Source organism: Pezoporus wallicus, unplaced genomic scaffold (genome assembly GCF_028554395.1).
Source record: "Pezoporus wallicus isolate ANWC-B61680 ecotype Strahan unplaced genomic scaffold, APGP_CSIRO_Pwel_v1 contig_3817, whole genome shotgun sequence".
In the NCBI taxonomy this organism is placed as follows: Eukaryota; Metazoa; Chordata; class Aves; order Psittaciformes; family Psittacidae; genus Pezoporus; species Pezoporus wallicus.
In genome coordinates this window covers 3,217,285-3,691,744 of record NW_026635157.1, presented here as the reverse complement: position 1 = coordinate 3,691,744, position 474,460 = coordinate 3,217,285, and the positions used below count along the sequence as shown (strand labels likewise).

General features: G+C 40.5%; 1 protein-coding gene and 4 long non-coding RNA genes across 15 annotated transcripts; 2 read left to right on the top strand and 3 right to left on the bottom strand.

Annotated features, from left to right (window-relative positions):
- Positions 1-50,896: 50,896 nt before the first annotated feature.
- Positions 50,897-53,532, bottom strand: LOC130597757 (uncharacterized). The gene is made up of 2 exons (XR_008971857.1): positions 53,313-53,532; positions 50,897-51,076 (listed from the first exon to the last, which is right to left on the bottom strand). It is a non-coding gene; the product is annotated as an uncharacterized LOC130597757 (long non-coding RNA).
- An 8,582-nt stretch (positions 53,533-62,114) lies between these two features.
- On the top strand, positions 62,115-64,560 carry LOC130597701 (uncharacterized). The gene is made up of 2 exons (XR_008971849.1): positions 62,115-62,201; positions 64,373-64,560. It is a non-coding gene; the product is annotated as an uncharacterized LOC130597701 (long non-coding RNA).
- Positions 63,630-393,317, bottom strand: ARID1B (AT-rich interaction domain 1B). 10 transcript variants are annotated; one of them, XM_057406383.1, is made up of 21 exons: positions 391,537-393,317; positions 360,216-360,410; positions 311,707-311,853; positions 291,786-291,896; positions 209,222-209,263; positions 163,744-163,987; positions 146,517-146,615; positions 130,075-130,254; positions 123,580-123,907; positions 106,051-106,202; positions 98,473-98,582; positions 97,570-97,728; positions 91,445-91,654; positions 87,875-88,079; positions 79,307-79,445; positions 78,103-78,275; positions 76,307-76,457; positions 73,590-73,686; positions 69,649-70,438; positions 68,691-68,821; positions 63,630-66,701 (listed from the first exon to the last, which is right to left on the bottom strand). In XM_057406383.1, exons 1-21 carry the CDS (start codon positions 393,289-393,291, stop codon positions 64,989-64,991), a joined length of 7,131 nt encoding a protein of 2,376 aa, XP_057262366.1. In that variant the 5' UTR covers positions 393,292-393,317; the 3' UTR covers positions 63,630-64,988. The 10 variants fall into 10 exon arrangements, with proteins under 10 accessions (XP_057262366.1, XP_057262371.1, XP_057262380.1 ...); XM_057406388.1 differs by having other exon boundaries at positions 106,057-106,202; XM_057406397.1 differs by having other exon boundaries at positions 146,526-146,615.
- Positions 393,318-393,415: 98 nt separating this feature from the next.
- On the top strand, positions 393,416-396,465 carry LOC130597705 (uncharacterized). The gene is made up of 2 exons (XR_008971851.1): positions 393,416-393,568; positions 395,304-396,465. It is a non-coding gene; the product is annotated as an uncharacterized LOC130597705 (long non-coding RNA).
- Positions 396,466-417,631: 21,166 nt separating this feature from the next.
- On the bottom strand, positions 417,632-439,134 carry LOC130597645 (uncharacterized). 2 transcript variants are annotated; one of them, XR_008971834.1, is made up of 4 exons: positions 438,923-439,134; positions 431,432-431,639; positions 428,951-429,075; positions 417,632-417,983 (listed from the first exon to the last, which is right to left on the bottom strand). It is a non-coding gene; the product is annotated as an uncharacterized LOC130597645 (long non-coding RNA). The 2 variants fall into 2 exon arrangements; XR_008971833.1 differs by lacking the exons at positions 417,632-417,983; positions 428,951-429,075 and adding an exon at positions 429,168-430,628.
- Positions 439,135-474,460: the final 35,326 nt, after the last annotated feature.

Below are 474,460 nucleotides of genomic sequence, written 5' to 3'. Positions count from 1 at the left end.
TTTTTTTTTATATTGCACACTGCCCAATTAGTCAATTGTCAGATTCAATGAAGTCCTCTTAAAGCCTGTCTTTTATGATAAAGTCTTTATATTCCTAGGAAAAAAAAAACGTAAAAAAAAAAGCTTTAAATATTAGATGACTAATAGAGAGGTATGGTTTTCCTATGAAACATGACACTAAACTAGTATCTTTAAAGCAACTGAAGGGTAATAGTTGATATTTTTTCCATAGCTTGATGCTTGTAATACAATATTAAATAATTCTTGGTGAATACTGCCATCATATGCACATGAAAAATGGTACTATTATTTTCATATTTCTGTTAAGTTTGTGTGCATGGTGATACCATATTGATTACACTTATGCTGAGTTACCAAGTTTAACAAGTAGCCATGTCATTAAAACTGGTCAGTTGCTGAACTGAACTAAATAGATGCAAATCACATGATGTCCATAAGGTTGCTTACCTTTAGTTTCTAGGGTGGGGTTCAGGTCATCTGTCTTTATCTGGATTAAATAACTCACCTAAGTGAGCCATCCAAAGTTTCCTGCAGAGTCAGTGGAGAAAGACAGGACTGGCAGAAGGGTTACCTGCACTGTACTGAAATGAATGGCTGTTTCTGGAACTGTACAAAGCATCTGACCTGACCTACCTGCTGGCTGCCTTTGAAAAGAGTTGCTCTACCGTTGCTTACCTCCCATTAGCACAGTAACTGCATGAGAACACAATTGAGGATAGGAATGAATCATTTTTGAGTGCTTTAGAGCTTTGAGGGTTAGAACAGTGCTAGTCCTGGCACAAGAAAGCTGTCCCTTCTGGTAATGGTTAGCCATGGGATCAGTGTAACTGTATTATTATTAAAAAAAAAATCCCTTACGACAGATAGGATGAATTGAATCTGGAGGTGCCCAGTTATATGGACATACCAGATTCAAAAAATCCTAACATAGTGAAATATAAAGACACTATATAAAGACAGAAATCTTTAAAATAGAACCACCCAGGGCAAGTACAGAATGCTCAAGTAAATCAATGCTGAACATAAAACATAAAAAGGCAGAACATAAAACATCTTTCAAGGAGAGAGGAATTCATAGATCATCTTTTTCCAAGCTTTATTCTGTGCTTTTGGCTGGAAATGGGTTTTCTTTAGATAAAGGTTTCCGTAGAAGAGTGCAGGCGTAATGTGAAAGTAAACAAGTCTCAATCCACATGAAAAACATGGGAGATCTTGGATTTTCTTTATTGCACTGTGCAGCTCTTTTCACTTGGTGAACATTCTGCTGTTTTTGTGATGGTTCATTTTTTCCTCTTTATGAAAATATTTGGCAAAGAGTTACTGGAAACCACAACAAAACCCTGAACAAATACAGAGGAAAAGTACCTAGTACACCAATAGCAGCTAGGTACCATAGTATACTCAGTTACTGAAACTGAGCAAATAAAATTAGGCAAAAAAAAACAAATCAGAAAATACAGATTAAAAAGAAAAAGTCAAATTTCAAGACTTAGATACTAGAAGTAGACAGAGGCACTAAAAAAGTTGGCAAGTCCAGTGCCTCCCCTATTGCTTTCTCTTTTGTTTAAAAAATTGCTTACTCTCTTTCTGCATCAAGGGAGTGTAAGAATAAAACATGGAAGAAGTGTATTTTCCTTATCAACTTTTCCTGTACAAAAAGTTACACTAAAACAACGGGATGATTGCAACACTGCCATCCAAAGTGGGGGAATGTAGTGTAGTCACAGTGCGGTTTCAAGTTGTTTCAAGTCACTTTTCAGCTGACCTTTGTGTTACATTTATGCTGATTTCTCTAACTTTTTGGTCACATTTAGTTATGGGAATAATGGAGGCAAAGTGTGTTCCTGAAAATTAGCCTGCAAGCTAATACTTAATAATACATGAGCTCCCTCCATACTACTTTGTTGCTTAGAAGCAAGAAGTGAAACAGGAAAGCAGTGATGAAAAGAGATCAGTATGGCAAACGGTTGTGTAAGAAACATTGATAGTCAGGCTACTCCACCATTCACATGCTTACAAAGGGAGTCTCCACAGCACCAGTCAGCAACAGTGTCTTCGCTGTAGGAGGTGGCAAATGAAAACAAACTCGAGATGTTTGTTTAATTTGGTCCGCTGCTCTCTGGCAAAAATGCCTCAGGAGCTTTTGCTGTGATTTTTGACACCTACAGCATCTGCTGACTTAAACTAGGCTTCTAAGAGCTCATAGTTTTAGAAAATTCAGGTCACCTAACAAACAAGAGCAGAATAGGCTTCAATATTTAGGCTGTCATTCAAAAATCTCCAGAGAGTTACATGCCTGAAACTCAATTAAGGATGAAGAGCTGAATCAACACTGCGAGAGTCTGGGCTGGTGGTTGCTGAATTTCTAGTCGTTTTGAACCTGATAGGCCAGAAAACAATCCCATCTGGGCAAATGGTCCATTTTAGCAATCAGGATTAAGCTGACAGAAGTTTTGTGTAATTTGTCTCTTTCTTTAATAGCAGGGACATATTGTTAAATTAGTTAATGGGAAGAAAAAATGTTTAACAGTTAATGTGATCCTTTATGTGGCACCATCTGCATATTGTGTGCTGAATGTCTCTGAATGTGGAAAAGAGGAAATCATACAGAATTCCAGCCTTTTCTTTACTGTCATTATCTTGGGCAAGTATGATAAATAATCATATTTATCTTCTGGAGCATATACAGTTTTAATCAACCTATTAACCAGGAAGACATTTTTCACAGACTTTGGAAGGCACAAAAAAGACATTATCTCCCCATAAGCAATCCATTTCATGGGTGTTGAGCACTAGAAACTTAGAATGGATTGTACAAGACAAGTTATTTTCCTTTCACATCTAAAAAAATTTGCAGAAACCTCACACAAGTATATTTGGGACTAATCCTGAGATTCTGGAAGGGAACAAATCAGCTTTTGCAGACTGTTATGCAGAAAGTGTAAAATAAATTTTTAATTCTGAACATTTGTTTCTATGAAAGAGATTTTGCTGTTAATTGGACTGGTTTGAGAAAACCAATTGAGTTATTCATCAGCCCAACAACTGGGAAACCTGCTCTCCTTCCTGCTTGATGTGTTATTCTCATCAGCAGCAGAGCAGGGGGGAGATATTTAACAATTAACAGTTTGGGTATGGGCACAATTCTTCCCTTGTGACTCCTTGTCCTCAGTCTAGCTAGCCTCACCTGCTGGCATAAGGCCTTCCTCTCCCAGGGGAGGAGGTGCACCAGTGGCTGTCACTCCAGAGTTAAAGCACTTGGTGCCATCAGCTCTGCAGCGCAACCTGATGCTGGCAGGACCCACTCTATGAAGCTGAACAAATTGTTTGTCGAAAGCAGAGCCAGTACCTAAATAACTCTGTGTTTGTGTGTGTACATACACACTCATGCATGTGGATGCATATATACAGAAAGAGAAGTCTGTACAGCCATTTGGCAAAACACAGTATGTTTTCTTCTCTTTAACTTAATTAACAACGGCTAAGATACGAAACTGCGGTGACAGTTTTAAAAGCCATGTGACCTGACAGGCAGTAAGAATTTGTAAACCAGTCTTCTCAACCACAGGGAAGTTCCCCAACCCAAAACTCTTACACAGTGTATGGCTGAGGAACACGCAGCAACACCACCTGTCTCATTAGCTCCTGCTGAAGCTGTTTCATTGAATGTAAATAATGCAACGGTTATTATGCCAGCAAGAAAGAAAAAAAAACAAGAGGCTGATATGACAATTTTATGGTCAAGCTATTCGCTTGGGATAGGAAAGGGTAAAGTTCAAGGGCAATTAACATAAAGGAAGACAGCACTGACAGTGGAGTGGGATGAGATACATGAGCATAAGGCAACACCCTAGGCCATCCTCTTGGGACACAAAGACCTATTTCAAATGTTACGCTTTCTGCTTTGCTCTTCATATATATTTTTTCCTTACAAAAAAATAGACTAAATAGCTCAGAATGGGAACATGTACTTTCATGGTTGGCTGGATTCTTCCAATACAAAAACATTTCCTGTATTCTCTGCAAAAAGAAACATTTTCACCTCAAAACTGAACTTACTTTTATCCTGCGCCACTGGACTTAATTTGCATTCATCTCTTCTGTAAGGCCTCTGGAGTTCTTGCAAGCAATAGCAACTGATTAAACTCAATTCCCAATTCCTATCCTTCCCCTTGGCTGTTGGACTATGACTTTATATTGATAAAACATAGTAGACAGGTTATTGTTCTCTACTGTGCGCAGCTACACAGCTTATTTATTATTTGGTATGACTCATCTCAAGAAGAGCGTATAGATGATATTGCAGGAAGTCTGGGATTCACTCATGTATCTGTGCCTGGCTCACTGCTCTCATGCTTCATTGTTTACAGAGACACATGTAGATCCATACCAGTTCTTTATTACTTCTCCTTCCCCTTTCGTTTAGATCCCTCTTTTCTTTAAAAAGAATAAAATTAAAAAAAAAACAAAACCAAAACCAAATGGTTCTAGATGTGTGGGTTTTGGATGCTTGCAGTGAGAGCTTTGCTGATGATGAACAGACAGAAAATACTGACAAACACTTTTCAGCAGGCCTTTAAAGGAGAATGGTTTTCAGATTGGGCATACAGGGTCAACTGGCTATGTTTTTTTAATTTTATTTACTAGTAAGTTCTCTGTGACCATAGTGTGGCTGTAATATAGAAAGCTATTTTTATGCTTCACAGGTTTATTTTGATGTCATTTATGAAAGCAGACTATGAAGCAAAGAAAATTTCCTGTTGAAAAAGAAAAACTCACATGTCAGGGATGACTTACTTGATACTAAACACTAATCTGGTATTAAAGTACAATGCAGTTAAATATTAAATATTACCTGGGTGAGGCCAGCGCTTTTCAGTGACTGTACTGGATTTCTAGTCCCAATTCCTATAGGCATCTGCAGAAACATACATTGAAATTCTCAACATTGAAACCTTTAAGGGAATAATAAAGTGCACCTTAAAAATATACCACCGTGTAATAAATTAATTTGGGGGTTCAGGCCAATTGTTATTGTATACTCACAAATGATAACAATTTTGCAATCAGGCTGACAAGTCACAACAGAAACACATTTTGAGTTAAGCTCTATTTCCCTCTTTGTTGTTAGGTTGCATTCTTCCTTTCCAAAACTTACTGCTGTGGGGCCTCACTGTCTTTAAGAAAGACCAAAAATTTTCCCTTGTGCCAGCTTTTGCTGGCAGATAGAAGAAGGCTGGAAAAGAGCATCTGAGTCTATGTCAGAATCCTGTGGCCCTTGACTGGCCTGACCTCAAACCAGCTGTAACATGGTGGGTTTTACTAGGGTTTTCGTTTGGGTTTTGAGTTTCTTTAGAGCTGAAACTTTGAAGCTCAAAATCCTCAGAAGGAACAGAAAGAGAAACCTCATGCAAACAAATACCACTGATCTTTACACAGCTTTGATCTCTTACATATCTATAGTTCCTTTCATCATGAAGAAGTGCAACAAGATTTATAAACTGCCTTCAAAGGGAAATATCCTCTATACCACAATGTGCACACCACCAAAAACCAGTCTTCTGACTCGATGATGACCTATAGCATGGTTTATATTAACAGACATTAAGGCAATAATTAGAAAACACAGAAGAACACATTATTTGGCAGGATCTGTAATAGGAGAGAAAATAGTAAAGAACTCAGTTTTTAATGGCATGTCTATCTAAATTGGAATGAGAGGCATCTGTAAGGGACTCATGGAACTACAAGGGCATCCTATGGGCAGGTTACCTCAGTCCTGATCGCTACGTCAGTCTCGATTAACAACTACACGTGGTCAGTTCAAGCCTGCATCCCTGGGAGCTGTTGCCCTTTAAAGGATTTCAAGAGGAAAACGCAGAGGATGGTGGCAGTGTCTGCATACGTGAGCATGCATGCACACATGCAATGTGACAACTGAATCCTCAGCTCACACAGATGTAGGTGGGAGAGGACTGACTGGGCAGGCTGCTCCAGCCCTGTGCCTGTCTCAGACATTGGGTCTCCCAGCTTTCCATGTAGCAAACACCCCAAAGCACCTCTACCACTCAAGACCCTGCAAGTACATTTCAAGACAAATATGGTGGCAAGCAGAGGAAAGAATCTAATCACAGGGCAGAATAGGCTGGTGTGCACCATTCCTCACTCCTGGGTGCAACGACCTCTAGTCCTGGGGTTCACTCAGCAGGTGTTTTGTGCTCTCAGTTACACCAACCTGTCTTCAGGATAGTGGTTTCTGTATCTCTTCTCAACATGTGCTGGTACCCCACAAGACTTCTGCACAGAAAATTTTATACGCATGTTTCTGTTGCCTCTCCAGATCTCTCTTGAAAGTACTGGCCCTAGGGAGCCCAGCTGAAATAGCTCTTCTCCCTCTTTTCCATTAGCCAGAATCTTTGATTAACAATTGCAGGCACCCTTGAAGGCTTTCAGGTAATTGCAGTCTCTGCTGCATTTCAAAGCTAAGGCTTAGGTTACTAAGCCATCTCCGTAATGTCTGATCAATGAAGTGATCAATTAGGAATGGAAAAATGAGCTACGGTACAGCAAGTGGAATGGCTAATGACCTAACATGGAGAAGTCTTTTAATCTCTGGCTCCCATGACTGCATGCTGATGCACTCCCCCACAAAGCTAGCAGGGTCCTGGAAAGTTGAAAATTACCATAAAAAAGAGAACAAATGGATATTAGATAAAAATCAGTTAAAATTAGAGGCATTGTGCAAGGACCTAGAGAGGGCTCAGGAAAAATTCCAAGTGTTTGTTTAACAGATATGTGAGATTGTTTGCCCTAGTAACTGTGTCTCTTTGATATGTATGAGGCTTTGAATATTTTATAACAGTGATGGCTGTGTTCACTTAAAGGCAGCTGCTTTAAAAAAAATTAAAATTCCAGAAAACACTTTGTCTTTCAACTCAGCATTATGTAATGTTTCAGGCTTGATACCCAGTTTCTTTGAAGGCTTTTCCTACTGATAACATCAGAAGTGCCACCCAGGAAAGATGTTTTATCTAAAAAAAAAGTGGTGTTGGGCTTTTTGGTTTTGTTTTCTTTTCTTTTTTTTTATTCCACTGACAGATAATGAGTGTTAATGCTTCATCTGAAACAAAAAATGATAGCTGATGCTAGAGAGGAGGGCACTGGGGAACACATTTGTGAGCCATCACACAAATTCTCAGAGAAGCCCAGGCAGAAATTCAGAACATCACATCTTAACAGAACATAATGTACTCCAGAAAGAGGAGAGATAATGTATCCTAATGTATTCAATATTTGCCTTTGATGTAAGCTTAAGTATTATTCCATATGTTTTTCTCCATCACTAAATTAATTTTGGTTGGAAAGCATCACACATTAATTATCAAATATGACTAAGCTCCAGCTCAGTTGTTTTCCTAGGTTATTTGATGTCTGCTGTGAGACAGTAACATTGCAGAATTCTGTTTATAATAGCTGTGGCTAACATGTTAACAGTGACTCTTTGCCAGATTTCCTAGCTATCAGGCACAAATACAGCTCAGCTGTCCAGGGAGGAGACTGTATAGGGGAAGGGAAAGACCTAAGCCTCGTCAGACACTTTACACATGGTCATCTTTAAAACAAAAGAGAATAAATAATAATCTATTTTTACAAGGAAAGAATCAACCCATTTGGACCAAACATTTTACATACTGCATGGCGATTACTGCAAGCAAGCACTTGTTTGAGTAAAGAAGGCAGAAATATGTTAAATAAAAAATATTCCCAGTATTACACACCACTTCCTGACCTAATGCTTTACTTTGTTTTGAACAGCTTTTATGTGAATTTTCAAGAACATTTTAAATAATAGATGTGCCATAATTATAGCCTGTGTTTCTTATGAGAGAGGGTTTTACTATTCAGATCTTGTCATTTTAAGATCAAAAGATTTCTATTTCAGATCTATCTTCCTTGCTGAGTTCTAGACAGACAGAATACTTCGTTAGTTGCCAGATTTTTAGCTGTTGTAAGCTCTTATTACCATTATACTAAAGACATGCTCCTGAAAAATCCTTTATTACACAAGCAACTTATCACAGTATTGCCCACGCATTTTTAATAGAAAAGCCCATATTCACTCTGAAAAAAATCTAGGGACTGTCTTGTGTGAGTGAAACCAGCATGTTTTTCATCTAAAGCCAACTATAAAAAAATTTGTACTAACAGTGGAATTTCAGTTTTTATCTATTTGCATACTTAATTGTGGATATATGCAGGTTTTCTTGCAATGTTTCTTCATGTTCCATTGATCACTGGAGATCCATGAATTACATGGTAAGAATATGTCTTTATAGTTAAAGAAAGTAAGGGAAAAAAGATATGCTTCAGATTTTCTAAATGCATTCTTTGTTAATTCATAAAGTAATGGCTCTACCAAAAGTAAAGGTTCAGACCCTGTTATATGAAAACCAACTCATCCAGTCTGCCTCATTTGTCAGATGTGGAGAACTTGCCGTTACTTACAGGTCAGGGAAGCAGTGCTCACGTAGCGAGGAGGTAGTATTCACAGCTAGTATTTGGCTGTTCAAATTCAAGGTGAAGTGATAAAAGCAGTCTGCATGAAATCTCACTGAAAGACAGACGAGGCTTGATTTGGTGAAATGTAAAGCTTTAGAAGATGGGTGAATGACAAGGAAGGGGGAGAGACATGACAATGGTGGAGGTACAGTAATTAATTTTTAGAAAATCTTGAAAAATGAAATTGCCCAAAACAGAATGCAATGAACACCAGAATCTCATCTTTTAAGGCAATGCTTAGAATTAACTTTTACTTTTTTCTTTTTTAATTGTCCTGCTGGCCATCTGTTAGCATTATTCCACTTTCCATTTAAAAAGCCTTCTCGTTCGTAGCAGATGTTCAGGTTTCTACATGTATGTTTTGTAATCTTTCTCAACTCAACTAATATACTTTATACTCTTAGAACAATAAGTTTTCTTATATTGCCTCCAGAGTGTCTGTAACAGCTTTGTAAAACCTGAACAGAAAGCTTCCATTGACAGCTCCCTACTTTGAGGAAACAGTATTCAAAAATCCTCACAAAATAGCCTTTGCAGTTATCCCATTGTCAGTGCCTGTAATCTCTGGAGTCCCTATTCATTCTGAAATACAAAATTGAAAGCCTTAATTAGAAATGCAACGAGAAAAGCCAAGGCTCATTTAGAATTGTATCTGGCTAAGGATGTCAAGGACAAGAAGGGCTTCTTCAAATTCAGTATAAAAGGAAAACTAGGGAAAATATGGGCCCGCTACTGAATGGAGCAAGGACCCTGGTGACAGAGGATTCAGAGAAGGCAGAGATACTGAATGCCTTCATTGCTTCAGTCTTCAGTGCCAAGGTTGGCCCTCAGGAATCCCTGACCCAGGAGACCAGGGGAAAGGTCTGTAGAAAGGAAGTTTTTTCCCTTGGTTGAGGAGGATTGGGTTAGAGATCATTTAGACAAACTTGACATCCACAGATCCATAGCCTCTTATGGGATGCACCCACAAGTGCTGAGGGAGCAGGTGGGCACTATTTCTTGGCTTATCTTGATCATCTTGGAAAGGTCATGACAATCAGGATAGGTGCTTGAGGACTGGAAGAAAGGAATTGTCACCCCAATCTTCAAAAAGGGCAAGAAGGGAGACCCTGCAAACTACAGGCCAGTCAGCTTCACCCCCTTTTCTGGAAATGTGGAGGAACAGCTCATCCTGGAGGCCATCTCCAAGCACATAGAAGACAATAAGGTGATTATGAATAGTCAGCATGGATTCACCAAAGGGAAAGCATGCTTAAGCAACTTGAAAACAAGTAAGGGAAGTATCACACAATGCCATTTTGCGTTCTACCAGCCAAATGAACATAATATATGCCTGCCTCCCATGTGGTAGGTAGAAGAAAGGTTAAGCATTTGTATGGCATGTATCACAGTGCAACAGCTTCCTAAAATTCATAAATTATAAGTTCTGTAAAATAAGCATGCACCCATTTCCTTTAATGTACCTGTTAGCATTTTCTCTTCCCTACTTCTAAATTCCCTCCTATTATATAAAATAATTATACAGTTAGGCTTTGTACCCATGGATGGTAGAAGAAATAGGGGTAGAAACAGCAGAGGAAATAGATGTTTGAAATGGGTGAAGAACATGATTAAATAATGACCTAAGTAAGAGGAAAATCTTCAGAAAGGCAGCAGCTAAAATGTGAGAGATTATGAGACTAAGGGACACTGTTTCTTTCTGAAGATCCACCAGCATACTAAATGGGAAAATGCCCAGAGGTCGCCGTTTCACACAACACGGCCTGGTGAGAGACATCACTGTGATTGTTAGTACAGCTACATGAGTGGGAGGCAGGCAGTTATTAGGTGGCACTGCAGGTTTCTGAAAAATACTGCCTCCTAGGAAGAAATATTGCAGAGTATAAACATGAACCCATTGCATTCTTCCATCGTTGCTGTCTAACAATTAAGGTTTCTTCAAAACAAGTTGTTCCCAGCCATCTGCACCTCTTAGCTTATCTTTGCAGCTTTGTCTTTCTGCTTTCTTAAATAGACTTTGTTTTGATTTTCTCAATAGCTAAACTAGCACAGCCTAAAACATGGTTGGCATGATACAAGCTCCCTCAGTCCCCCTACTTACGGGAGGGTTACAGCCTTCCCACTTATTTCTGGATCTGTTTTTATCCCCACTGTCACTCCCAGCAGGGGCTTGAGGGAGGTGTGCAACCTGTGCAGAGCTTGGCTGAACACTCTAAGAGAAGTGATGAGGAGAGCAATTTTAGCCATGAATATCCTAATGAAGCTCCCATGCTGACCTTACACACTTCTGATTAAGCAAATATGCAAATGCAAAGCAGTTCAGAGCTGGATTAGCATTCAAAGATTTTAAAAAAGCTACTACGGCTACATGCAGTGTGACCTTTAGGCCTGCTCAAATCTGCTAGAATGCAGATGGGGAAAAAGAAAGACATTATAAAGACAGATTTCATCTTTTTTATATCTTGCAGCCACCATAAAATGGGCCACAGGAGGAAATGAATATCCAATCAAGGTTTTACAGCTGATCTGGTTATGGGGCAAGAAATTATTCTGCATCATGGGATGTCTCTTCCAGTACCTTCCAAAACGAAAGTTAGCTCAGCAGTTGGTTTGATCCTGCAAGTTTTGTACTTGAAAAGATGAAAAAGGAAAGGTGGTAGGCAAGGATCCAAGTCTGGGTCCCAAATATGCTACCAGGGGGCACAGGAAATCCAGGGGAAGTAGGAGATGTATCTCAGGGTCAAAGGAGGGCCATTCTAGGCAGCTCTCAGAAATCTGCTCTTTCCACCACTTGGTGTTTAGAAAGTGTTAGGAGCAAAACTTACAGTTCCCTTGAATTAGAGAAAACTTCTGTAATGAGGAGCACCTTCATTAGCACTGTAAGATGCTACGATGTATACATCACAATTCAGTGGTCCGAGCTGTGCTTTTAAGACTGGGTATCAAGATCCACAGACACCTGAAGGTTATTCTAATCTTGTCCTATGAAGAGGGGGGTATTGGTATAGAAAACCACAGGAAGGAAGATGTTAAGAAATACTGTGACAGGATTGAATGGTAGAAGCAGCTTTCTCTCAGCAAGTTTTCATGGCCATTTACAGTCAACTGCTCCCACTACAAATACACACTTTATTTCTAGGAACACATCAGTGGAAGAGACCTCCTAGGTTCTCAAGACTCTGACTGCAAGCACCACGTTATATTCTGCACGTGTTAAACTGAGGATTTAGTTGCTGCTATTCTCACTATACCCACTATACCCATATGACTGGGAACTATCTTCTGATTTTTCAGGCTAAATGTTTTCATAGCTACCATTCATCCATTTATTCTGAAACCTGACTTTAATTACTTCCTAAGGCCTCTTCTGTATGAGCAGCCATTTTCTTTCACTAAAAACACTGCTTGGAAAGATATTTTAAAAATAAAAAAAAAAAAGCAGAAGGACACTGTAAATCAGATGAGATTACTGGTATAAACTTGTCTGACTGTAATGCTAATGTGTGCTGCCTAGGAATTTAATGTTAGACATGAAAACATGTCAATTGCTGAGGTGGGCAGCTCGAGAGAGGACGCCTTCAACCCCGGAGCAGGGGGAACCTCAGCGTCCAGGAGCCTCAACTTAGAGCGGCGACAGCCCCCGAGGAAGCCTCAGTCCTCGACAGGACCTGCCCAGGAGCCGGCAGCTCAGCTGACGCGAGCGAGCAGCTGACTCACACGGGGCGGAGCCAGGAGGGGCGGCGGCAGCCCTGACTGGGTAAAAACCTGCCCAGTGAGCGCGACCGGCCAGGGCGTGGCCCGACAGTTCGCGCGGGTAGAGCCAGCAGGCAGGTGAGCACTCGTCGTATGATCAGGGCCCGGTCAGGGAGCTCTGCTCTGGCTGCCCCGGCGGTGGCAGCGTAGGCACCCAGACAGAGCCGATGAGAGGGGAGGCTGCAGTGCAGAGCTCGGGGTGTGGAGAGGAGAGTGCCTGCACTGGTCTGGTGAGGGGAGGGTGCACAATGGGCAGGGCTGCACTCGGTGCTCCCTGGTGGAGGTCCTCCTGCAGCAGGGGCTGAGCTGCGGGATGCTGTTAATAGACTGAGAGATGTCAGGGAAGCTGAGAGGAAGCAGGGCTGCAGGGCTGCTTGCTCCAGTCCCAAACTGTGCAGGGGCCTCAAGCGTCCCTGGTAGCTCATGGAGGAAAGAAGGAAGCCACTAACCCAGGAAGCTAGGAAACAGCAACAATAACAAAAAAATAAAACAACAACAAAAAAAAGGAGGAAGAGGACAATTAAAAGCAATGGGCTTCCTCCTAAATCTGATGTCCCTACACAACCTCTTCACAGTTCTGCAGGGGGCTAACGGGGAAACACACACCTCAGTGAATGAACAACCAGCTGATGCACTGGTAAAGAGGATCACTACTGATGCCAGCAGGAAAAAGCAGCCTGACCCAGTCTCAAGTGAGGTGTGTTGCCTACCAGGGGCACAGATAGGGATGTTGCAGGGAGGCTGCCTGCTCTGGTAAGTCCCACCGTTACCCCCTTCTAGTTGTCCATGTGGGTGATACAGACAGCAGTAGCCTAGAGAACATAAAGAAGGACTACAGAGCCCTGGGAAAGGTGGTTAGGGGCTCTGGAGCTCAGGTGGTCTTTTCATCAATTCTCCAGGATAAAGGGGAGGACCTGAAAAAGGCCAGGTGAATTGGCCAGGTTAATAAATGGTTAGAACAGTGGTGACACAGTCAGGGGTTTGGGTATCTAGAACACAGGACTCAATTTAGCAGGCCAGGTCTAGTGGGTGCTGGTGGAGCTGGAGAGGGGTTTTGGTAGGAGCCTTGCCAGACTGGTCAAGGAGGCTTTAAACTAGATGTGTTGGGGGAGGGGAGCATCATTCCATCCCAACACACCCAGTCAGTTGCCAGAACCTATAAGAAATGCTTGGAGCAATGCAGAGATACTCCAGCTGCTCCACCCAGTGAGCTGGCTACATTTAGAGCTCGGCTCAGATACCTCTATACAAATGCCCGTAGCATGGGGAACAAACAAGAGGAATTAGAGATGTGTGCACATCTATGGGGGTATGATATAATAGGCATCGCAGAAACATGGTGGGGTGGCTCCTATGACTGGAGTGTTGGAATGGAAGGTTACAGGCTTTTTAGAAAAGACAGGCCTGGCAGGCAGGGAGGGGGAGTTACCCTTTATGTTAGGGATAGGCTGGAGAGTATGGAACTCTGGGAACAGGTGATCAATTAACGGAGTTTGTGGGTCAGGATTAAAGGGAGAACAGCAATGGGAGACATTACTGTGGGAATCTGTTACAGACCACCTGATCAAGAGGACTCCGTAGAGGAAGCACTCTATAGACAGATAGGAAAAGCCTCACGCTCACAGGCCCTTGTTGTCATGGGGGACTTCAACCACCCTGATATCTGTTGGAGGGACGGTATGGCCCAGCACAAGCAATCCAGGAGGTTTCTCGACTGTATGGAAGACAACTTCCTTCTGCAAGTAATAGAGGAGCAAACAAGGAGAAGTGCCACGCTTGACCAAGCTCCCACCAGCAAGGAGGGGCTGGTTGGAAATGTGATGCTCCAGGGCAGCCTTGGTTATAGCGATCACGAGATGGTCGAATTTGAGACCCTTAGGACAGTGAGAAGAGCGTGCAGCAAGCTCACTGCCCTGGACTTCAAAAGAGCAGACTTTGGCCTCTTCAGGAACCTGCTTAGTAAGGTTCCATGGGATATAGCCCTAGAGGGCAGGGGTGCCCCGAGACTTGGTTGATATTCAAGGATGACCTGTACAAGCTCAGGAATGTTGTGTCCCAACCAGAAGGAAGCACAGCAGGAGGGCCAGGAGACCTCCAAGAATGGATAAGGAGCTCCTGACAGGAAGCCTGGGAGAAGTACAGGGATGTTGTCCGGGAAGCTAGGGACCAGGTTAGGAAAGCTAAGGCCCAGTTAGAATTAAACTTGGGTAGGGATGTGAAAGATAACAGAAAGGGACTCTATAGGTACATTGCAAATAAAAGACAGACTAGGGACAATGTGGGCTCTCTCCAGGATCTATCAGGAGAGCTGCCTACCCTGGATTTGGAGAAGGCTGAGGTTCTGAATGACTTTGTTTCCTCAGTCTTCCCTGACAAAGGCTCTGACCACACCATCCAAGTCTTGGAAGGCAGACACAGGGACTGTGAGAATGAAGACCTTGGGCCCACTGTAGGAGAGGATCTGGTTAGAGACCATCTTAAAAATCTGAACATGCACAGGTCCATGGGTCCTGATGAAATCCATCCGCAGGTCCTGAAGGAGCTGGTGAATGGAGTTGCTAAGCCACTGGCCATCATATTTGAGAAATCATGGCAGTCAGGTGAAGTTTCTGATGACTGGAAAAAGGGAAATATAACCCCCATTTTCAAGAAGGGGAAAATGGATGACCCGGGGAATTACAGACCAGTCAGTCTCGCCTCTGTGCCTGCCAAAGTCTTGGAGCAGATTCTCCTGGAAGGCAAGCTAAGGCACATGAAAATCAACAAGGTGATTGGTGACAGCCAGTATGGCTTCACTAGGGAGAGAGAAATCCTGCCTGATCAATTTGGTGGCCTTCTATGATGGGGCTACGGAACTGATGGACAGGGGTAGAGCAGTTGATGTCATCTACCTGGACTTGTGCAAAGCATTTAACACTGTCCCACATGACATCCTTGTCTCTAAATTGGAGAGACATCAATTTGATGGATGGACCACTCGGTGGATAACTGGCAGGATGGCTCAGTGTCAGGTTGGAGATCAGTAATGAGTGGTGTCCCTCAGGGATTGGTGTTAGGACCAGCCTTGTTCAACATCTTCGTCGCTGACATGGACAGTGGGATTGAGTGCACCCTCAGCAAGTTTGCTGATGACACCAAGCTGTGTGGTTCGGTTGATACGCTGGAGGGAAGGAATGCCATCCAGAGGGACCTTGACACACTTGTGAGGTGGGCTGATGCCAACCTCATGAAGTTTAACCATGACAAGTGCAAGGTCCTACACCTGGGTCGGAGCAATCCCAGGCACAGCTACAAGTTGGGCAAAGAGATTCAGAGCAGCCCTGCAGAGAAGGACTTGAAGGTTTTGGTCAATGAGAAAATGAACGTGAGCCGGCTGCAGTGTGCGCTTGCAGCACAGAAAGCCAACCGTATCCTGGCTGCATCAAAAGGAGCGACCAATGGGTCGAGGTGATCCAGCCCCTCTACTCTGCTCTCATGAGATCTCACTTGGAGTGTTGTGTGCAGTTCTGGTGTCCTCAACACAAGAAGGACATGGAACTGTTGGAACAAGTCCAGAGGAGGGCCACAAGGATGATTAGATGTCTGGAGCACCTTCCGTATGAAGATAGGCTGAGGAAGTTGGGGCTGTTCAGCCTGGGGAAGGCTGCGTGGAGACCTCGTAGCAGCCTTCCAGTATCTGAAGGGGGCCTATAGGGATGCTGGGGAGGGACTCTTCATCAGGGACTGTAGTGATAGGACAAGGGGTAATGGGTTGAAACTTAAAGAGGGGAAGTTTAGATTGGATATAAGGAGGAAGTTCTTTACTGTGAAGGTGGTGAGGCACTGGAATGGGTTGCCCAGGGAAGTTGTGAATTCTTCATCCCTGGCAGTGTTGAAGGCTGGGCTGGACAGAGCCTTGGGTGGCATGGTTTAGTGTGAGGTGTCCCTGTCCATAGGAGGGGGGTTGGAACTAGATGATCTTAAGGTCCTCCCTAACTATTCTATGATTCTATTCTGTGATTCTAAAACAAATATCTGTGCTAAAAGGCTATAAATACATCCATAGAAAACACACATGGAGCTACATTCTCAGGTAGCATTTCTGCCATTTTTTCCCAGCATGAGAAAAAGAGAAAGAGTTAACATACACACAAAGAAAGTTTTCCTATTAGATTTCCTGCAATATTTTGTTAGAAACACTCCTTCACTCTTGATCATGTCAGATCCCTCTGTCTTAATGTAGCATGTCTATTACTGTTTATTTTTTCCATCATCAGCTCTATGTGTGTAAATTTTGAAGGTGTTGAGGAATATATTTGCTTACCCAATGCATGGTTGAGGTTTATGGAGATGGCAACAAAGCATTATAATGCACTGTTTTATTTTCTTGCTTTGGAGATAAACAATAAAGATCAAAACTTGCTGCAGCTCAAAATACAATAAAATGTTGACAGTAATTTGTTCAAGTTACAGCTCTAAGGGCTAAAAAATATCTTCTGTATCTTAGAAAAAAATTACTCAAAGCCTTTGAATCTACTGATTATTTGCATGTGCTAGTCATTTTGGAAAGGTTCAACTACTTGTTTTCCAAGTTTTATAAATTTAAGGAAAACAAATATTTGGACAAAGGTAACAAGATCATTCAAAACAAATAACATAAAACTATAAGGGAAAATAGAAATAGTTCTATTTCTAATGATGATAGAGCACATTTTTCCTATGGATTAAGCCCCACCAAGTTTTATGTAAAACTCAAATAGTATCCCTGCCCGTATTTTATGCCTTTTTAAAATGACAGGCTTCATATGGGCTCTGAAGCAAACTCTAAAATTGCACAGGCTGATGCAAAATCGGACCCGAGTCCTGCAAGAAAGCTGGCTGCTCTATGCTTATCTCAAAACGTTAAACTGAATTTTGTACCTTTACATGTAGTAAGTCTTCATGCAGTAAATACCCTGCTTTATTTCTGCCCACTATGAAGAATATATATTGCAGCAGTGGGATTAATATAGCTGATTATGATATAAGCCCTTCTGCTTATGAAGTCTGCAAACCAGAATCAAATATTGCTTTATGAAAACAGTGCACACTTTAAGAAAGAAGAAAAAAATCAACAGAGCTTTATGAAACATAATTGGGATCCACAGAAATTACTGTAATTCTGAGATATGTTCTATGGGTTTTTAAACCATCCTTTAGTATTCTGTACTAAAGACATAATTATACATTAAATTATAGCAGATGGCACCAGAAACCTTTAGAAGTATCATTTGTTAATATATTCTGCTGGGCTTACCCATCAAGGTAGTGAAAATTGGCATAAATTACACTTTCTTTTGGTTATTTGGTATGTTGATTGCATTGTGTTACATTCTCTCAGGGTCTATTCTTCCCTCCAAACTATGACTAAAAAGTCATCTTGCTTTAACTTAAGGCAGGGACAGTAAAAACTTTGAATGCCAGAACTAGAAATCCCGGTGGCTGGTACTAATCTTATACAGAAAACCACTCATACAAAAGCTGATTTTCATCCTGAATTAAATAGTCACCCTGAAAAGGGTAGATTGCCAAGAAGACAGACTGGGGATAGACTTAAGGGAAAGAATGAAAACTAGAAGTGGAATTAGATCCAAGCAAGTTCTTTCCATGCAAGTAAAGACAGATGCAGGAAAGTCAACATTTAGATCAGCTGCTGATGGTGCAGGGCTGAGATGAAGGTAAGGAAGTCCATGTGCAGTGTTACTACTATGTAGTGGTTCTCACAGGCACATGGTAGCCGCCTTTGTCAGGACAAAATTCAGGCAGCCATGTTATCCAGTTACAGAATCAAATTTAATCTGAGGTTTTGAAAACAGTCTGGTACGCTTTATTCATCCAACAGCTATATGCCAATAGCCTTCTGTGTTTGCAGACAAGTAACTTAACTTCCCATTACAAAGCAGAAGAGAAGAGCAATGCACTTAACTGCAGAAACCTGCATGAGAGAGAAACCGTGTCTTGCTTTGGTCTTAAGAGCCTTGCAAAGTCAGAGATACCTCTCAGATGTCACTTCTCCAAGGGTAGGGCTGCCAGGGAAACACTGTGGCTGGTATTCAGAGGAAGCAAAACTGTGAATCAGGACAGTAAATCCATACCATTGTTACCTCCAGTTAGGCTGGGAAAAGGTACTCGGAGGGAGTAATCTCAAGATAATTAAGCTGTAATGTAACAATTGTCCAGCAGAGGGTAGTATTCGTATATGGAAAAATGATTGCGCCTCTGCCGAGTGCTTTCTGCTGCATCTTTTACAAACCCCAGAATCTCAGCCTTTTCCCTTCTTATTAGCTCATAGGTAAACGAACTAATCATCCGATCCTGAGAACGTAATAAAATATGGAAAAGCATTATATTAAAAACATTAAGTCAAGATTTAAGATTACATATTTAAATGAAAATTATCAGCAAGGAAATAATTGAGATTCCAGAAGCAAAGTTGACTCAAACTCTCTCCATATTTTGCATTCTGCATATTTTACAACACAGACACTATTATAACATTGATTACTATGATTAAATATAGACAGTTTAGGAATCACTAAATCAATCAATCCCAATCAGGGAGGGGGACCTCAATTCAGAAAGTGTTGAACACATGTATGTGTATCTGTGTGTGTATAAAATCAATGAGATGAGCATTCCAGCAGACACACACACCAGAGCAGCTTTATTAAGCAGTTCTAGGCCCTTGGCTTTTAAGAAGCGGTGTGGGTAAACAATCTATCAATGCAACAGCAGCTAAATTATTATGATTCTTTAAGACTTTCTTTTTTTTTTATCTTTGCAGTTTCATTCTTTTACTAATCTGGCTGCATTAATATTGAGGTGGAGAGGCTGAGCCACACTGGAGTGACTCTGCTTATCTGTGGTATTCCTTCCTTCTAACTTCTAGCTGTCCTCTTGAATTTACATCTTTACAACATGATACTGCTTAACTTTATAGTGAATGGCACCACCCTGTTTTAAAGATGCTGTAAGGCAGGCAAGTGGTTTGCATGTTCCACTGACAATACTAACATAATTAATCTATGAGGTTTCTACCCTCTCCAAGAAGATGACAACTGTGACTAGGAGATCAAGAAAGAGTTTGGGAAGGGATGCTTTGTAAACAAAAGTTAAAGGGACTGCTGGAAGCAACAGCCATGTTTTAAGATGCTGAATTAACCTCTGGTTTTTCAAAGTGAACCCGTAAGTGTGCAAGACACACCTGCTTTTCATAGATGTAGTTCATGGTGATGGGTTAGAAGCAGACTGAGCAGAGAACAAGCTTGTGAATTTTATGTATGGTTTTGTGACACCGACTATCAGATTTACTGATTTTGTGGCTTTTGCCATACTGGAAAATCGTGATAAAACATGCCATCTATGGAAATGAGAATACAGCATGAAACATATTTCTGCTCTGTTTCTGACATGAAAACCCCTCAAAAATTCAATTACCTGTGTAGGCAACCCTTCAGGTGTTCAGAAAAATAAAGGTCTACACACTTCTAGATAATGTGCAAATCTTTCCCTGAGAAAAAATAACACAAAAGCAGTTCTGTTAATTCTGTTGAAAAACTAGGGTTTAATAGTGAGTCAGTAATGTTTTGTTCCTAATCCTGCAACGCTAGCTGTATTCATGTGACAAAAATACTGTTGATTTCAACATGAACCATCTTGTACTGCCTACTTGCTTTTTTCATACTCCAGTGCTTCCTTGTTTTCCTTCTTACTTTTCCTTGCACAAGAACACATGAAAAAAAAACCCACCACCAAGAAAAAAAACCCAAACAAAAATCCCCCAAACCTCCCTCCCTAAAAACCTGACATGCTTAAATGTCAGCTTTTTCAAACCTGCAAGTGCACCTTCACCTTCAAATGCTCATCTGAGTTCATCTGATAAAAATAAGTGGAATCTTGCCATGCCTACACCAAAATACACATGTGATCCTATGTGACCTTCCTTCTTCCTCTTGCTGCAATTCAAAATTTCTTATACTTTCCCCAGACCTTCCAGCTGTCCTAATGACTCCATCTCACACTGACACCTGGCTTCCCTCAAACCCACTTTTAGCCTGTTCTTTATCTTTTACTCACTCTGGGGCTCCCCATCCTAGAGACCTATCAATTACATTCCAATCTTCAGGGTAGAAATGCCCTCTTTTGCCCTGTCTTTCTCATCCCAAACCACTTCACCTATTCTGTCACGTCCTTTGTCTTGTCACACTTGGCATATAAGCTCTCAAGAGGCTTAGTGTGTTTTCTTCCTTACTAACCTGTACTGCATTCAGTGACATGGTATCTGCATCCTTGGTTAAGATTGTATTATGATAGTCCAAATTGGAAAAATGTAGAAAGTTCTTTGAGAGTCTACCTTTAGCTAAGGATTAATATGTTCACCCTTATAAGTTACATGTTTATTCAGATCAGTACTGGAGTCATATAAATTATGTTAATTCAGTAAAGTGATACTTCAGTATCTGTAGGAGGGTAGCTACACTTCCAGTAAGACCTCTACCTTCAACAGTTATCACAAACACCTCTATGTTGCTGTAGGGGAAAACATAAGTTAAAATACAATCTGTTCTAGAGAATAGAGATGAGGATGCTTCCAGTCCCTAATTCTGAGGAATCCAATGAAAAAAACATCTGAAAGAAAAATACTCAGTTAAGACCCCACCCCTGCAAAGGAGTACAAAGCTCAAGAATCCAAACAATTCAAAGGTAAAAACAGTGTTGGAATTGGTATTCTGGGTGAGAATGGCTACACATCCCAACTGCAGAAAACTCCACACTTTTGCTAAGCTTGCCACATAGAAGGCTTATCCAAATTTCTGCTAGGTAGAGGGTGATATAAGCCTTGAAGCACAAGCCCTTTTCAAAGGCAAAAATAATGAAGTGAAAAACAAAATTAAGAACATCCAGTATACATCAGGAAAATCTATTCCAGCAGAAGAGGAGAGAAAAAGAAATGAACTCATTTAATAAACTTGTCATTCTTTGCGGACTACTTTGCTGTCCACAGAGGCTCTATACCCAGTGAAGGACATGGCTTTATTGATAACTTGTTTTTACTTTCACCTCAGTAATGGCAGAGATTGTATCAGAAAGTTTTAAAAGCAAAATAGAGGTTAGATCCATTTTCGATACTCTAAATTAAAAGAATAAATGAATCACCCAACTGTAGTTAATGGGCAATTAACATAATTCTGGTCCAGTGTAGCTGAAAGATAATGAAAAAGCTGATTGCAAATGAACCAGCAGTAATGTGGGAGGTCATAATAGTCCCATAACTCTGAATGAGAAACCAATTTCTCCTTTAACACTAGATGCTTTGATTGGTGAAGAGTTTTATCATGCTCTGAAATTTGCCCGTGATAGTATGAGACATAAAAAAAAAGAAAGCTTCTGCTGTGTAAAGGGTGGATGGCTTACAGAACAGGTACCCTGAGCAACTGCATGTTCCTTACCAGCTATCATAAACTAGAGGGTAATTAGAAGTGCAGTGGTGAATAGAGAGGAGAGGAGCATATATCTGAGTAATGAGTTCACAACTGTACTACAGCAGGGCAACAACCCACAAGGGGAAATGTAGCAGGGTGTCAGACTCTGTTCCAGCTTGGAGACAGACTGTGCTAATGCCCTCTAACTTGGCCTACCTCCTGGAGAAGGTGTAATCTCGTCTTTGTGCTCAATTTGTTCTTAGTTAAGAAAGGGGTAATGGGGTGGGATGAATTCCACCCACAATGCTTTTCTCTTCTCTCCACTTACCATCTATGTCCTGATCCTATTAAAACTTAAGATCTGGTTCAGCAAACTGTCATCAGATAAAGTAAATTACATTTAATGCTAGTGGTAATGCTCTCAAAATCAAGGGAACAATTGTGTCTAGGACAAGGACCGCCTCTTTCCCTAGAATTTTAAGTAAATCTATATTTAGCACCTATGTGACTTTTGAGGGGAAAAAAAGATAATCATGTTAGAACTCTGTAGTGGTAAATGAATCTATGTCTTATCAGCAGATGGCACATTAATAGGGTGCAGGTACACATAAAAAAGAACTAACTCTGCAAACTGTATTTTTTTCCCCTGGTATTTTTCATCACTGTTCCTATGTCTTTTATACCAGGCTGAATAAAATGACAGTAGGTTTAACAGAGGGGACTTATCCTAGTGCTAAACTTCTATCATGATAAATCAACAGGTTATTACTGTACTATGCAAAATGGAAAAAGTAAATAAATAAAGTGACAGTGCTTAATACTCAGAAATATTTAGCATAACACTTGGGGTGCATGGATTACAAATTACCTTTTCAGACAGATTTTTACATCACCTTTTGTACCATACCCTGTTGTTAAACTGAGTGGTAACGAAAGTCACTAAGTCATTTGAGAGGACTTAATCTTCTTGGTGCATGCAACTTTCACATGGGATCACCAATGCACATGCCACAAGCAATGAGTGTTATAGTAGATACCTATAGTTTCTTCACCCTGACTAGAATATCCATCCTTGTAGTGTCTGTAAGATAGTGGAGTACTGGGTCAAAATAGAAAAAGCATATATACCAAGTAATGTATTACTAGCCCTCCTGCCTAACCATCGAAATAAACACCTCAGATAAACTTTAAAGGAATACTTCTGGGAACCACTCTAAATACATCATATTTTTCTGCTTATAGTAATAGTCTAAGAAAAAGCAGGTAAAAACTTTAACCCACGTGGGAGTCAAAATGGTTTTTATAATGGAGAGCCTTGTCTTCCAAATTTACTAGACTTCTCTAAAGAGATCAACATGTATATGGGTAGTATTAATTCAGTTGACGTAATCTACCTGGACTTCCAAAGGTCTTCTAAACATCCTTCCCAACAGATTTTTAAGCAAGCTGAGCAGCGATGGGATAACGGGAAAGAGCCCTGAGTGGATAGGTACCTGGTTAAGGACAGGACACAGAGAGAAAAAGCGAATGGATAGTTTCTGCAACAGTGTTCATTCCACCCTTGGAATTCCAGTAGGGTCTGAGGTGGCACCTGGTATAGTTAATGTATTCATAAATGATTTGGGAAAGTGGGTGAGTAGGGAGTTTTGGAAGCTTGATTACAATATAGAGTTATTCAAGGTAGCAAGGGCAAGCAGTGACCAAAAAAACCTGCAGAGGAACATGATGAGCCTGAGTGGCTGGGTAATTAAATGACAAATTAAATTCACTGCAAATAAATGGAAAATAATGCACATGGGACAAACACGTCTAACTCCACACATTGATGATTGTTGACCATTACTGATCATTACTACTTAGATGATAGATCTGGGGTTATGATAGATAGTCCTACCCAAATGTCAACCTGGTGCTTAATAGTAGCCAAGAAGGCAAGTCAAATGTTAGAAAATATTAGGAAGTAAGTGAAGAAAACAACAGAGAACATCAGTGTGCTGCTACAGAATGCCATCGCTCAACCCCGTATTGAATACTGTGTGTCAAATACTGCCTGGTACCCTTCTTTCAAAAAGGATACAGGTAAACCAGAAAGTTTTTGTGGAAAGCAACACAGATCATCAAAGCTGCAGATTAAAAAAGCAACTACAACAGGAGATGCTAGTACTCTTTATCCTGAAAAAAAAAGGTGACCTGTAAGAATATGACAGAAATATGAGAAATCATGAATGCAATGAAGAGGATGGATCTTGACCCTTCCTATATGAGAACTAGGGAGCATCAAATGAAGATAATAAAAATCACATTCAAAACAAACACAAGTGCTTCTTTGTACAATAGATTGTAGACATGAAAATCATTGCCTGATGATGCTGTAGATGCATAGACTGAAAAGGAAACTAGACAAGTAGATCAATCATCCTCTGAGAATTACCAAAGGTACAGAGACTACATTTATTCAGAATGAACATAGCTGGAGTCTGAGAGAACAGCAAGAGCAAGTATCAGGCAGATACAAATGCTGAGTTACATGGGCCTTTGGTGTTACTAGTAATGGCTTTTACATTCTTCTAACAGATTGCTGCATCTGAGATATTCAAAATGTGGTTTACTAAGATGAGGGAGGAAAAATGAGGGAATGAATAACATGTGTTGTACAATTCAGGCAAAACAGTAGTTTTGACAAACTTTATGTCAATACAGATTAAGGATAACTAGCAGCTGCAGAAGGCAATGCACGCTTTGTAGGAGTAGGCCCTTTAAGAAAACTGTATAGCTTCACATACTTCTTCTTAACCCACATGTATCAAACTGTTTTCTTTGATTACTATAAGAGGACATTTCTTATACCAGAGAGACATTTTTCCTTCTTCTACTCTCAAATGATTTATGGCAGAGATCACCTTATCTAGTGATCTAGGACAATTTGCCAGGCTCTCCCATAATCTTCCAGTGTAGCTGGTACCTTGAAGAAATTTGTTCACTATAATGAAATCTGAATGATTTCAGATAATGAAGAAGAAAAGGATCTAAAACTGAAAGAAGTCTGGGGAAGGGTGGGGGGGATCTATATAAAAGAGACTTAAATACATAGTTATAAGGATGGCATCACCAGATGGAGCTGTTACTTACACTCTTCTAAATTGTCCTTCTTTGCATGCAAGGACCCTCTGTTTTAAGACTTTATGTACTGCATAATTTTGTGAAATAATTTTTGTGCTCTGGATGCTATGGCAGGCAGCAGGGGAGTTTGCTTTCTGCCCAAACATCGCTATCAGAGCTGTTACTCTGGGAATTATTTTGTGCTTTCTTGAGGTTTCTGAATAAAGGCATTGCCTGAACCCATACTACTCTTTACTCAAGGAGACAGCTATATGTAAACTGGAAAAAAAGTATCCTACACAAGGACTACACCCAGGGTCTGCCACATTGATTTCACCATGCAATCGTAAGCTCACCTGCAAGGCTCTAACATCAAATTTTGCTTTGGCAGCAAGACAAGCAGTTACAGCTGATCCACACATAACCTTATTGATTCTATCCCTCCACTCAGTTTTCCCAGAATGGTGCTTGAGATGGGAGCCTCTCTCCCATTTTTCTTGCTATAGATCTGCTTATTCTTTCTGTTATCAGTGCTCCCAATATGCATTATCTCTGTGCATTATCAGTTACAACAAAGCAAAAAAAAAAAAATAAAGGCTTTCCCTGTAAAATATTAAACTTAAAACCCCAGTTATCTGATCAAAAGCTTTGGCTCTTTTTCAGAGAAGAGAGCAGCCTTCAGCTTATTGCCTATTCTTATTAATCAAGGCACCTCAGCATGTTATTCAACAAACAGCAATACTTGGTGAAACTGGCCTGGTTGCTGCCTCTATGGATCCATGCTTGCAAGCGTGTGTTTAGAGTCGGTACCCTGGCAAAAACTGCCTCCTCTCTGTTAAATTCTTGTCTGTACCAGACGCTATCACAAGGCTTTAAATTCCACTTTCAAATTCAATTTTTAGTGCTCAAGTGGGATTTATCTAGTGCTCTGACCTGACACAAGCTTTCCACACAAGGCTGAATTTAACCTTGTATGCACTCCCTGCTGCAACTGCTGACTACAATAAACTGAGGAGGGCTTGTTCTACATATGTCTAATAGGCTACTATGTTATTTAAATGCAGGACTTCTGTGATGGCTAAAATTTCACTACATGCTCACAGCACAATGAAAATGACAAATTATAAGTTCATCTTTCCTTGTCAGCAGCATCTATGCTTCTTTAGTGATTGGTATAGAAAAATACCAGAATTCTGTTTTAAGAATAAATTAAATAAGATTCCCAGATTATTTACAAGTAAGAAAAATGTTCCCTTTTCAGCCTGGTATATGATCATGCTGCCTTCAGCCCCGGCTCCCTTCACTTCCATAAATTTTGAGCTGTTGGCCAACTTAAACAAATAGAATGGCACAGGGGAAGACATCTCATGGATATTAAGCTGCTTTGAGGTTCATTAGGTAGGGGAGAGAGTACGAACATCCTGCCAATATCCCACTGACAGAAATATGCTTAACCTGTATTAGCTTTAAGAGGAGGCAAACAGGAGCATATGAAGACTTAAACATCATAGAAAATTAGATTCTGTTGATGTTTTTTCTTGTGGATAACATGTTAATGTGTGGGAATAGATACATAGGAAATCAAGACCTATGTGCTCACAATGTTACTAGTTTTGCACACTTTGTTAGTTTTGTGGTTCCAGCTGCAGGTGCATACTGGGCAGCCATAAATGAAGCCCCTTAATATAAAAATAGAAATTAAAGAATCAGTCCTGATTGTGTTGCCCAAGTTTAACCAACAACAGGAACAATTACGTACATTGCTTCAAACTGTCTGGTCTAGATAAATTACTGTTCAGAGCCTGAGCTGGGTAATGAAAAATATTCCCAAGATGGTCTCAATTTCATAACTACATGTTAGATATAAGCAAAAAAACCCAAAAACCCCAAAACACAAAATGAAGCCAAACAACTCACAGTAGTAGAATAAAGCAAGGAAGAATGACAAAACCAATGAAGAAATCCACAATGTGTTCGCCTGTGCCTCACAGTAATTAATGCTTTTTGAGATATTAGATAAACTTCTCTTTGTTGTAATAGAAACAGATTTCCCAGATCTCCTATTTCAGCTCTCAAGCTCCACCTTTTCTCAGCTTTGTCTGAAATTAGCCACATTTTCTACCACTTTAATAAACGTGGAATACAATTTGGAAATTATCTGTTTGCATCAGCACTGGCAATGAACAATAGCTCAAATTTTGAGAGTCAAGGCTTCAATAATAAGGCCTGATTTTCTTAGCAATCAGATGCATACACATGCATACACACACGCACGCACACCACATGTCTTTGTGAATAGGGCCCAAAACAGCTGCAACCTTCCAGAAATTAATTGGATTCTGGGTCATTTGCATTTTTATATAGTTTACCAACAAAAGATGAAGATAGCAAGTTTATTAATGTGAAAAAAGGAGAGAGAGAAAGGAAAGAGAGAGAGTGAGGGAAAGTGAATGTTTTGGTTGAGCCACTAATCCAAATTTTAATACAGACAGTGCCTATTCACCTTACAACACTGCAGCAGATCCTCCAAGGTGGAAATTGATATGCAGGTCTAAACTGCAGGCAGCTGTTAAGGACTCCTACTGATGCCTAGGGCCTTCACAGTTCCTCATCCGGGTAGGCATTATGATTTGATAATGGCCATTTTCAGACAACACCCAAGGCAATTCTAGGATTTGCTGTCGCAATAGACACACTGAAAATAAAGTCAGTGTAAATAGATTAAGAAATTGACAGAATAACAAGGCAGAAAGAATTAGAATGAATACACAAATGGCAGATGACAACCCAATGCATTGTGCTGCAAAGGTGGGATAAGGAAAGTAGAGCTGGAGGATTTATTTACTGCCTGTATGGATGCCTATTTCACTGGGAAGTGAAATCTTTATTAGAAAATTTTTTTCTCTCTCTTGCTGCCCATTGAAAAATTTCCTTTCTGCTCAATTGAAAGCTCCTGATCTGTAGATGTCCAAGACAGCTACGGTTTTCCCAGATAGTCAAGTAGTGAGCCATGGGTAAAACTGACACCCCCATTTCACTTGGGAATAGGAAGACAATAATGACTTCATATTCAGAGGACAGAATGAACCTCAACTCCTACGGGTGTTGATGTGAACAGAGGGTGACCTGGTGGTAACCAGTATCTTGTATCAGGCAATTAATTTCCAAATTTCTTAGTAATGCTTGTACTGATGTCTTTGTGAGGTTTACTGCGTGAACAGTCCTGTGGAATCCCTTACTTGATGTCTTTTCTTCAAAGCTGTATTTAGATGGAATTTCATTTATTCATTTTGACTGCGATTTATAGCTTCCAGCTATGCTCAACCCAGAGTGAAAAACCAAAACATACCTGAGCAAGCTAGGTACCAGACTAATTCCTGAAATGCTGGATATGACTTCATGTACAGAATAACTGCAGATAGCAAACAGTTTATTGGTTGGTCTTTGTATGATAGACCCAGAACACATGCAGAGATGGAATACTGGGTGACATTCTTGGTAGGTTACTGGGTAAAGAAGGAACTAGAGCTGTTATAAGGACAAAACCAAAACTCAGTGCTGTGTGGATAAGGATACAGTGAACTTTAATATCATGTCAGCACAGTAAGTGCTCTGTGGAACTGTCACACCTCATGTACAGCTCTTCTGTTGGCTCATGGAACAAAAGCTGGATGGACACACACAGGAAACCAAGGCACTAGCACTGCATAGGGCTGGTCTACAGCAGCAGATGGGTGGGGACACCACATAGCAAGAAAATGTCATCGACTTCAACTATGTCAGAGCTTTGGATAGTAAGACTGGTGATCAAGCAGACACTGAAATAAAATGTGCTGCTGGGAGGAAGAAGGAATAACTTCACCCGCCCTGGGGCTACATGAGCAGCAAATTGTACCCTTAACTATCCAGGCCAGCTCTACCTTTCCCTTCAACCCCTTTCCCATCTACTTATTTTACTAAAATCACTGAGGAGCCTTGAGATGGCTCTTTTGTTTGAATAAGGCAAATTCTGAGCCCTCAGTGCAGAGTATTCACCCAACACATCCTAAGTAATCTGGGGGGAACTGGGCTCATTTTGAGTAAAATACTTAGTTTTGCTTGACTTTATGGGAATTAAGCCAGTGCTTGAGTGCTATGTTGAATCAGGGACAAAATTATGTGTGGTTTGCATAAATAGTAAATCTTTTATGGTTTTATACATACCTATTATCTTGTATGGATCTTGTGTATGTAAAATTGCCATCAAAATCTGAAACACAATGCAATGAGGCAACTTCCAACTTCTATTTCCTTACCTCTTTCTTTCCTCATGCCCCATTTCTCTTCCCCAGTAAGGGGGCTTTATGATTTTCCTAAGCTTTCTGGGGTTTGTTTTCCTTCTGCATAAAGCTTGACCATTTCTATATAAATGTTGATCATAGCCCCCATTTTTATCACTTCTCCTTCCTTTTTTTTTGCTTGTTTGTTTATTTTCCTCTTTGCTTCCTTCCTTTAGGTGTTTTTCTTATTCCTTTTTCTTTGGGTCTTCTTAACCACTTTAGTTTGATGCTCTCTTGTTCTCCTCTTGCTTTGATTAATTTACAACCACCCTTTTTCTATTTTTCTACTGAGCATCTGTCATCTCTATTCTTCCTCCTAAATCTGTCCTTCAAGGTTAGAGAGATAAAATGATAGTCGCTATGGCCAGCAAAAGGAGAAATCAGGCATCAAGAATGAAGAAAACAAAAGGCTGAATGTCAACAGAGCCTTCAACCATGAGGAACAACAAGGTAGAGTAAAAACTATGTAGAGGAAGGAAAGGAAGATTTCTATAAAGAACACAGAAAAAGGATGGAAAATAAGAGTACTGGGGGAAAAAAATACAGTGCTACTACTTTTATTCCTAAATTCAACATTCCCTCAGTTTTGAAGGACCTGAAGCTGCAAGGAGTAGAGACTTCCATTTGAACTTAAAATCAGTCCTCTTAAAAAGAAATACCTTGATTACAATTAACTTTCCAGCATCTAGAAATGAGACAGGAACATGCCAACATTATTCTGGCTAAATACAGATATAGTGAAAAAACATGAAAAGATAAAGTATCTGAGCTCACCAAGCTCTTATTTATCTAAGTTTTCTTAACCTTAGCAGAAAGCCTGCCAAGGTATTCTGGTATTACTGAAAAGCCAAGCAAGTAACAGTCCTATAATCAGGCAACATTTTGCATGGCACAAATCACTGTATTTGTACTGCCTAGTGTCTTCATAGTTTCCTGCTTTTGAGACAGTCAAGAGATGTGAGGAGTGTAAGCCTGAAATCCTGTCCTCACTGAAGTCAAAGGCACTATATCCATTTAGCTTCTCTGGGGCTAAGTGCAGCTGGTTTTCAATTAAAAGGGAACTGACTGAATGCTGTCTGTGTGAATGTATCTAATTTAGATGGCTTAAAAAAACCCACCAGAGCAGAAAATGCAGAAAACTGATGGATACTGCAGGCCTTGGAACAGGCTGCCCAAGGAAGTTGTGAATGCTCCATCCCTGCCAGTGTTCAAGGCCAGGTCGGACAGGGCCCTGGTCAAGTGGGAGGTGTCCCTGCTCATTGCCAGGGGATTGGAGCTAGATGATCTTAAGGTCCTTTCTAACCCTAACCGTTCTATTAGGCCAGGAGAGATACAGTAACTACAGGTAGAGCAAAATCATGAAAGGATGAGGACAGAAAGAGTGGAGGGGAAAGTGTATCCAATGGGACTGCAAAAAGTAACAGATGAGAATCAAAATTGTCAAGGACAGCATATGGGTTCAAAAGGAGGATACAGGTAATGAGAACTCAGAGTCATTGTAGGCAAAGCAAAGGTTACTGCTTCCAAGTCAGCTGAACTTAGGACCACAGTAGGGAAGAGTGAGGCTCAGAATGTGTCTTTGGAAAGAAAGAGGTATGCTGTGTTTGTGCTTGGGAACTTGGCACAATATTGTTATGGGTTTTCATCTGTTCACTTTGTAACTAGGAAACATATTTTGTTTTCAAGAAGTATGAAACATACGTACTCCTTAAATATTCAGCATTTATAGCACTCATCTTCTGTATTTCAAAGGTGCCACACCTGAAGTCTGTCTGGAGACTGCCTTCTCCAGGATGAGAAGGAAACACCAGGAGCAGCTATTCTCATGTGAAAAGCTGTATTTCACCTGTTAAAAATCTTGCAGTGCTTCTTCAAGCAGAAATACAAATATTAGACTGCTGGTTCACTAGGCAATAGAAATTTATAATTTTATTCTCTGTAGTGAGAAAGCACTAATAAAGCACTAATTTCATTCCCTGAGAGGCAGCAAGAGGGAAAAGCTGTTACATCACCAAAACCAAATCCTGGTAGCCGAGAACACTATTTGATATTAATTTTCTATTGCCTTGTTAAAATTCGTTTATATTCCCAGTGGGTAGGTCTTCTGCTACTCCTTCTGGGAGCATACTCCATTACTCCTAATGTCTTTGTCCTGATTTTGTCTTTGCTTTACAATAAGGTAATTTTTCTCTCTCCTTAGCATTTACATCCTATAAACATTTACAACTTGTTACATTTCATCTCAATTACTCTTTCATTAAGTTGCCTATACTTGACTGTTACTTTTTCTGTGCTAGTTCATCATCTTGTTCTCCTCCTCTGGATTTGCTTTAGTTTATCAGCTGCAGTCCAGCAACATGCTAAATCAAATGCATACCTAGTATTCAAGCCAGGCTACAAAAGAACTACACACAAAGGGCTATTAAAACAGGGCTCAGTGATGCACAGCTTTTGCACATGAAGCCTGAAATTTTGCTATGCTTCATTGAAGCTGTGTTATGTTACATATGCATGCTTAATTTTCTGCTCACTATTACCCTTTAACAATATGGAAGACACTGCTATCAGGCTATTCAGCTGCTTACACTCTTTCTGAGCACTGCTTGAATGCTAGTAATGATGTCGTTAAAAAAAAATCTGAAATCTGAATTGGGTGACTGTGGACTTTAGTAAGAAATTACAATTTATTTTTAAGCTGTTGTATTATGAGAGGTCTGAATTTTAGCAAAATATTTACCTTTTTCAGCTAACAGTTTTACATAATGAAAACAGATTTTTGCTTTGCATAGTTTGAAGAATGCCTACTCAGATCTTAAGCTACCCTAACAAAAGAAACAGTTTTGCTAATTAGAAAACAATTCTAATGCTCCAATGGACATGGCCAATTCAAAAAGGACTTGAAGTTAAAGATTAAAATCAAATTGTTTATAGGCCTGATAAAGAGTTCATACAAGCACTCTCCTGGGACATCAGCAGCAGTACATTATTACTTGTAGAAGTTAAAGTTCTGGCACTAAGTACATACATAAGATCTTCAGAAATGCAACTTACCAGGAGAAAATACTTCAGAAATAAATATGTCTAAATGACTTCAGATAGAGCAGCGCTCTCCCTTTAGATACACAAGGTAGGATCTGCCTGGAACAATCTGCAGATGAGAAATATCCACTATAGTGTAATGTTAGTATTTCATAAGTATTTGTAAATCATTCCAGGGTAAAAAATGAGAAGGAATATTTTTTCCTTTGCTACCTTTGTGCTGTTCCTCTGCAAAAGAGGGAATGCTTTAGCACCACGGATGATTGCCTTGAGAAGATGTGACAGCAGCAAGTGTAAATGTGCCTTTACTGCTCCTAAATTAGTTTTCTCAACAGCATGAAGAGCAACATAAACTACTCACATCTGCTTGGGACCCGTGGTATATAGTCAGATGGCTAGTTTACATGGAAGTTTAATTCACATTACGCTGCATTTCACCACTGCAATTAAAGTTACTGTTGCTCAGGAAGCAATTAGTTGCAATACAGACACTGCAAATACCCAGAAAGCAAAACACAGTCCTTGATCAGTCAGCCCTTCCCTGATCCTTGGCACATCTCCTATACCGACTTCCTACCCTAAACACTAACAGTTGCAGACCAGGAGCAATACCTTCCAGCTGTGTATTCTCCTCCTTTCAGATAAAAAGAAAATAAGATCAGCTTGAGACACTGCAGATGAGAAACTTACAGTGTGAAGTCAGCTAATTCCATAGTGTTTATAAATCATTTTCAGATAATGGCTGCTATGGAATTCAGATTATTATTGGCTATTTTATCTGATTTGAATTTGATAAAGCTAACAGTTTCACAAGCCAAGCCATCTTCTCCATACATTTAGAAACTAGGCTTGTGCATAAACTAGGCTTAAAGCAAGTTTGACCCTATTAATACTGGCAGCCCAACCTGCATTTAAATCAAAACTGCATGGAGTAGTAAGTTTTAATGCCAAAGTAATAAATACTGTAATGAGACACACACACACACACTTCTCTATCACAACATACACACACTGTGTCCTAGGCATACTTTTACGCTATGTCTAACTTCTTTGGTAGTGACAAAGCACCTTTCAGTCATTACTAGAACCATTAATTTAAGTATCGGTATTGTCTGGATGTACTGTTCTCCTACAGTGCCTAGGATGTCCATGCAGCCATTGATTTAAGAGACAATATCACTTGCTTCCAAGTTTATGAGGCAATAAACAGCTCCGGCATATTGATGAATGTGGAGGTGTTTGCTCAGCACATTTGCAAAGGATGTTTATTACCCAAGTGCTGTGCTTTAAAAGCAAATGAAATTGCAACTATTCTCACTTTCTTCTGTTTGGGGGAAGGGAGAAAAATACTGTTGTTTTTAATTTGCTCTTCCACTTTCCCTCCTCCTGTGAGCTCATTAAAATGACTGACACTACCATGGATGTTTTCCTCATCTGTGCAGTTGATGACTACAGGTAATTTTTCTTTGGTTGGTTTACATGAAACTACTTTATAACAGGGTGCAATTGTCAGAATACCACAGAGACATGACTAACATTAGTCCTTTGTGTATTATTACCCTATTATCCCCTTCCAAAGGATTGAGCTAGCTCATCAGCATAGCCACTTAGAGTTACTAACCCTACAATAATATTCATTGCTTTGTCCACGCAACAAAAGAATTAAATACCTTTTCATCTGTAGAATTGGGATCATGTGAATGTCAGGGATTAAAAGATGAGTCTTTGGATTGTACACCTGGCAAAACACTTCTTGGAATCTGAACTCCTTTTAAGTATATGATACTGGGAAGGAAGAGAGGGCAGAGGAAAAATACAAGATTGACTGCAAAGTCACATGCCAAATGAGTTGTTATAAGGGTGCCAAACAGAGAGAGCAACCAGGGAAAAATGTATTAAATTACCAAAACCACAAAACTGATTTATAGCTGTTGTAATTTCTCCTTTGCTTTTTGTTCTCATAAGGAGGATATCAGGGACAACATTTTCTTACAAGAAAAAAAATGCTTCTAGCTGTTATTAAAGCATACATAAGTATTTTAATTATTTTATTTAACTAGGTTGGGAATTAAAACAGAAAGACAACTGAATGAAAAGTTGGCATATAAAAATCTAAGAAGCAAACAAATATTTTCCAAAATCCTCAAGATGAATTGATCATTGAATCTTCTGGCTTGTATGAAAAGTCTTTAATCTAAGCAGCAGCCTATCTTTTATTTTAAAAGGATGTTTGAAATTCCTAGCAGAGTAGATGATTCCTTTCTTAGCCTTATAATATGAGATTAGGGAAAAAATATTAAAGTACTTTATAATGCTCATTAAATTGCTTCATTGTTTGTCTCATTATGTTCTTTTCAAATTTAAGACTCAGATATGCAAACCTGCATTCACTTATATAAATCTTTTCATCTGAGTAGTGCCATTAAAATCAAGGGGACACATTCTTAGGACAAGCCGGCATTGGCAATGTTATGCCAGTAGGCTGTAAAAGGTCATTCTTTTCCTTCATGTTTGAAAAATGCCTTCAATCCAGTTGGAGATGTAAAGCGTATAATATTAAGAACTAATTCTTATATTTAAAAATAGAAAAACTTTAATTGATTGTACTTAACTAGGTCTTATTACTTTACACTTTCTACCACTCTACACTTTCTACCACACCTCTTTTAATCCATATACTTGGTCTTTCTTTCTAACATTTTCCCCTCCTTTCACTTGTCCTGACTTTTCATTTTGCATTGATTTTTGTCCTTCATTCTCATCTTATGGAGTGAATTTGTTAGGGAGGAGTGAAGGGAGCTTATGGGGATAACAGGTTATGCTGACACCTGTTCAGTCTTTGTGGCCTGTGCTGAGGATGATTCATTGCAAACAGGCAGACTGCAAAGAGAGACATTGCTCTTACTGTCCTCTGCCTTCCTATTGTCCCTGTAAGTGAGATGGAGAATAGTAGCATCTGTTTCATTTACAACTCAGTTGGCAAGATTTAGTTTACATCATTAGCTTGGTAATGTTAGGTTATCGTAGATTATGAATTATGGAAATTAGAAGGAACAAGTCTTCTAACAGGTTTTGACAACCTCACTGACTGCCATTTGGGGAGTTTATTAGGGAAGGATATGGATGGCCATGTGAAGCCACATGTTTAGATTCTGCTGCAACATAGCCCAGCTGGCCACAAAAATATATTCCAGAAAGTCAAGAAACTGAAATCAAATGTTTTTCCACGTTTATAATTTTAAATAATGGATGTGTGGAATTCTGAAATCAGTATTACCTAAAAGAAAGGGAAAAAAAAAACCAGAAAAGTCCTGGTGATAATAGATGGAGCCTGTCCTTCAGCCTGAGAACTGAAGTGAAAATAAGTGCCATCATAAAATGGTTTACATTAGGTCTGGTTACCTCAAGTGTGAAAAAAAAAAAAAAAAAATGTTTACCATGCAGGGATTTTTACATATCCTGTTCTATAAAAATTGGACTACTTTTGAGAATAAATATAGAAAACAGGTTTAGTTGCTTAGTAAACTTTACTACATAATTTGCTCTACTGTTACTAATTTTATCTGAATCCCTCTGCAGAAACTCATAGTAGCTTTGACTAAGGTCCACACATGACATATTCTTTGCAGGTTTGGTTATGACAGCAATCTGCTAAAAAAGGAAGTAGAAAAAAAATGGTGGCTTAAATGAAAATGATTATTACATTAATTTAATGTACCTAGGGAAGAAAAGTAAATTGCAATATCTAATGGCAGAGGGCTACACTGTTTAATATAGAACTTTCAAACTCAAAATATAAAACAATTCACAATCAATGCAGAAAGAATCAAGCCTCATAGCACATACTGCTAATAAAGTATAATGTATATCAAAGACATAGGATTAAATCAGACTGTAATTTTATGTTGTTTTTTTTTTTTTTTAAGAGTTGTGTCTTTTATTCCTTGTTTAGGTTGTCATTGTGGAAGAAAACAGAGTGTAATTTTGGTGTCCTAGCTTTACGCTTTCATCTTTGTAAGTTTTTCTATGCAGAAAAGCTCAAAAGCTTTCTTGCCAAAAGATGTTTCCAAGATGACTACTGCCTCCTATTTTTCCTTCTGGGCACCCTATTTGATTTTTTTTTTTTTCCCCACCCTCAAACAATGGCAACAAAGTAAAGTTGCTTCCGGGAAGGGTAACAGTGGCTTTTGCCACCATGTGCTGGAGAGAATCATCAACAAGGAGCAAATGGGGACAGTGACTAGTCTGTGTTAGGAAGAACTGTTCTCCACATCCCATGGAGAAAAAAGGGTGATGACGATAATTTTGGAAAAAAATCATTCTAAGTGTTTAGGCAGGTGTGAAGAAAAAACAAACAAACAAACAAACTAACAAACAAAAACCACCAAAAAAATCCCCAAACCCAGGAGATAGCAATGATTTGGAAGAGGGTTCATATTTTTTATGGATCTGATGTGCCAACCTCTTCAGGAGGAAATTTCTGGATCATATACCAACAAATAAGACACTTTTCCTTCCATATTTTCTCTGCCAAAGGTTTCAGATACAAACAGTGCATTGTACTCAGTAACCTTTAATTGTAGGGAAAATGTGGAAAGCCTATAATACTCTGTGTGAAGATTATTAGGGGCTCCCCAAAAATCTCATGTTGAGTGACTAATTGCTAGCAGCAGACACATTTCTAATTAATTTTAACACAAATTATTCAGATACACGCTTTCATTGCCTGAAAATGTGTAAGTAAGCTCTGCCATTTGCATATGCTGCTTGGTGCAAGGGACATGTTAGTGCTGGCAGTGAAAGGAAGCCAAGAAACACTTTTGTTAAAACGAGAAAGGAGTGATGCAATTGGGTCTGTTCCCTGATGCAGTTTTACTCTTTTATTGAAAACGCATTCAACCCTGTATCTCTAAACATAGAGTAAAGATAGGCAACATTCACACTCACAATTGTCAAGTTCGTCTTTCCAGTCTGTTCTGTGCCCCAGAAAGTCCTCTCCATTCTTCTGTTCCCCATTAAAGCCAAACAAGCACCCTGTATCTCTGCCTGTAGTTGGAGAACTCATGGTGCACAGCCTAAATGTGAATCAGGCCCCAACATGAAGCTTTTTGCTACTGAAGGGGACTGCTACTTTTTCTAGCTAGGTCATTTGTATAAAGGAGCTTAACCAAGCCTTCCCTTTACCCAGAACTGAGGGTGTTTAACACGTATTTAGGTAGAGCTGCCATGGCCTAGAGATCACAGGCTTACTTGCCAGCAGCCACTGACACTTTCCAGCACAGCAATATTGTATTCAGCTATGATACCATATATGATTTCCTTTCAAAGCCCTTTTGTTCCTGCAGGGGTCCCATCAAGAAATGCATACACCAAAAACTTAAATTCATAGAAAACACTGGCTTCCTACGTGGATAAAAGATATGTATTAAAGGGGAAAAATAAAAAGGAATTATATCAGGTCTGCTGCTTACATGTGATTTTCATATTTATTAGCATAACCAGATTTATCATTATTCTTATGTATCGCTTGAGAAGCATAGCTGATAATTATTTAATTTTTTAGTAGTAAAGAAAAGCACATCTCTAAGCACTAGGTGACAAGGGCAAGAGCCTAGCTTTGATATAGTACTTTAAAACCATACGTGCTGTGCAAGGACACTCTGGATAAGCTGGTGTGCATGAAAAGTATGTTATACACTGGAGTATATTGGAGGCCCTGGATGCTGGATTTATTCACTCCCTTCTCCACAGAAAGACTACCACCAAACACCTCATGAAAACAGCTGCACTTTTGATGTGTTCTTAATACCATTTATTATTTCCTGGGCAAACCTGAACTGTGGCTCACCTTCCAGAAAAAGCAAACATAGACCTATAAAAACTATCTTGCTATAAAGGACTCTATAAAACAGTATGTTTTAATTGCTTCCTGGTTTCATCAAACTGTTTAATACTCAAAGTTAATAACATTAGGTTGATACTTAACTTCTTTGGGCTTTTTATTATTTTAAAACAGAAATTATCAGAAGCTATTTACTTTAGCATTTGCTTTCATGAATGGAAGTAGCATTTGTGACTGACTAAACCTTTAAAAAAGCAGTTCAACCCACCCCAGTTTTTAATTAGTTGCACAAATTATCACCAAGCACTGTAAACTTAATGTAATCTCTTTTACAATAACAAAGTAAATATTGAGCAGGCAATAACACATTTCTATGGATCGACTGAGTATCCTGTGGGTAGGTTACCATTATGCTTATTTGGGATACAGGAAGATGGGAATGAAGGAATTGCCCACCAGGATGCACTCAGCTGATCGCCTGGGTTCTGAAACAGGGAGGCTGACAATTCAGGACATGAGGATGTTTGGCTTTGTGCAGAGATAACCAGTGCTTCCCCCACCCCCTGTAGAATAGTTTAGGAAGCAGAAATACCATCAGCTGAGCAATGACAGCCTTTCTCGGGAAAAAAAGGCATGAAAGGGTCTCCATTGCATCATACATGTCTAACAATGTTTTGGTGCTCAGCCAGATAAGCGAGATAATAACCTGTCATCTTCTTACAGATACTGATCTGTAATATGGCTACTAATAAGTATTTAAAAGGTTTGTTAACTTCGAGACTCTTCCGAAATCTGTGTCACAAAAAATTGGTGTCATTCTGGAAAGATACACAGTCACTTCTGTGGTGAAGCTCTGGCACTGTTTATCTCTCAAATAAAATATCAATTCATGACGTTAAAAATCAACCAAGTGAATTTTTACATTATAGATTCCTACAAGAATCAGATGAAAACTGATGATGTGCAAGAGAAATGAAGGCACACATGCTGCTTACAGTACAATCTACAGACATTAATAGCCTGCTCCCAGATAGCACGTGGTAAAAAACCCTGTGGCTGGTCTGTAAGCAAAAGATGGTCAGTGAGTAATTTAAATACACCTAGATTTTTGAAAAAGCTAGTCTACATTCTTCCCTGTGAAAGATGGTAACATACAAAGAAAAGCAGCATGCTACTTAAAGGTTAAGTCAGCATCCAATGGAAAACAAATATGAGTCTCTAAAATCTGAAGATTTTAGCCCTTTACCTGGAGCAGTCAGAACTTTCTAAGCCACAGCAGAGGCAACACTGAATTTCTGCATCAGTAATGATCTTTTCCTATAACAAGCACTGTTCCAAGGTCATGCATTCTAAGGAAGCTCACAGATGAAGTCTGATAGATCTAGCCATGGCAATTCAGGATGTTATTTCCAGTGTTTGTTTGGATTCACCTCTTTGTTAGGGGCTATTGCAGAATGCATGGCGTGCTTGTGCTTCAGCCCATCTCAGCATTGTTACTGGAAGTTTGTGCTACAGTGGCAAGCTGCGAATTGAGCTGGCTGAGATGCAGGCACACATGCTATTCTGCTGCCCCTGCGATAGTCGCTACAGCCTCTGGCACTGGAGTAGGCCAGTTATACTCTCCTTGGCTAGATCTGCCTGAACTTGCCTGTTGAATTCACTAGGGCGCACTACAATTCAAATGCTTAGCTGCAACCCCTACAGATAAGAGCTTTCGGCTGCCAAGTATTATGCAGGATCCCTGATGGGCTCGGCAGCCTCTGTCAAACCCTGCGAGGTTGTAGTTACCATCACGCTGCAATCTTGTATCTGAACTGCAGGCTACAATTGCACCTCAAGAGGAGCAGCACTGAGAGAACGTAACAGAAATCTGTCTAGCATGCAATGCTCTTAACAGCAGATGCCTAGAGCACAGTATGAGAACACAGATGCTTTTAAAGCCAGAGGTAGCATCACAAACTCCTCTTGAAAGAATCTAGCTAATTGCTTTTGGAACTCATCTAAACTTCTGACTTCTATATGAGGAATAGATCCAAATGAAAACTTTTTTTAAAAAAAAGTATCTCTTCTTGTTACTTTCAACCACCAATTTGCTAGTTCCAGTAGCAACATTTCTTGGATTTGGAAAAAGCAACAGTTCCTTGTCTGCTTCCCTGTGTCCCTCAAGTTTGCAGATTTGGATTGTCACCATCTTCATTGCTTCCCAGACAGAACCATCCCAGTGCACCTATTTCACACCTGGAAGTCATTCCCTAACTTTGCTCACTCTTGCCATTTTCCTCCATATTTCCTACACTGCTACTCAGGTAAGGGTAGCAAGCTGACACCTTTGTATCTCAGGAATCAGTGGCCCATGACATTGGCACATAGACATGAGGAATAGCCTAAATCATGGTTAACTGCCCAGCACTGGGGATGACCACCAGCCTAGCAGCTCCATAGGAAAATGTGCACATCCATCTGTGATGTGCACCTCCACACTCCCCACTCACTTGCAATCATATATCCAAAAACGTGGGCTTGGGAATGATTTTCTGCTCCACCTCTTGGGCCTCTTAGCTTTTGTAAAGGGATAGAGGATCCTTGCAGAGATGGAGACTCTCAGTAACACTGCTTGAGTTAAAGTAAGAATTTGTGCTGATATCAGATTCATTTATATTTAGGAAAACTCTTAAGATACAAATACAAGTACTTACTCTGCTCTCCCACTGCTTGACGCATTCAGCTAAATTCACTAAATTAATAAGATTATTTCTACCCAACTGAACTATCAAACAGCAATGAAAACAAAAGCAAATCAAATAGCATACAAAGGAAAAAAAAAAAAGATTCAGAGGCATTAAGCTGGGTTCCAAGGAACTACGAGACTGCATTACAGATTATTAGGGTAAAGAAATAGTAACAATTTGGCATAAGTCTTTTAGTGAAGTAGGGATTCTGTTTTCACATTCTTTCAACAACTGCAAGACAAAAAAGTTGACTTTTTAAAAGAAAGCTGCCTACCTGGTGTCACAAGATATAGCTTGGGGGAAAAAAGTTATTGTAAAACCACCATGATTCCATCCAAGGTCCAAGTCATGCAGGATTTTATTTGACTTGGCACTTCCAGTTTGTGCACTGAATACTTTAAGATTCAGCTGTTTACAGTAAATTACAGTTGTTGAGTGTCATATATTAGTTCAGGTAACAGGCAGTCTGCATTTTATATTCATGTTCCATATATTTAATATTTCTTCTTTTTTATCTCCCTTTCCAAACAAGGAGAAAAGACTTTCTGAGACTGGCAACACATATTCTGGGAATGACCTTCACGTTCGCAGCCTCAAGAGGCAAACTGTAACTGTGGGGAATTTGTATCTAGTGAATCTCTTTTCAGAAAAAGAAAGGGGAATCTGTGCAAACTGTGAGTGGATTGCTGGCAAAAAAAATGCAGAAAATCCCAAACAACCTCATTACTAAGCATAAAAATGAACAACCAACCATCACAAAGGAAAGACACTTTAAGGAAATTTTAGCCCTCAAAGAAGTTTAGCCAGCTGCAATTACAGTTAATACAGTCAAGCCAAACATTTCTACAAAGTATTATTTTAACAGTGTCCATAGTAATTCTTGATCATAAATTAGCCATGTCTTATTACTAATCTAGTGAGGATTACTTAGCCATCACAGGTCGAATCAAGCCCTCACCACTTTTGTACAATTACTAAATTAATAAAGATGCAGAAACTAGAAGGCAGGGCATGGTTGGTCATGAATATTCAAAATGAGCCACATCTTTTCTGTATTAGACAGAGTGTATTTGCTTTGAAATAAGAACTCATCATTACCCACAAATCTGTATAGGTCTCTCCCCCATTGTGTCAGAAACTGGAAAAATCAGTGAATCTGCACTCTGTATAATTTATGTATGGAAAAGAAATCAGGTTTCCTTAATTTTCCCCCTTCCACTGCCCTAATGCTGTGGAGAAATATGAAGTAGGCAGTATTGACCTTCAGCTTTCTACAAACTTCCTCGAACACACAAAAATGATTCTTACAAATTTATCTAATGATACAATAGATGATATTAACCATGTTACGAGATTGCATTAGTGTTTTTAAATATATTTTTTATTCATGTCCCCAGAAAACATATTTTTTAATTGGAATTGAGGGCAAACACCTAATGTATAAAATATTTCAGAGTTTGTTAATTACAAAAGGAGAAAGGTAATTAATAAGTCTTGGGATCAGTTTATAGTCAGTCTTTCTCAATTAAACTTGTAAGCTGTAGTGCTACCGAAGGAGATACTGAAATGTCTCAGATCTCAGCAGACTGAATTCTTTATGTAAAAAAGCTCCATAAAATGATTCCACAGAGCAAAGCATGGGCTCTGTTTAATCTGGAAAATAGCGATGCTCAGATTTTGCAGTCTGAAGTAGAATAACCTTCTTGCAGACTACATACATAGGGCAGCCCTGTTTCCTACTGCAGCTTCTGCTAGTGGTGAACTAGACTTGGGGTGGGAGAGCAAAGGGAATGTATTTTGACCTGTGTCCATCTTTACCTCTTGATCTCCATGCTAGCAGGCACTTGCCTCTACATGTAGTTAGCTTCTTGGGCTGCTGACAGCCTGTTCTGGAAGAATTCACTATTTAAATATTGCCATCAGGTCTAAGAGTAAGAACACCTTTTTATTGCAGGAAAAGCAACTCTATACTGAATGAAAGCATAAAGTAACGCATGATAGACTATGGGCCATGCTATTTTAAGTAGGCACAGTTAAACCCTTTACACCTTTGGTAAATATGGAGGAGGTGTCTCATTCTCTCTCACCTGTGAGGTTTGTCCACCTAGGAGAATCACAGCTACACTCAGGAACATTTTCTAGAAATCCTATTTACCCAGAACCACATCTAATTATTTTGCTCATGGACGGAACTGCTTTTCAATGCCTTACAGATTAAGCTACATTTGTGTTACTCCTGTTAGATCAGCATCCTAAAGCACTAACTTGTTGTCTTCCTGCTCCACAGGTGTCACACTGTCCCTCAGACTACATAGGATATATTTAATAATGTGTAGTTATTCAAATATACATACTTGAATGTACAGTATGATCAAAGGCAACTATAGATGGAGTCTGAGTTGGGGTACTATGCTATACACCATTTTGATGTAAATATGTTTTGATTTGCTTTCAGAAAGTTTTACAGTAACTTCTTTTTGGATACGACTGCATCACCATTAGGCCAAACTCCAACTGAGTGTTCAAAGCACACAACCAAAATAAATTCTGTTGGCAGAAAACTCTTGTACTTATGAGATGCAGATAGAAGGAGAACCTATAGCAAGAAAAAGCATGGAAATATCTATATGGAAATTAGCTATTATGCTGTCACACTTATAGCTCCCAGGTTATCTGTAAAATCCCTAAACCCTGGTTGGTATCTGTGTAGGTAATATGTCTGTGTGTAAGCAGTACAATGGGAAGTTTATCCCAGAGTGTTTTTTTAACAGTGTCTTCATTGTCAATCCCCCCATAACCTCTTCCTCCTTAGCAACAGTTCTATGCTTTTGCCTCTGCTTTTGGGCATCTTACCTGGAAGTTCAGATTATCCAAGAATATGGACTACTTGAAGGTAGTTTTTTTCAAGGAACAGATTTTTTAAAATGCCACTCATCAGAAACACAGTATGTGGAAGAAAATACGGATAATTCACTCAATCCCTGCAGCAGTATGCTTTAAGGAATCCACTATTCCGCTGTCTTGGCCAGGTTGTCATTTCAGATACTGCTGGGCAGCTATCTGAATCTCTCTGCATGTTTACGTGGCCTATCCCCACATCCTGACAGGTTCACACCTGTAAATCTGATTAGAAGACAATGTTTGACTTGATTAGTCAAGCGCAAAGCTTAGTGCAGTCAGATACTTTAAATTCAAGATTTCCTGGAGCTCTGTTAATAGATTTGAGACCTGAGGAGTGTGCAAATGAAGCATTAGGAGCCACGCATTCTTACAGACGGTATTTCATTTCTTCATGCTCAGGTGGTACTGAATCAGGAACTGTTGCTAAATGACTTAGGACAGATGGGGGTTATCATCAGAGCTTTTTCTGGAGCTCCATCAAATGAAAAATAGCAAGTTTGTGTCATACTAACCAGCAAATTCCAGTTTCCTATTGACTACTGTCTGTGCATTTGTGATCTCTAAATGTCTAAAGGCTGTTTTCAGATTATTCCTTCAAATTAGAAAGGACTATATCCTCCTCTCAGCCTTTCATAAGGCTGATCTATTTGCAGCCTCTAAGATCATCCTCTGGTTTTCTTACTGCTCTTCCATTCCTGTGACTCCTATTTCTCCTCAAATTAATGCCAATGAAAAATATTCTTTCTTTTCTGTCTCAGCAGACCATTTGTGATACCACACTTTACAAATGCCCTGTGAAATCAGTTTGGGAGTAATGATACACTGCGTATGCTTAGAAATGCACTTATGTTTCCAAATGTCTCCTTGAGTATTATGAAGGTTAGTGAACCAAAATTATGAGTAGTTCCATCACCATACAGAGACCAAAAAAGACACACTTGCCTATAGATGCAGACCAATCCTAGTTAGTGCGGGAAAAAGGCAGGGAAGGGCTGTCGTCTATTATTTACACCTAATGGATGTGAGCATGTTATTTTACTATCCAGTAACAAGACAGGGGTCCTTGCCTCTTGATCCTGTAGGATGTGGAATATGAGAGAAATTCACGCTGCAGTGAAGTAATTGCAGTACTGCAAACCCTTAATACTGACACAGTTTGCAAAAAACAAAGCAAGATTTATTTTCATGCAGTGCACCCTAACACATTGCAATAAGTACTCTCGAGTAAGTTCTGCTCTCTGGTACCACACCTGAACATCTGTATTGAGACTCAGACTACTGTCCTAAATTAGGTCAAAACACAGTACAAGAATAACGGAACATTATGACAGGGAAAAGTAACAGTGGAACCAAAAAAAAAACAACAAACCCACACAAAAGCCAATAAATACAAAGAAAGGCTGAAAATAGCTCTGAGGTGAGGAGAGTTATTCCCACAGAAAGACTATTTGCATTGATTCAATTTTTGACATGCTTTGTTTTCAAGACTTGTAATGAACTGTACTATTACTGTTTGTTCTGAAGCACTGTCAGAAGGCCTGAGCAAAGTCATGAATAAGCAAGAAAGGGAAAGACAAAATTTACTGTCTCCATGCTATCAGTGAAGGGCAAGAATCACCTACAGGCATTAAAACATGAGCCGGATAAACAGCGTAGACAGGAAGCCAGAGCAGAAGTTCAGAGAGCAGAAACTGAGGTGAGAAGGGGAGACTTAGCAGGACAATCACAGATTCAGTTTTTTAAAAATCATTGACCTTGCACTAAACAGCATAGGAAAAAGCCAGCACTCCACGTGAAAGAAAACAGTGTTACTTCCGCATATTGGGGATCGGGCTTTGCAATATTGGTGCTGGGTCTAAGACACTAAGGGAACAAAACAAAGGGTTTGAAATACCATGAATTAGACACACTGTGGTTAAAAAGAATGCTATCTTTGGACAACCTATGAAACTAAGTTGGTGCAAACTGGTTCTGTAGTTAAACAGTAAGTTGGGGTACCACATGTATGCCAGAGAGTTATGAAATCAAACCATAAAAGGAGAGAAATAAATCTGAGGAAGGGGCATACAAAATAGAGTAAGGGGAGATATAAACAGAGGCAGAATAGTTAGCATGTAGATTATATGAATTGGATAGGTTGTAAACCTTGGAGTACCCAACCAATGGGGAAACAAGGGAGGGAATTTGTGTGTGGGATAGGAAATACAAATCAAAATTCTGCTTTTGCTGTGTGTGCCTACTTGCTAGGACACCCAGTTTTTGCAAAAATGTTAATAAATAGCTGCTTCACTGTTGTGTCTACTCTGAGCTTCTACAAGAAAAGCTTTCATCTAGAGACAATTTCTTACACTCCAGAGATGGCAATACCAACAGGACCAATATTAATCAGATTTCTTTCTCATGCACACATTTTTCTGCCTATTTCTCCCCAGCCATAATAGCTGTGTCCCTTCCCCAGTATCTTATGACTACTCTCCCCTTCCCCGAAGACTCCTCTCTCTCTCTTGCACCACTGACCCCGAATCTCAGAGGCCTCTTTGAAATCTGTACTTATATCCAAACCAACGTTTTCTTCAATACAAAAACCACTTACTAATGAAAACCAATAATTTTTGATAAGATTAAAAAAAAAAAAAAAGAAAAGAAAAGAAACCTTAAAATTACAACACTGTATTTAAACTTCTGGCTTTCATTTGGTGCTTATGTGAATGCACAAACCAATATCAAAAGATTTTTCCCTGCACCATTAGCTTTGTCACAAAGCAGCCACTGGGAAACTTAGCAAACACTTCAGTGAATTTGCATTAAGACCAATGTTAGTTACACTATCATTCTGTGTAGCACAAACCTATTTCAGAGTTTGCTTATTGTCAGAGCAAAGAACTCCCTTCAAAATGAAGCCCGTATTTTTACAAAAAGGGAGTCTCAGGGACTGACCTCCTTCTGTCACTCACTTCCACGTGTTCTGCCTCCTTTTTCACACCTTTCAAGACACGTGCGAAGGCACTGTGGTGTGTAAGGGTGATACATTGGTGTCCAGTCACAAGACCAGGAAGGGAAGAGGTGTACGGCTGCTGGAGAGCACAAGCTCACATACTACCAGAATCTCTCTTTTGTTACCTCCTGTGCTGGGTAAGCCTGCTTGGTGATCAAAGGACTGATATTCAGAGAAAGTGTGAGCAGTGTACAGTGTTCCATAAATGCATGTGATGTGATGGTGTACTGAAGATGTTCGAAGTCCGAAAACACACACCTGCTCTTCTCAGATCAGAATACTAGTAACACTCACTGCTGCTTACACTTCCCACTTCAGGTCACTCAGTGCCCCTTTCATGATTCATCTTTGTCCTCCCACAGGTGATGGGGAAACTTCTCTCACCAAGGCCTCCTTCATCTCCAAGTTACCTGGACACCTGTGTCTCCTTCAGAAAAATCCTGCCTACCCTTCTGATGAAATATGGCTGGAGGTTATGCAGTATATGAACACACAGTCTGTGGGAAGGCATGATGTAACCTAATGTTACACTGCACTCTCAGGAGGTGTAACTTTGTAGAATCATAGAACAGTTAGGGTTGGAAAGGACCTTAAGATCATCAAGTTCCAACCCCCTGCCATGGGCAGAGACACCTCACCCTAAACCATATCACCCACGGCCTCATCCAACCTGGTCTTGAACACTGCCAGGGATGGAGCATTCACAACCTCCCTGGGCAACCCATTCCAGTTCCTCAGCACCCTAACAGGAAAGAATTTCCTCCTTATATCCAATCTAAACTTCCCTGGTTTAAGTATTAACCCATTACCCCTTGTCCTTTCACTACAGTCTCTAACTAAGAGTTCCTCCCCAGCAGCCCTATAGGCCCCCTTCAGATACTGCAAGGCTGCTATGAGGTCTCCACTCAGCCTTCTCTTCTCCAGGCTGAACAGCCCCAACTTCCTCAGCCTGTCTTCATACAGGAGGTGCTCCAGGCCCTGATCATCCTCATGGCCTTCTCTGGACTTGTTCCAACAGTTCCAGGTCCTTTTTATGTTGAGGACACCAGAACTGCACACAATGCTCTTGTGAGACCTCACCTGGAGTAGAGTAAAGGGGCAGGATCACCTCCTTCTACCTGCTGGTCATGTTCCTTTTGATGCAGTCCAGGATACGGTTGGCTTTCTGGACTGCAAGCGCACACTGCCCGCTCATATTCATTTTCTCATCAACCAGCACCCCCAAGTCCTTCTCTGCAGGGCTGCTCTGAATCTCTTCTCTGCCCAACCTGTAGCTGTGCCTGGGATTGCTCCAACCCAGGTGTAGGACCTTGCACTTGTCATGGTTAAACTTCATGAGGTTGGCATCAGCCCACCTCACAAGTGTGTTAAGGTCCCTCTGGATGGCATTCCTTCCCTCCAGGGTATCAACTGAACCATACAGCTTGCTGAGGGCGCACTCAATCCCACTGTCCATGTCAGCGACGAAGATGTTGAACAAGACCGGTCCCAACACCGATCCCTGAGGGACACCACACGTTACTGGTCTCCAGCTGGACACTGAGCCATTGACCACAACTCTCTGTGTGCAGCCATCCATCCAGTTCTTTATCCACTGAGTGGTCCATCCATCAAATTGATGTTGCTCCAATTTAGAGTCAAGGATGTTGTGTGGGACAGTGTCGAAGGCTTTACACAAGTCCAGGTAGATGACATCAACTGCTCTACCCCTGTCCATCAGTTCTGTAGCCCCATCATAGAAGGCCACCAAATTGGTCAGGCAGGATTTCCCCTTAGTGAAGCCATACTGGCTGTCACCAAGCACCTTGTTGTTTTTCATGTGCCTTAGCTTGCCTTCCAGGAGAAACTCCTCCAGGATTTTGCCAGGCACAGAGGTGAGACTGCCTGGTCTGTAATTCCCCAGGTCATCCATTTTCCCCTTCTTGAAAGTGGGAGTTATATTTCCCTTTTTCCAGCTGTCAGGAACTTCACCTGACTGCCCTGATTTCTCAAATATGATGGCCAGTGGCTTAGCAACTTCATTCACCAGCTCCTTCAGGACCTGTGGATGGATCTCATCAGGACCCATGGACTTGTGCATGTTCAGATTTTTAAGATGGTCTCAAATCAGATCCTCTCCTACAGTGGGCCCAAGGTCTTCATTCTCACAGTCCCTGTGTCTGCCTTCCAAGACTTGGATGGTGTGGTCAGAGCCTTTGGCAGGGAAGACTGAGGAAACAAAGTCATTCAGAACTTCAGCCTTCTCCAAATCCAGGGTAGGCAGCTCTCCTGATAGATCCTGGAGAGAGCCCACATTGTCCGTAGTCTGTCTTTTATTTGCAATGTACCTATAGAGTCCCTTTCTGTTATCTTTCACATCCCTACCCAAGTTTAATTCTAACTGGGCCTTAGCTTTCCTAACCTGGTTCCTAGCTTCCCTGACAACATCCTTGTACTCTTCCCAGGCCACCTGTCCTTGCTTCCACATTTTATAAACCTCTTGTTTCATTTGAATTTTCCTCAGGAGCTCCTTATCCATCCAAGCAGGTCTCCTGGCCCTCCTGCTGCACTTCCTTCTGGTTGGGATGCAACCCTCCTGAGCTTGTAGCAGGTGATCCTTGAATATCAACCAAGAGTCTTGGGCCCCCCTGCCCTCTAGGGCTATATCCCATGGAACCTTCCTAAGCAGGTTCCTGAAGAGGCCAAAGTCTGCTCTTTTGAAGTCCAGGGCAGTGAGCTTGCTGCATGCTCTTCTCACTGTCCTGAGGATCTCAAATTCGAGCATCTCGTGATCGCTATAACCAAGGCTGCCCTGGAGCACCACATTCCCAACAAGCCCTTCCTTGTTGGTGAGCACGAGGTCAAGCATGGCACCTCTCCTTGTCAGCTCCTCTATTACTTGCAGAAGGAAGTTGTCTTCCACACAATCGAGGAACCTCCTGGATTGCTTGTGCCGGGCTATACCGTCCTTCCAACAGATGTCAGGGTGGTTGAAGTCACCCATGAGAACAAGGGCCTGTGAGCATGAGGCTCTTCCTATCACTCTATGGAGTGCTTCATCCGCAGGTTCTCCTTGATCAGGCGGTCTGTAACAGATCCCCACAGTAATGTCTCCCATAGCTATATTCCCTTTAACCCTGACCCACAAACTCTCTGTGGACTGCTCACCTGTCCCCAGACACAGTTCCATACTCTCCAGCCTATCCCTAACAGAAAGGGTAACTCCCCCTCCCTGCCTGCCAGGCCTGTCTTTTCTAAAGAGCCTGTAACCTTCCATTCCAACACTCCAGTCATAGAAGCCATCCCACCATGTTTCTGCGATGCCTATTATATCATACCCCCATAGATGTGCACACATCTCTAATTCCTCTTGTTTGTTCCCCATGCTATGGGCATTTGTATAGAGGCATCTGAGCCGAGCTCCAAATGAAGCTGGCTCATTGGCTGGAGCGGCTGGGATATGTCTATATTGCTCCCAGCATTTCTTATGGGTTCTGGCAACTGACTGGTTGTGTTCGGATGGAATGATACCCCTCTCCCCCAACACATCTAGTTTAAAGCCTCCTTGACCAGTCAGCCTACCAAAACCAGCACCCAGTAGACCTGGCCTACTAACTTGGGTCCCGTGCTCAAGACACCCAAACCCCTGACTATGACACCACCATCTTAACCATTTATTAACCTGGCTAATCCTCCTAGCTTTTTCTAGGTCCTCCTCTGTATCCTGGAGAATTGATGAAAAGACTATCTGAGCTAACTTTGGCAACCACTAGTAAATGCTTAAAAGAATCATTAGGACAGTATTTAACAGTGTCACCTTCACAATGAGTACATTCACTGGAAATAAAGAGGAGTGGGCAAAACCATTACTGCTTTGCAAAAGGAGTACACAGCCTCCAGTTCTGAGGACTTCTATCTCAGGAAAGCAGGAAGTGTGAATGGTATTTAAATGTTAGCAGGGAAGGGAGGAGAAGGTTAGAACAAATAGGTGGGAGTGAATTTCTGTCTCATGATGCACCACAATCCTTAGGGCTAGCAATATATGTCAACTGCCTCATCTGGAAGGACCACTGACATTCTTCTGCTCCTGCAGCAGTTTGTATGACAGCTTGATTCAGACAGAATCAGCCAAGCTAGTGTAACCCACTGAAACATGCAGCATGAGTTTTCCGGGCTCATTTTATTGTGCAAGGCAGAGCTCACACAAACAGCTCCCCAGCAGAGCCATAGGAAACGGGCAGCAACTGGCAATTTCTGTGTAGTGATGGCTTAAATCAGAGCTGTATGCAACATTGGTCAGTACAGTCAGTGTTTGTCAAGGTGGTAAATGAGGTCATTTGTCAAAGCAAAACTCTGCTGAGTTCCCAGATGCCTTGCTCTTTCGTGTGAGCTTCCCTAACCTAAGTGTGGGAATAAAAATAATGTTCTTGCCATTACAAGAATAAATTCATTAAAGGTTAGAGCAAAATCCAAAACGATTACAAGGAAGCATTTACCTCACTGCAGACAGCATCCCTCTGTTATTTTTGCCAGCAATTTAGAAAACTAATTAAAATAATGGATTATTGTATTCAATGTTTTAAACTAATCAGTAACGCTAACATGCTATGCATTTGTGCTTTCCTATAAACACTATCTTTAAAAGCCTTCCTAAATTGACACTTTTAAGCAAACAAAAAAATCTTGTTCTTTTTATTATTTATTGGATTAGAAATAATTAAAGCTCAGCTTGCTGGTATTTGCATGAGTGCCAGAAAGCACAGGTCATTGGGACTGGGTAGATAAGGTTTAATAGCCCAGAGTATCTTTTTCCACTAGTTTGATCATGTTAGGCTTAGAAAGCAGTGACTAGAAAGCATTAGCATTACAGAGCAACTCAGTTATTTTCTCCAGGAGAAATTTCAGGCTTTGATCCTGTGATACTGATGTATGAAGGCAGGTTCATTGACCAGTAAAGAATCCCATTAATGTAAATGGGGTTCTGTGCAGGCATCTGCCCTACTCCCAAGAATCAAGAACTTTATGATTGGAACCTAGTTCCTGAACAACAGGAGCTTGCATCTCATAACCTCCCTCCTCCTCCATGCCCCAGTCCCATTTTCTCAAGATGCCAATAGTTTCAGAAAACTTAGGAAAAAATAAAGACACATGAATTCACTTTTAACCCACAGACTGACTCTTCACTATTGTGACCAAAGTATGCTTATTGGTAAACATTCAAGACCTGGTTCAAGACCAGGTTTGACGAGGCCTTGGGTGATATGGTTTAGTGTGAGGTGTCCCTGCCCATGGCAGGGGGGCTGGAACTAGATGATCTTAAGGTCCTTCCCAACCCTAACTATTCTATGAAACACAGAAACTTTTATGATGAGACCCTGCTCTGTGGATAAATATATCCCCAAGAAGTCAGGATTTTCATAAAGCTTTCTAGACACATAATGTTTTAAAGTGGCTGGCCTTCCAAATGTGTCAAGTACCTTTCAGACGTCTCCAGGTGAGCTTTGCAGAGCAGAAGCCCACTAACATAACAGTCAGGCCTGAATACCTTGCCTCAGCATGTTTTTCACAAACAATATTTACATGTACACTATGCTCATAACATCTGCCTTTTCCACTTGCCTGAGAACTAAAACGCAAATAAGGGAAAGAGATCCTCAGTTGAGCTATAAATTATGAACAGTTCTTCAGTGAACTGAACTTTGAAGCTTAAGTAACAGAGCAGTGAAAGTCCTGGAAATTGAAAGATGTACAGTTTTAACTTAATGCTACCCCAAAAACTCAGTTAAAATATTTGAACATCTTTCTTTAACTAGAATCTTCAATGGAACAAAAGGTACCTCTGGGGACCCAGCAAAGCATTCTGCAAGATCTGAAGAAGATTGAGGGGAGGAGGCCATGAGAGGGAGCTATCCACACTTCAAAGGCTTTCCTTCAATATCACTATTTCACGTGAAGATTTACAAAATGTTTATTATTTATACATTTAGTTATTTAAACAAATGTAATGCATTACTCAGATGAGAACAAAAAAGACTTTGAAAACTTAATTTTTATGCTGTTGAAAAAATATAAAGCCTGCTGGACTGAAATGTTTTCCTTTGAAATTCCCTTCTCTTTTTAAAGAGATTTTTTTTTCTTTTTAAACCAAAGACAAAAATAATGTCAAGATCTTACCTCTCTGCTGTGGTTCAAAGGATTTTCCCTCTCTCATTTTAGTATTATTTTGTATGGTAAGTATCTTATCAAATGAAGGCTGTGTTTGTTTGAATTTCAATGAAAAATAAGAAGAAACTAGAAGCATACAATCTACACTGAGAGTGCTACTTTCTACACTTTTAACATAGGTACTCTAAAAAGTCTGCAAAAGTCCTAGAAAGATTGAAAAAAAAAAACCACCATAAAAAAACCCCTTACCAACATAACTTGCTGTTTCATTATGTCGCATCATTTGAAACTGTGTTCAGCAAATACCTTCGAAAGCCAGTGTCTCCTGGCCATAGACGTTACCTGTAGGCAGAAGGATGGTATAAAAATGCTATGAATTTTTTTTCTGCTTAAGTTTCCATGTAATACAAATACTCAGGAAGTCTTTTAAATTTCATCATATGCTTAAAGATATGCTTGAATTCTACTTACAGTTATATGACTTCATTATATGCTTCATGCTGTCCTCAGGTGCCTTTTAAGTCTGCAACAACCTATCACAATATTACTTTGTTCTTCACCATTTACCAGGCCCCATTCTGTACCTCCAAATCATTTGTTTCTTTAGCAGCACAAACTGACTATGAGAGAAATTTCATTCAAATTAAACAGACTAACCTTTCAAAAAACCTGCAACAAATTTAAAGGAAAAAAAAAAAAAGCCCTCTCTTTTCATCCTCTACAGCTTTGTAGGACAGGTCCTTTCAGAAGCAGTGCAGGAAAAGCTTGTATATATTTCCTCTCAGTCCACTAGTTTTCCACAATCTCCTGTGCAGCCAGAGATTCTACCCAGGAGCTGCAAGTCCTCTGGGATAATTTCTTTCTGTTAATGGAACAGCTGATGCTGATTGAGACTGTGCTGGTTCACTACAATGTGATTCACCTGCTGCAGGTGCCTAGGCTCTGGAGAGCAGCCAGGCATCTTTCCCATATGTTACAGCCTCAGAGCAAAACAGTAGGTAGCTGCCTTGCAGGAGCTTCCAGGCCAGTGTAGGAAATGGATGTACGCAAGTTTCTATGCAACCTTTGCCTGTGAAGGTGAGTTTCTGCAGCCTAACTAAAAGGCAGTGGCAGATCAGAAGCTTTGCAATAGCATGTTGTATGTTTTAGCACAACTTTAGTAGAATCAGAGGCTATTGACTGATTTTATGGCAATCTGAATGTTGTCAGTTAGACTAAAATATGTGGCAGGCCAAAGCTGAGTTAATGTGCCAATAAGACAAAGAGCCTTTGCCAGCAAGGAACTGTAAAGCTCTGAATTCTCTAAGGCTGTAAGCAGGTGAAGCAAAGGTATGGCTGGTTACCTGCTGCTATGCTAACATGACTTATACAATTCATACAGCTGACGAGAAACCTGTAGAAAAACGAAGATGCCTTGGCAATAACGTGCTTAGTTCTATTGAGAGCACTATAATGTTAACTTGCCTTTTCTTTGCTTGAAGTAACATTTATCACTGTTTAGGGAGCACCAATAGCAGGGTTTTTGGTAAGCTTCTCCAGCATGCTGTCCTTTATTTCTTTCTTTTATTCCTATCCCTGCTGAGAGCTAGCCAACACACTTTTTTTTCTGGACGAAAATGTGTGTTTTTTCAGTTGGGGACTGAACTTTCACTGCACTTAAGTTTTGCAAAAAATTACTGCTTTCAAATATTTTTTTTTATTAGGGAAAACATTCTGAACAAACTAGCTGAATTTCTTGTTTTGGCCATGTTTAATACCTTTGAAATCTTTAGTTTTGACAAAATGATGTAAACTATTATTCTGATTAATTTTATATCTGCTTTATATTAAATATCAGTTAGCATTGTTATAAAGAAGTTACTTATTATTATTCAGCACTGAAACATTGTACTCTTATTTATCAGTGTTTCAAAATTACAAATGCCCTTGTCATCTGTCTTAACAAAACGACTTCCTACCTTTATACAAGGCTTGCTTCAAAAATTGAAAATACTCTCTGAAATATGGGAAATACGGGAAACTTAGAATCATAGAACTCCCACTTCAAATTATAATACTCTCAGTTATTGAAAATTCTGTACTGAGAACTCAATGTACTTATTTTTGCTTACTGTTGCTCTGCGTAAGTTTGATTCAGCCTTCTTTTACTTCATGATGAATTGATGAAATAAGGAAGTTCTCTTAATGTGAAGGATGTGTTACCCAATTCAAAGTCCAAAGAACCCACAGCTTCAGTGGCGATGCCACCTGCAAGGATGGTTTAAATTAACACATTTAACAACGCAGGTAGTGTTGTAAGAGTTACTGGTAGCTGCCAAGCCAAAGACCAGCATTTAGTCTTTTAAATTCTTGCCAACTCTTCAGGTTAGAGAAAAGAAGAGTTAGGGAAAGGCTCAGAGTGCTCCAAACCTTTTAATGCCTGGCAAAGAGCATTATGACGCAGGCCAGTCACTACAAAGCCTTGTGGCTGGAATGGAACATCTAAGCAGAACTTTAGTGTGAGGTGTGAAGACAGAGCCATGACAGTTTGTGATCTCTCAAATTAAGCTGTTGAAGATGAAGTTCACATAGAAGTCAGCCAGTCTGCTTTTTTCATCTAGTCATATCAAAAAACACTGCAACAACTTGTTACTATGAAGGTAAAGGCGCAGTGGGTCTAATTGCAACTGAAAGTGCAAAAAAAGATCGTTCAAAAACTGTAAAGACACAGTACTATATAATGGATTTTTAAATTTGACTTCTCTACAGTGGATAATGTTGATACTAACACTAGTAAACACCACTGCCTGCAAACTAATGAGAAAATGAAAATGTACACTCAAGGTGATTGCTCTGCTTCCATTCTTCATAATTCACTATGGCAAAATTATTGTTTGATCTTGAGTGTCATATAATAAATGTTATCAGTTACTTTATCAGGCAAAGATTTTTGGAGCAGGAGATACTTTTCTCAGCTTCCTATTCCATTAACATGAAGGAGTGTATCTGTAACATATCATCACACCACTGAAGGGTCTTAAAAATTACGTATTACCAGATACTTACAAACATGAGGTGAAGATTGCCATTTTTAATAGTTTAAGGATGATGAAGTGATTCTTTTAGTGAATGACTACTACTCGTATTTCTTTCAATATGACCTAATTTTTTTTTTTCAATTAAGACAGCTGATCTTGTACATGCATAAATTCGATATAGTATATTAATTGCTGGGTTACCAAAGACTGATAGCAACAGCTTTGGCCATAAATAGAGCACTCACATAAACACATGCTAGTGAAAGAGAAACATTTATTCAAATATATACATAGGCTTTTAAACCCACCTCCCCGTTTTGATTGCACAAAACATTGTCACCTTAACTTCATTCTGTTTTCAGTAGGGGGAAAGATAAAAGTAAGACTGACCTTTCAGGAAATCACCAACGGTATTCGACTTTTGGCATCTGATTAAAAAGGCAGATAAAGGTCGCATGGTACTGCGGATTAGGAAGTTCGGTGGTGCACCCATGGGAGCTCCTCAGCAGCATGTTGCCCACCTCAGGATAGCTGCCCCTGGTTCACCTGCAGCAGCACACCCACTGCTTTCCCTATGTAAATAGGCTTCGGCAGATTGCAGAATCCTGCTTAATATTGATTCTGATAAGGCTTTGGATTAAAGTTAATTTAAATAGCACGTGTAAAGAGTTTTATGAGTTGATTTAAAATGACAAGCACTGAAAAAGCATTAAAGCTAAGTACCAGTTCAAACAATAAATTTGGGCTTGTGGTAATTGATATGTTTGCAGCTGAAAGGCTAGGCTGGGGGGAACTGGGGCTCCCTAAAAGGCGTCCTTAGTAAAGCACTGCCATGCGTGCGGAGTGGGGCGCTTCGTGTGGGACTGCGGCTCGGCCCCTCCGGGTTCCACCACAGTGACCTGCCGAGGGGCGAGAACGTTCTGGAAGGCGGGGGGCTCCAACGGCCGCGGCACGAGGGCGGTCGCGGGGCGGGGCTGATCGGGGCTGGGGTGGCTCAGTCAGAGCAGGGGGGCTGGGAGAGGCTTCTTGCCGGACAGGGTGAGTGTGGAGGAGGTGGAAGCTGGCGGGATGTGGAGAGGCAGGCATGGTGCAGGAGGAGGGGCTGGAGCGGGGCCTAAAGGAGCGTTTGGGACACACCCGTAGAGAATGAGGTCGTCCTGTCCAACCAGGAGTACCTGTGGGGGCTTCTTTCCATGTATTCTTATCACTCCTCACTGACTGCTAAATAATTAAAAATTTAAAACTGGGGCAACCCCTCTTCAAGCCTTTTCACTTCACCACTTTCAGTGCCAAAGCAAAAAAGTGCTGCTGATGGAGAGGAAATGTCAAATTCACACACATTATAAGATTATCGGTTTACTTTGGAGCCTACTTAGTGATGGCACTGCTGCCCAAAGCTACACACATGGCTTTCAGGTGCTGGGGTACATTTGTGAAGGATCAGTCAGTTGCTGCTCAAGACACAGTGGTAATGAGAAGCCTGTCTTCAGCTCTTGTAGTAGAATGCGTAACTTTGCGAACAGCAGATCCAGACATTTAAACCTAAGCAAACAGAGTACAGATCAGACTGGCTTTTAGAGGAATTTAATAGCAGTTGTCCAATCTCCTTGCTGATTTATAAGGATATTTTGTGGTGCCTTTTCAGCCTGTGTTTATTGTTCCAGTACCACATCTGCCAGTACCTGGGGCAAGATTCTGTGCTGCGCTTTGTGCAGTCAGGCTGGATTCCTTGTCCATGTCAGTGCTCTCTTAAACTGCATTTTGGGATGCTCCGAGAGGTAAATCAGCTGGCTCCTGGAGAGTTGGCAGCCAAATAAATTGTTGTTTGTAGTGTAATGGGTGAATAACTGTGAGTGTATGGTCACAGCAGCTGCCAAACTCTTCTGGCTGGAAAATGAAGCAAACTGAACACCTGAGTGCATCAGGTGCTTAACCTGCTTTGCCTGGACTTGATGAGAAACAGTACCACTACCAGCAGTGCTGCTGTGTTTGCAGGGATGTGGTAACTTCTAGGAGGCACAGGCCAGCAATGGTGACCTCTTCAGGTAAGGTCACAGCTGCAGCTGAAGATAAAATAAACTAATGATATTAACTTAAAAGTGTCCTGTTTAAAAGAAAGTGTTTAATGGATACAATCTGTACTTACACATTATAGATTGGTATATTTTCTTCCTTATGGCATACATAAGCAACAAACTATATCTCATCTGATTGTCCAGTAGTCAGTGTTTTGGTTCTTTGAGTTGCCTTTCCTAGATCAGATATGCATGTTGTGGAAGGTTGGCATATGCTAATGCTAGGCTGATAAGTATGCTGAGGAGCCTGGGATAGAGTGAGTTGTGGCAGAGCTGACATTATGGAGGTCATAATGCTATTTTCACAGGGTACAGTGGTCATTCATCTAAGTGCTTTCAAACAAGCAGTTTTTTGCTATTTAAAGAAAACTTCCTTTACCCAAAAGACCCTTCATAATAGAAAAGCTGAGGAAGTTGTAGTTGCTGACTGGAAAGCTTGGTTGTTTATGCTTACCGTAAGTAAAATACCCGTCTTTTGAAGAGGTGTAGAAATGTCAAATGTGTAACTCAAAGTCTTTTTCTTTTCTTTACCTCTGCTTGACACATCTCAGCCACCTCCACTGTTAAGACTGGGAGTCCGTTGTAGGAACTTTTCCCTGCGGGGTAAGAATGTTCAGGAGATGCTGCTGTCTCAAGAACTGGTGATACTATTCAGCACAGTGGAGAAATCCCCTTTAGATACTAAAGGTGTCAATAATAGACAAAACCCAGGCTATTCAATTATTCAGAAAAACAGGACTCTCTATTTGGTACTAATGCTTAGGGGAAAGGAAGGAAGCAACATGAGAGGCTTAGAGAGTAAATACTGGGAGAGAAAAAAATAGAACAAATGAAAAGAACAACTTCTCCTACACTACCCTTTAATGACCCATGGCAGGGAAAAGATTCATGACTATTTAAAATGGAAATATAGGGAAATACATGTTTTAGGTGGGTACAGGATATTGGTAACATGTAACTTAAGTCTGTCTTCCCTAACTGCATATAAAATGTATAGAGCTAGTACCGCTGATGAGGTCTTGTGCTTAAACATCAGTATCTCTCAGTTGCTGTGATTCATTCTGTATGGAGCTTCATCCTTCATATATCTATAATATATAAAAATCTTCTAAAAGGAGTCCATTGTAAGCTTCAGTGGTGGCAGTGCAACCAGCGGCGCATTGTTTCTTTTCAAACTCTCTTAGAGGAAAAGAGGTTTAATAGTTGATTTTGCAATTGTGTTATAATTTGACAGTAAAACATGTACTAGAGATTTTTTTTCGTTCCTCTCAGCTGCATATGTATACATATACACTCTGAGCATGTGTTTCAACAGTTTTTCATGTTCAATAATACTCTTCCCCCCCCCCCCCTCCCGTATGATAATATATAGAGTTGCCATTTTAAAACAGTCCATAGAGGAGGAAAATACAGAATGTTTGTCCTTCAGGAGTCTCTTTGCTGACCTGAATAAACATTGCAGAGATACCTGAGTCATTAGGGATTTACTCTGCTAGGCAATTTCACCCCATCACCCTTTCAATGTAAATAACTATCCTTAATTAATGGAAATGCAATATATACTAAGTAATGACAGACCAAGTAAATTAACAAATGCAGGATAAGATGATATAGCTCTGTTGAAGGTGTTGGATAAGGATCTTGCTCTTCCATCTCACTAGTTCAGGCCAGTTAAAACAAATGTGAAGTGTAAACCTATGGTTTTTTACACTGTACAAGAGCATTGAAATGAAATTGTTAGAATAAGTAATTGGAAGCACAAATGAAGTCATTTAGGCATGAATAGCTGGATTTGGTATGCAGCCCAGAACAGCTGTCTCCTGTACCCACAACTACTGACAAACACAGAAAGGAAGGCCAGACTTCCACAGTCCATTTCTGACAGTGCACAAATGAACAACTGTGGTGAATTTAACAGTAAAGACAATATTAATCCTTCCCTATTCCTGCCATCTTGGGGATTTGAAAGGTAAATGAAATTAACTGAAAATTGCATTTACCAGTCTGCATGTTTAGGCTCATCTTTGCCTTCCCTTCCCTTACTCCTCCTGCCTCTTAAAATCTTTTTACTTCCTTTTTCTTTATACCAACCACCAATGACATGCCAAATTCCCCTGCTTGGTTTAATTATTAATTTCTCTGTAACAGCCCAAATGTAAAAATAGAGCAATGCAGCAGGGACATAGGATGTTTTTCTTTCAGCTCTGTTTTCACGTTCTGCCTCTCTCCAGCTGGCCATGTCTTTTCTCCCTTTCCTCCCTCAGTACTCTGCTCTCTCCTTTCAGACTCTGTAATCCTTAACAAAAAAAAAAAAAAAATCTTTGTGAGTGATGGAAGGAAATGAATTGGGCATGGGAAGTGTAAAATTTCGTAATGAGAAAACAGAAGGGGGGAGCCCCAGAAATTTCACAAATTATCCTGAGGAAAATGAAATTTGCAGGGGGTGTGGGGCCATGGCCTAAGTCTTTGTAATTCTACTCTTCTGCAAGAGTGGTACCTGCTTTTTCAGTTTACTTTTGCTTTTGTTTCTATTTTCTCCTGTCTATCTCCACCTGCAGTTACATCTTCATGACTTGGAAAGGAAGCTTTTTGCAGCAGAGACTGCTTTGTGGTTTGTGTGCCAGTGTGGTTTCCATATATTTGATGTTACCAGGTCAATGAAGATAAAACTAGTAGTTGTCATCCCTCTCTGAACAACTCATCTCAAAATTCAACACAGAAGGGATGGACCTCTGTGACAGTGTTGTTACAGTGTTTGGGCAATACATATGTATTATTTTTTAGATGCGCCAGTCCTACTATTTGCAGAGTAAGGAACCTACACACAGCTTCTTGAGAGGGTGAACTGGCTATGTGCCACCTCAGCTCAGTTCTCATATTCCAGTTCAGTTTCAAGTTAGGTTGGGCATCTGCACCTATGGTTGCTTACAATTCTTCCTCTTGTACAGGGGATAACTGAGGAGATGATAGTGATTTATTTTTTTTTTCTTTGCTACTAAGTAATATTGAACAGAAGCTTCAGCAGGAGAGTGAAGCACAACAACATGGGTTAAAACACTTGCTGAAATAAACCTACCCCCTGCAATGGCTGGATCTTTTTGGATGGAACTGTTTCTGTCATAAATGACAGCTACACTCGATTCTTTATTACTGAGAGGTGTTTTCACATTTTTTGTAAAATAAGGAGTATAATCTTCATTGTACTGTGAAAGTGCTGTATAGGAATCATTAATATGGAACACAAGCATATGCTTTTGCAACAATATTCCTCTAAATACATTTTTATTCTGGCTGTATCCAGGCCCCAAAAGGTAACAGTTTCACAGTAGTGATGTAGGGCACAGAGTTCACTGATCGTGGTGTAAAACAGTAAAGGATGATGAAACTGCAGAAGCCTTTAAGCATGTGCATATATTTTTCTTCTGCATCCTTCCTTTTGGGTGAAAATGTGCCTGCTGTGTTGTTTGGTTGGGTTTTTTTTTTGAAGGGATAGTGTAAGAAATTATGTTAACAAGAAAAAAAAATCACTTTTTTTTCTGCCAGAGGGGATAGGCATCTTTTAATTCCTGTAGTAATTCTAAAAGTCAGTAAGATTCAGGGATTCTGTGTAGCTCATTGCTGCTCTTTCAGTCTATAAGCAATTAGTTGCTTGGGCCTGCCAGACAAACAGCAGGTTATTGATATATACGTATATTAGTCAAATATTTGTGTTTGATTATTGTCTGAAGTATACACTGGCTGCTTTCCCCTAAATAACTCATTGCAGTTTTAGAGTTTCAAACATTGCACCTTTCTGTTGGTATTAGCTTGAGCTTCAGTACAGAGTATCTTGTGATCACATCAGCAACAAAATGTAAATTTTTTGTTTTACATTTGAAAACCAAAATACTTCTTGTAGGAACAATGCCAACAGCAGCTCAAGCTCGTTCAGGATTCAGTCAGAACATGTCAAGTTCACAAACCTCACAAGCAGATCTTCTCCAAAGGTTTAAGAGAATATTGTGGGAGAAGTGAAATCATACATAGACAACAGAGGGAACTGGTGTTCTTATGCTTCACCTTTCTTCTGATAAATGTGCTGCAATATCATCCAGCGATTTAGATCATTTACCCCTACTGTAACAGCATAAAATCACGCTCAGGCAGATTCTGTATTATTAACCTTTCCCTTCTACTCCTCCAGTTCCCCAGCTAGTTCTTGGTCCAGCTGGAAAAGTGGCAGCAATGGTACACACATATGGACATGATGTGGCTGGCTGGCTAGTGGGGTGGGTTTTTTCCCTTCACCATGTTGTTTGACCAGGCTCAGAGCAGTCCTGAATAACATTAAAGCGTTGCCTCTGACAGCTCAGAGTGCTTTGTCACCGGTGTAGTTTCCCCAGAGGACTCTGGGTCTGAATGCTGAGAAGAGAATAGACGTCCTTTTCTGTCCTTGACAAGAAAAGGGCATCGCTCAGCAGAGGGTTTATTTAACAGCTTGATTGTATACATGCATAATATCAAGCAGTAAAATGTTAGTAAGAAATAAGTTTAGCAGGGGATGCTACTTCCACACTGCCCAGTATTAAGCTGTCAAAATCATCCCCGAAATATGTCTCCTTCTGTGATGAGAAGTTACAAGTGGGTTATAATTCACCATGTGTTTCTGAACGCAGCGATATGCCAGAGAAAGACAGCCCGCTGCAGCAGGTGATGTGGGAGTGGAGAAACTACCGAATAAGGAAAGCTAAAAGGAGAAATTACTTTTCATGGCACTAGGGAGTCACGTTTCAAACTTGGCTTATAATTGTATGTGCTCTACCTGTCTCTGAAATCCTCTTACATATATTAATGTTACAGCAATCTATATGAACAAAATGGGCAGTATGCCAAAGGGGGTTGTAATTTTCAAGTACCTCTGTATTGTTACTGGAGAGGGGAGGAGGATATCCACTAACAGTGTAATTATGTGGCAATTCCAAGAAAATTGATTATTATTAGCTTTTTATGATCACACTAACAAAGTCAATGATCCAAGATGAAATAGAAAAAATTAGTGCTTGAACAATATTCAGCAACAAGATATCACCAGGTGAGAGTGGCTGTATTTGAAACCAGATAATTCCTAAAACTGAAATGGCCATCTCCCACCAATTACAACGATGGATGTGCTCTATTAAAGCCTGATCCACTTTAATGGGGGACTCTGAGGATGAGAGGCCATGTAAGTATGCAATGACACATACAGTATCGAGAAGTGGGTGGGTGTTTATTCTAAATACCCACATCACTGGGGTATTTGCACCTTTAACCAACAGAGAGAATTACAGGTAGTGAATACAGATCAATTTCTTCAAGTTGGTTATTGCTTTAACAAAATCTTTTGTCACTTTTTCTAACATCCATCTTCAGTCCCCCAAACACAGCATGGAGACTTGATACCTGCATAGTCAGAGCTATCATTTCCCAGCCATGTCTTCCCCTTTGAGGCTCCGTGGTTTTATAAATAAGAATTAAAAACACTTCTCTGTGCTGTGAGAAGGCTTTTCTAAAAGGAGAGCAAGTTGCTGCAATACAATAGCGTAATATTTTTTTAAGGTTATAATAATAAAGTAGGGGAAAGAGAATAATCATTATTGCTCTTTCTTGTAATTAGTTTGCTTTCCGATATCCCACACTGCAACTAGAACATTATTCAAGAACACCCATCACAGTGCTTAACAAGATTTAATGTACATTTATTCTTAACATGTGGAACATATAAAGATTTTATACTGAATAAATGAAATTCATTAAGCCAGAGGAAAAGGAGGAATTTACATCAAGTTTTTTCTTTTTTAACTACATTATCTTGAAATACAAATGCAGATTCTTGTCACTGAAAAATCTTTGAAGTTGTGTTTCTTCTTTTTTTTTCCTGTATATATTTTTTTTTGTCTGTAGACTGGTAACCATTTTCTTAAATCAATCCATACGTAACCATTTCCACACCTTGATTTATAAAGCAAATTGTGATCGGCTGCTCTCCCGAAATAGAGCATGACTTTATACATACAGAAACTTGTACATTACCCTCAGTTGTTGGTTTTCTGTGTTGGGTTTTTTTCTTTTTTCTTTTTTTTTTTCAATTATTTTTTGGAGATATGGCCCAAATGAAAGAAAAAGTAATTCTACTATCACTTTGTAGATACCACATCATGAAAAAGAAACTAAAAACTTTGTACTAAAAAAAAAAAAATGAGGGTATGTTTAATGTACAACTTCTATATACATCACGGCCCTTAGGCAATAAAAAAATATTTTAAAAAATGATTAAAGGAATTGTGAAGAACTGTCATTGTGGAAGGTCAAAAAAACAGATGTAGACAAGACAGTTCTGGTGAGGAAGCAATTGATGTTTATCATCAGGTTTTGCTGAAAAATCTTTTAACTTGACTTTCTTGTTTTGTTTTGCTCCTAGCCTAATGTAACCATTTCTCCTGAGGAGAAACCAGTATTGTTTTGTATTCTGACTACTGACTGACACCCTCCTTGATCCCCTACACCTACATCACTAGAATCTTCTATTGCACAGAGCTTTGGGTGATGGTATACAAGTTTTTTTTTATTTTTTCCTTATTTGAAAAAATAAAACACACAGGAACTTGGTATGTTGGTTATTTTTCACCTTTTTGTTTCAAAGTGGTGAGATTTTTTTTCCATCATACAATGGTTTGCCATAACATTTTTTTTAAAAAGTCACTAGTTCGCTTCCCAAAAAATATGCAATACAAACATGGAAAAGAACATTGAAAAGGATAATCTATGGAAAAAAAAGTGTGACCTTTGAATGTACTAGACAGCAACTTTGGTTAAAAAAAATAAAAAGATGTACTTATACACATAGACAGCAAATATTAATTTCATAACTGTTCAAATTAATAATTTCTTTAATTCCCAATTGGTAAATAGTGAATGGGGCAGAGGAGCAAAGATTTTTTTTTTTCCTTCCTACGTTGGATAAACAAGAACAGAAAACAGCCAGTTATATGTGACCCTCTAATCTCCACTCACACATGCTTGGCTTCTCACTTATGTCATAACTGCCCAATCTGAAAAAGTACATCACAGATGACAGATGCAACCAGAGAGTTCAGGACAGCAGATATTGAGATATCCAGCAAACGACCCTCGTGCAAAAGGAACTCTGAGCGGTTCTCGTCCACTCTAGCCATAGCCAGCAAAGCCTTGGCTGCCCTGCACATCATGTCTACGCTAGGTGGCTCCAGAGGTGGAGGCTGCATGTGCATGAGGTTATGCTGGCTCTGCTGGTACTGGGCCATAGTGACCCCATCCTCCAGGAAGCTTATCAAGTTTCCGATGCTTCCCTTCTGCACAGCTATTGCCCTTGCTGCTAATGTGTCCCCCTGGGCAAGGTTCGATAAGAGCGCCATGGACATTTCTCGGCAGACCGGGTTTTTGCGGTCCCCAACGTACCTAACTAAAGTAGCGTAGAGTTTCTCCTGACGACTGAATGGGGGGGTGGCCAAGATAAGGTCCACATTATTGTCCTGGATACTGAGCTTACACAGGGTCTCCAGCACAAGTCTCTGAGGCGAAAGAACTGAGTTGGGCCCCACAGTTGGAAAAGGATCCTGTGCCTCTGCAGACGGGCACACCATCCAGTGCAGCAAGCCATCCAAAATTGGCAAACAGATGCTTTCTGTGTAAGCAGACAAGTCTAGCTGCCCAGAAATGTTGGCTAATGTGACCAATGTATTATCCCTCAAGACCTCGAGGCAGTCCCACCACCACTCATCCTTGCTGCAGGCCACCCCTTTGTCCTCCTCTTCCTCTTTCTCATAAGTCTGCGGCGCTCGCTTTCTTTCTGGATGCTCATGGTGAAGAAGGATCAGCTTTCCCAGGATCAGCACCAAGCCTGGATGTTTGGACATTTCAGTGTCATTGCCAGGCACAAAAGACAAGCTACGGACGATATTTGACACACAGATGCAGCGTTTGGCCAAGGAGTCTTGCCAGTGAGTTATGGTGCATAGAGGAGTCTCATCCCGGCTCCTTGGCTCATCCTCTAGCAGTTTAATATTCCGGTGGCTTTTGGCTTGATGGATCCCAAAAGGAAATTTACTGCTTTCTGTTTGGGAACCAGAGTTTGAGTCTTCAGGCAATGCTCCTGGCCGAGCTGAGAGGACGTCATCAATGGTTGCTGTTATACTTTTTTCTTGTTGTTCTTCAGATTCACCTTTCCCCTCTAGGTCCTTCTTTTTGCTTGGAGAGTTCAAGGGAGGAGGGGCTTTCCTGCGTGGAGGAATCTCCATCTTGCTTTCAAAGTGAGTCTGGATATGCTCAGTTGTGTCCCCACCACCAAGCTGCCAGTGGAGAAGTCCACTATCAAATTCCTGAACACGTCCAAGTTTGTCAGATCGGTCAACAACAAATAGATTATTTTTCTTTACAATCTTTATTGGCAGCTTGTCAAATTTACTGGCTTGTTTTGGCCTCTCACTTGGATCAGCAATGGCACCAGGAGTGGAAAAAACAATGCTCTTTTCTTCCCCTTCTACCTTTTCATCCTCCCCTTCCTCCTCATCTTCATCAAAATAGTCAATACATTCATCGTTCTCCTCTTTCCCAGTATCCTCTGCCAAGGACTGGCTATCATCCTTCTTGGCTGCTTTGTGATCAAGTGCTTTGTGTCCCGGATCTCCCACTTCATATTCCATAAGGATTCCAAAAATGTCAATCAGGCATTTTCTAAAATATTCTACTAAAAGCTCAAGAAATCCAGACAACTGAGGGGAGAAGAAAGAACATAAAAATCAGATAAAAGAAATGTTATTAGGAACATTGATGCATACACCTGTGAATGTTTCCAGACTCCTAGTGCTGTGGACTTGTGACTAGGTCCTGCATGGCAGAAGTTAATCAAAGGAAAAATTCTTCTAGCATCTGTGCAAACAGTATGTAGTGTCTAACTATCATAGCTCCATTTGCTTGAACTGTTACAGGTATGAGAAGTGCAGAATTTTATTCATATGTCTCCTTTAAGCTACAGTAGGCATCTATCGTAGCTGTTCTGTCCTCTTGGAAGTGGCTGCCATCCTTCATGTTCTGCACAGAGTACTTTCTAACTCACATAGTTTTTCTGACTTGTACTTTTATTAGATGCCTGAAGTTTACAATTCTTCCTCTCCTCCTTTGTGTCTCAGTCTCCAAAACCAACTGTCGTGTAGGAATCTGCAGTTCAGGGTCTAGGTACCAACATCCTAGATTAATACCCTATCTCTATTGGAACAGTTCCATTTTTGCCTGGCAATACTTAAAAATTGTTACTGGAGCCTGGTGCTTTAAGTCACCCTTCAGAAACAGTCTTCATTTAGGTTCAATCCTTTTAATTAATTTGTAATCACTTTCTTACGGAAAGCCAGCAACTGGACTTGGTATTAATTTACCCTCAGTGGCTTTATTATTAAAAGTTCTTTGCTGTTCTGATGTATTCAGCCTGATGTCTGGCTTTTATTGTGGTGGTGGTGTTTAAAATTGTGGGCTAATAGGTTTTCAGCAAAATGCATCCTTTTTTCTGTCCTGTATTCTCTTATGACTGCCAAACCCTCGAAGAATTAAGAACAAACTGATGCCTATGAACTGCAGAAATTATCAGTCATCATCCCGAGTCCTGACTGCCACTGGAAACAGACCCCAAGGTAAAAGTAACAAAAACCCTGTATTTAAAATATGCCTGGTATTCTGTGCAACTTGCACAGGGTGCATTAATGCAGTTTCTAACAGGTTTCAGAGGAGGTTCACCTCACTTCACTTCAAACACCTCCAACAGTTAGACACCTAACCTAATTGTCTAGATTCCCTTTATAATCAATGGTCTTTTACAGGCCATTTCTAGGGTATGATTCATCTGACCTATTTTAGATCTCTACTTCAGGGTGAGATGAATCATGCTATAGATATCCCTAGTTCTAAAGTTAGGCGGGATGAAATGTACCATTTGTGTCTGTATTTAAAAAAGGTCATTATATTTAAAAAAAGATGAGTTACACTATTAGTAACCAAGGAATGAATGGAGCAGAGAAACTGAATATTTAATTTGTACAAATTTTAGATGATGTGCACTATCTGCATGCCATCTATTACTACCACCTAACAGGCCAATGATTAAAGCAGGGCTGAAAAATGCTGGGAGGTAGTGAGGCAAAGCACACATTGTTAAATCCTGTGTTACTTGCATCCTGTGGACGGACAATGGATTTTAGCCTTTATATTGCCCATCTGATATTTCTGGGCAAAATTAATTTACTGGAAGAAGAAACCAAACAGAAAATAAGCAATTCAAAAAATCCCACAGCCTAGTATGGAACTTCTGAATAAGACAAGCAGTCACCAAAAGACAACTACAAATCCATTTTAAACAGTTTTGCAAAGATTATTATGGAAACACAAGATTACTAACATACTACTGTTTTCTAGGACTGTCTTTGTACTATCATGAGAGTGAATTTAGTCTTATGTCAGTGCCAAAATTCCTACATTCTTACATGTTCCTTTCTACAAGAGATACCCTTCTTTCAGGCTCATTATTTCCCCTATTTGACCTAAAGCTATCTCTTGTTGCTCACTGTTGCTCACCAATCATAAAAGAGAAGTTTCAAAATACTCAATTTCATGTTAATTATAATAAATTTTAAAGGACTTCTGCATTTTTGTAGGTATCTTATTTCAGTTTTCCTTCCTTGGAAAGTTGTGAAGCAAACTGCTTTGCCACCTACCTGAGAGAGGTTGAAAGTAGCAACAGTACTGTCATCATACAGAAGAATATTAATAGTGTCTAGCGCCCAGGTACTTTCAGCCAAAAGACCAGATTTAAGAGACATCATCACTCTCCAGGCCTCAGGAGTTACTGGAGGGAAAAAAGGAGAAGTAAAACAGTGCATCCCTGGAGACATTAATGAGTTCTGAAAGATTAAAATGTGACATTCTGAGAATGCAGAATTTAAATGAAATAGTTAGTAAAACACTGGGTAAGACCTGCTTTCACCACTTAGTCCTGTTCAGCTTTTCTGAAACTGCTGCTCAGCCTTCATACTGCAGCATGACAGGCTGTTCTTCCTGACTTTGCTGAAGCCAAAATAATCATGCAAGCTTAGAGAAACTGACTAAACCAAATAACTGGTACATAAAGGCCAGATACTCTATTAGGAGTGTGGGAATTTGAAGTATGAGAACTTGAATGTATGAAATGTAACAGGAACTCAGGAACATACTTGGGAAAGAATGGGGAGAAACAAACATAACAAATAATTTGGATTGAATAACTGAGCCCCTCAAGGGAGGCATAGACTATAACTACATAGCAGAACAGCATGAGCTTCCATGGAACACAAACACAGAAAGCTTTGCTCAGCTAAATTTTGTACTGGTGATTTAACAGACATTTTTAAGGACATTTCAACACATATAATTTGGAAATCTGAGGCAAGCTTCATTTTTCATGCATTTCTGGAGACCTCAGGTTTCTATTTAAAATACTGCTTTCATTTCGTGTCAGATTGTCTGGGATGAGTTTTACCTATCATCCTCCCCAGTGCATACGTTATTACATTTCTATTGAAGACAATCACATTATAGTTACTAAAATTAACTATTTGTCAAAAGAAAATGTAAAATCAAAATCGAAGTCCTTTCTCCCAACTTGTTTTAGCATTTGGCTTTTATTTTGATTCTTACCAATATCTTTTGAGGTAATCTTTCGTCTTGGTTTTAAGACTGGTTGGGATGCTTCTACAGAGCCTGGAGGGAAGGTAATTTCTCGCCTAATTGGTGGTGGCTGGGGTGGAGGTCCTGTGACCTGTGACACTGGAACTGTGGGTATAACCTTTTGCATCTTCATGGAGGGTAGAAAAGGAGACTTGCTTGGAGACATACGGTTTTCTAAAGAGCGCTGGAAGGATGCTGGACTTGGAGCTCTAGAGATGTGGTTTGGCATAGAGGGTGGCGTCTGGTAGGATGACTGAGGAGGTCTAGTGATAGTCTGCATGGAGGCTGAGGATGACATATAAGAAGGCTGACGTTGGTTGACATGAGAAGGCCACTGACTCTCATGGTTTATCCTCTGGTCAGGTACCATCATATCATCAGTGCGATTCATCCCTGGATACGGTGGGGCCTGTGCAGGGCCTCCTGGACCTTGCCTATTCTGGTAAGGGTAAGGCATATCATTTCGTGTTGGCCACATGTTCTGCTGAGGACCTTCGCTGGAGGATGATGACTGCATGGGGCCACCAATCATCTGGGGAGGTATTCCATGCTGCTGCATTTGTCCTGGGCCCTGCATCCTCTCCCTGTTATATGGATATGGATACTGTCCCTGCATGGGCCTCCTGTCAGGTCCCGTGTAAGCGTTGCTGTACTGGTTATACATTTCCTGTTGCTGGTTGCCATACTGCATGTTATACATATCCCCTTCGTGGCGTTTGGCTGGAGGCCCATACATGCCATCCATGTGTCGCTTGTAGTTCTGGAAAAAAAAAAAATGTGGAGAGAAGATGTGTCGCTTTTATTCCATTCTCAATACAGATATATTGGCTGAAAGCTCACTTAAAAAGTTGAAGGCGCTTAGTCTGTGCTAGGGGTTCATGCTGATTTCAGAGCCAGGCACACAGTGCTACAGTTAGGTTTGATCCAGTGGTTTCTTTTTAAGTCTCTGTTTAGCTGTGCTTATAACTTAATACTAAAAAGAAATTTATCTTTGGGCTAAATTTTCTTATGCTTGCTCTCATTTCCTCCCTTTTCCTTCCGTTTCCTTTCCTTTCTGACAGGTTAAATTCCACTGCTCATTTCAGACATGTATGAAAAGGCAATGGTCCTCATCAACTAAAATATTTTCACTTCTTTTTTATGCTTGGTCTACTAAGAAAAAATTAAAAAAATTCAAAACCACTCAGTGAATCTTTTCAAGAGACAAGCACTTAATACACTCTTAAAATAGTAAGATATGCTGCAGGCATGCATGTCTGGAATGCTGCATCTTAGAACAGGGCATAGGCAACACACAGTAAATTTATTAGTAGGAGAAAACATTCTGTTGCATTTGCTACTCTGTGTAATTCCCAGGAACACAGTCCTGTTTGGGCAACCATCCCTCTTCCCAAATCATCCTAATCACATTTAATTTACTGTGTGATTATTACAGCAAATGGTCACATCCAAATGTCCTGCTCCAGTTTATGCAGGTTCTTACCCTGCTGATCAGTAATGAATTAAGCAATGTAACTAACAGCCGCCACCTATGGTCTATTCCCTCTTTGTTTCTCACCCTCTCAAGTGGGGAATGTTGTGTGAAGTGAGCTGTTTTTAAATCATACAAGCTGTATGTATTTAAGATGGCAGAACTAAAAAAGATGTTGCAGTTTGAGGAGAAGGTGGTAAGGTTTGCAGTGGTCCTTCGCTCCTGTGGGAGTTTGTTCCACAGTTCAAATCACACTGAGTGCTCTGAAGCAAAATATGTGAATTAAATGGGTGATTCTTGAATATATGAGCTATGGCAAATTCAGAGTTACAGCTCCCCTGGAAACTGTAGCTCAGTCACACTGCACAATGTATAGTAATGTGCTGGAGTTAAGATCAGATAAAATTCTGTATGTATTCAATATGGGTCAGTTAAAACAGCTCTGGGATTCATAAACTCATCTTCCAACTTTGGTGCACATAAAACCACAACTACTGTATTGCATGAAAGTATTTTTTTCTTTAAACTAACTTGCTATAGAGCTATCTGGCTATCTGAGAAATAACTATTTTCAGCCTTACATAAACTACTTGCTGTAGTAAATTCCACCCTTGGGGCCAATTTATACATTAAAAACTGACTTGGCAGTTGCCACACCTAAAAAGATGGTGTTTGTTTTGCCACAGTGACTCAGTGCTTAAAGTAGACTGGGAATGAAGCATGTGCCTTTTTAAAAGCAGTTCAGTGCTTTTAATAGTACCCAAGGCTGAGGACAGCGATGCACCTGAACTCCCCCTTCTGTGTAAAGGTTTGGCAAGAGGCTTGGGCTGCACAATGTGTCTTTCCACTGGGGATGTAGAATTCTGAGACCTCACAGAAGACAGAAAGACACCAACACTGGAAACCTGCTGCCTAATGGCACTCAAGGTATGAGTATGTGGTACAGGAATTGAAAAACCTGTCTCAAAGTGCTTCATTAGCTGCAGGAGTACTCCAAGCACCTTCATACCAGATCATGCCCTAGCCTTCCGGTTGTAGATGAAGATTCGAAAGGGCCTTTTTTTCACATTCTTCCTGTACTACTATAAATTGAGATTTAGGAAATTGAAAATAACCTAGTGGCAACCTAACCTCTAGTTGCATGAAGAAGTGGAGTCCTCTGGGAATGGAAGGGAGAGGCTGAGGCCAGCCAGGATCTTTGCCCTTAATTCTTCACTGCTTTTTTTGCATTAATGCATTTTGCATTCCAGAGTCATTGTACAAGGCATATAAACAGCATTAAGGACAGGGCCAAATATATTTTTACAAATTCTAGCTGTCTCCTTGCTTAAATGAACATGTAGTTAATATATTCCCTGCATACGTTAGCATGGAATATCACAAACTGCTCTGTTACAGATCTTTGCAATTCCCCCATTAAATCACCTAGACTGCTAGCATATGACCATCATAAAAAACAACAAAATAGTTTTTTGATTATGCTATTTTAGAGATGTTATGAACCAAAGACGTAAGCAAGAAATTCTGAAATTGGAATGTATATACATTTCCAGTGCAGTGCAAACTAAGATCTCCTCTTTTAGTGGTGTCCCTTCCCCTACCCCCTAAATTTCCTAGTAAAACTCTACCCAAACTGACTATCTGAAATTGGTTGAAACCTTGCTTACATTTAAATTTTTATATTGTAAGGAAATGCTTTCTATTTTGGAAGCTAACTTCAATTCTAGTTATTGTAGTTTTGCTATTGACTGCTAAGATGGGGTTTTGTCTGCAGGGTAGTAATGTTACACCTCAAAAAAACCCCTATTAATAATTTTTCTATTTTCAAAGTTATTACATGGTTAGGGTGACTGGAATGCACAAATAGTTAAACTATTTTTAACATTAATAATGTTCTCTTTCATGTGTTTGTACCGTATTATTACTAGAGACGTGGGGAAATGTGCCATCTGATCTGTATTAAAGATAGGTGTTATCACCTACCACAGCACTGTAAATAATTGAGAGTAGTGCACATTTTAACTTGTTCCAGTTTTCTGCTGGGTTCACTTGGCTGCATGATAATCAGGTTAAGACCCTTCAACCTGCCAGCCAAGCAGCTCTCCTGTTTGTTTCTGGAATTGAGGCAGCATCACTTTACTATCCTATGAATTAGACTTTCCCAGTCTGCTGGTTATTAACCTGGGACAGTCACTTGATACACATCCAAAGCCACAGAACATCTGTTAAAATTTACACTCTTCAGGTGTAATGAACGTATTTTTCTATAGTTGTACATACACTGCTTGTCTATATGGGGTGTGATTTGGACCAGAGCTACAGTGCTCCTCTGTGTTAAAAGACATGTATTGTACAAGGCAAATATGTGAATGTATGCAGAATTTTGGGGTGACATTTATTAAATAAATGATACAAATATAGCTGTTTTCCCCTCTCCTACCTGCTGCTGTGGATACATTCCAGGTTGATGTCCTCCATATGGTGGCTGTCCTGAGGGAGGTCCTTGTCCTGGATACTGCTGCCCATATGGTTCATGCCTAAAATGAAGCATTCAAATCAACACTTAGAGCTGCTGGAATTTCCAAGACACCAGGAAAAGCAAAGTGCTTTGATGATCTTGCACCTTGATGGTATTTGCCATTTGGAACCAAGGTGAAGGTACGGTGAGGTATGGTACTGAGCCTGATGCAATAAACTCTGCTGGAGCTGTTTGTGGAAGAGAGGAGATAAAGCAGATAGATAGAAGAAAGGAGGAGCAGGGAAGATGCAAGAGAGATTTAGAGGTAGCAGTCATGAATGGGAACAGGGTATGGTCAGCAAAGAGGTAAGACAGGCTGCTGCAGCACTGGTGGAAAAATATCTTATGTGCAGCTCAAAGATTGCAAGTCAAAATTCTTAACAAGAATTACCAAGCAAGTCACCAACCAAGCTACTTTCTGGATTATTTAAGAGTATAATCAATAGTTAACTGTTGACTTGAAGTGAAATTGTAATTTTAGTCTGATGCTGGTGACAGGAAGCGAGTACAAATTTAATTACAATATGTAACATTTAAATACATCATTATGGAGTAACACCAGTACTTTTAATTTTGCTGATGTTCATGTTATTTTTAATTAAAGCTACATAATGAAGCATACACATAAAAGGTAGAGCTGCGTTGCACTTGGAAACTTACCTGTGGCATGTAAGACCTCCAAGGAGCACTACAGTGCAACTGCAATATTTTTAGCACATCTGAATGAAATTTAGGTTTCTGAAATGAAGTACTTGGAAAGTACTAAGACTGATAAATACCAGTTGTACTGCACACCACAACATCAGTAATTCCTCTCTGTACCAGTGAGAACACATCTATAATTTGAGTATAATTATGGAAGCAATATATCACAGAGTGTCACAGAAACAGAGGACTGGAGAAGCTGACGTGTTAAAAGAATTAATGGGACCTAATTTTTCCAAAAGCATAGACAACTCACATTTTTTGGGAGCTGACCAGAATGAAAGCAATAGCTGTTCAGTATCTCTGAAATTATGATGAGGATGGAGAGAAATTACCTAATGCCAGTTAAAAACCCAATACAACTGATGGGATTGTCTACAGTTGTCCAAGATGGTACATGCAATAATATAAAACTAAGAAAGGTACATGTATGTCATACATAAGGGAACGCTTCCTAAATGTTCAATTTGTTAGCCACAGAATAACCACAAGGCAGGTAAAGTTGTGGAAACTTCGGAACTGGTGTCATTTAATGATACTCTGGAGAACTTGGGCCTGTAAAATATATTCTAGTTCAGTGTTGGCAGGGAGATACACAACTAACTCCTTATCTAATCTCTGATTCTACGGCTACAGAAAGTCAACAGATTCATCCATGTCTCTGCCACTCCAAAAAACTGCACCAGTGGTATAACCCTAAATAAGAACAGGCAAAACACACCAAGAGGCCACATACTCTGTCTATGTGCTCTCACAGACACTGGTAACACTGGTTGGCTCGTTATTGTAGATACTACAGAGAAATCAGTGTTCACCTTTGCTGGCCAGGGTACCAATTAGGAGAGTACATGTTTGGGTCACTGTTTGAAGGCACAACGTTGGTGGACCACCAGGTGGTCCCATAATGCCTTCAGGACCCAGTCCATGATCCAACCTAAAAAATGACAAAGGAAACCTCATTCTGTAAAAAGCACTTACTCTCCAAAACTACCAACAAAGTAAGACATGCCCCTTAAAGAAAGCATTCTCTTACCACCTTCCACTGGAACCCTTACTCTCACTGACTCCCCAGCAACGTGACCTGTTGAACAATGTGATTATACTTGTGTTACCCTACACATCTACTGACGTACTGACTGAAAACTACTCCACTGTTAGACTTAAAAGACACACACTGCATCACTTCGGCTACCTTCAGGAAACAAGAAGTGAAGCTAAAGTACACAGTCTAATGAAAGTAAAAGTAGGAACACAGCCAGAGCTGCAAAACCTACTGGAATACTTCATGTCATCCAAACACTGCCAAACCATTCTGCTTGCTGTATCAGTGCTTAGACAGCGGTGATTTTACCTTTTTACCCTTTTTTTTTTTTTTTTTTTTTTACCCCAAAGACTTTCCTGGGATAAACAAAAGAGGGACACATTTATTTTGTGTACTTCACTGAAAGACAAACCTATGAGGGTCCTGACAAGACACACTGTAAGACTGGTGTCCTTACAGCTCAGACAACAGACTTCAGACTCTCCAAAGGGAATTCAGTAAGAGATCACAAACCAGACCTTTAGGCTGTGCATTTTGGTTTTCATAAAATGCTCACCAACAGCTGGTTAGGTGAAAACATGGCCAGAAGACTAACTCAAGTGCTAATTTATGCCATCACACCCCAGCCCAGCCACCAGCTCAAGGTGGCTGTCAAACACCCACATGCTGATCTGCTGCAGCTTGAGTGACTTCTAAGGTGTGACGATTCTTCCTTATTACTTCCTGTGAACACCCAGACTCGGTCATTACCAGTGGTTTGATTCCCAGTGATTTAGTAAGATGCTGCAGGAAATGTAAGCTGCTATGTTCTCTGCAAGGTGTAATGGGAAAATAAGGAGAGAGAGGATAATTTTTGCTAATGGGCTTTGCTTTTTCCTGTAGATTGACTCACCTCCTGTCATAGCCACTTCCATAAGAGAACTGCTGTCTCTGGCTCATGCTCATGTTGGACATTGCTCCAGATGGACTCTGGTTATACATATCTTGTATTCCACTGTTAGGCATTTGTCCAGGGGTCATGAAAGGCTCATTGCTTCCAGGCACTGCAACAGTAGGGGAAATTAAATATATTATTCTGGGTGCTTGAAGATATCTTTCTATTAAATGATGTATTTTAAAATAATGTTCAGATCCTTAACACTGCCAAGGATAATTAGTTGGTATCTGACAAGCTTTTCACGGTCTGATGAAAACACATGAAGCAGCACCACTACCAACATGATGGTTATAATAGTAAGGAGCTGCAAGTGAGGAAAGTAAGCTTATCCTATGGAACTGAGCTCATCAGGCACCAGGCAGTTTCTTCCCTGTGGTCTTCACAGCTGAAGATCAACTTGCTCTTGTTCTTTTCACCCCAAACAATGCTAAATATGAATGAAAACACAGACCTTACAAAACAGACTAAAGCAAACCTCCTAGTCTGGATTACAAAGCTGTCAAAATCAGGCTCTTTTTTTTTTCCCATAAAGCCTGCACACACACATGTATACCATAATTTAATCATGGAAAACATACTGTATCCTGGTGTAGCTTATTGAACAGGGTGAGCATATTCTATGGGTCTAAGAAAAGGCACATTGACAACTATTATCAGATATAAATCCCCAAGAAAATACAGGAAGAGACTCTAGTCCCTCATAGTAGATACGGAACACAGACATTTCTATTTCGATAGGATAAATGTATACCAAAGTGCAATAAACCCACTTAATCTTACACGGATATAAAACCTGAAGTGAATCGAAGGCAGAGAGGTTTTTCTCTTCCTCCAACTGTGTTATGCTAGTATCCACAGTCCAGGTGAAAGAATTTAAAGGGAAGGTTTAAAAAAAATCATGTCAGGTTAACTATCTCTTTTAAAACATCTCTCTGCTTCATCACATATATTTCTTCCCCTGATTTCTGGACCTCCTCTTCCCATTCCTCCCTTTTGCTCCCTTTCAGTTTCCACTTTCTTAATTTCATCTCCTCCATCTGCTCTTCTCTTTGCAGCATTGTGAACCCTGCTTGTGTTCTCTCCACCCACTTTCCTATATAAGAAGCATGCAAGATTGATTCATTTTAAGCACGTTTTACAATATCTATCTGTAGGTTAAGTGGCCAAAAGGACAAGAGTCAGGTCTGACAATCATTTTAATTTTTGCTTTCTAAAAATAAACAAATGAGTGTGTTCATTACCTTTTGTCAGGGCCTGTTCAAGTGAGAAAAAAATTAGCTTTCTTATTCTGAAAATATGTAAACTGAGACAGAGAGCTTTAGGAGACTGGCTCAGTTCCACACAGTGAATTCCAAGTTCAGCCCTACTACAACCAGGCATGTTCCTTGACCATATTCTAACACTGAAGTCCAGCGTCGGATTTGCAGGGTGGCTAACCACCTTCAAGAAACCTATGGTGTTGCACAAAATCTAACCTTATGAATTTATGTCATTTCCTGAAATGTATTCCTACAAGCATTTTTAGGATTCTGTTAAGTCTAAAATAAACAGTGTGACTCTGAGAGGGAAAAATATGACCAGACCAGAATGAAACACAATTGCTACACTTCTCTTTTTGCTACACCTCTCTTTTTGCTACAAGGATGCCATTTTACCAATGGCAAAATCAGTAAAGAGCTCATTTTGACAACTAGAACATCTTGATTACATAGGAGTAGGGAAGAATACTTAACCTCCCACAAAGAAAATACCTTTTCTCATTCCACCGAAAGGATCTTTATTCGGCTCATATGGCATCCTTCCCATCATATCTGGCATATTTATTCCCTGCTGGTATGGTGCATTTGGTGTCATGGAGTTTCGCTTTGGGAATGCTGAATCACTTACATCAGAAAAGGGATCATGCACACTAACTGCGCTGTTTCTAGCAGATGAAAAAAAGAAGACATTAACATCATCATCTATTCGTAACAATTGTGAAAAGAGACTGGACTATTACACACCTAGCCCATGATGCTGTGGCAGTCATCAGTGCAGGATACATCTAAGGAACATGCAAAATACTTTCACACTAGACAATCATTAAAAAAATCTACCCATTTTTTCCCCAGGCTTATCTGGCTACTTACTTCAAAGAACCCCTAAAGGGTTTTAATCTAATTCAGCTGTGTGTGTTCCTGTTACTCATAGAAAAGTCTAAATATTTCTGAAATTTCACTAAGTTGTTTTGCTGGTTTTTAAATAGTGAAAGGAAACTCAATCTGAATTAAAGATTACTAAAAAAGGTTCTTGTTATCCTTCCTGGAGTATCACAGATGGAGAAAAAAAAGAACCTAAGTATGTTTGGAGTGACTGTACATAGTTCACAGCTTGGCTACATTCCTGCTGAAGTCAACAAGAACTTTTTCTGTTGGACTTCAGTGGGATACGGATCCTTAATGAACAGTGGGAAGGCTTCAATTCAGATTAAGTCTGTCTCTGTGATTTACAGGACACAGAACAGAAAGTGATCTCTTAGTCCATCCAGCTGAATCCTCTGCTATCTCAACAACTGTTATTATATATGATTTTCATAATCTGAATTTAAGTAACACCTTAAAACCACACATTAGTCGTTCCTGAGCATGAATGTCTGGACCTGTATACCAGAGGAGTACAGGGTAAACAAGGAAAGGAAGGCTGTGATTCTACGCTGGTGCTGTTGGGCTCCACCTTCCTCTGCACTCTTCACATATTCACATGCACCCCTTTGCACTGGTGCTTGTCTGATCCACCTCTAGTATTCAGAAAGCTAATGCAGCTCCTAATCCTTCCTCCCCTTCCCCCTCTCCCTGCCACTTTTAAGACTCTGACTAGATCTCCACAGCATCAGATGAGTGCCCTAACAGTTGGGAAAGACTGGAACTGTTGTAGAACTGCAGCCCAACTGAAAATGAAACAAAGCTCTTTTCATACCTGCCACCCTGCATAGGTGTCATCTGTCCATGAGGTGTTGATGCTGGTGTTGGGGGCTTCAAATCGCCTGGCACTTCTGTCATGGAATTACTACCAGTAGACTGTGGAGTCTGTGGGCCTTGCAAGGAACCGGAATTTGCTGGAAAATTAAAGAAACAGGAAATATTAAAAGGTAGCAGCCAAATTCCTGTGGAAATAATAATCATAAAGTAGAGAAACTGGTTCTTTCACCCATAAGTATGCTTATAACATGCATCTCAGCACTTTAGAACTTCCCCAAAATCCTCTGATACCAGAATATGCTGTGCAGTAATAGTCATCATCTTTCCTGGAACCGTGAATTTAATCTGCTGCCTGAAGCAACAGGAACAGAAATCACCTAGATAAAAGATTATTTAAATCAGAGGTCACAGATACAAAGTTAACCGTCTATAGTTTATAACAGAGTAAATGAAGGCTGTTCTTTGGCACAGCTTCTTCTTATAATCACTACCACAACACATACATTTATAGGGCAAATTTCATCCAGAAGCTTTTCCTCACAAATTTAAACTGCTATAATAATATAAATTCATCATTTACCACTAAAGGCAGACATCGCCATGGTGAAACATGGCAAATGATAAGTGGCACACTGCAACCCTATGCCATCTTTGAGACAGCATGGCAAAAGATTGTATTTAAGAAAAAGCAAAAGGCAATCTGGGATAAGAAGAAAGTGATCACTGAAAGTAGAATTTGAGCAGGAGGCTACAGCTAACACTCCTAATAAGACTGTAAAAATAGCAACGGACATCTGTAGTTAAGGTCATTGTAGAGCGTATGTCACAGGACCAGGTCAATTCTGCAAAGCATCTATTTCATCTTCAAAAACTTCTATGTTGAGATCTCAGAGTAACTGCACTATTGCCCTCCTTCACCATGGTAAATAGCTCTATTCTTGATATGACAAGCATAGAAAAGCTTGTACTGCTTTATTCCAATGAGACTTAGCGGTAATAAGGGCACTAGATGATACATCATATAAACTAATGATAGAATAAATCCAGACCAGTCTTTTAAAGTAGACACCGAAGTTATTATTTTCATGTAACTACTGAGGAGAAATGCTCCCAGCCCCGAAGACCTGATGTAGCGGTTTTCTTATTTAGAAGGTGGTTAAGTGGGAATTAGTAACAATTTTTAAACATTGGATCTGACTCCCCTTGTCGCAGAAATTCTACCTAGGGAGAACTTGTAAGCTTCAAATCTTCAGATGCAACTGGGGAAAAAAAAAATTACCAACAGAAAAAAGCCACACATCTAATAGGCTTAGAAAGACGTGTCTTTGGTGTGAGAGGTCCTTCTTTTTTATGAACTATCATGAGGGATTTTATAGTGCCTGATTATCTACATTCAAGAACCAATTAACAAAACTTTATAAATTACTGTTAGAGGGAAAATTGGAACAAGCAGTATGGTCTTTTCTTCTGTATGTGAAAGAGAGAGTAGTTTATAATTGACTCAGAATCCTAGAACACTCATCATCTTGACAGGCAGAGCTTGTTTTTAACTGAAGAACACCTTTTTTATATGTGTTTCATTTATATCTGTAACACATGTTCCACTATCTGGAAATCAGTCTCAGTAGCAAGTAATATGTAAAATCCACATTGTGCAGACCACATTGTTCTTGTCCTCAGCTCTCCCAGGCATTTCTGGAATACGCTTGCATAGTAATGAGGTTCAAAAAAAGTTTAAAAGCTCTCTGATTGCATTAATAAAGTAACAACGATTGCAACAACTAGTGCTACAGTGACTGAAGGCTTTAGTGATATAATAAAACAAATCCATGTAAAAGTAAAATCATGTTCACATAAAGTGAGCCCTTTGTATATATGACGCCTGCATGAGCCAGGATCATTCTCCTGCCTTTGAGCTTTAAACATGATTCTAGATTACTTCTAAAAAGCTTGAGAGCATTTCTGAGTTAAGCCACACGTTGTCACATCTTGTTAGATTAGAACCATGTAAGTAAACACCTCAGTGTACCCCTATACTTAATGTAAAATACGATACGGCCTAACCCTGTGTATTTCTCTTATGGTGGGCTATTAACCAGCAATTAACATCTTCTCTATCCTACCTGTGCTGGGTGGTGGTTGTAGGTTATGGTGGTTATGGCTATTTTTCCCCTGCCTCTTTCTAAATGACTAAGCCAGATGTAAAAATGGAAGGCAAATGCTATCATGAGAAGTGCCATTTCTGGTACTGCTACGATTGAGTCAGGGAGACTTATACAGGATAGGGACTGCAAGTGTGTCAACCTCTGGACTGGGTCATCAGCTACTGAGAAGGGCCCGAACGTGAATATGCCCTACAAGAAACTGCCATAGGCTCAACAGGCCACTGAATAGTTCACCTTTATTTCAGAAATAACATAAATGTAGACAGCACATTCCTTCAGAAAGAATAAGTGCGTACTCTTAATGGTTACTGTTAGCAAAGCAGATACAATCTTTAAACCAACTTAACTTTCTCTTCTGGGATGTGATTTTCAGTACCTTTGCCAAGCTTCAGTCAATTCCCCTCAAGCTAATTTTATTTTCACAATTTTCAGCTGTAACTGGCCATTTTTTTCTAAAAATATGTCTTTGAAAATATATAGTCCTCTTCTGTTGTCCCCAGAAGAGAAATAGTTTTCTGTGAGTCTTCCAAGCCAAATATGTATTTGGTCAACTTTTTCATACACAGCACCAGTGGTCCCTTCATTATTTGAAGAAGAGACTTGGTGGTAAATGCTGTAAATGTGCCTGTGACAGGGAAAGTACTGTTGCTGTTCCAGTGATCTGGTTAAATAAATGTGAAAAAATACCTGTTTCTATGTGGAGATTATTAACTTGTTATAAGTTTACTGCTTGGTTCTCTGAAGATCCTGTTTCTACTTATTTCAAGCTGTGGGTGCACGGACTCCCACTGTAATTCGTCTCCTGGGTTGATCTGGGCAGTCTTCAATGTGGAGCTGAGTATGAGAACCTATAGCCAGGAAGCTACCCTGCACAAGCGCTCACAGTTAAACTGGAGAGAGGTTGGTAAGCAAAGACAGGGTAATAGGGTTTGTTATGTTGTGAATTTTTTGGAAGCCCAGTTCCTCTTCTGTAGAATGGGAATCATACTACTTTCCCTCTCAAGAGGAGTATTGCAAAGGCTGATTAATGCTTGTTAAAGGTCTCAAATACATTTGTAGCAAAGACAAGAAAAACTAAGGAGTAAACCCAAATCTCTGAGTCCGGTTGAAAACAGTGGCACAAGTGAGGATAACACAGAATACTGAATAGTCCCTCATTCACTGAGCACTGTTTACTCCATGCACTGAATGACACAAACATTTCATGGAAAAATTTTCAATGTGGCTGTGTAATTAAGAGTGTATTGAACTGTATATGCACAAGAAACATAATTAAGGTTGCAAAGACTGTATCTCACTTTTGGCATTTCCTATCTTCTCAGCGCTTGACTTTGTATCAAAGCAATACACTTCAAACAGTTTTTGGATAAGAGCATGTGCACACAGGTTACCTGCATGCACACACATTAAATGCAAACTAGCTATGTTTTCTCACATATATATTTTACACACATAGCCATTAGCAATGCTTTCTAGTTAAAGAATATGAAAACAACCCTATTCTCTGCAGAAAGTACCATATGCCTTTTTCATATTTTACCTTAATTTTTACATTTGCTAAGCTGCTCACTGAAATTTCTACACCTATCCTTGCAGGGTTTTTATGATGGTACATGTTTAATTTTGATTGTGGACATTCTGAAATAGAAACTGTAGCTTTAGAAGTGCTTCATAAGTTTCAGTATTAAAGAACTAAGAAGGAAGACAAACAACAGTGTTCTTTCAGAACAGGTAATCTCTGCTTACATGATTATGCAGCTGATTTGGGAATGCCCAGGGAAAAAAACTGTGTATACATAGCTATTGAATTCTTCATCCCACACCCACATCTAAGGAATACCCACTTTTCAAGTGTCATAACAGATTTGTAAGAATATGTTTTAACAACAGAAAATCCACCCAAAATGAAATAAGATGAACATCTTTGTCAGTGAGAAGGTGGGGTCCTACAAACCCTTCCACGGCTCACTCAATGGCACATATTATTCTTCCTTGCACAGCCTTATTCTTCCTTGCACAGCCTGCACGCAAAGCCTACTCTTCCTGAAAGTACTGCTTTCGGGAAAGACACTTTATTTACCAGAACAGAATATGCAGTTTAAAAAAAAAAAAGTCTTTCTCTTGCCAGCACTTTTTTCCCTTCAGGAAAAAAAAAAAAAAAAGAAAGAAGAATGCAGCCTCTTAAAACTCCATTAATATGAGGCCTGATGTGCTCTCTAGGATATCCCTACCTTTTGCCAGAAGCTACAAATGTATACTCTGAAGTAAACAATGGAAAGGTTACTGAAGGTTAAGTACATTCACATACTTCAGAGTGAACAGCCAGCCACCACGCTGGGAAGATAATTTACACAGCATGAGCCCAGTGCCCCAGTTAGGCTGGGCTGGGGGCTGCTTGCTGCAGCAGGGCCCCCCTGGGTGGGCACGGATGCAGGGAAAGGGGGCACCGCTCTCTGTCCCCCCTTCCACCCTTCCCAACCCCTTGCCCATCCATCTTCCATGGGGATTCCCTGGCTGGCCTCATGACACGCTCCATGACATCACCTGCCTGCTAATAATAGCACTTCAGTCAGCCACCCGCCGGCAGAGACGATGGGTTTGGTTACAGATGCATTCACTGAATGACTGTGTCGTGTGGTGCTGTGTCGTGTCCCCCCCCCCCATTCCCCTCCCCAAGTGTTGTTTCTGTGCTGCCAAGGAAACGCAGGGCACACACGCTCTTGGCGTGCTCTCACTCCCTCTTCCAAACACAGGCACACAATTTTCCAGGTTTGCTGTAATGAAAATCTCTGCTGACATCAGGGCCAGCTGCTGAGTGTTACTCAGGAGCATCCTTAGCTGTACCACTGTGGCCATTCTGTCCATTCAGTACAGGATAAACACTCAGCCTGTCATTTTTAGAGTCATGCATACATTACCACATACTGCAGCTGAGAATCTACAGTGCCATAGCACAGCAACGGAATAGAACTCCTTCGTGCTGATGCTCTTCTGAAATTTCTCTGGCACCCATTAGTGCTTAGTGTAATGCCCCCAGAATTCCTTTCAGTTTAGAACTTGCCACATAATTTGTGCGTATTTCAGTCAGAACTATCAAACACGCATGACAGAGCATTTTGCCTTTGCACCCACTTCTGGAAAGCACAGAGGTCCTAGAAAGATCTTATGAAGATCTACAACGCCCCTCTCTCTTTAAGGGGTTGTCTATGCTTCAAAAGAGCAGTCAACAGTTGACACGGACCTTACCGTGGACCCAATAATCAGGACATAAGGCCAACAGACATCCTCTAATAGCTAGCCTGTCACCAAGTATCTGCTGCTGGCTGCTGACCCAGACAGGTTAAGCTATAATACAAAGGCCTCAGCCTACCACAACACATCTCCAACTTGCACAGCCTCGGAGCAGTGCAAACCACCCTAAAACACATCCAGGCCCTCACCTCACCCTGGCAGCTCTACAAAGGAACACACCACTGCCTTGCCATCCCATACATTTGACTTACACATCGCATCCTTTCCCTGACTGGGTTCTTCTACAGCAGTCTCCCTGATACAGTTGTTGAGCTGCACTTCCTAGTACTGCTACGACTACATTCTAAAGGTCTTCTGTAAGACAGTCATAACACAACCACCCCTTGGATGTGAAACATCTGGAAGAACTGTGCTTCTAAGCTGTCTAAACTGTTCTTCAGCCTGCTTCCACCTTGAATAACATCTACCTGGGAACTACATCTACATAGCAACTGCATTCTTCTCTGTACTAAGGCAGCAATGTGTTCTTATAAGCAATTGAAATATTTTGTTTTAAAAGTCTTATGAATATCAGGTGATTTTTAAACTCTCAAGATTTTAAATTCATAGCACCAGCTGGTTAGAACCGGAAAAAATACAACACCCTCCCCTCTGAGGCAAGTCCCCCTGCTTTTTTATCAGAATTAACTTAAGCCCTAATACTGTAACTAGTTCCCCGTGAATGGATTTGGCTTCAAAGTGACTCTGCCTCCATTGAGCTAACTGCACAACAGAGGCTAATGGTTAAAGCAAGGACCTTTGGAGGCTACTGTTTCTTGTTGTATTGGGCTCCTGCTCCCTCTGAATGCCAGAGTAACAGATTAACTAAAGTACGTCTACAACTCTACTTCTTTTGTGCAGTTAAAATGTTAATGTTGGTATATACTAAAGGAAAAGGAGCAAGAAAAAAAGCTGACTATTAAAGAGAACAGGCTTGTACTCTCTGCAGCATCTATACCTCAGCGGGATTTCATGTACTAAAGCTGATACACACTGGGAAAGCCTTTCTCCGTACAGAAGTGCAGTCCCATTCAGTGACACGAGCTCTTTTCTTGCCAACAAAACAAACCTTGAGATCTTTGCTTGCTTCCCCCTCTTTCAGTCTCTATGTCCTGCTGTGTTTTTATTTTAGAAAAATAGTTTCAGTTCTCCTCGTAGACAGCTTGCTTGAATGTTACGATAAATTTAAACTCGGACTTTGCCATTTTCATCTGTAGCGTCATAATGCAAAAGAACCCTGTAGAAGTGGTATGTCTGACAATTTTATTCCTTTGTTTCAGGTTTATATATTTAAATAATGATTCTTCAGCTCAAAATTCAGCTAATTTATGGTGATCATCCCTAAAGCAACTACTGAGCGCAGTGTTGGATGCAAAGGGGCAAGGCAGGAGAGAGTAAAGCAACATACTCTTTCAGTTTTAGTACTGCAGTTTAATTTTAGGAACAGCTGAATTTCCTCTTCAACCTCCTTAACAAGTCTAACAGCGTCAGCTCCCCTTACCAGTCTTCTCAGGAAGTGACAGGCATGTCCAACATCTTTTATTTTTTGCAGTAGTGCACATTCAGGACACTTATGCTCATTTCAGACAGATAAATATTCGGACTATAGGCTTCACTTCCAGTACCAAGTGTTCTTCTGCATCTTTAAACTTGCATTGCAAAGTAACCTCGTTATCTTCTCTATTAAATAATTGGTGCTAGGGTGCCTGATAACCCTTGGTGTTAACAAGGCAGGGGAAATACTTAAAGTTATTAAACAGCCGCACCTAGGCAGATTTTAACTAAACACCTCCCTGAATCTTTACACTGAATACATCAGGCTGAAAAAGACTTCAACCTTATCGCTGTTATTGTTTTCTGCACTGACAAAGCACTATCATAAGAAATGATCTTGTAAAGCCTAGAACTGTATTATGTGATTATAAAGGTCTCTGCAATTTTCTAGTATCCACAATAGGATACTGAAGCCAGACAGCCTGCAAACTGCCTGCAGAGCTTGCTGGTCCCTGACTTGCCACTTCCCAATTTCAGCCAGTGAACTGCACTAACAGAAATTAAGTTATTTAATACTTTCCTAAAACTCCCTTCTAAAACTTACTGCAGGGAACTGCTGTAAACATTTCAGGAATTATATTCTCTTCACAGTAATAGAAGGTGGTCTGTGTAACAGTAATTGCGAAGGTAGTTCACAAATTTTGTCAAATTATTTTGTTGGTCAGAAAAAACCTAATAAACATCAAAACAAAGCAATTTTTTTCCTCTTCCATGGGTAGTCCAGAAGGCAACATCATAAACTAGTACTATGCTTGTCTTGCCTTAAGTATCAATCATGACTATCAAATCTTTAGAGACCTAAGTTAAATTTAGAAAGAAAACAGGGTGGTTTCAAACATCGCACCATACATGCATAAAGAACAGCCAAAATAAAGCGATTTCAATTTAGATTTTTCAGATGAGAAGATAAAGACAGTGATGCTAATGACTCATCTGACATACAGGATTAGCAACAAAAGAGCAGAGAGCGTGCCTCCAACTATGAGGTCTGGCACTGGGGATACACCACACTACTCTCCACCTGCCACACATCCAACATGAGCTATATCAGAGCAACCATATGAGACCCACTCATCATCAGTCCATCATCTGTCATTCTGACTCTAACTGAAGCTTTACTGACCAACAGTTGTGTTGAATATGCAGTTTCTGTCATAGCAAAGGAAGTGCAAGTACCTAAACCTGATCTTTATAAGCAAATGGATGATCCATTTAGTACCAACTACCTCCCGTCTTACAGCACAGGCCCATGCAGAATCCTATTCCTTCTACTGTGCCAGTGTAACTGAATATTAAGGGTATGTTGGCGCACACGTCTTTATATGTTAGAGTGAGCAATGACAAACCAGACACACGACTGCAGACGGCCCTTCAGAGTTAAGTCTGACTTGACTCAAGAGCTAGCTCTAAGTTTGAAAACAACACGCCAACAACATACTTATCCTTGTCGTTTGTCCAGCATTAGCAAGACATGCTTCTAAATATGTAAACTGCAACCTAGTACCTTCTGCATTCAAAAACCGGTGGTGCAAGAGGCTGCAGTTTTCTTGACTTACCAGGAGATGGCGGCTGAATCTTAGGTTGTTTTTTAGTATCTCCAGTGCTGAAGACTTCGGGAGGGGGCTCCTCCCCTCGCTCAATCTTGCACTCGAAGGCAAACAGGTACTGAATGTATTGTTTTTTCAGGGAGCTGGCTGCGCTGCTCGAAGTGCCGACGTTCAAGGTGGTTGCCAGCTCACGCCACTTCTTGTTTTTATTAACCTAGCGAAATAAATGGCAGGATCGGTGGTTTGCAGCAATGTGGTTTATTTAAGTCAGGAGACAAAAAAGGGGGGGGGGGGGAAGAGGGGGAAAAAAAGGCACTTTATGTCTTGGTTTGTAATTTTTTTGTTTTCCTCTTTTAACTAATGCTCATTACTCCCACACGAAGTAATGCACAGACAGCATTTACAGTTATAAAACCATTAAGGAACCTGCTGATAGCAACGTAAAATGCTTTGCTTGTGGAGAGTCTTATGCATGGTGCATCTTTTAAATGCCTTGCACTCTTCTAGGGCCTATGCTTTTCAGTTAGCAATCCATCTCCAAGCAAATTCATGCTTGTTCTCCCTGTCTCTGACACCCACCCACACCCACCATATTCCAATTAAAAAGCAGCTTCTAAAAACTAATTTAGAAAGCAGTAAGAGCATTATTTTGCAATTTAAGTGCTTGAGCACTAATATGAAAAATAAATTTTTCTCCAAGATAGCCACCAGCTGTCAAACAGTTCAGCCTGCAATTCCTGGTTCAGGTCCTTTCTCTTTAGGGCTTCTTGCAGGGACAGATCAATGATCCTCTGGCTAGATGAGAGGCAGAGTGAAGCGAGGCCCTTAATTAATTATGGCAGACTTCACACAGGGATAGTCCAGCAATACTCTGTATTACAATGCTGACTGCACAACTCCACTGCGACTCTTGTTTGCAGTGTAGGGCTGAGAATATTGAGAGACTCTGCTCAAGAGTTCCTCAAACACAGGTGATCTGTAGTAACAGTGAAGTTCATCTGTCATCCTGGATGATGCCTCTGGCTCACTCAGAGGTACTGCTCAAGCAGCCAGTATTTTTGCTGTAATACCTGATGTCCCAGAGTTTATTCAACCAGTTGCGCAATTGCTAAGTGTCACCCAAGGAGGGGAGCAGCTCTGAAATAAATGGGCTTTAAAGGTCTACGTATCTCAGCTTTTACTGGGGATGAATTCTGATCCCATGACTGCTACTTGCCCTGAGGCCTCAGATTTTAATGACTCCAACTTAACTTGTATAGCTACATAGGTTATCATTAGCCATACTGTTCCTAAGCCTGCATGCCAGCAAAGGAAACATTTTTGACATTTCTTTCAATGTTTAATAACATCGTAACTGCTGCCACTCAGAGAAGATCTTTAGAGGATAGCATTGATAGCAAGCAGGTTTTTATTTCCCTGGTACATCCTGCAAGAATCCAGGAGTTAAAGGAGACGAGATTTTCATAAACTGCCCTTGTTGAGGCTTGAAATGCAGTTACACAGCCCTTTGTGCCTACTGGCTTACAGCTAAGTGGTGCGTAATGAACACATTGCATAATGCAAACAGAAACATTCATGCCTAAATGCCCAGTATATTGGCATTTAAAAGAAGACTGCCAACAGCTGGTCTGTTCATGTTAGGACCACATCAATTGCAACTGTTCAGAGAATATGCACCGCTGCTGCACAGCTCCGCTCCCTGCCTCTTCCCAGACAGAATTATGAGATGTGAAGTGCAGCAGTTGGAGCCACAGCTTTTTAGGAGAGTAGGACACAGGTGCATTTCAATAAACCTCAGCAAAGAAAGCTCTGTGCCTCTCACTAGTAGTAATTATCATTCATGTGGGCACACCAGCAAAACCAGGAGACTTTAAGTGTCAATTTTTACCAGTACCGAAGAACATACATTTGTAACTCAAGCTCTTTCAAAAATCAGTCCGAATGAACAGCATCTATTCTTTGGCAAAGCATAATGTCTGTCACTGCAAATCAACACCAAGTGTCCCAAAATAATAAGCAAACACGAATGACTCTCTAGAATATCTCATCTGCCCCCCATCTTGCCTAATTTTTGATGCTAAGAGTCATACTATGGGCACAATCATGCTGTATGAGGCAGAGCAGCTGCATGATAAAATTTACCTGTAATAAAGTTTCTGAGCTAAAAGTAATCAAATCTTTATGATGCTGGGGGGCATAAGCTGATCACTAAAAATGTCAGGATAACACCTCTTACCCATATACAGCATTTAGCAGCTGGCAAGGTGAACTATGTTACGTTTCTCTGCCTACCTTTAATGAATAGTTGAAATCTCTGCACTTGAAGGGCCAATGATCTAATTCAGTAGTCAAATCTTACGTACTGTGTACAATTAAAAAAAGCATAGAGAATGATACTAACTGATGTTGGACATTTCCTTCTTGAATTAACCATACAGGTTATTAAAATGTGTTCTCTTTCTGAGGATCTAATTTTTAAGTTCTAATTTTGTAATTAGTGTAAAATCATATCTATTTGAATATTAAATATTACCGATTTTATATTGAATATTGCATATGCGTATTTATCTATACAGCTATGCTTAGGACCTCATCCTGCAAAGCACTGATCATCTACAAATCTTGAATCCACAGAAATTATGGGTCTCAACACTTCACAGTACCTTCTAGCACCTAGCCAGAGTGAGCCCCTAATGCCAGGGATGCTTTGTAAGAACATTAGGCAAGGACAGATGACTTTGAATACTAAATCTAAGGCTGCAAATACTGACTGTTTTCTCCTGCTTTCCCTTCTGATGGTGCAAGACAATGAAACGTTTTGCTCTGTGGTGATCAGTCTTACAGAACTCACAATTAATTTCCAAACATCCCTTTGTAAAACTTCCAGTTAACTGCTGAGAACACAAACCAAAGCTTCTCTCTCCCATTTTTTATTCTCAGGTCTTCTTGCTTTCATTTTTCATCTTGGTTAAGTAATTCACCTTTTCCTTGTAATCATTATGTTTGTAAGGCAACCCAAAATGTCCTGTAAGCATTTTCCAAACACAGTGAAAGCACAGTCCATGTCTTAGAAACAAATGTACCATACAGAGACACTCAGACATGAAAGGTTTGGGATGAAGGACTATGTTTCAAGAACGTTTCTGACACCTCTTTTGAGAGATGAATTATTTGTCCTAGAGGCAGTATCCCTATCTGGGAAGGATGGATTTAAAAATATCCTTTTCCTTTCAGCTCTATCATCTGTTACTTACTTGTAACTTTGATCCAATGGCCTTTTCCTCTTTTTTTTTCTTTTAGTGGAGTTACTGGATTTCCCCGAACAGTTAAAAATTTCATCTGTCTACAGCAATGGCCAATTTTGATTGAAACGCCAGAGTTTTAGGGCAATTACACAGCCAAGATGAACTCCAAATATTAAAGCACAAATATTAAAGACAAATATTAAAGCACAAAACTATTTTCTTCAACAATGTTGTCAAGGCTGAAAATGTAATGGTGTAACCAGCAGGAAATACTCTAGAAAATAGAGTGCGCATCAAGTTTTCAAGAGGTTCACTTTCTAGCACCGCTTCTCACCTGTGCTAAACCTCCAATCTCTTTGACGCAGACATAGAGCCTGAACAGGTCCAGGGGCTTCTTGCCCACAGCTGGCAGGCTGGCCACAGGCGTGCCTCTCTCCTCCATGAAGGTGAGGTACCGATCAACCCACATCTTGCGCTCTGGCTCATTTCCCAGCTCATAGACTTTAGTGATCTTCTCTCCAGTTGTGGTAGAGGAACTTGATTTCTAAACCGCAAGAAGAAAGAAAAGAGTTGGGGGAAGGGTGGGAGGGGGAGGGAAAAGAAAGTAAGAAACTCACAACACTGAAAAAGAGAAGATGTCAAACAAACTAAAGCTATCACACAACAGTCAGGAATGAAGGCTACTAGTTCAGGCACAAACAGTACATTCTGTCCATATACGGAAAATTCAGCTTCTAAAACAAAGGGCCCAAACTCCCCATTTTCGTATTTCTTTCACTGATTGGAACTTTGAATCCCAGAAGGCAAGTTTCTGATGCTGCCTCACGTAATTTTAAGAGGTGGTAGCTCTCATACAGTGATTCTCACCCACTTGTTTCAAAGTGCTTTGCAAGCAATAATTTGAGTAAAATTAAGAATAAGCTTGTCCCACACAAGTTCACATAATCCTAAAACCAAATCAAATCAATCATTTACTCTTTGGCCCCCAAAAGGGGCTAGAAAGCATGAAAGTGCTCCTCCAGAACAGGCATTGCAGAAAAGTAGCCTAAAGTGTGATTCACGGCAGTACACTAAGGAGTAATACTCTCAGAGTCGCAAATGGTTATGCTTTACTACCTTGTCACACCACTGTTGGCCAAAAAAGCCAGATGAGCAAATGCCTACAACACAAGGAGACTGGGGGCAATGCTGCATGTGAACTGCCAATTAGCTTCCCGAGCCAAAAATGCTCCGGTAGGTGCTACTCTCCTCCCTTGAAAACAGACATAAGATACCAATCTCACATGTCCCACCTTGCAAAGAGAGTGTGTATTAAGACCTGCTGAAAATGAGGGATGCACAGCAATCAGAGCTGAACCACCACTAGGAAAAGTGAAAGAGGTGGAAGAGAAGAATTCTGTCTCATGAGGCAGAAATGCAGAAGCAAACCCCTTTTCCTGCTGCTATTTGGACTTCACAGCTGATGAAAACTCTTGATACCCTTTCCTTCTCTATGTGGATATGGCAGAAAGCACTGAGGCTGCTACACAAGCTGTAACTTCTCACCATATCTTCTCTGTGCAGTATAACCCTGTGAGCTGGGCTCTGTGCCATGTGTGGATGGGCTACACACTATCTGAGCTGCCTGTTGTCTAACAGCAGAGAGGGGCTGCTGCTACTGCAGGAAGACCCCCCTGCTTGCAGAAGGTGAAGTGGTTTGATCAGCAGTGGGGGATAGGAGTGGTTCAGAATTAAACACTAGAGAAAAAGACTGATATAAAGCTTTGGGAAAGGAGCCAGATTTATGAAGGGAAGCGCATCTGTATAGTGAAATTCTAAACTTTGTTTTTGATTGCAGTAGACACTTTAAACTCATGTAGTCAATCACTCTCTCTTTTCATTATTTGAGCAGGAGACAGCACTATTCTGATGAAAACAGGAACTTACTTCTAGTTGAACATCCTTGAAGAAGACCCTAGCTGTACCTCACAGATGCTACAGAACCACCCACTTGGTCCATGTCCCCGCATAGTGCTGGTGAGGACTGGCACTCAACACTACGAAAGATGCAGCGGGGTAGTATCCGTCTGCCAATGATTTTAAAAGCATTGCCAATTGCCACCATTCATCTTGCATGTTAGCCTGGAAAATATGACAGGCTCTGTACCTCCCTCCAGCCATTAGCTGAAACTTGGCAATGCTGGAGGAGAGCCAGGAGAAAAGAGACATGAAGCCAAGGGGGGTGACCCAGCAGTTCCATGAGCCATTGCTGTTCTTTCCAGTGAATGGACATTCATTTTAATTAAATAAACAGCCTCCTGTAAAGTTTTCTGCCTTGCTTTCTGATACTGTAACTCCCCTACAGTAGTCCTTCCTGCAAACAGACATTATTACCTTTCTTACTTACAGATGAGATGCACTCCTGAATTTACTTAAGCCAGACTCAGTTGTGTTACAACACCTACTGGAGTCAGAGTCAGGACTGAATTTGCTTTACTAAGTGGCTGGCAGGAAAGTACTCTGACATGAGTCTTGCAGATTATGCAATGAAACTACAAACTGATTCTGTAATGGCAACCAGTTTACTCAAAGCATCACTCCCAATGTATCCGGGTGCTACAGAAAAGCAATTTAACTCTTTTCAGCAAATATACTTTGCCAAAGATTTTTCTGGGGGGGTGAGTGGAAAGAGGGAAGTAGGCAAGTCATGTTGCTACTAATTTGATTTTGTAGTGAGAACAGATATATGAGCACACAAGCTTGAAGAGCTGAATAAAATGGAGATACTCCACTACCAACTGCACTAAGAAAAATCTGCTGCTGATTAGCATTAATTTTAATCTGCCACTTATGATGCCACAGAACTAATAAAAATGAAGGTGGGAAATTTCAGCTTTTACCCATCAATTTTTGTATGTGCTTATATTCTAACATAGGAAGCAACAAAACAGTTCCTGTTTCACTTTTATGGTAGTTTCTGATTAAGAACATTCAGATTTACCAGTTTTACATCTTCATTTTTATATGGTAAGATTCTCTTTTTCAAATCAGATTCAGGGCAGAACGGAAACAGTTAAGAATTTCTCATTCTGGGGTTTTCTGCTATACAGCTCAACTGATGCTACTTTTCAGCAGTGTGGCAGCAGGCTTTAAAATGACAGTATAATCTGAAAACTTTTCACAGCTTACAGAAGGTAAGAAGTGTTCCTTACTGTGTGAGCTTTCAGGTTGTCATGCTTTGTAAAATGGGTGCAATTTTCTTCTAAAATGAAATGTTAACTTTAGAAGAACGCACTGGAGGGGAGAATGCTGCTCCTCAAGAGTGATGATCTTTTTCCCTTCTCTGTTTTTATAAATGTAAACATACAAAAATGACAGATGTATGCAAGCTAGTATACACACAAATGAACTTCAGTTCCACATGGGAAGGTTCAGCTGGAAGCCTAAATTTGCCTATAGGTACATGTTAACCCTCAGAAAATAAGGGTTTATTACAAAATGATCCCATGAAGAGACTGTTAACTAAACTGGCAATGCTGGAAGAATACAGACCATGAGCTCTTCTGTAAAGTTTGCTGATAATTTTGGTGATAAATGAATGCTAGTGCAAGCCTGTGGCACACACCTTTACCAATTTACTTCTGTCCTACTCTGCCCTTGATCCTGAGCACTCTTCTAACACGGTATAACTGGCCATGTTTAAATGGGTGACCTAAAAAACCTTGCCAAAGTATGTGGATACTAAAGCCAATTCCTATATTAAATCTGTCTAACGCCATACTTTGTTTTTAATACCCCTACCACCTATTAAAACTGTTTTATATACACACCCTTGTATGGTGAGTCTGCAGAATCCTTCGGAGCAAACACAAGTTTCTGCAGGAGCTCTTTTCACATCAAGGCAGTGGGTAGTTGTTTCTGTATGTATCTTTAAGCCTCTATATTTATAGAACTATCTACTGTTCACTTCCCCCACTTCAACAAAGAATTTGCCAATATTACATTTATTACATAGACCTATTTTACTACAGAACAGAGTGTGCACACACAGGCAGCAAAACCTGCCTATAGTCAAACCTCTGGCAGATGCTTTTGCAGGACATGATCCTTTGTCAAGTTTTCCTCCTGAAGGACTCTGCAGACCCCTCACAGCTAGCACCATGGAGATATGGTTCTATTCAGGTGTATTCACTGTCATGTTCATGTGTACTTACAGACAGTGAGTAGCATTTTATGGGTTTTTCATAACCTACTGTTTTATTCATGTTGCAGTGACCCTGCATAGCTCACACACACACTTGAAATTTCTCTTCTGAAGAATTTTAAAGCCACCTTGCCACTGTCAGAAATTCACATTATGTGCAAAACTAGCAGAGCAGAAGTGTCCTTTTACCGATGTACCTGAAGAGCCCTCAAAACATAATGCTCAACAATTCCTTCTCCACATTTTCTCATACCTCACTTCCATATAAAACCAGTGAAAGAGAGGATCCACTTAGTAGGATCACAGGGATACTGTGAAGTGAATTACAGACCATTCATTCTTGCTTTTATCCTCTGCTGTAATGGAAAAGTTGTAGCACATGAAGCAGCTTTGGGATTTAATGAACAAATTCAGGCTGTTTTCAAGTGTAACGAAACGCTTGGAATCAATCATTCCAGTCTATGTCAGGGTGCTGCTGAAGTCAATGCAGTTATCCAATACACTGGCCTTCATAGGTAAAAAGGGATCAACTAACTTATAGGACTTACTTTTCTATCATTCCAAAGTACTGCCTTTATCCATATCTGTGTACCAAGAAGCTAACTGAAGCTAAAGATGGAGCAGCATTTGGACAGAAGGGCATTCAGAAGAAACTGAAAACATAAACTTCCCTCATTTATTTTTTCTAATGCTGTACTTTGACATATTTACATGGAAAAAACTCCATGTTCGTGATGACTCTAGGGTTTGTTATTCAGTTTATGCAATGAGCTCAGGAATGCATTATCATTTGGTATCATTTGATAGCCTTGTAGAGGAAGAACGTGATGTGTTGCCACAGCCTGTGCAGTAACTCCTTGCTTTCCTCCAGAAAACTGCCTAAACAAACAATACCCAAAACACTACTACAAAGAAAACTAACTATCAGAGTTTTTGGTACCACACTTTCAGAAATGCTGTTAAGAAAAAGATGAGACTTTGTGGGAACAAGTAATACCAGCTGCCTTCTGAGACTCAAAGTCGCTGCCAATAAATATCAAAACATTAAGGTGGTGCATTTCATGCCATGCTGCCCCTTTGCTCGGGGGTTTCACGAGATGTCTGGTTTTTGGATGGGTAGACCTTTTTCCTTCCAATTGGCCTTCCTCTGTTTGCCCTGAGAGACAGTCTTCAACGTACCACTTTGTGAAAACTAAGTTGTTGTCAAAGAATTGTTGCTAATTTAAGCGCACATTAACATTGTGAAAAACCCTTAATATTCCTCACCAGATTATATTTCAGTATTTTTCTATAGAAACATTGTGATCATTATTACTTTTGGAAAAAAGAAAAAAAGAACAATATATATTTTTCTAATTCAAAAAACAACAAAGCAAAAATGACCAAGTGGACATTTGCTCCCCATAGGCCGTATCAGCTTAAGCCTGCATTCTTTTGTCTATATATGTATATGCATTTTCTATTTCTGTACATATAGATATATATAATGATGAAATTCATTTTTAGCTCCACACATCTCTCTCAGGTTCTTCTTTACAACCTGCATGAGAACGACTAAACAATATTCATCTAAAAATAGCTTTTTAAAAACATACACACATCAGGTTTTCCTACCCACAATCTGGGTTATTTCGAAGTAACTGAATGAAGCAAATCAGAAATGATTTCGTTTCAAGACTTTTTACTCTATTTTCAAATACACACTTAAAAATGTTTTAAAAATAGACCTGGCAGTGTTTTTGTGGTGCCAAGTCTACAATTCAAACTTTGATGGATATTCGTGGAGATTTCTCACTTTGTTTTGTTTTTGTTTTTTTTTTCTTAAATAATCCTAGCAAAGACATGCAGCAACCAGAGTGAAGTCAGTTGTGTGAAGGAGTTTGGGCCCAGGAACAGAAATGGAGTTGTCTTTAACAACACATTCGGCATGCTTGAAAGCTGATGCATTACAGGAAGGATGTTGTCTTCACAACAACTGCTGCATTACCACACAGCACACTTGCATGATGCACACAATTTTTCTTATTTCAAAGTACTCTTGGGACAAATTTTGCCCTGGGATAAGCATGCTCAGGCCCCACTGAAGCCAGACAGTGGAACTTACAGTCATGTGTCCGAGAGCAGAATTTGTACCCAGTGTTATAAAGAAAGAAAACTCTTTAGTGGATAAATAATGAATAAAAGGAATTTACAAAACAAACAAGCAAGCATTAAAGTATATTTAATTACAAAAAAAAAAAATTAACAAAAACCAAAAAAAAAACAGAGCCACTTACAGGGCTTGATGGAGTCTTTGGCCAGCCTGGGCTGCTAATGCTATCACTTTCATCTCCATGAAATGAGGAGATGCTAGCAGAGCTTGGGGACATTGGGGAAGGGACTGGCAGGTTGCCTGGGGTTGGGGGCTGAGAAATACCCTGAGAGCTGTAGCTATCCTGTGGTAGAGGAATAAAAAAAAAAAAAGTATGACAAAGGCAGGGCAAACTTTATTAAAAACAAAAAAATACATCCAGTTTAACAGACTGACCAGTTGTTATATATAAAATATATATAAACAGAGAGACACATACAGAAAACACACACATATATAAATATATTTATATATATATAAAAGATATAAGAACAACATTGTTAATTAGTATAATTTGGAAAGTTTGCTGGATGCTTGGCTAAAGTCACTAAGCCACCATGCTTATTTCAAGCTCACATGGAATGCTAAGCATGGGTTTCCCCTTATGAAAGAAAGAAAAAAAAACAAGCCGTTCACCTTATTTTAACAAATAAGGTAGGAAAGCAAAATATTAAAAGTATGTTGCTGCTGCTGAGGTGGCCAAAACAGGAAGCTATAACTGAAGGCAGAGAAAAATGGCTGCAAGTATTGAAACCAGGCAAGACCCTTCTTTCCCACCCACCTGGCACAGCTGAATCCCCACGCAACTTTTGGCTTGGGTCGCTTTGCCCCCGCAAGTTAAAATGCCGTGAGAACTAGTAACTTTCAGATCCACACAGTGAAGGAAAATTGAAAAAAATATAAGAAAAGAAACAAACAAAGAGATTGCACGTGAATGGAAAGGCATGCAGGAAAGAACAGAGGTGGGTAGGCCAAAACCAGAAGATGAGAGACAACACAGCAGACTTTTGCGGGCTGAACCAACACCACGTGCGGAGATTGTAAATACCTTTGACTTGCTCTCGGGTTGGGGGGGTCCTTCTTCTTTGCCATCTGCTTTGAGAGGAAGGGGTAGTTTGGACTCACCAGGTGTCATCATATCTGCAAGACCCATAGGTGCTAATCGAAAACAGGAGAAACAGTTAAGCATGACTATGCTTGGTTTTGTAGGAAAAAACATGCTTCCTACTGAAGACTGTGGCGCCACATGAAGCAAAGGTTATCCCACCTCCGTCCTGTTATCCTAGCATCCGGAAACCTGGAAACCTCTTCTGCTGAAGTGAGGAAATAGAGGAGACAGAAGGAGGGGAGAATACAAAAGCCATGCAACAACAAACACTTTACAGAGTAAAATTCATTCTTCACGCTGCTGGTAGTCTTCAGCTGTCTCCACATTTGACCACTACGTGTTAACAGAACAGCCTATTTTAATAACTACTGCAGCCCTAAAGGGTTGCTAAAGCAACAGAAACATGTAAATAAAAAAGATGTGCATTTTGCTTGCCGTGTTGAATCTGAGAAAAAGGCTGACTTTCCCGATTACATTTGTATGAAAGTTGGCGGCCAGCAGATAATTCCTGCCCCTACTGACTTCAGTATGAATGGCTCAGCCACTGTGATTCTTAACTACAGAACTGTAAGCTGTAAACTGTGCTCTGCTGGAGAACCGGCACTCAACTTATTCCCTTCCTGCCAAAATGAGGTGGGACTATAATGAACACACAAATGTCTTTCTTTGATAACCACATGCAGTTGCTTCCCAGAAGTGTGGGGAGCTAAAGGGGGTTTTATTTGAAGATGCTAGTGCTATGTATAGTATTATTGCTGCAGAGCTGCTGGGTTCCTGGATTTCTAGAAAGATGCAAGAAACACTCAGACAAATAGGCACAAAATACTGCACAGACCAGATGCTAGGAGGTGCCATGACACTGAATCAATGCAAATAACCAGAGAACAACAGCAAGACATGAGGCGATTCTTTCCCTGCAGAAAACCATGTGCACAGCATTTGCGAAAGACTGGATTATGCTTCCTTTCTCTCTCTTTTTTCTCCCCCTCATGCCCTTCTTTCGAAGAAGGACCTGAGGTAAGAAAAACATAGAACAGAATAACCTACAAGGCAATAAAAAGAAAAAAAACCCCAACATTCCAAACTTACAAATTTTAAGAATCAGCAAAGCATCACTGTGGAAGCAAATAAATAAATCTGATCATTACCAGACTTGTGTGCCCCTCTGCAAAATGACAATGCTGGCTTGCACTAGGCAGCAGGCACACTGCACAGCAAGCCAAAGATAGGAGGGGATAAAGAAGCTTTAAAAATACTTCACAGATTGCCCACTACAAAATGATTACTGCACATATTCATGTATTACTATGTTTTAGAAAATAATTAGTTTTAATTACAGCAGTGAGAGCATGAGCAGGACTCTGGCGAATACACTGGCAAGCTCTGCAGTGCTAATTTGCTAATATCTTTAGCATCACTGCAGGTTGAGACTACGGGTCTGCCAAAAAAACCTACCCAACCATGTGCCATGTGAGTTTACAACTGTATGCTCAATATTCAGCTTTGAACTGCCCGTGTTTTTCATGGGCACATCTTGTTTTTTTCAAAGCACATTTGTAGCCCAATCAAGCCCTTAAAGTCATCACAACACATAAATCATAATTAAGATTAAAGAAAAAACCAACCCAACAAACTTGCAATACTTAAGATTCAAGAATTGGAACAAAAAGCCTTTTTGAAGTGATGCAGCTGCAGAGAAAAATCTATTGGGATCAGCTAAAAATGCTGTTATTTTTATGTATGTGTGTGAAACCTCAACAAAACAGACAAGTAATCTGACACTGGGAAGCCAGCATTTGATTTGTATGCATTTTGCCCTTATACTCTGTTTAGGAGTTGGGGCAGCTTGTGACCATTATGAAGTGAAGGAAAGCAGCCTAACACATTTTAGATATGAATTCCACTGTTAAAAACCCCACCAAGTTATTTTTCTTTTTGAGTTTTTTTCTAAAATATATGTGCCAAATGGTCCAATGCATACCACAGTCTGGTTTCAAACTGGGATGCAGAACTGTTATACAAAATCCATTTTAACAGTTAACACATTTTGTGCTGTGAAAGCGCTAAAAAAAGTCTGAGTTTTAGTTTCAAAGCAACCAAAGATGACCCTTCCCCTCTAAAGCAATTTTAGAGAGGTCAAATGAAGCAAAGTTAACAATCACGCTTCTTCACCAGAATTCTGCATGGCGAACTCCTTTGCTATCTCACTGTTATCTAGGTTGGCACACGGCCTTTCTATTACAAAGAATACAGTAATTGTGCCCACTCCTGGCAGTCCCGTTTCTATCAGAATGCCTTTATAAAAGCTCCTTTTCAGAGAGGTTTAAGTTAGCACTTCATATAAAGGGCAAGTAACTCTAGCCTGAAAATCACCACATATATTCTGACTGTATTAATCATGTTTAGAAATTTAAAAATACCAATTCATTTTGGCTTTTGACTATTTCTTGTTGGCACATGCAAGAGTACAATTGGAGACAATTATGAAAAAAATAATAAAGCGTCCCAAAATCCATTTCACTTTTTTGCTCTAAAACGTTTACTTCATCTACATCCTTTCTGCCTACCTAAAAGAGAAGTGCAAGGATTTTACTAGCAAATTGCAAGGTTGTCTACTTTCCATACAGCTTCCCTAGGATGTTTCTACACCTACTGTCGAAATGCTGTTTCATAACTTATTGCAAACACACTCTCCAGCAGTCTGCAAACAGACATTCCTTCACTTCTTTTAGCAAAGCAGTACAGCAAGAACATTGTTTTGACCCTTTTTGAGCAGTGAAATACTGTTATTGTCATGAAACTGCTAAAATAAGACAGTCTCCTTCTACACAGCTACTAGTAATTCTCTGTGTGAAGTGCAAACCAAAGGATAAAACATTTTAGAGAGGAGGATGACAGGGAAATCTTGACTCAAAAGGTGTTGTAGCGTACCGTGAACAGGATTCAAGTAGTAGCCTCTGGCTTATTGTAAGAATTTAAGAGCTAGAATGATTTCAAAAAGCAAGTATGGGTCAAGGTCCTGAATTCACTATTCCACACTGATTTTAATGTACTAAAAAGCAGATATTGACATGAGTAAAACTGCAGCAAAGTATTCTTTCTTGCTAAAGGCTGCTCTATCAGTCCCAGAAGAGGGTGAAATACTGTAGGAGCAGCAATACACGAACACTGTTTTTCTCTTTATTGCTAGTGCAGTAACAAATCACACTCGGCAAAACACAGTATTACATCCTTTGTAAGATATTCCTTCCTCTGCTCCAGGAAGAGAGAAGGAAAAGAAAAAGCAGCAAGCTTTTGGGTCATGTGGAGTTGGAAAGAGGATCCCTACTATTTTGATGACTACAGGAAAAATGGAAGAGTGACAACAGCATTGCTTCATGTCCTGCCATGAATGACTGTCCACCTCTGGGGAAAAGCACGGGCCAGGGTGCTCGGGCAATTTCTCTGGAAGGGATGAGTGGGCCACCAGGGACCTCGGCACTGCACCTTCTTTCTGCCTACTAAGGCTCGTTTGAGGGATGACAAGTGCACGTGGTTTGGGATGAGGGCATCTATGCCAGGAGCTGGCTTGATTTGTAATCACACAATGACCACTGGATCATAGTCATCACTTGCTTGGAGTATAGGTGATGGGGTACCTCAACTGCTACCAGCTGCTGGCATCCTCCAGAAAGTTTATTTAAATATGCAGGATATAACAGCTCATAAGTGTTGGAGCCAGAAAACATTAAAAAATAATGCTTTCATTTTTCAGAAAAATGTAGCCAAGCAGAGAAAACCAATTAAAATTTCTAAAAAAAAAAAAAAAAAATACTTCACATTCATAAATGATTGCTTTTCTATCAGAGATTCACCCAAATAAACACAAAGTCAAATATATATGTGAAAAAGTGTTGCGTCTGTTTTTAATGTTGTTTTAAAAGCATCCTTTTAACTTCTTTAGTTCAAATAACTTTCCCTAGAACTTCATGTTTTATGTAAAGTACTCTGATGTTAAAAATTTGTTGGGAATACTACCACCCAGAAAATGGAAGGTTTCAGTAGAACAGATATTACAGTGAAATTAGGACAGGATCCTTGTGGAGTAAGGAGATTAATGCCTTTTTATTGTTTTGTTCACCTTCAGAGGTAGCAGAGATCATGAGTGCCAGTGTCTGTGTAAGCACAATAGGGAAATCTGAGAGATCCAAACTCCTTATTACTTCTTTTTAAAGATGATTTTCACTAGAGCTAATAAGGCCTACAGCATGAAAGAGAGATTTTGTTTTTGTAAGTTTTGTAAGCTTCCTTTCATTCTATGTATTTTTAAAGCCTGAATTTTAAAAATAGGAGGAAAAATATAAAATACACATGGGAAATGTGAACTTACATAACAAAAGGGCAGTACATAAAATTTTTCTGAATGGCAGTTTGTTCCATAATTGTGAAGGAATCCTGACACTTTTTCTTGAAGCTTTTGTTATTGTTATGGATGGGATACTCTATCAGAAGGATCTGTCTTCTTTGATCTTATAATTTCTGTGTTCCTAAACTGCTCTACGTCAGCAGAAGCTGGTGATGTGTTATTTGATCCACAGTCACTTTTGAAGTGGTTCCAGGATGCACAACTGCAACATGATTTTCCTTTCAATTGTGACATTAATTAAAAAAAAAAGTAATAACCAACTGGTAACAAGGAGATATAAATACTACTAAAATGTGTGGCAAAACCAGTGTTAGCTGTACTGAAGCTCCAATGAAAACAGTCCCATCAGCATCAGAAATCCTCCTCTATTTTAGAGTAAAACCCGAAAGTGCATTTGATTAAAATGAATATAACCAAAACCTACCTTCCTCCCTCAAAGTGGGCAACACAACTGCACCCTCCAAAACCCAGACAATCAAGAAACCAACTTCTACCGATTGCTTACCTTAGCTTTTATTGGCCTCTAACTGAAATCATAGTTGCTCATGTTCACTGTATGAAAGCAAGTTAACTAATGACCACGCTTCACTCTACCAGCAGCCACTCAGTTGCATTTTGTTTTGGCCCTAAACATTGACTGAACCCTGGTTTATTGGTGACTTTACACTGAGTGTGTGGGAAGGATCAAGAGCCAGATAGCAGAACTGGTCTTTGTGTCACAGAAAATGCTGTTACACAAAGCCCATAAGTAAGTATCACCCGCAAGTTCTCCACCTCATCAAATGCATCTTATCAAATGCAGGGCTGGAGCTGATCCTGAAGCGCTTCCCCAGCTCAAGGCACCACCATACGGAAGTACTGTATTTACACTTGCCTTAAGCTCAGCCTTTCATTTCTTTTACCTAAGCAGAAGGATGAGTCAGGATAGGGGGAAGTAACAGCAATCCCACTGCATGTGCCCCCGGCAGTATACTCACACCTAATTTTCTCTTTTGCCCTGCTGTCCCATGTGCGTGCTCTTGGATGCTGGCTGCATAAAGCAATCTAGATGCATGTCTGCTCACATACAGATGAAAAGAGGTGCACCGAACTCCTCCAGTTCATCTCATACGTACTTTCCATTGGGTAATCTTTGAATTAATAAAACTGGAACAAAAGAAAACCTCACAAATGCACTGGCAGAAAAAAACCCCTGATAAATGTTTAAATTATTAAAAATCCAATATTTCAGAATGCATAACACAATAAAAAGAGTATGACTATCCCATACAAAAGACTGCTAGGATAAATGGCCTTGCATTGAACAGATTTCCACTGTATGAAATAACAAATGGCTGAATTATCTGAACAAAAAACCTCTGTGAATCTTCCTTTAAACTGGTTATTCCTTAGGAATACATAAATCTTCTTAGGCAGGGCACTCTGCCATCTGCTTGCTGTTGGTTATTTTTGCAGCTCTGGGGGCCAAAGAAAAAGAGGGAAAAATTACTTCTGCTAATAGCAAAACAGAATTTATAGCACAGTTTCAATGCTCAGAAGTAATTTTATTTCAGCAAGCCAGACAAAACATGTAAGTACACAAACAAAACATAATATTACCTGGGACAGCTCTAGTGGGGGAAAAGCAAGCTATTATCTAATGGTCTTTCGAATAGTTTTTCCCTCTTCATCCAGACGGTGAAGTGAGCTGTCTGGATTAACCAATGGCTTCCAAGACAGCTCTGGAAAAAGCCCCCTTTTTTTTTGTTGTTTTGATTTTCTTTATTTTTTTTTTAATCTTACTGATTAACAGCTTCCTTTCGGTTTCCTCTGCTTACCAAAACCATAACACAATACTACTGAAAACTATGACACTGCTAGGTGGCTCACGAACTCCTGTATAGAGGAAAGAAAACTTCTAGCCATACTACACACTAGATTCTCACAGTGGCCGATTTCTGTGCAGAAAGCAGTGACGTGTAAAACTGACAGGGAGGAAAGTCAGGTAAGGAGGCAAGAGATGAAGGCATGAAATGGGCTACGCAGGGCAGAGAGGATGATACCGAAAACAGGCTCTTGTCAAGATCCAATTTAAACAGTAACGTATCTCTACAGAAATAAACAAAAGTAGAAATGAAACCAACTAAGGAACAATGTCAAATCATCCTGGCACATGAGCTTTCAGAAAAACTTCAAAACCTCCAACATTTCAAAAAGGTCTAATGTAATCAGTAAAGCATGCACAGAAACTCCATGACTAGAATAAGTATTTGAAAGGATCCACTTCAAGGTCATTAAAACTCCATCCAAACCCACCCCAATCGAAGAATTGACCTTTACTGAAGTATTATCTTGATGGAGGATAACTGTTAGGAGTTCAAGCTGAAAATGGACTACGTAGCATATTTGCACAGAATGCATTCACCTGTCTTCACAGTCACACACAAAGCTGCAAACAATGCTAAATTCACGATTCATGACATAAATAATAAATTCAGCACCTACACTGAATATTTTGTGGTTTGTGTTTTGTTTTTTTTTTCCCAAAAGGCAGCTATAATTAAATTTCATATACTGATATTTAAATAAGTAAATGAAGAAACCCTATATATGGTTATATGAATTTTAGAAACAGTAAATATGGCCTATGTTTTCAGAACAGAGTAATTATTTTAAGTGTTCAGCTTAGAGCATCTTCAAGTCAGAGCAGGTGCACATCTCTTTTTTTAAACCAGTACCACATTAAATATCTGAAATTGCAATCTTGGCAAGTAAGACACTGAAAAGCTACAGCAGCCTCTTAAAAGATGGGGTTTTTTACCCTTCCCTCTCTTGCAGACACATACACACAAATATACATATACTTGCTAGTCAACAACTACGTCAAACTGGGTCCGAGTGTTGCTGGAACTGTTCAAAACACTGTACTCATCTACATGCTGCACAAAAGGACTTAATGAAAAATGTATGAGTTACTGTACAAAAAAATGTGAATACTTTAGCCCAGTTTCAAACCACTCCACACTATCCAGCTGGGGTGAACCGAATGAAGAAAGGCCATCCCTCTGACACCAGCCCAGGGCTGATACTGGTAAGCAGATTTGTGGAGGAAAGACTGCTGAAAGGTTACCCACCATTACCTGTTGAACTGTTCACCATGTTAGGTGCCATGCTGTAGGGTGGCGCTTGCGGGTTCATCAAGCCAGAGCTGTTGTTCATCGGCTGAGTGTAGGGGGAGCTGGATCCCATAATACCGGTCTGATTCATGGCAGGAAAATTGCCTTGCCTGCAAGAAGAAAGAGCACACAGACCATCTCTCATTAAGTACCTCATTGCTAAAGATGCTGTGGTTTGTCACAGAGTACATCTCCTATTGTTTGCCAATAGCTAAGAACAAGGCACACAATTAGTTCATTTTATCAACATGGGGAGCTCTGAATTAGTCTTGAATTAGTTACTGTGTATCTGAGACAGAATTTGACCGAACACAAATTTCAAGAGATGTCTACAGTGTCTTTTTATGTCACAACCAATCAGCAGAAAAATACAATTCATATTATTTATCCTATGAGTAAACAGCAATGTGATCAGGAGTCAAAATCAGAACCTAGCATTGGCATATTCCAGTGAATTGCCATTTTGACTATGTGATAGAAATCCCTACCTGCCACAGCTTAAGAAACAGCGAAATGACCAGAAGAATAATGGGTACCACAGACTGTTTCAGATTTCTCTATCTGACGTTACTGCATTGAATACAATGCTCATCTTTTGTACATGACATCTATGTCTGATCTTACAAAAACCCACGCACATACTACACTCTGTTGCAACAGGAAATCTTAGCACAGCTGAACTACTTTGGTTTTGAAAACTGTACAATGCTTTCATGACTGAGACTTAAGTTTGTCTGAAAAACTGCCCTAAATGAAGCCCTTACCTAATTCTCCACATCTTCTAGACACGAAGATCTTCAGACCAAATATTTTCGAAGGCTAAACCTTACCTACTCTCAAGTTGTAAAAAGTATCTAAGTATGCTTTGTACTTGGTTTATCAAATTCTATAGATAAACTGACGCACAAGGAAGAAAATAATCCAAGTAAGCAGAATAACCTGATGTAATGCATGATCCAACTTCAAAAATAACCTTTTATTCTTTTAATCCATAATACAGATTTATATATACCTTATACACATATACCTTTTCTTGGTCTAGCTGAAGACTGCACATATTATGGTATGTCTGTATGGATATACAAATAAAATCATACAAAACCACAGGCAAAAATATACTTACCTGTATATGAAAACACAAAACTAAGACCTGTTTCTTCAATGTACCCCTTGTAAATTTATGCTGGTTTTCCAAATAAGGGAGACAAGAAAGAAGCAACCACCCCTTTGCATAGTTTTAGTACCTGTCAGCTTTTTTCTCCTCACAAAAACCAAAGCATTTAGTTTTATCCTACAGGTAGGGAAAGCAGCAAGATGGAGTTTTGGTATCAATTCTGCTTTTCACTATTATACAGTATTCAAACAAAGCAAACAACCCCCAAACCAACAACCATGAACAACTTCAGTGGCTTCTTGTCTTCTCCAAATTCATGACAGATTCTTAACGCAATGGTAGAAATAGATTTCTTTTTTAGGAGGTACAGGAGGAAGACCATTAAAGCACTACTTGGCCTAATTTTTCTTGGCTCACTGTGAATTTCTTCAAAGGAAAAGAGAACGCGTTATCTAAATAAAGCATCTTTTTCCAAGTCAGTTTTGTCCTTTGCTCTCTGAAGACAAACTTTTCTTCATTCTTGCAAAGAGGCAAAGCCTTTCTTTTGATATGAAGGAGACAACTGCCATACAATGTCATTTCCTCAATGAAGCTTGTGATGAGTAGTGGAGGGAAAAGATTTAAAATGCACAGTGGATCAATGCTCCAAGGGAAAATTACAAAGGGAAACAAAAGCAGCAGGAACATTTTGCAACAACTTTAAAAGATTTCAGTCACACAATCTAGCTTTTCTTATGTAAATACTGTATCTTAAACATCCCCACCCACCTCTTTTTAGCTGAAAATGGCTATATTTCAACAAATGCAGCTAAATGAAAACTTCTTTCTATGCTGGAAAAGCAAGATTCTTTCTGTTACTGGGTAAAGTTACTAGTGAAGATGAAGAGAACACACTAGTGCATTTCTACACTTTAAAAGAGAAGTAATGGACTTTGAGAGGTTCCTTAATGGAGTAAGGCTGAAATTCTGGAAAAGGCAGAAGTCTCTACATGTATCTAACTCTCCAATGTCCTTCTTTTGCTTTAAAAATACACAAGAGATATGCAACTTGCAGTAAGTTGAAATTGGTCCTTACCTACTAATATTTCAATACTATTACTTCCTATAGCATATATATCTTCTAAACTGTGGGGCTGTTCATTGTCTCAAATTGAGGTACAACCTATTTCATGTTACCCACCATGGACATCAATCTCAATTGTAGATCATGAAAGCATACTGCTGTACAACAGCTTTAAATCAAAAAGTAGGAAACTACTTCCAGTTTAGATGGAGAGTAGAAATTAAATAAAAGAAATATACTAGCTTTGGTCAGGACAGCAAGAAAACAACTGAAGTCTAAAAAAGATTGCTTCGGTACTCAGAAAGACCTGAATGGCAGAGCCTAATTCCAAAATTTCATCTGGCAAGTCAGTATCTTTCCCTTTCATCCACTCATGTAATGCTGCACTTGGAATGGACACAGCTCTGCATCTCTGGAAAGGGCCCAGCAAGTGAAAAGACTCAGCACCATCCCTGGCAGAACTCTGTCCTTTCCTGATCCCCTGTCAAAGCACTGACCTCAGCACACGTGAGCTAAAGCACTAATACTGAAAGGCCATATCCCATAAGAGTGAACATTTTATCCTGAGAGTGGGTGCAGTGCACAGTACAGAGCTCCTCCATATATTATTCTGCTCTATGATGGCTTGGAATGGAAAGTTTCTTTAGGGAGAAATAATCAGGTATTACTTCAGTCCTTAATTCTCACTCCACAGTGGGCCTCCTTTGAGTAAAGACTGCTGACTGTGACAAATTGTGCTGCATCAGTGCTATAATATGAAGTGGAGTCCATTAAGAACTGAGCTGAGATCACCAAACTCATTTTGATTAACCTCCAGGTCACTAAACACATATAAATATGTTACACAGCAGCTGCTAAACATATTTATATATGCTTAAGGTCACAGCATCATCTGTTGGCTGTTGGAATTAAGTAAAAAATCTTATGTTTCCTTCTGTGCTGCTTTTAGTAAAGGCGTATCCAACATACTATTTAAGAAGCAGTTACCTCAAAGCATACTACCAGACTCCTACATCTCCCAGTTCCCTCCTCCTTTTTTTCTGGGAGGAATAAATAAAACCCAAGTCTTTTAAAGTCTGCTGTACACGTAGTGGTATCTAATGGCAAATATTCAACTGACCACTATGAATTCTATAGGAGAACAAACCCAGTTAAGCATTCAGTTTTACAGTATTTACCACATAAACACCAATGGCTGGGATGACACAAGCAATAATTAGGAATAATAGGAAGAAATTAAGAAAAGAAACACTTGTGTTGAATATAAGGAAAAAATGTCTTTGAGATGAGATGCAGTTACCCTCCGAGGCAATGAAGAAAAACCCAGTACCTGACACTTTGCACACAGACAACACAGAAAATGTACTGGTTGGAGAAACCCTGCATTACATATGAACTAGATAACCTGTCAGGTATTTTCCAGCTCTAACTCCTCTAATACTGTGATCCCAGATCACATATTTTTCCCCATTTAGAAGAAAAATCAGCTGTGCCAGTACAAATTTAGGATTATGCTATCAATTTAAACACTGTACTTAAGCCTACACATTATTTTTTTCTGCTCTACTGCTACAAGTAGATGTCCAAGTATACACCAAATGGAAGAGATTAAAAATGGCAAGGGGAGGGGGAATCTGCTTGCTTTCTGTGGTTTATTTACCCTGCTGACATTTTAGTAACTCACAGCACTTGCATAATGCCAGAGCCAGTTGTTATGCTCGAGGAAAGGGCTGCCACCCAGCAGAACCTAGACAGGCTGGAGGAATGAGCTGACAGGAACCTTATGAAAGTCAACAGGGACAAGTGCAAGGTCCTGCACCTGGGAAGGACAAGCCTGCTGCAGCAGTGCCAACATGGTCCTGACTAGGGAAACAGCTTTACTGAAAAGCCCCTGGGCATCTTGGCAGACAGGGAGCCAGCAGAGTGCCCTGGCAGCAAAGAGGGCCAACAACATCCTGGGCTGTGCGAACAGGAGCAGAGGCAGGAGACAGAGGGAACTGATCATCTCCTCCTTACTCTGCACCCATTAGACTCCATCTAGAGTATCATGTCTACTTTGGATCCCCCAGGGATCTGTAAAGGAAAGATGATGACAACATATTGGAGTGAGCTTAGTAGAGGACCCCTTAGACGGTCGGGGTTTGAGCACTCACCCTGGAGGGGCTGAAGAACAAGGGGCTAGTTCAGCCTGGGGCAGAGACGGCTTTCAGGAGGAACCTGACAGCAGTTCTCAGCACCAACAAGAAGGTCAGCAAGAGGATGAAACTAGGGTCTTCACAGTGGGGCCTGGTGGGAGGATGAGACACAGTGGGCAAGAGTTAAAACCTGACCAGTTCAGACTGATGTAAGGAAGCCCTTTTCCCAGTGAAAACAGTCAGGCACCAGAGGAGTTGTGCAATCTATGTCCTTGCAGGTTTTCAAGACCCAACTGGATAAAGACCTAAGCTCTCAGCTGAGCTTGTTGAGAAGGAGGTTGGACCAGAGACCCTTTGAGGTTTCTTCTATCCTGAATGACTCTATGATCCTAAACAGTCACCTTCATTGTGCTGTTGATAGTCTGGTGTACTACTGGATCCAAAATACAACTGGACAAATTCAAAGCATTCCCTTTAAGAAGGTCCTGTTCTGCTCTTTTGTTTTCCTTCATTTGCAATCTACCCAAAGCTTAATCTGCACTTAATCTCTTTTCTCTGCAAAACAAGCAGCATCATATCTAATTGTGTCTTCTGAGCTAATGCAGAAGTCCATGTATTTAAAGAGAGGAGATGACATGTGAGATCTGGTCATTGTTAAAAAGCAGAACAAAGAAATTGTAAGAAAGAAGATAGGCAATACGGCTGATCTCAGCTGCAAAGCAGCATCTCTTACACTGAGATGTTTCCCTTTAGCTGGACCTGAAATGACCAGCAGGTTAGTGTGTTGTCTCCAACTGCTACACTCTGCAGCCCTTGTATTTAACGCTTGCTGTTATGTGATTTAGTACCTCGTCAGCATTGCCATCTGATGAAGGTTTTTACTGTAATTTTCCTCAGATTTGAACAAATCTGAGCTAACTACAAAATTAAATTCAGATGTAGGTGTGTTTTTTAGCTATGGACAATGATAAAAGTGGACTACTCAGCAGGACAAGGAATGAAAACACAACTTTTCCTATGGAAACATGTCAAAGTTCAGGTTTCTACTGCATGCAGAGTGATCACAGTCTATAACTTTCTGTGGATTTTGTGGTATGCATCTGACACTCTGCTCACCTTTTGATCTAAATCTGTAACACTGGAGCAAAGCCATTCATATAGTCACAAAAAATGATCCGGCTTCTGCTTGTGGCAACCTGAGCACAGAGGCAAGTTGAGCATGGAAAAACATAGGGAATAGAAGGGTTCAGAAGTGGAGAGTCTAGAAAGGCTGGAGGTGAGGACAGTTTGGGGCAGAAAAGATGGAAACAGAGGAGAGAGTAGATGGAAATGAAGAATGAACAAGTGCTGGAAGCATTCTCACAAAATGCCAAAGGTGTTTAGGTGCAGGAGGAGCAGGGAGGAACATAAAGAGAGATGCTACCTTCAGGGTGAACACATGGAAGGTCCTTCCAGTGGGAACATAGAGCTTTTCAGCCAGGTCTGCTGAAGGAAGGGAGAGGATCACAGGGAAGCCTCAAAAGCAGGGTGCTGTGAGGCAGCAACAGGCTCCAAGGAGGCCACCCTGGCCAGGAGCTGGGTGAGCCCCAGTCCAGCAGCATGGCACAGCAGGGTGATGCTGAAAGAGCAGTGCTGCAGTGATGGGAGCCAGGATGGGTCATTCAGCCCAGGGAGACAAGAGCTGCCACCAAGTCACACCTCACTCATCTTGGTGACCGCAAGCTTGCATCAATTATTATTTAGGCACATCTGCATTATGCTTCCTGACACTTGCCACAGCACTCATGTAATGCAGGGATTTCTCCCAGTTACCCTTGGCACTGGAGCTGAAGAACTATCCTGTTACTGTGGCCTGGCCACCTGAGCAATTGGCTGGAGAAGAAAAGCCATGAGCTTCCAAGCTCATGGAAGTTTGCCATTTCTGCTCCAGATCTTTAACCTACATCAGTTTTGCAGCGAGTGCACTGCAGCACCTCAGGGGAGTAATTTGTGTAAACATTTTAAAAGGAACATTTTTTTTTTTTAATGCTGACACACTGCTAAGGTGGCTACTTGATTACAAACTGTGAAAATGACTGCGTTAGGCTGCACTCACAAATCACAGTGTACTGACCAAATTGCCCTGTGCTTATCTGTGCCAGGTCTGCAGCATGACAATATTTCCTCTCTCTTTTAAATGTCAAAGTATGATTTGGGGGGTTGTTATTTAAACACACTGACCTGCACAATAACCAGAAGTACTTTATTTAAATCTGTCTTGAGCTGGGACTAGCCTTAAGCGCTTATAATCTGTCATACTTTGACACCAAATGGGTTATTATAATGAGAGTAATTCAGGAGTGAGACCCATGAATGCTTTCTCCCTGGAGAATTTACACATAAACATGTGCAGGCAGATACATGTGCTCTTTTGTTACAGATTTTTCTTCTCACTACATTATGGGCTTCCTTGGAGAAGTGGAACCGTTTCTGTTGTCAGGGGATATGGGAGAACTGGAGGAGGGAGAAGGGAGAAAGGGAAAATAAACCCCAACATTGCTTACTTTGCTCTAACTGGAAGTTCACTGGTATGTCAGTGCTGTTAGCTGGTAGCAATGGCCAAGACACATGAAATCTGAATATTGGCTTGAGCAGATATAAAATGGCATTAAAGGCAGTTCCCATGTAAATAAAACAAGTTTAACATCACTATATCTGAAAGAAAAGCATCCCCCTCTTGTCACCTGCTACTATAAGTGTACTAGCCTGGATTTACATTTCCTCTGTTCAGTGGGGAAGCTCGCCACTCATGATAACAGTTTTAAAAAGCAAGCACAAAAGCTGGTGGTGTGACAGGTGCCAGGTCTGCCATGAGAGTTTTTCCATTTTTTAGCCTAGAAGGAAAAATAAAATGTTTTACTTGTGTGTGTGTGCATGAAAAGGGGAGGTCAAACCTCTGAAATGCACCGACACTGACAAAACACTAGGAAGCATAAATGAAAAAGCATCCAGACTTGTACTGGGGTGCGTGTTCGTGTCTGCTCACATCAGGCACACAGACGCAACACCGAACTGCTCTTCCCAATGTTCAGGCCTAAATGGCAATGCTAAAAATGGGGAGTAACTTCCTAGCATCACAATTATGTGACAGTGCACATCACCCTGTAATCCACTGCAATCAGACCGATCACACTGCCTGCTTTTTTTGTTTGGCTGATCTAAAAATTTCTGTGCAAGACACTTTTTGGAAGAATAACAGAAATAGCCTTTCTAAATATTTTATTTTTCTTCTGATTATGCAAATACTTGCGCCTTTAGCATCATCACCATTACTCAGATTTCACTAATAAACAACCAAGGAGGGAAAAGAAACTTAAAAATTAGTTGTTCCCATCAGGCTGATTCAATGCTTAGCCCCTCAGAAAAGCAGCCACAAAAACTTACTGTTTACATGCTGTTGTCAACCACACTACTTCCAGTGAAAACATCTCCCTGGTGGGCTACCTACTTGGTTGTCATTTAAAGCCCAATAAAATGCAGGAGCATCACACTACATCACACACTGGAAGAGCAACATAAGAGGCACATGAGTATTCATGAGTATTGATGCTAATAACAAAACAACTACACAGCATTTTGTACTGTGGAATGCATGCTGAGATCAGAATAAATCCCCCTATCCCATTTTACAGGTAACAAAAACTGAGGAAGAGATCCAAGAATAATAATGAAGAATTCAACAAAGTAGTTGAATACAGTGAACACTGCACAAGCCTGCAGAAAAATAAATCCTTAACTTCATTTGATCCTAATGATACAAGGGTGTGTGACCGAAAAACAAGAAGGATATTTAGTGAAATACCATAGGTTGGTTGGTTGTTTTTTTAGGTTGCAGTGATTTTATTTTGTTTTTATAAAGCTCCTACTGTGTTAATGGAAGGTTTTTTTTTGTCTGAATTTCATGGTGACCACAGCATTTTGTCACCAGTCTTCAAACCCACAAGGATTCCATGAAACGCCTTTATTGCACAGCATTTCTACAAGTGCAACCAGACCTCTGTACCTGAATTTATTTGTGTAAGAACTAAGCCCTTTGTACTCAGTGCAACCTCTACTGGATAAATACAAAATAATGTCGTGTGATAGAAAACACTAGACTACTGAAAAGTAGGCCAAGTCAAATGGCTTGTAATACCATCGAAGCTCTACTCTTAGTGACCCCTGCTTAGCTTCCTGACAATGTGGATTTAAACAGCAGCTCTAACAGCAGCTGCTTGCACACTGTCCCTATCAGACAATATCTGAGCACTGAGGAGTTACATTTCTTAGCCGAAATGGAGTGCGTGATGGGTGAAAGAGTGCTGCAGTAATCTGGCTGGCAAGCAGGAGAATGCATGAACTGGATTTGTAGCGAAAAAAGAAATTTGCCCTGTATGGCATGATGCTGTCAATCTGAACTGGAATGCCAAGAAGGGTGATTTTAGCCTGGTGTGACTTGATATCAAAATGGGAATGACTCATATGACTCGCTCACTATGCACCTTCTATTTTTGTGCATGTTTATAAATAGCTGTATTAAAAAGTCAGAAGGCCCTATGAACTCTCTCCCAGAATGATCACTTGTAAGTGGGTAAGAGTCTGTTCCCACATATGAACAGCTGGGAGGTCACCAAAGCGTGGTGCTAAAAAGCTACAGGAAGCTAAGGACACACTGCGTGTTTCACTGATGCAATGTCCTAAGGTAGGGCACTGCCTTGGAAGAGGCTCAACCCCTAAGCTCTGTCCTCTTCCACCTGCGGATGTGGATCTCCTGCTGCCTTTCACCAAGGTCTTACCATGTTCAGTCATGTCCCCACACCATTTCTGAGCACCGCTGCAGTTCCATGGAGCTCACTGTGCTGGCAACCAACTGAAAATCTAACAAAATCCAGTTTGTTTCATGCCAGCTCTTCAGTGTATCTTTTCATAGTAAAATGTCATCAGGCTGACAGCACAATGAATGCAACTGTGCCTGTGCAGCAGCACGGCCAGGAAGTTCTCCAGAGGGATTTCCCAACAGATACATTTTCTCTTACCTATCTTTGCCCAACAGCCCGAAGCTGTTAATATGTTTATCAATATTATTACTACCATTATTACCATCAGCCTTGGCACTTTGGCACTCCAGACAGTTTCATAAGAGCAATGCAGTGCATAGGTCAGCATGGTTTCAGCTGGCTCTTTTCTTCATCTTTGGCTCAGAGGATGCCTGAAACCTACTGTGACAACTGCAACAGGTATACAATGTGTTAGTGGGACTGCAGGCCACCGCTGAAAAAATCATATTGCTGTTATGTTACTATTCAATATGATTCTTGTGAGGTTACTTATATGTCTAGTAAAAATCAGAATTTTAAACCCAAGTGTCAAGATCAAAAGGGCCAGACTGGAAAATACTGTGTAGAAATTGACAGGCTCTAGGATGTAAAACACCTAAAAGAGTTCTGGGTTTTATTTATTTATTATTCCTTTTAAAAAAATGTATTTCCCATTTCTGCCTTGTTCTTCTTCCTTTTGAGATTTTAATCACATAGAGCAGTCATGGAATTAGCTTTCTTCATGAGTCCCATTAAAGAGATGGCTATTTTCCTGGGGTTTGGGATTGTTTTGCTACTCTTTTTGTGGTGGTGTTTTTTTTTTTTTTCCTTTTTTGTGACTAGTGCTGTGATTTAAACTAGTAGATCTTCCAGCTAATAGGCAAAAAGACAGGCAGTGTGAAAATCCATTTTCTTGCCACCCAAGAAAGAATACTCAATCTAAAGTCCTCCCTTTTTCTTTAGTATTATATAGTAACAATTAATGAAGTACTGCATTCTTAATGCCCTAAAGATCAGCTTTTGAGGTACAAAATTCTACATAACATCTGACTCTGAGGAAGAATGTTAATACACTACACAGTCCTACACTGCAGTTTGGCATCAAAATCATGAGCACTTCTGTAGAGGGCAACAGCTCTCCTAAATAACCAAATCAAGCCAAAAATAATCCTGACACAATAATAATTGAATTAGAAGTGTCTCTAAGATGAACGAAAATTCTCATTCATGACTCTGAAAATCACCCTTCCTTCCCAACATGCTCCTGCTTTCACAACTTAAGAATGGTTAGTCTCTGAAGAAGGAAAGGAGTAGGACTCTTGAGGTCTGTGGTGAATCTCTAAAAGCATGAACAACATACAGCAGTCGACTTGATTGATGAGCAACAAAGAAAGAAAAAAATGCCTCCCCAAATCGCTGGTTGCCTGCACGAGCTCTGCAGCATGGTGACATCCAGGGCTCCAGAATGATGGATTTACCTTTTAGTAAAACAAAATTCCAGATAAAAATATATTTTTCTTAGCCTCCTACAAGAAATGGCTTCAGTTAGCTCAGCATGTAAACTTTCTTCCAATCCTTACATGATTTTATCAGCAATTTTGAGCTGATCTACAAAACGCATCCCCATTGAAAAAAAAAAAAATCACAAAGTGTGACTGCCAGCTCTCCCTTTACTATAATAAATACATATAATCTAAGTTGTACTTCACCCTTCCTAATACACTGTAGAAAAGCCATATATGGTTCTCCTTTAAAAAGCAAAACATAAGGAAAAGGAAGTGCCATTTCAAAAAAGAACAAAAAAAAAAACCAGTTTGACATAACTATTTCTCATGAAGCAGGAAGAAGCATGGGTCCTTCTGAAGAAAAGAATGTCAGTAGTGGTTAATAGCTCCCTTAGAAATTACAGTTACAGAAAGCATTAATACTTGGAATTTTAACCCCTCGAATCACAGAGAAACTTGGCTCAGAGAGAAAATATTCCACCTGTTACTGAAATGCTGCCAGCCTCAGGTGGAGCAAGCACAGCAGCTATTCAGAGTTCACAGAAACACTGTACAGCCATTTAGGCCAAGAAGCAATACCACTTGCTCCAGCTGAAACCATACATGCCTTTTTTTCTGTATTTCGGAAGCCAAAAGTAGTTCCATGAACTAAATGTACTGCCTGGATATTCAAACAGTGCAAACAGAAAGCAAAGCAGGGTGATCTCTCAGGATTCCTAAAGGAAATCCAAAGTCTGGGCATGTTGGGAGGAACAGGGTGGAGATGAAATGATGAGACACCTTGAGACTGAAGAATTGTAAAAGGCCTGAATTCAAACAGGAGTAACTCCTTCCCTGTGACTGAATATTGAATAAAAGACCCGTCAAGAACAGCAGTTCTGCTAGGAGCCTATTTCAAAGGCAACAGATAACGTACCCCTGCACTGGCTCCAATTATGGCTACCAGCCCTATCTTAGCCTAGTTTACGTCGGGGATTTCACAGCTGGCAGCCTTTCATCTGGAAGCAGCCTGGTTTGAATAAGCAAAGAAACTTGAATGAGTACTTAACCTTCCTGCACTCCACTGCACTTCCCAGCAGAGAACACCTCCACGCTTAAGGGGAAAAGGAAAAACAATGGAAAATACATACTCTCTCCAGGGATTAAAGACTGTAGTTTTACTGTAGCACTTCAAGTCTTCTGCTACATAACCACAGCTTTTAAAATCACAATTAGAATTTTAAACCAAAGTTTCAAGATCACAAGGGCCAGACTAGAAAATATTGCATAGAAATTGACAGGCTCTAGGATGTAAAACACCTAAAAGAGTTCTGGGTTTTATTTATACTATTATTCTTTTTAAAAAATTTATTCCCCATTTCCGCCTTGCTCTTTTTCCTTTTGACATTTTAATGCACCATGTCCATTACTATATTTCCTCACCAGTACCTTCTAGTCCATCAGCAGTGCTACATTACCCTGCTGTTGGAGAAAATAATACAGAAAAAGTGCTTTGCTGGCACCAGCAACATGGAGTATGAATTATACATACCTAGCAAGGGAGAAATGCTGATGGAAGGTTCATCGGCCTGTATGTGCAGAAGTGTGCATGTGCATGTATACACACAGACTAAAAAGAACATACCTAGAATGCACATTTAAAACGTATTTACACAAATTGTAACTGGTTTTCTGTACAACAGAAATTCTCTTATATCAGTCAGCTTGTAGAGATCAGTTTTAGGGCCGAATGAAAACCTACCTGAATTCTTCTGACCTCACCACAATGAAGCTCTGGCATCTAACCAGCCTCTAAGCAGTTCAGAACCAGAACCACATTCTAGAGTATGCCTAGAAGTATGTCAAAGCAATGCAACACCCACATTACTATAGCAATTGAACACCAGTTCCCAGGTGGCATGGGGATCAGTGGACAATAATGTAAATATCCACTTCAATTTAGAAACCCAATGACCAGGATTTAAAATGGCCAGAGGCTGCAAATAGCTAAGCTGGATCCCAATTCCTCAGTTTAATAAACTACTATGTCTAAATTGCCTACTCTAAAATCAATGACACTGAATTCTAAATTCATTCAATCTATTAAAAAAAATTGCTTTAATTTACAAAACTGCAACATGCAATTCTGAGAATCATATTAAGTTACAGTACACTGAGGTCAAAGATGCTGCCTTCAAAGCTAGGACTGCTCCTCATGTGTAGGCACACTGAAAGTCATTTTACAGTAATTAGTTCAGGTATCGATAACTGTAGTAACACCAGCAAGAGGCTCATTTTAGCATCCAGCTGGATGTGTACTTTACAGCCACATAGTACTAAACTACATCTTCCCAAGGCCACGCTGCTAACAGTACATAAGCCAGCTATTTCACAACTATGTTTTTACCTTTCCATATACTACAGTCATCACCGTCAACTGCTAAGATAACACGCTCAGAATGACACTCACTGTGAGCACAGCAGATGCTGAAAACGATGATGATGAGCATCTAGCTCTAAAAACATCTGCTGACTTCAGGTGTCAACCTAATAATCAATTTTTAAAAGTGTATACTGGACACTTCCTGTAGGAAACAAAAGCTCACAGACAGTGAAACACAGTCCTGAAAAATTTCAAGTTATCACTTGTATTGTAAGAACTACAGTGTGGCAAAAGACATGTTCTTTTTTGGAGCCACCTGGTTCTCAGAGGCCTCCACTGGGTTCTAACCTTCGGGAGCAGAACCTAGCAGTGGCTATCTTAGGTCTTCAACATATAGTCCTTATCAGTCAATGGGTGTGCTGAGACCAAGACAGATATAAAAAGGAAAACACAGTTTTGCAGTTCCTTCACACTGCCTTCCTGAAAATAAGCAGAATTACTATACAAGGTATTAGAGTTATTTAGCATTGCCTGATGTAAACTGTTACCCAGAACCTGCTTAAGCATCTTGGGTAGCCTGAAACCACAGATAGTGCCGGTTTAATGAAGAGGTCTTAAAAACACCTTTCTTTTCTTTAGCATGACATGCTACATATCATCTGGGAAACACTGGCCTCTGTGCAAAAGGGAGACTAGAACATCTTAAGATTTTATGTTACAGTGAAGATATGTAGCTGTAGAATCTAAGCTTAACATAGAGCAGGCCTCAAGGTGAGCTCAAAGGCTAATTCTAATGGTGTAAACCTAGTATCTTCCACAGCCACACTTTTATTTATATGATTTTATCTTCTCTAATTAAAAGGATGGTGGTCTGCACTGATGATGATACCTAGGTATAACTGGCTGACACTCAGATCCTCATCATCCAGCTCTGGTTAACGAACATTGATCTTCCACCCCAGTGGAAGTGATTTTATTCTAATGTATGCTATTTAAATTCATTTTACACAGCTGCTTAGTGTGGCTTTGCAAGGCAGAGGCAAACCAGCTTTCAGTGTCTAAATGAGACTCCAGAGCTGGTAAAGGATAGATCCTGTGGATTAACAGCTGAAGATAAATTTCTGTCCCTTATTGACACTTGGTTACTGATTCAACAAATTGACTTTGAAGGGGATCACAACCAACTTGTACAGTAATACTGCTGGGTAATCATGACTCTGACACAACCATTTCATTTTCTTTCTAGGTCTTCAGAGAAGTGTGTTTTATAGTAATAAATATCCAACAGATTTTGAATCCCACAGCAGAATCTTAGAAACTCAAGACATTCAAGGAAGAAGGCTCGACAACATTCATGCAATTTGGCATTGAAAGAGTGGATGTCTTTCCAGTCAGATGAAATAGTATGGTGCAAGTGTTCTCCCATTTCAATAATTTCTGCTCTTTTGAACAGGACAACCAATAGACTTGCATTCTATTTTTTTTTGTTTGTACTTTTCATATGCACATATATAAATGATAAAGAAAAAATCCAAACAAAAGCACCTAGAGAAAACTGGTAATTAAAACTAGTTAATACGCATGAAGGTAGCAGTAATTTGGGTATTATAGTTTTCCTATGCAGGTAACAACTGAAATAACATGACGGCTGGGAAATCCATGAAACCTGAATCTCAGGTGAAGCTGGACTTGGTTGTCACGGAGAAACAGGCTGGGAGCCACTCCCAGTGTTTTATGATACAGTTACAGAAATCACAGTGTGAAGGAGTGGTGAGAAAAGAGTAGCTGCATTTCAGCTGAATGTTTTGCACTGGATACTTGGTGCTCCTAAAAATTATACTAACAACTAACTGAAATTTTTCAAACACGTACATGCTCAACTACAGTGTAACAGAACTTTCATGAAGATGCCATCAAGGAACCCTGCCATCATTCCTGCAGTACACCACCTCTCAGAATGGGAGCATATTTCGGGGATTGCAGCTCACTGCCCAGGCAGCAACGACAACACCAGCACCAGGTCAGACAATGGGGTTGTACAGCACCACTGTGAGACAAGAACACCAACAATGAGGGGAGAAAGACAATTCCTGTAAAAGAGGGAGGAGGGATGATTCCTTCTCAGTGACAAATTTCTTCATTTCCCACTCAGGCAGGAAATGGAGCCAATCCAAAAGCCATGCAGGTATGACAGTGTGACGTGCAGATTTTCATCCTATTGTAACAGTGGCGTTAGTAAAAAGGAAACAAGAACTTTCAATCTCCTCTACGATGAAAGTACTTGTGCATATTTCACATGATTTTTATATTCCTTCAGCAGCCAGATGGCATGTTCATTAACAAAAAAATCCCAACAAGGTCTAGTTTACATTGCTACCTACCCATACTGGTCAGGCTGGTGCATCAAGGGAGCCTGAGTGCTGCCATAGCTGGGGTGCTGTGAAGAAAACACGGGGCATCTGCCAGCCCCAGACTGTCTGGGATAAGCAGGCACCTAATGTATGGTGGCCTAAAGCAGAACAAAAGAGCAGCCTCTTTGGATTTGCTCTGTATCACAAATACGAATCACTGTCAAGTACATTCCTTCACTATTCAGGTATGGAGGATTTGCAGGAATAGGCAAAAGCCATTATGCTTTCACCCCTACAGTTGACTTGAGATCAAAGAGGAAAACAGTGTGCTTGCAGCCCCCTGGCATCAGAGGGGTGTGACAGGTTTCTCTCAATTTGCAGTTTATAAATATCCCTTTTGCCAGTATTTGCAATAGAGATTTGATGACTGCTCAGCCGTTCCGCAGGTGCTGGGGCACTGGAATGGACAGTATGTGATGGAAAGGCTCTGTAATGCTGCAGTTTTGCCTAGGCAAAGCTAGAAACCAAAAGCATTGTTACAAAACTGACTTGGGAGGAGGGTGTGAGATGGAAGTGGTAATCATCTAACCTAGTTTTTGATCAAATGCCACACACTATGTCCAAGGTGTAAGCTGAATCAAAACTACATACATTCCACTTAACACAAAGTCTTTTCTTGCTGTCAAGACCAACAAACATAAGCTTTTCCTTTTATTATGAATATAAAGAAAGTATTCTTGCAGCTGCAGTGATGGCCCATTGATTCCTTTGTGCCTGTCCCATCAGTTAATAGCCTAAACCAGACAGACAGTAGCAGACTTCTGTAAATCCTACTAGACAGGTCTGTTTGAACAACCAACACAAGCAAGAGAATGCTGGTTCACAAGTATCATGGTTCTATTTTACTGAACAAGAACACGCAGTACACTAGATTTACTGTTACTGTTTTAGAAGTTTGCTACTGCTTATCACGAGAAGCCACCTGCCTTCCAACCTCACAGAACAAAAAAGCAACAGGGACACATTACCTTCCTATTTCTAGTTTTACATTGTATCTTGGAATTAGAGCAACTCTAGCGTCTGCAAACACTGGTCTTGAATGATAAATACCTGTGTGCATACATGTGCATCTGTGTATGCATATGCATCAATAAATGCAAGATGCTTAATATATACACACAGACATGCTCATCAGAACAGTGCAAGCAGCTTCGTGTAATTTTCAAATGTAATGGAACTTCTTGTAACAGATAAAGATAATAAAACACATCAGGAGTTATTTAAGTCCAGAGAAATGTGGAAATTACTTCATCTGAAAAAATTCCCAGAAAATATGATTTCATCACAAGTATTCAGGCATCTTAAGAGTAATCATGGACAGAAAAGAGTCTTTGCCAAAACCCCATACACAAATGGCAACATGCGGTTATGGTGCCCAAAGGGGAGACAAGATGATGGTTCCAAGCTCTACAATCCTGTGTATAAGTTCTCTCGTATGGATGCATAAGTGGCAGTTATCAACTCCAGGTTAACTAGAGATTGCTTTTAGGCCTCCTTCTTCCTTCCCCCTCCAGCTGCTCCTCTCAGCCTGCCCTCCCCTTCCCCTCTGCATGCCATCCCATAGAAGAGAACTGCCATTAGCACTGCTGCTCACAACATGAGCAGTAAATGCAAGATCTGATGGGCAGCTTCATCAGCTTCCCTACTCTCTGTCAAGCACTTGGCAAGTAGCCAAGGATACGTTTGCCCTCTCCCTACTGGAGACAAAAAATACATATCCAGCTAATCAATTTTAAGTTGCAGACGGGTTGTTTTCAATTCCTAATTCACTGCAAATCTGTGCCTTTTCCTAAAGCCTACAATGCCAAGAACCAAACTGGAAGTGGTTACCATCTCCACTGTCACAGCTGCTTTTTGAAAGGATAATTCAAACACGATAGCACGTTTTCCCCTTACACTGAAGGAAAAAGTATTCTTCCCCCACCTTATCTCCTCCCAGAGATAAGGACACTGATACAACATGTATAAATGCATATGCTGACACCTCTATAGTGTCGTTACTTCAGAAACGTCAAGAAAAAACATTCCTACTCATTTAAACTCCTTTCACCTGGACGCATACCTGCTCTGAGCGGAGTTTGCAGCAGCCTGCATCACTGCAGCAGCCGCCTCCTGTGCCTTACGGTTCACAGTTGGCATGGGTGGGCCCATCCCCGGGCCCCCCTGCTGAGACATGCCAGGAGAATTGGGGGTCATACTGCTCATGTTTCCAGGAAATGGTCTGCTTTGCATCCCAGCTGATGGCATCCGTCCCAGAGGCATGGTACCACAAGGCTGGCTTGGCCCCTGTCCATGCATCTGACTGTTGGCATTTATACCCATGCCAGGTCCTGGGCCACTGTAACTTGTGTTGGGCACGCCGCTGTACGTTGGTGGTCTGGAGTAGTTTCCTGAACAAAATGATAAAAAACACAGAGAAAAACATCATACTTCTGAGCAAATGTATCTATTGAGGAAGCAAGCAGCTGCAGAACTTACACATGTGAACTAAAGTGAACCCCACTGTCCTCAAATGTCAGAACAACTTTTTCACCATGAGGACAGACAGTGGAACAAGCTGCCCAAAGAGCTTGTGCAGATTCCCTCCTTAGAGATTTTCGAGACCCAGCTGGATAATGCCATGAGTATCCTGCTCTGATCTTCTATCTGACCCTGATTTGAATACAAGGTCAGCGAAGAACAATTCCTGAGCACGCAGACAACCTGAATGACCCTATGAACCTGATTTTCATGTACTCTTAAACATTTTCTGCCTGTTATGTATGATGGGATGAGAGGAAAGACAGAAAAGCACAGCCTCCAGAGGGTTAACAACATAGCGCAGAGTACAAAACCGCCTTATGCAGTAAAGAGATACATGGCATGTAAGAAACCCATTACATATAAGCTCAAGGGAGCATCTTTTTGTAATTTCATGTTCTCATTCTTCATCTTCCTGCAATTTCAGCAACAGGCTATTCTCACTGGCTTCTTGCTCCTAACTGCTCTGTCCATTTGTGTCAGAGGCGCTTTGGCATGGAACAGTGAGGATGGGTGCCAGGCCCCAAGAAACATCTCTACTCCTTCCTGTCCTACCCTACCTTCCTGGTAAATTCCAGGTTTGACTATGCCAGCAGAAGGGGTGGTAGCTTACAGCACACCTCCTCTGGGAAAACTAGTATTCCCAGAGTAATCAGCAATATTACAAAGATGCTAATATGAACAGCTGCCTTATGAGGGATGGCATGAAAATGCAGCTGACCCCAATCTACGTTGTCACTGGAGCAAACTGCTCCACTTGCAGCAGCTTAACTCATGAGTGCCTATTTCCCTATCACGTTGAAAGGTCAAGAAGTGAGTGTACACTATTCAGTGATAGAAACAAACCCAAGCAGCATGAGAAAGAGGAAGGAAAAAAACCCAGTAAAGATATGATAGAAAGTATTTTAGGAAATGGATCACATTATACTACTTCAGTCATCAGTTTTGACTTGTCTTTATTTCCATCTCATGCAGATTAGTGGAAACACAACCCGTTCCCTCCCTGTGGGATGCCACAGAGCAGAGTTTCCTGACTACTCTCAGATATTCCCACGGTTGTTCAAAGGCAGCAGCCCTTGGACTCTTTCTCTGAACATGGAGATCAGCCACATCTCTCCTCAGCCCTCAGCTACTAGGCAGTGGAGCTGGTGGCATGCAACTCTTGTTTGTATTTAGAATAAATATATTCATCCACCATTTGAATGCACATATAATTAATTCATACCGTCCTGCCGCTGTGCTTTGGCTAACTCTCCTCCCTACACAGTAACCAACTCACTCTGCTGCAAGTTCTCCTCAGCAAGAACACGTAAGACCTATGTTTTGCAAGGAAATGAAGCAACAATTCTATTCTGTGTCAGAAACCAAGAGCCTGCCTGAGGACCTCCACAGAAATATCCCCAATATGTGGTTCAACAGAGATGAAAGGCTCCAGATTCAGCTTTATGCTGACTCTAGACTGCCCTGTCACTTCTCCTCTAGGCTTGGCCTCTGGCAGCTGACTATTTTCCGTTCAGTGAGCCATCGCCCCTAGCCAGAGTTTTGGTTGCTGAGACAACACTTCTGATTCAGCGTATGTGACCACAAACTGAAGTGTTGACTAGTTTCATACTGCTCTGCTTAGTGTTAAAGGTGTAACACACAACTCGGATGTTCCTCTAGTTTTCCAGTTGCTTTGTGCAAGAAAAATGCGCAAGATAGTGTATATGTGCACTCAAAGATTACACACAGACAGTTAATGCATTTTATGTACATGCTATTAGCAATACTGATTCCCAAAGAAGTAAATTCCTTCCCTAGACTAGGAGACTTGATATCCATAACCACTGGGAGCTACTGTCAGTCCGATTTACATAAAGCCTATTTGTTTTGTCATTTAGGGTCTATAAAGTACGATTCAGCAGCATGCTTGGAGGAGCAAACACCAATGCTAAATACTATTGCTGTTTTGATGCTACTCTGAATTGGGACAAAGAATCTCTTCTTTCACGCTTTGGGTTTTCCAGTGTCAGCACAACACTGAAAAAACAGTGGAACCTTCTCCATAAAAATATGTGGCTCAGTTAAAATAGCTCCTCATCGTTCATCTCCAGGGATACATATCCAAGAGCACAGGGAAGTGGTATCTTTTCAGTAAGGAAAACAAGTTTCAATTTTTTTTCCATGTTTCTTTTTTCCCTAAGCATTTCCTCAATACTTCAAGTACTAGCTATTCTTCTACCTTTCCCAGACCACAAAAAAAAAAAAAAAGAAAAAAGAAAAAGGGCAAAATAAAAGCCAAGCAAAATACAAGAGGAATTGCCAGGAATAAGGAGTGCAATCTTATTTCCATGTTTCTCTAATAGATTAGTAATTTGTTGGCAGTGGCTTTGACAGAAAGCAGATGGATGCAGCATTAAACACAATGAATGCAGCAGATGCTAGGCCAGCCCACATCAGCTGGACGTGTCAGGCAGCCAAGTCCAAAAGCCCACACTTTTCAAGTGGGTACAAGCCTGGCAACAGCGGCTGTACAATATCACTGAACAACTCCTCCCCTCCATATCCGAGGGATTTTTGATTCCAACTCCCCCTTGGCAGAGCAGAACTGTACCCAGAGAGATGACATCTCAAATGCACGAGAAAAAAACAAAGCAGTAACTGGAACTGTGAAGAAAGAAAAAAAAAGGGGTAATTGAAGATAAAACATAAAAAAGCCTAATAACAACCTGCCAAAGACAGATGTTCATACTTCCTGGTGAAACTCCGGCCCACTTTGTCCAGGTCTGCTGAACAAAGTGCTCTGATATCTTGCCATTTCTAGGCAAGCTGAAAAGAGGGAAATTTGAGAACTACCTGTTAATTTTGCTCTCTACAGGAATGGGTCAAATTCACAGTATTAAAAATAGCATCTTAAAGTCATTTTAGAATTTTTTACACGTGCAGTTAACCATCAAGTTTTTCTCATACAGAACATTTAAATGCATTGTTCTGAATTCCACCAAAACTATTTTACCTAGGAGACTTTGGCAGATACAGCTGGTAGTTAAGTCTTAACTCCACAAGCTGTTGTATTTGTGGGCTGAGATATTTACGGCATCTCATCCTTAAGATGCTACCACTTAGATTAAAATCAGTGGGACCTAAGTAGCAAAGTGCTTTTGTGAAATGAGTCCAGCACTGAAAGTTACAAAGCACAAACCACATTACCTCACCACAAACAAACGGTGGGTTAACTCACTGTGAAATTCCGATCTTGTGGTTTCTCTGTTTATACCCAAACAGAGCAGTTTTTCTGCTGAATCAAGCAGGAAAACTTAGGGAGATGGGATGCATGTTTTACTGATCCACAGGAAGTTTTTCTCTTCCCTAGTCTTAAAAGACCAAACTGACTATAGCATCTGACTGCTCTCCAGAGTGCATTTAAAGGACATTTTGCTGTGGCAGCAGTTTGATGCCCGGGTCACAGACCAGAGCTTCATCAGCCCCCAAGCTAGGTGCTGTCCAAATACAAACCAAAGAGACTATTTCTTTCAGTAACAACTTCCATTCTTTCTTCTTTTTTCTTTTTTTATCTGGGTGCAGGCAAATACCGGGATTTAATACAAAATTAAAACTAATGTTCTGTAACTGCATGCTGTATCACAGACACCGAAGTGTGGAGCCAAAGCCATTTTTTATTTTTGTAGGGAATGGTTTCAAAGGATCGGACTAGGTCCCCAGTACATAACTGCTTCCTGGGAAAATATATTCTACTCTTATTATAGATCTAAGTGTCATGTAAACACATGAAAACCAAATAAATCAATCATATGCATGAAATGGATCATTCTGCTCTCGTGAACTGGAGGCTAATTCCTCCAAACCAAACTTACTGGTGTAGTCTTTATTACGGTGTGCAATTCCACTGCAGAGAAAGGACACTAGCCTTGAGAAACAGTTTTCACGACAGCACATAGTGAAATCTAGCATTCAAACTCAAAGCTCAGTGTCACAGAATACTCTAACACGTACATAAAAGTGACATGCAGTCCTGTCAAACTCAGCCTGTGCTTAACAATATTCTGGAGGAAGGCCCATGTGAACAGAACATGGAAAGCAAATAAAATCCTTGACAATTATTTAATTTAATATTTTAATAACTTGGTTGCAACCCAGGTAATTTTCAAAATATTTGTTATTCTGGTAATAAAAGGTAAATAGTGTAACATTATTATATTCCAGGTAAATACATGACTTCAAAATATCACCATCTTCATCCCCAGATTAATGGTCACATTAGCCGGTTGAAAATGTAGTATCCTTCTGCTCTAATTGCTACCTGTAGAGCTGAAAGTCTGCAAGGCCCTAATTTTATGATGACCAGTGCACAGGAACACCAGTATTCTCCAAGAGCTGGCAGAAGAACACGCTTTTCATCCATCACACTATTCACCAGACCCTTCTGAAACGGCCTGTTAATGACAATGATGCTCATTTTCTTCCTGCCCCTCAAGTTCACTTTTTAATAGATGTTTCTTCCTGACCGTGACCCATAAAATCATTACATAGGCACTTTCATCTACAGAGGGAGGAAAAGAACTGCTGAACTCAAGCAAAAACGAAAGTAGTATTCAGCGTGTTACTTAAATGCATTGATTTAGTACAAAACCCTTTCCATTCAATCAGTGTGGATGGCTAATGTTTTACTACACTTGACACCCACTATTCCCATGGTTCAGAATCTCAGCAGCAGTAGTACAGCTGTAAGTCAGGATAGCACGCCATAAATTCACTGGATTTTCACCAGTTAAGCTAGCTGCTCGCTGTGCAGATAAAAATAAGCACTTGGACAGCATTTTATGGCCACAAAATGCCTTCCAAATAAAAGGAAAGCACCAGTCAACTAGAGTTAGGCAATTAATCTTCACACATGGCTATAAGGCATTACTAGCCCCATTTTACAGTCAAGGAAGGCGAAGCAGAGAAATGAATCTACTTGCCTATGTTGAAAGATGATGTAAAAGGCAGAGCCAAAATTAGAAACTGGGAAATCTTGGCTTGTAGCCCTGCGCTCAGAACACTACAACAAACGCTATCCAGAGATGAAACAGAAAGGAACATCGTGCAGGGCAGTAAAGGTCCCTGCAAACAAACATCAGAACTAGTTCTCAGAAACTCTGGAGACTAAAGTCACCATCCTTACTAGCATAGGCAAGCCATAAAGCTCTTACAGAATCTCCAGCTTCTGGCTCCAGTCCTTTTTGAGAATTTTAAGTAAGAAAGCAACAGTAGTTAGCACTTAACTACTATTTTTTTTGCTGGCAAAGAAAAGCTTACTCATGTACCTCTACCGTCCCTTATATATTCTATGGCTTGACTCCAACTTCATTAAGCCCCTAAACAGATGCATATTTGATAATGGTCATTCATTGAAGGCAAAACAGCAGACAAGTTTAGGGCTGTCCAGGGGAAGAAACAGTGTATTCTATTTTCAGCTTAATCCTCCAACAATTCCAACAAGCAAAATAAAAGGAACTCTCTCTCTCAGTCTGTAGGGTTAGTTAAGGTTCACAAACTGTATGCATTAGAGCCCAATATTATATTTCCACAGTAGCCGCTGTACTATTATACTTGTTAGAAGACTTCAACCCTCACAGTCACCACATAATTTCATATTGGCCTTCACTGGATTTCATTTAAGAAAAAAAGTCCTATTTTGGGATCGGTGGTGTGACCCTTATTCCATGCTTGGTCAAATGTGGCTTCATTGCAGAGATGACATGCTCGGTCTCTTAAACAAATGGCCTTTGCAATGCAACAGGTTCATCATTTCCTTGCCCAGTTTAAAGTCACTATTTTTATACAGAGAAAGAGGCTAATAACAGAAGCAGCTTCTTCCACAAGGGGCAGCTCCACCTCTGGATGACAGTTTTGTTTGAGGGAGAGTGTTGTGTTTGCTTATTTTCTTATTTTGTTTTTAAGAAATCACATACCTACCTACAAATACGATACATATATATACTTTTATATATATGTACATATAAACTACCATGTGTATTACCAGCAAGCCTTTTACCTTGTGGTCCATACTGGCTCATCTGAGGCCCATAAGTACCACTTGAATTACTCTGCTGAAAGCTACCGATTCCAGGATGCACTTGGCCTCCAGGTGATGGGTGTGGTGACATGGAAGGTCCAGTCTGCTGAGCTCCATACTGTGACATCTGGGGGTTCCTCTGAATGCCTGCCATAAAACCTGAAGGGAAAAAAGTGCCAAAGCAAAAATTAATATTCAGGGAACTGTTCTTTATTTAAACAATCTTTGACATTAAAAAATCCCAACACTCTTCAGGTATTTTCAGACTAGAAATGTCCAGAAAACTGCTATTGTTCATATGAACAGAAATAAATGCACCTCCAAGTCAGCAAAGATGTCTCAACAACCCAACCTGTATAGAAGGTTCAGAAACTTTTACTTGTAACTTTTGCTTAGTTACAAATTGCTGCTAGTTTTAAAATGAAACACATCTTTAGGAAAAAACAAAACAAAACAAAAAAACAACCCAATGATTTACATTACCTAGTAAGTAGTACAGAATTTGCCTGATGACTTATGGTGGGAGTATCCTGCCTTCCAAAATTATATGTTGCTAACCAAATGCATTAACTCCAGCGTGTAGAAATCCACTGTAAATACTCCTATTGCTTACAAACTCTTCAGAGCTAAAATTTCCCTTTATGTGAAGACTAGTTGCACCAGCCAGAAAAAAAAATAGTAGTTTTGGTATGTAGCTGTGCTCTAGGTCCTTCTTCTGGTCTGTCGCCAGCACACCTGTATTGCAGTCTCTCTTTTTCTCCTTTTGTAAATATATTGATGAATCCCAATTTAATTTAAGGTTCAAAACCTGCAGCAAAAGACCTAGTGAGATGATATACAATCTAGAAGCTTCATAGAAAGGAAGAGTACTAAGCCTATTAAATGAGAGGTGCATTTTGTGGCAGGGTTTTATAAGTTTTCACGAACTGGGAAAAATCCTTCAATGCTGCCCATGAAATTAATGTCTATGCAGGGACGCTGGTTTTGTCACGTTTTACCTTGAAAGATTTTAGTGCTGCTTTCAGGGTTGAAGAGGATGTGTTGAGGGGACAGCAAGGATTTTTATTTTTCCTTGTTTCTGGAGGAAACAAGCTTTCTCTTCTGTTCTGCTTGCACGTTAGATTTCATCTTCACATTTCTGTGAGGCCAAACGTGAGCGTGCTGAAGGCCAGTGTTCGCTGCGCTGCCAGCGGCTGACCCCTGCCTGATTGAGGCAGGAGACACGTTGTGCTGGTGCCAAGGGGTGAACATGCATAAGCAAGTCTGCACTTTGGCCCATCCTGCAACTAGATCAGGCACCTGTGCTTGGAGGCTGCAGAGAGCTGAAGCATTATTTATGAAAAGTGCCGGTTTCCACTCCCTTACATTAATTTTAGTGGTGTGCGTGTGGGAAGGTGTGAAGTTGAAAGGCAAAAGACACCTGGCCTGGCAGCCTTAGTTACACCTTTTTTACATGAGGGAGGGAACAGAGGAAAGGTAAGAGCAAACCCCCCTGACAGTGAGCTGAGAACTGGAAGCTTCTGAAGGGAAGAAAGCAAGCAAAAAGGGGAGAGAGAGGCAAAGACAAGTTGTGATGACAGACACAAACGGGTGACAGGAGGAGGAGATGTGGCTAAAGAATGACTCTCCCAAAAGGCCAGGTTGTCCTCCTATAGGTCAGCATTACACATCACACAGATCTGGTTAATGGAGAGTGGTAATTTTTTCTCAGCCACACAAAGATACATGATCAAATTCACAACTGAAAACACTGAGGTGCTAGAGCTCCCACAACCAGGCAGCTGCCTTCAGGGGTCTCTCTGTGGGAACCACAGCCCCAGCCAGCATGCCCTGAACTCAAAACAGTAAGTTTCTCATCCTAGCGCTGCTGTCAATGACACAGTAGGTGACACTGGGTGAACGACCTCCCAGCCTTTCTGTGGGTCAGCCTCCCTGTTTTTTTCACTGGTGACAAACAGGTTCTGTGATGTAGAAATGAAAGGTGGTGTGTATTTTACCAGAGATAAGGCTTTAAGTCCAAGCACCTGTAAGCAGTTTTTGAGCCCTCCACAAACCCTTCCTCTTTAGCATACTTACCCATCCACTAATCCCCTGTCAGAGAGACAACAAGCTCAATGCTGCAGGTTGTAAGGAGAAAAAACAGGAGCCGAGATGATCTTGCACCCCCTTGTGCCCAGTTCTTTTGTGCTATGATCAGCTCAACCATAGCATGCTAGAACTACCAACTGCAATGTTTGACAGAGTATGTACAGAGTTCTCCTGGTCTTTCTGCAAGCCCCAAGACAAGCAGATTTGATCACACCTGAAGTGCAAAGTCAGAGCCTAGCACTGGCTCTGGAGGAAGCCGGGAAACACACGCTGGCATGCAGCATGGCAAAGAGCCCAGGGTGAAATGGTGGCTTGGAAACTGGCCTGTCCTGATTGGAAAACTCCACACTTGTGCAAAGGAAGCTTGTATGACTTTCTCTGCTTAGCTTTATTTTGAAACAGACCCCTTGATTTCTAAAATGGTTCCACTATGCACACAAACCTCATTGCAAAGCTGGTGTCTTTTGCCGATAGTGCTGTAACTAATTTAGGAACCTAATACAATTGTGCATCTGTATGAAATAAATGTCTGCATCCCCGACACACGTACATCATATGTGTCACACTCATGGGATCTATTTAAATGAAAAATTCTGTACTGGTCACACCAAGTTTTTTATTATAAAGACAGTATCTAGTACAGAAGTGAGGGTTTTCTGTTCACCGTGGGCCTTATAACCTATGCAAAAAAAACTTTCCAAACATTGTGTTAGTGGCTAAAGTTTTTTCAGCTCAGTTATTATCACAGGCAGTACTTTTCTTAACACCACAAGGATGGACGACACATTGAAAAGTTATCGTTTGTACAGGTTGTAGTGATTTCTAGCAGTGATGAAAAGAGACTGCTGGTTGTTGAATGTAATGGAGAACATGGACTAATGTCTAATGAAGAACAAGGAGAACACCAGTTCTAGCCAGCTCAGCTGCTGTCAGAAGGGCTCCTGAAAGGACTAGAGTAAGAGGTGAAATAAATGTTTCCACTCAAATGACCTCTTCTTCAGGAAACTTCTAATCCTTTCTAATGCTGTGGAATGGACTGTGTGGCTATGTGCACAGTCATAAATAAAACATGCCAGGACCATTCCTGGGCTTGGAGAGCCAGGTAGCACATTCATGTCCATCTAGCTAGACCTTCCCACTCAATCCTGATAGTCCTATCTGTATGACTTCTGCGCACAGCCCCTTGTGATGCCTTATCCATGTGAGCTATGGCTCAGGGAGTGCTCAAAGGCATCAGCCAAACCTATGTTGTGGGGACACCAGTAATTCATCAGCAGAGGTAACTTGTGATACTACTCAAACTCACACTCTGGCCTTAGTCTGGGGAGATGTTGATTAACACAGCAAGAATGAACAGATTCCTTAACAGCTTTTGACTTGAGGCATAAGTTTCATCATCCCAGAAGGTGTCAGACAGCTCTCAGAGAGGAGTCATTTCAGCTACAGATGCTATGTGGAGGAGAAGGTAAGATCAGGACCCTACTGTGATCTTGATTCTGTTATAACAGAGGAGTCTATCCTCCTCCTAGCTCTGAGAGAGCCCAGCGCATGTTCAGAGATCAGTGCATGAGTTTGAAGTGTTTTGAATATTTGCAAAACACTCAGATGTCTTAGAAAAAGGGTTCCTGGTCAAGACGTTAACATTCTTGCATCATAAAGAGAAAACAGCATCAATTCTAGAAATCATATTAGAAATGAAAGAGAGCAGCTGGCATACATTCATTTTTCCTTATTTACAGATATTTTGCCTAGCGTTCAACTTCATTTATAACTGATACAAAAAGAAATAAATTTTCTTTCCAGAAAATTAGATCTAAGATAAAGTTTGCCTTTGTAAAGAAGGGAAGTAGGATTACATTAGGGCTGCCCTGGAGTAAAGGCAGTGGAGTGATTCAACAGAGTACATCTGACACGTCAACCTCTGCGACAACAAGGTGGTTCTTTTAAATAAACTGCTAAGAGCAAGCTGTGAGTTAAGACATTAAAAATTGCAATCACAACATGCTCATCAGTGAACAAATCTACTCCTTTCCTTTAGCATTAGTGATAAAAGAGGTACAGATGATGCTTTACTTTCCATCGCAACAAGGGATTACTTACTGAAAAAACACTTGAGTGGATTTTGGCAAACTAAGCTATTTCAGGAGCAGTTGAATAAAGTGAGTCTGCCAGAAATACCATCTTCCTTTTTAGTTACTTTTTATGCTACATTTATGTTCCTAAAGAATGGTTGTTTTTATTACAACCCAATTTAACCTTGTAGCACCATCTTTGAATTTTTTTTAGTTCTAAATGAAACAGTAGCATATTATTAACAATTCGCACATTGTAACTAAAATAAAAATCCATACAAGGTTTAAAACTGGTCAGGCAGCAGCGTATTTTTCTTCTTCCTTTTCAGCAAAATATAGAGAAAAAATATAAAATGGGTAATGCTTACGATAGAAGTTTCTGCTCCTTTGATAAAGAGAAGACAAACAAGAAGCTTCTGTTGTCCTGCACAGTACTAACATAGAATCACAGAATCATAGAATAGTTAGGGTTGGAAAGGACCTTAAGACCATCTAGTTCCAACCCCCCTGCCATGGGCAGGGACACCTCACACTAAACCATATCACCCAAGGCTTCGTCCAACCTGGCCTTGAACACCGCCAGGGATGGAGCATTCACAACCTCCCTGGGCAACCCATTCCAGTGCCTCACCACCCTAACAGGAAGGAACTTCTTCCTTATATCCAATCTAAACTTCCCCTGTTTAAGTTTTAACCCATTACCCCTTGTGCTATCACTACAGTCCCTAATGAAGAGTCCCTCCCCAGCATCCCTATAGGCCCCCTTCAGATACTGCAAGGCTGCTATGAGGTCTCCACGCAGCCTTCTCTTCTCCAGGCTGAACAGCCCCAACTTCTCAGCCTGTCTTCATACGGGAGGTGCTCCAGTCCCCTGATCATCCTCGTGGCCCTTCTCTGGACTTGTTCCAACAGTTCCATGTCCTTTTTATGTTGAGGACACCAGAACTGCACACAATACTCTGGTAATGTACATCATATAGGTAATACCATTTATGATGCCTTTGTTAAAACATTTAAAATCATTTTTTTTCCCTTATGCATATATGCATATGCACACACACCAGACCAACAACAGTAAATTACTAAAGCTTCATGAAATTATGCACTAAGGTTGTCTTAATTACATTTGCACACTGCCCAATATAAAATCAACTGTTTCTTGAATGCTGTTATCTCCTTAGCACTAACCATGAAAGACACCCACTGAATGTGCTGGGTGTTGCTGCAAAACCTCAGATGGATTATTTTGCTATTTTAAAGTCTTAGCTTGAATGTGAAAAAAAAAAACCAAAACCCTTTCAGGAAAGCAAGAACTCAAACACAAAGGAAATGACTGCAAAGTAACAAGTTATTGCATATCAGCTGACGGACAGCAACTGCCTACTGGCACACACTTAACCCATGGTCAATGAGAGGTCTTTTGATTTAGCCAGGAGTACTGCATTGATTTTCATGAATGAATTAAACCTGAAAACACATGGAACACATACTCATTTTAAGCTCAGGAAAACTTTGGAGCTTACAGTGATAGGAGGTCACTATTAAATTACACATTTGATAAACAAAAAATGAGGAATGATAGAACTTGCAATGGTACTTTGTAAAAAAGAACTTACGTAAGATAAAAATACATCAGGCTATCGCTCCTTCTAGAGAGGCATACTTACTGACAGAGCATGGGACCAAAACAACTGAGGAACTCTTCTGAGTATATTCTGAATATATTCTGAAGTTCTCCTTGCTCAAGAGCAGAGGCTAAAGAAGGGGCTATATTGGCTTATTACTCTGAAAATCATGGAATAAGAAGAGCAGAAAAAGACTGGATGCATTCACTAATCATCAAATAATTAGAGAAAAAGAATGTAAAATTCTCTACTTACAATTCAGTTTATAAGATAAATATTTGAGAAGAGGTATTTTCCACTACCTACAGAGAAAAACGTGTATGTGGAGAATCACACAAATTTCCACTGCTTGGTACGTTAGCAAGGCACTGGGTCAGTACCCTTGGGAAAAAAGAGCAAATGTTTGCACACCCATGACAAATTTTGGCAGACTTTCCTTCTGCAGACAGCCATTTGGGTTGTATTCACTATCTCAGGATTTTCACCAGAGAATACAACAGAACTGAGATGGATCTAAAGTGGTGACTTCACGGAGCTCATCCATGGGTAAACAACACTGAGACAAGAAGTGACAGGGTAAAGCTAAACAAACAAAACCACTATCCTGTGCAGTGAGTATAATAAAATTTGGCAACCTGTTAGCATGGCAGGATGCTCAGGAAGATCACAGTTAGACTGAAATTCTCACTATCCCACCCATCTCAAATGGCAAGGACAGCTCAGGAAGTGTTTGGACTGGTGAACTATGCGTGGGGTTTTGCCCAGCTGAACATGTCCACAGTCAGCACCTCAGAGCAGTGCAAAGAAACATCCAACAGAATAACATTCACACATTAATGAAGTGTTCTAGTCATCAAAATAGTTGGTTACTCTTGCATAAGCCTGAGACACCAGGACCCCAAATATGCAACCAGGTTGTCTGCAGAGACTGCTGATAGTACTAGAACAAACGTCTTCAAATGGTGTCATCAGACCTGGGAATGAGTAGCTTATGGACTGTAGGAGCTAAGAAAATACTGTTGTGCCATTACTTTGAGAGGCCAGCATTATGTGGCCATAAGCTACTTAGAGTCACTGGCAGAGAATGGCATGGTATTCCTGTAAGGTACTATTAAAAATCTACATTAAGAAGGACACAGTGAGAGATTTAGATAATGGAAAAAATATAAGCAGACAAAAGTCTAAACAAGTAACATCAGTGAAGAAACTGGGAAAGGTTTGACTGAAGTACCAGAATACAACCCAAGTGAAACCATGTGGGTGGTATATGAAAACTGGCCTCTAGAGCAAGCAGGCACAAGATTTCTTTATGTTCAAGATACCTCAGCTCCTACTCTCACTTTCCAGAAGACAGCTTTACTAAAAACATGCCCATCTGGACTAGTGACAGCACATATGAAACTACGTTTGTCATACATGTAACATTCAACTTGGTAATATACTCTGCAAGACTGGTGAGCATGCGTAGATCAGCTTGCAGTGTCAACCTCATTTAGATGATACAAATACCAATTCTCAACATTCCTGTGCAATTAATAGGCAGGTAAAAGAAATAATAAATAAAACACCTTTATAAACAGATGGCAAACAAGATCTGATCCATATTTAGCACGGCTAAGCTACAGCACTGCACCGATACAGCATCTTCGGATGGCTTTGGTATGAACCTGCTAGATGACAAGAGCAGTACTTCGGTATCGAAAACATGAGGATATTACTAATATCCCTGGCACCAGGTGAACACTTCTGCTGACAAGCAACTTGGACAACTGAAGGACAAGAGCATAAAAAAATGTAGTAAGACCACTGACACAGGAAAAATTAAGAGGCTTATTCTCTTGCCTCTAACAGAAGGGATAATAACCTTGATAATGCTTTTTATTTTTATAAAACCTAACAGAAAAATTTTTAAATCCTCATTTATTTCTCCAACCACAACCTCTTTAATTTAAAAAAGCCTCCAAAAGTTTTTAGGAGAAAGTTCTTAATTGTTTCCCTATTAACCATGAAAAAAATCTAACTTCCACACTGAGCTCTTTTTTCAGCCCACATAAACCCTGTCATCTCCAACTCCATCAGGGTGCTACTAAAAACATCTGAAGTTCTCTGGGCCAGAGTACCAGTGACACAGTTTCCCTTTTGTACCTGGATGATTTATTTTCATGTTGGCATCTGCAGAACAGCCACCATATTTCTTCACACCCATTCAACAAAGGATGTTTCTTTGCTTATGTGTAACAGCAGTTATGGAAAACACCACCATAGCAAAACTGAGGCTTTCTGCAAAGATCACTACAGTATTTTGCCTTTTCACAAAAGGATCAATGCTCTGCTTTAAGAAAAAGTGCTGAAATTGTTTTATTTTTTCTTTAAAAGTATTTTTTACTATGTGTTAATATATATCTTACAGTCTCCTCCCTGTTTATTTGTCTGACTGCTTCTCTTCACAATGTGAATAGCTTTGGGGAAGATGGAAACTAATGACCTAGCTAAGGTTTTAACCCAGACCCCCTAGTGTTTTACCAGCTGTGCTATTAGGTTAACTGGCTGAATCTCCTCTGCTGCTCTCTCTGATATTACAAAACCCGGTCTATGTATAGCATGCAATAATGTTTAAATTCTTCCCACCCCTAAACCTCCCTCTGCTACTGCCTAGCCTTGAAATTCATATAATCTATCATTGATAAATTAGAATCTGGGGAAGGATCAGACAGATTACCCAGATGGTAGCTGGGGAAGAAATATCCAGCCTTTCCTAATGTAAACCTTGCATAATGCTTTCTGATGTAAATTTAAGTGCTACACTGAGGGCAAAGAAAGAAAGACATTTGTGGAGGTGCACAGACAGAACAAAAAAACCATTGCTCATCCACCATCTTATATATAATTTGTTACTGTAACATAACTTACACAAGAAGCTTTGACTATGGTGCTTGGAAAATCTGGGAATGGTGACTTGCAAGCACAAAAGCTCCTCACCCTACCCTCCTGACTGCCCCCAAAGCAAATCCTCAATTTCAGTAGGTATTTTGAGCTGCTGGAATGAATCTGAACAGCAACATTAAAAAACCGAGGAGTCCATCTGCTTTATACAGTCAACATTTGTCTAAGTTTCCCTAATAAATGCATACTTAGGAAAATCACAGAGGAGAGCAAAGAAGGAACAGCACTTTTCAATGTGTAATGTGAAAGGCCTGCAGGCTTAATGGTCTAAATTTCAAGTTTGAAAAATTTACCCTCCCTGGAGACTCCTGTTCAAAGGTTCCATGGATCAACTCAGATCTTCCTTTTCATGAAGTAAATATATTGAATACCATGAGATATATATGGATTTTGTGGACAAGACTAAAATATACACAACGTGTCTTTCCTGTCTTGTGCACATATAGAATAAATAACAATATTTTTTTGGTCATATTTTACCATGATTTATGATTTGACTGATTTTTTTCCTTCCTGGATTTGCAGCTGTTCCCTGATGAGCGATTATTCTGCAGCCTTTTGGGATTCTCTGGGAAAGAAGGAACTATCCAGTGTTATCTATTAATATATACACTATATAGATTTCAGCTCACTGCCTTATATATTAACTACAAATGACACAAAGGGTCTAATATTAGAAGCTCTGTATTTTTAGAGAAGCTTCTCACAAAGGCTAACTTAGGTACTGAGAGAGCAGAGTATACTGGAAATGATGGTGCTGTTGAACAGGCAGAGCACAGAGCACTGATGGCTCCCATCAGTGGAGTTTACAGACCATGATGGGAAGCTGTCCCAGGGGTGGGATCGTACCCAGTAACTTTACATTGAGCATGGTGACAGCAACATCAACTGTCACTTTCAAGTTCTTTATCAGTGACTTCTTGTGGCTTTTCTTGCTCCCAGAGCCCAGAGGCAGGGAATCTGATGGCTGCCTAATGAAGTCAGTGGAAACTTTTCTATTGAGAAGTTTCTCTGCTGGCAACTGTATAAACTCTCTCACAATAATTCAATTCTGCTCCCTAATTTCAAAAAGAGAATCCCCAATTTAGTTTAAAAAATGAAATAAAGATTCATCCCCCAGTATAACAAGATTTAACATCAGGAAGAAGAAAGCAATGACCAACTGCTAGTACAAAAAAATTGCTTGGGTGACCTGAGTCTGGGTTTGATTGTCCAGATATTATTATTTACTTCAAATCCTACTTCTGCAGTCTTCCTCTCTCCCAGCATGGCTTATCATATGTAAATCATACCCTTTCCTCCTTTTTGCAGATAGTCAATACTGTTGCAGGCCACAACTAACCAGATCAACCCAACACAGACAGGCTGATATATGTTTGAAATCCAAATACAGTCTAAAACCAGCACCCTGAAATGGCAACTGACTGATTTAAGAATTAACCTGGTTTGGCAGAGTAACATCATTACTAATACTTTTGGGCAAGAAAAGCAGGTCTTCCTGTAATGCTTGAGACAGACACAAAACTATTCACTCCCACAGCTCAGAGTGAAAACCGGTAACCATTTATCCCAAATGACTGCTAGTCAAAGTAGACACATCGTAAGCATTTTTGCTGTGCATTGCTACATAACGTAGTACAATAAAAACAGGTAGAAAAATGGCGGTCTTGGGTGCCACTGCAATTGAAATAGCAAAGAATAGTATAGTGCAAATGAAGCACTATAGCAAAGAAGAATGTAGAGTGTGTATACATTCAAAAAACTTGTTTATCACGCAACACTACATTTCTGTGCACTTCCACTTCTACAAGCAAATTAAAACTGAAGTGGTAAAAAGCAATGATGGCCTGATCCTTTCTAAAGACTTGATAAATTTAGTGCTCACTAAACTGAGAAATTAACTTTTTGAGTCACCAAAGAAGTTTAGTGCACAATTCTACTGCATATCTCTGCTTTCACATACTGAGTGGCTCTGCATGTTCCTACGCAACATGTCCTATTTAGTCATGTCTTTGTGATGAAAAAGATATGTTTTACTGAGGTAGTATGACAGTTTCAAGTAAAACCTGCTTTTCCTCCTTATATGATACACTTTTCTAGCTGTTGAGGGCCCAGTTCCTCTAACCCCAGTTTTCTGGGCATATCGACTTCCTCCTGGCCTGACACGGTGTTCCTGTGCACCACCTGGAGCTCAGCTCCTCCTCACTGACCCACTTGGAGAATGCTACGTGCAGAAGAGGCACTCAAACATACCTGTGGCTTTGCACTCAGTGCATGTCTCAACCATCTTTCTTCAAGAGCTTGAAACACTTCAGTCTACATCAAGTAAACTTATTACCAAGTCTGATTAAGTGGTGTCATCGTTAACATGGCAAGCAGAAGAATTTTAATGACAAGAATCATTTTATTCTCTAGCTCCTCAGTGCTCTGAATAGATCCCAAACCCCCAAATGAGAGCAAAAAACATATTCTCAGGGAAAAAAGACTTTTTAAGATCTAAACGCAAACTACAGTATCTTTTTGTTGCAATAAGAATTCTTTGATCTATTTTCTTCCTTCTGGTTTCTTATGAAGAAAACAGATTTCAGGGAAAAGAATCTCTGCCATCGTATGTCAGTATTAAGCCATAAATCTCATCAGGAATTGTAGGCGCAAAACACCTGATTGGCATTCTGTGTCTTCCATGCAAGCAAAACCATTTCTATTTTGTTAGAATAAAATACATGACAGTGGGATTTATGTGATGACTGCGTGTAAATAAGCATGCCCAGAAAAGTTAAGGGGAGAAAAATACCAATGTGAAATCTAATGGGTAAATTAGAAAACTGCAGTTACAGGAATTCAGTTGCTACTCAGTGTTTATAGGGAAGCACAAAGAGAACATCAAAATGCCTGCTCACATCCCATCTGTTACTACCTCTTGCTGGATAACATCTTGGATGCCAAAAAAGCTATTTAAATTTACTACATTGCAGCAACTGATAAATATCACTTCTGTGAAGATCTATTACTAAATAAGAACTAGATCTGAGGATAAACCTTACAAGCAGTTACACCAAAAAGATTCAAATTTTGCTTAGTATAACACCTGTACTCCTACAAGCCTGCAGTTTCTAACTCCATGTCCCTGTCTATGTTTTTAATAGAGCATACAAGTGTACAACAATCCTCAAAAGCTGGATCATGTCAACTATAAAAGAAATAAAGCTAGAACGGAAGGAATAACATAAAACAAAGAAAACAGAAAAGGTACTGGGAGGAGGTGATGGAGAAGAGGAAGGCTACTATTCAACTATTTTGGAGGTGCTTACTCAGGGCACTTTCCCCATAGATCTGACAGGCACAGAATGCTGCCATGAAAACTGCCTCCAGCAATGGAATACATTTTCCAGCACATCATAGCAGCTGCAACGGCATCAATTCTGCTTGCAGTCCATGTCCAAACAGAAAAGTTCTCAGTGGTCCTATTTCAGCATATCTCAAGGACTAATTAAATCCTCATTACTATCTTCTAATTATTCCAGTGCTCTGAGATTTCACTGAGCAAGTCCCCAGTGGTGCATTAGATGAAAAGGGTTAAATAACCTGTGTTGATTTTGAGACTCCAGATCTATTTCAGACCTTTAGCATATCATCAGCATTATCATGAATATTTAACTATGCATCGCTGTGAAAACTGTAAGGGGAAAACAATTAAAGATTTTTAAAAAATTAATTCTGACCCATATACATTTGCACTAATAAATAAGGCTTCTTTAAGTATCCCTATTATGAGAGTGCTTGCTAGAGTAATAACCTAAAGTCATTAACTGTTCCCATTAAATTCAATGGTTTTCAGGAGCTCCCGATTCACTATTTTAATGTAAGACTGAAACCTGACATGTACATATCCAACTGCATAAGCATGAAAAGCACTACTTAGAAGTAGTTAAGTTTTCTACATTTTTTTTCAAAATTAGGTAAGAAACCATTCATCTCTGTGGGGGTAAAAATGCCTGTTTCAACATTATTGTGACAGACATTCTCCTATTAGTATCTGCATAGGTGAGTATTCGGATATGCAGGCAGACATCTCTGTTAAGTTCCAAAAGTAAGAGTGGGAGTATAAGCTAATGGCCAGGATGGAAAGATTCTTTTTCATGCTGCAGTTTCAGGAAACTCATTCAGGGGTCAATTTGGATATGCTGGATTTCTGTTTGATGAATACAAGTAACTTCTAACCCACTGAGCTGTTCTGGCTACTAAGCACATCCTCAAAGCACAGCTTCAAAACCCAAACAGATGAGGTCAGTATATACAGCAGAATATAGTCAAGTGACTCTACCTCAGTTATTTGCCAAATGGTTATAACAGCTGTGGCATCACCACTGCCCGACCTCTGGGGGCTGATGTAACTCAAGTTTATAAAAAGCCTTGACTTCAGTAAACACAAAAAATGAACCCCCTACTTTTGATGATAGTGAAGTCTGGAGTAACCGTATCAGAAACAAAGTGCAAAACATGCAACCCTTTCTCCCCCCCAGAGCATAGCAAGTTTCAGTAATGAGCTTCATTGGCCGTGATTACATTTTCATGTGGTATCTCCAAGTAACGGTAATTGCTGGGATTCACCAGCAGCTGAAAACACATGTAGGTGAGCAGCTATGGCCACTCCTGCTTCTCCAGGAGACTTCTGACCCCAGCCCTGCACAGCCTAGCCATCTCCTTAGCATTCTGGCACCAACAATCCATTAAGGTGTGCACTTCAAGTAACCTGCCCACAGAAGCTGAGACATAGGTTATGCACATAAAAGTACATGCAATTTCTTACTGCCAAGGTAGACAGTGTGTGTTGGTAGAACTGAAGAAGTTTCATTGATTTGGCTTCAAACAACAGCAGCCAGTTATCGATTCTGGGATGAGAACAGACATGGGTTGCCTAGAATAGCATGCTCCACCTATGCTGACTCAGGTCCAAATGTCCTAGAGGTTGAGCAGGACATGAAACGTTTTCAAATTCTTTTTTAAAAGTAAGCATTTTTATGCTCATTACAGAAAATATGAAATAAGCTGTATAAGAAGCAAGCTGGAGAGCACAAAAAATCCAATCCCCCAAGAAATTCCCATTACAGTATATGCACACATTACCACTCCCCTCCTCCCATACGTAGAATGTGCATGTACAAATAGGCTTTTTGCTTCATGCTGCACTGTGTGACGGGATGTACAGTCTTAGGCAGGCAAACATGAAAATCCCAGCTGGGTACTGAGTTACCATGGAAAATACGATAAAATATAATCAAACACTCTCAAAATAAATACATGTAAACTTAATGGTTCAAGGTAGCGGTTTAGGTTGCAAAAGTGCTACAGCTCACACTCCACCTGTCAATTAAGCTTCACAGTATCTGGTAAATAATACTTGTTTCAATATTAAGAGCAGAGGATTCTGTTTCAGAAATCATAAGTAGTCTTTAGTTCATTCAATTCTCTCTCTAAACAAGAAAAAACTGTTACACGAAGTGCTAAACAAAACATTACCTTATCCTAAGAAGGGTCTCTGGGTTTTTTTGTTTTAATTTTCTTTTTTTTTTCCTTTTTTTTTTTTCCTTTTCTTTTTGGGGAGACAGTGTATCAGGAAGCCAGGAGTTTAAATTACTGTAACAGATGCCTATGGATCAGGTGTCCTTAGCAGCAACATTTTCTGCTCAGGTTTTTATCAATAAGTGACAAGCACCTTCCCTTTGAGTCCCCATCATTCCCCCTTCTTCCTTCCTTCAAGTTCACTGGAAAGCAGTTCAAGCAAGCAAAGGAATCAACTAATGTAGCAGCCTTTTTAAAAGGTGAAGTTTTCCATTTCAAAGGAGCCTCTAATCAATGACAGGGCACAAAAGGGAATGCATGCATGTTTATGTGAGCATAGCACAGACTTTAGAGAAGCTTTGGGGAACATGTTTTGCAAAATCAGTATGACCTAGCTAGTTACATATTTCATATCTGCTGCATGAAACAAATAGGCTTCTAGTACAAGCTGGGTCACATGGATCATGCATATTACACTGGATTTTGCATATGAAGAGTGCAAAAACTGCAACATTCCCAAACACGTCTTCTCCAAGAACATACCCACAATTCTCACACACACACCTCCCTGCACAGAGGAAGAACCACACTAAATCTGTAAATTTTACTTCCCAGTTATGGCAGCTGTCTTTCTCTGTTCTACTTTTGAATATCCCTCTGCCTCTCCTGACCACACAATGACCTCCAGTTTTGTTCTACATCAGCAATGGAGAGGTTCAACCCTTTCAGTTCCGTCAAACCTGCCTAACTTGTCCCCCAAAGCCAGGTGAGGAACACACACTGCAGAAATAATTATTACAGGGCAATATAACATTTTGTGCCAAGAATTGCCAATTGTGCCAGAAAATGTACACTTTTTTCTGAGATGCTTGGGTGTTCAAGGCCTCAAATCTGATCCGTTCCCAGTGCCTTGTGACACTATCACACAAAGCATTATATATTTGTGCAAAGTGCTGAGGCAATTTTGATTTCACTAAAGACGTATGTTACTCTAAAAACTTTCTGAAGGGCAAATAGGTTCCTGCGCCAATAACTGACTGTCTACAAAGAATGACTGAAAAGGAAGTAAAACAAACAAACTGAGTGTGGAATTCTGTGTTTCATGTTCTCATTAATCAGCATTCCTGGAGGAGGGGACATCCAACACAGAAAACCAGCAAAAATTGAGACTCACTGCTTTGTGAGTCCTCTTAGTTCCTCCTGGATGCTATCCCAGAAATTTGTCAATCTGTGAGTTCAACTTGTTTCACTTGTGAGAAAACTTCCAGTATTTATGGTATCCCCATATGGTGCTACTTGGAGTATTTCTGGTAGCAAGACATTTTAGGAGGAGCATTTCATAAATAACTCCATGTTTATCACAGTTATCATGTGTCTGTTTTGCAAGCTTGTCACTGGCACATGATAACCACTGCATGGACAGAATGCCCAGTTTACAGCAGTTGATCATATGTATGGTCACACAACAAAACTATGACAACTATCTTCCCTAAGCTAGGGAGGAAGGAGGGAAAAGGAGAAGAGCTTACAGTTTATAAACAGTAACATTAAGAAAGAAAAAGCAGCTCTGTTTATTTTTGTAAGCACTTGCTAGGAAGCACCCTTTTTAGAACAGTGCTGTTGCCTGCAAGGTTTTCTCTTGCAAGATTTCCGAATCTTTGAATCATCTGACCTAAATAGTTGATTTCCCTTTATATTTAAAGATATTTTTATCCTAGAACTGGCTAGAGGACTAGCTATTGTGCCCATGTAAAAATATTACAGATGAGAATATTGAGCACCGTAACAAAACTGCAGTGCTCATAGCTAATGCTATTTCTGTATACCTTAATTCTAAGATAGACAACCAAATAATGAATTCTCTAAGACATGACACAAGTATTTACAGCAAACTGCCTTTATACTCTGGGAATTCACTGTATTTTAAGAAAGGCTTGTTTCCAATTACATTTTGGTAAAACCTGCTATTCAATTGCTCTTTCCCCAGAGAAGGAAACCCCCTGAGCCTTTTACAATGAGGATTGTCATTATTTTCCCTGGGAAAAGAAAAGAAAAATCAGGAAATCTCACATTGCTAATGTGCATCTTCAACAAAAGCTGCATTTGGCACCAACTAAAAAAGCCCCCACACCTAACAAACCTCGGTCCTGTGGCATTGGTGACTGGCTCAAGGCAGGGTGGGAGCTGGATTCTGACTGGCTGCCAGGAGGCTGCGGTGGCATCTGACTGCCTGCAACACACAGAGAAAAAAGGGAAAACAGACTTGCTTTTAACATTGCAATGCACAAAACCAAGCCTTGCAGCATTTTTCAACCCCTCAACATTAAAGAAAACACCAGCTATATAAGGCAGAGACAGAGCTCAACAGGTCTAGCTTTTTTTCCTTTTTTTTTTTTTCTTTTTTTCCCCTCCTTTTTTTTTTTTGGAAACCCATGGAGGGAACATGCGTAAACATATTTAGCAACAGGCATGGCGAAATGTTCAATTTCGTATTGAGCGAGTTCCCAACCTCACCAACATGATTCAATTTATAGCTGCAAATCTCCTGACACATATTTCTGTTAGAGACTTTAACAAAATCCAAGTCTGCTGAACAATAGGGCTCATCCTGCTGAGCTTAAACTGGCCTCCAGCCAGGCAGACATGGACTGCTGCCAATAATATTACCAATGAAAAATTCAGTCAATACAAAAATGACTAACAACAACACTTTAAAAAGTATTTCAATGAATCGGTGGTTTAAATATTATTTGAATGTCCATGCAGAATATGGGAATAAAGAATAATACGTAGGTACATGGGGTGAAAGTGAAACACGTTTGAAAAAGATCAGACAGAAAAGAGGGTATCTTATTACAAATAAAAGGAAAGGGAATATATTTGCTTGCTAAAGTATCCATCCAGAACAGACAGAGCCTTTTTTATGGCCTGGTTCAAAAGACACCCACACAGTTTATCCCCTGCTGTCCACCCACCCAAAGAAGAAGAGCACACAGTGCTGCCTGTGAAGCTCAGGGCATCAAATGTTCCCTCTCAATATTACTGGATAGTAAAGCAGATGCTTATTACATTGATGCAAATCACTCCTCCAGGTCACCATTCAGCACCATGTGAAGCAGGGAGGTCCACGTTACCACCCTGTCACTGCACAAGAGCCCAGTGGCCTGGTGCCTGACAGCCAACCTGCCGCAGCATGAGCAGGGGTAAGAATGAGACCTGGATGTCTCCCGGGGCTTCTCTCTGCTGCTGGTCTGAGACACGCCTGCTCCTGACAACCCAAGCGGCTGGAAGACCACCTCAGGTTAGGCAGTGAATGTATACTTTAAGCATTTAGACACTGTAGTGACGAGCACGTTATAAATAGCAACAGACAGATTTATATCCCTCGTCCTCAGAAACTGCTCAGATTGTTTTCCGTTCGGAAGAAATGGAAAGAATAAAAACACAGGCAATAGATTTGCGCCTGCTGAGACTCATTTCCTCCTGCTCAGTAGCTGCCCCTCCACAGTGGCAGGAGCAAGAATCCTGTGGCCAGCCTTGGTGCTGGGAGCTGGCTGACAGGGGCGCTGCTCTTTCTGCAGTGATGAAGGGCCCCAAGTTGGACATAAAGGCAGGAAAGCAAATGTGTCTGCTCTACCCCATCCACTTCCCAGTCTCAAAGCAACTGGCTCTCAGCACAGCCTCTAGATTGATAAAAGAACAAAATGAAAATCCATAAAATGTGGAGTGTAACCACTGCCTAGCTATTCAGATGAGGTGCATTTGCACTAAAAAAACATGACAGTCAACATTACCGGGAGCAGCTGTGACAACTGTCTCAGAGATGCAAATGCTGGACTAGAGGCAGAATTGCTCCTCCAAAAGACCAAACATGCCACTCAGTGCCTGAGGCTTTGGGATCCACGGCCCATTCACGAACTCTAAGGCATATGACAATAATATTCCGGCTTATGTTTTGATGTCATGCAAGAGCAGGCGGTGGAGACGTTAAGTGCCTGCATTATAATGAACGCTTTCTGCTTGACAGGAAGGATTCAGTGACTCAAGACTATAAACAAACAGCAATTCCATGTTAACACGGGGCACTGCCACTTCCATTGTGTATGCCCGAGGCACTGCTATCAGACAGAACACTTCAAGTACATCTGAACCATGGAAGATTTTTACAAATACTTAAAAAAGTAATATAAAGGCAGGGGTAGTCCTGACTGCACCACACAGCTCCCAGTGGGATCTCCTTTTAGATAGAGGCTTGGCAAACTTTGAGGGAGATTAATAGTGCATGGAAGATCTATGCTAGGCAACATATTTTGAATACATTTATACATGGTATTTAATTTTTTACATTGATACTAACTTCAGTTATCTGGCAGATATGCAAGAATGGACCAGTAAAGTCAAAGCCTGGGACAGTGCAGGTATGACCTGCTACTAAGAAATCATTTTCTTCTGCGTACTTATGGAATACAGACTCAGAAGTTTTGCAAATTCACTGCCATACTCACCAAACGTTAATGCTATTTCATCAGTTCACCTTTTAAAGTTTACTTCTGGTGTTTTGGATTTTTTTTTCAGTATTACAATTTAAAGCCAAAATTTTGCTTTACAAAGGAAAACAATTTGGTCAACAGGATCAGCTCTACACATCTTCTTACAAAACTGCAGAAGTAACACCATCATTTATCAGTGTGTGCTACAAATTATCCAGACGCTGGACATGAAAGTACTGCACCAAAATTTTTCAGGTGAACTGCTATTTTATCCTTGTAAGTGATCTAAAAGGTAAGAGGAGGTTAAGCACCCAAATACCTTTGAAGACTTGAATGGAACTCTAAATTTGGGTATCTAACTCCTATTGACTGGGAGCTGATGACAGAACCTTAAAAACCTTTGAAGATCCTGTCTGCCATGCTTTTAAAGTTTCTTTGTCAGGAAAAAAAATTACATTAAAGATTTTCCACTTCTTTCCTTTAAATGATATTAATCCTTCTCTCTTTCAACTGGTATTGTAGTTGGGATTCTTGGAAGACACATTAAATAATACATGATCATACTTCTGTATTTTATTAGGGAAGGAAAACTCCTACTGAAGAAGAAAACAACCTCTTCTCTTTTTAAACATGAATTCTACAGCTATTTAAGACAGGAAAAAAAAATTTTTTTTTTTTTCACTGACAGACTAATGCCTCCCAATAATACACACACGAAAGTTTAAACAGGAATGACCTTTTTACACATTTTGTATAGCATTGTTGTCACATTAGTGAGATGCTCCACCTGCCAAAACTTCTGCAAAGCGAATACTATGCATGTTTTGCAATACTTTTATTATGCAAAATCACAGCCAATACAATAATGCATGTTAAAAGCATAGATGCTGCCACACTAATTCTTTCTCCTAGATATTAACAGAGGAGCAAAATGGAATTCAAACTTACAAAGCTATCTTGCAAAATTAGTCATTAAAACTATCAAAACCAGCAGCCTAATTAATACCATGTCTGCTAATACCATGTCTGCTATTAAACAAAAAAAAGCCAGTTGAAGAGGTGGGAGAATTTAAAGATGCTTACTAGCACAACTGTAAGCTGGATTTCTATTTTTAAAATTATGTTAGAAATGCTTTTAAACATTTTGCATGAAACTGAAAATCTATGCTTGAAATAAACAGAGTTAGAGGAGACTGCACCGCACCTTTGGAAAAGATGGATTGAGAAAAGTACTAAATGGCAATTGCATTAGGACTACAGCCATGAAATCTGCAGTTAAAGTGTAAAAAGTAAATTCCTTAGAGCCAACATAGCAAGAAAGAATAGACCTTTGATAACCTGGTGAGGAGGGGTCCTTACAATGAATTACAGCCCAAATGGATAATGTTTTGAAACATGCTGAGGGCTCTTTGATCCCATCACGGTGATGACACTGGAGGATGCTCAGCAGTGGCACCCTGTACCTGCTGGACAACAGCTCACAGAATTGTGCCTGAACAACTGAATCAAGAAAGCGTTCCAGCGGTAACAGGTTCTCCCTGCGAAATTGCTTGTTAAGGAGGGGTATCAGCACAGGAATTTTAAGATGTGTGAGGACTGGGAAACAGCAGGGAGAGGGACTTACCACAGCCTGTGTTTAAAGGAGAACATCAGGCTGGAGGAAAACTCAAGAGTTGTCTTTGGGACAATTCTCACCCTAATTTAGGAATTAAAGAGCTAGAACTGGATTAATGATATTGGTTATTAAGTAGGGAATCTTAGTCAATATAGAAGATGATCAAAATACTATCTCAGAAACTATCTGGACCATCTTTTGGGTTGGAGTAACAGAAATGCAAACATTACATTCCCAGACCAGAAATAAGCCTTTTCTAACGGAAAAGCTGTAGCATTACCAGTTAGAAATGGGAGAATAAAAGGAAGGAAAATCTGACCATATTGGTTGATCTAAAAATCGTTATAACCTACAAACGGTTATAGTTAAGCATTTGATGTCACCCTGAATGAAATAAATTTATTATTAGGATGAATTAGGAGAACTGTTTCTAGTAGAGGTAAAGCAACATAATACCATTGCTGATGTATCACTGGCGAGTACTCACACAGACAAAACCAGAAAGTATAATGCTAACTGGAATGGAAACCAAGAACATCTACCAGCATGACGTGACAGGAGGCTGAGAGAGTTACTACTTAGCATGGCAAAAACTAAAGCTGTGATTTAGTGACTTCTTTTTAAAATTGTTTTTGTGGCTAAATATCAGGGAGGAAAAAGAGCATGATGTTTAGGATGATAATCAAACCACTACTGGAATTTTAAACAACTTCCTTTTAGGAATAATGAGGTCCAGGAAACCCAGATGAAATCTGATAAAAACCAGTCTTATGTGACAGTAAAGGCTCACAGACCAGAAGGGACATTCTGGGTCTTGGATCCCTACATCAGAAATTAAAGATCATAAAGAGGCTTCTACATCGGACTGTTTTGAATGAGCTTTTCAGGAAATTGGAAGTGAGGTGCAAATGACCTCAAAAGAAAAACTTTTCTATAGGTGGCGTAAAGGGAAACTGGTCACGTGGTTTGTGTTATTTCTTTCATCTTACAAAGCCTATGACCCTTTAAAATTATTTTCTTCCTTAGTTTACGCATTGTAGCCAAGCTTCCTATTGTATCAACATTACTTTCAAATTACTTACTCTTTGAGTAAAAAACAAGGGTTCCCCATATATCCTATACCCCTCCAAATGAAGACACAAAATATTAAAACCTTCTTTGTATCTATACAGCAACCTGAGCACAGATACTTTAGAAGGTCAGCGACATGTGGACCCTTCTAGATACAGCAGCTGTGGCTGTGCTGAACCACTCGGGGGGGGGTGGGGTGGTACACAGAGTCAAACATGCTCAAACCAAGCCTTCTGGCTCTGCACACTGCAGCTAAGAACTCCTTGCTCGCAACAGCAACGCTAGTAATCCACTTCTGCCTGCTGCTCACTGAGATGATTTCCATCTCTCCAACCTGGGAGCTTCGTACTAAGCCTGGAGTCCTCCTGCTTTGGGATACTTTTGGTGGCTGGCTGTGTGGCTGCTGAAGGCGAGATCGCAAGTGGCTGACTTGTTCTGCTGTAGTAATGCAAAGCATCTGCAAACATGAAGACTGTCAAGCCAGACTTACGGACACGACATATTAAAAAGTTATCAAGATTGTTGTTGGGCCTGGCTCTGACTTTCCATATTACCTCTTAAAACAAATGCATCACGCTCTAAAGACTCAAGATTCCCAAACACACACGAGTGTCACTCACAATCCACACAAAACCAACAAGAGGTAAAAACTCACTTCTCTTCTCATGAAAGTATAATACTCAGACTGCTAATCCTTGAAAGCTGCACTCCATCTTCTTTTTCGTATTTGTGTTACCATATCAAGGACAGGGTTGTGAGTGAGTTTCAGGGATGTCTTTGTAACATAAGCACTAAATTGCTCTCAAATCTCCATTAAAAGATGCAACACTGAGCCTGAAGAACCCTAGCTCTGACTTTTCTCTGCACACATGCAATAGTATAAACATCTTAATTTCACAAACAGAAGCTACTTGTTTGACATGATACAACATTTAATTCAAAGCAAAGTTGACACTGACTGGATGAGGTAGCTATTCAATATGTTGTTTCATGCTCATTATTCAGCATGTAGTCCCAAGGTATTACTTATGGAACACAATCCAAATGTCACCCTCACAACAGAATAATTCATTATATTCTGAACTTTTTTTTTAAAAATAATTACGTAGCTGAAACTGGGGTCTGCCAAATTAGGCACCCAAGTTTTGTTTTCACGTTGTGTAACCTCTGAGTAAGGTACAAAGACTTCTAAGAAATCCTCAGGAGTATAAAGTGAAATAATTGTTAGTACTGCCTAAACTGACAACAGGCTGAGTGGCAAAAGGCAGGAAAGCAAATATACTGCCCCCTCCCCCCCCAAGGCAAAAGATCACTTTGCCCAGGAAAGGAAGGGCGAGGAGCAGCAGCCACTGCAAAGAGGGTCTGTTTCATCCATGCTTCATCCAGAAATCACCTCTGCATTTGGACTGATGTGAAGCACCACAGCATTTTTATCCTGAGATTTTGGCAACAAGCCCAAAGCAAGCTGTCAGTGGAAATCTTCAAAAGGCCGTGACTCACCCAAAGACTGAATGGATTTCCAGTAGGCCACAGCACGTACCTGTCTGCCTGACAACTACTCCTCTCTAACATTTTTCAGAATCCTGCTGCAAAGCAGAAACGCTGCAGAGCACCTCAAAATTAAGGATTTGTCATTTAGTCATTATTTATAAGTAAAGGTGTGAGTCAGTCTAAATCTAGGCACCGCTGCTTCTCTATCCTCCATAACGCCCTCCTCAGACCTGTAATTTCACTTCACAGTTATGAGAAGTTTCATTTTGGGGGATCAAATTCTTTTTCTTTCTCCTCTGCCTAACTCCATGTTCATTTAATGCATTACTTCCATTAAACTCGGGAGAGTTCCCAGCCCCAGGGTATTTCTGCTGGAGGCCGATCCAGAATGGCGCAGCCCAGGATAGCAACCAGTTAAATCTTCTCTAATCCCTGCATTCAGAAATGGTGGCTCACAGCGGCTGGCACACAGGAACTGAACAGAGCAGGCAAGCTCGTATTTCTCTCACCAAGCCAAATTAATAAAAACAAAACCTGGTTTCTCCTTCTCGTTTTCCTGTTCTTCCTGCTCCCCAATATTTTTCCTCTTTCAAACAATTTTTTCCTTTTTTTTTGTGTGTTTGAGAAGCTTAATGTTTGGCTGCCTTCTGAAGAAATGGGCACAGTGACAGATGAAAGGCTGTATTCATCACCTAATTCAGAATAGGGAAAAACCAACTGCTGTGCATTTAAGATTCTAACAACCTTGCAATTTTGTATAGCCGTTTTCCCCAACCCGTTCTTTTGAAGAAATCTGCTTTTATTCTGTTAATAACTAACCACAGTTGCAGCAGCATGGATCCGATTAGCAGTTCTTATGCTACAAAGGAGGGGGGGGGAGGGCTGTGAACAGGGTTGCCAATTTGTCCACCTGGGTCCCCAGGAGAAAGATTAGATGAGGCGCTTGCTCCTTTCTTCCCCACTTGCTCGTTGCTCGCACTAGACAGACCTCTTCAAAGCCCAGCCACTGACTTAATTCTTCTTTTTCCTCTCAAAAGTCTCATTTAACCGCCCCTCCACATGTTTTGCACTCTGTGCCACCATGTCCCTCCAAAGAGACAGTGTGAATCTGGATGAGAGGGGCTGGGAGAGGCTGCAGCCGCAGCTTGCCCAGCGCTTTCTCTCGGGCCTCTGAATTGCTTTTAGATTTTGTAAATTGTATTTTCTTAAATTTGTGCAAACTGCTGAAAAAAGTGCCTGTGTTCTTTAGGGAAGGATCCAAACCCTGCAATCATATGTTATTTTTTCTCTATGTCCTTTAAGCCTTTCATAGAAATGACAGTTTTGCTTGCATTTACACTGAAGTAGAAGATTGCAAAGGGTTGCATGGATCTAATAATTCGTAATTACTTGGGACACGACATTACATGTTTGTTAATGCAAAAAGCATATGCTTCGATTAGAGAAAAATCGTTCTCAATTTCTTTAGAAAATGTCAATTAACCAGAATATAAAATTCAATTGATTCAAGTGCTAAATATCTAAAAGCTCTTAACAAAGGACAGGGCAATATTTCTTCCTTATTTTTGGCTCACTTCTTCCTTCCAGAAATGAAAACTACTCTGACACACACTTGAAACATAAAACCTTAGAATTCCATTTAGAGAGCCAATCCAAGTTCCAAAAGGAAGAATTTTTCATTATCAATGCTCATTCTCTAGACTACATTTGTAACTGCAAGTTTTTCTCTAAGCTGTTCTTCATTGCATCTGTTTTTAAGAGCCTGAGAAGCACAACCAGTGTAGCAGACATACACTTCTAGTATTTGCCACCTAATAAAAACCTTAACTCCTAAATTCAACACAATTAACAAAATCTAAGAAAACCATATACCATCTTTCATGTATAGTATTTCAGTGTGAAAACATACAAGATGCCAAAGAAAGAGTGAATGTGAACTGAAACTGCTGATTCTTAGCTGCATTTCTTTTCCCTTGATCCAGCTACACGTAAGAATTGTTCAGGATAAAGATTCATTATCAGGTGGCATTAACTTGAAAGACCAGCAATGATGGTGTTTCACTCCTCCCTGCTCCTCCTGACTCTAAAGTTCAGGCAAGCAGGTGGAAATTGGAGCAGTGCTGATACCTGGCAATGAACTATTTTGTTAGTCCTACCTGCTGCTTCTCATACCAGTCCACTGCCTGATATTAATGGGTGTTTCAGTAGCAAAATGTATGTGCTCTCATTAATGCTATCCTCAAAAGGAACAACTCTTAGATCATCTAGTTTTTCTTATTGTGTTATTACATATCACAGAGGCCCATCTCAATGGTTCTCAGGGACTGTGGAAAAAAGGGCAAGTTGAATGCATAAAAGGATAAAAGCACCTTGAGGTAAACCTGCTTCCACAACCCATTTGGTGGGTCTGATCCTCCTAGAAGACAGTATCTATCATGCCATATTTCATCTTGCCCAACAATGATAAGCTCCAAAGACTGGTGCAGAAGCAGAGCAATTCTTCATGTATTTTTAATCAACAGAGAACTTTCATCTGGTGAGCTCCCTCCACAAGGTCACACACGCTATGCGCTGCCACGTGTCTCTCATGCAGTTTGCAAACACCAACTTTTATGTCAGCTTCTGTTTGGAAGGGGGAATATCAACGTTAGCAACCCCTCGTTATATCATTTATAAACATGCAGATGTGGATTATTAAAGATTAATGCATTTTGGGATTGGTGTCGGCATTCCGTTTGTCTCACGCCGAAACCAATTCTGTTATTCATTAGTCAACGACAAATCACATCACCCTGTTGTAGAAGAGAAATCAAAGGTGCAAGTGTGAATTGAGAATAAGTGATGAAACTGATTACTAAGAAACTTAATGGCTGTAATCAATCAACACATCACAATAATTTGAGTCCACTGTTATCTGGAGTTGGGGAACAAACAGAAAAGCTCACTATCAGAGTGAGTTGTTCTTATGTTGTTTACTTTCTAAGAATTCACTTCGCAATTTGACTTCCATATCTACCTATGGAGCAAAGCTGTCAAAGGGCTGTCTGAATCTTTCAAGCCACTGGCTCAACCTGCATGAATTTCGTCTCTAAGGAGGAGACCGAGTATCTTGCTTTTCATTGTTAAAAAAAAGAGAAACATGATATGGAGGTAGTTGAAGTGTTCTTCTTTTGAAGCTAAATGGCTAATTTCTAGCTGGTCCATTACTAATTCAAGCCATATTTACAATTGCTTGGGTTCTTTCTACTAAGGAGGGACACACCACGTATCCATCTAGTCAAGCCTGATAGTAACTATGAAGCATGAAGACCACTTTAAATATCTCTAGTGGCAGCGATACAGAGTCCACTGAAAAACTGGAAGCCCCAACAGCCTATCCCATCACAGAAACCAAACCACTTAGGCCATTTATGTTCTATTTTATCTAGGTATAACAACCATCTCTCAACAACAACAAAAACACACTGATGCAAACATGAGAGACTTCTCCCATTCAATCGCCGATAAGTACGGCAAAGGACAAGGGAGTGAAAGACAACCTTTTAATGTTTGTAATATGCAAATTAATGCCCTATTAGGCAACACAAAGGACAGAGAATCTGTGTTTGTGTAGCCAAATAATGAAACAATAAAAACCCCAAATGGTCAAACCCAAATACACACTGTATTAACTTTTTAACGTAAGTGGGCTGAGCAAAAAAGTCAGAAAGAAATGCAGTTTAATGATGAAATGTAAACAGTAATTGTCCAAGGCTGGGCTTAGAGTATACAGCTAAACAACAAACATACCTGTCAAATCTTGGCAGCTGTGGTTTGAATTTTGTTATGTGAACCAGTGCTTGATTATGCAAAGATTTTAACTGGATTTCGACAGCCATCATACTCCAGGTGGATCTGTAGCAGCATCACAAGGGCTACCAGTGACTCACAGGGCTACAAGAAGCGGCCTGCTGTAGGAGTGCTGCCACGGCATGCACAGTAGCAGATGCCCCACCATGCTGGCCGCTTGGCAACAGCCAGGATGGTGAAAACAGGCCTGGCAAGAATCAACAAAGAGAACAAACCAGATAGGGAGCAGAGCACAGCTATGGGGATGTGAGTGCTGCCAGCCTGGCTGTCTAGGTGAGTTTGTATGAAGCCTCTGTAGGGTGCTGGACAACCCTCAGTGCCATGCTTCTCAGACCCTGCAGGATGTTCAGTTCATGGGTCAGAAATGTTCATCACTGGCTTATACAGCAATTAAAATACTGAAACTGAAATGTGTGACCATGAAATATAAATACTGATATTTACCAGATATTAAGCAAATGAAAACACTTAAAACTGAAAACTACCTCTAAAAAATAATCACCCAGGACATGCTGGTTTTGGTGACTTGTGTTTTTTCTATCTGATGCTTAACTTAGAGCTGATGAAAAACAGCAGTTTGATGGTCCTGGAATATGAAACCCTCTGTCATCAAGCAAAACTAACACGAGGAACTAGAAAAGTGTGTCTCTGTCTCATTTAATCTCCTGCACCTCTTCTCAGAAGACCACCTCTGCAGAGAAGGACACCTCCCTGATCTCTCTGGCCAGGCTGCAAGTATGATAACAATTTTGATAGCTCCTTCTGTAGCACGGGCTTTCCTCAGCAGACTAGGCTGAGACTATTTAGTTATTTCACAAAGCCCTGAGACAACAGATTATTCATCAGCTGTGACCTGGGCTGAATTCTAATGGATATCACAGGTTAGATCCTCCATATGCTAGAAGGAATGCCTCAAGCTAGAGTGCCTTACAATTTGCTTACTTTTCCTCTTTTCAAAAAGACAGAAAAACTCAAAATGTTGTGCACACCTTTCAAAAGAAGGCGTTTTAAACTACTGCTATGTGAAACCTTCATGTATTTCATTTGCAAGCATTCTAGATTTGCAAAACTGCTGAATAGATGTTTTGTGCACTAACAGTGATTAAGAACATAGCTACGTCAATGGCATTTTTTGTTTTGATTTTTTTCTGGTCCGGATGCCAATGAACAGCATGCATCTTCCCTGCAACAAGCTGTTGCAAGATTTTTGCCTCCGGAGAAGCCAAGGGGGAAATATTGATAGATGTGTTAAAATAATCTTTCTAGACAGGGAAATCATATCCATTTTACAAGGATATAATCCCCTTCCTTGTTCTGCAATTATTTAAGGATATCTGTAAAACAAAATTAAAAATTCACAGAATTACAGAATGGTTTGGGTTAAAAGGGATCTTAAACACCATCTAGTTCACCCCCCCTGCCATAGGCAAGGACACCTTCCACTAGACCAGGTTGCTCAAAGCCCCATACAACCTGGCCTTGAACACTGCCAGGGACGGGGCAGCCACAGCCTCTCTGGGCAACCTGTGCCAGTACATCACTACCGTCGCAGTAAAGAACTTCTTCTACCTAACCTAAATCTCCCCTCTTTCAGCTTAAAGACATTCTCCCTTGTCCCAGCCCTACATGCCCTTTCCAGCTTTCTTGTAAGCCCCCTTTAGGTACTGGAAGGCTGCTAGAAAGGTTGCTCTGGAGCCTTCTCTTCTCCAGGCTAAACAATCCCAACTTTCTCAATCTGCCTTCATAGGAGAGGTGGTCCAGCCCTCTGATCATCTTTGTGGCCCTCCTCTGGACTCACTTGAGCAGGTCCATGTCCTTCTTGTGTTGGGGCCCCAGAGCTGAATACAGTACCGCATGTGGGGTCTCACAAAAGCAGAGTAGAGGGTCAGAATCACCTCCCTTGACACTTCTTCACACTTACCTATGCAGCCCAGCATATGGCTGACTTTCTGGGCTGCGAGCACACACTGCTGGGTCATGTTGGGCTTCTCATCAGCCAACACGCCCAAGTCTCTCTCCTTACGGCTGCTCTCAATCCATTTTGTGCCCAGCCTGTGTTTGTGCTTGGGATTGCCCAGACCCAGGTGCAGAAACTTGCATTTGGCCTTGTTGAACTTCATGAGTTCACGCTGGCCTATGTCTCCAGCCTGTCAAGGTCCCTCTGGATGCCACCCCTTCCCTCTAGCGTGTCAACTGCACCACACAGCCTGGTGTTGCCATCAAACTTGCTGAGGGTGCACTCAATCCCACTGTCCATGTCATTGTCATTGACAAAGACGTCGAACAGCACTGGTCACTTTCATATGGTAGCCTTCTCTCCTTCAGATAATGTTTGAAAAGTCCATGCCATAAAACATACCAGTAGTGGTGGTCAATGGAGTGAGCATGTGGAATAACTCAATCCTGAGCAAATTATTTTTCCAAATTCTTGTTTAAAACATGACTTGTCTGATTGGCTTGTCTTGCTGCAGCCACTTCTGGAAGCAGTTCAACTCTTAGGCTTCTTCTTTTATAAGGCATGAAAGAAAGCATCACTCCTATTCAGATTTTTACATTAAAATATCCTTTTGGACTATGATAGACTACTGCTTATTTTTTTCTTCTCTCAGCATTTTAATCACTCTAGTCTACACACTCATTGACTAATATGCACAGCAAGGCAAGGTGTCCTGTTACAGCTCTTTCTGGGTATCCCATTCCCCTCCTGCTCTTTTTTTCATAGAATGTTAGCTGTAACTCTAATGCTGACATGTCCTGGATTTCAAGCTAGCTAGCTGATCAATACAGGAGAGGAAGACCTCCAGAATTGAAAAGAATAGAGCTGATCACTGAATGGAACACATCCATTGACTCATATACTAGAATTAAAGATGTGGGCTATTTTTAATCAGAGAAGGGTGCCGACCACTGGTTAGCATAAATTAAGATGACCAGCAATAAGATTCTTCGGTGAGAGTATCCACACATGGCTTTTTTCCTAAAAGTTGTAATTCCAGCTGTATCTGAGATCCTTGGTGCAAGAAAACATCAATACAATTGCAGTAAAACCAACAATGCAGTTGATGCTTAACAGAGTGAAAATAAGCTTGTTTGTTCAGGAAGTGAATGTAATGTATTAAAAGCACAAGTCAAAATACTGATCTGTGTGGAAAAAAAATCCTTTTACATATTTCGGAAGACAATATTTGCTATTAAATATTAATATAGGATATCCTTCTCTTCCATACAGATAAAAATCCCTGCAGAGGTTTACATATAATAGAACCTATTGACTCATACAAAACCTGCTTGTCCACCATGGGTTAAGGGATTCCTGGCCTATCAGCAATCTTCCACAGAACTCTAAATATTAAAAATTTTTGCTGCTTACACTGCAAGGGAGAAAGAGCTGACAAAAGCCTTTGGCCAGTGAGATCAAAATTGGGGATGGGGGGAGAAAGGGGAGTTTAGCTTATTTACATTTTTGCTTTGTTAGTAAACTGGAATGGTAGGAGCAGGAGGAAAAGGGGAAAAAAAAAGACAGAAAAGTGAAATTAACAGCTACTAAATCTTCTGCCAACAGCAGTGCATTTTGATGATGTGCTGCATCAGCTTCCACTAATGGTTTAGGGTTGAATCAGGCACAGTTCAAGACCTAAAGCAGTGCAGGGCATCGCATCTCATTTTTTGGGAGAACACGTACCCTAAAAATAAAGAGACCAGAATTTCTGGCAAAGCAGAATAATAATCTACTTAACACAAACCAGAATGTAATTCTGAATCCCCCAAAATCATAAGAGACTATGATTTCATAAAAGACTGGCGGAAAGGGTGTGTGAAAAAGAACTGTTACCCTTCTGAGAGAAAACTTTTTCTGAACAAAACCCATCTCAGTTACTTTTTCTGCTCTTAGGGGTTAATCTCCCTGGTCTATTCCAGTCAAGCAAATGGAAACAAAGTCTGTATATGTGTGTGCCACTTACCACATAATATATCCGTCCAGTATTTCAGAGAGCACAGGAAGGAAATGCCCACTGAGCTAGGGACGTGCCAATGTCAGTGCTGCCTGTGCCACTCCATTCCCGTGAAATCTGTGGCATGCGGCAGAAAGCAATGCAGGGTGGCAGGCTTGCAGTGGGGTGGGGAGACAGCTTAAACAGGCAGTGGGAATAGAATCAGCCATTTGGGAGGTTTAACAGGGGGCTGTTTGTTTGTCTGCCCTTTTGATGTTAAATTAGTCTTCAATTTTGTTGTGAGGAAGGAGGCATTGGAAAAAGGATGCTTCTCTTCCAGTAAACCCTGGAAAAGCAACACCTTTATTTTAATGGCCTTCCCACCAAGAACCCCCTGCAACATTCTGGCTTTCTCTAGCCATAGCTATCAGCAACACAACAGCTGCTCATTTTACAATGACTTGCTGGAGAGAGAATGATTGAAAGAGCCAATCTATGTCACATGGAGAAGCTGTGGCACAACATTGCAGGAGGTAATAGGAGAGGAATGAGGTCAGAACAAACAAGGGTAGGGTGAGAACGGAGGGGAAAATAGCAGCAAGCAAAATTATTGAAGGCAATGCTGTAGCACACAATCTGTTTAAAAACGGCCACAACCTGAACACTGTGAACAGCCACAGAAATACAAACAAGCTCCGTGTTACTTCTTTATAGGGTCTCGTAAATATGGCTGCTGAAAAAAAGCTACCCCAGTCCTAGCAATGAAGCATAACAGCAGGAATACACTTAGGTGAAAGCACAGTCGAATTCATAGAGCTTGAAAGCCCCAGCACCTGGCGGCGTCCTACTAGTTGCAGAGTTTTAAAGAGCAGCTTTGTTCATGTCATTTTGTAGCCTGAGAACCATGGCAGCAGCAGCAGCAGCAGCGATGCTCCTGCAGCTGCCTGGCTCCCCTCTGGAGAGAACTCACGCTTGGGAGTTCACCTTTATCAACAGAGCTGCAGAGAGCAGGAGCTCACCCACGCTGGGACAGCACCAGCGGGTGGTTTTGATTTAGTGCCATTCATAAAAATCCTTCCCGAGGAAGAGCTGCTTTTGTGTGACTGCAGCAGACCAGAAAAGAACATGCAAAATGGTGGCGATGGTTTGTATGAAGAGGCAATACTTTTCAGTAGGCCAGTCACAAAAAATTAGCTTTTGGGCTCAGCTGAAGTGATGAAGCGACTCTGACCCTGACCTTTGGCCCCACTCCCCTTTTATTTTTATCTCACAGGGATCAACTGGTTTCATAGAAGTTATTAATTCTCCCTACATTCTGTTCTGTTCTTATTTATCCTTATCTATCATGGCTACAATAAAGCCACTTTCAATGTCGTAACTTTCTTTCCCTATTCAGCAATCAGGCTGATAAAATGCCAATCCATTTACTTGCCTGAATCTGACGATGGAAAAATGTTACCTTTCCAGCTAGGTGGGACTCCAGTTGACAAAATGGATGGGCTTCACCATGTACTGTAAAATATGCTGCATACACAAAGCTACCATATTGCACATAATGCAAATATTCCAGTCCTGCTGCTGTCCCTGCTTTTCCTGACCCACCTGAGCACATGCTGCCAGTCAGAGTGGCTGGAAAGGGAAGAAATAACTGCAGGGCACACATGAAGCATCAGGGCTTGACATGCTCAGACCACATTTAAGTGTGCAACATTCCTGTGTGCACTGAGCTTACTCCCCTTTGCTTATCTAGTTTAACCTCTGTATACAAACAGGCACCTACACTTCACACAGATACTTTTGTTCTGAATACCAAAACACATGCTACTCACTGAATTTTATCCTGCATTTGGTTTACAGCACATCTAATGAAAACGCATCATTGTTTTTGTCTCTTTTAACTGAGCTCCATGTTGATTTTTTGTGGTTTTGTGAGAAACTGATGTTATCCCTGGGCTAATGTCAGCATTCTCCTGCTCTTAGGAATTCCCCTAGTATTCAAAATGTCAGAAAACAATCAAAAACTTGGGCATCAGAAAGAGAATAAACTCGTCTGAAATACCAAGTGCACATTGCTGCCTGACCCCCTGCAAGTAACATGCAAGATGGGTGGGGACAAGGCAAGAACTGGAGTAAATGCATGCCTGTTTTTAATTCTGAGTGTCTTAAGAGATTTCCACAATTTTCTGAAAGTACATGAATGACTGTGTGTCACACTATGTGGCACATGAGAGTGAGTGGCAAGCGTGCCACTGGCATTTCAATTATTACTGTGGAGCTGGATTCCTAGTAACTCATTGACCTTTGCAGTACTAAGAAACATCTCATACAGTATTCTCTATTCATGACCAAAATCACATTATCACAATACAGGGTTGGAAAATCTCTGCCTCATCTTGTGGGTCTGAAACCACCACAGAAGTCAAAGAGCCAAACCTAACAGAAATACACAGTAAAACCAAAAAAGGGACACTGTAAATAATCATAGAATCATAGAATCGTTAGGGTTGGAAGGGACCTTAAGATCATCTAGTTCCAACCCCCTGCCGTGGGCAGGGACACCTTACGCTAAATCATATCACCCAAGGCCTCGTCCAACCTGGCCTTGAATGTGACACACAGATGACACACAAACCAAATATAAAAATTATGACCAAGTATTCACATTGGTTGATAAAGACATTTATCAAACACGTACGTGGAGTCAAGCTCCGAACTTTGAGCACTCTGAGGTTTTGGCAGCTGAAGTTCAGATGGAATTTAACCATGCTTTAAGTATGCATTTTTTTTTCCCAGAAGGCAGCCCTGAAAGTGCAGGATTCTCAGAAAATAAATTAATTCATATTACAGGAGTATTTATTTATTTCATAAACGAGTCTATCAGTTTAATTTTGTTTGTTGGAACAAACTTACCTGGAATACTTGCTGGAGAAATGGGACCAGATCTCGACTGGTTGCTTCCAACAGGTGAGCCTACAGGGGAAGGTGATGGGCCCCCAGGGATGCCAGAGAGATGCGGAGAAGCATGAGGGGAGAACGGAGACTGTGCAGGGTTGCTCTGCTCCCCTTGGCTGCTTGTAGAGCCTGACGCGCTAACAGCTGAGCTCAGGGTTGCTTCGGTTCCAGTCGGCAAGTCGTCAATGGATCCAGATAAATCCTGAGGAAAAAGAATGTAAGTACTCCTATGAACTCATATAATACTCAGGACACAGGACTTGAGAGCTGGCATGGCTACCAGCTCCATTTGTTTACTTATTGCAGCAGATAACTGAGAGGTTGTCTTTGAATGTTGGTTCACATAGTTAAATGATGGCAGAAAACAAGGATAGTATATACAATTCTCCAATTAATCTCTAATTCTTTCAAGAAAGAACAAGCAAGGGCAACAAACGAACTGGAACCAAATTCACTCAACAGTGAATTTAACCTTTTCCATCTGGATTAAGCTTTCAAAATTAATCCCACAAATTCTGCCTGACAATACTAAAACTAATGAAAATGATACATCAGTTTCATTTTCACACAGTATTTCATTTTGGGGTTTGCTACCTTTAACAATCACAGCTTATATACTTCACTCTTTAAACCATCACCAAAACGAGAGAAGGGTGTAAAATATGCAGCTCTTCTAACCCTCACATGCAGCTCTTTCAGTTTGCAGAACAGACGCAAGCAGAGGCCCAGCCCTCGGCAGCAGCTCATGACCTGCTGGCCACCTACAAGCAAGGAAGGCCTCTTCTCTATTTCCATCAAGCACCAGCGTACAACTCAGTTTCTCTTCCATTTTGTTTGAACACAATGCTAAAAGTTGCTCCATTTCAGTTCGTAACTGCTGCATTTTCCATGAGAAACTTCCTTTGTAGGTCAAAGCACATCTGAATTCTAACTACAGATTGCTGGGCATATTCCCTAAAGCTGTAACACAGGAGTTATACTGGTCTTTGGATCTGTGGGAGTACTTTTTTTAAATCATTGTAAAATCAGATATGAAAAACTGAGAATGCTGTGACAAAGCAAGTGTGTGCCCCTTAACTGTCAGAGAAATTCCTAAGCAATCACAGAAAAATCTCACATAAAATGAAAAGTCACAAAGATAGCTGTGCTTCTGTGATTACTGGCAAGGCACAGGTGAAGGAGCACATTACTATTTCTATTAGTGAATTAAGGTGCAAACAAGAAGCACAGAGCTACCACACATATAAAACAAGTCATTAAATGACCTCTGAGGCTTTCAATAACTGGGATGACATGGTGTATTACTTTGGCTGCTTCAACTTTGACTTCACTTGCCTGGCTCATGCAAGTGGTTGCACTGTAGACAATGGTACCCGTTGTCCGAGTAGAAGTCAGGCATGGACTGAAAAGAACTGGGCTCTCCCTGAGCAAAGAGCTCAGTAAGCAAAGCCTAACCGCTGCCTAATTTTCGTAATAAAAAATAAATGTGTCTATAGAAGCTACAGAAATTGGACAAAATGCAAAGTAGTGTGTTTTGAGTAAGAGTCATGCCCGATGCTGATCAGTTAGGTTATGTGGAAAGCTCACAGCCAGTCTCCCCTAAGACAGACAGTCTTCCAAGTCATGGAAAAAGTAGGATTAACAATTTAAACACCAGGAAAAATCATTTAAAAACACCTAGAACACTACAGGTTATTCCTCCTCTTGCATAAACGTAGTAATACAATTCACTCAGCTTATCTCTCTGCAAGACACCTTGCAGACCTTATTTCTAATGAATTTCCACTAATGCTTCTAGCACAACTCTCACCACAGATTAATTTTGCTTTTTCTGACAAGCACATGAAAAGCAACAATTAAGATAGAGACTTCAGACTGTGTGGACTCTGCATTTGCTCAGAGTAGAGTTCCAGATCCCCACAAAAGGAAATTTAATTGTGAAATGGGCAGTAAACTATTTTCTTTTTCAAAACTATTAACTGTAGAAAATATGAACAAGAAATAACACTGCTTGATGCTGTATAGAGCAATGCTAGGGATTTTTCACAGCAGAATGTATTTGGCAAACAGGTAAGCAATTACTGCTTTCCATACATAATATGGTATTCTTCTAAATGGAATCAAGCCACTGCTGTCGTGATGTGCAACAAATGCTGCAGGAAACGCTGATAAAATAAATGCTGCTGAAAAGCATACATAAACCCTTGAAAACTGAATGTAGCAGAATAGAGCCTATTCTAAAAGAATATAAATTCTGCATTAAAAAAACAGATTGGTATCCAGCTGAGAAAAGATATAGAAAACACAGGGGTTTACATTTAGAGTTAGAAAGGGTGTGTGTATTAAAGCTTTCATTTGTTTCAGCAAGGCACAAAGTACCTGAAAAACAAACATGCCGAAATAATGAAAAGCCATGAAGTGGCTAGTACTGCCCATGGTGAAATTATCTCTTGTTCAGAGACCAAGGCAAAACCTGACCACTCCCCACAGTATCTCTCCAGCCTGCTGAACCTGCATGTGGGGAATAACCTTGGGGCAGGAATGAAATTCACTTCTCCCATCAGGTCACATCTGACTTGTACAGTCTCCTGTGCGGATGGAGTGTTGGAGGAGTCGCAGGTGTTTCTTCAAGTGCTTGCCTTCCAGGGATTTTCTCACCAACCTGATGCAACTCCTTCACAAAAGTGGAAGAGGAATGCTACTCAAAGAGCGAGGCTACACCAACCAACACCCCTTCCCCAGCACATGCAGTTGGAGCAGCCAGGCCGTCCCATGGCACCTGCAGTACCTTGCGTTCCCCATGTGTGCTCAGCATCAGCACTGGGGTGTCCTCCCCGTGCTGGGGAACTTCGCCATCAACTCAGCTGCCAAGGATGCTATGGTAGCATTCATTCATCAGACCCATCAAGAAAGCTCATAACAAGGTTGCTGTCAGGACGGCATGAAAGCTGTAGTCTACCTAGATGCCTGGCTGTGCTACACAGACTTTATCTTGTGTTACAGTGGGCTAAAATGAAAAATATCAGCCCTTCTGCGCAGCACGGTTTTGCAGATCATTACTTTGTATGTTTTGTTAACACCTGCTTTGTGGCCTTACTAGTCCTCTAAGGTAGAAATCCTGAGTAGGCAAGCAACTGGGAAACTTCCAGCATACAAAGGCTTTAGGAACACCTCTGTTATCCACAAAAGCTAATTGGGAAATTACAGAGGAGAAGAAAGACTTTACGTGAAGCACCCGGACAGAAAGAGCAGAAGTCGACTTACTGTTCTGCTATTATAAGTATTTTAATGCTTGCTTTTACCTCAGTTCAACAGAACAGTAATGAAGTTGTGTGCAATTTCCACATCACAAACATTTATTTATATATAAAATACTGTACACATACACAATTATATACCTAAATTACGTGGATATTCTTGCATTTACTTAGCACATCCATATGAAAAGCTATTAAAAAGCCTACTAATAAGAGAAATTCACAGTGGTTTAAGCAGATAGCCTAGTTAACAAAGAAGCTCTGTAACTAATACTCCTCTAGAGGACAATTTAGTCAGCAGGGCACCAACTCTATTCTTCTTTTATAAGTACTATCAGATCTATGATGCCTGTAAAGAACAGAGAGACCTTACTTACTGCATCTCATTCAAACCAAGGCACCTTCAAGCTACAGTGCTTCCATTTATCTTGTTGGAAAGTTGGCAGGTTAGGTAATTGCTGGGATTCTTTTAAGGGGCTCAAGTCCTCATACCCTAAGGCATGCCTTAAATTTTGCCTCTTTTCAGAGGTTTTTTCTGGAAAGTACTCTTTTCTTCTGCTAAAATGTCGGAAGTCTGGAATTAGCAGGAATCTCTTGTTTCTTGCAGATCTGTTTCTAGAGTAATTTTGTTATTCTTGCCTATTGGTATGACTCAAAGTACACCAAATCTAAGAAAAAATGAAAGTAATATTTTTCCCCTGTCACAAATCTGTATTATGGTTTTGTATTCTGTCAGCTTTACATCCTGTATTATGCAGTACACCCAAGCCAGCTTTCAAAGTTAATTTCTACATAATACCTTGATTACAAACTGAAATGTCCCTGTGCAAGATCTATCTCTTTTAGCAAAGTGTTTTATCTCTGACTGTCTTCACTTCCAGCCTCACCTTCCACCCATGCACAACCTTTATTCTTGTCCCACTGACAAGTACAAGAGCTAAAATGAACAGGATCACATTGTGCTTGGGATTATAATGTTATGCCTTCCTGGTGGTACGATCTTATCAGACTGACAGGAGAGACGCTCTTGAAACAGAACACCAATTTACTACTGCAATGCAGGCAGCAAGGGGTAGAGAGAAATAAACTGCTTATGTAGAGCCAGGAAACACAAAGTTACTTATAAACACAGTGCAAGAAAAAAAAACAAAACAAACACCCATATATAATAATGTAAACTTACCCAAGGAATACACCCAGATCCAATAAACAGCAAAAAGAAGACTATAGTAACTCCGTAATACCACCACAAGTTTACACTCACAGTGTGACAGGATCAAAGCATTCACTACAGAGCAAAAATTTACACTGTAAACACTTTGCACAGTTGCTGGTTTTGCTCAGGTGTGTCTCAGCAGACATAAACCAAGGTTTCACTAAAGCAATCCCTTGCTAAATACTTACAGTTGAAAAATGATGTTCACCTTCTCTGAAATCAGTAAAAATAGAGAGCTAACTGAACTCGTGCATCGCTGAATTACACCCTATTTTCACTGACAGGTTACTGTACTTCGGGGATCTTAGCAGGGATTGCGCAGAGCATATACAACTTGGGATTTATTTCAGCTTTCCAACTATTGCTTATTGGCTCCTTTATGCTCAGGGACTAGAAGAAAAGCAGAGGTATTCTGTAGATATTAAAATTAAAGATACACAAAATCTCCCAGTCTCCAAGAAGCTGAAAACCCAAGACTTCTCTACCATCCGTTTGCTAGCATGAATCCCAGCATTACATGGAGGGAACTGCCAGCAACTGAATGGCTGCAGGATCAAAGCACTGCTCACTCCATTCAGGCCTTCCTGCAGTATTTTTATTAGGATGGAAGATGGTGCTGCTCGAAAGACAGGATCCTACATGAAATATCCACCTCTTTAACATGAATCACCGCCTTAGAAGCAGAATTATATGTACATGCAAATATACTTTACATGTAAGTATGTAAATATATATTCAAGCAGACATACACTCTGCTATTGTTTTGGAGCCATGGGGGATTATGAACAATATGCTCTGTAATTGAGATTAACTTTGAACAAATGATTTGGCTGACAAACACACATACACACACAAAGGGAAAACCCACAATAGCCCTGTTTAAATTTCAAGATATTTGTAAGACCTCTTTTCATCACAAAGCAGCCTATAATAGCATGTTTCAAGAAGTCTTCCAAAGGCCCTGCTGGTCACATTGTTGAGGCAGCGAGTGAGCTAACAGCCTCCCATGGCCTGTGCAACTGGAAGAAAACACGAGCAAAGCAATGACAGAGGCCATAGGCAAAATGCTTTCATTCTCTAAGGCTGCTACCCCCTACATGGGGGTCTTCCTTCTGCGCCAGCTGCGTTGCAACCCTCAGTAAGCATACCAAATGTACCCTATGCACATCCTTAAAAAAATTCTTTAACAGGAGACAGCAAAGCTGCTGCTACATTTTTGCCAAAGTGCCATTAGTGCAATGAATTTGGGGACAGAAAACAGGGTTCGTTCTCTGAATCTTGTTAATTCAAGATTTGGAGAAGGAAAAGCAAAGATTACTTCTATTTCAAACACCTCTTTGAGGAAAAAGCTTGATTTTTATTGACAGGCACAACTTCTCCTCAGAACATGCTATTTTAAGGAGAGGATTTGTTTCATACCAAAAACTTACTTGCAAGACAATACAGTTGGGTAGAGGCACTTTTTAGTTATTTATGGTACTTGTTGGTCTTATTTTATTCCACTTAACTAGAGGTTTTAATGTTTTTAACTTTAACCTCTATGTGCTGAACTATTTGTGCAACACTCTAGATGAAGGAATTTCTAAGTGTATGATAAAACCACTAACTTATTGCATTAAGTTTAGTGACAAAGCACAACTTGCTGGGGAAACACGTTCCCTTCATTCTGCAGGCCTCACAGGCTCCCCAAAATAACTCAGTTGCTGAACTGTGTTGCAAGGACTCCAATCAGTATCAAACACTCTGAGAAGTTTCACAGAGAAGTCCCTGAGGATGTAAAATCTTTTCCCCTAAAGCCCTATATTCAGTCACACAATTGAGAAAAAGTGTAAGCAAGCACTGCAGTGCCAGTGCTCTGCCTGACATCTTTACAGCCTATCCTGGAATTACACTGGTCTTCCAGAAATTACCTAAAAAAAACCAACTTTGAAAAACAGACTCGAGTCACAGTAACTGCTAAGCAAATGACTGTTTTGGACAGTTCTTACTTGTAATTTGGATACAAAATTCGTTCCCAGTCTTAAAAAATGCCAGGAATGCTAGCGGCCTTCCTGGCTGCCTAGGCAGGACTGCCACCCTAACGACGAATGTAATTTTGTTCTGCTGGATATGGCATCTCACTGCAGCATTCAGTTCCCAGCTCATTTAAAGAAAGAGTAATTTCTTACTACATTTGTTTAACAAGAATCTGTTTAACAAGGATCTGTGTTTGTAGGACTACCTTAACTAAAAATAAAAACTGTGGACCTGCGGATACAGGCGCCCGAGAACAGAACATGCTATACATGTATCTGTTAAGACACAGAAGGAGAAGAAGTTGCTAAGATGGATACAGTCACACTTCTGTACCTAAACTGACCCACAATGGGACCTTCTTTGCTTGTCCAGTTGAGAGCTTTACAGCAAAAACAACTTGGGGCAGTTAGAAATTCAAAACTGACACTGTAGCTTAGAGGACCCAGAGGAGAGCCCAGACCACTGCACAGCTCCCTGCTCATGCCCAGTGCCACTCATTACAGGGTCTGCAGCTCCTGACAGTTAATGGGAAGAGAGCTCCTGAGGTCTCCAGCTGCATCAAGAATCTCCTAATGGCGTAACAAAAAGTCATTGGTTTACAAACATTGACTCTGATATATGAAGCGATAAATACTAGGCCCATGTGCTATCAAAGCACAAAGTCTAACAAGGACTGTAAACAGATAAGACACACAGCTTGTCTGAAAACAATACTTTTTTATATCAAAAATAAACAGTAAACCTCCAGAACAGAAACACAGTAACACAGCATCTCTCAAGATAGGAACTTCGCTGTTTATCTCTGAAGCAGAATGCTTAGCATGTAGAATTCCTGAGAACAAAATTTAAACCCAAAAAGCCGCAAACCCTTAGGAGCCATTTGTTTCTTCAGTAGAGTAGCAAAGAAAAATTAACAGCCAACAATTCTTGTAGCTACAGCATCAGCTATTTATCATCAATAAATCATCAACATTTAAAACCAAACCAATGAAAACCACAACAAATTTACCCTATGAAGAAGGAAGAAAAGTTGTGATTGTGTAACAGCATCCTAATGAAATTTTGTCGCACTCATAATACTTCCCATCCACGGTTTCCTCAGTGCCAATCTTAACCATTCCCAAACATGAAATGTTAAGGATTTTTCATACAAAGAACAACGAGGTGAGACATAACGAATTCCTTCTTTAGAGTCTCTTTGGATTGCAACCATTTTCTAGATCACGCAGCCTACAGCTAGCTCCCCAGGGAGAAGACAGACTGAACTGGCAGGATAAAGCAGAGAGGAAGCTGACCGAATGAAGGAAAACGCGCGCTGATCCAGAAACTTTCAAGCTCTCTGCAGCTTGTTATTTTGGGGATTGCTATCCTCCTCCCTCTCTGCAGCAAGCTCAGAATTTGAAGGGCCAATGGGCAGATCCCCTGCTTCCCAGCCCAGCCTTCTTTCCTGGCTGTGCTTCTGGCCATGTTGAACCTAGCATCACCAAGCACAAAGAAAATACTGGCTCCTGCTGTTCACCCTCTCATTATGTGCTTGTTCTACTTTCACAGGTGATGTAGAAAGAAATCCAACCAAGCAAGCAAGGAGAGTACTGAATCACAAGAAAGACAAACATGGATTTGAATGAAGCATATGAGAAAGAATAAGACATTACCAAAACCAATATATGGGTCAGCAGATCTGAAAGATGCTTAAATTTTTAGCAGGAGCAGCAGCAATATGTATTAGAACTTACTGCTTACTCTTTTATTCTGTTTAATCTGGCTACCATACTTTTGGAAACTTGCAGCACGTGTAGTCAGACACAGTCCATCTATTAAAAACCCTGAGATTCTGCAGGTGTGGCTCAAGCAAAAAGGAGCAAACACCACTTTAGAATACTGTAGCATGAAATGTGGTAAACTCACACTATGTCTATCCCACAGGACGCCCACATGCGATTGCAGGGCAGAGATTCTCAATAGGTCTATGCAGGGTAGCTCACGCAGGAGAAACTCTTTAAACATGACCACACAACCTAACACAGCTTAATGTGCCTCACTGTTTACTACCACAGACATACCTTGAGTCATAGCACACCTATTTTGCAATTACTAATTAACATCTGTCCACATGTGCTTTTCAGACCACCCCACACTGTATTCAGAAGGCATTAGCTATGATGTTAGAAAGTTTGGGCCTACAATACTATGTGCTTTGTAGACTGCAGTTGAGAGAGCAGAAAAAGTGTTGGTCCAACAATCAATTGTCCACTGATCACTGAAAGCAGATCTTTTCCTCCCCCAGGCAACTTGGTAATATGAGCTGTTCCAACTTTCCAAGGCTACCAATGTGTGGATCACAGTAACTTAAACAACTGATGAACCTATACACCTGTATGTCCAAGGTTTAAAAGCTCCTGATCTACAGCACTTGCCTTTTTTTAATTCTTTTTGGCATATTAATATCCTTTGTAGAGTTATGGTTTGATAAAAAGGACGTCCCAGCAGGTTACCGTGGGAATAAGGATCTACAAAATACAGTTTTTCATTAGCTCAGGGCTTGTGCATGCACCATACTGCGTCTCTTTCTTCTCTCTCCCACAGAACCCTGTAACCAAATACCACAACTCAATGAGATGGTAAATAAGCCACAGACACATCTTAAACTTCAAAAACACAGGTGCTCCCATAACTTTCCATCTCTTCCCCTTGAATCAGAAGCTGAAAGGAACAGAAAAATGTATAAAGCAAAAGGAGTGATAAATGTTAGAAAGGCTTCCTTTTAAGGGAACAGAGTAAGGCAACTTGCCTCAGAGAACAGTATAAATTAATTAATTAATTAGTTTTTATTTAACAGAACTTGGACAAACTGGATATGCAGTATTATACTTGCTTATCAGACAGAAATGAGTGTTATAACATTTACTGCAGTAAATTCAGCTTCCTTTGTCACTCCAGACTCATTCTGTCAGCATCACACAAGAATCTCTCATCCTCCTCCTCGTTTCCCTTTCTTTTTTTTTAACCCAACGCAACCCCAGCAGCACGTGGCTTGACAACCAGGAGAGCACAAATGGGGCTGTGACAGCTATGTGAAAGCTATGCTTTGCTCCACATCCCCCACCATGCACACAAACTGCTTGATCCTTTCCGAGGTTTATAGGCCACAGGAGCAAAACCAAACAATTATGCTTCAAGAGCTGTTCACTCAACCCCTCCCACCTCTTCATTTTCCAGTAACCTGGGAAAAGGCTGGGAAATCCAAGATGGTAATAAAACAGAAACCAAACTTTCAGATTGCTTCTCACACATGCCAGCTAGAACCAGACTCCCTCATCGCCTGAAGTTCTGGAATTCACATCTCGCAGTAATTCACTGCTGGTTGGGCACACTATTGTGCAAAATAATTGAGCAGCAAGGGAACGCGATATTTTGAGATGATAAGGCTTTGACAGACTTGTGTTTCAGAAGCCTCTACAGAAATTTCAAAAGGCTTCTGAAAGCCTAGAAAAGTGTCCTGGCCTCAGATTCCTTTTGAAATAATGTCTTGATTACCCTACTAAGAAGGGTAACTTGTAGCACTCCCATTAAGCTTTAAGAAAGGCCAGTACCTTCTCCTGTCTACTGCTGAGCATGCTGTCCCAGCCAAGCTTATGAACTGCTTTTGGGGCGGGAACAGGTATCTTGAAGCTAAGATGATGACATGGCTGTCCAGATCGTTGAGTGCATTAAGTTAGTCTTTCTCCAACAGGTCCATAATTTTAGGTGCACTCCTGAAATCCAACAAATTAGGAGAAATGTGGAAGAGTCACTACAGAAGTGCTAAACCATGCAGTCTATGCAGCCTACAGAAAAAACAACATACCAGTTATTACTGTTCTTTAATTAATGTATCACAGAAAGGAAATATTTCCACGATGAGTTGCAAAAGACAGATTTTTGTGAGTTTCTGAGTGCCTGAGCATGCTTCAAAGTTGCAGCTTTTTCTTAGCACAGAGAAGACAGGGAGTCCTGAGGTCTTTTAGATAAAGCTTTCAGTAGGTTGTTCCTGAAAAATCTTCCTTGGCTTGACAGAAGGAGGTTGGTATTGCACAGAACTACCAATTCGGTGTGATGCGAGTAAAAATGCTCTGAGAAAAAGTCCAAGAGAGCAGGGGCAGAATGATCACTGTACAGCAACTGTGATTTGCACAGATGCAACTGCAGCTCCATGCACTACAATGGGTGGACACTCAGTGGAGCCTTACTGAGTGGGGTGCTCTCATCTGCCCTCTTGTGCAAGAGTGCTTTACCCAGCTCTTCATCTGAGATGCCAATGGTCCTTCCCCATCACCTGTCCCCCTGCTGTAGCTCCCTTCAGCAAGCACTACTGCTGTACCACAGCCCACAGACACAATGCGTTTGGAAGCCACTTGTATGAAGTATTTGTAAAGAGAATGAAAGATAACTTTTTTTCCCCACTAATTTCTATTCTAGTTGCACTACATTTTGAGTATGCTCAAAACCACGTTGAGTAATGTGACAGAGCTGGAAAAAATGGGCTTCAGCCGGAAGCTTCTCTATGATTCTACGAAAGAGGGTCTGGCAGGATCCTGTAAGGCAGTGTTCCTTTGCCCTCCTCTCCTGCTGCTGCTGTTCCCCCAAGGAAAACCCATGTCATACACATCAGCCAAGGAACTGCAGGACTTGTCAATGGTGGCACCCTGGTCCTTGCAAGATGAAGTAAAAAGAGACTTCAGCCCTGACAGACCTTCAGGTGAAGCTCTATTGCTGATTCTCCATCCTCTGAATTTGTGCCTGAGCTACCTAATGCAGCAGGGCTGAAAGGTCTTCTGGGGAATGCGTGTGAGAAGAAGATGAGAAAACAGCAAGCTCCATCATGGCACAGTTCATAAGCACTACAGCTCAAGAAGAATGTGGTTCTTACCCTGATGAAAATTTTTCTTTGCGGCTTGTAAGGTCATTGCTGATTTGTTTAGTGGTGCTTGAGCATTTGTTCCAGTCCCCTGTTCTCAGTCTTTATGCTGACGACTACAAATTGAGGCAGTATTTATACACTGCTTTCTTTTAAAAAAGCCCTATGTATCTCACAACTTCTAAGATCTACCCGATGGAACTATCAAACCAAAGCTCATTTCATCCTTTGAGTTATTCATTAGACAGACGACCAAAAAAGAGGGGAAAAAACCAAATCAGTAAGTTGGGATCTTCACAAAGTCCCAAAATACTTTGAAGGGTGCTTGTCAGAACAAACGTACCAAAGAAACAGACAGCCTTATGAATCAAGTAAAGAAGTAAATGAAGGGAAAACATATGAAAATTTCAACAACCATGCCAATCTGTTGCGAGCTGTACCCGTGCCAGTGAGCGGCCTCGGGGCACTGTAGGATTCCTCAGTGCAGTGCCAAGCTCCAGCAATACTGTTATGGTTAGAGAGGAATTTCTCACAAGAGCTAACAAAGGCAGAAGGTCATAAATAAACACAGCAGGATTGCCTTGTCAGTTCTCATTATTAGCGCTGCAGGCACTTGCTTTTCTATGGGCTGCTCGCAGGTTCATTTAAGTGTAAGAGCTCCTCCTCAGAATTTCACATGCTCATAAATAAAGGCAACATTTCTTAAGAAAGAAAGGCATACCTAAGTTATTTTTTTTATTACTTTTTATGCACACAGGGGCATATGTGCATAAGCTGCTTGTGCTTTCTGCAGCTGTCCTGTCCATATGCACCACATGAGCTTCCTGCACTCACTAAAAGCTTACATGCAGCTAACCCAGAGCTGCAGCATCCTTCTACACTGGCGTCCGGTATGCCGTTCTGGCCTCTGTCAAGACTATGGCCACAACGAATAAGGACAGCCTTCCTACTGTAATAATGGTCACCAGAATTACAACTGGGCAGGAAATGAGGCTGAGCAACTAAACCGATCCTGACGCGTGTTATGCAACTAGGAAAGCACAGCTGTGTGATCATTATTGCAATTATAAAACGACATTTAGTGTTAACTTTCTTTTCTTACTGGATTTTGAAACACAGAGTGGACAGTACCCATAACTCCAGGGGTACAAATGTGCAAAGAAAGGAGGGAAAAGTTCTTAAGATCAAAAGTGCTGGTCCTTCATCTCCTGTTCAAAGTTAACAAACAGCTAAGTGAAAACACCTCACTTCTCTCATATACATAACTACCTATCTCTATTCATACCTATATGAGTGAAAAGTGAGCTGCATAAAACTAGACACAGATTAAATACTGACTTCAAGTTGCATATATAGTGCTTTTCAGAATATTAGGCAAAATTTAGAGATCAGCAATGCTACCTCCAGAATAGGTTTAATTTCTGTTGATTCCACTGAAATAAAAAAATGTAAAGATGTGAAGAAAGCTCAAAGGTCACAACCTTGGAAACACCACCATTAAATAAAAAGTAAGGCCTTATGTTATACAGGGGACAACTGGGGATGCCTGGTAGCAGGAAGAGCACTGCTCAGACAACATTCCTCCTAACATGACAGAGGTGGCAGAGAACATAGTTACTCACCTGCCAAAAAACGCCCCAAACATATCTCCCTCCTGTGAACTGAACACTAATGTGCTGGTTCATGAAACAGTTGTGTCTACCTTTCTAACCGGCTAAGTTTGATCAATGTTATTGTTACTATAATCCGTGCTATCTCAAATTCTCACCTTTTAAAGCAAATTACATGACTGACAAGCAAAAGCCCCAGTGCCTTGTGTGCCTTCTGTAAGAAGCTGGTGAAAATCACTCTCCTTCCAGCTTGCTTACCATCCAAGCACCTCTTATCAAAGGAACTCAGGTTGTTACTCCTGATGCGCTACAGCAGAAAAGCCATGTTCAAAGAACTGTTTCTCTCAGCTGCGCAGCCCTTCATTACACACCATTCATCATTACCAACATCAGGAGCTGTTGGATCAGCCCTTGTGAATGAAAAATCTCCCTGTTTAACTTTTAGGGGCTGCCAGCTTGCTCTCTTTTGCCTCTGTGCTTAGGCAAGGTTTGCACTCTGGGCAGCAGGTCGCCAGCCGTGCTGTGGGTGCCTTCTCCACACAGTCCACTCTGACACAAGGACAGCAGCCTCTCCCTTCAGCCAGCTGGAATGTAGGGAGCCATGTTCCAAACTGCTGGCCCTATTCAGCTGGCTTCTATCAGACAAAACACTGAAGGTGCTGGGGAACCCTCTTTCTGTCTGCACACCACCAACGATGTGCTTCTCATCTCCAGCCTGCTGGAGAGGAAAGAGCTGCCGGGAGAGGAAAGAGCTGCCGGAAGAGGAAGGAGCTGGAGTAAAGGATAACAGCTTCCAGCTGGTCAGTCTCTCTTGATCTGTAGAGGCAACGTGCCGTTAGGGCACGGGACAGGCTGTAATCCCTTCTCCAAGTACAGAAATGGTGATGCTTCTCTATTTCTACCCTCTTCTCTGTGCTCAGTTCCCCTGACTCCCCACCATCTTGATTTGGGCCCCCAGCTCCTGCACTGGCACCATCTTGGCCAGTGGCTCCTTCACCAACCCTCACTTCACCGCGTACGCTCACTTCTAGCTGTGGGGCAGGAGGCCCACAGCACTGCTGGTTGTGGGGAGGGAGCTCAGCATGGTGAGGCCCAAGAGCCTCATCAGCTGAGGAGCAGGGTGTCTGTTCTCCACTGCCAGAGTGCTCAGGGCTGTAGCGCCTCAAAAGATGTCATCCCAGCAGCAGGCAGCATGCAAACCCACCGGACACCCCACAGAAAGGGAATTTTGTCTGATAAAATACAATCTCTTACTCAATTTTTCTCTTTTCCTTCTTACTTATAAATCATAGGTACAAGAACCCTCCAGAAAATGAATGTGTAAACTAAGGGGGGGGAGGGGTGTGTGTGTGTGTCCCATAATAAACCATATTCAAAGGATAAACACACAAAAATGAACATTTTTGTTCCTCCTTACCCACAGAGTAAGACGTAAGAGAACTGAATTGGGAAGACAGCCCACTTTGTGAATCAGAGGCCACTGAAGCAGGCCACCTGCAACCTAGCGCAGCTCTCCTCACATGATCTCACAAGTCTGTCCCTCCGCGGCTGGAGACGCTGAACAGCTTCACATTGACTCCTGCCATGTCTTCTTGACTTGTGCATCTCAAGTATGGGTGTTTCTGAGGCGGGATAGCCCAGTCAAAGTAGTACTTATGTATTTTTCCTCAGTTTTTTCCTTATTAATATTTTTAAGACATTTACCTATCAGACACATCGCAATTAATTTATCTTCCCTTCAGTGTGAGGTGTCCCTGCCCATGGCAGGGGGGTTGGAAGTAGATGATCTTAAGGTCCTTGCCAACCCTAACTATTCTGTGATTCTACGATCAAAGCGTATTTACTTCCACAGAAATACTCCACTGCCACCGATTTCAAAAGGAGAGCTGGGTTTCAACCCACTCACTCAAACCTGTGTTAATTCTTGCATCTTGTTAATTATTTCAGAAATGGAGAAATCCTTACACAAGTCAGACTTGTGTAAGACAGACACAAGACACAAGACCTACTAACTGCTGTGAGCTACGAACAGCATTAGAGCCTAGTGGGATGTTTCTAAGGGGTCTCTGTGGCACTTCGAAGTCACAGTGAAAAGACCTTCAGGTTTCAGAGACACTTTTTTTTTTTACCCCTTCTTTTTTTTAGTACAAAACAATGTTTTTTGTTCTTCAGTGTTTGTGGTCATATTTCAGCAGCATGATACCCACAGCTTTTTGGCATTTTTTGTATCTTAAGCTTATTTTACATAGTTACACATCTGGAGTTACATAAAACATTATAAAAATGTTTCAAGGACTTCAGATTTCTAAATTAAATACTTTCCCATATTCAGCATTATACATTTCATTTCCATAGATGCACTACTGCAGAGTTTTTCCTTCAGGAGCAGGAAACATTCATTTTGTAAAGCCTAAAAAAGGTCATTTTACATTTTTTAAGAGAGTGAAAAAATTATGCAAAGAACAGTTGAGGAAGGGAAAAAGAGCAGGAAGCATATTTCTCTTAAGAATTATGGAGGTATTTTCTTGTTACAAAATATCATTTGTTATTTTTCAATCAAAGAAAACTGCAAGGAAAGACTAAAAAGGTTGATCCAACTACTCTAAAGAAAATTATGAATGTACCAACAAAATCACAAATAGCACATTAATGTCAGAGTGTTGGCTCCCACTGACTTCTCAGGATTTTAATTTTGCTTTTTAAAGGTACAAAAGAGGACAGAGGCAGAGAAGGAATCATTAGACTAAATTCAGCCTGCCTAGCCTTAATTTTTTAAGCTAAAACCACTGAACTGAGTCCATGATCTATATCCTTTTGTACCTGACCACTTCAGCCATCCCTGACACTTGACCTGCTTCCAAAAAGCAAGAAGTCCAATTTAAGTTGGCAGCCCTATGGGGAAGTAATGGTTTGACCCTTGTCCCCTCCACTGCAACCGTTCCAATTCTCTAATGATTTCCTTGCAGGGTTCATTTACCAGTTCTGGGTCAAAGACCAGCTCATCCACGAAGGCAAGGGGCAGCACAAGCGCTGCATGATGGATTTGAAAATAAGTGCATCATAAAGGAAACCTCCATCAATTAGAGATGGCCTTTGAATTCAAAACAAAAGAAAGCAAAGTGCAAATCATAATGTCTATTCTGTTCACTTTAGCACCACAAAAATACATGTGTTGAGAGACATATTCTAGCCAAGGTACAGAACCAGCAGTCATCCTAGCACAGTCCCCATTCATCCTCAGAGGGGATGGCCTTTTGCTCACTCTGAGCAATTGGGAAGTCAAAGGGATTCACTATTCGATTCCAGGTAAGCTTTTGATACATCTGAGTTTTAATATTAAACGCAATGTGACTCTAACCAGAAATATTAAGACCTGCTATAACTAAGAAGTAAAAGATTACCCAGATCCACTTTCACTGTTTGGAATCTGTGACTTCATTTACCTTTACATGGAACATTTTCCAAGAGTTCCAAAAAGCCTGAAGAAACTTCTCTAAAATGTTTCAAAATCTGCACCTAAATATCACAATTTGTCAATGAAACTTTTGTCCGCCTGCGTGCAGGAGTAGGACTCTCCATTCTTCTCCCCGATACTAATATGTATATATTATTTTCTAGCACAAGAGGCACATAAATATATATTTTGGCTAAAACAGAAAGACTGGAAAGAACATAAAAATCCCCCAAACTCACAAATGTGACTTTCTAAAACAATGTATGTCTGGGAAAAAAGAAAAGAAAAAAAAAAAGAAGTGTGAGTGTTAAGACTGAGGATAGCCAAATTTAAACAAGGAGGGGAGAGAAAAAAATATAATGAAAACACTGTGATAGCCAAACTTTTTAAAGCGTTTGTTTTTCACAAATTCAAAATCTAAAAGCTATGTAAACCCCTCAGTACTGAGCCCATCAAACTTGCTGACCTTGAATTTCATGAACTACCTCCCGAAGCCTTTAGCATTGTCACCTCTGGTTTGGCATAAGTGAGGGATGGGCAGCAACCCCTGGGATCTGATTGAACAAGATTTGTCTGTGCAGTCAGGCTGGCTGAGAGCAAGCTCTTGCTGCCAAGCACACCATATGTGACAGGAAAACTTTTGTTAATAAAAACCATATTGATGTACTTGTTAACGACTTGAACACCCAAGTAATTGAATTTGAACCAGTTAACTATTCACCAGGGCTTCATCATCCCACCTCCTTCATCTCCTTTACCCCTGTGTTATTTCAAAGCAACTGGAAGAGTTTTGCACCACCACCACCCTTCCCACCACAACCCTTTCACTGTGATGTGAGCTCAGGAAGCCTAGCATTTAAGCAGCTCATTTGAAGTGCTCTTAACTACATTTTTGAAAGAACAAAGCAGTTTTATAACTCCCTCTATACAAACAGAAGGCACTTATCTGAGAACTTCTCCACCAGTAAGTTACACTGGTACACAACTGGCTACCACCACAGTGACGAAGTCTGCCTGTTCCCTAATAGGGATCTATCACACCTATGTTTCTGTGAGGATTTTGGGTTTTTCTATTAAAAGGGATGAAGGAAAGAAACAAAGCCCCCCCAAGCACTCAAGCCGCAGTACAAAAAATGTTTAACACAAAAGTTTTTCAATTTCCTCATCAGCAACACTATTTGAAAGCTGAATTACTAAAAGGTTGCAATTACAGAAAGATGTTTTGCAGTAATTCTTTTAAATGCAGTAATTCTTTAATTTCTTTTCCCTTATTTTTCATCAATTACATTTAATTTTCCTGTGAGTCAACAGAAGGGAGCTGACAATAAAAGCCTGATGCAGCAAACCTTTCTGGAGGCCCTTAAACCAAGTGATTTCAGTTTATAATCAGGATATGCTACAGCCTGTATTTACAGCTACCCTCACTGTGGCTCCACTTCAGCTCAAAAGTGTGGTTTTGCATGATTTCTTCTGGGCTGGAAACATTTAAACATTTTGCCTTTGTAGTTGTATGTAAAGAATGGCTTACTGTAAAGAAATAACCTAAACTGTTTGTTTTTACTTGAATTAAATTACCTTGTGCACCTCATTTATCTTACATAGGCCACAATTTGCTGTTGCCATTTATTTACACAAATTCTGCATCTGATGAACTCCTTATTGGTGAGCACCTACAAAAAATGAAGACAATTCTCTCAGAGTGGTCCTTCTTGCTTCCTAAACTCAGATGGGAACAGAAAGGCCAATAGCTGTCTTTAACCTCACACTGGGTCTCAGACACACAATAATCACACACACTGCCAACAGACCTGCACAACATTTGGACAGCACTTCAATGGATGGATAGCCTGTCTGTAGAGATGTGAACTTATCAAGGTTCTGCTTAGTGCAGATATCCAGACAAGCAGTTGGCAGCAAGGTTTCTTCTGCACTAATTACATTCTTTTCCAAAAGTTCACCCTGCCTGGGTGTCCAGGTAATTGCAATTAAGGCAGGAATCTGGTAATTAGAAATTCAAGTGCCCTGCCAAGAACAATACACTTCCTCTTAACGTGCTGCCCAAAGAACTAATTCACTTGGAAAGGACAGAAGATGATGTGAAGTGGCAGAGTAGATGTTGATTAAGCAACAACCACAGAAATGAATTCCCCTCCCCCTAAAATCAAATTCATTATATCTCATTTAAACTCCTAGAAAGTGTTTTATTACCTTTGAAACATTTAAAGTAAGTGAGAATTCAAAATTTCAGCCCTCCAAACAGCAGTACTTTCTGCTCCCCAGCCCCAGCTCTTTGCTTAGAATTGCCAGAACATCTTTTTCAAAGCTGAAAACATAATGCTGGTCATAGTCCCCTTCAATCTCCCACCAAAATGCTAACTTTGGATCATGACTCAGCAACTACTGGTCACGGGCATTATTTGGTAAATACCAAATTACTTAGTAAGCTTTGAAATACGTTTAACAGAGAACAACAAATACATTATTTAAAAAGTATGATGCAGAGCCACTCACAATTTTGTTCTCCCACTGAACAGAAAGATACTACACTGGCCTCTGAATTCCAGATTTTTACATGGTACTGTTAGGTAGAAACAAATGTTTGTTCAGTTGTTGTTTTTTTTTCTCTCCTAATACATTTCTTTCTAACTCACAGTTGTTATCAACTCAGAAGAACATCTCTGTCCCAGATATTGGGCTTAGCCTCTTACACTTTATATTACTTTTTTCTTTCATGAAACACAAAAAGCCTTTTTCCACTGGGGATAAGAAAACTGTTATTGTGTGTATATTGTGTATGTGCGTGTGTGCACGTATTTACATGAAGTTACATGGACACAGAGGTTTCTGTCCAAATAAAGCCCTTGAACCACTGTGCCTGGCTTTACACATAGCAGAGTCTATTCATTTTTATACAGCTGAAAAATTTGAAATTCAAAATTGGAGGGCTCTGGGCCAATGATGTTTAAAATTATTGGGGGGGGGGGGGGCAGGGGGAGAAGAGGTAGAGAGGGAGAGAAATGGGTTGAAGGAGTAATTCCCTTCTTTCTGAATAAAAATCTCTACCAGGTCCATGTTTGTGACAGATGAGTCAAGGAAAGTGCTCTCTCCAGCACCACACTCTGTGGTTCCCAAATAGCTTCTTCTGGATGACACTGCTACCTCTTTTAACAAGCTACCCAGGCACTATCAAAGGAGCTTCCACTGCCTTGTCCCGTGTTTCACCCACTGGAGGCTTCAATAAACTCCCATCACTGGGACTGATCTAGGGATCAAAAACCAGCACAAGCATCACTCACATAATCCGGAAGGCACTTCACAAACGGAGCCTAGAGCAGTACTGCAAAATTTATATAGAGCCCTGATGGAAAACTATGAAAAGGAAAGGATGCTTTGAATTTCTCGAGATTTGTTGTTGGTTTGCTTTTATAAAGCATTATAACAGCAGTTTTGCCCCCCTCCTGCCCCCAGTGTTGTTAAGTCTAAAAAATTACTCTGTTCACCCCTGACCTCAGTTTCCTATTACCTTAGTGGGTTTGCAAGATTCCTTAGATCATATCCAGACATAACTGCTAAAGGAACAAGCTGAGATCATCAAAACCTTATGACTGAAACACTGAAAACAAAATAAAATGTACAGTTTTCACCGCCCACTCCAGAAGTACATCAAGTGCACAGTAAGAAAAGCCTACGGTAAGAAATTACCTCTCACGTGGTGCAGCAAAAGCCTCAGGAGCCAGTAATACAAGAAATAAAACTGCTGTTTTGATTGATAGATCTGTTAAAGTTTCTTATCGCTTATTTCTAACAACGTCAGTCAAATAGGTTTTATCTTTTATCAGTAACAAAGTAAGTTATTTTTGCCTCAGAATTTAAATTGTAGATCCTTACGAGTAGAGAAATAGCACTAAGCCAAGCGACAGTTGGGGACTAATATTTTCCAACTGCCCGAACAATATACTGAAAGAAAAATAACAACGATTAACTATTATGAACTAACACTCTGCTCCTTCCTATAATTCGTTTCTGCTGATCATAAGCAAGGTGTTTCTTTCAGGTATATTGGGCTTTGTTTTCAGTTAAGCTTCCCATCTATACTTATTGCAGGCACATCTTAGGGCTCAGCAGAATAAGCCAAAATTCTCTGACAGACAGACATCTGCATCATGATGCAGTACAGAAATTAACTCCATGGAGTCTGTGTCCACGTAACACATTTTACATGTGTTACACATTTATTTACAGATATTTACATGCTATGTAAACATACACGCACACACATATATACCCAATACATATAATGATGACAAATCTTCTAAGTGGCAAAGCAGAGTACTGGAAAAATGGCTTGCTCTCAGCAGTATTTACTGTTGTATCATAAGTGATTTTTATTTTCCTAGGGAGGTTAAAATTTATTATTCAAGGAGTATGAAAATCCCCTAGGCTGCATGCTGATTTCATAGTTACAACATGCTGAAAGTCACTGGATGCTTTGTACATGGCATAATAGTGAAGATAGTGCTTTGCAGGGAATTTGGACTAGAAAAGACTGAAAAAAGTTAGTAGCCTTATCCCCACTGTATTTACACAAACTTACACATAAGCAGATCAATAGCTGACTGCAAACACACAGTCGGATAAGATCATTTCCCAGGGTGCTAATGCTATCTGCAAACAAGCAGGGCTGGGCCTCACTCCCTCCTAAATTGCAAGGGTCCATCACAAACCTGGTAGTGAGAAAAAACTATGGAAGGCCACAAACCACAAAACCAGCAGAGGGATTTAGGCAGAAAAAAGGTATTTGTCATGCCAGAAGCTCCCTGATCCCAAGCAGACACCAGTGCAGAACCACCCTGCTGCTTCTGTGTGCCTGCTGGAGGGACCCGCTCCCACCTGGGACCCATGGTGAGCAGGCAGCTCCTTGGCCCCTTTGCATAACTTCTTTGTCCTTGTCTGTGTCCTGCTGGACTAGAACCATGGCTTACACTGCATTAGACCAGGCTATTGCAATGTCATATCCCACTGGCTCTGGCTGGATGTTGTTACATACCCCAGCAGTGTGCCAAGCATTGGCCGGCCATGCTCCCTAACACCAGCTGTCATCTGGGGTATCCCACCTCAAGAAGCAAAACTGCTTGGATCCCTCTTTGGGTGGGAAAATGCGCTTCTTTTTACATTAAATATGTTACTACACTAGTTATGTAAAATAAACGTTCTCATATATCAACTTTAAAAATGGTCAACAAGGGATTCTTAAAAGTCAGATTTTTCTATATAATACTCCATAAAACAATAATGTTCTTTTACTGTTTCTTTCCTTAAAGATGCACAGCTTTTCTGAGAGCTGCATCCATTCAACTGATGGAAAGAAGCCAAGGTGCAACCAGAAGCTCTCACTTTGTGAAATCCAAGTGGTCCTTTTACAAAAATTATATTAACCAGCACACCGCGATATAAATCGCTCCATAAAAGCAGCAAACTGCCTTATAAACTGCTCTTTCAAAAATAACTTTAGAAAAAAAAGTAACAACGGGCTGCACAACTGTAAAAGAAGTTGCCAGTCCCCAAGTAAGATGATGAAAAGCAGCCATAAATAAGTTTTGGTGAATGGCAGAAAAAACAAGGTGACAATTACATTTGGGGGAGTGTTTGGGCCCTGCAGATTCTACTTCAGCAGCACAGCACTGCATCCATCTCAAGCTGGCATTCAGCTCATGAGGCAGGATATTCTAGACAAATCCATTATCATTCAATAACAATGGCTCAAGAACCAGCATATTCTGGGGAAAAAAACATACTGCAATGGAGAAGCAGCAACCTCCCAGCAGTTAAGACAGGTTTGGAGACATCAACCACACCGGAGATCAATTCCTTCATTTCATAAAGGTTCCATCACACTACAGACACCTTGTTTTCCTAACTACAAACTGGAAGTCCTTCTCAAAAACCTATCCACACATGCCTTCATGGAACAGACCTAAATGTTTTTCTAAACCACAGACAAAGGCTTGCAGAAATGCAAAGGACACAATGGGGAAATTACTGGTTGACTCCATTGTTTTTCACTGGGTAATCTTTTAAAAAAGAAGATACAGTTTCTAATGACCTTCCCACCCAAAGGGTAAGAGCTATGTCACTTGTGAGTTATTTGTATACTCTTGCTAATTGTATCTCTACACTCCTCCAATCACTATGAATATTCATTTTATCTCACTTCTTTCTCCGTGCACTTATTAACTGTATAACACGTATACTCAAGAGATTTTGCGCGTGTGTATATATATATATGTATATATGTGTGTGGTATTACTTATGTAAATCTATATCTGACCTATGCACACAAAGCACACTATTCAGCAGTGGTACCACAGCCCTTAGAAATGAGGTTTTAAAGGTCTGAACTGCAGCAGAAATTTAAAAGGTTCCAAATCACCAAATAGCACCTCAAATAAAAACAGTTCCTTTTATAATGATTTTTTGGGCAAGGATATGAACTCACCAACCATTTCTTACAATTACTGTTATCATTATTTACTGAGCACTAAACCATGTTTTGTCTTACATATTTAAATTAAGAGAGTAAGCTGCCTAAAAGATCTCGTCTTGTTGTGTTTGCTTCTATCTGCTGCTACAGTATTAAAGCACATTTCCCTTTATTTCACTTTTCCACAAGCCATAAAAAAACTCATTTCTAATTCATCCGTTCGTTCAGCTTAACCTCTCTTCTCAGCAATTAAAGCACTCTGCGCATCCCTCATCTATCACACAGCCAGCTAAATAATGCATTGCGTCCTCCGCTCATCTTTTATCATCCCAAATGACAGGTATTAGCATATCTCCCCAGTCAATTACAGTGCAGCGGAATAATCACAGCATAATTGGGCGAAAGCCACTCTAATCACCAACCCTGCAAACTCACAGAATAAAAACTGAGTGGCAGTTCAGACAGGCCTTGCTCTTGTCCATGGCTCCAGCCAACAAGCTTGGCAGGTCTCCATTTCCTTCTGCCTTTTCAAACTTGTTCTTTGGGGCTAAACTTCTCACAGGCAACTTGTTTTGGTTTTCTTAAAGGAAGACCATGAACACTGATAAATATTACTCAAAGACTATTTGCTAACAAATGCAAGCCTGTAATACATCACAGCTGTTTTCTGCCCTTCAGATCATCCAGCGGGGCTCTGCTTTACAGACTAGCTTTGACAGATGAGTTTGTTGCTTGAGGTAGAAAGTTTTACATTTCATGTTAGAGCAAGCAGAATTTCCCTTCCTTTAAGTATAAAGGATTTATGAGATCTAACGCAGTTAGGTACTGCTTTAGACGGTGCTACTTACTGCAGACATTAGCCTTTTGTTTTTCAACACTAGCGAGATGCCCACAAAGCATAATTTTTATTTGTTGTCTGTTGAATACATCTAGATTGAAATCCTACACATATACTTGAACATAAAACAAATGTTTTGTTTGTTAAACAAATAAACACAAGTAAATTAACATCAGGTTGCTGTCTCCTGTCCTCAATCCGAGTAAATGAGAGTATCAATAAGAATTCTCCATGGCCATTGTGCCAATTTAAGACTAACAGGCTCCTGGATGCGTGCTCTCACAGTAGCTCTCAAACCAGTGGTGCAGGATTAATCTCAGGTGAGCTACCTGCTCTGAGACCTCTCTGCTCCGGGACTGAGAGCTGTGCTCTGATGGAGGAGCTACCCTCAAATGGTGCTAGGACCATCCAGGACTATGTATGCTCCTGGGATATGCTTATCCTACAGGGCAGGAGTGTGTCAGCTCCATGCAGTCTAGGATCTTCTTAACAGCAGGAAGTTTAGGGCATGAGGAAATGAGGATATGCATTTAAAAGAAAAATTTCCTTCAGCACAGTTGAAATTTTCAAATGTACTACAAATGTGTAGGAAGTTTTCTGAAATCCAACAGCCTAATTCTCCTCTTTGAAACTGTAAGTGAGATGTACTAAACTTCTGCTGTCTTCATCACTGGTAGCAGACTCGGGTTGTGCATATTCACTAGTTCAACCCCAAAGACAGAATGAAATGCAACTGACGGGAAAGGGCTGCTAGACATACAACCAGACCAGCAGCGTAGTGCATTCCTTCTGTTTGGTTAGGATTATGTGTAATCACAAATTCTACCCACAATAAGGTTAGACAGCACAAAATGAGGAAAATCAAGACTTTCTGGAAGAAAAGTTTGGGCAAGCTACATACCCATTCCAGCCTAAAGGGAGGGGGTTGCTTTCATCTCTTTATCCTAAATGGTTGAGACCTTACTATTTTAGCCAGAACACATCATCATTTTAAAACAGCTTTTAATGTTTCATCTTCTTCTTAACCTCTTTGCTCCAATAACTGTTTTCACTAAACCACTTTCAGATTTCTACCCCAGTGTAACTTCTTTGTCATCAACAGAGTTACCTGAGATACATTTTATCAGTGGTGATCTTCCCATCCTTGCTTCCCCATATAGAGCCGGACAAGATATGAACTTCTTTTAAAAATTAAATTAATCTTGTATAATGTCTCTTCATACAGTTCTGTGTGCCAGCACTGTTCCATACAGTGCAACAATGCAAACAATTTGGTATTAAACTGCTGCTGCTGCTGCAAAGCTGGGGAGGGAAGAACAAAAGCTTGAGTATTTACAGGACAAAGACAAATACCTTTCGTACCCCACGTCTCCCATAAGACCTACGCTGCTGATCTGCACCTTCCATGCACAAGCTGCTGCAGCCACAGCACACGTAAGAAGGGAAAAGTAAGAAGTCTCAAGGCTCTTTGACAATGGGAAAGCTGGTGGAGGATCTGTGTTCCCTTCCCCTCAAAGGAGCTGAGAGTCCACAAAGACATGGCAATTATACAGCTTTCCATGTCGCTTTTTTCTTCTGTGCCACTGAGCAGCTTCCCAGGGCCAAAGCCTGTCTCTTCTTCTAAGAGCCGCAGAGCAAAAGGCATACCAATTGTACCCTTCCAACTCCTTTCATCTTCATTCTCACTTTTCCTTAAAAAAAAGTATAGAGTAGCTATAGAAATAATAGTAATTGTCACTCTTTTTAAAATCCCGCTGTTTCTCTGCTGCACCACCTTCCAAGCCTGCTTACTTCGCGCAAATAATATAGGGAGGACTCTTTCCAGATTCCAGCTTATTACCCCTTATAATGTCAGGCACTGTACTCTCAACAGATTCACTGAAAATTATGTGACTTGGGGAGAAGCCAATCAACGGGGGGGGGGGGGGGGGGGGGGCATTAAAAATTGGCTTTAAATCTTGGCTTTGAACTGAAAGAAAGACTTAGGGGGAAAAAAAACACCTGTTTGTTTTTTTTTTTAATTTCCCACCTGCAATTGCTGATTTCACGCCTCCTGGTCTGAATAAATCCCAACAAAGTGAATGAAGGCCAGGCAGCTAGGTCATAACAGGTTACATTGAAAAACCCACTAAGTTAGATGCTGTTACAGGAACCTTTATAAAGCCCTGCAGACATTGCTTTTCTTTCTGCAGTGTATTTACTGCTCATAAAAAGTGTTCAGTAGCTATTGAGGTTTCTTCATTTCTGCAATATAAGGGAAGCACAGCGTCACTGAACAAGCCTTGCCAACACTGCCCTTCACATCACCCTGCACTAAGAAATGCATCTGCTCTGCTTTTATTCTTCCTTTTTATCTTCCTGTTCTCCTGAACACCAACATCCAGCTTTATGAAATTAAAAACTTCTCTGTGAAGAAGCAGGCTAAGAACAAATCCCGTTTTGCAGAAGTACGCAAGTCTCCCTAAATTCTTAATTGATACATCCGGCAAAGCCAAAAAGCCAAGGATTTGGCAGCCTGTGATAGAAAGCCTTCCCAAGAAGTCCTCTCTTCCCACAAACTGATGAGGTATTTTGAGGTGCAAGCAGCCTTGCTAATTTGCTTCACGTACGGGGACGAAGGGCTTTTTATAGCCTCATTTTAACAGACATTTCTGGGTCTGGTTAGCGCTGTTCTACCTGTCTACCTTGCTGCTCTGCTGCTTTTACAGAAAAATCATGATAAGAGAAAGTAAACTTGCACCCAGATGCTCCAACAAACTGAATCCATGTTTTGAACTACAATCTGGGATTGGCTGGACTACTATAGTAAACTTCCATGTTATAAGGTTGGTAGCTTATGGTAAGTAGCTAAGGGTAGTTAACACCTTCTGCAATAACATCTGCCTCTTGGTAGGCACCTAATCTAAAGAATGCAGAGATGATCCTTTAAATCACATAACTCAAATCCTACAACATCACATTATATGTGACCAATCTCAGCTGATCCAAGGAAGCAAATAAAAAGCAAGCTCATCACACAGTATCACCAAAATCTTTGGCCAAGTTCTGCGTATTACCTCCCTGATGACACATCCAGACACATACTGTAGTTCATAATTTTGAGAAAAGGGTAATTAATCTAATAACAACCTCCAAAATCACATGCAGATAAGCAATTCCCATAGGGAATATGAAAGGCTCTGCAAACAGCAGCTGGTAAGACAAGGTCCCAGAACTTCAAATGGAAGGGGAATATGCTATACAGTCTTCTTCACCAACATCCAGAATGACAAACAGCTTAAATAGGAATTTCTAAATTTCCATTACTTGGAACAACTAAATTCTGGAAACAACATTTTCTCTCTTTCATGACCGCAATTCCGTAAGCAACAAATGGATCAAGTTCCACCAAGATTTCCTAGAGGCACAGTATTTTAATGCCTTCAATCTGCATGCAAATTTCTATCCAGCAAAGGAAATTCTGTGTTGATGCTTAGAAAGTGCAAATGTGACATGCTGCAGCTGCCTTGCACATTATGAGACACATTCTCATACTCTTGGACAATGCCTGTCTGCCAAACGATAAAAATAGAGAGACGTAAACTATACAACATTGTAGTCAGAGAAAAAAAGCATGTGGGGAGGAGGGAAAGCATGAGTATATCACCAACCTTAGCTCTACAGCAACGATGGAGAATTTCTGTAAATTAGTCTTTGAACATTACTCTGCTGGTAGCGGACATTACCACGGTGTTTGAATGCAAAAGAATGGCTGGCAGAAAAGGTATGTAAGTCCAAGAAATGATGGAAAGATGTATTCTCTGGAGTAAGTGGTTAGTAGGAAACCATAACCTACTACTCAAACTACAACTTAAAGACTATTGAAAGTATGAAGATTTGTAAAGGTTAGTCACACAGCAATTCTCTCCTGGATGCAAATTCTTCACGTCCTCACCAAGGACAGTTCTAGAGAAACTGACAGAAATACAGTCCCCCTTCCTTCCCGACTTCAGTGACTTATTTTTAACAAGTTAGGCAGCAGTATCCCTTTATCACTGAACTTTTATCATCATTTATTTGGAAGCCAGGTTCACATTTGTTTTGTAGAACTTGAGGAATGTTAAAATCCTGACATTTTTATTAAAATACTTTTATTCCAACAGATCTCACAGCCTGACACTTATTTATCTTTTTCAATAATGCTCTAATAGTGTAATAATTATGACCTATGTTCAATTGACTTGACAACTAATGAGCCTTCTGTAACCCAAGTTAAAATCCCACAAGCTTTGATAAATTGCGCAGATGTAACATCGCAGCAACACTCAGTCACTACTTTTCCAGATTGAAAAAGAAGCACTGAGACAAAGCTGGGAGGATGTCTTCGCATGTCTTCTCTAGAATGTTGCTTTCCCATTTCCTTCTTCCTTCTTTCTTAGGAGTAGAGCAGGAAAAATATGCATTATGTTCCAGCCCCAAAATCCTCAAATCTTAAAGGAAGGTTAGAAACAATGGGAGCCTCTTTTAATTTAGCAGATTTCCTACAACAGCTAGATTCTACCATTAACAGAAACGATGCCTTATTTTTTTCCATGGATCTTTCAGCACAACCACACCTATGACATGGGGATACAAGTGTCTCCAAAGTAATAGCATTTTCCATTCAAGAGAAAATACAGTTGTCCAGAGTTCTTATTCGAGAGTGTAATACTCTGCATTTTAGTTACTGCTTGGAAGACTGTAAGAAAAACATTCATGGTCTCAGAAATGGGATTACAGCTCCCTTTATCACAAGAATTACTCTAAATATATGGAAAGCAATCATTTCTTTGCTATATGTACATGAACGGAAGCAGGCACATGTGCTTATTTAATTTCTTAGTATATGTACAATATCAAGGAAATGACATAATCTTTGGTTATCTACAACTTTCAAAATCCATCTTATTAAATAACTTACATCATCTTAAAGACAGGTTAGTGAAAATTCCATGGTTTTCTTCCATAAACAGTATTAAAGAAACAAGACAAATTCATAAAGTAACTGAATTCAGAAAGTGGTTACAGAGAGGGTTACCTCTAAATGGAATTATTAAAAACAGCTTTTGACTCTCTCTGAAAAATATTCCAAAACCTGGGTAATGTCTGAATAGTATTTTGGAATTAGACACCTGCTCAACACCACCAGCTATCTTAGAATTCTTTGCAGAATAGTTCCAGGTACTAACAAGTATTTTTTAGTCAGGGATTGATGATACACTACTACAGAACAATAATGCTAACATAAGATGCCCTTTAAAACAGCTTCTGTTTTAAAATACTGCTTTCTTCCTGATTTGAAAGATCACATGGGTGTAAGAATAGAAACCAATTTAATAACAATTAATACAGGGTTTTTTTTATAATTTTAATAACAATTCCTTGACGGCAATTTACTAGAGAAACATACATAAAAATTACTATAAAACACTTTGAAACCCAGAAACACTACATTCCAATTCTGAATATATTTCAAATATCAAACTAACTTTCAAAATTCGCCCTTAAAAAACTGTCTTTCCACTGCTGCACAATGCCTGGAAAATGGGAGCTTTTTTCCTTTGCTCAGCTATGGCTGGTGCCACCTCTGGGACAGAGACATGCACCTCAAGTTTGCACAGCCCTTTTGAATCTCTGAAGACTGGCACCTGCAATACTCTTCCTAAATTTATTACACTCTTTCTTACAGCTCAGCAGTGAAACATAAGCAACAAGCAGAGCTGTGGGCAACCTACAGTGACAATCTCAGGCTTACTTTATTTCCACTGAAGAGTTCACTATTTTTGCTATCCATACTGCTGATATGCACACAACTGACCCAAGGTACTGGAAATCTTTGATTTTGTTACTTCCAATTGAGCATGTACAGCTCTAAAAATAACTTGGTCAGAACAAGATTTAAAAAAATTAGCAAGATCTTCTCAATGAAAACATGAAAATTCAGAGTGTATGCATAAAGAAGTCTGAAAATTGACAGAAACCCAACTTAGCTTTTCCACATGCACTTCCTAGCACAAACTTTACTGTACAGTGGGGACCTGTAACTTTGAAATATTAACAGGTAAGACTGCATGCAAACCTTATTTCCTGTTATTTGAGGATGCTTCTTGCTTTTGTTTTTTTTTTCTTTCTTTGGCTATTAAGCCGATTAGCCTGGATGTCAGAATGGGTCATATTCACTTTTACTGAATATGTTTCCCGTGAAACAAATCCACTCTCTTCTAGACCAAGTGCCATATACAAGTGTACATATGCAAATACGTACACTTCAATCTACTGACTAGTGTGCGATAAATTTCCGTAGTGGAGTGGCTCACTCCAACTCTGCACTGTGAGGTTGCATGTCCAGAATGCAGTGAGATTGCTGGCATTTTGAAAATTTAATTTAGAAAAACGTATTATTTCACAATTCTTCCCTCTAAGTTACTAAAATATTTAGGTGTAAAATATTCTGTATCTAGATAAGGGGATAAATCAAAGATCAAGACAATGAACTTCCTTCTGTTCAACAGCAGCCCTTCTCTGCACCTTTCATCTCCTAATCAAAACATGGAGAAGAGATGAGCCTTGAGGGAAGCAAGTCCTGGAATGAGACAGTCTGAGTCTCTGACGTATGCAAGGAGACCGCGGTACAGTGACTGTATGTATCTGAGTGTAGCAAAAACTGTCTTTCAGTTCTAAAATAGAACATGCTGAACTCAAATAACTTCGCAGAACAAAATTGGAAGTACGAGACTAAAATAAGAGGAGGCAATTTTAACCATGAGAAAGATCTGGAAATCAGTGTAGACCTCGTAGGCTTTTTTTTTTTCCTTTTACCTTAAAGATGTGCCAGTGGAAAGACCAGAAGGCCTACCCTTTTCCTCTACAGTGATCATCTGGGCCTCACTAAAAGTTCAGTTCAGATTTTGCACACTGCAGCCCCCAGTTCTGGTGAGACTTCAGGCTCCACATAACTCCGCATTTGAAAAAGCCTTCTAATTGAGGGCTGTTGACATATTTGAGGTTAAGCAGGAGCATACTGCCCAGTGAGGCACCCTGGCCTTGAGAGAACTGTGGCACTCAGCCCACAGACTGCAGGCTGTGCTTGGAGAATCCAGCACTCCCCCAGGGGTAAGGTTAGCGCTGCAGTTTATCATATAGCAATTTACATTCTGAGAGTGTGAAGGTAAAGCACCCAAGATGCTGGCCAACACCACGAAGCGACAGGCATCCTTGGTATGGTTGTTTTTTATGTGCGTGCACATTAGGGATTTGAAATTTATATTTTATCAGATTTAGCAGAAGGACAGCCTTTGCCAGAACACGACGGAAGGGTATGTATGGAATGCAATCTCTAAATTACATTGTCTGTCAGAGTTTAGAGTATAATTACTTTACATCACCGTAAAATACCATAGTCTCCAAATCTTAGTGAGCAATGTTTTTTCATAAAGCTTATATTCATGGTAAAGATCAACAAAAAGAAACTGCAGAAGGGAAAAAAAAAAACCAAAACAAGTAACAGGTGATACCATATAAACTGTTGATCACAATTACTTGTAATTATTTCACAAGATAATGCAATATTTTAAGAATTCCTGCAAGAAATAATGTATTATATACTTTTCAAACATTTCTCTTCTGGACTGAAGGTTTAATTCTGCCTGCTAGTCTGAAGGAAGTAAATCACAGCTAGTGAAAGGAAACCTTGCTGGGCCTTACTTACTGGGGTTTAGTGATGAGGGATTAAAAAAATGGAACCACTCTTCACCTGCCTACATTTTAAGGCAAAATAAACAGCATTTAACTCTGCAACGCAGAATGGACATTGTTTTCTTTTTGCCTCTTAACACAGGTTTTCTTTGTTTAACTTAGACCATTTATATTTGATGGGGATACGACTGTAGCACATTACCCATGCACAGCACAGGGAGTGCTGCACTCACACCCAGGTTTTCTGTGGCCCTTCCCAAACTCTTCTGCCCTGAACACAACAAACCCAAGATCATGGACACTAATTGCACCTGCAATCACAGTTGTCCAATGGCCTCAAAGGCCTGATCATATGCTGTGGAAGAGCCTTTTCTGGCTGCAATTTACAAGAATCATGAATGTTGCCTGCCTGCCCTCCAGTCTGCACTTCCCAGACAAGTCTGTAAATACTCTTTGTGATCAAGGGGGGCTAAGAGACTGGAATTCAGCATTTGAAAAGGGTGTATTACAAGTTACACTGTAAAATATGGAGAAGGTACAATATAGCCCAAGGTCTACAGCTACTGTTGGAAGTCACTGCCTGTGCAACTGCAGCTGCTTTGCTGTAACACATCTGAAGGTGTTTTAGAAAACAGAAAAGAAAGAACTGCTAGATGATTTTTAATTTTTTATGTATGTATATACATACATACACAAATTTGGGATAAGATGGAATTCGAATGAAGAGTATGTCTTAATAATTTAAAAAAACATATCATCTATAAGAGACAATTTGTACACCAGAAGATGCCAGTGGGTGACCATATGCAATGCTAAGCTTGTCCAAAGTGCGTAGGGGCCCCATCAGCACCTGGCTGACAGGAGGGAAAGAGGGTGGCTGGAGGTGAGCCAAAAATCCTGAGGAACTCTTTGTAGACATTACAGAAAGATTTAGTTGTATGTATGGTACAAACCAACCTCTAAAAAAATTAGACCTGCAATTATCCCCACTTTTAAGCCATGCAAAAACCAAAGAGAAAAAAAACAATCAACTAAACCAATATATAAGAAATAAAATTATATATTTAAATACACGCATTTGTATATATATATATTTTACATTTCTCTGTGTATAAAAATACAGTTTTGAGTATTTTAATAGAAGCAAGCTTAGACTGATTTAAATTAATCTCTGAGCATACTGGAGAGCCAGCACAGTAATTATCTGTGTTATTTATTAATTAGTATAACCATACCAACTGTCCTTTCTCTTCATCTTTCCAATAAAAACAATTCATCTCTAATCCACTGCAGAAACTTCCATGAAACGTTAGATGAGGTAATAAAATAGCTCCGGTTTTAGGTCTGCAGGATCTATTTCTGGCCTTCAATCACTTGTGTCAGATTATAATCTCCAGTGAAGAGTCTGATGTTATTTCAACAATCCAATACCTCATTGGCACATACGAGCACACAGAAAGATTCTTTTAAATTACACAGCAATACAGTCTGAATAGGAGATTGGTCACTGAACGAGCTAAATCTGCATGAAGGAGGAAGGAAGAAGGAAGAGCAGGGGTCGAGGGGGGAACGTAGTAAGCAGTATCACAAAAATGGAAATAGAACTGAAAATGAAGGAAGGATCATAAAAATGTTCCTCAGTTGAAATGTTTTTTTTCCAATATCTGCTGGCAGTTTCCTTTCATCTGTGCAGCTAGTTCCCTCTGTTATTCCACTGCAGTCAATAACTTGAGTGGGCATAAAGTGGAGAACTTCTAATGGTTTGCATCAACACAGGATATAAACCACAACTGAAATGTATTTCCACGTGCTACATTCAGCAATGATTATTGTAATCCAATTGCTTTTACAGCATACTTTGACAATTGAGGTCGTAGGGAATATGGACCAAAAAGGGAGGTAGAAATATATTGATTCAGATTATTGCTTACTGAATTTTGTTCTGGTTTGCTTGTATATTGTTAAATCCTTTTTGTACTTCACAGGAATATACACATTTTGAAGACGGTTAGTCATAACAAGTTCTTTATTTTGTTTTTGGTTTAAAATGCCTGTAATTTGCACACCCTGACACCTGCCGATTTCATGCCCTGCCTTTTCCCGTCAAAGCCCCTTCTCAGCTCTCCACACAAGGAAATCTCATTTATCAAAATTCTGTTAGCGTAAGGGGAAGGGCTAATGCTGAGCTGAGCCATGGCCTTCATTAAACATGCAGAACATAAACTGCTGACACTAAGCACAGCCAACTTGCAGCATGGCTGAGGAGTGGAAAAAAAGAGGAAAAAAAGAGCAGTGACAGAAGGAATGGTGCTATGGTGAGATGGGAATAAAAGCCGCAGTTTCACAAAGCATTTAAGTCGTACTGGAGTCAGTGAGATTTAATCACAGACCTGAAGTTAAGCATATGCTTAACTTTGCCAAACAGAAATAGATCACTAAATTATGAATGGAACAAGCTATTTCTGTTCCCAGGACCATGGACACTTTGTTCTCCAGACCATTCCCCTCAGGGGATGAAAAAGGTGTGGGGGGGGGAAGAGTAACAAAATTAGAGAAAACAATCCCTTCTTCAACTCAAAATATGGGTCCAGATAAAGGAACTATATGCTATGTTTAGCATAACATGACTAAAAAAAGGTTGGTATGCATCATTCAGGTTCCAGAAGAGAGAAAAGATTAACTGCCATTATGGTCACTAATTTCATCAGGGTACCAAAGGCCGGTGCTCTGAACAGGAGGAAGGAAAAATTTATGTATTTGGAAGAGGCAAGCACAAAAACTGAAATGCCCTGAACATTGACATTAGGGCTGAGGGGGAACAAAGCGGCTTTTAAAATTTCCACTTCAGTTACTGTTGCTGGTATTTTTTTCTCCTTTAATTCTCCAAGATAGCTGTGTAATGCTGCCTACAATAGAAACTTGAATTTAATGGGCACGAAGCAGAAGGTGTGTAGCATTTTCCTCTGATCACAAGGAACAAGCACTTAGCTGTGAGAGATCCACAATGAGTCACTGCAGGGAGGAATCAAATACATCACAGGTACATGAAAGCCTTTTTTATTATTATAGTACCAAATGAAAACACATTATAACTTGCAGCCCTAAAAAAATCGATTTTAAACCTCCTAGTCTAATAAAAATATATAATATACCAATCATATATGCCTGCACTTACACAGTTCAAACAGAGCCTAAGGCAAATGCAAGGGTGGTGGGAACTCAAAATTTTCTCTGTAAGCTTTTTTTTTGGTATTTATAAATAAGCGAAGATAATCATTCCAAGTTGAAACTGTCTCAATGCAAAAATGAATGACTTTCCACCAGGTTTCAAACAGCAGCTAAAACCTATTATTAATTATCTGGAAAATAATATCATATGAACATTTTCTGATACTTTGACCCCTCTTAAAATACTTCTTCAAAATTAATCTGGAATTAAAAGTAGCGTGAAACAAATGACTGGAGTTTGCTACTCTTTACCATGCTGAATTTCATCATATTCCAGAAAGAACTTAGCTCTGGTCAACTAACTGCTGGCATAATACTATGGCTTCCCTTCCATCTGCCAGGGTCCTGTGTACATGTAGCTTAGGTAGGAGACAGCAGGAAGTAGACACACACTGATAACAATGGGACATGCACATTGATCATTTCCCAGAAGTAGTTCCTGTAGGGTTTTTTTTTAAACAAACGTTGTATACATGTAACAGAAATCAATAGCTGCCTTCATAGTGAAAAACTGATGTTTTTCTTAACACCACCTGTAAGAACAGGATGGCCCAATTCTTCAATCTTTTCTTTGGATTTGTGAACAGTGCAGTATTTTCAGCTTTTCCAGCTGGTCAACAAGATGCTGCAGCCTGCCATATAAAGCTGCACACCACATGGCACCATTCAACAGTATATCTAGGTCAGCTTGCATTTTTAATGTGCTCCATTAGCTTCCCCTTGCTCACTGTATCAAGTTTGAACTTCTTCGTCTCCATTTCAGACCTCTGTATAAGTAAGCCAGGCAACCCACAGGATCCTAAGAGTATCATGCCCATATTAAACATTTGTTCCACCAAAGACACCAGTTCAAATCCTAATGACTTTCCTTAATTTCATGCCATTTTCAAGCCCAGTGTCCCCAAACTTCTTCAAGAATCCTTTTCTGCAACACTACTGGTAAAAAAAAAAAACAAACAAAACCAAAAACTTGCTTAAAAGACACCAAACCAAGAAAGCTTTAGCTAATGCAATTCCTTCCCTGAGTACTATCTGGGGCAGCTTAACAACTCTGACCTCAGCAGCATTCTGCACACACCACAGCTAAAAAACTACAAGTTAATAAGCATATAAACAGCCATACCTACATTACTGTAAAGGTTCTGCACACAATCGTATGTGTTATAATGATATTTAGTTACTTAGATGTGACAAAAGCCAGTTCCACATGATTCACTTCAATGGTTCCTTTCATAAACAGCAGTTAACACATTTCTCAAAATACATTTATTAATTTTTAAATTAGTATGCATTCTAACCACCCTTCCCACAGTGTTTCTAAGGCGGACACCACTCCACTGGAGCACAGCCCTTGCACAAGGACTGAAGTTATAAAACCACTCTAGATATAGATTATATTTACGAGGTAATCGGTACATCGGTTCTGACACAAGGAATAACACTGATGAAGTTTCACAGGAGGCTCAGGGAGATTCAAATAGATCTTGATAAAGAGAGGGGGAGGAATTAGCCAGTGGAATGAAAACAGACAGTCACATTAAATTGAACAGTACGAACGATGCTTATTTTGCTCAAGATTAAAATGTTAAGGCAAATTTTACTAGAGAGACTGTAAATCAATCTACTTTCTATTTCAGGTAGCAGCAAGGATTTAGTAATAAAATCATAAAACACATAATGATTGCTACATTAGAAATATATCACAATAGCTTACGTGTGTATAATATTAAACAATTTAAGGCATTGCAACAGCAGGAAAATCACGGTGAAACCATCTGTAATCTTGATCTTCCAGTACTAGAAAATATTAAGATCTGTTCACAAAGAAAATCAAAGAAAGGATCTTGAAAAACAAGATTTCCCAGTGTCCTCCTAATATAATAAAATTATCCATCAAAATCCCAATTCACTAGAAAACCCTGTCACACAAGAAGAAATTGTTAAAAACTGCACAATGGAATAATTGAAGCATCAAAGTTACAAAATGGTGTTTTCTGTACAAGAAATGTATGTTCAGTAAAAAGCCTGAGATTCTGTATTATTGTCATTGTTTTTTCTTCTTTGAAATCTGCCACATGTCAACAGCCCTTTTCCCAGCAAAGCACAGCTCAGAAGCATGATACACACCTGACCCTGTCTCAGAGAAAAAAAGGGGGAAACAAAAACTTAAATTGTATCTGTCTTCCCAACAACTTTCTCACGTTCCTCTTTGCAATTCTTATTCTTCAACCCTGGCACTAGTTTTAATGAGCCGACTATGCAATCAAGGGAAGCAGCCACATAGCAGAAATCTGAATCTTTTCCTATACGTGTATTTCATGCTGTTAAAAAAAAAGAATGTTGTGGAAAAAAAAAAAAACAAAACAAAACCAAACAACAACCAAACAAACGAACAGTAGTTTTAAAAAAATGTAAATATTTGTGGTTTCTTTCTTGTTGTTTTTTAAGTCACATTATCAATCAGAACATGCTTCCTGTAGCAAGGTGGGGCTGGTTGCTGGAGGGAGCAGTTCTGGTCCCACCAGTTGTGCAATCAGGTAGAATTTACAGAAGAAAAAGAAATCTGGTCTAACCTGCTCTCCTAATCAAGAAGAAACAGCAAACTATTTGCAAATACTCTGTCCTGCCCTCTTCCCACTCCCAAACAAAGAGACCACCTGCCTCAACATTTATTTAAAATGTGCAGGTATTTACAAGCAAACATTGTGTTCCAACTGTTAGATCACTTCTTGGTAGATCTGATACTCCCTCGAAGTTCAAACCAGCAGTATAAATCAGAGGCCACACAGAACTGTAAAGGACCGGGCCCATCAGGCAAGCATCACCCTGGTTATACATTAAGAGTTGAGGGAGGGAGAACCCTAAACCAGATGCTGGCAGTCAGCTCGGGCACACCAGGGTCAGGCAGCCCAAATGCACCCACCAGTTAAAAACGCAGTTACAGAAGGAAGGCTGAGAAAATAAGTTCTTTTTTTTTTTCTTTTTTTTTTGTGGTAACTGCTATCGCCACATCTTAGTTACTGGTGTGAAGTGGTGGGTTGTGGGTTCAGTCAAACCCTGAAGGTAATGCATGTTCCCACCATGAAAGCATCAAACTTTGTACTCTTCTGGCATTTCTAAGGAGCTTGGAAAGGGCAAACCACACTACAGATCATCTCTTCCAAAACACAAGCGAGGGAAGTATGGATTGCTACGGCTGCTGCCACAAAAGCTGGACAATTCGAGGTTGTAGCAGCCAATTTCAAAAAAGTGGCAACCTAAATTGGCATAGAACTGGCCAAAGAGGGACACTACTCATGAATCAGAAAAGCAAACCCAGTTGCCAAGCCTTCTTACTTACAGACATCACTTGAGGAAATACTTAACAGTTGCCATGAACTACATACACGTTTCTGAAAACTGCACACTGATTTCTGCCATCTCGTGCCCTCAGAAAGGTGGTGAAAGCTTTAAACTCATCTGAAAACCCAAAGTGTGGCCATATCAACACCTTAATAACATAAACTGTGCAGTACTGGAGATGAAGGCTGTTCATCATGTTTATGTATGACCAAAAGTAAAGATGATGCTAGAGAAAAGCTAGCAAGTTACAATTTTTTAGCACTAATCCGCAGGTGCTGGGCAAAACACAGGACAGTGATATTCAAAGGTGCTAAGGAAGGCTGATGTTCACCAGCTGAGCTCACACCAGACTGCCACAGAGGCTCGGAAGCTTTGTAAAACAAATGTTACCACATACTCATGTGCCTAAATCTAACCCTGCGGCCATCAGTGTTTATTCCGCCAGCATCGTGAGATGCTTCATGCTGACAAGGAGCATCTGATATATTTGGGTCACTGGCAGAAAAAGAAACAAGGGAATATCCAAGAAACACTGACATGCTGTACCCTCAACAAGGACACTGCCACATGAGACAGCGCCTTTGCCTTGCCTGGTCTTGTCTTTCCTGAAACTATAGCCCAGGAGTGTGGACTACAGGGTACAAGGAAGGAAAAAACCCACTATTACTACGCCATTTATCCAGCGTGTCTTGATGTTCTCACATCTGGGGGTTCTTGGCTAACATACAACCTTTCTTCCTATTCTGTGTATCATTTTGTCTTTTCTTCTTTATTCAAGATTGTTTTAAAATTGTCCAGATCCACCTCCACTGCACAAGGAGGCATCAGAAACTCTAAGAAGCTCTCACTTTTTTCCATCCCCCCAGGGAACTTTAAAATCCTCTCTTCCACGAGAAGCAGGAGTGAGCTGTGAGGAGTGGGGCACCATAACATACAGGTGCTGTTTGGAATGGATTTTGATGGGGTACTGCACTCTTGTACTGATTTCACCTTACCTACTCAAGGTGGTTACACTCCTGTACAGCCCACAGTACTTGGGACAAAGCTGGACCACAGTGAGGACGGCACAATGGACAGAGAGGAACTTTATTTATTGAGACAAAATTCATCAGATATTAAGAACTATTGATTACGTAAATGAAATTTCTGAAACATTATCATAATTGTTTGCTTTTGCATGTTCCTGAATTTTCCCAAATAACATCCCAGTGATATGCAAAGGTCTAGGCAGAAACGTGTTCAAGTTGCTGCTACTTAACTACTTCAAAATAGGTCTAAGGGGTCCCTAAGAATATTGTTCCCTGCTATAATGCCATTCTCTACTCTTAGTAAAACAGTGGAGAGGGCATTCATAAGACTTCAGCAATCTTACAACACAGCTTTAAAAATGACTTAATGAAAGAAGGTTGGGAAATTCTTCCAGTCATCTGAACACCTCAGGTGAAACAACTCCACAAAGAAAACAACAGAACTGGAGAAACATGTAATCCTAACTCTGCTCTGAGCAACAAAACAGAAGTCACTGGAGGCTAATATGAATATCTATTTCTTCTAAGCTGAAACAAATCCAAAATCTTATTTACAACCCCCAGATTCCTACCTAAGCCAACAGTGCAGAGATAGATGTAAATGAGGGCTCATTTCTCTGTATTTTCCCATATACTAAGCACACACATAGACACTCCAAGTGTCAACATATCAAGACAGAGATAATTCAGACACTTGAAAACATCCTCTTCTGAAAAGGATTAATTGGCTTTAAAACAATTTAATTTGGCTTTGAAGATGCAACTTTTATTAGAAACCACCAGATGGCAGAAGCAGAGGCTGCTTGGAGACTTCAACAAAAGAAAGCAGGCTTAAACAAGACATGCGGTAAATGAAAACAATTTTTAACGCCTACTTTTTTTCTCATTCAATGGCTTCTTTTCTCCTTCTTTCCAAGAACTAAGTACTGTTTTGTTGCAATCAAGCTAATACAAATAAAAATAGTGATAATAAAATTAAGGAAAAAATCTCTTGAGAACACGCTTTCTTAATTTTTTCAAATGGCACCTCAATCAAGGCTTCCGTGTTACAGATATGGCTAGAACAACAGTTTCCTTCTAGATTTGCAGTCGTAATTCTCAGTCAGCCATGTATTCTCTTCAGTGTTCTATGCTTCAAACCAGGAATCTGGCACACAGCTACCTTGTGCAGCTGAATCTCCCCTCAGGATTTGAACTTCTGTTATCTGCACTGTGAAAATAAGTGGGCTATGGAAGACGCACCATGATGTGCTGCGTCTTGCAATAAAGCAGCATTTGCAAGGTGGAGGAAAGCAAGAAACAAACCACACAAGCCCAAACAAACAAACAAACAAAAACTACCATCAAGCAAAAAATCAACTGAAATAAACAAAATACCCAACCCCAACTTAATAAACTCAAGTAGAAGTAGCATGTTTGGGAGGTAAAAAAAAAAAGGTATTTTAGGTCTTTAGTACATTTGAGTCTCAAAACGATCTATCCTGTATCAGAGAAAGAACATTAAAAGAATGCATCCCACCAGCACATACTTAGAAAGACTAAGGAATAGATTCTTTCAACAAATTCCAGAGTTACTGAATTATGGAGACGAGGTCATCACTTTATGCCATGTCACAAAATACATCTAGTTCCACGAACAATGCTGAACGCTCCACCACACAGACACAGCCACATCAGAAATGCCACCCCTGCTGCATTTCTCTAATAGAGCTGTGTCTCCATTATGCTGATTTCTCAATCAAAGAGAATGCTTTTGTCCTGTATTTGTCTTCTGCAAAGGAAATGTAAAATCACTCCTACAGGGAATATACCCATTGGGAATGATTCTTTTCTCAACCCAAGCAGCACAGTCCCAGAAACGAACAGGTGAGGCTCGCTCCTACTTCAAGGCAGCGTGAGATGGAGTTGTGTAGTTAATTCTGCTTCTGTACATTAGCAAACATGCTGCTTGCAAAATATGAAAGGCTTTCTTCCCTGCCCCATTTTTAAATGACACCTGCAAATCACTAATTCAGTTGCCATTCATTTCCATATGTCAAATTACAATCTTAACTTGTGCAAAGCAACATAATAGTAATGATTAAGCCAATTACATCACAACACAGCTTAAAACGACACACAATGGAAGGATTAAAGCTCACTACCAAATAAGAGAGTCTTGTTCTTGGTGGAGCTCCCCCACTGTGGGAACATAAGTGTCTCTTTTCCTGTTGCACAAAGTTGTGAGCCTTCTGACATGTAGCTGCTGGACTGCCATTAACAAACTTATTTATATTAATGCTGCACTAAGCTGGGATCACTGCATCTCGGCATTAGCTGCGGTAGGCGGGCTCTGCAGCCGTCTCTGCAAACAGAGAGCTTCTGGCACTTTACACGTCCACAGACAGGTTGAAACACGTGGATGAGGTGATCTCACCCTGCTTAACTGAATGAAGCCTCCTCTACCCTACGTTATTTGGGTCAGGTAGATGCTGACAGTAAAAGCCTTAGGGAAGGGGAAGGAAAGGAGAGAGAGTAAACCAAGCACAAATATTTAAAAAGCCAAGCAACTTGTTCTCTAGATAGGGCCAAACACCATTTGTAGTCTGTATGGAGTACGTGCTACTGCATTTGACACTGTAACTCCAACTGACGCCAATATGTGGCTCCTACAACAATGAAATGTGGGTTAAATCTTCATATAATAACCAACCTTTCAAACTAAGATTTTCAATTCTGCCTCAGGGATTAAGATGTTCTTACGGAAACTGAGCATCTGAATCTCTAAAGGAGGATTTAAAAATCCTCAAGATGCTGTTATTTTTATTTGTTCATTGCTTTCATGTTTAAATCAGCGTAATTCAAAATGGTTAAACCTTTTATTTCTGCTCTGTGCACCTTATTCTTTTTTTTTTTTTTTCACATCTTTGTATCCCTCCATTTTTTTTCTACCATCTGGGAACACTGATCCCATCTGCTAAGATCTATCTTCCTATTCCAGCTAAAATAAACACAAAATAAATTGGTACTGTTAGTCTTTTACATATCACCATTAGGATTTAATAAGATTAATGGGAATGAAGGAGTTTCCAACTTTGAAATACATTCCTGTGTGTTGGCTGCAGACTCGGGCAGATACCACTTCATCTACTCACTCTCTGTTAGTTTCTTGGCAACTACAGTTTTCAAGAAACTTATTATATATGTAAGTTTATACTCAGCAGAATTTGAATGAACCAGGCATAACTGTTAATGCCTGTCCCAGGTCACCCATCAGCTGTTTGTGATTTGCTAGGTGGTCATTTCCCCTACATCTCTCCATAAACCGCCACATATATATCACAATCCTTCTAAATATTGAAGCAAAAGGATCAGTCAAAAGCTAGATGTTTAGGTTTTTCCTTTTCTTTAAGAAACAAACATGCATACAAACACACCAATGAATGTGTAAATGAAACTGAACACCACATGTACCATCTTCGAAAAAGCTGTTACAGCACACTAACAGCTTCCTACTTCTGTAAAATTAGTTGCAAAGAAAGCTGAATGGTTTTGCTTCCTATTACTCAACCAAAGGAAAGGTTTGGACAGCAATGCTGTCAAACCTGTGCATCTTTTTACTTATAAAACCACAACTTTAAAACTGATCGAAAAGCTGCTTGCATTTTCATGGTCCATTAAAGAATACCAAAAGGAAAAAAAAAAAGAAAAAAAAAAAGAAAAAGAAGTTCATATTAAAATCTCATTTTTACTCCAATAAATGCCTTACATTCATTCTACCTTTGTTCTGGGAAGACTGTTTTCTCATTAAAAAGGTGAGGTGGAGTGAACATTTTGAAGGACTTTTGCTAATGGTCTGGAATTTGCACCTGTTTTGTGCTTAGCAGATAAGATTTGGTACTTCAAGGTGCCTCTTTTCCCTGGGCATTTTGAACACTGTGAAACTATTTTTGCTTTTCATTTTCTTTTCTAAAATAAAAATTATTTAGTCCAAATCAGTATGTGTATCTTCCATCAAAAGCATCCTGTACCTGATTTCTGCGTGCACTTGTCACCACCAAAGACTCAACTATCCTAGGGGTAGACTACACCAGCCAGACCTTCACTTCACTGACAATAACCACAGTAAAGCTGAACAATGTTCTGCCGTCTATTCAGAGTGCTTTCCTGGGAAACAGCCCCATTTGCTGCCAGATTGCATATTTACCATGAGACTAAAATCATGGAGAATTTACGACTAACAGATAACATTGTAAACTCTTTCAGCAGTCTAGAAATACTCTGTTTTTAAACCAGTGTTCTAGTATCTACAGGCAACACAGCCTGTCAACAATCCTAAAACTAAGTGGTAAGTGTCTAAGGACAGATGGAATGGATACAGTCAAAAGAAGATTCATAACCTGCAGCAAATTATGCTTCTGCTTATGCATGTAGAGAGGGCCTACAATGTCTCAAGTCTAAGTATATGCTACACCCAAACCCATAAAGACAGTCCCTTCAACAGTCGCCAACAGACCTGGAGCGAAATGCAGGCTAAAAGCTGGGATTAAGGAAAGCTTTATATCATGGAAACTTTCAACCTTATATCCTTCTCATCTGTATTACCTGGTATTCACCATATCAGCTTACTTTATGATTTATAAAATTAAAATTATTTTTCATTAAAAAATGGTGTTCATACATACTCCTCATGGGCATACCAACTCATTTGTTAATCTAACAAAGACATTTGATGTAACAGAGACACTAATATTTATTTGTCATTGAGACAGTAAAGGAAGCATTTCTTAAGGGAGAGGAGGAAAGAAAGTGCTTTCACAGCATGCCTAGACAGCTAAGATAAATTCTGGAATTAACACATCTGGGATGAACATTTACCTTTCTCCTTGACTGATAAAAGGTACATGACACCCCTAGACATACACAGTTCACTATGTAACATTAAGCCACTGTTTTAAGTGAGTAAGAAGACCCCATTTGTTCTGAAGTTTAATCTTACAGAAAAGTTGCTTGAGACTCTGAAGGATGATGTTGGCAAGCATAACGATTCAGTTCTATAAACCTGAAGCCTAGTACTAGAAATTCTTAAAACTTTTGATAATGAAAAGGAGGTTCAAAGGATGTCCATCAAAATAATCCAAAGACTGAAAACCAGCTTGCAAGTCTAACCATGAAACAAGTAAGAAGCTTCCTCCACAGTACTTTCGTTGTGAGAGCGACTGGCTACAATTATCTTCAGCAACATTTCTGTTTACCCACCTAGTCTGAAGGATTATGAAGATGAGTTCACAAGAGCTGACCCTCTGAGTTTATTAAATATTCAAGAAATATTCTGCATGCAGGCTGGGTATTAAATAAACCTCAGAAAATACTGCAGACTACAATATGTTAAATACTTCAAATAATACTGTAGTTCTGGTTTTTAATAATTTATTTAAATCACTTTATCAGAGGTCAACATAAAAATGTACAATACAGACAATGTAAATTTTAGCATCATGAATATTTAAGTGATCTAAAAGTTTTGGGTTTTTTTCTGTTGTTTAATTTTTTCATATTCGATACAGAACTGGAGAACTTTTTTTTTTTTTTAACCTTGACAGTATTTTCTCACTGCTATTTTACTGTTATTTTCTCACCTGCAGTAGTATCACAGCATGCGGGCCTTCAGCAGCACAAAACTCTTCATTGTCATGATTTGGCCTACTGTTCCTACAATCTCCTTCTTCCCCTCCCCATTCTCCTCCTAGCTAAGCAGATGTAGCCTACACACAATCTGCCCTGCTTAAAATCATCTGCGATTAGTGCTCAATTAAAACTGTGGTCATCACCATAATGCTCTCTGGCCAAAGAAACCTGAGCAATAACTAGGAGCCCATCTATTTAGCAGAGCAGGTTTTAAGGGGCCTCTCCAACACGCATACTGTGCGCCATACATTGATCTACAACTGAATACAGGGTGATGCAGCTGTTCAATGTACTACTTTCTACTTAAGATGCACTGTGAAAAAGGACCATCAACAAAGTGGCTTACTCACCAGACTGCAAAACAGGTAACAACTACAACTTTTGAGCTGCAAATCTATGGAACAAGAACAAATCCAGCATTTGGACCAGGCCAATCTCCAAAGTTACTACAAAGCTGACGTTCCATGGGCTTCCGCAAGTAAAACTTCCTCACAGGTTTTATGCCAAGTAACAGCATTTAGACAGTCTTATGTGTCACTGTCAGATTACCACATATAAGGGAAAGAACTGATGGATGTAAGTCACAGGGTCCTGAATTCTCAGGTTGAAAATTGTCATCTTCTGTGATAACACATCCAACAGTTCAAACTGATGGGACCTAGGTAACAAAACTACATCAAACTACACACCTTGTGTCCAAATGTAGCATCCTCAGAGGCCAACACTTCAACCTGAAATTATAAGGAAAAAGACCATTTCACATTTAGCCACCACCAAGAACCTCTCTCTCCCTGAGCACAGCACCATAGTCCAGGCAAAGAAGAGATCTGCAAATGAAGATGCCAGTCTTGGTCAACCCTAGGAAGCTTACATACGATAGGACATGCCAAACTAACAGCTGACAACAGAAATCCTGACAACAGGAAACTCAGAGAGCATCCCTCATGACACAAACAAGGTTTCTCAGCCTAACTGATGTAAAGCCACAGACTGCACAGCTCTAAGCACTGATCTGGGACAACAGGCAACAGACACAGAAGAGCAGGCACACTGATTTTTCGTTAAGACTCCTTAGGAATACTTCACACTTCATCACCTTTCACCTGAGAATCTTGGTTCTTTTATGAATTCTAATTAATTAAGCTTCCCAATACACCAGTGAAGTAAGAAATGTCATCATCCCAATATACAGACAAAAGACCAAGGTGGAAAGAGGTTAAGTAATTTCTCAGCAGTCATGTGCCAAGCCAGGGACACACTCAGGAAAAGAATCCCAGATTCCTACTCCCAGGCACATGGTTTAACAACAAGAAAATTCTCCATTTCTCTGATTTACATCCTGTTTAAAATGCCTACTGCTGCATCATGATTTATACAACTAGTATAACTATAACTAATGTATCTAATCTCCAGTTTAACTTAAGAAGAGTGAAGGATTTAAAGCAAATCAAGAGGGAAAAAATGAATGTCAAGTTTCAGCCTGAAGCATGTTATAATGCCAGAGTTATAAACCCCTGAACAAGAGGGTTTATAATGGAAAGGCAGATAAACTAACAATGATGGGAACACTTAAATATATTTATGTCATGATCTAGCAACATACGGTATCTCTTCATCTCTAAATTAAAAAAGAGAGGGAAGAAAGCAGGAAGGAGATAAAGCATTTATAGGAACTAGGAATAAAAGAAGAAAATGAACCTGAAGTTACCCAAATGTGACCTGTCCAGCTGATTAGGAACAGCAGCAAGAGGCTACAAAATAGCATCTCATTCAATAGAAGGTAGGGGAAAAAAAATCAAGTAAATAAAATCAATCTAAAATGATATGTATTAGCTACTTATATTAAGCTTCTAATCCTTTAGGCACTTCATAAATATTAAACAATCAGTCCTGGTGAGACTGATAAATATCCATAATATATTTTACAGATGAAGAAACAGACAGAGGGTTAAGTGACTTGCCCAGGGCCAAAAAGAGAATAATCAGCCACTGGATTGGAAATAACAGTGTGACTGCCTGTCCCAATACAGTACCTTGCTCAGGCGTTCAAGTGGCCTTTGGAAAAAGTAATTTCACTACAAGAAGCAGTCCAGTTAGGGTTAATTCAGTATCCATCTAAACTGTGAATGCTCACTTCCACTAAGCTTACTGTTTTAGTACAATATCCAGCTACTGTAACTAGGCAGACCCCAAAACGTGAACAATCTTGTTGGAAACTCACTCAGTTTTCTTTATCCAGTATGTGCCAGTCACATATCCTAGAAGCTGCCTCCAGACCCATTAATGCTTATTACTCTGCTACATTTCAGTTGTGGAGATTCATTAGGAAAACTGGAGCCTTCTCTGTGACACTGAGTCCCTCTCTGCCTCCATCCTTGACCCCAGGAGGCAAACTCCTTGCCAGCTCCAGTTCACTTTCCCTTGGACTACTGTTCCTTTCTCTTCCTCTTCTTCCCAAGTGGTCCCAGCTGGGCTGATGGCCCACTGAGCCAGTCCAGAGATGCCTGCCCTCTGCCCTGTACTCTCTCAATGCTCCCCACAGCAAGAGCATGCTACAGATAGCACAAAACTCTTGCACTGACCCAGCAGAGATCAGGCAGAGCCTCCTTTGTTTGGCCTCCATGCTTGGCCTCATCTGTGGAGAGGCCGCCTCACCATGAGGGGATCTTCAGGTAGAGTACAGGGGTATTGTCAACAAACAGGCTGTGCTAAGCTCCTGCTTGCTCAAGGCCAAGAGAATGCTCGCAACTGCCATAGTTTCAAAATGCATGAATTAGCATGGCACAATGACCAGAGCATTTACAAAACTCATTCCTCTTTTTCACCGAGAAACTGAGAAGAGGAACAAATCGTGACATCAGATAGCACTGCAGAAATTTAAGTTGATGTAAAAACTATACATCTAGTCTCCTTTACATATAGAAATATTTTCTTTCATGCTTAGAACATAAGGCTCACAGAGACAATAAAATGGAGTGCAGCTATTGGTGGAGATAATTAAAAAAAGTTATTGAACAGGTCTGATAATGCCACTTCTGTTTTCCATGAGTGATCACACCACTTCTGTGCTAAATACTTGTCCTCACCTTGCAGACAATGATATAAACCACCTTCTGTATTCTTTGTTACTACTGTGTGTTTACCAGTGTTCACTCATTTTGGTTTTTAACTCTTTGTATAAAAGACAGTTAAGACCAGTAAGAAACAAGTAATTGCTGACACCATAAGATACTCAATAGAAAGTACTGAAACAAGACGTAGGACGTGAGTTTTTCCTCATGTTAAGTTAAATAAAAAAAAGACAAACCAAAATGCATTACAACCTAGGCTGAGAGGACCCCCCTCTAGTGGGAATGAGAGTGTACTTCAATTAGCACGCACAGCACCCCAGACAGAAGAAAAATTTGGTAAGAATCAGGCAAGCACCATCATTCTCTTTATCGTCTTCAAGATATACCACTTCCATTCCAGTAAACAGAAAAATTAACAAGAGTTTCATTACTGCTTTGAGATAATCAGACATGAATTAAGAACTTCTAATATGCTTATTTGTGGCAGTTAAACATTTCCTATTTTAGTTGTCTGCTCTGACTGGACATATGTAAATATATTATCTTGGGTGGGGACTGTTTTTCTTTCACACTGAAAAATTCACTGCATCATTAAAAAAAGCAGACTTGGTTCTTACATGAAGCACTGTTGATTTCACATGTATGTATCTGATTGTATCAGATACAGTAGCTTTCCCCTAGGCACTGCTCTGAATCTTTGCTTCAGTCCACTTTCCACTCCTCACAGCACAGTGTTACAACTAAATGGATCTGTTTGCCCTGTATATTATTTCTAAGTAAAAGCAAGTTTTAATCACTGTTAATTGGTGTTTCTCCCAGTTTACCTGAAGAATCTAACAGCCTTTTCACTTCTAATCAATAAACTCAAACCGCACTACACTGTTCTACAATTCTGGGCTAGAAGGCCACTGTAAGTGGTAAGGGGTAAATGATGCCGTAATATTCTAGACAGCATGTGTATTAATCATATGCTGCGGATCAATTAGATGAGACACACCTAGTGGCGCAGAAGTATCCCACATCTGGAGCATGCCTGTTCTACCTGGGCACCTGACCCCTCCCAGAGCCTGCTCCTGGCTCTTGCTCCAGATGCCACCCTTCAGAGATCAAGAACTTGCCAGGATGGTGCCCCAAAACCCTGCACATCTTCCCAAACACATGACAAAATGAACTTGCTATCTCCCCACACAACCTAGATGATCTCCAAAACAGGCAGCTGTGGCCAAAATCACCACTGCTTACATACTATAAGAGTAGAATGAAATAGCATTCAATATTTTTTTTTTCAAGATGGAAGAATTCATAAATATGCTCATGTCAGCCTGGAGAATCCCTGATAAGTAACAAGTGGAGTACCCTGAAACAAGCTCGGGAATAGCCCTGAGTCTCTTTTTGTCAGAAGTAATGAGACTTCCTCATTATTTTTGTTTTGCTTTTCAATAAAGGACTCACACAGTTCCAATTCGACAAACAATACTGTATTGCAGCCAGAGGAATTACAGTAAATTGTTCACAAAGTTATTTTTACCTTCATCAAAGAGGAAAGAAGTTGAAACACAGATCAAAACCTTGAGGAGCAATGCTGAACAATACCTTTTTGGAACAGAGTTGTACAACCTAGTAATCAGACGACACAAAGAATTATTATCATTTGGTCTTCTCCAAAGCCATACTCAGCATTGATTTAGTTCTCAGCTCAGTCCAGCTCCTCCTGGTCTCATCAAGACTTTGAGACGGGATTAGCTGGAACTGAGCAAGAGCTGCAGGAAATGGAATACCGTTAACAGGACAAATTACAGCTACGCTTAATATCCAAGACTGTTATCCAAACAACAGAATACGAAATAGCAAGTATGCAAGGACAAAATAACTGACTTGCAAAAAGATATGGGTCACAGAGCCCCTCTCCATCTTTTCTGGGGGAATCTGAAAATAAGCACTAATAGTCATTTCTGATGCATGTCAGTTTCCATGTAATAGCCTGTTAACACTAATGCTGAAAAGGATCATCGATCCACATTTAACTACCTAGGCAAAAGCTCCCAATACAATACGCACTTAACGCTGCTGTCTTGGGTAGAGGCTCCTCAGAGTTCATCTAATGGAGCCGCTATTTGCAGCTGGCAGGTGAGGGGGTTACAGCTACTCTGGCTAGGAATGCAGCAGACTGGAGCAGCTCTGATCAAGACAAAATGTTCTGCAGAGGCATTGACAGTAACCATGCTTCACACGCAAGAGTTTGCCCAGCTGGCTCCAAATTTTATAGGCTTTCTATTGTCATTTGTTTGACATTATTATTCTAGGAAAATTATAGCACAGGGCTTCTCTGATACCTAGAGGGTTTTTGTCAACTGCCTGCTTACTAAAAAGGCATGCCCCTGGCACTTTAAATAGATGCTCAACACAAAATAAATTGATATGTTAATACTTGCATTTTGCAATACTTTTGTTTTCCCTGTTTGGTTAAGATTAGTCAGACCATAAAGGACTCTCTTCCCCATGACAACAAAATCCAAAAAGAATGAGGAAATAGAGGTGGTGCCTCCTGAATGACTGTCAGATCACCTTCTCGCTGTCTGGAGTGCATGTCGTGTTCAATCATGATAAGACAAAACGCACCACATTGCCCAGTTCATAATCAAACTGTCTGCCCTTTGAGTTACACAGGACTTTGTAGCAGGTTGAAGGGGAGGGATCTGAAATCACAACTTACAAATGGAACTCATTAGTTCAGCCATAGGGCAATGCCAAATGCAAGTCCAATTACTATATCCACACACCAGTCTTGCCTATAGAAAACAGCCCAGATACCATGAAACACAGAGGATGCTGTAGTACTTGGTGCCAATACACCCTTTGTAATCTTTTTCTAGTGCAGATTTGCAGCTTTTCAGGTTTTCTGATCAGCCCACCCACCCACACTCCACCACCTCTGAATTCATTTTTAAACAAAGTTTACAGGAAGTTAATCCAGTTTCCATTTTTCAAAGTCCCTAAAAAGTTTATTTTTAGCATGAATATGGCTAGAGTCATAGAATCATAGAATAGTTAGGGTTGGAAAGGACCTTAAGATCATCTAGTTCCAACCCCCCTGCCATGGGCAGGGACACCTCACACTAAACCATGCCACCCAAGGCCTCGTCCAACCTGGTCTTGAACACTGCCAGGGATGGAGCATTCACAACCTCCCTGGGCAACCCATTCCAGTGCCTCACCACCCTAACAGGAAATAATTTCCTCCTTATATCCAATCTAAACTTCCCCTGTTTAAGTTTTAACCTGTTCCCCCTTGTCCTATCACTGCAGTCCCTAATGAAGAGTCCCTCTCCAGCATCCCTATAGGCCCCCTTCAGATACTGCAAGGCTGCTATGAGGTCTCCACGCAGCCTTCTCTTCTCCAGGCTGAACAGCCCCAACTTCCTCAGCCTGTCTTCATACGGGAGGTGCTCCAGTCCCCTGATCATCCCCGTGGGCCTTCTCTGGACTTGTTCCAACAGTTCCATGTCCTTTTTATGTTGAGGACACCAGAACCGCACACAATACTCCAGGTGAGGTCTCGCAAGAGCAGAGTAAAGGGGCAGGATCACCTTCTTCGACCTGCTGGTCATATCTTTACGAAATCCAGCCTAACTACCTCTAGTAGCTGCTCCCTTTGCCTTCCTTTTAAAGTAATTTAGGATTTGGCAATTGTAGAAGATGGCTGTCCTTCTGGCTGGAGCAAGGACAAACCTACATGACCCACAATCCTTCAAGGACTTACTGAAGGCGCACACAACTCTTAATGCATGCAGAACTGTAGGAATAAACTTTGGTAACTGTGACAACCCTTTTTTCCCTTCTTCTCTGGTATCTGCCACTGGTTTTGTTTATTTTTAGCTGCAATCACCCGTGTAACTTCAGGCTATGTTTTGCGTCTATAGCAAGTGAGGACTGGCATGTTCCCTGGGCAATCCCTGAACAAATACACCAAAGACACACCTTTGTAATGACCCTCAATCTATGCCCAAAATAAAGGCATGACAGTCGCACAATGTAAATCTCATTAATTAAGGACAGATCAGATGAAATTTCCTCACTTTCTATGCAAAGTCATTGAAGCTGCTTACTCAAGGCCTTGCAGTGAAGCAAATGCCAGGCTTCCCTTCCCCTCTGACCTATGTATAAAGTGGATACAATGTGACCCAATTCAGAGCAGTTATTCATTAAATCTGGCATCCACCTTTTCTTAGACTTTCCCTTAATTTATTTTGCTTGTTCTTTGTTCTATCAGTCATGTATCTCTTAGCTCACCAGGCCTAGCAATAATACAGATCAATGCTCTGATTTTTGAAGCTGCAACTTTTAGCTCAAAAAAATACAAATTAAGTAACAAAATGATCTCTTTTTAAATGCAAGAATAACTTTGTGTGCTACATTGCTTTAAAAACGTTTGAAAAGATGTTTCAAGAAAGTATGCTGCAGCTCAAATTGCTTATTAATTCTCCTCATTCTCCTTATTACCATGTACAGACAACACAGTGGCTCAAGGACACAGCTCGATGAAGCAGCTCTGCACTTGGTCAGCCAGTGTTTGAGATAAAACACAATGATGCCTCATGTTCTTAAAAGCTGTTTAGTGGAACAGATTGGTTCTGCTCATTTTCTTAAACTTTTTCTTAAATGTCAATGTTTTGGGGGAAGATGATTTACAACACCACAAAAAATCATTCACATCTTCAACACTGTGCCCAACATACATTGCTGGATGCGCTATTAACTAACCTGCTGGTTTAGTCTCCCACTGCAAATATTTTGCAAAATCCTGGGAACAAGGCCAATCCCTAAGAAGCAAAAAAATTAGACTCTAGATATTAGCTAACTAAAAGCAATAACCATCATCCTTGTGAGATAGAATCCTTGCAACAGAATTACATATATTAGAAGCAACTCGGGAGAAAAAAGTTGTGTGCTATGGGGCAAATCCTGTAACCTCAAAAAGACAGAAAGGCACAAATGTATTTAGGTCTGCATCAGAAAACAACCATTACAAATCCCAGATAAACTGACACTGAAGATTGTTTACATCTCTGCTCAGCACACGCTCACTGGAAGGGAACCTGAGACTTATCTGTGAGTACGCTCCCATCCTTTGCAATTCTGTGATAACTTATGCCCCCGTAGGTACTATATAAACAGATGATCAGCTGCAAGTTCATGACAGTAACATGTTCATCTGCTCATCATTACGAGATGAAATAGGTACAATATATAGATACACATATACATATACACTTGTTTTCCCTCTGTCAATACAAAACATGTATTTTAAATTCTTTTCTATTTTTCTGTCATACTGTTTTTCATATATATGTATGCAAAGATGAGTAACATACAATTAGTTCTTTCACACCCGAATGCTGCATGAAACAGAGTAGCTGCACTGTAAATTAGCTTTTGATATTTGTTTGACAAAGTAGATATCAAAATGATGTACTTGCATCGAAATCTCAGAGCAGTCACTATTTAATTTTCCTTAAGAAAAGTGCGGAAGATGTAAAAACAAAATTCCAGCCTTTCATCCTCACCCATTCTAGTATATGGGAAATCTGAGAAACTGTCATTATACCACATGACATAAGCAGGAACAATTACTGCCACTGGTAAGCCTTTTATTTAGGTATTGTGTGTCTGCATCTTTTCTAATCTGTTTCTATTTCTCATTCTCTTGTTCCAACACCGTGATTTCATTTTAATTCCCCACTTCCAAACCGGGAATCATAAAACCTTGTCTACCAAAGTCCACTACTAAAGGGTCTCTACAGCAGCTGCCTTTGCGCACTACCACACTGTAAGGCTGTAGAACCCTGCTACAGAAAACACTGCTGCCCTTCACTCACAGGGTTGGAGGTTCCCACTGCCATAGTTCAGCAACCCAGGGCCCACCTGAACACCCGTGGTAAGCCCTTTTCAAAGCCAGGTTGCTTAGTGTAAGTACAAGATACCATCCACCAGCAACTAGGGGGTGGTACTGAACAGCTGCAGTGCCATAATGCTTTCAAATATTCCAGACAGTTCCAGAAAGGCATGTTTTAAAGCCACCCTCACCAGCGGCAAGGGTTTCTGCTGTTAAGACCACAGAGCCTATGTATCTCTACCTAATTACTGCACATACCACCTGTGAAAGCAAAACCAAATACAGCCCTAGCTAAAAACTGCAAGTCTAAACAATCTTGCCTAAAAGAACTCAAACAATTCGCAGCAAAAACTGAAGATAAGTGACCAAGGACACAATCTTTACAGAAACAAAAGCTTCAAGTTTCAACTCTACACCATTCTGTCAGCAGCCTTCTCATTTAATTGAGCCTGTATATAACCAGCATCAAAGATACTAAGCTATTTTGTGCTGAAAATATTGGAAGCATATTAGGAAGAGGTGGAAAACAGAAAGGATCTGTCAAAGGTAACAGATGTATCAAGGGCACCAAGCACTGTGAAGAAGGCGTTAATTATCTATGCTGAAAAAGAAAAAGTGTTTGAGAAACAGAAACTGTTTTCAAGAGAGTCAACACATTCCTATTGTGCTCAGGGGAAAAAAGCTTCCTGCATCTTAGAGAGAACACTATTTTGGGTTATGTGGGTTAAAAAGATTATTTTTTTTTTTAGGTGAGGAAGCACATAAGGTAGGGACCACTCTGTTTCAGAAACACAGTTTTAGCTTCAAAAGCTTTACTGTGTCTCACAACCACTTCCATGAACTGCATTCATTTGTAGTTTTAATGGAACAGGTTACTTATGCAAACTTGCTGAATCTCAAAAATAACAGGAAAAAAGAACACCTTTCTGAACAGTTTTTTGTAATTTAGTCCAATCTCCACAATACTCCTGCCCTACAAGGACTGCTTTTCCTTTTGCGTTATCTTAAAAAGTGGTACTTTTTAAGAATAAAACCACCAATAAACAAAAAAAATCTGTCATCAGAAGACCTACCTACATACAGCTTACGTTCTGATTAACTTTTTTCTAGATTGTATATGGTTGGACTTGCTCATGAACTTGTTCTGAGTAAAACCAGAATATTTTATCTGTGCTCCCCCTCTCCCCTTTCCCTCACAGCAGTGGTGAAACAGGCCTTTCTAAAGCATGATCTTGAAAAAACTGGTTAACATAAAAATGATCCTTTTACTCTTAAATCAAGAAAAAAAAAATGGAATGGATCAGAAAGGAAATAAGCATAAATTAAAAGGAAAGCCTACACCTCTACACAAAAAAAAGGCTGAAACACATTTCTCTAAAGATGATTAAAATATACTAAGTGCATGTCTGTTATTGCATACTCAGCTAAATTACTGCTGTTGCCATAGGAGCATGATATGATCAACAGCAGAACCACAGTCGGTCCATGCAACTGCAAGTTACGTGGGGAAATGTCACAGGCAATTGCCAGTAGGGATGCAACAGGCTCTCAGAACCCAGTCCCTACCTTCCCAAAAACATAGAAAGCTCTTCCTGACATCCCCTTCTCCCAAATCAGTATCGTGCCATATACAGAACATAGCTTACACTGACAATGTCTGGACAATTCACTTGGGCATCATCTGGGCATTGACAGATTCAGAACAGAGGTTTGGAAAGGATGGTTTTGCACAGCGAAGTATCAATACTCCTGCCAAACAGCCCCACAGAAGGAATCCCCTGGATAATGTTCTGTATTTCATACTGCAACTTGGAAAGGTAAATCTTTGGAACAAGACAGCCAAATTAAACGATTTTGCCACTGATCTGAGCTTTTCTCTTATTTCAGGCTGCATCCATACCACCTCCTGATGAAGTACAAAGACTGATAAACACTCGGACTGGATTAACTGCTTCAAAAATTATTCAGATGTCACAGCTGGCCAGTTTTTGACCCTTCTGTTAGCAGGATTTAAGATTTGACTGGCAAAGAACAAGTGCTCCAGTCAGTGCCATAACTCCTCCACACTCCTGCAGCCCACAACAGACATATGCCTCCTCAGTACTAAAGGAAAAACTGGCTCTCAAATCTAGTCCAGCTTCTCCTGAACATTTCAGTGGCATAGACAAAAATACAAACATCCCTAGGAGTCATCTCAGTCCCAAGTAGGGCACATAATAATCAAAACCTAGATTAACGTGACAAAGTGTTTGTTTTTTCCATTTCACTTGAATTATCTGTTGTAACAGAGATATTGAACACAGGCCTTGAAAACATGTCCTCTGAAAACACACGTTCCACAATTCACATGCACAAAGCCCGAAATTGCGTACAGCGATCAAACAACTGGGTTTCTCAAATGCTTGAACTACAAGCTAGCATTTTTTTTCCAGCCTGTTCTCAATTTCAGAGTAAGCCCCCTATTCATGCTTTTATTATTATTCAAAGTAAAACAGCAAAACAAATCAATTGCTAACAGCCTTGTGCAGTTTTCCAAACTTAGCATTTCTGCACGATGGTGTGCATATAAGGTAATATTCAGTATAGAAGTACATCTTCAGGCGCAAGAAGCTTGTATAAATTGTTAACTTCAATAACTGCTTCTGTAAAGATTTCTTATTTACACGCACATATATTGCACAAGTTAGCCTGCAAGAGGATACAGCAAGTAACCGAGTAAAGATTTTTCTTGTGACTTTTCCTGAAGAACTAAATCCCAGCACTCGCCCTGTTTTCCAATTACAGCATCTGCACCAATTATAACAGCAAGTCAGCAACCCCAGAGAGTGCTTTTTATACTTCTTTTAAGCTCATTTTACTCAGAATGTAAGGAAAGACTTGAACTACAATCTCAAAGGTGAAAGGCTGGAGTTTTAATTTCTGAACTGCGCAGCCCTGGCAGGTCTTTTCAACACTTTCATGTTTTGTGGAGTCCATTTTGTTTCTGTATTTATTTCTACAAAGGTTCCCCTTCTCCCTTAAAACAAAGAATATTCACTGCATTTATAAGCAACCAGTCATGGGCAGGTTCTACTGCAGCTCATTTGTTATGTCTCACTCTGAGTTTACAAACAGGTGTCCCATGCTTCTCCACTGCATACAATTTTAGTCTAGACAGGGGAAATCCAAGCTACTGCTGCCCAAACAACATAAACACAGGAAGATTTTCAATCAATCATTTCATTAACAGAACACGTCTAATAATGTAAGGGGAGGGTGTTTTGGAAGAAAGCCTATTTCAGAGGCTGAAACAGCATAATTGTGTGGTATTGTTCTTGTGCTAGGCAGGGCTATGGAACAACACTCGCACAAACCAGATTTTGGTGCCGTGGTAGATTTCAATAAAATAAGCCTTGTTTCTCCAACACAAGTGGCTTTCAAGACCACTGACAAGTTTAAATTAAATGGTAAACAGACTAAATAAGACTTGCACAGTGCTGGCATTCATCTCTTCTTTGATACAATCAGGTCAGTGCCCACACAAATGTATCTCTAGCATGACCATTATTCCTGATTTTCTTCAAGTTGTTTTACCTGGGAAACAGCTTTAAAACAGTTATTAACACACTAATCACTTGTGTCTGTTCTCTTCTGTGCCAGCCTGCTGTCTGTCCCCAAATATACAAGTATCTAGAAATAAAATGCTTGCAATGCAGTTATTTGTATGTTATGTTTTTTAGGGAAAATCACTGCAGCCTCCCTTCTTAAGCCTGAAGCATCCACACACTAACTCCTCAAAATAAACCTAAGAACGTTGCCACACTTTCCCTCCTTCACCCCCAGGGGTAGCAAGGGGAAGAAGCTACTCTTTGCTCATTTTTTATTTATTCTGAGTAATAGCTGCCCTTTCATCAAGAAGCTCAATTTACAATCATGATCTCAGATCAACTTTTACCAGTGGGTGTCAGTGTAACAGTGTAGTGATAAAATGGGGGGAGGACAGGGAGAAAATGCATGAAAAAACAAAGATTAATTTTTAAGTGCCACATTTATATTAAAAGCAAAGAGAAACATTTCCTCTCAGAACCTACTACACTGCAGATTTGTTCTGCAAAGATCCCGCAACTTTTCATGTGTTTGTGTTAACATGCTCAAAGTGACCAGTTTCAATTTCTGTTTTCCAGACCTCTGTATGTGCTGTGTACACACATGCACACAAACACAGACACGTGGTAAATGTTTGGCACACAAACCCTTTTCATCGTTTTGACAAAGTGAGACTGCCTCTTTAATTCAAATTTCACAGTGAACTGTTAAGAGGCTCTGTGGACCCCAACTTATTAACCTGTGCCAATTTAACCAGTATTACTCAAGAGGTTCAAAAACCTAAAAATAGGTGTTAATCTGGGCAGACTGACAGCAACTAATCAGTACCTGCCCTGTCACAACTTCTGTCTCTCCTACTCATTAAAAGCTGAGGTGGGGGACGGGAGGAATACATCACATGGGGAGGTAAGAAAAGGAGAGTGACATTTTTTATGTTTAGGGTTTTTGGGGGATTTTTTTTGGGGGGGGGGGGGGAAGTATAATTTTAAAACTTGTTTCCACACTAGCAAGCAATGGCTTCCCGAAATCTAGAGCTGCTTGAACGCCAACCACATCATTCTGCCAAAACGATAAAATCCTATTTTTCTTACCATAAACAAGCCTAAAAAACATTAGCCCTAACTTCAAGCCTAATTAGATGCACTTGAAGTCTGAAACACGCAATTTTTGTTTCTTCAAACGCTATTACGTTAATTAATAACCCAGTTCAGTCTCTCCCCGCCAAAGTAACAAAGGTATGTGCATATGCCTACACAGGCTCGGCCTCTTCCTCGCTTGCCCGGCTCCCTGCAACAAGCCGGTCCTGTGTGTTTGAGAGAACCCTGACAGTTACGTGCTCACATATTCAGCTGCCTCTTGTTAATACAGACAGAATTATACGCAGAGTGAAAAGCAATCCAAGCCTCAGATCGCACGTTAGCGGCTGCTGCGGCCACAGGGACAACTGCAGCTCTGTCCCTGGAACCGTACCCTAGAAAAGTGGATTAAAAGTCGGTTGGGCCAGCTCCTAACTGAACTGTCAAACAAAAATAAGCACTTAAGTAGGTTAGCTCTTTCCGTATGTAACTTGTACTGCCCGGGATACGCCGGATTCTGTTAAAGGGAAGAAATATTTTTCCGAGTAAGCCATCACGAGCAGCTTTGCAGGAAATACCAAAATAATGTAAAACAATTCTGTAAACCCATTGTTAAGACAAGGAAGTAAACAACTCTGGGCTGGGGGGGGGGGTGGACGGGGTGGACTTGTGAGCCTCGTTTGTAAGTGGCTAAAAAAAAAAAAATAAAAAAAAGAAGAAAAAACCCCCCAAAAATCAGACGAAAGGGCCGCAGCGGCCCCTTCCCGCCACTGGGGCTGAGGCGGGCGGCGGCGAGACAAATGGCCGCGCGCTACCGGCACGGTCCCTGCGCCCGCGCCCCGCCGCGCGCCAATGGCGGCCCGCGAGCCCCTCCCCCGCTGCCGCGCGACCAGACCTGTTTTTGTCTGCTTTAGCAGCGGCGGCAACGGCAGCAGCAGCGCCCCAGCCCGCCCGCCTTCCTCCCGCTGCCCTCCTCTCCTCTCCTCCCTCCCCACCGCCACCCCCCCACCCCCGGCCTCGTTTTCCATCCCTTTTCAACCATTATCCACTCATTTTAATTACGCAGAACGAGTTGCAACTCATCCAGCCTGAAAGTTATATTAAAAAGAGAGAGAGCGCGAGTGCGGGGAAAGAGATGGAAACGAAGAAAAAGGAGTTGAGGGTGGAGTTACAGCCGACGAGGGCATGATAAACAACGCTCCTTGCCTTTCAGTACATTTAAATGCAACGTTTTATTTTAAGCTTTTTCCGAGGTCAGCACAAACTCCCCCCTCCGCGTTCCTCCCACTGAGTCCTGTCAGAAAAAAGAAAAAAAAAGATTATATTTGGTGCCTACCCCTTTAACACACGATCTAAAAAAAATAATAAGAGAAATTAAGGCCCCGAAGGGCGGGCAGGCAGCCCCTCAGGCTGGGGCGAGGCCGCCGTGTGAGGAGCGGAGCGGGCGGCTTTCTCCCCGCGAGTTCCAAAGTTTCCGTATTTAGGCCGCCCCCAGGTTTCGCGGCGCTTTAAGCCGCTCTGAGGAATTAAACCAGGGCCACTGGAAGCCGGGGAGAGGCGGGGGGGGGGGGGGAGAGAATGGGAGGAGGTGGAAGGCGGCCTTCGGCAAAGAGAAGCCGTCTGCCATTTGCCTCGGCCCCGTCCTCGGTGGGGAGGGTGCCTGTCCTCAGCACGCAATCCTCCTCGGCGTTTATGTGGATTTACAAAGGCACATCTGTGCGTGTTGGAGGGCCAGCCTGACGTTTTCTGCTCGCAACAGCTGCGGTTTCTGAGGAAACAAGGCTGATTTTCTAGTCAGGCTGGAAGGGCTTTTTTGGTTTTTTTATTCCTCCTTTTTCTTCTTTTTTTTTTTTTTTTTTTTTTTTTTCCCAAGCGCCTACGTGCGGGGGAGGAGGAGGAGAGCAGAGCTGCACTGTGCTGTGCTGCGCTGAGTGGAGCCCGCGCCGCAGCGGAGCCTGCGGAGCCGGCGGGGGAGGGGCGGGTCGCGGCACAGCGCAGCGCGGGGCCTGCCGGGAAGCTGCTGGGGCTCGGTTTCCCAAGGCTGCGCCGAGTGTCGCAATCCTTCTTCTCCCTGACGGTTGTTTGGTTTAGTTTTTCTTTTCTTCTAATTTTAAGTTCAACCTTTGTAGTCGCGCGGCTGTAGCGCGAGGGCTTAGAACTGTCAAGGGGTGCCTCACACAGCTTGCCAAAAATCTCTCTTAATCCTGCCAACCTAAATAAAAATAAAAAGCCCCGCTTAACTAAGTCCTCGCACTTAGCTGGTCCTGCGCGCCGGATTTTCACTCTTTGCCCTCCGCGGGCATCCCCTTCTGCTTCACCACCCCCGAGGTGGGGAGGCGAGAGAAGGGGGCTGGCTCATCGAAAGGTAAACGGTTAATTTAAACCACCCCAATTATTTAAATCGCCGGCAGATTTCCAGCGCGATAACACTTCGCAGAGGGATGAGCGCATCTGAACAGGAGGGGGTTGTCCTCCTCTCCCTCACATTTCCCGAATCCCCGTTCAAAAACCCGTCCCTGGCAACCAATAAAAATAGATAAAATCCCCGTGCCGATGAATGATTAACTCCGCCACTGACACGCAGGCCGGCCCGGCCAGAGCCGGCGGGGGAGCAAAACGGGAGCGGGGAGGGCGGCGGGCGGGCGGGGGCAGCGAGGGGCCCAAGCGGGGAGGCGCCCGCGAGGCAGCAACCGCCATCCCCCTCAGCCTCGGCCGCCTGGTATACCCGCCACCCCCACTCCCCGCTCTTCTGAAGGGGCCTTCGACACAGAGGTTCGTCTTCACATTAAATTTTGTAAGGCCTCTGCTACCTGCGTCGCGAAAAGACACGGAAATTAATTAAACTTAAAAGGCTGTGGGGAGTAAACCCGGAGCCAACAAGGACGTGCCAGGCAAGAGCAAATGTTCCAGTTAAGAAACGAGCACAGCCCTTCCGCTCCCCTGCTCTAGCCGCCCCCAATAAACCCCCCTAGGACCTAGAAATTAAAGATTGGGAGGGGGGACGGAGGGTGGGAACTGGTGCTGTTCTGACAAGGACGGGAAGAAGAAAGAGGAGACCCGACAAAATACACATGGAGAGACTTTTGCCAAGTTCGGTAAATAAAGTACTAATTGACTGTAATAGGCAAAGGTGGAAGATAAACATTTGTGCTCCTTGTTCTGATACTAAAAGTGTCAGATAAAACTCTAATCCCTTGTAGCTGTTTATTTTTAAAATGTCCAAACATTTTCCTGTGCACACACCGTAACAAATTAACTTCACCGGTGCTCAGCACTTGAGACCACTGCAGACAAGCAAGCGATTCCCAGATATAAAAGCTAATGTTACAATTTTTTTGAATTTGATTGCCTAATATTAGGTACCTATGTTCGTATTTAGTTACTGAAATACCTGGCCTAATTTTCAGAAATAAGCACTCACATTTTTCAATTAATTTCACATCTCTGAAAATTAGGCCATTACGCATCTAAATTTGACCTAGGTTTGAAAATTCTGGTTGTATCTCTGAAACAGGGAGAAAAAAACCTCCAACTTACAGTGGTTACAACCAAATACTGGTGTAATTACTTGCCATTAAATATGGAGAGGCTAGAAAGGGAATTTTTTTTTATTGGGCAATGGTATTTAGTGCTACAGAACCTATGTGATAATTGCATTAAAAATATTCAAAGCTCTATTTGAATCTGATATTTAGATTGGTTCTAACTACCGCTGTGGAAAAAAATATAACTAAGTCTCACCCCAACAGAATACAATGCCTACATTTACAAATGGTCAGAACTGACACCAAACATTAAATTAATCACAGTTAATGCACTTTTTCGAATAAAGGAATTAAATGGGGGGGGGGAATCACTGCTACTTTAAAGTAGAGGAAAAGCAAACTGGGTAAAGGCTGTATGTGTATATGTACCTCATTGAAGCGAATCTGTTATTTCTGAGTGTACAGGGGCTGTTTTTCCCACAATTTGAAATTAACTTTTATGTAAGTTTGAGCAAGGCACAGGGATGGCTCTAAAGAGCAGTATTAGAGGAAAAAAAAAAATTGAGAGATGCCAAAAATAATCCTATTTCTTGCTTTCTGCCAGAGCTGGAGTCAGTTTCACCAAGCAGAAGCATTCAAAAATTCCATGTTTTAGCTCAAAACAAGGAAGAAAAGCTTTACAAAACACGAAACTTTTAGGAAACAACTCTGGATTCTTTTTATACGTCTTCTAGTTTGTGAACCTGTAGTAGATCCTTAGATCATTATTCTCACATCTCTTCCCCTCCATTTTACAAGAGCTAAAAAATGCCCCCCTACAAGCACTGGAATGTGGAGGCTGAAAGGTTGTTTTGTTGTTGTTGTTCGTTTACTTAAATTATCCAAGAAACAAAAAAACAATCCCTGATCCATCCTCATCTCCTCTTGCCCCTTACGCTCCCTCCCATGAAAACCCTGCAGGACTCACAAGCTCCAGCGCCTGGGGAGCAAGCACACAGCAAGGCTTCCCAGAGGAGGCCGGCTTCTGCCTCTGCCTCACCCCCATGCAGGGCAGCAGCAGCAGTTGCTGCTTCTGCTGTGTTCACCAAAAACTGGTGAACCCAACACCCTGCCTGTAATCTTTAGCTTCATCTAGGCTCCTTTATGCAGGGAAAAAATCCACTGCAGTGGCTTTAGAAGTACTAGAGTTCCTTGCTGTTAACAGGCCTCCTAGGCATAGAGATTGCAGGAGACAGTTCATGGGTTTCTTCCAGGAATCTTGTCCCAGCCCTGCTGCAGTCAGGGAACAGGCAAGCAAGGGCGAGTTGTGCACTGTGTTAGGGATGGCCAAAGTAAGGAAAGATTTCTAGCCACAGTCCAGTCGCTCTGAAGTGATGTGACAAAACTGAAATCACTAGAACCTAAGGGTTACCTTGACCTGCTAAATTGTTTGAAAAACCCAAATTATCTCATCCTCATCATATTACATCATGGTAGTTAACTTGCTAAGAATGCTGCTTTCTGATGACAAGCCCTTTAAAGGCACAGTGCACGGCACTTGGTTCCCCTGTAACAGCTTTGGGAGGCTCTGTAGGAATGATGATGTGTCACTTTGTATGCCTCTGTACGCTAACACTATCGCAACTTACGATCAGTATTAAAGGCTGGGGGGAGAGAAAAGGAAAAAAAACAAAGTCAGAGGAAGTGAGAGAGACAGGGGACTAAAAATCCAGTAAGCTGCCCTGATGGAGGTGGGGGGAAACCACAAATGAATGGCCACCATCTCTGAGTACCTGCACTTTATCTGTGCTTTAATACAAGCAGGTGTAAGTTCAGCTAGAGTGACATGTAAGCAGCAGATGTGACTTTAAATAAGGCAGAAGAAGATCATTTTCTCAGTCTTGTACTATGTGGGCTGGAACAACAATTGAAAAAAAAATCATGCAACTCTAGCTCATGTACAGAAAGCAAATGGTCTGTTTACACTTGAAAAACCAAACATCTAATATGTAGACTATATTGGCTTACGACCTTTTCAAATGAAACACTAATGCTTTGTATGTATGATTTTCTAGAACTGCCAACAAGACCATTATGAGATATGAAGCATAAAAAACAAATGCCATCCCTTTCAGTGCCTGTTAAGCAGAAAGTGACCCCAATTCCTTGAAAATAAGCTTTCCAAAACTCTAGAAAAGCAAGAAAATTCCCTTGCTGGTAACTGTATCTCTGTTTCAAAATCTTCCAAGATCCAACAGCAACGTTTAACACACACAATCACAAAGCTCTAAAAAATGCTTTTAGAAAGTTCTAAGACAGCTTGTAGTGCCTCATAGGAATTATTCGCATCTCTTTGCACGCTGTGGAGCTAACACTTGAAAGAGAAAATAAGGTCTATATGCATAAATATTTGACATACTGTTCCAGTCCTCTTAAAACATATGAAAATACAGAGCATGTGAAAGCCAACCCAGACAAATGCCTGTGTGATTAGATGAGTGCTGACTTCCATTCCCTTCCTTTTACCACTAAATGAAATTGTCATTAGCAGAGTGTCAGTCCCAATATCATCAACTTAATAAAGCAAGATTGAAACAGGAGACTAAGCCAGTTAATGCAGTCCTCCAAATGCAACCTATGTCAGGAGAAAGCTGTTTGAAAGGCATGGTGCTGCTTCTAGTGGAGAAACTAATAACTAATAGACTGGACAACAATTCTTGAGGGAAAAAAAGCAAATATACTTGTTTCACCATACAGAACATTGAAAACCTACCTCGGATAAAGTTACAGGTAACGAAGAAACACGAGAAACACAAAGAAATGGATTGCTTACTATTCACTTTAGGTATCTCAAAACTCTTTATTAATGAATGATCAGCAGACAACAGTAGATAGGTTAGGCAGATACAACCTTGGTCACCATTGAGACGAATTGCCTCTGCTCCTGGATATTTCCTTCTCCCCACTTTGAACTGGTTTCATCACTGCTGTTCACAATGGTGGTAGGAAATACCCCCAAAACAGAAACAATTTACTTGCTGATCACACCAATCCACTGTATGCAAGGAAAATCTTTCCGTATACTACACAGACTCCCTAATGAGGTTTCTCTGAAAAGCAACCTGTTACAGTAGATACAGGCAAAAGTGAGAATTCATGGTCACTGGAGGAAGTAAGTCTTCTTCATGTACTAGAAAATTGGGATTGTTTTAATGCTGTACAAAAGCCAGGCACCCAAATCAGTACATGGAAAGCCAGAGAAGTTTCAGCTTAGTGATTCTGCAACCTACTGAAGTTCTCATCTTCTACCATGCATCAAGAGATTTACAAACAGAGCTCTACATGCTCGATAGCACAATGGGACCAATTTCTAAAACAAGAAACCTGTAACAAAGCTAATTTATTCCATCAGAATGAAACATCCTTCATTAGGCTCCCCACAACCTTTCATAAACATGGCTTTTATTTGAAAATATTCAAGCATAAAATTCTTCAATAATTTTTTTTAACTGTATTTTACAGTTATAGGTGTTCCTGTGTAAATACTGCCTATGTGTACATTCTCATTGTGAGTGAAAACATATGCAAGCACAGAGAGCCTAAGAATTTTATTTTCTCAGCAGTATCTGCAGAGGAGGGAGATAAACATGACTCCCTCCGCATGCTCTGCATTTGGCTACGAAATCAGTGGTGTGTGCTCCTCCCCTTCAGTTCCTAACCTGAGAAATTTTTTTCTAAGGTTCTCCAAGAAGAGTGACAGGATGGCTTGTGAAGATACAGAGTAACAACACACCATAGATGAAGAATGGCTACGAGTAAATAACCTTTCCATCTCCTTTATATGCCTTTCCACATGAGCTCCAGATTGTACTTCCCACAAAATGCCATTTACCTAAGGAGGATTACCTGAAGGGGGATTACTCCATGGGAGTTTGTAGCTCTGCTCTGCCCAAACCAGCACCAATCAGCGAGGCTCTAACAGGATGCAAAGCGTGGTAAACATGGAAAAAAACCCAACCCTCTAGGTACTATGTAAAAAAAATCCTAGAGAGAGAAAACATGCTGCATCACCTGAGCTATGGTGGAGGGTGCCTGAGCCATCACATCCTTTCCCACTTTCCTAACTGTCTAGTGGCAGGTCCAGCAAGCTGAGGGGGTGCTCCTGATAGCATTTTGGGTTGGGGTTTTTTGTTTGTTTGTTTTTGTGGTTTTTTTTAAATCACAAAACATGTAAGACACAAAAGGAGGCACCAAGCCCTTAGAGAATATGAGCTGATAAGCTGTGGAGACTCAAATGGAGTTCTGACATGGCCTCAGAGGAAGACTTAGTTTGTGTCCTAGAAGCTACCTTGTCCTGAAAACTATTTAATTAATGGTCCACCACAAGGCCATGGGTCTCTCCTTTCCTTTTGGCCAGGATTATGTAGATACGAAGGTAACTATCATCTTCTCTGTAAAAATAACAGGGTATGTGGACACTGGCTATAACAGATGAGTAATGCAGAAATTAAGGCTGATACTGACATTTCACTGAAGGACCTACTCAGCCAGAGCCGAAGAGATTGCATGGATCCCTCAGTGATCTCTGGAGGGTGGGGTGAATTAGCACAGAAAAAAAATCTCTACTTGTGAGTTCCAGGCAGAGAGGGAGAGCAAGTGCAACCTGAGTAAACTTAACAGAGGCCCACTTCTTTTCAGCTCAAGCAAGTAATCCAGAATACTGGGCAGAGCAACCTGAAACAGGGTCATGTTTGTTTTGTTCCTCTGCAGATACTGCTGAGGAAATAAAATTTTCTGGCTTTCTGTGCTTACATATGGGTTCACTCAGAATTTCAGCCACCCACCAAGCTGAAAAATGTGGTTTATTTGCCTATATACATCCATTTAAGATATATTCCCAGTCTTCAGTGATTTGTAATTCAAGACTTGATGAACCAGAGGTCATCAAGCTTTGCACTAAGTAGCATTTGGTGGATTTTTTCTTCTACTGATTTGTCCAACCTCTATTTTGAACCCATTTACTTTTCTGGCATCTGCAATATCCTGCACAAGCAAAGATACCTACAACTTGTCTCTTTTTGCTTACCTTCAGAATGCTACCTTGTTTTGGAAGAGACATAAATGGGACTGGACTTCACAGGTATTTCAGAAATAGCACCTCAAGATGGGAATTCTGCACATGCACATTGGGTCCCAAAGTCCAAGAACATGAACAAGAGTCCTAAAGCAGTCAATATTCTTCCCTCAGAAACATCCCTTATAAGGCAACCAGATGCTCATACTGGTACATATATACACACATAAACACACATATATATACACACGCATGTAATGATACCTTTTCTGAGCAGGTGACCTGTTTCTGTGCAGATGTTAGCTGGGAATCAGAGGATTTGAAGTGCACCAGTTCCTGCGCTCACCACTTGTTTCCTTTTCTGAGTTGGGCCAGAGCAACAATTGAAAACACCAGAACTGCACCCCTAGGCTTTGATACTGCTATAAGCTAAGGGAGCCCCAAACACATGCCAACAAGTTGGGGGAAGGGTGTGAAGAGTACACTCGTTGGACAGTCTGTGTCCAGGAAGCCTCTTATTGAAAAGCCAGCCTTTCAGTCTTGGAAAGCACAGTTTGAAAGGTTAAATGACTTTCGCATTTGAGATAAAACAAGCATCTTAACTTTCGCCTTGAGAGAAGGAATGAATGACTGCTAGCACTGGTTACATTGATTAATTCACACTTGCTTTACCAGAAGAACGGTTGTTGGGTATACCTTCGTTAAACATGCACTTATCAACTAAGTACAAAATAACATTTACTCTGTTTAAATCATGGTATTTCCCAAAATCTGAATTCAGCATTATTTCTAACGTAATATAAATACCTCTTAAAGTATTACCAAAATTTGAAATGTCTGCCAGTATTTCATTCCTTTACAAAATAAGTTTTTCAGAGAAAAAAAGGCCCCTCAGACAAACTGAAGCCATTAACATCACCTTACTAAGAAAAAAAAAAAAAACAAAAAGCATAGGTTGATCAGTCATTCATCACTGAGAGATGCTATATCAGAGAAGTTGTTATAAACTGTTAAAAAAGATTATTTTTATTGTAACTTCACTCCCCCATCCCAGTAACACTTTTATCCAACAGAACTGCAGTAACTTTTTAATTTCATAGGTCAAATTAAATAGGAAGAAAACTTGCTCTGGTTCTTTCTTATGTTGCCTATCTTTAAGAAGGCTTGCTCAATATGAAGACAATGACCTTAATCTTATTTTTAAAGGGGCAAAATAACTAATGGACTGTAGGTCCAGACTTCTTGGGCTAATAAGGAAGACAGGTTCTTCAAAACAGGAGTAAAATACAAGACAGCCTACTACAGAAACAGTGCTAATCAAATCCAACTATGACAGCTCAGAGCTATCAGGCAGATGTCTTCTCACCTCCACAGCATTAGCATCTCTGTGTGTGTCTATATATATGCATATAAAAATAATTTCTTAATGTATTTCTTTAACAGAAACTACCGTTCAAAGCACTTCACGAGTCGGAGGGTATTTTAGGCAGGGAAAGATGATGACTACAAAGGTGAAGGAGATTTACATTAAATTTGGCTTTGGATCTCACAAACTACCTTTCAGTGGAAAATCATCTCTGTTCCACAGGGCATGTAATTTACTTGTCTTCACAAAAGGCAGCTGACACTAACATTACAAATACAAGGCTCTGAGTCTCAATTACAGGAATTAACTCCATTTGGCCTGGTTGGATTTTGTTCCCTAGCTTTGCTGCAACCATGTTTCAGTGCAGATTCTGAGCTCGGTCAGAACACAAATGGTAGCAAATGTTAGGTTATTAGTTGAATAGCTTTCTTTATGTGCACACACAACCCTCCACTACCCCCCTGTAGATCTCCTCAACAGACCTCAGTTAACATGATGTACAAACCTTCACTTGTCAAGAGCTAAAACTTGTGTTGCGTGTCTCAGTACCAACTGTGTAAGACCACATTACCTTACTGAAAAACCATCCACACCGCCCTGTCACAAAGGCAAAATTACAAAACCCCAAGCGAGCAAAATGAGATCCACAGGGTTTTAGAATGGAGATAGCATTGTCTTTAGTAACGAGCTGTAGCCTGCAGAGTGTGCATCTCCCAACACACAACGCACCTCCACACAGCACCGCACCTCTGCAGCATGGAAAAATTAGGATGGCTGCACTACACATTTGCTGCCTTTCACAAAAAAACAGTAAATAAACACCATGCTTTCTAATGGAGTTTGTATGTTACGGCCTTAATGTACTTTGTGTAAAAACAGAGTTTGTTTGCGTAATACAGGAAAAAGCTTATTTCCAACTAATCAAAAAGACCACAAATCTATGAAAGCTGACCAGATCATATAAAACAGGAAAACTAATCTTCAGAATTATTCACAAAAGCTGTTACGTTTAAAACAAGTGGTATTTTCAAAGTGAGATGCAGCACATGAATGTTACTAAATCTCTTAATACCTGGCACTGCTTTTATACTTTGGTATGTATCAGAGCAGTAGAATACAGCTTTGCAAGACTTGATGATACGAATTTTCCATTTTTCTTTTCCAGCTGTTTATGTGTACGCATGTGCATGCACATACGCTCTCCTCCCCGCTCCCAGTGGCTCTTGCACAGTTACAGTGCTTCACTGAATAAAGTCTGAAGAAAATTTTGAGTTTTCCTCCTGTTTTCATGCAAGCATCTAGAAGAGGATTAAAACGAGGAAGGAAGATTCTGCTAATGATCCAGTTTGCTGCAAGTCATGGACATCTCAACTTTCACTTCACATACACCCTCCAACTGGTGCATTTAAGTGACCAGTATGTAGCACCTAGTAAGACAGTCCATTAGTGAGAGGAAGAAAATGAAGAAAGAAAGAATGAAGACTGCACTTTCAGCAGCATTTGTTAGAAAATATATTCCTATAACCAGGGATACAATAAAAGTTGTATGCTTAATCACAAACCGATGAGGACAAAAATGTTTTTCAAAGAACTGTTTCCCTAATCATTTAATATTCTGACAATCTCTGTGCCCCAAAACCTGCCCTACTCCACACCTTCTGTTGTACAGCAATAATTAAATCAATTACTGTACCTCCAGCTGCTACTGACCAACTTCTATGGAACTATTCCTGGTAATAAGTATTAGCTGCTGGGCTGAGGGCTCAGGAGAGCACTTGTTCTAAACTTCAGTTCTATCTACCCTACACAAAAGAGCTGGCAGTGTCTTGCTATGCCTTGGCTTCTAGAGCCTCCATGTTCCAAAAATCACAGGAAAATGCCCAAAGCTATTTCTCTTTTTGGAGGTTTTTGGAAGACTTAATTCCTTACTCCAGTAACTTTAAAAAATAATGTAACAGAAAAAAATTCTCACCTTGGTGTTTCCCACACAACAGCCCCCAAAGAAGACGACTCTACAGTTGTGTTGCATAAGCAAATAGTCAAGAAAATGAGAAGAGAATAGGGAGACAGGCTTGTAAGACATATTGCAAGTGGAAAGTTGGCTCATAAGTGGTGTGTTAGCCTTGGGGCCTTCTTCAGGCCATGAAAAAAACAGAGCAATTTACAGATAACCAAGCTGAATGTTTTGTTTGCTTGCTGGGGGGTTGGATTTTTTGTTGGGTTGCTTGCTTTTCTTGTTGTTTATTTTTTTAATGCTCAAGAACAGTGACTATTCATAATTTGCAGACTTCCTAAAAAGCCAAGGCAGTGAAATAATATAACATTGTTATTTGTACTTGTTAACAGCAGCAGCAATAATAACATACTGGAAGAGAAGAGACAGCAGGGAAAAGAATATGATGTTTCCTTTTTTTCCCAGCATTTGGAAAATGGCCTATAGGAAAACACCACTGATTATTTTTCATAGGAAAAAGAGCAGAAACCATGCTTTGTCCCCCACGACTGAGGATTAGCTGCTCAGAGAAAAGATTTTTCATTTTCACACATGCACACGCTTCTACATACGCTTGGTTTAGATAAATTTGCACAAGCTGCTTTAACTAAACTGATGGGAAGCCTGGCTGCATCTGAAATACATGGTAATTCTTGTGGACAAGAGGGTGGGTACTGCATGCATGTTGTTCAGAATTAGACAGCAATTTAGGACTTCAGATTGATCTGGGGAGAGCAACCATGCTTTTATTCAGTCACTTACTAGGAAGCAACCAATACGGTGACCATGGTAATAAACTCAGATGCAAGCGTGTGTGCAGATGGAAGAAAAAAGAAGGCATACTTGGGTTCTTTCCTCTTTTTATTTTAATAAACACAACTTCAATTTGGGCATGGGTAGAGCCATTTAACTGTCTGTTTTGGCTCATGTGAAAGCAGAATTCATCTTCCCTCTCCTTTCACCTCCTCTCTGTTTGTTACCCTTTCCATGCCTCCATTACAGTCAGATTCAACAAAATCTGAAAATTTTATTCTAACATTTTTCAGAAGTTACATCGGAAACTGAAAAGGTCTGAACCCCCCCCCCCCCATGACTATGGAGCCAGAGTTCAGGGGAAGATCACTGCACTCACCATGGCTCGCTCTGTTTAATGTTCAATCTTTCATTGCCAATTACAGTTATGTCTCTGCAAAAATACATTTAAAAGGGAAAAAAAAAAAAATCCAACTCAGCAAATGCCTCCTGAGTTGTTTGGCTGATTTAAGCCTAGTTCAAAAACCCCCACAGTGATGGGTTCAGGATAAACAGTCCACTCATCCTCCACTGGTAGAAAAAAATCCAGTGGGATTAAGTTGTGGGAGAGAAAGGAGTAATGTCCATGGACGTTCAAGTACATTAAGACACTATTAAACTGCAGTTCTAAAGAGACTCCTACAGACTCACTGTAAGTCACATATGCTCTGTATTACATGTACCAAAACAAGCTTTAGTTTTTGAGATAGTCAAATGTTGTAATATGTGAGAATGTAATCTTCTGTAAGAATCTTTCTGCTATTGTACACGTTTTGACCTCATACTAGTCTTCCCCTCTTGAGTACACAGCATGTACATTTTGCTTAATTTTAGAAGTATTCCTGTTTGCATATGGTATTCCCCAGGAAGATTAATAGCTTCCTACAAAATACATAATTCAGCTCGCTCTTGCCAGTCTGCAAATACTATCAACTGTACTTCAGTACACAGTTTCTGAATAACTTAACACCACTAGCATTCTCACACTTCACATTTTCCAGTCAAGAAAACCCAAACCTAACCAAAAACAGAGGTTTGCGGCACTCTATGCAATTGTATGAAAATTCTTAAGTTCATGTAAAGTCTATTATCAGTTTTAAAGTACATGAGAAAGGATTTTCAGAATAGTTCCTGTTTCTGCAGACACCATTTTATCAATAAGTCCTTCACGATTATAGAAATGCTAAAGACTTTGGCTCACATTCATTTCTTAACGCAAGTTTTCTACCGATGAAGAAATAAGGATACCAAGAACTTCAGTGAAAGGTAATGTTATAGGAAAAATCAGTTGTTGCACCTAGGACTCTTAGTACTTAAGAAAACCTTCACCCTTGGCTTCATAAAAATGGCAACCACTGTCCAGTCCCAAAGTAATATATTCAATCCCTTCCTTCAACACAAAAATCCCAGTTCCCTTCCCTGGATGCATGGGATAGCCTAGTTATCAACACACTGCTTGGAAGCAGCACGATGCATCTCTATTACCAGGTGTGCTATTGCGGGAGCTCCTTCCTGGAGTGTAGCATCACAGAGTTACTGTGTGCAACATGCAGAAGGAATAAAGAGAACCATATCTACCCATTTTCCATTACAATATTCGTCAATAAATCAAACTCAGATGCTGGGGCCACCTCCTATCTTCTGTTTTAGTTTACTAAGGAACCTGTCATGACTACAAGCAGCCAGGACTTTAGTTTCACATCTCATCTGAACAACAGGGCCAGCAGAAGCTATCCTGTCCCCTGGTACACTGCTGGGGCATTGATTCAGCATGGGTTGAGAGGGAAGAGTGTCACCTACTGAATCACAAATACCACTTGCTAGAGCAGTTTTTCTTCTATGTGTCACATCTAATCAGCATAGCACAATTCTCACAGCTGCTGGGAAGGCTGATTGCATTTTCTTTCAAGGAACTAAAATTTAATTTTATTCAGGCAAGATACTGGCGTTGCTGGAAAGAAGAGCTTTTACTGGGATTTGGAAGTGCATTAACAAAATGTTACGGGCCCATATGGCCTTCGGTACTCTAGCCAAGGTAAAGACCATTTAGGGGTAGTTGGAGAGGTAGAGGGAATTCCACCACAGTAGAAAGATCACGCTTTGTGAGAGCACAGAGCTGATGAACATAGAGCTGGGTGACACATGCATGCAGTGGCATACCCACACTGCTCACCAGATCATGTCTTTATTTTTAAAGTAATATCTAGGATTTCTTTTATTTTTTTTTTAGATCAAATTTGCTATTCAAAACAACTTAACATGAATGTTCTTTTAGTATTAGCGATAAATTCGCACAGCCTCCGTGCAGCGTGGAACACTGAATCCATGTGGCTAAAAAACTGGTTATGCAAGCAAGGCATATGCTTGAGGGGATGAAGAAAAATTGGCAAGATACAGCTTGCCAAGGCATGCCACACATTAGCTCTGCTTTAAAACTGTTAGGAAATTTCAGCATTTGCAGTTCATTTTCTCTACAAATACACAGAACAGGATGCATCTTCTTTCAAGAGTCATGATGAGATGATCTCTCCTCCCCGCTTCTCCCCTATTTTGATCACATCTTCTCTTTGAAATTTAATGGCCATCTTTCTCAGATGATGTTACTTCTGAGCTAAGTAACACTACGTCCTTTGTTATTTAAAAATAGGTATTAAACAGAAGCAAACATTTTTTTTGTACAGCAATTACTGTGCATTTATGCAGCACACAGCACTGCTCCTGGAAATGGCTTAAAACGTACAAACACATAGAAGAAAGACTGCACACACAGGATACTGCCGTATTGTTTTAAAGAACCACTTTATCATAAACTGCCTTTTTCTTTTTTGAACCTGTGTTCTGAATTGTTCCTAACTGTAATCCCGGGGATTGGAGGAGTGGGGGGTGGAATCTGACAGTACCAGAAATCTTGAGGAGTCAATATCATCTACAGTGTATCTTCAAGTATCTCTTATAGTGACTAAATAAACAAAATATATTCTTTTAACATGGAAGAAACTAAAATGTTAGAAAAATGTCAGTTTCTTATTTACAAGTAGTGCAGAAAGTAGGTAATAGGCATAAACCCCATCTACTAATGTTTATCACAGCATGGTGAAATATAACAACTTGTCTGGAAAAAGAAGCAAGAGAAAACACAGGGAGTAAAGGGTGGGAACTGTCTGGAAAATACACGAGAATTGCAATACAGGAAACCAAGAAGTATCAGATTAGATCACTGAAAATTGACATTTACATTCCGGTCTTTCAGGCAACAGTTAATTTTCCAGACAGTTGTGGAAAATTCTAGATTTTCAACACATATTGAAGAAGTTGAAACAAATATAAAATAATGGATTGTTAAAAATCCTGTTCAACATACCCAGACTATCTTCTTTCTACCCAAGGTTATTAGCTTTCTCCTAATCTCCATTAATGCAGTTAGCATAATTACTGAGCAGTGTTATATTTAAGCTTCTGCTTGCAAAGTGACCATACATATTTAGAGTGGTACACCTGGAACCCTGCAAGCAAAATAGAAAAAACAAAGCAACCCCCCGAGGATTTTGAACATTGCATTCAACCAAATTCCCGTCTCCCAGAACTGCTTCTGTGTGTTCTTTTATTTTATCTTTTTAGGTTTGGTTTGGTTTTGTTGTTTGGGTTTTTCTAAGCGGTAAATTAATTTCATTACTAGTAATGATGTACGTAATCTTTCTCTTCCCACTCTTCTATTATCATTCTTTTGAATGCAGACACACCAGTTACTGTGAAGCAGAGATTTTTGCCCCAAACTTTCTGGAGTTCCACTCACTCTGTAAAATTCTGTAAACTGATACTTGGTAAAGCAAAGCAGAGCACAGAGTATCTACCGCATGACCCTGTTATTTTCTCACTCAGTATTTGTTCGCAGTAGACAAAAATGACCTCATTTAGCATTTTGGGGGGCTGCAAAGCTATTACCCTTGCTAAACACTCAGCAAACATGTAATTTACCGGGCAGCATTAGACAGAGTTCAAGCTGTAGCATGGCGTGCATTTAGTATCCTAATCCCATGACATTTCAATGCAAAGCAGCCTTCCTGAGAAGTAAACTAATGCTAATCAATAGATCTGACTCAGTGAAAAGCCTTAGACTGATAAAAGAAGGCATCAAACATGAAGACAGATCATTACCGCGTCTAGCAGCTGTCTATCATTTCCAGCAAGGTGCAAAACTGTTTCTTAAAACATCGCTTTAACTCAGTTCAAACTGAAACACCATTTCAAAAGCAACCTCAGTGGCGTTTAATGCCACTGTTTTACTGAAATTGGTCAGATCCCTTTTTGCAATTGCCAGAAACCATTGTTATTAGCACCACTCAAAATACTTCCACAAAGGCTGTTTTAAGTCTCCACAGAGAGACATTTGGATATTCCCTTTAAAGTCAGGTACCTTAAAGGGTAAAAAAAAAAAGTATCTGTAAAAAGGCAAAGAGTTTTTTCCTATATAAAAGGCTGTAGTCAAAAACTGATCAAGTTTCCTCCCTTTACTCTATATAACAGCTGTTAACAAGAGACAGCAGTTAACCCTTGAGCCCAAATTCATTCCTGATATAAGTATTTGCTTCAGTGAGCTTTCAGGAGCACATTAATTTGGTTCCCACTGTGAATAACAGCCTATCAGTGGAATATTAAAGATATTTAAAATTTTTATTAAGAAGCCAAAGGAGCTGTATTAACATTTGGAAGGAAGGGAAAAATGCTTGCATGAAATCCTGCCTCTTTTACAAAAGACTCCTTTATGTTCCAAAGTCATACTGAAATCTGGAGGAGCATTTTATCAAGTAAGATTCATAGCTAGCTTTGAAAACACTACTAGTTAAATCTAGTAATCATGTTGAACCCCCAGCTTTCGCACCTTCACAAAGTCTTTTGGTAACCTTGTTCATTGTAACTTAAGCCTCCACCCCAGTTTACAAGCACCTTCATAGAAACAGCCAACCAAACCTGAAGTTTTGCAACATAAAAATGATGCACAAATCTCATGAGGAATAATTCCATATACATTTGCTTCAGACTGTAGTGAGCTTATTTCAATGAACTCTTCTCTAAAAAATATATACAAATCTCAGGATGTGTTGTGATTGTTTAGAATAGGAGCACTTGAGGTCATGGATGTTGAAGTATGTACTTCATAAAATACAAGCTCTGCTTTTACAAATGCTCCTACAGTAAGGATATTCTGTGTTCTTCCAAGGTCAGATATTTTTAACACCCCTCAGTACAAAGCCCTGTATGTTAAAACATTTTATTAGGTCACAAAAATAGGATCAAAAGTTAAGATGTGAAAATTGAGGTTGTTGATGTCAACTCAGATGTCTTCTTTCCCTGTCGTCACTTATTTGTTCATGTCCTACTCCTGCTACCTTTCTCTTGTGAAACTCCTCGTCTTACTCTCACAGCAGACCTAGAATCTTCACTTTCTGAATTTCTGTCTCTATAGCTCCCAGTCTCTGCACTTCTTATGGCCCCCATCCCTGGGGACCTAGGCCCGGTGCTCCCCATGCCCTCACGGAGCATCACCCCAACTCTTTCTCTGCATTCAGTCTGTGCCACCACCAGCATCATCACCTCCAGCCTTCATCTCCTGCACACTCCTGCCCTACATGGGCACAGCTCTAACCTTCCCAAGACTCCTCATTAGACCTCAAGTTTCTTCCTTCAACTTCTGTCCCTTCCTACAGCCAGTCACCCTGTCTTTTTACCCCCACGATGGGGTTTCACTCCCTTCCTGCAGCTGCTAAGGACCTGTTCTGTGCCACATCCTTGGCTCAGATCTTGAGTCTCACCTCTGCTTTGAGAGCAGCCTGCTTTCTCCATTGCCGAGCACAGCCCATTGTTGCTAGCACAGGTGAGAGCATGACACTGAGAGGCTCTTTTGAGGAATTTAGTTATGCTCCTGGGCCAAGCGGGTGACATTACAAACTCAGATCTGCCAAGTACAGGTTACATGGGCAGCTTCATGGCAGTGTTCAAAGCCAGGCTGGACGGAGTCCTGGGAAACATGGTTTAGTGTGAGGTGCCCCTGCCGACAGTGGGGGAGTTGGAACTGGATAATCTTAAGGCCCTTTCCAACCCTAACTATTCTGTGATTCATGGCAATGGTAAGTGACCTACCCTGCATGCCAAGCACAGCAGCAGTTCAGTTTTAAGTTTCTGCTAAAACCAATGGGACTGAAAGGTCTGTTTCAAGAGAAGAGGCTGTGGTGTGGGATTATTTAATATGACTAAAACCATTTTTCTTTAAATCCATTCCTTAAAAAAGCTGAGCTGTTTTTCTGAGTTTCCAACACTTCCTAAAACTATCTGTAAGCAACTTAAAACAGGCTCCTACAGTAGGAAATGTCAGACACCATGAGTATTAGTGCTATCGCGCCTGCCCATAATAATTTCCAAATAGGTTCTCTGGTTCTCTTCACCTGAACAGATTTCCATAACCACCAACCAGTAACTCTTCTTTTAATTTAGGAGTGCTGTCTTAGATGACTTTGTTCCCAGACTCAGGCTGTGAGGCTAGCATCCCAAGAGACACTCCCACCTCTTCCTGGGGATAAACAAGCCAGCCCTGGGAACATGAGACAAACAGCAAGAAATACTAGTGAGCTTTTACAAATTTTAATAAACTAAAACATGGGATTGAAAGCTTGGGATTTCTTTATTTACTATTACCCTGAAGTGAAAACGGAACAGGGAAGAGGGGCAGAGTATTTTCTGCGTATGCTTTAAATACATAAATAAACCATTTCTGCCATTCGATACACTTCTATTTTATTTTACCTTTTTTTAATTATTTAAATTCATTTTTAATGATTTAATTATATTTTTTATTTTTTTTAAATCTACTTTTTTTCTGTCTACATGAGGAATGCATGTGTAGTAGGCTTCATAACCCTAACAGATATTTTGTCATGGTCATTCTTCATTTGTGAATCAGGCAACTCAAAGCAAACTGTGTCACTGTCATTGCCATTTTGATTGCTACATGTGAGAAGTTACCGCTCTACTCAGACTTGTTCTGGAGTCTGTCTTCAGACACTTCCTTTACTCCTTCCCTTCCCCCATTTTTTTATTGTTAGAAACACTCGTCTCCATACTTCAGCTAAATAAGCAACTTTTGACATTCCTAAATACTTAAGTTTATAAAGGGTATTTGTAACTGGAAGGGCCATCTTTGCTTATTTTATTGCTGCACCACTAATAATACTTCTTTCTGTGGTGCTACTGTGTTACACAAATGCACATGTAAGGAATGTATTGCTGGGTGGGAGAGGAAAAAGGGGAACATGACTGTACATTAAGTAAATATATCCTGGAGAGACTAGAAGACAACAGCTTACTAAGAAATTACATATATATTGTTGAGAATGGGTTAGTACCAGTCTTTGAAGTCCTGGAATTGTCCTGCTCTATCATATTAAATGGGAAATGAGGGGGCTGCAGATGATAATTGGTCCTCTGACCTTCACCTTCCTGGGTCAAACAGTCAGAAAGGAAAACTGTGTAAATATCATTAGTAAAAATGCCACAAATCTGAAGATCCCAAAGTACTCCAGAGTACAGTGGGTCTCACAGTGAGCTATACTAGGATTTTTTTCCTGAAATGGGCTATCTCCTCCCATGTTTTGCAGGAAGGAGAAGAGAAAAAAGATCTGCCGTCTCAGCATCAATACTTGAGCTCTCTCTTCATTCTGCCAGCTATCAGTCTTTATTCACTCCACATGGTGGAAGGGTCTCATCTCTTTGAATTTGTCTCCACTACTTTCAAAAGAGATGGAGGGCAGCAGAAAAAGGAAGAGAGGGAGAGAAGAAAAGAGACAAAGAAAGAGACAGGGAGGACACATCAAGATGAGTTAGATTTGTACATTTATCCTACAAGAAAGCACATGCTTTGATGTACCCAGAGCCAGACAAGGGCATTGTTAGGGTTGCATTTTGTCTACAAAGCTAAAGAAGTAGTGAGTGTAGTAGTATGCTGCTGTGTCAGTCTAGTTTGACCAGTTTCACAAGTTTGCTAGAAAAGGAAGTGTGACATTTTCATTTAGAAGAACATGAGCGAAGCTTAAAAACATGGCTAGGCATGTTGGAATAACTGGGACGGTGTGTTTCTGAACAACAGGAGAGAACCTTGTTTTAAAATCAGCTGAACATTTTAACAACCAGTAACAGATTTGCCTGAACTAAAATTTGAATGCAGAAAAAACTTCACTGAAGATAATGGGAGACAAAGAAGAGAGAGATTTCGAGAAGAAAAGAAAGGTTATATTTTGCTGCGAGATTTCGAGAAGAAAAGAAAGGTTATATTTTGCTGCTCCAGTTCTTTGATATCTATAGCTCATAGGTTCACTCCCACAGCAGGTCCATATACCCTGTCACTCAGGAACAGGTGCTGTGTACCAGTACCTGTCTGGCATACCAATGGGGTCCTCCCACAGCCTTGCTGTCCTGTACATCTAAGCCGGAGCATGCCCTCTGCCATGCCAGTTTTTAATCGTGCACTATCCTGAGGACAGGAGTTCCAATAGGACTTTCAGGCAGGAGAGGAAACGGAAAAGAGGAAGAATGCAAACTCTGAATATTCATGAGGGCTGTGTGTTATGAAGGACATCAATTGCCAATAAGTAACACCTATTTTCAAACCCTGTTTATATACATGAAGGGCAAATGCAGAGAGGTCTGGGAATAAGCCCCATTCGCACACCCACAAATCTGGTAGTGGTCCCAGAATCTTTTCAGTGAGGAACCGCTGCAGGACCTTCCTCCCAGAACTGCCTGTGTGCCCAACAGGAGCTGAGCTCCATGAGGTTTCAGACAGAGTTCCAGGTGTACATTTCAAGGACATCAGGCATGGTGGTACTCCAGTACTCCAGTACCTCACTCCAGTGAGGCCAGAGCAGTGGCATGAGCATGCTCTGGTGAGAGACAGGAACTCCACCCCGACAGTTTTGTGTGACACTTTAATGCATCTAATTATCCGGTTGAACAGTCTCCACGCAGATATGTTCATACTCTTTGTCTTTTCATTATATGCTACAAGTATCCTCAGGGACTGATCAGCTTCATCGTTATAGGAAGAATGAATCTTTTGATGCTGACGATGTAAAAAGAGGCCTTGGCACCAGAAGTGGTTTGGCTTAAAGCATGCAGGTTGACAACTGGGTTTAAGAGGAATTAAAAAAAAACACCTTGCAGAGAAACTCAAATTTGCTACAGTAGCACCTTTGTCCAGCCAGAGCACTGTGAGGGAAGGATCACCAATGAAGGCCTGGATTTCTTCCACCTTCCAGAAAAGGTGACTGCAGAAGGAACATCACCTTCACAGTAAGGTGAAAGAAGAAACAGATCCTTGTGGATTGAAGGTCAGACCAAAGAGAACTGAAAGAAATTACATGGAGGTGGTTTAACCCATCACCACATAAACAAGATAATTTTTAAAATAAACTAGAAAAGTCTGTTCCCTTCATGTGGTTCTGTCATCATGGGCAGGGATAAGAAAATTCTACTCCCTCAGCCCTGTGTGCTCACAGACAAAACACGCTCCATCATTAAAAATTAAGTATTTGTCACAACAGAAGTCAGACAGAGAGGACGGGTTTCCAGTGTTAGGGCTGTCCAGCCTTGAAGAACAAATATCCTTGCTGGGACATGAACCAGTTGTCCATAAACTGAGATGTCTCTGCATGCTAAGGGAACCAACTGTTCCTCACGAATCAGGAACTAGTCTAAACCTAGGATTTCAGGTTTCACATCCATTTCTGAAGTGACATGGTTTTGAAGGGCTGCACAAAAACACTGACTGGAAAAAAAAAAAAGTCAGGACACAAGACAAAAAACACACGGTCTAAAACCTGTGCTGCTGCACAAAGACCTTTGAGCCACTGAATCCAGATTCTCTACAATGACCTTTAAAGCCTGGACAGAGCTTACCTGTTGCATTTTGGCATTCACTGTTACACCCCTACCTCTTAAGACATAAAATGCTGCTACAGAAAGGCTGTAAGAGTCTTTGATCAAACAGCTGTTCAGATAAGGTGAAGTAGATAGTGAACTCCCCTGAGCTAGGAACAGTTTTGTTAAGGTGCTCACTGTACTAGACAAGGAGACATTTGGAATTAGAAATGGTCTTGCCCACAATAAGACAAAGAAAGTATCCGCCGAATTTTCTCATAGCTGTATGAAACCGGAAACCTCAAGATGAAAAGACGTGAACCTGCCTTTTACCTCAAAAGCCAAGAACTGGAGTAACCAGGGTCACTATCCCAGACTTGAACTTGTGAATTACAGTGCATAGTTTTTCTAAATAAGAGAACAGATTTAAATCTGCTATTTCTCTTCACTTCCGTGAAATACGTTGTTTTGGTATCTCGCACACTGCACTGTGTATGAAAATTAGGGCAACCTAGCATCAGTAAGGTATTTACTCTTTATGCGAAGTATCTCTAAGGAAATAACAAACAGCGGTAAAAAAGAATTGAGGAGACAACACATATAGATTAATTTCCGATACTGGTGTGCTGGACCCATGAGTCTGACATTGCACGTGCTCCCTGAAAAACTTGGCTCCCAGTAATAAAATTGGTGTGTACTTAACGATCGCTGCAGGGGAAGAGAGAACTTTTTTATGCACATTTAATCCACATCACTTCTCAAGGTACAACAAATTTTAACAGTTTGGAAATCATATGCTATAGATAACAACATAATAATCAAGGACAGCAAAAAGAATGTCATAAGTTGACCAGTTATGAAATACGGGATGTTCTGTTATGAATGGCTTCCAAAACTACTGCTGTACAGAGAGCTTACTCCTAACCTGCAGAAAAATTAGACTGGTGTATGTTATGTACCTCATTAGTTACAGGTGTAGCCTAAAAAAAGTTACAGTAAAATAAACTACCTAAATTAAAACATTGAGAAGATAAACAGGATGGGAAAGACAGCTAAATAAGAGAAAGGGCAATCTGGCATAAGCAGAAATGGGTAGAAACTCCCAGGAATAGCTGCGCTTAGGCTGGAACTGAGAAAAAGCTCCTAAGTAACGGCACGACATTCCAGTCAGGGAACTGAATGCAAGGAGGTTCTGTTTAGACGGAGATAACATGCTATGTGCAGAATCAAGTAACAGAATCTATGATCTTCTGTGATTATAGCTTAAAGGTTCCTCATCTATCCCAAAGAGCGTGCCTCTGTGTGTTGCTGACCTTGTCATGTTTATTTCAGAGTGAATGTACAAGCATTAGCAAATTAGCTGCATCCCCTGGGTTGATTTCTGTTTTTCTCTTTTCTTTTTCCCTTTTTGTTGGGGGTACGAGGAGAGGTGTACAGGTAAGAAGGCGGCAGAGAAAAGGCATAGGGAAAGACAAGCTAAGAACATAAAACAGAACCTAGAAACATACAACCCAACTTGCAAGTATTACTTCCAGAACAGAATATGGCTGCCTATACATCTACAGACAAAACATTATTGTTTTTAAAGTAATATAGAAATGATACATACAACTTCACTCTGTCTGTCCTTCCTCAGAGACATGCTGCAGACACAATTGCATCCTCCTAAAAAGTTGTGAATGGTGAAAGATCTGTGTTTCAGCCTCAGGCTGAAATCTGAATCTATTTCTCCTGTATCAGTTTCCTTTTAAATATCAATAAACAACACTTGTCCTGAGCAACTTCCTTGAAAGACTTGCTGTTTCTCCCTCTCTTCATCCATTTATGTTGCCTGTTCTACTTCAGGTTAAAAACATTTTGTTAATGATGCAGCAGGATCGGATATGTCTTCCATTTACACACTTTTAATAACAAACAAACAAATGCGGCAATAGGTAGCTTTTTCTAGTCCTTTAAGCCTCTGAGCTCCGGTCAAAGCCTGCCCACCAAATTATGCAATTATGGTTTATTTCCCTGCAACTGCTTCTTCATTGCAAAAGAAAAGCTGATGATAAAGACTTCTTATTCATATACTGCTGAGGAAGGAGTGACTGTACTGGCAGAAAAAGAGTGCCATGGTGGCTCACAAGTGCACTGAACACAAATGTTCATCTGTAGCATGTCCCAGAGTTGAACTGTAAAAATAACCCACACAAACATGGGAGCAACAAAATACCGCTACAAAATACGTTGACAGATGCTACCTTCTGCCTCGGTGCAAACTGCAAACACATGGTCATTTTCTCATCAAAATCAGTCTTCATCACATGGCATTTGGTGGGAACACTGGGGGAGGCAGTGCTCCAACACCACTACCACCACCAGGCCCCGTGGCTGGCTTACAGCAGGTCACAGAATGACTCGATAAAAGCTCTGGGATGCAAGCACTGGTGGGTAGCACAACTGGGAGAGGTTTTGCAGAGACGTCTGTGAGGCCAGAGACTGTGAAGAATTATCCAATATTAGAAAGCAATTGTACAGCAGTCCTCAACAACAGACTCACAATTTATTCTTCCACAGTATGGAAAACAAAATTATCTGACAACTTAATCAGCTAACACCTCATCTCCCATCTCTCCTCCATCAGCAAGATCAGTGAACATGCTTCACTACATCTTTCCATGTCCTCACCTCCGTCTTCACCGTCCACTTTTTCTAAACAAACTGCTGCTGCTGCTGCTTGCTGCTTGATCTTGGCTCAAACACTTTCTCCCCAGGAAGCCCTGTGGGCCTCATCAAAGCCCCAAATATTCTCATTCTCCCTCATCCACCCCAGCAGCCTTCCTCCTTAACCCTTCCTAGTGCTTTCCAGTGTCCATCCCCTCCCAGTGCTAACCCCAGTAACTTCTTCCATGTGTTCCTGGGAGAGCTGCTTACAATCTTCTGTCACCTGTCCAAGAGAGATCTATGACTCTTGGACAGAGTGTTTCACGCCAAAGACTGATGCCTTGGGGAGGGAAGACAACTGGAATAAGGAGAAAGTAGCCAGTATTTTTAGAGAAACACCTAACTGTCAAGTTGTATTTGTATAAATGCTGTACTTTTCCTAACAGACTCACAGAGTACTTGAAATCTAATCCTTGGCATTGATACCTAAGTAAAAGCTGCTGTCAGAGCTGCTGTTCCCATTCCAGTCTCACCTTGAAGGATAGAAAATCATGACAAATAGGCACATGGACAAACCCAGTGGGAAAGAACTCATGCACAGGTATGAAAAGAAGTACTGTGAGCCATCAAATCACTGAAAGGGAACAGGGTAACCTGTACTTTTAGGATGCTATTTTCAATTGTTTTTAAACTTCTTTATTACTTAAAAAGTGTCTTTCAGCATCTGCAGAGCATATTCATATAAATTCTGTTTAATGCCTCGCTTTGGCTTTCAGCACATTTCAGTAAATTCTAAATAATTTAATTAACACAGAAAATTGTTATTGCTAGATTTTACCATGCCTTCCTTTTGCATCCATTTACATACCCCCCAAAAATTACTAACTTTATTCGTGATACCAGAATGCTTAACCAAACCAAAAAATACTTTCACTGATTAAATGCAAGAGCTTCTATCTCAGTATGAACTACGACACTGCTTCCGTAGTGCTATAATAATTAGAGTTAACATAATGAAAACCTAGTAAAAAGACTATAAATTCACCATATGAGCACATATGGATGTGAAAAAGGAAAGCAAATGAGTTCTCCAAACTAAAATTAGATTCAAAACAGAACAGCGTCCCACAGAAATAGCACAGGCCTGAAAAGTCTATATAAATTTACTATGCCATATCCAATTTTATCTAACATTTGGTTTCATCTATCCATGTTGCCACAGTGTATTTAAGGTATTGAGAGTTTAACTGTTCATGTAAGGCTGGACTGCAGTGTAGCTACTTCAGACAGATTTTTGTTTGAAGCAATCCAGAGCTGGGTCCATCAGCAGAGCTACAAAACCACGGAGGCCTGTCCATTCAGTTGTGAATGCGATTTTCCTAACCAGGCTTCTGCTCCAGGATTTTGCATTGCTTGCTCTGTTTTCTCTGCAACTGAGCCTGCCTTTCTGAGGATTTCAAAACAATGATTCATTTAAAGTACACCTTCTGAGGAGTGGTCTCATCATAACAAAGGAGAACAAAATCCATTTATTCTGTGTTACTGTATATGTATTCATCTAAATGTGCTTTTAAAGGAATTCATCTGAACCTCTCAGTTCAAATGAAGATAGTTTTTATATGCTACTGCTTTTCTTGTAGCCTCTGCAACTTTCTGCTACAAAACTTTGGTGTAAAAAGCTTGTGACAGAGCTCTGAGCAGTTTCTGTTTTGTTTTGTTTATGCTGCATCCTCCACGTCAGTTCAAATTGCTGTGTCCAGCATCTCCTAACGTGTCATATGCACTGAAGGTCATGTCAACCATCAACTGGGGAATCAGTTCAAGCAGTAGCAGTGTGTCCATTTTGCTTCTGGACTGCCCCAAAGGTGTTTGCTGCAACAGACGCCAATCCTTAGATCAGGATTCTATTAAACTTGCAGGCACTTCTTTTATGGGATGAAACCAGTTTCTCCTGAGCTGTTTAATTACCTCGTGACTTCTGGGATTTAGCGTGCCTTTTTTTTTTTTTAGGTACGTCAGCAAATAAATAGGAAAGCTACAAATCTATTGACACAGTTGCAAGAGACATGAGGTAGCTGAGGGTGCGCTGCTTCTACTGACTGGGGAACCATGACAGGGGACAAACCAGCTAATCACTCCTGCCTACATGTTCTGTTTTTATTGTTCAGATAGATGAACAAAAAAAATGAACATGTGGCCATCCCATGTTTCACAAGCATCCCCAAAACATTCAGATCCTCTTTAATATAAGAAAGAACTACTACTTCTAACGGATGATTGAAGACTCACATCCGTCACCTACAAGGTCTTCCTTGCTGGCCCGTTTTACAGCGTTTCAGCTCTTACAGTGCTCTGCCACATGTACGCTCCACCATCATCTTTCTGTTTCTGTTCTCTCTCTGAATTTTGTATTTTCTGCTCCATCTCCCATTCTCAGCAAAACTCCTCTCAGACCTTCCAGGCTCAAAGACAGATTTTGTGCATAAAACGCTATAAATCTTTAGGGCAGGAATTATCTTGATACTTCTGTTAACAAGCTATGTAGCCTTGGTTGGGGAGGGAAATGCAACTACTACATGGTTTTAAATAACCACTATACTCATCAATTATTTGTAACAGCAATAATACGCCTACACCAAAAAGCAGTAGGACAGATCACACACAGCCGTGGTCTCTCACAGTCGTCGGTGCCATCTGGAGCTCTGAGCGGCTGACTCTGCTTGGCGGTCTGTGCGTGCCGAGTTGCACGATATGCAAGAAAGTATTTCAGGACTTCACAACTCCTTCGTAAGTAACACATTAATAGTGATCTTCCACCCGTAGCTAGCACATCAACTGTGAACACACTGTTGCTGACGAAGGCACAACAGGTCAGCTGGGAGGGGAGCGACTGGCTTTGTCCCCTGCACAATGCCCTAGAGCCACCACACATGCCCCTCACTCAAGTTGCATGTGCCCTATCATTGTACTTGCTGGCAGGTCCAGTGGGACCACTCAGGGGCTACGGCAACTCTCCAAGGTCCAGAGGCCTCCGGGAAGCGACAGGCCACCTTCTGATCCACAGCCGGGATGAATGGATTAGTGGCGAGCTGAGCCAGCTGCCACAAGCTTTATCAGAGCGCAGCCCTGACAGATGGGAGCCCACTGGAGCAGCCTCCTGCTAACAGCCCGCGTGGCCTTGCGCCGGCCTGCTGCTCACTCCGCACTCGCTGACAGGGAAGCGGACACAAAAGACGCAAAAGGGGCCAACAGGCATTTAAAAATACACACACCCAGTTTGGGACGCTGCTTAGGTTAAGCAACACCGAGCGAGCTGCCCTAGCAGAGAGAGCTGGTTTACAGCAGTGAGGCTGCTTGTGGCAGTGCTTCATTTTTGTCTGAATGTGCAGTTGGTAGGATTTCTAACAGATGACACTTGTTCCCACCAGAAATGAATTCTCTGCTGGCACTAAAACTGCATCTATCAGGACAGTAGTAAGAGATACACAAAAGACAGAAAAGACTATAAACTGCAGAGATGGATTCAAACTGATTTAGTTTCTCCTGGCCTATCTGTATGTATAAGATTCATAGAATCATAGAATCATAGATTCATTCACAGATACTAGGGAAAAAAAAAGGCATACCCCAACTGGATACAGCAGAAACTAGAGCTTCCATGTTTCAGACAGGCAGATAACGTCTATTTGACTCCTAGGTCATATAGCATGCATCTACTTCAGAATTATACTTGGTATTTTATCCAAGGCAAAGGGTTGCAACAAGACCAAACCTGCTGACAATTGTTATTGTTACAGTTGTATTCATGAAAGTTAAACATCTTTTAAAATCACAGCAATGGAAAACTGTCTAAGAAGGGAAATACCTAATTACTGTCAGGAAAAAAAATACACTTTACTCTTGACTGTGCCACACTGAAGTGTACTTATGCACAGCATAAAAAAAGCAAATCACATTGCTTCTATTTAAGAAAGAAGCTCTCTTAACAGATTGTTCTATAGGCAGATAAAAGCCCAGTGGAGTCAATGGCGACCTTTGCATTCATTGCAAGGGACTCTGAACCAGACACTACACATCAATATACATCGTTTCTCTCATATTACATCTCACAAGTCTGCAGTTCACTTTTTCCTTTGAGCACAAATGTGAACAGTATTTAGAAGTAAATGGAGCAACTTGTGAGCCTGATATGTGAAAGCCTCAATGCTCCCCCTCTTGCTTTTTGAAAGGGGCAACACATCAAAAAAGCCCCACCATATTCCAACCTGAGTCTAAAGCTGCTCCACAGTAGGAGGAAAATTTTGCAACTCAAGTTGCCTATCTCTGAGCAAACAAAGCATCTAAAATGTTATTTACACATATTACACTCGCGCACATTGGGAGTATTAACTTCAACTTATATTTTCAGAGGTAAAAACCTATCAGAACTCAAAATCAACCTTATAATAACCAAGAAATCTTTACATCAGGACTTGATTTCTGCCAGTGATCCCAAAAATACAGTCCCAAATCAGCTAATGCAGCTGCAAACTAAAAACGTATTTAGTACATAAAAGTCAAAATATAACATTAAGAAAAAAGAAAGCTAGTAACAGGTACTGCAGTGTAGCTTGTTTGAACTTTCATTGAGTCAAGATGTCTAGAATAGTTTATAAATTGTTCATCCAGCTCAGAACTGACTATTTTATTTACATTTTAACACAGTGATTTTTGTACTTTAATATAGTATATGTTGAGGACAGCTTTCTTATGCAGCAGTTTCCGAAAATTAAATCAAATAACTGTCTTCAATATATGGAAAACAAGCCTACAAATCTATTCAGGCAGTGACCAACTCCATCATCAGAAGTGGCCAGTAGTACTTTTAAAGATAAATTGACATTGCTTCAGCAAATTACATCCAAATGAATACAGAAAACTTACCCCACATCTCCTGAAAAATAAAACCTATTTCTCATCAAGGATTTCTAGTAAGCATAAAATCAAGATAAAGGAGTAAAGAATGTACTGAACTCCAAGTCTTAGACCAGAAATAGGACAATTCTTCATGCTATATTCAAAATCAAAAGCAACACTTAAGTAAATAAAACCACAGGCATGTAAAGCATAAGTGAACATCATTTGAAAATTCTGAATTTATACAAAGAAATATTTCAAAAATTGTTTTCAATAGGAAAAAAAAAAGAAGAGTTCATCACAAAACCAACCAAATGAAAAAACTTAACAGTGGTGTTCTCCCTAAACTTTGCATGATTTCATGGACACTTCTGTACGAGGAAACAAAGATACAGGCACTCTCAAGACCCTTTTGTTCCTTCTTATTCAGTGAGGGGATTTGTTTTAAAAACTTAATTACTTGAAGAACCCTCTAGACCAGATAGAGACCAGTTAAAGAAGGCAAACAGTGATTATGATTCCACACTTGCACTTGTGGGACTCCATCAGTTAAGCCTGAACCTCATGTTTTATAAACATTTATGAGTGCTATGTGTCGCTTATAGTTTCTGATATGTGACTGAACTCAACGCCCTTGTCTAAGTGATTTCTGAAGAAATGTGTTATATGTAGATCTCAGTCACTCACTCTTTAAAGTCTTCAACATAGGGAATATTGAAGGAATTTATTAATATTGCCAAGTAAATAACTTCAAATGTAAGAGTATGGGGGGTTTGTTTTGAATTTGTGAGAGGAGGCGTGGAATTAAGTGCACGAGATATCTGTATATCCACTTTCATGGCGTCTAATTTTTGTTTGTAGTACATTGACCTAGTTAAGTCCTACAGCAGCACTAGCAAATATGGCCAACAAATTCACCAGAGGAGGAACATGTGCCTTCCATGCAGACACAAGAAAAGAGGAACAACAGAAAAACACAGTACCTCTCACCCATCAACACATCAAAACATTCAGAGTTGACCAACACAGTTGCATCACTTAAAATGCTCTCTAGTCCAGATGTGCTCTAATTCCTACTTGTTACAGAAGCCTAATTAATGTTGTCAGACAATAGCTCACAGTGAAGGCTGCAGATAGTCTACTTCAAAGGCAAATGTACAACAACAAAAGCAAAAACACAGACGAGATGAGTTTGGGCAAATACTAGAGCAGCTATCCAAACAGAGGAGAGCAGGTGCAGGTGAGGCAGCCGGTTTTGAGACTGAGCACAATCAATCTATGAAAAGGCTTGTATGATCCAGCTGCCTACAGTGGTCCTTTGCTCCCATCATTCTTCTGCTGCAACAGCTAAGTTCAACATGTCCAAACACGATGTCCTCATGCTAGAATGTCTAAATGGCTCAGAACATACTTTCTGTGTCATTTTAATAGAATAAGCTTGTGGAAGATCACAAGGAAGAGGAATGACAGAGAATGAAATGTCTTCAGGCAGCTCTGAAGCTGCTCTGTTGTGTGATCAGATGTTCCATCACAACCAAAACTGTACAACAAATGAGCAAGTGGCAGAAGACCGATGTTCTCTCTGCAAGCTCACTGTGTCTTGTAAATAAAGCTATATACAAGAATCTGTTCTTATGATCACCAAAAATACCCCCCAAAAAAAATCTGGGTGAAGAACAATTGGTAAAAGATTGAATGAAAATGCAAACGTATCACCAGAAATTCAACTGCAGTTGAGATTACTGATGGATAAAAGACAATGGCTGGACAGAAAAAAGAAGTGAGGTTGTGTTTAGTTCCTTCTGCTTCGTGACTTTTGGAACATTTCTTCCCACTGGACAGCATGATGAGCACCATACCCAGGTGTCTTGAGGCAGCACAATGTTGCTGCTCTTGTGAAGAAGCTTTATGTGCAGTCATTTCCTTCGCAGTGAATTAACACTTTCCCAGTTGATTATAATACTGTGACAATCTCAAAGCTTGCTAAAACCAGAAAAAGTAAACATATGGACTGCTTTACAGAATACTCGTGTACATACCTACATACCTACTCGTGTGTGTGTGTGGGAACCTTCTGCCAGTGGTACTCTAATGCATCTGAAATGTAGCTGCCACTATCATTAAAAGCTGATTGATGTTAATGCAGTAAATGTGGTACACGGCATTCAGGGCAGAAAGCACTCCTCTCTTTTTCTATTCCGATGACAATTAGAAGCCACCTAACTACATTCCAGTGCCCAGCTCTAGAAAGCAAAACACAGGCATGTGAACAAGTTTCTATGCACCAGGAGCCATTTACCCTCCTCTGTTGAGGGCTACAGTGACAGCACAAGGTACCAATGGTGACTGTGTGTCCACTAATACTAACTGCAGATGTGGAAACCCATCACAAGCTCATGCCTTCTGCCAAGGCGGTGTGTCTGCATGCAGGAACAGGGAAAACACGGATACTGAAGAGGCCACTCTGCTCTAGCAGAACCTCTCAGCAACCGCATGCTGCTCACTGCACCAGTGTGATAGTAGCAGCGATAGACTTAGGGTCAAAAAGCCTGTTTTAAGGTTGGCTTATTCCAAACAAGTTATCGATGCAGAGAACAGATGCAGAGAAAAAGAGAAATGGTTTAAAGGAATACGATAAAAAAATAAAAAAATAAAAAAAAAAGGTGTGGGATAAGCCAGCAATTAATAAAAATGAAATACTTAAAGTATGATAAGAAAAATGTAGAAAAAGCAAGGTGCACAAAAAAGTATGGGTTTGGTTTGCAGTGCAGATGTCCAGAATTTACAATCAATATGGTTCACTTTTTCATGCTATAAAATGCATATACAATTATGCCCAAGATGTGTGTAAATGTTTAAATATTAAAACAGATATTCTGGATGTTTGATGTTTGTTTTTGAAAAGAAAAAAAAAATCTATTTTACAAGGATCCAAGCACTAAAGTGAAATTAACATAAAAAAAAAACAAACCATAAAATCAAAAGCTCAAAACCAAGTTAACCAAGGTTGTTAATGTCAGTTAAATGGCAAAGATTCATGTTAGCCGATGTTTAAATATCAATTAAATGGGAGAAGACTGCCTTGCAATTAGACTTCAGAGATTTAGTTCTGGCTCTTCTAGGGTTTATATTGTCTCTAGCAAATGTTCTTACGTTTCTGAAGTTTAAATTTCCTTACATAAATTGTCACAATTACTCAGAAATTTCAGATTTCTTCCTCCTTTTCGCAGTTTTTCTAAATATTTAAGAGAATGCCAGCACTGGTCTGCTAGTCCTACCTACCTCTTCCTCTGGTAAATTTGTAACCAGTGAAACCATATGCTGCACTTCTCTATTTGAACGGGAGACAAAGTTCTTGTCCACCTCTTCACTCTAAAAATACCCCCCAGTTTAAAATCTGGAAACACAAAAGGCACAACACGCACTAGCACAAATTCACAGTGTTTTGCTGACCATAAAAAAAGGCCCTTGTATAGATAGAAATGGTAACCTGGAGGAAAAAAAAGTATTTGGTAAGAAGGTTTTTCATGCCTTGCCTCTGAGTGATACCGCCTAGAGTGATAACTGCCTAGATGGAATTTACAGAGAGCCACAGCCTAAAAATATAGAGGCTGGGAACAGCAAAGCAGCTACATGGATTACACTCAGGTCTTACAACCCTTCACAGTTTCACAGGAAAGCCAACTGCTGGAGCACCCACCAACAGTATTGTTCTTCCTCCTGTCTTGGGAAAAGTAACAATTTGAGGAGAACAGATAAAATGTACTAACTACAGGAAAGCAAAGTTAACTGCTGGCCACTGTAGAATGCCCGCGTGAAATATTCATAGAGGGAAATGTCAGCACTAACAAGTGCTCTTAGAATATACACACAAATCATCCAGTGGAAATGTCTCTGGGGGTTTATTATTTTTTATTTTTATTTTATTTTTAATACAAATCCTCCATTTTTTCAGCCTGAAGGAGACAAGCAGATGCAGCTGATAGGCATTTTATGTTAACAGTATTAGGGGAGACCCAGCAGCCTGGGTGCTACTGACACAGAGCTATCTATTTAAATAACAAATTCTGATTTTTTTTTTCCCTAAAAAGTGTTTTTGTTTGAGTTTTTTTGCTTGGGTCATACCCCTCTTACTTAAGCATCCTAGTTAAGTTAGCCTTATAGCTCCTATACACATAGGATTGTGTCAGAGCTCTTCACTAGGATTAAAACACAGCATGGGAGGACTGTCTTTTGACTGAAACAGAACAGTACCTACTATACCTTTTTCCCCAAGAGGTCAATAAAGAAAAAGGGATTTTACTAGCACTTGTGGCCTTTTCATCTTTCTATATTCGTAAACAAGTTCAACAGCCAACCTACTTAAATTGCCAGTGGAAATATGGATCTTGCTTACGACTGCATAATCAGCCCCCTTTCCTGTTGGCCTTCAGGATGTGTAGTTTTGTGGGGTGGGAGGAGGCTGGCTCTTCCAAACATGCTATCATCTAAACAGATACATTTTAGTGGAGGTGATTACCTAATTTGATGTTATTCTTTTCCTGGAACAGAAAGGTTCAAATTTGTCCAATATAGAGAAGCAACCCAATTTAGGAAAGATCTCAGACCCTTGCTTGGTTTACTTGTGCAGACACACTACGACCCTGCTGAGTGAGGACATTCACACAATCCCTGCTTCAGGGTGAGGAAGACCCTCTGAGCAGCCGTGAGCTTGCAAATGTCAAGGCAGAGATTCCTGATACGCTTAGAAGACACTACATAATTCTTTAGCTCAAACCAGCTCTTCAGCCACCCGAACTGAAATCTGTGGTCAGCTAAATGTAAACCATATACATCAGAAGTGTATCTTTCAAGGTATAATTTCTCTCAGTCTACTGCCAAGAAGAGCATTTTACATAAAAGCATTTTCCTCTCTCAAGAACTGTATCATGACCATTGCAAAGAAGTCACTCAAGTCAGTCAGGCACTATTTTGCCTTCCTTATGATAACACTGAGACAAAGGTACCAAGTCAACACAGCAACCACCAGCTCAGAAAGCTCAGGAGGTGAAGAGCAGAAAAGCACGCCTGTGTTTCAGTGAACAGACATAATGCCTGTCCAAAAGGGAATTGCTAACAGTGATAATAAATAAGCCCTCTACAGATCCACAAGAACTTTCTTGTGTATCCACCACAAGGCTCAGACAATCAGGCCCCTAATTCTCTTGACCATCAATCAAAGCAATCTGCTGAAGATCCCATCATCTAGGCAACGTGTACTAGAAATCATCTGATGGAGCATGCCTGGCAGCACAATTGTCCAGCTGGTGTCCACAAGGTGTAAACACCTTGAAGGTAAGTACCACATAGTAGGGTAGGGTAGAGTAGAAATCAGACACACCAAAAATGCAGGATTGTCAGAAGATAATGAGAAGACGTGAGATGACGTGTAGCGAAAGATGTGCTTACCAGGATGGATCTTCCCTGAAAGCATACATTAACCTAGCTTTATTGCTTATGGAAGACACTTCAGGAATATGCTTAATATTGTCAAGCTTTCCTAAAAAAGACCAGTTTTGCTGTATTTTTAAAACACTACTACCAGCCTTAGAAGAGGTCAAAATACTATCTATAGTATAGAGACACTAACAGCCTTCTTCCAGCTCCCACCGCTGATGGGAGAGAAGACAGACACACAGCAGAACTGACCCAACAATCCTCAGCCCTTTCCAGAAAGATATGGCAGTGTCTCTTCAAAAAACAGAAAATGCATTTTGTGCAATGCTAACTGTACCCAGACTGTTGGCAATGTGGGAGTATGTAAATCAAGCACACACACCCCCCCTCGTAAGCTCAAAAATAATCTTTATTAAGTGTGTCCCGACTGGAAATAGGAAAACCCAAACAAAAAGCTGTGACAATTACAAGCCTGATCTCAAGGTGTGAAAGAGGAAAGAGTTACCATTCACCCAGTGTTTGTAGTAGTAACCAGTATGCACAAGATTTACGTACTTTATGACTCCATGAAAGCATTTGTCCTGGATATTAAGTAAGCCAACAGAACCCTAAAATGCTTGGGCATTAAAAACATACAAGTTTCCAAAGCAGATATTAAACAAAACTAACAAATTCCTCCATCTCATTCTGCAATTTATATAGAAAGCTTTTCTCTATCTTCTCCCTCCACAATCTGTCTAAATTGCAAAAAAAATACTCAAGTCTAGAAATTTTCTTAGGTTCCAATGACGAAGGTTTGAAATCAAATTAAGGACAAATAAATATAAAAATCCAATAGCGTTAGTTTAGTTTTTAATTTTTATTTCTTGTTTTGGCTTTATACAAACAATTTCTTTTCCATGGATTTGGTCAGTAATAGCTTTGACTGGTTGCAAGTGCAGTGCTTTTTTGAAAGCAACCTGAAAAACTAGGTTAGCCTAGAAAGTGAATTCCATCTGTGCTAGTTGTCATCGGTAAAAGATACCTATTCACTTCCTTTCAAGCATATAATCTAGTACGCAGTCTAAAACAGGATTTTGAAGACTTCTCTTATCAGCTTTTAGCCTTACTTCAATAAACAGAAAATACACTATGTCAAGCTGGTGCTAAGCTGAAATTAGAGAACTGAGTATTTTTTCACAAAAGAAAAATGGGTACAGATAATACAGGAGGTCAGTGCAACAACAGATGTGGAGAGAATCTAAATACTTTGGAGTCACAATAATACGTACCACGAGCACTTGAAAGAACCACACAGTGTGCAACTTGGGGAGGGGAAAAAAGGGTATCAAATGATTAGTACAGCCTAGGTTTGATCCTTGAGTGGCTGGAAGATTCTGCTTATTAAAATAAACATTTATCTGAATAGTTCAATTAAAAAATAATCTATTTTGCATATGATGGTGTTATTTTAGATATTTGCTCATTTCACTGGAAACACAGCATATGAAACTTGGGTAAAAGGTCAAAAATAGTGAAAGCTGGTCCAAACACACAGTATTTTTTCAGTTAGATCCATTTCTTCACAAGGTTTCCAGGATGGTTCAGTTATTTACTCAAGACTATGAAGATGCCAGTGGCTTAGCTTGCCACTGAATCCAGGGTTATTCCCTGCAATACCTACAAATTTCTCCTTTCAGTATAAACCTTTAGAAATGGAAAGCTCTTCAATCTCAAGTTAGTTTCAGGGTTTCAGAAGTTCATACTACACATGGAATGTAAAAAGTGTTTTTCTAGTTAAAAAAGCAAGGCAATAGTATGTTATGTACTGTCCCTCAATAGGTGATATAAATTCTTTAACATTTCAACGCTATTCACACATCCAGAGAAATTTGTAGAAACCTAGAAGAGTATTGAGAGTACTCTACTGCTTTTATACTTTCCAAGGTTTTGGGAGGCACCCACGCTGCTATACATCCAACTGAACCCAAGGATTTTACTTGTCAGGGCTCCTGGTTATAAAAATCAAGACTGGATGCACAGGGAATTAAAATGCATGCAATCAAAACTCTTCAATAAACTGCTCTTCTGAGCAAAGATAACTTGAAAGACTTGATCATGCCTGTGACAAGAGAAAACATGGCACAATCCATCTCATGGATTCATGAGGGTTTACTGCAAGGATGGGGCAGGGATGCGCTTCAGCAGGGGAGCTGGAGAGCTCTCAGACCCCAGCACTGGGGAGCAGCCTTCTCGCACCCTGGCCCACGGACAGCTGCAAAGGACCAACCAGGGAGAGAAAATCCACACAGATTAGATGGAGGACTCTCAGCTACCAAACCTTGCAGATTTCAGCAGCCCTCCATCACCTTCTTCACACCTTATTTCCCTACCGAGCTCCCCAACTCCAGCCTCAGTCCTTCAGCAACTGCGCTGACTTTGCCTCTCACTGAAGCACAGCTTCCTTCAGACAGCAACCAGTAAGCACCTTGCCAGCTCACCCAAATTACAACTGTGCAGTAAGAAGGTCAAAGAGTTATTTAAAAAAACAACCAAAAAGGTAGAACAAGCGATAGCATTTGAGCACTATGAGACTGCAGGGCACTACCACTAATGCACTTTAGCTAATGAATTTATCAAACAACATTACTGGGTTTACTCAAATTTCATAGTAGTTACAGTACATGCTATAGAATTGTCAAATTAACAAAATAGCTGGGTTTTTTTCCCAAAATGTTCTCGCTGTTTTGGACTCACTTAGTGCTTGGTATTTACTTCTTGTTTCTTTCAAAGCACAGAATATGTAAACTCACTTTCTGCTATTCTACTCATTTAACGTGGACTGAAACTCAACCAGGATTCTTTACTGCTGCAGGTTCCCGAGAAAACCTCCAGCATGAAAAAATAAAGTCAAATTCCTAGCTATTATAAACTGACTTTTACTGATGTGAACTAAGCAACTACTGACATGAGTTAACATGAGCATACCAAACTTTATTTAGGAAAGAGAAATGGGCTATTATAATTGTATTTGATTCCCATTCACTTACCAGATCCACTCTGGAAAATGAAATAAACCATGCCAAAAGACATTAATTCCCGTCAATGTATCAGAAGTACTTTACAGAAGCAGTGTAAAGAGAAATAGCTATTGTTCTTATTTTATTTCCAATCCCCTCATGCTCCTTACTGTTATGGGGATCAGATTCAAATACACCAAGCAGCTATTTTCAATGTTTGCAGCCCTAGTGAAACAGAATATAAGCACGCTGCAGCTACATCCTAACTTGCCTGCCTGCCATCCACCCGTCATTTGGATGGGTAATTTCTCCCCTCGGGACCATATGCGGTGCTTAAAGCTGAGTCAGTTTGCCGTATGGCATTATTCTATAAAAGCAACACGGCTTTGCTGGAATCTGACCTAGGAGGGTAAAGGCTTCTACACACTTGGCTCAGTAGTTGCTAGACATGTTAAAGAAACAAAAAGATTTTCAAATGTTAGTATAATCCACTTGTCTTACACGGCATTTTTCCCATCAACAAGTACAGGCTTTACACCACTAAGAAGCAGAGTTGTGAACATTATTCTTGTTATTATTACCTATACCAAATTGCACACAAGCAATGGAAAAATGCAGAACGTGCAAAATAACTACAGTGAATTACAGATCAATGGCCAAATTATAAATCCACTGAATAGCCTATCTGCTGAATTATAAAGATACATTTTATACTTCTGTTTCAAATTTTGTACTTCCCCTGTCTTTTCAGACATTTTATACAAACAGTTTAGAGAACACTGGACATCAAAGGCTTCTAGTAAATAGCTGGTGGATGCAGGACTAGCATATTAGATATATTTATTAACATTCTCCCCCGCCTTACTTTTGTTTTACCGCAGCTTCCTATTTCAGCTTTTTACTGAGTAGTGAGAAAGTAATTTCAGAATGCTGTAGACGGAATCACTGTGTCTTTAACTGTGTCTTTCTTGAGTGTGATACAATAAAAGCAAGCCAAGAAAGAAAAAAAACCAACCACATAAGCAGGAGGGTTCCTTTTCATGCTTACTCTTGACATGTTTTCTGTTGCAAATGCTGCTCATGTTGCTCAAGATTAACAGAAACAAAAAGTATTAGGAACAATCCTAAAACCTTCGCATATGTTGGTAATTCTGCTGATATGCATTTGCCGATCTGCATGAGAAATACAGTATTAGTTTACAATCATGTTAGATATCACAGGCAACAGTGGCTTGCTAAGATGATTACAGTAAGAGGCCACGTATCGTTATGAAATTCTTTCTGGAACCTTCATTTATAGAAGTTTTACTACATACATGACAAAAGGCAGAGAGGAGCATTATAATTTACTTGTTAATGTAGACCTCTGCTGTGTTTCCACAGTCCAGAGAACTGGTGCTCAGAAGGGGTCCAGCCAAAATGGAACATGTGCATGTAGTACAACCCACTGGCCTTTACCGTGGGTATTAAAATATTCATATCTCCTTTCAGTGTCACTTGCGTACAAACAGCTTTTTCTCCTCCTTTGAAACATTAACCTCTGCTCTCCCAGGTGGTACCAACTGGTCACAGAATTAGTATTGCTTCTCCATACAAAACTACCACTGAGCTAAGGAAGAAGCACCTGTCAGGCACTTGATTCTGTCTCCTCTGAGCTGAACTATCTATTAATTCCAGCTTACCCACTCCACCAGGAGAAACAAAAGGAGATCTGCACTGCTGTCCCCAAACTTCATCCCTCTTGTAGTCACTCTTTCCTCTCTCATCGTCCCTCTGCAATGGGCATTCACCATCAAGGCTCTTTACTAGAGAAACTTCATCCTCTTCACAGAATGTTTTATTTTAAAACTCAAGGCTCCATAATGCCTTTGTGGCACACTGAGGAATATGGATAATAAGCTGAGGATTCATATGGCTTTATTACTACAGTGCTCTGTAAGATAAAACACCCAGAAGAGTTAAAACAAAACAAGAAACCTCCTACTGTAGTCAGAATTTTTTTTTATTAGGATGCTATCCAGATTAGGTATTTATCTTTTTAACACAGGACAGAACTCTATTAATACAGGAGTTTAAAGCCCAGAATGAAGCATACTCATTAACCCCCTCACTCTGGAAACAACCACGAAACAGCCAAACCCACCCCCAAGACCTACCCCAAGGCAGGCATTATCAGTCCCCTAAATGAACAGTAACATTTTGGAAGACAAGTGTCCACTGGGAGATTGTATCTGTATTAGTCCAGTAAAATATAGCTGGGAAGTATTTACTAGGAAAATTCTATACAAAATCCAGCTGAAGCTTAACTCTATGACACAGCTATCCTGTGGAGGCAAACAGTGGAAGGAAATGGCCTTTCAGTGCTTTCACCGTTACCCGCAGAAAGAGATACAAGGAGCATCACTCCTGCATTTTGCTTTTTCTCAAGCATAATTGTCTCAGTGATGGATGCATCAGAAACATACATAAACCAATTTCACCATTGAGAGTGTAATGCTCTCCCAAAGCTGTGCAGCAGGCCAGTTACTGCGCTGGAAGCAGCGCTCGGGTTGGCAGGGCCATTAGACAGAGCTCTCTCACTATAAAAGCCTGCAAATAAATGTAGACTAAAATAAACAGCAAGTCAGATGTTTTATCTAGGGATGTTACCTCATTAAAGGCTATATATGCCAACTCCAATTCAATTTGAAGTAACCTTACGAGAGAAGACATCCCCCCCTCCCCCCCCCCCGAATTAGATCCACTTGATCATTTTAATTATACCACATTGCTCTTTTTAAAAGAGCCCTGCAAGCCCTTATAGGCTGCTGTGCTCCCCTTTGAAATTAACAAATTAGGCTTGGTAATTAGAGAGTCAAAATGGTGTGTTACATTGTTTTGGGGTGACAAGGGATTTAAGAGTGCATCATTTTTAGCCATTTTCAAGGTTTGAAGGTAAAGTACTATCACTAATCATGTATGTTCCCATTTTCCAACTACGTTGATTAATATCTACACAGTGCACTGAGATAAATTTCTTTGCATCTTAATTAAGAACATTTCAAGGCAGATTCCTCAAAGTTCTGTTCATTTGAAATGATGCTGTAAATATCTTTTAAATGCTACTTACCACACAAAAAAATTAATTAGAAAAAAAAAGCCTTCTGGGGTATAATAGTAAGTACTGATTTATCCCAGACATTATAAATTACTATCTTTTCTCCTTAATAGACCTGTTGTCAGATCTTAGGAAGTCACTGAAGCCTGATACATCAATTCAAGAATACAGCTGAGTCACCCTTCCTTCTGAGAATGAGTCTGTGCATTTGCTCACTGTCAAACAGAAACTTTAATAATTTACGTTTTGGTCTGCATTACTTAAGATTATGCTGCAAGCCCTAAATTCATTATTATTATTAACCACACTGCCTCTGCAGAAGGACTGACATGACGGATCACTTCAGGGACTGATGCCCAGTTTCACTGGACACCACCAACACTGGATCTGAGCAAAGCGTGCCAAAATTTGGGAAAGGCTGGCCTCAGAGGCCGTAAGAAGACATTTATAGCACTGCTTCATTCATCTCAGGCTCTCAAGCATCTTTACATACAGAACAACTCACCGGTAGTTAATTACTGTTGTATGTTATACAGGGATAAGCATTTGGTGAGGTTGGTTACTGATCAGCACACAAAGAAAACAGAACTAAAGAAACCCTGATGCCTCCCACTGTTGTCCGCCCATAGCAAGTAAGGTACAGTATGTTTTGATACTGTGAAATTTTTCACTTGCAGCAAAGCTAGAGTGAAAAACATGATACTGGTATTTTATTTCAGTTTTCAATATATTTACTTTTCAGCAAAGCCACTGACTTTTTCCGTCAGGCTCAGACAGTGCTCAGAATAAAAGCAACATAGCAGTAGCTCTCACAAAATTTGCGAAACCTGAAGCGTAAGGTATTTTAATTCTATTCAGAGTTTTAAAGCAGAGTATATAGACTTTCTTCCCCTGAAGTACTCTTCTAAGCTGGCACTGTATAACAGTAGGTGAAAATGTCAGAGAGGAGGAGGGAACTTCGTCCCCATATATAGGATCAAAGAATATAAAACACAGGAGACAATAAAAAGAAAGCAAGCAAGAAAGAGAGGTATTAAAAGGGTATGATGAATGACATATACATCCTTGTGATAATTCCTTTCCTGCTTTATTGCTCGATAATGATCATACAATACTATACTTCATTGATCACTGCTTGAAATCTAAGCTTCATTTCCTTCACATACGTTAAACACCTTTGACTTGAATTCACTTCATGTAACTTTTCAGTACTTTCTTTTTAGTGTAAAGGGAAACCGAATATAAATACTGAATGAAGGGGAAGAAAAAAAAAATCATTTGACGTTATTGTTCTCTAACATCTATAGAGCTAAGGAGATGTCTTTGAGGTTGAAACGTGTCTGTGGCAAAGCAGGGCACCACATCAAGGCACTCTACATATTAAGTGCATGCCTTGGGCTAGTGATTGAAAACCCACTTTGACCATGAGCTGCAAAGCCTGAATGCAGATTTCCTCCTAGCCAAATCATTCACTGTCTGGACAGGAAAGACGACACCTCCTATACAGTCCTACAAGCAGCTAGACCTTGGGGGCAGGACAGCACCTGGGCCAGTCCCACCAGCTGCTCCGCACCTTCTTCCTTCACAGGGCTCACAGCAGGATGAAGTCCCCCATGAATAGTCCATTAGTACCTATAGTATATACAAGGCAAGTGTGTGCAGACAGTTATTACAGACTACTACCTAATGCTTTTTGACTACGTGCACTTTTCAGATGCCAAATGAACAAATAAGGATGCTGACAGCTCCTTTTACGCAGATAAACTCCAGCTGGATTGACATAATTTATGAGCAGCTCCTCACTGCATATCCTTCCCTTTTAATCAACTGCTAATGGTCACCACGGTGCTCCCCTTGAACAGCCCCATCTCTTGCTCACTGCGAAGCACAATGACTCCAAACACATGAAGGCATATAATGAATCAACACACCACTAACAGCTAATACTCTTTTGACAGTTTAATCCTTTATTGTGATGAATTCTCATCCACTAAAACATTGGGGGGAAATATATTAATTAAAAAAAAAGGCAACATATTTTGCTCATATTGCATTTTCAGCGGTTTGATTTACTCGATGAAACAAAGCACAACTACCTATAATCTCAGAATTATTATAAAGATGAAAGAACAGATGGCACTTAAATATGAAGTCCCTAAAAATCCTTTTCACCAAGTTTCTATTCAGGACAAAATGCACACTGGGTAAGGATTGTAAAAAAAAAACAAAGTAAGAGGCTTTTAAGATACCACACAAACAGCACCTACTTAAGCAAACAAAATCACAAATATTAAGGGGTTATGGTCCTGTGATTAAGGCATCTGACCAGGATGCAGAATATCTGGATGCAATTCCACTTCTGCCTCTCACTTCCTCCATGACCTTGGGCAAATCAATTAATCTTTCTGTGCCACAGATACTCAGCAGGGATAGTAATAATACAACTTCCTACCTCCCAGGACTGTTGTGAGAAGAAATTCGCTGATGTTTGTGAGGTCAGCTCCCTCCCTCTTAGGTCATACAGATTAACTCTATGTTGTTTATATCATCAGGGCACTAACAGCAGCAACCCAACACTGCCTAATTCCAAACAGCAAGGCAGCTATTTCTGCAGACTATCTTTTGCACTAAAGAACCTGAAATTCTGAAGAAACCAGAATTCTCCATGTGACAGTGTGCACTAATGGTGTATTATGGCTTTGCAGCTTATGCCCACCACTGACATAACAAGAAGTTGAAAGAGTCGGTAATTTCTAAGCCTTTATCATATCTCTATGTGCTTGATTGAAAATGTATTCATGTTTGAGGCATCTGAGAGATCTATATTTCATGTTCAGAAACCATTCAAGTGTATAGACAATCACAGATTTCAAAAATGGCTGTAAAATAAAAACAAACTGAAGAACTAGAGGGCATCATAACATACAGGAAGAAAATTATTGCTCATAGGTAGATCTAGCTTGTAAAATACTGGTTTTCCACATGCACAGAAAGACAAGGAAAGTTGCTGTTACAACATATTCCATAAATCAGAGACAGAAAGAAGACATTTCTAAGCAGGCATACCATAATGAGGTTTAACAGCATGGACTTTATGCTGTTCGGGAAGTATTCAGTCATTCCTGGGTTTCTATATTAACCACAAACAGAACAACAGAAAAAAGAAAAAAAAAAAAAGGTTTTTTTTAAAACAGTCCCGTAATCAACTTCAACTACATGGACAGAGGACACAAGAAAGTGGCTCCTACTTAGGAACACAAGAGCAACTGTGTCATGAGGATCCTGTACTTGACTAAAAAGCACACAAACATGTAGGCCATCCTGGCAAATATGGCATTGCTATATATGACAGGATAAAGGACAAACACAATAGATAACTCCTTGATATAACTACCATTAAACTGCCTGCTCAAGATTTGAAAGATTTCAGCATGCTGCAATTTGAACATTGTCTAATATAGACCAGCACAGGGCTGGAAAATCCCCTAAAATGCTCCTTCTAGAAAGAGCATCATGTACAGCTTTTACATTCATAACACTGGTGTAGGATGCATGGGCAGAGTGCATTGCATTACTCTTGAGACTTATCTTGTGCCTTATATATGTGATTAAATGAGTTTTAGAGATTTATTACTTTAGCTTTGAAGGCAAAAAGACAAATACTGTATTTTGTAGGCTTCAAAGCACACTGTGAAAAATATTGTAAAGTATGAGAACAAAATAACTAGACAAGAAAAGTAAGCAGTCCGTCCAGTCAAAACAACACTTGATATTTTTATTAACATTTCTTTTATTGCCTACTTCAAAGAAAAATACATTTTAATTTTGAACAGACTGGTCAGGTGAGTACCAAAAGAACTCTTGAATTAACAGAAAAAGAAGTGCAGGTGCCTTAAGGTCAGCTTTTCCCCGATTTTCCAGCCAGTCTGGCCCGTCAGTATATTTTAAAGCCTCCAAGTTTGTTTCATTTTCATCTATCTGCCAGAGCACTCAGGAGATCCAGGAAACAGTCATGAGCAAGGGCAGCAGTGCTACAGAAAATCCCCCAGTTGAGGATTTGAAGGGTATGTAACACAGCAACTGCGCAACCTTGTTGCTATCTAGAATTTGCCCTAAGCCAGGACAATTCTCAAACACCCATATGATCACTACAGAGGTATATACACAAATATATAGATCCCCCTTGCCTGACTCTTCCAGCAAAAAGAAGCTGTACTAAGGGTAATCAAACCCTTGTGTTCTTATAACAGTTTTCATCACCCAGGAACAAATAGTAGTAAGGGGGTACTACAGTTGTGCTGTGTAACTAAACAGGGTTTACTAGTAGTGGCAGAGTTGAGTTTTCATTTTAAACTAAGCTTAGAATATTTTAAATGTCACATAAATTGCACTCAGCGTGAAATAAATTAGAATGTATTGAAGAATTTGGGACTAATTTTACTAAAACTTCTAGGTTCTTCCTAGCTCTCAGCCACAAGATCAGCCACTCATCAGGAAACATTCACAAGTATTTTCTTGCCCATCCATGGCTGAAAACAAAAATAGGAGACGAGGGGAAATAAAAGGAATTTAAAGCTGCTGAAAACTAATGTCTACCACATGAGGCACAAAATAAGCATGCTGTTGTATATTTGATGAAAAAATAACTGTTATGAAATATTCATTTGAAAAGTGATTAAGCTTTGCAATTGAAAAGCTAACCCTTCGCAACACGAAATAATCATGCAGCTTGGGAATGAACACATCCTGTGTCCTCTGGTGCTCATTATAATTTATGCAACATCTCTACCCCAATACTTTGGTTGCTTAGATATTTTCCTCTTTTTTTTTTTCAGATTTGAAATGAAAAGATCACTAGACTTGTTTCTTACAAGCATTCTTCAGACCCAGAGAACCAGCTTTACCATCCCTGTACATTTCCAGTATGCTTCCTCTGAAATACCTGCCAGGGAGAATAGAGGGCTCTCCAGCCACAGCGCAGCGGCCCCCAGGACCCAGCGCAGAGTCCCACCTCCTGCTCCGCAGTGAGAAGCTTCTTTCTTCAAAGCTATTAACAAATTTACTCACCAGCACAATGTAAGATGTCTCTCCTAAGGGTTAGAACGAACGACCTTTCATACAGAACAGGCAACCTATTCCCTAAACTACGAGTGATTAATCCACTGAGCAAGAGAAATGTTTTACAATCCCATTTATTTTAACTAAATTTCTTTGGGGATGTTTAACTTAACATATGAAAGCTATACTTTGGTACATGGTATACATGCAGACATCATTTATTTACAAATCCCATGCACAGAAATTGTAAGTTTGAAATTTTCCTTACAATGAATTTCATAATCAGTCCTTCCGTAGTCAAGGCACATACAGAGATCAGGGATTATTCATTAGAGGAAGGAATTAGCAGGATTTTAGGCTTCAGTGGCCTGTACAGACTATTAGCTTGCATTTGGCTATTAGGCGGGTAAGCAGAGTGGTCTCTAAAGCGTCAGCAACAGATAACAATAAATTCTCAAAATGAGATTTAACACCTGCTTTCCTAATCTTGAAGGGAAGAGGGGAAAAGCTGATTCAGCAGTGGCGCAGCACCACTTTCAGCCACACAGGCTCCCTGATGTCAGGCTGGGAGCACCCTGATGACTCCCAGCCAGGGAAGCCAGAGGTCCCGGGATGAGCGGATAAGCCCCACAGCCGAGACTATGGCAACACCAGGCCCCGGCATCAAATGATGTTCTTTACATCTGCATGACAGCATGCAGGCTCTGCGACTGCTTCCCTCCGATAGAGGAGGTTTTGAAAATGAAACAAAAGGACAGTACACAGGGATGGCTTATTTGAGGACTATCAGCTGGTCTCCTTCCATCACTTCCAAGGCCTGTATTTCAGAGATGAGAGGAACACAGGGATTGTGAAAGGCTGACAGAGACACAACCACAGGCGTGTCCTGACAATGCATTTTATTTAGTTATTCTGAATACCATCGGCACCCTCCACCTCCTGATAACACAAACCACCTTCTGGTAACACCAGCCTATGCATTTTCTTTTAACAAGCTAATCCATTGCTTCAAAGCAGATAGGAAAAATGAGAAGAGTTTAAAGAAGGTCTTTGCATTTGGTGGTTTTGTTTTGTTGTAAAGCCAAACCAAAGGACAGAATAATGCCTTTACAAAAATACAGTGTGAGACCCTCAGGACCACTTTGTTCAGCTACAGCTAGTGCATAAATACCAGGAAAGCAAGGAATTTTGACTTTTCTCCCCACTCCTTTGCATTTCCAAGGCACACAGAAATCACTGCAGTAAACAGAGCTCCTAAGAATGGAAGTGCTGACAGATAAGCAGCATGAACCCAATCAGTGAAACATCTCACAGCTTAGTACAACATTTCATCCTCACCTGGATCAGTAGAATATTTCAACCAGAATAAAAAGCACCATCAAAAGCACGACCCTAATTCACCACTACTGCAGTTTTGTATCGGCCTAAGTTCAGTGATTTCAAAGTAATTACACAGATGTAAACCAAGGATAACTGTGATAAATCAGCCCCAGTGCAAATTCAGAGGAACTCTTCCATGAACATGTACAAATAAAAATATTAAGACAAACCATTGCAGGATGACACATACAATTACATGATTGTAAATGCATATTCTCCTAGATCCCCATGTCCAATGATGAAATGGAGCTATGCTTTGTTCCTAGATCGTTTAAACATCATTATTATAGTATACACCTCTTTTGGAAAGAAAAAAAAAAAAAAAAAAGAAGAGTACATATTTTTATAATTATGGGAAGATGAAGACTAAGTAAATAAAATAATGCATTAAATAAGTTCAACAGATCCAAGCCATCCACACTAATTTGTTAAAGCAGTAAGTTGATTTCCTACTTCACATGAGAGTACTCAGGAGAAGCAGGAAAAGAAAAGCTTTTCTGGATACTGATCAAACAACACCGTATGTGATAAAAAGATTTAACTGCACACAAAAAAAAAAGTTGAGAAACTGTTCTGGAAAAGAGAGAAGGGTCATGTGTGAGATACAAGGAAATGGATAGTTTTGTTATTTAGTTAGTAGGGCAGAGAAATACCTTCTATTCCATCCTCACCTTTAAAAACAAACTTGAGATCTTTTTAATCAGTGCTGGTTTTAGACCTATGGTATCACTCAGAACAGTGTTAGTGTGAATGAACATTAGCTGGGTTTTTCCTTCCGCTCTTTTACTTCAAAACTGTGAGCAAAGTGACTGTTGGTAAGAATGAGGCGCTTAGAACACAATTTTGAGAGAAGCAGACAGTTGCACACTGCAAATCCCTCCACTGCTTGTCAGCACAGTTCAATCCATGACCCAAAACTCCTCTGCTAATTTCAACCTTGGACCTAACTTGAGCAATGAGCACTAATTTTCTGACATTTTTCTTGACAGGGACAAAAGGATTCCAGGAGATAGCAAGAAGCTCACTTCCACTTGAGAACTGATCAGACTATTTGAACTCTGTTCTTTAAAAGGTAACATTTTCTCATTATAGAAAAATCTCTGAACATCCCTTTTCACATCACAACCAAATCATTAGGGCCTGCCACAAAGCCTATTAAAGTCAATGGAAGTCATTCAAAGACTTCAAAGGACTTTGGATCCAGACCTTATGTAAAACATCCAGATGCAGCCCAGCAGCATCTCAAATTGAAAGGGAAGGCTATGCCTGTCAGAGCTAGTGGTGCAGCTCTGTAAGAAGTAGCACAAGCAGTGCAGCTTGGTGCTGAGCACCCAACACCTATGCTGTACCCCTGTTGGGGGGCTGAATGCCAGTCCAGCCCAGGGACTGAGCACCCACTAGCAGCTGTAGTGCATTAGGCAGGCTCCTGGGGCACAGTTTTCATTTTAGTTTCATGCAAAAGGACACCAACCTGCTCCTTGCCCACTAGGTAATGTGAACCAAAGTATGGCAACAGGGCTTAACCAGAGAGTCGCTTCAAAAGCCTGCTCCTGATACCAACTGCAATGTTAACATAGTTCCACTCCAGCATCACACAGCTTGATCTGCCACTGAGACCGCAAGGCCACTTCTATAGAGAAGTCCTAAGAGGAATCAAGCAAGCTTCCAGAAAAACTGCACATTCTGGGGGCTGAAGCACAGCAAGTGCCCTCAGGAAGAGTTCACCTGACAGAGCCAGAACTAAAGCCTTTGTTCAGGTGTCACTGCTCAATACTCACCATCTATACTCCGGCCTGATCCTGAGCTTGCTTTCATGAAATACAATCATCCAAACAAATTCGACATCCAAGACTGAAGTTAAGCAAGATTACTTTCTGTGAGAAGCCAAGTCCAACTTCCAGAAGTTTCCAGTCTGCTCATTGAATATCAATGGTATTACTATGCTTTTTCAGCCTTGTGCAAAATTTCCCTGAGTTTTAGATGGTTGACCAATAAATCCTGGAAGTTCTCAGCACTTCCTATTTAACTTTGAGGTATCTTAATTGGAAATCCACATTACTGTTCATTGCTAATACCAACATTTAAAAAGAAAACTATGTAAAAAACAGTTTAGGAAGAAACCCAAAATATTCCAGTTTTCCCTCAACTGGCTCCAAAACAGTTTTGGTTTTCCAAAAACCAGAATTTCAAAAGTCCAGCTATTTTCAATATCTCAACAGGCAAACACCTGAAAAATCTCAACACACTTTATACAGCACTTTATTTTAGACTGCAAATAAGAGAATCTGAAAAGGTCTTCCCTAATGTAAGGAATGATACATATTCCACTGCTCATCCGCATACCAAGCTGAAACCACATTTAGTAAAGTTTACTAAAAGGAAATTTGCGAGGAACTAGGTGTTTGCCGATGTTCAATGCTGCTTTAATTAAATTAACCCTAGAGTAACTGTTAATTATTTTTGAAAATACATTATGTCCTGTACTCTGAGCAACTGCATCCTAATTTGGGGATACAGTTCCTTTTCTGAGGTATAAAAGCAAACCTAAGATAAAAAAAAGGACAAGTTTAGTGTTGTCTTTTCATTTGATAAGTGAATTAAATTAAAATACAATTTCATTACACCAGTGCTACAGGAAACAAACACACAAAAAAATCACTAAGCAAAACCAAACTACACATTTAACCTAGTTCTGAAAGGACACATCAAACCAAAAATGACAGTGTTATATCACTATTATTAGCTTTAGAAACAAAGCTTTTAGGAGTAATTTCAGGTTTTAGTCTGGTACCCTAAATGATGGCACATGTAAAAAGAGCACATACAGAAGTGTAGTTTGGAAAAGATTAATAAGAGATTATTTTAGAAGCAAATCACTCCATAAATAAAGCACAAAGGGAACACAGCATCATTCAGGAATGGACATCTGTCACCCAAGCAGATACCACATCACACATTCACAGCTAATTCTGCAAAGCAGAAAAACAAGACTTTAAAAAACACAGAGCCCTACATGTATGACATTTATTTTTAAATTTCCAGTTACCATAAACATCCAGGCAACATGAAGAAACATAAACATTACACACAGAGGAAATGGTGAGAAATAAAATGAACAAAGAACAGAAGAAGAGAGAAAGTCACATGGATTTGGAAAAATCCAGCCCTATCCTGGGTTGTTCAGTGCTGCTTTTCTTCTAGTGGGGGAGGGAATGAAGAGGGAAGAGAAGTCACATTCAATGTCATCTTGACAGCGACCTCTTATTGAAAAACTATTATTTTTCCATCTTGAATAAGAGAGAACCAAGTGCTCTTCATAATCACATAAATGACCTACCACTCTCTAAGTGCTCTCTCTTAGATCAACAAAGAGCTATCGGAAGCAGAAAGTATTGCACACTACTCCCCTGTCGTCTCAATCCAAGTTATCGGCACAGTTCAACCTTACCATAAGAGGAAGCTTGAAAGGCCAAAAGCTTTAGGAAATACACTTATCAGACTACCCTTCCTGCTTACAGCAACCTTTTCAGAATTTTGCACAGTTAAAATGATAAAAACAGGGAAAAGAGAAAGTTAAGAAACAGAGAGGAGAAGTATGATGGGAGTTAACTGTTATTTTTGCAGGGAAAGAAATCAATAGCTTTAAACTGGCTTTTAACAAGGGTGGGAGGAAAGATTTCAGTTGTCCTTAGGGGTAGACTGTTCCCTAATGCTGCATTTCAGAAGACCCATGCAATTAACTCACTTAACATAAAGGCTATTGTTGCCAGGAACTCTGCACCAGCATGTAAACTGACAAACTCACCCTCCCCTCTCTCTAGGGGAATCACAAGACTCCATCCCCATAAGGTCAGTAGCAAGGCTAAAGAACTTTATCCCAAAAGAAGAGCTATTCGGGGATTCAAGGGATCAGTGGGAGTGTGCATTAATGTGTGTCTGTTGGATTTTTTCTTGTTTCAAGGAAGGATGATGGAAGAAATCCCATTCATTTACTCTTCTGCAGTTCTTCCCATTTAATTAAACAGGGAAAGTACCCAGTGAAAAAATGAAAACTGTATCATGTGAAAGAAAAATGGGGGAGAAACCCCCCCACCTTTCAGACCACTATGTTACCAAACACACAAATATCTCCCAGAAATGCTTTGCTGTTATGTTGAAATCCAGCTGCAAATTAAATTTGTTCAGTAAAAAAAGAAGGCTCTGGTGTACTGAATGACTCAGCAAGTCAGACCTCAGGCTAACGCACAGGGCGGAAGTAACAAGGTAGCCCACATTCCAGGTATTCTACCTATTTTACATGCTCTGCTTTGTTACTGCAGCTGTTCTAAAACACTCCAGAACCTCTTGTTCCAACAATGCAACTATAAGGATGGGGGGGGAACTGCCCTGCTTTTTCCCCTTGGTCCTCAAAGGCTTAGTCAGCAGTGATGAAAGCTTACCTCTATCAGTCAGATCAGCCTGAAATACTGCCTCCACAAGAGCTTCCATCCATCCATCCAAATCGCCCCAAAAGGTGCAAACCAAACTGTATCCAGTAGATGGATTTGCTGGAAATTAAAATCCTCTCAAACAGAACGGGTGAACCACAGCTGAGAAACAGTGTTTATTGAAATGTTCAGTGTTCACAGGGTTGCAATACACTCCTGGCAATAACTAAGGGCTGGGAATATACAAGGACCATGGCAAGTACTGGGATAGCTCAGAACTCCTTGAAAAACTAAACCCATAAATTCACCTCTACCACAAAGAAAAGCGATTAAGTGTACATTATCAATCAGACGAACTAACAGGCCATAATGCTTTCTTCTGTTTCTATCAGAAGAGAGTAGAGTAAGCCACAAAGGAAAAGCAAACACAAGAAAACCCTAGGAGAATCCTCGGATCTGACCTTATCTCCATATTCTCCCTCTGTCATCTCCCCCCAACACCAGCTTCCTGTACAGCTAGCTGTAATGCTGACTGCTGAACACTTACTGAAGAATGCATAATTACATCTCTTTAACCCCTTGCTGCCACAATGTACATACTGTGCTCGGATCTAGGGCTTTTTTAACATCATACACACACACCTCCCTTGAAAAAAAATAAAATAATAAAGAGAGTGTGCACAGGCTAGCAAGCCCCCCACACCCCCAAATTATGAAATTACCACTAATATAGTAATATTAGATTCCAACCCATACAAATTAGACTCTCCATATTATTTCACTAGTTGCTGCCCTCATGTATTCCTCTCCACTATGCTTTTGTTTTTAGACTGTGCAAGTACACACACAGTTGAGTCAGCAAAATGCAAGATCACCACCAACAAAGGAGCATTTCAGGCCCAGCAGCTTCTGTTCACATGCTTTTCCACATGAACCTCACACTGTGCATGTGCAAAAGGCCTTTTCATTTCCAACATATCAATTCCCCACTCTGGAAGAGCTTGAGAACCTACTCCTGCGTTGGAGACAAGAAGAACTTCCTGTCAATTTTGCTTTTCATCCAATGCCTAAAGCAGTAAGCAATTCTTCAAATTAATAGGTCATTCTGAGTTTTTGTGGTATTGGTATGCAATCTCAGGATATAGTGCTTGCCTATTCCAAAATGAAAGAACTAGCCACTCCAAAACAATGCTTTCACATAAAAAGTAGTAAGCATTTTTATAAAGCCCAGCAGCTGCTGATAACAGGAAAAGAATTTTTTCAAAAATAATTAAGAAACAGTAGCTGTTGGTGCTTCAATGCTTAAGAGACCTGAACTGATAAGCACACCTGACCACAGTGGCAGGCAGCCATAAATGACAGGAAAACACAGATCCTGACCAAAAACACTTGAACAAAAGACTTTCCTAGACCCTAAGCTAATGATGAGTAAGGGTTTCTTCTCTATTTTGTCTCTATTTGCAGACTAAGGGGTCTGAATACAGATACTACTTACACAGGTAACATTAGTTTCTAAAGGAAACCATTTCTTCATTTGGGTATGATATGCAAATACACTGTTTTTCAGCAAGGCCCAACCCAGAGCTCACTGCAATCAGTGAAAAGACTGATATCAACAAAGTTTGAAACAGATCCTCAAAGAATAAGGAGATGGGGAAAAGCAGAAGGAATTTTACACCCACTTTTGGGACCTTTGTAGCTGTTGTTCATTATTCGGAAATAGCCACCTGTGCAGAAGAGATGCTACTGGTGTTTAAGTGTGAGTCTGGATTTTGTTTCCCCATGGCATTTCTTTAAATAGGCTCTCTAGCCTTTTCATTCCAAATCATCGGGGTCAAAGACTGGTATCAGCTATAAATAACCAATACACCGTCTCACTCCCATGTCAAAACAACATACAATATACAGAGCATTCTCAGCGTATGTCTTCTGCGTCTTCTTCTGTATCATGCTTTATTATAATTAAAGATGAACTGGTTTTGGTTGAATTCTTTTATGTAGATTGTCATAGTTGTATGAAGTCAACAGATACAACAACTTACAGCAATGAAAGGCTTAGCCAAAAGATTTCTAAAAGAACAGACAAAGTGAAAATACCAAGAACTCTGGAAAAAAACAAGGAAGGAATAATTTTAAGTTGTTCTGAATTCTGCAAATACGGCGCTAAGAAAAACACTGAGTACCTAAAATAATTAAAGTTTATCCTCTGTATTGAAACAGTCTATGTTTGAGAATTCATGGGAGTTTTAATGTTTAATTAAGGGATTTAAACATCATTTTAAGTGAAAACTCTGTGCAACCTTAACTATGGACCCAGTAGGTCACCTCCGTAATATATTCATGTTGGGAATCCAGGACCAGCTTTTACATAAATCAGTTACTACAAACACACAGTTCAAATATCAGTCACAAGCACGTGAAAAATCAATTTACAAGGAGATGAAAAAATAAATGTTCTAGGAGATAGGATATGCTAATGAAAATTAGTGTAGTGTGTTTGCTTTTTGTCCACATCCAGGTTTTGGTTTCACATGCAGCAACTGCTGAGACATGTTTATTTAGTGATTAAAAAAGAAAAAAGATTAAGCAGCAACTTTAAAAAGCCCTGTATAGATAAAGATACACCTGTTTTATAAGCAATTAGTAATTTCTTATTCATGGAATGTAAACTGTTTTGTTCAATTTTCCCAGAATTTGCAGATTTAAGGAAAATGCAACTCAAAGGATGAAATTCATATCCACAAAACCAGGAGATGACAGTAAACCTCTAGTATGACCTATTTAATACATGCAGTTGTACAATACTGTACCCACATGTGGAGCAGATTTGCCAAGACTCCTTTTTAAAAATATATATATATATTTAAACATAATTTTTAAAACCACATATATAATGCAAAAAAATGTACATTATTGCCACATTCACCAACACTACAACACACTAACTCCAGGCTGGGCTGCAACACAGCCTCCAGCTGCTGCTGACCAAGAGTAGAAATGGGCCTCATGCTGGTCTCAGGTGGTCACAGAGATGGGTTGACTATCTATTTTTCATGCATCCTGGCTACTCCCTGTAGTCGAAATGTATTTCACTAGAGTTTTAGAAGCAGTGCTGTTTACCAAAGGTGTCTGTGGGAGTCCACAGGGGAAAAGTTGCATACAGGAACACACAGAGCTTTGAGACACTGAGTGCTAGACACAGACGTGGGGGGAGAGCAAGAGCCCTGCAGACATAGTCTCCCCGCTCAGAGACCTGAGTGTGGTCTACAGAACAGCTGGATAGGTAAAATACATCTCAAAGATTTGGTCCACTGTTCAGAAGCCAAAAGTCCATCCCACAAGAGGTACCATTTACATCAATGTTTCTGAATGACATTAATTTAAAACCGACAAAAAAAAAAAAAAAAAAAAAAAAGGAGCATCTGTCTTTTCCTGAGTGTCCTTGGAAACGTTTAAGGAAAGCAGAATCTGTGACAGATACAAATAGATAAAGGTGCCAGTAAGCACCCCATAACAACAAATTCACTGGGGGGGAAGGGGGGGGGGGGGGGGGAGTGGGAGGGTGGAGGTGGAGTGGTGGGGAGGCTGGAGAGAAATATGAATTCCAGGTTTGCTTGCTAGCCTCTAAGTTTTTAACAGAACATTTGTGTCAGCAGGGATGACTGAATCCCTGTATCCACAGCACTTGACTGCACTTGGATGTATGCCTCCTACTAGAGACTAAAATGAAAGCTGTATTTTAGAGCACTGGAAAAGTGAAACAAAGACTGCAGCTTGTGTTTGTAACAATACTTTTGGTTGTCTAGATGTATTTCACTGGCTCCATGTTAAAGAGTAAGGCAATAGGAGTAAATACCATGTCCCCTGGATCATTTCGGAATTTTTGGTCTCCTGTCTCTCAAACACAAGGTGAACCTCTTTAGAAGGCTGCCAACAAAATGCTTCACATACAGAGTGTGGGGTGGCAACACTAAGGACAGAAGGGAAGATAAGCATACGAATTAAAACTAAAGACCAAAATACTTCCTCAACTCAGACCCTTCCCAGATATATCAAGGCCCACATGTGCTGACTTCAGCATTTGCTTCAATTAAATTACAAGAACAGACCCATCTGCATAACTCTCAAGAATGCTTAAAAAAAAAGTAGAATTCTTAAAAAAATTGTAAAAAAAAAAAGAAAGAAGGAAAAAAAAAAGGGGGGGGGGGGGGGGAGGAGGGGAGGAAGCTGCCGCCTTCTGTTTTTTAACACATTAAACAGGAGCAACCAGAACTGCTAGAGGCTTGTCTCGAAGTTTTTTAAGACATGATCACGGAGAGAAAGGGTTAAGTCCTGAAAAATAAAAGCACAGCAGAGCAAATCTGACTACATGTTTGAAAGAGCCTATAAAATGTTACAAGCAAAACAGGAAAGCTTGTGTTAATAATGCATAAACCAAAGGAGGGGGGGGGGAAACCTACCCATTTAATGGAATAATGCTTTTATCCTTGCAGTTAAAAAGAAATAACCATGACTATTAATCTGGTAATGCCATGTAAAAATGCAGTTTTTAAACATTTTCTAACAGGGCACAGCTCAGTAACCGCTCTGGAGAGCGAGGCCTGGTGCAGAGCTACGCTCAGCGCTAAATACCAGCCTCCGCTCGGCGGAGGCCATTACCCGCCCCGTCGCCATGGCGACGCTAACAGTGCGCCCGACTTCAAAGACAAAGATGTAATTTCAGACTTCCAGCAGCCAGAGGGAGCGGTGAGAGCTCTCTGCCCGGGCGGTGTCAGCTGATGATCAATTATAAAAATGCCCAGGACGCGTTCGAGGCCGCCTGAACCTCCGCCCGGCCGGCCCCGGGGGAGTCCCCCGCCGCCCCCGGCCTGAGGGAAGGCGCAGAGCGCCGGGCCCTTACAGCCCGCCTTCGCTTCGTGCTGGCGGGAACGGCGCCCACCACCCTTCTCTTCCGTCAGGTCCTCGAGGCTGCGGGGCAGGGTGGCCGCTCCCTGGCCCTAGCCGAACCTCCTCGGAGAGCTCCTACCGGTGCCTTCACCAGGCGCCGCTCCATGCGGGCAGCAGGCGGCACAGGAGGCCGAGCCCCTTGTCCCAGCCAGGAGGAAGAATCCGAGCTTGCTGAATCAACGCGCTTTTAATTTTACACTGTCATTCCGACAACAACAACAAAAGTCGTTTTCACTTTTTCAACAACAACAGCAGAAGTCCTCCTCATTTTTTCACCCTACCTGAAAAGAGTACGGGATACTTGCAAGATTGGTTCGGTGGAGAAAACCCTCACAGGGAAGGCGAAAGCTCACTTTCAAGTTTTGCCACTGTGTGGATACTGGCAATTAAGAGTAACAGTAGTGCAGAAAAAACAGATGTTCGGTTATACACTGTTGTCTCATCAATATGCTCGCTCTTATTAAGCGTGACAAAAATATCCACTTAGAAATCAATCTATAGAGCGGCTGTTGTAGTGTAGCAATAGTATGGTGTGCTGCCCAGGAAGCCGTGAATTCAAGTGCAGATGCATTTTGTTTTTTAAATCTGCTTCACCAAGTCTTTGGGAGGGTGAGCAGTTCTCTCAGGTGCCATGTTGCCCACAGCATCACAGCTGTGTGCCAAAACCAACATAAAGGTAATATAGTCCCTTTCTGCTTACTAAAGCTGGGTTAACCTGCAAACCGCTTAGACAGGAGACACAGGAGCCGCTGAAAAGACAGATCCCTGAACAACCCAACACCTTTAAACGTGCTTTTCTTTCTGTTACCATATACAGATATATATATATATATAATCTAAATGGTATTACATACATACCCTGATCTGAAGGAAACCTAACCCTGTCCTGCAGAAGTAGAGACACGTTGCTCCCCTCTTGCCAGGTCATTAAGCACCACAAGCTTTTGTATCCTTACCAGAAAGGCACCTTCCCATCTGACAGAGAGCGGTCAGAGACCAAAACCTCACATACAGCAGTACAAAGCATACTAGTTAGCCAGCTAACACAAGCACAGGAGCCATGCACGTGCTTCAGCCAAAGATTACATGTCAGCCCTTTAGCTGACTGGGCCATGGGCACTGCTGGGCGAGCAGCACACACCACCGCACCATGTCCCTGAACTATATGCTCCTGGCCCAAGGCACAATGCAGGCCAGCACTTGCTATCAGGTTTTGGCAGTCACCCTGGTAAGACTGGGAGGTACCTACTGCTCACAAGCATGAGCCAAATCTTGTGAGACCCTGAATCAACAACCCTAGACTGACCTTGCCCACTCTGCACTTGTTTAGTTACAAATGTATTTGTTCTGTGGGCTACAAATTCAGGTTTTGCCAAACTGAGTCCATGTCATCTAAACTAAGCGTGCAGGAATCAGGAGTCTGTGTGAAATACAAATATACATGGAAGGGTATACAGTCTCTTGGATTGCTGGAAAAGTAGTAATTTTAAACACTGAAGACTAAAGAAGGGTGGGTTTTTTTGTTGTTGTTTTCTTTTAAACAAATTTAAAAAAAACACACAAAAAAAAACAAAACACCAAACAACCCTTTGCTTAGCTGATCACGTGTTTTGTTTCCAAGTTACATTTTTAATGGATGTGGGTGGTAGAGGAAAAACATGTCAGTCTATAAGTCCTTTAATTACTCTTCCAATCTACTTTCATTGCACACCGCAAGTGACAAAAGATAGTTCTTGGCCTGCGTGGCTAGCTGACTATAGCCCTCTGATCACATCTCCATGGAAATGGAGGTCAAGTGATCAAAATTATTATACAGGAGGGGAAAGTTTGTTTTCCTGGCAAAACTAAGGTAAGGGATTTATAGGATTGACTTCAATCTGACCTGTACTATTCTGAATACAAGCATTAAAAAGCAGGCACTAGAAATCACTAGTTCTAACCAGCAAAAATTAAAGAGTTACAATATTTATATATGAGTATGTGTATGGGTGCATTTCTCAGTGTTTCATAGGATCTGATATCTGACCTCTGTTTCTTTGCAGAGGAGAAAGACAACTCTGTAGGTTGCCCAAAGGGCCCCCCGCACACCGAGCTGTGGCCTAAGCACTGGAATAACCCTCTGGCTAGAAGCAGCCAAAGACTTTCAGAGCCTAAAAAATTCCTATACTTTGTTATCCATCAGAATAGGATCAAAAAGACTGTTACTGTGATTTCCAACAGGGCAAAATGTCTAACAAGCCATGCAGGAAGAATGAGCAGTCATTTAAAAACACCAGTGGTGTGTGTGTGTATATGGGGGTCTTCCCAAGACTTCTTTAAAGGCACAAACAAAAAAAAGCAATGAAGATGGGAGAGAAAATAGACTACGAGAGAATCCAAATGACGCCACAACCATGAGATGCTAGAAAAAAAAAAACACCCAAAACACCCCCCCCAAAAAAAAAAAACAAACAAAAGAAAAACCAACGAAACCAAACAAAAAAACAACCCACCACCAAATAGATTTTTAAATTCTAGAGCCTTGTTACAATAAATCCTGGAGAATTGAGTGGAAAATTGTACCGAACAAGTTTATTTTTTTCCTACTTTCATGTAGGTGTCTAATGATACAATAAACAGGATGGAAAAAATAAGAGTTTTATGAAGCTTTCATTAAGCCCTATTATTAAAATCTTGACATGGTCTGTAAATTGAACAAGGGATAGAGATAATCTGGAGTTTTTCTTCCATCTCCACTGCAGTATCCTACAAAAAAACTGGCAAGGCTTTCAGTTCACTGTAAAAGCCTAAAATGGAAAGGTAACAGTCTGCATTAAGTTTTAATCCCATGCCATAACAAATTAGTTCACCAGGGCCAATATATGTACTTAATCCATACACCATTTTATCTACCTATACAAGCTTGCTAACTTACTTGATTTTTAACAAGCAAGTTTAAAAATCTCAAATCGCTTCCAGTTCCTTTATTTCCATACTTTTGAGAAACAAGCACTAACAGTTGTATAGTTCACAGTTTAAGAAACAAAAAAAATAATGTTTTATATCTCTTTCATAATCTTCTGTGCAGAATGCATTGGCAAAATTCATCATCTGTGATACTATAAACATACACGTGAGTCCACACCTTATGCTATGGCATAAAAACAAGCTTTGTTCTCTTAACTAGGTCCACTACTGTGTATTCAGCAACCCTTACTAAAGCTTACTGATGCATAATGTATTACTACATGCAAAGATGCAAACTCTCATGCGTACATATCTTTATATTACTTCCCAAAATGATCACTTCAAACTATTAAGTGAAATTCTGCCTTGAAGGGGAAAGAAACAACAAACCCAAACCCAACACCAACACCACATATTCAGTTATAAATTCATGCCACTTAACTATGATGTGAAGTAAATGACCCAGAATGGTGTATTTCCCTATACTAATGCAATTATTCAAATGTGCATCAAAATTCAGGTCCTAATTCTAATGTAACGCAATAAGTTTTATTTCACAGGTTGAGATGATTAAAAGGGTCATCTGCAATTGTTTACATGGAAGGAAAGAAATCAAAAGCCTAACACTGGGAACTGAAAGTACCCTTTTCCTGATGTTATCAACTTTTCTATCTTAATTTCAACACACCATGATGCTTCAGCCCCTGCAATTACATTGCTGATTCAAATAGGACCCTCTATATAAACTCCTGTGAGAGCAAAACTATGTCTGGAATTGTGTGGGAAATGGCACAGAATAATCTGCATGATGTTAAGGAAAACTGATGCAGTGAATTAAAAGTACAGTGCCTTCCAAAGACAAATGCAGAAACCCCTCTCATCTAGTGTGTGTGCATTTAGATTTTTAAAGGTAACTTGATAATGGAAACCTATTTACATGCAACACACTTCAGAAGCACTTCTCACATACAGCACAATATAGCACAGATTCTATAAAAAGCCACCATGAATCACTGTCTTCAAGGGAGGACTTGATAGTGAATCTAAGATGTATGACTCCAGCAAAGGAAGAAAGGTTTTGGAGGCTTAAGCATTACAAGACATTTGATTTCAAGAAAACGCATTTGAGAGAAATTTTAAAACCTGTTTCAAACCTCAAAAAAATAAAGCAAAACATGAATAAGCCTCACACAGGACTGACTTTGTTGGGATTCATATGTATGAATCAATCAAAACAAACAATACATTACAGACACTTCCCATTTGCACTATGTTGGTACCTAAAATCCCAAGCAATTATGGATACACCATAAACAATCAGACAAAACTCTGTGAAACCTGGCTTAATCTTCAGACTATTGACTGTGACTGCATAAACATCTGCAGAAATAGGGAGCTGACCAGGACCGCTCCAAGTGACCTTCACATCAAAGACTGGTAAATTTAGGTTTTTTTTAATATGAAAGCTGGAACATTAGCATGAGAAGTCAACATGTAGTTCTCAGCAGACAGGAATGGATGGAGGAAGATACAGAAAAGCTATCTACTGCTAGGCTTCAGATGTTGCTGGTTAGAATGAGTTACTGTGTTTAGTCAAGGTTATGAAGCTGAGGTCACACTTCACAACGGTTGATGAGCACAAGGAGTCATTCTGGAAAAAAAAAAAATCCTATCTTACAGGAATACCTGGGGTAAAAATAAAAGAAAGAAAACATTTACAGTGTCTCAGGTACTTCCTGAAATAGTATTCAAGTGATTAATACTCTGTTGTCTTACTTTCTGCGTCGTAATCCAAATTTTCAGACAGGCATGAACAAAGACAGGCACCAGAGAATATACTAAACTTTGGAATTTATAGTAAGCCATCAACTCAAAATTTACAAATAAACAAGCAGCTAAGATAAGCATTCTTTTATACACACTATATCCATGGACACATATTGTGTAAAATGTTCAAAAATTAAAGGTTAATCTGCAAATTAAAACCCCTACCATTCTAGTTGAGATTCCCAAATGCAGAACTGAAAAGCACTGACTTGGAAATTTAGGCTGACTGAAGGGACAGCTAGTTCAGTTACTGCCCCTGCAGCAGGTACATCTGAGCCATGCATGCAGAGGCACCCATGCTACCACAGTTTATGGCCTTGCATATTAAAGAAACCCTGGGGGCTTTCAGCTTGCCCCTCACTTCAGGCTGCAAGCTTCTTCAGCGGTTCAGGGGCTATCAGAAGCGCAGGTTAGCTGCCCCACCTATGGAGGCAGGAGCCTTGGGGCAGGGGGAGAGAGACAATGGGGGTGGAATAAAAATTCTTCAACCACCCAAATTAAATCTAGTTTCTTTAATTCCTGAATCAACACCAATATTGTCCTGGTATTTGGAGGTATCAAGTATGTTAGTGCAACTCCTTGTGGCTTCAAAAGGAAAAAACCTACTAATACTTTAATATTCCACTTAGGACAACACTGGCCCATTTAAACACAACTTTTTGCAACTTTAACCACTACTGGGATCTATAATCCCTTAGCATGTTTTCCATGTAAGTTTCATGTACAGGCCAGACTAAGTATTCCGTTTTTTCATTTGTAAATTTTCTTAGATCCTGTATTAGTAATCTGGTTATTACAGGGCTAATGTAAACATTGTAAAGTATTTTGAAAACATAAGGTGATGGAATAGCCAAGAATCTTTTTTATAGTACTTAGTGAAATTAGTTTTTTATACTTCAATAATCACCTAGCACTGTTTTTTAAATAAATGTGATCAATCTATCAAGCAAAATCAAGTAATCCTGTAAAGCACAAAACACGAGTAACAACAGGAGCTTCTCTTCACATTACACATTTTAATTTTAATAGCAAGAATAATTAGTTGAAGAATCAACAGTTTTGGTTTCAATGTTTCAGTTTAACACTACATGGACAACATATGCCCATGGCTGCTCTGCATTACTTTAACTGTACTTTTCTCCAGAAACAGGACTTAAACTGAATGTACAAGTTGACTCTCAGACAATGAATCAAGTTTGATCATCATGTGAAAACCTGGCTTCACTGAAGCCAGTGTAAAACATGCATGAGCATGCAGGCTGAGATTTTCAACAACACACAAAGTGTAAGTGCATCCCCCTCCCCGATAACAGCACTGATGTCGGTGGCGCTGCAGTGACTTACACTGGATTTGACCCACTATTCTGATGGACACCAAGACACAAACAAGAGCCCACACACACAATCTGTATGTCCATCAGCACCAACAATGGGGCATGTTCTGCACCTCAGAAACAAACTGAAATACATGCACTTGGTACCCCTATACATACGCATTGTATGAATCTTGTTCTAGTACAGGCGTATTACATAGAATGGCAATAAGGAAAAAAAACACACAAAATCAAACAAACAAACAAACAAAAAAACAACAAAACAAACCACCAAACCCCCAACCCCAAAGTAGCCAATGCATTTGTTCTAGAATTAAAATTACTTGGAAAAAATAGCAACTTTTTCTAACTCCAATGGCTAAGAAAAGCCTTTGAGAAAGCTTAGTCACTTCTTTGCAACTTGAAGCTTTTTTCCTTTTATTCCAGGCTTAAACAAAGTTCAGTGGGGCATCAAACTGCCTCGGTTTTAAATTACAGTCTGTACTTTAAAATAGAATGCATGCACCACATGTTCCTGAAGCTAGATGGTGGGAGTGTTATTCACTGAAAATTGAAGGCTTGTTGAGTCAATAATCTTCTTTCACAGAGTAACAATTTTCAGCTAAAATTTCTTGACCCAAACAAAGGAAAACAAGATCATTCAGTTATTTTACAACACTGCAGAAAAAAGAAAGTGGGAAAGAGGCACACCAGTCTTATCCTACTTGATGTAAAAATGATGGAAAATTTAATTCACAAGTATTACACACTTGTATTTCCTTCTTGTTCGTGGTTTAACATACTCCCAGTTATTTTCAACAGAGACATGAATAGAAGCAAATAACTACAGGACAGAATTGCTATCATGCATTACACATGCATTTGTCAACTGGCAACTGCATTTGCCTCCCAAGAGTTACCAAGAATCCATTTACAGATTCCCCCCCCCCCCCCCATCAAATCAGAAATAATATTCTGAATTTTAAAACATCAGTTAAATTTAGATCAAGGTTTTTGGGGGTTTTTTTCTTACCTGATTCATCCTTACCAGAGGGGTGACAGTGGTGATTAATATTTACACTCTGGTACTGATCACAAACCTGATCATGATTAGGGCTTACTGGACTAAGCTCTGTATAAATGTCACCAGAGTCCCTTGTCCCAGCAGTTTAACTGCTAAGAAAAGAGGTATCTCCTGGTGTCAACCACAGTTTCTCAAATACTGCTGGAAGCTGTTTTCCTGCTCTATTAAGACTTCAGCCATTAAAGGCATTTGTTCAGTGAGTGTTGTTGCTCAAGATGACTTTCCAAGCTAATTCATGTTTTAGAAGTGAAACAGGGAATGTGGATTCCCAATCATCCTATGTATTTTCCTTACAGCCTGCACCTATCAAGATGCATCTGAAAGGATGTTGTTCTGTGAGACAAGTACACCTAATCTTGCATTTAGTTCACTAGCAGTTCTCAACAGATATCCTCTGAAATCTAATTTAGTACCCTCTTTCTACAATGAAAAAGGTGTGTCAACCAGAGGAATGAGTGTGAAGCACTCAAAACATCCTTTAGAGGCTCGTTAAAATGAGGTAAAACAGAACTGTGAAGCAGTTAATAAAATCAGGAAGGGATTGCAGATGTACTGTTTTCCACAGGACTAAGCATAACAAAACAAGGCAACTGGCAACTTAAAAAGTTTCTCTGTCCAAGCAACAATATGCAGTATTTGAGACCTACCTGACACTGAAGTTCATACAACTATAGACACTGCAGAACCACAAACAAACTTCTCAAGTCACAGCATGGCACAAGATACAAGTGGCATTCTACGTCCTCTGTTGGCTACTATTTTGTTTTCCATAGAACCTGCTCTGCCTTCATGAGGCGACCCAGTGAGTAAGTGATATCATAGAATTAATCCATGAACTCAGAATTCTGAGTGACCAGGTAAAGCACTGATTTCCTCAACTCCAGAAACCATCATCCCCCTTCAACACTGCATGACCTCCAGTAAATGCAAGATGAGCCTAAGTTAAGACATAAGACTAAGGCCACAATATCCCTACAGTTTACACTGATGCAGATGAGGGCTGCCACGAGCCCAGCTCCCCAGTGGCCTCCAGCCATGCATGCTTATGCCTCTGGGCTTGCACTCAGGGATGTAAACTGGCAGAAACCTTACAAAAAGAAGTGAAGTATCTTGTGTTTGTCGGTGGCTTTGTGACTGCTGCAGGGCCCAACTGTGAACACTGGGATCTGCTGTGCCATCGTGTCTCAGTTGACAGAATGACAGCATCTTAAACCCTTCCAGGAAGATCATACAGTCTTTCAGAATGTGGCTAAAATCAAAGCTGCTGCAGTCCCTACTGTCTCCTTTCCCTTCACAGATTCTGATTCCCATCTCCTTGTCTGAGGTACCAGTGGCACCCATGCAATTACACAACGATTCAGCCAAAAACTAACCCAGAAATAAAGAGAGTGGCTGTTTCTCAGCTGGTTCAACTCCCCAAGTCAAATGCACTGGCTGGTCTCAGGAATGACAGTGGAGGACATGGGAGGGCACAGCTGGCATGCTGTGGGGCACACAGCAGGACTGCTACTGCCCTGGGCTTACAACACCTCAGGCAGCCACAGAACTTTACCTATAGGTTGCAACACAAAAAAATCAGCAGAAACCTGTGTTTCAAAAGCATGGCAACCTCAAGTAGGCCATTTGACAACAAGCACACCTGATATTGGACAAAAAAAATACCTTACTAAAAGAGAGTAATAGCAAAACCATCACTATCTAAAATGACTTTCTAAAATGCCTATCTAAAATGACTTTCACACTCATGCCAATAAAAATTAATTTATGTTTTCTGCTCTTCATTCTATCAACACAACCCAACGTGAACAAAAATCCAACATTTACAAAATTACTCATTAAAGACAAAATAAAGGATTAGCCTTCACAGACACACACAGCCTACTGCTGACACAAGCTCCTTTACTGCAACAACAAATCTGCAGATACATCATTTGGAAGCTTTTTCCTGTAAGTGTGCTCTAGCTTTCTCACAATAGCAGAAATGTGCATTTTGTTATTATCCCTTAAGTCTCAATAAATATATTCTCTAGTAGCTGTTCTCCAGACAATTTCATTCAAGCCTCTCACCCCTTTATTCCTCCACTCTAATAGGGAACAGTTTCTGTTTATGACTTCCTTTCCTCACAGAGTACCTGACTCCCATATTTTCTCAAAAGCTTGAGATTTCCTTCTAATTGTGACCCCAACAAAACTGCTCGGAGCACTATTCTGTGCAACTTTTCATTTGGGCTCTCAGTGACTCCACATGGTCGGAGACCCACAGGTCAAACCCTCCAGATATCAGAGCAGTTGGGAGAAGGAAAGCAAGCATTGTATAGAATCTGACAGACCATTAGAAGTAGCTAATAAAGCCATATTTTGTTTGTAGCCATTTGTTACCAACCCACATTACAAATTTGTCCGCTTTGAACTTTATGGGAACATTCATGCCAGGACTTCTATATACAATGTGTGAAGGAAACGGAACAACTATTGAGCTGTTCAGCTGCACTTACTGTGACACAAACCTGCTGAAAAAAGTCCCCCAAAGGATGACACAAGCCAGCATTCAGTGCTGCAGAAAGTGGCCAGCTCTTCTTCAAATCCATCAAAGGAAAACTCTTTTCAAAGCCACATCAGAGAACACCATTCACCATTTAGCATTACATCTCTTTTGTTGTTTTTAGACAGTCATGTAAGCTTGCTATGTAGCTGCTGTGATTTTACACAATGCCCTTAAGAAACAAAAAGATAACGGGCATATTGTATAAATACCAGAATACCATGAAATAAAAAACATAACTAGATTTTATTATTAAAAGCATAACACCACTATCATTTCAAGGTTCGCTGTACAAAGATGACTTACTGACTACTAGCCTGAAGAACAGCATTACCTTGAAAACAAACTTAAGAAGCCGTATTTAGTATCCCAAAATGACATTATAATTAGGAATACTAAACAAGGGATAGTGATCACAGGTTTTTGTAGCAGTTCAAATCTGAACTCTCTTGCTCCAGAGAAAAAACACCATTTTCATACAGTCAAGCCATCCATACCTCAGAGCTATATTAAAGCATCTACCTTGTTTCACCATACTCTGAATATATGGATTGCTTCTAATTTCTAAGACGCTTTCCTTGGATGCAAGATGATGGCGAGTTTGATCACACTATCAAAAAAAAAGCCTTATTGCCACATATGAAGGATTGCAGTTGTTTCTCAATTTGAAAAATGAACAAAAACCCAACCAAACAACACACCCAAACCCAAAACAAAATACAAAATGGTTAATACCTCCCATTCCCTTCCATATCTAAACAGCAGGGGTTTTGTGTACACAAGGTGCTTTCTGATTACGTATCAAAGCTTTTCAGTAATGAGATGTCTCAATAAGAGAATTTGGGACTAACTTGCAGTTTAAGATGTGTGGCCAAAACAGTTAATATTCACTGTTAATACTACCAGCTTACTCATTGCTATAATAATAATGAGCTACTAAATATACCAAACACTCAGAGACACAGATAATACCCAATACTCTGCTTAGATAGCATGATGATGGAGGTAGGACAGAGGATGGTTTAAAAGTAGGACAACTGTTTGAGAAAACCATAGGCAAATTAGCAGAACATTTAATTGATAAATAAATTCGCTTCTCTCTACCCTAATGAACACTGCTCATGAAAAACTGGGGGAGGTGAAACGTCCCTTTTAATGTCACTGCTTTTTAAAGTGCACAGCTATTGCCAAAACAATGTCCACAGTAGCTACTATTTTTAAGGTAACTGCCAACATACATTTTTGAGACCTGGTCAGAGAAATAAGTACTTTTAAAAAAGGTTTCCTGAAGGACTGTGGAATAAATACAGGGTTCAAAGCAAACGGGTATCTCTTCTTACACAAGTCTCCATCGCTTCTCCTGCAACATGCATGTCTCAAACGTCTCATAAAGAACTTGTGGAACATATACCCTCCTACATGTCAAAGAAATAACTTTAAAATGCTGTGCAGATGTTTACTGCCCTATTTTCAGTGATTGACAATCATTGTATGTGCCAGAGGTAAACTACATTACATACTACCAGATCTGTTACATGTCTTAGTAAGGTAAACTCTTCATAGAGATCTCTCTGCTAGCTGCAGATGAATACATACATAATGGACTGCAGAAACTATTCTGTATGAGTACGATGCATTATTCTAAGCCAGTGGGCATACAGTTTATAAAAAATTTTCATCATTCAAACTGAACATATTCCAGTTGGTTTAAATTCATGCTGGATTACTACCAACAAACAAGAAAATCCCGAAACCACGAAGGGCACACAGACACAAGGCTAAGGAGTACTTTCTCCATTATAGTGAAATAAGGTACTCAGAAATGCAAGTAGCTGCAGTGTCTTTGCAAAGTATATTAATTTGTGCTGTTTTCCCCACAGCACAATGCACGGCACTCAGAAAAACTAAGAAATGTTAGTCCAAAATAGTTTGCTAACCAAAAGATCAACCTAGCCCAAGTATCACTTCTACACTTCCACAGTGTAGTAGACAGTAGCAGAATTAACATGTCAAACTCATTACTGATGCTCAGGGTTTGGAGCAAGTAACTCCTGGCAGCAGTATTCTAAACCAGAATCTATTGAAATCCTTGAAAAGGGCACAGAAAAAAGTCTCTTCCTCAACAGATTGTTTTGTGCAAGTACAGAATTCCTAGAGCTAAAAAAGTCAATCCATTTCCTCTATGCAAATACATATGTGCACAAGCACAAAACATGCATGTGCATAAACAGTGCTATTTTGAACCATAACAAGCCTAAGCAAGGTCCACTTATACACAAGCTGTCTGTTCTCATCATATGTTTAAAAACAGTTTTTGATCAACCTTGTTCAATATTTCTTCTTTCAGTATTTATCATCTGCTCAGCCTAGATGCAATGAAATGCTACGTAAACTGCTTTAATTTTAAAACACTGAAACAAGCATTAGTTTCTTACTGGTAAGCTCGATGGTCTTTCTTGCTGGATTAGGTTCAAGTCTTCATGGTTAGGCTTTCCTGGGGCCATAGGGGGTTGAGATCTGGTTCCATAGCCTTCCTGAGACATGTCCTGAAACAACAGTTGAAACAGAATTATTAACCTGACTTAGTAATTACAATTAAATCCACATCACAGAAAGGTGAAAATACAACAGCATAATGCTGATGGGTTGTATTTTTTTTTTAATCAGAAATTTTTATTCAACAGTTGTGATGGAATTATCAAGCCCTCACAGCTACCACTATGACCTGCACTGTTTGTAAAGAAATGCAAGGAGCTGAGAAACATGCTGACAACCATGGAACCATACCACTGGAAGATGGGGAAACACACCAAAACAAGCCTGCTAAATAAATGACCCCCTTTTACTGTAAAAGTAGCAAGCACTAGGTGTTCAATACATTCATCCTACTGAGATGTATTCTCAAGCGTTTTGATGGAAGTACTGAGCCAGGTGGAAGACCGGACTTGAAAATAAGATTGTAATCATGCTACGTAATCAGACTCCTGCAACAACCCTAGATTTATCATCGCTACTACCGACACAACTTTCAAACACTAGCTATCAGGTCGTAGCACAACGCAGTTGCTGCTTCTGCTGGAGACATGGTGCATCTGACAGATTAGAAGGAAAGTGTAGATCCAAAGCCAACACCAGCTTTGTGGTAAGGTGACTTACCTCCCTCCCTATAGCAAGAAGCCCAAGCAGTCATACATAATGGCCTAACACAATACCCACTACAGGGGCGGTGAGAGCAACTAAACAACCTCCCCTTTGCTGTCCCACAACCCACAACACAAGCTTACTTCACACTTGCCCATCGTAAAGCCTTAGATTCAGGCTTCATTTTAGCTACCACAGCAGCTTCTACACTAACTTCTTCAAGGAAAACAACAGAAAACACAGTACTGACTTCAGCATGTGTAACTGGCAGGGAAAGTTGAAGAACCAGTTCCTGAGTGCTAGAAAAGATATCTCACCTTGAAAGGTTTTTCTCTGTTGTTTTTAAACGGTTTAATTCTCTTCTCCCCCTCCCAAGTGTACTCCCAGTTCAGCGTGCTTCGGCCACCCCCACACCTTCAGTTTTGACACGCAGCTGAAGGAACACACGCTTTCCTGGCGCAAAGACAGGGCAGGGGAAGCAACCCCTGCCCACCCCACTGCAGCCTGAACGTTGCCTTGTTCTGCTTTACCAAGGGCTGTTCAGACAGCTCAGCGTCCAGACCGACACTTACTGCTCATGCACAGACTCCGTGACAGAGCCGGCTTGCAGAGCAGGAAAGCTTTCTGTCTCTCCTTTTATCCCAGCTCCTGACAGAGGGAAATTTGCTTAACAACTGTACTGTTTCCATCCAGCCCCTTCCACATCTTTGGACTCTCCTGAATTATTTTAAGGGACGTAGAAAATTCAACGCGGCTAATAAAACAAACCCTAGCAAACCTGATACGATGTAAACCCAGCAATAAACGATCCTATCCCTAAGCCTGTGCCAAGTAAAATCAAGAAACACTTAAAAGGCCAGCATTTCAATGTGGTTACCAGCAGAGGGTAACAATTAGGCTTAAGGGTGACAAAGGCTGATGGCTGAATGATTATTATCCCCTGTGACCCCCCGCGCTCCCCCCCGCCCAGATTTCCACTTGTCACACAGCTCTCCTGCTGCGCACACCAGCAGGTTCCTGTGGATTAACAGTGAGGTTTAAAATCAACAAATGGAACAAGGCCCCCATTCAGCAGCCTTCACCCCAGTACAAAGGAGTAGAAAGGTGCAGGACAGCTTTACAATAGGCAAACAAATGAGCAAACCTCTGCTTTCCTTTTTATTTCAAAACGCGCACGCACACGCGCACACACACATGCACACGCTCGGGGCTGTCACTGCGCAGGCATCTGTAATAAACCCAGCAGCCCCAGACTGCAACTTCCAGCTCAGCACTCTGCTCACTTCTTCCCAGTTCTTACAGAAATACCCCAAACGAGAACCACTTGTTCAAACAACAACAGAACACTCGGAAACACCGAAAGTGGTGAAAACGGATAAACAGAATATTCAATTTAGGAGATGTCATTTTATAAAGGCAATTGTTCCTTTTTCCTTAGGAACAAGACACGACAGGATTTTGCTGGGAAGCAAAACGTGTTTTATATTGTGAAAAATCAAGAGCCATTAATTCCTTACAAAGTACCAAGCATGTTTTTTTCCCACCCACTTGCAAGATTTTAATCTTAATTCCTACTGAAATTTCCAGGGGTATGGAGCAGGAGAGGGAAGAGAGAGCACACTTCCTCATGAGAAATACTGCATGTTGAATGGAATTTACTTTTACCTGGGTATTTGAAGACCATCTATGAAATGTTTCTCCACACAGTGAAGAGCACACTAAAAACCCCAGTCATGATACCCTTTGTCTTTTTAAATGCACCAGCACCATAGTACTTTCCTCTGATGTGGAATAATCAAATCCATTTGCTCAATTCTAGATGAGGTCTGGAAACAAGTACTGCAGACATCCATGTCTGTTATGATACGGATACCTGTGCACTCCAAATGGGACCGAGATCACATAGAATCATACACTTAAGAATCATAGATGGAAGGGATCTTAAAGATCATTTAGTTCCAACCCCCCTGCCAGGGACACATACTCCTCCTTATATTCTCCATAAAGCCATTTAAGCTACTTGGATCAGTGGAAACTTGGAAGGCGGTTCTTGAGAAGTAAAGAGTCAGTTTGCTCTCAGTGAGTTGCAGGCATGGGAATCTCCCAGATGAAATACGCATGGCGCTGTGTGTATAATTTTATGTGTTTATACATATGCATTGTCCAGTAAAAACAGTCCATTTATATACTAAACATAATGATGATTAAATAATAGCGTATTTCACTAAGAGGTTGGCTTTGTAACCAAAATAGTGCTTAGTATAATTTCCACTGAAAAACAGAGGAGAGAAAATCCCTACTGCCTTTCTTCAGTTTTGCACTAGGAATTTCTCTCAACATACAGCATATTACAAAATAGATACAACAGATTTTGATAAATAAGAAATAAGGACAGAAGTATTAGGGTAAATTGTCTGTCACTGAAGAAATGCCTGGAATTGGCAATTCTCACTTTCAGGTTTGAAAGGTCATTTTTCTTTCTAGCCTCTAGGAATGGATTTATTGAGGGCTGAACAGAGGGAACATAAGGGGAAGAGAGACATGCTACCACGTGTTGTGCTACAGTCATGGCTGAGAAGACCCCCACTGATACTGTGGCTCAATTTTCTCCTGGGATCCTTGATTATTTTCTTTTGATTCCCAATATTTCATCCATCAAATGTCATCAGCTTTCAAAGCAAAGCTTATGAATTTTTATGAATCACTGAGAATGCTTCCCCTCACAGAAGAAGAGCATGTGTGTAAGAAAGAAATCCAAGCCTTTTATAAACAGGCGGCTACAAGTTTCCACTCAGAACTTCCCAACTTGGCACAAACCCAATCATGTCATAGCTGTTACAGCACAAACTGTCAACAAAGTTGTAAAATAACTAAAATCAGGGTTTCCCCCATCAGATTTTAGAAAAGGCACAGGGACAAATAATCAGCAAGTCATAAACATGTACACAAAATAGCTGAAGTTTAGACTTCTGAGGCTTTGCAAGAAACATGCTGTGAAAAAAGGTAGACAAAAAAAAAAACCTATGCCTACATATTGCTTACATATACACAGCCTAAAACCTATGTATTGCATAAGCTGTTCAGAAATCAATCCATATGCGAATTGGGTAATAATAACCACCAACTGCTTATCATCCACAGAGCCAAAACTATTTCTCCACCCCTGTTTCATATACACCTTTAGCTTAGTGTGCAGACTGCAGTACATGGAGCTTGAGAATTGTGTAGCCTGAGGAGTGAAGAAGGAAATGGGGTACATTCTTCCCTCTTGTTCTCTGCTACTGTACCCATCAGCTTTTAGTCTCTAATTCTGCTGTGGGATTTCACTACCACAGAGGTTTAAAGTGATCAAGTAAGGAGATGTACCAGCCTGCAAGAAAGTCAAAGGCCCCTTACTCCCACCTACCACAAGTCATGTAGTTGGATACACACCCCCTTAGTTTCTATAGTGGTCTTTATTTGCCCACTTTTTGAAATGGTGCAACTTAAAACTGGAAGAACAGTAACCCGTTTTCCCCCAGCTTTATTACTGAGCAGAGTTGGCCTCTGGAAAGGTTGGGTGAGCACAGAGAGGAAGGAAACCTCCCTCCTTTGGTGGCAGCCAGCCACAGGCCTGGCTTCACCAGCCACCAAATTGCAGCCCAAGTCAACTGCATTGCAACCACTTTGGAGTAGGCCACAGATGGACAGCATTTTCCCTTTTGATGTACAATGCTAATCAGTGTTATGCTTTCATTCTCTAGCTGGACCTAGTTTCAAACAAGTGAGCCTGTCCGCATTTACACGTTCTCTGCAAACCTGAATATAGTGCTGATAATGCTTGAAACCACGTAGATGAAATGCACGTTTGTTATTAGTTCTGCCGAAGAAGATAAGATCTAACTATTAAATAGTTTTAAATTCTTTTTAATGGAAAATGAAAGCGTAGTGAAGGCATTAATGTTTGGAGGAAAACCACATTTAAAGAAGTGCTGGGTGAGAAATATCATTCAGGCTTCATCCACTTCTACTGCAGCAAATTTCAGAGGGATAACATGACCACCCAGGAAGATAAGCACCATGATGATTAAACAGAAGGTAAATAATACACTAGACTTCAATTCGAAAAACTCATTAAGAACTATTTTAGCTCATGTTCTTGATTCACTCGGTTGATCCTTAGAAGACTTCAAGTGTGAGAACAGTGAATTCTACAGCAATGTGACAACAGCAAAACTGAACGCAAATGTTAATTCCCCCCCCCCCCCGACCACTTGAGAATGGAAGGCAGGACCCAGTACAGCAGCCAAGAAGAACACACAACCCTACAATACAAGATAATTTTACTCACCTCTGAAGGGATACTGTGGAACAGAAAGAAAGCAAGTGATATGTTAAGAGCTATAGGACTTTTCTTGTTACCACTTAACCAAGTATCTGTTTATTCTGTGTATACACATAGGTATCGACACATTTCCCCTCTTTTTACCTTCTACAGTAAAAAGCTGCAATGAAAAAATAAAAATAATGTAAAAAATTCCTGCAACAACAACAAAACCTCACCAAAATGGTGACTTGTCGCTACACAGCCAGCTTCTAGCCCAACCGTAACATCTAACATGTCATCTCCCCAGTTGTATACCATCAGCACAAAACTGACAACAAAGGACAGCCAACCTGTTAGAAGCCTATTGTAGGTAAGGCTGCACTCATTAAAAATGGTATGCCCAGGGGCACAGGCAACACTGAGTCTCATGCAAGCAGCCAACAGAATGCAACCCTGTAGGAAATGATCCACTAAGGACAAAAGAGCAGAGAGGTTTGGTTTGCTTGAATCCTGGGCAGATGGTCTGCAGAGGTCGTGCAGGATGCAGATGGACTGCTGCAGAAGATCCTGGGTCAAGAAAAGAAATACGTATAAATGTGTCTCTAATGTTATGAATCAGAAGCTGAAAAGCCAAAACAAATAAAAACCCTAAAGGCCTGAGGAAAAGGAAGCTGGTATCTTGCAGCTGGAGAGCACTGTGCACAAAGTAAGACTCTTGCTGTGCAGAGGGAACAGGAAAAAATTGTTTTGTAGGTCCCAGCACCTATTATGCCAACAATATAAGAAGAGAGTGCTAACCACCGGAGGTGGATTAGCAGTGCAGTCTGGTAATCCTCTTAACCATGCTAGTCTGTGTTTATGTGAAGTGAATAAACCCTGCTCACAACCAGAATATGTGAATCATTTCAAGCCAACCCCTTACACCACCATGAAACCTGAATGGAGATAAGGAAAGCAGCTGTCCTGATGTACAGCAAGCAACAGGCTGGCATCTACCTACATGTGCTGATGCTATTTGTTGACTGTTTCCTCAGTGGGTCTGGCAAGCAGTGACTGCTCTTCTTTCAAGGTGGTTATCATTTTCCCACAGTCAAGCCACAGCATGACTGTGCCCTCAAAACCAAGGACGATACTTTGCCTTACCAAGTCATTTCAGTCTTCACCTTTGTTACATGTTCTAAAGGGCATCTAGGGCTTCAGAGAAACAGCAAAGCAAGGTAGTCCTTTGTCTTTCCAAAAGGAGGTAATTCATCATAGAGATATCACACCTAACTCCTCAGAGACAAATCCTGTGTACCTTGAGAAATTTGGAGAAAACCTATCAGTTTGTATGCCTCAGGTGTAAACCAGTCATTGTCAGCAAGACATCTCATCGTCTTCTTCAGTGCTATTCATAACTTCTTTTCCAAGATACCTACAGTTTCATTAAAACCTTACTATTTTCCAGATCTCTTTCTTCAATCCAATTGAAAACAAAACGAAACAAAAAAATCTAACAATGGGAACACCATTTTCTCCCATCAGGATCCAAAGTTTCACAGACTGACATTAAGTTATGTCTTAAGACACCAGATGGGGAAGAAAAAATATACTTTGCATGGTAGGCAGCAGTTGATGCTAAAGATAGTTAACTTAGGTAAGCAAATACATTATTGAGGCTGTGTCCATCAAGACTCACAGGAAGCTATTAGAAACTCATACTATGGAAGGTTTTGCCCTGCAGAATGCACTGAAAGTATTTTAAATGCAGTTAGGGTCAAAAAAAAGTTGTGTGTGTCGTTGTCATCCCCCCCCCCCATCTTACAGGAAGAACATTGTTTGGACAGCGTAGCTTCTAGTCACATATCACGTAATCTGAGCCAACTAACTAGACAGAAGGGTCTCTCTTCCTAAACACTCCAGCCTGTTTTCACATGTGTCTCATCTATATGGTCTCCAGGAGCCACGTTAAGCAAGTGATGCAGGAAAAGCTCCAAGATGAAATCATTCTCGGAAACTCTTATCTTGCTATTCTCTTTCTACCACTATTGCATTCCATGGATCACAGAGCATCTCAATAGTGGATTTAATCAGAAACAAGACATTTCTTCTAGTTTTCTTCTCTCGTACTTGTAACATGCCACATCAAACAAAAATAGGCCAGTTTGATGTTCGCATTAAAATGTGACTGTTGCACATTGCACAGCCTGATAAACAGCTGTCGGTTCTTCATTTACAGGCAAAAAAAGGTAGTTTCTTTGTTCTACAGATGTAAAGTTCCAGTGTGAATGAAGAGATGAGAGAGAACCTGGAGAGGTAATCTGAGAAACAGTACTTGGAAATGAGGGGTAAACCAAGAATTTTATTTTCATGAATCTTCCCATGTTTATAAGAGCTTTTTGTATTTTTCCTAAAAATCCCTAGAAGGCCAGGCAGTCCAACCACGCTTTCATTTTCTACACCCACTCCTTCCTCTCCCTGCCCATCCTTTCACTGACAAAGCTATATAGAAAGAAAGAAAAAAAGATCCCCAACAGTTTTCAGATGTCCTTCTCTCTACAGTCAATTGGGACAGACTACTATGTTAATGTGATGACTTACAGATTCTGTGCCATCCAGCGTCCCGCCCTGCCACACTAGTCCTTCCTAAAACTCCATGAGGAACGCACCTCTTCAGCCAACCTGTGACGTGAAGCTGGACTGAGGAACAGCTCTGCACCCCGAAGAAATGGCTAAACCCAACCAGGCACAGGAGAGGGGCAGGATTTAAAACCCGCCATTTCTTTCAGCTCAGCTGCTGCAGTAGGGGAGCTGGGGGCTCTGTGGCCCCCGAGGGCAGCAGCCTGCCCCAGACTGCCTGCTGCCGCCGTGGAAGCTCTCCCAAGCATACGGCTCGCTGGCAGAAACGAGGTCAGCGCACTGCCCGCAGCTTACAGCAGAGCTGAAAGCCTGAAGCCAGCTTACAGAATAAAGAGAAAAGCTGTACTGAGAGCAGCTGCTACCTCTAGGCTAATCGAGCTAGGTACCCAAGGATGAGACTTCCTCACTTGAGACTGGGAAACATTTCTTCAGTGTTTTCTTAGGGGCACGTCTGTAACTGTGCTTCAAGGTAAAAGCCAGGACAGCATCTAAAGGCTCACAAAAATCCACAGATCTGTGAGGGAAGGTTGCAAGCAACACCCAAATACATCACTGAGGTCACATTAAAAAAGTAAAACAACAGAAAAACCCAAACCAAAATGGTGAGGTTTGTTTTGGGGGTCTGTTTCCTCTCTCTCCCCCCCCCCCCCCCCCAAATACAAAGCTATGCTATGTTACAGACAACATTTATATCACAGCCCAGTGAACCCTGTTAACTTATTCCCTAATACTCCACCACCACAGAGGTGGAAATGACATTTTTATTGAAATTACTGACATGATGCTTACCTACTATTTTATCGACAGCATAATCACAGGAGAAGGAATTGAGGCTCAGATATAAAGAAATCTCTAACAATTCTGGTAAAAGTGGCCTTCTCAGCTCGTCTCTACTGTTTTGGTTAACCTAATTTCTCAGTACATGAGAGGGTTAGCATGTTACATTAGGGGCTCCTGGAGACTTAGCTGCATTAACATGCTCTCTTGCTCTGCCGTCTGTGAAGACAGTATCCGTGCAGCAGTCTTTAAATGCGGCCAAAATACCTTTGTCCAAAAAATGGAAAGAGAACAATAATTTCCAGAACAGAACAATAATTTGCAGAAGGAAGCGCTCACCAGCAGAAGCAATTCAATGGACTGCACAATATGAGAATTTAAACCAACTGTGGCAAATGATTCCTTTAATCTTCGAGGCAGAAAAAGTCTTCATCACCATCACCACAAACACTTCTGGGTTGGTTGTTGTTGTTGTTTTTTTTTTTGTCAAAAGAAAGTATTCCCAGTTGGGCTGGTACCGGGAGTGGTGCGAGGAGGGTGGAGAACAAGTGAAATAGTGATGAAAACTTAAAGCTCTGAGACCAGGTCACTGACTACCCTTTAATATAGCAATGAAAAACCAGTGACTTTCATTAAAAGTTGGTAAGGGGTTGCTAGGTCATGAAGCAACAATAAACCTCACCTTTCTTGTGATGGTGAAAGAGCACGATCTTTATGAATTCTGCAGGCAGACACCCAAAACCCATACAGCTAGTTATTTCATTTTCTACCTAAACCCATGCATGGGGAAGACTGCCAAGCACCCATATTGGGTATCAGGGAGAAGCACAAGGAAGACATGAAGAGAGGCTGTGCTCTTGCAGAGTGTGATTTATTGAGGGACAACTTAACAAGACCAACAGTTGTTCTCTCTCCCGCAACAAAAGCACCAAGCAGTTTTGTCAACAGGTAAAGATAAACATGTTTTTCAAATGGTATCGTATTTAATTTGATTTGGTATTTCACTCTTTGTTTTCCATATTTGATTGCAACAACTAAACCACCCTGTAAGGTTTCAGCTGCATGCTCCAAAACCTATTCTGAATCCTACTACAGTAACAAAGAAATGCAGTAAAAGGGAAATACTGGAAAGGATAATGAATACATATAAAATATATGCTGACCTGTATTCAGATAATACATTGTCTCAACAACGAAATCCCAATTCAAAATACTGAAAATAAAGCTAAATATATGTACACTGAAAATCTTCAATTATTAAAGAAAATATGGGCAGCCAAAGAAAAATACAGTGGTAAATTTAATGCCAGGAAATATTATCAAACTTATTTTTCCTGCCTCTGAGGAAAATAATGTGTGTTAATTTAAAGGCCATATGAGAATACTGGCCATGAGGTATAATTTACAAGACCACTAAAATTGAGATTATATACTGCTCATACAGAACTAAAAAAACCCCAGAAAACAAAACCACCTACTACTCGGATTTATTAGTACTTTTCAGACTTTACAACTTCATCATTTAATTCATAGTACTATACATTTGCATTTTAAAAATTTTCTTACAATAGGATTTATGCGTTTATATTCTAAAACGTGTGCAGATAACTTTGTCTCTGATTCATTAATCTGATGGTCATTCATTAAGTAAATAACTATTACATGATCAGGTATCCTTTGATAAACCCACTATTCCATTTTAATTACTGCTAAATTTCAAAAGTACAGATAAAATTATTTCTGCAATATTAATTCTGCTCTCACAATAACAGTAAAAAAAAAAAAATCAAGTAATAAGGAGAGTGGTAAGGAGAGCAACAATTGTTATAATCACTAACATCCTAAAACAAAATAGTTTTTATCAGCCTGCATTCCAATAGTTTTACTATCAAGTTAATTAATAGACTCCTACACTAATACCTAAATGCCAAGCAATTAATGGCACTGAACTGTAAATGGCTTTGTCTATGCTCTTGCACAGTTATTTTATAAAGCAAATGCAATTCTATCACTTCACTGATTTAATGCAGGCTTTGTGAGGTTAATATTCCCAAGCAATCGCAAAATAAAGAACTGCTTTAATTAACCTTCTATGATTTAAATACTGAGAGAAATCAGAATTTAGAAACTTTAAATACTGCCACCATGATAACAACAACAATAATAATACTTTGCGGAATAAAGCCAAACCACTGATTTGAGAACTTTGAGAAATATTTGAACATGCGTATTTTACTGTATTTAAGCTCATTAAACAGATTTTTCTTGATGTATAACATACTAAATCCATGACAGATCTTATGTATTTTCTGTAGATGAGATGAAAAATCTTTCCTTTCAGGATTATTTACTTAGAAATACTGAAGTTTCTACTTTGAAAACACGATTTGGCATCCTCACCTTTTGCACTAGAATGCTCTGCAGAGATTTTTGTTACCGACATGGGACACTGCCTGCTGAATCCACAAACTAATGGCATCTACGTAACTGACCACTTAAAGTAACAAAATAAGACTTCCCTTCCTTCCCCCAGACTAAATCTCCTCTCTTTCCAATTTAGCTGAAATTTACTGAAGTTTCTTTTTGATACTGTATGCCTACGTAACTTTAGTACATGGAAAAACTTATGACTGCACTGCTCATTTTAAAAGCGCAAGAACTGCGATTATGTCTACTCAGTCTACAATGATACAAAAACACTGGAATAAAAATTAAAAACCAGTGGGGTACAGGTAGTCATGAACATTCCTGCCAAACAGGTTTGCAATGTGCTCTGACCCATCTCCTCTATCCGGCGAGGTATCATCAAACCCCCATCAGCAGCAGGTGCCTGAAGAGGTGCACTTGCTGGTTTCCCAGGAGAAGAAAGCTGACCTTCAAAATTCCTCCTTCAAACTGCAAATAGAAAAGCCTATTTTCGTCAGAAAACCATCAATAGATGAACAAAGCAAAAGAACATACAGACTGGGAAAATGTTTAACTACGATGAGGTAACTTTAAACTGAAGGTGCCACACAATTGTTAAGACAACACAGAGGCAAACAAATACTTTCACTGACAGCCCTCTGGAAGATTATAAAACAGAAACATAAACAAGCTTGCTAGGTTTTATACATAAACAGTAGTACCACTTTGTAAGATAAAATACTTCTCTAGTAATACCACTTGACAAATCCAAGTTACTTCAAAGACAGATACGTGGAAGGGGTAATTACACATGCTAACTTTATAAAGGCTTCAGACCTAATAAACTCGAGTAGATTCTTATTTGGCTAAATTGATCACCATGTTTGTAAATGTTTGCTTTAAAATAACAGGGAGAAGAAAGTTCTCAAAATCTGATCACAGCTGTTTTTGGTTTGGTCAAATAGGCCCTCAGCAAAATGAGCCAGCACTGCTGTTAAGTGCTGCTCCGAGCTATGCCCTCAATTTGGTGTTCATGCTCAGGTGTGAGTTTACAGATAATTAGCCTTGCTTTTTTCAGCCTGACTCTATTCCTGCTAGCTACTTGGCTCTGGAAGATCATTCTCCAAGTCTGACAAGCTAGCACCTATTATAATCTTATAAATACAGATATAAATCACAGAGTTAAAAAGAGAAAGGCTTGACACACTTCCTGGAATGATATAAGCAATGCTGAGCAAACAGAGCATTCCCCAAATGGACAATAATCAGCTACTCCCACTACTGGGAGAAGATGTAGCACAACAGGAGTCACGGGTGGTTCCACTGAACTCCTAAACTAAGTAACCTCCGCCACACAGATAAATAGCCATATGCTTAACAGTTACTTAAGCATCAGTTGATTACAGAAGCAACATGATTGTGAAATAAGACTTCATAAAAGCAGAACTCTAACTGGCAAAGACTTCAATCAGTTAAGCGTTCACTGAACCTACATAGGTTCAAACCTCATTTGCCCTTCCTGAAAATATTATGTGCTTAAGAAAGGCTCAAAAAGGATATATTGCTTTATACACAAGATCAGTGTGGTTCCTAAGTACTTCAACAGGGTTTTTTTAAATCACATCATACAGCAAGGTATGGTTACACCTTTCAGAGGTGCTGGCCACCGGTGGCTTATCTAGAAGCCAGGATTTAAGTGTGTGAGCCTGGAAGTCAGTTGCTGAGAGCCTGCTCCCCTTCCCTCCTTTTCCCAAGTCCAGCCAAGCTTTATTACAGATGCAAAAAAATCGAGATTGCATTCTGTCTTTTGATACCTACCTGGTCTCTCTGAAGTAGGTTGGCAACCAAAGGTTCAGTTTACCAAAACGTATGCTTTTTATAAAGGTTATACTGTTGGTTTTCCTTGTCTCTAATTTCAGATCTTGCAGAAAGGAGGCCGGAAAAGCTGTCAGAGTATGTATATCCGTATGAGAATTTTCACCCAGGTGCCTTCTTGTTAGGCATGTGTCTGCTCATTACATACAAGCAGCCCTGATTTCTAAAAGCCAGCCAACAAGCACACCTCAGAAGCTAAAGCTCTTAGTGCAATAAATCTGGGGTTGAATAGTTTAAACAAATCACTTACCCCTTGTACCTCTTCATGCTGGAAAGAAAATACCTGCTTCTAAGCTAAAAAAAAAAGCCCAGCATTTCAAGACTGTGAATATGCACTGGACACCTCTTGCTGAAATGACAGAAGCCTTGAAGGATTTATGGTACACAACAAGCAGTGGTGTCAACCACTGCTGATGATGGCAGGCAACAATCTCTTCTGAACATTAAATTTGATTATGAGTTCTCATATAATAGCCAACTTCCACAAAAAATGCTTTCCTATATGCCTGGCAGCAAATGTCACATTAACATACAAGCTTGTTCCTTCCCAGATTTCCTGTGGTTCATAACACAACAAATATTAAGTGCAACCACTCATCTCATGTTAGATGATTACACGCACAGAAGTTAAAAGGACAGAAGGACAAGCAATTTTTATCACAACTTTAAGCCAGGGGCAGTTATGTGTTACTTCTTTAAGAAGTTTAAATTGAATTAAATTAAATCTAAACTACAGAATTTGAGACTAAACTACAGAATTAGTCTGCTAATTCTGTACCAGTTTCTAGTAACTTAAGAGTGAAGATTTTATTAAAAAGAGTAATTGCATTCAGGTACAAAACTTGAATTTGGACTCATTGAGAACTGTCTGTATTACTTACTAATGAATTTGGTATTTGCACTTAACAAAGATTCCTAACTTACAACAGTATTTTTGCAGTGTTACACCCCAAAACAGCTTGACAATGTTAATTAACGTGCTGCTTATTACACTGCTAAAAGAACTTCAGCAGCTCACACTGAATTTAAAAACAAGACTTCATCCTCATTGTACCAAAATCACTTTAATAATGTGATGCGTTTTGCCACAATACAATTTGTTCTGTTTTCATGACAGTTGTACAGCTTGGACATGAAAACGGATTAATTAGTTTCACATTTTGTTCACATTTTCAAAGACTGTTTCAAATCGGGTAATGTTTTATCTGTCCTACCTTGCACTGACTCAACACTAAAAACAGATGTCTGTGCAAGAACATTCTCATCATCTCAGGCTTGCAACTCGGACTAGTTTACACCATTGTCACCAGTTCAGGAACAAACCTGAAACATATGGCCTTCACTGATCGCAGTTCAGGGAAACAGAGAGAAGCTGCAGCCCCTTGAAAGAGCTTAAGTTGCCTCCAGCCCTCTGCCCACAGAGACAGACTGATACCAGAGATGCTCCCCACATCAGGCACTCCGCCTTCCTGCTCTGAATGCCTTTCTACCTGGGACTACGAAAACAACTTAAATTCTAACTGGCCTCAATTGCATTCATCTCCCTGGCCCACTCAGGAAAACACCCCACTTTATTTGTCCTATAACAATTTGCATTGAAAACAATCTTGCCAGGATCAGTAGGAATGGTATTATTGCTTGGTAAGCAGGGAAACCAGGTCTGGGCCAGGTTTTAGAACATTTCAGTAAAATCTGACAGTGAGGGAATCTCGTCTGGTTGCTTGTTTATAAAATATTTTCTCTTTTTAAATAAAAGCAGACTAAAGACTGAGCCTGAACTACCTGACTATTCCTTCAAGGCATTTAAAAAAAACAGAAATCATAGTAACCACAAGGGAATGATGTAAGAACACACACACAGCCTCTCCCTGCACACTGTTACTAGGAGGACCAACCAGAAAAGTGAACATGCATACTCCACCGCAAAGACCTGCTACACTTTTTCCTCGTTGTAAAATCTCATGCCTGCATGTGAGAAAAGTGATCAGCAAAATCCCACTCTAGTCTGGGAACTTGCAAGGAACATATAAAACAAAGGATGGCTTCAGGATTGCAGTAGCAGGTGCAGAATAAAACCACTATTTTTGCTTAACTAACAGTGAGGCCATAACTGTTTTGCAGATCATTTCATCTGTCAAAAAGTGATATGGTCCCAACTCAAAATAACACAATAAACCTCAAAGGCACGATCCTCTCTCAATGCATATGAACACATGCTGTATAAAACAAGAAAATACATAAACATGGCTGTTTACAAGCCAGTTGGAAGGCATCATAACCAAAAATATACATCATGCTATCTTAACAAAATAATATTTAATGATGACAGTTTAAGTTCACAATTACCTGACATTCTTGAGCAAAATACAGCTTCTACTTACGGCAAAAGATTTAAAACTGCAAAAACAACTGAAGCATTTATTCATTTATATGCCATTTCAAGATGAAAAACCCTGCCAAGGGCAACACTGTCGTAGTACAGCACATCTTTCTTTCTCTTTTTTGACTTTAAAGAGCAGTAAAGGTAAAAAGAAGTTTTTCTAAAAACTAGAGAAAAAATAAAAAGAAAACCAACACCAACGCGGTATCTACATCTACTGGCAATATCTAATGATCAAGGAATCTGCTACTGCAATAAATTTGCTTCAAACGAAGCTCTTCCTTTAATGGTTTTTACACAGCAGGTTCCTGATATGAAGAGGGGATGACTGATGCTGGCTCAAAATATGGCTCTGTAGTAAACTATGCCAGTATTATTATCAAATCATCTCTTACAAAACTCCCTTTTTGCCCACCATGCAATCAATTTAACAAAGATCTAAACAATTCAGAGTTCAAACATTTAAATAAATCCCGTTCTCCTCCTTCCCCTCTACAAAGGATAGAAACAAGTCACCGAACAGGCCCAGAAATTATGTTATTTGTTTACTTTTATTGACAGGGTTGCCTCCTGAATTCAAGTGAGTCAAGGAAAAGGAGCAATGGCTTCACACTTCCACAAGAAGAAAAAAAAAAAATGTCAGAAATGAAGACGAGTACCAATTCCAAGGCACAACACTTAGAGTTACACCTGACTGCAGACGCTCGCCCACATAATGTCTGAAAGATTGAAAATAGAACATTATTGGTACTGAATTCCATATCAGTTTTCTCCTCATAATAGAATGCCCAGCACATCACGCTACAGGATTTTACATAAAACAAAACTGGTGGCAAGAACAACTCCATCAGCCATCCAGAATAAACACTACTTTCAGCTTGATAATCTCCAAAGTAAGTAGACCAACATAAATCCACAGGGGAAATAAAGAAAATACCATAGGCAAAAGAAGACAAATTACTGAGAAGCCCCCTTTCTCCAATCTGGCATCTCTCTCCTCAATCTTGAGGTAAAATCAGTTCAATCACAGACACAAAGGTGGCAGTTATGGAGACAGCTTATTTAGCTTAAAACAGAACATGAAACTTCTTCATCTCACAGCTGCACCCTTCCTACAAAAACAAGTTAAGATTCCAGCCCATCGGGCATAGAATAACCTGTACACTCTTTGGGGCAAAGACCGCCTTTTTGTTACGTACTTGGCAAACAACCAGAATAACAACATTCTGATCCTCAGCTGGGGCTGCCATGATCTACTTCAATATTACTAGTGATCTCCTCTTGCTTCATGATCCAACAATGCTCTCCAGGACACAATAGTCTAAAGTTGCCATAATTCTGGCTAGCCAGCACAAGGCAAAAACATCTTCAGGGGCCAGCTTCTCTTCTTGAGACTGACATCAGTTGCCTTTATACAGTTCTCAAAGTTGTGACCATTCAAAACTAGGACTTTGCTTTTTGCACTCAGCATTGGTATAACAAAATCAATATAAAAAGATAAGAAAATGGTTAACGAAAAATACAGAAAACATGGAGGAAATTTATTTACGAGCTGGAAAGAAAGAACAAAAGTAAAGATTACAGACAGAAAGGATAACAGATTGTATGACTGAGACGACCTCAGTTTTCTAATTGACAAGATTATATAACCAGGATGTACTGGTATTTTTTTAAGAAATGAGAAAGATACACCAACTGGTGCAACAGGTATTATAGGATTTTGGAGTCTATTTTAAAGTTTTATTTAGAATATGTAAAGCCAACATTAAATCACAGCAACACAGAATCACATAGGTTTGAAGAGACCTCCAGAGAAAGGTCATGTAGTCAAACCTCCAGTTCAAAGCAAGTCAAGCGACAACATGGCGTTTGGAGACTTTGTCTAGCTGATTTTTGAGCACCTCCAAGGATAAAGATGTCCAGTCTCCCTGGACTCCTTCCTATGTTTGAAAACACTAGTGGTAATTTTGGGTTTGGTGTTGGGGTTTTTTGTTCTTTGGCAGGGTTTGTTTGGTTTTGATTTTTGTTTGTTGGTTTGATTTGTTTTTTTACTGAGTTGCAACTTCCCTTGTCCCAGTCTGTCACTTCTGCCTCTTATCTTTACATTGTACACCTCCGAGATGAGTTTGGCCCAGTTCTCTCCCACATCCTTCCATATGGTAGCTGCAAACAGCAGTAAGATCTCCCTTGAGCTTTCCCTTTATAAGGCTGCCCAACAGGTCAAATTCAGGGAACTCTGCCCTTAAAACTCATAAAACTACACGAATACCTACTCCTATTTCTCTTGATTAAAATTCTAATCAAGTAAACTCTAATTTTTGAATTCTTTTCAAAAGATCATCACTCTCATATAAGCAGAGACACGTATGCTTAAATAAGCACAGTTAATTTTTATATTTGTCTCAGCAGCACAATTTGATGTACACTCACAACTTTTTTGTTATCCTAGCATTAATTTTTGTATTGTACACTGGCTACCACTTGATGGCTACTTCACAATGCATCATCAGCAGAGAAAGAACACTGTTGTGGAAGTATCAAAAGTACAGACTTCAACTTCTTGTGTTAGGTATTTGTTTTCTAGATTTCTAGAACTGCTGCTCCCCAAGAATGAGGAAGAACATGGTGAGGTTTTACAGAGAAATGTTAGAAAGGAGGTGTTCACTTGATGACTGTTCTGGAGACACAGGAAGAGGAACCATGGAACCAATCTTGAGATGTAGAAAAGGACCAAGTCCCAGAGTGTTAAGGACTTACATGAAATAATCCCATCTACATGCAAACACTCCAGGAAAAGCCTGTATAATTCAGAACAGGGGATCATAGTTCAAAACTTAAGAGGCTGACCACTACTAAAGAACAGGATAACCAAACAGCCGTTCACAAACCACAAAGAATTTCAGGTTCAATTCTCACACCAAGGATTACCAACTGCAAGGCTGTGTTGGTGAGAACCTGATGTATCATCTGAATTCGCAGACTCAGGCAAAAATGCCTACTGACTATGAGAAGCCTTTATCACCCTTGGAGCCTGGATTTAGGCACACCTCCACTGTACCCTCAAATCCTCAAAGAAGAAATTCAGCTACACTGAGGCTAGTGTCTTCTACTCATCAATCTGTCCCTGCCTTTCTCTTCATCCCAGTTCTCTAAAGTCTATAATATACGGAAAGCTTTACTCTCATTTTGCCTTTATCCTCTCCTATGATACCCCTCACTTCATTGCACAAACCTTCATTTTACTGGTTATGATATCAAACAATGTAATTGGAACACGTATCAACATACAAATCAGTAACTTGTTATTTCCTAAGTCCTGCACAGTTGGTATGCTTTGTGTATTTTTTTTAAACTAAAATATTCAATCCACTCAACTGATGGTATTTAGAATATTATGAAGTGTCCAAGGCAGCAAAAAAAACCATTTCAGTTTCACAGACTGTGATATGTAGACATTGGAGCAGCTGTGTTTCTCTCTCATAGGCTGTGTTACTAGGACTTTATCTGCTAAGGCTTTACCAAGATGGTTATGAATAGTATTTTCAAGTCAGAGAAATCAAGCATTTAATACCAAAGTAAAAAGGGAGAAAATTAAATTTAAAGACACAACTGCAATCTTTAAAGTGGCAGCTACATATAATCCAAAAGACGGAAAGTGGTGACATTTACAAGAACATCACAGATACAATTAAGAATTCTATTTCATAACCTATCCAGCATTTTAATGAAAAAAGTTTATTCTCAATGGAATTTTAAAATGTAGATGAAGAAAAATTAACACGTAATTACACAGTGAAATTATGATAGCTTTATTTTAAAATCAAAGGAGTGGAGCCTTCTGCACCATTGCTACTTACGGCATCTTTTGTTAGTTTATTTTAGACACTATTTTTATGTGAAGCTAAGATTTTTACATTGCACCAGCATTATCCCAAAATGTTAATCAACCATGGCTGACAGAATTCCCCAGTGATTTGTAGCAAGTGCTGTTGCTTCCACTAATACCCAGTCTTCAGCAACTCACTTTTGTTAGATTTCCCAGGATGGCAAGTATGCTTTAGTTTCATTCTTCCATTTCCAGATCACCTCTCTGTGATTAACAGAGCTGAGACTGCAGATAGAACTGAGCCTACACATTCAGCTGCATTCAGCTATGCACATCCATTTTGTTCAGGTGTTTCTCAAGCTCTGGGAAGCAGACCCATACACTATCACTCTGATCTTTGTTAAAAACAGAATCGCCTTATTTTAATGGCCAACATATAAAGCACACTTCGAGATCAGCAATGGATATTGAATTATGCAGTTTCAATAACTGGATGTGTAATAACTGACAACATTCAAATTAACAGCTGTAATCTCAATTAAAAATATCTGTTAAGAAGCTCCCTTGGCAAAGCAGTTCCAAAATGCCTTGAACTCATCTATCCTCAAATGAAGGAGCACAAAAACCAAAACTGTAGTAACCATGTTAGATGCAGAAGCTCTCAACAATGTCTTGTGAGAGAAAAAAACAGAACAAAATAAAGGCAAGGAAAATCGCCACTAACATCAGATCAAGAAACTGTTACTTCTTTTTAAAAGCAGAATTAATAGTTGCTGGGGTATGTACACTGGCTTTATTAAAAAAATAAAATAAAATAAAATAAAGCCTTAAAGCATGTGCAGATGTATTTGTGTGTATATCCCCAAAGACTTTTCAGAAGGATGTTGTCTGATTCCATGTTTATTTAGTTTTGGTTTTAACACTCTTCTCTCAAAACGGAATCAAGTGGGTTTTGTTCAATTCACACAGATCATTTCTACACTTCTAGCTCCAGGGTAACTGTCAGTAGTGAAGGACAGTGCTTACCTGCTGAGCCTGGTACCTCTGCTGGGCCTGCGACAGATACTGTGCCTGGGGTGGCAGATGCTGAGGCTGCGGCTGCTGGTTGTAGTAGGGCTGCTGGCCCTGCTGGCAGTAGCCACTTACACCTTGCTGACCATACTGAGGCGGTATCTGTTGGAAGAGCCAAGCAAAGCAAATGCATGAGTTGAGGCAGGGCATGAAATCAAGCTATGTCACATCTGTACAGCAACCTGATCAGAAATTATATCCTCAGCTATACAACTGATCCAACAGTACTACTCTTTCACTCAGCAGTTAATGCAAGCCCTTAGATCCAGATTGCCTGAGCAGAAAATAAGCCCAAGTGCTCTGTATAGTTACTTTTTTCAAGAAGAGCTACTAAGGAAAATGCTATGCTTCTGAACATCACAGTTCCATAATGCCCAGCAGCAGTTATTTTAAATGCTTGCTCTTCATGTGCACACTACTAAGGCAAATCAACAGAAGAATCATTCTGATGCGCTGACCGAAAAGTCTTTTTATATATACTTATATTTATTTATATGAATATATAAGTAAGGAAGTACTAATTTTTGTGAAGTGCTCTGCCCACAACCCTTAGCATTTGTGTGTTTAAGCCTTACACAAAAAAAATGGGGTTTGGCAAGTTTTTTGTTTTGTCCAGTTCAACCTAAGTCTCCTCTCCCCCTACTAAGATACATTCTTGTTTTAAAAAATAAAAGCAAAACACAAGTGCAACACAAAATAACCTCTTACAGGTGCTATTAATAGACAAATCAGCATATGTGTGAGAACCCACATATACACTGAGAATTTAAGCTATAACCAAAAGCAAGTCAATTAAAACATCAGAGGAATTTTCTGCATCAGTTCACTCTATAAGCATTGTATCAATAGACACTGACATTTTCTTGAGCTATTTGAAACAGCACACTTTCAACAAGTGCCTGATACTGTGTCTATATTTCCTCAATTTTAGGTACCTGTGCTCTTCCCTAGACACAGGTATTTAGTACCATTTCAGATGAATGACAGATGCAACACAGAATTTCTCCCCTCTAGAATGGGTCTTATGTTGGTCCTGCACACCGCTGCAAATGTCTCAGATACCTGAGCACATCTGATATGCTTTGATCTCTGAACTGTTTCCTCTGAGTTTCTGATACACTGATAAATCTGTTTACTCAACATGTAAACACATACCTGTTCTACCTAAAGTTAACTTACTACATTCATTCAACAATACAACAGTATTTCCTAGGTAATAAACACAACACCTCCTGTCTAGGCTGGTTTTACTACCACAGCTTGATCTGCTCCTATTACTTCTGCCAGAAGTTGATAGCCCTACTTCTTGCTAACTTCGAAGGTCAGCAGTTTAACTCCACTTCTGCATTTGTTCTCTTCACCTGCACTTTCATTTTCTTCACTATCATTTCACAGGCAGTTAGATGTTTCTGTGACCAAAGCAACCCCTTCTGACAAATACCCTCTCCCTGCTGATGCATAAATGAGGTTGTTACAACATAAACTAAAACGGGTGTGCTGGAATATCACCAGGCAAACAGACAATACATTGCCTTCTACACAAAGGGACTGGAGTAGAGGGGTTGGGGGGGTAGGAGAAAAAACAGATCACTGGAACATCAAGCCTCAAACAGAAGCACTAGCAGTAGTCGTAACAGAAATCTGGTAGAAGGGAAACAACTTGCAAGTCACCATTTTGCCTGATCTGAGGCTACACAGGGAAGACAGCTACTGATTAAGTAACACTATATGCACTACATAGAGTTTAGAAACAACTCAAACCAGAACTCCACTAAAGCAAGCGGCAGAGGCCTGGAGCTTGGCTGGATCAGGAAGAGCGAGTGCAGAGACCACCAGGCATGGCCAGACTATGGCAACGCTGACAGCAGTACACTGACCAAGATCAGTAAAGGCATGGTGCAAGACTGTAATAGAGGGAGATTTCAGCACTTCCTATATAGACTGAGTAAGTGGACTACAAAGCAGAGACCAAAGTATCAAATAACTGCCAAAGGTTGTTCCACGGAGCTGCTGGTTAAGGAACTTGCATGAGGATCCACTGCCTTTGGCTCAGTCCTGAGCAGTAGGAATCATCTACTTCTACATCCTACAGGTGCAGAACCACTATGCATCAGTGACCATAACACAGTTAAACTGAGCAGCCCTACAGGAACCGTGAAAATCAAGGAATCTACTACTGTTGTGCTTAACTTCAAAAAGTGTAACTACATAAAAAGCAGAAAGCTTGTTAAAAGGAAGCTCTAAAAGACAGCTGCAAGAAATAAAATCTCACTGTCAGCATCAAAGCTGCTTAACAACAACCACATGGAAAGCACAGAACCAATATTCGCCGCCTATTCAGAAAGACCTGAGAAGAGCAAAAGGACATCAGCATGGCTCATTGCAGGTTTCTAGAAGCAAAAAGGCACCCTTCAATAAGCCAACACCACGTGCAAATGAGAACAGAAAAGATTATAAACTCTGGCACTTCAAATGTAATAAGGCAGCCCAGAAAGAACTGGAAGAACAGCTAGGAAAGGGAACCAAATGAGTAATGAATTATTTCTTCAAACACAACAGGAGAGGGAGGTCTGCCAGAGAGTCTGAAGTTCCAAAGTAACGATCGAGGTATAAAAGGAGATTCAGAGAAAACAGTGTCATCACAGAGAAGCTGGAAAATTTTTTGCACTAGTGTGCACTATGGAAAAATCTTGGGAGGTTCCTATGCTGGAGTCCTCCCTTGTGAGGGACTTGATGAATGCATTTGAATCTAATGGGACTATGCATGGAACAAACTGACCATTTAGTATCACTCCAGAGGTCTAAACAAATTCACGAATTAAACAGCTGAATTACTAATGATGGCATACAGTCTCTAACCTGGAGCTGACTTGGTAGGTGAGAATTGGAGTATGGCTTTTAAGAAAAGAAAAAGGCAGACATTTGAGTAATTTAAGACTATGAAGGACTGATGACTGTTCAGGATAAATCAGGACAGGCAAGAACAAAGATCAGAATTAGGAAACATCAACACAGCTTTTTCAAAGAAAAGTCCCTCAATACAATTTTCTTGGACTTAGTAGGAAATGTCTCGGAGAAGTGCAATAATTATCAAGGTATGAACAGTTTCCATATGAAGAAACTATAACCCTTTGAGTATGGAAAAGACACCAGGAAGTAGAATGCGATAAAAAGCTACAAAAACATCTACAAAAGCATTAAATGATAGATATTGGTAGAAGCAAACTTCAAAACAAGAGAGGTAAGTTTCCAGTCACAGAGGTAGCAAATATTTGAAACTCCTTGCTAAATGATGTTTTGAAAACAAAGTTTATGTGGGCTCAAAGAAAGACTGGACAAGTTCACAAGAGATACATCCTCTGAGGGTTACCAAATATATAGAGCCACATCTGGCTCAGGAAGTCCCTGAACTGAAAATCGCTGGAGGCTTGGAGAGTACTGGGGGGAAGTATCACATGCCTGCATTGTTCTCACTCTTCTCTAGGCATCCAGTTAAAGCCCCACTGGAGGCAGGATATGGAGGCTACATGATCCTTGATTTGACCTGATGTAAGTCATGCCTATGGTCTAACTGCCTCTTTGCAATATGTATTTGTGTCCTGTGAGATACTTAGGAACCAAGGTAAGCAACCTGAAGAGGCAATAACACCTTGACTGCCAGAAACTGGAAGACTGCTCCATTTTCTAAAGTGTTTTCCCTAGCAATCCGCTTCCAGACACTGCTGTAAAAAAAGAGTACTGAGCTCTTCTCTTGAACTTCTGTTGGTTATCTTGGAATTTTCCTCCATATTCTCCCAATTAAAAAAGTAAAAAAAAAAAGGCATCAAAAAACCACCCCTAAACACAACAATAACTATACTACATGTAGCTTCAGATGCTGTACTCTTCAGTGCAGAGACCCATCACCGCTGCCTTAGCAGAACAGTCAGTATAATTTCTGTGGGTATTTAAATAAATAACAAACAACAACATGCAAATTAATCCTGCTTTAGTGATGGAGATCACAAGATACCGCTTATGGACAAATGTTTATTAAATGGCATGTAAAAAAAAAACTTCATTAAAACCTCCCCAGAACAAAACAAATCTGAAGCCAATTACTTAGAACACTTGGAGTAAATGACCCAAGCATCTTCTTTCTTCTTAAGGTAAACCCTCCCTCCCTTTCTCCCTTATATCCACATTCTTTGTGGCTGGCCACACAACACTGGAGATGAAATTTGGGCAACTTCAGCATGCCTGTGGTAAGGCACACATTCTTGGGACGGTTCAAGAGAGAAATGGACCAGAGTTTGAATATATTTCTAGGCAAGCACAGAAATGGTAATAATTACTTTGCCTCCCATCTGACTTGCACAGTACAAATAGCATTATTTTGGGAGAAGTATGACTGGCCATCAGTGATTAAACCACTCTGAAAGCTAATAAAGAAAGGATGAGAATAAAAGAGGAACAAAATTGGCAGCCAGAATGAACAGGTAGGAGAAATCCAATTAAACCTATAACTTAGCCCATTATCTTTAATTCTTGCTTAAACAAGGGGTCTTGTGGCAGATGTTCTTTGTCCAGGTAATACCTTCACAGTAATGGAAATTTTAAGCAATTTTTGCATGCATAATCCATAACTGATGTCAAAGGAGAAGGATCATTAGGCAGCATTACAGTCATTATAATAATTTTTAAAATTAAAATATAACAGAATTAGTGTGTCAGCACAGGTACACTAACAATACCAGCAATATGCAGTTACCGCACTTCTAAACCATCCTAATGGCTACGTCTGGTCAATAATGGAAGAATCTTTACATGTCCCCCATCACAAAAAGCTCTGCCAAATCAGTCTGGGACCCACCTGAACACGTCAGTCACCATGACATGCTCACCACATGGAAAGAGTCCTGGCAACATCAGCCGTTGCCTCTCCCTTCAATCTATTTCATACCCAAAAGGTAAGGCAGACCCTGTTGGTAGCAGGCAACAGTACAGTTCAGAAATCCTGGACCACAGTGTCATGACATAAAAAACTAGGAGAAGAAGGGTGTGTCTGGCCTGATTAACTTTAAGCCCTGTTTAGAGAGGAAAAGCTGAACTCAAGAGGCAGGGGTGGTAGAAAAAAAGCTGACACTACCTGATTCAGTGTTCTACTTTGCTGAGAAACAGTGAAACAGACCTGAGCATTGTGAAACCAGTACCAGCTTCAGAAATGTAATAATCAATGACAACCCACTTTCAGAGCAATTATAACACTGTAACTGCACAGAAATTACAATACAAAATGTATAGTGAGTGGGATTCCCAGGGAAAAACTGGGAATCCCACAGATTCAGGACAGACAAACAAAAACCAAAACAGAATCCCACAGATTTTTCCCAGGAAAAACTGTGGGATTTTTTTCCCAGGGAAAAACTGGGAATCCCACAGATTCAGGACAGACAAACAAAAAACCATCCCAGACCCAAAGACCCACTATACCCTGTACTTCATACCAGGAGTACAATAGCACCTTCTTCCAGCCAGCAAAACATTATAGCCAAATTTAATTCTAATTCTTTTAATTTTACAATGGTCACTTCAGTAATAGCTATAAAGAAAGCTGTCACACCGTTCCTTATCAAACCTTCAAATAAAAATTCTGTGATTTGCTGAAACATCTACTGCTTCAGTCTTAAGATTTCCAATCCCAGACCTCTACCAGAACATAAATACTTTCCTTCAAACATTCAAACCATGCATTTCTCTATACTTTTGGATAGAAAATTATAAATATAAAAAAACATTAAAAAATACAAGCCCTCTGGCTTTCACATACTTAAAAAAATTAGTTCATACTTAGAACTTTCTAGTTCACATAAGCCCAAGTCTTCACCTGTACATTTATCTGGTTTACAGAAATAAATATAACATGGGAAACACCCTGGCACACATCCAGCAGATAACTGTTTAATAGCTGGTGCACAACCGTCTCCCAGCTCAGATCACCATGTCCAACCCCAGAGTGCTTGTGCACACACCATCTCAACAAAGTCTGCAAGTCCTTCTCACTGAATGACCAAAGGAAAAAACCAATCAAAAAGGAAACCAAGTAAAAAGCTGGGTGTTAATGTCAAGGCTATTAATCACAGGCAAATCAGAAATCCTGATGCTAAGGCATTTTATTCATACATTATATAAATTCTGTTACTTCTTATCACTTAGCTGTGACCTTTTGACAATACACTGGTCACAAGGTTCACCTATGTTGCCGTCTTTCCTAGACTGCTTGCCTTTACATTGAAGTATGAACTTTAAAATCTTATTAAGAGCCTTTAAAATATTAACACTGGGCCTGATTCTGGTTCACCCCGTGACCCAGAGCAAGGAAGCAAAAGGATAAAAAGCATGTTTCTGTGTCACAGCACAATAATCCCCATTACAGAACTCGCAAGATAGCGGATTTTGCAGAGTCACTAAATGCATGTCTATGTTGAAGACTGCAGTGCAGCACACAGAACTGCAAACTATCTCAGGTATTGGAAGGAGACCACACCAAAAGCCATGCTAGGCTAATCTGCTGTGCTCTGAAGAAGGGTGAATTAGGTCAGAGGGAGATCCACACTCTTGTAGGCAGGCTGCTTCTTGTACACAAGCCAGTTCACCTAAAAAAGGTAGCTCAAGCATCTTTACAACATGCTGCAGTCTGCAATGCAGTCATGCCCTGTGCTACAAGTACAGGACAGAAAGGACAGGACTTCAAACACATGCCTGTAGCCCCCTTTTCCTCAGAAAGCACACAGCAGCATGATTACACCAGTTGTCAGTGCAATGTATATGGCATCAAATATGTACCTGTCACAACGTGCTCTCTATATACTGCCTTTTACTGTAGCTTAAATCAAAGCAACTCGAGCTAACCCATTATTAGTACAGGCAACTCTCTTCTCCTTTTTAAAAAGAGAAACTACAAAATAAAAAAACCAAAAAAAACCCCACCCAAAACCTGTAAAAACCTACTAACATTACACAATTAAAAAACTCTCCAGTCAGAAAATACAGATGTTAAGGTTCCAAAAGCAGCATTAACCGAGCCATGCTGCACATATATAGCACCTTCTCTTTCTGATTTATGTTGTCAAAGGCATTTCATAAAATATAGAGGATGTGAAATGTGGCTCAGTTAATGTGGCTGCTAGAATCTTATCATTTATGTTTTCTGACTTCTTAGCTGTGCAACCTTCACATCTTATTAACATAGTTTTTTGCATAGACTGTAGTATGGAACAGTACTTATGTTTTATGTATTGACATATTTTTGATGTTCTGAGATTTTTAATAAGTTTGCTGTTCTTCATGATAAGAGCCAAATAAATAAAGACTACTACCACAAAATAGTCAATCATTTATAAGGAAAAGCAATATCTCTCCTTCCAGAAAAGAACACTTCGATTCCCTTGTCAGAAATTGATGAAAACTACCTCTGCTGTAAACGCTAAATCTATGCCAATATCACAACCATGTCCCACTCCCACCTTCCCCTAAAAACAGCAAACAAACAGAAAGAAAAAACTTGCATGTTTTAGATGAGCTAAAATTAGTTTCAAGGGAGAGGTAAACAGCTGAGGCTAGAAACAATAGGAAGAAATTTCTTCCACACAAGAGCCTGAGAGTGTTGATATGCGCAGTACATTACAGTTTGAACTAATGCAACATTTGGTCCTTTCTGCAAATTAAGGGATGAAAATATGATAATCTCTAGGAAGAGATTTCCACGTTGTTATATCCATCCCCTCAGACCAGCACCACAGAAAAGATTGGAAATTTGAAACAGAATTTTTTTCAGGGGAGCTATTTTATACATTGTATTAAAAAGAGTGAGAAATCATAATGCCTATATATATATATACACACACACTTAAATGATGAGTCAGATAACATCTATTCTTATACTCAGCCTTCCCTTTTTTTTTCTTTAAAGTGATCAAAACAATTAACAAGGATCATATAATAGGCTTAAAGTAATAAACCTCCATTTTACCAACCAACATAAGAAAAAGCACATCAGAACTGCCACAACCAACAGGAGGATCCCCTTGATCCCTATGGTATCTCCAATGGTTGGCACCTGTAGGAAGCCTCATCTCTCACTGCACTGACAGCATGAAACTCGCCTACAAAATGGCAGCTGTAAAAGAAAAATGCAAAAGCCCCTGAGTTTTAATCATATAACAAGTAATTCATTACAGGGCACTTCTTCTGCATCTATAAGTGGACTACACAACGGTCTTTGTACCTCAAGTCTTGTATTTGCTCTTTATTCTCCAGGAAATTGATAACCGTTTTGACCACTATTTCTCCAATGGTGGTTAACAGTTAAGAAACTACAGACAATCATTTTTCTTCAGACAAGTTCTGCAATGCCGTTCAAATCTCCTAAAGCAGGGAACACAAATGAGAGGTATGGGTTGAGTCTGAATAGCAGGTAATCTAACCACATGAGTAATCCTCCATTTTTATGCATTTATACAGAGAGACTCCCGACACTTAAATACTGGAGACTGAAAAATCCCTTTGTAAAACATCTTTCACTCTACATTTCTTCTGGCACACAGTCTTGGTAGCTGGAACAAATGCAAACATTATTCTTCTATTGCAGTACTGATGAAAGCTAGAATGCACAAACACCCTGTTTAGCATCACTTCCCCAGCTTCTTGCACATGACTGAGTTCTCCTTTCTTTCAGGCTCTTTCAAGACAGAAGGGTGCTTTTTAATCGATTCACGTGTCCCTCCAAAGATATCAATCTCGATGAATACTGTCTTTAGCATTCCTAAGTTGGACATCTTTCAGAGCTAAATCATTTGAGATCATTCAAAGCCCTTCTTCTCTTCAGCAAGCCGTGCCTTTCTCCTCCTCTCACCCAAAATGGTTCAGTTCTACTGGACTGCTGGCCTTCACAGACCTTTCCCAATGCACACCCTCTACCTCCAGCAGCTGCTTTGCTTCTTCTTTCTTTATTCCTATTCCACATGTGGGAAGGAACAAGCCCAGGCATCAATATGTGTTGGAGGCCATCCTCCAACGGGAAAGCAGCTTGTCAGGGAAGGACCTGGGGGTCCTGGTGGACACCAAGTTGAACATTAGCCAGTAATGTGCCCTTCCCACAAAAAGAGATAATGGCACCCTTGGCTTCACTAGACAAAGTACTGACAGCAGGTCAAAGGAGGTGCTTCTGCTCAGCACTGCTGAGGTCACACCTGTAGTCCTGTGTCCAGTTCTGAGCTCCACAGTAAGAAAGACATGGACAGACTGGAAAGAGTTCAACGAAGGGCCACAAAGATGATTAATGGGCTGGTGCACCTCACATATGAGGAGAGGCTGAGAGAGCTGGGGATGTTCAGTCTGAAGAAGAGAAGGCTCAGGGGAATCTCATTAAAGTACAGAAACACCTGAAGGGACAACGCAAAATGGGCAGAGCCAGGTTCTTTTCTGTGATGCCCAGTGACAGGACCAGAAGTGGTAGGCCCCAGCTGAAATACAGGAGGCTCCCTCTGAACATCAGAAAATACTTTTTCACTGTGAGGGTAACAGAGTACTGGGACAGGCTGCCCAGAGTGGTTATGGAGTTTCCACCCCTGGTGATACTTGAACACTGCTTGGACATAGTTCTGGGCAACCCACTCTACATTGCCTTGCTTGAGCAGGAGAGTTGGACCAGATGACTTCCAGAGGTCCCTTCCAACCTCAACCATTCTGTGATTTAATGATGTGGAGCTGCTCTAAACGTACCAGACAATTTGCCATACTGCAAATCGTGCCTGGTAATTTTGGTGGCCTTCTACAATGGAATTACAGTGTTGCTGGATAAGGGAAGTACAGCTGATGTCATCTATCTGGACTTGGTTTTCACACCAGAAAAGAGGTGGCTCCAGGGAGACCTTATAGCAGCCTTCCAGTATTTAAAGGGGGCCTGCAAGAAAACTGGAAAGGGACTTTTTACAAAGGCATGTAGTAACAGGACAAGGGGGATTTGCTTTAAACTGAATGAGGGGAGATTAGATTAGACATAAGAAGTTCTTTACTGTGAGGGTGGTGAGGCATTGCACAGGTTGCCCAGAGAAGCTGTGGCTGCCCCATCCCTGGCAATGTTCCAGGCCAGACTGGACAGGGCTTTGAGGAACCTGTTCTCGTGGAAGCTGTCCCTGCCCATGGCAAGGGGGTTGGAACCAGATGAGCTTTAAGGTCCCTTCCATACTCCAGTTCACTCTCTTATTACAAAGTTAACAGCCATGGGGCACACTCCATTTCTAGTGTTTGACAGAGAACCTCTCTGGTCTGGCCCAGACACCTCTGATGAGACTGACACTTTCCAGTTATCCCCCACAGCTTTGCCTCCTGGGCCTGGCTGAAACGGCAGAGCAGTAGGTTGCCATTACACACAGCAAGCCACCTCCACCAATACCAATCCTTCACTTTCCCAAGGGATATCACACTTCTAATCATGGAAAACTTGCCATGCACATGCAGCAGGAGAACAGATTTACAGTTCCTTGTGTTCTCATTATGTATTTCAATCCCCAAATAGTGTCCACAGCATAGGAGGTCAACACACAAAAGAAAAAGGCATGACCTCCCACAGCTATCATTTAGGTTCAGCAATTTCTGTGACAAATGCAGTCATTTGTACAGTCCAAATTCTGCTAGCTGCTTTTACTACAGTAGACTCAAAATCATACTTTTAATCTGGACACTAAAAATTCCCCAAAGCAAGGAATCCTGACGCAAACAGAATGACTGGCTGAACCAACTGGATAAGAAAATTTGATTACGTTTCTACCAGCCCAGCATAATTTATTACCTTGACGCATAGCATTAACCACCCAAGATCAGGATCCCATTCTGTGGTACAGCCCCTCAACACCAACATTTCAGCCAACAGAGTCAGACACCCTGCATTAGTTATGCTTGCTTAGAAAAATAAGAAATATAAAGCAACCCCTATCCAAACCCCTGCTTTAGATGAGTTTGACCAAACAGAATCAGAAATTAAAAAAGAGGAAGATGTAAATATTTTCTGTGCTAGCTTTTCTTTCCCTATTTGGAACAGGTAAAAAACAAGTCAGGCTCTTAAATAACAGTACTTACATAATGGCCTGAACACTGTATCTCACAACTCTAACGCTGCTACGATTTCAAATACTGCTGCAAGTATTTCTAAAATAAAACTTTCAAGCCCTCTCCCTATAGTCACAGAGTTTACATATTTCATTTACTCCAATTCTATTATTTAATTTGACCTACTACTTAGCACTGGAAAACATCAAAAGAACCCTGACAGGAACATCAAAGACATCAATCTTATAAATTCATGGATGAAAACATATAGTACATTGTAATTTCTTAAAGAATTACAGTTTTATTATACTCAAAATAAGATCATTATTGTAAATTATTCCTCCAATCAGTTACCACAAATAAGTCTTAGAAACATCTGCTCAGTGTAAGTATGTAAATAACATAATCTAATTCATGTAACATTATCCTTAAAATGGAACAGAAAACGAAACAAGAACCTTTATAGTAATAACATCATTTATCAAAAATGGCCTGTTTCGATTATTTGAAAATAGGCCCCTTAAAATCTTACAAAGAATCAACCATCAAGCACATGCATTCATTCCACCAACCTACTAGAATTTTCATCAATATTGCAACTAATCTTAACTCAAATATTGTCCGCCATCAGTTAATCTTTGTAATGCCTACTATTCTTTCAAAGCACCCAAGCATCTCCAATACACCCATACATGTTCCTTCCCTTTCTTGAAAGCTTAAACCATACTCCCCCCCCCCCCCCCCCCCCAGTCTGATCATCTGGGGTTATTATCTGTACACCTATTTTGTCAAAGCATTCACAAAACAAATTCTTATACTCACAATAAAATGCTTCCTTCTCATTTATGGCCAGACTGAAGTAATATCTATCTGTACACAAAATTAACACACAAGTGTATAATTGTAGTTTTATGCTCAAGTGCCCCAATTACGCACTTTAAAACACTTTAAAGGATCTATCAGGAACATTCAATACCTCCAAACTGTGAAGTCTAGAGCAGTGTCTTTTGACAAAGCAGCTGCATTACGGAGAAATCTTTCAGTTAAAAACAAAGAAACCAGTCAACTTCAATTCTTTTTACTCCAAGACCAATACTGTAAAAAATGGTGGGATCCGTCTGCTGCAGCGCACTTTGCCAGCAGTAACAGACACGCAGGAAACTGAACAGTTCATTCTGCTTTTGTGTAATAAAGGTGTCCCAGATAGCCTTTGTCTTATAGTGCTAAGCACAGAAGGGGCCCAGACTTCAGCTTGTTCAGAAAGGTGATTAAGGATGTCTGCACCACACAAGTGAGGACCTTACACCTTCCTCACTTCATTCCCAAGGTAACTGCAGCTCCCCACACATGCTTTTTGAATGCTATCCTCTGTGTTCTCCTTTCTCCTTTACAAAACACTGTTAAGAAGCAGCCTTTTCCAAAAAGGGCTGCAGGAGGTGATTGTCAGCACTTTTTTGTTACATAAATAATTTTCTCTGCACGTGCAATGAAGGGAAATCCGTCTTAATCCATCTGACTTTGCACTGAAATGGACTGCAAGCGCTCATACAATTCATTACGCTTTTTCACCTGGATGTGTAATAAACTTATAGATTCCTGCATTGTTTAGTTTATTAGAACAATTTAGAGTGGTGAGGTTTTGTGTGTGTTGTGTGGGTCCCCCTCCCCCCCCAAACTCTAGAGGAGAATAAGAGCAAAATTTTTTTTGGTATGTGTTTGACATAGGAAACAAGAAGTTATCAATAAATAAGAGGTGGGAAAATCAGGAATGGTAAAAATAGAAAGCATAACAAGAAGGCAGATGCTTCATTGCATTAAAACAACATACAAAGAAAAGGGCTTCAGGCTGACTCGAAGATGGTTAAATAGTGATGCCATGTTAGCAAAGATTTTCCTCAATAAACCCAAGAAAATAGACATGGTTAACTTATAGTGAGAAAATACAATGCTCTGTGCAACAACTTATAGTGAGAAAATACAATGCTCTGTGCAACTCATACAGGATTTAGCACAAGGTGTCAGGTGAATGTAGTCATAAATAGCCATGTAGGCTTGTTGACCATCAACAAAGACATGAGAAGAGTCTAATTCAGGGGTCACAGTCCTCAAAGAGAGATCACAAGCACCAGGCAGAGCGAGTCAAAATAACAGCTGCTGTTGCAGTTCTCCAGAGGAGCCAACAGAGTGCTAAGCTCTTCCGAAGGTGATGGAAAAAGCACACATTCTCAGGAGGGAGCCATTCAAAGCTGATCTACAGGAAACTCTTCATGCAGAAATGCTTCCCAGCTCCTCACCAAATCCACTGAGCAGGTTCCTGCCTCACAACTGCCTAGTGCCCACCTCTGCACATAGGGAGGCTGGAGAAAGAAGGGGTTTCCTGACAGCAGGCACCACAAAAAAATAAGACTGCCTCTTCTGGAAAGACAGCAGGACCAAGGGGGGACTGTTGACCTTTTGTATGATGCTCCAGAAGCTAAAGCACCAAGACAGCTAGCATACAGCTCCAAATCTGTTGCTCCAGAAGTCCCACTGGCTTCTGTCTTTACCCTGTTAGGGTTTAAACCCAGCCGGTTACCAAATACCACATTAACTCTATCCCAGTAAAAACCAGGACACTCCCATAGCTGGTTTGATCCTCTACTGAGCCATTCCACCAGACTAACATAGCAGAAAGTTAACCAATAGCCTTCTGGCTTAGCGCAAAGAAACAGCTCGACATGGTCAGATGAACCCAGAGGTGATGTAAGAGAAGCAGCACTGCAGCCACCAGTTGGGTTGGTTTTGGCTGCTGTTGAACTGCAGCCTTCAGGTTTGGTTTTCCTGTGCTCTCCTCACCCTGTGAATCCCAATCCACAATTCTCACTTTCCAAAAAAGCACCCCATACACAAAGTAGCTTCCAGCTCTCCAAAAGAGAGTAGATGCAGAGCCCTCAGAAACAGATATCACAGGAAAGCTCCACAACAAAGCAAAGCTACAAAAGGAGCCTCTCTCCTTGACAGTGGCTTTTTGGGTCATCTTAAACTCAGATACTTAAATTCTGCCATAAAATTTAGCCCACTTTAAGCAGGAAAGCAGTCACTGCAGCTCTCACTCAAAATACCACCCAAGAGAAAAATCAGTGATATGGGGAGGGGGATGCACACACAACTCTCTCTCTCCCTTTCTTCCTCGCAGGAAGCAGAAACAAATAATTAATGCATTTCAGGGATATATTTCCATGAAACTAAAGCCTCTTCGTGAACGGGCAATGCCCATTTAGTTGTGTTTGTTTTTTTTTTTAATATTATTAGGTCAGTTATCACTTTTCTATGTTGATAGTTAGATATTTAAGCATCCCGTGTGGTTGGCAGATCGTCCGAGTACCAGTCGTATTTTACAAGCTACAGCACTGTTGAGACACGCGCTTCTAAGATTAAACTAAGCTTCTGATTTTGCAGTTGCATAACTATTTAAAATATTTCAAACAACAGGTCAACATTTCTCAGCACCTGTACATATCCTCCAGAGCACAGAGTTCACATGTCCTGAAGAACGGGCAAGTTGCATTTTAATTTCAAAAGCAGGTATTGTCACTATTTACTTTTTTATATAATACTTTATATACTATTTTAAGTATATAAACCTGATTTTTTTGAGAGTATAAAACTAGGGAGAAAAGCTTAGGAAGCAGCACTGTCTGCTTTGGAGGGAGTATTTACCCATCTGCCCTTCTGGCCAGAGGTTTAATAGATTTCTATTTTTATAAAGGACATAAGGGGAGGGGGTGGTTCCATCAGTTTCCTACAGAAACCCAGCTGCCAAACTGGATGTGCCAAAGGGGAATTTTAGGGACTTTTAAAGAGATAACCTCTGCTGAGACTGCAATGTCAGCTTTGTAACCTCATGACTGGAACATGTGCAGTGAATGCTGGATTGAAAAAGCTGTGCTATGGGAGTTAGAAGAAAGAAAAAGGAGAAAACACGAACAGCACGAACTAGGATTATTACTCTGTGATGTGAAGGGGACTGCAGCTCGAAACACTGTTAGTTCACTATGAAAAAATACATCTATAGAGTAAACTCACTTTGATTTGGATATTTCTTGATAACCTCTGTGCACTTCTACCCTCTCAGATCTAATACGGTCTCTGCATTTTATGCTGATGCTGTTGTTCCATTTAGCAGTCCAGTTGCAGCATATTTTAAATAACGACACACAGAGCCAAACTGACCTCTGGTTTAGATGTTCAGCACAGAAACTGGGGATTGGGGGCTGAGCAGGGAAGAGAAACAGGAGCACTGCCAATTAAAAGCAACCAACAATTAAAATCCCCAGTAAATAATCTGTGCTTTTTCGGTCTAGTCCTTCCTTCAGCTTCTACTCTGCTTTTATTTCACATCTATAGGTAAAAAAAATAAACTAAATCCCCGCATTTTAAGACTATCAAGACTATTTTATCTATTTTCTGTAAAATTCAAAGAACGAACTACAGCATGTGTTACTATTTACTCACCAAGATCACAGTGTTTGAAGAAATTCAGTAAGCTAAAGAAAGCTGCAAAACGTTTGTCATTCAAAACTAAGATCAACATTCAAAACAGCAATGTTAGCCAAACAACCCACACAAACACAGTAGCCACAAATACCTTCAAAAGTCTGTAAAAATGTAACACTAAGGAAGAGTATTCAATTTGGGGATTAAAAAGGTGAAATTAGTGATTTTCACTTAGACAAGTAAATTTCTACACTGTATTACAATAAGGGAAGTCTCTTTTGGGTAAGACCCCATTACAAAAAACACTTCCAGCACCCACCTGTTTTCTTCCTCTCCTCACATATAGTACCACGCTTGCAAAACCTATTCCTTTTACTACATTTAAAATAGATAGGAAAAGACTATGTCATCACATTTCACCTAGAAGAGAAGCAGTAATAAATACCCTTTTGCAGTGAAAGCAGGAATGCTTTATGATAAAATATAACAGCTCTTTAAAAAGAAACATTTCAAAGTAACAGAAATGTTAGAAAGGTAAAATAAATTAATAGTCCATGTTGTTAAAAGCAATCTACAAATCTTTATAATCCAATTCTCTCAACAGCTCCAATATGTGGTGAGTGTCATTAAATTATCAATCTAAGGGAAGAATTTGCTTTCAAACTTAAAGATGTATGTTCTGTTTAGCCTGGAAATTTGTGAATGTTTAAAGAAACATGGTTTTTAACATTTTCAGTTAGTGGTGGTTTTTCTGGCAGGTTTGGGGCTTTGATTTTTAGAAGGTAGCAGTCAACCGAGGACCCTTAAAAACCAGCAAATTTTATAACCTCACACTGTAAATTATACAGGGCATACACTACTAGGTGCTATCTTAACCTAAATGGGAGTTTGTTTCACCATTGTTTTTTCTTTCTGGGATGCGCTTTATTGAGACCTGCTCCCTTGAAGAAAGACCAGCTGATACTCTGCAGTGTATCTCTGTGTCTCTCCAGAAGGCATCTAATCAAATAATTAGCATCCAATGTAACTGTTCTGTGCATCAGAGAAAATCCTAGACAAGCACCTGCTTAAAAGCATTGCCTCTTCTACTTTGTTGCCTGTAACTGATCTGCAAATAATCTTATTTCATCCTCAAGTCAAAAAGAAAACAACTTGCTACGTTGCGAGTGGCTCTTCCACTGCCTTGAAGTAAGAAAAGCTTTGCAAAGTCAGACGATTTCTGCTCTATCAAGTTAAAAAAAGAAAAAAAAAAAGTATTTCTATGATGTATTGTAAATCTTTACCTGCCTCAATTGGGAGGTAGGTTTTTATGCCTTTCAAAATTTATTATGCCTGCTTGACTGTGCTTTCCTAAAGATCCCCTTCAAGCTTCTGTTCCAACTAGCAAGTGGAAACTCTCTCAAGTGCAGTAATATAAAAGGAGTAGGAAAGAAATTCAGCACACGAACAGGGTAGACGCACAATGCAGCACAGAGCTTTGCAGAGCCCTACAAAGCGCATTACAGCTGGATTCATGAAATACATGAATTCAAAGTACTTGCTATATAGGTCTTATAACTTATTAAAGTTTGTATTATAAATAAAACCATGAAGTCGGTCCCAGTTGAAACGCACACGTTTCCAAAGAAGCCCTACAAAACTCAGCAAAATCTTCAACCTTTTCTATACATCTTTCCCAACCACGTCCTTATTTATCTCCATTACATGCTACTCAGATTTCAACTCCACAAACTGCATTTTTTAATTTTCATCATATGAGTAGCGTCACTGAGCTTAACAGGACCAACACTACCAGCGTAACCAGTGATGTACACACAAACCTATGAGCTGAGGGATTTATCCTGCAATATCCTTGGGGCAAGGAATATGGATGTCGATGACTCACAAAGCAGCAGATAATTTTGCCAACAGAAAATAAATATTTCTGTTTTAAAATTTTCATAGATCATGAACGTAAAACATAACGCCACTGTTGCACTATTACAGCATGCCCAAAGAGGACAGCAGAAGACCCAGGAAAAAGCTTTGTCATTCATCAGATTAGCAGGATCTTCACAATCTTTTTGTCTGATAATGACAGTCAGGAAAGGTACTACACAACCTATGATACAAGAAGTTTGTGATTAACTGTAAGACTAATTGGGAACTAATTTTCCCTGCTAGCCATTCTCAGGTGTCTTTCTACTCTTCTCAAAAACAAAGGAGTTCCAATAAAATAAGAACAGACTATACTATTTCTAAAATAGAAATAAAAAATGCAAAACCAAAACCAGTTTCAACTATACTAACCATCCATTCCTTCCACTTTTCCTATTAAGTTTATTCAGTTGATAAAATAAGGGGAAAAATAACACAGAGAGATGCTATCAAACTCGCTGTCAGAGAACCAAGCAGTAATTAACCCAGCAACGAATTTTTCCTCTGATATTTCAATATACATGCAGCCATAGACATTCAACACTATTTCTAGGCTCGAACAGCAAATTCAGCCTTTGTATGCAGAAAGAGCAGCAGATTTTCTGGTAATATAAAGGTGCAGGAGAACCTTGATAATTTTAATTGCTGAGAAACTTGTCTTGGACTTCTAAACTCAACCAATGACAAGGTACACAAAGCAAGTAAGATACACAGAAACAGAAGCCAAGGCTATTTGAGCAAAATTATACCTTACTAATACATCAGGATTGCAGGGTTTGGTTTCACTTCCAAGCATTAGCAAGCGTATTTCACTAAGTTTTATAAGATGAATTGATTATTACCATGACATTTCAACCACAGGCAAAAAAGTAAGGTGACACTACAGTAGAAACATGCTACCAGTTTGACAGTGTGATTTTAAAAGAACTTTTCAAGTTTATAGTAACAGGGTTTTTTCATGAGCTGAAAACAGTTTTATTCCCTTATGTCAAATAACATTCATGTTTGAATTATGTATCTGTAATGCACACCATACCACAAAAAGGGAGACATGAAGCAAACCCATGACTTTACAGATGTGGCTCTACCATCACACAGTATTGCTTTACAAATAATACTGAAGTAAACGGAATCTGAATGTAAATAACGTTTCTGATATTTACCATTAAATACCTTGACAGACCCAAACAGCAGCAAAACATTGCTTTTTATAAAAATATCTCTGCTTTTAAATATACAAACAAAATATTTATTTTTGTAACCACCAAAGCAGGCAGCTGACTTGTGATCTGGCTGTGAGTACACATCTACAAATAAAGGGGGAGAACAAAAAGAGGGTAGCGGGAACAAAAACAAGACACAAGCGAGCTTTCACACTATTGACAAGGCTTATAATCCAGAAAAATCTGCCGTGTGAGCCAAGGCACGGCAAGATAGTGTTTAGGCACATCGAGGAGAAATGCTTGTAAATTCCACTGGTCCAATGAACAGAGACACAGTTTTCATAATTTTACCATTGTGTTCCACGGCTGAGCGGCTGTCAGGCCAATGGCAAGGCACAGGTTCCCATTTGAATGACATATGGGTTCACCCAACCAGAGAGATGTTAGAACATTAAATACCACAAACAGACAGGACAAGAATACAAAAAGCCAAATTAGCGCTCGCGCAACGGCATGCTCTGGCAGGGACCTGGCTGCTCCTGCCCAGCGCCTCTGCCAGGTCCCCAGCATCAGGAAAACCATGTCCTCTGCAGAACAGCCTCTCACCTCATAAAACTGAGAGACACACTCAAAAATTATACTTCAAAGGGTGGTGGGAAAATAAGAAAAAGCGTGTTTTTAACACACTAGGAAATGTAGACTTAGATATGTGGGGAGAGAAGCAAGCAGGAATTACATTTTCCCACAGTAATTCTAAAAAGTGCCAAGGAAAATACATTTTACCTTTGTGGAAAGCTGCTCTTCAGACAGAAGTGTTTAACATGTTATATAAACATGTTATGCAGTGAAATGTAAAACACAGGGGGATTTTCATCACATTTATTGCATTTGTTAGCCAAAACGTAGTAGTCTTGTAATCACCACTGCTGCTGCAGTAAAACACCTCAGTAATATTAACAAAAAAAGTGTGTTCAGCCAGGCTTAAGGGAGAAAGATTCTAGTGAACAACTTGGGTCTAAACATCACAACAAAACCAAATAAAACCTTCAAAGAACTGAAGATGAGCACACACCAAGAGGGCATAGGGCTGATTTCAACTCAATATTCACCATCTTTTGAAATCCCTTCTTGTGAACAAACCAAGCCCAAGCCACATAAATTACCAAATGCTGCTTAGAACATGAGCTGTCCCCTCCCTGTGCAAGGCAATGGAGCAGCACAAGCCACACAATGACACCTGTCCTCAGGAAAGTTTTGTAATTTGGAGGAATTGCGTTAGCAGTTTTCAGGCTTTGGTCAATAAATGCAAGTCAAGAAGTTCACCATCATCACATATAACGAACACTGCCCCTTCAAATCATGGTTTGCAAAATCAAAGAAAAAGCCACACTGAGGCTGCCTAACAGACCCTGCCTGCTTACAGGCAACTTCTTGGGTGAGGAGGAGTGGGCACCCTCACCCCTGCATGCAGTCAGCTGCAGCCTCCACACAGCTCCTACCAACTCAGGGATGTGCTAGAGATGGGGCCTTCTGCTGACTGCCAGAGAATTTTTCTTCTCTCTGTGCTCTATTTTCACCCTGCATATCTCTCTAGACATGGTCTCTTCAGATTTATTTTACAATACCAGGATCCTTTCCTGTTTGTACTGCATTTTTCCTCCTTTCCTTTATTTTACCCTTTCAGTCCTACCACTTATCATTGTGTCTATGTGGAAGACTTGGGAGACCTCACTGGGATCTCCAACATTCCCCAACAATAAACTGAAACAACCAGGAGGGAAGATTATCATTAGGCATCCATACAAAGTATCTGTTTAGGTCAAGGGTTCTGATTACTTACTGCAACTCAGAAGTCAGCTACAGTCTCTTCCCGATCAAGAAAAAAAGTACCCAACAAGAGCAGCAATCCACAATAATCTTTATTAAAAGCTATTTAGTCACACACAATTTATTTTTCAAGTAGCTGAATTTGTACTTTACTGGCAAAAAGTTGGTTTGTTTTTTCTTGGAGAGTGGGGGGAACATGCAACACTTTTTAGGCCAACGAAAAGCTGTTAAGAAAAACAACAACAAACCCATTCTTTTTCTTAAAAATTTCAGCACGACACCACCATCTTCCACTTTTTATTTCTTTTCACTATCTCGCACATGTCACCTGGTAGATACCAGTAGACTATCAGAGATTAAGCTTGGTCCAAGGCTTATCCCAGAAGTATCATTTAATTTCTTAATTTCTTTTGTCCGAGAACACCATATTTCAGCAGAACTTTCACCTGAACACATGCAACTACTACACTCCCACCTTCTATTTTGTAGTTAATTACTAAGAACCTATTTCAGGGCTATGTACAACAAAATACCAAAATAAAGCCCCTCTGACTCAGGAAAACCCCAAAACAAATCCATTCAATTATTTCCCTAATTGTTCTTCATATAAGCAAGTAATATGCCACCTGAAAGGACAAGACGAAGAGCAAATGGATCAAAGACTATTAAATGTATTCCTTAGTTATTTTAACAACTAACAATAGAAAATTTTTTCAAAGCTACCAATACACACAGAGAGCAGTGCTGGCAAAACACAAGAAAAGTGGATATGAAGCCAAATTGTCAGTGATGTCCTCCTTAAAATACTGTCTTTAGAGAACATATCTCATACCCTCTAGGCTAATCCATTCCCATGCTCTGTGTTGGAAGATGATACTCATATTAAAAGATCCATCAAACCCCGCTCTACCTCAGACAAGGAGAAAGAAGGCAGCACAGCTAATGGAGAGAAACCCTCCAAGCCGCAGGCAGAGCATCTCTGCCCTTACCATTATCTCTCCCTATTCTACCATGCTGAGGGGAGCTGGCAAACCGAGACAGAATGCCCAATTCAAAAACACAGGAGCTTTCAAAAAAGCTTAGGAAATGAGATGAGTAAAGCTGAAGATTAATAGGCTCTTCAGAACCCATCGGGGGTGGGGGGAAGAGAATCAATGTCTAGGACATCAAAATACATGTGCATAACACTTCTTTCTTAGAAGTTAAAATTTTTCATTATATGGATGCAGATTTCAATGCTTCACAGGGAGATGCAAAAACTCCTGAAGGTCAGTTTGGGGTCTTTTGTTTAAGTAGCATGCAGTACTAAAGCATGGCAGAAATTATTAAGAGTTTTTCAAGTTTCCAACTCAGAATGAAAAACAATTTTCACACATGCATGGAGGAAAAAAGGGGGGGGGGCAAAGTCTGTCACAACAGAAAACCAAAAAAGTTACAAAATTTGAATATTTAGATTTGACTACAGCTGTCAAGAACAGACAAGTTGTAAGTTATAACTGCAAAAAAAAAAAAAACACAACCCAAAAAACCACTGAAAATAAAAACATTGGGGGGGGGGGGGGGGAAGGGGGATGGGACCAAACCCACTTTTCAAAACACCCCCCAACCACCACCCCAGTATTTCTTTTGAAATCAATTTTCTTTCAGAGATACTATGACAGAAATTCACTACCTGACAGAAAACTACTCTTACCACATATTCCAATAGCTTACAAGTATCCTAACTAACGCACTGCAGTGTACCTTCCTACCTTGGTTAAGTGTGGAAAAGTACACTCAAATGTAACAAGCACTCATTAATAAATAGAACAAAATTAATATGGACTTACAACGGACTTACGCACATGAAGACAAGTATACTGAGTTAAATGTATACATATTATTATAGTTTGTTTAATGTAGTGTCCATAAATCTGTAGGCATCTGTAGGCAGATACACACTAAAGTGAGTCCAAGTGGAACATGACATGCTTGGACATTAGGGTAATTTTAACATAGAAAAATACTCTGCCCATCTACAGTGCTCCAAAACATTGACAGACCTTTTCTAACTCAATTTCTGTAGAACACAAGCGACTGGACATCAATAAAATGAACAAATCATTCTCAAAAAATTAATGAAAATGGAGTTATAACTTCGCTAAATTGACTGGCATCCTCTCTTTCCAAAATTACCCTGAAAACAAAGGCACCAAAGACTTGAATAGCACTGGAAATGTTTTCAGGTCAGAAAGTAACATAGCTTGGATGCTTAATGTTTGGGCTGCACAGCTTGAGGGTTTCTCAAAGATGGGACTTCAACCAAACCCTGCATTCCAAGGGGAATGAAGCCTCACACACTGCATCTCACACCCAGCGCAGCAAAGCCCCTGCCTGAATATCATCTGAACTCCTGCAATAAATAAATACAGCTCATTTAACACTCACCAGCACACACTTAAAATCCAGAAGAATTTCTTTTTCAAGTTTTAAGGACACTATCTGATCACTCACAACCCCTTTCTACTCCCTGACCCAATTTGTGTAATGGAGGGAAATGGTAAGAGCTCTACCATTGTGACCAGCTGTAGAAATGAAGAGCTGTCCCCATCGTTCATCTAGCTAACAAAGACAACAAAGTCAGGATTGCATTCACTCCACCTTCAGTGCTTTTTCAACTGATGACTGAGCAGTACTTAATGGAGTGACAGAAAGAGAAAGACTGGAGAAGGGGTGGCCAGAGGGGAAAGCACATTAACAAGGCAATGATGCCTATACTTCAAAAATATTTTGTTCGTTTATCATAAACTTCAGTTTTCAGTTATAAAGCTGTTTCTAGATTAAGGGTATACTTGGAAAAATGCTCTGTATTTCTGCTTTCAGAGCCAAAAAGACAAACAGCAAAGTCCCGTAGTAAGATAAATTAAGTCTTAGGCATTCACCCAGAAGGAGGAAGGTTTCAAGTATTAGGATGTAAAACTGCACTGAAAATACAGGCTAGGCAGAAAGTTAATGATAGTTTGATAGACCTGATTAAAAAAAAAAACAACAAAAACAACACACATGGATAGATGGCAGTCAGTGCCTATTATTGCAAGGCTTGGATAGGATTGTTTTAATTAATGTTCTACCTAAACTCTTCAACAGCTACTAATTACCATTAAGAACTACCAGCTATATCCGCAGATTAAACACTTCTCCCCATCCCAAAGACCTAATTTTAGAAGCCACCACAAATTATTTGTTACACTGTTTATGGTACCATAGAAACCTCCACATCCTTTTAAATTTCCTGTAAGATCCTTTGATGTAGGCCCTTTAAAAAAACTTGTTGAACAGATACGCACAAAACAACTGCATTTTTGCTGTATCCCAACAGGAGAGTGTGAAAAAATGTCATTATACTCCATGACATTATAGCAAAACTAGAGTAATCCCCGTATTTGATACAAGCTTCAAACCGGCTTAAATCCTGTAGCTTTCCCTTTGTTTCTGAATACATTTAGGAACAGAGAAATAAGAAGGACCTTGTCTTGAGGATGCAATTTTTTTGTAGATTGATGTATTCTCTTTTAAAGGGATATAATTTCACAGTCCCTCACAGGTGAGATAGTGGGTTTAATATCTAAAGGAAAGTACATATTTGGCTTTATGTCAATCTACATGAAAGAAAAATCACTGGTAAAGTAAGAATAAAATACATGCACTGCAAGGATCCATCTACACTTCTATTTTGTAGCTCAGATTTGACGTATTATTTGCCATACTCAGAAATGTAGTACTTCTGTATGCACACACATAAATCTTGACAAAAAGATCTTATTTCAGTCAGGCTGATCCTATTTTAAAATTTATTTAATACTCAGCTATAAAAGGCAAATACTATTTTATAATTGAAAAGGACATCACAGTTGAGAAATATTCCTGATTGAATACCTGGATGGATAAGAGAAAAATCTTACTGCCTTTCCTTTAAAAATCAACAGAATAAGACAAGTATGTACAGAGTTCGGAAAAACTAATAAACAAATTGCAACAAGAACAAAAGTCGTACCAGCTTCCCACACACACACTTTAAATCTCAATCATGTTTTTCCCCACAGAATTGTGAATTTAATAGAAACCACACTGTGCACATCTATGAGGTGATTTAGTTAAGAAGTTTTATAACTGTTTAAAGATACCTACAAATTTCAGTAAGCACTTATATAGGCTTGCAGTTTAAAAGAAAAAGTGAAAATTCTAGAAGAGAATCTCAAATTTTTATTTCGTCTATTCTCCCGCAAGACAGAATTTCTCATTTTATACTGCTTAACTGAGAAACTCAAGGAGAATGTATTGGTTATAATACAGCCAAAACAACAGTATTGTATAACTATATGCTACCTCTCCTCTAAGAAACAGTGAAGAACAAAAGAAATGAATTTAAAACCAATCAAACCTTGCACAGCAATCATGATCAAAAAGTTACTATTAGCACAGCTATAATACTTGAGACAAAATTTTAACAACATTTGCTTTCTCCATCTGTCTTTTTTTGAAGACTTAATTCATCAGTGAGTCAGATTTTGGACAGATTTTGATGTGATGCCATTTAAAAAGAAAGAGAAATAAGAAATAGGAAAAGATTTTATGAAATAAATTCTGCCACAATCCAAGGCAGATCTGGAATATGACAACAAATTCATGTCGAATAACAGTCTGCCTGATGTTTAGATTGTCAAGGCTTATTTAGGAGATGTGAAGAAAAAATAATTAAGCTTTCCAAACAGTCTTAAAGAACTTAGATGCTAGTGCATGTAACATAAGCAAATTGATAGATACATTAATTTAATGAAACAACTCTGTGTTAACCTATTGCTGTTATGCACAGAGGAGCAATCTGCTGGTAGCAGATCTATTGTTAGAGTGATTACCACAGGTTTGTTTTTTTTCCATGTACAAAAGCGATGTCTACAAAGCCAGCAGCAATAGGGCCAACTGGTAGGGTTTTTACTCGTGTTATTTAGCTTTGTGATCAGTGTTATACACATTCTTCTCTCTACCAGAACTAAGGAGAAATAAAAACCCCAACATTTCAAAGAGCAGGATGGAGCAGACAGCATTTTGGTGAGTGGATCTCCTGCAGAGAGACCAAGTTCATAAGGTGGTAAGAGTGCGCTGACAACACATTCTCTTTACAAAAGAAAAAAGATTTATTAGTCTCTCTATTAGCGCCTACCCAAACAATGCTTTTCTAACAAGCTGCCAAAACATGCCAAATTAAATCCAAAACTTCTTGTGCAGTGACCTCATTACTTCTCACAAATGGGACTGTCGAAGAAAAATCCTATGCTAATGTATTTTATAATAGTTGCCAGTCAGTTGTCATCCTTCTAACACATCTGGTTTGAGAAGTCAGACAAAGCATCTTGACAAAATGCTGTTCTTAACCAGAAGAAAATAATGGAAACTTACCAATTTCTTTCAGAGATTTCTTAGGTCCAGGATGGAACTGCTGGACAGAGGAGCACCAGGCATCGCCACACAGCTTTGGCAGACCCAGCTAGAGCCACCAAGATGCCTTGTTCAAGGACATGAACCTTAATTAGCAAATTACTGCTTATTTTCAAATTATCCTGACTGTAGCAATGCAGCAAAGCAAGCCAATCCAACTGCTAAGTGCTGGAGATTTACCCTCCTCTCCATCCTCCCGGCACACACTCCCTACTTTTGCACGGCCCCGGCACCAGCCTGGCCTTGAGCTGTGCCATTTCAGTGCATTAAACCAGGAAACTAAACCTCCTAGTTTAAACCTCCTCCTACAAAAAACAAAAAGGAAAGTCTCCCGCCCATTCAGTAAAACTCTGCTAAGCTTCACTAAAATTAGCAAGGCACTGTATTGACCAACAGGGAAAGCAGGAGACCCAAACTGGATGGGCTTGCCACGAGCAAGAGAAAATTGTCCAAAATTAAGGAAATCATTTCCCCTATCTCCCTTATTCTGACTCAGATTTGTAACACCAGCAAAAATTATAACAAAAACTTGCTGAAACCACTGGCAGAGAAAAGACAAAAATTACATGAAAGTTAGAGACTATACAAATTATTCTTTAAACCCTGGTCATTAGGATATTGCCAGCACTCTTCAGATATAAAAGGCAAACATTTGTTCAATTTGAGCCCTTCTCTAGATAGTTATAAAACCAAACAATAGTGGTTTTAATGCTTTTTCCTGGTTTGTATTTCAGGGACAGTCTTCTGAAAGAGACAACTGTCTTGTAAGTGAAACATCTCCAAAACAACCCAAAACAGTTGCAGAAAACAAAGAGAGATGAAGGAGAAAGGCAAGCTTAGATGTTTAAAATATTGCCATTACTAAGGATATCAAGGTAAAAACTGAAGGGATGAATTGAAGGTATGCTCAGTGCTCAAAGCACATTTCTGAAATACAAGATAACAATTTGTCAGAGAACATCTTCTCTTTATCTCCCTCAGAGGGTTGTAAGATTATTAATCTTCAGAGCACAAAACACTGCAAAACTACAATTCCCGATGTACCCTGCAGCTCATTCAATTACCACAAGTACATGAGTCCTTGCTAAGAGGAGGTGGATTGCTTTTAAGAAAACATAAACCTAGCTCTGCTGCGGAGTCCCCAGCTTATACTGGCTGGGCATGTACTTTTCCCATGCTCTATTCCTCTTGCAGAAAAAGGGAATTAACCAACTGAAAGGCACTGAACAATTTCTTGGTTTCCTGTGAAGGAACAATCTCAAGGCGATACTGCAAATACATAACTGGCTTTGGAATGGATTTTAGCAATGTATTCAACACAACCATATACTGAAACAGCAACCTCAGAGCAAAAGGGTGTTACTGGGCTTTCACTATACTCCAAAATCCTTCAGCTGACCAACAGAAGAAAGAAAAACTCAAGCTCAAGTAATGAAGTAACACCTGTGAGCAGGAACAAAACTTCCCAGTGTAGCTCAGAAAACAGGACCAAACCAGGACAAACCCACATTTCTTCCCTCCAGGTTAACAACCATACCCATGGTCCAGCACTTCGGAACCATGGAACAGCTTTTACAGGCAGGGAATTGTCAGACTGCTGGAAAAGAAAGCATGCACGTGGTACACACACGCATGAGCACATATGGGTGACACCATGGAGACACGTGCACCCTTTCCAGACCTGAGGTCACAGCTACCACCATGGTTTCATACAACACATTACAGTTATGACTACCAGAGTACAACTTCAGTTGAAGCATCTCTGGTGCATGGTTTTTCCAGAAGTTTAAATGAAGAAGAAAAAGGGTGTTATAGCTGAGGCAAAATATTTTACCCCCACCATATAGTTTGGTTGAGCTTCATGACCTCAGCTCTGTCCCACTGCCTGGCTCCTCAATCCCGCTCCCCAGGCTCAGGCAAGTGAAGGAGTACATTGATGGATGGAGCAGAGGGACACCTGCATCATGTAAGCACAAGAGGCTTTGGCAACACCAACCTGCCACTGAAGTCTCCGTGATGTCCCAAAGCACTAGAGAAGATGCACTTAGTCACCAATGAAAGCAAAGATTCCCCCCCCAACATAAGCCACAAAAATGCACAAACCACCACGTAAAACTAATTACATTTATTGCATCCACTACTTCAGCAGTAGAAATAAAAATCCCCACATCATGCATAAGACCACTGTCACTGTCTGAAGAAGTGAATGATGGCTTGAGAGGCACACCAAGGAACTACCTGCTACCCCACAGATAGGACATAGGGTCTCACCCAGAAGGCAGTCAACAGAGGTCTGTCCCATGGGAGCCCCAGCGGGTCAAAACAAGGTAGATAACAAACTCTTCCTCACAGGAGATACAAACACTTGGAATTTGGTGCCTGTGCCAGCATGCATCCCATTTCTTATTACAGAATTAACCAGCGGGGAGGGGGCAGATGACATGCACCCAATTTACTGCCTGATACTGCAAGACCATTAATTTATCTTACAGCTATTTTATTGGCACAACCCCCGTTCTCTAATGGCGCTCTTTTCCTGACTATGAGAAATTATTGGGCAGTTTGTGCTAACTGCTGTCCTGTCATGTTTCATTTCCAAACACCATCTTCTGTCAGTTTATTCCCATTCAACTCAAAGTGACTGTCAATGTGAATACAGATGATCTGTTCATTTTTATAATCCTCTGATTTTGAGAGTAGTTTCTACCTCCCCTAGTCCTTGAACTTAAAAGACTAAAAACCCAAGGAAAAAAACTATAAACAAATAAACCACCACCAAAACACCACTAGAGTAAACCTCAGCCTTACAGAAAATATATTTTGCACGTGTCACTGACATGTTTAGATATCACTTTGAGAAAATTGTGGAAAAAGGAAAAAAAATAACCAAAGGAAAACAAAACACAGACACCAACCTCAAATCCACCCCCCCCACACCCCACCCCCAGTGTTTTATCTGTCTAAAAACATTTTACACCATAAATAGGCACACTATGTTTTCCTATTCCTGCTTATTCTACTACATTTTAGCATTTAACCAAAAGGAAAGGACCTTCTTGACAGGCTGAACCCTCACCTCCTAGCACCCACAAACTTGCATCTGTACTGGGAACACTCTCAAAAGGCAGCAAAATCCAATAAAGACTGGGGGGAGGCACGGGAGGGTTAAAAAGAAAATAAAAAAATCCCTGGAAATGGTCCTGCACTGCAATTATGTAACTTGATATCAAAGGTGCGAAAGCTAGAATGAAAATATTTGATGTGACAGCTCTTCACCTCAGTTGTAGCATGCCCTATCTAAATAGCAGGAGAGCAGATGGTAATTTTCAAGCACATTTAGACTGGAATGCAAACGATACTTAAAAATAAATACATAAATAAACAAATAACAGCACACATGGAATAAATAAAGCGAAGTGTGTGTAGGGGGAGAGAATGTCTTACGAGGCTAACCAACATAGCTGGGGGAAAAAAAAACAACACCACCACACACACAAATTTACAGTCGCACAAGCTCTTCTTCAGATCTGACATTTACAATTTATTTCTAAGCTAAGCCACCAAATTGTGGAGCAATACAAAGATGCATGCACTTGTCCTGGCTAAAGCTTTGAAGTTCACTGGTATTAAATGTGCAGCCTGCTAAGCTGTGAAAACTCTGTCTTTTCAAATGAAGCAGCTTTTGAATACTTGTTTTGAAAATTTTAAGTGAGTAAGCAGACTGCAGAAAATTTGTTCAAACACCCATCATACCTAGAGTGTTTATGTAACATCACATACACCCTCAAACTCCAAATTATTTTGATTATAAGACACAATCATTTTAATATTAATAAAGACTGTTTTCAAAATGCTGCTTGCTCTACAGATAGTTCTGCTTAGTTTTCCAACTGTCCAATCAAATAAATCAGTATCTGGGGTCATGGCAGAGGTGGATTTGTGAGCCATACATGGTCTGCATTTAATTGTCATGGCAAATTCCACATCTAAAGCATCACTACAGCTGACAGAGCCAAGAACAGTGCCGTTACTAAGAGTGGTGCCCTACCACTGCTCAGGAATCCATGCTGTCAGGATGTTTCTGAATCTGGAAACAGATATGTCACCATATATATGTATGCATATATATATCTATGCACAGGTGTGGGGGTCTGTGTATATATATATATACACATACATATATATGGGTGTGTATATATTATGTCAAAGACAAAATTTAACAAAACTAGAACAAGATGAAGAGAAAGCACAGAAATACACGGTGAATTATCTACTAACTACCAGTATGGCTGGTTGAAGGGGGTGCCCACACACAGCTTTCCCCATTCTCCTCATCTATAGAGTAGGCCAAGATGTTTTTCTGATGGTCATCTCTTCAGGATTGGCACCCATTCTAAAAGATTACTAAATGACAGCCTATCACTGACAGCTAAATGAAAGCCACTATAAATTTTATGCTTAAGTTGCCTTGTTCTCAAGGAAAAATAATTTGCCCACTAAACTAAACAGAACTTCTACAACTGCTTTTACATATACTATTCCAACAAGCTACACACATACACATGCCCACTCCAGTAGACTGATTTTCCACAGCTACAGTAACATACTATGTCAGTAAACTGGGAAAGAAAACGTAAAACTAACTGTGCCCACATACACCAAACACTCTTACCTCAATAATCCTGACGTTAATTACTGCAAAGCCTTGATGCTTCATCCAGAGCAACAGCACCCAAAATTAACAATTACCTCTGCCTGCACAGCTATGTATCCCAACAACGGCCCTTTCAGTTCATGTCATAGTCACTGCAACGTTCCTCTCTGGTGCAGTCACACCAGTTTTGTTAGCCCACTGTCCTACACTTCTGCAGACATCTACTTGACTCTCTGCATTGGCCATATCCACTGTGCATATCTGTTGGTTTCTGCTCCCCCTACTCATCCTCATTTTTTAAATGCTTTCCCTGCTCATCTCAAGACCTTCTCCTATGATGCTACCATCTTAAGGATAAATTCACATTAAATACATCAAACCCCCACTACTATGAAAATTAATCTAGAACCCTCGTGCAGGGCAGTTTCTCATGATGGCAACAAGGCACATTTTGACCTGATGTTGAAAAGCAAAGACTTCCAAGACCAGACTTCATTAAGTGGGAGAGGAGGGAGAGTGTCAAAGTGCCAAGATAAAAACAATTAATTGCCGCATTTAGAGCATAAGTGTTTCCACCTGATCTGTAAAAGCACACTTGCTCAAAGCATCCTAGACCTCCAGCACATTCAAAACTTGGATTTCACTTCCATATTTTGCAAGAACTCCATTTCTGCTCAACAAACATTATTTGGATAAAACGCTACTAATATGCAGCACCAGGTAGGTATTTTATCATTTATTTGCAAGTATCATGCATTTTATAATAAATTAGCATAACAGTTCAGCAGCAGAGTCAAAATTTGTACCCAAGCACCCTAATTATCAGGATTCTTTCTATATTCCAACTCTAATGTGTTATCTCATTTGCTCATTAGTATGTAGCAGACATGCATTACTGAAAGCTCACACAACTGAAATTATCATAAATATGTAACTACAGTCACATTTTTATTAGGCTTACAGAAATTTGAAAGAAAACTGAACTATTTAAAGCAAAACTTACATATAAAATTGTAATAAATTGTGAATTAAGTTTAATTTATTCTCAAAAATACCCCAAAAAGGTCTAAAGTGAAAATTTATATTTTATATAAAAATTAGTAATAGCTGTCTACTCCTTGTTTAGAAGAACTAGAGGTTATTATCTGAAATAACTGGAGTATATTGTAGCATAGCTCCCAGGCATTAAAAAAAATATAAAACCATTTTTTAGCTATTAATAGAGCCAGATTAAACTGATATGATTAAGTGACAGTTTAATCTACTGTATAGCTTTATGAATTTGTTTAACTTGCTTCCTTGTGGAAAGTAAACTGTTAATCAAACAGTATTAAAACCCTTAATCCCAAAGCACACCAAGACAGAGAGGAACAGATACAGAGGAGTTCTTAGGATGCATACACTTGCACAAATTCTCACATGGAAATTTGGTAAAGTAAACTTTTCTTTATTTGTATGTTTTTGATTTCACAATAAGCAGTGAGAATCAAGACAGATTGCTAACCACTATAAAATGAAAAAAAATTCTCCAAAACTCCCTCATACAAATGCAGTAAACCCTACAAGCCCACACCTGACCCATTTCCCCTGAGAAACTCTGAATGATCTACAGTGGGACATGTTTGGGAAAAAAAAAGAACAGCTCAAAGGAAGAAGAGCTTCAGAGTTTAAATGGGCTTTACAAAACTGGACCAAGTCAAACTGAGGAGAAAAACTTGTGTATATCCCATTCCCTGAGTCTCCTGTTCAGACATCTTCCCTGCAAGCTACAGTTGATTAGTGCTTTCCGCAGCCATGCCTGCCCATGCTGTGGAGACCATGGTAGGCCACAGACCAGCCTGCCAGTTTTTTCTGGAGGACGCAGGTAATTGTCCTGCTCCTGATTCCAAGCAAGACAAAATAGCATGTCTGTGTCTTATGAACTCTTACAGTTTACACATAGCTTTTTTTAGAAGAAGAAAGAATGCCTTCCATCTCCAGAAGGTGTTTTCGTATCTTCTACATGCATTTTAAATTGCTCACCTGGTGGCAAACAATCTCAGCCATACAGAACCCATCTCCACAAAAACCACTTTGTTTTGTAAAATTAAGAACCACATTATGTTATTTTTAGTAATTAAAGTTCCCAGTTTCCAAAGGCATAACAATGTGCTACAGGTTTAATAAACTGACCGCATTGTTGGAACATGAGATTCACTTGACAAAGGAAAGCAAATACTTTGGAATAATCCAGAAGGAAAGTGGTTTCACATTCATGTCACTCAATACTTCAAAGACCAAGTTAATTTTCAGACCTATAGGATTATTTTGATTGTTTAAAGGTATTCTGCCATGTCTGAGGGAGACAGCAAGCCTTATGTGGCATCTTCACATGGCTACAGTTCTTCAGTCAATGTGCTTTTTTTGTCTCTGGCAGTACAGCCCATGTTATCTATATACTTGTACACTAGACTGAAAAAGTCTTCTTTAAAATTTCTGGTTCCACATATTCAGTTATACACAGATTCAGGCCAAGACACCCAAATCACATCCTTTTAACCTAGAAGGTTATTCTGTTCACGGGAATTCTTACAAACAACCACTCCAGTTCACTGCAGCCATCCTAATTCTTTATCTAAGCTCTATCTCCACTAGCCATTTTGAGGCACCAAAACCCAGATCCAGTTTTCCAGTATCACTTTCTTTTACTCAGCCAAATATCATATTAAAGCTTTTGAACTGCAGGACTGCACAAGAAACTTGCACTCAACTGATTATCTGCCATGACCTCCAAAGCCTCCTCTGTCACTGCTTTTCCAGAAGAAAGCAATATCCCGTAAGTGAGACATGCATTTTAGTTCCTAGAACACAGTGGATTTATTCAAAGTGTTGTATATTAGTGTGGTCTTACCTTCACTTAAATTGGCAAGCATAAAAATCTAGTATGAATAATATTTTTTAATCTTGTGTTGCATTAATTATTTTTTGTTATTTTTAAGAAAGGTTTAGTCTCACTGACTGGTAACTATTTTGTTCTGTCTTATTATTAGCTCTAGTTTTCACACTATACTTGGCAAGTCTTTTTCCTAACCAAAAAAAAACTATTTAAATGTCCACACACACTTATTTAAGCAATTATGTACTTAAACAAGTATTTATTCGGTTCTGAAATTTAACATGCTTATTACATTGGAGAAATGGTAAGCAGAACATTTTATTCTTACCAGATCATTTTTTCAATTCATAATTAGTGCTCATTTATAGTTGAAGGAATTTGACTCCTTTTAAAATGGGTCTTCATTAGCTAAAGAAACCACTTTAAAAAAAAAAAAAAACCAAACGATTCACATTCAAAACATTTGTATTAAACAAAACAAGAAATAGCTTCAAGAAGTTTCTAGTTCTGACAGATGCTGGAGACAGAAACAGCAGGAGAGAATTAAATTCTTCCTCAATTATTCATTTAGTAAAAAAACAAAACAAAAAACAAAACAAAAAAAAACCCAAACCTTTAAGCCATTTCCAAGCATCATCTACAAGAAAAATAAAAAAAAAAATTCTCTCAACTGATTTAGCTTACGACCCTGCCCATCTTTGTGCTGCTATCCCTCTGAAAGTAACAGACATATATGTATATGATAGTGATAGATTTTCTGTTGTTGCTTATTTGAGCTTGACTTTTTTCCTGCATGCAATATCATTAAAATCAAGCTATGGTACTTTTGTGACCAGTTCTTCCTCTGCCTTTGAATTCCTCAGTGTCTGATATACTGCTTTTACAGACAAACTGTCACCTGCATTTACACACACAGAGTTTTTAACAGAAATTCATAAGGGCTTCAATACCAGCAGCAGAAGGTGTTCAGTCCCTGCTTCCCCCACTCTCATCACTGTAACATCTCAAAGGAGGTCATCCTGCTGCTACTTTATTTCAGCAGTACCTAGCAAGTACTAGCTGGTACCCTCATCTCCTGCCTTCTTTGCCAGGACAGTAACTCAGAAATATTTAATATCATTTGCTTTTGAGTACTCAGTGATTCAGAAACACCTAATATCACTCTTGATATAGAGTACCACTTTCCCTCCCCTTCTACGCATTCAATTCTCTCTACATAGGTTATAACCATTTATTTTAACATTCCAATCCTGTGAACCTTCCCACTAGATTTCAGGTAATACCAAGTAGATGAAATTTACAATTGTAAATGAGAAATTTCAGCTCCTCTTGTTTATTACCCTGGCTGCCAGCTTTAGAGTACAGGCAATTAAAATGGGGGGATGTCCCTCCTATTATGTCTGTGTACCTTGATCACTTTTGCTCACAAAACCATGACCCACTGTCCTGGGTTCAGCAGTAGCAGTCATGTTTTTTCCTTTGTGTTAACTGGTGCAGTGCTGTGTTTTGACTTCTAGTTTGAGAACAGTGTTGGTGAAGCCGATGTTTTCGGTTGTTGCTAAGTGATGTTTACCCTGACCAAGGACTCTGTGAGGCTCATGCTCTGCCAGGGAGGAGGGGAGGCTGTGAGGAAGCAGAGACGGGGCGCCTGACCCGGGCTAGCCGGGGAGGTATTCCATACCACAGCACGTCATACCCGGGGTGGGGGGTAACTGGGAGTTACCCGGAAGGACAGGGGCTTCCGGGTGGAACTCGTTTCCTTGGCCGGTGGTATCGTATTCTCTTCTCTTGTTATTTTCCCTTATCATTGTTTTAGCTGATAGTAGCGGTGGTGATTTGTTGCTGGACTGTTCTTGTCTCAACCCGTAGGAGTTGCACTCTCTCAATCCTCCTCCCCGTTCCTCTGGGAGCGGGGAAGGGGAGAGCCCCGGTGCAGGGGGGGGGAGACGGACACGGACCTTGATTGTTGTCAGCTCGGCACCACTCACTGGGAGTGAGTGAACAAGTTACCTGACTGGGTTTAAACCACGACACCCACCCAAGCTGAAGTACCCCACAACAAATTGCATCTCAGGCTACTAGAGGGAGCCCAGCCAAATAAGAGGCTCCCTTCCCAGTGGTACTGTAGCGTGTCCAAAGGTACGACAAGAAGTCAAGTCCAGTCGAAGACACTAAACTGCAGTAGCCAGCCACGTACAATCATGAGCTTCATTCAGGATAACGATTATGAAAATGGGGTTTTGTTTTGGGTTTGGTTGGTTGAGGTTTTTTTGTTTTGTTTTGTTTTTTCAAGATTTGCATTTGCACACTTATTTTCACATGGTAACCCTTTTTTCAATTGTTATCAGAACATACCTTCAACCCAAATGACTGCTGCATCAAGATGTATTATATACAATACAGGTCCATATTTTTTCCAGAGTCCTACTGTCACTGTGTTTACCTCGGCTGTCTCACAAGCAGAAGGAAGACCCTTGAGACAGATCAGCTCAAAATGACCACAGTTTTCCACTAAGTAACTCCAAGAAGGGACAGGTCGCTGCAGGAAGGGCTGGTAGCCTCTCCTGCTGCCCGTGAAAGCAGTAGCCTATGCCGAACAGGGAGCCTCCTGTGCCTCCAGTTGGAAACTGCAGCCGGAACAGCAAAATTAAGATGAATAGCACAATCTTAGGCAAAGTTTACCAAAAATCATGTAAACCAATGGGAAAGCTAATGGCTAGAGGTGGCCTTCCTTAACACAAACAGGATTTAAAGGGATATGGCAATACAGTTTCTTCACCCAAAAGGGAGAGCAAACAGAAAACCAACAAAGCATCCGTAACACCTCTATCCAGAACAAGTTTCAGGCTTCCATTATTCTTCCATGAGCAAATACAGTGTAACTAACAATATTAACACTGCAGTAAGGGCAAACGTATACCTCAGCTGACATGTATTTGCAAGGCTCATTTCACCTGCAGCTAAACAGAGAAAACTGCCCCAAGATAGGGAATCTTAAGGAAGAAAAGACAAGAAAAATCCCTCAAGGCAACTGCATACAAATATACTGTTGTATGTTGTTTGCTCCAATAACTGCTCCACTGACTTCAACCACAGGAAAAATTATGGGACAAGAATGAATTCACATCCTTTCAAGGGACCCTATCGCCCAATTCATTCTGCCTTTTTCAGCACAACTGGGATTTTCAGAGCGTATCTCATTCCAGTGTCTGAATATCTCAATTTCCAAAACAAGATGTTAACAGCATAGATAAAGAACTCCAGCAAGTGCACAAAACCAAGACTATACTCCTCTCGACCCCTGTTCAAATATTAGCTACAATCTATTGCCAAGCATACAAAAATAACAAAGAAAGGCATAACACTTCAAGGAAAATATTAAGTCTAAGTATTCTTATTGCATCCTCCAGGTGAGCCATTCACAATATCTGTTTTCAATTGTAATTTGACATTTATGCAAAATTGTAATTTGACATTATTTGACATAAGTTAAAACTTAAACAGGGGAAGTTTAGATTGGATATAAGGAGGAAATTCTTTCCTGTTAGGGTGGTGAGGCACTGGAATAGGTTGCCCAGGGAGGTTGTGAATGCTCCATCCCTGGCAGCGTTCAAGACCAGGTTGGATGAGGCCTTGGGTGATATGGTTTAGTGTGAGGTGTCCCTGCCCATGGCAGGGGGGTTGGAACTTGATGATCTTAAGGTCCTTTCCAACCCAAACGATTCTATGATACTCCACCATGTGTATTACTAGATGAACAGTACTATTAAAGCAACACAAGAAAGCAAATATTGCTTTGCAAAACCGAAGACAGTGTAGCAATAAAAATGCACAGATTTATGTTAGATTCTCTGTAAAATATCTCCAGGCTAATCACAAACTGTAATAGCATCCTCAATATTTCTAACTGCTATTGTCTGGGGAGGGGGGAAGAAAAAGAAAAGAATCCATGACTCAAAATGGAAGTTCAGTAATAATTTACAGCCCAGTATGTAATCGGCAGAATGACTGGCAAAGTTCTTAGCACATCAACCCAGATGTATGTAAGCAAGGCATTCCTTCCCTGCGGTAGGCGGCCCCATGTCAAGCAGCTATGTGCTAGAACTTGTCCTGTGCTACCTGTTCAAAGGGAACTGTGCAAGAATATTTCAAGCTCTGACAGATACCACTTTGTGAAAAAACATCCACGGGGGTATTACAAAAAAAGACAGCACTTGATGTTTCAGCAACCCCTGTGTCAAGAAAGGTGCTCTCCTGCATTTTTATCAACATGCAGGAAGTGGATGATCATTCCTTGTAAAATCAGTGTTAGCTGGTACTACTTTCCTACTAGTCCCAGGCTCCTTTCCATGCCTTTTACTAAACTCTATTATTTAAGACTTTCCATCCCCCTCTTTTCAGAGATGCTATTGAAAATGCCAAATAAGCTGTGAAATTTTACATCTCGGAGACAGTAAAAAACACAGTATAACGAAAAACCCTATCATTTGCAGCATTTCATTACTACAGGATTAACATGTACCAAAGCATGTTGTGCTTCTTTTCATCAAATATTTATAAAGATGATGAGGAAACTTAAAATTTATTACCTGAAAGGATTCAGGAAACAGTCACTCTTGCCTATGGTTAGAAGTGGGTCCACATAGAAAAAAATACTTTTCAAGCAAAAACATGTTTTCTCCACTAAGCAGAATACTACACGTAGTGTGCATCTTCCCACATTCTTATAAACAACAGCCTTACAACCAGGTTCATAACAATAATTAATTTTATCCTCTGGGCTAAAAATTGCTTTACTCCCCATGAAAAAAAAAAAAAAAAAAAAAGGTGGTGGGAGGTGACAAAAAGGAAAAAAAAAAAAAAGCTTTACAGAAAGCAGAAGTCTCAAAGTTCCTGCAAGCAGGTCTAGAGCAACTACAGTAAAAGTGCAGCAACTCACACATACACATGGTTCTGATATTTAGTCAGGTTTTTATTCTGCTATAAAGGACCTTAATGCAAACCAAGAATAGGAATGTATTTTTAGTCAGTTCTACATGTTGAAGACAAAAATGGGATGAGAGAACAGGAGAGAGAAAGAGGAAAAAAAAGCCTACACTGAATACAGGCAAAGTATATCTGATCTTTTCCTGCATATTCTTCAATTACTTTTTGTGGTAATGTTCTCTTGTAACCCCTATGTTACAGGCCTAAAGCAATATTAGGAAACATTATTTTACTTCTAATGTATAAAATCAAAAAGGCCAAGTACATATACAGTCTTGGCATTTACTGAATTTATACTTCACTACTTGCTGCAAGACTGCAAATTTACTCAGGTCATAAAACAATCTCAATTTGAGAAGGATTCTTGGAATTTCCCACAGCATAACCTCAGAGGACTGAAAACCCACCTGCCGGCTCTCCAACATCAGGTACAATTTTTTCCTTGGTGAACGCAAGGCCTCAAGTATCATTTTCTGCAGAACTTAAGGTTCATTTTAGAAATAACAGTTTCCTCCCTAGAACAGCTCTCCAAATGTAAAAAGGCCATAAATCTATTAAGTACACACTTCCCAAACCTGCAGGGGGATATCTAGCTGCTGATTTTCTTCAGTTTTGCCAACCAGCAATAAAATTAAACCAATGAAAAACACAAATGACTCAATTTGCATCTGTGCTTTTAAATACTCTCCAGTATGGTAGAAGAGCTAATGCACGTGCCAATTTTCAGTCCTGACAGCTGAGAAAGTCAGGATGTACAGCAGAGGTGAGCAGTGGAGTTATGCAAAAAGGGGCAGGAGGAGCAAAAAGCAGAGGTCCTTGCTGAGCAACCCTGCTTGCTTCCACTGTGCACAGGCTCACTCTGCTCTTGGCATAGACTCTTACGTATTTGTTTTTACTGAGCACCACTTGCACAGCACAAAACAGTTCAGAGAAAGACAGAACCCTGTGAAAAGAAAAAGGCAGTTTTGCTAACCTGTCCTGTAAAACATTGGCTGTTAAACACATGTATGCACATAGGCTCAAGATAAGGAATGATACTTCCGTAATTAAAACGACATCTTTCCTAAGTAGCTATATAAACCTTGCTTATTTTGATTGGACTCTTGTCTCAAAAGACAAGTTATATTAGAGTTTGCCAAGAAATATGCAGAAATCTCTTCATCACTCTTCTGTGAAACAAAGCAACAGCAAGTGTAATTTGTGCCTTTGATATATACACCAAAGCCAAATTCACTCACTTTCTGAAATGTGTATTTGAATTCAAAATATATTTAGATTCAAATATACTTTTTAATATTGTGCATTTATGCCCTTTATATGCCTTCTTCTTAACACAGAAATGTAAAAAGCATTACTAAGAAACAATGTTCATAAAAGGATGGAGGATGCAGAGAAATAAAACAGACACTGATTTTCTCCTTGCTCCTCTTCCCCACCCGCAAAACACATTACAAGATTCAGAGATCAAATACTTATCAGCAAGGATGCAAGCATTTAACACATTTGTTCTATTTTAGGCAAAGCAATGAATAAGTGCAAGCACCAGAGAAGCACCCAAAAATGGGGTCACGCAAGGTAGAAAGAGAATAAAAGCCTACAAAAATAAGCTATATCTTTCAGTTAATCCTTAAGTTTTTAAATCTTTCATCAGTCTTGAAAAATAACAAAACACTAAAAGCTTAAAGTATTTACATTAGGATCTTTATATGTGCCCAGTTAGTACAGTTGTAAGGATTAATGTAATATATATATATAAACAAACTAGAGTTTTAGACAAAACTAACCGCAGAGAATGTTAATAGTCTGAAACACATAAAAATCTTTTATATGTATATGTATTTTTAATAACTCATCTACTCCCACAAAGGTCCTAATGCTTCAGATCATAAAACACACAAAACTGAAGCAGGATGCCGCAAAAGCTTTGTTTAAACTGCATGGGACCCATGTCATTTAAGACTAACTACATTAAAAAGGAGTGGAAAATGCTTTTGACTTTTTGCAGTACTTACTATGCTACTGTAGAACTAATTTTTACTTAAGCTTTGCTGAAACTAAATCTAACAATTCCTAGTCTGAAAAAAAAAAAAAAAAAGAGAAAAAAAAGCTGCTGGTAGCAATAGGAATCCAATCCTGAGATACTGGTATCAGATATTTCTTGAAAGGTCTATTGTCCCAAGAAGAAAGCTACCCGTCCCAAGGTCACCAAAGTGAAGGGTATTGACCTGTCTCGTTCTGAAGTTCTCTTCAATTGACTTTGAAAGCTGATTCTGCCTACGCTGCTCTACCAACTAAATACATGTCACCCACCCCAACAACATGGCCTCCAAGTGAAATCTAGCTCCACTGAAGTCACAGCAAATTTCCCATTGATTTCAGACGGGTTTCACTATCTTATATTCAGCCCTATTTTCAGCTATGGGAAACACACTCCCTAGTTTTAAAAAAGCAAACCCCATTCCCTCCTTGCTTCCTCTACGTAAATTTAAATTTATGGACAACTGATAGTATCTTCTGAGAAACTTATACCAAGACTTCTTAAAAAAATGCTGAGTTGCCCCTGGGGAGCATTACAGAACGTATGATTACAAAAATCTTACCGTGTGTGCACATGATGGGTCTGGATGTCATTTCAGTAGTTTCAAGTGTCAGTTATTCTTTGATGAATATTATTAACAGAAAACTACTATGACTATAGTATTAGGAGTAACAGTTAATTATTCCTTACCTACACTTTAAAACCCTCCTTGCACAGTCATTATACGGCAGCTGCTGAATAGAGTAATACAGTAGTCTTTTCTTAAAGCAAGATGCTTATTTTACTTCAAATGTAAATAAACTCGTGTCTCCTGCTGCCATGTAAAATGAGCTGTTCATAAGTAAGTAATTTTGTATCTTCCCAACAAAGCAGCAAACAGCCCTCTGTTCTCCACTTCTGATCACCAAAATCAATTTCCCGCCTAAAATCCAGTGTAGAATGACAGCTAATACTGCTAGCAAACCAAGTCCTTAACAACAAAATAACTGCTGCTTCCTTAACAGCAACCTTTTTCAGAACACAAACACACAGGGTTTGCATGTTTTCCTCTCTCATGCCCCCACTTCCAAGCAGAATAACAAATGTGATTACAGCTATTAAATATTCTAACTGAAGTACAATCAGTTAGCAGTATCAAAAATACATTTTATTCAGCATAGTACGTTGATGATTCTTACACTGTTTCTACACAAATCTAGACTGCCATTTGCTCCAGGATGGATGTAAAAATTAGCATTTACTGAATGTCAGTACATAGTAATTCAACAGATACAAATGTCTCATTTCCAAGCTTTCTCTCACCAGCTGAAGGATCAGTTTTTCTTTTTCAACCTACATTTTTTCCACAGTTTCAAAGAAATGATATAAGCTACTGAAATGTTTCTATTTTCCATAATAATGCAATTCTGCTACTTTAGGGATTTTCTTTAGTAAACAGTCCCAGATGACCAGCATTAAGATGAAGAGCTAAACTACCATAAAGACCTCAAACTTATGTCATATTTGATTCCGTCATTATCTGTAATCTCTGCACACCTCCCTCTATAGAGTGAATTACACTCAATAGAAGGGATAATTCTAAAGGACAATACAACATAAAGCCTTATCCTGGCAGGAACTAAAGTAGCAGCCTTTTTTTCAATTTAGTCAATGAGGCTTAGTATAGGCAAAGAAAGAACCATGCTAAATATTTTCCTACGGTCTGCACATGAACATTATTTAGCATTTTCCCAAATCTGAAATTTAAAAATCCCATTTCTTTACATAACAAAGAACAGCAACTTTTCTTTGCAATTATTAACACTTGACCATCAAAAGACCCATTCTTAAAGATGACCTTACAAGGAAGACAAACAGCTGTGACTTCTCATTCCTTTTCTGATTCATAAAAGGAAGGATTCAAACTTCACACTCTCCAGGAAGTTCTTCTACTTATTTAATTCCTCCCCTCCCCCCACAAGTTTATAGCAATTCAACAGGATAGCAGATATGTCATTCAAATAATATTTTACTGAGGAGTTATTTTAATTCAAAGTATTTACATGGTTTTAATAGAAAATGTAGTTAGAAAAATACTCATCTTTAAGAGTTTCAACCTTTCTGCTTTCCAGGAACTGTAAGTCCACAATTTGCTAGAGAGAGCTCCAAATAAATGCCCAGGGGAAAAAAGCAAAACAAAACAAAAGCCCCAAAATAAAACACACACACACACCAAAAAATAAAAAACAAACAAAAAACAAAACAACAAAAAAAAAACCCAACCAACCAAACTCAAAAAAAACAACAACCAACCAAACCCCACCAAAATACCACTAACCCAAACCCAAAATAAAAACACACTCCCACCCCGAAAAAAAAACCCAAACCAAACAAGTTAAATCAAACGAAAAAAAAAAAAAACTCTGGAAAAAACGCACTTCTGATGCACGTGCTGATCCTTTTTATGTATGTGTATGAAATGAGTCTATCCATCTTTAAGAAAAAGCAACACATCTCAATGTTTTGTCCTCCACTGGTTGTTTTTGAGACTCAATCATACTGACTGATTTTCTGTTCTTGCAAAATAAATAGGCTAAGAAATGAAAACGATGCTTATTTTCTGTGTCTGCTCCCTTAACCAATACTAACATCAACCATGCTACAAGCTGCTTAGGAGCACAAAAATGTGCAAACATATCACTTGATGAGCATTCACTATATGCACCACATTTTAAGTTAATGATTCAAAAGCAAAACATGACAGTAAGCCTCACTTTCTTGGCATACATCGATCTTCTAGAATTAAAATGATTTCAGAAAGTGACACACACACACAACCAGCCAACCAACCAGTAGTGAACAACATTTGTGTTTGCTCACTTTAAAACTCTACCTGCCAAACCAACAGCCAATTGATTTTCTTGGCCTGAATTTGATGTTTCCAATCCGGGACATTACCCAATACGAGCACTGTAAACCCTTTCCTAAATGAGGTAATCACATTGATGCTGCTATAGTTCTGGTTGACTTGCATTTTCCATTACAAAAAAAATCCTTGCTGAACATTCCCAGAGGTTTTACAACTTTGTCACTTTAACAGAAAGTTACTCCAAGTTGAAACCTGCCATATAAGACAAAAAAAAAAAGCAGCATATTTTCCTTAATCCTTGAAATAATCTGTACATTAAAAAAAAAAAAGGGGGGGGGGGGGAGGGAGGGGAAAGAGGGTAAAATAGTGTTTCTCTGAATACTTACAGTTCCACTCTTACAACTATGAGGACACTGACAACGCTTATTTTTGAATTCCACAAAACAAGAATATATATACAAAAATAATGTTAAAGGGACAAGTGATTAGCAGCCTTTCATCTTACGGTATTTCTATAGCAAAAAAAAAAAAAGAGAAAGAACAGATGGAGGCCCAAGCCTCATAACTGACTTACTGCAAGCAGGCTCAAGGCACTAAGACAACTGCATGATCAGCACTGAAACAGTACATTTTGAACAGCTATTAGGAATGGCTACTGTACATACCCACACAACTATCTTTCATAAAGAATTTACTATGTATTATAGCAACACAATTCTATTTACACAATAAGTTGTTGTTCCAGTCCATCAAGTACACAAGGAATTTTAATGAATGCTAAAAAAAAATCAATTAGGCAACGATCATCTGATTAAACAGGCACATCACAGCATTCAATTCTTTCAAACATATTCATAAATCCAAGCCTTCAGACTTTACTGAAAACTTTCAAAACCTGTATGTGGGTATTTCAAGGAGCTGATTTTTAAGCTTAATGAAATTCAGCACAAAATAAACTATTACAGGCTATTAACATGATAAAGCAACACCATTAGACAAAAGCAGAAAAAAAAAAACCAAAACAAAACACTTTTAATTGGTACTCTGAGATATTTCTAGTTTTAGCAAAATGTTTTTACAAAGTAGCAGGTTTTCCTATAGCATACAGCACTAAAGCACAGAAACACTTTGGCAGAGCAACTGAACTGAATCCAGAAACTGAATAGGGCACCATCACTTGCCTGACTGAGGCCTGAAGCCAGGGGGTGGATGGGAAAGGGAAAAGTTAAGTGAAAAGGTAATTATTGTCTTTATAATCACTTCTTATTACTCACACTATAGTGAAATGTACTGCAAAATCAAGCCTGAAGTCTGCAGGTGCTAAGTATTCCTGCTTATTAGGATTTTCAATTTTGACATCACCTCTTCATAATTCCCAGAAGCATCTAAGAGATTAGAAGCCAAAAATTAAACCTGAAAGTGTGTTTTTCTGCTTTCTGTTTTTACATACACACTGCGATCTCTGTGAAGTCCTGCGTAAGGAGTGTTAGTAATCCTAAAATTACATTCATCCCATGTAAACCAGGAGACAGAGTACTTGAGATGATGAGATAACAGTATTAACTTTTATATGCAAGACCAGCATTTAAAAACCTTGGGATGCAACCACTGGCCTTGTTGCAACTTGTGTTTCAATCATGCTGAAAACTGACAACACAAGTACAGGTCATCTTGCTCCTAGCTTTCCCTACCTCCTCCCCTCCCAACTGAAAGATGATGGGGAAGAGACAAAACCTCAAAAGTTTCCAAATAACAGACTCTTTTTGAGTAATTCATTCACCATACATATTTATGCCTACTGACAAAAGAGACGAACTGTCATGTCTGCAATCCCATAAATTAAGTATATGACTCGTTCACTAACACCTTTCTTTCTTACATTTCCCCTTTTACACAGGTAATAATGTGTTACACAGAATAATGTGATTTTTAATCTCCTAACCCATTAATACAATTTTACCCAAATCAGCCCAAATGCTTTATGTATTTATTTGACACACTGAGTTATCTGGGTATGCCCTTAAAATCTGACAAAATGCTGCTACATTCTTCAAATTGCTTAGCATTTTGTCACAACAAGCTATCACCCATCTTCACATGATAAATCTGGATCTCTGTTGTCAAGTGTTGGAGAAGAACAAGAAAAACTCAGGTTACCATTAACTTCCTTACAGTTTTACCTCTTTCCTACATGCCTACATATATATTTCAACCCCTTTATCTCTAGTTGTATTAGTATATGCAAAAAGATGACATTTCAAATTCTGCCCCTTATATTAGGCTTAGTGTTTTGTTCTAGGGGTCGTCACGGGTAACTCTTGAGAGATCAGTTTCAAACTCAAATGCTTAGGAGATCTGGTTTCTCTCTTCAAAGCATCCTCTGCAGCCATGTCACAGAACATATCCCATACTTTCCATTCTCTCTTCAATATCCCGAGATTTCTACAAAGAACATTACGAAAATTTGGGGGTTTATTTGCACCTTATGTTTGATATGAAGCATCAAGTTACCAAGCGATGTGTGACACCTGTGCTGCAAATACGCAGAACGACTGCAACTGATAACACTTTTTCAGCCTCTTTAATCTTTCACTGCTTATGCCAGAGGCCTCCCTTCCCAGGAACAAGTTCTTTCACCTATGGGCAGCAGGCTGGAATACACTGTTCTCTGCTGCAATATGACACAGACCAACCACCTACACCTAGGCAATTATCTTTATTTCTACCATTTCCATCAATTTTAGCTAGATATTTAGGGTGTTGTTTTTCATCTTTATTTCTTCATTTGCAGCATCCTGCAGCAGAGCCTGCAAGTTAAATTGTCAAGTCCCATAGTTCTAACCTCAAGCCGCAACACTCACTGACAAAGAGCCAGACTTAACATTTCAAGGTCTTCTTCAAATATCTTCACAGTATAACAAAAAGTCTGTTCGTTTCATCCACAGAAACTACTGACACCCTTGCCTATCTTTGGGCAACAGCAGACTAGAACTTAAAATAAGAACAACCTCTCCCATTGATGTTTCCCACCCTTCCTACAGTGTGGCACTTCCACCCTCATAATCCATCTACCCAGCGCGGTCTCCACACAATACTTAAATCTGAGCGCTGTATGTGTTTAAGGCCCAATACTTTTTAAACCATCGACGTTTTAGAAGTGCCTTGTGCTTTTGAAAGATTCAATGCATCACTGTAAAGGACTCCAATTTCCAGAAAGTGCTGAGGTTCATCTTCTGAAACTTCTGGCCATCTTATTTATTTTATATACATTATATCTAGAAGTAGGTACATGTTACGCTGCCAATTTTAACAAGTGTAGCTAGGCTCTCCTTATTTAATATTCATGTCACAGGAGTAAAAATCCAGCCAGGAATCAAACTGTGGCATCCTGTGCCAAAGACAACTTACCACTCAGCTGGTAAGTTGGCAATTCAATTTACAAACCTGCATTTCTGCATTTTAATCCTTTGTAGAAAGGTGGTAATATATGAGCAATATGAAAAGAACTGGATTCAGATCATTAGAGGTTCACAAACCAAACACACGAAGCTTTGGAGGCTGTCCAAAACAAAATCATGCCTAGGTGGTGATGTCCGTTCAATAAAAATTCAATGTCATAATTATCCTCTCACTTTTTCCCCAAAGAGCATTAGTGCTCAGAGCTGTGCTGCTGCTCAGCCAATTACATTAATGCTGTGAGAAGACGGATAGGGCCCGCAGCCAATCACTGTGCCAGGTCACTGCCTGCTGACGGGTAATTTACAATTATCAAGCAATTAGCAAATGCAGTGAAAATTCAACACCCCTCTCCACACAGCACACAAGAACTCATTTGAAAATTAAAAATACGTTTTAATAACTTCATTTTGGCTACAGCCACACAGAGAAAAATAAAGCCTCCTTTTTTCAATTTCTCCTCCTTTTATGACTGACAAAACACTTTGCTGTCTGAATCCAGCAACCAAATACATTGACATTTCTAAACTAAACAACCTCTCCCTTATAAGTATCTATTTAAGAACAGAAAAGAATAAAAATGAAGACTGTTGGTACTATTCACTCAACTAGTATATTGGATACTGTTATTTAATTAACCGCCTGATTAATATCCTGCCCTGGTAGATGGGTGATAACAAGAACTAGCCAGACACCTATCTGCCAGGGAGTGCAAGATTTTCTTATCTTCTCTATATTTAACAATAAATGACATTAAAAAAAGCTAACTGCAACTAGTCAGTTGCACGAAATGAATGTACTTTCCCATTAATGATCAAGTTATTACTCTGTTGTGCTCACAAAACAGTAGAGAGCTCCCATTGCCTACACTCACATTCCTAATTTTAAAAACAAAATTAGTGAAACATAAATTCTTGATAACCTGGGTTTATTCACACCCCCACCCCCTCTCCCCCAGAAAAGTACTGTATCTTTCTTAGTATATGGTATGAACATAGGAACTGACCTTCTTTACAAAGACAGGAAAAGTCAGAGAAGGTCACCATCAACAGTGAAATCCAAGTAGATAAAAGGAAACTCTTACATTTCTTTGTCCTCTGATACAAAATAAATAAATATCCTGACTTTAAAGAGTTGGTAAAGGGGAAAAAGCAGTAAAATCTACAGGCTCCTTCTGTAAGGCGAAAAGAGGAATATGAAACAGAAAAGTCCACCACAACAACAAACAGCCGATATAAAGATGTACCACTTCTGTATACACTGGACAACACTAGTCTGCTGCACTGGTGTCAGCTCTAGCTTTCATCTTATATTTAAAGGTATCTAAGTCAGAGAGAAAGAGAATTTTAAAAACAAACAAAATATATACAAGGCTAAACAATATCAACTAGAAAAATGGAAAACTGACTGCATTTGACATACTCCTCTCCCCAAGAAGTACCAGCAATAAACTAAACTCTTTTCTGACTATGGGGTTTCAGAATACATTCACACTGTCAACACAGTAGATTTACTTTCAAAACAGCCTTTCACCCTCCTTCTGTGGGAGAAATACTTATTTCTGATTTCTTCTCCTTGCACCCCGTCTATTACCATAGTGTCAGAAGGGAAGAGAAGGAGAGGAGGGAAACCAAAGTAACAGAGAAAAATCCTCCACAAACCTGTTGCTGTGGATACTGCATTCCTCCCATGGCTGCCGCGGCCCGGCCCTGCATTCCCACAGGATAGCGTTGGGGGCCAGGAGGGCCGTAGGACTGCCCGGGGTAGGGGCTGCTCTGCTGCGCCTGAGAGTGGGGGTTATTGCCCATGCCGTACAACTGGGGTCTCTTCATGACCATCGGATCCATTGGGCTGCCCTGTTGTTAAACACAAGCCAAGAAACACTTTAAGGTGTGGAAAGAAAAAGGTCAGAACAGTTACACTCACCACGGGCAGACTCTACATATGTCTTCTCAATGCCCTACACATCAAATATTGACTTGACACACAAAAAGGCAAAGTATCATACTCTGGTGCTTATATTAATTAGGTGAGGTTTTGAATGGTGAGTTTGGCACTTCTACTGCATTAAAAAAAAAAAAAAATAATAATTTTGCACTCAAACTTATGGTTCTCTTACCTACAAAAAAAAAGCAGAAAAAATGTCCAATAAAGTTAAGAAATAATTAAGTATGCTGTTGTAAACCGATCGGCACCACTGACTTGAACATCTAAACATAAAGAAAACTGTGTGTATCGAAAGACACACAAGTAGTGAAAGAGTGGACAACCCATTCAACCTTGAAAAAACATCCGTTTTCTTACCTTGGGGGAAAAAAAAAAGGAAAAGGAAAGTGGAAAGAAAACTTCCAAGAAGTGCAACGCATACAGAACACTGTATTTCAGCACTTTCATATTGCTATCATGTGCATTAGTAAGTTTCCAGATCAAAAGCAAGTCATAACCCACATTTCACATGGAAGTTTATTCACCTCCTTAACAGACCTCAGAAAATCCAAACAGCAGCCACTGATGGAGGGGGAGGGAAGCCAAGGGAGGGAAGTTTTATTTTTAGACTTCTTGGCAGCACTTACCAAGCACTGTAACAGTTTCAGGACAGGTGTCAACCATTGTGCGGTATTACTCTCATGTTTTATTACTGAGGACTAAATGAACCAGAAAAAATACTGGACTTCGTCAAGCGCAGCGCTGTATTGTTAATATGATATCCAGTTTTTAATTCCCAAGTGCCGGTTATATTCATGGAAGAAAGGGGGGAGGGGAGGAGCTTTTAAAAAACCTATCACAGTCTCATCTTCCTGAAAGAGACATATCCCACACCCCCTCCTCCTCCCAATAAAAAGATCTATTAATTCACCCAGCCAGCCCGCACCCACACCCCCCCTGCCAAGAGCAGGATTCCTTCCCGTAGCATATTTTGTACATGTTTTCCTACACTGTACTGTGACCAGTTTAATTTTAAATCCCCGTATGCAACACAGCCTCTACAAGTCCTTTCTGGCTATTAGATTCTGATGCAATAGTTATTTTGACGGTGAATTACACTTCCCCCTCCCATCTCTGTTTCTTCTCATTATTGCTGTTTGTACTAATAGCACACTGAGACTTTTGGTTTTTTTACACACAAAGTATATGCTCTCCAAAGTAGCTGCTGCTTAACAAACTACTGCATGTTGTTCTTACTCTTTCCTTCCTGCAAGTAAAAAACTCAAACATTCCCACTTTTCCAATGTCTCTCCACACCCTTACTAACATCGATTTGCCAGGAAAGTCACCCCAAGTCAAATAAAATATTCCAAACATGGACACACTACACATGAGGAGGTAAAATGATAACCAAGTCCTCCTCACACAATACTTCCATTCACTTCAGAAGAGGACTGCCCTTTTTTGCCACCATAGCAAATTGCACATTCATTTCTAATTTTGGCAAGTATTACTCAGCAATTTTCCCTTTATTATTTGGCTGTTCTGTGGCCAGATCAGAAGTTTCTATTTTTCCACCACTAAATGTCCTGGGTAATTTACTATTTATATTTCGTATTTTTCAAAATCAATGGTTCCCCAACCACTCCAGGCCACCTGACCCGTAACAACGCTATTATTTTTCTTTTCCTTGTTTTTTTCTTCAGGCAATCATGCACTCTCACCACTATTTTAACTAAAAGCAACACAAACACAAAGGTTTAGCAGATGGACTAGAGATTCCTTCTTAGAGGGTCCCAGGGGGCAACTTGAATTTCCTCCTATAGACCAAGATACTTTATCTACGTTTATTTATGTGTTTTAATGTTAATTCTCTGCATCGCCCTCATATTTATCTTCTCAAATATAAATTCTTGTTCAAAGCAAGTCTTGTTTTTCCTCCACAAGATTCTCATGAAGCCAAACAACACTGTTCACTGTCATCATCTTCCATATCAGGGTATTAGTTCTAGGTCTCAACTCCAGTAACAACATTTATTCAAGTTAAATTTTAATTAATTTTGACTGTAGTATTTTCTATTGCACATCCAGTACTTGAATATAATTATAAACAATGCAGATAGCTACACAGCTAAAAGTCTGACACTTTCCATTATTAAGACTACTTTCAGGTGCATATAAACTTTGCCAAACTTCAAGCATTTAGGCTGAAATTTTCCAGGCCATATGTATGCCTGAGGCTGAAATTCTCTGGAAAATTCAGCAGAAACAGTTCAGCTATGTCTTAGAATGAGGTCACAGAAAAATACGTCGTTTATGTTCTTACATAAAACACTTCAGAATACCTCTTGGATACCAGAGGGGCAGGGAATTTTAATTTGCCAGGGTGACACTGGATGTCTGTGAAGGCAACATGGGAGCACCCAAATGTCACCAGGCCATGAGGAGCAGGGGAGGAAGAGCAGCACAGCAAGACCTCATGAGAGGAGTTACAAGGGGTACAGAGGCAGCCTCGAATTTGCCGGACAAAGGAATAGGGACAATGGGTTTAAAAAAAGCATCAGAAACAGAAGCAAGGCATGAAGAGCTGAAAGGAAGACGAGGAAACAAGGTCAGGAGGTGACATGGATACAGGCTGAAGAGTCTCTGTCCTCTGGACTACTGACCTCCAACCAGTGGAGGGGTTTTATGGTGTGTATTAGGAGGCCGAGTCTCACTGCCACTTTATCGTCCCCTTCTCCTCACCAGCCTGCTGTCTCTGAGCTTCCCTGTATTCTCCCCAGGTCAGCTGCTCCTCTTTCCCTGAGGTGACATCTGTCCACTTCAGAGAGGTGGAAGGATAAAGAGCCTGAGACACTGCTGTAACTCAAGTCACCAGGGGCTGTAAGTGACCCACACAACTCTGAAACCAAGGGTTGGGTCACTGGATACAGGCATACCCCAAACTTACTGCGGACACTGCAAGTCAGGCATCAGGATCAAGGACTGGAGATACTGAATATGAGAGGGCAAGACAGAGCGGTAAGTACCTCTACGGAAATTACTGGGACAACCCAGAGTGACCCACCCTAGCTGTCAGTGGTGCCTGTTCCCTCCTTCCTCCAAGGTGTTGGGGAGAGAACAAAACAGAGTCCTCTGATCATCTTTACAGTTGGAGAAGACATCCAGTAACAAAGTACATCTCATCCCTGCGCTGGCCAGTCCCTATATAGGGTGTCAACTTACCACTGTTATTCCTTACTCCCTTTAGATTAGATCCCAACCATCTGTGCAGTGCAGCTAAAGGTGAAGACATCTACCAGAGACTCAGTGGCTGTCAACATATTTCTGCAAGGCAAAAGAAAACCAAACAGCTAGCTCTTCCCCTGGTTTAACAAATATTACCACTGCAGAAGTTAAGAGCAGTTAGAATTAAGTTTGCCCTTGCAACATTAAATGAGTCTCCTTCACAGATACAACTGTATCAGTCTTCAAATACATAGTTATGCTTTTGTCTGCACAGGCAGCGGATGGGCCTGCTCTAGGGGATCCGCCCAGAGCAATGGAGTGAAGGAGTTGCTGTGCACCAGAAGACTGAATGCTTCACTTACTCTATGAGCAGTGAACGCAGCAGAAGATGGTTTTACCATTAAGGTAGCTGTATGATGCTCAGGTGGAACTGGAGTCTACCCCTGCATCTGCCACAGTTTTTCCACTAAAAAGTTTCAAGGTTTAACGCATACCTCATTTCCTGACTTGAAATAATGGGATTTAAATTGCAGGTTATACTGTGTATCTACAACTGCAACTACTGTTGAATTTGACTAGAGATGTGCTTTGAAGGCGTTTCAGAAGCTCTGTATTTCAGAAAATTTAACCTATTTCCACCATGAGCAGGCCACTCAAGACTTCCTACAGCAATGAATGCCTGCCTCAGTTTTCCATCTGTAAAAAAGGAAAAATCTCTTCACCAGAGAGTGATTTTAGAATTTAATATGACAGTCATCAAAACCACTGAAAACTCTTAACAAAAGAACAAGTTCTATTTTCAGAATGGCACATGGTGAGAAAGACCTGGAGCCATACACAACTGCTCATCAAGTACTGTGTCCCATACCGCAGGTAAAAATTTAATTAGAACTTTTTCCAACTTTAACGCATGTACAGTTTCTAGCTTTAGCATTCTTTTGAACTTCATTTTTGTAACAAGATAACAAGTTTCTTTCACCCACAACATTTTGAAAAGTTAGGAGCTGCTAGTTGATAAATACATATTATAACCTCATCTGAAGGTTCCTTTAACATTTATTAACATATATTTTCTTTAACATCAACTCCAACTGTTTTCACAGACAAGTTTTGGGTGACAGGATGAGCATGATGAGTATTAGTATTGGCCTCTTCATGTTGTAGGGATCAACCACCAAGCACTCCACATCTGCCCTCTAGCATTTTACTGAAAATGACAGCATCGCTTTATCACATGCTTCCAAAACCCAGTGGGCAGGTATGACCATGAATGGATGATGCGTGTATTCTCACATCTTCTATGCCTTTACTTAATTTTATTACATGCTGTACTGCAAAGTTTTAGTTACTTTTAAAATTTTATTTTAGTGCCACTGCAGTCATCAATATCCATTTGTTTCCTTTTCCCTCCTCCTTTACAGGAGGGTCCAATTTTTCTCTAGTGCTATTTTACCCCCAATATACACATTACCCTTTACCAATTTAGCTAGTGTTTGCTCATGCTATTTTTTACTGCCATATTCTGCCAGGCAAGCCTGAATGAATTCTGCCTCTTACTTCTGATTCTGCACCTCCTCTTCAACTTGCCACATTTCATTTAAACTTTGCATAGATCTGCAGTTCCTCAAAATACCCAAGTCTTGTTCCTTGCTTCAGTCCACAGTAATATTATAATTTATAACCCCTTTATTATAGTGCCTATCTTGTGTCAGTATCTGATTCATTTGCACATGTACTATCAGGCTTTGTAAGAACAGAGCATTTCGTAAGAGTTCTTGCCTATTATGTGCCTTGTGAGCACATTAAAACAACCAAGGGAAGGTTTGCTAATGATTTCAATAGGGCCAAGGTTTCAATCCTGGTCTTTAGACAGACAGCATAACCATTAAGGTAGGACACAGAAAAGCCTACGCTGCCCACAGACAGTAACCGGGAATCTCTTTCTGTTTCCTGGTCTTTCTTTCAATGTCTTGTGTAAAAGAATACTTAAAATTCGGCATTCCTGCCATAAGCAGAAGTAGAAAAATTAATATTCTACACCCACTTGTAAACTCAGTATCACCACCACTTCTGCTCTTCTCCTAGTCAAAACAAATAAATCACCTCACCCTGAAGTACCTGACATTCAATTTTATATTTTCTAAAGTGAGAGGATAAAAAAAACCAAACCAAAACACTACTGTTTTTTCTCATCATTTAACCAGTGTTTTCCCAGATACCTTGTCTCTGCTGGGATCTGAGGCAGCATACACACTGCAATAGCTTGAGCAGGAGTCTGACCAAGTTATATCAGTTCTTCGGTTTAGGACATTGCTAATGTTACATATGCATTATATATACACTATTAAGTTATTAATGAATGCTTCACTTCTAACACCTAAATCTTTATCTGAAAGACATTTATGAATATGAACACCACCAGTCCCAGTCCCAAAATATAATATCCATTTAAAGATGCCGCAAAGAACCCCACCACTGAAATTTTGAGGCAGGGAGGAGTGGGAAACACTTTCAGAAGTTCACAGTGGGATTCAGATGTGATGGGAGAGCTCCTACACAAGGCAGACAGAGCAGTTCACTGCCAGAAGAATATTCACATGAGATGTAACAACCCTTCAAGTGAAAGTGTGCTTTTTTGTTTGTTTAAACAAAAAAGATTGAAAGCAGCATTGGTTTGGCTAACAACAGCAAATGCTGCAATTTAAATGGACTATAAGCCACAGCACATCCCAACAACTAATGCTACATCATTTGCGCCTGTAACAAAACAACATGAACTCAACACTCTCAAGTAGGCTTGCCCTCAAACTCCTAGAGCTACTGAATACAATAACTCTTTGTTTATTCATTGATCTGCAGCCAAAGCTTCTGTCTCTGCATTAAAAAAAAAAAAAAAAAAGGCTCTTCATTAATACCAAAGCCTTGAAACCTCATAATAAAGACAGCTGACAATCCATTACCGACATTCCAAGAAAGATGGGCATGGAGCTCTCAGCTCTAGGTCAGGCACCAAGTTACAAATTTATCTCTAGAGATAATCACAAGTATTCACTACAATACAATGACACAGCTGGCATGAGGACGAAACTGGGGAAAAGATAATCCATTCCTAGATAATGCCATCATTTGTATGAACATGTACAAGGACTCCTCAGCCAACATTTTTACACGACAAAAGCGTAAGTTTCAAAACATAACACTTGTTACATGTGTTTTAAATATCCATTTAAAGATGCATACAACTATTAAAACAGTATTAATGTACAGCATTAAATTCTGACTTTTATTAATATTAAAATCTGAGAGGTGACTGGCAAACATGCTTCCATTTTTTTTTCTAAACAGTAAGTCTACTGTCTGTATCTTACTAAAATTAAAATTATAAAAAGTCAGTTGCATAAGCACAAGGAATAAGCAAAAACAAAGAACCAAGTTCAACATAAGCTTACGATGAAGGCCAGTAAATGAAAAAGCATATACTGGCTGAGAATTAACAATAACAGCAATTTTCCTTGTCTTAAAGGCTCTGCATACTGTCCGATTTTAACCGCAAGGAAACATCAGAAAGATAAAGTCCCACTCAAACCAAAGTAAGTAATTAAGAAGCGGAAACAGAGAAAACCAAAGCTATGCCCCACCAAAAATCAACTATTACTCCACTAGAACATTTACAAATAATTATTCATGCAAGTGTCTCTGCAGGGTGGGGGAGAAGGATGTATGTATGTATGCCTGTTTTCCAGTTTTCTTCTGGGTCCTCTTAAACGCAGCCTGAAAACTGGAAGGTCAGTTGAGTCAACCATTCTCTAGTCATTATTTTGTAGACAGATAAACCTAAATGTCTACTGAAAGAAAAAATGACAACACAGCAACGAAACCTGTTTTTAAGTATACCAAACTAACCTCTTCAGTTGCCACTAGAAGTGCACTGAATGGTTAAGACATCATCAAAAAGCAACTATACGCATTTATCACAGATGATGGCTAAAACAATCCTGTATTTCTAATAAGTTCACACCACTATACAGCTCAGAACTGGTGCCCTGCAAGTTGTCTTTGTCACTACCAATTACTGACATAGAGGTAACACCCTGATTGTTCTGAAGTCAACAGAAGGTGTAACACACCTGAACACTCAGCCTTCTTCTATAACCCACTTTACCAATCCCAAACTTCTTCAAGGAGTACTCAAGAATTATATTCCTGTCTTTGTATTCTCCAACTTGGATGCTCCATGCAGAGGAGACCATCTTTCTTAAGCATGCACAAGCTCTACTCTCCTAGCAAAAGGACTCCCCTGCAAGTCAGCTGTAATTTCTAATGCAGCAGAATTTAGGGGTTCTTAAAGATGTCTCCTAGCAAACCTATCCGCACCCAGAGAACTTGTCAATGGTTCCAGTGCTTTTCCCACTTTCTGCCAGATCATGACCATGCTCTAGCTACTTCCACCCACAGCCCAACATCTGAACCTAAAACCTGCCTGCGTAGAGTAGCACCAACACAACAGCTTTGGCACCGGAACACGTGAGACATGGGCACAGTGCTCAGTCTACCATTTCTGCTACTGAAATAGTAACCTGTGGCAGGAGACCAAGGCAGATAGCGAGAGAAAACAGCATCTCAAAGTTCTCAGGCTAGATTCACCAGAGGGTGTCTCACAGCCCTAAGGCCTTCTCAGAAGCCAACACTACGGTGCAACAAGAGGAAATTCATTCATAAACCCAGAAAACTGTAAGTTAAAGAAAGAAAAGCCCCACCCAGAATACCAGTTACTTCTATTTTGTCTGGCAATGAGGTTCTCAGCTTCCTAGACAAGTAAACACCTTCACTCCCTGTGCATGGCTGCCATCTGGAACTCAAAAAAAACCCACCTCCCTCACCTACTTTGTACAGCTCTTATATAAACACAGGGTTAGATGGACAGAAAAGGATGTACTAAAAATAGCGTCCATCAGGCAAGGAGCAGAGAGCAGCCTCAAATTGAATGAGGGGCACTCTGCAGGAAGGCTCCAGCAGAGAAGTACTGGAGTAGGAGGGGAAAAATGCAGAAAGTCCTGAAAACTAGTAAGGGACAGAAGGGAGGTGGGGAGAATATAAATGAAAGATATCCTACATCCACTTTAAATTTTAAAGAAAAATCTTCCTAAACCTAATAAATATTCAAGTAGATCTGAATACATTTTCTCAGTTACTTGGCTTTATTAGCAAAAATAAAAGTTAGATGTACTTAATTGCTGGAAAGAGCACTAGCTGAGAACGTGGCATTATGGACACCTAGGAGAACAGGGTAGCCACAAAAAGGTATAACCAATCTCATCTAGGTCACAAGCCAAAAGTACATACAGTTAGCTCCAGATTTTTTCCACTCCAAGTGTTATGTATAGTTCTATATTAACACACACACACACACACACACAAAAAGGTATGCTGGTCATATATCCTCAGCATTTATGGCAAATTATTAATCAAGTCCCACCTGAAACAATTTGTTAAATTGATTTTAATCACTGGGCCTCTCATGTGAAGCTTTGTATAATCAGCATTTCATTTACAAAATTAATTGCCTGATTGATTCTCAAGAGGCAGTAGCTGTCATTACACTGCTGTCATAACTTTTGAGTAGGGGTGTCACAACACTGAATTCTGACAGTATGAAGAGCACTGCTATTTAAAAATTGAGGGCGGGGAGGTAGGGGGGAAACAAATACAGTGATTTCACAGAATTGCTCTTTAGTCCAACAGTATGTTAAAACCATTTCCCAGCCATTCCAGCCAGCCTCCCCGTTTCCCATTCATTGAATAATGTGCTACTCAGCTATTCAGTCTCTTTTCTTAGAGGCAGTTTCATTTAATTCAATTTTATCATAGTTGTGGTTGCATAAAATGAGTTTGTTGTTGAATATACAAAAGATTTAATCACAGGCTGCTCTTAAGGTTATTTGTGGAGAAGAGTTTGACTTTCAAACACATAGAACTTTTTTCCCCTCATCCACAACCTTCTGGAAAGCTATTTTCAAATTGGTTTTTGTTGTTTATTTTTAAACAGAGCACAGTAAACCATAACTTTACAGAACTTATCTAGGTGCTCCTTTAGAAAGCTGTTTTCCTTCCCCAGTATTTTAAGCTATGTACAAGCCTCAAAGCCCTGCCAGAGTTGGAAGCAGAGCTCCTATACTTGCTGTAGCTTCTTCTATACCCCATCACCACTACATTCTTGGAAAAGACCAGTGGTCCAGCGAGGCAGTGCAGGCCAGCGGTTAGGGCACCGAGTCATAAGACAGGACTTCTATTCCTGGCTCAGCAGCTGACCTGCTATGCAAACTTGAGCACAACACTTCACCTTTCTGTGACTGGGTTTTCACTCTCATAATAACAAGTATTATATGCAATCTTAACAAGGAAAAAGACAAGAAGACTTTGGGGAGACTGATGTCAGTTACGATTAGCAAGGAACAGGACTAGAAGTCAGAAATGAGTAGGCTAAGGGTGAATAAAAAAAAAACCTCTGGAAGGTTTTCAAAAGGAGAACGTTGTTACAGCATCACAGGCTGTAACACGGTATTCTGAACTTTCAGAAACCTACCTGCAGATGGAAAAAGGTGTCTGGAAATGTTAACAGGAAAAAAAAAAAAAAAGAAAAAAAAGGACAAAAAAATCCCTACCTTAAATTTTTGCTAGAACACTTGGAACAGTATTAATGCCTTTGAGAAAATGACCTATTTCTAGGAAGTCCAAAAATAAGCCCCTCAACTTCTCAAATTCAACCTTATGCACTAGATTTCATCAAGTACTCCCCAATGAAACATATTTAAAATTTCTAGGCCATGCTCTGAGATTACACTATTACAAAAAAAGCAAATATCAACTCTTAAAAAACTGAGCTATACCCACTGCTGGCATTTGTAATGGACCTCACCAGAATGCAATTCCAGAATAAATCAAGAGTTCAGATGACACTAGAATCTAGTGGATACTCTAAGAAACACAGCCCCTTTCCCTTTATAAACCCCAGCTTTTACTCTCATCCCTGACTGCTGGTTATATCCTTTTGATATATCAAGGATTTTTTGCATTCTTTTCTGCAAAGTGCCCTGCCACCCTCTTCCAGGAACACAGTGTAAGTTCCTTTGGTGAAGACTCGAATGCAATTTTGCCTCTTTTTGCAGCTGTTCAAGTTCATGATGAATAAAATCAGGAAAAAAAAGCTAAAAAACAACAATAAAAACAACCCCACACCACACAAACAAGAACAAACAAAAACCAATCAATCCACTTACAGAACGGATAGAATATAGGCATAAAGAAGCATAACAGAACGGAAATTTCCACCATGGGCAACAAAAGTAGTTAGTTGTCTTTTTCATAGATATACCATGAGATGGCAACTAAGGAAAGTTCAGAAAGTTCTGCCCACACTGAGAAATGGTTGCCAAAGAGTTTTAAGAGTTATATTCTACTGCCATACCATGAAGAAAAGCAGCTCAGGAAAAGGAGACAAATCAGTCATGCTACTCACACCAAATGATAGCAGACTTGGACATTAAAAAGCAGTGTAAAACACTGATTTTCTGGTTTGCTTTTTTTTTTTTTTTTTTTTGTTTCTAGCCTCACAGCAGGTAGCATACTTGCTAATCTAGTATTTTTTCTTTTCAACATTTTTTTTTTAATTAGGTAAGAAATGGCCTTAATTAAATAAGAAAACAGGGAAAAGCCTGTAGCTAGAGACAATATATGCAAAATCCCTAAAGGATATATTTAGGATCAGGATTAACGGGAAGGCAAACTCATCTCTATAACAGAAGCCTTGTCACTTCTTTAACTGCCAAGAAACTGCTTCTCTTGTAACATTCTCTACATTAAAACTGTTCCTGTAAAGGCTGAAAAATCTTGGTTGTAAATAGTGCAAAATATTAATAGTTACCTGGAAACCAACTGGTTCACCTTTTTTTACAATCATTCCATAACAGCCTCTGTATCACGCTGGTTGAACATCATAAAAATCCACTGCCCCAGTTAGAGACATACCAGCAGCACCAGTTCAGTCCAAGGGTCAAGCAGAAACAGACCATCTGGGGCTAGACACCCACGTTGTGGAGCTGGAGCAACATAATTTCGATGAGTACTTGCCTATGATTATTTTGCATTTATAATGATCTTCCTCATCAACACAGACACTGTCAGAAGCATGGAACTAAGTTTCTGGGAAGGATAAAAACAAATAAAAATTCACCAGCAGCAGCAGGTGATTTGAAGCATTTATTAAACAGCTTTTTTCAGTAGTTAAAATAAAAATTAAAATCCATCCCCAGAATAAGCTACACTTATGAGTGGAAATCTTCATTACTGATTGAAAACATTTCATAGTTAAGTAATAAATTAGAAAAAACAGCAGACTGAAGGTCGAAGACCTTGTATTACTTGAGAGAACAATGTGATTGGAAACCATGAATTCACACACATGCCTACATTCTCACCAGCTCTTTTGTTTAATGTAACTGATTCCCAAGTATCATTTTACAATTCTGATTAGGTCTTACAAAAATCTTGTTTATTAAATTGCTTTCTTTAGGCATGCATAGCTGCTAATTTGTTTCCAACTAAATCATGTATCATCTGAAAAAGATTACATTTCAACAGCAAAACAACACTCCTGGGACTATGCTTCATCTGGATTTTAGAATTAAAAGGACAAATATTACAGGAGTTGTAAATTTCCCTGTAAAGGTGGTGGTGGCAAGAACATCCTGCAACAGAGTAATTCCAGAACTATAATGCATGTAGCAGCCATACTAAGAGACACACAGCAAGACAAAACCTCAAAGTATTAAGGGATCTGTTCAGATTTAAACTTTAATATCTACAAGAAAAAAATGCTCTTGAGATCAACATACATGCAATTATAGAAATATATTTGTAAGCAAAATCAATAATGGTAGCAAGAAAATTAAAAGCTCCACTGATTAAAAAAGATTATTAGCTCTAATACCCACAGGTTTTAAACAAACTTAAAAATTCATGGAGATTTGGGAATGGCTCCCAAAGAAATCTATGTAACAGACCTCCAAAACCATATCTGGATATAAATACACATTTCCCTATGGTTTACTCAGAAAAAAAAACTCTGACCTGGGTTTAAACCAAGTCAAATCCTGTTTTAACCCTAGTTCCTTCACCTACTTCTCACTCAAAACCAGCAAAAGTTGCTACGCTTTCACTGCTCTTTTCACAATCACTATAAAAGGGACAAATTCTTCCACAACCACTGACAGACTATGAAACATCCTAAAGCATCTCAGCACAAAGAAACACATGCATGTAACACATGCACATGGGTAAGTACACAAATATGTAAGCAGGATTAATCATGGGATCAAACCTCTGCACCATATTAGCCTGGATATTCAGAATTAAGTGCACGGTTTTATTATAGCTAGTATCCAGAACTTTCAGGTTCTATACAAAGAAGGCATGTGTTTTCAATATGCAGCCATAATTTTCTTTAATATCACACCATTTAAAATTAAATTAAAAATCAACATATGAGACATATCTGGTCTGGGAAATATGAAAGCAGGAAAGCCGATCCACTTCAGTATTTCTTATCCCAAAACCATCATTTAACAGGAAACCTGACTATGCCATATTCATAGAATTTCCTCCCCTCTCCCACAGCAGAAACCATTATTTTAAATTCTGTCTCCCTGAAAACTCTTGGTTTCTTTCCACTTCTATGACCACCTCCTATTTCCCAGTCCTTAAGAGAGCCCACATCAGTCTTCGTGTGAAAACAGCAACACAGCTTTCCCAAAAACCCTTCAAAAAACCTCATTTATTAGATAGGATACTCAGAATTAATGATCACCCTTTGGGTGCAACACAAAATACAGCATTCCCAACTTCCTAAAATTACCAAATCTAAACCAGAATTAAAATTAACAATCAGATGAAATGGTAAAATAGAGAGGAAATTACCATCTTCTTAAAAAAGCCACTGAAGCAGTACAGGTATAGGGAAGCTTTCCCATATGTCCAAGTAAACCATTTCTGAGGGCAACAGCAATTTAAGTCTATTTACATTTAATCTTTCTCCTTTCTCCAAGGCTGCAACTTATAGCAGCCTCTTCCTGCAGCTGATGAGGGCTGAAAAGAGTTCATTCTGTCAAAATAATCTGGCACTAAATGACCTCTTCTGACTAGGCCAAAGACAAGTGTTTCTCAGCTGATATAACTAAAAGGTAAAATAGATCAAACAAGCCCAAAGACTCATTTTAGCAACAGAGTATCTGCAACTCCAGTTCTAGGTATTGTTCAATTTAGAAAGATGTTACTCATCTGACACTGATTTGCAAACTTCAATTTACGATTAAAGAGCTGCAGATACCATGTGTAAAATTCTGAGATGTACATTATATTTATTCTTCTTAAAGCCACATTATTCACTTCATATCTAACCTGGCATTTCAGCTAAACCCAGCTCTTCTGCCAACTACTATGATTTCTTGAATGTATTCTTCCCCTTCTCCCTTTACACTCCTACCAGTAGTTAGTTTTGTTTCACACAGAAAGAAGCTGAACAAAAAAAGGAAAACTGGCACTGATTTCTACACCAAAAATACTGTCAAGTATGAAAAGAAAATGCTACACATTTTTAAACTAAACTGCTCAATGCCCAAGAGGATAAGACACCCATTACAAAGCTAACACAGAGAAAGAATCTTTTCAGGAAGAAATACACCTGAAAAACAGACAACCAGATAAAATTAGAAATTGGCATTACGCTCAGAACTACACAAACATCATTAGACTATTTGGACAGAAGACATTACATTTCCAAAAACCAGAAACAACTCAGACACTTGAAATAATCCTGTATGAATCCACATATCCTCTCACACCAATTTCATGGCAAGTTCAGCTTGCACAAAGCTTTGGGAGGGCAGGTAGAAGTATATGCATAAATTATTCCTTTTTGCTCAGTCTGCTACTACTACAGGATAGAGCAACATCTGTCATGAATGGTTTAGGTCTGTGCTATCCTGTGTCAGAGCAAAGGGATGGATTAAATGACCTCCTGATGTCCCCTCCAGTCTTGCTCTTCTATGATTTGGAGGTTATTACATCACCTCTGTTTTATTTTAAGACTTCTGTTTCTGCCATTTGCTTTTCATTTGATGTCATAAATCTCAATTTCTAACACAATGAGACAACATGAACATTATAACACTACATATGTACTAGAAATATTGACAAAAGAAAATTAAGAGGATGAAAAAGTATGTTTTCAAACCAGTCACTTCTTAAGAAGTGAAAAAGATACAACAAAAACCATTTAAAAGGAATTTGTGTTGATATCTGCAGAAACTGCTAAAATACTGTAAAGAAGTGTTTACATATTCCTGTTTTGGGGGAGGTGTGAAGAATGAGACATGCTATATTTTAAGCAGCAAAGAGAACCAGAGGAGATGGCCAACTTAAAGCAACATCCATGTAAATACCTCTCTACATACCCACTTTTGACTGAATGAGAATAAAGAAATCACCCCTACCAAACGTACCTTCTAAACATCACCCTTCCTCTGACGACATCACATGCACCTGCACCCTCTCCTCTCCCTGCAACCAATCTGAGTTACTCCTTGCACAATATGTGCCTAGAAAGTCAGTTATGGTCCTAACTGTCTTGAGATGAAGATCAATAAATTTCAGCAATTCTCCAAACAATTCACATTTTTTGAAGAGTTTCTTTTCCAACTTCATCAAGGAAGCTTCTTTCTGTGATCCACAGAGATATATGCAATTACAGTCACAGCACAGAAAAAACTTGAGAAATAATGAGAAACAGGAGACAAAAAGTGTCCAACACAGAATTCATTAGACAGCCAAAGACTTCTCCACCTGTTGCATTGTACACTGGATACCTGTAAAACCACAGAGGGGGAAATGAAAAATGCAGATATACCCAAGCAGCTAGGAACATAAATTCTGATCTCTTTTTACATCCTATTGTTATCCACAACACAGGATACTGTTAATTGGCCAAAGTAATTGGTTTAAATACCCAAGTCCCATTATAAAAATATACTCTGAAAATGCTTAGACACTTATCACAACCAAGAAATTTTTAACTAAAGTTCAAAGCTGAAAAGGCACTAGGGACTTGTCTACACTGAAGGGAAAAAAATGCATAATTATACCAATATAACTAGCTCTGTGTGGAAACTTGCTCCAGTATAAGAGTACCCTTTCCCACTTAAGCTTTCATGCTTTGGAAGCAGAGTAAGATAAAACGTGTAAACTCTTATTCTGCTATAAGAGTGTCTCCATAGGGAGTTATATTGGTATAATTATAGCATATAATTATAGCACATAGTTGTACCATTAAATTTCCTTGTGTAGACAAGCACTGGTTGCCCAGTCCACATATATTTTCTAGCAAAACAAATGGTTATCAAATTCCAATAGACACACATAAAATACTTAGCTTTTATTTTTGTTTGATGAACCTTCTTCATTTTAAAGTGATGAATTACTTCAATTAATCTTTCTTGAAAATGCTTTTCTCTTTGCTATCCTATATGGCAATAGATTATTCTTCTGGTGGAGGGATCATAAACTAACACTTTCAGAACAACTGCAATATCTCCCACACTGATTTAGGTTCTCATCATATAAAGCGAGTGGTGAGAAATCAGGTACAAGGAAGGAATAAGGAAGGTGCTGTTTACACATTTGACTGTTAAGACTCGCACCTTTTACAGTACATCCCCAGCTACTTTAAACAGTCAAGTGCTTCAATAATTTAGTCTCTATCCTTCTGACAATGTCATTCTCACCTCATTTGCTATAGAAGTTAAAACATCTCAGCCAACCTTGAGGAAGCCAGACTTCCTCCTCTGCCCCTCGTACACATTGGAGGGCAAAAAGTACATCTAAAAACCATACCACTAGTTGAACTTCAAAATGTAAGAAAGAACGATAGAAGATAAACAAACGATAAAACTACAGAAATGTCTTCAGAATCTTTTGAAAACATGTAACTTTTTAGAGGATACTCAGCTCCAAACCCAAGGTAAGCCAAATAAATTGTCACTGTTTCAGAAAGATCCCTTACAAAACAAAGGGAGCAAATGGAAACAGTGATTACACCAGGCTTCAAAAAGTAGAAAGCAGACACTCTGCCACAAAGATGTCAGCTAAATTATTAATAGGAACAATGTTTCAGTTTAGGCATTTTAAACACTCTACTAAGAAAGGTTAAGTGACCCTAGAGAGAATAAAGGATTACTGTAACCATTTCGCAGGACGTGCAGGTAAATCTCTTTTGAAAAATACCTTTTTTCCTCTTCAATAATTTTGCATAAAATTGCCTTGCCAAAAAGGGCTCTTGGCAGGACGGGCATCCCCGTGTTTTCTTCTATATTTCTGAGCAATTTCATCCATCGGCATTAGGTTGGGTTTTGTTGCTTTGTTTTGGAATGTACCCATAGCAGTCCAAACACACCTTGTTTGCTCCCACAGACACTAGCTCCCTCGAGCTGCCCCTTCCTTCCTGTGCCCGGCACAGTCCCTCAGTCCTGCCAAAGCACTCAACGCATTCACTGCCCTATGTGATGCCCCACAGACAGACCCCTGGACTGACAAGCAAGAGGGCTTACAAGCTGCAGAGAGCACCAGGGCTAGGCATGAAGGACCACCACTATGGCAGCTTCTTTCCAGAAGCACCCACTTCACCACAGCTGAAGTACCAGCAATGGGCAAAGAGTTTTCAATGGACTGAAGCAGCAACGAAACCGCTGCCCTATTTCCAAATCCAGAGTTCGCACCTCTGTATGGAAATTTTGTACCTAAGCATTAAGGTCAACTAATCTGGAAGCTCATCCTGATATTTTCAAATTTGCCAGTATGCCTCATGCCTACAAAGACACTTGAAAAGAAACATGCAAAAATTTAACATATCAAAAGAAAAGGAACAGCAGGACAAACTTTGAATAGGTATTATAAAAAAAGAAATGTATCAAGCTTAACAGGAAATGGGTACTAAAACCATTAGTTCTTATGGGTTAGCAAGATAATGAGAGGAAGGTTAGTCAGCCCAGAACTCCAACAGAAGTCTGGAGTCATTTGCCTGTATGATTTGCAAACACTGCAAGTAGCGGAAGAAATTAATTTCACTTTGCCCTTTGACATCAGCACCTGAGCTTATCGGCTTAGACCTTCTTTAGAGTGAAGGGAAAAAACATGTAACTTTAGCAGCATGATTCATTAGACCTGCATTACATGTCTACTTCAAGATGAGATGATTCACACCAAGAAATGACTATTTCTTTCCATCAAAGAGACACAAAAAGATCAGGTGTAAATGCCTACAATACATATGGTTAGATGAGTCCCACCCTTGAAATCTAGTATTTCAAAGCTACTGAAGGCTTATTTAGCCACTGCAATCGGTACATTCTGTATAATTATCATCTTGGTGAGAAAAAAAAATATAAATCTCTTTTACCCTCTGGGTCAGCTTCTTTCCTTTTTAAGAGGAGGATAACAATGATTCTCTGCTCTAGAGAAACACTGAGAAATGAAATATTTGTCTATCTGCAGAGTGATTTTACACTCAAGAATACAGTCTCATGATGAGTTTATGCTGATAACAGACCTGTACAACTACCAGAAAGGGACTGTCCTGCCCTAGCCCTAACCGTCGGCTGAACTTGCCAGGCTCTCCCTTGCCTTATGTCTGTGCTGGAAAGTGCTGAAAGTCAGATCAGCTCAATGACCTGGCTGAAAGCTATAACCATTCACAGGTTTTGTTTGGCAGGATTAGTTTTCAGGCAAATCAGTGAGCTGATGGGACTCACCTTAGGCCACAAGGGAAGCAGCAGGGAGCTCATAAAAGGGTGGGATTGGTCTTTTCAGCAGAAGTGAAATCTTAGATCAGCTTCAGATGATCGTTAGAGTCACCCTTTGGTGTAAGATCTTTTAGTAATACACAACTCGATAAAAGAGTGGCCAAGGAGCAGAACAACAGGCTACAGAAAAATGCAGAGGTAAATAAATTAGTTTTTTCAAGTTTTCTTCGGTTTTCCTCGAAGAAATTCTGGCTTCTTATCTACGCAAAAGGCACATGCCCATTTAATTCAACACATTTTCCTATATTTTTATGTGTTACAACCTTTCTCTTGCCAATTTGCTCTTTGTTTCAGCCCCTGATCCTCAAAAGCCAAGAAGAATAAAAAGCTGCCTTTCTGAGGAATACCCACTTGGATCATCTGATAAATGTCTGAAGAATGAGCTCAATTAAACAAAAATAAAAAATACTCCCTGCTTATTCCCAAGCATTAATCTAAAAACACCAAAACATTTACTGAATGCTCAGTATCAGATGAGTATCATTTTTTCTGGGGGGAGGAGGCAGGAGGGAGAGAGAAGTGAGGGGGGAAAGCCCTCAGTAATTAAAAAAAGCCATGTTCATCATCTCCTTCAGTCTACAATAGAATATATACACCCACTTCTGGCACCCTGGCTGAGACAACTTGCTCGAATAAAACAGACAACCATATGTGAATTAAAGGACTTAAGAAAGCAAAAATGTCATCAGAAATCCTAATTATTTGAACCTTCTGTCATGATGCCATGATCAGCTGCAGCCTTTAACAAAAAAGCCCCTACTTTCTTCCTCCATCTCTTCAAGACAACACCAACCCCGAGCAAAGTAAAAATTTAAACTGAATGTTAATAGCCAGAGTAGATGGAGGGAACAAACAGGGTAGAGTCAGACTCAACTTTTTCAAACCAAAACGACAAGTAACTATCATGGCTACATCTGAGATTTTATTTTTTTTTTTTTTAGGGAACAAGATTATTGCAAATAAACATCTAGATCTTCTTAGAGACAAAGCAATAGAATTTGGAGACTACCATGCAAGAAGAAATTGGCCTTTGTTCTTCAAATTCCTAAGGTAGTTTCCTAGAACAACAGAACTTTAACTTTTTAAACAGGCTTCATTCACCAACTATAACTAGCTACATCCCTCCAAATAAAATTTGACACAGCGGAATACAAACAACCATTGCTAGCAGCTTGCTACTCTCTATAGAGAAAATTAAAAGGAAAACATATGTATGAAATGAAGTATCAGGTACTATAAAATTGCACAGACTGCATCTAGCACATCACATTCATTACTTAATACAGACAATTACACACAGTTTCTTCTCAGTTCCTGTCTTTTCTACACTTTTCACATACACAGCAACACCATACTTCAATTTCCATGCTGACATCTTTTCAAATATCTTTTGAGCAAATATAGAAATTTTTAATTACAGCTGCCATGCCAGGTAAAAAGTAAAGAAACTGTGCACATCAACATTTACATTCCAGCTTGGTTTTGTGTCCTTTGTTTCCTTTTCTTCTCTTTTCTCTGCTGTTACTTAGAGGAACCCAAAAAAAAAATAGGGCACAAGCAAGTAGATAACTACTTGCGTGACTACTCATAACTACTCATAAAAATGCTAAACTTCACCAGGATTTGTGTGCCTGGTCAAGTTTTTGATGGCCTTTTTTTTTTTTTTTAATGCAGCTTGACCATGAGTCACTAGAAGAGCCTACACAGGAAGCTGGCTGGTAAAGGCACTTTCCCTGCTGTCACTCCTTCCCCAACAACTTTTGTGCACAGACCCCTTCGTGGACAGAAAGGAACAAACGCAAGTAAAAGGGAGGGATTGGTATCACAGTCACTCAAAAGCTATTTTCTCCCTGTATATGTGATCACACTACTTACTCTCCAGCAACTGTAAAATGGCAGAAGACAAGAGGAATGGTTTTTCCATCACCCAATGATTTGGAAAAAGAGGAATTTCAGGGAGCTTAAAAGAAAAAGAAGTATCACAAGACAAAGGGGCAAAAAGAAAGATGACATCATCTGGATACAAGAAAGTAGTGTAAATTCGGGAAGAAGACAGAAGCAAATGATCCACAAATCTCAAACTCCCTGCAGAAGAAAATATAGAGGAAGAGCCCTGAGCAATCATATCCCACAACAAGGCTGACACACAAAAAGTGTTAGTATCTCCAGAAAAAGTAGTGGGCTCCACTAATCTTCCATTCTCCATTCTGCCAACCACCCTCTATAGCAAAATAACACTCACCCTCCCTCCCCCAATAACAAAGCATGTTATTCTTATTGCTAGTATTATTAAAATGCACTGTGAAGAACCCAAGGAGGAATGGGGGGGCTATGTAACATCTTCCTGGGGCAGATGATCCCTCTGAAGTTCCCGAAGTGCTGAGTTTGGCAAGTTCCTCATTAACAACCAAATCCCTAACTAGTATCCCAGTGTATGAGACAACCAGCCCATGTCCCTAAATCTAATACTTTTTGAGGGTCTCAATTCATCCAGAAAACATTCTGACTGTCACCAGCATTCACACATAAAACTCTTGACAGCACAGACAGCAGTAGCCCTCAGATCCCAAATTAATTCTTGGATAAATCTTTATTTTTAAATGCTGGCAACCATGCTGACACATTGAATACTTCAAGAAGACTGTTCTAAAACCCAAGTGAGTTTGTTTCGGATGCTGCCCCATCAGCCCCTCCTCTTTAAAGGAAGAGCTCAATTAAGTTAGGAACTGTTCTTCTGAATGATTTTAAATGTTTTCTTTTAGTTGTGGTTGGATCTCAGTTAGTGTAATTGCTATTTATATCAAAACATTAAAAGGTTTGGTTATGGGGTTTATTAGAAAAGCAAAATGTGTTTTTAATGCTTTAAAAAAAGGAAACCACAACAAAATACTTTGTATTTATGTATACTATATTCCCCTGTATTTGCATACCACATGCTCAACAACAAAAAGAGTATTCTATAGAAAGTTTAAAATCCCCAAAACATCACTGAAGCAGTAGCTACTACAGTTTATTAGCAGGAAAAATGGTTTTGTGGTAGTCCCCCCAACCTGGCACAAGTGATACGTGCTAGCTTCAGGATTTAAAAGAAAAAAAATATGTAAATCAAAATACAAGACAAACAAACAGAACATCTCTTTATTAGCAAAAATTACAAAATTAATAGTAAACCAAGCATCGCTTAAAGAAAACCGCTAGCAACACTCCACATAACGTTGTTTTGAAGATGTGAAGGCAGAGGGTCACACGGGAGAAAACCTCTGAAAGGCAGCTCAGTGGCACGCAGTCAAGAACTATCGTTTGATATGAACAAGAATATTCCCCAAACTTCTCTTTTCCACCGGCACCTCCCGCAGCAGCCCACCTGCGGGCCCATGCTCCCATTCCCTCCCGCATGCCACTGTAGTCCAATTTCCTTGCATTACCTTTGCCCAGGTCAGGGATGAATGGCTGTCAAATTCCCCGGGGAATAAAAAGAAGGGGGGGAGGGGGAAAAAAAGAAAAAAAAAAAAAGACAAAACCCACAGCACCACTACCCCCCTTTCTTCCTGAGGCAGCAAGTTTCAATTGCGGGAGCACATGGCTAATCTCCATATGTGAAGGTCAGGGCACTCCAGCCGGGGAGGTGAAGAATGGAGCAGCTCACGTAAGGGGCCGCCTCGCACACCCTGGCCTGCTGCCCGACAAGCGAGATTGTTGAAAAGCAATAGATAGCTTCTGGCAGAGGCAAGGGGAAAAATATTTTGATCATGTGACTCTATACAAGCTAACTAGTTTGCTTCATGTGTTAAACTTTTACAGACGCTACAAATACCACGTTTGTAACCGGCCCCAGAAAGCAGCTCACTCCCTCCCCTCCCCGAGGAAGCCTCAATCGCCAGGTTCAGCCTTTCTGCCCGCTGGAAATTCCTCAGTCAAGCATAACTCTGGTTTAAAACAATTACCCAAACGGAATACAACCAGCTAACAGCTATCTATATATTACTGGCACTCCTCACAACCGCTAAACACAGGGCACCATGAAGTCACTGCCTCGCAGAAGCCTACCTTTCTGTTTATAGAAAACAAGCGCTGTCAAATGGGAGTAAAACTGCCAAGTAAAATTATTTTGCTATTGCCTGTACACAGCTAAAGCAGCCTCCTATGTACCTACCTGTATTTTTCCAGAAATATTTCTTTAAATAGCCTCTATCTATGACCATCTGTAAATATCTTAAAACAGCAAGAGCTCTAAAGAACACACTCATTTTTCCTGACTTGGGAATTTCAAGCAACAGTAAATTAAAGTAGAAAAAAAAAAAAAAAAATCACAAAAGCACAATTATTTTCCATAAATCATGCCTGTAAGTAAGACATCAATACTACCACCTCATATAAACAGAATATCCAAAATATTCACAACGTGAATTGCTACACAAAAAAAAAAAATGCAGAACTCCATACATTCCATCCAAATCAAAGGCTGCAAATAAACCAGCATATTCCTTTGATGCTGTCAAAACAAACCTCCTTATCTTTATTTTTAACTTTAAAAGAATAAAATTTAAGAACTACAAATCCTGTCCTTGTGCTTTCAAAAGAAATTTTTACAGCTGATGTTTCAGTACCTTGCTTACAAACAAGTAAGCCTGACAAGTTAACTAAATAACATGATCGGTGTTGGGAACACCTTGTCTCAGATCCCATCCAAACAGAGAGGAAGGCACAGCGCAGACACGTAACAAGTATTTAGGCTGCCTATTTATTCTGGATGATACTGTAATTAATTATTTGAGGTGTACTTTTAAAAATAGGGAAATATTATCCTTACTTTAACAAAGAGAAACTGAGGCATCCAACAGTGAAACTAGCAACCTTTAGATGATGCAGTCAGCAGACAACTATCCAGAACTGTTTCACCAATCCCCAACTAATACCATTTTCCTGAAGTCACATAATTTACTTACCATGGCTGAATTCGCTGCTTGTGTAAAGAAGGTACTATTCCACTTCAATCAATCTGTAAATTAAGCCATGTCCACACTGGGAATGGCACACATGACTACAATTATGTTTTAAAACAGGATCTCTCCTTTTGAGATTTTCTGAACCAATCTTCTTTCTTCAGTCAAACAAATAGAAAACAACCATGCTCAAACTTCAGGCTCTTCTGTGAAAACCAGCTATAGCAGGGACTGTGCTACAGCAAGACAACCCTCTTACCTGCATAACACAGATCACTTCCTGCTTTTAAAACACAACCAAAACATGTTGTGGAACCACCTACCTTGTGGAAAATTCAGCAAGTTACCTCTACTTTACCAGCCATACCTGTAAACCTCTCATGAGAGCCTCCTTATAAAAGCTCAATTTGCCAGCACAGACACACTATCACGCCAATGGTAAACTAAATACAGAGGGGTTTGCCACAACAGCTATTAGTCAGGGATGCAATTAATTCCCTGAACTTAAGTATTCAGCTACAACAACAGAAGTTCAGTGGACCTGGCCACACGGTGTCAAAAGGCAAATAAGTTGATTCAGTAACTCCACAGAATCAAAACCATTTGATAACTAATACAGGTAAAAAAAAAAATTACTAACACCCAACAGAAAACCCTACTACCCAAGATTTATTTTTTGAGTAAGTGGATACCTAAAGTAAGTATCAAACAAAGCTCTCACTGAAAAAACACAGTTTAAAGCAGAAGCTTACAAGACCCTATTAGTAACACAAGTAACACTATCCCTTAAAGAAAAAAAGTTATACATTAAGTTTTCCCCATTTTCATGATTATTTTTTAGCGAACAAGTTAAGAAAATAAGTAACAGACAAAAATCCCACATACATCTAATCAAAAAAACAGACAAACAAACAAAACAACAACAAAAAAAAGACTGGCAGAAAATTCCTTCCCCACCCCCAATGGTCAAAGAAATACTGGGGGGGATGTGGGGGTGGAAGGAAGAGATCAGCAACACAGCCCTACAGCTGGAAGCGTCAGATGGCCTACCACTCAGATGAATGTCTTCATAAGCGATTATCAGATCACAAACCTGAATTCAGTATCTTTTCAAGTCTGAGAAGGCCACAGTGCAGGTTGGAAAGAGAAGGCACAGCAGTGAATTCCTAAATGCAGAACACCATTTGGCAACTGGGCAAGTTCAGGTGCAAAAGATTAACTAAACTAACAGTCCTTGAAACTGGAGAAAGGAAACTAATAAATAGGTTACATACTTCTACACATGCTCAGTCTTTCTGACATAAGTTAATAAACTCGCCATGACTCAAATGCAAGAAGTAATATGCAAGTAGATCAACTTGATAGCTTCGTACTGAACGCAATTCCTTACACACACTGCAGAATCACCAAACTCTTTTACATCCACAATTTAGCCACTACCCATTCAGAAATTGAGCAGGCTCATGACTTGGCTTCATAGTTTGTAAGGAAATTAACATTTCCACTACACATGGAATATAAATGCATGATACATCAACACTGCTTCAATCACATCCGCTGAAAACTTTTACACAGATTTCACACAGATTTTAATAAACATAAATGAAACATTTTGATAATATCAACAGGATAATGATCTCAGGTTACAGAATTTTCTAAATAGTTGCAGATGCCTTCAGATGAAATAAGCATCCTATACAGGGAATACAAAGTTTGCTAAAAGGTACTTCATACTTGCAGGAAGAACAATTCCCCTATGAAAAGCAATCTTTAAACAAGAAACAACAATTGTGATTTTTGCCTCAAATTTGTTCATTTTAGAAATGAAGACAATTTATCTGCCACACAAAACAACTGGACTTGGCAGCAGGGAAGACTGCGCATGCACCCCCACACACCCCCAGCACATACTTGTTCTCTGTACATCGTATTCATCAGAAGGCAAGTTCTGCAACACCAGCAAATCTCCTGGGCACTTGTTCAACTCAATTTTCCTCAGAGCTTAATTTCTAGGAGAAATCGAGTAACTTTATATAGATGACATTGCATGTGCAATGATAAAACAGTGCAAGGAATACTTGCATTTTAGATGATGGTGCCTTCAGTTTAAGGTGACTATATTGACACAGCAGACAAATCCCTCATTTCGCTCAGTCATTTGCCTTCTCAGTTGTCTGAATAGAGGACCGTAAAGCTTAAATTCTCCTACAACAGTGTGTTCACAGTAAGACTGGATTTATGCAAAAGCTGAAGTTTATGGCACTGAGACCCAATTTATTTCTGAGAACTCTATTTTCAGTTCTGCCAAGGTGTGCCTGTCTAAAGCAAGGTGTGTGTTACGTATCTCCGTTTCCCCACCCTGTACAACAGGAAGAATCATCTCTTACTCCAGGGCACAGCACACTAGAAAGGTAGCATAAAAAATGTTGTTACTGAGCAAATAAAGATAGTTAAAAGTAGTCCTGTATAAATTAGCCATCTACTGTCCCAAAAATGCACTGTTCACAAATTACATTGGTATCCTGGGATACATTCCTCCCTGAAGATTCCTTGACTGCAGTGGGACACTGCCCTGGACGAGTTTGGTCCTTTTGGAGCCAACCTGTGTTCCTGGTGGATCACTGGCTGCCACACTCCCAAAACAGAAGTACAACAACAGAAGTCCTGTGGCCCACCTGCAACACAAGCACTGCAGCCCGGTGCCAGCACATCCGCGTTTGTGTGTAAAGTGAGCACAAAGAGGGACGATTGATAACAGAAAAATTCTAAAGGTAACCTTATGATCTGAATGGCAAAACACACATCAACTGCAGAGAAAGCTTTCAATTTTACTAAAAAATAATATTTAAATTTACTAACAGGCAAGGCTTCCTTAAAATACATTTTACTTTAATACAATTGGCTCCACAAGACTTCCATGTATCATATTTATTTGCTTCTCTCAGCACCAAGCAGTACAAAAACAACACTGCTTAGTAGCGCCTTTCTATTACTAGTTTTCAAAACAAATTTGAAAACCACTAAGGTATACTTTTAATTTAAGTTTAATTAAAGTCCTCATTCAGTCCTACCAAAACATGTATTTAGCACTATGTAAATAGCCCAAAATTGAAAGAAACTTTTTTCCCCCAAGTACCTTAATAATCACAATTCTAAAATATATTCTAGCAAGTTAGCCTACCACAAACACATGCTACTGAAATTCTGCAGCCTTGAGCATGCATGCACAGTGACTGTGGCAACACTACTTTACAAATCCACAGAGAATCTTCAAAGCCTCCCGATAAATGGCATATTCTGAAAAAGTACTGAAATGCAACTAGTTAGGGCAAAGGTACAATCTTAAGGACACAAGGATAAATAAACTACTGCCATTCTCACGTTAACAAGAAGAATGTCAAAATACCTGTAATAAAATATTTGACGTGCAAAAGAAAAAGATCAATAGCTAACCAAGCATATTTTTATTGCACAAATTTAATCTAGTTTTAACTAAGACACTACTTCAAAATGAAACAGCATCACCTAACAGACCATACTTAGTAATTTCAAAAATTTCACATTACATATGTAACTAGGAAATTTAGCAACAGATTACATGCCTTTTCATCCCCACAGATTTGGATCAGAATGCCAAGAAGACAGCAATCGACTGCTTAGTTGTAGAATCAGTACACGATGGAGGCAGTAATACAGTAGACAGGCTTGCATCTCTCTTTCTTTATTGTATCTCATACACAGGGTCCTGCTGTTCAATATGTAGGCATAAGCGCTACTACAGAAACCCATAACTGAACACCAAACCACAAAGTGTCAAATATATGGTCGTAATATATATATACATGCTACTAACTGAGAATATTGCTATTTGCTACTTCTAAATAGAAGCTATATGAATACTAAACTGTTTATTCCAAAATGCACAGGGAAAAATATATTTTATTCTCCCATTGAGACATCAAGAAGCTTTTCACCACACTAACAGCTGTTTAATGGCCTTCAGGCACAGGACGTGATGCTGCAGCCCTGGCTTAGGGCTCCCAACACAGGCTAACTATTTGGCATAGAAAGAGCTGCAGAATCAGACATATTCAGAGTTTCTCCACTGCAAACCAAACGACTGATACGCACATTAATTCAGAGTGGCTAGACAGAATTTTTCCTAACACTTGCTATACAGGTACTCCTGAAAAGACCCAGGTTCTCTCTTTGTCTGTAGGTGTGGGTAAATCTTGCATGTGTGCACAAAGAAGAACAAAGTGTATAAAGCACACACACAGAGGCCAGCTAATGTGTTAAGAAATGGCAGGACAAATCAGAAGCATAAAAGCAGCTTCAGGAGCCTAAATAGCTGTACAATGTCAAGGACTTAATAATCAAAATGACTGAATGAGAAGGTACTGTACCAGCATCACATGTCTCCTCCACAATCAAATCAATATACCTGCATGAGCTATATCCATCTGCTTTGAAAACGTGTGTTTCTTCAGAAACAAGAGGCCTCCTTTTCAAGCTTACATCTTGTCTCACGATCGGATAAGGTGAATAAATGAAATGGAAACAAAATTTTCTTAATTTAATAGGCTGGACAAGCACAGAAGTCAAGGCAGATTGGGACGCCACAGTTCTGCATATTATAGAAATTACCCATGCTGAGGCAACAATTTCCTCAACAAGTATCTCAGATATTGTAGCCTACTGAAGGTCCTTGTTCTCTGTTAGCAGCCCGACAGTTTCTTACAGGTGTAGGGTTAAATTATCATCTGCTTTCCAAAGATATATCACAAGTGAGTATATTCTAATGTGCACATACACATATAGAGAGTACACACAGAGATGATTATTAAAAAAAAAAAGCCTCCTGTTCAAATGCTGGACTGAACATTATGGTTTTCTCTTTCAAAAAGTAACTAATTTCTCTACATAATGACACAACATACATGGAAAGTGACACATGGGCATTAAAAAAAAATGAAAGAAGTGTTCTGTAAGTTATATCTTTTATTTGACACAACCTATTTTACACATTAAAAAAATATTAATTTAAAATATAACAAAATTCCTTAATCACTTACTGGTTAGATGGAAATATCATAACATAAGGAACCCTGACAACTTGCCTTTATGAGAATTATTTTAAGGAAAATAATTTTAAAAAAATCAAATTATGCCCTTGCCAGAATATTCTTTCTAAGCTGCATCTTAATTCTTATGGCACACACACACACAAAAAAAAAAACTGTGAGAGAGCACATAAACCCATACATAGAAGGAAGTATTTCTAAGGGTCATACTGAGGACATAATGAATTTACTCTCACTCCTCCAATAAAAATAAAATACTTTAAACAATTTCTGCTGTAAAGGAATAGTGCTCTAAACTAACATGTACTATGTCTATCTGCCAACAATTTTCCGAGCTTTTAAAGCCATTAATTCCAAACTAGCTGTGTTCAAAACCAATCAGACAATGCAAATCTTTTAAAATTAATTACTAAAGGTATAGGATACAAGGCCTCATTACCTTATGGCTTGCAGTGACCCTTTTACCAGTGCAAATTAAAAAAGGTAAGAATAACACTCATAAAAAAAGAAAAATCTTACTTCCCTAGAAGAAACAGAAAAGAAATGGAACAAAAACTAAAAACGTGACAGGAGTGGTCTGCTGGAAGTAGACAAACACACATACATTCAGCCCATCCAGGGTTTCTAGCATTATTTTTTTTCAGGATTAATACACCAATTACCACATTAAATGGTGTTTTCTCTAGATTCTGCTTATTACTTTATGGAAAGATCCAGCCTTTGAGGATCCCAAAAGCATACGCCTGCATTTGTTCCTGCCAGTCCTTGTTGTTAAAAGCTATTAAAAGATTTAACAGTTCTTAATAGAAAGATCTTGTCGAAGGGAAAAGAAACCCATAAAATCCTAATGCACTACTCCATTTAACACAATTCACTTCTCTACTGAGAATTCAAGCCTAATGTCACATTTGTGTAGAAAAAAAATAATGAGATCAACAACTCCCGATGCTTCTTTAAGTCCTCTACACACAATTCAAACCCAAAAGCGCATTTTCCCCCCGAATATCTGGATGTGCTGCAGAAATGAGACAAACGCAACCTCTGGCAGAACGACTCCTTTTCCCCATCTTTGTACAATACGCGGCGTCTTCTCACCTACAGCAGCCACACGCAAACGAGATGATGTTTTTAAAAGGCATGCACAGGTTAGGTATCAAGGTAAAAGGAATGTAATGGAACTAGCATCCGGATTATTTATATAAAAAAAAAATAAAGTAAGAAACTAATCCCTTGCATAATATCCATAAGCTGCAACGTTACAAAACACGTTCAGAGGCACGAGCACACCTTGAAATCCCAAACCCTCACCCAAGCCCTGTTATTGCTAGGTACTCCCCTACCGCCTCCAATTAGCTAGGAATTAATAATCTGAAAGAATAAATAAAACAATGCCCAGAAAAAGCACGCCATGGAACCGAACTGCAAGAGGGAGGGAGGAAGAAAGGAAGGGAAGGGGGGAAAAGGCGAGGGCCTGCCCTGGGCCCTGAAGGCGCCGATGGCCGGTAGGGCCGGAGCTGGTGCTGGAGCCGGAGCGGGCGGAGGGGCTGCTCCCCCCGGCCGGGCGGCGCGGCTGCCCGGTGTTATTTGCGGCGGGGGTTCGTGTGACTGCGCCGCTCGGCACTTCTATTTACATCAGCGGCGCGAGGTGCCCAATGGCGAGCGGGGAGCCAATCAGATGGCAGATTAGATGTCAACTCGGAGGCAGCTGTCTGGAGACGGTGCAGCCAGTTTACCTCCACAATTCAAATTCCGAACCTGGCGGAGGAGACCCGGCCGCTCCTCGTTCAGCACCGGCCCTACAGCGGGAACCGGCCTCCCGGAACGCCGGCTCCCCGCAATGCACCGGAAAGGCGCTGCGCAGCGGTCCGCCGGCCGCGATCATCGCGCCCATCTATCGATCCATCCACTCATCGATCGATCGGCGGAGTTACCGGGCGGGGGGTACAAGGGGGTGCGTGTGGCTGTGGCGGCCAGCCCGGTGCCCGTGCGCGTTTTACCGACGCCAAGGACTTTTCCTTCTCTTTATTTTTCTTCGCTGCCACCCTCTCCCGTCCACCCTTCCCCCTCCCGTTTGGATTTCCGCGTGTGTTCGGGGACACAAACGTAGTTCTGCGCACCCACGCGCGATAACGCTGGTGGGGCAAGTCCCCCGTAAGGTCACCGGCCCCAGGCACCCCGCACCGCGCCGCGCGGACGGAGGCGCGGGCACACGCGCGCACACACGCGTGCGCGCGCTCTTCCCATCGGGAAGGGGAAAAAAAAAAAAAAAAAAAAAAAAAACACAACGATCCCGGGCGCGCTGCGCGGATCTCACTGCGGTAACTCCGCCAGGGACAAACTACTTTGCTAAGAGCGCGCAATGGGTTCTGCCCGAACAAAAAATAACAGGTTAAAAACAGAGACGGAGGGGGAGGGGGGGGGGGGGAGGAAAGGACGAAGAAAAAAAAAAAAAATAAAATACAGCAAAAGGCTCCGTGAACGATAATGGACTGTATCCCCCGGGCCCGGCAGCCCCTTGACCAAACCCGGCCCCGTCCCGAGCCGCTTGTCCCCGGGCCCCGCGTCCCACCGCTGCTGCCTGCGGAACGAAGGAGCAAAAATATGAAGCGGGTCTGAGAGCAGCCTGGTTTCGGCAGCCAGAGCCGCGCTCCGCTACCCCTGGCCCCGGCGGGGCCGCGCATTGTGCGCCGCTCTCCCTTGCTGCGGAGGCACTGAGAAGCAGAACTGGCCCGGAGAAAAAAAGAAAAAAAAAAAGAAAAAGAAAATCAAGATTTTTTTTTTTTTAAGGAGAGGCGGTTGGGGGGGAGGGGGAGAGGAAGAAAAAGTGAATTATAAAGAAACTGCGACCCCGACACGAACGGCGCGGAGCCACCAGCGATGGGGAGCAGGGGTTACCTGGGTCCTGCTGATGGCCTGACCGGTGCTCCCGGGGCTCATCGCCGGGTGACTCCTTTGTTGCGCCGCTGCCCAGGCCGGGTTCGCCGCTCCGTACTGGGCGCCCATGTCCTTGCCCATGCCCATGCCCGCCGCTGCCTGCTGGCTTCCCGGGGCGGCCGCCGCTGCCTGGGGCTGGGGCTGCGGCGGGGCGCTGGGGCTGCTGTAGTCGGGGTAGCTGCTGCCGTAGCTCCGCATCATGGGGCTGGGGGATGTGAGCAGCTGGTTCAAGGTAGGGGTGGCCCCGGACGGGTGCTGGTTCTGTCCGGAGAACCGCGCGAAGCCGCCGGCCGCCGCCGCCGCGCCGGCAGCAGCCTTGCCGAGGCCGGCCCCGCCGCCGGGGCCCATCATCATGCCGCCGCCCGGCTGCCGCGGGGAGCTCAGCACCCCGTAGCCCGCCGCGGAGCTCCCGTAGCCGCCGCCGCCTGCTCCGGCGCCCGCTGCCGCCACAGCTCCCGCGCCGCCGCCCGCGCCGCCGCCGGGGCCGCGGCCGTAGCCCGAGTAGTGGTTGTACTGGCTGTTGGGGTAACCTTCGTGGGAGTTTTGCAGGGGGTCCATGCTGTTGGGGGCCGCCGTGGGGTGCATTATCCCCATCCCGGGGCTTTGTTGTCCGCCATGTTGATCAAAGCAAGGCCCGGCGCGGCTCGCCGTAGCGCTGCTGGCAGGGGCAGGGGCAGCGTTGCCATAATAGCTATTGAACTCCGAGACACCCACCGCGGAGGGGCCGCCGCCGCCGCCTCCCCCGCTCCCGCCGCCTCCGAGGCCGCCGCCGCCGCTCCCAGCGCTCGGGGGCGGCTGCTGGGGCTGCTGCTGTCCGCCCAGGGGTCCCAAGCCGGGGTGATCGTAGCGGCCGCCGATGGGCTCGCCCATCTTGCCGGGCATCTCCTCCTCGTCGGCGCCTTTATTCAGCATTTGCTGCTGCTGCTGGGGGGGCTCGGCCTGAGCGCCCAAAACACTGTCTTTTCCTCCATGTTGCTGCTGCTCCATGTCTGCACTGGGCTGAGCAGCGCCGCCACCGCCACCGCCGTTGTTGTTGCTGCCGCTGCCGCCGCCGCCGCCGAGGCTGCTGTTGTTATTCTGCACGGGATGGTGCTGAGGCGGCGGCTGCTGCGGCGGCGGCGGCGGGAATTGATTTAGCTGCTGCTGTAGTGCATGGTGGTGGTGGTGCGGGTGGTGGGCATGGTGGTGGTGGGCATGGTGATGCGGGTGGTGGGCATGGTGGTGGTGGTGGTGGTGGTGGGGAGGCGCGGCGGGGTGATCGCCTCCGACGCTCTTCAGCTTGTGGTTGGGGAGCAGCCCCGTCTCCATAGCCGAGCCCGGGTTGGAGGAGGAGGAGGAGGAGGAGGAAGGAGACGAAGAAGATGAAGATAACGCCGAGGAGCTTCCACCTTCCTTCAGAGCCGGCTCTGAGGAGAAGCAGCCGCCGCTGGCGTTGTTGTTGTTGTTACCGGCGGCAGCGGCGGGAGCCGCGTTATTGGCCATGTTCAGCGGCTCACTGTGGTGGTGGAGGAGATGGTGATCTAAATTATTCACGCTGCCGCCGGCCGGACTCCCTTCAACGACCCCCAGCGCGGGGCCAGGCCCAGGAGCGGCAGTAGCGGCGGCCCCGGCCACCCCTGGGCCCTGATCCGGGCCCAGGCCGCCCGGCAGGCTCGGGGCTTTGCCCTTGTTGTTCGCACCAGCCGGAGCCGCTGCGACTTGCGCGGCCATGATCATCGCAACATTGCGAGTCCGGAGAAATTATGCTGATACTACTAACTACTAAAACAAAAAAAAAGCTAACCAAACAACAAAAGAAGAAAATATCGACCCTCACCCCCAGAAGGGGGGGGGGGGGGGGGGAGCAGAAGTGGGGGAGGGCGCGGAGAGGGGCAGAAAAAGAAGCGGCCGGGGCAGGGACTTGACTGAGCCAAGAGTATCCCCTGCGGACCGCTCCGCACGCACCGAGATACAGAGATTTCCCTCCCCGAGTCCGTGTTTGAGATTAGAAATGGTAAGAACTCCTTACGGTCCGCGCCTGTTCCCGCTGTGTGATTTCATGTTGAAAGTTTTTTGTTCAGGTTTAAATGAAACTTTTTCCCCTTTCCCCCCCCCCCCCTCTTTTCCCCCCCTCCTTTCCTCCCTAACCCGGATATGGGTGAACACACGTCTGGCGGAGCCGCGCTGGCCCAGCATGGCATGAGCGAGCGAGCGAGCGAGGGAGCCAGCGCCGACAGACATCGCCCCCTCCGCCCCGAGCGCGCCCGCGCACTCGCAAAACGCGGACTGGACTCCGCATGGCGCCGGCTCCCGCTCCGGGCCGCCGTCAGGAGCGCGGCGGGCTGCGGGCGGGGGGAGCGCGGCCCCGTCGCTGCCTCTGACCGGGTGCCACTCATGTGCGTGTCCAGCGGGCCCCGCCGAGGGGGCAGCCGCAGGCCCAACTCGCGCGGGGGTTGCTTGGAGGAGAAGGGTCCCGGCGGGCCTCAGCGTGTGGGGGCGAGCAGGAGCCAGGGGTGCCGCCGGCGGCGCAGCCTCGCGGGGCCGCTGTGGCGGGACAGAGGCGACGGGACGCCCGCAAACGCGGTGCTCCCGCGTCCAGGTGTGTTGGAGGAGGCGGAACTGCCAAACTTTCGGGCACCGCAAGTTGCCCCCTAGCCCCGTATGTCATGGTCAGAAGGCGCCTCGTTGTGCTCCGAGGGCAGGGAAACGTTTGCCATCTCACGGGAAAATAATTTGGTGTTTTCTTTCCAGTTTGGTGTGTGTGTGTGTGTGTGTGTGTGTGTGTCCCAAGATTTATAACCGTCTGCAAACGAAATATAAAATTTAACCTAAAATTCTGCAGCGGTAGCATCTTTGCAGTTGTCCATATTGTCCAGCTGTCTCCAAATTCTAACGGTCATTTGCACTAATGATGCCTTTATATATAGGGCTGTTTTCAATATGTTCTGTGTACTTATTTGCAGATCAACAGACTGATCAAGGAGAGTGAGGCATTTTCGGTCCCATAATTGTTTCCCCAAACAATATAATTTCCAGTACACACAAGACACTCATGAAAACGTAGTAACACAAAACCCAAAATATGTAATCCATGTAACTCTTGCTCCGAATGGAAAGCTGCTGCTGCTGCCCTACATTTTTTAACCATCTTTCAGAATGGTTCGAAGGGGTTTTTAGAACTATCTTAATACAAACGATACCCTAGTAGAAGAAAAGGTAATAGTTGCACACTACCTTCAACTAATGAAAGCATATGGGAGATTAAATACTTGGCTATGAATATATCAAACTGGAATATTAGTGAATGTTTTCAATATAGTAACGGTCTAAACCACACTGTTTTAAATGAATTTATTTATGCGCTCTGTTAAGGCTTAAGGCAAGCACGTTTGCAAATTTCAAAATGGAAATTTAAATCTGAGATTCAGTAATAATGGTAGAAAAAAAATGCAGCCTATCACAACAGATGCTGTCATGAGTAGGTAGGCTTTTTTGAATCCACTGTGAAGGCATTTAAGAGCAGAAATTTCATGTTATAATGTTGCATTACATGCAAAGATTATTGATAAATGTATGAACAGTGTGATTTCAGTGTCTATTAATTTTATTTCTGTCTGAAAAGTCAGAAGTAGTCTGATTTCCATGATGGAGTTACTTTTGAAAAGTCTTGGTGCTTGTCAAGTACATCTTGCTAATACTGCTGTTACAATTGTATTTCTCTTTTTTTTTTTTTTGGTACCGTTTGCAAGTGCAAAAATGTTATATGGCTAGTAGAAAAACACAGAGCGGGGGAAAAAATGGTGAGTAATTCTACTGGGGGGAATCAGGTGCATACCCAAGGGTCATTACAGGCTGTAACAACAACAAATTGCAATTCTATGCAAACTGCTAGAAAGGGGTATATCATCTTTGTAGGAGAGAGAATAACAGAACTGTAAGATGAATTCATGCCAAATCATTCATCAGCTTTTGCCAAGAGAATACTAGATCTTTGTTAGTGAGCCTTTTTGACATTTTCTCCTGGATTTTCTTCCTTTCTATATTCAAATACACGCTAATTATACACATTAAGCCACATAAGTTGATTTTTTGAAGTCTTTCATATGCAAATATAAATATAGATGTCTCCTGGAGTGTATTTATTTACATGTGTACTCTAAAATAAAATATAAAATCAATTACACATTTATACTTCAAGACATTTATATTCAAGCAAAAATAAATATATCTAAAATCCGATAAGATGTGCTGATAGCTCCCCGTCTGCGGATGGAATACTTCCTGACATGCTCTGCAACTCCTTCTGGTCAGGAAAATAGCCTGCAAAGTTTAACAAAGATTTACTTTGAAATGTTTTCCCTGGGAAAGAAGAAAAGAATGAAGCTTTAAAATGAAGAGTTTATACTACTAACTCCTTTCTTCCCATTTGTTTCAGCAACTCGGCTACAAGATTGGAACTAAGAAGCTATAAAATAGAGGCCCTCAGCACAATGAAATCAGTCTGCTATAAAAGGCGACACATGCCAGTTTTTCCTCCCCAATGGCAGATGCCACACCCTAAAGCAGACAGAAGGCACTGCAGTCTGTGCAAGGGAAGCACAACACAAAGCAAAAACCATGGTTCAATTTTTTTAGATTGCAAATAATGTTGAGATTCCTTTTGCCATCTTTGCTCAGATGATGAGTGGTAGTGTTTGTTAAATTCAAATGCTCCATTCCAAAAGCTCTCATTGTATGCATGAATTATGAATTTATTATAATATAATGTAAAAAAGCTCTAATTGCCATGCATATTATCTGCTTCAAAATGATTGCATTGATATTTGATATCGCAAGTGCATGGTTTCAACTTCAGTTCCATTTTTATTGTTTCTTTGATTTAATTATTTTCTATAAACCAATGTTATCCAAGCATGGTTTCTTTCTTTTGCCTTTTTCCTAGCAAATTATAAACTCTGGGAGTCTGGGATCCCTTTCCAGGATAAGCAACATCATTTTCTAAACTTACTGTTGGCAATTTGTTTACTCCATTGGCTACAACATCAGAAGAGACCCTGCAGGCCGTCCGTGGGTAGCTCAATCCCATGGTAGCGATGTGGCTTTCCCAGCAATATGGCAGCTATCCTTCCATTTGGTTGGAGCAGTGGCTCTTATACACAGAATAATGCTAAAGAGAGATACAGAAAATAAACCAATATGGTAACAGCCCCAAGGTGTTATTTTAGGGATACTGGGAGAAATCTTTAATTTTTTTGTGAGATAAAAATCCAGTCAGAGATTCAAGAGTCTGTTGCATCTGACCTGGGTAGCCACAAGAGTCTGAAAAATCCCTACATACAAAAAAACCCACAAACCACCATTTTTGTTGTTGTGCTTTATGTTTAAATTCAACTGTGCAGTTTGATGAAACAATTGTCAAATTCACTGTAATTCTCAATCTCCTCCTTTTACATTGGCATTAGATTTAATGAGGAAAAAAGAGAGAAGTATGGGGCTTTTATTAAATTATCGCTTCTTTTATTAGTTAAACATCCAATCGAAATCATTCTGCAGTCAGTGCAAATCTTTTAATTGATTTCAATAAGGCATAAATCAGATCACAGAAAAGTAAGCAGCCAGCTCAGAGCTTTAGCTTTACGCTTTAGCTTGGTGTTTGGAGCTATAGTAATGGGATTTTGTTTTTAAGAGAACCCTTATGTGGTCAACGTATAACTATAACATAGTAGTGTTTTCTTTATTACATAATATTGACACTTCAGACACAAATGTAATATGTAAACTATGATAGTAGATATCCAGCTGATAAGCCAGGCTCTGTTAGGTGTAAAGCTTGGAGGTGAGCATAATAATTTTATTTTAGCTGGTCATAAAGAACTTTAAAAAAACACGTTTTACACCAACAGATCATGGCCTAAAACATGTAGGGAGTGACACAGTCTACCTTTTAATTAAAATCCGTTCTTTAGCAGCCACTAATCGCTGGCAATTTAATGCATTTCTTCTGGCAATGTGTAAACAAAAGGATTTCAAACCATCACATCTCTATCTCAAGAATGCCTTACACGATTTTATTATGGAAATGCAACATCAGCAATTTTTTTCCCTTGCTGGATGGAGACCACTTGAATAGAATGTTTAAGTATCTCAATTTTACAAATGTGAATCATCCACTGAAGTCAGTAAGATCACTCACTTCCTTAAAGTTAAGCCCTGATTAAGTGCTTCTGTGGACTAAGATCTCTAGGAAAAACAGCTCTTGAGTCTGTACTTTGGTGAGATAGGAGCCCAATTGATTTTCTAAATCAAAACAAAATCTTCCATTTGGGCTGTTGATTTCTGGGCTTACCCACCAGTGAAATCCGAGCTTTTAAACTGAATGATGCTAACATTTCTGGATCCTATGTCATTGTTTGAGAATACCATTGCATTTTGGGGCGATTTAGGAAAAGGCCAGCCTTCCTTTGCATTATTAATTTATGGTCCTGTTCATTTATAAACTACAAAACTTGAAAAGATTTGGTATAAGAATAATCATAGAGTTCTCTGACAGTGTTTCTTTCCCATTCTCCTGCCTTTAACAAATCTTTTCTTTGCTGATGTGCAAGATACACGTGGGAAACCAAAAGAAATATTTGCTGTTAGCTACACGTTGGTTGGAGGTCCTTTCTATCCTCAGTTGTAGCATGCAGGGTTGAAGAAACAGTCAAACTGACAATACACAGCTTTCACACTCATAAAATAAATGAGATCAGTACCCTAGCTATAAAAAAGCTGGGTCTTCCAAGAAAAAATAAATAAACAAAAGCCCTAGTTTTCTTTTGTAAACCTTTTCCACAGCATAGTTACACAATTTATGTATCACAATGCAAACATTACTTACAGCCCCCAGTATTTATCAATTGCTGCTTCTGGGAACAGCAATTGATAAAGGTTTTGGTTGATAAATTAGTTGTAAATTAAAATAAATTGATTACTGTGGCCTCTATGTCTTCACCAAGAAAAATAATTTGTCCATAGGATATTTTTATGTACATCCAGAAATGCATGGATTTTAATAGGAGATGGCACAATTTCTTTCCTTTGCAAACTGAATTTCTTTTTCATGACTAAAGTGTATATGCAATTCTGAATATTTGCAAGGATTGAAAAAACATTATTTTGCCTAATGCACTCTATTTCTGACTCATTTCTGTAGTATTTGACCATTCACAAGCTGTAATACAGCAGCTCTGAGTCTTTTAGCCAGAGCCCCACCTTTCTCCTTTGCTGTAATAGTTTGTAATTCCCTCCTTTCCCCACCTTATCTTCATTACCCACCCTTTTACACGTACATGCATGTTCGTTCTCTTGGCAACCCCAAATTCCTGCAGCCCAACTTGCAGCTGCCTTAGCCTTCTGAAGCAGTCATACTGTATCACTCGTAAGTATCATTCACATTGTTGCTTTCTCTCCAAATAAATCCTACCCTCCAATTTACAGCAAAGTTCACCCTAGTGCCAATTTCTTTCAGTCACTTTGTGTAGGGGACACAAAGTGCATGCTCTCAGGGAAGAGAGAGGAGAACTGCAAAGGCTGGAAGAGGGTAAGGGAGGAGAGAGGTGGGAGAGGCCAGATGAAATTTTCCTGAGCCTTCTGCATCCCTACCTCGTACATGCTATGCTCTCCCAAGAGGGCAGCTTCCTAGTTTGAGAGCTATTGCTTTGATACATTTACCCTTTAAGCACTCCTGTAAACTGAGAGGTCCAGTTAGTCCCACTTTACCATCAAGGAAATGAGGCACAAAGGAGGAATGCCATGACTGCATGAACATTTCTTCCAGCTGCAACACCAGCTCCAGTATCTCCAGCAGCTCCCGGTGACTGCCATAAGCACCTGGCATGGACCTTGGGAGTGCTGATGCAACAGTCTATGCAGCTGCATGATAACCCAAGGGGGAAAAGAAAAAACTTATTTTTATCCAGATCCTTGCACTGACTCACCCAACGGCCCAACCAGTAATACTGGCGTAACAGGAAGGGGAAAGAGAAGGGGCAGAGCGCATGAGGCCGTTACCCGCTTCTTACTGTTTGACCAAAGAGGAGGTCTGGAAGCAGGGGGGGGGGATGAATAGGACCTGCATAGCCAGCACTACTGCCAAAAGAAATGTATGTCCTAAGATTATAAACAGGTGCTCTCTTCCAAAGCCCAGATGAGCCAGTGAAAAAAGTTACCATCCTCATTTTTTGTCAGCATCACCCCTAAAACATATTAATGCTTCTCACATCTTCTGGTGTGTGTTCCTCAGCCCTTTTCAGATTAAATGAACCAGGTTACTAGACACTACTATTTAAACTATCTGCATTAGCTCAGACCCATTTGCCCAAATAAGATTAGGATAAAGTGAGCCAACAGATCTAAGGAGACAGTGGACTCCAGCAGAGGGACAATAAATAGCTGGTAGGTGGCAGTCACCTCTTTTGATAAGCACAAATTCTTATATACTGAGGGAGTCCATCTGTTTAGGTCCTAAACATTGGTCATGGTGATGTAGAGACAGTTACATGTCAGTGAAGAGAGTTTATCCACTTTTTGGGTGTCTGGCTTAATGTAGTAAAAGCACCAGAGTGTGGGGTTTACCATCTTTTATTTATTTTACTATGACAGCATCATGGGGATGTATACTTGTGAAGCATATGCTGAACTGTATGTATATCTCCAGAGTGTCAGGCTTGTTTATGGCTGCTGGTCTCATACAGTGGCTCACTGGAGCTTCTAAATTGCAAAAGTGAGCTGGCAGTCCTTGCCTCAGGACTGTGAGGTGGCAATGCTCCTTGCGCAGGAGGCAGCTGAAATGTCCGCGATGTCTAGATTCACAGGGAGAGGTTAACTTGGATGAAGATGCTCCACACACCAGCTGGAGAGGGGCAGCCACAGCTTTGTTCCCAGGGAGCCAGTGCAGAAGGCTGCGCACTGGAGTGGTGCAGTAGCTGTCAGTTAAGCACATGGTCCCCATGGACTCATTGAGCTTGCTCCTGTCCTCAGCAAACAGGACATCATCACCAAGTGCAATTTCGGTACTTCACTTTCACATCCTCCCTGCCACAACACTTCTGATTGTCAAAGCCACAATCAAATCTTCATTATGAAGGCAAAGTATTTATCAAGAAAAACATCCCCTGTGACTTGCTCCCTGCTTCAGCTAATCTAAGAGCTAAACTAACCTAAGAGAAGAGGGTTTAAACATCCTGGATGTGAACTACTTCAAAATACACAGCTCTAAAAAAAATCTCTGTGTGTTACTAGTTGAGGACCTGATCCTGGAAATGCTTACAAACATGTAGTCCTTGTTCCTCTTAAGCCATGAAACTTAGTGACAGACCTGAGCAGCTACCATGTGGTCTGTTTAAAACATGTTTCTTCTTAAATTTAAAAAGAAATTTTATTAAAATTAGAACCACCATTTTATTAATCCAAAATATAATCTAGTTATTTAACAAAGACTTAACAATGTGAGTCATCTGCATTAACAAATCCAGATGCTATAGTCAGAGGCAGCAAAGACTCAGAGACCGACAATAGGCTCGCTTTGTACGCTAATTAATCTATTCCTATTTGTTTTTCATTCCAAACAGACCACCCCTAATATTTTATCTCTCTTGGTGGATTTTGGGAAAATTGTAAGTGGACAGAAAAATGCCAGGTTCTCTCTCTTTTTAAAAAAGTAATATACAAATACTATTAAAATTTTTCTAATCTTGATTTTGTGTTTTCAGTGGACTTCATAAAAAATATCAACTGTGTGCATATCTTTTTGCCATGTTACAGCTGTTTTCTTCTCATCTACAGGACTGGACAAATGTGATTTTCATTTAACCACATTTAAATTTAAATTGCCACACCATTCTGTGTTGGGTGTAAACTTCCTATGCATATGTCCAAGAAGAAAGGAGCCTAATTTGGGAACCACTATCCATGGTGATTCTCACCAGCTAGAAACCAGGGACTGCACTCATTCTGGGAAAGGCCACATAAAGTAAAAGCATCAAAATCATCTTGCATTTTTTGCTCTTCTTGAAGGGCTGGTCCCACTGAATGTGAATTTTCAAAGTACCAATAACAGAAGAATTAAAGTTCAGCAGGAGCAAACTAAGGCCAGTACTAAACATTCTGCTGATTTAGTTTTAACACATATTTTTATACAGGGACCTTATTTGCGCAGCTCAATGAAGCCATGTATTTGAAGAGACCTGCTGATTAATTAGGTTGCTTCAGTATGGATGAATTAGGTGATCTCTATTTTATGTCTGTACTGAAGTTCACTATTGTGAACTTCACCCCATTCAGTGTTTCATCCTGTTTAAAACACTTCTTACTAACTTTACTTAGGCAGGAATGGGAATCATTAAAAGTACTATGCAAGCCTCTTGAGTATGGTGAGTTCTGTTACAGATGTATAAATCCAGCTCATTACTCAGCTAAGGGGAACTGGCTTTCTAGGTATGTTTTGGAAAGAGAGGGATCATGAGTTGGCAGGTGTGAAAACTGCAGTTTTTATGGACCAGACCTGAACCCATGTTCTCTGTTCCTGGGGTGATGTCTGTACCAACTTTAAAAGTAATCTGACTCTTTGTTTTAAGTATATTGTGTATTTTGCTTTCCTACTTTCTTGAAAGACTGCAGGAAAAAAACTGATCTCAATTATTTGGAATATTTATCTTCACTCTTCAGTAAAACAAATTCATGTTTCACCTAGAAATACAATAAAGGTGGAACATGCTAGACTTCCCTTTTTGCTTCTTCCAGTTCAGGAGTTCCTTTATTCAGTCTGATGTTAAATCTACTTGTATTAGAGAATCCTTTTTCTCTGAGCAAATCTTATTCCTTAGCAATGAATCTCAGAACATTGTGGGATGATTGCATAAAGCCATTGCTTTTTCTTTATTGCCCACTAAAGAAACATTTATGATTAAATGGGAAAGGGAACTATCTCATTCTCTTGAACTGGAGATATCGGACTCAATAATGTCCTTCATACGTGTATGCTCTATTTCAGCTAACCTCTTAGAATTGCAATATAAAATTGTAAATCAATGGCATCAAGCACCTGTGAAGATGAGTAAGATTGCAAGCCATTTCTCAGATAGATTTGGAGAAACAGCTCCCAGACAAAAACTCTTTTACATGTTCTGCAGGGTCTGTCCTAAATTACCCCAATAAAGTCACTTGTTATACATCATATTGAGAATATTGCCAGCTGTCTGATGTCAAGTACTCAGGAATACTATACATAGGGACACTTGGACTTTGAGGTATGTGACAGACAACTGGATGTTAATAAAAATCGAGTTACAAGCTATTCAGCTGGTTATTTGCAGAGCTAAAAATTCAGATTCTTCCCTAATAATGGAAGTGGATCCTTAGGAATTTGTTCAAATCTGTCCTGTTTAGCTATAACTGTAGAAAATGCATGCTTCTCTATGAAGGTATTCCTCTATTGATTACTTCAGTGAAGACAGGAATAGTTAAACCCAGCTACTCATAAACACTTTATGGGGTAGAAAAAAATGAAAACAAGGAAGAATTTTGTTTGTTTTCCTTGTCTTTCTGTAATCACAATCTCTTTAAGCTTGTCATCTTCTGCTTGGCTGATTCTCTTGTAAAGGCTTTAATAATATGAATTTAGTATGATGTGTATCTTTGTACCTACGAATATACATCAGTCAAAAGTCTTACTCTCTGTATTTTGGAATAAATTTAATAAGATTTATATATGTGAATTATCCACAGACCTAACAAATGTAGAGTTGTTATTGCCCAGGCATGCTTTTCACCTTTGCAGAGCATGGAGATCAGTGCAGTATAAACACTTGGTCGCCAGAAAATGTAAAAGAAAAATATACACTACCCAGCTGACAGTATTTCAACCCTGCTCACAGAGATGACAGTACCCACTGAGCATGATTCTGTCACAAGGGTGTTCGCCTGCTCCCTGCAGAGGACACCAGAAGGTTGGTAGGTTGTCTTAGTGCAATGGCTTATGCTGCTCTGGAAGGGTGATGGCAGGTTTGCTGCTGGAGAAGTGTTACCTAGAATAATGCAGCTAGAAGGAGTAGAAGAATGATCAAGGAAAAGGATCATAGAGAAGAGGAACTTCAAGGAGAGAAACCCACACAGAATGGGACATCACAGGGGTCAAAACATCTTATTATGGCTCTGTATTCAGTAATGTGAAGCAGATGTTACAAGCCACTAAGGAAAATGGTGATTTCTTCACTTGGTATCTTTGACTTAAAGATGGTTTCTAGAAGATGCCTGCTCATCTATGAATCATGAGGGTTAATTACATATAATTGCTTGACCTGTGTTATACCTCAAGTTGTATTACCTAAAGGTATCTTCTGACCTTAAATTTTATGAATCTGCATTAAGTAGCTGTAAGGAAGGAACGGCAGAATAGGATGCTGTTTCACTGATTTGAATTACAACATGTATTTGCATCTTCATTTGCATTTACTGTCTTAAGAGTAACTGTACGGAATACAGTTGTGGGATGGAGTTGTCACTGTGAGCTGAAAAGCAGTGAACGTGTGTTCTGAGAGACCAAGATCACGTTTACAGGATTGATATCTACTAGCATAGCTGTAAAGAGATGCCAGCTCTGACAGGCATAGCTGTGTCAACAGAAGCCTCTGGTAGAGACACAGTTGTACCAGTAAAACTGTATTTTTACCAATAATATTTTATGTCATTGGTGGGAGATGGTTTTATTCTGCTAGAAGAAAACACTGGTTTGCTAGTACAGATGTATCCACACTAAACTGCTTCAGATTTTAGTATTTGCAGTGAAGCACTCTCCTCAGTGATTCCTAAACCAATCAATTTTGTTGGTGCTGCCAGAAAAAGGGCACGCAACTGGCCTTGGCAACTGTCAGCTTTGGGGTACCATACATGACAGCATTTAATAAGGGGAGAGAGCAGAAACAGTTTCAGAAGTTCAGGCTAAATCTGTTGGCCAAATAGTTTTGTCAGGGAGGAGTGTGAAAAGATGAGGCTGAATGAAGTCAGAATAAACAATAAGTAACAAAAAAAGTTATTTTTCAGAAATAGTTTCTGTCATTTGAAGCAAAGGTTTAACAATACTGGCAAAAATGGCACTGGAATGAATTGCACTTACCCCATGGTTTCAGTAATTACAGCTATACTGGAAAAATTCTTTGTGGTGTAAACTAGCTCTCAAAAAAGACCCTAGGGGAAAGGGTGAAGGGTGATAACAGTTAGCACTCCATCCAGGAGTAGGGAATGAGGAGGGAACATCACTACTTTGGTCTGTAAGCATAGGCCAGATGCACCATCCGTGATCAGACTGTGTAACCCACTCTCAAGCTTTGCCTGTGCAAAGTATGGGTGTTACTGTTGATTCAGCAGTGCTCCCAGCTTCCATTTCCAGGGAGTTCCTAGAACATGGGCATGCTTTAGTATCAGCTTGGCAGATGCAGATTCAGTACTTAGATGGTGCTCAAAAGTGCAAAAAATGCTTTTCACAGTTTATGTCTAGGTGCTGCCTATGCTGGAAGGGCATGACCACTGTTCAGTCTTTACTCCACCTTTATAAAGTTTTGCAATATTCCATGTGTTTTCCCCCATCTCCCAATAAACTTCTTGAAGCCTTCAAGTACTCTGACACAGCTTTTCTCATTCACTGCTTCTACAGCTTTAGCAGTGATTCGCCTGGTCAAAATGGCGAGTGGCTGCATGCTAAAGCTCCCACTACATCTGCACCACTCCCACCTCAGACCTTCCCCTCACTAAGGAACATGCAAGCTGAATTTCAGGGCATTCAGAAGCAATTTGGAGGTGACTGTAGTTTTCAAGCAAGGGAGTGTATGTGGGGAGCTACAGATGTGGGGTTTTGGGAAGCAAAGTGCTCTGGCTGCTTCTTGTCTCTCTCCCTTTTGCACTGTTGTACCATTCATGCCTCACGGTGCTGTTCACCCTCCACAAGGCTTTTGTTCTCCTTATTTCCAGCATCGCAGCTCTGAGTTTTCCTTCACCCATCCCACTGTCACCCCCGGTGTCTGACCCCCATGGCCGTAGCTCCTAGTCTCACCTGCACCGCCGGCATCCCACACAGGACTGTGTGGTGCTTCGTTTCACTCCTCTGGGAACACATGGAGGACTGGCAGTGGGGCAGAAGGCGCGAAAGCTGAGGGGTGCAGGCACACCTCGGGGCAGGTGTGCCCTGAGGCACACCGTTACCTCACCTCATGGTTTGACTTCGCGAACAAAGATTTGGGAAACCATTACCAGAGGAATGGTAAAATGATTACAACCCCTGCTCCGAGTTTGTGCTTTGCTCCTCAGAAAGGACGGCACTGGCACACGGGAAGACTGGAGAAGACTTAAGCGGTCAATTTCTTTCCATGAAGTGTTCAAAACTGCACGACCACTCAAGATGATGAACACACGCGGGAGCAGGAGCCTGGGGAACAGCGAACCGCTGTCCTCACTTAAGCCACTGCACGTTCTGGCTTGCCGTGTGTGGGGGGTTTGGGCTCACGCAGGCAGGGGATAAAGGCACGGCTGCCAGCCAGGAGCACCACAGATCCAGCCCACTTCGGCATGGGCTGAAAGCACAACACAGCCCCTCGCTGAGGCAGCGGGGCTGGGTGTGGGTTTTGGGACATTCACAAGCCTCTTAGAGACGAAAAGTGCTGCTCGGCTAGTGCCGTGTTTGCTTTTGCTGGCATATGAGAGGGAGACTAAAAAGAAAAGAAAAAGCCACAATGGCTGAAATAGTGAAATTCAAGTATCACTTCTACTCATGTGTTGCAAATTTGCTGCGCAAAAAATGCCGTTTTAACACAAAGATTTGGGGAGTGTGAACAATGTAGATCCCAGACTGTCATAATACACTTAATATGTGAATAAGTATTTGTATGAGATCCTAAGTTCAGTGGGTAAATAAGCATGTATCTTTAATTCAGTCCAGCGCAGCAGAACTGCTCCTAATGTGGTGCTATTTATAATGAGCCCAGAACACTTTATAAAACCAATAAATTACCCGAAACAACTGCCGTGCCAGATACAGGAGCTGACCGGGAACACGACCGCCCCGCGGCGCCGCTCGGGCCAGCGCCATCTTGTGGCCGCCCGCCTGACGGGCCCTGTAGCGCCCAGTGCCCGGCGGAGGGACCGGCCGCAGTGCCTGCCGGGAGCGGCAGCCATGTCGCGCACCACAGGCTGTGGGAAGAGGGAGGAGGGGCTTCCATATCGGACCTACGCCTTTGCCCCTGTGCGTCGCACTGCCCTTGTCTGACGGATACCTGTCCCACTGTCGTTATGCTAAATAAAAGCTAAAGCACTTAACGGGTGATAGATGTTTGTCTTCTTTTCACAGTTTGTATGTGTTGTGCCAGATCATCTGCCATTGCCCGGCAGCCTGTGCCACTGGAGCGGCAGGGAGGTGTGGTGCCTAATGCCCCCTGCTGATCTGGTAACACTGGCTTCCAGGGTCAGGTCTTTTTTTTTGGGCAATGTTTTCCCTCATACATGCACATACACCTCTTTGTTCTACTCAGAAGTGTTTTTCTGAAAGATAGGCCATTTAAGTTCCACATCGTGGGCCTTGGCAAACCTATTGTCTGCGGAGAAGTGCTTGTAGGAGTAGGAATTATTATAAATCATGCAGTTACTCTGAAAGGACTATAAATGGAGAAAACGGCAAAAGACAATTTTTTATTTGGGGCACAAAGAGCACAGAAGTTACATTTTCAAAGGGTTACAAATACCAGTGGAAAGTCATTAGAGGTTTTATCACACCTTGAATGCTCAATTTGTAGATATACAGCAAGACCCTTTTATTAATCTATAGTAAGGGTTCTCAGAATATTGTGTGGCTCTGCAAAAATGCAGTCTTTTTCCCCCAAGGTGTGGAAGGACTGTGGTGTATCTTTGTTCCATTCCCAGTTTGGTGGCCTTGCTTGTTTCCTGATGCATGTCTCTGGAGAAGGCTAAGAAGTACGTCATGATACTGCTGCACCACAGGGCAGTGTTGTCCTGTGTTGCCAGTGTCGTATGAAGTTAGTTGTAAAGTTATGATCGCAGTCTTGACAGGTGATGCTTTTGTAGCAATCCGATGTTCTGCACCCTTTTGATAAATTGAATTTTTTGTTTGTTTTTTTTTTTTTTAAAGTAAGTTTCCATGTGTGTGGAGACAAGGTTAGAAATGCTACTGAACTATATCCCTCAATGGCTGGAGTGCCAGAAGACCCAGACAGGCATTGTTTTTCAGTCCCATGGTTAGGATAATACTGGTCTGAGGAAAGGGTCTGACTTCTGATTTTCTAATTCTAATTCCTTGGGTTTGCCATACTACCTGACACCAGATTTTATCCTAGTGTAGTAGCTCTGTGTGTGGACAGGAGTGTCAGACATGTGAGAGCATACTGTTGCTCACAGTGTCTTGTGGTTTCTGGACACCTGATTATAGTATCTTCCCTCCCAGGATGTGGCAGCTTCTCCAGTGTCCAGTCTTCTGAATCCAGGAGCCACTGCTTAACAAGGACACCTCTCTCAAATCACCAGGGCTCACACTTCTGTGTCTGCTTTGTGCCACTGGTAAACTTCCCATGTGCTATTCCTTCCCTTCTGTAAGCTGCTAACCCCTGAAATAACAGATTTGCTGAGGTGTTTTTTCTCTTCTGCGTTGGACCTCTAAGGTACAGTCTAATCGGGAAGACAAAGTGGGCTTACTGGCTTTGTGTGGTCCTCTGTATGTACATCTTACATGTACGGATGAACCAAGACTTCTTAGTATCTCACCCTCCGATAGAAAAGAAATATTTTGTTTAATGTCTTAGAAAGAAAAAATCTCTGCCTCTATAGAATAACTCTATACTTCTCTGACTAGAGAACAGAGCTTACTCTCTTGGGTTGTATAAAATGTACTCAGAATGGGGGCCAGAGAGAAAATCAGTGATGGGAGATGCTGTAGACTGATTTACAGATAGATTAGGGATATAAATATTACAACCAGTATGGATGTTTATGCATTGTATATACTCTCTGTAGTGTCTTTATCTTATCCATAAGCCTAAATCGTATCAGAGATTCCTGAGCATTCAAAAATAGGAAATGTTACATAACTGATAAAGAATAGAAATATTCTGAGGAATATAACTGCCTTCTTGGGCGTGTGTCAAACCCATGATTGCAGAGAATGGAAAAACAAGTTCATGGAGTTCAAGCTTTTCCTCCTATGTAAAAACAAGAGCAAGCTGAAAGATGGTGTAAGTTTTATAATTCATATGGTTCAGGTGCCTTTTTCTAGGAGCTGGAAGAAAGAACATCTTATTCATACCGCTACCACTTACCTGTATTTAAAAATATACAACACAAAGGTTCTGTATATTCCTGTTGTGTCTTGCACAATGAATACAACTTTGATGGTTTGTGCTGTGTCCAAAACAAAAAGAGTTTCCGTACTTTCTGCTCTAAGAAAAGATTTTATCTGAACTGAGTGTACTTAAAAAGGAGAGGGGCAAAAGCACAACTGAAACCAAGCCATATTGTTCCCTGTACTCTAATTCAGCTGAAGAATATAAATTCTGAGCTGAAATCAAGACAATCAAAAAGGGATCCTTCAGTAAGACTGGATTTTTCACAGATACAGTATGTGAGGAGGAATATTTCCCCCAGCATTTTCTTTGCATAGTGTCATTTTATGCGGCTATCGTGTAGATAACAGCAGGGAATTCCACTTAAGTAGATCCTTAATGGATTTAACTAATGCTTGCTTTGTGATGCTTTCAGAGAGTTCTCCTGTAATGTGGATCCTCTAAATATTTAAATCCACCACTGAAGCATTTAATAGGAAGAAAGTCTCCTACCACTAGAATAAAGAAAAGGCTTTCAGCTGGAAACAATACCAAAACAAAATCTGATTTGTACAACTGCATCAAGAATCTAATCCCACTTACTCTCTGAGGCAGCTGATACAACAAGGACCTGGGGTGCCAGGTAAACAGCAAGCAGTCATCTGTGTAGACACGATCTCTGTCCTGTCCTGTTTCTTTATATCCTCCATATTTTTTAAGGTTGTTGGTAGTGATTAATGGTTTGAATGAGCAATAAAACTGGTAAATTAACATTGCTACTCACTTTTGGTTCAAGATAACTGCCTAACCTGGGGGCTCGTGGAATCTTGAAAATAATGGATGGGTTAACCTGGGATACTACTCCTTGTTTTGAGTCTTTCTTCTGACACTGTCTCAAAGTAATCTTTGTTACTGTTGTATCCATTATCCTCTTATTTTATTCTTTTTACAAGTGGAGCCTGGTGTTTCTCCAGTTCCATAAAATATTTGAGCTGGAAGGAAAAACCTTTTAGAAATCTACTTACTGTATTGTCAAGACCCATTTTTTTTCTCTTCTGTCTCTTGCTTCGGAGGAACAGTCACTTCAAAAACTAACACTGCTTTTTAAGCTGTCTACTTAGCCCCGGATTTTATCATGTTTCCCTTGCACAAAGAACAAAATCTACTGTTTTCACTCTATATTGTTTCAGAAGATGAGAAATAATAGAAAAATAAAGGCTCCTTCTATCTTGCATTCAATGAAACAAAAACATAAGAGCTGCAATTGCCCCACAGCTGCTTTTGAGGTATATAAGAGATATCCCTACCTTTTGAATACATAGGACTCCTCAGAAAGAATAAATATCACTCTCAACTAAATACATCTGTTTATTCTTTTCTGCACAGTTTGGACAGGGAAGTTAATTTCTGCAGATGACATTAATATATTTATAGAAATTTTCTGCAATCACTTCAAAATCCATATTGTCTAAAACCATCTGTAACTTGTTCCATATCTAGCCCCTAAACATAGACATTTCTTAAATTTTACTCACTGATATTTCTGTGAAACAATAAATTCCTGCATTTCAGACACTTGGTATTACTACATATACAAGCATGTAAAAACCATTCTGAATTCCTTTGTGCACAACTGTGGTATAATACACAATACAAGCAACAAATTTGCTCACTTGCTATGGAAACTGGCCATCCAGGAAGGGCTCGCTGGACCAACTTATCCAAAATGGCACCTGTAGTTGGCTGTAATGGGAATGTTCTCTAATAAAATAAGCGTGCACTAGATTTTCCTTCTTGTTGCATCTCAGTGCCATTAGGGGTAATGCAGAACTATCAGCATGTTCCTCTCACACTTGTAGTTTATGTTGCATGGATACACTCAAAGGCTCAAATTAAAGACTTTCTATCCTGCCCGCTGCCAGAAATGGAGTGCCTGTTTTTAAACCGAGTGCCTGGTTCTTTGTTACTCTGTATGGCCTCCAGTTATGTAAACCAAAGAGAGCCAATGGAAAATAGCTGTTGGATATTAACATCTATGTAAATCAGTGCAGATGCTGAACTGATGGCAGCTTATATCGCCTCGCAGAGCAGGATGTGACTACCTCAAGCTAAAAATGGGCTGAAATTTATTTCAGGTGAAGGAAAGCAGTAGTGAGGGAGTACATAGACTGCTGTTTCTTAGAACTGCTCAAAGGTTTTCATCCAGGTGCTTCTTTATGTTATTTGCATAATGGTTAAATGCAGAGAATGCAAGTATTAAATTCCTGATAAAGGCCACATTGGCACCTAACTCCAGTTTGTGCCTTTGAAAACCTCCCATTCTTAGCTGTATTTTTTCATGTATTTGCTTTTGAAGTTCTTGCCTATTTTATCCATGAGAGCAAAGAAAGGACATAGTACTAGTTTGAGCTGATACAGGAAAAAATGCCTCCAAAAAGAATGTTTTTTTTTGTTTGTTTTTTTTTTTTTTTACAGAGGCCCATCTGTGAATTGCTGCTTTGTGCTGACCCACAATTTATGCAGTTTTTGCCCGGATCTATCAGATGAAGCTCTTTAAGTGGCTTAAAAATAGTTTGGAAGTGTTACAGGCATTCAATCAAATTAGTCACTTGGTCAAATCATCCTTTCAACTGGTGCTTTCAGCAAATGGTTAAAACAGCATTCAAGGAAGGACCAGATGTATGATCTAATGCCTGAAAGCAGCTCATGCTCAATGACATAATCCTAAGAATAAATATATTGTAAGTGTATGGTCAAACACAAGAGAATATCCGTCATCAAGTAGCTGGAAGTGCCACATGGTTTTTGTATCACTGCGCTTCAGCTGGAGCCACGGAGACTTGTGCAGCACCTTCAGGTCCTTCTCAGAAAAATACCACCTACTGCTTCAGCACTTCCTGGATCCAGGGCAGATACTTTAAAGAAATCCTTAACTAACGGAAGTAAAGCCTTGCTGGGTAGCTTTTCTTCAAAATAGAAGAAACTCAAAATACACAGAATTTTAAATACACAGCTTCGAGTGGCAATATATTCAACAGCTTTAGAGGCAGTGCCTCTCATCATGTTGCAGCACCATAGATAGACAGACAGAAGAGGACACCAGGAGTCCTATGTACAGGGATCAAAGTCTGTGTCCATCAGTGATGTACATGATACCAGGTTAATCACTTGGCTTAGTGCCCCATTTCTACTAGTGTATCAGGACAATATACAATACGGACATTTGGAAGAAAAACTTGGAAGAAAGAAACTATACTATTACTGTTGCAGTTGAGCTTTCAGAACTCAAAATCAATATATCACTCATTTAAAGATTATTCCAGATTTCTTCAAGAATATCCCTTGGAATAGCCCTCATTCTTCCTCTCTACTTCCATCTTCACTGTGAAGCTGTATACAGCTCTGTCATTAGTGTTGTTACAGGTAACTTTTGACTGGACTCATAGTCCTTGTCTTTGTGTTTGTTCTTGCTAATCAGAGCTTGTGCTAGAGTCCCTTGCTTGTTGATATTTTTCTTTTCCTGGAGAATGGTGTGTCTCCGTTTAAAGTTTAAAAGCTTGCACTTAAGTTGAGTGTTAAATCACTTCTGGTAACTGGGCCTAAAATAAACGGTTATACTCTATGAAAAGCTGCATCAACCTTTTGACCCTGCTCTTGCCTATTTCAGAGGCATGTTAGGAACAGCTGTGTATACAAATTGAATGTACTCTCTATCTTCAAACCCTTTACTAGGACCCATACTAGAATCTGAGTGCTCCTTGCTGTTCTAGGACTGTTCAAATCTATCCTCTCCTGTTAACCCTGAAACTAACTTCTCAGCTTTCCTTCCTCAGTTTCCTGCCTCTCCTGCAGCCATTACCATTACAGTCTGCAGGTACTCCCTGCAGGTCACTCCCCAGACTGATTTCTGTATTACTGCTTTCACTGCTGAGCCCTCCGACCTTCTGAAACTTCCCCTGCTCAGTTGAATTGCTGTTAGCCAGCTGATTTTTCCTGAGTTAGAAAATAAAACAAAAACAAAACTGAGGTAATTACACTGTTGTATTGAAATTGGGGAATTAAACATTGAACAATGATGAACCAGAGCTCAAGTCAGCATGGATTTTGCCATTTCTATGGAGGAGGGCAATTTGTGGGCTTCATTTCTCACAAGTAGTAGGCAATGTCACTTTTTAAAAAAGTAAACATCCTTCATTTTTTGTTGTGGGGAACAAAAGGAAGGAAATTAACTGAAATAAATTGAAGATAATAATGCAGAATGGAACCTGTTTTGTGGCCGCAGTAGCAGTGGTAAAAATGGCTCATTCAGCAATCACCTCTTCTGGCAGCACATGATGACTGGGATTTTTCTTGTTCCTGGATAACTGGTGTTTGTGAAGCAAGAGAGGACTAGGAGGCCTCACGTTGCACCAGCCAGACCTAGATTCTTAACTTACTTCATAGACCCATAGAATGGTTTGGGTTGGAAAGCACATTAAGATCATCATAGCACCAAACTGCCTGCCATGTGCAGGGATGCTTTATTCTAGACCATGTTGCCCAAGGCTCTGTCCAATCTGGCCTTGAATGCTGCCAGGGATGGAGCATTTACCACTTGTCTGGGCAGTCTGTTCCAGTGTCTCACCACCCCACAGTAAAGAACTTCTTCCTTAAACTTTCCCTGTTTAAACCCATTACACATCACTACAGTCCCTGATGAAGAGTCCCTCCCCAGCATCCCTATAGGCCCCCTTCAGATACTGGAAGGCTGCTATGAGGTCTCCATGCAGCCTTCTCCAGGGTGAACAGCCCCAACTTTCTCAGCCTGCCTTCATACGGAAGGTGCTCCAGGCCCCTATCATCCTTGTGGCCCTCCTCTGGACTTGCTCCAACAGTTCCATGTCCTTCTATGTTGAGGACACCAGAACTGCACACAATACTCCAAGTGAGGTCTCAACGAGAACAGAGTAAAGGGGCAGGATCACTTTCTTTGACCTGCTGGTCACGCTCCTTTTGATGCAGCCCAGGATACGGTTGGCTTTCTGGGCTGTGAGCGCACACCAAAGCTGGCTCATGTTCATTTTCTTCATCGACCAACACCCCCAAGTCCTTCTCCGCAGGGCTGCTCTGAATCTCTTCCCTGCCCAACCTGTAGCTGTGCCTGGGATTGCTCTGACCCAGGTGCAGGGCCTTGCACTTGGCATGGTTAAACTTCATGAGGTTGGCATCAGGTCCCTCTTGATGGCATCCCTTCCCTCCAGAGTGTCACCTGAACCACATAACTAGTGTTGTCAGGAGACTTCCTGAGGGTGCACTTAATCCCACTTGTCTGTGTTGCCGACAAAGATGTTGAGCAGGATTGGTCGCAACACCGACCCCTGAGGGATAACACTTGTTACTGGTCTCTGCTTGGACACTGAGCCATTGACTTACAACTTCCAGAGTAAAAAGGGGAGGAAGAAGAAGCAGGAATTTTTCTGCAGTCTTTCTTCCAGGAAGGGAAGTGTAAACAAGTGAAGCCTCACAGCAGCAGGTAGAGATTGTGTCTTTCCTCTTGTGCCCTGGTACAGCAGTTGGATCCATGCCTGGGATGTTCACCAGGGAACTCTTCTTGGTCTGGGGGGTGGCAGATGGTCTCACAGCCTGTTTTGTCATTCAGGAGTGAAGGTGCTGTTTGAACAAAGCATTCAATGACTTAGAGAGGCAGGAGTAAGACAAGATCTTTCACACCATCTTTATTTCTCTTGATACGGAGTTCGTATCCTGGTGCATTTCCATGTGCATGTCCCTTGATGTTAGTGAAATTAGTGCCAGGAGAAGAGCAGCAGCATGTCCTGCTGGCACTGTTGCAGGGCAAGGAAGAGATTTCCCAGGGGCTTCCTGAATTTGTGAAGGCAGTGAAACGTAGGTCTGAAAAGGAATACTAAATGGAAATAGGGGGGTGGGATGTTTCAGCTCATTAACAATTGTTAAAAATAACTATTACACGGTGAGTGCAAACAGTACTGAGTGTGCTGCGCTTAAAATGAGATTGAGCAAGATGCTTCTTAACAACCCACTTATACATGGTCATCACACAATCACTGTGGTTTAGACTGTGACTTTCAAAGTGTGTGAAAAACACTGTGTGTGTCTAAGTTGTGCGTCCTATGTGTGTCCAAGCTTATTTCACAGTCCAGCCCAGTCACCATGTGCAATCATTTATTGGTTATTTTGTGTGCCCTTCTAATGTAAGACTCTGAGCAATGGCAGATATTTCATTGATTGCTCTTTTTGTAAAGTATCAGCATTCAGCCAGTAATCAATTTATTACCAAATGTTACTTGGAATGAACAGCTTTCTCCCTGACAGTAATCTCACTGGTTGTGAAAAGGTAGGATCAGGTGACAGTGAGACCTCCTCAATAACACTACAGTAAATCACACTCAATAAGAATAAAGAGTCCTGAGAAAAAATAATTCCATTTTCTATTAACAAAGAAGTCCTTGACAATTGGCAGCCAGTGCAACAATGGCAACACTGCAGACACGGCTGGAGAAGTGAGGGATTGTTGTCCAAAACAGAGAAAGTTAGTAAGAAGCTGGGTTTAACAGAGTTTTCTACATATACTCATTTCTCACTGCTAGCTCTGACAACCTTTTCTGGGGCGTATCCCCCATTTTAAAGCTGCTTTTTCTTTGTTGCTCTGAAACTGTCAGGTAAAACTTAATCCATGGTCTCTGTTAAGGCAGCTACATCCAACTTACCTCCATGATATCTAATATACTTTAACAATTATGCACAGAGGTACATAATTTTATTTTTGTTTTCATTTATATCTTTCAGCATTGTATTTGTTTATCGTACTGTATTCCATTGTGCCTCTTGGACAAAAAATGGACCCATGGCAGGACGATCTGTGAATGTTCCAGTGTTTTCAAGAGACATAGTTGCATATTCAGCTTTCTGCTTCCTTCCTGTACAGACACCTCTCATTCTTGTCGCAGACAATTGTTTCAGAAAGGTGCTTTGAGAAGTCATGTTAGAGTAGACTGAAGAGATTCCTAACTATGAACTGTCCCACAAAGGACTTTGAAAATAGCTGAGAATCTTAAAAATCATTACATACAGTGACTTAAGAAGACACACAATCTCTAGTCTGCAGTGAAAGAACTGTATTTTGCATGACAGAAGGTTTTAAAGTCTCCTTCCCTAATGCAGACAATCCTTGGAAGCCACAGACACATGGCCTGACTGTGTCCAAGACCAGCTGCTTCTTGACTGGATTTGGTCAAGTCAGGCTCTTACTGCAGTACTTTGTTCAACTGGCTTCAGTCTTCACATGTTGAATTGAAATAAATTATTTGTCACAAGTCCTGGTGGACTTTAAGATAACCTCCATCATGCTGGTATGTTGGCCTCTGCCTGAGTGTGCAGATGACCTAAAATAATTCAGAATATTGAGAATTTCCATATTTTCATCAGTTACGGTAATCATGACCACTTAAGCATTAATTCTGACATTTTAAGTCTCTCAGTTATTAAATATTACTTCTGGTAAACCCACTGAAGAACAAAGATCAAATTGTGAAGACCTGCACTGCCTACTATGTGTGGCCTATATTGTGTCATGGATAGGCATGAACGGCTATTTAGGATACCCCAGAAGGCTGGTATTTTCCTCCACTAGACCCAACCTTACAAGTAAACTCAGGAAAGAAAAATGTCTGTGATGTATTGATTCTTTAAATCAACCACCACACTCGGGACAGGTGCTTTCTCAAAACTCACTTCTATGAAATAAAATGCACAGTATTATTTTTAAATGAAGAAAAAATATTTTCATTTGCATTTCTGCAAACTTAAAATGGCTAAAGAAATTTTTCCCAAGATTTAAAAGAAATTGTTTTTGGCCACAGAGTGTGAATAGAGAGTTGTAACAACCCCAAGGTGGTATTTTCAGCAAGATCTTATCAAACAGGGAGCTGTCATAAAATTGTTTTCCTCATCTTAGCTGTTACCAATGGATGAGAGGTTTTCCTTTCTTTGAATGATACCTCCAACAACTGTGTCTGAGTCCATCATTAATTCCTGATTGCTAATTAATACAAGTTATTACTTACTGTTATTATTAAATAAGGGCAGGGCTGCCTTCATCTGTCCGGAGGGTCTGCTCTTATATCTGCTCTGTGTATCGCCATTACAATGGAACTGAATACACCCCAGCTTCATGCAGATGCACTGTATCAGAAAACATCTGCTAGCTGCTGATTTTATGCATATTACAGAGACTTTATGTACTGTTAAATGGACCACTTCTTCATTCCAAACTGTAATTTTCCATGTGGCATCATTTTATCTGTCCTCACTCCAATATTTGTTTTGATCAACTCATTTCTTCATACCCAATATGTGTGTTGTAACTTCCTCTATAGCTATTTAGATGTGTTTGTCCTGTCTGTGAATGGAAATTACTACAGTGCTCTTGTCATGATAATATGGTGGTAGGGCAAACCCATGTCATTTTAATCAATATATTTTATTTCCATTAGCTTCTTTCATCACTGAGCTTTAGTCTAGACAACTTATGTTTGCTAATGCCAACCGCTACCCAGTTACATAGCAGCATACCACAGTCATATGCACTTTTTTGGAAGTACCAAGGATGCTTAACCAGGTTTAGAGCTTAAATGCAGATGATAAGGAAAAGCACATCCTCCACAAAGAATGTGCCTGTACACCAGACTTCAGAATGGAAGAGACAGAGGGACAACTCATTTGGGTCACTGCCCTTTGGGGACATGTCCATCTGAGAGTAACAGCTGTCCTGGGAGTTTGAGCTGCAAGGCCACGGCTGCAGAGGTTGCAGGAGGCAGAAGCTGGGAAGGGCTCAAAGGGGGCAATACCCTCTGGAGTGCATACTTTGCTATAAATTGTTTTGCTTTGTTTTTTTTTTGTACCATTTAACTTTATATCACCTACCCTCCACTGAGAATGACACATGCTGCAATGCCATCATTCCCCCCCCATTGTTAAACTTGAAATTATGTCATTGGAATGATGATTGTTTGCTTGCCTGTTCCTAGGAGTTCTTGAAACAGCAGATCTCTTCTGTACCTGTTGAATCACAGCTTGGGGTTAATATAGCTCTAATTACAACAGAGAAGACGGTACTTCTTTGATAACCTTTGGTTGTGGTGACATTTCTAGAGGCTACAAAGAGAATGATGTAAAGTTTGAGTAACACCTGATCATTTTGTATATATGTAAGTAGCAGGAGGAGGGGTGCACGCTGATGGGGAAACAGTTCTGCCAAAATAAACATCACAGAGTCCTTCTTGGCATGCATAGGATTCTACTGCTACATAAAAAAAAAGGCATGGATTTTGCATATTTAGTGATTCTGACAAGTTTTAATAAATACGGTTTATTATTATTAATAATAAAAATGCACAATTAGGTAGCTCTTTTTCTTTTAATCTTCAAAGCACTTTATAAATACCAGTTTGTTAACTAATTCTTGCACCATCCTTGAGAATTCTTATCCAAATATTAAAAGTATAGAATGGTGCACCACTTTCCAGTAAGTTTTTAACAATACACTGAGGTCTGATACATGACCTGTATCTCTATATATCTGGAATATTATACAGTGACATAAATGCATCTAAAATCAGTAATTTCTTATGTGAAAACAGAGTAGATATATCACTTAAGTCTGTATAATTCTCTTCCAATCCATTTTCTAAAACAATTATCATCATTTAGCTGTGCTTGAAGTAACTGTCAAGGATCCCATCAGTGATGGTGGTTGGGATACTGGGGTGCAAGGCACTGAGCTCATTTGTGTGTGTGTGAGTGAAAAAGGCTGGTTCCTATCCCAGGTGTTTTGCAGTCCAAGTATATGATAAGAGACAACAGATGGATGTAACAAAGAGACAGAGGCATCATGAGGTTACAGTGAGAGGATTACAATTACTATAAGAAGTGGTGGTCATAGCACACCAGCTGTTTAACCATTCTCATATACTTTTTAGTCATCACAACAAGAGTGATTTGAAGGAGGATGAGAAAATAACTAGGCAGACTTTTTTAAGGTCTTCTTCATATATGGCTGTAGAAGCACAGGGAAAATACCTTCATAAGAAAATAGGATGAAAAGCATTTCACCTTTGGTAAAAATGAGGTTAGAGCTAAGGATTCTAATTTGCCATATGAAATCATGATGGACGAGACAGGGATAAGCCCTGCAGAGAGAAACTGAAGTCAGTTTGGTTCTGAAGAGAAATGCATGTGGTGACAGTGAAGTGAGGTGACAGGAGTGAAGTGCCAAGACAGAAGATGACAGGTGTGTTTTGATAGAGCTGTTTGGTAGAAGATGTTGCAGTGCTAAGTCTGTAAGAGCATCTGTTTTTCAAACTCTCTGATGAAAGCCCTGTGTCTCTTGGCTATTTTACAGGAGATTGTGAGGATGGTCTCCTGACACTAACTTTCTGTGGTCTCCATACATGGACCCCAATTCTGTGCTTTGCAGCTGTTTTAGTCTTGTGCATGAGTAGCTTCACTCTGGCTTCATGATCAGGTAAAACACCCACTGTGTTTGTCTATGTGCCTTAAGACGCAGTTGAAACACAAAAAAAAAATCAAAGACTTACATACCACATTTGTCTCTGATTGATGTGGTCTCCATTCTTCACTGCTCACGGTAAAGCCCTCTCCACACACCACTCCTGAGGCTACAGGTACTTTGCCGTATCGCCATTTCAGCCCTTTCAGACAGCATGTGCATGAGAGTTGCGCATATCCACACTGAGTACCAAGGTATAATGTAAACATATACAAGCCCATTTTAAATGGAAAGCAGTCTCATTGTGGTAGCACTGAGGTCTGTGCAGATTAATCTGTCCTCTGAAAGAGGTAGTAACCCTAGTTTGTGTGTTATTTCCAGTGCAAGCATTTGGGTTTTGATCAAGCAATTCATGTACTTGAAGGGACTCTCCCCAATGTCTGCAGTGGGCTCTGGATTGGAACCGTAATCTAGGTGTCTCGCATGCATATACATCCTTAATTAAAATTTTCTAAATTGCTGTGACATGAGGAGGATCCCAAACCTCCTGTGAAGGGTTTCCAGTTAAGCCAGTGGAAAAAAAATGTACTTAATATCTTACCATCACAGGTAGCATGGATTACAGCAATTTTCTGTACTGAGTATTCAGAAGACAGGTGAATTATTGGTACACTGAAAAGACTACATAATGTCCTGACTTTTGTATGCTTGCAGTTTGCAAACAAAGCTGCTTTACTGTAATTTTGCCACATGACACACTTATATACTCAGAAAGTTATGATCAGCTTTAAAAACAGGCTTAGAATGAATATATATATGTGAATAATATAGCAAGTGCTTCTACTGTAATTATATTAACTCAGTTTGCTAGGAATATTTTTTAATAATACAATAGATTGCTACACCTTTTTACCAAGAAGAAATGCATCCTGTGACAGCTGCCCATCACTAGCCACAGAATCATTTTACACTGACCTGTATGAAAAAGCCGAAGGAGACCTCAGTCAAATCCCTTCTGTTGTACAGCAAAAGCAGTCATTCAAGATTTTAACTCATTTTTATTTTTTTTTTCAGCACGAAATACCAGTCTGTTCTCATAGAAAGTGCTCTGACTTGGATTTATGTGGCCTGCTTTTTGTTCCTGGCTCTGTCTCTGAGTAACCTTATGAAAGCCATTTTAATCACCTGTTGTTTTCAAATGGGCAGAAAGATTTTTCCTTGCAGAATGGGCCAAACGTAGGCACATGTTTCCATTATCCCACCTCAGAAACCTGTCCATGAGGAAGCTGCACACCTGTACACATACAAATGCCAGTCAAGTGCTTGCCTCAAATAATCTGCTCTGCCTCTCTCCTCTCTGTTCTCTCTCTTGTTCTTTATAGCACGAGGGATTCACAGTGGAGTGCCTAAATAATGTTCTTTAAATATACATAACTTGAAAAGCCTAATTACATATACACATTTCTGCTCTGGTAGGCTGAGGTGATTTCTGAAAGCAAATGCAGCATGGACAAAAGTGAGCTTCCCAAAATATTTATGGGCTTACTGTACTGCTACACCCAATAGATGATAAATATTTGCTGGAAAACTGCCTTCCCCTTTAGCAGTGTAACTGTCAGACAACAGTTCATACACAGCAATACAAAGTCATAACTTGGAAGATAATATTTTATATGATCCTAACAATATGCTCTGAAATCCTACATTTAAAATGGTTTAAAACCACACAATTCCCCAAACCATCAAATAAGCAGTAAAAGTAACATGCAGAGCCAGACACAAAACTAGACTGAAAAAGATTTTTTATTATTCTCCTCTGAATTACCATAAATGACATGCTATATTTAATTTTACAGTGCCCCTGGACAAATCATCAAATACTTTAATAACTACACAAACATTAATATTTAAATACAAGAGATCCCCTCAGTTACTGAATAATCATAACTCTGGATTGATAGGGTACTAAATGGAAAAATCTTGTTTAGACAGTTGTAAGAGGGGGGAGGGTGTTTAATGAAACAAGTTTGATGGTCTTGTCATCATAAAACTGATAGATATTTGGCACAATTTATATCTTTGCTGAAAAGAAGTTTGAGAAATGGAACAATTGTGGTGAAGATTAATTTTCCCTTCTTCTGCTGGGAAAGCACAGTCCTTAAGGTCATTAGCAGGAATGGGTAACACAGATTGCACCTTACCCATGCAAGCCCTGTGCTGACTCTTGGAAAATGCACTTGTTAAAGACCTGCAACTTCTGTACTTGTAGGATGGGCTGCCCAACTATCATCACAGCTAGCTAGACTCATTTTATGAGAGTGATGAATATAGATGGTAGGAGAGACAGCATACAGAGTTCTGACTGTCAGTGTTGTTAGACCTGCCCGCTCGTTCCACCCACTGTCATTAGTGGGCTTTTTTTTTAATCGAGATTTTGTATTGTTACCTCAGCCACTCTCCCAATTACATGTTCTTCCTAATAATGCAAGTTCAACTACTAAAACACAGTGAGAATAGTAAACTGCAAGATATTTCTGATCCCTCCAGCACCACAAAAGAACACCCCTTCCCTCTCCCCCCAAAAAGACCTGAAAGACTTTTAAATCAAACTCAGCCACATAAATGTCTAAACCAAAAGTCTGAAACTTTGCTAGATTTCTAGGTCTCCAGAGCTGGGACTATGTTCATGCATGTGTACTGCATGTCACTAAGCACACAGGACACTAAGCTAATGCTAACATTTATTCAATACTGGACAAAAGTCAGGCTTTTATTTGTCTCATATCATTTTACTGGGGTGCCATAGCATTTGTAGCTAAATGAAATGCTTATGCACTGGGAGGTGGGCTGCATTTGCTTACCGGTTCCTTATATTGTTTGATTTCATGCCTTGTTCCAGGAGAGACCGTCTCTGAAACTTACCTAAAATTTTCTTTTCCATTTCGGGGCACCTGCTCAGACTCTGCATTTACATAACAGCTTCCAGGGAACAGAAAGTGGGGAACTGGCATAGAGACATGAGGCCTCTGAATAATAAAGGACATGGCCTGTGGGCTGGTAGACCCTGGAAGCAATGCCACTGGAGTACTCCTCCAGATGTGAACAGCTGACAGACCTAACAATGAAGGCTGCATCCAGGCCAGTTACGATGAACTAATTCAATATCCTGCTCCATTTTATAAAGGAAGCATGGAAGAATCCAGAGCTGTCTCTAAATCATATAAGCAGTACCCTGCCAAGCTTGTACAGTGGTACAAAAGATGAGCAGAATAAAAAGACAATAGGGCAAAGCTAAAGGACAAAGACTGATGGAAGTTTCTGTGCTAGGAAAAAATGGGTGTTGTCACCACATCCAGATGAAAAAACAAAACCCTATGGGAACTCCAAAGCTACAGACCTGGAATCACAGCAAAGAAGATTAAAACAGTGTAAGAAGTTAGCATAAACAGTGCTGCACAGAGCTAGGCAAATCTTTAAATAAGTAATTAATTGTTTCTGTCTTGGCTTTATATGAGTAATCATAATTTGTCATTAAGTTCTTGTAACTTCATTTATATTTTCTTGTTAGGAGATAGCCATAAAACAAGAAGTTGGAACTGAGTTCTTAAGAAAAGGGCTGATTACTACCTGAGACTGACTGTGGGCTTGGGCTGCCTCCACCTCTGCTGCTGCAGTAGTAATGCGTGCTCCCTTGAGAGGACAGATTTAGCCACTGAACTCAACCTCTTTTTCAGGAGAAGAAAATGTAAAGAGACAGCAGTTTCCAGCAATAAAATAAAAAACAAAACCAACATAAAATGTTTGTGCCCAACTCATCTCTCTCTCCGTTGTTTCATCTTTTCTTGAAATGGACAACCCATGCCCATCGATGAGATTTTGAGCTGTTCATGATTATCTGTAGCACTTGAGAGAAAAGCTGATTTCACTTACATGTGAACAAGAGAAAATAAGTTCTTGCCTTTTTACTTCACTCTAAAAATCTTCCTTAAACATGTCTAGAAACTAGAAATATATTCTTGTAGATGACTCTCATTTGAAGACATTGAAACTCCGGTGAGGAATGCAATTCTACAAAACCGTATTACTTCATGTAAAAAATGTGAATGCAATGCACTGGAATGAGTAATTGAACTCCCCAAACTGCTGTGGGATTTCTGCCTTTCCCTGTATGCACATGGGTGTTTGCATTTTTGCATAGACAGACAGCAACAGAAAGCCTCTGTAAAAGGATGTTTTAGTGAAGTCTTTCAATTTATTGTTAACAGTTTTTTTCTAGATGCATACACACTTTCCTCACTGCCAAGCATCCTCTTTCCAAGGCATCTTTCAAGAGCCACAATTTGAAGGTTAGAGTAGCTTTTCCATGTGTGCTAATTGCTTCCTATTCCTTGGCAGAAACAGACATAAGCAGCTATTTTGTGAAACTGTATTTTGATAAGCCAAAGTATTTTCTGGGGCTAGACATAGTCCCAAGGTATCCTGGAAACATGAATGAATCCTATGTGGACTAGAAATCATAAATGAAATGCTGGGAGAGTCTTCTGTTCACCAGTAATACAGCTCACAACAGAGGCACTACCTTTTTTGAGCCTTCTGCGAAATAAAAGGTACAGATGGTTGTCTATGCACATAACATCAGTGATGCCCAAAGCAAAGACACTACAAATATTTTACAGAGCTGTTATCACCAAATATGTACTCAGGAGGATACAGAAAGGCAGAAATTCACCTTAGGGTTATAGAAGATGGTCATGGCGCTCTATTTACCACTCTGTTGTCTCTTTATTTACCACTCTGTTGTCTCTTTGTTGCCAGAAAGCACAGATTATTGTTCTACAGCAGGTTTCCTTTATGTATTTTTTTCTAGAGCAGGCTGAATTTTACTGAAGATATCACTTTACACTGACAAAGTTATATTTAACTTTGCTAATGAAATGAATTGCTGGAACCAATTCTTAGATGAACCATCTTACATGAAAGCATCTTACATGAACTGCATGTGTGGTCAAAGTTTGGAAACAAAGTCACTGTGGAATGCAAAACTTACATATGCATATGCAGTGACTGAAATCTTATTGCTATAAGGCACATAAAATCTGGCCTCGTGAATTTAGCATCTTCCAAGTGGGATTCAGGGACACACCATGTATACTAGTTGTGCTTAGCCACACACTTTCGCAACTGAATCTGTAACTATAGCTTTTTCCAGTGAAAGTCTGTGATATTGCAGAAGACGGTAACCAAAGTTGTTATTTTTGCTTCACAGGAGGAACAAACTTAATTAAGATAACTGGTTGCTGAAGTATCAAGAAGTCAGTGCATACATTTGTTTCACTGTAAGACCAGGGCCTGACACCCTGCAGGCTAAACTAGCATCTTTACAGATGTGTCTGTAGATGCCTGTATCAGTTTGAAGAGCTCCAACAGTTGCTATTCTTGTGAGAGTCTCTACTTAAACTGCTGTAGCCATTCTAATTTTATGCTGCTGTTTGTTTCCTGGCCTGGCATTGTCTTTTAACACACATAAGTATTTTACCAGGACGTGATTTCTCTTGAGTTGTTTTCATTCAAGCTTTTTTTTCTGCTTTATCCTCTATTAAGCTACTACAATATGGTTTCATATTAATACAGAATGCAGATTTACTGTGTAACATTTCAGCATCCCATGTCAGGAAGGTGCATGTAAGTAAATTCCAGAGCTGCACAGCCTTGAAGGCTCTCTCCTGGAGCAAAGACAATATGTTTATTTAGGAACAGAAAAAATCCCTGGGTTTATGTGCCAGTTGAACTGTCATCGGCACTGTCAGTTTCATCAGGTAGCTCTCATTGAAATATGACAGGAGTCTCTGTCATCACCTCGGTCAACAGAAATGCCACCAGGCTCTAGGGGACCTCCAACCCCATGCTCCAAGTAAACCAACAATATCCAATAGTTTTGGTTCTTGATGATTTTCTTCTTCCATATCTTGCTGGAATAGGCTGAAAATTAATGTGTTTCACTGGTGGATGTGATTACCCTGATCCTTCTGAAGCACATGATGACTTTCATATGTTTTAATAGCTGCTGTAAATATGCAGGCAAAGCAATGGTGTACTATGAATACAGAAAATAATCGAATCATCTGGTTTTGATGAAAGTGTGTAAAACTCTTAAGCACACTTAAAACACATGAGCCAAAAGTTGATTGAAAATATAAAGCAGCTTGTCCTCAGCAAATTTATGATTTACATCAGATTTAAATGCACCATAATACACTTGGGTCAGGTTGAGAGAGTTGGCTTTGAATATCTGGAATAATATGTAAGGTGCAGAAAAAATGTGCGTTCGCAGCAGATCTGCTCTGATGGAACAGCAGTAATAATGAGGCCTCAGATCTTTGAGCTCCTGGTGACATGAGAAGGATCCCAGGGGCTTAAAGATCCGCAGACACATGGCCCATTTTCCAAGACAGGTAACATGGATGCCTCTGAAAATCTCATCGAGAATGCTGATAGTTGTTGCAGGGGATGAATCCTCTTTCAGCTGGGTATCTCCTATGGCTGCAGAGAAACTGTGTTCATTGCTATGTTCATTTGCAGGGAGCTGTAGCTCTTTGAGCAAGCCTAGCATGTAAATGTCCTTGGGATGGGACTTTGTCCCACACCCCAGATCAAATATAAAGGAGACTTTACTATGGGTATAAAAGTGCAAGAATCACCAGGCTGACTCAGATTTCTGTGCTCCAATGACCTATCTCAGGTGGTGGCCGTAACCAAATAGCTCAAAGGAAGGTGTCAAAGCTGAAGGAGTTCACTTTCAGAGTTAAGACTGGATTAAAACCAGAAGCAAGGTTGAATTTGTTTTGTAAAGCTGTTGTTATCTCTGATAATTCTGGATAGTTTAGTCTCAGTGCTAAACTTGATAAATCCTTGGCATCAAGGACTTCCAGGAGTGAAAGGCTTCCACTAGATAATTATGGGTTACATGAAACCATTCCCTCATTAGCTTTGAATTTCTCACTTCTGAACTTCATTGCATGTCATTTTGTTCTTACATCACGATATAGGGAGAACAGAAATTCCTGACCTACTTTTTCTATTCTATTCACAATTTTGTATCATATAATCCTCTCCCTTCTTATTTGTCTAATTACTTAATTAAGAACTCATCCATTTACTCAGTTTCTCATCAGCTACTTTACTTAAAACCACAGCACTTATTTTCCTGGTGACTAAATTGTATGCTACAGACAGGAATAGGAAAAACTGAGGTGCTCACAGCTATTTGCGGGGGCAGGGAACTGATTCTATGATGTTTTGTCTTGTGTACTCTTCTACTAATGGTATGTTGAGCAAAAGTGCTTGCTGGTCCCAGGTCTACAAGATGTCTAGGTCCTGTTCTGAGCTTGTACCTCCCGTGAAAGCACAAAATCTACAATTAGATCCTGACATACAGCAGAACAAGATGAGAATTCTGTGCCTGCTTACATGACTTCATACAGAAACAGCAGATGCAACCTAGCCCTGCCAAAATAATGAAGGGACATTGACCATTTAGTACAAAATAAGATCTCTCAAAATGCCTTCTTCATGGTTGGGTTTTGTTTTGTTTTGTTTTGTTTTTTTGTTAAAGAAAAGAGCACATTTGGAATAAAAGTTTTTACTATAAGCCAAAATGTCTTTCCTGTCTCCAAAACACTTATCTAATAGGAATGAAGTAATGACACTAAACTTTTATCTCTTCAAGATAAAAATCACAAGTTGCATGGTTAGAACACCATTTTTTTAGATGGTACATGCAGTGGAGCTTGGCTACTCAGAGACTTGCTGTATTCTCAGTTATGTTACATTGAAGTGGAAGCACTGTGTGCTGAAGATTCAGGGCAGTGTAAGAGAAAACAGAATTAGGCCCTCATGAAATCTTAATGCATTGTGAAGCTTTCCAGCTCACATACATACCCCAGTGAGACTGGGAAAAACCTAGTTCAAAAAATGTCTAGCAGTGAGAGGATATGGTTCAGTTCTGCTGCAATCTAATGAAAGATGAACCAAACTTCTTAGAAATCTCATAGGATTTTTACCTCAGTTGTTATAGATAGGTATGTAGATGGTATACCTAAGCTGAACAAAAGAGGGAGGAAAAGTCTGGAATTAATTAAATGCCTTCTCTCAGAATAGCCTCATAAACCCCTTGTCTGATTAAAGCCCCTACAAAAATGCCTGCCTACTAAACAACTAAAAATAAAGTTAAACAAAAGGTGTTCTAAAGATGGCACCTTACAAGTGAGAGAATTTCCATAAGCTTTTGGCTTAGTTAACTGACAGCCTTTTCGGAATGGCAAATGCTTGCAGGCTCAGTTTTAGGACAGGTTGTTAGTTGCCCAAATTGACTGAATACTCCCAGAGGTTGCTTGAGTGTGTGGTTAAGGGCTTGCTGCTCAGACAGGCTACACAGAAACACTCAAAAGACCCTGCATGCTCTGCTTGATCCTTCTGATTTATTTATATGAATAAACCACAAGACCCAGACTATGCTCTTCAGACACTACTCATTTCTAGGTCATTCTGCACATTACAACACTTCCCTTACGACCACCAAACAAATTAATATTAGCATAGATATGCAAGACTGTTGCTTTTGTTAAAAGCACCCAGTGTTGAGAGGGCTTTGGGATGTAAGCTTAGAAAATTAGGGTCCAGACCTGAAGGCTTTTTAGGAAGGGACAGTCATGGGCCTGGATGATATTATTGACTGGGAAATACTATACTGACAGCGTAACTACAGTAAAATTGAATCTCATGTTTATGCTGGTGGACATGATGGGGAGGGATTACACCATCATTCCTTCATGTAATGACATTGTGAAGGGTGGAACACAGATGAGTTGGGCTTGGGCCAGTGGCTGCTCCAGGAACTGCCTACTGATGTGCAGAAAGGATGGGGCATGTTCGACAATCAGTTTTTAGTGCTTTGAAGTTAACCATTACTTGTAGTCACACTGCATGGCTCTGTCAGCAGTGGACAGGTAAAGAAATACAAGTGTGTCAAGTTTCTCTGTCTCCCATATGCATTATCTTCCCTTTGGTATGAGTGGGAGTGAACCAAAAGTAGTCATGAGATGAACTAATTTCCTTTACAGGCTTGAATTCAACTTCCTAAATTAATCTAATACACAAGTTGCTTTGTCTTCACTACTTTTTTAACTTAATTTAGCTTAACTCTGGCTAGCTCACAAAGATACCAACACAGATTCTTATTTATTGACTGTGATGTGCATCCCTACCATTTTTTTTTTTAACCTCAGTTTGGTGGCTTACCAGCTATAAATAGGGCTCTTGATATTTGATACTGGCTACTATTATTTTTCCAGTGACAAAAAGAGACCGACCACTTCCCATGTACCAGTACAAGGTTTTATGCAGGCAAATCCTGAGTTAGCCCACAATTATTTTATTTCTTTTTCCCCAGTAACAGGTATTAACTACCATCTTCTACAGCCTTTTCCTCTTTTCAAAGAAAGAAGGGTTGTATTCCTACCTGAGACAGCTGGGCAAGTCTGAGTGGAACTGATCATTCCCTCTTTCTGAACTGGATAAAGATGGTGCCCAATCAGGTAGGTTTTGAAGAGCTCTGAGTCAGCAAATCCTCAGCGGCTGAATGTTCTGTAGCAGGACCAGGAATCAAGAGTTAAACATGGCAAGCAGGAAGACAAATATCTCAGGATATGAGCAGTCATTTCTTCTCTAAAAGGGGCATGGTATCCAAGGAGGAAAACCTAGGAAGGATTTTGTCTTGCCTCCACATGCACTAAGTGAGGCATAGGTATGAAATATCCCTGATGAGAAGCTAAGCAGCATATGAGGAATAAGAAATGAGAAGTGTCACCTCTGGATGAGTGTGCCAGTGGTAAGGAGGTAATCACAGAGAAATGATTAAACTGGAGACTGCTCTTGAAGAAGGACTGACCCATTGCCATGTGTCCAGCTCTCTGTGATGGTGCTCATAGGAATAACTGGAAGAGGCTGCTTTAAACCAGCCAGTGAATGCTAGGCCACGTGCTTGCTGTTCTACGATAGCCAGACATCCGCTATCTTCCATGGAGCTCCACGCCACAGGTCACTTCCCAATTGTCAGTGTCCTCCAGCTGCTCTCATTTCACAGACTCCACTATGAAATTGCTCCAGTAAGGCACTAGAACTGCAGATGCCCTTGGCATTTGGAGGAGACATCTGCAGCGTTTGATTTTCTTTTGCTTCCCTCTGCTTCCCTGCCCTGTTGTCCCTGGATCCTGCCTTTACTTCTTTCTTGGTCCTGTCCTTGTACCAGCTGCTTTGGCCAAAATGCTCTGATTGTCACTGAAAACCCTCTCCTTATATGCTGAACATCTCTGTATGAGCAGACCTCATTATCATGTGGCAAGAGGTCATTTACATATGCAAATCAGGTTAATGAGAGCAGAACTGTAAAAGGCTCCATTCCAGAGGCATTTGCATATCTAGCTTTAGAAATAGTTGAGTGCTCTGCCCCTAGCTGTGCAACCAGGACACAGAAGCCCTGGCAGTATGTCTTCAGTTGTGATTATATCCACAGACAGCTGCCATCCTGGTTTGCACCAGCTACTGTCTGAGGTATTGGTTCATTTGAACACAGGGTAGTTGTGTAATGTGCGCTTCTGCACCAGACTACTAAGAAGCAGTCAAGCCTTGGCCCTTACTGGGGTAACATGCAGGCTTCTGACAGATAGATATATGCAATTTAGCATGATGAATACAATTTCCTATGGTGCTGTCACTAATGCATGCCCAGTATATAATGAATGAGGAAAACAATGCAGGTACCAGGCACGGCTCTCTAGAAAGAATATATTCTGGGTGACACAGCACCACACCAAATACTAACTGGGCCTCCAGCCCCCCCAGAGTACAATGAAGGCTCTCTTTTGGATGTTTGCAAATCACCCATGATAGAGCCCCAGTTCCCTCCTCAGCCATGGACAGAATAGGCAGCCCCCTGTCCTTCTCTTAAATGGGTTCCAGACAACCCTGTTAGGTGCCTTTCAAGTGTCTAATTGTGAAGCAAATTGCACAGAGTTCTTCAGAAGAAGCATCTTTGGCTGATTTTTTTTTTTTCCCCAGCTGTTTTGTTTTCAGGAAGAAACACAAATGCTTTTTCACTATAAAGCTTTCTCAGGTATTGCTGCCAGAGACTTGTGTGCCTGGTTCCAGAGAGAAAAGGCAATTACCTCATAATTTCTGATAAAAGTTACTGGTTTTCCTTTTGCTCCACCCAGTCCCCCTGACTAAGCTGAGCATGTTTCTGGCACATCCCAATGGCTAATATCATAAAAGGCACTCCTTCTTGAAGGAGGTAGTTCTCTGCTGTGACATACAGTCCTAAAACTTTCTATATGGCTGCCAGGCAAATGCCAGGTGTATGACACAGCCTCTACCACCTGTAAACAAAGGGAGGCTCTTACAGCTTCTCCAGAGCGATTGCTGTCCCTGTGCCCTCAGTCAGTAGGCAGAGCTCTGCACATCTCGCAGCCGGCCAAACACACAGTAATTCAGTGTGCTTAGCACATGGTTTTGGTGATGACCCTGTATGTATTAGGCTGGAATGAGTTGGGGTCTTTGCAAACCCCCAAAGCACAGGATCTAAAACAGAATACCCCATTATTCATGCTCTCATTTTATCTCTACCTCCATTCATTCTTGGACATTCCTGTCCTAATCCCATGTCTGCATGCATATATAGAGAATAATTTACCATAATTCAAATAACTGTGTCCAACAATTCAACAGTATGTCCAGTCTCATATGCTACTGTCCATGGATTTTCTCTCATTTGGTCTTGCACTTTTAATGCACTCTAATGCATCAGCATGGGTCAAATGCCACTGCACTAACTCCTTGGAGTCATTCCCGTATTGCAACACTTTGCCTGGAGCTATTCTCAGCAGCTCTAATATGACAGACAAGATAAACTATCTGTGTCTATAGAAGAAAAAATTGCACTTACATTTTTGTCTGTATTTCCTGGGACTGGGCTGGTTCCTCCTTTCAGTTGATGGCTATTGCAGAAGAACTGCTTCTGTCCATATACAAGTATACAGACACTGGCATTTGCTGCTTCATGACATATCACTGAATGGATACCACCACCATCTAATAAGCCATATTCTTTTTGCATGGTGTTGGTCTGCAGACTGAAGATGAGATTCTCGCACCTTGGAACAAAGTACAAATTTATCAGTGTGCATGAAAGACTGGATACCACTCAAGTCCTGCGCCATACACCCTATGCACTCACATACCAGAGGTACAGCAACGCAGCTGAGCAACCTGTCTTAGTGATAGCACAGCTGGATGTGGTCATCACTTCATCACTGACTGCTCACAGCTATGAGAATCCCCTCTTGTCTGAGAACACTCAGGACTGAGCAAGCAGTCAGCATCCTTGCTGTGCCCTCTGACTGTCACCTTTGGAAGCTGATCCCTCAGAAAAGCATTCCATCACTTCAGAGCAGAACTGTCCTACACTGTTCAACAAACTCTGCCATACAGGTTTGCTAAGAGAGGAGAAAAGCAAAATGAAAATTGCTAAAATAAATACCTGTGGGGCTAACAAAAACTGATTTCTTGTTTCCATGTTTGAATTGTATTTTCAACTACGAAAATTCAACTTTAAGTATCTCAAACCTAGTGTCTTTGTTGTTTCTGGAGGAGTGTCTTTGTCCCCCTTCCATTACGCTCATATGTAAAGCTCCTCACACAGAATACAATTTACCTCCTTGTGTAGCATGAGATCAGAAGCCAGATATTCTGTTTAGTAAACGAGGGCTTAGGAGGTGTTCTGTTTTACATAAGCAATAGCCTAAAAGCAGCCAAACCAGAAAGGCAAAGACAACTTAATCACTTCTAGGAAAAGAGAGCAGCCCTCTCATTATCGTTCACTTGTTGGAAATACAGATATAGGCTTTTTTTTAGGTATTAAACAGTTTTTCACTTGACCGCTTTTCAGGTTGATAATATATCTTCCATATTTTGCTTAAAATCCAGCCCTTCATATTTTAAGAGCACTGAACTGATTTTATTGCCAATTCTGAAAAGTGTTAACAGGAGTAAATCACCCCTCAAATTACTGCTGTTGTTCCCTTGCCCTGAGCCAAATTCACTGCTAAGTACCTCTGACCACACAGCTCATATAAATGCTCATAATAGAGGAAGCCTCTCACATCTGCTTATTCTCACGATTAGAAAAAAAACACCTTACAAAAACCTATGATGTCACTGTAGTTTTTATGTATATATACACACATATATATTTGGTTATAGCTTACTTCTTCATGCTATATGCTCAATATTCAGCAGAAAAATTTAACTCAGATATGCAGATGCCAAAAAAAGTGCATAACATCAAAAAAAAAGAAAAAGAAAAAGAAAAAGAAAAGGAAACTAAAGCTATTTGGTGGTGTCAATTTTCATTGTGCACTACATTGTGGGAGAGCTTTTAAACTCTGGTATGGAGGAGCTTTATTAGAAACCAATTCTCCTCAGTGACCTCTGGAGGCCTAGTCCTATGCAAGAGCAAGCCAGATGCCAAAATGAAAGGGGAAACTCATTATACAGAGGTGTATTTCTGAGGTAAGAGGCAAACACAGTGAATTGCAGCAAGTAGGATTGCTAGTGATGAGTCTAAAATATTCGTGAAAGAAATGAAAGAAGTTACTTTTTTTTTCATCTTCTGTGTTAATTTCCCCTGTTTTATTCTACACTTGTAATGCCTCCCTTGGTTTTGTTTCCGCCTCTCCTATGATATACTGTTCCTTTCCTTCCATAATCTTTTGCTCTCCTGATGCCCCCTATTTCTCCTTCCTAATTCTCATCTCATTATAGTCTTTGTCCTGTTTTCCTCTTTCCCTCAGTTTCTTTCCCTCCTTTTTTTGCTCCCTCTGGCTTAGAGTGGCATAAGTTCATATAAAAGCTTAGCAATATAATGATGAACTTCAGAGAAAAAAGTGAAACGGCAAATGACTTTGTATTATATAAGCTGGAATTAGTAAGTGCTGTTACAGAATTCCAGCTCAACAGAAGAGCCATCATTTACTATCTGGAGAGCTCAGAGTTTCATTTCATTTACAGTGCTGCACTTTGCTCAGTCTTTGCTGATAGACTGGCAAAGCCAAAGCAACTTAGTTGAAAATGAAATGATTTCAGGAACTGTGAAATACTGTATGATATAACAGCCAACATAAACCCATCATTCTCTGTGTTTACATTGGTACTGATTCTTAACAGCATGCTGTTAATACAGCATAAAGCTCTGCTGCTCTAAAACAATTCAGGTACAAGGACAGCTCTTTACAGCCAATAATGCTCCATACCTATAAAGAATTACCAATCTAAACTTGCATGTAAGTTAATGCTGACCCCCTTGGCAGCTTAAATATAGATTGTGACCCACAGACTTACTCATCTCCCACTGCTGAGAGTTGTAACCCCACGATCACTACATGCACATCCTCACTATAACAGGAATCAATAGATGCTCTTATTATACACATTATCAAATCCAGTTGCTTGTCAATTAACCCAGTATGACATCTGCAAGGAGGATTTAAATAAGGAGCATAATATTATGCTGTGTGGTTGATACAGTGAAAAAGCAGGCTCTGACAAGGTTTACCATTTGGCCTGCTACCACAGCATCCATCTTCTGAGTGGAAGTTATTTATGCTCCCACTGAATTATGGCATGTATTCAAATACTAGCAAAGCTGCAGTGTACAAAAAATGTAACATCTACAGTATGCTGTGGCTGGATACAGCTCTTGGGGATATCTTGAAAGCATAATTCCTCCTTTAGGAGCATGTCTGTCTGTCCAGGACTTATGAGTGGATCCTTTTCATCTTAGACAAAAAGATGCTACTGAAAAAAGTACAGGAGTAGCAGATGTGCTCCTCAGCACATACATGTACTGTGGAAAGGGCACCTTTCACAGCACTGGCTAGACACAAGTTCTACTAATTGGAAAGAATCCTGACTTTTATAAAATAAAATGAGGTTCAGCTTTTTTCCCCCTCAGGAAAAACAAATGAGCTGATGAGCATAATGAAATGCAACATGTTGACAAATGAGTTGAATCTGGACACTGTAAGAAAACTAAGCTACTTTATAATTTAAAACAACAAAACTGCCCCCAATGTAATGAGATATCCCACATACAATCAGTGTGAGCACACGGAACAACTGTCCTCCCAGTTAATTTGACAGCAACAGCATTGGCTTCTTCAGCTGGAAAGACATCTCCTGCTTGAACTAACTGGTGATCTACAAATTCTGAGTGAGATGAAATCTCTCCAGAAGTTTGTAACAAGCGAGATAAAGTAAGCTTAAAGAGTTCCTGCTATGTTTAGCTCAAAATTTAGGCTCTGTGTCAAATACCTTGTTACCGACTTAACTGTGATAGAAGTGTTTCCATTAAGAAATACTCCAGTGGATACAAATTGGTTAAAAGACAGATAAACCTCAGTAGTATCTGTGGAACAAACCTGTGGCACAGTGCTGGTGCAGCATGAGACAGGCATGATGTGTATTAGAAGAAAGGCTGTTCAGTGTCTTTCCATTGCTCAGCTCGAACTCAGAATAGAAATATGGGTCAAGACCTCAAATTTGGGAAATGAGCATCTATACAGGCATTGTAAAAAACATACTACTGCTGAATCCAGTGTTATTTCAGGTTACAGGCTGATCGCAGATATCAGTGTCCACATCCACTGCTATTGCAGGCAGTGGGAGCTCTTCTCTTGACTTAATACTACAGGCTATAAGGTTCCATGAAAAGTTTGGTTTCATTCTCCATCATTGCCTTCCACAAAATAATTTCTGGCTTATGATGCTTTAGTCCACCCTTCTGTATGCATTATTTCAAACTCTTGGCATTTCTTGTATTAATGCATGACTTAATAAGCCTTATTAAAGCATGGAAAGACAACTTTAACATTCCTAAAATTAGGGAGCTGCCTGAATTTGAAATGGCTTAGAACAATAGGACAGCAAACTAAAATTTTGCCTCTGAACTCCCTAGGTCAATAGGTGTCCAAGTGTAAAGCCTCATAGGAATCATCTATCTTCAGGAAACAGGCAGCATAAAGACAAAGGAGGATCTTTTTCTGTGCTGCTTTAACAATGAGTGAGAACACAACTGAGATTTGGCTTTTAAAAAATCTGCTGATTTAATAGGACAGAGCCTTTCTGAAACAGAAGCTACATGAACCCTCTTCACCTTTCCCTTTTGCTCAGTTCTTAAAGGAAGTTGAAAGCTCACCTGTTTTTGTACATGGTAAGGATATATTTTACCAAATAGCAACTTAGGCATTTTGCAACATGCTTATTCCTGGGGTCGACGTAAGCTTCTGAGAAACAAGGCTGCCATGGAAAACTGGAAGACTCACAGGGACTGTAGGCTGCATCTTTGGAAAGTGTTGCCATGGTTGCGATGGAGTGAACCTATCCCTGCCTCTGGTTCTGCCATAAAACTTGGAGTGGTGATGAGGTGTATGTTTCAACCAGCCAAACTAGGGGCACAAGGGAGTAGAAACAGGAATATAACTGCAGAGAGATTCAGGCAGTCAATGGAAGGGTACCCCAAACTGTGACACTGACAACGCAGCCTCTTGAGAAAGAACGGCCATTCCTCTGAAACCACATGGCAAGTATCTCCTGAAAGGTGAAGAGCATGTGCATGAGTGTGTGCGTGCAGGTGGGGATTGTTACCCTGCCTGTGACAAGGTAAGGAGTCAAAACTGTTAAGACATGGATGAATGTTGCCATCGTAAAAAAACCGTGAGGGAAATTTTGCTTATTAGGTATGGAAAGATGTAACAGGCTACTTGTCAGTGATGGAGAACTAAGATAAGACAAAGTAAACCTCTGCAAACAATCATCTGTTCCACTTGTAGATTCCGCATGGAAATATCTGAGAAAAAAAATTGAGAAAAAAACTCCGGAAGCTCTCTCCCATGCCAAACTGTGAAAAGCTATACACAGCTAGAGAAAATGGCCCTTGTCCTAGTACAACACAGCTTTCTACTGAATTACTAACCTGTAAAAATCAGAAATGACTTATTTTTACAGAGAAGTAATAATCCAGACAGAATCATATACTCAGCTACCAGAACTACACTCCCTCAAAGCAACAAAGAATAGATACACACCTTGATTTTGCAGAGAAAAACTCTGAATGCCTGTGCGAGTGTGTCACAGTTGTAAGTGTAAATAGTGTAAGCAGTAAGTAATAACACTTATTTATCTCAACTTAAAATATATTTGAGACCTCCAAGCAGAGAAGTAAGGGCTTGTGTAAGCTGCACAAATCCATTTATCCCTGTCTCATATTAAGTAAGGCCAGACTATAAAGAATCAGGGATGCAAGTATTGAGAGAGCTAAAATAAAACAATACCAATGATGGTCATAATAATACATTTATGTTTCTTCTCTTTTTGGTTCCAGAGCTGCTACAGCACATTAAGTTTCTGCTGCAAATAAAAGGACCAGAAACAGACTTTTTTTCCTTTCAGATGAAAGCCAAAATTCTTCCTTGACTTGGGGAACTGGAGCTTTAAAGAATTTCTACCACAGAACATCAGCATCACAAAAAAAACATGAGAGCTGACAACATGGTATTACAAGAAGTACATTTATGAAATGAGTAAAAATTGCACACCAGTGCAAATTGCAGCTACACCTTGCTCAAAAAGAGCCACACACTCGGGCAGAACTCCAAGTAAGATGTGTACTTGTCAATTAGTGGATGAAATTTAGTATGTAAAGGAAGACGTATTGCACACAAGCGAAAATGGCTCAGGGAAGGGTAACATGGAAGGATATAGGCTCTTCAGGAAGGACAGGCAAGGAAGACAATGAAGGGGTGTCACCCTTTATGTCAGTGGCCAGCTGGGGCATGCACAACTCTGCCTAGGGATGGATGAGGAGCCAACCCAGAGCTTATGGGTCAGGACAAGGGATATTACAGTGGAGGTCTCTGACAGGCTATTGAACATGGAAGACTGAGGGATGAGGCTCTCTATAGACAGATAGGTTCACAGACCCTGGTCCTCATGGGGAACTTCAACCACTCCTGTATGTGTTGGAGGGACAACACAGCAGTGCAGAAGCAATCCAAGAGGTTCCTGGAATGCATTGATAATAACTTCATTCTCCAAGTGATAGAGGAACCAATGGGGACAGGGGCCATGCTGGACCCTATCCTTACCAACAAGGAGGGGCTAGTGGGGAATATGAAGCTCAAGGGCAGCCTTGGCCGCAGTGACCACAAAATGAGTTTGAGATCCTTAGGACCATGAGGAGAGAGCACAGCAAACTCACTACCCTGGACTTCAGGAGAGCATACTTTGGCCTCTTGAGGGATCTGCTTGGTAGAGTACCATGGGATATAGCCCTGGAAGGAAGAGGGGCTCAAGAAAGCTGGTTAATATTCAGGGATCACTTCCTTCAAGATCAGGAGTGATGCATCCCAACAAAGAGGAAGTCAGGCAAGAAGGCCAGGAGGCCTGTGTGGATGAACGAAGAGCTCCTGGACAAAGCCAAACACAAAAAGGAAGCCTCTAGAAGGTGGAACGAAGGGCAGGTGTCCTGGGAGAAATACAGAGAAGCTATCCGAGCAGCCAGGGATCAGGCTAGGAATGCTAAAGCCCTGACAATTAAATCTGGACAGGGATACCAAGGACATATGGATAAGATTCTATAGGTACACTGGGGATAAAAGGAAGCCTAGGGGAAATGTGGGCCCTTCGTAAGGAAACGGGTGACCTGGTTACCTGGGATGTGGAAAAGGCTGAGGTACTCAGTGACTTTCTTGCCTCATCTTTGCCAGCAAGTGCTCTGACCACAAAGCCTGAATCACAGAAAGCATAGGCAGGACTGGGAGAATGAAGAGCCACCTGCTGCAGTAGATCAGGTTTGAGACCTTCTAAAGAACCTGAAGGTGCACAAGTCCATGGGACCTGCTGAGATGCATGCGCAGGTCCTGAGGGAACTGGCAGATGAAGTTGTCAAGCCATTATCCATCATATTTGAGAAGTCCTAGAAGTCTGGTGAAGTTCCCACTCACTGGAAAAGGAAAACCCATTTTTAAAAAGGGAAAAAAGGAAGACCTGGGGACCCACAGGCTGCTCAGTCTCACCACAGTGCTTGGCAGGATCATGGACTAGGTCCAAGTGGAGACTATGCTAAGGCACATGGACATTAAGGACATGATTGCTGACAGCCAACATGGCTTCACTAAAGGTAAATTGTGCCTGACAAATTTGATGGCCTTCTACAACAGGGTTATGGCATTGGTGGATAAAGGAACAGTGACTGATGTAATATGTGGATTTATGCAAACTCTTTGACACTGTCCTGCACGGCATCTTTGTCTCTAACCTGGAGAGACAAGGACTTGAGTGGTAGTGGTGACTACTGATGAACAGCTTTTGGCTGGCTCACCTGAAACCCTGCAAGCAGAATGTATACAGATCTCCTTGGCTCCATCAAGACAGGCTGGTTTGTGCACAATCCCAAATCCTCACAGGCTCAGGCCAGTTTCACAGCATTTAGGAGAACACTTGCATGTATTTTCGGAAAGGAGCTCATGGCTTAAAACGGCACGTACTGCCTCACCCCCCCTGTCCCAAGAGAAGGTCTGTGGGATAGTATCTGAAGGGGGCTGTGCAATGGGGGACTGCTGTCCTTTGGTACTCAGCAGTCCTCAAGCCAGCAATGCCCAGCCTGCCCACGGGCAGTCTGTTCAGATTCTTTACACAGCACAAAATAGAGATTCCTCTGTTCACTTTTAAAACTTCCTGGCAATTACTTCTGAACCTAGAAAGCGTTCCTAACTCGGGGGTGCTGAACACAGGTGAGGGGAGCGAAGGATTCCTGCCAGTGAGGGAGCCCCACGAGGGGCTGAGCGGGAGAAGATGCAGCCCTGACTCAGCCGTGACTTTCCGAGGTGGCAGGCGGGCCGCAGGAGGGTGCGTGCCTCCCTTTAACCGGCGGAGCGTGCTTTCCCCCGGACACCTCCTCCTTCCTCCTCACGGCACCGCGGAAGCTGGTGGTGAGCGCCCTCCTCCGCGCCCCGGCGCGGTGCCGCGCTCCGTGAGGATCCAGGCCGGGCTTTGCGCGCAGCCAGGCCCCTCGCCGGCGGGGCCGCTCTCCCCGCTGCAGGCCGCAGCGCGGCCGCGGGAGGCGGGGGCCCAGCGGTCACAGCCTGCCCCTCACGGCAGGCCGCGGCAGCGCCGACCCCCAGTCCTTGGGGCTGGCGGGGCCCTGAGTGGGGCAGCGAGAGCCCCACGGGAGCCGGGGCACGGGGACTATTTTCTGTGGCCGCATCCCCGCGGAGGCCGCGGTAACGAGCAACATTCTTGAGCTAGAGCCTTATCCCCTCTCCTTGCCCGCCGGCTGTTCCGCCCCCTCCCTCCCCTGCTCGCCGTCTGCGGGGCAGCGGGGAGCTGACCGGCCCGGGCGAGGGCGCCCGGAGTTAGAAGGGTCGTGTGTTTCGGCCCGTGGGCTGTCGGCGTATACTGTATCCCAGAGACGTGCCATGCGGGAGGGAGGGAGGGGGTGGGTATGGGGATCTGCCCGCGACTGCTCCACGTGCATCAGTAGTTGTCAGTAGAATCAAACTGACGTCATCCTCGGGTAAAAAGATCTCTCTTTTGTTCTCATTCCCTCCCACCGCTCCTTCCCCCGCCCCCCCCAGCCTGAAAATGAAAAGCAAGAACATTTGCAAAAAATAAAAAGAATTCCTCTCCCCCACGTTAATTGCAATGCAAAGGGAGAGCTTGCGTTAAAGATCCTGCTTGGGCTGTGCTACGTTTTAATGAATGCATCGAGCCTTTTGATCTCCGTGAGTCAGTTGGGTTCAGTTGTGCCGGAAGGTTAGTTGCATATCCTGGCTGATCTGAAATTCGATCAGCAGAGGGGGCAAAGAAAAGCGTTTTAAAGCGAATCAATAGAGGATCATAGGGTCCTGGAAGGAGATAGGTGTTGATTAAAAATGCTGTGTGGTTGGGGTTCGGTTTGTTTTGTTTGTTTGTTTTTTGTTTTGTTTTTTTTTTTATGTACAAGACTTGTTTAAAAATAAATGAACACCAAAAGCAGCCCGGCAGAAACGAGGGCGGGCAAGCTGGAAAACAGCTTTCCCAATCACCGGTGTGTTTGTGTTCCAGGGAGGCAGTCAGCAGACCAAGAGTTTGTGCAATGCTTCAAGCTACAGCGCGCAAATTTAAAGCAGTAGGCTCCAAAGGGTGACACAGATTCTTACTGCGCTGCATTTCTCGGCCTGCGCTGTTTACTCGCGCGTTACTAAATAAGCCCAAAACACTGGCCCCCCTCCGCAAAAGCAAATTTACCCCCCGCCCCACAGCTTTTCCTTCCTTGCCGCCGAGCCACAGGGATTCATGATACCCGACACGAAGGGGCAAACCTGTTTTGTTGCAGTCACACGTTTTTAAAGCTAAACTTTCCATGCACGTTTTCACTGTTTAAGAAATACGGAGCTGGAAGGTTCTGCATACATTGCTGGACTTTAGGTGAGAAAGAGGGAATTACAATAGTGTTGAACAGTTTTTTGCTAAGGAGGTGACTCAACTGCCTACACAAAGACTTGAATCACCCGCCCTGCACATCACAATAAAATCTGGCCTCTCCTCTATGCTTGTGCTCGTGTACACGTGCACACGCACAAGTGGGGATTGCAGTTGAAGAGTAAGGAGGAGAGCCACCACCCGTAAGGCTGAACGTTCCTGGGAGGAGTATCTGTTGGCTGGCATCATAGAAGGGGGGCATTGCTGGTCCAGGGTTCTCATGTTTTTATCCAAATGGGAAACCTTCCTATCAGTTCAAGTTTCTCATTGAGTTATCATTTCTTCTGTTGTTGCCTTCTGGCAGGGCTCACCCTAGCTGCTGCTAAAGACTTCTCCAGCTTAATTCAGAACCGTTGCTGTTAATTGTGTTACAGTAGCATCTACACGGTCCCATGCAGAGTACGAACCACAGTACCAGCTTCGTGCAGATACTCATTGACAGGCAGCTTTTCAAATGGTGAGACAGAGTGGGAAGGTGCACGGATGGTTTGTTTAAGGCTGTGGAGGTCTCCTGACTCCCAGGTAAATGTAGGCTATATTGTCTCACCATGTGGTGTCTGAACATCCTTATCAGCAGCTGAATTACAGTAGCAGTGATGATTTCCATCCTGAATAAGAAAAAGGAATAACTTTTTTTCTAGCTTTATAGTTTTTGTCCAATGTTTATTTAAACAAAAATGTTTCGGGGCACATCTTTGTGTGTTCTGACAAATATCATAATTTCCCTCCATTTTAATGATTTATTTACACCACTGGGAGATCTGGTCATTGTAAAATAGTTTTTTTCTCTAGAGGAATGAAACATGGGTACCAGAGCCAGGCTTGGCATTGAGAGATATGTGTATGGTATCAATGAGTTTGCATGATGTCCTTTCTTTTGTGTCTGACAGGACACACCAAAAAGGTCCTAACAACCCTGCTTTAGGGATTGAATTTTTTTTTCATTGGATTTTTAATTGTTTGTCCATATATATTAATTAATCTTTATTTTGGCAGTCTTTGGAGAAAACTGGTGGAAAGGCAGTGTTAGACAGCAGGACAGCTTGAGGATGACTGTTTTGTAACTGTATGAGGATTTCTTCTATTAGATGTAATTTATTTTGAAATGATGATGACAACAATAATAAATTCTCTTGTTTCTGCAAGACAAACTGCAATAGAATACAGGATGTACTGAGCTGCCATTGTCACTATCCTGCAAACACATGGAAGACAACAGAAGGTCACGTATCTAAATTAGCTCTTCCAGGTTTGTGCTCATGGAAGGTACCAGATTAATAGCCTAGGAGAACGAAGAGCTCCTTTTTTTCTCAGAACAGGTACAATCACGGGATCTTTCCCACACCTTACCTTACTCTTCACTGCCTCAAACCATTTTTGGGATAGACCACAATTACACCCGGAACCTGCATAGACTTGTGTGCTTAAATATATTTGTAGAGCTAAGTCATTAGTACTAAGAAGCTGTGGAGTCCTGGGTGGCTGCGGAGGCTGAGCTATCTGCTGAGAATGCTAAGAAAGTTGTGAATTATTCAATTTTTATGTGGATACTTGTGAAGTACCACTGGAACATTTCATATAAGACAACAAACACTCAGCAGATTACCTGCTTCCATCCTGGTCTAGATTTGGTCTATGGCTCTCAAGCCCTTAAAAATGCCCTGGGCAAGCCTGTCCTATTATTTCCACCACTGTTTTTTCATCCAGATGCCACAGGGATGAACACAATGTGTGGAGAAAATGAAAATCAAATTGCCTACCAAGAGCTGACCATATGGGGCAGCTGGTTGCTGCTTCCCAGCCCCCTGCCTGATATCTCTTCCCTGCCTCTGATGATGTGATACTGAGTGCTAGTCAGTCTCTGTCACCCCTTCCAAATCTGTTTTTATGCTGCATACAAGAACATTTCTTCAGGTTTTATATTTTCTGAGAATGTATCTTCATTTTCCTATGGTTTCCTTGGGCCTCTGCAGGCTACAGCTCTTTGTTTGGTGTGCCCTTCCATTGTTCCTCCTCCTTCCCCCCTCCCCTCTTCTGGTCTCTGGAATGTGAACACTGGGCCTAGAAATAAGGAAAGGAGGCCAAGAGGAAAACGTGTCTCGCTGAGGCTTGCCAGATACCCAAGTTGCATGTGGAGAGACAGTTTCAGCTTAAGTCTGGCTCAGACAGGAGCATAGACCATTAAACATCCCGTTGCCTGTCTTGCACCAGGCAGACAGCACAACTCTTCATGCTGACACCTGGAGGGGCTGGAAGGGCTGGAGGAGCAGAGAGTTACTGCTGTGCTGAACTGAGGTGGATCTGGTGGGTTAGTTTTGCTGTCTGTGCCCAGGGATGCATTTTATGTTGCACATTAAGAATGAGGACACTGGGAGGAGGAGAGGTGTCTGCAATCAAATACTATCACCTACTCAGGCAGAGCCCGGCAGTGCAGGTTTCCTCCTCTCAGCTTATCTGCTTGGAGTGTCTGGCCCTTGGTTTCTGCAGGGTTCTGCAACAGTGATGTGTGGTAAGTTATTATTATTATTATTATTTGCTTGTTGCTTCATGGCAATTCACATGGGCCAGTAAAAACTGGGTCCCGCCGTGCTTGGCACCGTGAAAACTGCGGTACTGTGTCCTGCCACCCAAAGAATTTAGTCTAAACAGACAAGGCAGGCAAGGGCATGAGGCAGAAGCATACAGAAAAAAACACCAACCACCAAACAAAAAACCCTGTGCTTTGACTTGCAGACTGTCTGTTTTCTGACAGTTCCAGAAAAGAGTATGGCTTACAGTGCCTGTGTTGCTAGATAAAAACACCCTCCTCCCCCAGGCAAATTAACAAAAACTAACAGAAAAAACGCCGAGGTGTGGCTGCCACAGTACCTTAGCACATTTAGCTGTGCTTCATTGTTCTCAGTCATTGTTCTCAGAGCATGGAGCACACAGATTGTGTAATACCTCTGACTATTCTGGGACACCTAGGTTAGCACATTACTCACAGTGGGGTGAAGGAGGAGCTCTGCAGTAGCTTTGGCTTGAGAATGCTTTACTTCTCTTGGTTTGTGTCCTGACTTTCAGTAATCTTTGAGAGCCTGAGGACACATATCAATTCATACGTCTGACAGTTTTGAAAATGACAGTGTTCTAAAGGTTGTGTTTTTTTTTTTTTACATATGCGTTTGGTCTGTAATTTGTTTTGTACAATAGAACTATTTTTACAGTGCTTGCCATACAAACACCACCTCATTCCACTGACTTTGTTGATGAGAGGTAGCTACCCGCATGTGCTCCCATTCAGGACAAAAACAAAAACAGGAAAAAAAAAAAAAAGCAAAGAAGTAAAACTGCTATTACATTAACAGCTTTCTGTGACACAGTCAGAGTTAGGGCAATGGCTAGGCTCCTCTCTGTCCAAAATACCAAGGGTTCTGGCTTCTCCTGTGCTCCAGTGAGGTAGCCGTGGAGAGACAGAAGAGCAAGTCCAGATTCTGTGCTGTGCTTTCCTTTCCCACTGGCTCCCTACATCCATGCGTACAGAGCTTTTGATTAGATCTGCTGTTTTGCCTATGGCAATCTTCACTGCCGACTCCTTTGTCTATACATCGTTTGAGCATCTATACATGATAAGATTGCCACCTTTTATTACAGTAAAACCAGGAGCTTTCTTCTCAGTAAGCTTTCCTCCTTCCTCAGCTCTCCAACAACCCCTAGGGGAAGCGAGAAGGACAGGAAAACTTTGAAAAACCTTTCACCTCTTTGTTCTCTTTGGAAGAATGTGGAAACAGTTTTTGTAAAGACCAAGGTAGACATTCATAAAAAGGGACTTATCTGGGTGGCATAAAAATGGGAAACTTGGTAAGGTATGTACATGTAAATACAGGTGCACACACAGATATCACTGTATTGATGAAATCACATTTTTTTTTTCTATAAAAGGAAAATTATATCTATGTATTTCTTAACTTACATACTACTTTCAGTCTTTCTTTCCCGTTTTACTTTTAACACCAGGGTCTTGGAGCATTACAGTACACTTCAGTATTAAAAGCTTCCTTTTTCACTTTGAGTAGACCTCTACTGCAACTAGGCAAGTTCCAGTGTATTACATGAGAACAAATAAAGATGCTAAAGTACAGAAAATGTGGAAATGGAAAGATAGTAGACATGAATAAACAAATAATCACATTTTCCTTCAAATAACCAAAATACTTTACACTGAAGGATCATGTCGCTAAAAACCCATGTCTGCTGGAAAAGTACTTTTTTTTTTTTTTTTAATGAAAGCAGGTCACACATCTGCTTGGTTTTGAGTACTTTAAATAGTCAATGTATGCAGTCAGCTTTTACTCTACAGGAGACTTTGTACCAGGACTGAAGTATATGTGGTATGCATTCCCTTGAAAAAATATCACTGTATGTAGGAACCCAGTAACAGATCAAACCCACTAATGGGGCTGAATATTGGGGCAGACAGAATCAGGGAATTCAAACATGGAAATTACCTCTTAGGCCAAGTAGTTCAACTTCCTGCAAAGGCACAATTGGTCACTACAGTTTGCCTTTGATTGTTTTACCCTCTCAAGTTTCATATGCTTTGTTTGACGGGACTTTTCATTCTCCGTTTGAAAATCACCTGCTCGACCGAATCATGTGGTTTCTGAGAAGTTGTGTGATACTTTGTCCAAATGTTGTTGAGTTCCATCTCATTACATTTAGCTGTACCACTGCATGTTAGCAACGGAGAAATTCCTGTCCATTCTCTCTGTTCATCTTTTATATGTTTCTAGGCAGTTGTTGCTTTCCCTTGTGTTGTGGTTTAACCTGGTGGCAGGTAGACAGCACACAGCCATTTGCTCACTCCCCTCCCCCAGTGACATGAGGAAGAGAATTGGAAAAAGAAGTAAAATTCATGGGTTGAGATAAAGGCAGTTTAATAGGACAGAAAAGGAAGGGGAAATAATAAAAATAACAGATGCACAATGCTCACCACTTGCCGACTGATGCCCAGCCAGTTCCCGAGCAGCAGCCCCCGCCCAGCTTTCCCCCCAGTTTATATACTGAGCATGATGTCATACAGTATGGAATATCCTTTGGTCAGTTGGGATCAGCTGTTCTGGCTGCGTCCCCTCCCAGCTTCTTTTGCTCCCCAGCCTACTTGCTGGCAGGGCAGTATGAGATGCTGTAAAGTCCTTGACCACTGCTCAGCAACAACTAAAACATTGGTGTGTTATCAACGTTATTCTTATCCTAAATTCAAAACACAGCACTGTACCAGCTACTGAGAAGAAAATCTACCTCTATCCCAGCTGAAACCATACATATATGTATACCCTGTCACCTTCCTTGTCTAATCAAGGTTTATTTCTCTTCTTGGAAGTCCTTTCCAGTATGCTGGCATTCTTCTGTTACAGAGGTGTCTAGAAGTGGATGCAGTATTCACCAGAAGTCTTCCCAGATGCATAGACAATAATTTTCATCTTCTGACATTATTCCCCTGCATGCACAGCCCAAAATTGCATCCGTTTTTAAAAATTATGTATCTCCTTGAGAATTTGTATTCAATTTGTTGTTCACTGTCACCCGAAGATATCTTTCTGCACAGATGCTTTCCAGGTTTTGCTTTCTCATGGACTATGTTTCTGATTATTTTTCCTCAGTGTATTAGTCTACATTTTTCGAAGTTGCATTTCATTTTATTGCCTGCCTACATATTTAACCTTGTTAGTATCCATTTATATTATTGCTGTCCTCTCTGACATTTGCAAGCCTCCTGGTTTATTGTCATTTGTGAATTTCATTAATGTGCTATTTACTTCCTTTTCCAGATCATTAATTGAGATATTAAATAAGAAGAGACCAAAAACATACCTCTGCAGCAAACCGGCTCAGTATATCACTTCCTATGATTACCAGCTGCTTACAGTCCTTCAACCACTTTTTCCATCCAGGTCATAGGACTCAGCTTTAAGTCAATTTCAATTGGATTTTTGTAAGAGACTAATTTCAGTTCTTTAAAGTGTATTATAGGATTTAACTCCATGACCTTTTTTCCTTTTCCTTCATAGAACAGACGGGACTGATGCTCCTTCCCTGTGTTTTGATAGATAGCAATAATGAATTGGGTAGTGATATGGGGAGATAAATGACTGCTTTTGCCTTATTAACCTGGAATGCAAAATTGTCTTCTAGTCTTCATATTTTTTTTTATTTATGCACTTTAAAATTCTCATAATTTTCCTTCCTTTGTATAGTAATGGGTGAAGCTTTGTTGTTTCTCTCAAGCTCATGTTTGCAAACACCACAAATTTCCCTTATTTGGTTATCAGTTAGGCACTTTGGTTTACAATGATGTTCTTTTTTCTTTGCAGACTTCATCTAGCTTTGAACATCAGAGACTGACCATGTCCCCATTATATAGGTAAAATAAACTCTGTGAATCAGTTTGTGTTTATTTATTTATTTACTTATTTTTAATGATGAAAAATCACACAGTACAGAGTGTTCTTGAAACAGCCTCTAACATCTCTTTCTTTTCACCTCTCCTTCAAGCAGTATGTTCTGAAAGCCCATTGGAGTGGGCAGAGACTCATTCACTTCAGTGGGCTTGGGGTCAGGTCCTTAAGCCCCAACTCTCCTGGTGCAGTGTAACACCCAAGAAGAGAGAAGGTTTTCACAATTACTTCTGAGGTGCTTTAATGTCTGCTGTATCCTGTAGGATCTCCGATGGCAGCCATGTTCCTAGGTGCTGCTCCGTATTTCACTGTAGCAGCTGGCCAAAACAAATGCGTGTTGCCAACAAGTGGCTTGGAGAAGCAGCTTCTTGCTGTTATTTAAAGACTGGTGTCAAAACTGTGCTATAGTAGGAATGTTCTAAGAGCTTTATGGCTTACTAATGCCATCGTGAATTTAGCACCTAGTGATTGCCTGCAAACAACATTTAATGGTTGGACAGGTTTTGGCAGCAAGGCTTTCAGAGAGAAGTGCAAGAGGTAGGAATCAGAATCACAGAGTATCTCGGGTTGGAAGGGACCCATAAGGATGAGGAGAAACACTGTGAAAAATGTTTTCATTCATGTTTTTTTCCCCTGGCTCTACTTTTTATCTGATGAGTGACAAAGAAAGTAGCTGCAGAAAAAATGCCTCCCACAGGGACAAGTCACCTTAAAAACCTCAGCGTCTCATGAGGTTTCACCTCATTCCTTCCACTGTCTCATTGCTGCTGGCTTTCCTCCTTTTCTGTTCTTAGCCACTCTTTCCCCTCACTTTGCTTTTATTGCCATGGCCCTGCAGTGTCCTCCTGCCTGAAGAACCCCTTACGTGCAACTGGCTTTTGGTGAAGATAGACTGTGATACCAGAATTATCTTTTTAATTAATAGAAGAGTAAATGTGTGTCCATATTTAGGGCCATGACTTGCTAGAAGAACAGATTATATTTGGAAAGGATATTCTGGGACTTTCTGTAGAATCAGGCATATCTAAATATCTCTGAGAAGCTGATTTCTTGGCTGGGAAGAAGAAAGATTCCTGTTTACTTTGGAGGTGTTGAATTTTCTGACATCAATCTCAGTCTCTTTCATTAGAGGGAGAGGAAAATCCATGATAGACCTTTTATCCACTGATATGAAAAGATCTGTAGTAATACTGGACAGTTAAAGTTTTGAGCAAGGTAACATTTGTGCTGATGTCTGCTGATTTCCATTCTTGCCTGTGAGTGTAAGAAAGATCCTGGTATGATCTTAAAGAATGTACTTGTCACAGTTTCCCCATCTGGAAACTTTAATAGTCATAACCTCTCCCTGTCTCTCTAGGACTCTGAGGGACTTAGAGCTAGTCAGATTTTCTGACACAAAGCTATGGAAATAAATAATATTGCCATTGTTTTTTTTTTAATGCCTTTGAACACTGTTTATCTTTCATAACTGTCTGTGGCACCTGATTTAACACCTACCAAGTGTCCATTGCATGCGTTGAGTTCATCTGAAGCTGACAGGCTCAGCACTGGTCTGATTCACACCTAGGCGGTAGTAAAGGCATCCAAAAGGGTTTTTCTGCCATGCTGCTCCACAAGCATTCACTGCACAGCCCAGCCTTTTTTTAACTCCTCTTTTTGAAAGCTAATAACTGTAACAGCTAAAAACAAAAATGTGAACCATGGTCCTTTAAAATCTTTGTTATAAAATGTTTTGCTTTTTTCATTAAAATGAAAACCTATCTTTTGGGTGAGATGTAAAATAATGTTAGAGGCCAGTGGGAGGATAGGGTGAGGCAGGAAGGGGTGAAAGTGATAGCTTGGTCAGAGAGGGCTAAATCTCTCCTAATCTTCAAAGCAAGATATAACTCAGGATTTTTCTTCTGTTTCTCTCCAAACGAAGGCCATTGTGCTTCCATCCTTAGCTGTGTCAGCAGTGATAGCCCTTTTTTCCAGCATTGATTGTTGACTTCCCCTGACACCATATCAAAACCCATTAGTGCTGAAAACTGACAAGCCCAGCTGCAACAGCAAAATGGCAAGTTTAAGAGAAAATATACAAGGGACAGGCACAGAATTCTATTAGTATAAAGAAGTAGTTGTTTTTTTGTCTTACCTCTGTAAAGGTCAAGAATGCAAACTTTTTTTTTTTCTCCTGCTAACAACAACTTGTGTATTTTTTGAACTAAAGAAGCTGTTCTGTCTTTTTAATTTTCTTTAATTCAGGCTGTAATGTGGGATTTACAAAAGCAGCCATGTTGAAGTAGAGTAAAAAAGAATCCTTCCTTTGGGAAGCTTGCAAAGAATATTTTGCTTCTATATGTGTGAAGTATGGGTTTTTTTGTAAGGCAGACACATTTCAGAGAAATTAATAGCTCAGCAGTTCCTGGGTTCTGAGGTTCCAGCTTCAAGCTTTTCGAGCCTTTGTGTTGTCTGTAGAGTGGGATTTTTTCTTTTCTTTTTTCTTTCTTTCTTTCTTTCTTTCTCTTTTCCTCCAGAGTTACATGGTGGGTGTCAGCACTCTGGAAGGTACAGTAGCAGTAATGGCAAATGTGCCTTCTGATTGTACAGGTGATTGCCCATGGGAAGAAAGTGACAGCCTCCATAGTTCCAGCACTCCATACTTACAGAGGTAATGGAGCTTGAGTAAGGGCAGATAACTTGCCAAAACCTTCGTGCCAAGGTCTGCATTTGATACCAGTCTGAGGGCTGTATGCATGTTTTGGCCTGTGAAAGCCCAAGGGACACTGGAACCCAACAGCCCCACAGCTCTCTTGACACCCAAGTTTGTTGCAAATGGTTGCGTGGCAGCAGCAGCAATGGAAAAGCGGTGAAGTTTGTTAAGGGGAAAAAAAAAAAGACAGCAAAATTAAGTAAAACGTAAAATTTTTTTGGAACCTTGTAAGACAGTGAAGATACAAAAAACTCAGGTTAACAACAGTAATGAGTTTGTCAACAGGTAGGATCATTTAGAATTGTTTTTGCAAATTGATGGTTATGGACACAAAGGACATTCATCTCAAGGTATCTATTCTGACAGTTCTGTCATTGCCAACATAAATGAGTTCCTTCAAACTCATGTCTTGTGGACATTTGTATGGCAGTAGCTGGTAGAGCCCCCAATTTGGGAAGATGTTAAACTATTGCGAAAGCAACAGGTTCTGCCCCAAAGTGCTTGCAGATAAAAACGTACTCTTCAGATGAAGAAAATGATACCCTCATCCCAATTCTATGGTGGAAAGCTAAGTCTTATGGACCAAGTGACCTAACGTCATAGTGTGCACTTCTCCTGGAGAATGACTGGCATGTGCTAAAAGGTGTGAACTTTCAAAGCCCAACCTACTCTGTTGCATGATGTTGTATGATGTAGCTCCAAGTGAAGTGTGTGGGTAGAAAGTAACCACAGCAGAACATACAGTTAGGCCAGCGGAGCTAGAACAGAAGTCAGTTGACATCCTGTTTTCCCGTGTGGCATCTTCCTCATTTATTCAAGCCCTGCGTTAGTGACTGAGGATGAGCTGACCTCCATCCTCTTTTATTCATTGTTACAGAACTAGTCTGCCATTGAGGCTTTCTTGTTTTTCCCTTCTCTTCCACATACCTGACTAACCCAAGAACTTTTTGAAGTACTCAGATATATTTCTGAAATTTATTTTTAATTGGGATTAAGGCTTATTTTATCTTCACATAGAATTGTAGAATCATAAAATGCTTTGGGTTAGAAGAGACCTTAAAGATCATCTTGTTCCAAATCCCCTGCCATTAGATCAGGTTGCTCAAAGCCCCATCCATCCTGGCCTTGAACACTGCCAGGGATGGAGCAGCCACAACTTCTCTGGACAACCTGTGCCAGTGTTTCACCACCCTCACAGGGAAGCATTTTTTCCTTGTATGTAACCTAAATTCTTTACTCTTTGAGTTTAAAGCCATTCCTCCTTGTCCTGTCACTGTATGCCCTTGTAAAAAGTCCCTCTCTAGCTTTCTGGAAAGCCCTCTTTAGGTACTGGAAGTTGCTCTAAGGTCTCTCCAGAGCCTTCTCTTGTCCACGCTGAACAAGCCCAACTTTCAGCCTGTTTTCACAGAAGAGGTGCTCCAGCCTTTGATCATCTTTGTGGCCCTCTTCTAGACTCACTCCAAAATCTCCACGTACTTATGCTGGGGGCCACAGAGCTGAACACAGTACTGCTGGTGGCGTCTCACAAGAGTGAAGTAGAGGGGTAGAATCACCTCCCTCACCCTCCTGGTCACACTTCTTTATATGCAGCCCAGGATAGATTTGGCTTTGTGGGCTGCAAGCACACACTGCTGGCTCATGTTGAGCTTGTTAGCCAGCACCCCAATACCTTCTTCTCAGGGCTTCTCTCCTTTGAGTCTCTGCCCAGACAAGTATTTGTGCTTAGGATTGCCCTGACCCAGGTGTAGGACCTTGCACTTGGCTTGGTTGAAATTCTTGAGGTTGGCATTGGCCCACCTCTCAAGTGTGTCCAGGTCCCTCTGGATGGCATTCCTTCCCTCCAGCGTATCAACTGAACCACACAGCTTGGTGTCATCAGCAAACTTGTTGAGGGTGCACTCAATCCCACTGTCCATGTTGCCAGCAAAGATGTTAAACAGCACTGGTCCCAGTACTGACCCCTGAGGGACACCACTCATCACTGGTCTCCACCTAGACTTTGAGCCATTGACTGCAACTCCTACAGTGTGACCATCCAGCCAATTACTTATCCGCTGAGTGATTCATCTGTCAAATCCATGCCTCTCCAGTTTAGAATCAGGGATGTTGTGTCTACATGGTAGCCACACTTTTAATTGTGGATCAGATTCCAGAAAGGTTCTTTACAAAGTTTGATTTTATGGGTTGTGCCAGGTATGAAATGTAATATGGAAGGGGCTCATACTATATGTGAAGTTATAGTCAAGAAAAAGGCTTTATTATGGCAATCCTCCTCCAGGTCATCCGTGGGCAGTCTTCTCCAAATAGACAACGTTTTCAGAAACACGCAAGTATCCCAAAATCTGACTTCCTGTTTATTTATTCCAGTTTTATACTGGAGTGGCCCCACTGAAGCCAGGAAAGCAGTGACCAATCAGGCTTAAGACCTCCTTGGAGTAGTTCCCTCTCACAAAGAGAAAGAAAAAAAATAACTTCAAATAGTTAAACAAGGAGAAAACAGGTGAAGGTATAATTATACTAAGACTAGGTTAGTACTTGTTTGCTTAATGCACCTAGCTAACCATTTGTCTGGGTCTGAATACAGAGCTTGCTAGTTTTTTCCTGTATGAAGAGCTAAGTTTACATCATGGCTTTGGAAACACATAAAGTGATTCCTGAGATTTTCTATTAATAGTTGGTCATCACTTGTCAACTTCACAAAGCAAGCATAAGTCTACCGGCAGGAAAGCGTGGAAGGCAGGCTCCCCATCATCAGAGTTAGGTAGAAGGGCATTTCCCTGTCTTTATCAAGGCTCAGTACTTTCACTGAAGTTGCTCATGTCTCAGTGAGCCAGTTCAACAACAACATTCAGTGAGATTTCATCTGTCTGGTTAACCATTACCTTAAACTGTGGTGGAGCTACTGCAGTTAGCTTTAATAAAAATAAAAGTCAGACAAAGCCAGACAGAATGCAGAATAAATTAATATTTGCTTGGGAACCAATGCCTATAGAAGAATGCATGCCTGTGTTGTAGGTGATGTTGATTATAGGTTGATCTTGACTATAATCGAGGATGGCACTGAGGCCTGATTCAGTGGTAGTGCCAGGGCTCATGCATTTACAGGCAAACAGGTAAATGAATGTGGAACTTGGCTTGTGTGGTGCTGGCTCCCTCTTCTTCTGGGCATCTATATTAAAAGCCTGGCATGCTGTTTGCCAGCTGTCCATGCTCCTGAGCAGTCTGTCAGACATACTCCACTTTGACAGGTATCTAAAAATCTCAGTAATCTGAGCTGCTGTATTCTATGCATTGCTTTTGTGTCTTCTGAGATAGCATGGGAGAGAGTAACAGTGGAGACTAAGTACTCCACACTGTTTCAGATATTGAAAGTAAACTGGATATCATGGAAGTTGTTTCTGGAAGTATACTGTTTCTCACTTTAATCAGCCCTCTCAGTGTTAAAATAGACACTAAATGAGGAAACAAAATATCTGTGTCTCTGAAAAAGATCTGGAGCTTTGCTGTGCTGAGCTTTCCTTATGACCATTAAGGATGGCTTCCAATTTAAAGGGTGCTTTAAAGCTGACCCTGTGTATGCTTCAGTAAGAATTATCAGGATTTTCTTAGGCAGCAGACACTTTAGGTGTAATATCAAGCAATATAATGTGATCATTTATTTAATTCAGTCTCAGCTCTCCTTGCTTCCCTTCCCCCAAATGCAGAGTGGATGTCCCACATCCACTAAACATGTCCTGGATATTTTTCAGTGCTGTGTGAGCAGATGGTAAATTTGTGACACAGGCTGGGATATCTTCTGCCTTTATGAATGGGACTAAATTTTAATGGAAAAAAAACCTCTTTCCATTCTTTTGAGGAATTTCCCTCCTCCAGAAATTAACTGCCTGTCATTATATCCACAAGTAACTGTAGCACAAGGGAAGGGAACTAGATTTGTGGAAGATCTTGCAAAGCAGTTAGCAAGCTGAATTATTTGGTTGATAGGTATTGTCTCTCAGTAGGAGCTGGACTCTGATCCAGGCACTAAATTACATGAGGAACTTTTAAAATTAGCTCAGCATACTGAGCATTATTGGAAACCTGTCCCTTATTTTGTTGTCTGAGATTTGAGCTCTTTGGAGACTGTTTCAGACTAATCTGAAGACCACTAAGACTTGGCTTCTTCAGTCCTTTCATGACGCTTTAAAGAATTTTGCTATGAAAACTTTCCCTTGGAGACGCCTTCTTTCCTGCTTAGGAGCCAAATTCTGCCTCCTAATATCAGACATATACAAATCATAGAATCATAGAATAGTTAGGATTGGAAAGGACCTTAAGATCATTTGGTTCCAACCCCCCTGCCATGGGCAGGGACATCTCACACTAAACCATGGCACCCAAGGCTCTGTCCAACCTGGCCTTGAACACTGCCAGGGATGGAGCATTCACAACTTCCTTGGACAACCTGTTCCACTGCCTCACCACCCTAACAGGAAAGAACTTCTTCCATATATCCAATCTAAACTTCCCCTGTTGAAGTTTTAACCCGTTACCCCTTGTCCTATCACTACAGTCCCTAATGAAGAGTCTCTCCCCAGCCTCCCTATAGGACCCCTTCAGATACTGGAAGGCTGCTATGAGGTCTCCACGCAGCCTTCTCTTCTCCAGGCTGAACAGCCCCAACTTCCTCAGCCTGTCTTCATACGGGAGGTGCTCCAGTCCCCTGATCATCCTTGTGGCCCTCCTCTGGACTTGTTCCAACAGTTCCATGTCCTTTTATGTTGAGGACACCAGAACTGTACACAATACTCCAGGTGAGGTCTCATGAGAGCAGAGTAGAGGGGCAGGATCACCTCCTTCAATCTGCTGGTCACACTCCTCTTGATGCAGCCCAGAATACAGTTGCCTTTCTGGGCTGTGAGTGCACACTGAAGCCGGCTCATGTTAAGTTTCTCATTGACCAACACCCCCAAGTCCTTCTCTGCAGGGCTGCTCTGAATCTCTTCTCTGCCCAACCTGTAGCTGTGCCTGGGATTGCTCCAACCCAGGTGTAGGACCTTGCACTTGGCATGGTTAAACTTCATGAGGTTGGCATCAGCCCACCTCACAAGTGTGTCAAGGTCCCTCTGGATGGCATTCCTTCCCTCCAGTGTATCAACCGAACCACACAGCTTGGTGTCATCGGCAAACTTACTGAGGGCGCACTCAATCCCACTGTCCATGTCAGCGATGAAGATGTTGAACAAGACTGATCCCAACACCGATCCCTGAGGGACACCACTCGTTACTGGTCTCCAGCCGGACATTGAGCCATTGACCACAACTCTTTGTGTGCAGCCATCCATCCAGTTCTTTATCCACCGAGTGGTCCATCCATCAAATTGATGTCTCTCCAATTTAGAAACAAGGATGTTGTGTGGGACAGTGTCAAACGCTTTACACAAGTCCAGGTAGATGACATCAACTGCTCTACCCCTGTCCATCAGTTCTGTAGCCCCATCATAGAAGGCCACCAAATTGGTCAGGCAGGATTTCCCCTTAGTGAAGCCATGCTGGCTGTCACCAAGCACCTTGTTGTTTTTCATGTGCCTTAGCATGCCTTCCAGGAGAATCTGCTCCAAGATTTTGCCAGGCACAGAGGTGAGACTGACTGATCTGTAATTCCCCGGGTCATCCATTCTCCCCTTCTTGAAAATGGGGGTTATATTTCCCTTCCCCAGAAGGAAGTTGTCTTCCACACAATCGAGGAACCTCCTGGATTGCTTGTGCAGGGCCATACCGTCCTTCCAACAGATGTCAGGGTGCTTGAAGTCACCCATGAGAACAAGGGCCTGTGAGCGTGAGGCTTTTCCTATCTATCTATGGAGTGCTTCACCCGCAGGTTCTCTTTGATCAGGCGGTCTGTAACAGATCCCCACTGCAATGTCTCCCATAGCTATATTCCCTTTAACCCTGACCCACAAACTCTCTGTGGACTGCTCACCTGTCCCCAGACACAGTTCCATACTTTCCAGCCTATCCCTAACACAAAGGGCAATCCCCCCTCCCCGCCTGCCAGGCCTGAGCCTGTAACCTTCCATTCCAACACTCCAGTCATAGGAGCCACCCCACCATGTTTCTGTGATGCCTATTATATCATACCCCCGTAGACGTGCACACATCTCTAATTCCTCTTGTTTGTTCCCCATGCTACGGGCATTGGTATAGAGGCATCTGAGCCGAGCTCCAAATGAAGCCAGCTTATTGGCTGGAGTGGCTGGGATATGTCTACATTGCTCCGAGCATTTCTTATAGGTTCTGGCAACTGACTGGGTGTGTTGGGATGGAATGTTGCCCCCCTCCCCCAACAAATCTTGTTTAAAGCCTCCTTGACCAGTCTGGCAAGCCTCCTACCAAAACTGCTCTTTCCCTTCTTTATCAGACCAGCTCCACCAGCACCCAGTAGACCTGGCCTGCTAACTTGGGTACTGTGTTCAAGGCACCCAAACCCCTGACTATGACACCACCCTTTTAACCATTTTTTAACCTGGCTAATCCTCCTAACCTTTTTCAGGTCCTCCCCTGTACCCTGGAGAATTGATGAAAAGACTATCTGGGCTCCAGACCCCCTAACCACCTGCCCCAGGGCTCTGTAGTCCTTCTTTATGTTCCCCAGTCTACTACTATCTATATCCCTAGCACCCACATGTATCACCAGGAGTGGGTAATAGTCCTTGGGACTTACCAGAGCAGGCAGCCTCTCTGCAACATCCCTGATCTGTGCCCCTGGTAGGCAACACACCTCCCTTGAGACGGGGTCTGGCCGGCAGACAAGTGCTTCTGTCCCTTTCAGTGTAGAGTCCCCTACTACTATGACCTGCCGCTTTTTCCTAGCGGCACCAGTAGAGATCTTCTTTACCAGGGCATCAGCCGGCTGTTTATGGTGCGAGTGAGTTTCCTCATTGGCGTCCTGCAGGACGCAAAGTGGTTCTGCGTGGGGACAACAGATTTATGAGGAAGCCCCTTGCTTTTTATTGTCCTTTTCCTCCTTTTTTTGTTGGTTTTATTTGTCACTAATTCCCAGCTTCCTGGGCTAACGGCCTCCTTCTTTCCTCCATGAGGTAGAGGTGAAGCTCGAGGCCCCTGCACAGTTTGGGCCAGGAGCAAGCATTCCTGCTTCCTCTCAGCTTCCCTGACATCTCTCAGTCTATTAACAGCATCCCGCAGCTCAGCCCCTGCTGCAGGAGGACCTCCACCAGGGAGCACCGAGTGCAGCCCTGCCCATTGTGCACCCTCCCCTCACCAGACCAGTGCAGGCACTCTCTACACCCCGAGCTTTGCACTGCAGCCTCCGTTCTCATTGGATCTGTCTAGGTGCCTACGCCAGCTACCGCTGGGGCAGCCAGAGCAGAGCTCCCAGATGGGGCCCTGGTCATACAATGAGTGCTCACCATCCTGCTCAAACTGCCATGCAAACTGCCTCGACCCGCTCTGTTAGCCATGCTCCTGGTCGCTTGCGTTCCCACTGTCCATGTCACTGACAGAGATGCTGAACATGACCGGTCCCAACACCGATCCCTGAGGGACACCACTCGTTACTGGTCTCCAACTTGACATTGAGCCATTGACCACAACTCTTTGCATGCGGCCATCCAGGCAGTTCTTTTTTATCCACCGAGTGGTCCACTTATCAAATTAATGTCTCTCCAATTCAGAGACAAATACATTTACAGACAAATGTGTAATACAGGTTATATATGAAGGTATTTTGTCTTTGAAGGAGAAAGGCAGCTTACAGGTGTGATGGGATGAACAAACCACTAATATCCCCTCTGGTCTTTAAAAAGTTCTGCCATGTACTCCTTGCACAGCACTAGCTGATGTGGGAGGGAGAAAAGTCATCTCCTGTTTCAGTTCTCTTTGAGAAGAGCAACCCTTCAGCGTGCTAGCACTCCCTTACTGAGTGTGCTATGCTGGCAGGCAGCAACGGAATGTAGTCACCTGAAATGACTTGTAAGCAGTTCGGGTACAAGGAGTAGTCTGGCTGTGGCAATACAGAGCTCAATAAAAATAGCTAATTTATTTGCTGAGCCAGCTCCTGTGTCTTGATAATACCCTAGTACATACCTATTGCCCTCAGAGACCTTGGTTTTTTGTTTCCCTTCTCCTGTGAAGAACCAGGATTTGGCCACTTTTGGAGTAGTTAGCTGTGAGTTGGTTTTCTTATATCATGTTTGGGCAACTAAATACTTAGCCTGCTTTGGAAAATGCTGAGTCTACAATGGCTCCCAGTGAAGTGAAGAGAATTACAGACTACTCAGCAGTTTGGAAAACAAGACCTTTTGCTTATTAAAGATGGAGCTGGGAGCATAATTTATGATGTTCATTTTTTTAAATTTGGAGCTGCGTACACTACAGCTTATATTAGGACTCTATGCATACAATGTTACGAAAGGGCTAGTAAATTACTAGTAACTATTTCTATAAATGACTGATCAGTTGCTACAATGCCCCGCAAGTTTTATGTTTTTAAATACCATTTAAATAGCCTGGAGTACACCCTTTCATGCACTTTTAATGCCCTTTGACCTCTGTAATATAAAAGTATAGTTTCTTTGTTAGTTTTTATCTCCAGAACATCATGAGTGCCTGTGATACATTTATAGAAGGGATTCTTTGGTTGAAATGGCTGCTAACTGAAGTCATCTGGGGCTGACTTCAATCCAGCACAAGAATCTCAGTTTGGGGACACAAATAATGGGGCACTGTAGTTTTGTGGACAGCTTAACCAGGCAGAGAACGGAAACAGGTTCTTTGAATAGCCTTCCTTTGTCCACCATCATGAAATCAAAAAGCAAATCTTTTGAAAAACTCTAGGCAATGTCTCCCATGGGATATTCCTAGTCTCATCCATCATGGAGAAAATCCAATTTTATTTCTTTCTCTATTGTACTCCAAGAAGCCTTGTGACCAGTTAGGTCATTTTAGCTTTAAATGTTAACTTGGCTAAGACATTTTGAATTAGTAGATGCTTTTCAAAACCCAGACTGTAATCTTCCACTCTTATCCTAAGAATAATGATCCATTCTTTTTTTTTTTAAACGGTTAATGATTATTGAGTGAAAAGTCTTTTATGATGCTGCTGTTGAATAATAATAACAACTAGCTATTTTTTAAAAGTCTAGGAGGTGTGTGGCTTCCCACCAGAGAATTGATGTTAGCCTGTTTCAGTCTGTCAAAGTCCACTTCTATGGATATGTATATGGTAAAGCGTCAGGTCTAATGTTTCAGTTAGGCTATATCCCAGTTACACCAAACTACTAACGTGTTCATTCATTAATTCATTCTTTACCTGACTCCTGTTAGCATGTGCTACAAAGATATTTTGCCAACCTTGTTTACATAAATTCCCCATTGTGCCAAGCATTTTTATTAAATGAAAGTGGTGTTTGAAATAGCTTGTAAATTGACAGGATACAAATTAGTGGGAAGGAAAACGTTAAAGAGTTGGTGATGACTGTTGGTGAGCTTTGAAAAGCATTCCATTTAGAAACAATTGTGCAGATGTATCATTTATTTTTCTGCTTTCCCCCTTCCTTCATTTCTTATAACCAAGGAAATTTGCATGAAAATTGGTTGTGTGTTTTTTCCCAATGTTTACCTGATTTGACTGCTTATTTTATATCTGCACTTGTGACATCACTGCTCGCTGCTGGGGAGATGACAGTGATGTCACAGAAGTTAGGGTTTGTAAGACTGAATGCTTTTTGTGACTGGGAATGACTATAAAACCTTTCTTTCTCTTGGGCCATCAGCTGTTGCTAGTTGATGGCTGTCATTCTCATGTGGAGCCTAAAGCCAATGTATAATGGTCAGCACCTTTGTGTATGTGCCACAAAATGGCCACTCTTCTGAAAACTTCACTGCAGAAAACTAAGTGTTCCTGATCATGGGAGAATATGTTTCCTTGTCGTCCTTGTTCAGGACACAGATTAATTTGGAGATGAGGAGTCCACTGTTGTTTGTGTTTTCTGTATTTTATCTATTCTTTGTCTAAATAGTCACCTCTGTCTCTATCAATTCAAATTTGAAGCCTTTCAGGAAAATGAGACTTCCCTAGTCCAGTTTGGAGAGGGTGGGAAACTATGGCTCCAGGTCAAGGAATAAGCAAAAATGAGATTAACCAAACAGGAAGAAAACAAACATCTTCCTTTGGTATATAGTTCTGTATGAATGAGAAGTGACAGAAACAGCACAGCACAAGAAGAAAAGATCTATCTAAATACAGCAAATGCTTCAAAATGTTCCTGGAGCTGTTGGAAGCTCCTTGAAAGCACCCCATATGTTCTCCAGTAGAAGATGGACTGCAAGAGAGACAGCCTTTGGGAAACCAACTTCCTTTAACATACTCAGACAGTGGATCTCATATAAGCAGTTGCTGGGCAGGAACTGTAAAGTCATTGAGCACTCTTTTCACCCTTTTTTCTCCTTTATGCTCAAACTCATTTCACACACCTTGAATATCTCCTGCTGAAAGTGACCTACTGGTCAAGTCGCAGCCCCTCACCTCCAGCAAAGCAGGAGGTGACTGGATCGCTCCTTCAGCAGCCCATGCTGGTAGCACACCACTGCTCGCCCCGCAGATCTTCTTGAAGAGTGACTCAGGCTGCTCTGGCCTCTCTCTGACGACTCAGTTTGTCATTTCTGCCAGTCTGTGGCACATACACACACATTCACAGCGGCTGCCAGTGGCCTGGAGGGCCTGGGATCCTCATTTCTTTTCTGAGCTCACTTTTTCTGCACACTGGCTGCCTACATTGCAGTCTTTTCACCTGTGATCAGCTCTGACATCTTTCTGTACATCTCAGAACACCCTGCCATGTAGCTCCAATGGCATGCAGACATTCCACCTTGTTCGCTGGTGTCTCTCCCCCTGCTTTCAAATCACCTCTTCAAAGTCCATTTGGTACCAGTGGCTTGGGTTTTTTGTTTCTTTTTGGAAGGTGATGGTTGTCTTTCATAGCAGGATTTTTTTTTATTTTCTACTATGAAGGAAGTAAAAACTCACTTGTCCATTTTAAGTACATTTGGATAATTGCTAAAAATAAAATGAAAAAAACACGGTTCTGCTTTGCAAAGTAGTTTTCAATCCCCTGAAGAGTAACATGGCTCTTTCTGACTCCACACAGGCAGACAGGCCTAATTCAGCTGTCTGTTGCATGGTATGTTTAAGTGGTTTTGTAAAACAGTGTTCCCTAAATGTTGACAGTTTAATGGATTTCATTAGTGCCTGCCTACTGGCTGAGGGCTCAAACCTGCCCCCACCAGGGTTAGCTCAGATGAGCTCAGATGTGGCTGTGTGGAGGACCACCCTCATCTATGTCACAGCTGCTCCAAGAGCTGCATCTGGAGCCTTAAGAATAAGCAGGCGGCTTCTGTTCTCCCGCATCCACAACTCAGTGAGGGCAGCGGATAGTGGATGCACGTAGTCATATGTCCACTCATCTTTCCTTTCTTCTCATTAGGCAGAAATGGCAACAGGGCTCCATCACACACCCAAAGACATGTGGGCCTTCTCAGTGTCTTCTTCCAGATTATCATGCAGGTAAACGCCCTTGGTTCACTCTCTTGGAGCTGAAGGAGTGTCTCTGCTATGCCAAAACATGCTTATGCTTCATCCCCTGTGCCTGTGACACCTGTAGCTGCGAAGAATATCTAATGACCCTCCAAGTCCAATTTCCATTAGGAAATAATGTTCATGATTTTGCGCAGTCACAGCTCAGTATGTTGAGTAACATATGAAAGGTAGTCTCATCAAGCTAAATAGCTGAATTGAGTCTTTGTCTACACTCTGTGAGGTCAGAGGAAGCTTGACTGCTTTGCCTGGAGTATGTGTTGAGAGAACATTTTGAAGGGGAAAGCTTTAAAAGCCATAATATTAAATTTTAGAATAAGCAACTGACTTTATACGTTTTGTGAACAAAGCAATGAAAAAGGTGGTCCTAATGAGCTGTAGTTGTAACTGAGAGCCTGGTTTAGTTATCTCATTGCGTGTTAGACTTTTCCCAAACTAAAGTGAAGAAGACACTCCAAAACTAGCAGAAGTAACATAGTATTTTATTTGCAGATTGAGAATCTGGAGAACGACAATTAGCTATAACAGTTACAAGTTGAAGGCAAGTCCTAGAGTTAAAAACAAACTCCTGCATCTATTCTGTCTAATGGTTTCCTCAAATTTCCTTTTTCTTAGGGGGACTGAAAATCCCAGTATTTAGTCCCTGTCCAAAGATAGTTTCTCCCCTACCCTTCCTGAGAAGTACTGTGTGAGTTACCTGTATCTGGTATAGCTGAGGGAGAACAGTGCAGACTACCCCATGTTTGGCATTATAAGCATCAGGACTGCAGTGTAGCCATGCCCCACGAAGTATGATCAACTTGAGTTTCCAGGCTCAGGTCAGTTCCCATGTCCAGCCCAGCTTCATGGTCTTCACACTCCTCAGAAGATGTAGGTCAAGTTCATTCTTCTGTCTGTGGTCCCATATACCTGCTGTGCATCTTTCTTGCAGCCTTCATGTGATAATTGCTAGTGCAGTTGAGGCACTATGTGATGTTCATTCATTCCCTAGTCAAGCTGACTACAGAGCTTTTGGGGCCTGTTTAACTACTACCATCATATCTAATGCACTTTTTTTTTCCTCTTTTTGTTCTCCAAAACATTGTTTTAGGCATAGTTTTCTACTGAAGCTAGGCAAGAACAATGAGACTATAAGCATGTCTTGCATACTCCAGTAGAGGTCAGATACCTACCTACAGTAAAGGAGCTAATTCATTACAGCATGATAGATGATAACAGTTTATTTGGATCCCTATTATATAAATCACTTAAATGTGTATTTACATAACATTCCTATTAATTACCACAAAGACTGTAATGCCTGTTAGCTGTTCCAGTTTATCTTGTAAATATGTATTTAAGCAATTTTATAATAGGTAATATTTAATCAATAGACCATAACAGATCATTAATCATGCCAACCCTTTGTGTAGAAAGTGAATTTGTACTGGTGAAACGTAATGGATCCTTTGGAGTACCATTTAACATATTGCATTACTCATATGAAAACTTTACGATGCCGCTAATGATATATGTTAAAAGCCTTAGTGGGAAGTTCTAAGGTAGGTATGTATATTGACACATGTGATCCATTTCTTGAGGTAAAGAAGCCAAGAAGTTACCAAGTAGTGATCCTTTTAGATATTTGCAAGGAGTTTAAAGGATAAGCTCCAAGGGGCTGTACCTGCCTTATTACTTCTTTCTGAAAAGGTAGGGGGAAAAAAGGTCTGTGTAAAGTTCTTATATGTTTATCTGGTATTTGTAATTGTATCTGAGCATCAGACCATAGTGTTTTACAGCATCAGTCATGGCAATGGCTCGGGAAGACAGAGAAACATTACTCTCATCCTTACCTCAGAAGTGGGGATTAAAAAAGAGACAGACCATACAGAACTCTCAGGGCATACGCATACAACAGAGGGATCAAGATCTATCCCATCCTGCACTATTGCCATTAAGCAGATCACCATCTGTAATTTACTTAAGTGTAGGCAGGTAATGCTGCTGTTTTTATGGACATTTAAGATATTATCTCAGGGGAAGCATGTGTATGTTCAGGAGCCAGTGTTTAAGTAGTAGCATTTTGGTGGTCTTCACTGAACTCTTCAAAACACAGGGGCAGAAATTGAGATCATCAGCAGGGACATGTTTTCTTAAATAGTTGATGCACAATGTGAATAGAAAAGAGAAAGCAAAAACCTAAAATGCTTTTAAGAGCTCACAAAAAAGTCCTGTGAGCTTTGTTTCCCTGACACAGTGCAGAAGACAGTGTCATCAGAAAGCAGAGAACTTGAGAAAGAAATCCCGCTTACTTTACCTGTGACAGCAGCCTGACTGATTTTAAACAGACTGCTTTGGAGAGGGAGGTGAGCAGGGTGTTTCTGCAGAACTGAATTATCAAGTATTGTAGCTGCACCACTGAAAATCTGCATGATGTACTGCATGCATGCTTGCCAAGCCGTCCTGGGAAGCTGGCTCCAAGCTACAGCTGAAGTCATAGCTAAAAGTTAAGAGCCAAGTTGTGGTCACATGTGCTGGTCTTCTGCCATCATGCAGGACTAACTGCACAGTTAAGGTAAGGAGGGTTGGTTCCCATACTAGAAATGTAATTCTAGAAACTGTTTGTCCTGTGTCACTAGTGTGCCATGCAGTTTGTGGTGAGCAGCAGTGCCTGCTCAGAGAGGATTCATGACTGAAATAGTAAGAAAGTCTTAGTACAGGACGGCAATGTATTGGCAAAATGTCATAGGAAGTCTGTGCATCACTGACCCTGGCCAACTCCACAGATCTCTTGTTTTCATAAGCACTAAATTAACTTATTCTTTTAAAAAAGCTTTTATTAATGGTTCCTTTGGAGCTGTTGCAATCTGTTGTCTAATGCAAGCTTTGATTAAGTTTTAAAAAAATCTCTGCAATAACAGTTCTCCTGTGTAATAACTAATCAATACATGCTAATCATTTGCAAAATGTATTTCTTACAGAGGAATGGTTATGGAGTTAGGCGAGTGCCAAAAAAAGAAAGAAAAAAAAGAAATATAAAAAATCTTTAATTCCTTAGCCAGTAGGTGTTCATATCTGTAAAAGATTAACCAGTTTTGTATTCTTGCCAATTAGCATAGAAATTTTATGAGCTGGCATGAATATTCAATTGAATGACTTTTTTACAGCTAAGTTATAAACGTGTACAAAACATGGGAAGCTAACTCAACCCTGAATAGAGTGGTGAAGCTGAGTGCTGCTGTAATAAAGCAATCTATTAAAAGGTTATCTTTCATATAAGATTGCTTTCCTTAAGCACCTAAGCATATTAACAACATCTGAAATGCACTTGTAATTATACACACCTCAGAAAAGGTTTAAAATTGCCTTCTTTGTCCACACTTATAAAAACATCTCAGTCACTCTGTGATCTTATTTTACCTGTGCACCTTAAAGCCTATAAAAGCAAAATGGAAGAAGCAATCACCCATCAGAGAATTGCCCATAGGTGAACTCTGGCCGTCTCTAGTGGCATTAATTTTGCTCTCTGTGAACTGCACTTGACACCCTTGTAAGGTCTGGAGAAATTCTCCCATCTCTAACTGGCCTACATGACTATTTGCTACTAATTTGTACTTTGAAGATGATGCACTGGGAAAAAAAAAAAAAAGTTCATTTAGTCTCTGAAGAACATCTTTCTAGCTAAATCCTGCAACTTTTGGGGAAAGACTGCGCTTCGCTTGTTCAGTCGGAGCTGGTGAAATCAGCAGCTTGCTTGCATGACTGGGAATTACAGGAGTGGGTACAGCAGTAAAGCAGAAGGCATGCTACTTTAACCACAGTATCTTTGTGTTTGAACTATAGCCTCTTTTGCCTCCTTGCTGACCATAACTGATGAATCTAAATGCTCTGCAGTGCTGTTGCTGTCATCTTTCCATATATTGCAGAAATATATTGTGTATAACACAGTAAGAAATGTCTATAACTTATTTGCTTCTGGTGTGGTATTTAGTTTCTGGACCAGGCACCAAGCCTGGCAAAACACAAGTTCTGAAAATGCATTCCCATACTCTGGAAGCAGAATGGCTTGAACAATACTGAGATTTTTAGACAAAGATAATAATAATGCTTTTAAAGTTGCTGTGCCTCTTTGCCTTGTTGGAGATCTGATTTTGTTGTCCCATGCAGATGAAAACACCTTTGATTGTAAGCCCTCATAGAAATTCCATTTGAAAATTTTCTGCTGGCTCCATTTGGCAACTAGGTTTAGGAAGGAACATTTTTATCTGTCTCCAGTCTTCTGGGGTTACTGGTTATTTGGTGAAGAGCATTTGAGCTAATGGAGCTCACTTGAATTCCCCTTAGGATTTAGATTCTTTCCTGAATAAGGACTGCGGGATCAGTTATCAGCTGTTCTGCTGAATAAACTGAATACCCATGGAGCTTTTTAGTCCTTCCTTTGTGAAGCCTATGGCTTTTAAAAAGGTTTGTGATGGTGCTGGTGATTTTTATTGTGATAATACTCCTAAATGGCCAGGCACAGCTGAGAGTGGTACTAATATACACCACATGCTACCTACAGAGTTGCTACAGCAGAAGCATGGGGTCCCTGCCCTGAGCACTTCACGGTGTCAGGGTTTTCAAGATGATTTGTTGCAGAGTTCAACTTGCTGGATTTTATTTCTAAAATGGTCTTGTTTCCAAATGTTAATTTTCACAATGGAACATCAGCTATAAATGTATATATTATTAGGGCATTTCATCATATTTGAGAGGACTTCCTAGCATCTCCTTTGGCAACTTTATGAAACGAAAGTATTAATTTCCTGCTTCAGAAGGGGAAAAGGTCTGCAGTTTGGTTCTAGCTATAGCAAACTGATGAAAAACTTAAATAGAACATAATGGAAAAATCCCGCAAGATTGAAAAGCAAAATGTCATCTCTACTACACAAGCCTCTGGAATGATTCAAAGCCAGATGAAAAGAGACCAGCATAATTTTACATCTCTGTATTTTAGGAGCAATTTCTTAAAAGCTGAATATTGTCTTCACTGTGAACCTTTTATCAGTTTTGAGTCAAGGAAACCCATTACAATACTTTTGAATTTAACACTTCCCAGATCAAGGTTGGAGGCAAGTGTGATGGGAGGTGGGGGAAAGTGGGGAATCCGTTACAAAGATGTGTTCCTCTGTTGTATCTATCACGCACAAAGATGATCTTGCACAAAGCATTTCCAGGGTATAAAACATAGCTCCTGAACTCTCTCCATTTTTGCAGGCTGGGGGTAGAAATGCCTTTTAAATGTTAAGAGAGTGCAGTGGAGGTGGTGGATATTCTATCATTAGAGCTGTTAGCTCAACACTTGCTTTACTCAATCCACATCTGTATGGTAGGTGAGACTGGTAAGATGATCACAATGGTCCTTTTTGGCCTTAGTCATAAAGGAAAATCCTGCAAAGCATTTGCATAGGATACTCTTGGCAGGTATGCTTTCATTTCTCAGGGCATTGTATAAATTGTATAAAACCATATGCTGACTTACAAATGGTGAGAGTATTAGGCCTGTCTTCTGCTGTGCTGATACAATGGGGGAATTAATTAAAAAAATAATTCTGGTAAGTAAGCTGAATGAGGGCTAGAAAGTGCCTCCTCTTTCAGACAGTGCAGGAAAGTCACTAATTGCTCTAAACTAACTTCACTGAAGTGCAGAGCAAGGGAACAGGTAACACAGAAATGTATTAGTTCCTTTTGCTGCAATATAAAAGAGCGGCAAGGGATTAGTTTTTTCTGTTCACCAAAGGAAGGGACTGTGTTGCCCACACACTCCACATCTTTTTTGCTATAGTTCAAGAATCTCAAGATACAACAATTTGGCAGTGTCAGCACCATAGTTGGACAACACACAGATTGGCACAGCACTGCCCCACAAAATAGTTTCCTGATACCCTTTTAAGGCTGCTGCTTATGGACACGTAGCTGAGAACATTTTCGTGGGAACATGCAGGCAAACACACACGGATGCAATTGCCCTCCTCCCTCCCATTCACCAGTGGGAAATCGGCACTTGTATTAAATCACGTAATTATTGGGGGTAATGCTGTATTATCAGGTCAGGCAAGTTTTCTTCATGAAGGTTCACCTGGTAAGTACCGCATGGTGATAGATGAGTTTTGTGTTACTTCACATTACTTGGGACTGGCGCCAATCAAATCACCTCCTGACTTGTGTAGCAGGTAATCAGTCACACCCAGGCTATCTAAAGCTGTGCTTGCCTGGGCCAGTCTTCTGTGAAAACAGCTGGGAAGTGTGCCATATTGACTGCGTTCCTGTGAAACGGCAGCTAGAAAAGTTCAGCCGTGCTTTAAGCACATGATGGTACTTCTGGCGCTTCCAGGGAAAAAAGACTGAAGGCCAGGAGGAGGCTAGGAGATGGAGTGTGCAGAGCAGCTGCGGTCACAGTGCAGTGGTTGGCTTTCAGCTGGGGCAGGGGAGGAATGTGGGATGGTTCCCACAGCATCTCCTGGCTTCAGAAACCTCTTCACTTCAGCACCGCATGCGCTGTGCTGCCTCTGAGGGCATGGTCGGATGTTTGCTTGAGAAACAGCTGTGGTTGTTTAACAAGTTACTGCTTGATCAGCTATTTGTCCCTGTGCCCCTCAGCCGAGGTACAGTAACCAAATCCACAGGCTTTCCAAGGCTGTTGCAGCGTGGAGGGAAACAGGCTTTGCTTCAACTATTTGCAGGTACGGACAGTTGCCACTTCTGAGTTGTGGAGGCGGAGATAAATAGTTAAGGGGCATCGACTTCAAGCAGAGACAGCTGTCTCCCAAACGAATGTCTGATTGTGCCATAAAAGACACTCAGCACCATTAAACATTGGGCTGTCAGCAATAATTACAGAATGTGTTCACACTGTTTAAAAAAATACAGAGAGGAAGAGAAGTGACACGAAAATTCAAATGTGAAGAAACTAAATAACTACACTTGGAAAAAGAAAGTGTTGCTTGTGTGACTAGAGAGTGTTGTTCCAAAAAACCCACAATTTAGGAACAAATTTTACCAGTGAGCCTTTCACGTAGGAAGTGGGAATGATGAAGAGAAAAACTGCTTGGCCCTTTTGCTGTTTGCTGCTTTCTTTCTCTTTCTAGGTCTTTAAAGGCAGACAATCTCCACTGCAGTTTTGAAATGCTGGTAGTTTAATGTATGTTAAGTAACATATAAGGCATATATAAACTCACCTGTCTACTTCATGTACGTATGAGGAATTGCAAGATACATCTGCATTGTGGAAGCTGAACAGTTTGCAGTCCACCATAGTATCATAGAATCATAGAATGGTTAGTGTTGGAAAGGACCTTAAGATCAGCTGGTTCCAACCCCCCCACCATGGGCAGGGACACCTCCCACTAGATCATGTTCCCAAGGCCCTGTCCAACCTGGGATCATAGTAGATCAACCATCACTGTATCTCATAGTGGATGAGGGAACACCTTCAGCAGGAGTGTCACACTTTAGGCAAGATGCATCTTTTTACATGTGGTCCTCAAAAATAATGTCTCCAAGAGCTCCCAGTCAAAAAAAAAAAAAAGATGAAAAAATGTGGCTTCTCAAATAGTTTATGTTTAGGTGTCTGCTTTCACTGCAAATTCAGTTTTGAGTTTCTTCATCCTTGTCATTTTGCTCTGTCAGTGAAAAGATGGGAAGGCATGAAAGTAAAACCATGGGAAGTGGACATGGGAAGGAGTGTAGTGCTGCAACTATATTCTGTTATTCTGTTCATATGATGAGATTTAAAACTGTTTCTGGCTCTCCAAAGAGAGCATCGTTTTGATGCTCTACGGCATTCTAGTTCAGATAATAGTGAAAAAAAAAATATACATACAAAGATGTGTGTAAAATATTATGGGAGGGCTATGCATATCCTTTGGTTTGCTGGCTTAGAGTTGAAACATTTTATAAACGCTTTTTGAGCCTTGAATTCTTCTGCTTCTTTCAGCCCTTTGGAGCCATTTGGACCTGCCTGTGACCATGCTTCTTGCCCAGCACTCTGCTTTTGGCACCTCTGTCACGAGCTGACATGTTCCAACTGTTTTTTAACACATTCACATGAGCTTCAAGAAGATTAAAGGTATTGACTTTGGCCACACCGTGCCAGGTACCAGCACTAGGTACTCACTCTCTCTGTACTAAACACACCTGGATTACAGCACCATGCATCGGCAGGGCTGACAGTGCAAGCTGCTACAAATGCTTCTGGCATTAAACCCTACATGGGTACCCGCCTGTGCCTGCCAGTGCCCTGCAGCCTCCCATCATCTCTTGCAAACAGTGTTTAGACTCTCCTGAGATTCTCTCAGAAGGACTCCTGCCTTCCCTTTTTCTTATGTGCAGCAGCAAGGATTTGGGAACAAATCCTTGCTGCTGTTTGGAGCAGGATGTCTTGACTGGGAAATAAAACTGAAGGCTTCATGCAAATTTTCTAGAAAGTGGTAAATCGGTCCATTAACCCATTTACAAAATCAATATGTCACACAGGGAGCTGAACAAAACTTGGCAGCTCTGCCTATATCCTCTTTGCACCTGAGGGACTACAGAGTGAAAAAAATAAGAGCCCCTTCACTCTGCCCATAGCAGTTTACAGTAGCCGTGGACCTCACCAGCACGTGCAGAGCAAGCCTCGGTCAGTAAGCACATACGGATTTTTGTGCATAGTGTGCACAATTTTTGTGCTTCACCTGCAGGAAGACTTTTCTTTAGTGGTACTGGAGCTTCATGTAGGAGTAGGTTGATCTTCCTGAGTCCCCAGTGACACATATCCTAGAGCTCAGGGTTATGTAGGGTCAGTCCTCTTGGTAGTTCCAGACGCAACAGGGAGGTAAGAGAGTTAAATTAGTTATTAATCCTCAAGTATTTAATCTGCTTTCTTTTGCATTAACATAGAGTTAAATAAACACATCACAGGAGAACTCATGCTTCACAAATGCCGTCATAATTTTCTTGTGGAGAATGTCTGTTTGAAACGTGGAGTGGAGCTGGAAAAACAACCCTCCCTCCCCCCCCCATTTAGTGCTTGGTAGGCTCCTCTTGGTGTTCAGCACTGACGTGAAAGGATATGGCTTTCTTGCTGACTTCAGCGAGAGGTAGGGCTGTTCAGACAGTTTCCCCTGGCGTTGCTTTAGTCATATGCATCTCCACGTGAGGCAGGGTTAAAAGACTCGGCGCCCTTCCTGACTCTGCTGTTTGAAAGCAGTGGTGGTGGGCAGCGAGGGGACGAGGGAGGCATTAGTACACAAGGAGAGGCTGAAACTAAAAGACTAGCCTGTGCTGCATGTTCCCCACTTCTCGGCAACTGTGACTCACACGCGTACAACACATTTGCGTGCCGGTTGTGCGACTTATCCCTAGAACGCTGCAAACTTTTTATAGCTGCTCCCACTTGCTGCAGTGTCACCTGCTGGTGAGATCAAAGTACTCAATAGCACGCTCCCCCGCGCCATCCTAAACAAAGTCACCGAAGCCCTTGAAAACTCCTACAGATGTTTCCTCTCTGAAGACAAAAGGGTATTTTTCTCCCCTCCCTTCCTCCTTCACACCGAAGAACAAATCCTATGCCTCGCTGAGTTTGTACCTCCTCAGATTAATTGGCACTAATGCAAATGTTCGTGGCTGTGTGGGGGATGTTGCTGAGAGCATAATGGTTGTATTTGCTTGCATGTGGTTACTCCACTTCAGCTGTGTAATTCATTGCTTTATAAAGTGCTTTACAATGCGCTACAGCACAGGAAGCTAATCATATGCCGTGGCAGACAATACAGCAGAGATTCAGAGAGTCTCCTAAGGTCTGTGCCCTGAAGGCCCCAGCCCTTTTTCATCAAAAGTCCCCCTCGAGTGAGTGTCTATTTTGCCACCTGGAACAAGCTGTTAGAACTGCCAGAATGTCTGGAGCTTTTCTGCCAGCTCCCCGTGGGATTCCCTTTCATTCCTTTTTGGTCTAATTCCCCTTCCTTTCACTCCCACCCTGAGTTTCTCTCCCTCTTTTTAGGCATCTTATTGGCAGAGTACTCCAGGCATAGCAGTATGAAAGATGTACAAGAGTTTCCATTCTAAGGGGGTTATTTTGAGTTGCTTATGTTTCTGGCTGCAGTTTTAAGCGTTTGATAGCAAGCCCAGAAGCAATTTTTTAATTGGAAAGTGTAAGATGAGATAGGTACAAGAACAAAGATTTCTTAAAAAATTACGCTTCCAACTGTGGGAATGGATTGGTGTTTGGTTCTGAGGTATCTCTCGGTTCTTCTGGTGCAATTAACTGTTATAGGCTGGTGCTCACAGGGTGTTTTCTATGTACTCAAACTCTGCTTTCTAGGTACCAAACTACACTGGTACCACGCTCACATTTCTAGCTTAGGAAATCTCTCTCTCTTTGGCCAGTAGGACATTGAGGAAAAAAGGTGAGCTCCTCCAAAAGACATGGAAGAAGCAGTGAATTTGCCCAGTGGGTTGCACAGGTTTTTGCCTTGGTCTAGTGTGCTGGCCTAGCAGAAGCTGAACCATGTAGAAGTTCATCGCTTAATTTATTTTCTAAAAAGAATAAACAAAATTCTATTAAAAACCCTACATGACAAGACTATCAAACTGCAAACACTCAAAGGCTAAGGAAATGACAAAATTGAGCTTGCCTACTCAGCCTTAATTCTGTTTCCTTGCTTGTATAGTTACAATAAAGTTTAATTAGATTGTCACATATTATTTTGGGGAGGTGTTGGAGCTGGGCTCCTGCCTCTTTCATTTTGCATGCTAATGTGGCACAAGGCAATTTTTCATGAACCACTAAAGGCCAGAGTACCTCACTTATTTCAGGGGCTCTGTGGTGTGTCATAAATAAGACTGGTGTTTGTAGACACGCAGGAGCTATATGGCACACTGTGAACGTAGAATAATAATGAAGAGTTCGGATAACAATGGGGTAACCACGTTCTCCTTCACCCTGCCAGCCACCAACTGCTATTCCTGTCCTTCCAGTTCACAGCTGAGGAATACCAAGCTGATACTCCCATACCAGCTATCTCCCTAGCACACAAATATCCCTATGCTCCAATTGCCTGGGAACCATTTAGCAGAAGATGTCAGGATGTTATGTGTTCTAATTTGGAGACCAATCCTGAGGGACATGCTGACCCTCTTAAGTGCCCTGTAGTAAATTACTGCTGTGGGAATGACAACTGCTGTACATCTCACTGGGTCCTTTGCTTTAATAATTATAATCTTGCTGCATGGTTCTTCATAGTGAGAGAAGTTTCTTCGTAGATGAACATGCCAAGGACTCATTCTTTTCTCATTCTTAGTCAGTGGTAAGCATGAAATTCAGTTTCATGCAATAGAATTAATTCATATTCAGGCAGTCATTACTGTTCTCAGCAGATGAAAGGTTTATGGCCACTTATTTGAGGGGTCACCTATCAGTCTTTGCAGTTAAGGCTGGTAATTGCTCCTGTGATAAAGACAGTGTGTTTCCCCTAAATGTTTTTCTGTTTATTTGTGATTGGTTTTAAGTGCTGGAGTGAGTTTTCCTTTTAACTACAAATGCTGCTCTTTGAAATTGGAGCGAATGACAGTAGAACTTACGCATACTAACAGAAGGCATCTCTGCTCCTGTAATTTCACTTGCCTGCCTCCCATGTTCTTCTGCAACCATAGCAAAATGCTGAATAGCTTCAGTATTTCATCTTCAGAAAGCTGGAAAATATAGCCAAGGACGCAGAGCTGCACTGAAATGAGAAAGGGCTCCCAGAGCACTGAGAAATGTTCCAGTTCTTTTAGGTTCAGCCAGCCCTTTTCTGTTTGTTGCTTAAGCTTCTGTAAATTACTAGAGTTCAAGTAGATTTAATATTTATCATTCAAGACAGGAAGGGTCAGCCCTCCTTTCTTCTACATTCCCTCTACTGCAGAAGTGTAGTTTCAGTAAAACGTCAGCATCTGTGATTTAAATCTATTTCAACAAGAAGATTTGCAAATTGTTATTTTTGCTGTCTCTCCCCCAGAGTGTCTCTTCTTTTTCTCTCTCAAATAGTAAGATTTAAGGAATAAAGAAAGATGACAACAGTTGCTATATAACAAGGTTTAAAGTCTGTTTCCCTTTTTAAAGCTTTTAAGGTTCTTAAGAGTCTTTGGACAAATTGCTTAATAAGGTACATCACATTAATAATGGTGATCTGTAAGTGTCCAGCAGGATCACTCCATAAGATCACCTTTGTAAGACAAGATCAAGAGATGGAGTAACAAAATTATTTACTTGTTCTTATTTATTATTTGGAGATGTCACTGTTTGCACTGAAAGAATGCGTACACCCCGTTGTGCCACACGCTGAGCACCATGAACTCCTATGATCTCTCCTTATTTTAACAATAAATACGAGCACTGAGCAACTTGTAAAGCTGTGTGTGATGTCAGTATCAGAGCCATACTAAAACTGTGTCCTTGATTTACTTCCAAAAGGCCAAGTCTTGGACTGGTCTGGGACATGATGGGTTGTCATGCAAGCATTTTCTGGAGGAATCATCAGTTCCTACAGAATAAAGGCTTTTACTAGAGAATTACTCCATCCAGTTACAGAGAGTACATTCTTCACAAAGCAGGTTCAGCACCACTCCACTGGTCCCATTTATGTTTTGAAAAGCAAGTTCTATGCTATTCCACTCACCTTTCTGGACTTCTCTCTT

Coding starts and splice junctions, on each gene's coding strand:
- ARID1B (XM_057406383.1), bottom strand. CDS start 393,291: ATGATCATGGCCGCGCAAGTCGCAGCGGCTCCGGCTGGTGCGAACAAC. Junction 163,988..209,221: donor ATGCTACATTTGGACACAAG/GTGTGTAGTTTG, acceptor CTTTTTCCTCAG/GATTTATCTGGATCCATTGA. Junction 91,655..97,569: donor CAAAGACTCCATCAAGCCCT/GTAAGTGGCTCT, acceptor CTTGCGGTTTAG/AAATCAAGTTCCTCTACCAC.